Genomic DNA, 576,716 nt, shown 5'->3' on the forward strand with positions numbered 1-576,716 from the left:
TTTTATAATAATTTTGATTTACGAAAACAAAAATTATTTTTACTATGCTGTATGAATTTAAAAACTAGAAATTATTTGAGCTATACAAATAACTCAACAGTATATAAAATAACTCAAATAGTTTAACAGAACTATATAAAAGTAGAATGTGTATCGTAATAATTTAGTATGGCTTCTTTTTTTTTAATCAATGAGGAAAATTTTATAATTTAAAACGAATTGGGCCAAAGTCTGGAAATATTCTACATTAAGTATTTAATTTTGAGAAAATCTTCATATTTCTTTACAATTATTTTAAGAAAACTTTGTTAAATATTAGTATAGTTTTCCAACTAAAATTTATTTTTCTAGCCTATTATTCAAGTTAAATTTTGTCATGAATATTAAGTACCTACCTATAAATAATTAGATTCTTCAAATATTTCTAATGTTGTATTTTAACGTTATGTTACTGAATGTAAGAATAATTTTGGATTTAAGCATTAATTACATATTTTTAAAGTTTTAAATCTGTTGAATAATTTATACTAAATTCCAATTTTATTTCGCCAAAATTAGAAGAAAATTTATTTGAACCTGAATTTTCTGGAAGTTTTCTAGTATTTTATTACAAAAACTTTTCATATTAAAACAAAATTTCTATCAAATTTTTGGGGGATATTTATTTAATCCCCCAATTTTTAAAAACGTATGAAAGTATTATAAGCACATTACTTTAGTATAGAATAGCATGTTGGAGGAAAAGTTCGAAAAGAATCCGAAATTAATAATTTTCGAATTTTTTAGAATTTCTAAACGCAAATTAACAACTTGAATTCCAGTTTTTCAAAACTTAAAAAAATTTCTTAAGAATGCATTTTTATATTTTGAGTTTTATTAAATTTTATTTAATTATAATAAAATTTACTTCAAATCTCTAAGTAACTATAATTTTTTCATTTGAAATTAAGTTTTTGTTTCTACAATTTGTGTTTTCAAGGTTTCTAAGGTAAAAATATACTTTATATCCCACATTTTGAAATAATTTCTAAAAAAATCGAAAATATTTTTTTAATTCTATTCATTACAATTATGCAGACTGTAAAATTAAAGTAAAATACCCACTTTATTTTTAAAATATTATACAAGTACTTACTAAGTAGTGTATTATGAATTTGGTAAAATTTTTCCGTATGTTAGATACAGAGTTCCTTCATAAACAAGCTCTCCATACGTTTGTTTTAAACAAAGTTTAGTAGATAAAGTAAGTAGATGAAAGTAATTATTAAAAGAACGAAACCTATGAAATAATTTTATCTCAAACCTCAAAATCTAATCTTTTGCATTTAAAACAATTAAAATACATATGTATGTATGTAAAAGATTTTTGGGCTTCATTCTTTTCAAAATATTTGTAGCAAAACTGACGATTTTTACAATCATAATTACCTACTCAAAAAAAAATTGTTTTTTTGTGTCAAAATATCTTTATTAGTATTTTCGAAAGAATTTATAAATTTTCTTTTATAAAATTGGACGTTTAAAAATGTCTTGATATTTATTTAAATAAAGAAAATTATGAACTTTCAAACAATTTTGTTAATTATTTTTGAAATATTTTAAAAAATAAAGATTTTTATAATAAATTTTTTATAATTATAGGAGCTTTGAGGGTCAAACCAGGTAAACATTTCAGAATTGGCAATATTTAATGTAAATCAAATAAAATTTAACAAACTAATACTATTATGAACTCTAGATTTTGTGTAAAGTTGGAAAGTAAAATAAGAAATCTCTGCATTAAATTCCAAAATTTAATTAATATTAATTGGAAATAAAGAAACAACGTAATTTCAGTACTTAAACTAAATTATATTTAACTAGATAGTAAGAAGTAAGTAAGAATTACTTAATTTTAAAAAAAATATTTTGCTGAACAAAGAAAATTTTTCTCAAAAAAATTAAATGACTAAAGGGTGAAAACATTCTAGTGTTTATAAAATTGATAATATAGGTATGTACATATGTATGTATATTAAATAATTTTTGGTTTCTAGATCAAAGAAAGTAAACACTTTTACTATTTAAATGACTTGAAATTTTAATATTGCATTAAGTACTCAAAGATACTAAATTATTTAAAAGTGATGTAACGCAAATTTATTTAAAGTAAATTAATTACATTTTCTCTGTGTTATGGAATTAACTTTGTGCCTTACTAATCTACTATTTTTTTTTTTTGTTACTTAAACTAATTAGTCAAATTATTAATTATGTAAGACCTTGCTGAATCGTTTTAAATAACTATACTTAACACTAAAATTTTAGAAAAATATTAATGGAAATCATAAGACTCAGTTTCGTTAACGTGGATAATTTTAGTTTCACATAAGAAAATTATCAGAAACGTAATTTCAAGATAAGTATTTACAAGATTTTATTTTATAAAAATAATTTGAGATTTAACTAATTTTTTTAATTGAGTCCTTTACTATTCTAAATTAAGACTCGAAGTTGTTGAAACAAATTTTTTAATTTTATATGAGCTACTCGTATTTTTGAGTGAAACATTCAAATTTTCCAGTTTGTGAATAATATACTTGAAATACATGTACGTATACTCATATTTATATCTATAAGTACCATGGGATATAATCTTTGATAGAAGGCCTTGTGAATCCAATCTATTGTATGCTTTAACGAAAATAAACAGAGAATAGAGAACTTAATTTTAATATTTAACTCAATATCAGTCCCTTTCAGATGGAGGTGTATTGAAATTTAAAATTAAATTTTGTATGGAAATCTATAGCTTTTTCACTATTTTGTATACGGAAAATTAATTCTATAAAGAGAATTCATTCTATAGAAATTTAAACTTTGCTCAAATATATACTTATGTGCCTACTTAAAATATTACAAATATTATATAAAATTACTTTCCTTTACACGCCTTATAATAATATAGTCAGGTAATTACTTAATTTAGTTAAAATAGTTAGGTATTCTGCCTGAGTGAGCTGATAAATGATGCCTACTTAATTGAATTATATGAGAAATAATTATTTCAGAAAGTAAGAATCTTTGAACTAACTATTTTTCAAATAAGCAAAAAAAAAAATTACTAGTTATATTTTTTGCATATTAAATTAAGTAAGTACCTACGAGAAAAGAATAAGAATTTCCAATATTTTCTTAAATATTTTAGCAAAAATATGATTTTTAAAAAATATGTTTGTAGGAACCAACTTAAATAATATAAAAATTATTTTGACTAACTTCACTTTTAAATTATTTCTAAATTAGATTTAACACATCATTTATTATGTTAAGTTCGAGCTTTATGTTTAATTTTAAGCCAAGTTAGCTTGTTGGAAGAAAAATCAATCGTGTTAACAAAAATAATACGAAAATCTCGTCATCTGTGTTTTTACATTTTCCTAGTAAGTAAGCAGCAGCTTTTAAATAAAATTAACACTAAAAATAGTAAAAATTTTTATTTTTTTAAATAGATAGTTAGGAAAGCCAGTTAGATGACTATTTATATTTTAATAAAAAATTTATAATCCCAAATACTTATGTAAGTATTGGTAAATATTTTTATAACCAGTCTTCTTTTTTTCAAGTCTTTAATCTATATTCTTAATTCTAGTAAGGTAAAAACAACAATTTCTTAAAAAAAAAACTTTCTCTATAATAAAAAAGCTATACCTGCCTAATTTATATAATTGCTATACTAGATACATACCTATTTCATTATTGGAAAACATTAAATTGTTATTTCTTTTTTTAACTAGAAAAAATTAATGAAAAAATTTACTCTAGAAACTATTGAAAATCTCAAATAGTTTTTTTTAAAAAATATTAATTTCGGTTCATATCTACTAAGTATACTTAGTTTAAAACACGGCAACTATGCTCGAAATTACAATTTTGCAGTAAGTATGACGATTAGATTAGATTTCATAAAGTTAGGATTAGTAAACAGATCGAATCATTACAGCCTAGAAAACTTATTGTGACAACTTATAAATAAGTACGTTATAACTTACTTGACTTAAATGTTTAAAATATTTTCACTAAATTTTCTTCCACAAGTAAAATTTGCCAAAAATGAGGTTATTAAGCTCTGTTAAATTTTTATAGATACATATATCGAGTAGGTATCTGCCTAATAAATTATAAAATATCAAAAAAGTTGGAAACCTTCTAACTAAATTTAAATGTCGAATAAAAAAAATTTACAGTAAGTAATTTTACAATAATTATTCAGAAATATTATGCATTTTTAAATTTCGAGAAAAAATTCGAAGAGAAGTGTGAATATTATTACCATTCAAGATTAAAATCATCAAATAGTTTTTTTTTTTTCATTTAAAATTATCTCATTACGTAATATTTCATTAAAATCAGTTTAATTTTTTGCATAATTTAGAGCAATTTTTTTTTTTTTCTATTTGTTCGAAAATAACATAAAAAATTTAATTATTAACCTTACACTTAAATTAAATTAAAAAAAAAAAAATTTTTTTAAATTACTTACCTAGGTAATTATAAATAAATTTAATTTTTGAGGTAAGAATTTTTCTATTATAAAATCCAACAAGTATAATTAAAATTTTTAGTTAATTAATTAATTTTTAACAATGAGAGAAAACCAATAATAGGGGGTATATAGCATAGCTTCACAATATTTTCATATTATATAATTTTCTTAAATAATTAATTCGAAATTTTTTTTTTTCATTCATTTTATAGAAAAAATATTTTAAAAATAATTTTTTAATAATAATTTGAATTTCTTTTTTCTATGATTTCTTCTATAATATTGTGAATGTGACTACGATTTAACTTTATTTACTGTGAATTTATTGTGAATTTAAATTTTTAAAGATTTTTTTTTAATTTTCAAGTGATCAGCTACTAGTGATATTTTTCATTCATATATAAAGACAAGCAGAACTCTTTCTTTAAAAATTTTTTGAAATTTAGGAAATTTGCTTAAATATTTTGTTTTCTTTTTAAAATTGAATAAATTCATTCAAATTTCAATTTAATTCTTATAATTATTTTTCAACTCTTTATAATATTAATATATTATATGTGATATTTACAACAAAAAAAGAAAAAAAAGAAAAAAAAGTACAAAATTTAAAATTTATTCATAATTAATTAATTATGCATCAAAATTTTTAAATTTTAACTATGGTAACACCGTTTAATGATTGTAACACTCATTTAATATACATATAGACACACACATGTATTATGTATGTAAATTATTTTATCTAAATTTAATTAAAATATTCTTTATTTAGGAAGCAAATAATTTAAATTAATTTATGTAATTAGCAAAAAATCACAAAATTTTCTCGGATATTTTTTTTTTAACAATTTAATTTCCACTTTTTTTTTTGCTTGCAGAAAAAAAAGGCCTTGCCAAATGAACACAATTTTAATATTTTCTTCAACTAAAAAGAATTCTTTTATTTCAAAAAAAACTTTTCCCCCAAAAATTTAATTGTAAATTAAGTATTAGCAAAATTTGAAAATTAAATTTGAATTGCAAAATTTAATAAAGAATTTTATTTTAAATTTTTAATTTACATTATTTACGAAAAAAATTACGACTTCTAATAACTTGAAGGTTTGAATTTCAAAACCAATTTTTGATTTTTTTTTTTTTTTTTTTATTTTACACCTTTTTTAGTTGAAAAAAAATAAAACACCAGAATTTTTTTTTTCCTTCAATTTTTCATTTCCATTTTTTTTTTCTTCTTTTTTTTTTTTTTTTCTTTTAATACCAGAGAAACTGGTACAACATTTTTGAATTGAAGAAAATTATCTTAATTTTTCACGTATTTCCACCATTTAAAAATCAAATATTTTTGCAGTGAAATATTTTTCATATATTTAAATTATAATTAATTTATAAATTACATATTTATTTCAATTTCGAATATTAAAAATAATTAAAAATTTCTTTAAGCCGAATTTGGAACAGCACACACGGCGATGGATGTCAGCGATTTTTCATAAAAAAACAAAAAGAAAAAAAGAGAAAAAACATATAAAATCCATTTTCTACATAAGTTGCAGAGTTGTGGAGAGTTTTAAAAAAATCAAAAAAAAAAACAAAAACTATATAATTATATTGTTTCTCTCTTTTTCTCTTTCATTCATTTAATTGTGAAAAAGAAAAAAATTTATATTATAGTATGAAAAAGATAACTAATATGTAAACAAATTAAAATATGTTTTTCTCTTTCTTCAAAAAAAAAAAATTTTTTTTTGATTGAAAATGAAATATGCATGAATTTGTAGACTTCTGTTTCTTTTTTTTTTTGTATGTTTTCCCTTTTAAATTAAAAATATTTCCCCTATTTTTGACAAGAGAAATAAATTGCAGGCACTAAGCATTAAGCAATATTATATATTTATACTAGGTACATTAGCATACATACATATATACAAACTATATACAAGTTTAATGAATTTTATTGTTATAAGACAACTATAGGTACATATAGAATTTAGGTACATATTTCTTGTTATGTACAAAATTTATTAAATAAATATTAAGTTTTGTTTTTTTTTTTTTATTTATTTGCCAGAGTATCTCTCCAAAAATAAATAAATTACAATTTTTTTTTTTTTTAATGATATAGTTTTTTCTCTTTCTATAAATGAATGAAAGAAATAGAAAATATGTTGAAGAGGGCCATCTATATTTTGAAATAATGAAAATTGTAAATATGAGGAATTGAGAAACCACCATTGCAAAAAAATTAAATTTTCAAATTTTTAATTTTGGTGAATAGATTTAAAAAAATATTTTTGGAAAATAGTAAAAAAAAAAAAAGTTGAAGAAAAAAATTTTTTGTGAACGAAAAAAAATTTTAAACAATGAATGAACAAAAAAAAAAAGAAAATTTTTTCAAAATATTTTCATAAATAAAAGAAACCATTTTGCAAATTCATACATACATACATACATAATACATTCATTCATACATGAACCATAGTATGAATTGTCCTATACAATATTTATGTTTGTATATATGTGTGCAGCTACTAGATTATGTATGGGCGAGAAAATATATTTAAAATTTTTTTAAGCTATTAATTTGTAGTTTTGCTAAGGAGAAAATCATTCAAATCTACATATTATGTACATACATATGTTTGTATGTTGAAACTTCATAAATGTTCGGATGTTTGTATTTATTTGTAGATTTTGATTTAAAAACAAGACAACTTTTCAAATTGGAGAAATAAAATAAATATTATTCTATCTTATTCGCTTAAGTAATAATATATTAAAAATTATATTACAAAAACAAAAGAGATAGATATATAATTTCGATTAATTTATGTTAAAAAATTTCCCTTATGTTTTTGTTTTGAAAAAAGAAAATTACCTTAAACGTGGTTTTGGAGAGTTTTATTTACATGAATATAATTTACTAGTCGCTTCAAAATGTAGTTTTATATCATATGTATTTTATAATCGTATATACTACATATGTATGTATAAACGTAGACGATACGTCGATATTTATCTTATGAATTACGCCATACATGCATACATATACATACTAAATATGCCTATAAATATATATGTTTTTCAAATATATACATACACACGTACAAAAAAATAAATATAAAAAATACGTACAAACAAAAACGAACACATGAAAGTGCTGGGAAATTATTTTCAATTTTGTGAAAAATTCATAAAATGTTGCTTAGACCATTCTGTCAGTTATGCATTTTCATTGTATTCTTACATACACTAATTGCATTATGTATGAGTATGACTGATTTTATGAAATTGTATGATTTATATCGGTGGTTTTAAACATTTGTAATATTAGAAAAAATTCATCTGAAGTATTAAATGTACGAGTATGTTTGTATGTACAAATATATATAAATTAATTATATATATTTGGACATACAAACAAATATATATAAATATATTAGTTTATATACATCATACAGACGAAAATATGTTACATACGAATGTACATACATACATTTTAGTTCAATTATAATTTATATATTGTGTATATGTATATGTACATATGTACATACATATGTACGTACTAAATGTGTATAAAATTTAATTGCGGAGACCAAAAACAATTTGATTTGAATAAAATGTCAATTATGTATGTACTCATGCAAGAACAAGGCGTGCAAGAACTGAATGCAATGATTTTTTAGTATCTGTCAATGTTATCCATTCGATTTTACTTTGCCTCAAATAATATCTTTTTTGTTAAATATGCGAAAACTATTATACAAAAATACCAAATTTAATTTATTTGCAACAGTCTAGTTTTCGCTTAAAAAATAAAAAATAACATGCTGAAATAAATTTAAAATTAATAAAATTAATATAAAATCATAACCATCAAATTTTGTTTCTTGGGAATTGTAAACATGGCAACATTGCAATTTTATACATAAGCAGATAATTTATGCGAATCCAATTGGTCAAATTTGAATATCAACGGCAAACATCGAGAAAAAGAAGTATTATGACAAGTTTATGCTATAATACTTATGCATTACAAAAACACTATTGAATTCTAGCCGCGATAAATGTATAAAAAAAATATTAAACCAATATTTTAAAAGACTTTACAAAACCGGACTAAAAATACTTGGTTAATGAAAATGGAGCACTCATTTGAACAAAATTTAAAATGCATCATTTTAAAGAAAAGAGAAAAAGTTCCTTCTCTTTACATTATTGACATGAAAATTCTCTTAACTTCACATAACATAAAAGTCTTTTAACTTTTTTGATTTTTTACTGTTACAGATAACAGCAAAAAATCAAAAGAGTTTATCACAATACAGCAAAAAAATATCTTAACAGAAATGTTTCTGTTATATTTCAATGCTTTCAATTTTTAATATTTTACATACAGCCATAATTATTAGTTCTTTAACAGGTTTAGAATCACAAATTAATTTTGGGACTTTGGGAGAGCAAATAGAAAAAAAAGCTATTTTATTCGTTCGTAGATTAAATATTAAGATCGATTGTATGTACCTAAATTAATTAATATATTATAAGATGATTATATACCTAGACTGATTTTTCAAGCAGAGAGCAAAACCAAAATTAAATTTCTTAGTTTTAATTTAATTATAGTACTATATATATATATATTCCTATGAATAAAGTGACCTCACTTACCCTATGACAACAAAAAAAATAACTTACCTAAGGGAATTTTTTGTATAAAAATTAGTGAACGATTGCATTAGTGTGATGTAAACGGAGAAAAAATCGTGTTCTCAAGTATAAAATGAGAAAAAAGTGTGGAAATTTAAATATTGAGAGCGGAAAAATAAATAAAATATTTTTAACATTTTTTTTTGTTAAATATTAATATATAAACATATACAAAAAAAATATTAAATTCTTTTTCGTAAAAAAAGTGTATATTTTAATTGTATAGTGAGCAAAATGAGAGAGAAAGGAACGAAACTTAGTGAAGATTTCAAAAAGAAGAAATAATTTATCGATCAGTCCAAATAGACGGATTCGGTCTATTACAAACATACATATGTAAAGATTTAGTCTTAGATTTTGTAAGCGGTACCTAGCTGATATTTGCTTACGGATGTATAAGGAAATATTCAGTTATGCCAGATTTTGCATTTACTCATATTACCCAAACACACATGTATACATATATGTATGTATTAATATATGTATTTATTAAAATCAAAATTATTTATGGTGTTGAGTATATTCTTTAGGTTATTTTCTAAATTTTGAGAATGGTATTTTATAAATGAACAATAAATATTATGCCTTGATGGAGTTGTAGTAGTGTACAAATGAAATTTTTCCTCATATTTGCTCTTCTCTCTTTATATATTTTATTAATTTGTTATTTTAATAAAATTCATATTGAACTTTTGTAAATATATCGAATCTTGTACTTGGACATTGCGAGCAACTTTTTTCTTATAAAAGGCTAATCCATTAGGTTCCTTAACAATAATAGGTTTATTAGCTAACAATATTTTTTTCCTGAAAATTATTTCTCTTTTATTTTGTATTTCTTTATGCATTGACAAAAAGAAAAAGAAATAATGTTATATCTGCATATTTCTTAATATGTTGCATATAAATTCAAATTCATGTACATGTGTATGATTTCGAATATAACGAATGTACATATGTATGTATACGAATTAAAAAAAAGAAAAATATTTTGTTAAGCTTAGTGTTCAGAGAGAGAATTTCTTTGAATTTATTCTTTTGCTTTTGAAATACCCAATATCATTTTATTACAGTAACATTATCTTTTAGTCTTACACACACATATGTGTCATGTAGTCAGTTTCTCGCATGTGACTGACAAGCACGTGTGAAGAAATATATTCATTTTTATAATAACTGACTTTAGTCTAACCGATAAAAAAAACTTCTCTCATTGAAAAAGAGAGTAGCAAAATTCTTTATATAAGTTTTTATTTCTTAGTTTGTTATGTGTATTTGGGTTTTTAAAGTTCATCTCATTGTTGTCAAAAAGAGAATTTTTGTGAAAAATTTTATTAAAGTGAAATTATTTAGTGAAAATTTAGTAAAAAATTTTTTTACTGTTTAACAATAAAAATTATGTCTAAGGAAAGAAGAAAATGTGTTATCAAAAATTGTCAAGCTAATAAAAAACAAATCCCCGGTTTAAGATTTTTTAGATTTCCTAAAAAAGGAACGGAAAGATATTATAAATGGATTTACCATGCAGGAGATTCATGTCCCAATATAGAAAATATAAAAAGACCTTATATGTGTAGTACACATTTTGATTCGCATTGCTTTGGTAAAAAATTAATAAAAGATGCTTGTCCCACAATGTATTTAGGTGATTTTAAATTTAATCCTCAAAATGCAAATAAAACATATGAAAGACGAAACACTAATAAAATTCAAGAATCAATAATTCAAGAATCAATAATTCAAAATGATAATTCAAATGTAACTTCAAATGATTCGAGTGTTGAAGATCAATCCACTATATCTTCACAAAGTGATTCCTCTAGTAAAAATTTAAAAGTAATGAAATTAAGAAAAACTTCTTCAGATTCTCTCAAAAATAAAAAAAATATAATTTCTTATGTAAGACAAATTAAAAAACTAAAAAATACCGTAAATAATTTGACTATAAAGATTAAAAGAGGTAAGTAAATTTGAAAAAAAAATTTAATATTTATTACTTTGATTTTTCTTCTCTTTCCCCTCTCTCTTTCTCTCTTGACTCTTTCGAAGCAAGAAACCTAAAATTTAAAATAAAAAAACAAAAATCATAATGTTTTCATATACAAAAATCAAAATCACATCGTTCATGTAACAAAGTCAAATCTCAAAATTAATAGAGAATTCACCGTTCTACGAATTCGCATATATATAACACTACATAAATATCAATATGGTAAATAATATATTATGAAGTATGTATCTGACCATGTGGCATGTATGAATGTATGAGTTCGAATGTATACTTAAAACAATAAATGCCTATAAACTATAAACGAAGACGCTCTGTTATTCTTGTATGTTATGTGTTATCTTTATGTAGATTATTATGTTATTCTCCAATTTTATATAAAATTTTCTCTAAATTCTTGTCAAGTTTAACGTTCACTTTAATACAAAAATCTACCACTATTATATTCTGTCCAAAAATGAGAAATTAAACGTTTTGTTATAAAAATAAACCTACACATATCCATATGTATTTCTGTAAATAAGTAATTTAACAGTTATTTTATAAAAACAATTTGTAATATTTTGGTTGCATTAATAAGTTTTTTCATATAAATGCAATATATCGCGATATATAGCGAAAATTATTTATATTCGTAAACTGTGCTATATTTACATATATTCATAAAAAAATGTTGGTAATCAACATTGTTCATTAAATTTACCAAAAAAATATTTAAATTATCATAACTAGCGAAGTTATTCAGGAAGTATAGCCATCAGCAGCTAAACAGCCTTCACTTTCTTATACATTTTTTAAAAGCCTGACCCATTTAAAATTGAATTAAGGGTAAGAAAACATAATTTTAATAAAATTTAAACCTTATCCATTCTACCTTTAGACTGGTTCTATGCTTATATAATTTTTTAATTAAAAAGATAGCACAAATAATTTTTGGGGTGACTGTTGATATCAATAAATACATACATATGCATGCATGAATGTATGGCTGACCCATTCATACTTATTAAACTCAAATTACAAATTCTTCTCTTTACAATTTACTCTGAATTTTTAAATTTTGAGAACTTTATTTTATAAATGAGTAATAAATATGACATTTAAATGTAGTAGTAATAATAGTAGTAATAATATCCATACACATTATTTTTCATTTTTACAATAACCGACTTTAGTGTAACCGACAAAAAAAAGGAAAAAAAGCTTCTCTCGTTGAGAGAGTGACAAAATTCTTTTAAAGTGCTTATTTATTAGTTTGTTTTGCGTATTTGGGTTTTGATAGTTCATGTCACAATAACAACGCTTGTTTTCATCATACAAGAAATTTTGTTGTTTGTGGAGAATTTTATTAAAATTTAATAAATATTTTCTTGACATTTCAAATTTTTAATAACAAATTAATAAAAATTATGTCTTGGGAAAGAACTAAATGTGTAATCAAACATTGTCAGGCTACTAAAAAAAAATTTCCTGAATTAAGATTTTTTGAGTTTCCTAAAAGAGGAACTGAAAGATATTTAAAATGGCTATGTAATGCAGGAGATTCATGTCCCAATATAGAAGATAGAAAAAGACCTTATATATGTAGCAGACATTTTGAATCGTATTGGATGGGCAAAAAATGGTTGAGAAGAGATGCTTGTCCCACAATATTTTCAGAAGATTTTAAATTTAATCCTCAGAATGCAAATAAAACATATGAAAGACGAAGTATTTTTAAAATTCAAGAACCAAGAATTCAAAATGACAATGCAAATGCAACTCATGATTCGAGTGTCGAAGATCAAGTCATTACATCTTCTCAAAGTGATTCCTCTAGTAAAAATTTAAAAATAGTGAAATTTAGAAAAACTTCCTCAGATTCTCTCAAAAATAAAAAAAGCGTGATTTTTTATGTAAGACAAATTAAAAAATTGAAAAAAATCTTAAATGAGTTGACTTTAAAGATTAAAAGGGGTGAGTACTTTCAAAAAACAAATAAAAATCACAATATTTTTTATACACAAAAATCAAAATCACATCGCATCATCACATGTAATAAACCCTTAAGGCGTTGGCAGACACGAAATTTTTAGTTTTGCAATCACTGTTTCATTGTAAAAATCTATTTTTGACATTTTCATATGTCACTTTAGTTAGTAACAAATTCGGTTATGTAATAATTATGTGATATATTTCTCTTAATTTTTAGATGTCACACCTCGAACGCTTTTCATTATAATGTAAATATAATGATGCTTTATCTTGGACAGACTTATTGTGTATGCTAACAAGCACTAGATCTTTTATTTTCGTTACATTAATTCTTATTATGTTCCAGAGTACTTACACATATTTTAATTATTTTATTATTTCTATTCAATATTATTATGTAGGTAAAGAAGTTCTAAAATATTCTTTTCGACACCGAGACGCACTAATAAGAAACAATAAACGGGAAAATGAAGAAGGCTTTCAATTTCAAGATGAATGTTCAAGTGATACCAGTAGTAATTCAGCAAAAACAGGTACATGCAAATTAAAAAACAAAATATTTTAAGTAAATATGTTCATTTTTCAACTATTTATTTATTTATTTATTCATACCTATATATAGATAACTTAATAATAAAATAAAAATTATGTCAAACACCATCGAATTTGACGCTAACTTGACATATGTGCAGACAAAAATTTCAGTAGGCATTTAAAAAAGAATAGGAGAGAAAAATCAAGATCTAGTCGGGATATTATTTTTTTTGTTATAATTAAAGGTACCCAGTTGATTAAAGTAGAGTTGCCAGAATATATTATATATTTGTTTACCAAAATGTTAAGACAAAAAGTAGATTGCATATTCTGCGTAAAAATTTTGCAGTTTTGTTAGACGTCCAAAATTTTATTTCTTTAGAATATTTTGTTCCAGGCAATTTGGTTTAAAATTAATTTTGAATCGAATTTTTTTTATACTCAAAAATATTGTGAGACTCTCGAATTTATACCGTTTTCAACATAAAATAAGAATATTTGGAAGGAATTTAATTATAAAATTTTTAATTTTAAATTTAATTTTAAATTCAATTTCATTATATTAATAATAAATATATAATAATTACATAAATAATTAATTTTAAATTAGCCTACAAAAATTATTGTTGCAAAACTATGCATTTTATGGATTTTGGCTTTCTTTGTTTACATTTGGTTCTATTTTTTTTTTAAATTTGGTCCATTAATTTTTTCTTTGAGTGGCAACTCTGATCTTGTCGTAATAAATATTGCCATACATATGTTAGGTATACATTTATGCTTACAATATGTTATACAGTCCCTCGTATTGTAGGTGAATATTAAATGCAAGTTTAATATCCAATTCCCAAATTTTAGAATTAATAGAATAACTGACCAGACCGCAGAGCCAACCTTTTTCTTTTCCGCTGTTCCAGACTGAACCGCATGGTGGTGACAATACGATTTTGTACTCCAGTTCTTTATTTTCTTTCTTCTTTATAAAAATATCGTACAAAATTAAAATAAATGTGCTCTCATAGAAATTCTTGCTAAAACATAAACATTTTAAAATTACCATGATGCGAATGTATACCAAAACAATTGGTAAATGACATCCAACACAATGATTTGTGATTGTGTATAATAATACAAACACATAAAACATAAAACATAATGTAAAAATATGCAATGTTTGTTATTAAATTTTTTTGTATATGAGAAGTGACCACATTTACTATTTATGTATGTATCTATGTACATACATTTATTTAAAGAAAATATTTTTACAAAAATGTTTTGTTTTTCATATAGGCTCAAAAATTCCAAGAGAAGTGAAAAAAGTAGCAAAATCTTCTCAAATCCCGAAAATCCAAACGGAAAAGAACGATGAATTTCAAGTAAATAATGAATGCTTAGTTGATATTGGAGCAGCTTCACAGCAGAATGAAATAGGTCTGGAAATACATACATATGTATAGATAAATGAAATAATTGTGTGAAAAATTATTTAAATTACATAATTTTTTTTTTTTACTAATTCGATATACATATATGTATGTAGATCCATTGAGTTCAATTAAAGAGGAAATAGAAGAAACCTCTTATAGCATAGAAGAAAATTTAAATTTACCATCAACTTCCCCAGGTAAATGAACAGTAACAAAAATGAACAAAGATTTTAATATAAAAAAAATTTCAATTGAATTCAATAGAAGTAACTGCTTTAAAGGCTTGTGAACAAAATCAGGATTTCCCAGTAAAAATCGAATTGGAAAGTTTAGATGATCCTTTTCAAACAAATGAGTGCCTAGTAAACGTTAATAATCCCTTAGTAGCAAATGAAATAGGTAAGAAAGAAAAATTAGAAGAAATGAATTGAATCCATTTTTTTTTTTCACATGCAAGATCCCCTAATCTCAGTCAAGGACGAAATAGAAGAAAAACCAAATTTACCTGAAGGAGGTAAGGAAATATTAAGTCAGTAATTTATAAAGAGATTAAAAATTATGGATTGTAATAAAATATTTTGTATTTTAAAGGTTCTAGTGACGGAGAGGAACGTAAAAGAAGACAGTCAGATGAACCAGATAAAAATGTTGATTGTGGAAATTGTAAAAAATTTAAAGAAGAAAGTGATTTTTATAAGAAAGAGTACCTTTCTATGAAAGAGAAATGTTCGCAAATTTTAGAAAGAGTTAAAAGTCGTAAGTAATTTAACAGTTACATTAGATTTATTTTTCTTATTTTATTAAAATGTTTCATCTCTGATTTATTTAGATGCAGTTACAATGGAATCGATTGTTCAAAGCAATAAATTTGGTACCACAGAACTTAATAATTTAAATACTGGAAAAATTAAATTAGCTGAAAAAGTGAAAGAGAATGAAATTAAGTTATTAAAACAAATTGAAACATTAAAGGCAGAACTACATGTTTTTAAATACACAAAATGTTCATTAAAAGTATTAAAAAATAATAATTGATTTTTTTTTATTTTGCAACACATTTAAAATTATAATAAACGTTATATTTAATTAAAATTAAAATAAAATTAAACATAAAAATTTTTCTAATGCATTTATTATAAAACATTATTGATGAATTTTATTAATTTAATTCATATGAATAAATTCATAAATGAATATTTTTATCCGATTATATCTACATATACATATATACGAGTACATAAATGTACGTCTGTTTGTACTTAATGTTCAAGAAGACCCTATTTATTTTGATATTATTTTTAAGATAAGCCTTATACTCCTTCTCTTACGATTTTTACTACCAAATCTTAATTTAATTCTCCAAGGCTTGTGGGAGACAGCCGCTTCTGTTGAATTAAATAGAATTTTTTGTATATTAAAATCTTTAGTTATTTCTGTTATTGTTCATTGGAACCTGGAAAAGTTGTTGGTAAATTTAAATTTTCTTCTATCCTATAAGAGGTTTCTTCTATTTCCTCTTTAATTGAAATCAATGGCTCTATATGTATTTAATTCTGTTCTAAAACTCGTCAAGTAAACACTCATCCTTTATTTGGATTTGGTGAACCATTGTTTTCCGTTTTGGTTTTCGAGATTTGTGTACTACAGCTAACTGCTATTGTATTTCTTTTTTCCCCTTCTTTTTAAATCTTTGAATCTGTGTGAAAAACAAATTATTTTTTAAAAAATATTTTATTTAAATGAATGTGTACATAGATACAAAAAAAGGAAATTTATAACTACTAAATTATAGAGGATCCTCGTTTGCTGATAAATAGCATTTATCTGTTAAAGTTGTAATCATGTGAATTTTTAAAGAGCTTTATTTGACAGTTTTTGAGCGTCCTTTTTACAAATATCGGCAAGAAATACAGGATTGTAGAGAATTCATTTGTAATCCATTTTAAAATAAGTTTAGAAAATTGCCTTTTCTGATTATTATGTAAAGATAGATGACATTATACAAATACACACAAAAAAGTTATCTTGGACAAAAAAAATTAAAGAATTGTATCTGGTTTTAAATGATTGTTTAAATTCTTCCACGTCGGTTTCTAATAACTCGATCTTTAATTTCTTGTCTATTCTCGTTATAATATCTTAATCTAGAGTTTGGTATTATATCTCGATTTTGCAAATAATATTCATGACTTCTAGCCGAATTTGCTTTTTGTAATTTTTCGTTCGTGATCGTGAATTGTGTTTCATGATTTATTAAAATTTCCTACATATTTTTTTTATACACTCTCTATGTCTTGTTTGCTTATTATCATCTATTTTTGGAATTATGACAAGTAAAAACTCATTCTTTATTTGGATTTGGACCCAAAAGATACTACCATACATATTTGAATTTGCAATCTAGTAGCTTTCAGGTTAAATTTTTAAATCAAAGTAAAATAAAAAATGACGTTTATAAAACCTTCGCGTTTGAATAAATACACATCTTTCATTCTCTACTATTCTCTTTTGTTTTCTTTTGGTTTTTGTGTGTGTGTGTCTATTAGAAATTGAGTGTAGAAATACACATAAAAAAGTTATTATTCACTCTTTGTGAAAACATTACTCTGGCTATCAAAGTATATCTATTTAAGAAGTAGTTCGTCGTTAACGCAAAAGTATCACATTCTGCATCCCTGATATAAAGTATGTATAGCGAAAAATATTAAGCATTTTAAAGTAAAGCAAAAAATTTCTGTAATTCGTTCCGGTAGAAAGTGGCAAAAATGGTGATTTCATGTCACAAAATTGAAACGATTTAAAAAAAAAAATTTTAGTCTTAAATTAAAAAGAAAAAATAAATTTAATTTATATGTATGTATGTATAAACTTTAAAAAATAATAAAAATAAAATACAGAGGTACCACATTTTTTCTACATAAAAATAAATGGTCACAACTTCGGAAACCCAACCCCATTATGTTATTGTATTAACACTTATATTATTGGACCAACACTAAAATAATAAAATTTATCAGTCATTTTTATAATTCAAGTATTTGTGTTTTATTAAGTACATTTATTTTAATTTTCTTTATGTAGTATAACATTATTTTATTATAATTCTGTTACTATGTTCAAATCAAAAAAATCAATTGTTATTTGTTGATACTTTTAATGAACAATGTGTAAAATTAAAAACGTGTAGTTCTGTCTTTAATGTTTCAATTTGTTTTAACAAGTTATAGTTATTTTCTTGCACTTTCTCAGCTAACTCAATTTTTCCACTACTTGAATCATTTAGAATTTCTGTGGTACTAATTTTATTGCTTTGAACCATCGATTCAATTACATCCGCATCTGTAAATGAGACATGAAACATTCAATAAAATAAGAAAAAACCATGTAATGTATTATAAAAACGCTTAAAATTTAAAAAAATTTGTAATTTATATCACTTATTAAGAAACCGATTAAAATAGAATCAAAATTTGGTTTTATAACGGCCCCTATTGCTGCAAACTCCTCACTTATTATAAGCCTAAATTGAGAAAAAATTTTAATCGAAACAATGAAAGGCCGCCAAGTGATAACGACTACAATATGATAGCAATAAGAGCACGGAATAAGAGCGAATATTTCAAAATAAAAGTAATGAAATTACGGTTCTGTAAAAAAATATTAAAATAATTATGTCTGTAATTGTTTTAATACATTTTTAAATATTAATAAAAACGTATGTATGTATGCTTCTAAATTACTCTTTTCTATTTCTAAATTACTCTTTTCACTCACATATTTTCACTCTTTCTAATATTTGAGAACATTTCTCTTTCTTAGAAAGATACTCTTCCTTATAAAATTCACTTTCTTTTTCTAGCCTTTTACAATTTACGCAATCAATATTTTTTTCTTCTTCATGTGATCGTCTTCTTTTTGGTCTCTCTCCGTTACTAGAACCTTTAAAATCAAAATATTTTATTACAATTCAATATTTTAAAAAATTTCGAAAATATCAGTAATACTGCTTTGCTGAGTTGTAAATGTCAAATTCAGCTAATAGACTGAATCACACATTAATACTTTATTATTGCAATTTTGAAGTGAGATAATGACTAACAAATACAACCCAAGAACATGTTCTTTTTTTGCAATTTGTACCTGTTATATTTTGCTGTATTATATTTGCTGTGGATTTTTCTTTATTATTTTGTTGCAGGGAATTGATTTTTTGAGAAATTTCATTTTGCTTGCCAAAAGTTTCCACTCTTTCTGAAAATTCATAAATTTGTAATCATAAAAATTTTTAATCTCTTTATAATTCACTGATTCAATATTTCCTTACCTCCTTCTGGTAAATTTGGTTTTTCTTCTATTTCGTCTTTGACTGAGATTAGGGGATCTTGCATGTGAAAAAGAAAAATTAATTCAACTCATTTCTTCCAATTTTTCTTTCTTACCTATTTCATTAACTGCTAAGGGATTATTAACGTTGACTAGACACTCAGTTGTTTGAAAAGGATCATCTACACTTTCTATTTCGATTTTTACTGGCAAATCCTGATTTTGTTCACAAACCTTCAAATCAGCCACTTATGTTGAATTAAATTGAATTTTTTGTATATTAAAATCTTTGTTTATTTTTGTTACTGTTCATTTACCTGGAAAAGTTGTTGGTAAATTTAAATTTTCTTCTATCCTATAGGAGGTTTCTTCTATTTCCTCTTTAATTGAAATCAATGGCTCTGTATGTATTTGATAACAAAATAAAATATTTTATTATAAAATAATTTTTCACGAAATTTTTCTATTATATTTCAGACCTGTTTCACTCTGTTTTGAACCTTCACCAAAGTCAAGTGAACACTCATTCTTGATTTGAATTTCATTATTTTTTTCCGTTTGAATTTCCGATTTCGAAAACTCTGGCTCTTTTTCCACTTCTTTTGAAATCTTTGATTCTGTGTAAAAAACAAATATTTTTCTAAAAATATTTTATTTGAATAAATGTGTGTGCACATATGTACACAAATATCCATATATATTTGAAAATAATAACATAAATCATACATTAATAAATACTCATACATTATACATACACAATATTTACATATTCGTTTCTTTTTAAAGTATGTTCTGAGCAGAGATGATACTTTACTAAAACTATATTAAATAATTCTACTACATTTTCGTAATTTAGTAGTACTATTTTTCATTCATTTTAATAACTTTTAATAAAAAAAATCATTTTCGCAAAATTTTTAATTTTACTTTCACTTTTAATTTCATTACTTATGAAACTACAAACAAATATTGTACATTTATTGTAGTGAACACCATAAGGCAGCAAAATTTGCAATTTGAAATTGCACACAAAGAAACTGCAATCGCAAATTACGACTTAAAAATTAGTTTATTTGTTACTTTTTCAGTTGCTGCCTGCCAATTATTACAGATTTTAACAATATCATTTTTTTTGCACTTTCCCAAAAAAAAAATTTAAAAAAGGTGCTGATTGGTTTCACTCTGTCCGTCCCGCCCGTCCGTCCGTCCGTTTAATATTGTTTTTTGTTTTATGCCTATATTTGTATATGAATGAAAATAATGTTAATATCGTACTACACAGATTGTTTTTAAAAGCGGTATTTTCACTTGTTGAAGGAAAAGGTGATATGTTATAAAACATTGGTTTGATCCAACTTTGTTTTTTTTTTTATTTTGTTGACACAGCCTTATTGTGCTAAAGATTTGACGTTTTTTAAATAAAGCGTTGAAAATTTTTGCAGTTATCAAATTTTGCAGTTTTGAAGTGCGGCCATATACATAGATATTTTTTTTTTGCTTAATTTTTTTTAAGTTTTCTTATCGTTTTTTTCAAATAAATTTTTTTTAATTTTTACAATTTTTTTTCAAATAGTACGTCTTTTTTATCAATTATGATATCTATGCAAATTTTGAAGCGCTAACCCTGGCCCTGAGTAGTGTAGATTACATAAGGTTAATAGTTGTTACAGTTATGTTTTTATACACAAAAACAAAATAAAAAATTTATTTGTAATAATATATCTATGTAAGTATAATATTCAAGCCTATTACCAACTACATTTTGTTGTGAACTACATTTTGTGTTTACTACTTCGATAGGAACTGAATCTTTTAATATCCTCCCTGTTTTACCCAGCGTTTTCCTCTTAAAATGTATTTCACATACACGAAAGTCACGCGAAAGACTTTTGCCAATTAAATCACATCTATTTAACTTTCTCAACCAAATTTCTCTCCTAAAAAGAAAATTCCGAAAATTTTATTTGAATTATTTTAAGAAGTACGTATGTATGTACCTCTCCTTATCTTTTGGCAATAAATGAAATTTTCGTTTCGGCTGTTTCTCCTCACTCTCAAATTTACATCCCAAACACTTCAAATAATGTTTACCCATTATTTTAAAATAACTTTTATTTTTTAAAACCCTTTACAATTTTTTTTTTATTATTTTATATTATACATAAATTATTTATATTTTTTTTTATTTTGATACTCAATATTTTTTTTTTAAATCGCTTCCTTTTTATAATATGAATATACGCTTTTTACCACCTTGTACTGGAATGATTTACAAAAAGAAAAATACTTTTAACATTCTCAATATTTTTGCCTATACTTTACATACGAAAACATAAGAAAGTACCGCATTTAAAAATACATTATAAAAAAATATATAGACATCTGTTACGAGTATGTACACTTCCCTTCTCTCAATAATACCGATATGTATAAAATTTTTTGTATACAAATATTGGTGAATGATTGCATTAGTGGTATGTAAACGGAGAGTAAAATTCTCAAATAAATTCTCTTTGGTGATATTTTGCTCTTATACATACATATGTATTATGTATGGGTGCGTAAACGATTTTTTAATTTGCAGAAGATTCGTAATTTTTTGCAGTTTCTGTTAATCAATTTTTTTGTTTTGAGAAGATTCGCTTAGCCAATAAATATTTTTATATTTTTATCTTATATTTCCAAATGTTACCTTATTTTATTTCGGACTTTACAATTTTCAATTTGCAACGAAATAACTATTGTTATGCGAAAATTACTTTGAAGAAAAGGTTAGGAAGAATGCGACTGAAGAATGAGACTATTCCTACTATATTTTATTATCTGAAACTAGTCCAATTACAGTGAATGAGTCACAACAATTATATGTAAATCATTAAAAAACCATTAGAAAACAATGATACAGATTTAATTAATCCAATACATGATATTACTTTTTGCAGGCATTGTTAAAAATTCAATTTTTATGATACTGTAATATATTTACATGTATTTACTAGTGTGATTGTACGAATGGAGTTTTTATAATACCACTCAAACATTCGTTTGTAGGGATATGACGCGGTAAAAATTTTTAACGCATTTGCCTTTGTACAAAAACACAAAATAAAAAATTTATTCGCAATAGTATATCTATGTATGTATGTATAGAATTCTAAACATATTACCAACTACATTTTGTTGTGAACCAATCAAGATTTTTTCGTGAATTTTTTCTTCAAAAAAAGTATTGTTCTTTGCTACTTCGACAGGAACTGCATCTCTTAATACCCTTCCAGTTTTACCCAGCCTATTCTTCGGAAAATGTATTTCACATACGCGATAGTCACGCGAAATATTTTTGCCAATTAAATCATATCTATTTAACTTTCTCAACCAGATTTCTTTCCTAAAAAGAGAATTAAGAAATATTGTAAGCATAAACAAATTGAAAATACTGTCGTTTAAAAGAACAAACCTCTCCACATCTCTTGGCAACAAATGAAATTTTCGTGTCGGCTTTTTTGCCTCACACACAATATTACATCCCAAACACTTCAAATAATGTTTACCCATTATTATAAAAAATTTTTTTTTTTCACAACTACTTAAAATTTTTTTTAATATTATACGTCTTTTAAAATTTATTTTTATTATTTTTCATATAAATTATAATAATTTTTTTTAAACACTTTTTTTCCGCTTCGCTTTTATAGTATGAATACACCTTTTTTGCCAATCTTGTACTGGAATGAATTACAGAAATTATTGTGTCGCTTTTAAAATTCTTAATATTTTTCTCTATACTTTATATACGAGCAAAAAATAAAGTGTCGCCTTTCAAAATACATTATAAAAAAACTATTGACATCTATTGCGTACTCTTTTCCTCTCCCAAAAATTCTTATGTGGATAAAAATGAAAATAAGAAGGTATACTGCTTAACTCTTTTTACTAAGGGAATTTTTTGTATACAAATATTGGTGAGTGATTGCATTAGTGTGATGTAAACGGAGAGTCGAACTACTTATTGTAAATATACTTTGGTATGCATGTATATAAAATTTAAAATAAGAAGGGAATTTTTTTATACCAACATTAATGGATGATTGCATTAGTGTTATACACGTGAGAGAGTCGATCTACTTCTTTAATCGATATACACTAATACCTAGATTTGCGACGTTTGATTTAACTACATTTCATATTACGTCAAAAAAAAAATTTGAAAATTTTTTTGTTTGTTTTCACAATAAATACTCTGTTTGTACTGTATGCTGGGTGTAGCATATTAACATTGGAAACACGTTAAAGTCAATTATAAAAAAGAAAATCCCATATAAAATATTTGCAGCCATTGGCATCTCCATCTACACATCCAACAACATAATCTAATACCGCGTCCCCAATAAATTCTGATTCTTTGATAACATTAAAAATTCCAGATTCTAAAAGTATTGAATGCTGTTTTTTCCAATTTGAATGAATTTTTTCTTTTTTGAAATTACTACGTTTTTCAATTTGAAAAATCTATTTGTTTTTCAATTTGTATGAATTTTTTATTTTCATTTTAACAATTCTTTTAATTTTTTGTATTAATAAATAAATTTTTAAAAAAGTTAAAAATGCTTTGATTTAGAACAAGGGCGTATCTTTAATATTTCAGTGCAATTTAGTGCAATATTTCAGTGAATTACGACGAATTTTTTGGGAACCAATTATTGTCGCATCGCGAGGTATTGGTGTATTTTGTTTTTTAGATTAGCGCATTTTTTTGTATAAAAATGTTGGTGGTGAATAATTGCATTAGTGGTTGTAAACGAAGAGTCGAAACTGTATCTCTTGAATGGATATATTTTGTATACCCAAGTATAAAAAACTTCACAAGGTGGCAAAATTGTTTATCTACAATCTACATTATAAAAGTGAAGCGATTTGAGTGTTAAAATAATAAAATATTTTAATTTATATATGAATGATTTTAAAAGTAATAAAAAAAACAAATATAATTAAAAAAAATTGAAATTTGTAAATTGTCAATAAATGGAATAATATAAACTATAAGTTTTATGATTTTTATTTCTGGCTTGCCTTTGTAAACAAAGCCAACCATTGAATAATGAACCATTGGGCATACACATTTTTATTCTACTTTATTCTATACCACTAGTACTATTTCATCGTACTGTGTATCTACTGTACTAGGTACATGCATATGTGCAAATGTACAATATAAAAATGCATGAAATTTTGAACACATATTTACTGCTTTTATACATTCGAATGTTTTACCTTACTCTTATGATATTGAAAATAAATTTTGTTTTTATAAGATAAAAATAGCAAAATTTCTACATAATTTAATTTTATTTTATTTCAGCTCGTTATTTTTGATACACTCGTTTGTTTGTTTTTGTTTCTTTCTTCTTTCATTGTCATCTGTTTTTAAATAAAAATTAGATATTTTGAAAATAGTAGAAATGTCACATTGCACACAAGCGAAAATGGTTTTGAGAGAGTCAAAATATTTCTTGAATAGTATGTACATTACACATACTTTGACACAAATATATATTTGTTTGATAGATTGCTTTAGTGGTAGGTAAACGGAGAGTCGAACTACTTTTCTACTAGATATACATAGGAATTTTTCGGAGAGGGAAATAAGATACGCAATAGATGTCTACCTGTTTTCTACAATGTATTTTTAAAGGCGCACAAGAGCATTTGTTTCGCACATAAAATATAGGGAAAAATATTAAGCATTTTAAAGGCGTACAAGAGCATTTCTATAATTCATTCCAGTACAAGGTAGCAAAAATGGTGTATGCATATTATAAAAGCAAAGCGATTTAGAAAATTGAGTTTTAAATAAAAAAATAATTATAATATATAAATATAATTTTAAAAATAATAAAAGTAAATTTTAAAAAGACAAAGAATATTAAAAAAAAATTAAATAGTTGTGAAAAATAAAAATTATTTTATAGTAATGGGTAAACATTATTTCAAATGCTTAGGTTGTAATTTGGTGTGTCATGCGAAAAAGCCGATACGAAAATTTCATTCTTTACCAACAAATAAGCAGAGGTATTTTTGTAAATTTTTTAAAGCACAATCACTTCAAGTGATTTAATTGAAATCTACGCATTCGATTTTCGTTTATTCTTATCTTAGACCTGTATTTGGTTTTTAGGAAAGAAATCTGGTTGAGAAAGTTAAATAGATGTGATTTAATTGGCAAAAATATTTCGCAAGATTATCGTGTATGTGATATACATTTTACGAAGGATTCACTCAGTAAAACAGGAAGGATAATAAGAGATTCAGTTCCTATAGAAGTAGTAAAGAAAAATACGTTTTTTGAAGAAAAAATTGAAAATAAAATCTTGAATAGTTCACAACAAAATGTAGTTGGTAATATGCTCAGAATTCTGTACATAGAAATACCACTGGAATAAATTCATAATTTCATATTTTATTACGATTATATATATATATATGCGTGTGTACATGCACTCACATTAACTAAAATAAAATATTTTTAGAAAAATATTTGTTTTTCACACAGATTCAAAGATTTTACAAGAAGGGAAAAATGACCCAGAATCTTCTCAAACAGCAGGTACCCCTAACACACAAATCTCGAAAATTCAAGCGGAAAAAATTAATGAAATTAAAATAAAGAACGAGTGTTCATTTGATATTGAAGAAGGTTCAAAACAGAGTGAAATAGGTCTGAAATATACATAAATGAAATTAATATTAATTGTTAATAGTAATTACATAATTGTGTTAAAAATTATTTTAATATAAAATAATTTCCTTTGTTGTCAAATACATGCAGATCCATTGATTCCAATCAAAGAAGAAATTGAATCAACACCCTATAGAATAGAAGAAAATTTAAATTTACCAACAACTTTTCCAGGTAAATGAACAGTAACAGAAAAACAAAGATTTTAATATAATTATAATAAAAAATAATTTTAATTCAACATAAGTGGGTGATTTGAAGGCTTGTGAACCAAATCAAGATTTAGCAATAAAAATCGAAATAGAAAGTTTAGATGATCCTTTTCAAACAAATGAGTGTCTAGTAAACGTTAATAATCCCTTAGTAGCAAATGAAATAGGTAAGAAAGAAAAAATAGAAGAAATGAGTTGAATTAATTTTTCTTTTTCACATGCAAGATCCCTTAATCTCAGTCAAAGACGAAATAGAAGAAAAACAAAATTTACCTGAAGGAGGTAAGGGAATATTGAATCAGTAAATTATAAAGAGATCAAAAATTTTTATAATTACAAATTTATGAATTTTCAGAAAAAGTGGAAACTTTTGGTAAGCAAAATAAAACTTCTCAAAAAATCAATTTCCTGCAACAAAATAAGGAAGAAAAATCCACAGCATATACAATACAGCAAAATATAACAGGTACAAATTGCAAAAAAAGAACATGTTCTTGAATAATATTTGTTAGTCATTATCTCACTTCAAAATTGCAATAATAAAATATTAATGTGTGATTCAGTCTATTAGCTGAATTTGACATTTACAACTCAGCAAAGCAGTATTACTGATATTTTCGAAATTTTTCAAAATATTGAATTGTAATAAAATATTTTGATTTTAAAGGTTCTAGTAACGGAGGGAGACGAAAAAGAAGACGATCACATGAAGAAGAAAAAAATATTGATTGCGAAAATTGCAAAAAGCTTAAAAAAGAAAATGATTTTTATAAGGAAGAGTATCTTTCTAAGAAAGAGAAATGTTCTCAAATATTAGAAAGAGTGAAAATATGTGAGTGAAAAGAGTAATTTAGAAATAGAAAAGAGTAATTTAGAAGCATACATACATACGTTTTTATTAATATTTAAAAATGTATTAAAACAATTACAGACATAATTATTTTAATATTTTTTTACAGAACCGTAATTTCATTACTTTTATTTTGAAATATTCGCTCTTATTCCGTGCTCTTATTGCTATCATATTGTAGTCGTTATTACTTGGCGGCCTTTCATTATTTCGATTAAAATTTTTTCTCAATTTCGGCTTATAATAAGTGGATAAGGAGTTTGCAGCAATACGAGTCGTTATAAAAGCAAATTTTGATTTTATTTTAATCGGTCTTTTAATAAGTTTTCTAAATTACAAAATTTTTTAAATTTTAAGCGTTTATATTATACACTACTATACTTTTGTCTTATTTTATTGAAAGTTTCATATCTGATATATAGGTGCAGATACAATAGAATCGATAGTCCAAAGCAATAAAATTCTAAATGATTCAAGTATTGGAAAAATTGAGTTAGTTGAAAAAGTGAAGGAAAATAACATTAACTTGTTCAAACAAATTAAAACATTAAAAACAGAAATAGACGTTTTTAATTTTACACATTGTTCATTAAATGTATCAACAAATGACAATTGAATTTTTTTTGACTTGGTAACACTGTTATAGAATTATAATAAAATAATGTTATACTACATAAAGAAAATTAAAATAAATGTTAAGCATACAACATAAAAATTTTTTCTAATAAATGAATTGTAAAAATTACTTGCAAATTTTTATTAATTTAGTATTAATCCAATAATAAATGTTTTTTCCGATACATTTATTATTTTCCTTTCAAATTCTACATACAAACATATGGATGCCATAAGAACTCTCCCTACTGTAGGAATAGGTATATGAACAAGGCAATAAATAAATTTTGAGCAAATTTATAAAAATAATAAAAAAGTGAGAAAAGAATATTAAAAATTGAGTTAACAGAACACTTAATGACTTAACAGAGAACATTTTGTTTATGTGTTGTTAATTCTAATCATAAACAATTTAAATAATAATTTACAATTATTGTTAATTTTAAATCAAAGTACTAATATATATTTTATAAGTAATTCTACTATGTGTGTAGACTGACCAACCCAATAAATTCCCTTACCTAAAAGCAAAGTATATCTACTCAAGAAGTAGTTCCACTACTCGTTTACATTGCGCTAATACAATCACTCACCAATTTTTGTATACAAAAAACTCCCTTAGGTAAAAGAGTTAAGCAGTACACCATACCGTCTTATTATCATTTTTATACACATATGAATTTTTGGGGGAGGGAAAGAGTACGCAATAAATGGCTACATGTTTTGTACAATGCATTTTTAATGGCACCCAAGAGAGTTATTTCTGTATATGTATAAAGTATAGGAAAATATAAAGCATTTAAAAGGCCTACAAGAGCATTTCTGTAATCCCTTCCAGTACAAGGTAGCAAAAATGGTGTACGCAATTATAAAAGCAAAACGATTTAAAAAGAGAATTGAGTGTTTATAAAAAAAAAAGAAAATATATAAAGAATAAAGATGCTTGTGTATTTGCAGAAGTAGCTACATGTACACATATGCAATGTAAAATCTGCGTGCATATGCATACCTTCTCCGTGAGCTAAAATGTGAATAATCGAATGCATACACACATTTAAAAGTAAAACAAACAAACAGAAGCAAAAAAAAATCATTACGAAACGAGAACAGAAAGAGAGTGAGAATAATTAAATAAACTTAATGCTAGAAAAATACTTTTGTTCCACCAATATGTGGTATTCCAAAATTGATTTTCAAGTAGAAATTTATCTTGTTGGTACATCTTAATTTTGAAAGTCTTTGATATTGCATAATGTAAATAAATGTACATATAAATTTTGTATGCCTCATTTTTTATATGAAAAATTTGTTTTGTTTTTTCCCTCACCATAAACTTTAATAATGAACTATGCATTATAATAACGATGGTTGTGTTCTCACTCAACATAATGATCTCACCTATACTTTGACAACAAAAACAAAACAGTTTTTCAAAATGAGAAACAAAAATAAAATTTGAAGTAACAATTATTTCAGCACATGAACAAATTATTCTCTCTCAAGTCATTAAGTGTTCTGTTAACTTAATTTCAATATTCTTTTCTCACTTTTTTGTTATTTTTATAAATTTGCTCAAAATTTATTTATTGCCTTGTTCATATACCTATTCCTAATTTTTACAATTCATTTATTAAAAAAAATTTTTATGTTGTATGCTTAACATTTATTTTAATTTTCTTTATGTAGTATAACATTATTTTTTTTATTATAATTCTATAACAGTGTTACCAAGTCAAAAAAAATTCAATTGTCATTTGTTGATACATTTAATGAACAATGTGTAAAATTAAAAACGTCTATTTCTGTTTTTAATGTTTTAATTTGTTTGAACAAGTTAATGTTATTTTCCTTCACTTTTTCAACTAACTCAATTTTTCCAATACTTGAATCATTTAGAATTTTATTGCTTTGGACTATCGATTCTATTGTATCTGCACCTATATATCAGATATGAAACTTTCAATAAAATAAGACAAAATCATGTAGTGTATTATAAAAACGCTTGCTTTTATAACGGCCCCTATAGCTGCAAACTCCTCACTTATTAATAAGCGCAAATTGAAAAACAATTTTAATAGAAAAAACCAACGACTGCAATATGGCAGCAATAAGAGCACGGAATAAAAGCGAATATTTTTAAAATAAAAACAATGAAATTACGCTTCTGTAAAAAAATGTTAAAATAAATTTAAAGTAATTATGAAAAATTAGAATCATATTATAATTTCTACATATAACGTGATCAATAATCAAAATTTTTTGCCTTTCACCTAGCCAATTTCAAAGTTTTTAATTTTTAAATTACTCTTTTTACTTACATATCTTCACTTTTTCTAAAATTTGAGAACATTCTTTTAAAAGTTTTCCACAATTTTCGCAATCAACATTTTTTTCCTCTTCATGTGAACTTTTTCTTTTCCGTCTCCCTCCGTTTCTAGAACCTAATTATTTAAATTTAAAATATTTTATTACAATTCAATATTTTAATTTCAAAAATGCAGTAATACTGCTTTGCTGAATTGTAAATGCCAAATTCAGCAAATAGACTGAATCACACCTTAATACTTTATTACTGCAATTTTGAAGTGAGATGATCAACAAATATAACTTAAGAATATGTTCTTTTTTTACACTTTCTACCTGTCAAATTTCGTTGTATTTTATTTACTGTGGATTTTCCTTTTTTATTTTGCACGGAATCTACTTTTTGAGAAGCATCATCGTGCATGCTAGAAGTTTCTACATTTTCTGAAAATTTATAAATTTGTAATTATAAAAATTTTCGATCTCTTTATAATTTACTGATTCAATATTGCCTTACTTCTCTCTGGTAAATTTGAGTTTTCTTGTACTTTTTCTTTGGCTGATATAAGTGGAACTTGGATGTGAAAAAGAAAATTGATTTAACTTATTTTTTCAAACTTTTTTTTCATACCTTTTTTATTTGCTTTTGTAGTTTTACAAATTTTCACTACACATGCATTTGTTTGAAAAGAATCATCTATACTTTTTATCACGATTTTTACTGGCAAATCCTGTTTTTGTCCACAAGTCTTTAAAGCAGCCACTTCTAATGAATTAAAATGATTTTTTGTATATTAAAATCTTTTTTATTCCTGTTACTGCTGATTTACCTGGGAAAGTTGTTGGTAAATTTAAATTTTCTTCTATCCTATAAGGGGTTGCTTCAATTTCCTCTTTAATTGGAATCAATAGATCTGTATTTGATAGCAAAATAAATTATTTTATATTAAAATAATTTTTCATACAATTATGTAATTAATATCAACTATTATTATTAATTTCATTTATGTTTATTTCAGACCTATTTCACTCTCATTTGAATCTTCCTCAATGTCAAGTAAGCACTCGTTATTTATTAGAATTGCATTATTTTTTTCCTCTGGAATTTTCGATACTTTTGTGCTACACCTACTTACTGTTTGCGAGGATTCTGGATCTTTTTCCACTTCTTGTAAAATCTTTGAATCTATGTGAGAGGATTCTGGATCTTTTTCCACTTCTTGCAGAATCTTTGAATCTGAGTGAAAAACAAATATTTTACTAGAGTAACTGTATGTACATGGACACACACATATATTGAGTACTCATATATCAGCGTTTCATATTTTGTATGATTATATACATACATATATATATAAACGTAATAAAATATGAAATTATGAATTTATTTGTAATAGTATATCTGTGCAAGTATAAAATTCTAAGCATATTACCAACAATATTTTGTTGTGAACCGTTCAAGATCTTATCGTCTATTTTTTCTTTAAAAAGAGTATTATTCTTTACTACTTCAATAGGATCTACATCTTTTGATATGTGTCCATTTTTATTGAACGAATTCTCCGAAAAATGTATTTCACATACACGATTGTCACGCGCAACATTTTTGCCAATTAAATCATATCTATTTAACTTTTTCAACCAAATTTTTTTCCTAAAAACCGAATACAGATCTAATATAAGAAATTGAATGCGTAGGTTTCAAAAACAATTTGAAATGATTTTTTAAAAAATTTACAAAAATACGTACCTCTCCTTATTTCTTGGCAAAGAATAAAATTTTCGTGTCAAATCTTTTCGCTTACTCACATAATTACAAGCCAAGCACTTGAAATAATGTTTACTTATTATTATAAAATGTTTTTTATTTTTCACATCTATTTAATATTGTTTAACAATTCGATTTTATATTATGGATTTACGTTTTTGCCACCTTGTACTGAAATAAATTATAGAAATGGTTTTGTGCGCTTTGTAAGCGATATGTAAACGAAAAGTCGAACTGCTACTCTAGTTAAGTTATTCTTTAGTTTTACAGAAAGCATATCTATTTTACAAGTAATTCGATTCTGCGTTTACATCACAATATTGCAATCACTTAGCAATATTTGTACATAAAAAATTTTATACACATACGAATTTTTGGGAGAGGGAAATAGTAGGAAATAGATGTCTTTAGGGAAATAGTAGGAAATAGATCTGTTTTTTACTATGTACTTTTAAGACGCACAAAGCCATTTCTATAATTTATTTCAGGACAAGGTGGCAAAAATGTTGTATGCATATTATAAAAGCAAAGCGATTTAAAAAAAATTAAGTCTTTAAATAAAAAAAAATAATAGTTTTAAAAAACAATAAAAATAAATATTAAAAGGACAAGTAATATTTAAAAAATTTAAATTTGTAATTGGTAATTATCAATGCATTTATTGATAAAATATAAAATAAGAATTTTTTATTTTTATTTTAATATTGTCTTAAAAAATTTTGGAAATTCAAAACGAATATTTCCTATGAATATACATACATTTATGTTCTATGAGTAACATTTCAAATCAAGTAGGTAAAATTTTCTATTGACTTGAGTGAAACCGGCTTGATCATCATTCATCATACTTCTTATTGAGAAATATATACATATACATGTTCTTACATTAGGTATTTTTAAATGAATTAGAAATGCTCACGGTAATTTGGGATCTTATTATATTCAAAGGTAAAGAATGCGCAAAGAGTTTTCTAAAAGATCATTAAAATCTTGCGACAAATCTGACGTTTGAAAATTTTTTTATCGAATCAACAAATTTTCTAATTGACACCATAACGTTAATTTTAAGGTTTTTGGAAAAATCCATTCTAAGTCTTTTGTAGGAACTAAAGTTCTCTTTACAAATATATTAACACTTAAATTTTATCACTTTTCTACTTTTAGAACTACACCCTTTTTGTTTATCATTATTTACAATATAAAACTAGTCGTGTGTGCTTGCATTGCAAGCCTTGCAAGTATGATGCCTGTAGTTTTGAAATTGTGTTCCATTCTGTGGCTGAGATATTTTAAGTTTACTTTATTTCTTCAAAAACACACCCATAATATACATATAGATATGTTTTTTCCTGATAAATAATAAGATAAAACTTAAAACTTAAAATAAAAAAGTTCTGAGAAATAATTACCCAAAAATACATAATTAAACAAATAATTAGTTCCTTTGAAATCTAATACCTTTTGAGTAATTTATTTTAAAACTTCACTTTGAGTTATGTCGCATAAAATCGTAAAATACCTTTCACAATAAACACTTTAAGCCATAAATTATTGTTAATTATAAACTACAATTCATGCACGTATGTATTTGAAGTTTATAATACATGCGAATAAAACGCGTGACTGTAGAATGAGTTAACACCAATTCTAACGTATATAGGGTAATACGTATTGCATACGATTTCTATGCGTATTTTTGACATTTTTGGGCACCAAACTTTGTTAAAACATTTTCATACAGGTCTTTTACATGATTGCATATCAATGCTGTATCGATTACTTTCCGATTGTACCTTAGTATAATTGATTATACCTTAGTAGCAAATCGCAAAAAGAATACATATGTATATAAGTAAATGTGAATGTAATCGTACATGCTATAAAACTATATGTAGATATTATTAATTTTTTGTTTTCTTGTTATAACTCACACTTATAGAATTTAACTTATTTCCAATATATATGCCATCAAAATTATACAAACATTACCCCCATAAGGATGTAGTACCATTTTGTAAAAAAATGGACCAAAGCATCTTGGGAGGGGTGATCTATCTAATGCCCTTTGTCCCATGTCTCTAGCCCTTCTAGAAGTACCCGTACTTTTTACCACCTGAGAAGTAGCTATATATATATAATGTAAAATAGGATGGTTTTTGAAGAGTTATACGAAATATGAATAAAATATAGAATTATAAAGGAAAATTCAAGGTACTGCGTAGCCTAGTGGTTAGCGTGGTAGTCTCATAGTCAGAAGGTTATTGGATCAATGCTTGCCTGGATGTTGTCGTGTTTTTATTTTTTTGGATTATTTTAAAAATTTTTTTTTTATTTTGTTTAAATTTTGTGTTTTATTTTTTTTAATATTTAACAGATAAATGTTATTATAAAAGTTTAAAGAAAATTTCCAAAAAAATATTCTTATAATAGTTTGGAAAAATTCGCAAAAATTTTAAGTACATAAGTATGTATGTATGTATGTATATTTTTTTTAAGCTTTCTATATGAATTTAATAATATTCAAAACTGTAGAATATATAGAAATAAATTTTAAACGCATAATTATTAAATCATGGGAGTAAACATACAAAAATTAATTTTTCAAATAAAGAAAAGGTTTAGTCAAAAACAAAATAATAATTTATGTATGTAAAAATATATGTATGTATGAATATATGAATATATGTGTGTATGTATATATGAATGGATTAGAATTGAAGATTTTAAAATTTTTCGTTCCAACATATGAACGTATGTACATATGAATGTATTAGAATTGAAAATTAAAAAAGAAACAAAAACAAAATAATAATTTATGTATGTAAAAATATATGTATGTATGTATATATGAATACATGTGTGTATGTATATATGAATGGATTAGAATTGAAGATTTCAAAATTTTTCGTTCCAACATATGAACGTATGTACATATGAATGTATTAGAATCGAAAATTTTGAAATTTTGCTGTTGGAAAAATTAGAAATAAAATTATTAACACAAACACACGTTATTATGAATGTATACCTAGTTTTTTTAAAACTGCGGGTGAACATATAGAAATAAATTTCTCAAATAAAGAAAAGGTTTAGGTTAAAATAAAATAATAATTGTATTCAAAAATATATATGTACATATGAATGTAATTTTTTTAAATAAAGAAAAGGTTTAGGCAAAAACAAAATAATGATTTTATTCAAATATATGTATGTATATATAAATGTATTAAAATTTAGCATTTTATAGTTTTCCGTTTGGAACAATAAAAATAAAATTCTAACTACATACGTACATACATATATTCTGTATGTACATATATTTTTTTAAAGCTTGCTGACGAAACGTAATGTTCAAAACAATAACAAATGAAATATTAATATTCAGATGTCACAAAACATCTGATGTCTGATAAAAGCTGACATTTATTTACGTTAAGATTAATTCGTTTATCCGAAACAAAAATATGTGAAATCATTATATTTTCAAATATTATTTATTTCTCGGTTTGTGTTTCTAATAATAAAAATAACGTAAAACGTATCATTTATTTCTTGGTTTGTGTTTCTAATTATAAAAAGTATAAAAGAAAAATGTGCTTTTGTTATACAAAAATTTTTTCAGAAAATCTTAAAATAGAGCTATTTCGGAGCTAAAAAGTTCCAATGTCAGATTTTTCTGGGACCCTAGAAGTACCCGTACTTTTTACCACCTGAGAAGTAGCTATATATATATAATACAACATAGTCGTTACACACATTGTTATACACATTGAAATGTTTTAAAATATTCGCACTAATTACAGACCGTATTGCGTATACAATAGGTAGGTTATGTGATGGCAACAAATTTTACATATCGAGTTTTCCGTGGGATTGCACTTCTCCATAGTAGGGAAGTGTAAATAAACTATTTTTAGCAACCTGTCGTCTGTCGGTCTGTGTGTGGACGGGTGTATCTCAAATTCTGCTGAACCGATTTTGATGAAATTTTATATGTAAGTTTATTTCGACCATGGCACAGATTGATCAACTTTTGGGATAAATCAGGCCTCGAGAACTGCACTTTTTAGCGGACCTGTTTTACATTTTTGAGCATTTTAAAGAAACTATTCAACCGATTTGCTTGAAATTTCATATATAAGCTCAGCTCGACCGTCCGCGAAACCTCGTAACTTTTGGAAGAAATCAGGTGTCAGCAACTAGACGTTTACTGTGGGCCAAATATACATTTTTGCGTATATAAAGAGAAATAATCAACCGATTTCATTGAAATTGAATATTTAAATTCTTCGTATTAAAACAATGAATATATAAATTTTTGAAATTTGATATTTCAGTTCTGATTGTTACCGAAACTAACTGACGAGAATTGCAGGGAATTCTGGTAGCACAAAGCAGAATTCCACTAAGAGCCAAATTTACATTTTTCTAGGTATGTTAACTATAAGGTTACTAATGTTTTAAAAATTAGAAAGAAGTATTTAACAGACATTTTCATAAGGTTCTGTAACATTTTCACTTAACTAGACAATACACATTTCGGTCGGATATGTGCTGAGCACATCAGACTTTTTTTGTTTGTTAATGATTTTTTAATATCGCTTACAAAAATTTTTTGGTTTTTCATTTCTTCTTCTTCCATTTCTTTTTGAAGCGGCCGTCTCAAAAACATGGAAGGTACTGCGCCGTTAAGCAATTTTGATCTCGCCAAATCATACTGTGTTTCTTCATTTTGTATCATTAATTTATGTTGTATGTCTTCCGACCGAAAATGTCGAATGCATACCGATGAACACTTTTTTGGTGCCCAATCCTTTTTTCCTATTGCTTCTATCCATTTATTTCGCATGACTTCGTTCTTGGGAAAAATAAATGTAGGGATAGTTTTTCCGTACTTCCTTCTTCGTAGAGCATTGCTGTTGCATCCTGGTACGCTACACCTTCGGGGCATTTCTATTTATATAAACGTAATCATATATATTATTATTTTTTATTTAAATATGTATGCATACAATAAAAACTTAAAAAAATACATCAAATCTTACCAATTTATTAAGTTCTTTTTAAATAAAGTTTGGTATTATTTTTATTAAAAAAACACCTTAGTTTTATACGAAATATTACTAACAAAATAAAAAATTTAATTGATACAGATTCTGAATCTTAATTTTTTTAATAACACAAATAATAAATATAATTATTCACTAAATTAATATTAAAATTAAATTATAAACAACAAATAAAATGAATTTACCGCTGGGCAATATATCCACCACTTGCGAAATTAATATCTGTACTAAAGAAATTCAATAGTTCTTTTATTTGTAAAAACTTTGTATACACACAAATGCAAAATTATTAAGGTGGCTGACGCCAAAGTATATATATTTTATAAGTAATTCGACTTTGCGTTTACATCATACTAATGCAATAACTCACCAACATTTGTATACAAAAAACCGTATTTTTCTTATTTTTATTTTTCCACGCTTAGGAATTTTTGTATTATTGATATTCATTCGAATGTGTGAAAGCAATAATTATGAGTGTAGAATTTCATATAATGTTATATTGTACATATGTATGTGTATATGTACATATGTATAGTAAACTTCCGTAACGTACAATATTTTTGCATTTGAGTGTAGAACATAAGTTATTAGAAAGAAAGAGACTATTGAATATCTTTAGTCCAGATACAAATTTCGTCCGGGGATGTTTTTCACTCAGCGGTAAAATAATGAAATTATTCGTTGTTTAAAATTGAATTTTAATTTAAATTTAGTGAATAATTAAATAATTAGAAATAATGAGAATTATTATCTGTATTATTGAAAAAATGAAGATTTAGAATTTGTATTAATTAAATTTTTTTTCTTTCGTTCGCATTATTCAGTATAAAACAAAGGTGCCTTTAAAAAAATAATACCAAAGTTTATTTAAAAAGAACTTAATAAATTTGGTAAGATTTGGTGTATTTTTTAAAGTTTTTATTGTATGCATACATATTTAAATAAAAAATAATGATTACGTTTTATAAATAGAAATGCCACGAAGGTGTTGTGTTGAAGGATGCAGAAGCTATACATTACCATATTCTATGCCTACATTTATTTTTCCGAAAAACGAAGTCATCAGGGATAAATGGATACTAGCATTAGGAAGAAAGAATTGGACACCAAGCAAGTATTCAGCGATATGCCTTCAACATTTTCGACCGGAAGACGTTCAAGATAAATTAATGATACAAAATGAAAAAACTGGGTATGATTTGGTGAGATCAAAATTGTTTAACGGCGCAATACCTTCCATTTTCCCGGGACGTCCGCATCCTGTAATTTATTTCAGTACAAGGTGGCAAAAATGTTGTATGCATATTATAAAAGCAAAGCGATTTAAAAAAAATTAAGTCTTTAAATAAAAAAAAATAATAGTTTTAAAAAACAATAAAAATAAATATTAAAAGGACAAGTAATATTAAAAAAATTTAAATTTGTAATTGGTAATTGTCAATGCATTTATTGATAAAATATAAATTATGAATTTTTTATTTTTATTTTAATATTGTCTTAAAAAATTTTAGAAATTTAAAACGAATATTTCTAATGAATATACATACATTTATGTTCTATGCGTAACATTTCAAATCAAGTAGGTAAAATTTTCTATTGACTTGAGTGAAACCGGCTTGATCATCATTCATCATACTTCTTATTGAGAAATATATACATATACATGTTCTTACATTAGGTATTTTTAAATGAATTAGAAATGCTCACGGTAATTTGGGATCTTATTATATTCAAAGGTAAAGAATGCGCAAAGAGTTTTCTAAAAGATCATTAAAATCTTGCGACAAATCTGACGTTTGAAAATTTTTTTATCGAATCAACAAATTTTCTAATTGACACCATAACGTTAATTTTAAGGTTTTTGGAACAATCCATTCTAAGTCTTTTATAGGAACTAAAGTTTCTTTTACAAATTTATTAACACTTAAATTTTATCACTTTTCTACTTTTAGAACTACACCCTTTTTGTTTATCATTATTTACAATATAAAATACAACATAGTCGTTACACACATTGTTATACACATTGAAATGTTTTAAAATATTCGCACTAATTACAGACCGTATTGCGTATACAATAGGTAGGTTATGTGATGGCAACAAATTTTACATATCGAGTTTTCCGTGGGATTGCACTTCTCCATAGTAGGGAAGTGTAAATAAACTATTTTTAGCAACCTGTCGTCTGTCGGTCTGTGCGTGGACGGGTGTATCTCAAGTTCTGCTGAACCGATTTTGATGAAATTTTATATGTAAGTTTATTTCGACCATGGCACAGATTGATCAACTTTTGGGATAAATCAGGCTTCGGGAACTGCACTTTTTAGCGGACCTGTTTTACATTTTTGAGCATTTTAAAGAAACTATTCAACCGATTTGCTTGAAATTTCATATATAAGCTCAGCTCGACCGTCCGCGAAACCTCGTAACTTTTGGAAGAAATCAGGTGTCAGCAACTAGACGTTTACTATGGGCCAAATATACATTTTTGCGTATATAAAGAGAAATAATCAACCGATTTCATTGAAATTGAATATTTAAATTCTTCGTATTAAAACAATGAATATATAAATTTTTGAAATTTGATATTTCAGTTCTGATTGTTACTGAAACTAACTGACGAGAATTGCAGGGAATTCTGGTAGCACAAAGCAGAATTCCACTAAGAGCCAAATTTACATTTTTCTAGGTATGTTAACTATAAGGTTACTAATGTTTTAAAAATTAGAAAGAAGAATTTAACAGACATTTTCATAATGTTCTGTAACATTTTCACTTAACTAGACAATACACATTTCGGTCGGTTATGTGCTGAGCAAATCAGACTTTTTTTGTTTGTTAATGATTTTTTAATATCGCTTACAAAAATTTTTTGGTTTTTCATTTCTTCTTCTTCCATTTCTTTTTGAAGCGGCCGTCTCAAAAACATGGAAGGTACTGCGCCCCTAAACAATTTTGGTTTCGGCAAATCATACTGTGTTTCTTCATTTTGTATCATATATTTATGTTGTATGTCTTCCGGCCGAAAATGTCGAATGCATACCGATGAACTCTTTTTTGGTGCCCAATCCTTTATTCCTATTGCTTCTATCCATTTATTTCGCATGACTTCGTTCTTGGGAAAAATAAAGGTAGAGATAGTTTTTCCGTACTTCCTTCTTCGTAGAGCATTGCTGTTGCATCCTGGTACGCTACACCTTCGGGGCATTTCTATTTATATAAACGTAATCATATATATTATTATTTTTTATTTAAATATGTATGCATACAATAAAAACTTAAAAAAATACACCAAATCTTACCAATTTATTAAGTTCTTTTTAAATAAAGTTTGGTATTATTTTTATTAAAAAAACACCTTTGTTTTATACGAAATATTACTAACAAAATAAAAAATTTAATTGATACAGATTCTGAATCTTAATTTTTTGAATAACACAAATAATAAATATAATTATTCACTAAATTAATATTAAAATTAAATTATAAACAACAAATAAAATGAATTTACCGCTGGGCAATATATCCACCACTTACGAAATTAATATCTGTACTAAAGAAATTCAATAGTTCTTTTATTTGTAAAAACTTTGTATACACACAAATGCAAAATTATTAAGGTGGCTGACGCCAAAGTATATATATTTTATAAGTAATTCGACTTTGCGTTTACATCACACTAATGCAATAACTCACCAACTTTGTATACAAAAAAGCAGTATTTTTCTTATTTTTATTTTTACACACTTAGGAATTTTTGTATTATTGATATTCACTCGAATGTGTGAAAGCAATAATTATGAGTGTAAAATTTCATATAATGTTATATTGTACATATGTATGTGTATATGTACATATGTATAGTAAACTTCCGTAACGTACAATATTTTTGCATTTGAGTGTAGAGCATAAGTTATTAGAAAGAAAGAGACTATTGAATATCTTTAGTCCAGATACAAATTTCGTCCGGGGATGTTTTTCACTCAGCGGTAAAATAATGAAATTATTCGTTGTTTAAAATTGAATTTTAATTTAAATTTAGTGAATAATTAAATAATTAGAAATAATGAGAATTATTATCTGTATTATTGAAAAAATGAAGATTTAGAATTTGTATTAATTAAATTTTTTTTCTTTCGTTCGCAATATTCAGTATAAAACAAAGGTGCCTTTAAAAAAATAATACCAAAGTTTATTTAAAAAGAACTTAATAAATTTGGTAAGATTTGGTGTATTTTTTAAAGTTTTTATTGTATGCATACATATTTAAATAAAAAATAATGATTACGTTTTATAAATAGAAATGCCACGAAGGTGTTGTGTTGAAGGATGCAGAAGCTATACATTACCATATTCTATGCCTACATTTATTTTTCCGAAAAACGAAGTCATCAGGGATAAATGGATACAAGCATTAGGAAGAAAGAATTGGACACCAAGCAAGTATTCAGCGATATGCCTTCAACATTTTCGACCGGAAGACGTTCAAGATAAATTAATGATACAAAATGAAAAAACTGGGTATGATTTGGTGAGATCAAAATTGTTTAACGGCGCAATACCTTCCATTTTCCCGGGACGTCCGCATCCAAAAGAAATGGCTTTGAAAAAAAAAACGGAACAACAAAGGAATGAAGAAAAAAAAATGGAAAACGAAGAAGTTTTTGTAAGCGTATTGAAACTTTTAACGTTATTGAAATTAATTATAAAACAAAAATTAATGCGATTATTTTAAAACATTTTAATGTGTATAATGAAAACGACTATGTTGTATTTTATATTGTAAACAATGACTAACAAAAAGTTTCTAATTTTAAAAGTAGAATTTATTTTATGTCTATATAAACGTTACTCGAATTAAAGCCGGTTTCACTCTAGTTAATAAAAAATTTTGCCTACTTAATTTGAAATGTTAATATTGATTGGAAATTTAGTGATTTGAAACGTCGTTTTTGGGCTTTTAAATGACAGAATAAAAACGAAGTTTGAGTTTGAGGTATAGAAATAAAGGAATTGATAAAGAAAAAATATATACGCATAGCACAGATGTATATTCATAGGAAATATTCGTTTTAAATTTCTAAAATTTTTTAAGACAATGTTAAAATAAAAATAAAAAATTCATAATTTATATTTTATCAACAAATGCATTGACAATTACCAATTACAAATTTAAATTTTTTTAATATTACTTGTCCTTTTAATATTTATTTTTATTGTTTTTTAAAACTATTATTTTTTTTTTATTTAAAGACTTAATTTTTTTGAAATCGCTTTGTTTTTATAATATGCATACAACATTTTTGCCACCTTGTACTGAAATAAATTACAGAAATGGTTTTGTGCGCTTTGTAAGCGATATGTAAACGAAAAGTCGAACTGCTACTCTAGTCAAGTTATTCTTTAGTTTTTACAGAAAGCATATCTATTTTACAAGTAATTCGATTCTGCGTTTACATCACAATAATGCAATCACTTAGCAATATTTGTACACAAAAAATTTTATACACATACGAATTTTTGGGAGAGGGAAATAGTACGAAATGGATGTCTACCTGTTTTGTTACAATGCAAAAAGGTACATATATCCAAATTATAAAATCTAAGCCCTAAAAAAATTAAATAGATGTATAAAATAAAAATAATTTTTAATAAATTTTAAGAAAAAATGTTTTTTCTAGTGCTTGGCTTGTAATTTTGTGAATGAGACGGAAAAGCCCAAACGAAAATTTCAAATTTTGCCACAATGTAAGGAGAGGTACGCATTTTTGTAAATTTTAAAACATAATCATTTCAAGTTGTTATAGAAGTTTTAACATTAAATTTTCGTTTATGCTTGTATTACATCTGTATTCGGTTTTTAGGAGAGTAACCTGGTTGAGAAAGTTAAATAGATGTGATTTAATTGGCAAAAATATTTCGAGTGGCTATCGTGTATGTGAAATACATTTTCCGAAGAATTCGCTCAGGAAAACAGGGAAGAAGTTAATAGATGTAGTTCCTATCGAAGTTTTAAACACAAAATGTAGTGCACAACAAAATGTATTTGGTAATATGCTTAGTATTTTATACATACATAGATATACTATTTCTATTAATTTCATAATTTCATATTTTATTACGATTATATGTATGTATGTATATGTGTGTGTGTGAGTGTGTAAAGGCACACATATTTACTCAAATAAAATATGTTTAGAAAAATTTTTGTTTTTCACACAGATTCAAAGATTCTACAAGAAGTAAAAAAAGAGCCAGAATCCTTTCAAACAGCAAATAGTTGTAACACACAAATCTCGAAAATTCAAGCTGAAAACACTAATGAAATTCTGAAAAAGAACGAGTATTCATTTGACATTGAGGAAGGTTCAAAAAAGATTGAAACAGGTCTGAAATATACATAAATGAAATTAATATTAGTTGTTAATAGTAATTACATAATTGTGTTAAAAATTTCCTTTGTTGTCAAATTCATGCAGATCCATTGATTCCAATCAAAGAAGAAATTGAAGCAACCCCCTATAGAATAGAAGAAAATTTAAATTTACCAACAACTTTTCCAGGTAAATGAACAGTAACAGAAATTAACAAAGATTTTAATATAATTATAATAAAAAATAATTTTAATTCAACATAAGTGGGTGATTTGAAGGCTTGTGAACCAACACAAGATTTAGCAATAAAAATCGAAATAGAAAGTTTAGATGATCTTTTTCAAACAAATGAGTGTCTAGTAAACGTTAATAATCCCATAGTAGCAAATGAAATAGGTAAGAAAGAAAAAATAGAAGAAATGAGTTGAATCAATTTTTCTTTTTCAAATGCAAGATCCCCTAATCTCAGTCAAAGACGAAATAGAAGAAAAACCAAATTTACCAGAAGGAGGTAAGGAAATATTGAATCAGTGAATTGTAAAGAGATTAAAAATTTTTATGATTACAAATTTATAAATTTGCAGAAAATGTGGAAACTTCTAGCAAGCACAATGAGGGTTCTCAAAAAGTATATTCGCCACAACAAAATAAGGGAGAAAAATCCACAGCAAATACAATACAGCAAAATATAACAGGTACAAAGTTTGAAAAAAGAACTTATTCTTAAGTTATATTTGTTGGTCATCTCACTTCAAAATTGCAGTAATATAGTATTTGACATTTACAACTCAGCAAAGCAGTATTACTGCATTTTTGAAATTAAAATATTAAATTGTTTAAAATATTTTAAATTTAAAGCTTCTAGTAACGGAGGGAAACGAAAAAGAAGACGATCACATGAAGAAGAAAAAAATGTTGATTGCGAAAATTGTAAAAAACTTAAAAAAGAAAATGATTTTTATAAGGAAGAGTATGTTTCTAAGAAAGAGAAATGTTCTCAAATATTAGAAAGAGTGAAAATATGTGAGTGAAAAGAGTAATTTAGAAATAGAAAAGAGTGATTTAGAAGCACACATACATACATTTTTATTAATTTTAAAAAAATATTAAAACAATTACAGACATAATTATTTTAATATTTTTTTACAGAACCGTAATTTCATTACTTTTATTTTGAAATATTCGCTCTTATTCCGTGCTCTTATTGCTATCATATTGTAGTCGTTATCACTTGGCGGCCTTTTATTGTTTCGATTAAAATTTTTTCTCAATTTAGGCTTATAATAAGTGAGGAGTTTGCAGCAATAGGAGCCGTTATAAAAGCAAATTTTGATTTTATTTTAATCGGTCTTTTAATAAGTTTTCTAAATTACAAAATTTTTTTAAATTTTAAGCCTTTTTATAATACATTTCTTCTTATTTTATTGAATGTTTCATATCTGATATATAGGTGCAGATGCAATAGAATCGATTGTTCAAAACAATAAAATTCTAAATGATTTAAGTACTAGAAAACTTAAATTAGTTGAAAGAGTGCGAGAATATAACATTAACTTGTTAAAACAAATTGAAACATTAAAAACCGAAATACACATTTTTAATTGTAAACATTGTTCATTAATAGTATCAACAATTGACAATTAATTTTTTTTAATTTGGTAACATAGTTATAGAATTATAGTAAAATAATGTTATATAAATAAAGAAAATTAAAATAAATGTTAAATAGACAACATACAAAATTTCTCTAATAAATGAATTGTAAAAATTATTGGCAAATTTTTATTATTTTAGTATACAGAGGGTGGCAAATAATTTTAGGGATGCTTTTTTATCATCCCCAATTAGGGATGATTTGCGGTGCAGATTTACTCGTTTTCGAGTATTCGAGCTACAGCCTGTTGAAAAAAATATGCTTGTCCAGTTCCTTTTCTTCATAAGCACGTGCATTTTTCGCATGTTTTTAAATACGTGTAACACGATTTACTGGAAAAACTATGAGAGATAGAGGAAAATGTTATATGGGTTAACTTTTAGTTCTTATTGTAGCGCATTGAAAAAGTTACAAATATTTTCGAGAAATTTTGGGTTTTGTTAAAAAAATTAAAAAAACAAAAATTTTGACTTTAACAAGGTGTGTCACGGAAACAATGGCTCAAATTATATTAATTGCAAGGCCAAAATAAAGAACAATCAATCGTTTGTAAAACAAGCTCTCAATTATAACTTAAAGTTGTGTGGTTCCGAAGTTATAAGAATTTTCAACATTAACTTTAAGATTGAATTTTAACCTTTTCTAATTAAAATTTTGAAAAAAAGTTGATCTTGTGGGAGATTTAAGATGTTTAAAAGGGCCTTCGATAGATCCCATACGAATAGGTGTAAATTCGCGTAAATTCCTATAATGTACTCTTATATACATAATATATATATGTAGATGGATGTGAAATTCGTCAGCTGAAACTGTCACTCTCTCTTAAGGTCCAGGCCCGTATTTTTGTCAGCCATGATTGTTGTCAAAGTATAAGTAAGGTCACTTTATTCGCAAGCATCTTTATATACAGTAAATTAACATTTTTCCTTTATAAACTGCTCTATTTTTATATCACTACCTGATCTATCTACTGTACCATGTACATGCATGTTTGCATACATACATACATAATGCAACCCAACATACTTGAGATTTTAAACTCATATTTATGGCTTTCATACATTCGAATGTTTTTTTAACTTTTATGAAATAAAAAATAAAATTTGAAAAAAAAACAATTTTGTTATCTAAATAAAAATAACAAAATTTTTACCTAACATAATTTAATTTTATTTCAGTTAAATGTCTTTACATCTAACAAGTCTCAATACTCAATTTTTTTTACGAAATATTACGAATTTTTGGCTTCGTTTCTGTTTTTTTCTTTAAATGCTATTGATCGTGTCATATTTCTTATTATTTTTTTCTTTTTTTTTACGTAAAAAAGAGTTTAATATTTTAAAAAATCTCAGGATATTATACACATTTTTTAAAAAGCTTCCCATTTAAATTCTATTGCACGAAAAATAAAGAAAGGTAGGAGGAAAGAAAAAATGATAAAAAATTTCAAATTCATATTTCAGCATGGTTTCAAATGTTAATGAGGAAGGTTGTATGATTTTTCATGCACATTTTGTATTTCCCAATAAGGTAACTTGAGTAGTGTCGGCTAACAAAAATGTTAATAAAAGTAATGTAGATTGACACATTTTAACAATTTAAGTTATCTCATTTCAGTTATGCGTTACTTATAGAATTGTTTCAAATAATTTCAGTCAGTTTTTAAGTTATTAAGAATAAATATGTATGTACCTACTTCCAATCAATTTTTTTTGAATAATTATTTTAAAACTATTTCAAACATGTTATATTGAGTGATTCAAAAATTTTGTTGTTCTCTTCTTTCATATATTATTAGCAGATAAACAAGAGCAATCTATTTATAAACTTTCTGTTTATGAATCTTAATAGTAAACACAAACGGACAAAAATTTACATCAGTACCTACTACCTGTCATTTTACAATCGGAGTTTTTGAGTCATTTGCTAAGATACAATTTATTTCAAAAATAAAAAACACCTTTTAAATATTTTTTTACTTAGGTAATATATTAAGTTAATAAAAATTTTTCTCAAATAAAAATAGAGGTAAAATTTAGAAGTATATATAAAATTTGTATTGGAAAAATAATATTTGATTGTATTTTAGATATTATTTTATTTACTATGTATTTATATCAATATTTAATAATTATCTTTCATTAATTATATTTTCAACTTGACACAAAAGTTACTTCCCATATCTTGAGTTAACTTACCCTATGAGAAAAAAAGCTGTTCACTTAAAAATAATGAAATGCTGTCAGTAACATATAAAATGTTGAAGGCGAAGGTTGTGCTTCTTGTTTTTCCGCTTTTTTGTATGTATTTCAAGAATTTTAAAATAATTATGATTGAAAATGTTAATATATTTAATTGATTTTTTAAATATATTTTCGAAATTTTACCTGCTTTATAATAAATGTGAATTTTTTTTAATATTTCTTCTCAAAAAAATAGCTTCTTCAATTTGAAAAAAACCTATATAAAATAAGGTCGTGCTTTTAAGTTTCTCTCTGAGCATTGAGACTTGTTAGATATAAAGACATTAACCATCTTTTAAAGAAAAATGGAATTTTTTAAGAATTGAGAAGCAAAATGCAAAAGAAAACTAACAGAATGGAACGAGTTGAACTACTTATTAATAGAAATACTTTGATTTCTAGCATTAAGTGTTTATTTTATTATTCTCACTCTCTTTCTGTTCTCGTTTCGTAATGATTTTTTTTTGCTTCTGTTTTTTTGTTTTATTTTGGAATGTGTGTATGTATTCGATTATTCACATTTTAGCTCACGGAGAAGGTATGCATATGCACGCAGATTTTACATTGCATATGTGTACATGTAGCTACTTCTGCAAATACACAAGCATCTTTATTCTTTATATAACTTTTTTTAGAAACACTCAATTCTCTTTTAAAATCGCTTTGCTTTTATAATTGCGTACACCATTTTTGCTACCTTGTTCTGGAAGGGATTACAGAAATGCTCTTGTAGGCCTTTTAAATGCTTTATATTTTCCTATACTTTATACATATACAGAAAAAACTCTCTTGGGTGCCATTAAAAATGCATTGTACAAAACATGTAGCCATTTATTGCGTACTCTTTCCCTCCCCCAAAAATTCATATGTGTATAAAAATTATAATAAGACGGTATGGTGTACTGCTTAACTCTTTTACCTAAGGGAGTTTTTTGTATACAAAAATTGGTGAGTGATTGTATTAGCGCAATGTAAACGAGTAGTGGAACTACTTCTTGAGTAGATATACTTTGCTTTTAGGTAAGGGAATTTATTGGGTTGGTCAGTCTACACACATAGTAGAATTACTTATAAAATATATATTAGTACTTTGATTTAAAATTAACAATAATTGTAAATTATTATTTAAATTGTTTATGATTAGAATTAACAACACATAAACAAAATGTTCTCTGTTAAGTCATTAAGTGTTCTGTTAACTCAATTCTTAATATTCTTTTCTCACTTTTTTATTATTTTTATAAATTTGCTCAAAATTTATTTATTGCCTTGTTCATATACCTATTCCTACAGTAGGGAGAGTTCTTATGGCATCCATATGTTTGTATGTAGAATTTGAAAGGAAAATAATAAATGTATCGGAAAAAACATTTATTATTGGATTAATACTAAATTAATAAAAATTTGCAAGTAATTTTTACAATTCATTTATTAGAAAAAATTTTTATGTTGTATGCTTAACATTTATTTTAATTTTCTTTATGTAGTATAACATTATTTTATTATAATTCTATAACAGTGTTACCAAGTCAAAAAAAATTCAATTGTCATTTGTTGATACATTTAATGAACAATGTGTAAAATTAAAAACGTCTATTTCTGTTTTTAATGTTTTAATTTGTTTGAACAAGTTAATGTTATTTTCCTTCACTTTTTCAACTAACTCAATTTTTCCAATACTTGAATCATTTAGAATTTTATTGCTTTGGACTATCGATTCTATTGTATCTGCACCTATATATCAGATATGAAACTTTCAATAAAATAAGACAAAATCATGTAGTGTATTATAAAAACGCTTGCTTTTATAACGGCCCCTATAGCTGCAAACTCCTCACTTATTAATAAGCGCAAATTGAAAAACAATTTTAATAGAAAAAACCAACGACTGCAATATGGCAGCAATAAGAGCACGGAATAAAAGCGAATATTTTTAAAATAAAAACAATGAAATTACGCTTCTGTAAAAAAATGTTAAAATAAATTTAAAGTAATTATGAAAAATTAGAATCATATTATAATTTCTACATATAACGTGATCAATAATCAAAATTTTTTGCCTTTCACCTAGCCAATTTCAAAGTTTTTAATTTTTAATTTACTCTTTTTACTTACATATCTTCACTTTTTCTAAAATTTGAGAACATTCTTTTAAAAGTTTTCCACAATTTTCGCAATCAACATTTTTTTCTTCTTCATGTGATCGTTTTCTTTTCCGTCTCTCTCCGTTTCTAGAACCTTTAAATTTAAAATATTTTATTACAATTCAATATTTTAAAAATTTCAAAAATGCAGTAATACTGCTTTGCTGAATTGTAAATGTCAAATTCAGCAAATAGACTGAATCACACCTTAATACTTTATTACTGCAATTTTGAAGTGAGATGACTAACAAATATAACTTAAGAATATGTTCTTTTTTTACACTTTCTACCTGTCAAATTTCGTTGTATTTTATTTACTGTGGATTTTCCTTTTTTATTTTGCACGGAATCTACTTTTTGAGAAGCATCATCGTGCATGCTAGAAGTTTCTACATTTTCTGAAAATTTATAAATTTGTAATTATAAAAATTTTCGATCTCTTTATAATTTACTGATTCAATATTGCCTTACTTCCCTCTGGTAAATTTGAGTTTTCTTGTACTTTTTCTTTGGCTGATATAAGTGGAACTTGGATGTGAAAAAGAAAATTGATTTAACTTATTTTTTCAAACTTTTTTTTCATACCTTTTTTATTTGCTTCTTTAGTTTTACAAATTTTCACTACACATGCATTTGTTTGAAAAGAATCATCTATACTTTTTATCATGATTTTTACTGGCAAATCCTGTTTTTGTCCACAAGTCTTTAAAGCAGCCACTTCTAATGAATTAAAATGATTTTTTGTATATTAAAATCTTTTTTATTCCTGTTACTGCTAATTTACCTGGGAAAGTTGTTGGTAAATTTAAATTTTCTTCTATTCTATAGGGGGTTGCTTCAATTTCCTCTTTAATTGGAATCAATAGATCTGTATTTGATAGCAAAATAAATTATTTTATATTAAAATAATTTTTCATACAATTATGTAATTAATATCAACTATTATTATTAATTTCATTTATGTTTATTTCAGACCTATTTCACTCTCATTTGAATCTTCCTCAATGTCAAGTAAGCACTCGTTCTTTATTAGAATTGCATTATTTTTTTCCTCTGGAATTTTCGATATTTTTGTGCTACCACTACTTACTGTTTGCGAGGATTCTGGATCTTTTTCCACTTCTTGTAAAATCTTTGAATCTGTGTGAGAGAATTCTGGATCTTTTTCCACTTCTTGTAGAATCTTTGAATCTGTGTGAAAAACAAATATTTTTCTAAAAATATTTTATTAGAGTAAATGTGTGAACATGCACAAACACATATATTGAGTACTCATATATCAGCGTTTCATATTTTTATGATTATATACATACATATATATATAACCGTAATAAAATATGAAATTATGAATTTATTTGTAATAGTATATCTGTGCAAGTATAAAATTCTAAGCATATTACCAACAATATTTTGTTGTGAACCGTTCAAGATCTTATCGTCTATTTTTTCTTCAAAAAGAGTATTATTCTTTACTACTTCAATAGGATCTACATCTTTTGATATGTGTCCTCTTTTATCGATCGAATTCTCCAAAAAATGTATTTCACATACACGATTGTCACGCGAAATATTTTTGCCAATTAAATCACATCGATCTAACTTTTCCAACCAAATTTTTCTCCTAAAAACCGAATACAGATCTAATATAAGAAATTGAATGCGTAGATTTCAAAAACAATTTGAAATGATTTTTTAAAAAATTTACAAAAATACGTACCTCTCCCTAATTCTTGGCAAAGAAAAAAATTTTCGTGTCGAATTTTTTGGCTCAGTCACAAAATTACAAGCCAAGCACTTGAAATAATGTTTACTTATTATTATAAAATATTTTTTATTTTTCACATCTATTTAATATTGTTTAACAATTCGATTTTATATTATGGATTTACGTTTTTGCCATCTTGTACTGAAATAAATTATAGAAATGGCTTTGTGCGCCTTAAAAGTACACAGTAAAAAACAGATCTATTTCCTACTATTTCCCTAAAGACATCTATTTCCTACTATTTCCCTCTCCCAAAAATTCGTATGTGCATAAAATTTAAAAAAACGAGGTATACTGCTTAACTCTTTTAGCTAGGAGAATTTATTTTGTGCAAATATTGTTAAGTGATTGCTATATTGTGATGTAAACGCAAAATCGAATTACTTGTAAAATAGATATGCTTTCTGTAAAAACTAAAGAATAACTTGACTAGAGTAGCAGTTCGACTTTTCGTTTACATATCGCTTACAAAGCGCACAAAACCATTTCCGTAATTTATTTCAGTACAAGGTGGCAAAAATGTTGTATGCATATTATAAAAACAAAGCGATTTCAAAAAAATTAAGTCTTTAAATAAAAAAAAAATAATAGTTTTAAAAAACAATAAAAATAAATATTAAAAGGACAAGTAATATTAAAAAAATTTAAATTTGTAATTGGTAATTGTCAATGCATTTATTGATAAAATATAAATTATGAATTTTTTATTTTTATTTTAACATTGTCTTAAAAAATTTTAGAAATTTAAAACGAATATTTCCTATGAATATACATCTGTGCTATGCGTATATATTTTTTCTTTATCAATTCCTTTATTTCTATACCTCAAACTCAAACTTCGTTTTTTTTATTTCATTCAAAACCCCAAAAACGACGTTTAGCTATTAAATTTCAAATCACTATTCAAGTAGGTCATTTTTTTCGCCAGTAGTAGATCAACATTTTAAATCAAGTAGGCAAAATTTTTGATTGACTTGAGTGAAACCGGCTTGAGTATCATTCATCATACTTCTTATTGAGAAATATATACATATACAGTTCTCCCCGGTTAAATGCACCACGCTTAATTGATTTTCCCCTTTTATTGAACGAAAAACTAAGGCAACTTTAAATCCCTATTAAAATATACATGAATAACATCGTTTAATTGAATCCCGTTTAATTGAACAACTCGCTTAAATGAATCTCTTTTTTTGGTATTACCTTATAAAAACCGTGAAAAATTCCCCTGTTTATTGACCTGTTTATTCTATTTGTTGTTGTTAAACTAGCAATAGTAAATTTATTGAAAAATTAGATATAACGTATGAAATATTTTGTTTTCTTTGTAATATGAAATATTTATTTTTAATTTTTGTTATGTTATGTGATATAAAAATATTATGGTTTACATATTTTGAATTTGAATTCACAGTTACATTACTTAGATGGATTTAAAATGATGAAAAATTTAAGTTTTAAAATTTTGAAATAAAGAAAAATTTAAGTTTTTAAATTTTGAAATAAAAAAAAATTTGAGTTTTAGTATTTCATTAGTGTATCCCCTATTTTAAATATAGCTTTTTACCTAGGATATTTTGATAAGTATATGTAATAGGATATGCTTCCTATTGTTTTTATTAATTTTATGCAGTAGCAGGATCAAATTCGTTTTTGCGCCTGATCTTCAATAGCGAGTATTCGTTTTCATGCGTAAATGATTCAGTTAAAAAAATTCGTTTTATTGCACCAATTGTTCAATTAAACGGGATTTTTTTAATTGATTTACCCGCTTAATTGATACAAAAAGTGTGCAACTTTTCTCGGTTCAATTAACCGGGGAGAACTGTACATGTTCTTACATTCGGTATTTTTAAATGAATTAGAAATGTTCACGGTAATTTGGGATCTTATTATATTCAAAGGTAAAGAATGCGCAAAGAGTTTTCTAAAAGATCATTAAAATCTTGCGACAAATCTGACGTTTGAAAATTTTTTTATCGAATCAACAAATTTTCTAATTGACACCATAACGTTAATTTTAAGGTTTTTGGAACAATCCATTCTAAGTCTTTTATAGGAACTAAAGTTTCTTTTACAAATTTATTAACACTTAAATTTTATTCCCTTTTCTACTTTTAGAACTACACCCTGTTTGTTTATCATTATTTACAATATAAAACACAACATAGTCGTTTTCATTATACACATTGAAATGTTTTAAAATATTCGCACTAATTTTTGTTTGTTAATGATTTTTAATATCGCTTACAAAAATTTTTTGGTTTATCATTTCTTCTTCTTCCATTTCTTTTTTAACCGGCCGTCTCAATAACCTGGAAGGTACTGCGCCGTTAAGCAATTTTGATCTCGCCAAATCAGGCTGAGTTTCTTCATTTTGTAGCATTAAATTATGTTGTACGTCTTCCGGCCGAAAATGTCGAATGCATATCGTTGAATACTTTTTTGGTGCCCAATCCTTTTTTCCTAATGCTTCTATCCATTTATTTCGAATGACTTCGTCTTTTGGAAAAGTAAATGAAGGGATAATATTTCCGCACTTCCTTCTTGGTAGACTATTGCTTTTGCATCCTGTGACGCAACACCTTGGGGCCATTTCTGTTTGTATAAACGTAATCATTATTTTTTATTTAAAAATGTATGCATACAATAAAAACTTAAAAAAAATACAAAAAAATCTTACCAATTTATTAAGTTCTTTTTAAGTAAAGTTTGGTATTATTTTTATTAAAAAACACCTTTGTTTTATACGAAATATTACTAACAAAATAAAAAATTTAATTAATACAAATTCTAAATCTTAATTTTTTTAATAACACAAATAATAAATATAATTATTCACTAAATTAATATTAAAATTAAATTATAAACAACAAATAAAATGAATTTACCGCTGAGCAATACATCCTCCCCTTACGAAATTAATATCTGTACTAAAGAAATTCAATAGTTCTTTTATTTGTAAAAACTTTGTATACACACAAATGCAAACTTATTAAGGTGGCTGACGCCAAAGTATATATATTTTATAAGTAATTCGACTTTGCGTTTACATCACACTAATGCAATAACTCACCAACATTTGTATACAAAAAAGCAGTATTTTTCTTATTTTTATTTTTACACACTTAGGAATTTTTGTATTATTGATATTCATTCGAATGTGTGAAAGCAATAATTATGAGTGTAAAATTTCATATAATGTTATATTGTACATATGTATGTGTATATGTACATATGTATAGTAAACTTCCGTAACGTACAATATTTTTGCATTTGAGTGTAGAGCATAAGTTATTAGAAAGAAAGAGACTATTGAATATCTTTAGTCCAGATACAAATTTCGTTCGGGGATGTTTTTAACTCAGCGGTAAAATAATGAAATTATTCGTTGTTTAAAATTGAATTTTAATTTAAATTTAGTGAATAATTAAATTATTAGAAATAATTAGAATTATTATCTGTATTATTGAAAAAATGAAGATTTAGAATTTGTATTAATTAAATTTTTTTTCTTTCGTTCGCAATATTCAGTATAAAACAAAGGTGCCTTTAAAAAAATAATACCAAAGTTTATTTAAAAAGAACTTAATAAATTTGGTAAGATTTGGTGTATTTTTTAAAGTTTTTATTGTATGCATACATATTTAAATAAAAAATAATGATTACGTTTTATAAATAGAAATGCCACGAAGGTGTTGTGTTGAAGGATGCAGAAGCTATACATTACCATATTCTATGCCTACATTTATTTTTCCGAAAAACGAAGTCATCAGGGATAAATGGATACAAGCATTAGGAAGAAAGAATTGGACACCAAGCAAGTATTCAGCGATATGCCTTCAACATTTTCGACCGGAAGACGTTCAAGATAAATTAATGATACAAAATGAAAAAACTGGGTATGATTTGGTGAGATCAAAATTGTTTAACGGCGCAATACCTTCCATTTTCCCGGGACGTCCGCATCCAAAAGAAATGGCTTTGAAAAAAAAAACGGAACAACAAAGGAATGAAGAAAAAAAAATGGAAAACGAAGAAGTTTTTGTAAGCGTATTGAAACTTTTAACGATATTGAAATTAATTATAAAACAAAAATTAGTGCGATTATTTTAAAACATTTTAATGTGTACTTATAATGAAAACGACTATGTTGTATTTTATATTGTAAACAATGATTAACAAAAAGTCTCTAATTTTAAAAGTAGAATTTATTTTATGTCTATATAAACGTTACTCGAATTAAAGCCGGTTTCACTCTAGTTAATAAAAAATTTTGCCTACTTAATTTGAAATGTTAATACTGATTGGAAATTTAGTGATTTGAAACGTCGTTTTTGGGCTTTTAAATGACAGAATAAAGACGAAGTTTGAGTTTGAGGTATAGAAATAAAGGAATTGATAAAGAAAAAATATATACGCATAGCACAGATGTATATTCATAGGAAATATTCGTTTTAAATTTCTAAAATTTTTTAAGACAATGTTAAAATAAAAATAAAAAATTCATAATTTATATTTTATCAATAAATGCATTGACAATTACCAATTACAAATTTAAATTTTTTTAATATTACTTGTCCTTTTAATATTTATTTTTATTGTTTTTTAAAACTATTATTTTTTTTTTATTTAAAGACTTAATTTTTTTGAAATCGCTTTGTTTTTATAATATGCATACAACATTTTTGCCACCTTGTACTGAAATAAATTACAGAAATGGTTTTGTGCGCTTTGTAAGCGATATGTAAACGAAAAGTCGAACTGCTACTCTAGTCAAGTTATTCTTTAGTTTTTACAGAAAGCATATCTATTTTACAAGTAATTCGATTCTGCGTTTACATCACAATAATGCAATCACTTAGCAATATTTGTACACAAAAAATTTTATACACATACGAATTTTTGGGAGAGGGAAATAGTACGAAATGGATGTCTACCTGTTTTGTTACAATGCAAAAAGGTACATATATCCAAATTATAAAATCTAAGCCCTAAAAAAATTAAATAGATGTATAAAATAAAAATAATTTTTAATAAATTTTAAGAAAAAATGTTTTTTCTAGTGCTTGGCTTGTAATTTTGTGAATGAGACGGAAAAGCCCAAACGAAAATTTCAAATTTTGCCACAATGTAAGGAGAGGTACGCATTTTTGTAAATTTTAAAACATAGTCATTTCAAGTTGTTATAGAAGTTTTAACATTAAATTTTCGTTTATGCTTGTAATACATCTGTATTCGGTTTTTAGGAGAGTAACCTGGTTGAGAAAGTTAAATAGATGTGATTTAATTGGCAAAAATATTTCGAGTGGCTATCGTGTATGTGAAATACATTTTCCGAAGAATTCGCTCAGGAAAACAGGGAAGAAGTTAATAGATGTAGTTCCTATCGAAGTTTTAAACACAAAATGTAGTGCACAACAAAATGTATTTGGTAATATGCTTAGTATTTTATACATACATAGATATACTATTTCTATTAATTTCATAATTTCATATTTTATTACGATTATATGTATGTATATGTGTGTGTGTACATGCACTCACATTAACTAAAATAAAATATGTTTAGAAAAATTTTTGTTTTTCACACAGATTCAAAGATTCTACAAGAAGTAAAAAAAGAGCCAGAATCCTTTCAAACAGCAAATAGTTGTAGCACACAAATCTCGAAAATTCAAGCTGAAAACACTAATGAAATTCTGAAAAAGAACGAGTATTCATTTGACATTGAGGAAGGTTCAAAAAAGATTGAAATAGGTCTGAAATATACATAAATGAAATTAATATTAATTGTTAATAGTAATTACATAATTGTGTTAAAAATTTTCTTTGTTGTCAAATTCATGCAGATCCATTGATTCCAATCAAAGAAGAAATTGAAGCAACCCCCTATAGAATAGAAGAAAATTTAAATTTACCAACAACTTTTCCAGGTAAATGAACAGTAACAGAAATTAACAAAGATTTTAATATAATTATAATAAAAAATAATTTTAATTCAACATAAGTGGGTGATTTGAAGGCTTGTGAACCAACACAAGATTTAGCAATAAAAATCGAAATAGAAAGTTTAGATGATCCTTTTCAAACAAATGAGTGTCTAGTAAACGTTAATAATCCCTTAGTAGCAATTGAAATAGGTAAGAAAGAAAAATTAGAAGAAATGAGTTGAATCAATTTTTCTTTTTCAAATGCAAGATCCCCTAATCTCAGTCAAAGACGAAATAGAAGAAAAACCAAATTTACCAGAAGGAGGTAAGGAAATATTGAATCAGTGAATTATAAAGAGATTAAAAATTTTTATGATTACAAATTTATGAATTTTCAGAAAAAGTGGAAACTTTTGGCAAGCACAATGAGGGTTCTCAAAAAGTATATTCGCCACAACAAAATAAGGGAGAAAAATCCACAGCAAATACAATACAGCAAAATATAACAGGTACAAAGTTTGAAAAAAGAACTTATTCTTAAGTTATATTTGTTGGTCATCTCACTTCAAAATTGCAGTAATATAGTATTTGACATTTACAACTCAGCAAAGCAGTATTACTGCATTTTTGAAATTAAAATATTAAATTGTATTAAAATATTTTAAATTTAAAGGTTCTAGTAACGGAGGGAAACGAAAAAGAAGACGATCACATGAAGAAGAAAAAAATGTTGATTGCGAAAATTGTAAAAAACTTAAAAAAGAAAATGATTTTTATAAGGAAGAGTATGTTTCTAAGAAAGAGAAATGTTCTCAAATATTAGAAAGAGTGAAAATATGTGAGTGAAAAGAGTAATTTAGAAATAGAAAAGAGTAATTTAGAAGCATACATACATACGTTTTTATAAATTTTAAAAAAATATTAAAACAATTACAGACATAATTATTTTAATATTTTTTTACAGAACCGTAATTTCATTACTTTTATTTTGAAATATTCGCTCTTATTCCGTGCTCTTATTGCTATCATATTGTAGTCGTTATCACTTGGCGGCCTTTCATTGTTTCGATTAAAATTTTTTCTCAATTTAGGCTTATAATAAGTGAGGAGTTTGCAGCAATAGGGGCCGTTATAAAAGCAAATTTTGATTCTATTTTAATCGGTTTCTTAATAAGTTTTCTAAATTACAAAATTTTTTTAAATTTTAAGCCTTTTTATAATACATTTCTTCTTATTTTATTGAATGTTTCATATCTGATATATAGGTGCAGATGCAATAGAATCGATTGTTCAAAACAATAAAATTCTAAATGATTCAAGTACTAGAAAACTTAAATTAGTTGAAAGAGTGCGAGAATATAACATTAACTTGTTAAAACAAATTGAAACATTAAAAACCGAAATACACATTTTTAATTGTAAACATTGTTCATTAATAGTATCAACAATTGACAATTGATTTTTTTTTATTTGGTAACATAGTTATAGAATTATAATAAAATAATGTTATATAAATAAAGAAAATTAAAATAAATGTTAAATAGACAACATACAAAATTTCTCTAATAAATGAATTGTAAAAATTATTGGCAAATTTTTATTATTTTAGTATACAGAGGGTGGCAAATAATTTTAGGGATGCTTTTTTATCATCCCCAATTAGGGATGATTTGCGGTGCAGATTTACTCGTTTTCGAGTATTCGAGCTACAGCCTGTTGAAAAAAATATGCTTGTCCAGTTCCTTTTCTTCATAAGCACGTGCATTTTTCGCATGTTTTTAAATACGTGTAACACGATTTACTGGAAAAACTATGAGAGATAGAGGAAAATGTTATATGGGTTAACTTTTAGTTCTTATTGTAGCGCATTGAAAAAGTTACAAATATTTTCGAGAAATTTTGGGTTTTGTTAAAAAAATTAAAAAAACAAAAATTTTGACTTTAACAAGGTGTGTCACGGAAACAATGGCTCAAATTATATTAATTGCAAGGCCAAAATAAAGAACAATCAATCGTTTGTAAAACAAGCTCTCAATTATAACTTAAAGTTGTGTGGTTCCGAAGTTATAAGCATTTTCAACATTATATCTAAATTCTCCCAAAACCAGTGTATCTGCGATAACTAGTATAGCTGCCCATCCAACCCCATCCATATAATTTCAAATCGTTGCAAATCGATCAAATAATCAACCCTAAAACTAGCAGTATGCATTGTGAGAGACATTTCATATATAATTAGCAAACTTGTTAATATCAAATTTAGATTTTCTCAAATTTTAAAAAATGCGCAAAAATCAATTTAACTTTATTAAGTTTAACTTAACTTTGCAAAGAGTGCTGTACACTATGTTTTTTCTTGTAGTGTAGCATTTATTGAAATTTTAAAAAAGTGAACTGAGCTTGGAAGGTTTTTTTTTTTAAATGAATTTTTTAATGTTTTAATAACACAAAACTTTACGATTGAATTTTAACCTTTTCTAATTAAAATTTTGAAAAAAAGTTGATCTTGTGGGAGATTTAAGATGTTTAAAAGGGCCTTCGATAGATCCCATAAGAATACGTGTAAATTCGCGCAAATTCCTATAATGTACTCTTATATACATAATATATTATATAGATGGGTGTGAAATTCGTCAGCTGTAAACTGTCACTCTCTCTTAAGGTCCAGGCCCGTATTTTTGTTAGCCGTGATTATAATAATTGTTATTTTCAAATTCTAATTTTTTTTCTTATTTATTTTTTTCTTAATTTATTTCAGTACAAGGTAGCAAAACTGGCGTATCCATATTATAAAAGCAAAGCGATTTAAAAAAAGAATTGAGTGTTTAAATAAAAAAAGTAATTATAATGTAAATAATATCATTTTAAAAAATAATAAAAGTAAATTTTAAAAAGTCAAATAATATTGAAAAAAAAAAATTAAATTTGTAATTAATAATGTTGTCAATTAATAATGTTGTCAATATATTATGGATTTTTTATTTTTATTTCAATTTTGTCTTCGTAAATTTAAACACATTATTTCCTATGAATGCACATACATAAATGCATGTGTACATACGTACATATATGCAACACAACAATACATGAGATTTAAACTCATATCTATTGCTTTGATACATTCGAATTTTGTTACCCAACTTCTGTGAAATGAAAAAAAAATATTTTTCTTATTATTTTTAATTTAATTTTATTTTGAGAATTTTGGAGTAAAATGTAAACGAAAACTAATGGAATAGAACGAGTTTAACTACTTCTTATTTAGATATACTTTGATGTTAATTATTACTCATTTCTAATTTATTCTACAAAACAAAAATCTATTCTCTTTACTTAACAGAAAATTAATGCATAATTGCATGCATATAATAGCATTATACAAAAGTAATGCAAATTACCTGCGCATGTGTGTATATCTAACATGTAATATACTCTTTTTATTTTGTATAAAATTTGATTCGTAAAAACTAAGAGAGTTAAAAAAGTTTACCTCTTTCATATCAAAATCTCTTTCACTCAAAATAAAATATGTTATTTATTAATAATTTCTTTACAAGAAAAAAATATATCATGTAAAAAATTATTTACAGCGGAATATTTTCTTGAACAGACCTGTTATATCCATTCCATCTCATACTTACTCTCATTATCCGAGACTCCATTATCCTCTCTATTTTCTGCTGTTAAAAATTTATCTTTCTTTGTGTGAAAATTGTGTGAGTGTGTTAATATTTTAAAAGTAAATAAAAATAATATTTAGTGTGAAGAGAATTAAATTACAAAAATCGTAATTTTATTAAAATTTTATTAAATTAAATTCTTTTTTAATTTTAAAAACATTATTTTAAATATCTCGTTTGTAAATTCACATGTAAACGATGGTGTTCCCTGGTATCGAGAAATAAAAAAAACGTATTGTATTATAGCCAACAATTTGATTTATCAAACATTGCCAAAGTGAATAAAATATGGAAGAATCGGCTGTGATTCTAAAAAAAAAAAATAAAACAACAAAATAAAAAACATCGAATATTTCTTAAAACACATACACAATCAATCATACGCGATGCAGGTAGCAACGTGACATCCATATGATTTTGTGATAATATACAAATGTGTGTACCTGTCGCTCATTCGTTGTCAATGTTGAAGTGACATAACTCAAAAAATACAGTTTCTAAGTTTTTTTAGACATAAATATAAAGTAATGCTATAAGATAAAAAATGTATTAACTCTATAATTTTAAAATTCGGTTATTCGAAAAGTGCAAGTTTTGATTACGCGAGTTTTGTAGTTCTTATGGACACAAAATACGATATTATAATATATACATATGTATATGTACTCGTATGAATGTCTATACGTATTCTGTGCTCTATTGCTGTATATGAAATGAATTAATAAACAAAATATAACGATATAACAAAAATTTAGTACAGAAATTGTCATATTTTCTTAGACAAGGAAAAATTGAAAATAAAATAATCAAAAAATAGTTTTTAAAGTGAGGTCGCTGCCATCAGGCTATTTATTGTGTCGTTATTATTATTATTTTCTTATATATCTTATTCTGGTCTTTGTTTGACTTTTTATACCCTACCCGAAAACATTTTTGTTATCTGTTTGTACGATAAAAATTTGAATTTTTTAAAAAATAATTTTTTTTTTTCCTAACACATTTTGTTTTTTATTTTTTCCATAGATTTATTTAATCTTTAGAAAAAATTAATCTTTCTCGTTGGCAATTTATAAATGTTAATGCAAATTTTCTTAGTTACCTATAGTTTCCTGAAAGATTTTGTGCGTTTCTTAATTTTAAATCAACTAAAAAAGGAAAGCATAAAAAAAGGTAGGCGTTACTTTAAAATTACAGCAGTACTCTACTTAATGTGTTAACTACAATTTTTTACAAATATCACTAGACGTGTTTTGCTCGTCTAGAGGTATTCTATCGCCGTGCTTTGGGAGTTCCATTGAGTCGCGGACATCCCGATATACGATATACGATATATTTATAAATTACATACGATATACGGAACATTTATATAATTAAATAATAATAGATCAAGAGAAATATTTTAATTTATTATAATAATCTTGTATATACATATGTACGAGTATATGCATGATGAGAGTTGGAAGCAAAAAGTTTAGGTGATTGCCATTGAATTATGTATGTGTTTTGTTTTTTATTTCTTTCATTATAGTTATTAAATACATAGGAAAAAATGACAAGGTAAAAAATATAAAATAACAATAGACCATTTTTGGATATGGTCAATGCCATATTAAGCAATGAGTTATTTTTTTTTTTTGTTGAGTTTCTGTTTTTTACTTTATTGTAATTTTGGTTTTTGTTTATTAGAGATGTTTAGGTTATTAGTTAGGACAGTATGTTTAAATAAAAGTTTTTTTAGAATAATGACCTGTTTTTGTTGAGCTTATTATTTTCAATATTTTATACATAATGTATAACAACAATAATTAAAAACAAATGTGCTTATTAGTTTTGTTTTAGTATCTTATAGTATTTCAGGCTTTATTTTGTTTTAATTTTTAATTAGTCCCATTGTTATACAAGTATTTGAAGTATTAAAATGTTGTTGCTTGTTACAGGAATTTATTTTATAAGTTGGAGTTTTTCAAAAATATTCAAAAGGTATAATTTATGTAGATAGTCTGTATATATACGTACATTCGTATTCTATTATACAAATAACCTGGTAATTACATGTACTTGTAAAATATTTCTATAAGCAATGGATATTTAATATGTTTAATATTATTTACGGTGGCAGAGAAATACTTTTTCATTTTTCTTTTAAATTATTTTAATTACGGAAAATTCAAATTAATGATTTTTTTTTTGTATGTGAATTCATATTCATAAACATGGAAACTATTGGTAAAATATCCTTGAAAAAGAATACATTAATAGAAAATATAATTGGAAATTAAAATTAAAATGTAAACCTATTAACAAAATAAATATGAATAATGAAAAACAGAATTAATAGATTCAAATTAAATTAAATGACTTCTAAAATAGCACATTTCCTTCCAATTAAATTTCAAATAATTAATCAACTATTTATCAATATTGAGAAAATAAAGTCCAATGTCAATTCTGAATTATTCAGCAATATAATTTTAATTACTGAATTAATTAAGTATGATGTTAAATTTGCATTTTAATAGACGACCATTGTATTTTCTATAAGTAAGATATTAACAGGCACTTCCTTTTCTTTTAATAAAAATTTGATAAAATTTATAATTACAAATATTTAAGCAGTACATATAAAATTTATATATTTTCCTAATTATTTGTCAGTCCTTTAAGGTCTTAATATCATTAAAAGAGAAGAAGGAGGTAGAAACCTTTTTATATATATGAGTTGAAAAATTAATTTACCTAAATAATGTACCTAAATTTTTTTCCCTTTAAAATTCCATTTAAATTTTTAAATATACAAAAATTGAATGGAATATACTTATTATATATTTTAACTATAATATAAACATAAAATTATTTATTTAAATATGTAATGTAGGCACATATGTGGAAAAAATTATGCAAAATAGAAAAACCAAAAAAAAATGAAAAAACAAAAATTTTTTATTATTTTATTCGAAAAGCTGTTAACTATGTTTTTACTTGTATTTTTTAATGTAAATTTTTTTTAAGTATACTTATGTACTCGTATATATAATTTAATCGACATATACCTACATATTTTTGTATATATACGCATTTATGCGTTAACATTTATGTATATCTAAATACATATATACATGTATGTGCTATTAAAAATTATAAAACCTTGGTAACAAATCAAAATGAATATTATGTACAGTTAAAATTATATTATATATATATATATGTAGATATTTGTTAGGACTTAATATGATATACTTAATAATTTAGCTGTTTCAGTAGGTGAAAGGTTATGTTTTATAGTTATTATACAAGTTTTAATATAAAGCGCTTTATTCGAACCCCTTTAATTGTTGGACGATATCAAAAAAATTTATATTTTGGATATAAACTATATACATACATGTGTATGTTCATATGATTTCGATTAATATAATATGACTCAATTAGATTCTGCATAATGGGTGCTCATTTAATATTAGTCATAATATTGCAATAATTTAAGCAAATTAATATAAAAATTTTAGAATTCAGCTAAATGTAAACTGGACCCCAAAATATAAGTTATTTTAAACAATTAAATTTTGTTTTAATAAATAAGTCAAATTTAATGTTAATTCCGCAATGTTCGGCAGACTTAATTATATAGCTAAATATCCTAATGATATTTGCCCTAAAGCAGAGTTTCTGTTAGAATGAATATTATACCATTGCAAATGACACTTTATTTAATTGTTAAGTAGAATGATAAGTAGAGCAAACACCTGGTTCTTTTGAGGAATCTATCCAAGTTAACCATGTCAATCTTTAATACTTCGTCTAGCTCCGCTTTGTTTATTCGACTATACGTGACTAGTCTGGACCCACTGAGAGTGGGAAACTAGTAGCGATTGTGAAAAAATGTCTCCCTCTCATGTCTCATGCATGCTTTAGAGTGCTTACTGGTATATTATTTACTGTACAGTATATTATTTACATTCACAATGTATATCCACATATATAATATTAAAATAATTATGACAAACATTATGTAAATCTATATGTACATGCTAATTAAAATTCTATTTTTAAACACAACATGTGCACAATATATACATCAATAATTTACTATGTATGCTAATTAATGTAAATTTATTTAAATGTATGTGTGATGATATAACAAGCATCTAAGATAATCTTTTAATTATGTACATGTTATATGCATTACAGAAAATTATATATTAAAATATATAATGAGGACTTGATAACAGTATAATACTAAATTAAATGGAAGTCAAAAGTATTATGAAATCGGAGCATTCTTAATATTCTTATTAATAAATGTAAAAGTATGCGTTTATTACTGTTTAGTATTAAAAGTAGTTTGTTAATATACTGCAACATTGTAAAACTGTGACAATAGTTAGTTAATACTGTTTATAGCAACAAAAAATCTTATTTAAAATTAATAAAATTCTACTTTAATTAATAAAATTTTTTTAATTTCAAATTCTCTGATTCTCTGAATTAGTTGTTATGACATTCTTTTAGAGTAACTCTACTGTGTGCACCATGTATAATGTAAAATTTAGATCCTGCATTGAAAAATTCCGTAAGGAAAATGTTGTTCCCTTTACACTGATTACAAACAAAATAAAAAAAAAAACAAATGCGTGTATGTTTGTTTTTATAATTTACAAGGATAATGTAAAGAAAACAATGTAAAAAGAAATCATGTATTAAAAAGAAACAAAACAATAAGAAAAAAAATTCTGTTAAAAAAAATATGCGTATGTATGTGAGTATGTACTCATTTATGTATCTTAAATGGAACAATATATACATTTATTTATACATACAATATTTATGTATAGGAGCATAAAATATTGCTTAATGTTACAAGTACAACGTTATCATGTATAAAGTATAGCATACTTTTAGGGGAAAATTTATTGTATTTTTTTTTTATTTTATTTGTTTTTGCTTTCGTTTTAATTTTTTTTTACTTTAATAAAATACTAAAATGTCATTCAATAAAATAGAATGAAAATTTAATAAAATATCCACAAAATTTTTTTTTTTTTCATTTCTATAATCAGGCAAAACGGAAATCGTGCAGGCGGCGCAAATAAAAAATTATTTTGAAAGGATAACAAAGAAATTTTTTTTTTTTTTTATTTAAAGACTTCTTTTTTATAAGATTTTTAAGAGGTTTAAAATAGAAAATTTACAAAATTTAATATACAATATTTCATTGCGTATACAATATAACAGTTAATCTAATATAATTATGTTTAATTATTTATTCTATTTATCTTTGTGTTAGAATAAATAATTAAAAATTATTGAATTTAAATGGTTCAGTTAGAGGTGACCATATACAGAGAATTACCCATAATATCATATAGCCGTACATACATGTAGAAATTTAGTGGAAGACACATTGTATATCACATATACATCATTGTCAAGTCGTAAAATTTTTTGATTTTATATAGGAATTGAAAATTTGAAATTGAAGCGGGAACTTCAAATATTCTCTAAAATTTAAAATAGAAAATTTAATTTGTCTTTAAGTCAAAATTCTTTTAATTGGTAATTATTCTGAGGGAATATCACTCTAATATCGATATTGAGTTCTCTATTACGTTACCAAAACATATTTAAGGCTATTATTGAAATATTAAGTGGACCCGGTGGAACATAAATTAACGTAACGATATATGTATCATAATATAACCTATTTTCACTATATATATATGCAGATGGAGTATTTATGAATTACTCAACATATTTCACACAAAATGGTTTTTAGGGCGGTGAATGGTAAATAGCAGTATATAACAGTGGTGTCAAATTGTTTTTTTCAAAAAAATTTTCACAAAAATCTGAAAATTTCCGATTTTTTACATTTTTGAGATTTAATTTTTTCGATCAGAAAATAAAATGCAAAATTCCCGAATGAGGGAAATTTCCCACAATATGACCATGAAATTCCCGAATAAGGGAAATTACCCACAATCTGACGACTGTAATATCACAGTTTAAATATTTAAATGAGAATGCAGCGTAATGGATCAATGTGACAATATAATGTAGCCATAATTTTTGTTGTTGTTATAAATTTATTTTTATGCAATAGGGCATTAGAAATGAGAATGTATAAAAATTATGTAAGTAAAAATTATGTTTCTGAAAAAAAGGAATTAAAAAAGGATATTAGTATTTTAACCATTTTTAAGTAAAAAGGACATTTTAGAATTTGCAATAGTGAATTTAATATTATTAATATTTTTGCCATAATCTGTAAGCCTGACATAATCCTCCTTTGATTTTACTTCTCTCGAATTTGTAGCCTTACTAATAAGAATTTTATAACATAGGAGCTTAACAGGAGTTTCTACTTCTTTTCCAAATATTGAATATTGATAATAGATTAAAAATATCGAAAAAATTGTATAATAGCCAAATTGTAATTTGTTTAATTTGCACTTGGAAATATCAGAATTTTCCCAATAGCTCAATTCAAAAAAAAATTTATTCTATAATCTCTTAAGCTAATCTATGTAGCTATATATTTATAGAACAATTGAAAAAATAAAAGTTTGCCATTTTATTTTTCTATATTTTTTTTTTTGATTTTCCTATATAAAATCATTCTATGCGACGCACTTAATTTTAAATGGGAAATTGCGTATTTCTGCCTCTTATTCTTTTAAGTGAATTTTTTTTTTGTTTTTGATTTCATACATTTTTTTTTTGTTTTTCTAAATTTTGTTTTCTTTAATATTATAGAAAAATGAGAAAAATTTAATATTTAAGCTTTGGAATTTTTCAAATTGCTTGTAAAAATAAGAAAACAAAAAAAAAAGAAAACGAAATCTCATCTATGCAAGATGATGAAAAAATTTTTCCTTCTTAAAAAAAAAAAAAAATTCTTGTATACGTACATATAGATAGTGTTTGGTAAGATTTCATTTGGCATAGCTTAAAACTGCATAAAAAAAGAAGAAAAGAAAAGAAAAAAATAAAAAACAATTTTTTTTGATAAAACCTGATTGTGATTTTTTTTACGAATTTATATTGTACTTTAATATATATATTCACATATATATATATGTGAGATTCTATATATAGATATTCCATAAATACTTATGAACAGATATAGCACATTATGTATATATACATACATACATATACATATAAGAAAAACATATTATTCTCATGTTCTAAGGATAAAGAATTTGAAAAATTTTTTTCATATTTTTTTTTTTCTCTTTCGGTATTTCTGTTTCGTATTTCTTTAACTTGTACATTATGTAAGTATAAATATTATTTTAATATATATAGATCTTACATATGCATATGTGTGCTTATACAATGTAGTCGTCTTAGATCAGAGCTATTTTAACTCACATTTTAAAAAAATTTCAGGAGAATGACTTTAGAATCTATTTCTTAGTAGAATTTTCTTTCTTTCATTTTAAATTCAAGTCGAGCTATAAAATCAGATTTTAATAAGAAAATTACGAGTAGTAGGATAGTTGTACATTAGAAATTAGAAAATATATAATAGTTTTCATATGAGTAATAAAAAGAATGCTAAAATTTTATAAGTGAAAAATACGTAGAGAAATTAAGCTAGTTTAAGTTAATAGGTAACTTGTGAAACAATTCTGATCTAAGACTTGTGATAACTCTGATAAAACTATGTACAAATGTATATATACAATATATACAAATAATATTAATATATACAATGAATAATATAACATTATATATGTATATCTACTCGTATGTAAAAATTTTATATATATTTAAATATTTTGAAAAAAAATCAGATTACGTTTCGTTTTTTTCTTTTGATGTAATTAAATTTTGTGTACTGAAAGAATTGAAGTCAAAATAACGAAAAGAAATCACACACTATATGATGGAAGGGAAGAGGGAAGAAATCACACACTATATGATTTCATGTGTAAATCACATAAAGTGTTTTCCATTCTTTTCTAATATTATCAGTTTGTTTATTATATAAAATGAAAGCCTATAATATAGAAATTGAATATGTATAAGATCCCGAGGACATTTTGAATGATATGATCACAAAAATGATTGTGTGTGATATACAAAAATGATGATAAGAAAATGACAGAAAATCGAATTATATATTGAAAGTTATGAGAAAGAAAATGTAAAATGAAAAGCATAAATTGTTAATTCAGCTTTTTCTGACCAAATCTTAAAAAAAAACTGAAATTTTGGTATTATAAGAAAAAGAAAACAATATTAAGAAAAAAAAAATTAATTTTAGTTTTAACAAAATTTAAATAAGCACGTCTATTGTATATAGTCCAGTTTTTGTACACATATAAAATGAGTAAAAATTTTTATGTGGAATTTCCACCTATATAGAAAGGAATCTGGAATTCGATTAAAAAATATGTATAGTGTTCTCTATATTTCAGAGAACTGTAGTTGGTATATACCAAATTTTATTGAGATAATGGTCCTATTATAGCAATGGTTCCTAGCGAAATTTTAATATTATTATTGTTATAACTTCCAACGACTATCTTTATATGGCAACTCTTTTTGAAAAAACTTAAACAACTACAATTTTTTTAAAGTATTGGCCTTATTATTAAATTTGTATATGAAAAAATTTAATATAAATCTATCTTTTACAATTTTTAAGAAATTACTAAAATATTTTTTGAGTTTTATAAGAGTTTACTTCAGAGGCTGCTTTAATTAAATACAAATTAAATACAATTCCTACCTATATACTGTAATCTCAATAGGGTTCATAACTACTATAAAAAATTTGCAAAAATTTTTTAAAAATCTCAATTCGTTTTTGAGTTATCACTAGAGCGAAAATGCCTAACACGATCCAGAATTCGACACTGATCACAAAATCATTTATTGTTGCCTATACATATCTCTGACGAGTTTTTTTTTTGAGCGTAATAAATGTAGTAATAAATTTATAATAAACTCTTTCAATATTCGTTCCTACCAGTATAAAGAGCCAATATCGAAATTATATATGAAAAAATTGAAAAAAACATTGAAATTTTTATAAACAAATTAAAAAAAAAGAAAGTAAAATTATTCTTCAATGTGTTTAAGTTACCCATGTGCGCGTATGCCTGTTTTAAATTAAATATATATATATTTCCTGTAAATATCATATATATTCACTTTTAATTATTTTTATTACAAAAAATTAATCAAAAATTTAAGATTATCGTGGAAAAGATAAAGAGTAACATAAAAATTCCATTAAAAAATTAAATTCACCTCACCTCAATTCAAAATTTCATTTTTTGGATTCTATGTTGGACTTCACTCTTAATATTACAATTAAAGAGCTTTTAAATATTTATTTTTTTTATATATTATGTGAGAGTCTTCAAATTTCTTATATGGTACTGCATGAAATTAGGACAATAAAAAAAAAAAATTAAAATCAAAAACAAAAAATAAATTAATAAAACCCATTTTTTAAAGTAAAAGCAAAATAATTTTTTTTTGTTTTTGGTAGAAAATTTTTATTTTTTATTTATACTTTTTTAAAAAAAAATTTGAAAAAATGTGCTTATAAATTTCAATCTGTTCGTCCGTTCGTTCGTTCGTCCGCCCTTGGACATGTTTACAAAACTTCTACACTCTAGAAAATAAATAGAAAGCTAAAATTTCACTAAAAAGTGATATCTATAGATTTGTACTAGAAACATATTTCCATAGAAGAAAATTTTTACCTATCCTCCCCCCCACCCATTTACTCTCTAAGAGTTATAGCCACTCAAAATTCTAAAATTGCCATTATTTGACTATTTATTGTTACAAAATCATAAATACTTTTCAAATATTGCCAACTTAGAAAAATAATGGCTGGTTTCTTCTATTGCGGTACATCATAATTGCGTATTAAAAAGACAGAATATGACCGTTAAAGTTTACTGCTATCTAAAATCCGTTTTTTTCCAAATTGTTAACATCGTTTTTCAGGTTGCAGTAGTCTGAAATTTTAGTAGTTTTAAGATCTTTCATAAATATTTCATTTCGTTAGAAGAAAATTTTATTTCACCTCTACTTTCTTCCAAAAATTTGCTGCCTTTCATTTCGAAAACTGCAAGCTTTTCAAAATTTTGTATAAAAGTAGAAAGCTAACGATAAATGCTATGCCATCAAAAACTATAATTATTTTTCTTAACTCATGCAATCAACCATTAAATTCGAACATTATGTTAATACCACTTTCGAGATTTTTTTTTTTGCTTTATTTCAAAGACTGCATAAATCATTCATCCTAAATGTATGCAATTTTTGAAGTATAATCGTATATGAATGAAAGTAATTTCAATATTGAAATAGGTATACATAAATTGTTTTTAAAAGCAATATTTTCACTTGTCTAAGGAAAAAGTGTTTCTTTCAAGCCGCTGATTTGACTCAACTTTATTTTTTCATATATCTTTGCATTTCTACCATTAAAAGAGAACATTTTTTATTTACAATATGTAAAAATTCCTTGGATACACTGGGTTCACTTTAAAAAATGTTTGTGCTTGTTATAATAAAAAAAAAATAGCTAAAAAAAAAAATCAAATGAAAACTCCTAAAAACTAATAAAAATTCGAATTAAAAATGAAGGTCAATCACTTAGTAAAAGGTCTCTTTTTTTTCAGTTTTTTGTTTTTTTGTTCTCCACTTTTATTTTTCTTCATTGTTTAATTTTCCCTAATATACAAAAATTTGTAAATTCATTAAAAAACTTTACACTTGAAAGTGAAAATTTTTTTTACGTTTACCTCTCTCTCAATAGAACAAAAAACACATAATATGTACACACCAACATCATCACATGAATTTTTTTTTTACGTAAGGACTAAGGGCATATGAAAAAAAAGCAAATTTTAACTTTAATCATTCATTCTCTCTGCAAAATAAACTTTATCATTAAATAATGGTGATGTGATGTGTAAAAATCACAGAAAAACAAAATAATTTTTAAAAATTTTATATAAACAAAAACTCTTGAAATTTTGACTCTCCACTCTTCTCTTTGCCAACTCTCTTCGTTCTGTAATTTAATTCGTTTCAAACTAATGTAATAATATAGAGTAAAAACTATATATACAAACAAACACTAAACAAATTTGTAATACATAAAAGTAAGTTGAAACCAGAAATAAAAAACAAGAAAAAAAGGATATGAATTTAAAACAAAAAAAAAACATAAAAAAAATATCATGGAAAAAAAAGAAGAAATGGGAGAAAAAAGTGATATGTAATAAATTACAAGTGAAAAAGATAAAACCATAAAAGATTGGGTAAAAAAAAACAAAAAAGAGAGAAATGAGCTTCAAAATGCGGGTGTTCTTCAAACGACCTAAAAAAGTAAAAATAACTTTTTTGCAAATTAAACCGCAAAACAAAAGAAAAAACAGCATACAAAAAACCATCCATATATATATGTATATATATATATATATATATATATATTGTATATATATATATATATATATATATATATATATATATATATATATATATATATATATATATATATATATATATATATATATATATATATATATATATATATATATATATATATATATATATTCAGGACTAAAAACTCTAAAAAGCAAGTACGTACAATAATTTACAACGGTTCTTATACATTTTGACATAAACATACATATAAACTATTAAAAATTTTCATATGAGTATGTATATATGTGCTTTATTAACTTGTGTTATTCTGCATAGTTATATCATATAATTAATTTAATACATTGTACGAGTACAATATCATACATAACTTTTATACACATATCAAACATATATTTCATACATATATTTCATACATATATTCATCTCATACATAAATATCTCAAAAAATATACAATATATATATGAGATAACAACTATATATCGCAATAAAAAATTATACGATTTTTTCTTAAATTTAAAACTGATATTAAAACTAAATCATAAAAGGAAACTAGAAATGATTTTAATGTTGTATATGAAAACGTATAATACAAAAAGTATTGTATGAAGCTAAACAAAATTTTTTTATATAAATGTTCATAAGTGGAGTACTTATAGTGACAAGAACGAATAACATCGTAGTGTAATACAAACATTAAAAACACTATAATGTAATATAAATTTAAAGCTTTATATATGAAAAAAAATGAAAAATATAATCTTGCAGATCTTAAAATTTAATATAATTTCTTGAATATATCTTTCCCTTTTCTTGCTGTCTCTAATATAGATATAGCCCTAATGTTATCGTTCTTTATTAAATTTTCCCTTTTATGTTTTTAAGCTCTATACTCTATAGTGTAGTACTTCATACAATTATTATGGTAGAATTTTCATATCCATGCTATATATATATATATATATATATACGTAATATATATAAATTTTTGTATGTAAAATAATAATAAGATATTAAAACCTATATATTGTATATAACGTATATAGATCTGATTGTATATATATGTATAGAAAATGTTCAAAAAGAATCCTTAAAATACAAAAATGTAAAAGCAAAAAAACTCTTATCGCATCTTTCATCTTTAATATATCTAGATCTATATATATATATATATATATATATATATATATAGATCTATATATATTTATATCTATATATATATATCTATATATATATATATACATAAATACATATATACTCTACGAATAAATTCTATAAAATTTTAAAGTTTTCAAGCATTCTTTAATGTGAAATGAAAACATTTTTAAAACTACACTCTTAATCTCGTATCCGCGTGTATGTATAGGTATATATATTAAGAATCACTCACAGCTCATTCATCAAATATCTATTCTAAAAACAAAAAAAAAAACATTGAAATTTAACATTGAATACAGAATTATTAAAATATTTGATATGATGTTGTCAATGTTGCTATTCAAAAAATTTATTTCAATTTTTATTTGAAAATTATTTTTTCAATTTTATATTCATAAATATTAAAGATTTTTATTCCAATTTATGACATTCAGAAATTTAATATAAAGTGCAATAAATTATCGCTGTACTATATTGGAATTTTGAATTTACCGGTTTTATATTTGACACATAATACCGCAAAATGACATTCATTCATCTATATACATATACATAAATGTATATGAATAACAAAAATATAAAATTCACGTGTATACGTTATATAAATTGATTGTGTCATCGAAAATATACGTGAAATTTTAAAGTGTTAAAATAATTTTTGTAATACGAATAATATGCATGTATGTATATGTACGCGCATATATAAACTTAATTGCTTATTATATTTTTAAATCTCTTTATATATTTATACAGTTACTTAATATTGTATAATATATACTGTCACTTAAAATTTTTGAATATGTCATATCATATTATTTTTATATTATGTATAACAATTTAACAATTTAAAATATATACATACATATATATATGCATATATGTAAATGTATTTTTAATGATATAATTATTAAATATGTGTATTTTAAATGTTTAATTATGTTTATACCAATATATAACAATGTGCATATATATATATATATATGAGTATATATAATATAATATATATATATATATAATATTATATAATATGTATATATATACAATATATATAATATATTGTATATATATATATATATATATATATTTAATATATAATATAATATATATAATATAATATATATGTATATATATATATATATATATATTTAATGTTTGCGTATATAATTAATTTCGTGTTATAATCAAAAACAACACGTGTTACATGTATAATATCTGTCAAATATGTATATAATATAATATATAATATATTTATGATAAGAGATAACCACCATCGCAATTTCGATTTCTTCTTGATATAGAGACATATAATCGGTTTTGCGGCGCAGATCCAGTTCAGGCGATAAGTGCCCTTCAGTTTGCCCATCTGCTGTTAGTTTACTCTATTGTAAGACCCCGAAAGCCGTTCCACACCTCGCGAGCTTAACTCATAAGTTGAATATCGTATATATACTGCATTAATACTAATAAATATTTCAAGAAATCTGGACGAGTAAATATACAGAGCTTAGCTATTTCATATTATACAGTTATTTAAAAAACTTCATTGTTTACTTAATACTATAGGCTTAGGAAAAATATTTCAATTTGATTATTTTATAGAATTTTAATCTAAATCATTAATCTAATTTAAGCTAGATTAAAAATTTGAATATAAAAACGAATTGGATTGTTATATTTCATTATTTTTTACTAAATTGACTTAGGCAGTTTATAATTTTGTTTGTCATACAAAGTAGCACATTTATATTTTATATATAGTAATAGTATTGTATATAACAAAGAAATGTACATAATATGTAATTGCTTATAATCTTATATATAATATATATAATATATATTATATATATATATATATATATATATATGTATGTATATATACAAGTTGAAATTGTATAATATAATATTCGAACATCAAAATAAATGTTAGTCTAAAAAATTTTGTGATGAAATGAAAATAATATTTTTTTTCTTTCACTAAATTTACTCGCCATATACATATATATATATATATATATATATATTGATATATGTAGCTAATATTTACACAGACTAATCTTGTATACTATCAATATATATATATTTATGTATATATTTATATGTACTATTTATACACATAAAAGAACATTCAAGTATATAAGGGAAACTCCCATGTATAATATAAAATACATAAATATAATTTAAAACGAAGATAAAAAAAAAGGATGCAAAAAGGAAAATAAAAAAACAAAAAACAAAACACATTTTGTATTTGTATTTGAAGGATAAAATCTATACATTTATTTTTTTTTCTATTTTAATTTTTTTCTCTTCTGTTCTTTTCTGTTATATAGTCTCTTTTTTCTTGTTATATTATTATTATTTTTTCTGCTATTTTTTTAACAGGATATCTTAACGTTTGTTTCTTTTTTTATAAAGTACTTAGTTAAATTGAACTGGCAGCAATTCTAGACCAGAAAATTCCCAAAAACCAAAAAAAAAAAAAAATTATCCTTTAGTATTTTTTTTTCTGATTTTCTGTGTTTTTTGATATTTTTAGCAATATTTAAAGGTTTTAATGTATTATATATAAGGGTATAAAGTATAATAACGTTGCCTAGAGCCTGTGATGCTGCTGATGGATACAGAATACAATACATATATATATATATATATATATATATATATATATATATATATATATATAATGTACAAGTATATACATATATATTCATATATAGAAACCAGATTATAGGATTTTTTATATATTTCTATCTTGTTTAATCTATATATATTATGTATATATAAATATATATATGTATATATATATAAAGATATACAAAGAGTATGTAAATGTAATGTGTTGGTTAAAAGCACTCAACTTTTTTTTTCTGTTCTCTATTATTATTTTTTTTCTCCTTTTTTTCTGATTTTACCTATTTTTATTAATACCAGCAAGTATGTTTGGTATATATGGAAAAAAAAAACACAAAAATGTTAAAAATTCTAGTTGAAAGTAATGATAGTTGGCAGGCATATTTCTTTTTTTTAAGGAAAAAAAAAGAGAGCAAATAAACACACTCATACACACCACATGTCTCAGCATAATACTGTTATATGCATCCATATATGTATATATATATGGTATATATGGAATATATATAATATAGAGTATAAAATGTAAAGAAATAAATGTAAAATTATTTAATAGAAATAATAACAATAATAATAAGAACAAGAACAAAAAAAAAATAAAAGGATTTTCAAGGAACATGAAATAAAATTTATATAAAAATTTTTTTTTTTGTATATTTTAAAGCTTTAATATAAGAAAAATGCATTAGATTATAAAAATATTTTCTATACGTCATACTAAATTATTTAGAAAAGATTAGATGTATGTAGATAATTTTTTTGTTGTCTTTTTTAAAGGGAATATTTGCAAGTTTAATATTTATGAATTTTAAAATGAAATTCAGGTAAGATTTCATATATTTCATATATATATTTTATCTATAATGTGTGATTATTTCTATATGTACACTTTTAAATTTTTGGAAAATTTAAGACACAATCTATTTATGCTTGTATATGTTTTATATCGTAAATGAGTAATATTATGTTTATCGTATATTTAATAATAAATCATATGGATGCAACATTTTTGGTTTAAAAATATTTTTATAAGAATTTTTTTTTTTTAAAGATTTTATATACCATTTAAAAATAACAATAAGAATTAAGAATAAAAATTTGTAAAAATCATAAAGTGTGATTGGTAAAGTATTAGAAAAATATTCAGCTGCATAATGGGAAAAAAACTGAATATTAGTATGTACTATAAATAGTTGAGAAAGGATATAAATTTCAAGTGTAAAGGCGAAAGATAAGAATTTGTATACTTATTATACTTACTTTTTTATATATATATATATATATATATATATACATATATATATGTATGGTATATATATATATAAATATATATATGTATGGTATATATATATATATATATATATATATATATATATATATATATACATATATATATATATATACCATACTAGAGTGGTAGTTTTATGTAGGTAATTATATAGTAGAATTATGGTGGTATATAAATTTACAAAATAAAATTTGTTAAAAAATTGTTATACTTACTTTTACATTAAAAATGAATTTTGTTCTCTGGTTTCGAGTTTTTTTTCCAGGACTTTGAAATTTATAATATAAAAATTATAGTGAATTTAATGTGATATTAAGAAAAAAAATATATTAATATTGTAATAGTGAAAATCTTAAAGAAAGGATTAAATTTTAAAAAAATGTTATATTAGAAAAAAAATGCAATATAAGAAAACAATTAAATAAAATAAAAATTAAAGAAAAATTTCAAGTATAAAGGGAATTTTTTTCTTATATATAAATACTTATTTTAAAATATAAAATTTTTTTCACATTTAAAATTTAATTCTTTTAATCCTTAATCCTTCTTTTGTCTTCTCTTGCTTTTGTTTTTTTTTTTTTAATTTTCATTATAATTATTTTTTAAATAGAAAAAAAAATTTGATTATTTTCGCTCCAATCTTAAATGAAGAATTTATGTGTGTATGTATTGTATACATAGAACCTTAATAGAGAGCTCTAGTTTTACTTAATTTAAGGAATTTAAAACCTTTGTTTTAATAAATTTAATATTAGGGTAGGTAATCTTCAAATATTATTAAAAATACTTATAGAAAATAATTGGACAGGATTGTAAATTTTAATTATACAGTCGAGCATGCTAAGATTTTTAAAAAAATTGCCAACAGATGTTGTTAATAAAATTAGAATTGTCAAATTTTAAATATTTTTTTTATCAAATTTTTATTTATGTGATTTTAAGCGAACGAAATTTAATGAAATTAGACATTTTAATTTCGAGAGTTATGTGATTTTAGAATTAAGCATGTTGTCTACTAAGCGAATCCGAATGAATGTATGTAAAAGTATATGGGGATTTTTCTCATCAAAAATCTTTACGAATTTAACCTAGTTGTGATATTCAATAGGGTTGATATCAACCCTAACTTTAACCCTATAATTAACGTATATAAAAATTTTAAAGGTAAAAGAACCTTGATTATAAAATCATTTTGGTTTTTACAAAAATAATTGTAATATTTATTAGAAATTTTACTAGTATCTTAAATAATTGTTAACAATAATATTAATTAAATGGATAAATTTGAATTGCTGAGAGTATGTCAATGCTTGTATGCAATATTTTATTTAATTTTATTAAATTTTTCGAAAAAATATTTTTACTTTAAATTTTTCATTAGATAGCTGAAATTTTACATAAAATCTTTACTTTAATAAAATATTTTGTATATGTATCGAATATATACATATATATTATATAAGTAACTATATTTATATAAACATATTTCTATTATATGTTCTAAAATTTTCAATAAAATTAGAAAAATTGTTATATTCCTTCGGTATTTGCGTGTGCGTATAATATTGTAATTTTTTAATAAACCCATAAGCAAAAAAAATATTTTCTTTTAAAAATATTCAAATTATAAAATATTAATAAAATATTCAATTGTTTAAATTTTATTCTATGCCTTCATAATATATGTATATATATAATATAGCCTTAGCTATGTAAGGTATATAGCTAGCTACAATATAGAACGCAATTTAGCTATATAGAAAAAATATAAAAGAAATCTTATGTTTTCGAAAGAATTTTTTGAAATACCTACTTTATTTTTTAAAAATTTTAAGTTTTTCTAATATTTTAAGAAAAATAAAATATAAAATTTACCTTTTGGCATAAAGAACAAGAATAAAAAAAAAAGTATTTAAAAATAACAAAATTTTGCATATTTACGGGGGTTACAGCTTGAAACGCTGATTTAATTTTCAAGTGTAAGAAGAGAATTCAAGAAATTTTATATACATATATATATATATATATATATATATATACGTATATATATATATATTGTACCTTAATAAAATATTGAAATTTATTTTGAAATTAATGTAAATTTTTAATAAAAAAAAATTTCAATAAAATCATAAGAATTTTTTTGTGAATTTTTCTTAAAATATTTTAGGTACATAATGTATGTACATAGCTAGCTATATTTTAATTACAAATATATTCATATTTTACAAAATTTGAATTACATGTATGTTGGAATTTTTTAATTCTTTTAGCGAATACATAGGAAGAAAAATTAAATAAATTTTAAATATTTCAATAATCAAAATGATATGAGCAATTTAAAATGTCCTTGCTATATTATCCTTATTAAATTTTCATATATTTTCATGGATTTTTCCTATAATTTTTATTATATTTTTGAAATACTTACATTCTTAATCGAATAATAAATTTCATGTTCTCTCGGTTTTCATATCCTGTTCTAACTCTGTACATATGTGGGCAGCTCTTCTTTAATCTAGAAATGTTTTGAATAAATAAAATACAAATTAAATTTATAAACAATTATTCTTTTTCCTGTAAATAAATAGGAATTTTTTGTTTGATTTTACACAATATTTAAATTTCATAAGAAGTATAAAATCGTAGAATGAGCTGAATTAGATTTAAATGAATAAAATTAGAAAACAAAATTCTAGCGTAGAAATTGCAGCAATAATTTTAAAATAAAATCTTGTATAAAATGAACAAATAACGAAATGAATGAATTTTATTCTACGCTCATTATTTTAAGGCATAAAGCCCATAAGAGATATGAAATTGTAAATTCATACTTATATTTCAATATGAAATAAAATTGCAAAATTGTACTTTATATTCTAGGATTTTAGAAACATGTCTTCTAATTGTAAATGCAATAAAATTACCAAGAATTTATAATTTCCACAGAAATAATTATTATTTTTTGTTTACATATTTTTAGGGGAATTAATTAAATTATATTTGCTTTATCGTGTTCCTTGATTGCTAGGATTTAAATTTCTCAAAATTCTGGAGTTTTACAAATATCTAGACAAAATAATGGTTTCTTAATAAGAAGAAGAAAAGAATTTTCTTAAATTGTTAAAATTTAAATTTTTATTTATTTAATTTTGTTCTTGAAAATGTGCTTAAAAGAATTTTTTGTTTTTTTTTTGTTTTGTATATCCATAGAATTTCAAGAGCTCTACTATAATATATTTAAATATATGTATAAATATATGTTTATATAGACCCTATAAACGACCGCATATATTTCTGTAGCTCAATTTATTGTGAAAGTCCTATTGATATAAATTTACGATATTTATATAGAATATGGAAAATGAGGTATTCATCTGGTATTCATAAGGTATAAAATGTATTTTTCTATATATATATGTAATAATTATGGATATATATATATATATATATATATACAGAAGTACAGTATTCCCCTGTTAAATTGGTAAAACATAATTACTTTTATGTGAACAAAACCAAATTTCCCAATTTTTTTCTTTTTTTGTTAATTTTACAGTAATTTCTCTATTTAATAAAATGCTTTGATTCCAAGTGCCTACGTTTCCTATTCAATATTTTTTTTCTATTTTACCATTATAAATTTAATCATACCCAGATTTTGTTATAGAATTCTCACAATTTCTGTGAGGAAAGAGGTTTAAACTAAGTATGTATTTTAGAGTGTTTTCTAAAATTTCGATTATATTATTTTTTAACTGGGAACAAAACTATGTACAATAAGAAATGGCAGGAATTGCAATAAATAATCTTAAGTCTAGAATTGAATATAGTAAATAATTCCTCAAAAATTTTGTTAAATCAGGAAAATACTGTATAATAATATGTATATAGTAATAATAAATACATAATAATTATATGGGAAGGTTAAATTTATATAAGTGGATTTTAAAAACATAAAATTATGTACATAATACATAAATTTCTAAATAGATCTGTATATAATATTTTATAGTATTATGCCATATTTATGAAAGTATATATATAAAAAAATTTATATATTACAGATATGTATGTATAATATACATGAATTGTACATGTTATTGCGTATATAATGAGAAGAAAATGTTAGAGTAAATATTCTCCTAAAAAGTGAATGATGATGATTGTGATGGTGATAGTATGACGATGAGGATCATAATAATAATAATAATAACAATAATGGTGATGATGATGATTTTTGATTTTCTTTGCCTTGCTTATTGTATAATATTCCATACCTATATAAATAACAAAAATTCTATCCTTATTTTGCCTCCATAATCTCTAACTTCCTATCTCATTTTAAAATATATATATATATATATATGAACATTTGATGCGCGCACATGCTACTCCATAATACAATTTCATTCTATGTTATACATAGAATAAAAAAGCAGAAATATATAAAAAAAGAAGACTGAAATTATTGCTTTTTTTTATTTTTCTCTTATTTATTTCCTTGTTCTATATATAGAAAATAATAATGTTATTATTGTTATTCATTTCAGATAGTATATAGCTATATACACAATTATACAAATATATGACTGTATTATGTATATATATATGAATATATACATAATATATTCATAATATATAGCTTATATTGTTATACAAAATTATTATACCCAATTATATACTTTATTATCAATGTGTGTTGTGTGGGTACATTATTTATGTATAGCTATATAGATAAAATATTAAGTTTTTATGTAAAAAATATATATATATTTATTAATGAGAAAAATATGTGAAATATACATTGATATATGTTATGTAAATAGATACAGTGTATAAAAGTTTATAAATGTGAATATATTAATAAGGGTTCGGTTCACAATTCAATTTTTTAAATTATTATTTTGCGATATATCATTTTGGACAATTCACTGCTCATTCTTGTATTTGATATGTAATACTAATTAGAAATAAGGAAATTTGCATAACTATAGGCATTATACGCATTATTTCATTTGATAAATAGCTAACTAGCTAGTTATATGAATGTAATTTTGAATAAGAAGTTTTAGAAAATTTTGAAAAAATATTAAAAAATTTATTATAAATAATCCTATTGTAGCATACGAGTAATTCATTATTTCTTATTGTACATTCATATATATTACTAATATATATATAGTGATAATAAAATTTAATAGTAAGTTGATTCCTTGTTTAAATGAATCGAATATTCTTATAATCTTTTAGTCGCGTATTGTTCCACAAGATCTGGATGTCACATTAGAAAAAATATCCACCTGTTATTTAATGTAATCAACTGTTATACAGATTCGCTTTGTAAAAATACCGCAATTAATGTAATTCTGGAATTGTGGAAATAATTTAGTTTTAAAATGTTAATTTTTTTTTTCATTTCTCTTCGATTTTTCGACATTAAATCAATCGAAATTTTGTTTATACACGTTCCTATAAATATACTCTTGGTATATATATATATTATTAATGCTGTACGTAATTGACATTGTATATATATATATTTGATACATGTGTAAACAAATTATATTAAAAATCTATTGTATTGCTACATAAATATATGTTTTAATCTTTGTACCTATGCATATATCAAACACGTAATATATATATATACGTTTGTAATAAACGTATATATAGCTATGTATATTCATAAATTTTTTTCATAAAATTTTTTTGTTAAGTGAAAATTTAAAATTTATTTATTTATTTCTTGTTAAAATTTTTTTTGTTATTGTAAAATTTACTTCTGTAATCATTACATTATCGTTATCGTTATAATATATATATATATATATTCAGGTATATAGTGTTAGTGTGCAATCCCATATAATATAAATTTTGCTGAGCAGTTATATTCAGCTAGAAATAGGGGTTATATATTTCATATATATATATACGTGTTTGCTATATATACTCGTAAATGAGTACTCAGTAAACAATGTAAAATTATGTAAAGTAAAAGAAAAATAAAATTCCCAGTACCTACCTATCTATTTTTATTATTTTTGTTATATAGTTACACACAATATTGGTTAGTATATATATATATGCAAGTAATATATATACTACTTATTTAACAAAAAATATAACATGGTATATATATATTATGTATCGACTTGATGAAAATGGAAGCATATATGTAAGTATAAAATTCGCAATGTAAAAATACGTCAACGTAAATATGTTCGTGTGTGAAAACGGAATTTTTAGTATATACAAAAATAAGGTTTCTATATATATATGCGATCAGTTATATTTACACATATCAGATTTTTTTTTCCTCCTTGCGAAATTTTTTATGTTGTAACATTGGTAATACATATATACAAATATATAGATGTATAAAATAATAAATTACATATGCATACATAAAAAAATATATATTATGTATACTCGTATAACTTGTCATATACTTAGAATACATGTGTATGTATTTTTGCTTATCCTGTTAAAAATATTAAAGAATGTGGCCCAGGGTTATTGTAAATTTTCTTTCCATATGGATGAATGTTTACAACAAAATTCTTTCTGACATATAATTGGAAAGAAAACAAAAAAAAAAAATAAAAACGGAAAATCAAAAATGAAAATTTATGCATGAATATACGCATATAAATACAAACGTACATGTAAATTCACCACATATGTTTGTGTGTATTTGCGTGTACCTTACATGAGTAAATACAAATTTTATTTTTTTTTTGTTTATTTTATACTTTTCCATTTATTTTTGTTGGTACTATTTTTTACATTCTATTTACCGTGACATAAGTAAATATAAATATTTTGTTCTACACACATTTACATATACCATACACACATACACAAAATACTCTCTCAAATATAAAAAGTTTACGTAAAAAGTTTTAATTTTTATTATTTTCTTGTTTTCTTCTTTATTTTCTCTTTATTTTTGCAAAAACCGTATAAAGAGAAATTAAAATGCGGGAATATTTATATATATATGATATATATATATATATATTTTGAAATATAATGTTTGTGTATTTGTTTTTATATTTTCAATAATTTAACTCGACTGTTTCTGCTAATGCTGATTAAAGTGAATTTATCAAAAAATAAAAAAAGAAAATAGTAACAACAAAAAGAATAACAGAAAAACTTTGGGACAAAAACATAACCATAAACAAAAATTTACAAAACAAAAGATAAGACGAAAAATAAAACAAAAAATAATAAAATAAAGTTTCGAGGGCACAATCATGCCGGCACCATATATAATATATTGTAAGTATACATATATATATCAAATAAGAGGATTTATGTATATGTACGTATATTAATCCGAAAATGAGTATGTATGAATGTTTGTGCTTTTTGGTTTATTTAAAAAAAAAGAAACCCGTCAAACTCATACATAACTGTGTGTGTGTGTTGCTGTTTTTGTTGTTGTCATTTTGTTTTTTCAGGTTTTCTGAATGGATTTTCATTGAAAATTTTCAAAAATAACAAGGAAAAAAAAGCAAAAATTACAAATAGCAAAAAATAAAATTAAAACTTTTGCTATTGCCAGGACGAGATCCTTTTTTTTGCGTTTTCTATATTTTGGGCTATTTTTATTTTACTTTTACTCTTGAGTTTTTCAAAAAATTTTGTGTTAATTTTTGCTCTTTTTTTTGTTTTTGTAATTCTGTGACTCAGCACTTGTGTGTATATTTTTGTTTTGTGCGGTATCTCGGTTTGTGTGCATGATATATATCTATATATACTTGTATATTATGTACATAATATATAGGCGTATAAGCGAACATACGTACATGTGTATATACACTTGAAAGCGGAAATATATGAATTTATATATATGTATATTGCTATAAATGCAAATTTGTATGTAGCTCAATATGTATATATACAAAATGTATGTAAATATAAGAATTTTAATTTTGTCATATCTATACATGTATATTTATAGATATGAATATAATGATATACATATATACAAATACATATCACTTAGTACTAAAAGTATAATAGTATATAGTGTATGAGAGAGAAAGAAATATAATAGAAAAAAAGCAGAAAAAATTAATGATGGTGGAAGAGGAAAAGATGAGTAATGAAAAATTAAATAATACATCAATTGTGTATATAAAAAAAGGAGAAAAAAAATCGGATACAGGATGATATCAAAAAACAACACACTCTATATAATATGGTAGTAGAATCAATATAATAGTGTTGATGATGGTGATGATGATGATGATATAGAGAGAAAGTGATATGAAAGAGAATAATATGGTATATATAGTGTGTTTGTTGTGTAATGATGAGGAGAGATGGAGAGACAGAGCGAGAAAGTTTTGAATTACGTCTTTTTTTCTTTTTGTTTGTTATGCTCCATACTGTCATTATTATTGGAATTATTTAGTTTATTTTTTTGTTTTTTACATTTTTTGTTTTTTTCTTTATTGTTATTTTAAATGCTTTTATTTTTTATAGGTAAGTATTTGTTGTTGTTGTTGATATAAAACTCCTACATAATATTATTTTTATTTTTCTTTCTGGTTCTTTAAAGTATTAAATTCCTGAAATTTTTATAGAATTTTTTTTTGTTTTTTTTTTCTATTTTTTACAAGGATTACAACACAGTCATTCTCTATATTTCTAACATATACTCTGTTGTACATATATATATATATATATATAGATAAATAACGCTATATTGTTCATTATTATAGTGTTATATATGGATATATATATATATATATATATATAAATATATATATATATCTGTATATATTCAAATATATATAGGGATTATTGTTGTCGTTGTGGAAAATAATAATGATTTTCGGTGTTAATATTTGCTATGGTAATATTATGAGTGTTATATTATGAGTGCTACTTATATAACTATATGTCATATATCATATATATATAGTACATTGGGGGGCTCTTTAAAATTTTTGTGGGAAAATAAACAATTTCGCTATTTTGTTGCATCTTTTTTTATCTTCTATATAAGCTAGGCTATTAAAAAATATTGTAGCTATAATTTCATTTTTTTTGTTATAAATTTTTATATATATATATTTTTTGTTATACTTATATAACATATAAGAACAGAAATTATATAGAAAACAAAAATTAAGAATTTCAATGAAAAATTATATTAAATTTTTGTAACTGATGATGACCTCTCGAAAAAAAAAAGTTAAAACCAAAACGATATATATATATATAAAATATATGGTGTAATATGTACATGTACGAGTATATAGATATTTGGGTATGATGCATCAAATATATTGAGCTAGACATTTAGGAAAAATAAAACACAAAATAAATAAATAGCAATAAAAACGAAAATTTTGTAATGAATAAACTTTAATTTTATTGAAGAATTATAAAGAGAGAGAGAGAGAGAGAGAGAGAGAGAGAGAGAGAGAGAGGGAGAGAAATAAAAATTGTAATATGTGGCAAAAATATACTAAAAATTTTCAATATATTATAAAATATTTAATAATAAAAAAATATATTGAATTTGGTATATAGCTATAAAAAAAGAGAAAAAAAAATACGATTAAATATTGATGAGGTTTTATAAAATTATCCACAAATCGCTTTTCATTTTTGTTATATTTTTTTTTTATTATACAAAAATTAAATTTTTTGTTATACAATGTTACTATTGTGTTCTACTTTAAGTGAATTGCACTTAAATGAGAGCAAATATTGCATATATAAAATATTTTTTTTTTTTTAATATAATTAAAGGAAAGTAAATATGTATATATATGTATGTATATATATTTAGATTTTATATTGAAATTTTATTTTATAAAATTTTACTTGTATTTAAAATAAATATTTAATTTTACAGAAGAGTTTTTAGAAAAATACAAAATTAGTGTAAATTCTATTGAAAATTAATTAAATGAATTTTGTCAATTCATCAATATTTTTCGACATACGCTAAGCTATTTTTAAATTAATAAAATATTTATATATATTAATATAATTCATATTGTATATAGTGCAAAATTTTATGGAAAAAAGCCTGTAATTTAAATTTGGAGTTTTGAATTGAATTTATTGTATTTGAGGACACACAATTAAGATTATTTGTTTTGAGATTATTTTTTTGATTAATTTTGAAAATTTTTTTACAAAAAGATTTTATCATATATTTATTTCTTATGTATGTAAATCCTTTACTGTTAAAAATAATTTTATAACACAGGGAGATATTCCTTATTCATTTACAATAGAATTCCCTATTGATCTTATTTTTTAAAGGACTACATACATATTTAAGAAATCCCAATAAGTTTAAGTCTACAAGTAAAATTTAAAAGTTATATTTTGAATTATGTCCTGACCAATGGTGCAGTAGTTATTGAACTAGTCCTTTAATTCGATGGTATCGGGTTCAGAGCCCGATTAGATCACTGCAAAAATTATATTCAACATTATGCGTAGCTTAATATACATGCATTACATAAAATTTTTGTACAATACAATAATTAAATTGTAATAACAAAAGTGTGTATGGAAATCAAATTGTGTATATAGCTAAGCTATATTCTAAATAAATGAAATATATAAGAATTTGATTGCATACTTTATGGAAAGGATCTTGTAACAGTTTGACGTGTAAGTACTTGGTGAAATAGTTATTATTTTTTTAATATCATTATGAATATTATTTATTTTCATAAACCATCTTAATTCTTAACTTTCAAGGACTCATTCTTGTATATGAGTCCATACTTATGTCTTACATATAATTTAAGCTAATTTTGTTCATACTTTTTTAGAACACGAACAAAAACCTTATTTTAAAATACAATTGACTAGAATTTTTTAAATGAATTTTTAAAATTAAATAAATATTCTAAAGAATTCTTAAAATTAAAAAAAAAAAGCTGAAAAAAATTATCCTTCAATGAAAATCCAATCAAAAATGTGAACAAAATGTCCAGACATATGATACAACAAAAATAGAATTGATTTAAAGTATTTAAGGATTTTTTTTTTATAAAAAGACATCTACAATTTCTATATATGCGTATATATATATATATATATATATATATCAGCTGATATATATATATATATATCAGCAAAGAGTACGTATATATCGTCGCATTTATTAATCTCTTGGATATGTAAATGAACTTAAATGAACTAATTCATATGTAAATGGTTATATTATATATGTATATACGAGTACGTATAAACATATTGCGGCTACTGTAAACGCTTCGGGTGTGGTAACAAAAATTAATTGGCTGCAGTACATTATATATGTGGATTAGAAGGTTTTATATAATATTAACAATATTTGACTATTAGAATATATTACAGAATATATTATATAATTATAAAGGCAAGAATATTTATAATATTTTAAATTAGTTTAAGATTAAGTTACTTTAATTGTTCACTTAAATTATAATTTGCATATTTTCAATATTTTAAGAGAATATTTTTAATTTATATTAATTGTTGAACTTTTTTTTTCAGTTTGGATTAATTATAAGTTTAGCAAACTGTATGTAATTGCTTTAATACTTGTTCTACACTTTGCTTTAATTGACTGAAATTTATTGCTTTATTAAAAATTCACCAATAATATAATGTTTTTTCGCACATTTCCCGAATATTTTAAAAAATTTTGGAATATTAGCTATACTCTGTGTACCCGTGTGTTTACAAAAAGCTTTATGTGCAAATAGATCTAAAAAATATCATTATTTCGCTATAGAATAAAATTTTTTCGTATCATCCGCAGTTATCACCCGTATACCCTCCTATGTTTTACTAAATGATTAAACAATACAAATTATTGAATATTTACTCTAATAATTCGCCCAAATTTATGCAAAATTATATGACAATAAAAGAACTACTTGAAAACATCGCGTTTTCGTTGCTTAGATCTAGAGCTACATATAAAAGTTTTAAGTGTGCCATTCTACAAATAATACTTTTTATAACATTCTTTTTTCATTGTAGTACTATGGAATCATTTAAGTAATTTAATTGTTTATCTAAATTTTTCCATTTTTTAATAAAAAAAAATATTTTTGAATTAAAAAATAAATTGTTAGAGACAATCAATAATTACACACTTTTCTTGTTCTATATATAGTTCTTTTATATTTTTTCATATTAATGTCGTTTGTAATTAAGATTTGATAGAAGAAAAAGTGTTATACTAAGTGTCAGTAATTATGATTGAGCCCTTTGATGGCAACAATTTTTCCTTGTAATTTTTTTTTTATTTTTTATTTATTTTTATTCTTTTTCCATTTGCATTTTTAATAATTCGTTAGAGAATTTTCTTAACTATATATTTAGATGTATGAATGTATTAAACAGTGCCGGATCTACCATGTATGTAAAGTAAGCATATGTAATGAGTGCCCGAAAACAGGCGCCCAATTATTATTCGCAATGTGTAATATATTTTTACATATTGCTCATGGCTTTGAAACTAGGGGGGTATTTTTTGAAATCCGTATAGGGCGTCGAACAACTTACATCCGCACCTGTATGTATGTATATATACAAATACAGTAAATTTTTTGTTCTCCCTTTTTGTTAAATTTCATGTCCTCTGTAATCAAGGAACAAGAAAAAAAATTTTTTTTATTTTGTCTATTTTAATTTATTGTTTTTGATTAATTTACTTTAATATTAGTGTACGAACTTTGTTAAATACCAAATTCTTAATATTAAATTGAGAGTAGTTAATAGAAAAATTAAAGACTTCATTTTATTTACTCTTTAAATTTTTCACTAATAAAGTTAGAAGAATTTTATTGTTTTTAATAAAACATTATTTATTAATAGCATTCCGAAAATAAAATATTAATAAACCCCATATTTAAAGAGTTTGCTATAATTCATAACCAGCGTCTAAAATCCAAAGTTTGAACTCAATTAAATTAACTGTAAATCACACTGCACTTATATTGTATTCCGACAATACGTAGCCTCGTTTTTTCCTTATTATTTTTCTCTGCAACAATTTGCCTTCTTTTCGGGTTTTTTTTTATTAAAAGCAATGTGAGAGGAGTGAAATGAGAAGTGGTAACGCAATGCTGTAAGAAAATAATTATTCAACTGCCTAAATAACTGCAACAAATAAAAAAAAACTTTATTTATATTAGAGAACATTTAAAGAAAGGTACCTGTTTGCAGTTGTATTGTAGGATTCATATAAACTAAATAAGTAGAAACGTTTCAGTCGATCTAAACCAACTGAATTATACTCTGCACATTGCCATTCAAGTATGTATGTGTCCCACAGCTGGAAACACATTGCTAAGTTTTATATTTACAAAATTTCATATTAATAGTTTTTGAAATTGAAATTTTAAAATAATCAATTTGAATTAGTATGGCAGCTATACCCGAACCAGTTCTTCAATTTAATCCAATTACAATAGAGTCTGTCCATTGCAGAAAAGAAACAATTTGTAAAAGTTTAGTGATATTTACCATATTAGTTTTTGAGTTATCGTGCGATCGAATGGATGGACGAACGGACATGTCTAATTTAACGCAGAATTTTACGTTACGTTATATTAACAATGTAATAAATAAATATTAACAATAGAATCCTGTAATGCATAGCAATTTTTCTAAATTCTATAGGGAAAGGTTGGATATGATTTAATTGCAGAATTAAAATTTAAAAAATTCGCCACGTGAATAACCAAACCAGTATCCTATATAACTTTTTGGCAAAACTATTTAAGTAGTAAGGGAACTACAAGTAGGAAATTAAATTTTTCCAAATTTATTTTATAATAATTCTTAATATTAAATTCTTTTAATAATATAATAATTTAAGTTTATAGTTATACAGGCTATATATGTATGTATGTATATTAAATTTTTATTTGAAATTTATGATGTGGTTGACATTAAAACTAATGTAAATTTTAAAATTATTCACAAATAATAAGGACTATAATATACATATGTATAAAAGATATATATATAAAGACGTATAACAAAAAAATAGAAAATATTATACATATAAAATGAAATGCATTCAACTTTATAAATCCTGATGATTCATGGGAATTTAAGAGTACCATATATACAGAAAATAAGTATATGATATATAATTATATTATGATGGATGATTCATTTTTATTATTTCTAATATAAAAAAAAAAAAACTTTTATACTGTATATTTTATAAAATAAATATCCTTATGGTATGATTTTACATTCATTTAATTGCATATATACATATAAAATGAGTAAGTATGTGTAAATAATAGTGGTACATACATTGTTATTAAACATACAATATTTTCATATTATACAAAAGAGATGCGATAATGTTTGTTGGAAGCGTTTGTTATTCGACCATAAATTTAAGGACATATAACAATATAAAACATTGTTATAATTTGTATATAGGATGCTTTCTTGTATTTTTTGTAGATGCAAAATTAAACTAATGGTATATTTTTTTTCATTATGTTAATAATAATTAAATTTATTCAAATTCATGACAAATTTTACAAAAATATTCTTCATTATTAAATTATTAATTTTGGATGAAAAATTAAAATATTTATGTTTAAAATAATTTTATTGTTATAAAGTCCAGGATCACTGGTACGTTAATTGTAGTCAAAATTTATAATAATTCAAAAAATACACAGGGTCGGCTTAAGTTGATTAAAAAGAAATTCGTAAAAATTTGCTATTTGCAAGTATGTTTTTGATTGTAGATTGTAACAATTATATGTGAGAATGCTCCTCGACACACCATTAGTTGGATTTATTGTGTCCTCCTATAAATTATAGACAATGGCGACTAAAGTACCTCCCCGAGATCAATCTTTTTAATAAGTTCGAATAAAATGCGGGATCTAATTCCGGACTATACTTCAAAGTATCATTTAATAAAGAGAAATCTTTATCATTTTCCGAAGAAAATTGGAATTTAATGTTCTCGAAAGAATACATCCATGTGTATAGTATGGAGTAAAAATCAGTCTACTGCTATCAAATTGTTTCTACTCTTAACCATTCAAAGAACAATTTATTTGATTTCTAATAAATTTTCGGAATTAATCAGATTATGTGGTATGAATTAATAGACTTAAATTAGAAGAAGTTTTGAAAATGTCTTTGTATTTCTGCTATTTGTAATATTCTGCTATTTGTAATATTCTATTAAAATATTAAATTTGTATATTCTATAATGAGTCAAGATTAAAATTTGAACAATAATTACGTAATATTGATTGTATTTCCGATATACTTATATGATTATGGTGGCATCCACAATTAAAATAAAGTTGTTAATTACAATGTTATGTTATAAAAATAAAAGAAAACATGTAATTTTAAAAAAAAAACTTTTATATAAATAAATTGTATATAGAAACATGTAATTTGTATAAGTAAGAGAAGGCGAACATGCACAATTCATATTTTCTTATTCATAAAGTTTTTTAGTATAAATACTTATTAAAAACTTATTTAAAATTTTAAAATTTAATTATAAATATGAGATTTATCGTATTTTAAAATTGATATTAGTTTTGAATTTTCCATAATAATTTTATGTTAAGTGCTCATTTAAGTGTAAATTTTTACAACAGATTAATTTAATTCACGTTATCGGTTGGACATAGAACGCGATTGCTATATTTATTCTATCATTTTATTCTGTTATTCAATTGAACTTATCTCAAAATTCTAAAATCTTCAATCAGAGAAAATTAAAATATATTAAAGGCAATAATAATAAAATGGATAAAAAATCAGTGAAAATTATTAATCCTATTGCTGCTGCTACCGCCGCTACTACTACTACTGCTGCTGAAAAATCAATTGATACACCAAAAGTATTTGGTTTTATATGGTTCATTTGGAGTGTAATGGGCATGAGATCACCATTATCATCTAAATTTAATTTTCTTTATGGAATTTATGCATATATATTTATTGGAATATTTATAAGTGGTTTAGCACCAATATTTTTATTTTCATCAATATTTGCACAATCTGAATTTAATTTAAAAATATTTTTAGCTGATTTTGCTATTAATATGACATTTTTAACAACATCATTAAAACAATATACAATATGGTTTTTTAAAAAACATTTAATTAAAGCAGAAAAATATTTTAAGAAATTAGATGAAAGAATAAATGATCCATTATTATTAACATCAAAATTAGAATGTGATTATTTAAGAAAAATTATTCGTTTCTGTCAAATTATGTATATTTTTTATAGTATAACATTTGGTATGGCATTATCTGGTTTCTTAATATCACCATTATTTTCACCAATTAAAAAATTACCATTTAATGCATGGTTTCCATTTGATTATATGGGAAAATATTATAAATTTGCATATTTATATGAAATAATTGCATCAACATTATTGGCAGCACAAAATTTATCAAATGATATATATCCAGCATGTTATATATTAATATTAACAGCACATTTACATGCATTAAAATTAAGAATATCAAGGATTGGTTATGATGATGAAAATTTTTTATTAAATAATAATTTGAAAGAAAATATTATTAAAAATGATAAAAGAAATTTTAATAAATTAATTAATTGTGTTAAGGATCATATTGATATATTAAGGTAAAATTCATATATATATGTAATTAATTAATTTAATTTTATATTCCTACAGAGTAGAAAAATATTTAATTCAGAATATTGTAAGTTGCCCAATATTTTAATTGCTTAATAGTTTTCAGTACATTTTCTAAATTTTAGTGTTTCTACCATTCAGCTGAACAAATGGTAAAAGTATATTGTTGATTATTCTTTATTCGTGAATGTAAATTAAATTCGGAAAAGATTTATAATAATGGCCCTTATTACGAAATTGCATTGTATTTATTATGTTACATATTAAATTTCCCATTTTTAAGCAATAGCAAAATTTAGAATTATAGAGATATTTTTAGTCTAAACAGCAGCATACTTGTATGTATACATATAATCGATTTTTACTGGAATGTAAATTATTATTTCTTGTATTCTGAAATAGTTGCTAAATGAAACGTCGTTTTGTATGAAAATTCTGTTATACGTATATAAGAATAAAAATTATTCTATTGTCTCAACGAAATAAACGAAAGAATTTTGTTTATACGACTGTAGAACAGAAAGATGATGTAACCAAAATAATGAGTTAAAGCCTAAAAATCTTATAAACTAGCAAACAATTTTTAAAAATGAGTAAATGTGCTATTAATTTTCCGTGCAAAAATATAAAAACTTTCTCCTCTCTCCCTCTGTCTCTCTCAGTGCTCATGTACGAGAAGAAGAGTAAGTGCTTATTTGCAGTTACTACTTTGTGTAAACAACTTTGATTACTACTATAGTTTGTGGGATATTTGAGAGTATTACAGATATAAAGTGTTGTATATATGTTTAAAGCTATTATAGAACAAATTTAATAATATTTTTAATATAAAATAATATTTTCTTTTACGTATAATTGCAGTTGTTTCAATGAAATTTCTATAACAATATCATGGACAATGTTTATAATATTTTTGGTTACTGCATTTATAATATGTGTTACTGGTGTTAATTTATTAATATATGAGACAACACTTGCTGAAACTATAACAGCTATTGTTTATTTAATTGTTATATTAAGTGAATCATTTCCATGTTCATATTTATCAAATCATATGTATGATGAATTTGATGATTTAAAAAATGCAATATTCAAATGTAATTGGATGGATCAAAGTGAAAAATTTAAAAAATGTATTATAATTTTTATGATAAGAAGTCAACAATTTGATCAATTAAAAGCTGGAAATTTATTACCAATATCATTAGATACATTATTAGGAGTAAGATTTTTTCTTTAAAATTTAATAAATTAATTATAATTTTTTCTATTTTAATATTTTGTAGGTCTTGAAATTTTCCTTTTCAATGTTTTCATTATTAATACAAATGAAATAAAATAAAAATTATTCGAATTTTCAATATTAAAGTTTTTATTTGGAATTACGATATTGTGCACTATAACTGTTAATTGGAACAAGAAATTATTTATTTTTTAAAAAATTTATTAATTATTAAATAAAAATTATGTATGTTTATTAAATTTTTAGTATTGCGTAATTTCATTTTCAGAAATAATTAATGGAAAAATTTTATGAAAGAATAAATTAATAATAAGGATGATAATAGTTGAAAATTTTTTATTTGAGCTCTTTATCTTAAAAAATGTAGAAGTTTTGGAAGCGAACACACGGGCGACGGGCAAACGGTCGGACGTACTGAGTGAAATTTCTAAACATATAATTTTTTCCATTTTGTTTTGCCCAAAAATGGCTAAAAATGAGTGAAAATTTTCTCAAGAATGGTTCAGAGCTTTTTAGAGCTCTATGAATTAAATATTGCTTTAAAAGCTTGAGCATATATTTACATACATATGCACTAATACAAAATTTTCAAAAAAAAAACATATTTCCTATATCTATGTATGTACATACATTAAAAGTTACAAAATATTTGATTTTTTAATAACTAAAATTTATGAGAATTTTGGAAAAGAAAAGTTTGTTATGCCTATAACTTATATATTAAGTTTCTTAAATTGTAATTTTCATGTCATAATTCTGTCATACAACTTAACATTAATTTGAAATTAATTGAATGCCTAACATACTATATTATAACAAAATACATACATAATAAGCTTTTGACTTTTCATAAAAAATTTTCTTCAAAATTTTAAAGAAATTATTTTTTCAAATTTTCATTTAAAAATCAAAAATAGAAAATGAAATAAAACATTTATTAAAATTATAACAAAAATTTTAAAAGTTATAAAATTCTTCTGATATAATATACATACTCTCCCCTCACAATACATGTATCTATTCTCCCCTCTAAAAAAATTTCGATTAAATTCTTAATGCTGAACAAAATATTGCAAAAGTTTTTCTATATATAAACGGATGAAGAGGAATAACTATAATAATATTTGCTGCATAATTATTATACCGTGAAGTATAACAGATAAATATACTTCATTAGCAAATAACAGGAGATCAGTGCATATAGTATCAAGTTATCAATGAAATATACATACATAAATTAAAGTCTACTATCAAAGAATACATTGTACATACGTATATATGTCAGTGCTTTATTATAGAGCGAGAGTGTATAGAAGACCTTGCGATATAGAAGTCTTATTTAATTTTTTCTTGAAAATTATACTTTTAAATCAGCTTAGTATCTAACTAAGAAGAAAATTTATTTCATTATTAAAATTATAATAATATTTGTATTGCATATATATATATATATATATATATATATATATATATATATATATATAATATTTAGATATATATATATATATATATATATAATATGTAGATATATATATACGCCTCCATATAATATTTATATACGATATAGCATTAAATTATACGTGGCAATAGCAAGACAGAGTTTAAAAAATGAGAAATGAGGAAAAAAAAACAAAAATCAATGCGAATTGCTAATGGTATTCAATTTTGAGAAAAAAAATATTAAAATAATGAAAAAAGAGAAATATTTTTTCTTTCTCAGAAGAATTTTTTTGTTTTTCTTTTTTTTTTGCCGAAAAGAATTCTGCTTGCCTGCATGCTCAAAACCCAAAAAACAAGAAACGAAAATCATTATGAAAAGTATAAAATTTTCTTCTACGTGTCAGAGTTCATGATTGAAAATTTTTTAACTTAAAAAAAAAAAATAAAAGAAAAAATTTTTCAGATCAGTTCCTTCCGAAATACCAAAAAACAGAAAAAAAATTATTATTTGGTTTTTTTCTAAGAAAATTCATAAATTCTAGGCTCTATGATTTTTTTTTACTTTTTCTATTTTCTTATTTTTGTTTTTTTTTTAAATATAAGGACAAATAAACAAATTTTATCCTTAATAATGTTGCTCGTGTTTCTAAATGAACTACATAGCTGGCATACGTAGGAATGGAGAGAAAAATTTCGAATGAGAGTTTCTTTTTTTTTTTGTTTTTTCTTCCTATAAATGACATTGAGGTAAAATTTATCGAAAAATCTAAAATTTCCCCCCAGTTCCTCTTAAATAGTCTTTTACTTTCTCTCTATCTCTCTCTGTCAATCTATCTTGTCCTGGTGTGTTGTGTAGATAAAAAAATTTAAATTAAAATTTTTTCTTAACTGTAATACAAAATTTTTATTGCCTAAGGAATTAGATTCTTTCAGTCTTTTTTTTGCATTTGTATTGTTTTTTTTCTGTATTTTGCTTTAAAGCCTAAGTATACCTATACATATATTTCTTTACATTAATTAATTTGGAAAGTTTCTTAGGTAACAACAATAATATTTGTTAAAATTTATTTTTCTTTAAAATTTAAATTTTTCATTTTTTGTACTTTAAAATAAAAATTTGTATCAGTGTATATTTTGAAAGAATTTGTATGTACGTATATAATAGGTATAACTTGGGAAGCCTATTATGACCTACAGCAAAAATAATAAATAATCAAAATACAAATTTACGGTAAAATTTTCTCAATCTTACCTAAGAGTCATCTATTGAGTTATTATGTATTGTTTAAGCCTATAGCGGAATCCTAAATGTATGATACTTGAAAGGTTTTATACTTGAACATGTTGGAAACGTAAACAACTCATAAAAATTAAATTTTTGTCATAGAATTTACTGAATCTGAATCAAAATATTCGTTTCTGAAACGTATAAGAGAAAATTTCGATTTCTAAGAGAGCATGTTTTTTATTTGTCTCTACAGAATCTCGAAAATGATCCTTGTATAATGTAATTTTGAGTTACAAATATTAGCGATTTGCGTGAGATCCGATTTCCAGCCTAATTATTTTAGGTTCTTTGTTTGCTGAAATACGTAATAGACTTCATATTCAAGAACTAAATTTCGGTATTACTTACATGCACATATATATTATATTAACCTTATTTTATTTAGAGTTAAAAATTTAATTTTTGAGAAATTTTTTTTTGTTAAATTCGGACTAAAGTTTATTAAATTATAATTAGAAAATAGACTTATTTTTTAAAATGCAAGGAAATTTTCTTCTTCTTTTAGTTATTTTTCCAATTTTTATTGTAATTTTTCAATTATATATATGTATTTCATTTCATGTACACAACTTCCGCAACTTAAATTACTCTAATTATCAGAAATTATAGTTTGTATTAGAAAAATCTTTGAATACAAGAACTTATTTTATAACATATTTGAAAATCTGTAACTCTAATATTGGAGCCCTGCACGTTCTGACTTACATTTGCGTAAAATTTACTATTTTACATTTTGCATTGCAAATTGCAATTTCTTTTGCATCATACAATTTTCTCATCATACAAGTTGGATTTATAGAGAGAAATTTAAATTGTAGGAAATTTTGAGTAAGAGAAATAAACTATGTTGAACAAGTTGTAGAAATTACGTTCTCTTTATAGTTATAATTTAGCGTAGAATATCTGGCTGTCTCGAAATTAAAATTTTAAAATCATATAGGGTGTTTAACTAAAAATGATGAATGGCTATAAAGCAGCATAGAATTTTTAACTTACAATTTTTCATCATACTGCTATTATTTTACACACTACTGTAGCTTGAAGAAGATCTTATTTCATTGAAAAATTTATTCTATATATTTTCAAGAAGAGGATATAGTTTAGTTTTAATAAAATAGATATTAATTAGTGATATTCTTTAATTTTTAATTAATTATTGAAAATTTCTCAATATGTAAATTTGCTAAATATTTCAAACTTTCGGAACATGTTTTCGAATATAATTAACAAATATGGAAATAAGTAAATCTTATTGCAAATAGCTGATTTATTTAAAATATAAAGTTTATGAGAAACTATTTAAGTATATATACAAATTTCTTGATTGTTAATCAAAATTGAATTGAGATTTTCTATCAGAAATTTAAGAAATTCTAATGGAAATCTAGAAATATAAAAAAGGAATTTTTGTTTTTTTTTTTTTTGAAAAAAATTTCTATTCAAATTGCAAATTATTTTGTTATGGGAATTACAATAAACAAAAAAAAATTATTTACTAATAAGGAATTTATTGTAGAAAAAAAAATAGAAAATTTCTATAGAAAAAAATTAACTTTCTTATTTAGTAATGTAATAAAAACAAAAAACAAAAACGGAAAGAGAAAATTTCCTTTTTTTTTTTCTTTCTAAACTAAATTTTAGTATTTCTTATTTATTCTTGAGAATAGAATATCCGAAATTTTCTAGATTTTTCTCTAAAAATATTAAAGCTTTAAAAATATTTTGTTGCACATACATACATACATACATATGTATTGTATGTATATACATATACAATGTATAAAAAAATCAGTCATAAATAAATTTTTTATTTATATTTATTTAATATTTCCATTATATTTTGGCAACCATCAAAAAACATTAAGTACATACTTGTATACAAACTTTTATACAAACTTTTATACATACTTGTATATATTTGTTCATAAATATTTATAGTGGTGTTTCAAAATCAGATACTCTGAACACGTGCCGTCATCCCGTTTATTATTGTTTTTTTTTTTTTTATTTCTTATTTTTTATTTTACAATGGAATTATTATGAGGGATTCTATAATAAAAACAAAATTGTTACTTGTTAGTGAATAAGAAAATACAATAACAATTCGGAAATGGTGTGGTAGAGTAGGAGGTGGTAGGTATATAGGGAAATAGGGAAGAAGAAAAAAAAAATTTCTGTTTTTTTTTTTTTTTGTTCTTTTCAATGTTATTATTAACAATGTTATCCTAATTTTTAAGGATATCTCACAAAAAATTATATTAAAAATTCATTTAACATTGAAAATATTATATACTTATAATTGTATAAAATGTTCATGTATATGTAGCTAAATGTGTGCGTATACGTATAAATAAGACATTTTTGCGTACATTTCTCGATTATACTTAAATTTTGCGAGTGGATAGTAACTAAATCTTATTTAGGAATTTAAGTAGTAATATTAATTGAGTAAAAATTAGTATTTATGTATACATACATGTAGTGGTGTGATAATGTTATAATGTGGGATAAATTAACAAATTGTTTTAGTAATAATTGGGCCACTTTAATACTTCAAATTTTTCGCAGAGTGTAAGGTGATGTAATCAGGTCATGTGTATGTATGTAATTTATAGTGGGTAAGGTAAATATATAGTTCTTTAATAATAAAAATATAAGAGCTATTTCTCGGAAATATGTTAGCATAACTACTTTTTATTTACTGTTTTACTAAGAAAGTCCTAGATATGATTTGATTTAGGATTGTTATAAAAACATTTATAAAAACACTTTAATTAAGAGTTTGTAATGATTATCTGGTTGTAGATAGTTCCAGAAAGTTTTTGCTTCACCGTAAGCTATACGATGTCTCGGCAATAGCCGTCAATCTTTATTACTTTATTTCGAGTATGTTTGTCATAAATCCGATTTTTCTTGCAAATTATTAGTGGAACATCTACCACATTAATGTAGATACACAGTTACTTTATAACAGAGCCATGGTTTATAAATTTACAGCCCAGCTACATTAAAATATGTAAAAGTAAAATTGTAAATTTTTAAAATTCACAATTTTTAACGAAAATGTCGGAGACAAAAATTTAAAATTTCAATTTATTTTTTTTAATAAAAGCAAATCGGGAAAATATAAAATTAAATTAATTTTAAGTGTTATACATACACATACATATGTATACATATATATATGTGTGTATGTATAAAATAACTTAATTTGTTTATAAAAGGAATAAAAACATCATGTAAATGAAAGCGAGGTTTATTTTGTTTTCTACATAGGGAAAATAAACAAAATGAAATTATATAGAAAAAAAAAACATCATATACGCACGAATAACTTTCCTAGTATGCTAATGAAATTATAATAAATTAAAAAATTTTTAAATTTCAAATTATATAGCAAGATTTAATATAAGTTGTTTGTATTATTAAATTTAAAAAAAAAAAAATAGAGAATTTTAGTATTATACCAAAATATTCTCTATTTAAAAATTGGACAAATTTTGCGCTATCAAATAATCAAGGTATCAAAATCAACAATCACTATATTATTGTAATTTTGAAGTCAGTGTATTACATAAATATGATAGAAAATGATCCATGCCCTTAACGAAACTTCTGATTCCGAGTCCTGATATTCCCGAAAAAAATTTTCCTGGTTGGTTCATTGTTTTAATAACCGGATTTTAAATATTATAAATGTCCAAGAATTTGACTGATTATTTCTCTATAGTACCGTAAAAATCCAATTGCTGATATCTGATTTCATTAAAAAGTTATGTGACTTGTTATATTGCCAGACAGAGCTTATATATCAAATTTCAAGCTATTCCTTATAAATGAGTATTTTCTGGCAAAAATAGTGCAAAATGGTAAATCAACTCGTAGTAAAGATTCAGTTTTAGATCTATATTTCTAATAAATCCTAAAAGCTGATCAAACCGTTCCATTCTCAACTCAAACACATAATATTCATATGCATAAATTTTTGTTTAACAGAACCTGAGATGCAGAAGTGCACAGTAAAACTGAATGAAAGATAAGCTGTCAGGTAGAAATATATTTCTCCAAAAGCAGTTTGCTTACCCTTTAACAATATTGTGAGAAAAAATGCATATTTTTGTCAAAAAACTCGGCAAATTTTTATACTATTGCACATAACCTACATTTTTGTATGTAATTCTTTTGGTTGTAAATTTCGAAATTCTATTAATATTTGTTATATATACGCAATTATAACATGCAATTGCTGATCATAGTTCATTCACATTTTCAACTTTAATATCATAACAACAATAACATATTGAAAAAAAAAAAATCACTTCAATTATCAAGATTTAAAATTAAATTTAAAGCATGAAATTAAATTTAAAAGTATTTACTTAACATTATGGCAACATTTATATATAAAAAATTAAGTTTGGTCAAACTAATGGCTTGCAAAGTAGCACTTTTCCCTTCAATAAATTCTTATATTGCTTTATAATAAACAATCTACTACTTTATCAAAATTACTTTCATTGATATATACACAACAATATTTCAATTAAAAGATTGCATATATTTAGGATTAGCCAAAAAAATAAAATTAAAAGAAGTGTTAACATAGTGCTCGAATTTAAGAGTTAATTTCGTGAGTTTAAAGAAATGATTATATTTCTTTATGGCATGACATTTATGGTTAACTTTTTGCATTCATAGAAATTTGGAAAAGCTTGCAGTTTCGGAAATATGGCGAAAAGTCAAATTTTACAAATTTCGAGCGGGAATAACTTGAGAGGGAGTGGAGGTGAAAAAATATTTTCTTCTAACGAAATAAACTATTTGGTAATATCTAAGAGCTGCCAAAAATTTCAGACTCCTACAAATTATTGCCTAAAATAAAAAGAACTTGTTTTAAGTAACGGTTAATTTTAACAGCTATTTTGGTTTTTTTTTACATTCAATTATGCCGTGCTAATAAACACATTTTTTCAAATTTTTTTTTTTTGCAAAAGTGCTAAAACTAATCATGTATAATCATGTATTAAATTTAAAATTTTTAAAATTCCATTAAAAATCATTTAATTTTTTAACAATTTTAATTTATTTTATTTTTTTTCTCCAATTTTTTAAATGAAAATTGTAGAAAATTTCTTGTAATAAGTTACGCACATGTAATCAAATAAATGCCAATAACATTTTTTAAAGAATTTCTTTTTATGTAATAAAAATTTTTTTATGGGCATGCTGTAATTTTCTTTGCTCATACGAGTACAAATTTGCTCATGATGTCATAAAGAATGATTTGAATCAATGCCAAGTTCAAGTTATAATAGCCAAAATGCAAAATACAAAAAAGAAAAAAAAATTCAATTCAATTTTAATCATTCATCATCAACCGAATAAAAGTTTTCAAAAAAGAAAACAAAAGAAAAATGATGATAAAGCAGTTGAAATTTTAACAAAAAAATTTGAAGAGAATATAAAAACAAAAAAAAACATGAAAAATTTATTGATTGAAGATATGCCAGTCATTGTAATTTTATTCTCTATCTATACCAATGGCTCTCAAACTTTTTTTCAATTCGTGACACTGAAAGAATATTTTTTAAATTCATGACGGCGGCGCTCTTTTAATCAAACTTTTATTTTGGTTTTGATTATATATTCATATATATATTATAAAGAGACAAACATAGGCAAAATGAATAATTTCGTCATATGAAAAATTAAAAAAAAAGAGCAAAAACGAAAAAATGTATCAGAAAAAATTTGTTGTGAGAAAACGTATCTGCCAAAAAATACAATATAAATGTAGTGCCAAGTTCAGTGTCTCTTTAAAAATACTAATTTATATTATAAGGTTTTTTCTATCTCCTGAAAAATACACTTTTTTCAGATACGTTAAATCACTGTTAGGCCGACGATATACAACATACTTATAAATTATGACATTGCTCCTATTGACATATTTCACACTCAAGCAAATGTCTTTTTCACACAACTTGCAAAGGTCATGAATTCCAATACAGTTTAAGTCTATCGTTACAAATTCCAGATTTTGTTGCTACCACAAGTGATTGTCATTTTTATTGAATTTTTGTTGAATTTATTAATGTGTTACTGCATTTATAAATATTAATTGCTAAAAATTACTGATTTTGATGTAGAAAAGGGAAATGAGAAAAAAGATATTTTCATTTATAAAGTATAATTGAATTAAATTTTAATATGACAGTCATTTGCAAATGAAAGTTGTTGATGTAGTTGATGTGATTAACATAGTGATCAGATTGATGATGCTCTAATTGAAAAGTACCAAACAAAATTATTTCATATTAACTTATTCTTAATGAAAAGTTTCGCTTGTAGATTTGCTACTATATTTGTTCAATTTCGGACCAAATATTTAAGAAGCACACTCACAACTAATTTTTAAAAGAGAAAATTAACTATTTGAAAATTTTTCTCTTCAAACTGTTTTTTAATTTTCTATTAAATATATTGAACATAGCAATGACGCGCAGCATAAATGTTTACAATTAAAAATTTAATGAAATTGTTTTTGTCTCACAATCGATTCTTATGTGTCATATTTGCGAGATTTCCATACATTTTCCCGTTTAGTATAATATTAAACCATATACGTTTGTACTGTTGTAGTGTACTGTACTTAATAATTTTATTATCCAAATTTCAATTGCGAAAAAGTTTAAAAAAGTAAATTAAATGTGCTGACAATTTACTCAGCAATAGCTTTCTGGAAGGCTCTTAGCACCATGTCTCGACAATCTGATTAAGAAACACTGAAATTTAACTATGTAAAATTATTAATTTCGAATAATATTGAATTAGTATTTTAAACAATCACTTAAAATTTTCTATAGGTACATAACTTTTCTATATAGAAATCACGCATGTTTCTATATACATATACATACTAAATTCGCATGAAATGAAATGCATGACCTTAATGATCCACTATAAAAAATAATTTTTTTTACATCATTTTATTTATTCTATAATACGATATTGATTTTTTTGAATGAGATGATGATTAGCTGTTGTTATAGGTAATCTAAATTCATATTTTGCAATAATTTATTACGTGTACTAGCAGATTAAAAATAACGCATAATTTACACAACATACATATACGATACACGACTTACACGATATTTAACGTATGTTTGTGAAGAAATGATTTTGATTATCAAAATCAAGTATCATGATTCAATGGAAAATGTTGTTCCATTTTGTACCACAGCTGTATGGAAAGATTTTCAACAATTTTGATTTATTTTTTTAATTTATAATATTACATATATTTGCAATTGCAGTAATTTATAGAGTACTATATACCTATTTTTCATAAATATATTTGTAAATCTTGTAAGTTTCTTAGTTTCCTTTTCGTTCTCACTTTAGTCTTGTTTTTTATTAAAAAGTCCATTAACACCTAAAGAATTGTGTCATTTTTAAAATTCAAATAAATATATATAAAAGCACATGACTTTAAAAATATTTATTCATAATTAAATATATATATATATATATATATATATATAATTTTATATAAGAAGTTATGAAAAAGATAAGGCTAACCAGAGAATTAACCAGAGAATCTTGTTCTTGTTATTTATTTTTTAATATTTCAAACCGCGATATTGATTTTTAAATCGTACTTTTCATTTCTTCCTCTTCTTAACAAGAATTAGTCTTGTTATTTCGATATCAGGGTTACGAAAATTACATACATACATACAAAGTACTCACAATAGGACATACCAGACTTAATAAATTTATAATTTTGGACTTGTGGTAACTAAAATGAAAAATTAAAAATTATAAAATAATAGGAGACAAAAATTTTGTTTTACGAAATTCAATCATCCGCAGAAAAAATTTTTTTTGATAAAATTACACTTGATGAATTTTTAACACTTGATTGCATTTTTTAATAATAATTATTAAGAGGTGAAGAGAAAAAGTTTATTGACTTTAAACCGTCTTTAAATCCTAAGATTACTCTCTTAATACAAATGCAAGTTTCTTATAACAAATCCAATATCTTATATTAGAAGAAGAAATTTATGAAAATTCAAAGTTCTCAAATTTTAATCAAGCTACCTAAGTGTGTTAATTAATGCATAATATTATGCGCTAAAGACAAATGGTTGTGGTAGACATTATATTCGCGAATATTTTGTGGTCATATTCTGCCATTAATCTGATCAATACCACTCTTTCATTCATCTCTCAAGTTATAAAGAAAACTGCTTATAGATAAGTACTTAGGCAATGATTTCAAATAGCTTGTTTAATATACATATTTGATATACGAATATCGAGTTGGACAGTTTTTATGTAAAAGCACCGAATTATTACATAATTTTATTCTAATAAATTAATAATACATGTACATAAAACTATAAAATTCATTCTATTTGTCTTAATTATTTAAAAAGTCCTTCAATCATTGAAAAACTTTTAGCATTAAATATAAAAATGAATTTATCATCATAATTTAACAAAGCTTTAATACTAAAATATACTAAAATACTATAATTAATAAATTACTGTAATACTATAACGAATTAATATATATTATAATACATAAAAAAAGAGTAGGTACAATAATATTCTGCCTTTTCAATCAACTCAGAATTCCTCAGTTTTAATCTAGTTTACGTTGTGAACTACCATTTCCGATAATTTGCTACTAACTACAATGATCAAAAATTTTATAAAAATTGCTTAATTTGTAGATTTCCAGTATTAATTTCTTCCAACTGTGATCTTTTATCATATAGGATTCACTATATTGAGTAAGATGTATTGAATAATATAAATGGCCAATTTAAATTTTTTAATTAAAGTTGAAAACGCTAGTTATTTATGGAAAATCTTAACGAGCTCATAAATAATTTATTTCCAATTTTAATTATTCGCATGTCTACACGAAAACTTTAAGTTGTGCTTCATATTTTAGTTTTGGTTCTTGAATTTCTCTCAAATATACTGATTTTCTTCATGATTTATAAAAGCATATCGTTGGCAAATTTTCAATTACTATAATGTTTTCAAGTATTTGCAGCTCAAATATTGCTAAAAATAAAAATAAATGTAATAAATATTTTAAAAATTAATTAAATAATCATTAAATTGAATGATTATTTAATGATTAAATCTGCATTTATCTTAAAATCACGACATTTTATTGTATTCTACATTCTTTACATGAAAAATGAATAATCTTTTGATGAACCAAAAAATTTTATGCAATTACAATTGTAAAAAAAAGTAGAAGCATACACTTATGTGATTATAAAAAGAAAAACATCATCCCATGACAATTTAAAATCTCATATGTGATCACAAGAATGTATTTTCTAAGTTTTAATTTAATAAAGGATGTTTTAAGAAAATTATTTTTTCAACAAACCTTTATACATTTGTCGTTTCATCTTTATCATCATTACTAATTAAGGTAGTTGCTTCAAGCCTTTTTCTAGCTTCTTGATATGCATTTAAAATATCATCTAATGTCATTCCACTATTTGTTTTCTTTTTAATTTCATTTTTTCCATATAAATTTATTTCATTGGGATTTCTTTGAAATATGCATTCACTATTAAAATATAATTTTCCTGTTGAAATGCATTTAGTATGAAAACGATTTAAAAAACCTTCTAAACAATTTGTATTATTAAAATTTTCATAATTAAATAATTTTCTTCCACCAATAAAAAAACGTTCAATACGATCTTTAATACCATAATCTGGTCTATAACAATTTAAATTAAAATTTTTTAAACCAGTTTCAATTGGTATTAATAGAAATGAATAACCTTCGGTACGTTCACGTTTCCATGAATCAATTGAGATTAATTCAAAATAAATTTTTAAAGAATTTTTATAATTTTGTTGAAATTCTTTTTCACGTAACAATAAACATATTTGAAATGGATAACTAAAATTCCAAATTTTTATTAAACGTCCTGAATAAATTTTATAATTTTCATAATTATTTTTACCCCAATTATAATTAGTTGAATGTGTTGTACCATTTAAATGACCATTTTCAATTTTAATATTTGGTATTTCTAATAATTTTCCATTTTCAATATTTAATTTTGTTGTTTTCATTGAATTTTCATCAAATGGTAATCTAATATAATAACGTACATGAAGGCTATTATATTCAAAATTATGTGCTTCTTTTATATTAAATAAAAAATTAACACGTATATAATGTTTTGGTGGCATATCATAAAATCCAGATGAAATTTGATTTTGTAATTCTAATTCTTTTGTTATTGATGTTGATATTGAAAATAATTTGGCATCTACTGATTTTTCTAAAATATTTAAAAAAAAAATTAATTTTTACATTAATTTTATATTTTCGAAATTACCCATTTGTGGTGTTGTTCTTAATAATGTTGTTGGTGATATTGATTTACCAAATGATACGGATGTATTTTGTACTGCATATGAATATAAATGATGATAATCTGAATCAATTTCAATAAAATATGGATTATGATGAAATTCATTAAAATCTGGATAAACAATTAACATTTGTTCTGTTTCTAACCAACGAAACATAAATAATAAAGTGTCTGGATTTAAATCAGCATAAATGTACATTACTTTTGATTTTGTATATGGATGAGAATATTTTTTAGCTCTCAATGTTGTTTCTTTTTCAGTTGATCTTTGAGGAAATGCTGTTAAAGAAAAGAGAAACAGAGAAAAAATAGGAATATGAAAATAAATTAATAAGAATTTAAAATTATAATTAAAAATTTAATATAATATTTAAATAATTGAAATTCAATTTGTATAAGTACTCAAATTTAATTGAATTTTGTAATATTTTGTTGAATTCAGAATTTAAGCAAAAATTTATGTAAATTTTGTGATTTATTATGAGTTTTTGCTTTGCTAAAGCCACCTTATGCTGTGTCTAACTTGTATTAATTAACTGTGGCAATTAAATTAGCCTAACTTGAATCTTGAATATAGGAAACTTAAAATTGAACTTGTAATGCAGTGATTTTAAAAATCATTGTTAAATTACATAAATTAGAGAAAAATTTAAATTATTATTGAAATTATATTCTTAAATTGTACACGTACAATCAAGTTTTTTGAGAATTTCAAACGATCTTCCGCCGTTTAGCTTCATTATCAAAAATATGCAACAGAATTTACACATATACATATGTACATTATGTACTGAGGCAATGACTAGGTTAGAATTAGAATTTCTGGTTTAAGATTATATCATTACAGCAGTTCAACTAGTTTTTTTTTTATAAAATTCGAATCATGTAACATATATTATTTGATATATCGGACGTTTTGGTTAATCCGATAAGCTTGGAAATGCTCCTATATATCGTGTTTTTTCCAACCTATGTTCAATCTATGTTAAATTTAGATCTATTTTTGATTCAATTAATTTTCACAAAATTTACTAAGTTCTATGTGTAATTTCCAATTTCTTGGAATTCAATTACACATTACACTTTGTAGCCATATGTACATACATATGTATATACTTACAATCATTAGATTCTACTGGAATAAAATGATCACTGTCAACATAAGTAAAAATTTTATTATGTTTTCCATTTTTTATTTGACCATCTAAATTATCTCTAATAATCCATTCATGATATTCTTTTTGTAAATCTGTAATACAATTTTGTATATCCTTATAATATTCAATTTCATATCGGCTGAAAACTTTTTGTTGCCATTCTAAATTAATTATTTCTATGCTATCATCATTATCATCGCCATTATCATTTTCATAATCATGAATTTTTTTATTTTCATCCGGATTGGAATTGTCATCAGTATTATTTTCTTCATTTATTTCATGTAATGAACTAGCTCTTGTACTAATTGAACCTCTATTACTTCTTTGTTGTTGTTGATAAATAGACGCCGTTTTCAAATTAAATTTTTCTAATTTTAATAATGAACTTATTGTTTTTAATGTTACATTTACTTTTAAATTTTCAATTTTACATTTTGTTGAATATATTGCAGAACTTTTTAATGATTTTCGCCACATTTTCAAATATGCATTTTTTTTTTTGCGTTTGAGTAAAATTAAAATTTATTTATTTGTTTTGGTTGTGATTTTTTCCTATTTCGAATAACGGGATTACTATAGTAACAAAATTGATTGTTTTTTGTTTTTTTTTTTTCTTTCAAAATATATTTTTATTTTGATTGATATACAGAGACATCTGTTGGAAATTAAATTTCTAAAGTACTATTCAGCACAATTTTTATTTTAGTTTTGTTTCAATTCCATTTCGTTTCATCATTATTTTTAAATATATATCAGGCAATAGAGTGTGCTAATTTATTGTCAAATTGACTTAATAATTGACAATTCATGAATAATTCATTAGAAAAAATTTAACCTATTTTAATTTCGTAGTTTAGTTAAAACTTTCTTATTAGGAAATTTTTTTTTTCTAAATTAAATATTATAAAAAAAGATTTAATAAAATTATATTCATATTTTTTTTTATAAGAAATCAATTTATAAATTATATTTTCAATTTAATTAAAATCTTCTAAATAAATTTTTGAAATGTTTATAGCCGTCATACAAGAACAAGAAGAAAAAAAAAAATAAAAATTGTATTGTAGTGGTGTGAAAAAAAAAATTGAAGTTTAAAGAGAAAATAAATATTTTTTTTTTATATAAACGTAAATATATATGCACATGTGTTTATATATTTATAAAAAAAAAAAAACTTTCAAGATAAAAATCTCAAAATAATTCTCAGATATTTTATATCAAAAGTTTATCTAATAAAGAGCAGTGTGTGATAACACAAAAAAATACTGTTTAGATTAGATTAAGCACAATACTAGCCAATAAGATATACGTGCATAAGTATATTTATATATATATTTTTATAATTATTATAAGATAGAGAAAAAAAATTCTATGAGTAATAATAATAATTCGTTGTATCCTCAGTTGAAAATGGCTGGTTTACAAGAAAACACAACAACGAATGGAATGGAAAGAGGTGATAATGGACATCCTCAGGAAGAGATACCTTTACAAGTAAATAATTATCAAATATTTTAAATAAAAATTATATACAATATAATTAATAAATATAATTTTTTAGAGATTAACATCTGAAGAACAGAGAGCTGCTGAAACAGCTGAAAGGCAAAAAGTTTATGAATTATTTAAGAAGGTATGTTATAAATTAAGATCCAAAGTTTTTCGGATATTCTATTTACTAGCACCTATATATATACTTATGTATAAGTAGAGATTTATATTGATATTAATATATACGAATATATAAATATTTACATACCGGAATTACAATAGAAGTAATTGTGAAATTTCTTAAAAAATTTTTTTTTTTAAAAATCATGACTAATTTAAAAAGCATGAATATAGATTAAATTTCAATTGAAAATCATTGATGAATATTACTAATAGTATTTGTAAAGAAAGTTTCCAAAGTATGATGTCATCCATCGAATTCCTTTTCAACACAAAACTAAAAAAAAAAAAATATGTTTATCTTTTATCAATCGGAATTATACCCAATTATTTTGATATTTACATACATAAATCATTAGTCATTGACGTGGACTTACACTCTATCCAATGTGTTATTATATTACTTTATATACTATACCTATATGTATCTATTTATATATACAAATTATTTGATTTAATGTTTTAGGTCGAACAATTTCTTGTATAGCTCTAGCTAGATAAAATATAGTAAGCAACAGTGTAATCGTTACAAATGAAATTTTTTTTTTTAAATTTATTTATTCAATTTGTTTACATGTGTACTTATTTGTACGCACCTCCAATATTTTTATTTAAACTATAAATTAGAAATGAAAACGTTTATTGTTTATAGGTATCTACTTTTAAAATTAAATAAATTATATTATTGCTGTTAAGGCCATTATTTTGGATATCAAAACAAAAAAATTTTCTATATTTAATTAAATTCTTCTTAAAATGTAATTTCATTTCAATTCTGTAACAGAGATTGTATAAAAAGTGATTGTAAAGTATTAAAAATCTTTATAAAGTATTATGGAATGTGATTGATTTAGTTTTCCTCCTTAAATGGTAATTATGTTACTATGACATTCTATGACCAAACTTAGGTTGTTGTTATTGCAGTTAGCTAAAATACTTGTTGCAATATTAAAATAGAATATGATAAAAAAAACAATTTTCAATAAGTAGTAAAGAATTTATAATTAAAAATTATGCAATTTTTTCAATAATTTTAAAAAATTTAAAAAAAAATAAATTTTTTCTTATCTTTAAAGATAATAAGTTTTATAGATAGGATTTTCGCTGAATAGAAAATAAGGAGCGTATATAAGAATCAATATTCATTTTTGATTATCTTATCTCTAATTCTTTGAGAATTTCAAAATGGAATTCATATTCAGCTTTATAAATAATAATATTAGTAAATTTATTAATTTTTCATATTTTAATGCGATTTTAGATTGTATATGACAAGGTGTAGCGAAAAAAAAAGCTTGCTTATGGTTTTCTATTATGTTTTGTCATAAAATTTAAGAAAATCCGAAAAAATCATCATTCCTATTCTTATAGAATGTTCATACTATTTTATATTACATTTTTTTATACTCGTATATGCCTAATACAAGAAATATTTTTATAATTTAGAGGTTAATAACTTTTATTTTTTAATAATAGATTTGATTCTATATAATAATATACATATGTATACATATAAATTTGAATAATAAACATATATGTATATGAAAATATTGTCACATATTTCTAAAATAAACTGATTAATTATAATTTAATTTTTTTCTTTATTTCTTTTTAGTATGATACAAATAATGATGATCGATTAAATTTAAAAGAATTAAAGGTAATGATCAAAGGTGGATTATGCCGACAAATGTCACGTGGATTATCACATCATTTAATACATATGAATGATAGAAATGGTGATAGACATTTGGATTTTGAAGAATTTTATGAGTTAACACAAAATAATAAATGGTTAATTTCATCGGTAATGAATGAATATTGTCGTTTACTTGTTCCATTACCTAATAGAGAAATTGGAGATCAAATTGGTAAATTTTGTTTATTTTTGGTTCAAAATTATAAAAAAAATTTTTAATAATTAAATAATTTTTAGATGGAGCATATGAACGACAAATGACATTTTGTCCACCACCATTAACTATGGTTATTTTTTCATTGATTGAAGTAATTTTCTTCTTAATAGATGTTATTTACTTTAAGTAAGTTTGATTTATTGAAAAAATTTTTAAAATAATATTATTAATTGTATTATATTTTTTAAATTTTTTAGAGATGATCCTAATAATACTAAAAAAGTTGGTGAAAATACAAATGGTCCAGCAGCTAAATTATTTATTTATAATCCATATAGACGTTATGAAGCATGGCGTTTTGTTACTTATATGTTTGTACATGTTGGAATAATGCATTTATTTATGAATTTATTAATTCAAATATTATTGGGTGTAGCATTAGAATTGGTTCATCATTGGTGGAGAATAACATTAATATATTTAGCTGGTGTTTTAGCCGGTTCTATGGGAACATCTTTAACTAGCCCAACAATATATTTAGCTGGAGCTTCTGGTGGTGTTTATGCTTTAATTACAGCTCATATTGCAACTATAATTTTGGTAAAAGAAATATATAATATAAAAAAAAAAATATGAAATATTGTTTATTAATTTCAATTATAATTTCAATTTTAGAATTGGAAAGAAATGGAATTTGCAATTATACAATTATGTGTATTTTTAATATTTTGTTTAACTGATTTGGGTACATCAATTTATCGGCATATGACAGATCAAAATGATCAAGTTGGTTATGTTGCACATTTATGTGGAGCCTTAGCTGGTTTACTTGTTGGAATTGGTGTTTTAAGAAATTTGAAAGAACAAAAATGGGAAAGAATTTTATGGTGGGTTGCAATTTTAGTATTCTTTGCATTATTAAGTGCTGGAATATTAATACATATATTCGATCCAAGTCATTTTCCAAGACAAGATTATTTTCCAAGAAATACAAGTTGGGAGAGTATACGATCAAATAAACTTTAATTATTAAATTTCTTAATATTGAAAACAGTATAAATTTATATACATATATATGTTTTTTTTAAAACAATTAAAAACAACCAAAGTGCCTGTTAATATATTAATATGTATTTGGATTTTTTAAGAAAAAAAAAATTATTTAAAACAAAGTCAAAAATTGATTATTAATTTTTATACTCATTGTACTTTTTAAAAGTTTATATATAGTAATACATATTTATTATATTTCACTAAATTTTGTAGCACATAATAAATGAAAAATTTACGATATTAACAGAAAGTACGTTTTGTTCTAAACAATTTATAAGTAAAAAAAAAAGGCAAAATAAATTTTGAAAGTATTAGCAGGGTTTTTATATTTTAACTTCTCAATAAAATACATATTAGGTTATGATTTAAAAATATTAGTAGATAATGAACAATACTTAGTATAATTAAAAATTTATTTACTTAAGTTTGTGCAATTACAATAAATTTTTAATATTTAATTTTTTTTTTGAATATAAGTTACTTCTTATATTTTGTTCCATTTACAAATTTAAAGGAAATATTAATTTTCTTTATTTAAAATGTTAAGCATTTTATTTCCATTAATTCAATTAATGTTTAAAGTTCAACAGTAATTAATGAAGTAAAATTTAATTTTTTTCTTCTTTACTTAATTTTTTACTATTTTTTTTTTCAATTTGGAGACTTAATTATATACTGATTATGAAATTTGCTCGCTTTTTTTTTATACAACAATTTAAAAATTGTACATTTATTATTTTTAATAACTACAAACTTGTATTAAGAAATTATATTATTATATATTAAAAATTTGTTAAGAAACTTTTGAGTATTTATTTTTTATTTATGTAGAATTTTATGAAATTTTATATATTTATAAATTTTTTTTGTATACTTATAGTAATTTTATATTTTTGAGTTTAATATCTTAGTTCGTTTTTTATATAGCTTGTGATTTTTTAAATATGCACAATATTTTCGCAAAAAAATGAATATGGTTGTAAAAGAAAATTTAAATTTCGTATAACAAAATTACCTATATTAAATAAAAAAACAAATATTTTTTTTAAATATTCGAAAGTATTAGATTATAAGAAATTGACATAATTGTATTTTTGTATTATCCATGATTATAAATAAAAGATTATCAAAAGATTATATTATTCATAAAATAAAAAGAAAAAAACAATTGTTTAAAATGTTATCAATAAAATTAGGTTAAGATTTTTTTTTTGTACTTTCATTTTATAATTATATTACCATAATTTTATACAGGAAATAAAATATAATCAGAAAATGAACAATGTTATGCAACTTTTTAAAAAATCCACTATACTGTATATGATAAGGAAATAAATATGGAAGAAATAGCTTGCTTTTTATAATAGTCACCCTGAAATTAATATTTCCAAAAATTTAAATTAATTTCGTTAAATTTAAGATTTTTTACAATTTCCTTTAATTCACTCTTGTTCATTGCAATGTAATTCCTGTGAAAATCAATGTTATTAAATATTTTATTATAGCAACGTTATAATAGAACATGGAGCTAATAATATTTTATACTTTATTGAAGTTATTTTTTTCTGCGCTTCAAAAAAAAAACCATTTATTATCTATTTGTATTATATATATGAATTTACATAATAATTGGAATTCTATCACCACTATAATAGATTGAAAATTTTTGAAAGATAAATATTTCTCTTATCAAAAATTTTCATTAAGTTGATAAAATTGGTAAATTGAGCTTTTATTAATATTAATTAGTGAACCCTTCAAAGAAAACATTTTATTTTTATCTTAACTATTGTAATTTTTATTTTTTATTTTTCAAATATCTGACACTGTTTTGATTGATTTTGATTGAGAGATTTATTATAGATTAGAAATAATTAGTTAAAGTTTAATTTATGATAAGCCAAATGTGAAAGGTGATTCCTTGTTTTCAAAATATGTAATTGTAATAGGTAGGTAAGTATTGTTAAGAAAAAAATACCCAAAATAAAAACCTTTATATTTAGATATTGAAAACTTCGGTATTTAGATAGAGTTATTAGAATATTAGCATTTATATCAAATATAAATGCATAGTATAAATGATATAACTATGCGTATATACTTCTCTTAATTGATTTAAAAGTTTATAACACACCAAATCAAATTTTCTCAACATTTTTATGAGAGATTCATCTTAAGCAGAAATTAATTTTTATGTTAATTTAATTTCACATAAATGAACTTCACCTAAAATGATTGGAATTTTTTTTTTTTTGAAAAGTACTTAAGGAGTTTAAGCATCTGCGTTTGGGTTTAATAATAATTGCTTAAAGAAATATATATATATATTAGCATGTACCTATTATTTTATTTTAAGAACCTCTCTATTTTGAAAAAAATTAAAAAAAAATAAATTTTAAATAAAAATTTTATAATATCCTATATTTTTTAACTTAAATTTCAAAGGAAATATGTACTTAAAATTTGTATTAAAGGAGCTTATAATAAATTGTTAATTTCTAGTATTAAAATTATGCTTATAATTTAAACTAAGGCTAAATGGGAATATTTCTCAAAAAACAGAAATAATATTTTTCTTAAAGTATTACAAATATAGCTAGGTATTATTTTATATGTTCGCTTTGTTATCATACTCTTTTAAAATCTTGGATTTCTGATTACTTATACAAAATAGTAAATAAATTTTTGAGTGCCGGCAATTAAATTTAAAAATTGTAAATATTTATGTTATTAAAATTTCATAATTTCTATTTTTAAAATTTTGTTTTCAAAAATATATAAAACATATTGTGTACCTACTTCAATTTTGATAAACTTTTATGAATAATAAATTAATTTACAATTTTAAAAGTGAACGGAAACCGGTGTTAATTCTTTTTTTGATTATGCATTGTTAAGAATGTATTTAATTTTTTGATAATGTGCAAAAAAAAACACGTGGGTAAGTACGAAAATGATATACCAGGGATAAATATAATATAAAAATTATTTTAAGAAGTTAATAAGCGGGAAATAAAAATTACAAGAATGTATTGAGGACCATATATAATTAATATTCTCTAAGACGGGCAATAAGAATTGCAAGAATATATGAAGGATATATAATTGTATATATGTACAATTCATATTTTATAAACCAAATATTCAATTAATTTTCTTACATAATTGGGACTGTATTAAATCTTTTAAAATTTATTTTAAAACTTGGAATGTTTGACTTATTTTTAAATTATCGCCTCCATTTTATATTAGTAAAAAGCTTTTACAAATTATTAAATAAAAAAATATGAAATTAAAAGTACAAATTCGATTTCAGTAAAATGGCACCTTTTTTTTTTCAAAATTATTAACTACAATCAATTTAATTGTTTTTATTCAATAAAATTATTCAATAAATAAAAAAAAAATTGAATCAAATTGTAAAAAAAAAATTCTTATATAAATCATATTTGAATGCGCAAAAAATAATGAAAATAATCAAGCAATTAAGAATAAATTGTCTACAATAATCAGTTTAATCAACAAATTTCCAATTAAATAAATAAAAATTATTAATTATAATTAATTTATCACTCTAAATATTGGTAATTACATAAAATTTGTTTTTTTTTTTTTTTTGATAAAAAGCATAAAACGAAAACAAAATTCAATTTTTTTTCGTTTTCATCTTGATTAATATTTAGGAAAATCGAATAATTTTAACAAAAAAAAAAATTTATATTAAAAAAAAAATTTTTTTTTTTTTATTATTATTAATTAAGTATCGCATGTCTGCACGTTTTAAGGGTGCTGTATGTTTTATACATACATATACACAACACTTTTAAAACATAAAAATAAGATATGATTTTAAAAACATGTTTACAAAAAAAAAGTGTAAAGGAGTGTTGGAGTGTGATAGTGGAGTTGAATTATAAATTACTATATTTTGAACGTTACGGTTGAACTGAAAATGTTCTTATCTTAATAATTATCTTTTATCTTTTAATAACGTTGTCATCTTTAAAATGATTACGATAAGAGCAGTACTTAAAGTTTCATCTATAAATATGCCTTATTAGATGTTTAATATCTTCAAGACAATTGGAGTACCATACCTACTTATGTTTAATTATACATGCTATACATATTATGTAGAAATTAATAGTTTATCAAATTAATTTTAGAGTGGTTTTTAATTATTTGTAAATAAACATAGTATGTACTATGTACATGTGAATATTAATTGTATATAATTATAAAGATTATCTTTAACTGCTTTAAACTGAATATTTATGGTCTATATGAAATAATAATTTCATAATGTTTGAAATTCTTGCATACAATATAAGAACATTTTTAAATTTGATAATTAAATTTACAATTATATCAACTATAATGTAATATTTTACAATTGTGCCTTACAAAGCAAAAATCTTAATTTCATATTAAAATTTGGCAATTTCTTTTTCTTTTGGAAAACCGTGTCAACAACATGAAGACGTATATATCCTCGGTGTTATATAAATAATATAAAATTTTATAGTTCAATTTAAGCAAAAATTAATTCTACAAAATAATATTAATTTTACTTAAATATTTAAAATTCATTATTATAACATAGTAGAATTTTTCAAATATATTAAAATTTAAAGACAAAAAAACGCAAATTCCAGTGCATTATTTTATTGTATCCAATCCTTAGTTTCAAATAATATTTTGCAATGTTGATAACAATTTTTTAAATTTTATTGATACTCATTTTGGATAACCATCGAATTCATAATTATATAGCACCCCAACCTAAAATAATAAAAAAATTTTTATTTCTGGTTGCAATCATAAATCAAGTCAATTTCTATTTATAGAATAATTACTAAAAATACTAATTTTTTTTTCAAGTATGTTTATTAATTAAATTTTGTTAAAACTAACTATAAATTTAAATATATATAACTTTTTAGAAATCATATCAGAAAAAAGTATTATAAAATATGAATGTATGTTTGCATAAGTAAAAATTAAGTTTAATTTCTCCTTATAGAAATCAGTCATTGATTTCAAATTCACTACATGTCAATCATAAAATTTCGATTATGGGGTGGAGGGTATTAATAAAAGTAAGAACGATATATTACTCGTATGGTTTTAAAATATAATATAATAATAATAATTAATTTCATATAATACTCGTACCTGGGTCTACCGTATAGAATATTGTATACGTACCTACTTGACTTATAATATTCTTATCATTAATTATCATTGTTATCTTTCTCTTTACTATTTTATTATCTTTATATTTTTTTGAATTAAAAAATATCAGTTAATGGTCATTTTGATAAACTTTCATTATATTATGAATTAATTTATTTATACATGTATATTTTTTTATTTAAGATTATTTGAAACAATTTTCTTCCCATATAAAAGCAGTGAAATTCAGTGAATTAAATTTAGTTTCAATAAAGATTTGAGTTGAGAAATTATCAAAGAAAAAAAAATAAAAATAATTTTAAAACGTAAAAAAAGTTTTTTGAAAAACAAATAAAGAAAGAAAAAATAATCAAAATTATGATCCGGAAATTATTGATAATAAATATTTTCTTTTTTGCCACATTTTCATTAAATATTGGTGCGCCATATTATGGTACTCTAATATTGGGACATGAAGCAGAACAAAATCAATTCCCATGGCAAGTTTCGATAACAAATTATAAAAAAAATGGTCAAATAAATATATGTGGTGGAACATTAATATCAAATCAATGGATTTTAACAGCAGCAACTTGTTTAGGAAATGAAAGTGAAAAAATTTTAATTGGTTTAGGTTCAAATGAATTAAAATCACCGGCAATTATTCGAACTGCTACAAATACAATTATACATAAAGATTTTAATCCGAAAGATGTACGTTTACCAAAACATAATTTAGCAATATTAAAAATGAATGATACTGTTAATTTTACTGATTGGATTGAACCAATTTTATTACCTGGTGAAGATCAAATGGGTTTATCATTTGAAGGTGTTAAAGCAAGAAATTCTGGTTGGGGTACAAAAGTTATTGAAATACCAAATGATAAAAAAACATCATCATCAACAACTGATTCATTAAATTGGCATGAATTAACAGTTATATCAAATCAAGATTGTCTTTCATCATATACTGATGTAACAAATGAAGCACTTTGTACAAGAGTTATTACCGGAGGTAATGTATGTTTATCTGATATTGGTGGTCCATTAGTTATATTAGATCCAGAAGGTTGGAAATTAGTTGGTATTGCATCATATACACTTGATTGCGATTCATCATATCCAGCTGTATTTTCACGTATAACATCATATTTATATTGGATATCAGAAGTTACTGGAATTAAATTGAATTATTATTAATTAAAACCAAATTATATATGTATATGTACATGTTAAATAGGTGAATAATATATAATATAAAAATTGTGGTTATATAATATTTTTATATACAGAATAATATGCAATTTGTACAAATTATATATTAAAAAAAATATAAAAATTTTAAATATTTATATTGAAATTAATTAATGTAAATGCGAATGTTATATAATAAGTCTCATAATTTTATTTATTTCATTTTAGTTTAATAAAAGAAAAAAATTTTATTTTATTAATTTTTTAAATTCTATGCGTATATTTTATATATAATATAATTAAACTATTTTTATTTTTTTCAAAATTTTTGGATTTTCTTAAATTTTGTATGCATGTATAAATGCAGGTTAATTAATATATACTTAGGTTTAGAATATTTAATACGGGTTATTAAATATTCTGAAATATGGGGGAAAGTATTGATTATAAAAATTATACATATATAAATTATTTATCAAGGTGTGTAGAAATCAATATTGTAGATAATTCGGTTTAAAAATTTGTTTTTGTTGAAAACAATCTTATTCTTATATATATTATTAAGTATTACAGATGGATTTAAAAAAAATTAAAGCTCATAGGCCGGCATCTAGAGCAAAAAGAAAAAAATATATATACTAAGTAAAACAAAAATAATCTTTTTTTTTTTGGGAAATATTCGCAATTACGAAAGTGAAATATAAATTTAATTTAATAAAGGTGTAAGGTTTTCTCTATAACACAAATCAAATGTATGCTGAATTTTGATTCATAGTGATAATAATTTCAGAGTTCACAGGTATATAGTGTGTACGTTAGCGCCATATAGAGAGGTATAGATAAAATTCAATTCCACTTCATGCGGCTTTAAGATATTCTAGTAAAAACTGTAATAGTAAAATATATTGAAATTTATTAATTGTGGAAAAAAAATTAATTTGTGTCAAAAATTCAAATTTAATCTTTGTATTAACTACTTCCGTTTTCTGACGTTGTTATAATCTTACCATACCTTTATCAGTAATATAAATTAATTTCTTTATCCGCCGCATGTATATGTTTATACATACGAGTACATATAAATAAATTTTATTCGGAACAATTAATTACGATTTTAATATGAAATTCTCAAGTATATAAAATTGAAAAAGAAAAATTAATTGCCAATAATATTAATTTTTTTCTTTATTATAGTCCTCTTTGTAATTAAATACTTTATTTGCAAACGTTTTCTTTTTTTTTAATTTTAATATAAAAAAAAATATCAAAAATTGTTATTGAATAATAAAGTAATTAAAAGATGGCGTAAAGTCATCGAAATTAAAGTAGCAATTCGAAATTTGATCTTATCTTATCTTATCTTATAATAAAAAATTATATATAATTTTTAAAGTGTATATAATACGATTAGAAACAGAAAATATCCTGCTTTTTGCCTTTAAAATTTATTGGGTTATTCTTATATGTAGATTCTCCGATGTTTGAAAATAATAATCTCCGTATAGTGTATGAGGAAACAATATTCTTATTTACGATTTATATTTTATTTTAATATTTATTTTTATTTATTTTAAAAATCTCCTAATTATTATTTTATAATTTGTTATTATATATAGACTAACGGTTTATGACACTTTCACATTATATATTGAAAATAAATACTGCCATTGTAAAGAATGAAAAAGTATGTTATAAAATTTTATAAATATTGGGGAAATTTTAAATTTTTAATTGCTTTCATGGTTGCAATAAAATATTTTAAGATTAGGTAACTTGCGATATTATTATTAATTATTGTTATTATTTAATTGACATCATTTAATGCTGATTTTTTCTAGCAAATATAATTAAGAATATTTTTAGTTATTGATCCACATATAAATCCATTGGAACTTATAATATGATGTAGGTATTTCTACTTGAACTTTGTCTTACTTATTTATTCATTTTTTTCTTTAAATATTTAAAACAAAACAGTCCTATAAAACTTTTAAGTACGATCATAAAAATTTTTTATAACGTGGGTAACAAAAAATATAAAAACCGGTGAAATTCAGAGAAGTGTAAACACATTAAAAAAACACATGAAATTGCAATTATAATTTAAATGAAGGTATAGATAATATTTTTTATTAAGTGAATTTAACAAGTCATGATCCGAATGATTTCCAATGAGACAATTGTAAATTAAATAAATTTCATAAATAAATCGGTTACACCGTCAATAATTTTCTATGATATTTGTATGAAATTTTCTATGATATTTGTATGGAAACAGTTTGCATGTAATTGCATACAAGGTTGAAATTTGATATGTATTCTAATAATAAATTAATCTGAGATAGAATATGAACAAAGTAGAATCGACAAGAGTCTAGAAACCACAGTACATACTTTTAATAAAAATTATAAAAATTAATAAAAATGTTATAAAGATCTCGTTTAGTTTTAATTTATCAATCTTCAAGTGAAGTTTATTTTCAAGACAAACGATATTTATATATGAAATGAATCGTTGGGTTGGAAAAATTGCAGTTGTAATAAAAATATTTTATTTTAAAATATTTTTAATTTATATTGAAAATAAAATTTTATATGAATTCGTCCTATAGGTTACTGGAGCTAGTTCTGGTATTGGTTTATCCATAACAAAAGAATTAGTTAACAACGGTTTAATTGTTGTTGGATTAGCAAGACGATTAGATTTGTTAGAAGATTTACAAAATCAAATTTCATATGATAATAATGTTGGGAAATTTTATTCATATAAATGTGATGTGTCTTCACTGGATTCCATAATTGAAGCTTTTACTTGGATAAATGAAAAATTTGGTCGTATTAATATATTAATAAATAATGCGGGAATTGTAAGATATTGTGGTATTTTAACAACAGGTAATGAAGAAGAAATAAAAAAATTGATGGAAATTAATTTTATGGGCGCAATATTTTGTACAAAGCAAATGTACGATATTATGAAAGATAAAGAAGAAGAATGTCATATCATAAATATGAATAGTGTTTTGGGACATTCAACACCATTTAGTATAGCATCAATGACTTATAATTTATATCCAAGTTCAAAATTTGCTCTAAAAGCAGCTACAGAAGTAATCAGACAAGAATTGATTGAGAAAAAATCTTTCCGAATTTCTGTAAGTTTTTTTTTGCTTTAGTACTTACCTATATGTATAAGTATATAAATAATGTAATTTTCCTCGAAATTATAGAATATTAGTCCAGGTCTTGTTAAAACCGAACTGTGTCATGCTGGAAACCATCCATATGCGGATGTTATAATGGGATCTGCAGAAATTTTACTTCCTGAGGATATTTCAAGAACTATTATTTTCATATTAGGTAGGTAGCAACATATACTGATATTTCCATGCATATCCATGTACATACAATGTACTTATGTATATTATTTTCTTATGAACAGATATTTTTGAGATTGGTTGTTTAACAAACTTTTATTTTTATGTTCTTAAATTTGCAGAGTCTCCACAACATGTTCAAATATCTGAGTTGATAATAATGCCTGTTGGACAAAAATTTTGAATTAAAACAATATTTTTGCAGAATTTTATTATGCACAGTTCATTAATATATTATATGTTTATTACTTATAAACTATTACTTACCTACATACATATGTATGTTTCTTTATGTAATTAAATTTTTGGATTTTTTCTAAATATGTTTGTTTTCTTGAAAAAATAAAGATGCAAATATTTAGCAATAAAATAATCATGATATTTTGTTACTTGATTTAAATTCTTTGTTTTTGCCATTTTGTTCTTTAAAAGTCAAACATAACAGAACGGTTTTTTTGATTTACATATTTCATTCACAATATACAATTGAATTATTTTTATATAAAGATAACTTATTATTTTTATAATATTTTACTCTTTCTTAATTTCTTATCTCATGCATACATAAAATTCGTTAAATAGTTATTGGTATTTATACTTAATCATTAATATCCATAAATGTGGGCACATATATTAATATTACATTTGATTCCATTAATATATATTAAGTATTTATTGTGAATCACACTAATCAAATTGAATGTCTATTGTGAATTCTGCTTATTTTGAATAACTGAAACAGTTGAAGTGGTTTGAAGTTGAATTAAATTGAAACAAAAAATTATTGAAATGAAATCTGAAATAGAAAATTGCAAGCCAGCTGGCAGTGACATTTCTTCATGAGAACTCATTTGGTTTGGTAGTAGCACGTGGGGAAATAATAAATTGTTTATGGTTTAATATTTTTTGAAACAACTTAGCATATTTTTATTTTAAAAATGAGAATAGATACTTTAAATTATAAAAATGAAGATTATTTAGAGAATCATGAAATTTTTGTTGGAACACACATAGGCTGTTTAAAAAGTTAGCGAAAAGTTAAGAATTATAGAATATTTGATTTTAAACTATTATTTTACTTGTTCAGGAATTTGTGTAGCGGAAGAAGATCCATTCTCACAACAAAATCTACAGGATCTTAAAACTTTAACCCAGGGATCGAGAATTTCAGCTCTTTCTTTTGGTGATGATATTTCAAATGAAGTATTAATCGGTAGAGAAAACAAAATGGTACAAACATATTTAACAAATGAAAAGCGTTTTGAAAGTGTAGAGGAATTTTCCGAAGGACCAATAGTAGGATTGGGAAAATTTAATGATAGTATAATTGCCGGAATAGGTACTGGAAAAATTCAACAGCATTTGGACACGGAATCTATTACAATAGTCACAGGAGATAATACGTCGAGATTGAGACAATGCCCGATAAATAAAAATCTTTTTGCATCTGGAGGAAAAGAAAGGCAAAATAATCTAAAAGTTTTTGATATGAATGAGTCAAAAGAAATATTTAAATCAAAAAATTTACCTAATGACTATCTTCAGTTGGAAGTACCAATATGGGATAGTGATTTAGGTTTTATTGATGGTAATTTAGTCGCAACTTGTTCAAGATATGGGTATGTTAGAGTTTATGACATAAGAAAACAGAGAAGACCGATTCTTAAATACGCAACACCAGAAGAGCAAACAAGTTTTTGCAGTTTGATTGCACGAGATAATTATGTATATTGTGGTACTACAATGGGAATGGCTAAAGCGTTTGATATAAGAAAATTTAAAAATTTCGTGCATACATATAAAGGTTTTACTGGATCCGTAAGTGATTTATATTTAGATGAAAGTGGAAAATATTTAGTTTCATCGTGTTTGGATCGTTATGTAAGAGTACATAACAGTGATACATGTGTTATGCTTTACCAATGTTATGTCAAATCGAAGGCTACAAGGATTCTTGTTAAAACGATTGGAAACATTGAAAAAAATGAATTAGAGGAGAAAGATAATGAGGGAAAATCAATGAATGGAAATAATGTGGAAGATGTTGAACATTGTAGCGACGAGGAATATGATGCCATGTTTGCAAACATGCCAAAAGTCGAGTAAGCTATCAGATATTATGTTATCTTTATTAAATTATATTATTTTACTAATTTATATACATATATAATTTAATTTTAGCGAATCTGAGAAAAATGAAAAATCTTCTAAACGAAAAGCTATTCAAAATGGAAAAAAAATTAAAAAGAAAAAATTATAAAATATGGTAAATAAAAATTTTTATTTTACGTGAAATATTTTTTTTTATTTTATAACTTCTTCTGAATTGAATGATTTACAGTAAAGATTTTTAGGGAATAAGATTAATTTAAAATTACTGTGTTTTCGAATACAATAACATTTTTTAACTTCATATTTAGCTGGCAAGAATATTTTTCATAGTTTCATTAAAAGTTTGTAATTTTATTGAAAATTGTATTGAAATGCTTTGGAAAAGGGAACTTTCTAAGCAGTGGTTTATAATTATTTCTACAGCAACAACTTAATATTCAATCAAAAAGAATGCTAAGTAATTTAGAGATAAATAATATGAGACAAATAATGACGATAAATGATTTAATCGCAAAATATGAAGCAGGCTCAAGTTTGAAATAGTTAAAGAGCTGAAAAATTTCAAATATAAAATTTTGAAATTATAAAAATTGAAAATGCTAATCGACTTGCTGGTATCAAAAAACGCTGAATAATTAAAAAATTAAGTTTTTTTTTTCATAAATTAATTACTTTATTTCATAAAATGTTATTTTTTGTATAATTTTAATTTTTTTCTATATTTAAAATTTTTTCCTCGTGTTACTTTATTTTTAAATTGCAAACTTTCCTAATTAATTTAAAGAAAATATCCTAAAAATATTTAATTTTTTTTTGTTTTGATTTAATAAGGACACAAAAAAGGAATAACAATAAAAAAAGTTTTTTTTTATTTATTTATAGTGTACAAATTTTACTTTTCGTTTTAAATAATTAATGATATTATTATGCTTTTTTTTACTAATATTTATTTATACAGAATTTTCTTATACATATATTTTTTTTTTATAAAATAATGTTGCACTAAAAAACTGAAACATTTAAATTTTTAAAAATGAAGCCTTCAATTATGTAGAAGGATAACATTTTGGATTTATTTATTTTAAATTTTTAAATTAATATAAAAAATTATACAAATTCTTATTTTTCATTTTTGTTTTTTTTTCCTTTTTTTTTTAATTTTATGTACAAAATTTGTTTATATCTTTTATTTTTTTGTTTCTTTTTTTATAAAATATTTTTTTAAAAATTTTTGTTTTTAAATGCAAAAAACTCGATTTTATGCGCATTCTATTTTATTTTTTTAAAAATTATTTTGGATTCGGTTTATCTAAAATCACGAATTTTAAATGGGAATTTTTTCTTTAAAGTTTCTTACATATAATATGTATATATCATAACATATGTGCTTATATAAATAATGTTTATTTTTATAAAATGTAATATATGTATATTTGTATTTCAAAAAGAAAAAAATAAAAACGGAAATTATAAATGAAAAATAAATTACATATGTTTTATGACAAATTTAATAGTACAGTGAGTACTTTCTTAATTATTTATAATTTTTTAACAATATATATACAAAATTATTTTTTGATTTATATTAAGGGTACGTTTAAATTTATATAGTAGTGTTATATTTCAATGTTAAATGATTATTACGTAATTTCAAAATAAATAAGAAATTTTTTAAAGAGATTCTTTTGTATTATTTTTGAACCATAAAATACAAATGTAAAATATTATCGTATGTATTTAAAAAATTTTAAAATAAATTGAATATTATTAGAAATAAAATTGCGAGGTTGAAAGATATAATTAAAGATATTATTTTTTTTCTGGTAATATGGACTATTCTTTTAAATAGAAGGAATTAAGATTTAAAATATTTAAGTAATTTGTAAAAGTAATCGCAATATTACAATTATATTTTCTTCTAGAAAATTATGAAATTAAACATTACTCAGGATAAGACATAAAAAATTTTATGTTGATCTTTAGAAATTTAATGGATTTAATGGAAATAAATTTTTATATATTCAAGATTTAATAATGTTATTAAATTGTTATCAGTGAAATTAAGTAATAATATTTTATTACTGCTATTGTTGAATTGAATATTAATTAAAAATATTTTTGAACATAATTTTCCTGAGGCCTGTTGTTTATTTAATTAAAATACATCTTATAATTTAAAAATATATTAAAAATATTATTTTTCAGTTTTGTTTTTCATTCAATAATAAAATAAAATTAATATTGATTAAAACTGTATTCCTATTGAACTGTATTACTATGAAGAAATTTAATTTAAAATGTTTATAATTTTTTACTTTATATTTTTAATTTTTAAAGTGAATTCAAATTTGAAATAAATAAATTCGAAATAAATTTATAAAAAAATAAGTAATAATATTTAGTGATTTATTTTTTTAAATCTAATGCATATAAATCCGTTTCTTTTGTTTCTCAAAATTTCTTGCATTTATTTTCTTTTAAAAATTTAAACTATTCCTCATATATTATTGAGTTATAGTTTATTTTTTGAATTCAATTGATTTCATAATATAATATATTATTTAATATTTAAAATAGCCCTTTTTTTTAATATTTTCATTGATTGTATTATTATTTTTTCATTGTTCTTGTATATTTTTAATAAACAAAATCACAAAAAAACAAGGAAAACCAATTATAAAAATAATAAAAATAAAGAAAATGCTACTTAAATACAGCACTTTCTGTAATACACAACTATATGTATGCGTATGACAATATTAAGTTGAATAATTTTATTGAGTAATTAAATAAAATTTAAATGTTCAACTTTATTAATTATAAAATAGAAAAAAAATCTTTAAATATTAAATGTGCTACAATTTATTTGTTATTTTTTGGGTTTTTGTTTTATTTTTTTCGATTATTTTTTCATTTACTTTTTCTCTTTTTTTTGTTTTCATTTTTGATTATACATTGGTTTTCTTAATAATAATATAAAACAACACTATTTTTAAACTTAAATAATTTCTATACTATAATTAATAATAATAATTATAATAATAATATAAATTGTAATAATAATAATAATAATTGTAATAATAATTATAATGTTTTATGTATTTACAAAATATTTATCAATTTTTAATTTTTATTTCTTTTTAATAATTATCATATATTAATAATATTTTATTATTTTTTTTTTATTTAATTTATTTAATTCACGTTTGATTTCATAGTGTATATATATATTATGTTCATATGGTATTATGCATATGTTTTCAATAATAAATTAGAAAAAATTTAATAATTATATTATTATTAATAATAATAATAATTATAACTAAAAAAAAATTATAATATATATATGTATATATATGTTGATATATATAACGTTTTATATTTTCATATATTATTTATTTAAATTTTAATTTCCATATTTTGTTTTTTTTTGCTTTTTTTCTCTTTTTGTTTTAACATATTTATGTAAAAAGCAATCATACGATATACGATCATTTATTTATAATTTTTTTATATTTTCTATTTTAATTTATTTTATACATACTATATAATTCTTTCTGTATATTAAATAAATGTAGTTGTTTTGAATAATTTATCTAAATTTTTAATTTTGCATGTTAAATACTTATTTCAGTTTCTTTTTTTTTGTATTACAATCATGTATACATTTAATATATACCATTTATAATTTATTATATAATGTACGTTCTCTATAATGTAAAATGTTAATGTTTTTTTTTTTCATTATCTTTTAAATATTTCTTTTAATTCTTTTAAATATGATATTCTTTTTTTATATTACTTTATATAATAATGAACATAATTTTATACATATTTGTTTTTATGTTCTCTTAATGTTATGAATATCGAAAAATAAAATTAAAATAAGTAGAAAAAAAATTTAACTACACTTTAATTTTTCTTTTTTAATGTAAGTAAGTCTTTTAGGTTTTTTTTTGTTGTATATTTTATTTAATTAATATTTTCGTTTTTTATCAAATTGTATTTCTTTTTTTAAATAAAGTAAAAATGAAAACTGAAAAATTATTATATATTCGTATAAGTATAATTTTATAATATTTTTATATTTAAATACATTTTTATAAATTAAAATTATATTGATTGTATATTAAGGGTGTATATAATTTTATGTTTGAGATATATAAAACTTTTATTTTTGATTTCGAATGCTTTTGTGTTATGTAAGAATATTATGTTACCTATTAAAATATAATATTGTAATTAAATTATTTGAAAAGAAAAAATATATATAAAATTTAAATTATAACTTTATTTAGGCCTATTTAATTGTTATCCATTAAGTAAAGTAAAATTGTTGCAAATAATTTAAATTTCTGTTATAAAATTTAAAGTAATTTTGTTTTTAATATTACTAGACGTTAAAATATTAAATCATGAAATTTAATTTATTAACGTTTATTTAATATTAATTTATGATATAATTTAAATTTATTTTCGAAACTTTTGGCACTGTTCGAAAAACAAGTGAAAATGAAAAATTCTTATGATATTTAAATGATGAAATTTAAATGATTTAATAATTTAAATATTTTAATCATAAATCGAATAAGGTTACGATTAAATATTTTGGAAAAAATTTTCGTCATATTTAAATACTTATGAAATTAATGTATTTAAATTGTATACAATTAAATTATTTTATATTTTTTTTTTGTTATAAAATTTTATATTAAACTCGATGATATAAAATCTATTACATATTATTATAAATTATCGTTCTAAAGTGAGATTCGTATTTATATTTATTTATTTAATTCAATATTGTATTTCTCTATGGAAATCAAAGCGAATAAAAATAATAGAAGAAAAATAGAAATTAAAAAAAAAATAAAATAATATTATATTGGCACTTGATCAGTTTTCATTTTTAAATTAAAAAATATAAAAAAAATTAGAGAAAATTACATGTTAAGGTCCAACAACAGCTAGTTTTCTATTTATTTGAATTTTTTAAACAATTATATTTTTTGTTATCCAAAACACATTTTACTTATTTTTTTGGCAATTGTAATATAATTATGTTTGTAATGTATTTTACTGTAAATATACATACATATATATATAATTTCGTTTGATATTAAAGCAAAAATTTTTATTAAATTTTTTAATATTTAGCTATTTTTTGAGCATAATATATTGCATTTACATTTTTTTCTGTTGAAAATTAGTTAATTATATTGCTTTTCAACAAAACTTATGCAATATTTATGCTGATCGGATGCTGAAAATCATATAGCATCGAGATAAACGATACGCGTATTTAATTTTCCATTTATTTTTTTTGTAATTTAACATTATTGTTATATTATCGTTTAATTATATAATATTTTACAATATTTTTTTTATACTTGATTTTTATTTAATTACAGAAAACATGTAAAAATTGGTTTGCTTTCGTTTATATTGAAAAATTATTTTTCTATTGAAATTTTAAATATGTAATTTATGTAGGTAATGTTTTATATCATTTATATTATTTTGTATTATAATAATATTTTTTATAACAAAAAATCATAATAGCGTATGTATATACCTTTTCCAACTTAAAGTGAGGACATTTTGAATTTTAGTGGAAAGTAATGTTTTTGTAAAGCACGTTACAATAACAATATTTAGGAAACTGGAAATTTGTACCAAATATAAGTGAACATATTGATATTAGTTATCATATTCAAGGTTTATTTTACACCTTGATCATGCATTGTCTATATGCTAATATTGGTTAACTAATCTGAAATATGCCAAGTATTAATTTGTTTTTTTTTTTTTTTTTTTAAATTTCATGCGCTTTGCGTATTTATTAAATTTAATTTCTTATAAAATATAATTTTGGAAACATCCTTTTTTTTTGGTAAATATATTTTATTTCAAATAATGTCCTCTCTTCAAGTTAAAAAGAAAATTTATTTAAAATGAAAATGGGTATATAAGGTATATTGACTTGTATTTTAATCTATGTTTGTTTCACTCCATGCCGATTTATCTTGGCGTTATAGTATATCCGTTTCATAAATCTTATTAGTGGTTGTTTGTTGTGGCTGTTGTTGTGCTGTTGTATTATTTGAATTTATCTGCTTTACATTATCTTCATTGACTCCACCTATACTGTTATTACCAATATTGTGTTGCTCCTCATTAATATTATTTGAATTGGCTAAATTTTTTTCATTTTTTTCATTAACATTATTTAATTCAGAATTTAGATTTTTCATTGAACCTGTAACTGACATATTGAGACCCATTTTTTGAGGTAGATTTGATTCACTGCCAGTTTTTTTTAATTGCATAATATCAGTTGATTGTAATGCAACAGCATTTTTACTCATTTGTTGTAATCGGGCATATTGTTCCTGTAACATCTTTTGTTTTTTTAATAATTCTTGATGGCGCATTTCTAAAGCCAATTGTCTTTGAACATGATCATTACCTGATTCATTTCCACTTGATTCATTTCCATCCTGTAATCCAGTTAAATTACTGTTACCATTACCAATTTGTTCTGTTTCATTAACAGATGGTAAACGTTGAGGAACATTTGGGCTAGTTGGACTTGCCAAAGGACTTCGTGAACTTGTTCTTGGTGGTGGGGGTGGTGGTATTCTTTTACTACCAACTTTTGTTAATAATTCAGCATTACGTTCAGGAACTGGTGGCTTACCAACTGGTCGTATTGGTTGTGGTGGACTTGTGTCTGTATCTGAACCACTTGGATATGAATGTAAACGCCTTAAGCTACCCATTGGACCATTTGGATTTGGTTGTAATAATGTATTTGGATTACAATTGTTTTGATTTATTTCTGCTGTGTATAAGCTGGATTGTGATAATTGTGTTGTAATTGTGTTATGTAATGTTTGTGAACTGTCATCAGAAGTAGAATCGTCAGGACGCTATTGTATAGATATTTTTTTTTAAATAAAAAATTTATTTTATTTGAAAATAATTAGAGATGACTTTTATATATTTATTACGTTTAACATAGAATTTTACTTACTACTTCATTTTGAATATTTTGAGGTTTTGCAAATGTTTGCAATTCATCTAACAAAGCATCGAGTGCGTTTTCGGGTGGGACTCCCCCGCTGACAGTGATCGTCCCCATCCGGGGACTTGGGACTGGCTATATTACAGAGAAAAAATACTAGATTAATATTTTAATTTAAAAAATTCGATAAAACGCTTAAACATATCTTAAAGTAAAAAAAAAATTAGACAAATATAAATTTTTTTTTGCCAAAAATTTTTTTAATTTTAATTTTAATTTTCCTGAAAAATATTAATTTACATTAAATTTTCATTTAATTTGCGTTCTTATCGTAAAAATAAAACTTTCTAATAAAAAATAAAAAATTTTTTTATTAAAGAAGAAAAGAATTAAATATTTTGATTACGTTAATAATCTTTTGTATGCATGCCAATTTCATGTTGGGAGAAAAGTTTTAAGATGCAAAATATGTACATATGTAAGTACATAATAACTATTTTAATTTTGTAACAAACAATGTATCAAAGGAAATTTAGCAAATTTGTAGTTTTAAACAGGTATAATTTCTTTTTTTTTAAAGAAAAAAATATATTTATTTACTTTAATTATTCATTTTAAATATGTATTATACACAATTATTGAAAGATATATTAAAATTAAAAAAATTTAATATCTGTTTTTATTAAGTTTTTGAATGTCATCTCAGTAAATGTCATCCAATATATAACGTAAGTTGATTTGTTTCAAATGCACGTACATGAATAGATTAAGATATTGAGTGATATTAAGTGAGTGTATTGAAAGAGCGTTTTAAGATGATCAATAACATTTAATTCTTCTCTTTTAAGTCGGGTACGCGAGTATACTTTTTTATTATCGCGAATTCAATAGAGTTAATAAATTTTTTAGTTATAGTGCCTTATTTATTATAAATTATTTTTCAGAAAATTTCATTTTATTTTTTTATGTTTCTTCTTTTTGAAATTACACATTTTGATAATATTATATTTATATATTTTTAATTTAATATAATAATATATTTAAAAAAAATTATATTAAAAAATGTAAAAAAAAATTGAATTAATAGAAAAAGAAGTAGTTTTTATTTATTTTTGTGTGTTAAAATTTTTTTAATTTATAAATTTTTTTTAATTTAATATACACGATTATTACAATAAAATCCACATACATTTAATATTTATATATATTCAGTTTCATGCAATAGAATAAACGAAATAAATAAATAGTTTATTTTTTTTTATATAAATTTAAATTAAATTATAGAAAAAGCTTTCTAAAATGGCAAGCAAGCACTTTAAGCAAAAATTTCAAAACTTCGAAATATTTGTATACAATCAAAAATATAATTACATATATAGATATGAAAGTGTATGTACGACATTTCACACTTACATATTATTATGTAAATAAAACAAAAAAAAAAAAAATTTCATAAGCATATTTTTTATATATATAAGTTTTTTTGTGAAATAAAAAAAATATATATACATAATAGAAAAATATATATACATATATATCTAGTGTAATTTAGCAAGTGTTTTTTAATGAAAAAAAAACAAAAAAAAAAATAAAAAGGAACAGAAAAAATTTAATAAATATTTTTAATAATATTAAATTATAAAATTAATGTGAATTCAAAATAAAAAAAAAAGATGAAATTTTGATAAAATTTACAAATATTATTTATTTTCCTCATTATAGTAAGGTAGGAAAAAATTGAATTCATATTCAATATATTCATAATTAAATATATATACATAATAAATATATTTATATATAAACATATATATTAAAAGTAAATAAGTTAATTGTTTTATTTGTTTATAAATCTTTTTTAAAAATAAATCGCTAAATTATAGTAATAATAATATAGAAAATTTAATTAAAAAATATTTATTATACGATAAACTATAATATTTTATACTTTTTGTTAAAATTTTATTTTCAAGTTCTAATTAATATTTTATAAAATATTATACAATAATTTATATTTAAATATTATATTTCTGTTGATTTGAAACAGGAATCAATACTATAAAATACTATTTTGTTAGTATGATAGCTATAATTTTTTTAATAATTTTTTTTTTATTTAATTATATAAATATATTTCTTTATATATATATATATATACATATATAGGTTTTGGAAAAGGAACTTTAAAATATTATATTTACAAATTTATAATAATAATATTATGCTTTATATTTTTCTTTATAGTATTTACTGATGTATATATTATATACATGTATAAATATACATAAAAATATAAAATTAAAATATAAAAAAAAATATTTTTATTTTTTGCAATTTTTGTATTTTTTGTTTTAGAAGAAGACAAAATTAAAAATAGAAAATTATATATATATAAAATTTTTATATTCTTAATTTTAAAACACATTTTTATTTTGAAATATTACAATTAATATAAAAGACATTGAGTTATATTATTATAAAATAGAATCATTTCCAATGTACCTTACTATTCTATGAGGGTCCTTATATATCTTCAATTATAAATTTAAGATAAAAAAAAATTTTCTTGGTTTTTTTTTCAAATTAATTTAAAAAAAAAATGGTTATTTTAAAAATGAAAATTATGAAAAATTAAATATTATATAAGAAAAAAAAAAATTAAAGAGAAATGAGAATGAAAGTTTTATTATGGTATTAAGAATTGTTGTTCCTCTCTATTGTTTTGGAAAATTATTTTCCTTTTATATACATTATTGTTATATAAATTATGTACATAGTATGTAATCTTCAAATTTAAAATGAATAGTATTTTAAAAATATAATATTTAACAATTGATTGTTATTATTAAGAGATGATTTCCGTATTTTGTTGAAAATAAACTTTAATTTCCAAAATGCATACATATTTACTATTTAAATCAAAATTAAGAGATTTCTATTGAAATCAAATTTAATAGCTGTGATTTGAACATGTATAATATCATTTACAACCTGGGTCATGCATTAATAGCCGTATTACTTCAATTTTGAAGTCTGGTCAGTTCATATATTTTAATGAGCAATATTTTTTTTTTCAGTATCTTATATACATTCCATAATCATTATAAATCGAAGATTAATTATTATATGGTTGCATATTAAAAATTAATGAAAGTGAAATTTTTGTTTCATTGTACTTTGAAACTTAATCAAAATACAGTATTATCGTAATTTTATAATACAATATTAACATAAATAAAAATTAAATTTGTTCCTTTTTTTCTGAATTATGTTATGGCTTCCCTGTTTTTAGTCCTTTGTTATATTTTTTTAAACGAATGTGGAATAATTTGTGTTTTATTTCAATGATCATTTCCTAAATTGTTGAACTTAAATTTGAAAATATGAGAAATATTTTTGTTATATATGGAAATGATATTATTATACGGTTTTCAAGATTTTTAAATGATAAATACAATATTTAAAATATTATATCAAAAAACACTTAAAGAATATTTAGATTGTAGCATAAAAAATCAAGAGAAAAAAAAAATGATTTATAAATATATTGAAAAAGGAAAATGTAATTAAACGAATATTTGAAAAGAAAATAGAGATTCTAAATATTTAGTTAGTAGCTTTTCTGACATTTTTTTTTCAATTGTGCTCTTTATATAATATAAAAGTAAATTTATAAATGAAATAATTATAACTGTACATAATATTTAAATAAAAAACATAATATTATAGGAATAAAATATACAAAATCTGTATAGAAAGACCGTAGAGTAAAAGAGGGGTTGGGGTGATTGTGAGATGGGTTTATCATATTTTTGGGGGAAAATATATATAGTATATAGTATTTTTTTTATACATTATAAATTCATTTTTGGTTGTTATATTTTGTAATTTTTTTTTTTTGGTGGAACAAGAGTGAATGAAATTTTACACATTAATAAAATTTGACAACATTCAAAATTTATTCAAAATTATGGACAATATAAAAGAAAAAAAAAATAAATAAATTTGTTTAAAAACAAAATTAATAAAATTATTAATGTGATGTACTCTTAATATAATAAAATGTCAGAATATAATTTACAAATATTTTCTTAAATTAAATTATAAATAAATACATATGTATATAATATACAAAAAAAGAAACAAATAATATTAAGATTTAATGAAATAATTAAACTGAAATTTTTGAATAAAAAATGAAACAAAAACCAAATTGAAAAAAAGAGAAAATTAATTTTAAAAAGATTCAAATTAGTTTTTTTTTGCTTTGAGAAGTTTATAAGCGATTTGTAGTTAAAAAAATTGTAAATATATAAAAAAATTTTTGAAATAAATAAATTGAAAATTAAAGAATAAATGGAAAAAAAATTGTTATTTTTTTTTAAATTTATTATTTAAATTATTATTTTTTTTTTGTACAAATTTATATTAAACTATTTAATTAAAAAAAAAAATTTAAAATTAAATAGAATGAATTCGTTCAATTAATTGATAAAAATGACAATAATCCCCTCTATTATGAACATCGGTATCGGCCGATATATTATCGGCAGTTCTAATCGGTTTTAGGTTTCTTCTGTATTATGAACCGATACCGATAAAAATATTTCAACCGATTAAAAGAAGCTTTTTCATACAAATTTTTGTTTTTGTAAATTGGAGAAAAAGTTTTTTTTTCTAATGACATTTGTTTTCTTTCAAAAGTTATTTTCAAAAAATTTTTAAAACTATTTTGAATTTTAAAAAGTTGTTGTAAGAAAATTATTTTCTGTTAAATTTGTAAAATAAAAATATACATATATCGGGAAAATGTCGCGTGCATTATATTTTGAAAGTGAAGAAACTGTAGTAAGTGAAGAAACGCAAGCTATTCAAAGACGACGTATAAGATATTCAACTAATCCATTGGATTTAGACAACAAAATGTATGTTTATGTACCTATTTTATTTTATTATTTATATAATATGTACACATTTTTTAGGTTTATCCAGAATTTCAGATTCCTTGCCAGGTTTAAGTCCTCTTCCATTTTTTCTACTAACCGCGCAATTTGTTTTTTGTTGCTTACGATTTTACTCCTAAATAAAATATATGAATAACATTTTGAAAGAAAATAATTTAGAAAAAATGCTTACATTTTAAAAAAGCAATTAATTACACCAGTTTCCTTGATAAAATGAAGATTTTACAAAAAAAAAATTTGTTCCCGCTTTTAAATCGGTGAAAACCCGACAATTTATCGTTTTCATAATACCAGCTAATACGTTTCCTATACAGGGAAAAAAAGCTTTCCCGACTCCGATAAAATTTACTGATAAACAATGTTGGTAATACAAACGCAAAATTTTGCCGATAAATTATCGTTTATCGGCCGACACCGATATACATAATAGAGGGGAATATTGTATAATGAGTAATGGAAATAAAATAGGTAGGTTTTAATATCGTTTTTCTCTTTTTCGCAATTCAATTTACTTTTACTCTTTGAGTTCAAGAAGAACAATTTTTTATTTTAGTTTCACTCCCTATAAATTACCATAATTAACGAACTAATGATTATTTTATTTAACGAATATTTACGATAACCTTTTTGATATATGAATTGAAAAAGAAATATTTGGTAAATTATTTTTTATTTTATAATGTTATTTTAATAATTTATATTTAATAACAATATTGCTTAATGGCATAATGACAATTAATATCGAAACTACTCATATATAAATATGTATTATAATAGAGCAACATTCTATATATAAAAAAACAAATAGATTAATATGTGTATAAATTATGCATAATAATATATAAATACTCTTTCGAAAACTATACAATTATGTATATGTATATGTTAAGCTATATATATATGTATATATATATATATAAAATGTAAATTAGAATGAAGATTTTAATGACGAATTCATTCTACTTGCAATTTAGTGATTTGGGTAAGAAATAAAATAAAAAAATTAAAGAAAATGAATTTTAATTATTTAATATACTTTTTTTTATTAATGTTATTATTATTGTTTTTTTTTTTTATTTGAGTAACAAAAATATATACTTAGTTAAAATAAAAAAAAAAAATATAAAAAATATAAAAAAAGTAGCTTTTTTAAAAAAAAATTGTTTTTTTCATTTTTTTTATTTTACTTTTACTTTTTTTTTAAGAGAACAAAAAAAAGGACTTTACTCAGTGATCGCCTCTTTGAAGTTAGAACTCCATCTCCAGTTGAACTATAATAAAAAAGAAAACGACAAAACGAGAAATGTTTTTTTGGTTTTTTGCTCTTTTTTCTTTTCTTTTAATGAAATTGTTTAATTTTTTTTTTGTGTTAAATAAATAATTTTATTCATTTATTTAGTTTTAATTTTTAATCAAATAAGAAATTATAAAATGTTTAACAGTCATTTTGGAGATTTAATTTTTTTTTTTTTTTTTTTTTAATAATAAAATCATTACTAAAAATTTAAATTTATAAAATTCTTTAAAAATAAATTTCGATCTCTTTTTTTTTTATATAGAATTATTTAAAATTCATTTTTGACATTTTAAGTTTACGGGGCAGAATTTAGATTTTTTCGAAAATTCAAGGCATTAAAAGCTCTACATTTAATTTGTACACAAATTTTTGAAGGCTTTGCAGTTCTAACTATAAGAGCTGCATTTTCAGAAATACTCCTTATGTTCTTTTGTTTTTAAGAATTGCAATTGAGCTTTGTTTTAAGCTTTTAAAAAAAGTTTATTTTAATGGGAATACTACGCGCATAAAGCTCTAAAACAAAATGTTGAACCAAAGTTTGTGTAGAATTTGTTGCATGCAATTGAAAAGAATATTTTAGGTACTTTTTTTTATTTAGGAGTAATAAACCGGCTCAAAAGAATTAAATATCAAGGATTTGAAGTACATATATTTTTGATATAAAAATATTTATAGCCATCGGATTTTACAAAAAAAATTAGAATGTTACGAGTCGAGTCTAATGATTTGAAATTATATGATTTTTAAGAAATATGAGGGAATTTTTGATTTAAAAATTTTAATATTTTAAAAAATTTCAGAATCTTATACAGTAGTTATAGTACCATTGTTAACAAGTTGTTGCACCTAAAATATATTAAGTGTTATATTCCACAGATATAAAGAGAAAATAAACATTAATTTAATTATAAAAATAATTATTTTAAGAATTTGTTAATTATTGAAAATTTTTATAATATTAATATTTGTATAGTATGCCAAAAATGAACTTTAAATTTAATATAATGCCAATTTTTGCAAAATTTTATTAAAATTTTGTTTTATAAACAAACAAAAAAAAAAATGGCAATTTATGTTTTTCAAGTTTATATTTTTTTAAGCTTCTGAAACTTTATAATTTTTGATTTTTTTTTTTTAATACATTAATTATAATAAATTACTTGGAGCTCAATAACATTGAACACCGAAAATAAAATCACATCAAAACAAATAAAGAACGTTAACATTGAGTTTTTATTAAAAAAAAAAAATTAAAAAAAAAATATTTTTTTTTTAGCTTTTATTTTTCAAAAAATAAAAAGTAATGGTAAAAGTATTAAATATTTTATAAAAAATCAAAAAAAAAAAAAAATTGAAATAAAAATATATATTATTATATATAAATATATAATATAATGTATATATAGATAAGCCTTTTTTGTAATATATTTATTTTAAAGAGAAAATTAATAAATAAATTATATAAAAACAAAAAAAAAATAAGACCCTAGAAAGATCATTGGAAATGTTTTACTTATTATATAATATTTTTTCTTTATGTTTCAAATTTTATTTTAATTGTAAACTATATTGGAATACTTCTTCCTCTGTTGTAAGTATACTGCTTTTTATTTTGTACTAAAATCTAGTTTTTTTTTTTATTTTATATAAATATTTAAAATATATAAAGGTATATATGATTCTTTTCATTTTAAATAAAATAAAATTAAAAAAAAAAAATGTTGCCAAATTAATTATGAATAGTTTTTTGATTTAATATTTTTTTTTAGTTATATATATGTTAAAAATAATAATTTTGTTTAATTTTCAAATTAAAATAATTATATTAATAAATAATAAAATATTAAAGTAAATTTAAATAAAAAAATTATATTTTATTGAATAAAAGAATAAAAATAAAAAAAAAAAACAAGTGATTGAAGTGATTTTTTTTTTGTTCTAATAATTATAGTGAGTTCTCATTTATAATTAATTTTTAGTGTTAATTTTGCTCTACATGTTTATATTTATATAGAAAATATTATATGAGTGTGCAATTGAATTAAGTATGTGCTTTACAAATTAATATGCTTTGTGTATTCTTGTATAAATATATTATTGTTTATAATTCATAAAGGATTATATTTGTAATATATAAATTGCCCTCTTATGATCAATTAAAAATAAAGGCTTGTCCGTTAGATATGCAATATAAATTTCTCTTTTTGCCAATTTATCAAATTTAATATAACAATTAAATTCCGTTTTATAAAATTCATAGTTTTGTAAGTAATTCTTTAAATACGTGAATTTGTGGCCAAAATTAAATTATTTAATTTTTTTTTTCTCAGAAAATTATATTGAACAATTAGTAATCAATTGAAAAATTAATAATTATTTTTCTATATTTTTCAAATCGGTTGCAGTTTTTTAAGTAAAATTTATATACTCGTATCTTAAGTAAAGAAACATTAATAGATATATTGTAATCAACATATAATAAAATTGACGTACACGTACACTATCAGTTTTCTCCTCAGTAATAAACTAATATTATTATTATGATATAAGTAAATAATGAAATATGAACAGAGAATTGGTAAGAATTATGAAATAAAAGAAGAAGCGTGTGGCTGATTCTTTTATTGAAAATTGGGAAATTTCCTCATTTTAAGTATAATTACTATTTAATTTTCCTTAGATAATTTATATTGAAAATCTTGTAAATAGATTTTTGAAAATAGATTGAATTTGGTGATTTTAATCAAGCTGTAAATTTAAGATAGATCAATTATTTAATATCAATTTATATCAGTTCCTGGCAAATAAAAACGTGCCACAATTATAATGATGTCAAAAACATTTTTATTAGGGTTATATTGCAAATATATATGAATATATTAAAAATGAATTGTCATTAATATTATACATGTAAAAGAAAATTTTTATTCTACATCTATTTTCAAGAACTTCTTGAAATGAGTTTAAATTTTTTTTAATATGATTTTAACCGAGGCGCTTTATGTGAAATTCAATATTTTTGCAAATGAGAGGTCTTTGATATTTTTGCAAGCGAGAATCGATGCCTTTGAGCACTTAAAAGATTTTGTAATCTTGCGTTCCAATAAAATTTTCAATTTTAAAATATTTATAATGGAAATGTAAGAAACTGTATTTTGAATAAGAAAAAATTGTTTTGCAAAATATTCTTTTTGTATTTATATATGTATATGTTTTACGGCTTTGAACTTGAATATATTTAAATATGTTGTATTATAGCAATGTTTAATTGAATAATTGTGAAAAAAAAGTGTAAAAGACTGTTTAATTTTTGTGAGAATGCCGTGTATTTAGTAATGATAATTATACTACAAATACTTTATATGTGAAATTATTTATTTTTGATGGTAATTATAATTTTATATATGTATGTATACAAAATGTATGAATTATTTTAATTAAACAAAAAAAAACAAAACAAAAAACGTATTTACAATGAAATTAAAGTAAAAAAAAATTATTTTTATTGAATGTATAGCTATGTATGTAAAATTTTTTTGTCAAATATTAAAAATAATTTTAAAATATGAAATAGTTGATATAAAAAACAAATGAGAAATGTTTTTTTTATCTTTAGTATAACTATAATGTTGCATTTAATGGAGTTAAAAAAAATAAATAAGAAAAATAATAAATAAACAATTAAAAAAAGAAAAACAGTAAAAAAAAAAACAAATTTTAAATAAAAAACACAAAAATTATGACAATTTTAGAAAATTAAAAAAACTAATTTTAATTAATATTTTTTTTTTGTAATTATTATGAACAATAAAACGCCAATAAATAGTTCAATTTAACAAACAAAAAAAAAAATGTGATCAAATTTTTTATTATTTTTTTTTGGGATTTTTTTTTCATGTTTTATAAATTTTTTGTTAATTTTTTCGAATAATTAATTAGAAAATAACAATATATTTATAAATAAAACTTAATATATAATAAATATTATTTTTAAATATAACAAAAATATATCAACTATAATATAGCGCAGCTGCCAATTGCAAACTCAACAATAATAAAATTATAAAATGAAAAGCTCAAAAAAAACAAAAAATATTTAATATTTTTTTCTTTCTTTAATTTTAATTTAAAATTTATATAATATAGTATATATATATATATATTTTGAAAAAATTTTCAAATCTACTGATAACAAAAATTAAGTAGGAATAGAAAGAAAAAAAAAAGAGAAAAAACGAAAAAATGAAAATAAAAAATCAAGCAATTTTCTGAAGAACTTAAGATTTTTTTTTTGTGTGTTTTAAACTGGCAATTTATGTTTCTGTTTCTTTTTTATACATAATAATAAATTCTACTTATTGTCTAATGTTTCGCTATGCAATAGATGTTTAATTAAAAATAAAAAAATTTTATTATTAAAATAAAGATATAAAAGATAAACACATAAGGAAAATTGAATTAAATAAATTAAAAATGGCAGTGCATCTATAATTAAAAAAATTTTAAATTTGAATATGAAATTTAATAAAAAAAATATATGAATTGAGTTATTTTGGATACGTAGGAATTAAATTTCCATTTTATCATTTGTTGTTGAATGTAACTATTATTAATAATATAGTAATAAAAATAATTGTCGTATAACAATATTGTCGTAATTGTCGTATTGAATTCAATTTGTAAAATTTTTTGAAATTTTAATCGATAAAAGTAATTAATTGAAAATATTATTGCAACGAATAGTAATATGAATTAAATTCAAAAAATGTTTTATACATATAATATAATTAATTTTTGTTTTATAAAAATTATAGTACTTTAATTACTTATGTAATATTATTGTTAGTTACAGATACGTGTATAATTTTATTTTTCGATTTTCATATGCATTGATAATTTGATAATCAGTTTATTATTATGTATAGTTGTTATGAAGTGCAAATGAAGTGTTTTTTTGTTTGAAATATGAATTGAATAAATATATGGAGAGTTTAATTCTCAAAATTTAACTATTTTGAAATATGAGCACGATTATAAAATGTAGCTATTTCAAATAGAGAAGAGCTATAATTTAAATAATTTTGTAAATAAGTTTTGATATAATTTGAAGTATTGATAATAAGATAAAATTATCTGTCAATTTGTATATTGTAATTATTTATGATTATGTTTTATATATGTATTGAACATTGATAGCCTAATAGTGTAAGAATTTTTATATTTAAAATATTAGATTTGTCAATATTTATTTTGGAATTCTGATTGCTTATGTAGCCATTTAACGTTTAAAATGAAAATATATGTAAATAAATTAAATACGAAACGAGAATAAATTTAACATGAATTTTATTATAAATTTCCAGTTTAAAACACCAAGGAAGAAAGTAATATTATTTAAAGTATATATGAAGAATTAAAGGGTATTTAATTATTTAGTATTAATTTTTACTTGATTTTTTTTTGAATTGCAAACAATTCTATAACTTTTTAAAAATCAATTCAAAATAAATTTGTTTTTTTTTTTTTAATTAAAATGTTTGGTTTTCCTTTCAGTAGGAAAATTAATTTTTATTTCGTCTGAGTGTTTTTTTTTGTTGTTTATCAATATTCTATTGTATATAGAAAAATAATTTTGAGTAAAAAAAAAATTTGTTTTTTTGTATATTTTTTTGTTTTTTTTTTTTTTTTTTTTGAAAATGTAATAATAAACTCTTTCTTATTTAAGTAATTATACTTTATATTAAAAAAAAAATAACAGAAACAAAAATAAAAACATAATAAAAAATTAATTTTAAATTAAATAATTACATTTTTGTTAAATGAATTTATTTGGTAGTTTTGAAGGGGAACACATTGAATTACAAAAAAAAAAAAAAAATTACACATAGAATTAGATAAAAATTTACTTACCTTATTCGTTGAAGAGATTTCAGATGATCTAGGTGGATCTTCTGTTACCGGTTCATTAACGGGTATACGCTGTTCTTGTACACTTGCCAATCTTAAAAAAATTTTATAATCATATTGTATAAATTGTTTTGAAACAAAAAATACAGCAACATACATATATAGGATTCAATTTCAATTTCAACATCAGATCTATAAAGAAAACAAATTTTACTTACCTCTTCAATGTAACTAAAGTACCAGTCAATTTTTTACAACGTCTTAATGCCGATTCTAAACGATCTGGTTCCTCTTTAAGGAATTTTTCTTCTCTTACAACCTTTTCCATTTCATTTGATAAAATATTTCTTAATCCATTTTGTAATGCAGGGAATTTCATTTTAAGTTCAGCAACAGTTTTACTAAAAAAATTTTAAAACAATAAAAATAATAAAAAATTTAAAATGTGCCTGAATTTATGCAATATTTAACAATTTTTTACATATTTTTGTATTTTTATTATTAGTTGCATTTTATGCTAATAAATTTTTAATTTCCTTAACCGCATTTTAATTTTTATATAATATACTTAAATATAATACTATATACCTTGCTCTGCTCAATACTAATGCCATATCTTCAACAGCTGCCATATTAACTCTTGTTCTCCTATTAATCACTTCACCACGTAATCCTTCAACTGATGCCTCTAAATCACTTAAATCATTTTCCAAGCGTATTACTTCTTGTTTATATAATTCTTCTTCACGTGATATTCTAGTTTTTTCTTGATCACCTTGTCCCCAAAAATTACCGCTACCAGCTAATAATGTTGCACGAATTCTCATAAATGCATCTTTAATATCTTCTCTAACAGCAACTGCTTGTGCTTGTGATAATCTACGTAATGTTCTAACTTCCATTCTTAAATCTTTAGCTTTCTTTTGTAATCCTCTTAAATGATTATAAACTTCGGGTGCTAATGCTATATCAGGCCTGTAATTTGGATGTGTTTGTGCCAGGGCCAATGGTTTTGGAGGTGGTGGTGGTTTTAAACGATCTCTTTCTGCTTTTTATGTTGAAAAAATGAGATTTGGTTTTGGATGGAAAAGAAGAAGAAGAGAGAAAAAAGAGAAAAAAGAGAAAAAGAAAACAACAATAAGATGAAAAAAAAAGAAATAAAAAAAAAAAAGAAAATAAAAAATCATATATAAGCAATTTTTGATTTTTTTGTTTTTTATTGCAAAATATAAAATTAAATTACTTTCTTTTTTTGTTTTTTTTTTTTTTTCTTAATAATAATTATAGTATTTTGAAAAATGATAATGAGATTTTGTTTTTTTATGAGTGTTAAATTTTTGTACATAATTATATTTGTAAACATTTTGTTTTTTGAAAATCTTATCTATAAGAGTCACGAAAAAACATAGTGCAAAGATGTATATATATTATGGAGTTTTGAAAGTTTGCTTATAATTTTTATTTTAATATTCTTAAAATAAATTATTAGTTTAAAAAGATTAATATCATTTGAGTAAATTAATATCCATCCTTTAAGATATATATGTATGTGCAGATAGGTTAGATAACTATATGTATATATGCGGTTTTGTTTCATTTTTTTCTAAATACAACAATAATAAAATTGCTTTCTTATTTATTAATTTACTCAAAGAATAATTTGAATAAAAATATTTCTCAAATACCGAATGTAAGTATTTTTCATAAATTTTATCATTACCTTGGGATGAAGTACGAGGAAGAGTTGATGACTTTATTGCTGGTTTTGGTGGTTTCGAATCGGCTTTTTTTAATCATATATAATATATTTATAATAGCATACATACAAAGTTATGTATACGGTATATTTTGCAAAAATTTACGATTTCAATTTTAAAATTTTTGATGGTTTTTTTGTTTTTTTGATAAATAGCAATTGTGAAGTTGAAAAAAACACACGTGAAAATTGTAATTTTAATTTTTTTTTATTTTTTTTTTGTATTTTTGTTGATTTTTTGCAGCAGTGAAATAAAATAAAAGAAAATATTAAAAAAATTTTTTTTTTGTTTGTTTTTTTTTTTTTAATAAATTTTAATATATCAATTAATTTCATTTGAAATAAAATAGCCAAAAAATCTATAAAATTAATATTATTGCGAAAAATAAGCGTTCAAGCAAAAAACTTTTTTTTTTATTAGCGTTGAAAATAAAGTTTGTGCTATAAATATTTTGTTAAAACATTTTTTAAAATTGAGTTTTTGTGTGTTAAAATTTAAAATAAACATATTTGAAATATTGAAGAAATTAAGGAAAAAAAAGAAAAGGAATTATAATAATTGTTACAAACTTACATATTTTATATATGAATTATATAAATATAATGCCAAAATTGAAAACTTAACTAATATTTTGAATTATATATATATAAAAAATCGATGTTTTTGCAAATATTAATGAAAATATCGAAAAAATTTATTAAGGGAGTGGGGGGAATTAATTATACTAAATGATATTACAAATTATATTATTTAATATACATATAAGGATTATATGCCAAGTGTGTAAAAAAAATAAATGGGGGTATATTTAAATTAAGTATGTTTATACTGGGTTTATATATTAAATATATACAGGGTGTTTCGCAAAAATTATATTCACAAGGAAATTATATATCCAGAGAAATTGATCAAAGAATCAATCCCTGAAAATATTTGCCATATTATGCAAAACACCTTGTATTAAAATTCATTATGTACTTATAGTAAAAAATTAATGTAAAAATCATATTTATAAAAAAAATTAGTGTTTTTGTTTTTCTTATTTGTTTCTTAATGTTATATTTATTTTCAAAATATCAAACAAAATAATAACAATCATAATGTGGTAATAAAATTATCATACAATATTGAAAAAAATATATTTGTTGTATGTAGAAAATTAACACAAAACAAAAAAAAAAACAATAGAACATGCATTAACCATTTTAGCTTATAAAGTTACTCTAATATATAATTTTTTTTTTTTTTTATTTATTTATTCAATGTCTAAAGAGAATCACATAATATACTGATTCTCATTCTAAGACTATATAATGTCAAATTTGTAGATTTACAATGTAATAAAAAGTAATAAACTATCTATTTAATTTGACGATTTCATATACGTTAATACTAAATTTGTTTTATAATTTTAGATTTTTTTGCTTTTTAATTATCGGTTCATTTGATTGAGTTTTACTATAAGAAAGTGTTGAGTGATTCTATTCACATTACAAAAGGTCATTGGTTCACATTACAGTTTGGTTTATATCGATATGTAAAATTATATATAACACTCTTTTTGGAAACACTAAGGCCGGGTGTTGTTTAGTAATCAATTAGTCTTTGATTGCTAGAAATAATAGAAATTGGTCAAATGAGTTTTTTGCGCTATTGTACTCTCTGTCCAACCTTTAGTTTAGAGCTCATTAAAACATTTATAGTTAACACGGCCATTATATGAAGTCATTGTAAGGGATCCAAATGAAAGCAAATATGGTTTGTTAAGTTCGCTTGAAGAAGAACAAACAATTTATTCGTTCTTCCAAATTCGTTATCAAAATTAAGTTGACATAACATAAAATATACTAATTAAAATAATTTCTAAATGATGTTTTATATAACTCAAATAGGAAATTATGGAAACCAAATTAAATTTTTGAATTCTTCGATGTATAAGTTAATTAAAATATAATTGGAAATTGATCACATAATTTATTTTATTCAGGTCATAGAGGCTGAATGAGAAATTATTATTGTTTAATTATTTTATGATTTCGAATTCGAAATCATAATTAAGCACACGAATTACAATTTGATATGATGCTCACATTTGAGTTTGAATATAATTGTAATAAAAATGAAGATAATATATAAATACATTAATGATCTTTTGTTATTAGGAAAGAAGAAAAATCAATTTTGGTTGATTTTATTACTTTTATATTGTGATTTAACCAAATCATTTCTACTTCAAACTTATAAGTCTTTAAGTTATAAATTTAATTATTTTAATGTATAAATTTCAACAAAAACTATTCAGTATTAAATTTTATATTTCGTTTCAATAAAATACTTAAAGATTTAAAACTTAATATAAAAAAAAACATTATTTCCTATTTTATTCGTACTTTTTTTTTAATTAATTACTTATCTATAAATATACTTAAAAATTAAACAAATAACATAATTCAAAAAATTTTCCAATAATTTAAAATACAACAACCAAGCATTTTATATAATAATTAATAAAATATTATATGTATTTCAAATAACAACATTATTGTTAAAAAATTTTTTTTATATTAAAAGAATACAATAAATTAAAATATGAATATATTATAAAACAGAAAAAAAAATCAAATATACGAAAAAAAAAATTATTAAAATTTAAGCACTTCAAACAGCTGTAATTTTAAGTGAATGAGATTTACCAGCATGTTGCGGGCTATGAGATTTTGGCACACCTTGTATATCATCACTAAACGAAACTGATTTTTCAAACGACACAGATTTATCTAAAAGAAAAAAAATTCAAAATGAAGAAAAGAAAAATATTTTATATAATTAGAATTTTATTATTTTTTAATAAATTTTTTATTACAATTATAAAATTTTTAATATAATTTTTAATAAAATAATTTTATAAAAATATAACAATTATGATTTATGTTTTACATTTCCTAAATGTATATATATATATATATAATGCAAATTTTTATTATTAAATAACTTAAATAAATTTATTATTAATATTACTACTCTATATAATGGGAAATTTTGTTACAATGCAATTAACTTTCAATAGTTCTAAAACTCTATAAATTTTAGGTCAAATTTTATTCATAAATTAAACTCTTTAATTATTGAGTTAAGTTAATTCTAATTCTATTTACGAAATTAAACTCTATATTTACGAAAAACATATTTTTAACACATATTTTTTAAAGTAATTCAATAATTTTTGAGTATCACTTTTTCAAAATTAATTGAATTATTTTTCTGATAACATATTTCAAAAAGTGTTCATGTAGTTATTATGGTTTTTCTTATAAACTATAATGTTATTCTAAGGAACTAAAATATATGTATACTAAAAATTTAATTGTGATAATAGCACAGAGAAATTTTTTTTAGTATAACTCGTTTTTATTAAAGCATTAAAATGCACACCCAAATCTCAAAAACAATATAGAGAACACAAACAAAACATGAAAACACAATTCAATTTAATTTTTAATTTTATAATATAAAATTTATATTACCTACTTTGGTGGTTAGTATTGAATTTAAAAATTATTGATACTCATTCTTAACTCAAGCTATATATTGATATTTTGTTTTGATATCTTCAAGCACAAATTAATATAAAATATCTACGATCCGATTAATTATATTTTTTTTAATTCAAATATAATTTTGGAAATAATAATTTATAATAAAATTATATTCATAAATCTATGCAAATTATGTATTTTATGCAATTTTATTATCATTAAGCAAATTAAAGTAAAAAAAATTAAATAATATTTAAGAAGAATTTGAAAGCTGTCGCAGGCAATTATAAATATTATTAAATATTTGAATCAAATTTTACAGATTTCCATAAAATTTAAATCGACCTCCGGAATAACTGAATATTGAAAAGAAATATTTTTTTTAGATTTAAAGCATTATAAGATCACAATTTGACCTTTAGTGTACGAGGTGAAATTTTTAACAAATTCGTCGAGCATTTATTATAATAACTCTCTCCCAACTTCTCCGTAAGTGTATCCCTACGATAACAAAATTAACACTGAGTAAGAGAACATGAAACAGTATAAAAGTACAGAGAATATGCAAGAGCGAGAAAGAATTATATGAAAGTAATTACGAAAGAAAAGGCGGAAGGTGTTAAAATTTACTACTATCTCATCAGTTAAAGGTTAATAATACTGTATTATTAATATTAATACATTTTGTTAAGAACTTGCGACATGTCGTAGTAATATGAAGAGTCTTCTGTAAAATTAACTATATTTCACTAGTACTTCTTAATTATTGAAATATGTATTTTTATATTTATTTATTCACAATAAACAGTGTTAAACAGAAAACAGAAATTTTTATAAAAAGTTTGAAAATTTCTGTATATGCAGCCACTTTACGTACTGGATCCCGAGTGTGGCAGCATGGAAAATAGAATGAAGAATCAAAAAAAATGAAATGTTGTATTTTCGATCCTTTTATACGATGTTTTTGTTTGTATAGTTTCAGTTGCAGAAACGATGAGGGTACATTATGCTATATAATGGTGCTCGACTTTTTAAAATTGCAGAAACAAAAAAAAAAATAATAGCAAAAAACAAAAAATAAAGAAACTAAAAAAAAGCAATTAATTCAGCAAAATTAAGAAAAATTAAATAAAATTTTTTTTTTTAATTTTTTTCAAACTTACGACTCATGCTTTTTCCTAGTTTTGGTGGTTTTTCTCTAATATACAGTTCTTCTCCGGTTCCATTAGCTTTTATATTTTTTTTTTTTTGCAGGGGGAATAAATTTGATTTGATATGTTTTTTTTTTATTATTCAGATATTATACGTGTGATTTTTTTTATTTTGTATATTTGCAATATTTGTTAAATCCAATTACAGTTGGTGAAATAAAATAAATAAAAAAAAAAGAAACACGGTGGTTTGGTAAAATTATAAATTTACACTCTATTATAATTATTTTATACAAAACAATATTTTAAACACGTGTCGAATATTTGTGTATAATATATGTATATATATTAATATAAATCAATTTTATTTCAGAATTCATAAATTTTTTTTTAAATTTTTAATTTTTTCTATTTTAAAATATACATAAAATATTCTTTGTATACTTTTATTTATTTATATAATAATATAAATTTAAATTATAACATTAGCTATAGTAGCTATTCAAATAATTAGAAATATTACCGTTTCGTATATTATGCCTGTGTATATAGTTTATACAGTGATACACAGAAGACAATTTTTGTAATTACACAATACAATTATTTTTTTTTTAAGGGGCGATAGTAAGTATTAAGTTTTTTTATTTAAAATAGCACCGCTAAAAAAAAAGTATTTCTGTTGTATAATTATAAAAATTGTCTTCTGTATATCACTGTCAACTATATATCACTATAAACAATGACATTATTAAAATGGTTTAATTTTTTTTAATATAACTCTGACTTAGCAGACTCAAGAAAATTTTGTGAAAAACACTGGGAAATAAAAATTCCCAGTATTTTTTATTTTGTTACGGTCAACATTCAAAATTAATGTAACATTTTTCAAGTATATATTTATAAAATATTTTTAAATTTAAAATTAAATCCAATAGAAAAATTATTTGGTTTTATTTTCTTAAAAATATATTACTTTGATATTTAAAATTTTTTTCAAAATTTCAATATAATAATCACATTTTCGGAAAAATAATTGTTAATATTATTAAATAATATGATAAATATTAATTATTAGGAAAATGAAAAACAACATCTATATAGTGAATGTTCAATATGATATTGAAATATATTACAAAAAAATTATGACAATATTTATTGTAATAATGTTTAGAAATTAATTATATGTATATATATATATAATTTTTTTTAATAAAATAAAATTAAAATAAATTTTTAAATACAACATTAGATGATAATTTTTTTTACCCATAAAAAATTTATTTTAAACTTAAAGTATGTGTACAAGTATAATCATCAATTATCAATAATATTATAGCAATTTAATTTATAAAGTAATTTTTGCTATAAAAAATTTATAAGAAATAATAAACATGATTTAGATTAATTTTGTTCTTTAAGTTTAAAATTCATTAATATAATCATAGAAATTAAATTTAAAAAAATTAAAATAAAGAATTAAATATAAAAAATAGAAAATATTGAACTTAAAATTCATGAATTCTAAATATAAATTGATTTCATTAGAAATTTTGCATTTTGTGTATTTCTAATATATTTTTTTTTGTACATTATTATTAATTTTTTTTAATTTTCTATAATTTCATATAATATTATCAAATTAAATAAAAAAAATATGTTTTCTTTTGTTTTAATTTTACAAAAGAACTTTAATTGTAAAATTAATTTTGATTGATGCACTCACCTTGTATCGATGTAGAACTACCACTTGAATGACCATCCATATCATCAAGACCTACTATTTGTTTGGCATTTGATTTTTTTTTTTTCATTAATTATTTTTTTTTTGTTCAACCAAATTAACAGTGCACATATTGTTTCAAAAAAAAAAAAAAAATTTAAAATCCAATTTTTAATAAGAATTTTTTTTTATTTTGTTTTTAAAAATTTTTTCAAATAGTTCTTATATTTTTTATTATTTTCTCTTTTTTTCTCTCATATAAAACAGAAATACACACAAATATTACTTTTCACTTTCTAATGTCACCAGATATAAATAAAATATTGTAAATTAATAACAAAAGAAAAAAATTGACATTATCATAGAAAAATTAAACGGGGAAAATGAAATTTAAAGAAAACACTAATTAATATAAAAACATTTCAATATAACCAACAGAAAAAATATAACAACAAAAATCAAACAAAGTTAACTCACAAAAAATTTACGATGAAAGTATCTTTCATTCGGATATTCAAAAACACAATATCTTAATTATTATTTAAAAAAAAAAATAAATAATAAAATGTAGCAATACAAAATGTTTCATTAATAATGTAAAATGCATTTTATTATTATATTAAATACTTGAACGGCATTGAATTCGATAATTAATAACGATATTAAGAAACAATTTTATAATTAATAATGATTCGAAATATATAGGAATTACGAGTAAGATTATAAAGTTAAGAGGAGGAAATGAGCAGCATAATGTGGGTTGTGATTGACAGAAGATGATTTGTGTATTGATTTTAAGTAGAAAAAATTCCTTTATGCAAATGTTTACTTTTTTACGTTCTAAAATACGATCATCACTAACAATTCATTAACTCAATTTTGAATTACACTCACAGTTTACTAAGTTTTATGTGTTTTTAATCATTTATCTCACGCTATTTCACGTTGTAGTTTTTAAATAAACAATGTATGTATGTATGCTTGTTATTACCATTTTATGTGGAAGTAGTATAAAGAGATAAGGAAAGCACTTTTGTCAGAAAAGTGATTCTTTCTTTAATTTAAGTTTTTTTTTTATTTTTGACAATTATGTTTTTACGATATGTATTGTATTTTACGTTCTTACTTATTGTATTTGATAAATTTCTATTTAAACAAATATACTATAATTCTTATGATTTGAAATTTTTTTTTGATTTTTGACAATTATGTTTTTACGATATATATTTTACGTTCTTACTTATCGTATTTGGTAAATGACCATTTAAACAAATATATTATTTAAATTTAAATTTTTTTTTCAAAATTTGGACAATTATGTTTTTACGACATGTATTTTAAGGTCTCATTTATCGTATTCTTGATATATTGTTATTTGATTCACACAAATACACATTATTCGTTCGAATATTATAATTTAATAAAATTTAAAATCAATACACTTTTAATGTAAAAAAAATTGACATAAAATATAATACGAGTATAAAAAAAATATAATATTTAAATTTAAATTTTTTTTTCAAAAATAAAAGCAATTTTTCAAATTTCAACAAGTGTATATATATATATATATATATATAGTATATGTAATGTGCATTACTACTTTATAATTGAGTTAATATTTTACATGTTTCCCTTTTTTAATTAATTATAAATGAAAAACATAATATTTAAATTAAAAAAAAATTTAAACAAAAGTTATGTGATTTTAATTAAAAATATTATAAAAAAACAGAACAGTTAAATTAATGTATACGAAATAATAATAAAAATTAAACGTATATTTAAAAAAAATTACAATTTAACAAAAAAAAAGTAAAATAATTGAAAAAAAAAATAAATAAAATAAATAAATTTTTGTTTTTACTTTGAATTAAAAGTGAAATAAACAAATAAAATAAATAATGGAAATTCAACAAGGTGTGAAATAATAAGGTGTTGGTTATGGTGTTAAATAAGTTTAAATGTCATTGTTCAAAACATAATAAGTGTTGTTAAAATTTTGTAAGTACTAGTTGGTAGTTATACACATGTTAACATGTTAAAAAAAATAATACAAAATACAAAGAAAAATAATCAAAAATCCTAACATAACTTTGGTTATTCCAATGAAAGTGAAAATAAAAGTGATTATAATTGAAAAAAAAACGAAAAAATAAAATTAAATAATAGAAAAATAAAAACAAAAAATTTTTAAACTTTTATTTTATATAAAATAAAAAAAATGCTGTTAATTTTTTTCTCTGTGTATTGTTTTTTTTAACAAGAATTTTGTGTAAAGAAAGAAGAGATGATGTTAAATAGGGGAAATTGGGGAACGTCTATATATATGTATGTATAAAAATCTAAAACAAACATGTTTTTTATTTATATAATAGAAATGCGATGTTATCAATTGTTTTATATTCTGTCAAAAATGCATTTGAAATTTTTAATGGTTTTTGTATATAAAGTTTTTTTTTAAAGTAAGTTTTATGTACAGTAAAAGCTTGATTATTTTTATATCATAATCAAAATATATTGACGCAGTTCTTATGTAACATTATTTCGTATTTATTTACATTATTATGTACACTTTCAGGCCTGGCTTTGACTTATTCGGCGCCCTATGTAGTTTTCAAAATGTGCGCCTTCTCCTAGTACTTTCGTAATGGAAAAATTTGTTTTCCTGTTTTAAATTTTCCACAATATATTTCGAATATTTATTAATACTATTCGAAATACACAATATTTATATTGGGCATTTGATATTTTAACTTAATCACATATTGTCTTTAGACTTCAATAAGAAACCCTATATTTCATTTGAAAACTATCGAGCTTGTACTGTACTTATAATTAACTTATTTAACATATACATATAATCAAATAATTTAATCTCAATAATAATATGCATAAACTATATAACAACATAATAAAAAAGAACAGAAAACAAAAAAAAAGAAAAACATTTTTTTTTTCGTTTTTGCAAAAATCTAAAAAATTGAATATTACTTTTTGATTTTTTACAAAAAAATGCTGGTGATAGTGAACGAAAGTGATATTTTATTTTATGTATTATATTTCATATATATCTCCATATATTTATAATTATATATATATGTAAATATATTATATAATGTTATACATATATAATTTATTATTATAAATACTATAATTTTTTTTTCATATAATTTATTTATGTTTTTGCAATAAAATTTTCATTTTATATATTTTTTTTTATAAAATTAATCGAAATATTTCTCATAAAAAAAAAAAACAAAAATTTAAAATCCTTAAATGTATTTTTTTATTACTCACCTCGACATTGTCCTGGCACACCTAGAAAATTTGGATTTATAACACCAGCTGGATGAGCAATTATTTGTGGATTTTGATTAACCAATGCTTTTTGAACTAAACCAGTTAAATTTGCTAATTGCCTTTCCATATGCTCTACTCTAATTCTATGTAAGTCTTCAGGTCTAAAAAATTTGTACACATTTAAAAAAAAAATTAATTAAATAATTAAAACAACATAATTTCATTAAAAAACATATAAAAGTAAAAGAAAATAACCGGATATCAAAATATAAATAATTAATTGAGGGGAGAAAATATAAAAAAATTAAATAATTATTTATGCATTTAAAGAAAAAAAAAATAAAACGAAAATAGCAAAAAAAAGAAATTAAATGTGTGTATAATTGCTTAATTATAGTCTTTAAAAATTTTGTTGAATTTCGATTTTTCTGCTTTTTGCTCTTATTTTTTTTTTCATGAAAAATGATTTTATTATACAAACGAATTCATTGAATATATAGGTATTGAGGAGGGTGCGTTTATTATATATACATACCTAGTAATTTATAATTTATGAAAATGGAAATTTAATAAATTAATTTTTCAAGTGAAATTAATTTTATCATTAAACGATGTGTTGACACAACATTTTAAAATTAATGTGTACATGTATAACATTAGTAGCATAAAATAATTACTTTAATAATTTTATTCACATTTGTTTAGCAAAAATTTTTCAAAATTATATCAAACGAATTGCTTATACCAAGCATCAATTGTCATGCAAATTAATATTACATGAAAGAGTCAAAACAACCATCATTTAGACGCACAAAATGCAGTTATCAGATTGAATACCAAAATCGTCATTATCTTATGAAGGAGTATAGTTTATCTCTTAAATGAAAAGAATAATAATTTAATTTGGAAGAATTATCCTGCTTGATCGCATTCTTTTCCAATATTATTTTTTGTATGGTGTATTTTACGCTCACTCAAAATGAAAATTTTCAAAAAAAAAAAGTATATATACCTTAGCGCCATACCCTTATACATATTCAAGTATAATTCACACTTTTAAATTTAATTTTTATTTTATAAAAAAAGAGCGTATATTTTAAATGATTTTAAATTTTGATAGTAATGTTAAAAGGTTAATGAACTAAGTTTGTATGAATAATACAGAAAAAATATAGAAAAAACAAGATTTAAAATTGAATTATAAATTTTCACTTTCTTTATCGAAGAAGGGGTGATGAAAAGAAATCTTAAACGTTTTATTTCTATAATAAGAAAGAAAGCGTCATTGAAAGACATTGGAATCTTGCTAATTTTTGAAATATTATGGTAAAAATAAATTTTATGTGCTTTAGCCATAGCATATTTTTTATATATGGTCTGATAAATCTATTGTTTTAATATTGTTGTTGAAAAAATATAACAAAAGTTTGTACTTATGTACATACATATATGAAAAAAAATTTCGCACTAAAAATATTACTTTTTATTTTGAATTATTTAATAATAATGTCGTTTGTGATTATTTGAGTAGAAAAAAATTTTATAAATCTCAATGACAATATTAAGTGCAATATAGAGTAAAAATAACAATATGTTTTATATATACGTTTTCTTACTATATATTATTCTTGAACATAAGAAAAATTGTTTATGGTTCTATGATTTTACAGAGCAGAAAATTTGATTTATGAAAATAAACCCATAATAATCAAATTTATACATTTGTTATTTTATATAAAACAATGTGTTATATTTTTCCTCATATAAAGTGAAAATTAATAATTTTATTATCACCATAACACCATAACAATTTATTAAAGTGTTTTAGTTTCGCAACTTTAAAGAAAAATATTTTTTACAATACGAGACATAATTTCTTTGAAAAACAACATTTAAAATTTTTTAATAATTTGTCGCAGTTTCTATTAAACTTTCAATCGATCATGAGCGTGTATATTTAAAATCTTTAAAATGAATTTGTTATTTTTGTTTTAAAATAAATAAGAGCTAAAAATAGAGAAATGTGGAAAATTTTATTTTCACTTTACTATTTAATAGTAGTAATATTATGTGAAATTAATAATAATAATAAAAATCAGGATAATAATATTAATAGTGATAATGAAGATATCCTTAAAGAAGAATTAGAATATTTAAGTGAATTACCATTAAATGAATTAATTAAAATTCAAAAATCTTTAAATGATTTAAATATTCGAAATGATGAAAATAATATTAGAATTACTAAGAATAATAATGAAAATTTACAAAAAAATATTGAAAAATTAAATGATGATCCTGATAATATTGCTGCTGAATTTATTGATAGTGATGAAAATGATGATTTAATGGAATCAAGGGCTTTACCAATTAGTGGTCGAGATTTAACTTCATTACCACTTGTTGGTGGTGTTATTGAAAAATTTTTAAATAAAAGTTCTAAATTTAATTTTTTCGGTGGTGGAAAATATTATAGTCATAAAAATAATGATGGAGTAAGGAATAGTGTTGAAAGGTATTGATCGTTTTCCATATTTTTGAAGATTGAAAATTTTTAGAAAATAATAAAAAAAATAATTTTTTTTTTTTGAAAAGATCCTATGAACATGGGGAATATAATAAAGAACCATCAAAAATTGAAACAATATTTCAAATAAGTATAACTGGATTATCATTTTTAGCATTTGGTGGTTATTTACTTTGTATGATTGTTCAAGCTATAAAAAGTAAAGGTAAGAAAAATTTTTTTTCCCGGAATATAGAATTTATATTTTAATTCAAATCTAATTTATTATATATAAATAGGAACAACGTATTATCATCCTGCTACTACAGCTATAGGACAATTAAATCAAAATAATCAACCAATTAAAAGAATTAAGGTTTATAGACGTTCAAAAAGATCAACGACTGTAATAATAGGAAAAAATAGAAATATTAATAGACATAATACAAATAATATGAATTTTGAAGATAATATGAATATGTTAAGTTCAGCAGCACCAAGTCCAGATGATATGTACGGAATTTTAAGATTATTTGCTGAGGGATACGTTAAATTAATTGATAATTAATTTTTACGAGAATCTTAAAAAAATATCGAGAATTACGCTCAAAATGTGGAAAAACTGTTATAATAATTAGAATTCGAATAAACTGGGAATCAAAAATTAAAATTTTTTTTTATATTTGTGAAAAAATTTCGGAAAAATTTCGGAAATACTAGGTGCTACTTTAGTAAAAGCAATAAAATGTGTAATAATTAAATTTATTTTGTAAAAAAAATCAAAATTGAATGGACTAAAGCCACTTGTTTCATAGTAAAATAAGAAACAAAAAATTTTTATTAAAATAAAAAACAAATTAAAATTAAAAAAAAAAATTGTTTATTTTTTTTAAGTATGTTTTTTTTTTTTAATTACCTAGTAGGATCATAAAGTTGATTTGGATTTCTAGGGATACGACCACTCACTTTCATACCATATAAAGCATATTCATCTTCTGTCATTGCACCATCACTATATTATTTATATATATATATACAAATAAAGTAAATAGAAAGAAAGAGAAATAATTCAGAATTTATAGTAAATTGTATAAGTTGAATGAAAAACCACAAAAACAAAAAAAAAAAAGAAAAAACAAAATCATAATAAAATTTTAATCATCTATGTATATGCAATGTTTACTTACCATCTTTGCTCTTCTGTTATAATTGGAGCAATTGGAGCACCTCTAGTACCATATTGACTATAATAAGGCTCTTCATAAGCACCACGTGTACCTCTTTCAGGTGAACTTGTATATCCATCTGCTTAAAAAATTTTTTATAAATTTTTTTTTTTTATTTTGTTTATTTTTTTTTTGTGTTTGTATATTATAAAAAAATATAATAATGATATTAAGCAAAAATATAATGTAGGTACTCTACATATATAAATAATTATGTATATATGTACATATACATAAATTTATATAATAATAAAATTTTGTTACTATATTGTATAAGTACAAAATTTTGTTTACAAGTACATAAAAATAAAATATATCTGTATATTATGAAAGGATGAAAAATAATTAAGTATGTAGATTTTTTATGAATTATAATGGTTCTTTCTTCTTTTTTTATTATATAGTTTTTATTTTAGGGTATTTATTTTTATTAATTATGAAATTTTAATTTGGATTTTTCAATTATTATAATACTACATGATTTTTTTTTCATATAAACTACATGAATTTAATATTAAATTTCAAGTTTAAAAATATTACAGTAAAAATTCATTAGAATGTATATCAGTTATAACATAACAAAATGTCGGTTATAGCGAACAAAAACGATAACAAAGTTTGGTTCATATAATAAAGTGTCTGGAAAAATTAAATATCGATCTTAACGAAAAATTAGTTACAGGGAATTTTTTTGCTTTAGCGACATTTCTGTTAATATGGAAATAAAATTGGCTATAACGAATACTTCCGCTTAAACGACATCTGGTTTTTTACATATGTAGCTTCTTCGTATTCACTTCTTCGTAAAATTTTTTTTTTTTTTGGCAAGGCATTAAATGTTATTTATATTAAAATTTCATTTTCATTTTGATTTTAATTTGAAAAATATTTTAATTACTCTTCAATAATAAAAGTTGAAGAAAGAGTAATACATATTTTTTATTTGTATACCGGTTTGTATAACCGATTTCTACTGTATTACTGTACAAAATATCACCTAGCATAATAATAATTGTCGTTGTATATATGATATGAAAAACAATAATTAAATTTTTATAAAAAAAAAAAATTCATCATTTTGTATAATGAATTTAAATTTAAAGCTTCATCATCAAGGAAAACGTTACAAACAAATACAAAAGTTTAGAATAGAACACAAAAAATAAAAAAATCAAAGACAAACAAAACAACAACAAAATAAAAGGAACTTAATATAACAATATATTTTTTTATTTCTTTTATATAAACGAATTCAATTTGTTTTTTTTTTTTCGTTAAAACTACAAAAAACAGGACTATTACAAAAATTACAAGGAAATTACAATATTGTTTATTAGTATAACTAAATTAACTCAAAGATTAAAACGAACAATAATAAAACATTTGGTAATTTGTATTAATAAATATATATATATATGTAGGTGTAGTATTTATTGATTTATTTAATATTATATTAATTAATTTGAATGTACGATTATTATAATATAATTTTTTATACACATTTTGTGTTTAATATATGGTTGATGCAATATGCGGTTTTATTTCTATATAATTATGGTATTTTTAATTGTAAATTATTAAGGAATTAATAAATTAATTATATACCAGTATTAAGTGTATAGTGTGTGTTAAAATAGTTTATAAATAAATTTAATTATATATACATACTATTAAAAAATTACTGAATATTTGTTTACTAAATATCATAATTAAATTTACTATTATATTTATTTTTAAATTTTGCCATTTATGATTTGGGGGTTTTATATGAATAATCAATTAATTTATACAATAGGTAATTGCTATATTTTATATAAAGCTACAATTATGTTTAAGGTTTGATATAGTGAGTTTTTACAGTGCGGTATAACAATTTGTAGAACAGATATTTATTATATTTTATTTTAAAAGGAGTATTTATATGTCAAACTATTCTATAACTAGAAAAAATTTTTTACACATTTCAGTCAAAATGCACGTCATAAAAATGATAATATTGTAGCGATATAATTAATAATAATTAACAATATTTCGAGTGTCATAATTCCATTTGAAAAACACCTATTCTAAATTCTCTCATTACTTAAATTATCATTCTTATTCTCAATTTCCTTCATATATTTTGATTATTTCTTTTAGCAACATTTGGTAACTGTTATAGCGTATGTATAATAAGAAGAATATGTACATATATTACAGTTTATATACAATTTAAATGTTATACATAAGAATTTGCAATGTTAACACATATTAAATTAATAGAATCTCAGCATTTTTTATGTAGAGTAGTAGTACCTGATAATTTTGATTTAATAAAATAATCATCTTTTTTTTTAAATTTTAACAATATTTATGAGTTACATTGTAATACATTATTCATTTATTGTGATATATAATATATCGAATAATCTATGATATTTACAGCAGGTGTAATTGATTTTTTGCAATATTTGATGCAATATTATGTATAACTATATGTAATTGGAAAACAATAAAAGTCAACTCCATCTGAATGTCATGACTCCATGAATGTCATAAATTGGTATAATAAAAAATTATTAACTACATTAATATATGTAAAATTGTATTACTAATATGTTCCACTACAAAGACACTGAGAAAAATTTTTAATTAAAATTATGACAATAACTCAAGTAGAAAAAAGGCCTAGTAAGTTGTGAGTATTTTTCTCAGTTTTGTAAATTAATTTTCTAGCCGAGTTAATTACAATTCTTATTAGAGTAGAATTATTCGAGTGGAAATTAATCAAAACTCTGCAGTAAATTTATAGTGCGAATTATTTCATTTATTATGTAGCAACATTAAAGCATTTTTTTACACTATATTTTGTTTTTTTTTTTTGCTCGTGAGTGTATTTATAAAATACTTTTAACAGTATAAAATTTATTGTGCTTGTAAATAGTTTTGGTAAATTACTAAAAGTTCTTATTCAAAATTAAAATTATCTAATCAAAAATTGGAGGAATAAAACTTTAATTATATAAGCTTTTCTTGTACATAATATATAAGAATTTGTATGTAAAGAATGTGATATGTGTGTATTATAATCATATGTAATATAAATATGTTACGAGTAGTGGTTTGTAAAACAATTTGTTTTTGTATGATATTTGTACTTTTATAATTACAATAATATTATTAACGTATATATATATATATATCGTATAAGAAGGGCTATATTAGAAACTGCCTAAAATGAGTCTTAAAGCTATATATACATATCAACATACATATATAAAAGAGGTATTGTTTATATGTACGAATGTATGTATATATATGTTATTATAATTGAGAAGGAAAATGTAATCATAATGAAGTAAAAAAAAAATTTTTGTAAGAATGAAATGAAAACTTATAATGTATATGGAGAACTTTGCGTTTTTTTCTCTCTTATCCTATTATGTAAAAATGACAATGGAAAAAAACACAACAATAACAAAAAACAAAATAGCGAAAAACAAAAAAATAATGAAAAATAAAACGAGTAGAAAACAAGAAAACACAACTGGACACAATCACATAATTGAAAATAAAAAAGAACAAAAAACTGAAAAAAAAATTTGAGAAACGAAAAAGTTTTCTTATTTTTTATTTTGTTTCTTTTCGGTTGATTCTTGTAGTATTTTTTTTTTTTCGTTGTTTCTTTTATTTATTTGTTTTTTTTTTATATACCTGGGATACTGTAAAGCTGATCCGGAGGATAAGGGAATGGAGGTCCCATGCTACCCCTTGAGCCATATGATCTCAATGGTTTCGCTGGAGCTCCTATATATGTACATAGCACAGAGCACAAGAAAAAAAAAAAACAAAAAAAAATTTCAAATAAAAGTTGATGAAAAATTAAACCATAACGGAAAATCATAATAAAAAAAAAGACGAAAACAAAACGGGAAAAGAAACGAAAAAAATTGGAAAATTGGAAATGTTATAAAAAAAAAATTAAGAAAAAAAAAAAGCAAAACACACATATTTATTTCTTTTAATAATGATCGTAATATAATAATAAGAATAGTAATAGTTATATGTATAATAAAAATGTAGGTAATATATAAGTATAACAATAATAATAAAATATATGCGCATATGTGAAAAACCAAATTTTTTTTTTATTATAGAAAAAAAAACAAGAAAATAAGAAAAATATATAATGAACTTTATGTTTATATAACATAAAAAATTATATGAAATTATTTCCGAAAAAAAAAGAGAAAAGGATAAATAGATTTGCCTCAAAAATGCGACAATGCGAAAAGAAATAAATTTATTGTGGAAGCTAAAATATTGTGAATTATATAAAAAAATTTAATTATAAATTGATTTGCTTCGATATTTTTCAATAACAGGAATATGTTAACATAAATTTTTTAATATTGCCAGATTTCATTATATGTATTTTATATCCTTTAATTTCTTTTGAATTTTTTAAATAGTTGTAACCCTATTATGTGATTAATTTTTATTTGTAAGGAAGATGTAACTACAAGAGCATATTTATGAAAATTTATATGTATTATTTGATTTCTATGTAATGTTTCGAAATTATAATTTTCAAGGAATTTGAGAAATTTTTTTCTGCCCCCTAAAAGTATGCAAAATTTCCTTCTGTTTTAATTTGTTTTTTCAATAATTTTTCCAACTTGCAAGGGAAGGGGATTGTTTAAAATTTTTAAATGGTATATAGCTTATGAGAAAAACTTACATGTTTCTGAATTTTTAAGACTATAAATTTTAACGGAGTTAATTTAAAATTTTATTTTCGTTTAGTTTATTATATTGGAGGTCCCCAACTCCAATATAAACTCAAAGATACATAAAAGAAAGAGTATTGTATGTAATCAATAAATTTCGTCAACATTGTATTATTTTGACATCAATATTTTTTATTATAAAATAGCATACTAACAATATAACAGATAAAAATTTGTCGTTATATTTCACTATGATTGCATAATAAGTAATTATATGATTTAATAACTCTTTAATTAAAAATATTGAATGAGTAAAATATCTATTGGTTATTTTAATTATCGTCCAGAATTTATTCATATTTGAAAAATATTTCCACCTATATACTCGAGCATTAAGTCACAAAAAAAAAAAGAACAAAAACTAATAATCGATTAAGAAAATTTGTAGTTTTTTTTTGTATTGTATTATGGGTATACACGAATAGCTAGTTGGTTTGAACTAAATATTTAAAAAAATTTTTTTTTAATTATAGCTAAATATGTAGAACATTTAAAAAATGTGTAATTTGTTAAGATTAAAGGAAGTCTTGTACGATTTTTTATTTTTTATGTTTCCCATTCATAAAATACGAGTAGCAATATTTTTGTGTATTCTGAATAATTACTTAAGAACGATTAAAATTTAGTGACTCAAATTAACAATTTCCTACATAATTGCAAAACAATTTACGCATAATATTCAATATTTATTTATTGTTTTTTACAATATTTAATTATTATATTAGCAATAATTAAATCCATTAAAATAATTACAACTATTGGGTTGAAAATTTACCGTTGTTTTCGTAATATTGCATCAATAAAATCAAGACATTTTATTATTAAGAGTCACTTCAATTATATTTTTGAAACGCCTAATTATGTATGATGAATTCGCTAAACTTCTTTGCGTATTCGACAAAAAATTGAGCGAATGAAAATACTATGTTACAAATGCGCATTGTTTTTAAAAGCATAAACAGTGTTTGTATTGTATAATGATCTACTAAATAGAACAAATCTTTACAGAATACCAAATACTAATTGTATTTGGTATTCTGTAATAATTCGCCTATCGAAATACTAATATTGGCGAATTCGCTATACATAATGATGCTTTTAGGCTGCTTTTAGGCTTGTCATAAAATAAACAGACCTACAACATATTTGTTATGTGGCATCTTTAAGTCAAATTTCATCCTATCACTCACTTTATAATAAAGAGGATGAGAAAGTGAATTAAGTTCAATTCTAAAATTAAAAAAAAAAAACTTAATACTTAATTAAAATATTTATATTAATTTATGGGTACAAGAACGCTTCATTTTCGTTTCACGCGTACGTAGAAAGAAAGCATTTATTTAAATAAATACACTCAAAAAAATTATACTTAAAAAAGTTTAAATATAATTAAGAGATCCTTTATATATGCTTATATTTTTTGATAATTTCGTGAATATGCAGAATAACATCAACCAAAAAAAAAAAAAATCAAAAAAAACAAATAGGAAAAAAATTTTAAAGAATTTTTTTTAGCGTTTTCATACATTTTTTTTTTATTTGTAAATTATGCGAATAAAGTGAAAAAAGTTTATATACTTAATCTTAAATATCATTTTTATTTGTATATATATAAGACGTGTATTAAAAAATATAAAAAATATATATATATATATATAAAATTGCCAGTTTTCTAAAATAATCATGCAGAAAAAAAAAGAATTTGAAAAACCATGGGGAAGAAAACTAAAAACATTTTCACTGAATTTTTAATTCAACAATATACACCATACCACTTTGATATTTTATGATGAAATTAAAAAGTAAAACAAAGAACCAAAGTAATTTATAATCATCAAAATAGCATAAAAAAAAAAAACTTTTTTAAAACTATAAACTATCAAAAAAACTTGGAACTCTTATACTTAACATAATTAACTCACTAACATTTAATATTTATATATAAAAATGTATGTGCGTGTAGAAGAGCGGGAGGAAATTTATATATGAGGAGAAATTATGGTAGTAGCTTTATAATTTAATAGGAAAAAATAAAAAGTTTTCTTTATGATTATATGTTATTTTTTTTAAGCATTACGTATAATTTAGCTATACAAACAAATTTAAGAAGTTTTTTCTATTCATTTTTTTTGTTCCTTCAGTTAAAGAAAAAAAAAAAAAAGGGGATATGGAATGCATTAAGTTTTTCAAAAAAAAAAAAATAATTAATTATAGTCGCTTTTACTTTCTTTTAGTTTTATTTGTGCACTTATGTAATATTTTAATTTTTATGCAGTATTCATTAAAATATATTAAAATTTGAGTATAACATTGAAATTTTCTGATTTAAGAGAGAAAAATGTTTAAATTTTAAAATATTGTTTGAAGTGATAATATTTTTGTTTAAGAGAATTCTAAAATAACTCAAATACGCGAGCTCTGTAGCTTTTATGTATGAAATTCTATATTAATTCCATGTTAATCATGTTACTAAATCCGAAATTTATACTTAAACAGATGAGGATTTAATCAGAATTTAATTATGACCGTAATTCATGACATTTAATCGTAAACCTTTAAATGGTAAGGGATTAAAATGCGGTGATTGAAAGGCATAAATTTCTGTTCTGTTGTTTTCGAGAAAATATTGTGGTTTCTTAAGCGTAGCAAATATAAGAATTTCGAAATACACAAACAAAATTTCGTGTGCAAATTAATTTTAATTAAAATTAAATTGAGAATTTAAAATTTTAATTTATCGTTTTTATATTCCGGCGCTTTTATTCAGTTTGCTATGAAAATTATTCACTTCACTAACAGAGAAAATTAAATTTGGTTCAGAAATGCGTCCTTATTTCGCTTGTTTATTTTGGGAATTCATTAATAATAAATTTTTAATAATAATAATGTAATTATAGTTACTAAGTTTAATTAAATTAATCATACTGCATAAATGTAGGTATTTTTAATGAAATTAAATTATAAATTTTTTAAAAATTTTCTTTCAACTTTAATACGAAGTTTTAATATTCGATTATCTCTTGTAATCAAGTATTGAAGTAACATAAATCATTTACATATATATATATAGATCCCCTATAAATTATTTATATTTTCAGCATATAATAACAATGTAATGCATCTTTAGTTGAAAAACTATCAAACTATCATCGTTTTGTATATAGGTAGCTTACATAAGTGCAGTACATGAAAAGGATATAATATAGTAGAAGAAGAAATTTTGTTTATTTTTCGAGAATACGCAAATTAAAAAAAAATTGTGTTTTTTTTTCAATGCACATTTAAAATTAAATTTTAATTAAAGGATCTTATTAAAAACATGAAAATAACAACAACAAAAAAAAAAGTTGTAAAAACAAAAATTTTTTTTTTTTAATTTAAAAGAATTTTCTTTTGTATTAAAAATACACACATCCAAGGAAAAATATAAAAGGATTGGAGTGATGTAAAAAGAGGTTTCGAAAAAAAAAAATTTTTTTTTTTCTCTTATTTTTTTTTTTTTGTATATTTATGTAATTAAAAAACCTTACAATTACTTTTTAAGTATATTTTATGTGTAAATATCAAGTATGTAGAACAATAACAACAACGACAACCAAAACTTACCGACAGCATTTTTATTTCTATCCGAATACATGCCACGGGGTAATGTTTGAGCTGCTCCAACATAATATGGTGCTGTTTTACCACCCTGTAATACAAGAAAAAAAAAATTATAGAATATAGTTTTTTTGTTTTGTTTCAGTTTACATGAAAAAAACAACAACAAAATTTCAGAGTATTGTAAAAAAAGGATAACGGTAACTATATTATAAATGTTATATAGAAGGAGTAAAAAAGAGAGAAAAAAATTTTAAATGTTAATTGTTTAATAATTTGAAAAACTTTAGAAAAAAATAAATATTTCCTTTTTATAAAATATAGGGCTTTGGAGTTTTTTTTTATTGTATTGTTAGTTATAATTTTTGTATATTATTTGAAGGACTCGCTCAAATTTTTTGCGTCTTTTCATTAAAAAAATAAAAGAACAAACAATTTTACCACATAATTTTGACTATAGTTTTTTACAATATTTTATGAGTTTTATTAATGCTGGTGTTTTAACTACAGTATTTGATTATATACGAATTTACGATGAAGGGATTTTACGATGAGAAGGGAATGTTCGAGAGTATATCATTATATTCTAAGAAATTACAAAAAAAACGCATTTAATTTTCGATTGCGCTTGTTGGGTGGTTTAAATAAATTGGTTTTTTTATATTGTTAATTAATTTATTTTTGAAAGAAAATTTTGTGTAGAACAATTATGCAGTGAGTTTGATTAAAATTTTCCAAATAAAAATCGCATAGTCATGGTGGAAAATTAGCAAAATGAGATAAATAAGTGAAAAGGATTTTCAGTAGATTTGGTAAAAGAAAAAAAATTTGAGATGAATTTTTTAATTAGAGTTATGATAATAAAAACTAATTCGGCTTCAAATAAATTTTTGTTTCTTGTGAAGTTATAAGAAATTTAAAAAATATTAAGCATAAAATCATATAAAATGAATTATTCATTAAATTGTATGTAGAACTTGAATATTATATTTAAATATTTGAAATCCTTGAAAAATATCTGAATTAGTCAGGGGTGTTCCTCCAGAGATTGATTTATTTTCGATACTTGCCGCCTAAGCATGAAAACCTACAGGATTCTTCTTTCGAATATTTCATCACTTTTAAAATTTTAAATGGACAGTCTACAAGTACGTATTTAATAGGAAAAACCCGTAGGCCTCGTAATATATGTGACGTTTAGGAACAATCGAGATCGCATTAAAATGTCAAAAATTGGCAATAAGGCTTAATTTTATTAAAAGTTAGATTTAGTGATACACTTACAGACGAATTAAAATTAATTTTTTTATATTATTATTTCTACAATTAAATTGGATATGCATTAATATGCATTTCATATACATAGTAAACTGGAAAATATTTACGAAAAAAAAAATAGGTTGAAATAACTAAATTGAAATTTCTGTTTTAGAAATTAGTTCAGTGGGTTTTCATTATTTCTTTTGGGATAACAATTTAAATTATTTTCAAAAATTTATTCTTGTACATTATTTTGAAATTTTAAAAAAATAAAACCATAAATGATAAAAAAGAAAGTAAAACTATTTTACACCATCATGTCATTGTTATAAATTAAAAAAAAAAAAATGAAAACATAAAAAAAGCAGAGTGAAAAAATAAAGTTAAACAAAAGAGTACTGCTTTTTTGGTGTTCTAGTTTTTAGTTTTTTTGTTTTAATTGAAATTTGCAATAGACATTTGAAATGTTGGTTTCCATTTTTGTTTTTACAAAATTGTTTTCAAATTATTTTATGATGTGCTTATAAAATTTTAGAAAATTTAGTTTAAAACTTACAGAAAAAGTTAAAATTTGAATTTAAATTGAAATAAAATGTTATTATAGTGGTATTTCAACTGTTATATGCATATACTTTTTCCATATACTCGTATATACAAAATATTATGAAAATTTATTAATTTTAAAGTTACACAAGAATTTTTTTCTCTTTTCTTGTTTGATTTTGAATTTTGGATTTTCTGTGCCAAAGATTTTAACAAATTTTACAGAAGTTTAAAACAATTTAAAAATAAAATTTAATAATTTCGTATTTTAATAATTGTATTTGAATTAAAATTATATTGTTATATAAATTGAAGTTGTAAAACAATTGCTGTAATATGTGTTGTTTGTTTTGTTAAATGAAAAATTTGAAGTGATAAAGTTTGGTTAAATAAATGGTTTGTGAAACAGCACAATAGCTGTAAATATTAGCTACAATAGCTTTTAAATTTATGTAAGAAAATATTTTAAAAATTGCATACTTTAGGGCGAAACAAAAAAAAATTAAAAAGAGGAATAAAAAAATTAAAAATAGTTATATTTTTTAATAGGTGATATTTACCGTTAGTTTTTTTTTTTGTTTTTAGAAATTAGGAGAAGCTTGCAGTTTCGAGTGGTGAAATATAGCGTGGGGAAAATTCAAATTTTACAGATATCGGTAGACACGACTTGAGAGGGTGCAATTGGAAAATAATTTTTTCTAACGAAATAAACTATTTGTTAATATTTAAGAACTGATAAAATTTCTGACTACTACAACTTGCCTGGAGGAAAAACCATATCAAATATTTGATAAAAATAGGTTTAAGATAACGGGTAATATTACTAATTATTAGTACCAGGTATAGTTGTTTATATTTCTTTTACTATTGATTCTTGTAAAAATAACTAAGTTCAAAAGAACGAGTCTGGGTAGAAAAATTCATTAAAAAATTGTTCTCCTCGAGTTGAACTCGAACCAAAGACCTACCGCGAAAAAATTTAATTTTTAGGGTTTTAATCGGGTATAATTTTTGGAGGTGGGAGATAAACAAATTTCAGGTTTCTATCTGAAAGAGTCGAGTTTTTATCTGAAAGTTTTGTAAACGGGTTCCCGGGCGGACGGGACGGACAAAGTGAAACTAATATGCATTTTTTTTTTCAAATTTTTTTTTGGAAAAAAGCTAATAACTAAATTTATAAATTTAACTTTTTAAAAAAAATGTTAAAATTTTGTTAAAACAATAAAAATATTTTTACATTTTGTTACTGAAAAATCATGTGTGTGCATAATAGCATTAGATATTTTTCACATATTTTTCATTTTGCATACTATGCAGAATAGGAGTTGGAAACAATAAAAAATAATTGTTTTAACTTGAATTAAAATTTTAATTGTTTTACTAAATTTAATATTTCTGTTAATAGTTTCTATATTTTAAATTTTAATCGAAATTTTAGTTTTCAAGCATAATTTCATAAATTTGTATATTAGAATATTGAAGTTTTATTTTTTTCAACAAACTTTTTAATAAAATTTAAATATAATATAGTTGTGGCGTTCAAAGTTTTCACATATTAAAACTTTTAGAAAATTTTTTAACTTCAAAACAAAAAAGTTTTTCTTTATGAAAATTATAGAGAAATAATACTACTTATACGTATAGAAGGATTTGTTGTTTAATTGAAACTTTTTATAATACGTTTACGTTGAATACCTTGAATATTATTTTAACTTTAAATTTGAAAAAATAAACAAAATGTTAAGGTAAAAAACTAAGAGGAAATCGTAAGTTTAAATTATAATTTTTATTTTAAATGTTTTATAGCTGACGTTTTGAGTTTAATGATTAAATTTCAGGTTTTCATGAATTTTCATGAAGATTTTTATATAGGGAAATAATTAAAATGAGGTGAAATATATGCAAGATAAAAAAAGGAATTTTTCTTTAAAGGCAGCAAATTTTAAATGGCTAATTATTATTTATGGTTTGTCTAGCAATATTCTTTTACTCGAGAAAATGTCGATGAGTGATTTGGGCAGTCTTTGTAGTGGATTTATAAAGTATTCAATTACAATTAGATCTAATATACACATATGTATAAATTCGAGACATTGAACCTTTTGTAATAAGTACTTATTTTATTTTATATTAATATTTATTCCATTCCATTATTTTCATTCTATTTTTACAAATTAATTTATATTTGATGATTTATGTAAATTATTTTTGTAAAATTCTTTTATCTTATAGATAAATATTTGAATACAAATAAAATTTAATATAAGGACATACGAGTATCAATAATTATATTATTTTTGTGTATGCATGTATGTATATTTGCTTAAAGACAGAGTGAAAGAAAAACGAAAAAAAATTTTTCTAAATAATTTTTTGTTTCTTATTACGGAAATCGAATATAAATTTATACCAAAAAACAAATATGTATTCCATTTTTAATAAACCATTAAACCTACCAATAATTTTATCTAAAAAATCTTCAAATTTTCTTTCTCAAGTTACAAATACATACATAATTAAAATTTATAAAATAAAGGTTACCAAAATAACATTAAATTATGTTTGTAGTGTTTTTATTAATATAGAAATTAAGAAACGCATCAGAGTAGTTAAAATGCGAAAATTCTTAAAAAGGATGTTATACGCACATGTATGGTATTGAGGCTTCTTTATATGGAACTAACAGAATGAAAAATTTGTGTAAGAAATTCGAAGTTCAACAAGGCGGTTAAACAGTTTTTTATATTTTGTAGACGGCAAATATATAACAGCTTAAGTAAATCTGAAATGTCTTCCATCTGTATTATTTTGAAAATAGGAATCGGTGTCTCATTATACACAATGATATGTCGATGAAACATATTTCACATTTGCGTGCCGCAGTCTAAGCGGAAAACGATATCTTTCGTTAATAGAAGATATTGGGAAGCTATAGAAGGGAACTGGCTGAATGAAAAAAGACTTCAGTTCTCTGGCATGCTATAATAGGCCTAACTCTTTTTACGAATATATATATATCGCGTACATAGATATTGACATAATATTTTATACGATCGATACTTGCACCAAATATAATTTTGATTTGGTAATCCTTTTTAGTTACATGTCTGATTATATGTACATTTCTATACTATTTGAGCATATTTTCACACAATAAATTCTATATACATAATAAAAATAATGTACATATATATAAATCCAATTCCAATGAGACAGACAAGATTCGATTGATGTCTAGTTAAAAGGATCAATGTATTGATAGTAAATTGGAAAAAATATTTTCAAAATATTTTGGAAAATATTTTGTCATTGATATGTTGTTTTGTTTTTTGTATCCTTTTTTTGTTGTTGTTTCGGCAATTACATGTTATTTCTTTCTAAATTGAGAGAGTTTAGACAAAAACACAAGACAGAAAGAAACAAAAAATTATTGAAAAAATAATTTTCAAGCGGATTTATTCTTTCATTCTTCTCTTTGTAAAAGAATGTAAAATGGTTAGGGGCAAGTAAAAAAAAATTTATTATTATTTTTGTAAATTATACAATTTTGGATTTATTCAATTTTAATATAAGAATTTTCTTCTTTTAAATTTTTTAATATTGAAATGAAATTTTTTTTTGTAATTTTTATTAATAGTAGAAACTATTATTAATTTCTTTTATAATTTCAAATATAATATTGGAATTCAATAAAATTTTTTATGTTATTTCAATATAAAAATTTTGTTTTTAATGTAATATAAGAGTACATGAAAGTAGAAAGCAAAAAAAAAATATTTTCTTGTAAATTTCTAAAATTTTCAGTTATAATTTTAACTTAAATTTATATGTGAATGATTGAAATATAAAATAAGGGTTTGTTATCTTATAAAGCATATGTTATATACTCGTATATATCGTTATAACTTATAATAATTCATAAGTTACATACATAACATATTATTATAAAATATTTTACAAAGTGAGTAAAACTTTTCTAAAAAAAAAACAAAGAATCAGAGAAAATTCTATTTCTTTTTCTTTTACATTATTTTTTCTTCTTTTTTTGAGAGATAAATTTATTTCAAGTGTTGCCATTTTGATAGATTAGAAATATTTTTTACAGTAGATAACGTACACGTAATTTAAATTAACATTTTTAATAAAAAATGCAATTTGTTTGTATAAAGCAAATTTAGATCAATATAATTTTTATGGCGAATTTTTTTATTCGATTAAATATATGTATACAATACATAATGTATAATAATTTATAAGTTAAAAAATTTTGAATAATTCATTTAGAGCAATGTGAAACATATGTACATATGTATATGTAATGTAAATAGTTTTTTAGTGAACTTTACGGAAGGTGAATTCAAGATTAAAAATTTTGATTTTGAAGCTATAATTAAAATGTGGTTATAATTGGTTATAATTAAATTAAAATATATATTAAATTTTTAAACATAAATAATTCATAACTGTTATATTTAATTTAATTATTGTACACAATGTGTAAGTATTTTTTGTAAAGATATTTAAAGTATAATTCATTGTAAATTATATTTTAATCATAATTAATTAATTATAAATTATATTTAATAATTGCCATATTTAATTAATAATAATTTGATCAGAAACACATACGAAATATACACATTAAAATTATCAAAATAAATGCTTAGTGATTTAAGACGAAATTTTAAAATATATATTATATGAATTTAATTTATTTTTTACTCAAAATATTTATTATTATAATTACTTGTAATGCGTTAACATATATATCATATTGCATTGGTGTAACATTCGTAATTGTAATACATTTTTTCATCTTAATTAAATTAAACAGTATTTATAAACTGTTAAAATAGTGGCAGGACGTAGAATTACAATTATCGATAAAACTCATTAGTGATTCTTTTTAATTTGTTTAACATCAGTTGTATGAGCATTGCCTACTTTGAATAAAACCAATTATTAATATTAAAAAGAAATAAATGATTGCTAAGATTTTCTTGAATTAATTATAAATTTAATGCGGATAGACAACTATCATTGTCTTGATGTCATTCCGAAGAATAATTACAAATTTTGTTTGGAAAAGAAATATTGTTAGCCTAGTGTTTAATTTGTTTGTCTATACACCATAATTTTAAATATCGTTTACTGAAATAAAATTTAAAATATTGTTAACTTTAATTAAACTGCAATTAAATGCAAAATTTTAGTAGACTGACAACACTTATACATTATATATCATAAAAAATACATGAGAAACGACCACAAAAAAATTAAAGACAAAACGAAAAAACAAGAGCCTTAGGAAAAAAATCTGACAAGAGTATAATATCTGACTGTTATAATGTTGTATATCATGTGTATATAATACACATGTATGTATTACAAATATTTTTTTTTTTGTTTTACAAAAATGAAATATTAGAATTTAGAAAAGAAACTTTTATAATATATAAGGATATAAAAAATATAATATAAATATTAATGAATAAGGATATTATGGAAAATTTACATGAATTTTCATGTTTTCAAACAAAAACACAAGACACAAAAAAAGAAATCAAAAACTTTCAAATGAATCTTTGTTCCAGTATAATGCTTTTTCCTTTTTTTAATTTTTCTTTTCAACATTTATAAATCATATTCATGACTTACTCCTATATACAAAGGCTCCTATATTTATAAGTTTTGAATATAACAAATACAATGAAAAAATTTTAAAACATATCATCAATGTTTTATTAAGAATTATTAAAGTTTTTTTAAATTTTAGAAATCTTGAATGTGAAAAAAATTAAAAAAAATCTGATATGACCAGCACATAAATGACTCCAATGTGTACTGAAAAGTGCAAATTTCCTGAAAAGTTTGTCAATTATTTTCGATAACAAGATATTCCAAAGGTTGATTAATTCGTGATATAGCCAAAGTAAACTGAAATATAAAATTTTCATCAAAATCGGTTTACTCGATCTTGAGATTAACGCGTGCCTACAAGAACCGACAGACAGTTAAACCGACAGACCAACAGATCTACAGACAGATCGATATCTTTCCAAAAATACAGAGGCATAAAATGCGCCTCCACCGAAAATTCAATATAGAAAATTTGGTGCCATCACACAACCTCCCTTTTTGTATGCAATGCGGTTGGTTATAGAAAAAACTAATTTGTCTGTGTATAAATGCATGCATAGATCATTAAAGAATATAATAAAATTTTTGAAAGTTGAATAGCCTCAAGATATCTCGGTTTGTTTAACAATATTTCACAAAATATTAGAAAATATAATATGTAATTTAAATTTAAAATAGGTTTAAATAATTTTAAATATCAAATTTATTATGGACATTTTTTAAAAACATATGTATGTATACATGTAAATGAATTATATTATATAATATGTAAGTATAAATTTTAAATAAGAGTCAGTATATAATACATGGAAGTCCAGCAACTGAAAATGAATTTTAATATGTACATTTAAGATAATTTAAAATTGCATTTTTATACTTTAATTTAAATTAGTTGCCCTTAATTTTTGTTACTGAAAATCGAATATCTTTGTTAAGAAAAGTATTGGAATTTCAAAACCTAATATACATAATTCATACAAATTTATAATTTAATTAATATGGATGTTAAAATGAATTGACGATAGTACAATCATAAAAGAAAAATCTTACACATTTAAGCTAAAGACAAGTCAAAAATATTATTTATTTAATAGTGTTGTAAATTCAGTTGAAATTTATTTTAATTAAAATAGGTCAAATTTATCATTTAATTATATACGGAGAAGCCTATAAAAACTGAATTAAATTCTAATTATAACTTAATGTCTTCCCTTTAAATAAAAAAGTTTTCAAATGAAATATTACACTTAAAATGAACGGAACATTTCCTTTAAAATCATTTATCACCATTTACACAAAACATAAAATTTCTATATAATATAATCCTCCAAAAAACCCCTCGAAGAAAAAAAAATAATGTTAATGATAGTTTTAAATATATCTTATCAACCATTCGAAGTCAAAAAACAAGCACAAACAAAATGACGAAAAAGAAAAAGGAAAAGACTTATAGGAATTTGGAATCCTTGAAAATTTATTTCATTGCAACGCAACATTAACCACAGCGCAAAAATTTCATTCTGTTTTGGTTTCAATTTTTTTTTTATAGGTTTTGGTATATATTTGCTATTTTATATAACATTATGTTCATCTATACATTGTACACGTATATGTGTATATAAATTCCAATAGAATATTTAGTATACAATATAAATTCAAACTAAAGATGGGCCTGGAAAAAAAATATACGTCCATCAGCCACAGAATTTTCATTTTTTTTTTCTTTTTTGTAAAACCAAAATAGATGATGGCAATTAACACGTCGTCTTTTCACTTTTACTTTAGGAACATGTCGATAATATGAAATGGAAATGAATGACCTATAAAAAATGAAAAATATTAGAAAAACGAAAAACAAAAAAAAAAACAACCTTAGAGAAAAATTAATAAAATTATGAAAAAACGCCTTTTTTTTCGGCAATGGACATGCGAAAGAAAAATTCATCATTCTATTGATTTTCTATATAATAAATGTCTTTTATTTTTCAAATTTTTTTAAGGGGTGTATACTATTTATAAGATTGTTAAATTTCTTTAAGAATTTTTGAAAAATTAAATTCTATATTATATACGGTGTGTAAAATAAGAATAGGGTCACCAGATGTTTTCATGATCGTTGTTCTTGTTTTTAAGATATTAATAATTAGACGGTTTTTATTATTAAATTAAAAAAAAAATGGTCAATTAGGAAAACTAGGATTTAAGGCTTATAGATTAATTAAGAAAATTAAGTATTTAAAGACTTATAGATCATTTTTTGAAGAAATTTTAGATTAAAATAATTAATGATTAATCAGTATATCTATTTCGGGAACTGAATTCGATTAATATAATAAAGGGAGTTTGTTACGAGAAACGCAATTACACACATGCTCATTAAAAATTTACCAGCCATAACGGCGGGAGTTCTTGTAATTTTAAATTTGATATGTAATTGTTTCTGTTTATTTATATACAATTATATTTTATCAAATTAAATGCTGAACATAGATAAATTTGAAATAAAAACGATTCCTAAATTAAATATATTATTTTAATATATGGTTTCTTGTTGAAGACCTTAGAGTTTTCCGAATCAAATTTCTTAGAGAGTTTCTCACCAGTAGAAATCACACTAAAATATTTTTCACTTATTGAATCACATAGCAAAAACACTAAATGAAGTGGAAATTCATATTTTAATAATTTATAAATAAGGCCATTTAACCGCAAGCTATTTTATATACAACAATATTCTGATATCATCCAATTTCTCCATTGCACATATTTAGGATGAACTTATTAACAACTATTAAACTTATTAATTTTTATGTATATAAATATAATTAGGAAAGCGAGATTATATAAGCACTTTTATTCTTTGATATTAAAGTGAGAAAATAATTATTGTAAATTATTTATAAGGAAGCATTAAACCTTTGATCATTTTTGATTTATAATAAAAATTAATAAAAAAGAAAATTATCAAAATTTTTAATGCATTTAAAATTATACTTTCGAAGTAGTATAATAAGCATCATTGATTGCGTATATCTTTCTTAATTTTTTCACTTTGATTAAATTATAAAATTAAATTGAATAATAATTTAATGGGTATAAGGTAATGTACCTACAGAAACTCGTATATAAGGTAGTAAATCGCATTATCTTGAAAATAAATTTTTCTTTAATTTTTTCTTTTCTTTTATATTAAATTTTTGAATTAAATCACTTTTCATTTAGTGAAAGGTATATATAAATTTTTTTGTCTTTTTTTTTTTACATGTAATTGAATTAATTTTTTAATGTCTTTAATTTAACAATTTTTCTTTTAATTTTTCTGTTTTGTACTCGTAATTTCGTTCAATTTCACTTTATTTTATTCAAGTATACAAATATACATAAATATTTATTGAATAAAATGTATAACAGTATTGTTATGACATTGTCAAAGTGAATGTTGTTGTTGGTGTTATGTAATAATTTAATTATATTAAATTCATATACCGGACTATACATACATAAATAATTAAATGTTAAGTTCATATAAACATGTCATGTCATTCTTTTAAATCATAAAAAAAATTAAAGGTTTTTTTTGGCTATACCATATTAATTTTCATTTCATACCATTTGTATGAATAATTAAGTGTGCGGAATGAAAAAATGGCAAATTAAAAATTTTTATAATACTTCTCTTTTTATTTTTCTTTACTTTAATCTCGGAGAAAGTATTAAAAGTAGCATGTCTTACATGTATATAATTCATTACATATATAAATTCAGGTGATGACGAATTTTTTGTTCCACATAATATGCTAAACCTTGAGTAAAAATTGATTAATGCTTAACGCGTTAACTTGGGCGGTGGAAACTACCTCAATATTTTTCTTAATAATATACATTTTAAATATTGAAAGCCGAACTGTAATTAGAATCTGTATTGAATAGTTCTTTAGATTGAAAAGATACGCTTTATTGCTTTTCCCGTTCATTGTACGAAAACGGTTAAGAGAATTTTAAAATATTTTAAAATACAAAATCAATTTTCTCGAATTTATGCATTAGAGATTTCTGTGGCAATATATTATAACCGCTTAAGTCGAGATAAGACAAAATTGAGATATAAGCACCATTGAATTCAGCGTCCAAAAATTTATATTGTGTCAAATTTTGGTAAATGTAGCATTTTCCAGTCCTGAAATATTGCCATTGATATATTCGCTTAACTCTGTTAAGTGAATATCTGCACAAAATATAATGACTTAACTTCACTTAAGAAAACGAAAATACATATGATATTTTATTAAATTTTCCTAATTCAAGTTAAGTTATTATAAGATATTAAAAATTTTTCGGAAAAAAAATTTAGTTTTAAAAATTATAACAGCTTATGTCGAGATAAGCTTTTATATTAAATTGGAATTTTTTACAAGTATTTCTTTATTAGAGTTAAGCGGTTACAAAAAACTAAATTTTGTTTTGGCAGTAACCTAAATCGTTTTAAGTTTTTATAAAAAATTCTAACGGTTTTTTAACTGAATCATAAGTATTGTTAAGCGTTTACATTGAATGCATCATTCAGTCTTATTCTTGAGTTTGATCAAATATTATGTGAGTGTTTATAAGTGTTTTATATAAAATCAAATGAAAAATTGAGAGTTTTTAAGGAAAATACACTGCCGAAAACAAATTAAAAAAAAATACAATTGAAAGGTAATTCATACTATATTATAGGTATAAAACAAAAATTAAAATGTCATCAAGAGCGAAAACTATGTTAGAAATGGCTAGAAAAATTGTTGGAAGTCGCCAGAATCTGAATGGTAAGTTTATTCATAATGTCTTTTAAAAATAATTTGAATTAGATTTATTATGTACAAAGTGTGACAAATATTTGGAATATTACAATTTTTTCATAAAATTTTATGACACTAAATTTTTAATATCTTACATATAATAGTAGGAGTACATAAGCCTAATATTAAAAAATAAATTTTTGCTTTATTTATTATTTTCATTATCATATTAACAGACTATAATATTTTAAAAAATCAGAAGTTTACTTTTCTTTTTTTTTTTAACGATTATATTAGTTTAGTGTAATTAAATTTTGTGCATATTATGAATAAATAATAAATTATGGGCTATGGTTTTCTCTTATTATTTTGTAGAAACAGCTGAAATAAATAATTCTAACGCTAATGTCAACAAACAAAAAACATATTTTCCTAAAGCAACACCCTGCTGTTCAAAAAATGTTTCAGACTTTAATAAAGAAATATTAGGCCACATAGAGGATTCCGATGACTCATTAGCAGATCCCAGCTTTAATATTTCCCAATGTGAAAGTTCATCTGAAACTAGTAGTAGAGATGGAAATACTTCGGTGTTAGGGAAACAAATTGAAGAAAATGTCTTGCAATCGGTAGAAGACGAAGATGAACTCGATATTTCAGCGAAAATTGATTCTCAAAAAACTCGTACACTTAAAAGAAACACTGGACAATAAAAGCAAAATTGTATCAGCAAGAAAATTTGTAACTTTAAAAGAAAATTGTAGAAAAAATTGTAAAGATAGAATTTCTATTGTTGAACAAAGACATTTGTTTGAAAAGTACTGGAACTTAGGAACCTATAACAAACGAATTCTTTATATTTCGTCTCTTTTAAATATAGAAGATACAAAAACTATAACTAAACCTAAAAACCCAAACAAAACTAGAAAAAGAAAATATTTTATAAGGTATCATGTAATGATATCAAGCAAAAAAGTAGAATTGTGTCAAAGATGCTTCAGAAAATGCTTTGGTGAAACTGAAAGTTTTCTCAAATCTGTAGTAAAAAAAAAAATTAATCATCCTGACGCAGAATTTAAAGATTTAAGAGGCGGAAATGGCAAACCAATATCTGATGATGTGGTATTGAAAGTTAAAGAACATATCAACGCTTTTCCATCTTATGAAAGTCATTATACGAGAAGAGACACAAGTTTCAAATACTTTCACATTGAATTGACTATAAGCAAAATGTACACTTTATTTCAAGAAAAAAATCCGAATATAAAATTAAGTTTGAGTAAATTTACAAACATTTTTAAAAGTAAGTTTTTGCAATAAAATAATCTAAAATATCCTAACTTTGCAATTTTAGACTATTATGTATCTTAAATATTCTAATATTTTTACTAGCTATGAAAATAAAATTCAAAAAGCCACAACTAGACACTTGCAATAGATGTGACTTATTGAAAGCTCAAATTGATGTCGAAAAACAAAATGATCCAGGAAACCAGAAGGCTTTGGAAAACGAATTGGCGTTACATCATGATAAAGCGGAATATGCTTACGAAGCAAAGAGAAGAGACAAGGCATCAGCTTTTTTAAATAAATCTACTCGCACTTACACTTTCGACCTACAGCAATGTCTTCCTACTCCATATCTGCAGAATTCTGTAAGCTTCTATAAAAGAAAATTGTGGACGTATAACTTAACAATCCATGATTGTTATAGCGGCAATGCATATTGCTATATATGGGACGAAACAAAAGCTAAACGTGGTGGCAATGGGATAGCTGCATGTATTTTAAAACATTTGGAAACTTTAGATACTATTAAACAAACAAAACATGTAATTTTTTATAGCGATTCTTGTGTGGGTCAAAATAAAAATTCATTTCTCAGTTCTATGTTTATGGCATTTTTGCAAGGCAGTGCCCACATAACAGTCATAGACCATAAATTTTTGGAACCGGGTCATACTCATATGGAATCTGACAGTGATCATGCCATCATCGAACGAAAAATAAAACGGACAAGTTCAAAAATACATCACCCTAGAGATTGGGCAAACTTCATAAGTACAGTTGGAGTAAAAAAACAATTTATTGTAACCACAATGAATAAAAACGACTTTAAAAATTTTTCTTTGTTTGCAAAATCGAACTTTATTTGGAGGAAACGAAACGAAAATTCTAACCAATTTTCATGGAAAGAACTGCGCTGGGTTAGGTACGATAAGAGTTGCTTTGGGAAAATACAGTATAAAACAAATTTGAACGAGGACGAAGCTTTTGAAGTTCTTAACTTAATTAAAAGAGGTGTAAAATCTGGTACATTGAAAGAAATTGAAGTAATAAAAGAAATACCACGAATAAGTCATCAGAAGAAAAAAGATTTATTAGATCTTCTACCATATATTGATCCAACCTTTCATAACTTTTACCAAAACCTTTCTACAGATATATTGCCGGATATACACCCAGATTTGACAGAATATGATGAAGATAATTTACCTGAGTAATAAAATGAATCAATGTAGGCAATATTTTTACAGATAACATTATAATATAATATTATGTTATTACCGTAGTAAAAATGAAATATATAAATATGTAACATTATAATTACAATGCATTATATTACAATACATCTTGATGAAAATCCAGTTGGTTAAACTGTTATAGTTTTATGCATAATGCTTTTTTAATAATTTATGTATAAATTCAAAATATTTTAATTTAAGAACATTGAATGTTTTTCTTATAAATTTATTTTGAAATAAAAAGCATTTCACTTAAAATTTTGTTTTAAAATTCTATTTGTAACATAAGATTCTTTAAGTTGCACGTAATATTTCTATGAAACAGCTTAACTTAAGGTAAGTCATAATATATCCCTAGTTTAATTTTTATATAAGAGCTTAACTGGAGATAGGTTTTTTACAGTATGTTTTAAAGTTTTATATAACCGCTTATTTCTTTTTTTATTAAATTTACGCTACTTCCCGGGGAGCGGTATAAACCAAAATTTAAAATATTTTAGGGTGAATATAGTCCTTTTAAAATATCTTTTATTTTTCTTCAAATATAAGTAAACTTTTTTAACAGAATTATTTAAAACTTAAAATCGCCGTATTGTAAAATTGGGTTTTTTGACTTAAGCTGTTATAATATATTGCCACAGATTTATTAGTATACGGAAGAATAATGATAGTTCAGAATTATAAATCATTTTTTAGTCGTTTCATTGCTTCTTGCTCTGAAAATGATAAATTGTTCGAAGAGAGTGAAAATTGTGTAAAGCACCTGATGATTTTTTTTTTATTGATTTATGAAAAATTCAATTAAGATTCGCTTATTTGTGATAATTGATTGATTTCAAAGTGATATTTGGATTCAATGAAAATTTTTTAAGTTTGAAAATAGTTAAGTTAAATTATTTTAAATGTTCATAGAACTTATAGTTAATTTGTTAGTAATGGGATGATTTGCCTATATGACAATGCTTCCTATCTAATCTAAACGTTCTCTTTGTCAAAATATTGGTACATTCAGGTTATCAAATTTATAAGTTTTAAATTAATAATTTATTTGATCGGAAGTTATTGTTTTTGTATTATCTCATAGAAATTATATACAACTATGCGTAAGTGCATGATTTGTAATAAAATATTTCACATATGTTCAAAGGCAATAATAAATTTGCCTTACCATTTGTAATTCTAAGAAATAATGGTCTGAGATATGAGATAGACAGCTCTTAAAATCATTCATTCGTACGATTATCACATAGTTGACACGGTCAACTCCACCAATTCTCGCTTTTAAAATGAAATTATTATATTTAAAACATTTATTTTAATTAATTAATATTTTACCTTAAAATTGATTTGATTTTTTTGTTATGTTTATAATGCACATTTAGAATCCATAAAAAGTCAATAGAACATAAAATGCATTTCAATTTTTCAATTTTTAAAATTAAATTAAATAAAAACTATATATTTGACCCATTTAAATGATATTTGATTCAGCAAATACATATACATAGTTTGAATCAATAAAATTTGATTAAATTTTAATAAAAGTATAAAATTCAAAAATTGCCCAATTTCAATTATAATTTGTAGATGCTTTTACGTATTTCATATGAAATACATTTAAAAAATAAATTTATATTTTTCGTTTTTTATTGAGAATATTTTATTTTTATTAAATAAATTTGTACGATATAAAAGTATGAACGAATGTATTTATTTATATTATACAAGTATTGCATAAATATTTTTCCAAAATTAAGTCTAATGGAAATTTAATAAGTGAAATGGAATTTTGCAGTACAAAAAAATAGATTTTTTATTTTTTTTATTTCATTTTTTTGTTTATTCTATATAATGGTATTTATGTTATTTTTTAAATAATCGAGTAGTATTACATAATACATACTTGTATATATAATTTATTTAAATTCATAAAAATAAAATAAGTAGCTTATGATATTTATTTAGTCTAAAAATAGTATATATATAAAAAATAAATTTGTTTATATAATACGTTTATCTAACCCTATTATATATACCACAATTGTATATACAATTGTATATACAAGATTCTAAATAATATAAAAGCATTTTGAACTGAAAAAAAAATTCGGCTAAAAATTTATTATTAATAATATTTATTGGCAAATATTCAATAAAATATTTATGAACATTTTTAAATTAACCCTATACTACCCCATATGCATATATGCATATTATAATATGTATATGATACATGCATGATATACAAAAATATAAAAAATTTATGTATGAATGTGTGAGGCTTGTTTTTTATCGGTTTAGTTTTATATTATCACTCTTAATAAAAAGAGAAAATAATATATTGAAAATTCTCTTATATAGCGGACGCGGTCTAATTTGTATCTAATTGTGTATAGCAAAAAAAAAAACAAATATAACTTGAACATTTTAATATAATTTTGTTTTGGTTTTGGCCATACTTAATTTTTTTTTTCATAAAATGCAAGAATATAGGGAATTCAAAGTACAATATTAATTTTAATTTTTTAATTAAATTGACTAAATATTTTGTACATTTATTTTCAAAAGTTTATGATTTAAATATTTTATATTTTTTAAAAATCCATTCGGAAACTGTCCATTCGGAAAATTTAACACTTTCTTTCGTTTCTGATGTTTCTTTGTATCAGTTAATTTCAAAAGTGACCTAATAATCTCTATTAATTAATAAAATATGACATAACACCTAATGTAGAGTTAGAATATCTACCTATATTAATTAATATAAATCATGGCGTTAAGATCAATTAAGTTCTCAATATTTATATATGCAAGTTTGAAATCGCAAATCAATTTTTTCAATACAATTTTGAAAAATAATATAATTTTAAATTTTAATGTTGAATTTTCAAATTTATTATTGAAATTTTAAAATTCTCTTCCTAGCCAGAAATATATAATAAAAATTCCATAAAATTTAGAAACTAAAATAGTTTTATATTTTACTTTTTATTTCATTAGAGGATTCCATTTATTTTCTGCAGCATCAATATAATATTATAAAATTTAAATATGTATTTTTTAATTTCATTTTTTATAGTTATTTTGATGATGTGAAATTTGTCAATAAATTTTAAGTAAGTGGAGAATATATAAAAGACAACCTTGAATTCTCTAAAGTTTATTATAATTTTATGAATTAATTTCAAGAATATTCCTTATTTAGCAATATACTTGAACTAACAATAGGATGAGTGAAAAAATTTATAGAAAATTTGTTTATATACCCTATTAATATTATATTCTTTATTTTTATTTAGTTCATGTCCTTTGTGTATTATTGTAATACTATATTGTATTCAAGGACTTTAAGATATTTTGAATATTATATTAACATATAAAAAATATAATTTAATAAAAATCAATATTTAGAATATAGAGTAAGTAAAATTTAGTTATAAAATTATAGAATTTAAGATTAGCATTAAATTTAAATTTTAATTGAAATTAATGAATTACATTTTTTTTCAATTTTTCGAAAATTTACTCAAATATTGTCGCAAAATCAAAAATTTACTTAATATAAGTATTGCGTAAAGAAGAAAATATTGAAAAGGTGAAATACAAATTGGTTATACACATTATTGGCTTACAATAAATAATTAATACGTTATTGGTTATACAGTAATAAATAATTAATTTGATTTTATTTATGTATATTTTGCTGTTAAGTATGTACATATGTGATTAATGTAAAAGTCAATTGATTAAACAATACAATTTTCCCCCATGGTTTTTTTATTATTATTTTTATTTGTAATGTATTTAACTGTGAAAAAAAATATATAAGTATTTTTATAATATTGAAAATTGTAATGTACATACGTACATACATTTATTTTACGCAATTTTTTCGGAATAATATCATTAAATTGAATATTCACTTATGAGAACTGCGGTGATCATATTAGTATGAAACTACCATTTGTATGATATGGTATGAGAAATTTTAAGTTGTATATGAAGTTTGTATAGACCTTGATGTATGTTTTGCATTCTAACGTTCAATATTATTAAATTACAAAAAAAGTAGAGCAATTGAATAATAATAATTATTAAAGAAAAATTCAATAAATTTTATATTTTAGTATAACAGTAGAAATCTTTAATTTTTGGAAAATTTCAAATAAATAATGTTAATCTTAGAGTTAACCAGAAATCCGATATTTATGTATTGATCCGATATTTATGAATTAATATAATGCAACATTTTTTTTTATTGAATTTTCTTATACACAACAATTCTAAAATCTAGAAAGTTTATTGGAGTAGAAAATTTTTAAAGCATAAAAATATTTCAATGCTTTTTTTCATACAGAAATTATAAAATTAAATTTAATAAAATATTGCGTATTTACATGTGTATGTTCATTATATTTGTATACAATTGAAATAATAATGCTTATAAATCTATAAATCTATAATTTACTAACATGTTTGTATATAATATGTGTATAAAGTTTACAATATTGATAACAATTAAATTTTATGTTAGCTATTGTGTATTGAAATTGAAAAAAAAATTATTTTTAATGTATTCTCATGCGTAATATTTACACAAAATTCAGAAGGCAATATACGCTTGTTAATGTATACACAAAGTATTTCAAATTTATTTTAATTATTCTATATCACTTATTAAATATAATTATAGATTTTGCAAATTGAATCTATTTTATATTTATTTGTGGTCATGAACATCTCTGTAATATACTAAGTGGATTTTGTATTGTGTATGAAATTTACTAGTAGCTTGTTTTTAATAATTTTACTGTTAAATGTGCATGTAGTAATTAAATTTCAATTAAACAAAGAAAATATTAGTAAAGTTATGATAAATATGTTTATTATATATATATTATTAAATATTATGTATTGATAAATTTATAACAATAATATTTTTATAGTCATGGAATTCGATAAGTAATATTAATTGGATCTAAGAGGAAATTTATTTTAATAGGTATATGTATATGTCAATTGTCTTCCAAAATTACATGATTTTACATTTGAAGAACATTTTCTGCGGAAATCAACAATGTTGTTTGTATTGTATACGAGTATTATTGCACAATTATGACCAACATTTATTGCATATGTTAAGGCGACCTTTTCATTATTTTATTATTACAGATTTTATTTATTAATTAATATTAAAAATTATTAATTAGTATTTATTAAATTATTAATGATTTTCGAAATTTATTCAAAATTACAAATAAATTTTGTTTAATATTTATACGATTAAATAGAACTCTTTTCACTTTCATTTTCTAAGAAATTTAATTCGTAATGAATAATTTTATTAATATTGTACTTCAACATACCTGATAATTCATTAATTTTTTTTTTGTTGATTAATTTTATTCTAATAAAGTTTCCAAGTATGTATGGCGACGAATTACTTGTAGTTGTTGATCAAATTCAAATTTTCAAACTGTTCACTTTATTATTACAAATATATTATGTATTTTAAACCATTTTTCTGTTTTAATTACAATTACAATCGTTCATTTTTAAAATTAAAATTTTTTTATAAAAAATTTTAATTTACATTTTTCACATAGTTTTTCTTATCCACAACTGAAACCAATAAAAGGACTAAAATATATTTTAACTATAACACTTTTTTTGTGTAAAAAATATGTGTTATAATTAACTCTACATACAATTGTAAAGTACACAAAATAATTTATTAACTGAATGTGAATATTATTTATCAAATTTCGTCTTTTTTGTTCCTGTTTAATACGTTGTTAATGTACATACATACATGTAATAATTAAAAAATTTTAACTTATAATTCCTTTGAACTTAAATTAAAATTTGATTAAAAAGTAAAATAAAATGAATTCCATGAAAAAGTTAATGCCTATTGGCAATTTTTTAATAAATCGCTATATAAAAAGCAGAATTTATTATTCATTTATATGGAAAATTTTATGCTTATGAATGAAATATTTTTCATTAAAGAAAATTTTTAAATTTTTTCTCATATTTTGCTCTTTTTTTTTAAATTAAAGAGAATATTTGAATTTTTCCTTTTTTATTTTTTAAAAAAAATTATTAATTAATTTGGAATATTTTACGAAATTTTTATATTCTTTTGGTGTTGTAAAAATTCACAGAACCGATATAGGATAATTTTTAAAATTAAACGAATTTAATTTTTTTCTATAAAATCGCTTTAACGCTTCTTTATTTTCTGATTAATGTAAAATTATTGTAAAAATGAATTTTAAGTATAAAAGAGTAATGAGAAAAAAAATAATGAGAAATTTCCTGTTATCAGTATATCGTTCATTCTCTTTTCAAGTGATAGTGTGTGTCGAAACAAAATATATAATAAGCTCTATAATAAGCTTTGGTAAATTCAAGTTTAATATTTTTGCTCTGTAGAGTGAGAAATTTTTCAGAAAAATTTTAATTTTCATAAAGGTGAATGAAAATGTTTAACGCATTTTTTTGAATCAAAGCTAAGATAGCGTCGTCAGAAATATTATCTGTATTACACTTGTCATTTGATTTTTTGGTTGGGGAGCTGAAATATACAAAATACGGATCCATTTTGAAAAAGTTGAGGCCAATTTCTTTATTTCATACAAAAATGATTTATTAACATAAGAATACAAAGAATATTCTTAACATTCTATACAAATCGAATTTGAGCTGCTGATTTTTCATCTGAAAAAATATTTTAAGAATAATTATGAATATTTTTTTGAGTTTGACTGAGAAAAAAGCAAAATCGAAACCAAACTTCAAAATGAAGGAGCCGGGGACATAAATTTTTAAATCCGAGCCAAGAGCCACCTCTAATCTATATATTACAAAAGTACGTCTCTTTTAGAATTCATTTGTAAAATTTTTAAAGTAATTGTGGTTAACTGGTGAAAATTGCGTTTCGAATTACTCTTTGTGACACTTTGTTTATTTTTATTAAATAAAATTTTATGCGAATATGACATTATATTTAAGATTATTATAATATATTGAATAATACTGTTATAATATACATATACATATTTATATGTACAAATTATATCTGTGATTTTTCGCAATTAAATTTGGTGCTATATATGAATCTGAATTATTTACGAATACTTTATGTATAAATAAATGTCATTCTCATTTAATTAAGGGGTGGATTTTTTATATAGATTGTGGTGAAAATATATATACAGCATACCATAATGTTATATGCATTAATGAATTTTAAAGTAAAGATAATATTTGTTGTATTTATTTATTTTTTGTTGAAACATATATTAAAAATGTTTGATTAAGTATTATAATATGCATGGAATGAATTCCTATTTGGGAATTTTAACTTTTTGTTGAAAAGAAAAAGCCATACAATATTCTGTGTAAAAAGTATAAAGTGTAATAAAAGTATTTCTGAAGGTTAAATAAATTTTATTACCATTCATAAAAATGTATATATGTATATACTTACAATATAATATTTATTATGTATAATTAATAAAGAACCAAAAAAAAATTTATGTCATAAATAATAGTTTTATTATTTCTCCGCCACAGTTTTGTTTCATACTATGTAATAATAACGAAAATTATAACAAAATATATAAAAAAGGATTTTCTTTTATTAACACGAAAAGTGCAATATTTCGTTAAAATCTTAAATAAAATAATGACACATATAGGGATTATATTGCATATAATCTGTTAAAATAAATAATTTCAAAAAAAAAGAATGAAGAAAACGGGGAATTACAATTATTGATTTTTGTTTTTTACGAGAAAATATTGGTTGTAAATGCATATAATGCTTGATATAATCATACATCATTGATTGGAAAAAATTGATTACGTAATATTTAAAATATTTGTATTTGACTGCAAGGAATCGCTTTTGAATCTAACAAGCATGCCAAATCAATGAAGATCTTAGGCCGAAAGCACTTTCTTTGCTTTAGAAAGTAACAAGTTTAATCGATATTTTAAAATTTTACAGAATGATATTGACGAAATTGGAAAAGTTAATAGAGGACAGATGAAGCCATCAGTCCATAGTTCTTGAAGTCGAATTTCAGTAATTAAACATTTAAATTTCTGATACTTAATGCAGTATTATACTGAAAAATTTTGTATGTTTTTGTCTAGTAGGTAACAGTTGAAAAATTTTAAAAATATGTTGATATTTGAAATTTTTAAACAAAAAGATTTTGAAAATTGAAATTCCTTAAATAACTTTTTAAAATATCTACCTTTCTCTTAAATGTTTATTTTATTTATAAAATTTAATTAATGAATAAAGAATTTAATTTAATTAGACAAGTACACCATACCCGGAATTTAAGTCGGTTCGAAATGATATTTTTCTTAGAAAACTGTAGGTTTTTTATTATAACACATACTAATACTAATAATTTTTTAATATAACGAGCTAAAAACCTTGCCAAATAAAAATAAATTTTTAAAAATTCTAATTTTGTCATGAAAATATTTCAATAAATAAAATGGAAGAACAATATACAGCCTTTAGTTACTCTAAAATTTGCATTCGTAAAGATTTTCTCACGTATAGAAATTTTTTACTCTTTATATCCTCATTATTAGAATGCATCTTGGATGTTTATTGAGGTCAAGGTGTACATGTATGTATGTAATAAAATATGATTATGTATTATACAAGTAATATTCAACACAATTAAATAATAAAAATTTAATTAATAATTTTTGTTTATTTTTCCTTTTAAGGGGCAATTTCCTAATTCAAATATAAAAATAATAATAATAATGTTAAAGTATGTTTTAATTATAATTTTGTAATTAATCATAAATAATATATATATATAGTCTTTAATATATGTATAATTATTATTAAGCCTGAAGTCATTATTTTATTATTTATAAATTAGTAATTAGTATAGAAAGTAAAAAGATTTGAAAATGAAAAATTTATATTAAATTTCTTGATTAATTATATAACATTATATGGGTAGGAGAAAATTAAGTGTTAAAAGGGACCAATTAAACAGTATGTTCATATGAATAATTAAATATATTCAACATATGAACTTAATAAATTTTGAACATTAACTTATATGGAATTTTAATTGTGTTGTTCCGGTTCGTTAATATCCTTTAAATTTACATAATATTTGTTTAAAATATTAAGAAAAAAAATCATATGAAATTTTTTATTTCTCTATTTTTTTTAATTTTTGTTTTAATCAAATTAGTGAACTTTGTATTTTCAGTAATCAAACGCATTTTGTCGCACCTGTTTATTTCACATTTGTGGTAATTAATATTATTGCAAGTTTGTATAATAAATATGTTTAATTGTATTGAATCACAATATTTTATTGTGTGTAGCGATTATTCTCTTAAATAATCGAATATATAGCTCGATCTAATTTATTAACTTTTAATTAAAATAATATATTTTATTATTATATTATATACGTATGTCAACAAATTTCTATATATTCCATTGAAATATTGTATGATCATCACGTTGAATAAAGTATGATTACGTCATTTTTGTGTGACTAATAATTTCAACATTATTATTTCTTCAGTGTAAAGCTTCTTATTTCATATTAAATATTAATAATAATAATTTTTTTTTTATTACTGATTTTTAAAATACTTTCAGTTTTTCATAATGCGTGCGTACAATACTTGCCTCTAGTCATATTTACTTAAAAATTTTCATATTTTACACGTTTAGGCTATTATATATGTATACAAACAACTTTATTAATTTAATTGTGGTGTAGGACAGTATACACACATCACTTGAGGAAAAAATTTTTACTTTAAGAAAAATTATAAATTCTTTTACATCAATATTCTTAAATAATTTTTAGTTTTTCTCTACATTTTTAACACAAAACATGTACACTAAATATATATAAAGAGATTTTATGAAATTGCCTCCGGACAAATACAGGGTATATAGCATGAAATTAGTATATATGTATAATGTACATGTATAAGTGTTTGTACTAAGAAAATTTTGTATTTACACTTTATTAAAGAAAAATTATACTATATGTAAAACAACAATATGAACAAGTGAAATCTCTAATTAAATTTACAAATACAAGGTTAAATTCAGTTTTTTTTTTGTTTTTAAATAAAAAAATTATTTTGATAATAATTATAAAACGTTAAATTACAAAATTAAAATGTAATAAAATTCCTCTAAGGGCATACAATTTACTTGCCTTCAAAAAATTTTTATAAAAAACAAAGTATAATTTAGGTTACTAAAATTGTTATTAATTTTTGATATTAGAGCAAATATTTTGGGGATATTTTAAAGCGTGCGTTTTTTTCTTTTCTTAGTTTGGGAAATTTTGTATTTTAGTATTTTTTAGAAGTGACAGCACAAGGCAAGGTAAATTATTAGTTAATAAATTTCATATTAAATATTTTCTTCCATATTTAGAGTAAATGTACGAATTTTAAGGCAGAGTTGAGCATAAAAAACAATTTTTGATTTTTAGTTCCTCATTTATTTATTAGGAAAAGAATTTGTAATTTAATTGTTTTTTTTATATAATTTTAATTAAACAAAATTTTTTAAATTATTATTTCAGTGGTTACAAGTAAAGACTGCCTAAGTTGACCGTGATTTTTCGTAATAAAAACTGCGTAAATAAAGTGAATTGTGAAAGTTCATCTTTGTGATTTAAATTTGAATTCTTTTTATTTGTATTCCGCTGAAATTTCTTGGTCAATTATTGTAGGAGTTATTTGAATTATTATTCATTAAATGTTAAAATTTATTCTTCTAATTAAATTCCAACTTTCAATTTAATTGACTTGAAGTATGCTTTATCAAGTTAAGCGGTTTTTCCTTAAAACCACAGAATATAGACTTTTAGAGTATTATTAGACAATTTATAAGTTAATCAAATATTAAATTTGTTATACTTTTATTAAAAAAAAATAAATTAACAAATTTCGAATGAATATTTTTAATGAATTTTTTAAAATATAATTTTGATTAATTAATATAATTACCTAATATGACAGGAATATAATTATTACGTACATATTATCGGAACTTGATTTTTTTTATTTTTCGGAAATATAATAATAGGTTATAATTTTAATTCTTGTAATAATAACCAATTGTTTAAAATAAATTGATATTAAACTTAAAAAAATATTAAAGAATGAGTTTGCAAATTTTTGTATTAAAAAAAAAAAACCATAATTTTGATTATTTTTTTTCTATTTATTTAGTTGGATATTTGGTCTTTAATTAAGTGAACTTGATCTGTTCTAATAAGAAAATCTGTTAATTGAAAATTAATAGATTACAAAAAATTTAATCAAATTTCAATAATATTTTGAATGGAATTTTTGCTATCTAAGTAATTTTATCAATTGATCTTTAAGTTTAATTCCCAAATTATGAAGATTGAATTCTTAGATCAGATCAGAAGTTATAATTTATACGAAAATATTTCACAATTATTATACATATGTTTGGAGGGTAAAAACGTATCCTTTGAGGATTTACTATTAAATTTATTTTTGAAGAAAATTTAAGTATTGTGCGAAACTATATACCGTTATATGAATGTGAAAGAGTTTTTTTTACTGACCCTACTACTGAAATTACTTCTATAAATATTTACGTGAAAATTAAATTCGCAAAGCTTATGATATGTGTGAAAAATTTTACTGTATAAATGAGAATAATTTTTAAATAAATATTTGTATAATTTTTAAAGTTTATATTTTATGGTACTCGTATTTATAAACTATACTTCAAATTGAATTATTTCATTATTCAAATATAAATTTTCATGTTATTGAAAAAGAAGATTCTCAAAAATGGTAGTATAAACTTTATGAATCATTTGTATACCTTGTATACAAAGACTTATAAGTCTCGATCGAATTGAAGTTTGAATTGTATTTTGTATAAAATTTTGAAATTAATATGAAAATATTTTTTCGCAAAGAATAGGTACCTTGCTCTTAAAAACCATTACCAAATGCTGTCTTACCAAATGCTTCAATTATTAATGAAATTTCAAAATTTCATTTAAAATATGACAAAAAGTTTTTTCATTATACGAGACTTATAGTTGTATTGAATTATTAAAAATTTACTTCCGATTTTACTTTAATATTTGTTCAGTACTAAAATATTTTTGTGTGTCATGTTTTGATACAGATAATAAAAAACAACATTGCAGATAAATTTTTTTTAAATTTTCATTTTATAACAAAAACAAAAAAAAAAACATATATGATAAATCATACAGAATAAGATAAAAAAAAGTAGTTTAGCAGCAAAAACAAAATTGATTGTAGAACTGTATGTATGCATATGCGAGCATTAAGTAAAAATTGATGAGAAACATTCGCCTCTCTATAATATTAGCTCTATTATGATTGTTATATGCTCCAAATTTTGCCTCAGCTTCGTATCTACCATATATGCAAAGTAAGCATTTGCTATGGGCACAAGAGAGCAGGGGCGCCGTTAAAAACTTAAAAAAAATTAAATTTAAAAATTTTGTGGTTTTAACAATTTTTGTTTTGTATTTACAGCGAAACTAACTTAATAACATATATAAATATGGCAAAAAAAAAGTTGACACCAGGCAATTAATTTGACGACTGATCTCGCATTCAGCATAATAAAGGTAGAAGTGCAATGTTTTTCACATATTGTTCACTGCTTTGAAATGGATAGGGGTGGGGGTACTTTGTGGAAACCGCGTGGAGCGCTCAACAAGTTAGAACCGGACCTGTTTTGCATAGTATTATAACACAAGAAATATGAAAATATCGAAGGTTATTTTGATTAAAATAATAAAATATTTTGTATATTTTTTTATCTCTTGAAAAAAAAAAATATTTTTGATTTAAGTTCAATTTATTTGCAAGCATTTACAAAAATAATATGAAAGAATTTTGTAGGAAAAAATTGCGAATTAATAAAAGAAAAAATTTTTTTTTGATTTGCTATTTTAGCTAAAAATAAAAAATATTTGAATTGCTGTCAGTCTTATAAAAAAATTTGGAATTTTGAATGATGTCCATTTTTTTTTTTATTAAATTCAAAATTTTAAAAAATTTCAATTTTTATTTTCTAAATTTGAATACTAGAATAGAAAATTTATTTGAGCGAGAATATTTGTATTTGTAATTATGTATGTATATAAAGATACTTGGAATATTTTACTATATATCATTTATCATGTCGAATGAGAATATTTTTTTTTATTCTGTGAATATTATGCGTACTGGTTACCATTTTATGTCAAAAAATTAAAATGTTCATTTAAAATATTTTAATTGATATTTTGATATCTCCTATATCTATATATAAATGCAAGAACTCCCACAGTGCATTGAATTTGACAACTATATTAAATATATATGTAAAATTGAGGTGCAAAATAAAAAATTTATAAAGAGTCAGAAAAGATTAGAAATTTATCGAAGTTTTTTCTCTGTTATTTTACGATTTATGTTTATCTAATCAAGAGAAAAACAAAAACTATAGCTAAATTGAGAACAATACAAAACAATATCGAAACCTTGTTTATATTTTTGTAAAACAATACCATCAACCTTTAACAATTTTTGATAATAATTTGAGTGGTAAGTTTTAGCCAACTAAAAACTCGTTAAATTGTGAAAGTGATAAATTATAATTTGAAGTTTTGTCATTGTTTTTCCCAATGTGCTAATTTCAATTTCATTTTTCAAATTCAGTAGAACATTATTAGAGATTTTACTATATGTGAATGAATTTACAAAAGAAGTATGTTGAAATTCTGTAATCACCAATTCAACACTCTTGTAATCACCAATTCAATATTTTTAAAATACGAAGTTTACATTTTTTATAATATAAAGTTCTCAACTCTTTTATTTACAACTTGCTCAAATTTTTGAAATATATATTATACCTTGCTTAATGTATGTGCCAACAATACGATAAACTGCTCGAGCAAATTTTAATAAAAATAATTAAAAAACAAATTAATATTTACAATTTTTTTATTAATTTCTTAATTGAATATGATTTTAGAATTTAAAATATTACTGATTCCATTCTACATTTATATATGTATAAAATTTTACTTATATAATTAAACATGCTAGCTATATGACTAAATGATTATTTTAAATTTCAATCAAAAATAAATTTTATTCAAATTTTTTCCATAATAATTAAGTAATTTAGGTCATTCTTTTTTTTTTCTGCCAATTTTTCTTTTTCATTATTTATTTTTTTATTCTTTCAAGAATTTTCCAAAATTGATAGAGTGTTAAATGATTAAAATTGATATTTTATGGGAAAATATTGTATATACAAAATTTATGTATATATAAAATGTATATGGTTTGTATTAAAAATTAAAGCGAAAATTCTTTAATAAAAAAATTATATTTTGACCTTATAGTTTTGAGTATAAAAGTTAAATGAAAAATTATTGGATTACAAATATTTTCAATTTAAAATGAAAAATTTAATGAAATATAAATTTCATTTAAAATTTATTTTTTGAATATTATGTATATTATGTATTGTATACATGCATAAATAAAAATTATGATATCTCTAATCTATGATGGTAAAATGTAGACAAATTATATAGAGAATTATTGAAAAAATAGAAATAATTTATTTAAATTTTAATCTGATACAAAAAGAAAACTAAAATATTTCAAGGTAAAAAAATTTATCATATTTTATAGAGTTTTAGACCTTATCTCTTATACAATAATAATAATTTTCCATAATTAAAGAAAAGTTTTATATTACAATATATTCGTGAGCAATTTTTTTTTTAATTTAAAGAAAAACAAATGACATGACTCTTAGATTAACAAAAAATTTTATTTGATTTCAAATATTTTTAAAACCTAATATATTGTTAGTGGGTAAATTTATTTTTAATTATATAATAATTTCCTGCTGTTATACGAATAAAAAATTTTTTTTTTTAAAACTCAATTCACGAAATATTTTACTAACCAATTTTCTTTTTAATTTTGTGTGATTTGTTTAGACCAAGGGTAGATAACAATTTGATTTACAAATGATAGAAATTATAAATTGTCAATTTTGCGAAATTTCGGTATAGGTATATCCAATATTTAGATTGATAATTGATAGTGAATAGAATACAATAACGTAAATATGTCTGTATAATATTATATACCTACATTAAAAAGAGAGTGTATGACAATATTTTGTTTTGTTGAGAAACATTGTTACTATAACTGCCTTTATAGAAGAAATATATACGGTATAAAAAATTTATTATATTTTTTTATAATACCTTTATAGTGGGAAGTTACAATGTTTAGACAAGATCGCCAATTATATATGATTGCCTTGCCAATATAACAGTATAAAAGAAGAGAATGCATGTAAGATATAAAATTATTGAGTAATTGTCTTGCAATATGCAATTATGTGAGACAAATGAAAAATGGAAGAAAATGGTGTATCATATTCATATGTCTAAAACATAACTATTTACTCTCTGAAATCTCTAGTATATATTACTGCGAGAATTTACTTTCTGTGTGATAACAAAAAATGTGGATCTTTACGAAATTATTCGTAGAAATAATTTCTAATTCATTCCGATACCCTTTCAATTATGTTACATAACTTAGGTAACACAAAATTTTTCTTTTATGTATGTATATTATTTTAACCTTATTTTACTTTAGGTATTTTGCCTCTATAAAATGCCATTGTTTGTGTCATTCCTGAATTTTATTGATTTATTAATCCATAATGTACATAAATATTCACACGATAGGCTTATAGTTTTTACTCAATAAAATCATAAATTTCATCGTTTTTAGACAAAAACAAGTAAAAACGTTTCAGTCGGTATAAACCGATTGAATTATACCCTGCACCTTTCGCAATTACTCAAACCTGTGAAACCATTCTATAGAAACTTTACGGATATGTTTGACTTATAACAGACACACAACTGCCAAGTTTCATGAATCTGACTTGATTATTCTTCCAAATATTTAAAATTAGCTTCTGGAGTTGTATGGCAACTCTACCCGAACCTGTAGAGCAATTCCACTAAAACTTCAGAAATATATCTGACCTATAATTGGACACATGACTGTCAAGTTTCATGAATCGGACTTTATTATTTTGCCGAATATAAAAAATTTGCGTTTGGAGTTGTATGGCAGCCACCCGAACCGGTGCAGCTATACTATTAAAATTTTTAGAGCATATGTAGAATATAATTGGACACATGTATACAAAATTTTATATTTGTACCTTTATCAGTTTTTGAAATATTTAAAATAAACTATTTGAGTTGTATGGCAGCTACCCGAACCCGTTGTCCGAATTAGTCCAATAATAATAGGGTTCGTCCCTGGCACAAAAGAAACAACTTGTGAAAGTTTGGTGTCGATTACATTATTCGTTTTTGAGTTATCATGCGATCGGACGGACGGACGGACGGACATGTCTAAATCGACGCAGAATTTTACGCTGAGCAAGAATATATATATATGTCCATACCGCAGATGACTCCTTCAAGTAGTTACAAACTCCATACCAAAGTTAATATACCCTTCACGAAGTGCAGGGTATAAAAAATTATTCAACAATGTTCAACAATGCTATCTTATGTTTTATTTATTGTTGAATCTAATATAATCAATTTGTCAAGATAACAAGATTACATTTTAATCACGCAGTGTGATGCTTTTATACTAACATTGTTCTTCTATGTATGAGTTCGTTCTTTTATTCAAAAAAATTTTTTTTTGGTAACTTTTGTTAGATTAAAATTAAAAATTTAGGAAAGCAATCTTACAAAAACTCGGCGCGATAATACGTATAATTTATGATTCTTTTTGTGTCATTGTTATTATTTTTTTAGTTTTTTTCTCTCTCACTTCGCTTCTTTTCATAATAATAATTATAAAAAAAATTCAACAATTTTTCATGAATTTTTCTCAAATGGTCATTATGGGACAACGAAAAAGAAAGACAAAGAAAGAGTGAAATTTAAAATATTCATTATGTTTTAATTGGTATACGTAGGGTATAATTTTGTTAAAGTATGTATATGGGTTTTGATTATGCATTGTGTATAATGTATATGTGATTGTTTGGTTAATGATTGCTTGTTGACTAATGTTAGGGATTTTATAATATTATTTTCTAAATAATGAGTTGAAATTTTGTGAACCCTTTTGTTATTTTTTTTCTTCTTTATGCTTAAGTATAAAGGTACTATAAATGTTCGAACAGAACTATGTGAATTTTTGTATATAAATGGTTGTATGTATGTACATATGTATATATAAAAATATTATGCACATATTTGGTATAATAAATTTGAAAATTTTAATTGGGTGTGATACAACGAAAGAAAAATAATAATATGTATACAAAGTATCCTCTATTCAAAATGAAAATTAAGAGTTAATAAATTTGAATTATTTATGATGGAAAATATAATTATAATGGAAAATTATGATTTTTGATTAGAATTTATGTTGAAATTAGGTTTTATTTTTTGGCACTGTAAAATTTCGAAATGCTTATTTTGTAGAAATTTTGGAAATTTCTATGTTGCAAGCATATACGCATTTAATGCATTATGAAATGTTGAGAAAATTTAATGTTCATTAATTCTATAGGCCATATAGGGAATAATTTCAACCTTCGGATAGTAAACATGAATTAGCAGTAACTACAATGCACAGTATTTTAGAAAAACATTTAGAATACCAGAGACATGGTACAGAATTTGGAAATTCAAAACGAGGATTATAAACGAATTATTAATATTCTATGATCATTATTGTTAGAGTTAGCGTGTTAAAGAGAGAGGTGAAATTGCCCAAAAATATCTGTATAAAAACATGGGCTAAAAGATCTTGATGAACGTTACATTTTTGCTTTGGGCACTATGGAAATCTTGTGTTTGATGACCTAGAATTTTAAAATGGAAACAAAAAAAAAGACACTAATATTTATAAACATTTAAAATTTTGACTGTGAAACATCAAGTTTGTTAGCGTGAATTACCAACGGATCTAGAAAGCCTCATAACTTCTAAAGTATGCTTCCATAACCTTAAAATCTAACCGAAGAAGAGCATAATATGTCGTCCACTAAGTTCGTTTCTGTTGAAATAACCGAAACTCCTGCACGTCTGCATTATATTTCGTTTAATTAACTTTGAATTATCTATATTTTTATAATTAATTCTTACATTTAACATTTATAAAATTAAATTAATTTAAAATATTTTTTAATTTCACTGAAATATTCATGTGTACTAAAACTTTATTTTTTAAATTGAGTATTTTCTCATATTTTAGTAAATCTAGTTTTGTCGATTAATTAAATGTCATTAAATTCAATTAAAATTAAATATAAATTTTATAAATTTCAATTTGCAAGGTATACAAATATAAAAATTTTCAAACTATTAAAATATTTTATGAATTCACGTGTGAGAACTATGTGAGAATTATATGAACAAAAAATAAGTACCATTAACACTTTACCAACTTCAATTCCCAATATTACATTTAATCATTTTCTATGTATTTTATGCGAATTTTAAAAATATCATACGATTTTTTTGATTGATTAATTAAAAAATAATATTTTGCATTTAATTGAGTTCATTGATCATGGTGATCATACATTGTAGTAAAGTGTATATGTAACAGATTTTCAGATATAATAATTTTAATAAATCGGACTAAATTACTTTAAAAAATGCGAATTTAAAAAAATAATGGAGTTTTTCAAAATGTACTACCTGGTACATTTAACTGTATGCGGTACAATCATTACGTTGAACAAAAGTTGCAAGTTAACATTAAAAATTTTGTTATTTATCCAATTAAATCCTAGTTTTTTTTTCATTTTCATTTTCATTCATGTCTTGAATATTTGACGATTTGACCTGAATTCTCAATGACGTTAACCGTAAATTTAATTTTATTTTAAAAATTTGTTCTACACACATATGTGTATGTGTGTTTTAAAAGTATTTCTTATTTAAGTATAAAATATCTTTCGGAATTGGAAAAAATATTTGAGTAACGAAAAAGAAAATTGTGTCGTAAATAATTTTACGACACATGCTGAAAAATTGATTAAAATTCATGCTTCCCCACAATTAATACTTTCTTTCATAGGTTATACATAGTTAATTTTTTAAAATTAAAGAAATTTCAGGGAAATACTAAAATCTCAAAATAAAATTTTTATTTCTAATTATCTTATTTAATTTCATATTATTAAAATCACAAATAGTTGAAGAATTTCTGCGATTTTAAGAGGTCAGACTGTTTTATTGTGATATTAATGGTTCTTGGTATATTTTAAATGTTTTTTATAATGGTGGTAGACATATTTTTTCTGTCAACAATAGTTTCGATAAATTAAATGATTGATTACTCAATTTTATAAATTTTACCTTATCCACTCAATTGAAAATATGTGTGTAGAGGTATGTACACACATAATTCTCATATATTATATAATATGCTTGTCTGTGTTTGAAGTTTTCTTCATAACACACGGGAATTATGCAATTATTGCAGATTCATTTAAATATATTTGAAATTTTAAGAAATACGATTTAATAATGCATAATTTTTAAATATTCCAGTACATGTGCTGATATAACAAAATTTATTGTGTATATTATATAATATGAATATGAAAATGTCTAAACATTTAAAATATATTTTATGAGTTAAAGGTGCCATTTGTCAGAAAAATATGCAAATTAAGAAAAAAATAAAAACAATTTTATAAATAGTGTCTGAGAAATGTATAACAAAATATTGTTGGAATTTTTGAAAATTTTAATAGTAATTTGTGTATAGGTGTATTAAATATAAATATATAGGTATATGCATCAAAATATTTATTGTGCATAAAAGTCTGTACATATTAAAATATTTTAAATAATAAATGTTGAATAATTTTGGTTGAAATTCGTAATATTGTACATTAAACCATTGGAATTTTAATAAAGAAAAAAATTTTTTTTAAATTTCAAATTGTTTTCTAAAATGTACAAAATTGTTTTAAATTTTTTAGAAAATGATAATATTTTTGATTTGATGAGGAGAGTAGGTTTTTCATTTAATTTATATATATGTAATTTACATGGAAAACCTACTCTCTTGTAACATTTCTTGAAATTGTTAAAATATTATTTTAAAACTTCTCTAATAAAACAATGTTAACATTACAACGAAAATATTAATTCACAGTTGAAATTCTAGTATAATAATAATATAATCTGATACCTTAAAATTAAAAGATTGAGATAAAAAATTATAGCGTTGTTAATAATATATTAGACTTATTTAATTTTTCGGCAAAATGTAATAATTTTTAGAATTGATTTTATAAATTTTAATTTTTTTGAGTGCAGCATGTACTCAAAGTACAAACGGCAAAAAATATTTTCGGTTATTTCGGTTCGATACCATTTTCTTTTGGATAAGAAATATTAAATGATATAGAGGCTTTTAAATATTCCGAAAACATCGAATACAAATATCTGATTTCAAACGAATCATTTGGGAATGAAAACACATACTGTGATATGAAATGATCTCACATATAAATCTAAGACAACAAAATTTTATAATCAACAAGAACAAAAATTGAACTCATATCAAATCAGGTTGATATGCATTATAGAATTAGAAAGAATTGCATTATAGTATTAGAAAGAATTAAAATTCTAAGTAAACTTATCACTTTCCATTAAAATCTTAATTTTCTAAAAAGTTCTTTTTCACCTTAAAAACAGTTCAATTAAAAATTTTCTATAAACCTCTATATAAGTTTCACTGTAATTTTAAAAGTAAAATGTTAATACTTAAAAATCTCTCTTACATTACGTGTTAAGAATTTAAGTGCGAAAAATTTTAAAAAGTTTTCATTTAACTGCAAATTATACATTGTACATTGTAAAAAGTATAATGAAAGTGTAAAATACAAGAAAACCATTTAAGTTAATTGAAAAAGAAAGATAGAGAGAGAGAGAGAGAGAGAAAAGCATCAATTTGTATTTATGTAAGGCAATGTAATACCTTAATAATACAAATTTTTGTATATACGAGTAATGCGTTTGTGCAATGAATGTTTTGTTAAATGTACGTACATCGTATATATTAAGCTTTATTGATCTTTATCTTCAGGAAGTTTATTTTTATAGCTTCATTATTAAAAATTTTGTTTTTCGTTTTTTTTTTTTTTTTGGTGAATATTTTTTTGCATTCTTGTCTTTGTTTTTGAAATTCGATTGATTCGTTGGTTATGGTTGGATGATTACGATACACATACATACATATATATATCGAGAATGTGCAATATGAAACTTATTGAGAGATTTTTTTATTTTTATTATCACATTTTTTATGCATTTTTTATTTTCCAATTTCTCAAATTTACTGCAAATACTGTAATTTAAGATGCATTTTGGATTTTTGTTTTTGGTTTTTATCATTTTAGTTTACGTAAGTACATATGTAAATGAATTTATACATGAATATGCATAAATTTATTTACAGGGCATATTCCAACAATAAGACAATATGAGTTTCAATTATGTAATTTTCTCACATTAAGTATTAGAATGTTCTAAATCGTCTAATTTTAGTAAGAAAGCGGTAATTTGAAGCCTAACTCAAAATTTTTCAAATTATGAAAAAAATAGGTTAAATTTTTTAGTAATTGGTCCCTTTGCGAAAATTTTGAAATTTGTTTTTTCTTTTTTTTTTTTGGTTTATTTCCTCAATAACTTTTTAAGGAGTGCCTTAAGTGACGCACTGCCTTTTTTTGAAATAAAGATTTTTTTAAGAGCTTTCCATTGTGTATTATTTTTTTTTTAGATCGGTTAATAATTGTGAAAGTTAAAGCTATTTAAGTAGATGCATCATTTTGTTGAAACTAAAAATTTTCATTAAACATAAAAAATTGGGGGTTAAATATTCATTTGTGGCTTTCCTCCCCCAAGCAGCGATTTTTTCCATAAAAGTATCCCACCTTTCTATTTCTGAAAGATTTTGTCACGTTACAAGTTCACCCTGTATACTGTTATGTTGGACTAAACTGTACACCTTATATAAGTTTTTAAATTTTTATATAAAAAATATTCCTTGTTTTACAACAATATTCATAACTTTATTTATTATTACAATAAATTGTTATTATTATAAATTGTATAATAATTTTTAAATATATTAGTATAATGAATCAAAATATATAATTTATAATATTTTATGATGAATAGTTAAAAGAAGGAAACATCTAACTCTTATAACAATAATTTTTAAATTAAAAAAATAAAAGCGAGATAATAAAACAAAAACAAAAGAAAAGCAGGTAACAGGTATCTAAAAGAAAAATTGATGAAATTGTGCCAAACGACCTCTCTAATTTAAATAATAGGAGAAAGATAAACACACACAAAAAATCAAAATCAAAATATTTAACATTAATTTCCAAAATAACATTCCAGAGCGTAAAAAAAAATTTTCAATACAAACTTTCTACTTGGATTTATGCCCAAAAATTAACTTGAAAAATTATCTATAATTATCATTGAATATATATACTAGGTATGTCTACCACCTCAATATATTATAGAGAAGTAATATGAAAAATGAGTTCAAATTAAGCAGGTGATTTCCCATTTTAATTTATTCCACTTTTCTTGATTATTTTTACCTGAACTTATGAATATTATAAATTAGTTATTATATTAAGTGTTTATATAAAAAAAAAAATTCGCTAAATCAAATTAAAATTATCTCCAATTTTCTTTGCCAATTTTACAAAAAAAAAAAATTATTTTTCAATACTTAATTTTTCATTTTTTGAAAATATTTCTTCAATAATTTTTCAATAGTAATTTTAACAAAAACAAAACCACCAATTCACTTTCATTTTACAAGCATACCTTATACTTCGTTGTCAGTTACTTATACGTGTATACTATATGTAAGTTACTTAATATTTGTAGTTCATAACAAAAAACAGAAAAAAAAATTGGAAAATTATTTGCTTCAATTTGTTTTACAAACAGCAAAAAGCAAAAAAATATTGTACCTATATAATAGAGAGAAGAAAACAAAAAAAAAAAATTTGCAACCACATGAAATCAACTCTGTTATAAGCCGCAACTTTACCATCATTAACCATTCAAATTTAATAAAATTTACTGAATGGTTAAGAAAAAAAAAATTACAAGAGGAAAACCTAAAAATATAAACGGAACGGAAAACTTGAAAAAAATTAAAAAAAAACCCGCGAGTTTAAGCGAAAAAAAAAAACATTAGAAAATAAAAACACAAAAAGGTAATAAAAGACACATTTGTGTTAGCTTGAAGTTTTTTATTTTTAATTACCGTGAAAAAAATAGTGAAAAAAAGAACAAAACAAAAGAAAAGTAGTTAAAAAACTTTTCGTATTCAAAGTAAGTCATAACTATTATTTAACTTTACAATTTTTTATTGTTTTTTTTTTTGTTTTTTGTAACTCTAAAAAGTGTGGATAATTGTAATGTACTACCTCACTTCAAAATTTTAAAGATCAAAAAGATATACAACTTGCGTTATTTAAATATAGTGAATTCCGATTAGAGTATATTTGATTGAATTAATGGGAGTAGTGATCTAAAGTGAGTAATTTGATGCCGCTGCTTTAAAGAAAATTTTTAAAATAATTTTAAAGTATACGAAAAAAAATAATTATCTAATATAAATTTGGTTGTTTAGTATGCATGTGTAGGTGTAGAGTATAGATACATAAAATTTTCACACGTAACTTATTAAAGTTTATTAACATTTTTGATATTTCCCTCATAATATAAATGTCTATATAAATTTTGAAAAGTATATAAACCTAAATTTGAAAAAATCATAAAAAGATGAATAACAGGACAATTTCGAATAACCATGTATTTCAGAAATTCTTGCCATAGAACATGATTAACATGACATTTAAACCATTAAATTATTGAGTTTGGCATAGTCAATTCAATAATAAAGAGATTTGAAAGTTAATTCAGGAATAAATAAAAAGTCAGTCTTTCGGAAAAATTGTATTTATTTTCACGGAACTGTTCCGAGTTTTTTAGTTTCTTACAGTTGAGCAAAAACCTGTTAATTTTTGGTCTTGTACAATAATATTTTTAATAGTGTTTGAAAAACTTTTTAACTTATTTTATCCGAAATAAAGAATTTTGTGAGCTCTAAGAAATATTCTTTAGATATTATTCCGCTATAGAAATTTATGGAGATTTTGTATCTTATTCAACATAATTTTTATATTCTTTAATTATAAAAATAAATAAAACAATTAATAAATCAACAGGCAGTAGCTTTTCTTTTAATAATTGGAAGTATAAATTTGTCGTTTATTTTATTAAAATTTTAACAAATTTTATTCATAATAAAATTAAATTGGTCCCTATATGTATGCAATATAACATATTTTAAAAATGTCGAAAATATTTATGTGATATATTCATTTTCAAAAATTACTCATATCATTTAATTTTATACATTTAATTAGTCAGACAATCATCATAAATTAAATTTATTTTCGGAACATGCCTACATAATAAAATTTATGAATTTATTTTTATTTTTATTTAATCTGACTCTCGGGTTTCAAAAACAATTTAAAATAGCTTTAATTTTCATAAAAATTAAAAAGAATATACAATTTGCAAATTTTGTGGATTGAAAAAAAAAATAGGTGGCGCACCTCATGATTAAGTACCTATTCACTCATTGTACATGTGCATATGTGCACATTATCTACATATTATATTGGAATGAGCATAATATTTATATGTATGTATGTTCCTTTATGTAAATCATACACATATTATTCGCTCATATATCGCCTATATGCTATAAAAATTTCCGCTTCAAATATTATGAAGAAAGGTTAAACTTTTGTGGCAATTTTTTTTTTTTTTTGAAAATTAATTATGCACTAATTATTTAAGTATAACAACAAAATTAAAATTATAAAAAAAAATATTCAAAATTTTTAAAAAGTAAGCAACATAATTTTTATAGTTTTGTGTTCTTTAACATTTTTGTTGCTGAAATGAAAATGAAATTAAATTGAAAAATGTTTAGCAACAAATCAAAAACAAATTTGAAAAGCTTTTACGAAGAAATTTTTTTTTTTTTCATTTGTTTGTAAACAATTTTAAAGCTTTTTCTCTTTTTAACTGTTTGAATAAACTAGTGAATTTTTCACTGAAAGTATAAAATAAACTAGTAACGACAGTAAATATTAAGTAACTTTTATTACTGTCTTACTAAGCTCTAAATACGTTGCGTCTGCTTATAAACAACTTCAATAGTTGTTTATATTATTGTTAGATGCGAGTTACAATCTTATAACATGATTATTTAACATTTTGAACTTAATAATACGTATATTTTTACTGTTGATAATTTAACAGTTTTAACATTACATGATTGTCTGTATACTTATGTATTTGTATATTATGAAAAATGAGTAGCCTACAGAGAATATAACATTAAATAAAAATGAAAAAGCAATAAAATGAATGATAAAATTTGAATGTAGGTATACAATATGCATGTATACTTTTTGTATAACTGTGCTATAAGGTGTATAAGGTATAGTATACAACGATGAAACAATTTATACCTATCACAGTTAACAAAAAAAAAAGTTAACATTTTTTTTTTCTTTTTTAATGTTAACTCTCTTTTACTTATAGATGTCTTATAATAATCAACGACTGGTGTTGGTCTGGTCTGAATCGAATTAAATTGAATTGAAGGAAGAAAAAAGAAAAGAAAAAAACAAAAATTAACTGATGTTTTTTTTTGTTTATTTCATTTTTTTATTTTTCATTTCTTGAATCAACTCAACCAGATGATAGTTATAAGATTTTCATAATAAAATTGGAAAAATTAGTTAAGTTAGAGACGCGATCGCGATTAAACGTACTTTCGATTTCATCTGAGAAGATACAAATCGTTTTTTTAAAAAATAAGTAAATAAAAAGTATATAATAAAAGAAAAATAGGAAAAATATTTTTTTTTAACGCGGTGCATAATTTTTGTTTTTCCTTAATAATATTAAAATACATAATATAATTATTATATTTGAATTATTGTTATTATAACATAAAAGAAAAATTTACATAAAAGTTGGTGTTCCTATTTAAATGAAATTTATAATCGAAACAAGAAATAAAATTTATTACTAAGAAAAAATAAAATTATAAAAAAAAATATTATTTATAATAATTAATTATTAATAAAAAGTACAAAAATAAATATGTTGCGATCTTTTATTTTATTTCAATTAATATTTATATTAACATTTAATTATGTAATATCGGTATCATCATGGAAACCGATTGCATCACCAGCAACATATGTTATACATCAATCACATCCATCAATCGGTTCTGTATCACATACAAGTAATTCTATTAGTACAGGTATACTCAAAATCTAATAGATTAAAATATATATATATATATATATCAATGAATCATAAATAATTTGGAAGATTATATCATATATAGTTAAAAAATTATTGTAGTGAATGCAATTACAATACAATTGAAAAAAACAAAAAATACAAATAAAATTTTTTAGATGATGATACAACTGGTATAGCTGGATCAGGTGGACATCATGGATCAACATTAATTGGACATGATAGTGATATTGATTATCATGGTTTTAAAAATGATGGAAGAATATTAACTGGATTAGGTGAACCAGTTTATGGTGAAGAGGTTCGATTAAAAAGAAAATTAATATTTGATTATTTAAAATGTGATAAAATTGAATATTAGGCGGTGTAGTAAATTGTAGTTGTATAAGGTTTGCTCAGTTGTGCTTCAATAGCATTCAATTTCAAATCCAGAACTGAAAATATTTTTATATTATAATAATATGGCTATAGGTCTTGATATATTGTCATACACCGAAATTTAATATTTTCGAAATTTATACAAATTTGAGGTATTTTAGAAATAATACATGAATTGGAGGCTTTACATTTACTTTACCCAATTTTAATAAAATAAATGTAATAGGCTCTATGAAAGCCACTTTTGTAAATATTTTTAGAAAAATATTAAAGAATTTCCCATTAAACACTCAGTTACTGACATCTATTTCATGAATATTTCTATAAGTATATAAGAGTTTTTTAACTAAATTATTATTGAATTATAAATGCATATTTACTTAGATTTTCTTAATGCAATCTTTAATTTTATTTATCTTTATTCAATCAAATATAAGATTTAATTGAATTATATATGCAATAAAATCAAATATACGAGTAAAGTCAAATAAATTGTCCGTGAGATGCCAATAAAAATAAATTTTTTTTTAAATATTTTTAATAATTTATTTTAATTTAATTCTATATTATTTCGCATATATGTTACTGTTTAAAAATTCATAAAAGCTAAATAAGTGCGAGGTTTCTTATTTTTATTATAATTAGAAATTCTTTAAATGGAATCCGCATTTATTTATAGCATTTTCATTAAGAATTTTATTAATTCTGACAATTTTTGTGTTATATATTCATTTTTGAATCTTAAATGTTAGTTCCGCTTTTGGATATAAATATCTAATATAAAAGTCAGCCACATCTCATAATATTTTTATTACAAATTTAGTAATTATTTTATTTCATTAATTTGTAATATTCGTAAGATGATTCAATATACTGAATTAATTAAAATTAATTTTCGATTAAACTTAAAACAAATATCATAAAAAAAATATGATAGAATCACGAAGTAATTTATTAAATAATAAATTTATATACACGCATTTTAATGTGGTATATATATATATATATAGGATGCATGCAGTGTCGATAAATATGCTTTCGATCATGAAGGTACAGTTCAATATCGTAATAAATTACCAAAAATGGATCAATATACAATATGTTTTTGGATGAGATTTACAAATCATAGTGGTGATCATACACTATTAACATATTCAGGTGAGTAATTTATTTATTTAAAATTTTTATAGACTATATTTATGGATAAAATTTATTGAATTCATTAAAGTAATACAATTATATTATAATCATATAGTTTTGGCGTTTATATTGAAAAATATTATGAAAAATATTGTAGACATAAAATATTTTAAGAAAAAAAAAATTCATTTTATAATATAGGACAAAAAATGTTCCTACACTTTTCTAATAATAAAAGATTATTGAGTATAATGGGTGGTATAATATAAATTAAATTCCTACATACATTATGTTTTTTATCAAATTACATATTGTAGGTGTATTACTAGTCTAATTTTATGTTTGTTAGCTGCTGTAGTATAAGAATTAGAAATATTGTTTTAATTTACTGTTAATGAGATAATTTTGATGGTAATTTGAGTAGCATATAAATTTTTTTTTATATTTTTAGATTTTTTTTAATTTTTTTTTGATTTTATTGAGAGTATTAGAACCTACTTGGTTCTTCTTGAAATACAGTAAAAATTATATTTCGAAATATGCTAAAGATATTTTCAATTTTAGATTTAGTGATATTGGAATTGTATGTAAATGTATTGAATTTCACTTTTATTCTAACAAAAATTGACTACTACAAATAGGAAAATAGCGTAATGTATAAAATTAAAGGAAATTGTTAGAAAAATACCACATATGATGCATTGCATATATGCTAAATGCTGGCAATTTTAAGTGGATAATTGAGTAGATTATTTTAGAATCAAGTGAAAGTGGGTACGGAAGTTAGAGTATTCTTTGAATTTTTATAACTTTTAAAACCATATCTGTAAAACCGCTGCAGAAATCATAGCACTGATTCCAAATAAAAATTTTCGTTGTAAATGCATGTCTTCTCTTCCACGTTTTTGTCTTAAATTATATCTTTAACGAAAACTTTAAATTTATAGACCCAAAATTTTTTTTATAAATCTTAGAGTTTTTAATCAAATTTTAGTTAAAAAAAATTAAAATAAATTATTTACCAATCTCAAACGAATTAATAATATGGTTATCTACTTTACTACTTTAACAATAAAATATTATACATTTCATTTTTTATTTTATTTTAAAAAATTTATATGTATACGAGTATTTATTGTGTATGTAAGAAATAGTACAGAAAATTTTTCGTATCACTAATATTAATTTCGCATTCAAACTATAAAATCTGTAACTGTGATTAGTTCACATTTTATATATGGTCATAAGTAACAACAGGTAATTCAATTTGTCTATACTTCAATATTAATGAAAGAATTGCATTTTGCAACTGTTATACATTATATATAAGACGTTCAAAAACAAATCATAATAAAATCAATTCCATTATCATTATTTTTCTCAAATATCTATTATCATAGATAAGGAAGTAGCCAGCTACCTTATTATTATTCATTATATAATTTAAATTATTGTTATCAAAGTAAATTAAATATTAATAATATATCTACATATAAAATAATTTTTGGTCTTGAAAAGTGAGTACAAAAAAATAATTGCTATATTATTAAGTATAAAGCAAAAAAAAAAATTATCTATTATCGTATTTAAATATATGAATTTAACATTGTATGAATAAAGCGGTATAGAATTAAAAATATATAAAAAATTTGAAAAAAAAAGTGGAATATGTGATTTTAATTATTTAATTATTTAATTATAAATTTTTTACCATTATGATTAATTGTCTGGTTTATCTGTTATAAAGTGTAACACTATTTTCTTTTCATATACATTTCATATAATATCAATTCTGTTATACTGTAAAAATGGCAATATTAAACCAAAAGAAAGAATTAAATTCATTACAAATATAAATTTGCTACAAATTTGCAAAGTTTTTAAGTTATATAAAGCACGTAAACTTGACAATAATTAAAATTTTCATTGTTTTTTTTTTTATATTTTAATAGTTTTTAGAGTTTTGTTTTTAAAGACCTGATTATTGAAGTAATTATAATATTGTATATGAAATATTTAACACTTAATATTTATAAAAATTATTTTAAATTAAAATTGTTAAAATTTGATATTATATTCTATTGTTATTCAATAAATTAATAAGTTTTAATTTTATTAACAATTGTTAAAATATAAATTAACAATGAAAACGATTTACAGGAATAAAAAATAACCAAGAGGTTAAAAATTAAATGCATTTAGTTATGATTTGTGTTTTAATAATTGGATTATGTAAATATGTGCTAACACATTCTGATATATATCATATATATGATATGAGTTACCCCGAAAATGTATAATTTTCAAAAAAAAAAAATTTAATATCCATATTTCAAAAAATATTCAGAGAACTTTAATAATAATATGGTATTGTTATTCATTTGGATCAAATGTAGTTCACGGCTATTTTACAAAAATTTTTATTAATAATTTGCAAAATAAAAAAAAATTATTTTGCACCATTCATAAATGTTTTATTAATATTATGCATTCAATATTTTTTTTTGTATTTTATATGACTTAAAGCATATGGTTTTTTCTTTCTGAGAATTTTTTTTTGTGTCCAATCATGTAGTTAAAACCAATTTAAAATGTAAATTATTTGGTATTTAAAAATAATGGTTTTCATTTTATTCAGTTTTTTTTTTTTTGATTACTTTATTGTTAATTGTGTTGTATATCATAATTATTTTTAAATATTAAGAATTATTAAAATGTTTTCTTATTCACTATATATTTTTAATTTTGGTTAATAATTTTGAATTAAATGCTTTCTTGAATTTAAATATTCAATAAATGTTGAACTGTTAATTTTATATTTCAATTAACAAATTCACAAACTGGCCATCAAATATGTTCAACAATAATGCTAAAATTTTAATATTTAAGTTTTTCACATATTATATAATTAACACGAAAGAGTTACTCAAATTATTTTTTTTTTTAGAAATTTTCAAGAGCGCATTGAAAATTTTCTCCAATATAATCCTTTGCCTGTTTTTTTTTTTTTGTTACTCTTTACTCTTTTATTATTATGATATTCGAGTACTCTACTATCCGGTACTATTTCATATACTGTAATTGAAATCTGTAATAAATTATTACAATATATTTCTCTGTTCAAAAGATAAAGTATATACATAATGTTTAATTTTTAATGCTTCTCATTAAATTATTGTAAATAACATTCTCTTAGTATTTTATATGTCGACAATATGCAATATTAACAAAGGGAAATTTTTTGTCTATTAAATTAATTAAGTAGAATTTGATTGAAGAATGGAATTTGAAAGGATTTTATTTAAAAAAATATTTTAAATAAATTCATAAAATATATTATGTATTCTGAACTAAATATATATTTTCATAATTTAGATCTATGAGTACAATAATCAAAGTAAATTTAAAAATTATGCACGTGTGTATTTTTTATGTATGTATTTATATATATACCATATAGGCATATAAAATTTTGTTTATTATTATTTTCATTTAGTTTTGCAATTTGGGCTTTAAAAAAGGAAAAAACAATTCCCTTGATGTCGTTTTAATTTAAAAGAAAAACACAAGAGAAATGAGAAAATGAAAAAGAAAATTCTGTTTTCTCTTTTTTAATTGTTTTGTGATAATGTGATATGAAAAGTTAAAGAAAAATTAAATGAAATAAAGTAGGAAAATAAAAATAAGAAAGAAAATCAAATAAGGAAACAATTTATGTTGAGAATAAGAATTTTTGTATATGTATATAAGAATATATTCCATATACTAAAAATGGAGAATAAAATAAAAAAAAAAGAGTAAAAAAGATAAATTGTTTCATTTTATTTTAATTCTACTATTTTTTATTTCTCTTTCTTTATTAAACAGTTTTTTATATTCGCATGTTTCTTAAAGAAATTTTTGGTACATACAGGGGGTACTGGTATCAAAGTGCATACTATTGTATTGTAAGGCCCTCATGAGTAGACAAAACTTTTGTATAGAGACCATGTTCACAGCTAAAAATTTTCGAAGTTACAGGGGCTTAAAGACAATCTCGACTAATGTTTTACATTTAGAAATTAAGGTTTTAACTCCGTGCTTGTGTAAGATTAGCGCGTTATTAAATGTGATATGCTAACTTAATGAATAAAGATAATGAATAATTTATAATCAGTCAAGATTTCGGATTAATTTAAAAATTTAACTATTTATTTTTAAAAAACGTCGAGGTGACGTAATATTGAAGCTTTCTCTAATTGTAGCACAGCTGGTAACCGCGTCAACTGAGCTTCAATTTGATATATAACAAAAAATAATGCAAAAGTTCAACATAAAAATTGAGTTTCCAACACATTTGCAAAAATTAATGGCTCGGAGAATATGATACTATGATGGCTTTTATTGATACAGCCATGTAAGTCAGTTTGATAGAGCCATATAAGACGAGACAACCTGCATATAGAGTGAAAGTTTTCGTTTTTCTTACAAAATTAAATAAATTTGTATATATTACAATATTCTCGTATTTCCATTGTTCTAAGAAAAAAAATTTGTTTTTACTTTTTCTTGTTTGGAATGAATTATTTGTGAACGTACAATGATACAATGTACATATGTGTAAATATGTATTTTTGTTTTTAATGTATATAAGTATCGTTGTTACCGTATTTAGAATATTGAAGGTATTCGATCGTTTTGTTTTGGCTAATACGAGTGTTTTAGTTTTGTAAAGCTTTGCATATATAAATCTTATTAGTACTCTTTCGTATTGAATATGAATATCCTGTGCAATTTTTTTCTTAAACTGTGTATAATAAATATTTAATAACAAGCTTATATTTATTTTACTGTTCAAATCTGCAAATTACTTAAAATATTCACGTAATTTAAAATTCATTTCTGATATTCTTGACTGTAACTGGATAAACTAAAAAATTTAATTTTCATTCTTCTTTTAAATTTATAATAAATTCAATAATAGTTATCTAAAAGAGAAATTAGTTTTCACAAACACTATCTAGCATTCGAAGGCATTTATTTAAAAAAATTATCTAAAATTATGGCTTAATATATTTTTTTCCTATTTATTTTAAAAAAAATTTGGTTATAACCTTTGGTAACCCTTAATATTCTTAATGTTAGATGTATATGATATTATTATATATTTGCATAGAATACTATAATAATCAATAGAATAATTTCCTTATTTACTTTTCTTAATTTTTTTGTATATAACATACATATTTACTTTTTAAAAATTTAAAAGAAGATTTATGATAATTTTTAATTAAAATTCTTAATTGTTTAAAATTACAATCATTAACATTTAAACAAAACAAAAGAAAAAAAAAATTTATGTTCATATTATTTTTTATTTAATATTAACTTGTATATATTCATAATTACATAATATATATAAAGTATATTTGTATATAATATAGAATATGAAATAAAATAAAGAAAAATCTTATTTTATTATTTTTTTTTCTTAAAATAAGAACTAAAAATAAAATAAGGATATTTTCTTAATTTTTTTTTATTATTTAATTCTATTACCTTTAGGTATCATTATATTATTATATAATTTCTCTTTAAAGTGAGTTTTATTTGGCGTTAATTATAAATTTAATTTTTTATTTATATTTTAAAATATATCTACATGATATTATATATTTTGATTATATACATGCCTATATATACATATGTATTCATATTATATTCACTAAGAAGTCCTTACAATAGAATAATAAAACTTAACTATTCAAGAATAAAGATAAGAAAAGGCTTTACAATAAAATAGAAGAAACAACAAAAGGAAAAAAAAAATATCCTTTTAAGGAAATTTGTCTTTTCTCTTATGTTTATATTTCTATATTCTATATATATACATATATGTTTTAATTTTTCTTTTGTTCAGTGTCTTGTGTATTGTATTTAGAAAAAAATTGAGAAAAGTGATAGAAGATTGTTTTCTCAAGTGCTATCCAGAAAGAGCCAATAATAAATTAAAGAAGAAGAAAAAGAAAAAATTAATAATATAGAAAAATAGATAAAGCCTTTTACCTTTCAGCAATAAAGAAAACAAAAAACAAAGACAAAGAAAATTTAATAGTTTAATATTTTTTAAAAAAAAAAAAACAAAAAAAACAATATTTAAAAAATCAATTTTTTTCTATGAAAAAAAAAAACAATTTGAATGATTATGAAGAAGAAGCTCTTTACCTAATTTAAAAATAAATAATTGAAATTTATTTTTTTTCTATAATTAATTATCTTTTTGTGTACATACTCTACTTATTTCTAATTATTATCAAATAATATTAAACGTCTTGGGTCATTTCAAATCATTATGTATAATTTTAGTTGGACTTAATTTTAAACCACCTGCTTTATTTGAGCTTTTATTATTTAAGGATATTATTATAGAAATTTGGTTAATATAGGCTTGCTGTGGAATAAACACTCAAAATATTTTTTTTTTAGATCGGTCTATCTTTCGCAACGCTTCGTTACAAATTCTAATTTAAGAATCAATATGCAAAATATGGTACGTGCAAAATATGGTTAGGCTCGAACAACCCAATTTTTTACCAATTTTTTGATTCATTCGCTTCGAGAATTTTTAGTAGAATTTTTGGGAATATTAGATCTGAGCCTCATCTCTGTTTTTTCTAGTCTAACATTAGGAAATAGCTTTTGTATATGTAAAATTTTATAAGTAATTAATTTTTGTTTCATTTCATAAAAGTTTTTAATATTTTTTGTTCAAATTTTGACTTAAAGAGAATTTACAGTAATTTTGGATAAGAATAAATTAACCATATATCAAGAATTGCATCTTTTATTTAGAAAAACATTGGTCATTTAATATTTTGAAGTTTTATAACAAATAATAATTTTGTCGTATATTCGAAACCAACAGAATATGAATAAGAAAGTTGTATTCTAGGACAGAAATATTTTTTTTTAACAAATTACATAAAAAGAGGTCTACTCTTTAATAATATGAATTCAGTAATTTTCTAATCTAAAATCTACTAGTGTTGGGGCTTTAGATCAATTTTCTAACATAGGAATTCTGAAAAATCATATTTGAACTCTAATTTTAGCTGAATAATTTTTTATTAGTTGCATTAAGTAAAGGATTTTGTAATATCGATTCTGATTTAACAAATTTTATAAATCTAATTTCATAAAATCAAATTTTAATTAATTATCCTTTTTAAATTGAAATATTTGTATGTATAACAAAATACCATTTATTATTGTAATAATGACAATAAAAATTGGAATTTAAATACGAAAAAAACAAATAAATTTTTATGATAAACGTATATAAAAAAATAAATTATTCTATTTGTATTTTTTGAAAAAAATATCAATGGTATTATGGCAAAAGAAATATTTATTTTAACTTGTTTATTATTTATTGTTTAAAACTATAAATAAAACTTGATTATTTATGTATGTATTTTTAAATTGAGGTTAATTGACGCCATTAATACATTTTGTTTATTGGGATATATGGTGCCCTATATATATATATATATACATATATATATAAATGCGAATAGCACTGATATATGTGATTGTAGTAAAAGTATTCACTAATACTAAATACTCTTGTACAATGAAAATATCGTAATTTAGTTGAAAAAATTATCAATTAGTACTAAATTAAATAATAAATTGGGTATAATAAGAATTTTCTGTAAAAATTTATTTTGGTTAACGAAGATCTATTTTGAGTTATAATTAAATTCTTATAATTACAAAATTAAAAAATTAGTTAGAATATTGCCATGGAAAATTCTTTGGATACTATAAGTAGGAAGTAACACGGAAAATTTTAAGTAATTCTTCTTTTATATAATTTAGTTTTACTGTGAAAAAGTTAATGAAAAAGTCAAAGTGCAATAGAATGAAATAACAAAAATAGGGCGGTATATAACCGTAAAATAGTAATTAAAAATTATTTTTATTATTAGGCGAGATCCTAAACAAAACGTTTTTTTTTAAATTATATTAAATTTTTAAATTTGAAAAACTTTTCTTTCAAATTAACTGTCATATGAGCGAGTTTAAGTAAAAATCTTCAGAATTTATTAGGAAAATTAAAAATTTATTGACCCACTCACGATCATAAACGAGTTAACTCATGGGTCCATGACAAAAATGTACTTGTCCAATTTTGCTTCACTTTAAGCATATTGACGAAAATTCTCAAGTATTTGAAGATTTCAAATTGTATGTGTGCCCAGTGGAAGTTAAAATACGTTTCAAGTGTATATACTCTTGATTCAGACTTTTTAAGTTATCGATGACTACGTCAATTTAGAATCAGATTACAGTAATCCTTTCGAAAATGATGGAATTTATTTAAACTGATCTGTGATAACTACAGTCGTCATGTGTTTTTGCATTAACTTTGATATACATATATTGAGTAGCATGGCGACATTACTCGTCAGAAGCTTGAAAGCAAGGTTTATATTTTAACTTTGATAAATTTTAAATTTCCGTTTCATTTGCTATTTACGGAGTTCTTGTTTATTTAAAAATGTTGAAGATATGAAAAGCGATCCACGAGTAAATACAACTTTGAAATAGTGTCCACATAAGGGTTAATAAAAAAATCAATTTTTGAAGGGAAAATTTCAATAAATCAAAAAATGAATATTATTCAAATAAAAGAACGCTTTACGGGACATTAACTTTAGTTTGTTTTTTGATTTTAAGGTTTATTGGTTTAAAAGATTGTAATTTAAAGAATGTTCGTCATCATTAAAATAGTTTTAATCTTAATTCATTGGTAAGAAAAATCCAGACTTCTTATGATGTACTCAAGGAAGAAAGGAAAAATAAAGTATTTTTTTTATAAAAGCAAATTTTTTTTTGTTTTGCCTCCATTCGAAAGGAAAATGGATTGCGTCATATAATTTATTTAAAAAAAATATACAATAAAAAATTTTTGTTTCTTACTTTTTCTTATTTTCTTCAAAAGTAAAAGGTGTACCTATAGACAAAATCGAATTTTCCTTCTATATTTTTGTTCTTATTTTTTCTTACAATAGAAAAATATATTTGTGAATAAAAGAAATTATATCTTAGAAGTTCATAAGCTTTTTGATAGAAGTTTTCAATTTTGAAAATTTTTTACTTTATATTTTTTGAATTTTGTTTTGTTGAAAATTTTATTTATTGCTTTAGAATTATTGCACTTGATGCACTTACCTGTAAAGAAAAGAAAAATTTATAAATATGTTAGTATGATTGTAATTCATTTATGTATAGTATATAGATACATATAATATTGTTTTTACAATAGAAATTGAAAATATAAATATAGAAAAATAAAAAATTAAAATTTATAATAAAAAAAAAATACTTTTGTGTTATATTATTACTGAAGTCAATGGCTTTTGCAAGAATTTTAAATTTATGTTGAAAACAAAATGAAAATAATAAAAATTTTATACGGAAAAATCATTAAAACGAGATTCTCCCGTTTACGTATTGTATACCCGTACGAACATACGGATGTATTCGAAAGGTGTATATATAAAGGTGTATGTCTGTTCGTCTGACAATCAGTGCGTCCGGCTGTCCGTTCTAACGATAACTCAAAAAATAATTGAGCTAAGCTCATGAAATTTTCAAAAATGATTTATGATAATAAATGCCGAAATCCTATTTAAATTGGATATGATTGGTAGTATGTTATCAATATCGGAAAACAAGTATATTATTACGGCTCTTTTTTGTATATTCATTCGTATGGCATTACAGGATTAGCAGAGTCTACTCGTACGTATAATATCAGTAAAATATTCATTTAATATACACAAAAATATAATATTAGGAATTCTCTCCGTCCTTTTTTCCTCGCCCAGTAATTTCTCTTTAAAAAAAAAACAAAAAATTTTAAAGAGTTTTCAAATTAAACTAAGAGTATACAATTCATTTTTAATTCTCTCTTCAAATTTAATAATTTTGAATACTATCGAGAAATTGAAATTGTGAAAAGGATCATTTAATTTCAATTGTACTATGTAGTAGAAAATGTATGAAAGAAAAAAATTGTAGAAAAGGATAAAAGAAAATCTTTTTAATTCTTTAATAAAATTTTTTCTGCAACAGCCTCAGAAGAAGTTTTTACAGGGGTTAATATTACTTTATGAAAAATTTAAGTTTATTGAATTAAAATGAGAATTATAATTTAAGTTTTTATAAAAAAATAAAATTTGAAAATTTTAGACTTTTTAATCTGTTTTCTTCTTCCAAAGTGAAATTACATTTAGCTATTAAATTTTGTTGGTAAAAATGTAAGAAAAAAATTAATAATTTATATTAAAATTCAATAATAGAGAGTTTCTACTTTAAAGTTTTGATAATTATCCACCTAAATCTATGTATTAATCTGAATCCAAATAAATATTTTATTTTTTCAATTTTTCAAAAATTTTTTTACCAGTACTTTTATCCTTTTGCAGAAAAAAAAGTACAATATTTTCTTCTTGTTGCAAACAATTTTTTTTTTGTTGCAATAGAATATGCAATATTTTTCGAAATATTATTAAAAAAGATGGGAATTGTATTTTTATTTTGTTTTCACATAAAAGAAATGAAAATATTTACTAAAAAATAAAAAAAAGAAATACTATTAAATTCTCTTTAAATTAAAATGCCTTTAAGTTATTCAATGCAGACATACAATATATCGAATAAAAAAAATGAAAATATATTGATAAACAAGGATATTTATATATATATATATATGTGTATAATATGGATATATGTATGCATATACATGTATAAATATTGTTTTTCCATTATTAAATGAAATTATCTTTATATATACAAGACGTGACGGTCTGCATTCAATAAATTATCGTGTATTTAAAATGAATGGAAATAAAGAATAAAGGTATATATATATATATAGGTATGTACATATAGGTAAAAATTCATTTTTATTGCTCGTACAGACAATAAATTATAATAATGCACTTTTATACCATTATTATTACTTTATACATTAAAAAATTGTATAGCTTTTATGTTTTCCAAATATTTATAGTTTTCGCCGTAATATATGCAATTTTAATGGGTGTAATTATTGTTTATGATACAACAGTTTTATATTTTTAGCTCTTCTTTTGTTTTGTAATATTGTACGTTCTTACATTTTTGATATTAATATTTTAAGATTTCATGATGACAAATTCAATATTTTAGAAATATTTTATGCTTCTACATACTACTAACTTCAATTAATTGTTTCTTACTTCAAAACTTGGGAAATATGCTTTTCTAAAAATTCTATATATTCCTTCAAAATTTTGAAGGAATATATAGAATTTTGATAAAAATTTTTTTTGCAGTAGAAACTTAATGCATTATTAATAATATTCAATAAATATTCAATAGAGTGTTAAAAAATATTTATACCATAAAATTATTGGTTTTGTAAACAAAAGGGAGAATGAGAGCATTTTTTGTTTATTATTTCATAAATAAACGAAATCAACAATAAATGCTTTCATTCTCACGTACAGTGGAGGTCAATATTTTGTACACCCATGTATATATATATAATATATAATATAAAAGGATATTTTAATTTAAAACTATAAAATTGAATTTCCAATTGTATACTAAATACGAATTTAGGTGTCAAAGACAAATAAAATAGCATCGACATTTTCTTGTTTATGTCAACAATTTATAAAAGAATGTAGGGTCATACATGTTGTTTTGTGGTTCTCATCAGAAACACTAAACGCTATCGGAAGCCATTAAATTAGTATAGTATTGTATTTATTATACAGCATGAATTTTGAGAAAAATTTTTAAAGTTGTGAGTCCACGACTGAATGCTTTTTTGAGAGCTGTCTTAGTCGAATTTTTATTTATTAATTAGATAAATTTTAAAATGATTTTTCAAGTTTCATTAAATTTAAAAAATCACTTAATTTTTTATTAAACGACCGGAATATAGTAAGAATCAAAGGTTTTCAAATGAAATACTCCAAAAGAACGTGAATGTTATAATGTTAGAAAGCATTTTCAAAGAGAATTTAAAAAATAAATTTTTGAATTTTATTTGAAATCAAAAAGAAAATAAGTGCAGAAAGTGAATAAAAAAAATTTTTTTTTTCATTCATTAATCCTTTTGAATTGAAATGCTTTTAGTTTTGATTAAATATTGATTCAACACGTGGTATACTAAAATATATGTTATTATATATGTAAAATACCGTTATATTGAATAAAAATTTTTGAATTCTTTACATTCTTTTTCTAATATACTCACATTTACATATGAATAATACATTTAATATCTTAAATGTATGTATATATGGATTTAATATCAAATGAATTTATTTTCTCGTTCAACTTGGATCGAATGAATTTATGAATGTAATTGCAAATGGTAACTAGAAATAAAACTATTTTTTTTCATCTTTTACTTGTAAAAACTGTCTAGAATCAAAATTAAAGGAAATAGTATAGAAGAAGAAGTGGATGAAAAGTAAAACTAAAATATATTTCTTCTTTTAATTTTCCCGAAAACAAAAAAGAAGGAAAAACTAGAATAGGAGGTCCTTTTTACAGTTTAGTTTTTAATTTAATGTCTTGATTACTACTTTTTTTTTTTACTAAGAGGATTTACAAAATTAAATCCTTTTTGATTACAAAATCTCTATATATCATTTATATGTTTTTTTGGTGAAAGTTTATAAAAGAATTTTAAAAGTTTTTTTCATTCATTCAGTTTTTGTGTGTATAAAATTTATTAATAAGAATTTATATAATAAAGGAAATATACATAATATAATCGACATGCTCAATATATTAAAAACCTGGATAAGTGCCCAGATTAGGTTTTTATTTGAATTGGTTTTTCATTAAAAAAAAAAAAATTTCTTTTATGTCTGTGAAAAATTCTATTATATAAAAAGTTATGCATGCACACAATTTATAAATGTTTTAAGTTAGAAATTCTAATATATTGTTATAATATATTATGGGGACTAAAGTTGGCAAATATCATTTTTATATATATTTGAATTTATAAGCTCTTATTTTAGTTTTGTTTTTTTTTGGTATTCTTAATTTATGATCTTGTCTGTTCTTGTGTTATACAAATTTGTAACAATTAAATAACGTATATGATAAGTATAAAATTCAATTTAATTGCATAATTCCCTCTTTTTCTCTTAGTCTCCTCTATTATTGTAGTTTAAGAGGATCTTTTAAAGATATTCCATAGTTGGCTCTAAAATATTGTGATTCTAATTTTTATCTCATGTCTCTCCTTTATACATATTAGACTTTTAAAACTCAATTTGAATCTTTAAAATTAATTAAGTCAGTGACGCAACAATAATACTTTCTTTAGCAGCAACTTGAATTGAGTAGTATTACCCGTTTATTATCTAAAATTAAAGCACTATAAGAGTTCGTTGGCAACACTCTCAATGTTCTCTTAAATAATAACTTAATTGTATCCTTTCTTTTTTGGTTTTGTTTATATGCTTCACATTCCTTGATAAGAAATTTTCTTTTTTATTAATTTTTGTTTTTAAGATATGAAATATAAAACGCAAACTTTGCATTAAACATGTGGTGACCACATGAAAAGAAAGCGTTAACTTTTTTAGTTTAATAAAAATTTTCTTTTTTAATAGTGTAATGCAAGTGGCAAGGAGGGTTTTCTTTTAACAAAAACTCTTAAGTGTATTTATAAAAAAAAAAAAACTCTTTATGTTTGTATATGAAAATTTTTTGTTAAATTTATAAAAAAAAAAAAATGTTTTATTATTACAATATTCACAACAAGCAGTAGTGGAATTTTTTTTATTTGGAAACTTTTAAAAGGGATTAATCAACTGATATTTATCAAGATTTAGAAATATTGTAAAAAAAAAGAAACTTTGTTATTTATATTTTTAAGAGCAAATATTGTTAAGTATTTTACCAATACACACAAATTTTTTTTTTTTAGTAGACACGCAATTATTCATAAAGGATTATGTCATATTTTTAAGTGTTTGCCGTTTTTCATGGATACAAGAAATGAGTTCAAATTATGGTCGGCTTTTCTATGTTATATGAAGGATTAAAATTTTTTAATATTATAAGGAAAAAAAAAATTATGTCGAAATTATAATAATTTATTTAAGTTAGAAAAGTTGAATTTTTTTTTGTTTTACTTTGAGCAAAAATTTAATTTTCTTTATTGTAGTTTCAGTTTTGTTATAATTTCTTTTTCTATTTGACATAATCATGTCAGAAAGTTGACATAAATCAAAAATTTCAAAATATTTTTGTTATGAACTATACTTATAATTTTGAAAAATTAAATAGTTTTTATACAAATATTTACAGTGTATATAATATAAGAGAGCAAAATAAATATAATAAATTTTATCTAATATTTTAAATAATATTATAGAGAATAAGATGCTTTTATAATTTAAGAACTTTCGAATAAGTTGGTTTTTGTTTGTATGTCTGTTTCATTATAATAATCTGTAAGGATGAGATCATTTTATATAGATATATATTTAATATATAGTTCTACTAATATATAAGGCTACTCATAAAAGTTTAATAAAATTATGAAACTATATGGAATAAGAGATGAAGTTTTTGCGTTGTCATACAACCAAAAATTTCACAAATAATTATTTTCAAATTAAAAATTTTAATGTTTATTTAATTCTTGAAAGTAATTATGATATTAATAATAGATTAATAAAAATTATTTCATTCTGTACAGAATTTAATTTCATTCAAACTTCAATACAACATGTTTGATTACATTGTAAACATTTATGGTATTAATGATCATGTATTATACAGTTTAATGTATGATTGTGTAATAATATTTTTATGTAACACTTTTAAGTGTCTGCGAAAATAAATGAATTATTAAACCAACTTTTTAAAATTTCATTTTAATTCACAAAATTTTGAATCGTTTTGAATTAAAAATTTAATTATCATATTATGTATGTCTTAACGAAAAGATAAACTTGTATATTATCTTATATAATTTCATGTGAAAAAGTATATTGTTTCATATTTAACAACATCAAGACAATATAAACTAGTTCATTTTCATTATAGATTCGAAGAAAACAATAAACGATCGGATATAAAATGAACTTGTTTATTTAAAATTTTGTACGGATATAAGCAATTAAAATCAGAGTAGAGAAGTTTAGTTTCCAGTTTCACATGATTTTTTATTCTTCTTGCTTATTGTATTACGTATGGAGTAAATATGCAAGTTTTAAAAATATGTACTATCGAATGAAATTATTTATTTTTTCGGTAATCAGCGCTTGATTGACCACAACAAAATAATAATTTTTCAAATTGTATAAAAAAAAAGTGAAAGGAAGTAAATGAAAAAATAAAAAAAAAAACAACAAAATAGACTCAAGTTTTTGTTTTTTACGATTGTAGCGATTTTGTTCATTGAACCACTAAAGATTTTCAAAAAATCTGGAATACTATAAATTTAATTTTAATTTTTTTTTCGTTGTTTTGTTATATACTCGTAGTGTATGTTCGTACGCCTATAACATGTTATGAATTTATTTTGTTTTTTGTAAAATATGTAAAGATTACGTATGCAATATTTTGTTTTTATTTCTTTTTTAATTTGCGTATTTGCATGGCTGTTCTTCGGTGCAATTAAACGACGAGAAAAGAAAGAAAAACTAAAATAAAAACTTGGAGAAAACTGGGTCAGTTTTATTGCTATGTTGATTTACTTATCATGTTTTATTTTCTTGTTCTTATTGTTTTTTTTTTTCTTTAAAAATTTATATTGCTTTTTTATATGTTGTAAACTATATTAAAGAGCTTATTAATGAAAATTCAAACTGTAAGTTTTTTTTTGGTATCAAAATTTTAGACTGTTAAAAATTGAGATTGGTTGTAAAATTTTCGTTTGTTTGGGGGGGAAAACGCTAAATCAGATTATTAATTTTAAATAAGATGTAATTTAACTGGTCTGATTGAAAATTTCAAGTTTTTTTTTCTTTTTTCTTGAATGACTGTCGAATGTCATTTATTATTACATAAAATTTATTTTGGTGGCCGAGAATGGCTATTTAAATTAAGAGAATTTCATTACAGGTATGATCAGAGGAGAAAAAAAATGATTAAAAATATTTAAACATTGTTAATCAAAAAACCTTGTAAATCCTGTTTATTTTTTTGCAAAATGAATTAAAATTCAAAATTAAATAATGATTTTGAAATTAAATCAGAGTTTCGAAATTAAATTGAAATTAATTACTTGAAACAATCTTGAAAATTCTGGGAAAATTTATTTCAAAGTAATGGGCCTTTCACGTTCAAACTCTAAAATAGTTAAAAAATTAATCTCTCTTAATATTTTTACACATTTTACGCGATATTCTTACACCGCATTGTTGAAAACTATAGCATACTAATAAGAATAAATTATATAAGGGATTTCTTATTAATAATTCCGAAATTAAATCGAATATGGTCGAAGCTTCTCACATAATAATTTCATTATTTATAATATTGAATTTCTCTCATAAAATTCCTTTCACACAAAACTAATTAAGGTGTGATGATTAAGTATTTTTGTTAATTAAAATATTAATCCTTTTATTATTATTTTTAGATTTAATACTGTTATTAACTTTTTACTTTGTAATCGTATCTGCTTTCTCTCTTTTTGAGAGCTTCTTCTCTTTTTGAGAATTAAATTCTATTGAATTTTGTTTTTGTTGAACGGCTAACGATTATTTAATCTATTGATTGACGCCATTCAATCTTTTATCTTTTCTCTTCCTTTTTATTTTGTAATAATTTCTATGATTATATCAGAAAATGATGGTATCCACTTTGACAAATAGAAATTTTCTCTTTTCATAATTTTTCTTTCTATGTTCTTCATTCATTCTTTTTACTATACGAGTACAAGTATTACCTTCTTCTTATATATAAAATAAGGGTATGGGTGAAATGTTGAACTAAAACGTACCGTAATAAATTGATATTCTTTGACTTTTTTCATAAAAAAATGAAAGAAAAAGTAAAGAATAAAAAGAAAAAAAAATGTCATATTTTCTTTAAAAGAAATTGCTTGAATCAGACAAAATATTTGTAAAGTATATAGCTAAAAAGAAAAAGAAAAAATTGCTTTAAATATAATCGAAAATCACAGATTCACAGGGAAAAATGATTTAATGTCAATGACAGCATAAAACAGTTTAGTAACATTATAATAGAAAATGTGGACACAAAGAGAGAAATGTTTTAAAAAAAAACAGTTTCTTTTACTCTAAGTCTAATCGAAAATGTTGAAATTGAATTTAAAATATCAAACATTTGTGTCAGGACAAAACTTTATAGGATTAGGCAAGAATCAGGTTAGAACTCTCACCGGCGTCTTGCCCAAATTAGAACAGCAGACTTAGGCGGCGCTTTAGTAGGATGAGCATGGAAAATAAGATCACTTGCAGATTCTGTGGGGAGAATGAGGAGACTTGACGAGTTCACTACACCTTCTTGGAGGGTCTGATGCTCTCGCTTGTATTAAAAGAGAAATACTATGGGATTTTTGCCCTCACGGTGGCAGAGTTGCGATCTTCAGGGCCTGACAGAGTACTCGAGCTCTTCAGGAGGGTAGGTTTCGAGCGGATGCTAAAGACAATGCCCTGCACTCAGAGGGAGGGCAAATTTAATTCTTATACGTGGTCGCTGTGCACTGTTACCCCGATTTTACACATCTACAAATTTAGGATAAAACGTTAACATATGAATTTGCCCTAAAAGTATGCAATTTTTATTTATAGTACAAATTTATGAATTTGTTTCATCTCAACTAAATTTGCATTTACTTATCCGAAGAATCGAAAATTTATTTCTTCGATATTTTTGAAAAAAATTTATATTGCAATTCTAAACATTTTTTTAGAAAAACAAATAAAAAATCATCATAACAAGAGTGCAGTATAAAAAAGCTCATATAAAATTTATGTTATAAATTATTTATTGCATTTATAATGTTATACAAATTTCACATACTAGTATACATATTATAACGAAAAGTACTCTTTGCCGTTCTTTTTTCTTAGAACATACACGATTATTATGCTGCTTGCTGTTTATTTGCTTTCTATACACATATAAAGTAAGTGGTTCTTGTCGCATCATATTAATTTTTTTTTTCTGTTTGCGTTCAGCTTTTTTTTTTGCTTTTTTTTTTCTCTATTTTATGTGCTATTTTATACTTTGACATTGTCGTATATAAGTTATTTTTCTCATTTTTCCTTTGGAAAATTCTTTTTTATTAAATTTTTTCAAAGTAAAAAAGCAGAAACGAAAAAATTTTACAGTGTCAGCATAAAAGCGCCCTCCACATTTTTATATATACATACTACTAATAATTTTTGATAGTATATGTGTAAGTATTTTGTAATAATATGTAAAAGGAAAAAAAAATGAAAAAAAAAAAAAATTTGATTGATTTGATTGAAATTGGTTGTTTATTTGCTATTTTTTTTTATTTGATGAATCTACACTAGCACCACCACCAGAACCATGCATTAAAATGTAAAGGCAACATAAATAAAGAGTAAAAAATAAATAAAAAAGCTATAAATTCACACTTGTTTTTTTTTGTACGTATATTTAAATTTTATATTTAATATTTTGTTATTTTTTCTTCTCCTTCTTTAACGAAATTGGAAAAAATTCTGCTGAGTAAATACCGTTCGTTACTCTTCTCTTTCAATAATATTATATAAGTATGTAATTTTCATTTTACTTAATTTGTCGTTTATCAAATTTACATGTCATAGGTATGTTTATTAAATAAAATGTTGAATAGTAACATTGTGACTAATAGAGAGAAGTCAGTCATGTTACCTTTTTCAAACATAATGTATAAATTATTAAATTTTAATCATTTTTGTATAAATTTATTTTTCTATTAAGTTGTTGAAGTTTTAATCATCGTAATTATGATATTATGGTATTTAAAATTTATATAAAAATAATGAGAATCAATTTGTTAGTTAATATGATGAATTTAATATTAAATATTAAAATTTTTTTCAATATGAAATGTTGAATTCAATATTAATTATTAAAAATTCGATGAATAAAACGCAATTTACAACGGGTGCTTTAATTTTTAAAATTGAATTTGAATTTAGAAATTGAATATCACAATCGGTTAATTCATCAAACAAATCACAATAAGAGATATCTGCTTGTATCACTTAGATATATCTACATGTACACATTTATACTTATATTAGTGAATTCATAAGAAGTAATTACGTGTTATTAGTTGTTCAATTACAGAATATAAGCCAAATTTTCTTTAAATTTTAATAATTTAATTAATATACCAAATTTTTTTTTGATAATAATAATTATTGTGTTCTTTAGTAATAATTTAATTTAATTAATATTTGTTCTTCAAGACTAGAAAATAATTAATTGCATATTATTATTCATAGCCGCAATTTATTATTAAATAATCTATGATTAGATTATAATAAAAAAATTAGGTCACAGAACGTATAGTATGTAGTTATGTAGGGTATTCGATATAAATTTATTTAATAATAAATAAAAATTTTCAAATTAATTAACAATAAGTACTCAGAACCATAAAATCGGAAAAATGTCAGTGCAGCATATGAAATCGTCAAATTATATAATTTATTTGAATAACAAGAAAAATAAAATTACACCTATGTATATCTCATACAAAACTCTCATTTAACTCATTCATTATTAAAACTATAAAAATAATTATAGTTTCTTCAATATTTTTTCATATATTTTTATCACATATTTCAATAATTTTCAACAACATTAATACAACACGTCTTGTCGCTTTAAATACATTTACTGTATAACAGACGTCAGTTTGTTAATTTATTGGTTTTAACATCATATTATGTACACGTAATAATATAGGGATGATCATAATGATGATAAAATGATAATGATTACGTTGAAATGATGAAAAATATTACAATTTTTACCAAAGCTATTATGTATAATGCGATCCCTCTTATATAACTACATATATAATTTTTTTTAATTCAAAGAAATTTATTTTAAACACATTGGTAGGAGTAAAGTGTATATATAAGAAAATCTTTGATACTGATTTATATTTGAAGAAGTTAAAAGTTATGTTAGAAAAAAATTAAAATCAATTTTCAAAGAAAATGGTAAAAATAAGAAAAAAATATATTTTATTACCTACATTTTCTTAGTTTTAACTATACTTAAATTTTAAGATTATATAGTAGCACAAGAAAAAGGAAAAGAAGAGTATTAGAATGAAAGTCATAAAAATATAGTCAGAAAAAAAAGGAAGATATGAAAAAAAAAATTAACAGAGAGAGAAAAATATTCTACAACTGGGTCAACTATCTTTAACAGCAATAATTTATCCTTGAATATATGGTACGAGTGTTATACATAAATATTATATAGTATAGTAACTAGTACAACATACTTATGCTATAATATTCAAGTATATACTTTATATTTATATACATATATCTATATTATGTTATGCATAATATATACATATATATATAATTATATATATATGAATAAATAGTGAAGTCCCTCTTAACTTAAGTGAATTTCAGATTAGATGAATTACATACAATTATATATGTCGTAAATGTGATGATTTTCAAGGAAAAAACTTGGAAAATTCATGAATTAAATAATTTGTATACATAAGAAACTGAAAATATAAAAGTAATTTTTTTTTTTTTTTTGAATAATACAAAAATATACACAAACAGTCCCTCCTGACAAGCATTTTATTCATGTATAAAGCATACAATATGTAGTTCTTTGAGCAAATATAAACTTGTTATATATAATGTACTTGTATATACTCATATAATATCTTATATTTGTAAGATGTGTGTGAATATATGGTTAAAATATTGATGGTTTGTATTAATAATTGCATTAAATGTGTTGTAATGTTATACGGTCGGAAATTTTCTCTTCATATATAGTACTTACTAAAAGTATTTCTTATTTCAATAATTTATTTTCGAATAGTATTGCTATTCTATCTTTCTGACGTGTATTCTAATAGAACAAGGAAGAAAGATTAAGATATATTATATGTTAATTTGTTTTGCGATTCACCTGTTAAAATATCTACCTTCAATATTAACGTTAATAGATTAAGATTGGTAGCCAATTTATCATTATATTGGACTAAGTATATATATTTTCATGGATTTCATATTCCAGATATGAAAAGTTTATGCAAATGTTGAGATATTTGTATAATTAATGTATAGTACATATTTGAATATTTTATATAATAAAATGAAAATCAAAAATTTCTTGAAAATATTTTTGTTAGCAAAAATTCTTAAAATCCTTATTATGCACTATTTATTATATATATACTATTTGCTATGTTATGAAAATTAAATATATTTTAATAAAATGTTGAGATTGTTATCAATGTGAATTAAATCATGGTAAATTGTTTGTATTATAAATTAATTGTTATGCTTAAAATTTAAATGTAAAATATTTTAAAGATTTCGAAAATATTTACTTTAGGGTGAATTTTAACCATCATTTAGAATTATTTAAATAAGTTTTAAATTTAAAGTTTTAAATTAGAAATAGTTAAGTTTGTTGTTAAAGTTGGTGGAACTTAACATAATTAATATTGTTCTCTACTAAATTATAAATGTTATTCTTGAAGAGTTTCAAAAATTTCTCAATTTTTCTACTTTTGTTGATATTGATTTTCATGAAAATATAGATGAAGTATCCCATATGTATAGTTTTAGTATACAATAAATTTATATAGAAAAATGTTGATATTAGATATGGCAGAATATAAGATTTAATTTAAGTTCAGAAAGCGCAATATTAGAGAAAGCCATATTTTTGTATAATTAATAAAAAAATCGTAACTGGCACAATATCGAATAAACAACAATGAACAACGTGCATTAACAACTATTAAAAATTCATTCGATAAGGTAGTTGGTAGCATTGCTCCGGTGATTTTAACTGTGTTGTCGCCTTATTAAATTTCCCTGTGGCATTACTTGTGCTTAGACAGACAGCAAAATTTTGCATCATGTCTCTAAATTCGTCACTTATATTCAGTAACACAAGTTTTGGATTTTGTCACTTTAAAAAATGCACGCTTTCTTCTATAAAATTGCAATAAAAATTTTTTTTGTTTTTCAATTTTTCACATTTACTAAAATCGACTATAGAAATAACAGTAATTATTTTTTTCTTCAAAATTATTAAAATTATTCCAATGAAGGGAAAAAATTCACATGGATTTTTAAAATTTGTAAAAAAATTTACTATTTTTATTTTTATCTGTTTTTTTTTTCAACAATATTTATTAAATTTTTTCATAACCTTAAAAAATTATTTCTTTTTTTTTTAACAAATTTAATGGCAATTAAGTTTTTGTTTTGTTACCTATTGTTTTTTGTTTTTATATATTCTTTGTTACTTGCACATTTTCGTTACATTTCAATAAATTTGAGCTCAAAAAGCAACAATTTTTTACCGACCGCAGTGCATACAGTAAGGGAGGTTATGTGATGGCACTAAATTTCACATGTGCAGTAATTGGCAGAAATAGGTTTCTCCATACTGAAGGGAAGGTATATAAACTATTTTTAAAGAGATGTCGGTATGTCTGTGTATCTGTTTCTCAAATTCGGCTGAACAAAATTTGGTGAAATATTATGTATGAATATACTTTGAAGGTGAAATGGTTTGTTCAATTTTTTAATATGCCAAGTCTGGTGAATTGGATCTTTAGTGGGGGCTAATTTTACATTTTTGATCATTAATAAGAAGATAATCAACCCATTCCATTCAAGTTTAATATTTGGTTTTGTTTGATAATTGAAGCAACTGACAAACCTTTTAAAGTATTGCTATTAGCTAAATTGGCATTTTTCTAGGCATGATAACTAAAGCTATACTAGCGTCCTTAAAATTTGAAAGAAGTATTTAAAATGCATTTTCATTATCTTCTCTAACATTTTAACTAAACTGGACAATACACATTGCGGTCGGTTATGCGCTGACCACAACAGATTTTTTTCTTATAGCAATTTAAGAAATTTTTTCTTTTTAATAAATTTAAAAAAAAAATTTTTTTATTATTTGTTAATCTTGACAGAGAGTAGCCAAAAAATTATTTCATGGTTGATAGCCGCAATAAAAAACAAAAAAAAAAACAAAAACTTGTATTTTGTATAAAAGACAAAAATCATCATTTTTATTAACAGAAAATGAAAGGAAACGAAAAATTTGAACTAAATACTTGGATATAAATTGCAATCACGTTACAATAAACCTATACACAAAATAAATATTGACCGCAGTAGTAGGTAGATAGTTGAAAGAAAATTAAAATTATAAAAAATGAAAATTATTTTTTAAGTTGCACAAAAAACCAAAAAATTAAAAAATTTTTGCCCAATTTAAATTTAATTTTCTGTTGATTTTTCATTGTGCTTATAACAATTTGTATTTTATTTTAATCGAAAATTAACTGTATAGTAAAAATTTGGAATAATTAACCAAGGTTCTGGGAATTTTAAAATAATTCTTTGATGTAATCATGAAATTTAGTTTAGATTTTGTAAGTATATGATTTTCGTGCTTGGATAGGAATGATTAATTTTACTGTTTACGAAATATTATAGAAAAAATAATATTTGAAATATGAGGTTTTTTTTGTAAGGTTTGGAATCAAAGTAGTCAATTCTAATTGCATTTTAGAGAATAATTAATCCTAAAGAATTGTAGGACAAGAAAAAAATATTTTTTTTTGAATGAATTCCATAAATTTGAGTAATATATGCGATTATTGGCCGTACTATAGCTACGTAATTCGTCGTAAAAAAGAACAAATTTGAATTGTTGGAATCGACTAAAGCACCACAGCTTTATAACTCACACAAACAGAAATAAAATAAAATAAGTTTGAAATAAAATTTTTGAACACATTTAATAATTGTGCTGTTACTTGTATATTTAGAATTAAATGAGCGAAATAAGTTTAAAACAATAATATTCTGCATTGCCATTACGTACCTACATTAAATATTACAAATAAATTAAAGATTTCCCTTTCGGAATAAAAAATTTTAAATTTATTTTTGTACTAAGTACACGATGTAAGTTTTTGTGCCAAATAAATAATGTTTGAATTTCGAATATTCTATAAAATATTAATTTATAAAATAAAATTGTATTCAGAAGCAAACATTAAATTCGAAAATAAATTTCATAATACAAAATTATATTTCATGTAACGTATTACGAAATAATTATATAAAAATATTTGATCCTAAAACGAACTATACGTACACATTACGTAGAATTACGAGAATTTAATATAAGAAAAATATCAAAAAATGTGATATGAATAAATTCTGATTGCTACGTGGTTTTCAATATAAAAAAAAAAATTTAACTGTTTTGTACAAAATAACATTATATAATTATAATATATTATACATGATTTGTTATAATTTTATGAACCACAAAAATACGAACATATTGTTCAAATTTAATGTGACATTAATATAAAAGAGTTTAACCAATATATGTGTACGAAAAATTTAGATGTTAATAGAAAAAATATTGTATAGGGATCAAAATAATTTTTATTATAAATTATTATATTGGTATACATACATTCATTTTATATAGGAACTTAGATATGTACATATTATTTCGAAATATTATCAAAGGAATTTGTCGAAATATTGTAAGTTTTTGAACACTTATGTTAATAATAACGTTACGTAAGTTAATAAATATTTCATGATTTATTTGTGCTCTCATACTCATTGATTTATATTCAATTAAATAATGAAAATGTAGCTTTGGATTGTTTTTTACAATAATTTATTGGAAGTGCTTAACGATTTGATAAAACTATAGAAATAACATTTTGAAATTTTAAAAATATTTTATTAATAATGTCCTTAATGAATGCCATTTCACAAATAAGTACAAAATGTGGCCAATTATTAATAAAATTTTTTTTTCGCACAGTTAATTCTAATACGAGTATAACGGGGGGGGGGGTTACAAATCATTGAAATTTTATTAAAAAATTGTTATAAAAAGAATGTCATAATTTTTCTATTCTCTTTACGTAAATCATTAAAAAATCATAAACTATTTATACAATTTGTATAGCATTAATAATAAATTTATATAGAGTGTTTCTAAGCATGATAATCTTGTTGCATTATACATAAAACCACTTTGTGTTTGGCAACTAAATTATAAAATTTTTTGAACCGCAATATATTACGCCATCTATATGAATTGTTTTTTTTTTATTTAACAAACCATGAAAATCTATTGAAATAAATTTTGTATTTTTTATTCTCTACTTTTCTTTATTAAATAATTATTTTTTTTTTTGTGCTTTCTTTCCAAAAAAAACAAAAAATTTTCAGTTGACGGAGAACCTCGTGAGATTCAATTGTGGGTTGCAAATGCTAAAGGTTCAAGTTATATTTCAATGGCCATACATGGACAACAAATTTTCAGGTGAGTTTAGAATTTTTTATTTTTTTTTTCTGAATTTTATGTTCAAAGCATATACATACACACTATCGGTGTATAAAATAGAAATAACAGAGGACTAAATTTTTAGAAAATATTTAAAGGAAAATATTTTACAAAAAATTTTATTTGTATGTAAGTTTACTTATGTATGTATGTATGTATGTATGAATGAATGATGGTGAGTTATACGAATTTAGAAACACGAGTATACAAATACAAGTGTAAAAAAATATGTACGTAATGAAAATATTCGACTATATTAAATTGTGAAAGGATCAAGGACTTTGTTTAACAGATTTTTAGCTGTAATATTTAAATGAAATGACCTTGATGTCCATTGTCCATATCCTGTTGTATAATGGTTTATTTTTTTTTTTGCTTTTATTTTTCCTAATACTTGTATAAATAAATAAATATGTAGATATTTTTTTTTGTAGTATGAAAATTAAAGTAAAATTTATGATAACTGTAAATGTTTTTAACATGTTTTTTTTTTCTTACATGTTGTGCTTGCTGGTGTATATAAAAATATGTAGTATATTATGTATGTATGTATTTAATATGGTTCCTTTGAAAGTGTAAACATTTTTTTGTTAAATAATTTTTGTTTTTTTTTTTTTTTCTTTCTTCTTTTTGATGTGGAAAAATGCTTTTAACTTTGGAAAAGTGGAAAAGTAACAGAGAAAAATAAATACAAAAATCTTATGTTAATTTTTTTAATTTTTCTTGTTCTTCATTTCATTTCGTTTTTTGTTTGTAAAATGTTTAATAAGATTTTATGAAATATTGGAAGAAATAGTTCTTGTTTCGAAATTGCTATACATTATCGTTGAGAATTGAAAATGTAAAAATATTGTTAATTAATAAAAATTGATGAGAAAAATTTTTGAGAAGTAATAATTATGTTTTTAAAATTTAATTAATAAAATTCGATTAATTTACAATTTAAATAAAAAATTGTGAAAATTTCATGAAACAGTTATTTAATATAAAAAATTCTGTTCAAACCAATGATTTATAAGAGTAGAATACTTATTTTCCCACTCATATACTAAAATTTGTATATTGTAACAAATATCATAAAGAATACATACTTTTCGAATAAAAAAAAAATGCATATTTCTCGGATGAAAAAATGCATACTTTTCGCATGATAATAAAAATTAAAGCAAGCATTAACATAATTATCGAACTCGACATCTAAAGAGGCGACCGTTTTGTTTTTAAAGAAATTTCGAGAAGGGAATTTCAAATTCGAAAAAATAAAATTATGAAAATTGAAATTTTGCAAAATTTGAGAAGGTTATAACATGAAAGGGTGTAATTGAGATAAAAAAATTTTTTCTAAGAAAATGAGTTACCTAAAATTTAAAAGCTAGTTACTATTTTTCCACTTTAATAGAATCAAAAAATTTTTTAAATACTTCATCAAATATAATCACTGTACAATTATTTAAAATTGCAATAAAAAATTCTAATCTCGTATGAATTGTTGAACAAATCTTGTTTTTTAGCAATTTTCCAAAAAAAAATTTTTCTTCTTTTTGAAAAGATCATCAAAACTAATTTCTAACAATGCTAATTATACTATTACAACATTGCTTTCATTGCAAATCTTTACTACTATTTAAACTTTTTAATATCATGTTAATTAACCACATATTATATAAAAAAAAAAACTAACAAAACCAAAAATAAAAAACAAAAAAGGGAAAAACTACCAGTCTCTAGCCAATAAAACTTTTAATGATTTTAAAATGATTCCAACTTTTCTTTTTTTCCAAATTAAAAGTTTTTTTTTTTTTACTGCAATTAAAATTATTTTCAACACAATTTTTAAATTTCTCACCTTAAATAAAATTAGTACTTGTGGTAAAAAAAATAAAGTTTTTGGGTTTCCTATATATAGAGAATAATATGCAGAACAGATCAATGATTTAAAATAGAACAATAGAAATAATTGTTGAAAAAATTTTTATTGAATTTCAAATTTATTTTTTTCCCCAATTTTTAAGTAAAAATTATGGGTAAAGTTTTTATTAAAGTTAATGTGTGCATTCCGAAAGGTAGATACAAGAATAATCCAAATTAAATAAAAAAATTGATTTATAATGGGAATAGTAAAAATTTTGGAAATTAAATTTAAAAAAATAATAAAGGTGAAAAATGAGATTTTCAAACATTGAAAATTTGGTATTAAATTTGATATGATGAGATTTTGTAGCGTGTTTGTTATCGAATGCATCTTGGAACTAATTGTACGAAAATCGAACAAAATGGTTTTTAAAAAGGCTTATTTTAGAATTACACGTCCGTTGTTTTGAGTCAGTGTCCGCCATTAGAATTAATTTATAACAAAGTGCTCTTACACACTTTTAAAAAATGAAATTTTTTTAAAATTCTTTACACTAAAACTCTTGTTCCTGTACTAATTTGTCTTTCTTTTAACCATTAAAAAAAGTACACCTGAAAAGAATTTACAAGATCCTTTAAAAAATGGCAAAAAAAAAATTAAAAATAATATTTAAGCAGCTGCACTTAAACAATTATTCCTTTTTTTTTTTATCTAGAACAACATTAAAAAAAAAAAATAATTTTCGCTTTTATGGCATTTTTTTTTTGTTTCTCTTAAAATCACTTTTGGATGAGAGCGTAATTACGACGAATTTTTGTTTTTTACCTAACAAAATTAATACACACATATATATATAGAGAGAGGGTAGAGAAAAACATCAAAAACAAGACATTAAAAAAATTTTCTTTTTTTTTTGTTTCGGTTTTCAAAAACACGAAAAACTTTCTGTCCAAAAGCGTTTATTGAGTAAAAAATGCTGTCATTGTTTTATAAGGATTTTTCCTTTAAACATAGTGGATTTTTAATGTTATGTTTGTGAAAAATATAAGTAATGGGTAAGTAAATAAACAGTGGAAAAGAGTGGAAAAAAGCAACAAAAAAAAAATAAACAAGATGAAAATGTGAAAAAAATATGATGATGGGTTATTGCAAAAATATGTCAGAAAAACAAAAAAGTTATTCACTTTGTTTAGTTTATTCTCTCAAGGACTCTCTGAGTATAAAGAATAACAAAAACAAGCAAAATAAACAACCGGAATAAAATATCAAGTGTAGGTAGAAATAAAGAAACCAAAAACAGTAAGAGAAAAAAAAAGGTCAAGCAGGGAATTGTGAATTGAGAATTTAAAAATGATATTTTTATTTTCTGTTTTTGGGTATGTCAAAATATTTTGTTATTATTTTGTGTTGGCCTTACCTAATGTATATATTTACAATAAAAAAAAATCTCTGTATAATGGAATTGCAATGATTTCAGCTTCTTAAATTTAATTAATGTTTAGATGTAATAAGAAAAACAATATTCGATTATTTATTATTATAAATTTAATTTTGTTGTAATTTAATTTTATTATTATATTAATAAACTGCTGGTATGAGAATTACAGAAAAAATTTTCAATTTTCTTTTATAAAAATTTAAATAACCATATTGTTTATAATCTCACTGGACAGCATTTAAAACCAGTAAATAAATCCTGAGATTGGAAATGCAATAATAGTATGTATAATGCAGAATTCAGATTATAAATGCAAGTTGCTGAATTGTGTCCTGACACGGTATTATTACAATTCCGATATAAAGGGAAATATAAATTTCCTTATTGTCTTAAGGATAATTACAATTTCATATAACAAACTGCAATTATCCTCAAAATTTTCTGAGTAAATTAGACAAGTATCTACACATAATATTTAGAAAAATATTCAGAAAATATTCATAAAATATTCATTTTTGAAAATTTTAACAGAAGCCTGATTTTCCGCTGCATAAATAATGTTTATGTTGCATAAACATTGCAGTTTATGATAAACTGCAATGTTTATGCAACAGAGTTTTTTTTTTTTAAATACATAACACAAATTCTCGATGTAACATGGAAAAATTTTATTCAAATAATTGTAAATTAAGTACATTATAGGCTTAAGATATCAAAAATTAATTTGAAAATACAAAGTAGAAGTATTTACAATGTTATTTTTCTTCACGTATTTTCCATTTTAAGCAAACTAGAAAAAAAAGAATTGAAAATATATGCTTGTCAAAGATTTAAAGATTGTCTGTCCAGTTGTGTGCCTATTTCTCTCTACGAAGTGTTCAATTCTTTAAGAAATATTTTTAAAAATATATTAAAATTTTAAGAAAATTTATGTACGCAAACAAATTTCTAAGAAGCACCTTAATCTTTTGAACGTAATTTAAGCTGCTTTTGGAGGCATTGAAAAGGAAATTTTTTAAAAATTTCCGGAAATTTTTAAAACTATCATGAGTTTTCAAATTCTACAAAATGCTTTAAGATAAAACCTTTCTTTCCTATAATAAAATGGGAAAATAAAATATTATCAGTTTTTTTTTCTTCGGAACCCAGGAAAATTAAAAGAATTTTTTTTATTATAATTTTTGTTTTTTTTGATACACATAAAGATTTTGTTTCATTAATAAAAATTTTTTGTCATTCCTGAAATTATTACGCATATTGCTTATTTCGTTGAAATTGTTAGGGTTACAAATTTTCCGCGCAAGCAATTTAAACAAAACGAATTTGATTTTTTAAACAGAAAGAGTAGTTTTAATTGAATTATTTGGTTTGCTAATTTCTATAATCTTGTTAATAGAAATTGAATAATAGAAATGTGCTAGTTTGCAAACTACATTATTTTAACCCGATTTCATTCCAATCCCTATTTATACTCATATCATAATCTGAGCTATGTGAATAGAATAAACGCATATATAAATGAGAATAAATATTAGTTCCACGTACTCGTTTATTTATGCCAATAGTATGGGTTTTATGAGTATATAAATGAAATAAAAAATAAGAACAAAATCGATGTTATTTTTAGCATAAATTGCAATTAAAAATCATCTAAAAGAATCATCCCCATTTTATTATACAAAAAAAATCTATTGCAGAACACAAATACATGCATAAATCGATATAAAATGCATTAACCTGTAGGGATTTTTAATTCTATATATATAAGATTAAATGTTGATATTTTTAATGCATTATTTTATCCATTGACCGTATAAAACCTTTAAAATTTTATTTTAATATTATTTTTGTATGAGAAATGCTATATATACAGTTCACATATTATTGTTGATTCAATTCAAAAATATTATTCAACTATGATATAGTTGAATAATAGAAAATGTATAATGATAAATAAACCCTATATCGTATAAACAAAGACGCATAAACGCAAATGTGAGGAAGAGAAAAAAAGTAGAAAGTTGTTCTGGTCATCATAGGGTGATAATATTTTAAACAAATGAATTCGATTTTTTTATTTATAATAAATAATTAATGCTTATTAAAAATGTCAGAAAATATTTTAAAAAGGTCTGGGTCAAAAATTTGTTGTGTTTTTGTAAATTTTCTGTAACATTGTCAGCTCATTTTTATGAAATAAACTTAAACGTTTATTAATACGGCCCATTCTTTCCATAAGAAATCTAAGGAGAATTCATATAATGTCTCTTTCTATATTAGAAACCAAAAATTTTTATATAATTCTGCAATTTATGTCAATAGCCAATAAAAATAGCTGCAGAATATGAAAAACTAAAAAGTAAGTTTGAAAATGTATAAAAATAGATTTCTTCGCATTTACACATTATAATTTTAGTGGAAACATAAAAGTTTAAGAGAATCATTTGTTTTTTTTTTTAATTATTATGCGAGAGAAAACTCATCTTTATATAAGTATAGAGAGTATTTTCAAGAGTGTATGACAACCTTGCTTTGTAAACTCATTATTGTCTCAAGTCTCTTTTTTAAATCGAGGAATAAATTAATAATAACCTTTAAACTATAATGTATATATAATGTCCTCAGAGTATAAACTGTTATAAAATATACTTTTATATAAAAATTTGTATATTAAATAATGTAGTAGGTTTTTGTTTTTGTAATGCTTTTTCTACCTCACTTATTTTTATTTTGTATATAAAAACATTAAAACCATTCCAATTTATATTTATATTTAAACAATATATGTATATGTATATATATACATGTACATAAATAACTTACACATTATATTAATTTATTTTATTTCTATTTATATTTTACATATACATATAAATAAATTTTTATATATGTATAGATTAAATTATCCTCTTAAAATGAGAAAATGGCATCATGTTTGTTCATCATGGAATGGAAAAACTGGTGAATGGCAGCTTTGGGTAAAAGCAGAACGTGTTGGACGTGGGTTCCACAATAGGGTAAGTGTTTAACATTATTTTTTTTCATTTTATTTTATTTTAGTTTTGTTTTTTGGTTTTTATTATATAAAGTACATGAATATTTAAAAGTGTTGTATGATATTGTGTGTGTATTTTATGATTAAGTATTTGCGTATGTATATATATGTATATGATATTGAAACGTGGTGTTATTTAATTGTTGTTCTACAAAATAATCAAGGAACAAATACAAATTTTTGTTTTTTTTTGTTAATTTAAAATGCCATTCTGGTAAAAATAATTTTTTAGGAATGAAAATTTTAAATTTAAGCAGATTTTGTTTCTTTATTGTAAAACGAACTTGTATATTAATTAATTATTTTCATATTGTGATTTCATGAATTTCTATAAATTCTGCTTTAATAAATTCTATAAATATTGCTATTAAAGATATTAAAATTCTTGAAAATTTAATTTGAATGAATGAAAACTTTTATGATATTCCAAAAGTACCTATTTTAGCAAAACACTCTCGCAAATTTCTTATAAGAACATCTTGGGTTTTCCAAATTTTTTTAATTTTTATTAGAAAGTAGAACAAATTTCTTCCTCTTTTCATGTTATTTCAATAGAAATAGAATATAATTCAATAGAAACTATAGAAATTAAACCGTGCAGATTCGAAATTTTCAACAATTTTTTCTAAAAATGATAAAAATTCATTTCTACCAATAACAATTAAATATCAAAAAATTTTTATAATTGAATAGGAATATTCATAAAAAATAATTTTCAATTTTCAATTTATTTTATTATAAATGTTATATAAAATTAAAATTAATTTTGTTATAAGTTATATTATAATTTTGAATAGAAAATCAATTATGGTTATAAACTAGAAATGAATGAGAATAAGTTGTGACATAATATGCGGTTTTTAATGTCACGAACCAATGAATTTGATTGGACCAATTCATTTATTTATGTATAATATTGTGTAAGTAAATTTTTGGAAAATTCAATACATTATTAAATTTAGTACTATTAAAATTGCATGTTGTTTCAATTTTCAATTGCAAAAATTGCTTGTTGTATTTCAATTTTCGGTATACAAATGCCATTATATTTGTCATTTTCAGAAATATTCATTTAATTTTTGTGTGTGTTTTAAAACAAATTTTACAATTATTGTAATTTTTAATTATAGCCTTCATTCATTATTTTTTGAATTAAAACTTCTGAATAATAAATTGTATAACAATAATTAAGAACAAATTTATTATTTTAAACCGCAAAATTAGTTTTAGTCATTTAGTGAATTAAATTTAATTAGCGACTGTGATACAAAAAATGGAGACAAAATTGATTTTAGCGTCAAAATTTTTGCAATTATGCTGCTGAATTTCTAGTTTTTGGTTTTCTGAATGGTTCAAAGGAAGAAGATCCATTCTAAAGACATTTTCTTTTGAAATATCATTTTTTGATTTCCCATATTATAGTCTATATATTAAAAATTGTAAGATTATGAAAATGTCAAAAATGAAAGATTATGTCAAAAATTTAAGACAATTTTCAATTGGATTTTATGGAAAATTTATGGAAAAAATGCCTCACTTTCAAAGTTTTAATATACGGGAAATTTCATATAAAAATTCTGCATAAATTTCAGAAAAAATGTTAAATATATTTTCCAGAAGTTGTAAATGAAATGAAATTCCAAATGAAAATTGTTTTAGACTTTCCATTAGCCAAAAATTCTTTGGTATGTCAACAATCAGAGTTTAAAATGCAAAATTAGTCAATTTGGTGTGATAACTTTGTTTCTTGTTTCATATTTAATGTGCACTTAATGGAATGTCATATTTCTTTCCCAGCTTTATTATTAATTTGTTGTTATCCATTATTAATTACTGGTTTACATAGATAATATATAATTAATTTATGGAATATTTCTTGAATTTATTGACCGCATAAATTAAAAGCTTTTTTTTTTGTATTTTTGAAAAATTAAATTTCCCATTTGTTTGAAAACAAAAGACAAAAACACTATAAATTTAAAATAATATGAAACATGAAAAAAAGACAAAATGATAAAAACTGAAAAAAATTATTTTTGAGTGGCGACTTCCTACCGCACTCTGTTCCACATTTTATTCAATCGAATATAATTTATTAAGTTGTCTATTTTGGCTTGTTTTTATATGAGTGCACTAAAAAAATACAAACCATACAAATTTACGAATAAAATGAAGACAACAAAAAAAAAGTAATTTAAAAATTTTTTTGCATCCACTTTACACTTTTTATTTTTGTATGCATGTATTTATTCTTTTTGATAATCACTGAAAAATCAATTTAATCAATTTTGTTTTTTCGTCTTTTTTTGGTTCATTTTTTTTGCATTAAATACAATTTAATTTACTCTTATAAATAATTCAATTTACACGTTATGTTGCACTTTTGAACACACCTTTTCAAAGCTCGACATAAATTCCAAAAATTTTTTGTGTAAAAATTGTAAAAGAATGAATTTAGTTAGTAAAAATTTTGTAATATCTTAATTGCAATGCCATAATAGAAGAGCTAAAAAGAAAACAAAACCAAAAAAACTAAAAGATGAATTGCTTTGAGTTAACGCGAATTTTCAATTTCCTGTCTTCTTAAACTTATTTTTTATTTAGTTAGTCATAACAAAATAAAGTTATTTACAGTGTACTGTGAATTAAAGAAAATTGGTAAAGAACAAAAAAGTGCAATATTTTTAATTTCCTTCCACATTTTTTGTATATATTGCAATTTTGTATATTAAAATTCTGAAAATGCAAAAAATTAACAGGAAGTTTAAACAAGATTTTCTAGTTGCTTTAAAATACTAAATATTTGTTGTAATATTTGTTATATGCAATAATATAGTGGAATAATTTAGTAAAAAATGTGAAACATTTTTAGAAATATTGCATAAATTTAGGGGCTTTATAGAATATATTATGAGCATTTAATAAAATTAAAAGCGCCGAAATCTAATCATAATTAAATTTCAAAAAATTGTGAATAAATTGTAAAATCTGTTATACTAGCTAATAAAAAATGTTTTTTTTTTTCATTTAATCAACTATCATGTGAACTAGTTCTCATTGCACAATTCTCATTCATTTTTGAATGGTGAATAAAACATTAGTGTAACTGTTAACAAAAAATTAATTTAAAACCTTTCTAACTATTAAATGGTAGAAAAATATTATTTCTAAAATGTTAATAACAAGACTCAAACAACTTTTAATATTGTGTCTGTGCAGTTATATTGTACACAATTACCCTTTTATTTACTGTCCATATTGTATCATATAAAAAAATATTATTCACTATCATACAATATGGACAATTTGACATACATAAACACAATTTAAATGTAATTAAATCAATCGAGTTTTACAGTAGAAATACTTAAATAATAACAGTATATTCAAATAATTATGCATAATTATATGTATATTCATATATATACAAATTCATTTATTATATTCTGAGACATTTATCTACTACGGTACACTAACCAATATTTCATTTAACAATGCTTTGTACATGTAAGTAACAAGAAAAGAAAAAAAAAAACAAAAATTTATATAGTAAATCAACTATTAAAATGCTGTCTGCTATTTTTTGCGAGTATATCGCTTTATTATTGCAACATAGAAAAATCACAAACAAAAAAAAAATGTGTAGAAAAAGAAAAGTAAAAGAAAAGAAAATAAAAGTGAATTATCAACTTTTCGCTTGAATTACGTAACAGCAATTTGAAATGATCGATTCGATTACTTTATAACATTGGTTTCTGGTTATATGCTATACTCATTCCTATACACTTACTAACTCGATTTTCTTCTCGATTTCTGTATTTTCTTCTGTATCAATTTATTTAATTTTGATATTTGTATGTAGTAACATACTGACTGTATAAAAGTTGTTTAACATAAATTAAATTGCAATGGGGCAAAAAAAAAAAAAATACAAAATAGAAACAGTAATAGAAAAGAAGAGGTGAGAAAAGAAAAACAGGAAGAATTTATGGAAAAATTAATGGAGGACGAAAAGAGAGGGAAGCATTAAGAGAAAAAAGTATATAATCAATTGTAAGATTGAAAAATAAATAGTAAATAAACGAACTAAGATGGAAAGTGATAGGTACAAGGAGAACCAAAAAGAGAGAGAGAGAGAGATTAATATTTTATTTTTATTATTTTATTGTGTTTTTTTTTGATTACTCATATTATCTGTACATATTGAAAATGTAGATCAACGGGTTTTTATGATTTTCTTCTCTATTTAATTTTTTCTACAAATAGTGCCATGCCACTAATGATATTAAAATAATATTATAAAAACTATATAACAATATATAAGATAATAAATAAAATAAAAATGACATATGTCCAAAATATTCTTATATTGTACACAATTATATTATATTAACACTCATATAAGTAAGTATACACTCAAAGAAATTTTACTCAATTTCAATCATAATTTACATGATGCTTATGCCACACTACTCTATAATGCGCTGATGTGATAGGAAAATTACCAATTTTTTTAGTTATTTACAAAATTTCTAATAAAATTTATTCTATTTCTAATAAAATTCTATTAATATTTTTAAATTCTTTTTTGGAATATATATTAAAAATAGAATAATATAAAAAATTTCACTTGAATCTTATTCAATGTCACAAGATCAAATTATCTATTATATTATTAAATTAATTGTAGCGCGTAGTAAAGTAATCATTCAATTTTACTCATAAATAATTTTGAGTGTATCTCTTGAGTGTATTATATTTATATATATTTATTACTGATATAATTTTTTAAAATTACATAGAGGTAGTGTAAAAAAGAAGCTATACTCTAATTATTTGTAGTCCAATTCATGAATGTATGTAAGTAAATCTGAAAAACTAGATATATAACAGAGAGTATAACATAAAAAAAAATTAAAAAAAAAAAAATAATTAACCATTTAACTTTGTAATTTTCTTTTTGTTATATTTTCCTTTTTAATCGTATACTTTATAAAATTCCCATATATAAAATGCCGGTTCAATGCAAGTTTAATTTTTTTCTTTTTATGTTTAAATGACTATGGAATTTTTGTTTTTGTAAATGGTTTTTAAAATAATTTAACGAATTGAAAATGTAAGACAGAAATAAGAAATAACGTGCGCCCTACTAAAGTAACCAATTATATATTTAGGTTAATTATCAATTTGTATAATTAAATAGATTTTTTATTGTATGTAAATTTTCGTATATTTAGATATGTATAAAACATAATAAGTAATCCTCCGATCATTTAAAACCGGTTCAAAATATGAATTGGAAAATAAAGATTATGTGAATCGGAACAATATTGGATTGTGTATTAATGAAAATTATTTTAAAATTACTGAAATAACCTATATAAATAATGATTTTCTAAAAATATAACAGTTAATTATTGATTATAGAATATATAAATATTAATTATAATAATTATTTAAGTTGAATTCTAAATTTTTATAAGATGAATGGTAAAATGTAAAAATGTGGTTGCATATTTAAAAATTTGGGTGCATTTCTAACTACATAATCGACAAATAATTACCAGAGGTCGAGACGAGTACAGTGCGAGCATATTACGATATTAATGTATAATAAACTGAACTGCCCTTCCTTCTCCTATGCTTACATTTTGATTCTATTAAAATTTATGTATAATATAAATAAATGTAAATAATCACGTTTTACTGAAAAATAGTGAAAATAAATACACTATGCACAATATAAAAGTGAATGCACTGTGATTAAGGGTTAAAGATAAATTCAAATTTTCAATTGACTTTTCTAAACCATATAGAAATTTTAATTAATTTTTGTTTTAAAATTTAAATAACATTTCTTCAAAATTGTAAGTAATGTTTTTTCTTAAACTGTAGTTGGCAATGATAATTTATGGTTTCAATAACATAATTTATGCGATATTAAAAGTAGAAATTTTCTTCCGTAGAAATTTCTCCATATATGAATTTACCTATTCTTTTTACAACATGTATGATTTGTATGCGTACTTACATAAATTACGTATAGCCAGTACATATATTTAATATTACATAAAAAATTTTCTAATTCCAATTCAATTCATAGACATCTCCATAGATTTTATTACATACATACGTAATGGCAAAAAATAGTATATTTAATAATATGCAAATTATTATCTTGCAATCATTCTTTTGGAAATTTTTTGTTTTTTTCATATACGATATTGCTCTGTCGTCGCTCTTTATCTCTCTCTCTCTCTATCTATATATACCTTGGTACTTGTAATAAATTTTCTAATTAAAATGCAATTAAAATTTTTAATATAAGTGGATATAGTATAGTACATATTATAGGTATGATACCTTATATGTCAAGGATGTTATTCAAAGTTTTCATATTTTTCGTTCTCCAATTTTTCTATGTATATGAGTGGTTTGTTGTACATATGGTTAGTATATTAAGTATGGGTATATAATAGTTTCCCAAATTCAGCAAAAATTGAAAAAAGGAAAAAAAAATATTGTAAGAAAAATCATATATAAAAATAAGACCCTTATTATTGCTTACCCTATAGAATTCTAATGGAATCAAATTCGATGAAAATAATGCCCAAGAATTGTATAAAAGAAGAAAAATTTTTATGTTTTTTGGGTATAGATTTTTTGAATTTTCTTTTGTTTTTAGGTATCCTAAATGAAAATGGAATTAATTTTATGGTTTGTTTATTTCTATTGAATTTTTATTATTTTTTATTTTAATATTCTTTAGTTTGTATAATGAAAATCGATATATGAACGATAATTACATTTTCATTCTTACATAACCATTATTGTTCTTGTTCTTATTGTAATTCACATCATCAAATATACTGAGTACAATATTTTTGTTTTTATAAATTTTAGGTATACATTGAAAATTGTACATTACATATACATAGATTCTAACATTAATTACATTTTTCCTATTTAAATAGATTTTTAATTTGCAAATGAATGCTACGTCTTTTTACATAAAACATGTAATGTGTATGTATATATAATATAACAATATATATTGCGTACAAGGCACTATGGAAGCTTTAGAAGAACAAGAAAATAAGGAACTAATTACAAAAAATGAAAAAACTAATTTTTGACCGAGTAATCATTTTCATATTAAAGACGAATATATTAGGGTATGCATGTGTGTACTGTTATTCTACACATAATTTATTCCATTTTATTATTTTTATTATATGGAAATTTTCTATTTAATTTTTTTTCATTTTCCGGGTATTCTTCATTTTCATTTTCTGTCATATACACTAGAATTTTTACATTTTATTTGCAAGTATATTATTTGAAATTGTTCACCTTGTATTTGGGAATCATTAAAGGTCATGCTATATGTATAACATGCATATACCAATTTATAAAGGGTATAATGAAAATATATGGGTATGTATTGAGTATATCAAGTAGAAAATTTTTCAAAATATCCTGTAATTGACACTATAGGAAAATATAAATCAGTTGATCTTAAAATAATATTTGAAGAGAAGAAGCAATAGAATGAAATAAAACAAAAATTGTGAAATTGGAAAGTTGAAGTTGAATTTTTGAAGTAATGTAATTGAAATAAAAATAAAATAAATTAATGCAAAATCATTATGGCTATAGGAATTTTTTCTATTATTTTAATTACTGCTTTAATATTTAAAGTTTACTAATTCTATTTGCTTTAAAGAAAGAGTTCTAACCTTAAATATAATGAGGTGAATATGAAATTGAATTGTAAATCCGAGATGTTTTTTTTCCAAACTGGAGTAAAATTTAGAATAAATAATCATAGATTTAATTAATTTGAATCAGGTGCAGTTACCAAGTTTTCTTTGTAATATTATTAATGAATATTAACAAATAATAAATTTTCTGTTAAGTTTTGTAAAAACCCGCTTAAGACTCACTTGAAAACCACCTTTAATTTGAGTGGTACCAAAACAAATTTTTTAATTTTTATTTATTGAAGAAAAATTTTAAATTTACTGAATTAAAATTTGTTTTAATTGCTTTCTTTTTAAGAATTTTGATTGGTGATAAAGTTTCTGAATCAAACCTTATATACAGAGCAAAAACCAAGATTTAACTGATAGTTTAAATTAAATATATTGAAAAATATTCTTCTTTCTCATTTCTTTAAATTTATTTTTACTATATTAAAATGAAAATTATTTGAAAATCTTATAAATTACCCCATTTTTTTAAAATTTCATCACTGCATAAAATGTTTAATTTAATTTTTAATTTTATTGGTTTAAGAGAGATTAATTCTTGCGTAAAAAATTTTCATTTATTTATTTTATAAAATGCACGAGTAAATAATTTTTATAAAAATTTTTATATTTTTCAAGATAATCGATGAATTCTTAGAAATAAATAAATTTTATTAAAAATTCAAAACTATATTATAGCTAGGGCTATATAAAGAGAAAAAAAAAATTCTGAAGAAATATTTTCAATGTAGGTTTAGTTTTTAATTTGAAGAAGCAGAAGATGATTTTTATGGAAATTTTTCTGATTTAATCATAAAATGGTGGAGTAGAAATTAAAATTTTAATAATTTTTGTAAAAATAATTATTTATTATTTTTATATTACGAATATTTTCATGTTTTAGAGTGAAAAATATTTAATCCATTATATTTATGGCGAATTGGTTCTAAATTTTTCCCTAATTTTTCTCGTGCAGTATTTTTTGTATTAGAATTTGGTTAAGTGTTATAATTTTTAGTAAAAACCAGATCATAAGGAAATCAGTAAGACAAATTTTCCTTTATCATAAATAGCTTTCATTGCTAGGGCTCTATTTGAAAATTATGCAGGAAATAGCTACTTTAGTCATATTTTAACACCGTTTAAATAAGTAATATTCTAACTCATAAAAAATTCACTACACTGATCACTGTTATCAAATAAAACTTTGCTATAATTTTTATTTTGTTTAAATACCATTTCTATGGTTCTCTTAAAAAAATACGACTCTCTTAAAAATTACTTTCATATTATTGACATAAAATTAAAGTATCAAAATTTTTAAGAGATTAAATGCAATATTTTTCGTTTTATTAAAAATAAATTCTTTTATTGAAAATAAGTTCTTTCTAAGCGGTTTCCGCTTTTGGAACAGATTATCTTCTATCTTTTTTTCATATACAAGTAAATTGAAATAAATTTTAATAAATCATCATCATCTTTTGGCGCTACAGCCTGGGGTAGGCTTTGGCCTTCTGCACGATTTGCCTCCAAGTAGTTCTATCTTGCGCTGCCGCTTTCCAATTGTCTATTCTCAGTGCTTGAACGTCATTTTCTACGTTGTCAAGCCATCTTGTTCTTGGTCTTCCTCTTGCTCGATTGAGGTACGGCCGGCTGTTAAATATTTTGTATTGCGCTCTATCACTGCTCATTCGCGCCACATGTCCTGCCCACCGTAGTCTCTGCGATTTTATAAATCTAACGATGTCTTCACCTTCTATTAGCTGCTCTAACTCATCATTACTTCGCCTTTCGTATTCACCATTTTCTAATCTTCTGGCTTTAAAAATTTTTCTTAATATTTTTCTTTCAAATATGCGCAGGCTCTGCATATCACTATTTGTCATTGACCATGTTTCACTGCTATATGTTACGACAGGACGTATAATTGTTTTATATATAATTAGCTTCGTGTGTCGTGATATTATGTTTGAATGTAATAGTTTTTTGTTTGCGTGATAGCTTCTATTACCTGCTTGAATTCTGTCGTTTATCGTATAGTGCATATTATTGTCATTGCGAATTATAGTTCCCAGGTAGTTAAAACTTGTAACATTTTCGAAATTGTATTCGCCGATGGTTATATTTTGCAGCTGTTGCCTTGGTGCCCTAGACATTTCCAAATACTTGGTTTTGGCTTCGTTAATTTTAAGACCAACTTTTGATGTTTCTTTTTCAATAGCTATAAAAGTTTCGCATATTGCACTGACACTTCTTCCAATTATAACTATATCATCTGCATATGCCAATATTTGCGATGTTCTTATAAAAATATGGCCACCGGTATTAATTTTTGCTAAAGCATTCTGCAGAAGTAGGTTAAACATTAATGCGGACAGCGCGTCTCCTTGTCGTACTCCGGTTTCAATATTAAAGGCACCTGAGGTTTGCCCTTGCAATTGCACTTTTGCTTTTGAAAATTTTATAGTCATCATCATTAAATTTACTAACTTTTTCGGTATACCTTGTCTTTTTAGTGCCATTTCCAGTTGCTTTCGATCTATGCTATCAAATGCTTGTTTATAATCGATGAAGAGTATATGTAGATTTACATTATGCTCATAACATTTCTCCATGCTTTGTTTTAATAAAAATATTTGGTCTATTGTTGACCTATCGTTCCTGAATCCACATTGGTATTCATCGATTATTTCCTCTGCCAGCGGTTTTATTCGTTCATAAATTACATTTGATAGGACTTTGTACATAGTATTTAATAATGTAATACCTCGGTAATTATTGCAATCTGTTTTGTCACCCTTTTTGTGTATAGGACAAATTAAACCTGTGTTCCAATTTGAGGGAATATGTTCCTGCTGCCATATGTTACATATTAAATTATGTAGACTCCTTAGCAGAGTGTCTCCTCCCATTTTCAACAGCTCAGCTGTTACATTATCCTCACCAGGTGCCCTATTATTTTTCAGTTTAAAGATTGCAGTTTTAATTTCGTCAAGTGTTGGTAATGTATCTAACGGTTCTGCCGTCATTATATCGTATTCATCATTTTGTTGGATTTCTTGTGGTATGTTCAATAATTCTTTGAAATACTCAACCCAACGCGACATTACCCCATTTTCGTCCGATATCATGTTGCCCGCCTTATCCTTGCAAACATTTAACCTTGGCTGATACCCATTTGTAATTTTCTTTACATTCCTATAAAATTTTCCTATATCGTTTCTGTTGTGCTCTTCTTGAATATTTTGAATTTTACTTTGTAGCATTTGTTTTTTCTTTTTCCTGCATATTTTAGTAGCGAGGATTCTTTTTTGTTTGTATTGTTCTCTATTTGCTCTAGTATTCCTTTGTAACACTTTCTTCCTTGCCTCGTTTTTAGTTTCGATTGCCGCCTTGCATTCTATATCAAACCACTCGCTATTGCGTTGTGATGGTATTTTACCCACTACTTCAGTTGCAGCTGATATTATAGCTTTCTCGATGTTCTCTGCAACATTATCGATAGAATTTTGTTGGGTTCCCACATTGTGAGTCAAGTATTGTTTTATTTTTTCTTGATACTGTTCTTTGGTAGTGGGTTGTGTAAGTTTGGCTGTGTTCCATTTTGTTTTTCTTTTACCTCTTTGTTTTGTGACATTTGATATTCGCTGCCTCAAAATCACTTTAACGAGATAGTGGTCACTGTCGCAATTCGCGCCTCGGCAAGACCTCACATCCATTATTGACGAAGCTTTTCGTGTTGTTATTAATACATGGTCAATTTGATTCACTACGCCACTACCTGGCATTTTCCATGTTCCTTTATAGATGTTTTTTCTCTCGAAAGAGGTGCTTTTAATTTTCATCGACATTTCATCTGCGAACTGGCATAACCGCTGACCATTATTGTTACAAAGTTCATGCAATGAATACCTACCAGCAATATCCAGAACATGCTCTTCTCTCCCTACCTTCGCATTAAAATCCCCCATTAATATTAAAGTATCGTATCGATTGACTTTTTCACATACGTTGCTCAAATTTTCGTAAAAGATATCCTTGTCTTCATTATCTGCGTCTTCGATTGGGGCATAAGCGGTTATTATAGTTATGTTACAAAACTTCCCTTTCAGTTTAATAAGTGATATTCTATCATTAACTGGCTCAAAGGCTATTACGGATTTTTTTAATTTTTTGGTTATCATAAATCCAGTTCCATACAATCCTGCTCTTCTACCAGGAGCACTTCCACTGTAGTATACCGTGTAGAGAGGTTTATCAATTTTCCCTTTACTTGCCCATCTTATTTCTTGTAGAGCAATAAGATCAAGTTTATATTTAATCATTTCATCTGCCACTTCTTGCATTTTACCTACTTGTAACATAGTTCTTACATTCCAAGTTGCTAATTTCAAATCATTATCCTTAGGACGGTTCCGGGTCTGGTTTCCAAAATTTCCATTCAATATCCGAGGCTCATTGTGAGATTCCATAACAAGTATTTTTTTCACGTTGTCCAGTTGTTAGCCGCACGAACAACCCCCAACTTGGAGGACCAGGTCATTTAATTTCGGAGTTTTCGTCTCCTAGCCTTTGAGAGCCCAATCTCGTGAAGTACAAGGCAGCACCGTTTCTTCCTTCCTCGTCTGTTCCTGACCAGATTACTACACTGGGGTTGGTTACCCAATCGTTCATGCTGGTTGCTCAAGTTAACAGGTTTCACCTCGCGAAGGTGAGGATAGGAACTGAATAGGAGAGGCTGAGTGCTGTTAACGGCATACAACAGCATATAACGCATCACTATCCCATTTGAAACCCAAAAATTTTAATAAAGTTTTTGTAAAAGAAAATAATATAAATTTTGTTTTTGCATTAAAATAAAATTCTCTTTACTTTGTATAACAAATTGTCATTGATAAGAAACTTTGACTATCATAAGAGAATATTGGAAAATGTTTGTAAGTGTAAATGTACGCATATAAATTTCATTTTTGAATTTTAAATGAAGGAATAAAAACTTTATATGTAAAGGTGTAGAACTGAAAGAAAAGTAGGTGAAAATCCAACTTGATGGAAAAACCTTTTATTTATTTATTTTTTCTTTTCTTCTTTAATATTTTCCTTCAACTTTTTAATTTATTAGTGCGCGAGAAATAGAATTATTCAACTTTTTCTATTACATTTCTATGCAGTTTGATCTCAATAAGTTGTGTGTCGTAGAAAGATAAAAGTGTTATTTTCTTTATTAAAATATTTATTGCTGTATAGATGGAAAAATATTCTGACTGAAACATTTCTAAACAAAATAATTATAATAATTTGGTGTATTAAAATAAAAATTTAGAATTTTTAAAATATATTTTTTTTAATTATTACAGAGTTTTGTATACAAAATGAGAAGGAAATGTGCACAGTATCATCGTCAGAAAAAATATCGTCATTTCAAGTGACTTCATCAGAAACATACAAACACTTTCAGTTCAATTTTTTTCTAATCAATAAATTTCTTTTTCAATTGATATTTACTCAATGAAATCCTCTATAAAATAATAAGAAATTTTTTAAAAAAGAATGAAAATTATTCGAAAATATTTAAAATTTTAGATTTTATCTTCAAAATAAAATAATTCTATCTCTTAAAATCAAATTTATCTTATACAAATGCGATAATAATCAGATTTATATACTTGTTATCCTAAAAATATGCAATATTTTTGAAAATATTTAAAAATTTTTTTTTAATTCCACGTATAGTTAAATCTCAATAATTTTGATTTTAATTTTCAATAATAAGAAGCAACTTATTTGTCTTTAAAAAACTTATTGTTTTTGACAAATAATCCGATTAGTATTAAATTTTGAAATATCGTAAATCTAAATTTCGTGACAATTTTTTTAAATTAAATTTTCAACGTAAATTTTTAAATAAATTTTTATAAAAACAATTTTATAGTTAGAATTTGTCACACTTTAGGATTTAAAATTTTTGGAAAAAAAATTTTTTCTCGTATAACAGTTGTTAAGTATTTATATTTTTCGTTTGTAGTATTAGATTTCATAATTTTTTACATAATATTTGAGGATAATTTAGAACAACTTCATTTACGCTAATTCTCTCAACTAAAATTTTAAAAACAAATTCATATTAAATAATTTTTTAATATTTTGAAATAATTATTGTGGAAAGAAAAATTAATTTTTTTGTTTTTCTCATCTTTGACTTTTGAAATGAAATAAAATCAAAGAAAAAGAAGCTATATACATAGAAGCGAAATGAAAAAGGGTATGATGATTTCCTTCAACCTTGGATTCATTTTTATATTGCGTAAATATGTACAGAAATATTATTTTTTTTAAGGAAAATTCATAGAAGGCGGAAAATTACAAAAACGAAATCTTTTAAAGATTTTCTGTATCTCTGATAATTAATTTATTTTCCATGCTTTAAAAACTTTAGAATTTTAAATGATTTTTTTTTTTCGTTTTGTTTTAAAGGACAATATCTTTATAATAACAACGCCTCGTTTAAACAAAATAAAGAAAAGTATCTTTTCATTTCTTATTATTACGTATAATTTAAAGAGAAATAAAAAACAAATTAATAGTTGGAAAAGGACGAACAGTTTAAATGTGTATAAATATAGAAAAAATTTCAAAGAAAACTCAAATGACCTTTATTTTATTATATATGAAAAATTTGTGATGAAAAATGTCAAAGAATAAAAAGTATACGATTTATTTTTTGAAAAATAATAGTTGAATTTTTCTTAAGAATTTAAATATCATTAAAAATATTAACCTTATATCATTTTTTTAATTAATTAATTTAAGATAAGTACGAAACATGTGTAGGTACTTGAAGTGGTATTGCACTATAAAATGAGTTCAAAAATAATACTAAAAAATAATAATTATTCTTTGCGTGACATAAAATCCGAATTGAAAAATTAATTCCTTTTATTTTAAGACCATTGTCTTAAGACCATTATGATTAATAATTTAAATCTTAAGACCATTATATTTAACAGAGGATTTTATATGATATTTCTGTAGAAATTTTAGGAGCTTAATATGTTTACTAAATATTCCTTGTTTGAATTAAAGAATTTATTAAGTTTGTGATTCACTTCAAAATTTTACAATTTCAATTGATTGTCTTATTATCACTTTGATTTGGTTTTCACAAAGAAGTCGCATTATAATGAGATTTCATTAATTTCTAAAGTCCATTTATACAATTGCTTCATTACCCCAGAAATATTATAGATGTGTTTCATATTACATAAGGTATAACAATTATGCAAACTTATATAAAAAATTAACATTTTTTTGCTTCAATTTTTGTAATCATTGATTTCGTATTCTTCTAATGTACAATTGCCATTGAATTTGGTCACAATACTAAAGCACTAATAATTCATTTAACAATAATTTTTATTAATTTTCTACAAGATGATAAGAATAGAATACAATAAAATTAAAAATAGAGTGTTTTATATAATAGTGCCATTTAAATTTGATCTTTCAATTTTGTTCTTTTCAACAGAATAATATGTTAAGAGTAGAAAATACTTTGAACTTTTTATAATAATAGATGTTGAATATTACATTTAATTAAAACGTCTAGTTTTGGGTGAAAAATGACACAAAGAGTATAAGCAAATGAAATTAATCAGGGACAATAAAAATATAAAAGTGTCAATCTATGACCATTTTCATAAAATATATTGCAATGATGTAAAGTATATTAATTACATAAACATAATATGTATATGATAAAAAATAGGGTTGAGAAACTACCAAACTTTCACAATGTGACAAAAAATGGATAAGCTTGTGTCTGAATCTCGAATATCAATATATGGCCTTAAAGGAATGAAGTTTTTTGTATTATCTCATTCTCTGAAGTATAGTTTATGATATAAGTCCAAGCTTCATGGAAAATATATAAAATCAAAAATGCTCCATTGATTTTTAACTACGAGTATTCCTTTATAATCACCATATTGCGCATTTTAAATAATTTATTTTTCTTATATAATTTCACTTAATTTCCTGTTTTACACTTTGTGTCTCTGGGTTAAATATTTTTTTTAAAATAATCCAAATAATAAAAAATTACAATAAAATAATTTTAGTCTGAAATTATTATACCTCTGGCTACCCTATTTTATTTGTACTATATCTGTTTGTAATATTCTCATATAACAGTATAAGCAAGCACTTGTGCCTTATTCTATTATGCAAATTTTTCTTTTTCTCTTTTATGAAATCGCTTATTATTTATCTATTGTGTTGTATAAAAGTGGTAAAAGTAATATAAGAGCATAAGAGTTTGGTGACAGTAATTATTATTTTTATTATTATTTTTTTATTTTTGCATATTCATAAAAGTAAATAGTATGCAAATTGAAATAAATGAAGAAAAAAAATTGAAAAAGAAAGAAGCGTAGAGTTTCTACTTTTTTTCTTTTCTGATTCGTTGCATTCCATTGCATTCCATTGCATTTATTGCAATTTGTATAGTGTAACATTTTGTATATACATAAGTGAGTCCAACGATGTGGCATATTGGAATTGTAAATCGCATTTATAATTGAGACATCATTCAAGTATGGTTTCAAGTGATTTTATTTATTTTTGTTTTCTTCATTTTCTATAATATTATTTTGATTATATTATTGCCATTTTTATCTTTCTTTTACTTTTCTTTTTCTGTTTCATCTTATTGTTGTAATATAAGTATATAGTTTTGCGAAACGGGAAATTTAAAACGATTAATTTGCAATGGTATGATAACTGAGTGACTGATGAATACAATTTTTCATTTATATTCATTTTTTGTAATTCATATACGTATTACACATATACATATAATTATTAATTATGCACACAAATGCCTATATTGCATCATCGTCATAATATGAGCTCACTTAGTATGCGGTTATGAGATTTTTTACTTTTCAATTTTCTGATCAATAAAGATTAATGAACTTTTGAGAGTAAAAAAAAATTTTTTAATTTTTTGGAAAATTTTTTCATTTTCCATTAATTAAAAACCACTTAGTTATCCTATAAGCATTTATGATAAAAATTTTTGTGTGTCAAAATTCGGAATTTCTTCATAATGGAAAGGAAGAGGTAGAGAAAACTTGTTTAAATTTAGGAAATAAATAATTGATTACCACAGATTATGTTAGCGTGTCACTTAATTAAACAAGAAATAAAACTTGTTTTAAAAAAAATTTATTTTTTACATTTTGCAAATATTTTTATTTAATTTCTTGTTTAATAATTTATTGAATTTAAAATGTTGTCGATTACAGTTGGTCGGATATCATATACCAGCACATGGATTATTATATACAGGTGGACCATCAATAACTGGTCATATAGCAGATGGATTACATTTTGAATTCACATTATTACAAATTTATAAAGTAGCACTATCAGCTGGTAAAGCACATCGTGATCATAAACATCATCATGTACATCATTTTAATCATGATGGAGTTGCAACAACAACAACACTACCACCACCAAGAAATGTAATTTTATATATTGCATAATTTCATTTATTATTAATTTATATTTTTACTAATTGCACATGTGTATATTTTAAAAATAAAAATTTTTTTGCATTCTCTTATTTAAAATAGCGTCCATCACCATTACCAATGAATCCAAATTTAGCAAATGGACAAATACCAACACGTGTTCGAATTAATTTAGCAAATCCAGCACAACAACAACAAAATCAACAACAACCATCTGTACAAGGTGTACCATCACAATTAATAGGAGGATCATTACCGCTGATACAAGGTGGTGGTGGTGGCGGTGGTGTTGTTTCACCACAAGCAACAATAAGTACAAATTTTATTAATGGTCAATTTCATACAAATTCAAGATTAATTGCACAACAATTAGCATCAAATGGTATTGGACAAAGACCATCAGGATCAATTTTATCATCACAATTAAGTTCAGTATCATTACAACCACAACCATCACAACAAACACCTACATTATATATTCATGCAGCTCAGCCTGCTTCAATATCAACAAATAGTTTTAGTGGTGTACCATCAGCACAATTTTCATCAGCAATACAATTTCCAGCTGATACATCATCAGCTTCATTAAATCCTAATAGTCAATCTTCATCAGGTTCATCATCATCTTCATTATTATTCGATCCAAATCCAAATACATCTAGATTTGTTTTTAAGAGAGAAACTGTTGCCAAAACTAGTAGTAGCACAAATAATAAAACAAAAACTATTAGAAAACGTGATACAATGATGGCATCAAAAACAAAACGTGGTCTTGTTATGCTTAACGATGGTTCAGTTGTTGATGATACATTATTAGCACATGGTTATGAATTTCAAGGTTTAGCTAAATTCGGTCATTTATCATTTAAACAAAATTTAGATAGTAAATCAAATCTTGAAGATGAAATTAAAGAACATGACAAAGAACCGGCTGAAGAAGAAGTTAAAGCTGTTATGCAATTATGTACATCATGTGATTCAGAACCATTTAAAGGAGCAATTGTATTTGCATGGAATGATGCTAAAACAATACAAGATGGTACACTTAAGGGAAGAAGTGTGGGTGGTTGTGGTTATTTTTAAAATTTCTCTCTCATTAGAATTTAGAAAAGAAAAATAAACAAACCTTATATTTTTTTTTTGTTGTATTATAATTATACTATTAATTATTATGTAGGTGTGTATGTATGTATAAAATAGAATGATCCAAGTATTATTGTATTATTATTAAAATAATTTTCTTTAATTAAATTAAATTACATAATGTAGGAAATAATAGAAATGTAGAGGAAGAGAAATCGTTTGTACTATTGTTTACCACGCTGTACTATCTACTTACTTCATATTTTTCTTAATTTTAAATTCTATTACATATATACATACATAATACATTGCAATTAAAAGAGAAATTATATATAAAAAAAATAGCACAGCAAAAGCTCTAGTCGTTCTTGCTCTCATTCATCATATCATATCATATACATCCGCTGTATAAACATGAGTTGTGCATTTAAAATACAAAAAACAAAAATTTTAAACAAATATGGAAGGGATGCCAAATGATCCAATTATTTTTGTTTTGTAAATTTTTCACATTTCATTTTTTGTTTTAAATTTTTTTTATTTCTAATTTATTTTAACTATGATGAACTCATAATTTTTTTTTTTACAATAATTCCATTGCATTCCATTGTAAAAATAGATTTGATGCAACAAAATTTTATTGCTATCACAAAACACATCAATAGCAAAATTCATTTCTCTGAAGGTGTTTTTTTTTTTTTTTGTGTGTAGTTCTTAAGTCATAAATTCTAATTTAAATGAAAACATAGAAACAAATATTTAGAAACAAAGCCAGAAAATTTTATTTAAAAATTTTGAACCTTTCACATTTTATTTTTCTATTTTTTCTTTTATTTTTTAATATTATTTTTAATTATTGTAAGAGCCATTAACATTTATTGTGTATTTATAAGTTTTTAAAATTAAAATAAAAAGTAAAAAAAAATGTTTTTCTTTTTTTATAAAAATTAATTTTTATTTTTTTATTATTTTATTCAACTAAATGATTAATACTCTTACCTTTGATTTATGGATATGTTGATGTTGATATTCAGAGTCAAATTCAGGTTCACTAAAATAACTCTGTAATAAATAAATAAATAAAAGAGAAAAGAGATAGAAATTAAAATATTTTTAGAATAAAATTTTTTTTTTCATTATTTACCTGATCTTGATCCCAATGCCCTTGTTGTGGCTGTGGTAATGGTTGTGGTATACCAGGACCACCTGGTAATACTTGTGGTGCTGCAACTTCATTTGATTCAAATAAACGTAATACAGAACGATCACGTATTTCACGTAAATGTGATCTAACATCTTCTAATTCATAAAACATATCTTTACTAGCATCATGTATATAAATTTTAACATTAGGTCCTTCCAAATAGGCCATTGTTAGTTGACGTGGAAATGAACGTACAAATAATGCTCGAACAGTATCTATTGATGTTATTTCATTTGGTAATAGTGCCCTCTTTGTTTCGGAACGGTATTGTAAAAATACTAAACCTAAATAATATATGAACTCCTTGTAATATCTTATTATAAAATTATTTTTGAATTTTATATAATATTATTCATAATGCAATGTCTCGGAGATATATTAAAGCTGCTTTAATATAGAATTTAATTTTATTTCGAAAAATTTATTAATCTTTCTTTTGTTTAGAGTTTATGAACAAATATAGCGGTAAGTTCGAACTTTAAAATAAAGATAAAATGAAAATTGTACGGATTTTTATTAAAAAATTTTAATTGGATTGTTTTTACTGAAAATAATTCCATAGTCGGTTATTATTTCATTAAAACATTACAAAAAATATTTTTCTTGATATTCAATTGCAACTTAATGGGAAAAACGGATCTTGGGATCAATAGGATGGGATCTTGAATAGATTGATAAATATTTTTGTATTTCCATATCTATATATATTTATTTTCAGAAAATAATACTTATAATGCTTTTATGAACAATTTAAACTTACCAAGAGGCCTTTCTAATGTTTTCGATGGTGTTCTTACAACTGGTAATGATGATCTTTGTTTATTACCTCGCCTAAAACCTGTACTAGCTGTTTCCACTTCTGACATAATCCCAGGATCTTCATCAAATAAAGGTCCTTGATTGATTGGTGTATAGCCACGTACATTTTGGCCCTATATACATGTATATTTATACATATATACAATAAAATGTTGCATATTGTTGTTGTAGAGAAAAATTAAGAAATTAAAATTAAAATTAATAACAAATTTTAATTTTAAATTATTAAAAAAATTTTTTTTAGTTTTTCTCTTATATAACACAAAATATATATGTAATATATAAATTTCCTTATATTAATTATTTTACTTTTACTTAATATAAAATTTAAAAATAGTTAATAAATGTATATAGCTATAAGAAAGCAGGAAAAAGCTTTAATAAATTTTTCAAGCAAAAAAATATATTTTTTTTCTATTTAATTTTTCTAGCTCTTTTATTTATTCTTATATTATGTATAAATAGTATAGAAATGAAATAGAAAAATAAAAATCATAAAATTAATAAATCATAATAAAATTATGAAAGCAGTTAAAAATTATGCTGTTATATAAGCGTTATATATGAAAAATATATTAGTTAAAACAAAACCAGTATTACCTTTTTTTTTTATGTTTACTATTATTTTTTGTTTTTGCTTTTATCATATTATTACTGTTACTTTTATTACTTATTTTATTATACATTCTAATATTTAAATTACATAAAAATAAAAGAGTATATAAGAGTGAATAGATAAAAGAAAATGCAGGTAATTCCATTTAAAACCAACGTCGGATTATAAAAGAATTAAGAATATTTTTTTATAAAATTTTGAATTTTTTTTTTGAAAATAAAAATATAAATTTGGATTGGAAAACAGTATGAAAGGGACATTTTTAAAAATATAAAATTAGAACAGTTTCGGATTACAAAGTATTTGTAATTGTTACAAATTTGATAACATCCTTAACATCTATAAAATATTGATTTATATTAAAAATTGTATTAAAGTTACAATAAATTTTACAAATTAAATTCATAAATCAATAAATTTTAAGAAATTTTTTAAAAATTCTCTGAAATAATGCGTAATCAAGAAAGTGAAATAAAATATAACAGAATAATAAATATTAAAATTTATTTGCGAGAGAATTTCAATTAAATTCTAATAATCTCTTTAATATTGAGTTTACATTTGAAATGTAATTGATAATACTCAATTTTAAGAGAAAAAGAAATGTATTCTCTTTGATTACACTTGTAATTCTCCATAAAAATTTACTAGAATCAAAATTTAATTAATTTAATTGAAATTAAATATCCACAAAATTCATTTATTTCAATTGAATTAAAATTAATATTATTATTTAATTTTTAATTATATTTCTTTTTCTTATCAATAAATTTTCATTGATAAATTATTTATCCCGAAACAAAAAGAGAAAAGATATTAGTTGATTAAATTTATGAAAAATTATAAAAAAAAAAAATTCATGAAATTTCTTTATTTAATATAGAATTACCCCTAATTAAAAAAAAAAATGAAAAACGAAAAGAGAAACAAGCAGAAAGAAATTGAAAGAGAAAAAATAAGAGAAACCAAAAAAAAAAAGGAACAATCTCTAATGTTATCATCATGCAGAAGAAGAAGATCCTTTAATTCAATATTAATTTTTGTTATTATTGCTATTGTTGTTAATATTATTATTGTAATTTTGTTGCCATTTTTTTTTGTGTGTATTATTATTGTGTTTTGTTTTGGTATGTTGGTTTTTTCTTTGTAATATGTGAGATTATTTGCTTGTCGTCTGTAATTTTTAAATTATTTTATTTCAGGATTTTTTTGTTTTTTGGTTTGGTTGTGTTTTGGTATTTTTGTTAAATAAAATGATAATTTAAATTCCATTGCGTTTTAATACATTTATAATATAATAAAGGATACAAAAATTAAGGACTAAGATAAGTCCTTTTTTTCTCCGTTCTTTTGTTATCTTTTTTTTATCCCCTAATGGAATGCTAAATATTTTTATGTTGTGAATTGTTGTTTTTTAATTTTTTTTTTCCTTTTTGTTTGTTTATGTTGTATTTTTTTTTTATTTTTTTATTTTTTATTATTAGGTTATTTAAAAGGATACTATAAACTTACTAAATTTTTTATTTTTTAATTATTATTGTACAAGAAAAATAATCAAAAAGGTATATATAATATTAATATTAATATATGCATGTATATGTGTAAATAAAATAATAAAAACAAAAAACTTTTAGTTAAAGAAAACAAAAAAAAACAAGTAAAATTAAAACAAATAATTAAAATTATTAAATTTAAAATAAAATTTTAAATAAAATGAAAAATGAAAATCATTGAAAAATATTTGTCTTTTTTTCCAAATTAAAATTTTATTATTGAAAATTCGAAATTTTAGAAAAGGTAATTAAATACAATACGATTAAAATATTTTCAATTCGGAAATTTTTGAGTTTTGTTTATTGAAAATAGTTTGGAAATGGGGAGCTCATATTGCAATGGAACGAGTATTTGTTCAGTAATATTTAATTTTAATATTGCAGATACATTTCTTATATTCACAAACTATTTGGAAACAATTAGGAGACATGGTTTTCAAATATTTGTGGGAATTCAAGCGATTAAATTATACTAATTAAAAGGTGTATACTATCATCCTAACTATTATTAATTGGTACAGGAATATATTAAAAAAATATTCTCATATTTAAAACATTTAAGTAAAAATAAGCATAATTTATATATGTAAATATTCGGATATGTAGGTTAACACAGTGTAATTAATTTTTTTTTGGTAACAGAAGATAGAGCTCTTGAATCTCTATAATTTATTTTTGAAATGCAACCTCTTTTCTTAATGTTTTCTTCTAGTGATCCATTATTTTTGAATTTTGTGTTTTATAATAGATTCAACTAAGTTGTAAATTTTAGATATTTCTTCAAAAGAATAACTAGATTAATGTTTTTCAATTATTGATATTTTAATATTTTCAGAAAATAGATCATTCATTCACTATACTGCTACAAATATGAATAAAATGAAAGAATTTTCAATATGAATTTAACTTAAATAAATTAAATTACTCTTGATTTTTGATAGATGTTACATTTTAAATTAATTGGGCGTAACAATTGGTGTACCAATTATAAATTGTCAATATTTTATCTGAAATGGTCAATATCTGATTAAGTCTAAGGAAATTGTTATTTTTTTGTTTTACTTTTTTCTAATTTTTTGACTTAAGTATTTTGAAGCTAATAAAATAAGCTTTCAAACAAGGGGTGTAGTTAATTACAAATTGTTCGGGAATTTACCGTTACGTTTACGTTATTGATAATATGATTAGGGTAGTATATTTAAGGTTATTGATCAACTTATAAGAATAAGAAGTATTTTAGTTAGATTAGATAATTTTTTAAATCTTTTCTAAAATTAACCATTAAATTTAATTTATTCAAATTTTTTTCTTGATTTTAATTGGAAAAAATTTTATATGTATAAAAGAATACTGTACTTTTAGAAGATTTTAATTTTTTTTTTGTTATATTAAATTAATTTTCGCATGCTTGATTTTATTTAATTATAAAATATTATATAATGAAATTATAATTATTATTTACCTACTGAAAAGCACTCATTATAAAAAAAAATAAAATTAAAAATTTATTTTCACTCATTTATTTATTTTTTTATTTTTTTTTTTATTTATTTATACTTTAAACACTACTCATTAAATTCATTCCGGAACAAAAAAGAAAAATAAACAATGCTCCTACATAAAAATTATAATGATTATTAATAAATTTTAATTTTTCTCTTAAAATTGATGAGAATTTATTAATTGAGAACAGGAAAAAAAAAAATTAAATTCTCAGCACAGAATAGGAAATTTTATGGTGATACAAAAATAAAACAAAAATGTTATGTTATTAACTACAGGTACGCGGCATTTTGCACTTTTTATTATTGTAGTACTCAATATCGTAATAAAATTTGATGTTATAATTTAGTTAGCAATCATTATAATATATTTATTTTATATAAATATTAATATACTAGATTTGTTCTACTGTCATAAGGTATTTTTAATTCTAATTGAGTTAGTATATCATCAAAATCCATGAGGTCTTATTAAATAATTTTGTTGACTTAAAGAGATCGTATATTTTATTCGAAAATAAAAATCTATGTATACATGATTGTATGTATATATGAAAATCTATATTTTTCTTTTATATTTTCTTTTCGAAAAAAATTCAATATTACAGCTATTTTTAAATTGAAAATTTTCCTTCACTTTGAAAATATACGTACATATTTTTATAATATTATAATAATAATTTAAGAAAAAAGGTCAGTGGAACAGAATTATTGAAAAAAAAAAATATTGAAATTTTGCCAAATTATTTTCTCATACAATAATATTTGAGTTATTGTACTATAAGAATATAATATACTAAAAAAAAAATTTTATGTAGTATTGTAAGAGATTTGAACAAAAATAATTATTTAATAGCTCAATATAAATTATATTGCCTATATGTTAGTAAGGACAATAAATTGTAATTTATATTATTATATAATAAAAAAAAAATGTAAAAATAATTTTTATTGCATTTTTATTTTTTAATTCTTTAGATACCCCCATATATATCAGCTGTTTAAAAATTATATGTTTTTTTTTGTCATAAACCTATTAACATTGTTTTCGATATTTTTGTTATACATTTTCTAAACGAAGTAATGAGAACGATCAGGGGAACATTTTTGAATAAAAATATGTTGTAGAAGAGTTTACAAAAATTCAAACATACGAGTACAAATTAAAGATTCCATAAGATTTTATTTTTTTTTTTTATTTTTTTTTTTTTAGAAATCTTAAGATGTTGTGTAAAATTTATTTGTGAATACGCATATTTTTCACCATAAATTCAATTAAATTTCTTTAATCTTAATTTAAATCAATTACGGTCACTAGATATACTATATCTTTATAATATTTAATAACAATTTATGTGAATTATGTTGTCAGAAATTAAAAAAAAAATAAATATTAAAGGAAATGCATAACGACAATTTCTTACATTCGATTATATGACATGATAAGGAATAATATTGTAAATTATTCTAATTATTCACATTATTTTAAAATAATTGCATTAATATTAAATGAGATAATAATGCCATCTAGCGTAAATAAAATGAATATCATTAAATATTTTAAAATATAATATAACATAATAAGGCCAGGGGTGAACATAGCAATCAACTTTTTAGAGAACAATTATTTTAATATATGAACATGGCTTATAAAATGAGAACTTCTTAATCTTATTAAATGAGACGTCATTTGGAAAACTTTCCTGGAATAATATTACAGAATATGAAATGTTCGGAACATGAAATGTTTGCTTCGAATTTTTTTCTACAAAAAAAAAAATGGTTTATTTTCTCTTTTAATTAAATAATTTTTTGTTTTTAAATTATTTTTAAAAAATTCTAAATTATTTCATGCAATATTTTTCAATATAAAACATAACACGAAATGCATTCATTTCTCTAAATATATTTCAAAAAAAAAAAAAAAAAAAAAACATTCTATTTTTAAAATAAACATTTTTTTTTTTTAAGATTTTTTATTTTAATTTATAAATGTAATTAATTTGATTTTTTTTTTTTTTGGAAATTTTTTTGTTTTTTATTTTACCTTTTTAGATTTCTGTGCTCGTGTTCCCATCTATAAAACGAAAAAACAAAAAAAAAAAATAAAACAAAAAAAATTTATGTGGACGAAAGAATATTTTTGTTTGTTTGTTTTTCTTTTTTTTTTGTTGTTTTAAAGATATTTAAGACGTTTATTTAAAATATTGTTTTTTCTTAATAATTTTTTTCATATATAAAAATTTATGAATGTCATACATTAAAAAAAAAGTAAATATTTTACCCCTAAAAATATGCATTAAATAACAATAATAAAAAACCATAATAAATAAAATTCAAAATAGCTAGTCCTTGATTTTCTTACTAGGTGCGCCACTTTTGTCCCCCAAAAACAAAACAGTGAATATTCTACTTCTTTTTTTTTGCCTTAATTGCTGTCATTTTCGAAAAAAAAAATTATAGAACAAGTTTGTCATTCGTACAATTATGGTATTTTTGGTACACAATAAAAAATAGCTAGCTAGTTGGTACAGAAATATTCTAAAATAATTAAAATGTAAAATAATTAACCGACACCATACTTTTTATAATACACAAATGAGAAAAATTTGGTATAAACAATGAAAACATAAAATTTTTTTAAACAATTTATGCGATTTTTTTTTTTTTTTTTGCTTAAATAGTAAAATTTAAAATTTTGTTTTTTTTTTTAGTAACTTACGGGAAATGTCATTGTTATATAAGAAGAGGTGATGACAGATTTTAAAATTTTTAAGATTTTTGAGAGATTATTTTACAATATTCAATTTGAAAATGTTTTTTGCTTTTTAGTTCAGCATTATACGCAGCATTATAATGCTCTAATACAAAATGAACCCAAAGCATATTATTCATATTATGTAGTATACAGGTTCATATTATACAAGTCTTTTAAAATTAAATAAATATTAAGCACATAAGGAATATGAAAAATAAAAATTAAAATTAACGCCTATTGTTATGCAATTTTATTTGATATTATTTTAATTTTATATTGTGGAAATAATAATGGTGAGGTTGTTCTAAATTTATTTTTTTTTAGTCTAGAATTTATTTGAAAAAGAAAATACAAAAAAAAATTAAGAAAATATAAACAAATTGAATTAAAAAAAAAAATTAATTAAAATAAAAAAAATTATATAATTTTTTTTTTTTTTACATTTTATTAAATATTAATTTTTAAAGAAAACTTGTTTGTTATTAGTGATAAAAACAGGAAAAATAATGCTATTATAGAAACAAAATCAAAATAAAGAAAAAAAAAACTAAAAAAAAAGAAAAATAAAAACGTGATTTTTTTTTTCTTGTGTCAGAAATTTTAATTTTACAATATTTTTTTTTTTTTGCTTCTTTATTAAACAAAATTATTTTTATATTAAAAACTAGTTTTTTTTTGTTCTAATTTACAAAAAGAAAATCAATATTTTTAATGTAATTTATTTATTTATTTATTAATAATTAATAACATTTAATAAAATTTATTTATTTTGATATATAATTTTCCAAAAATAAAAAAAAATAAAAAATTAAAATTAAAATTACAATGTGATTAAACAAAGAGAGGGTGAAAAAAAAAAACTTATAAAACACACATTAGATATAAAATTTTTGAATAAAACTAAGAAGGATATTATGTTTGTATTTATTATATAAAATAAAAAAAAAAGAATAATAAAAAATATAAAAGAAAATTTAATTTTATTAAAAGAAAAATCTTTTATTTTTTTCCTAATAATTTTTAAATTGATTTTCTTTTACACAAAAATTTGCATATGATTTGAATGTTTTTTTTTGTTAGTATTTTAAAAATATACAAGGAAAAAAAAAAAATTAAAATAAAATTTTTAAAATTAATTTTCACTCGAATTTTTTTTTTTTTTTAATTACTTAGAACACCGTATGTACATCAATTTCAATAATGTATTGATTTATACGAGTATAAAAATTTTTTTTTTGATAATTTATTAAGCATAATAATGGATAATTGATAATTTTAAATTTAATTAATTAATATTTTAATGCTATAGCACCACGGGAAAATTTATTGATAATAATTATATTATGATAATTAATTATGAAGATTATAATTAATAAAACTTAAATTACCCAATAATAATAATTTAGTTGAAAAATAATATTATATACGAATTTAAAACAAAAATTTACTTTTTATGTGGATTCCAAGTCACATTGGTATTCACGAAATTGAAGAAGTGAATGTTTATGGAAAAAAAATTTATTCAAGAACTAGTAGATATGAGACTTACAATTCTGTTTACACAAATTACGGACAATTAATAATAAACAAAGTAATTAAAAATTTCTGAAACGAAGAATGATTAAGTATTCAAAATAGCACACTAAAAAATATTAAATCAAATATAATTGAATGGAAAAATATTAAATTATTTATCGAAGCAAAAATCAGTTAAATTAACAAGCCTTAGAATAGGACATTGCAATTTTTCACATAAATTTATAAATTAATTTTAAGTGATGATCAGATCGAATTAATAAAAATAATCAGGAAAAATTAAAAAATTAGTATCTAAGAGTTCTTTTCTAAGAGGGAAATATCTCTCTACGAAATAATCTGTTACATACGGGAATAAAAATTAATTCATAAATTTTGAATATTAAGGACTTTGGCATTTATTTTTCTAATAAATATATTAAATTTTGTATTGAAATAAAAGAGCGTAACAGTACGTAAACAATTTTAACTTGATACTTTTTGTATAGTTTAATTTGAAGTGTTATATAGTGTACGAGTATATTTAGGAATGCTTTTAAATAGGTCATATTGACAATTTTAAGACAAATACAAAATTGAGAATGATATTTTTTTTAATTGCATTCAGGATTAATAAATTGGAATATAAAATATTGAATAATATTATTTTCACTAATATAGAAAATAAGATAGAATTACATTTGTTGAAAGATTCTTTTATCACAGAATTATGATAGAAAATTAGAAAATAATTTATAAATTTCTAGAAAATTATCTTAAGAGCACATAAATGAATAAAGCTTATTCACATTATTATAATCTTCAGTCGTAAATAAATTTGTAATACAAAAAAATTTAAAAAAAAAAGTGATTTTTAATAAACAAATCACTTCTATTTTAATAAAATTTATTAAGTGATTTATACAAATTCGTTTTTAAACGATTACACAATAATTTTATATCAAAATATTTTAAAATATAAATTCAATTGAGAAATTCTACTTGAATATTTCAATATCCATAAGTCTACACTATAAAAATATATTGAATTAAATCATCTAAAAATAGTAAACGTAATAAAACAAAATTTGATTACTTCCTATTCCTAGTGAGGAAATAACAAGTTTATCAAGTAATTAACAATTTAAGTATATAGTTTAGCAACATGTCGAATTTATCAACCATATTATATCCACTTCTTAATTAATAATATTTAGATAAAAAAAAATTACATGGAATTGAATATTGCATCAATCAATTTATATATAGAAGCAATGAATAGCATTTTGATATATCAAATAAAATAATTGATATACAAAAAATCGTAGGAAAATATATAAAAAAATTTCAAAAGCCAATGACCAAAAATTATTGAGAAAAAAAAAATTTCTCATATTCACACAGAAAAAAAAAGTAGAACCATAATAACGTGCTTCTCAAAATTTATGCACTTAGAAGAAATAGAAAAATAAAAATTGTACAAAAATAATTTTAATGCTTGACAACTATTTCTAGTTTATAAACTAGTAACTTAGATTGCAAAGCTATAAATTAAAAAAAAAAAAATTGCGATATTTTTTTTAATTTCATAGCATAATCATTATTGCATAACCCCCTTTAAAAAACATTAATTTTTTTTTGCTTCTCATTTAATGACATGTTAAAGCGTTGCAAATATTGTACTAATGGATTTGGTTACTTTAATGCGATATAAATGTTAATTACATACATATATGTTTGGGAAAATGTGATGCTTTTTGAATTAAAAATTAAAGAGAACAGTAAAATCTCCTTTTACAATTACATACATATTTATTTAAGTAATTTGATTTACGAAAAATCTTAAATTATTAGGAGCATATTAAATTAATTGTATAGTATTAGATTAATTTCTTGAATTTTTATGAATTTTTTTAATTACATGATAATAATTTATTTATAAATTTTCATTTTAAACGTAATATTACTGTTATGCAACTGTTATAATCGTAATGTTACTGAAATTCGAGTGAAATGAAAATGAGAATGTTATGTTTTTTAGAATCCCTGGGATTGAAGTTTTAATAGCACTGTAATAATACTGAATTCAGAAAATAAATGCTAATTGGTGAATTATGTACCGATACGGTATTATTAAAATTCTGGTGTCAGGGTACTTAAAACAAAAATCGTTTTATTGTATATTATGAATTCGTCACATTAGAATTCTAAAATTTTAAAATATTCTCGCAATTGTAAAAATTATATAGTGCCGGCTATGTAGAACATCATATTAAGATTTTCACTTATATATTTTAAAATATGTATACCAAATATTCTGAATTGTTTTTGTGATTTTGTTGAATTGATATTGAAATAGTTTGTTATTTTGTTCTTAATTGAAAATCTACTTATGGGATTTAATTCAATTAATATAAAATTCTTGTAAAATTGATTTTATAAAGAAAATGTGTGACTCGTTCGTTTAACACACTGGCATTAAAATTTCTGGCATCTCGGAATTTATTATGCCATTTAACTTTTAATAAAATTTCTGTTCTCTTATAATTACATTTTGAATCTCAAAATATTTAATTATTTCTATGAAACTACAAAACCACGATAAGCTACTCAATAATTTCACCTTACAAATTGTTAATAATTCGAAATAAAATCAATTTATAAAAATATAATAAATAAAATTAATTAATTTGATTTTTAAATTTATAAGCCTTTAGAATTCAATTAAAACAAAAATTTTTTTTTCCTAATTAATTATTTCAATTACATAAAATTAAAAAATATAAAGTTTCACTGTAATTAAAAAAAATATCTGTAATGTTATCAAAAAATTTTCATGTTAAATAAATTTTATTTATTAATTAAGTCACCTTTTATAATGTAATTAAAAGTGTACAATTCGAGAGAAAATTAATTTAAAAAAAATTTTTTTTTTAAATAAAATAAAAATTTAAAAAAATTAAAAAATAAAAACAATTATTAATCCTAGAGCTACGTTTGCTTTTTATTAATAAATTTTTGTGGTAAAAATATAAAAGTAAGTATATGTATGTATAAATATATATATATATTTGAATTTTGTAATAATTTCTTAATATTTATAAATGTTGTTTTTGTTTTTGCAAAGCAAATTATTAAAAATATTTATATTTTGATTACAAAAAATATTTTTTTTTTTAATTTATACAATATTTTTTCTTTGTTTTAACAAAAAATTCTGTTGATTTTGTCATTTAAATTTTATATAATTAAATTATCTTGAATTAAATTAAATATTATTTTTTAAAAATATTTTAAACATTTATAATTGAAATTAAAGAATTTAAAAAAAAAAAAAAAGGAAAATTGTTCTTAAACATATGCTGATGGCATATTTACATATTTTAATTTTTTTACCTCCAAATCCATTGCTCTCTGTTGCTGTTGTTGACCAGCTTGTTGCATAATAACACCACCACCAGGCATACCACCTCCACCATATTGTAACATATCAGCACCCAATGTATGACGTCTTGGATCTTCACGACGTGCAGCACGTCTCCTATCGTCACTGGCTATAATTAGAAAATAAAATAAAATTGTAATTTTTGTAAAAAAAAATTTTAATTATAAATAATAAATTTTATGACGATTAGCAAATTAAGATTTCATTAATAATTAATTAAGAAATTATTAAAAAATTTCATATTTAAGAAAAAAAATTTATGATTGATTTATTATTTCAGTTATATTTTCATAAAAATTGTAATGAGGATATTTGTGAAATAAATTATCTTATAAACGTTTTAGTCGGTCTAAACTAATTGAATTATACCCTGCGTACTTGACAATCTGAATATAAAAATTTATTTTAGAAATTTTTAGTATTAGCTTTCATAGTGGTATGGAAGTTACTAGAATCTGCCAAACCATTGAAAAAACCGTTGAATAAAACAATAATTGAAAACGGGAACTATCAAGTCTCATGAATCTAACTTTATTATTTTTCTGAATATATAAAATTAGCTTTTGGAGCTATATGGTAGCTACCCAAACCAATTCAGTCATTCCATTAAAATTTTTCGAACATAATTTAGAATGTAATTGGACACACCTATACAAAATCTCTTATTTACAGACGAACATGTTTAAGTCAACGCAGAATTTTACGCTGAACAAGATTATATATACAAGTTCACACAAATCTTTACGGAGGTGCAGTATATATTTTGTCTAATTGACTAATTGACTAATGTCATATTAAAACATTATCTGTTATAAGTTTAGTCCCAGTCCTTGGTTCCAATAATAGCAGATAATCGCTCATACCTAAGACTTATTTAATATTTGCTTTATCTTTCTCCTATAATTATGCCGTTTATTGCGATTGTTTCGATTAAATAATACAATTTTTGATACATACTCGTAAGTATTTGATATATATACAATAAAGGAGTTCATACTTGGATTTAATAACTTTTCTTTCACATAATATGTATATGACACTATTAAAGTATACCAATAGATTTATTATACGAACTATTTATAGTTGAATAACTTCAATATTTTAAAAGAAATTTATAAAAAGTTCATATCAGGTTAGAGTATACATACAAAAATTTATTATTTTAAAAATTTTGTAAAAGTTAGAAAATCTTGAATAATTGGAAATTTATTCTGAAATAAATTATATAAGTTTATTGAGAATATTCTAATTAATTATATCTAGAAATTAATTTATATTTATTTAAGTTAAAAAATAATTTATCAAAATTTATTTATAGAGATAATAATTAATAATTTCTTTAGAACTCATTTTTAAGGGAGGTAAGTTGAAAATTGTTCTTCACCATGAGGAGGCGGCCATATATGTATATTCTGTGTGACTGTCATCCTACCCTGGCAATCAGAATATGCAGATGATTTGGGCGAAGCTTTTAATTGTTGGGAAGCTCACAACCAAGACCTTGAGGGATATCTTCGGATATTTGCTGTGGGCCGGAGTACTATAGTTATGGGAGGGCTACAGTAAGTCATGGCTGGCTGCAGAGAGGAGGATTTTTGTTCTTATTTAACTCTGTAATCAGCAATCTACCCTCTTGATTGAATAAGATTAACCCTTTTTTACTTGGATATTATATTTAACCTTTAACAGTCGCATCTTTTCTTAAAATATCGCCTGTTAGTAGCGTTAGTAGTAACAAAATCAAAGCTCTGTTTGAAATTTAAGTATATATGATCTATTATACAAAATTTAAAGTATCTATAATGAATTGAGATAAATTTCAAAAATTTTTAAATAATCCGAATGTATGGGGATTAAAATTTTTCATTAAGGGTTACCTTTTGTTTTTTGTATAAAATTTATGTATTCCAATTAAACTTTTAAAAATATGTGAAAAAAAATATTTTGTTTTTATAAAAATTTGCAAAATATGAGAAAAAAAAAATTAAAGAAAAACAAAAAATTCAAAGGTAATTTAAAAGAAAAAAGTTTTTCCAAAAAAAAATTTCATATATCCATGTGCACAAAATTTGTATGAGCATAAGTTATGAGCACAAAAGTTAACTAAGTGTTTGTGTATGATTATATGAATGTGGTTGTATGACACATAAATTGTTTCATTTATTTTGAGAATTTTTCCTTTCTTTTTGTTTATATATTCTTTATTATTATTTAACCTTGAATTTTATACAAAATTCTTTTTCAATTTTTTGTTCTTCAAAATTTCCAATGAATATTATGGTATACTGTAGATGGCGCGTTTAAATAAATTTGTTTTCATTTCATTTCTTCTTCCCGTTACGTCTTGTATGGCGTCATCTGTTATTCTTGTTGTATTAAATTTTTTTTTGCAATCATCATCATTATCATCGATACATTGTTGTAAATAATGTGAGTTGAATTTAAAAAGAAATGTTTTGGAATATGATTTTGTTGAAGTTTTTATTTTTTTTTTTTAAGAAAAATTTGTCAAAATTGAAATCGAAAATTTCAAAAACATTTGTCAAAAATTTTTTTTTTTTTGAGTTTTTGGATATTGTTTTAAATTTATTTTATATTCAAATTGATTAAGAAAAAGTAAATAAAAGGTGTAAAATAATATTTTTATGAGACATGGCAAAAGTTCTCTGGAAAATGAAAGAAAATTGTGGCAAAATTTGTGAGAATATTTCCTGAACCAAGAGTCAATTAAAACAAGGTACAAGTTATTTTGATGCTTTAAACAGCATTTTCTCTTGAACACCCCGGCAAGCTAAAAAAGACCGAAAATATTTCTCTTGGAACAAAATAAAATGGAATTTTAATTGCTGTTTAATTGAAGTTTTCTTGTGCTACCGAAAAGGACTGATACTTTTGATTGAATCAAAATTATTTATTAGTTGAAATGGTTTGAGAGATGTGGTGAAATGCCAATATAATAAGCACCATACAACAAAGTGAGAATTTTGAATTTTATTTTTTTTAAAATCTCGCTGTCGTATTATTTTTTTAGTTTAATGCTATTGGGATTATAAATAAGAAGATATTAATGGTTGCTTTCTAGAATTAAATCAACTGTAATTTAAATAAAATACTAAAATGGAAGTGGGTAAGAAATTTTGTTTTAAATTTTTTGTAAAATTATTTCTGTTTTGAGTCAATTTTAATAATGACAAAATTAGAGATTAAGTTTTATAGTATGCCGTCATAATTTTATAATAACCTGGTAATTCCAACAAAATAATTTTATTAACTCATTACCCAATATTTAAGCACAGTATGTATAGAAATTAATTTGTAGAAAAAATATTTTGTAACCCGAGCATACATAAAAGAAAATATAATAAGAAATTTGTTTTTAAAAGTAACCCCAAAATTTTAAATGACATTATAAAATAAAAATTTTTATATTTAAAATTAAAACCTTCCAGTTCAAGATCAATTCTTGAAATTTAAGAAAAAAAAAAATGCGTAATATATAAAAGTATATTTCCTTAAAATTAAAATATCATTGAGTAGGCGTTAAAATTTAATTATTTGATGCTCAAGGCTTTATATACGTATTTCTTTTTTCATTTTAATTCTTTTAAATAACAACTTTAAAAAGGAAATTTCGGGAAGAAAACATTATAATTTCAGTAGGCATGTTGATACTGCAATTCCAGTAGGTAGTTTATTAAATTTTTTAAAAGAAATTCTTCTTAAAGTATATGTAGTCTCAAATGTTTGAAATTAACTTGAATGATATGAAATTTTTGAATATGTTTGCACACATTAAATTATTGTATGAAGATGTTTGTGCCATAAATTGTAAATTTATGTTAATATATTTGTTTGTGCAGGTTAGAAAGGTTAGAAACTCCCTTTCTAATAATTCTAAATCATTTCTGTATTGTATACCAATTTTATAATCAAATATTCAAGATCATTTTTATAACGACCATTATTTTTCGGTTTTGCAAAAAAAAAAAATAAGAGTAGAGAGAGCTCTGTTGAGCCATATAAACATTAAATGTTATAATAATGTCAATATAACTCTTATTTTCTTTTAAAATAGAGTAAATTATTCTCATTTTAATGACATAAAATACAATCATTATTATAATATTAAAATACTCATAAGAGAATTTTTCATTAAAGTAAGAAAGAATGAGAAAATCAAAGTTAATATTTTTTTATTGTGTATATTTTCTTTTAAAAGAGCAATTTTAAAGAAAAAGTGTTAAGGGATATGAAAATAAGGAATTAATAATAATACACGTTTTAACCATAAACTTCAAAAATATATAATAATATAGAGAATATATTATATAAACTTGTACGGGAGAAATTCAGGAAAGAAATTAGAATGAATCAGAAAATTTTTATTGAATATTTAAATATGTTAAAAAGAAACCTGCTGGAACACAATATAATAATAAAGCATAAAATATTTTTAAGTTTTGTTTTACTGCCATTTCTAAAATTGTCATAATAATGCCCATTATGTTGTGACAGCACATGTGTAACTTTTCAGTTATTCTCTTATTTTATTCCTCATTTACTCATATATAATATGAGTTTGGTTATATTTGCCTATATTTTATTATGAATTTTTTACAATATTGAGAATTTTTAATATACGTGACTTTGAAGATCATAAGAATTTTACGTATTAAATTATCAGATTCGATTTTAAAGGTGTTCTAAAATTATATAAAGGTATATAAAAATTTGGAGCTTTATTAGTTTCACTCGTCTTAGTAAAGATCGTCTTGCTTGTACTAAAATAATTCATGTACTGTTTAAAATTTAATTGGAAATTATCAAGTAGGTTAATCTATTATCTATATATTTCAAAAGTATTATGATTGCCAATATTGTATATTTTAAAGTAAAGGAAAAAATTCAGTGCATCATTAATAAGATGTACAATAACAGCTTATGCTAAACACATGCTAATTAAAACCATACTTGCCATAATCGATTAATAATTAATGTAATCAAAATAAATTGATGTTAATGGTTTTCATTAAATTCTATTTTAACCAAATTTAGAATATAGTAAACGCGTGTGTTTTTTCTCTAAATATTTATATGTAATATTAAAAGTAAATATTTACATTTCAATTTGTATAACAAATTCTGATTTCTTCCTATATTGTGAAAACAATTTTTTAAGATTAGATCAATATTTATGTCCAATACTTGTATTTACATGCACATTTCTATATTCTAGACATTTCTATATTTTAGATTTTAACCAATAAGAGGACGCCGACTATGCAGGTGGTATATAGATCTGGTTTTTTTTTACATACATATACCTTCTCATAATAATTTATTTGGAGAAATTTAATTTAAAAAGTTTTTTGATCTTACCAAAAAAAATTATAAAAAATGGAAAAATCGAAAAATTTTAAAAGAGAGATTGTTTATTCTATATAAAATTAGAAAATTATTTAAACATTTTACTTCTTATATTTTAGTAAACAAATCTACAAGTAATAAACTATTTATTTGTGTATCATATTTGTGTATCATATTATCATTATGTGTATAAAATTATATTTGTGGTTTTGTATTTTGTAGATATGAAATTAAAAAATTAAATAAATTTCTTTATATTCCTACATTCCCGTAATTTATACTAATCAACCGCATAGTACAAATTTCTCGCATTTTAAATGCAATTATTTAATATTATATTATAATTTTATCCTTAATATCCAAATTATCATTATTATCCTAAAACTATAGTGATGCTGCAAAAGATTCTTCTGACATTTGCCAGCTAGTATCATTCTATACGTAGAGTTCTATATTTTATAAGATTTTTAGTTTTAATATGACGCTATTTAAATATTAACATTGTATATTGATTTCAAATATTAAAAATATAATTTTATTAAAAATTATTCCAATTTCAAAATATGCAATACTGCTCAACTAAGTATTCACATTTGTAGATTGCAAAGAAGGGGTAACAGCACATCGCGACCGGAAAAATATAGATCCTCAACTAGGTTGACTGTCCTCTCACACAACCCTCACTGATCTTTGATCCATCCATGTATACCACACGATAGCATGTGACCCGATCGGGTAGCCCACAAAATTTTCCTTCTAGTTATTTCTGTCGCTTAGCAACGAGGTGAAGTTTTTGTCGAAGCTATATCTTCTAACCATATCATCTAAACTAGGAAATGCGAGGAGCGGAGCCTGGCCGGTTAGACGTTCCCGATCTCCCACTCCCCTACGACCACTCTCCAACATCATAATGGCCACCTTCGTGGCTACTCTTAAGTTGGTTGAATATGCTACTCTTAATATTATTCTCAAGTGATTTATTGAAATATTAAAAAATTTCGTAGTTAAACGTTTTCGCATTCTTTTTCAAACTGAATAGAAGAAAAAAAAAAAATAGAAAATCTAGAATTAAAAACAAATTCATAAACAGAAAAAAAACATTTTTTTTGCGGACAAAAATATTTTTAAAAAATTAAAAATAATTTTTTTTTCGCCATGCCATTTTGGAATCATAATTTTCTTAAAGAACAATATGATTAGCACACGTCAATATTTTGCATGCGTTCCTCTTTAACGCGTTAATTTTCCATTCAATATTGGAATTTTCTTAGAAATATTATCTTGTGCGTCTAGTAGATTGAAACAAAATAATAGAAACAAAACAAATTTTTTTTTTATTCTTTTCTAATTATAGATTTTTTATCTTTTTTTTTTTTGGTAGATGATACGATGAATGAAATATTTTAATTCATATGAGAGTGTTATGAGCAGAATTTTCTTGTTTTTTTAATTTTCTACTTCTATCTTGTGTAGCATTACGGACTACATTTGTGTGTATTTTTATAAAATCTTCTACAACACTTATAATTTTTTTTTTAAATGAATTTACAAGGCCAATACTGGCAATTTTAAGTATTTCAAGTATTTTTAAAATTTTTGTACAAGTAGAATATATACGCAAAATCTTATAAAGTGAATTATTTTCCATTGCTTGACGTCATTCATCCCATGCTATTCGATTTTATTTTTTTAATGCGAATTATGCTGAAATGAAATTTTTATGTTAAAGAATTTTAATTTTTTTTTTTTGGTATATGATTTATGACAGATACATATAGAAAAAGAGTTTTTAAAATAAAATGCGTGGATTGTGATTAGAGGTGGTTCTGGTTTTCTAATTTGGGCTACCCTTTTCTTTTAAATTTATTTGAACACATAGTATTTTTGGTATAAATGATGCGATTTCTACTTATGGGTCTCATTTTTAAGTGCGGCATATTTTATAGTTATATGCTGTCTGTATTACAAGTGGCATTATATGCCCAATCAATAAGGTTACGTTAAAACAGTTTTATAATTAAAAAATTTAAGAATTTTTTAGGGAAAAAATAAATTACAAAATTTATTTGTATTTATGGTGATTAATTTTACTGTTGATTTTTTCAACGATGTTCAGTAGTGGGAATCCGTATAGAGGGAATCTATATAGAGGGAATTTTCATATTTTATTTTTCAAAATATTTGTAATTAATGTGTGTTCAATATAATTTTTTTCTTTTAAATTAAACTAAACTGAAATTTTCGATGATAATCTATAAAGATTTAAGAATTTTTTTTTATAAAGCAAAATGTCAATTTTATGTCCACCTTTTGGAAGATTAATTTTTTTGAAAAATTTTTCATACCAAATTTCCTCACAAATATTTGTCTTTAATCTTCCGATTCTCGCTTTATACATAAAAATTATATTTCTTGCTTTTATCACACTTTATAGCTATATAAATAGAAATTATAGCTATAATTATCATTTCTTAGACAAAAATTAGAAATCAAAAGCAGACTGTTTAGAAATTAATTAATATTTTATACATCGTTGTTGTTTTATGAGATTAAATCGATTTTATATTGGTATTATTTTCGAAAATAATAAAAATTGATTTAATCTGATTTGAATTAAAGCGAATATTCGATTCTTTCTCAAATGAAATTCAGAACTAAATTTTATTTTTTTTTCATAAATTTGATTAATTTCGAATGGGTGATAACTTTATACAGCTTTTCTAATTGTACTCATAAAATCATTCAAGGCATTATTGTAGAATACCAGATATAATTAATTTTATTAATTTTATTATTTTTCAATAAGTAAAGAAGAAAATTCATATTATTAAGTATAAGAAAATATACTGATTTAAAACAAGTAGAGTTGATTTAATTACAAATATAGTGTTGCCACAATAAATTATAAAATTTAAGCAATTTTTGATAAAATTTAAGCAATCATCATGCGGAATGATAAACTAGATACAATAATGGTATAAGTCCGTTTTCAGCAACATTTTACGTTTGAAGAAATTTATCAATACTTAGTCATAATAAGTGTATAAGTAGCTTTACCTCCTGTACTTTCTTTTAGGTGCTACTCTCTTGTAGTTTGTACATTGATGCACAGATGCGCAATTTCATGCGTTAACATTTTGTGGTTTTTACATGTGCTATATTACAAAAGCAATTATTATTATTGGGGAAAATGTTAAAAATATCATCATTTATAGACGAAATTATTTTACATCTGAAAACAATAAAAATTTCAATCACATTAAGAAGGGTAATTGAAAAGTAATCATTACGTCAAAAGACCACCATGTGTCAATACACCGTGTCATATCTCCTACTACATTTCTATACATAAAATCAATTATGCCAAGGTTGACTATTCACTGATCAAATGCAAAACAACTCTTGTGTAAGAAAATGAATAATTTTTATATTTTATTTAATTTTTGCAAAATTTTATAGATTTTAAATAATAATGACTTCACCGCGGCGGGTTAAAATTCCAAACACCACAAACTTAGAACGAATTAAAAATTTTTTATAGTTTGTCAAAAAAAAAAAACAAAAATTTCAAGTTCATATTATTTATATAAGAAAATTTCTCTCCCTCTTTTGATACCTGAATTTTTTTTTATTTTTCCTCATGTTTTCCACATATTAACTCATTCTTTAAGTAGGTGACAGCTGAGCAAATTACGTATTTTTTATATTTTTTTTTGTTTAAATTTTACGTAATAATTTTTCATTTTAAAAATTATTTATGAATAGTATAGAAAAAAAAAATATCATATTTGCGATTTTTCAATAAAAAAAATCAAAAATAAATAGAAAAACTTTTGGAATTTCAACAAAAAAAAAAAACTTTTCCCGTCTGTGATCGTATCATCAAAGAGGAAAGCGGTAGGCGTTTCGGTTTTTTATTTTTTATTTTAATGATTAATTTAAAAATTAGAAAAAAACAAGGAAAAAATTTATGTGAAATTTGAAATTTCCGTCACTAGGGGGTTGTTTATATGCATATATTTTTTATTTAAATAATCTTATTTATCATAATCATAAAATGAAGATTCATATAAAATATATTTTTTTTATATATACAAAATTTTATTAAAAAATTTCAGGAAAAACATACAATATTTTTTTAATTTTACGATAACTTGCGAATTTTAAGGAAAAATTGTGTTTTATTTTTTTTTTTGAATTTTCAGAATCATTTTCGAGATTACGTTCATTTAGTAGTTATTAAAATAATACTTTTTAGTTATACATATTTGAGATTTAAAAATTTTCCCAATCAGAGCATTATTAACCACTCACGATTTAAATATTTGCTCTTGATTCTTATAGCAATTAGGATTAAAATTTTCATAATTATAATCAGTTACTTTAAAATAACATACAAGTTAAATAATTTTTGGTTTGTTTTGCGATTTGTGAATCAAAATTGAATAAATTATTGATCGCGCATTCATTGCGTATTGGAAACTGGATGGCAATACTAAACATTAAAAAAAATTTTGTAAATATTTGAAATTTCAAAACTATTTTCTTTTCCTTTTTTCTTTGTTATTGTTTTTAATTAAATATTATTTCAAAATAGTTCATCTGATAAGGGATTTTTCTATCTAGATGACATAATTTTTGGAAAAAAATAAAAAAACAAATAAATTCTTTTTTATTATTTTTGTATTTATTTTGGTTTTTTTTTTATCTATACTTATAAATTGAAAAATTTATTTGAAATAAATTGAAAATGAAATTCCAAACATGTATTTAAGCGTACATAAAGTATCTATATATACGTATATCAACTAAAAATAAATAAGTCTATGTACGTTTATAAGGAGAATAAGTATACGGTACATACATATATAATTTATACAAAGTGTTTCACATACGGTAACAAATAATTTCAAATTCTTTGATCAATTTCCAGCAAAAACGTTTATGGTTGGGAGACGAGAGGGTGAAAATATATTCAACAACAAGGGGGGGGGGGGGCGCAAGTTTTTTATTATGTTGATGAATCTACTCATGCAATTAAGTGTCTGTTCTATTGTCAAAACTTGAAAATTTTTGAGATCCGGCAATGATTTTTCCGACATTGAGTGCAATAATTTCAATTAAAATTTTCACTAATACAAGCAGCTTATCTTCAGCAGCTCTATTCTATTTAGCAATATGAATTCAACTGATAATGAAAATCAAATTACAAAAATTTTAGATAGTAGCTGCTATACAAATGTGTAAAATATGTGTATTGAAATCGAAGTAAATCATATTCTCTTATAGTTTACATTTTTTTGTTCTTACTTTATAAACAAACTTTTTAAATTTTTATGAATGAAATTCTTTCTTTAATGAAAACCTCTGTATATATATATAGTATTGCATGAAATGTGCGGTCTTATATAAAAAAAAATCTAATCGCATACTGCATAATATAAAATAATAAAATAATTTTCAATAAGCACGTATTTTGAATAAATAATTTGTGAATAAAGAATTTATTAGAATTTTAGCGCCCTAAAAATTTATATATATAGGTTCCCAATTATAAATTCTTATTTAATATATTATATAACTATATTATGTATGTGTATATGTTTATATGCAAATATGTAAATATCAACAATGTTATCTATTCATTTTTATATTTGAAATATTTCCAATATTAAGTGAAATTTTTTCACGTTTCTGTCTAACTAAAAAAACAATTCATAATATTCATTATAATATTATAGTGGAAAATTTCACTATCTATAAAGCATATATATATATATATATATATATATATCAATTAAATAAATTAAGTAACCATATTATAATAAATTTAATTTTCGGTTTATTTTTTATTCTATACATTTACAGTTATAGGGTAGCTCAAGTAAAATAAATTAGAATAGTTAAGTATGCAATGTTTTTTTCAATTTTTCCTTTTTTCAATAAATTAAACTTCAATAGAATTAAATAGAATATTATATAAATTGAATAAAACAAATTTATATAAAATATAACCATCATAATAATAATAATTTGAATGAAGAGAAATATTTTCTAATTGAACAATAATAGGCACAATTTCAATATATAAAAGTATACAAATGTATGTATAATGGTTACCAATAAATAGTATAAGCATAATATAGTATAACAACTCATGTATAACAAAAATATAATAAATTATTATCAATATATAAGATCATCTCATGAAATAATCAATCAACATCATCAATTTTGCTGATAATTTTAGATAATGGATGATTTTTTAAGAATTTTAGTTTTTAAATTTTTTGGAAAAAATAAGTGATAATTGCAATTTTATCATTTTTTTACTATTGTATAAGGGAAAACCAGTGTCGGACGACCCAAGAATGGGTGGCAAAGAACAATAAAGAAAGAATTCGCCAACATGACATGGGACAGAAATAAAACGAATCAAAACTAGCTGAGTTCTTTGAAGAAGTTTAGTGGAAGAACTATGCCCCGGAACGGGATAAATCAGGGAAAAGAAAACAATTTTGTTGTTATTCGATTTAACTAATTAATAGCTGCAATTTACATTTTAAATATAATTGTCAATTTTCATGTTAATTTTGACTATGTCTACATTTTAGGTGGTCCATTGCAAAGGTTTAATTTTTAACAAGTTTTTGCACATTTCAGACGGATTATCATCTATAATTGCGTTTTCTCAAAATTGCAATTATAACTGAAATGTCGCTATAAATAATAACAATAAACAAAAGAAATTCACATAACGTGAACATAGAAAAAGATCTTGAAGCGCTAAATCGCAAAATTTCATGAATGCCAAGAACAAACTAAATAACATAAAAATCACCCGTTATGTAATTCCATATATTATATATTTTTTCTCTCAACCATATACGAGTACAAATATAGTTTGACTACAACATAATTCAAAAAGAAGAGCATAAAAATCATAAGCTTGTAAATTTGATGAATTTTATACCCATATAACAGTTATGAAAAATAATATTATATATATATGTATGTATGTATATAGATAAGCCGAACCGGAAGGCATTACGGTAAGAAGCAAGAAAATATAAAAAAAGAAAACTAAAAATATAAACAAGACATAAGAAGAAACATAGAACGAATTTTTTGAGTATAGAACGAAAGAAAAAACAAAGAAAGAATAAAATAGTTAACAAAATATACAAAATAGTAAAAAGTAAAGAAGGAGGAGAGGAAATGAAAAGACCAACCGGAAATTGAACAAATAAACAAATTTTTTTTTTTTTTTGGTATCGCCGTCTTTTCAATTCATTACGATATTGAACATACCTATTTACCTATGCATGTACTTATGTAGATTAATAATATAATTTATTCATGTATAATACAACGGATACCTCTCACTCATCGAATTTCCTTATTTTAGAATTACATAAGTATAATATAGGTGTATAAGTAGGAATTTCGATGGCATGTTTAGTATTTATTAAAAGAAAACTATTCAAATATTTTTTTTTTTTTTGCTATACTTATAATTTTTTTTGGCTTATCTAGAATTTATCAATTTATTTTTGAATTTTTCTTTTCATAGTTTTTATATTTATTATATTTAATCTGGATATTGTATTATATGAAATTTTTGCTGAAAAAAAATGAGCAATTATTATAAATATTGTTTGTATAATGTATATAATATACGGATATGTATGTCGTATGTGTGTTATGTAGGTGAATAAATTTGCTATGGTATGGGTATTATAGATTTCCTTTAAAATAATTTAAGATATTGAATTGAGAGCATTTAAATTGATAATATAATTTTTATTATTTATGTAAAAATGTTACTATAACTACAGAGTGTCTAGAAAAATTTTCGATACAATTCGATTTAGTTATTAAAATGTTATTTTAAATATAAGCAGAAAATAACAAAAATTTGTTTGATGTCAAACATTTTGTTCGATATCGAACAAAATATTTAAAATCAATTTGTCAAATTGAAATTTGATCTATATGAAAATAGGTTATATTATTTTAAATTATAGGCACTCCTAGGATTTTTTTGTCTTATAAACTTGGAATGGTCTTTGTTTTTGGAAATTCGGAGAATGCGAACCATCCCTACATAGTTATTATAGTTAAAATTGACCAATACAAATTTTTTAAAGTGAATGAAAATTTTTCATAGTGCATCATATTTTGCCAAAATTTATGGCTCAAAACTATAAATTTGCATATTGAGTATTTCTTAGTTTTAAATACAATAAAATTCTCATTTATTTTTAAAAATATTGTGTTATAGCTTTGAAAATAAAAATATGTTTTTAGACAAAATAATAAATTAAAGTCGCCTAGAATGTTATAAAAACCAAAAACATTATACCCTTAAGAGTCTAAGTTTTAAAACAATATTAAAAAAAAAAACAATCTATAAACTATAAAGGATTTAATATGAAATTTTTATAGTAATCACTGATCCATAAAAATAAAATTATTTAATACACGCTGTTTACACTGAGTGTTTTCACATATTTACATGGATTTATACATAAGTACATATCATCTATGTATATTAAGAATAAATGGACCGAAAGATAAACAAAATTAAAGAATATTGCGAAAAAAATCCCATTACTCTATATCCAGAAGTAGAATAAGTAAAAACAAAAATTTCGTAATAGTCATCTTAAATGTGTATTTTAGTATAGTTTAAGAGCAATGATTTTGTAATTTTAATTAAAACAATTTAAAAATAAAAGGAAAACAAAAATTTCTTAGGAAATTCGAGGGGATGTGTTCTGTTTTTTGTTCTAACACAAGTAAGTGGGTAATCAATTAGATGCGCATAATAAAAAGAACAAGTGAATAAATCTTTCAAGCGAATAGATTCTAAAACTATTTTAAAGAAATAATAATATGTTTGCATGATTTGTTGGAATACATACGTGAAAAAATAATGTTTTTAAGAATATTGTGGGTAATAAAATTAATTTTTTTTTTGTTTTTGAATTTACAGTCATCTTGAATGGGATTTGTTTACTATTTCATCATTTTTTTGTTATTCTGATTTGTTGTTACATTAACAAATTTAATTCCGGCAAGTATGCAAGATCAAATATTGATTTATGTTTCCATAACAATTTTGACATTAATTGTCAAATAACTTACATGTTTTAGAAGTATATTTTGTAATAGTACAATATGTTTATTTATAAAAGAAATTGAATACAATCTGATGTATTTTGGACCTCTTCCGGTGTAATGCTGAAAATAATTTTTTGTTTTACAAAATAGCTTATAATTGTTCAATTTGGGTGTTGCAATATTTGGTAAATTTGTTTAATTTGGGATTGCAATTTTGAAGTTCAATTGTTTTTAATTGGGAATACAGAAAAGTTCTGAATTAAAAGAGAAAGGTGTTGAAGTTACATAAAAAAATAGACCAGTTGATTATCATGAAGATTTAAGATTGTAGACTTTTAAGAGAACCGAGTGAGACAAGAGAATCCACTCCGGGCCATCGCAGCCACTCGCGACTTATTGTAGTCTCCCTACGCTCCCGTCTATAATATCCATGTTCCAAGTTTAAGGCTGGAGATATTCCCAAGTGAGTTGGACAGCAGTTCCCGAATGTTTAGGAAACCTTGTCCTAAACAATTGTGACAGCGAATAGCCAGTCCCGGATATTCACAAAGCATGTGCACGGCGGTTTCGTCGCGGTCCCCACAAAATTTGCACAAGGAGGAACCCCATTTCCCCAGCCAATGCAAGTGGTATTTTACCGGGCAGTGCCCAGTAATGATTATCGTATAAATAAAGAATGTATATAAGTGCATTTGCTGCTCAAATTATGTTTAATATTACCTTCACTACCTAATAATATCGGACAGCACTGCACTTTTATAATGGTGTGTGGTGTACAATATTCTTGATGATTTTTCACTTATTTCAATATTATTTTTTTTTAGTTTTTTTCTTCTTTTTTTTTATATATGTATATATTTTGCGTCAAATATCAGAACACATAAAATATAAGAAATTTTATATAATTATATTATGATAATTTTTGTTTTTAACAAATTGCCCTTGAGTTGTCACATAGTATAGCCAAAAAAAAAACAATAATTACAATATACATACACAAACAAACACGAAATGAACACTTGGAGCGACAAATATAAAATAACAAAAATATTATTTAGTATTTAATTTTGATTGACCAAAACCCCTCGAATCACAAACAAAAAAATTATATGAATTATAAGCGGCGACGGCGGGTCCAAAGCAAAAAAATAAAAACAAAAGGCGAAAATTCACAAAAAACAATTTATGTTTTGTTATAATTTTTTTTTTCTTTTTGAAATTTATGATTTTTTTCTTCTCTCTTTTTATATTTTTTGTTTCTTTCTATATGTTATAATTATATTTCAAGGACACTCAATTGGGCTTTTAATTATTTTATGATATTTTTTTTTCTTTTTCTTTTTCAAATCACAATTAACCACTTATTTTTCTATTTTATTTTTATTTTCTCACTTTTCTCATTCTTCAAATCATCACGCATTTATACCTGCGTGTATTGTTGTGTGCCTGTTTAATATTTTAACACATTGCTTTTTAAATTAACCGCAATACGCGTCGTAATTAAAAATGACAATGAGAAAACAATGAGCGGACAAAAAAAAAAAACGAAACCAAAGTAAATCGAATTTTCTTTTGTTGTTGTTCGGTTGTTTTTTTTGTGACGATGACGTAAACTCACGATTTCAAATCACTTGATTTTAATTTTTTTGTTTTTCTTAATTTTTCGAAATAATTAATTTTTTTTTTTGATTGTATTTAATTATGCCATCAATATTTTTTTTCGGAAACTCTTCATACTTTTAAAATATTATTTGAAAAAAATCGCACCCGTACCGATCAACCGATAGAATATAAATGAAAGCGCTCTACTCAAATCAAATTTTTACGTTCTTATACAAGAAATTAAGAAAATAATATGAGCGAAGCTAACCAATATTGTATGTAATATGTAGATGGTATAGAGATGATTTTGTTGTATGTAGAATTTGTTTAATAAACACGAAAGAATGAAAATAATAAAAAAAAAAAATAAAAATTGGAACTTTGTTATCGCGTAAATTCTGTTATATTGTACAACATAATATATACAGTGTATTTTATGAGCAAAAAAAAGTAAAGTAAAGCAATCATCATCGCAGTTCATCGGCTTCTGTTTGTATGCGTGCAAAATTGAAAGATAAATAATGAGAAAAAGAATTTAAAAAATAAAAAAAAAAAAAATATTAATTTTGTGTTGTTTTTGTAAATTTTTTTTTTAAGATTTTCCATTGAAATGAAAAAGAACAAAAAAAGAGAGTGTGAATATCGAAAAAAAAAAATTACAAATGAAAAAAGAAAAGAGAGAAGAGTAAGAGAAAAGTTTTTCTTTGTTTTGATAATGATTAGCAAGCAATTGCTCTGGTGCTGTACTGTGTGCTCTGTGCTGTGCTGTGCTGCTTAAAGAATTTTCATTTATTTGTTCTTTTTGCATTTTCGTTTATGAATTTTTATTATTATTATTAGTTTTTTTTTTTTTTTCTTTTGGAACAAAATTATGGAATTGTGGAGAAATAATATATAGAATATTAAGATACTGCCATGCTGTCACAGTTATAAGATTGTTAAGAACGTCGTGTATAATTTTCACAGATAATGGAATTTCATTTTTTTATAGATTATTTTTCTTTTTGTTTTAAAAGGTATTCCAGTTTTGTTTCTTTATTTTTTTTTATTATTATATTATTTTGATACTTTTGTAATATATTGGTGGAATTGAAATTGAATATAACGGTATGAGGTCTATATAAAAAAAATTTTTTTTTTTTTGATTTTCATATTTTGTTCTTAATTTTATCTCTGTTTATTTTCAAGTGTATGGAGTGTGTGCGGTGAGATCAGCTCTTTACTTTTTTTGCTTCGAATGACATACAGAAACGATGATATGAGCAAATGAGGTGAAAAATTAAGATACAAAAATAATAAAAATTGTTTTTTGTTTTTTTTTTTTGTACAAATGTATGAGCTTTTAAAAGAAAACAAAATTTAAGGTATGCAGTCATTTTGATTATCTTAAAATATTTTACAATTTTTGTATAAAAGTGTACATATTTGGAGTATAATTATGTGGATGTATGTATATATATATTGTATATTTGGAAAGGTGTATATAATTAATTTTAATCTTTGTTTTACTTTGTTGTCTAAATTTTATATGTTTATAAGAATGCAAGTATACATATATATATATTTTAATGGAGGGCATTTAAGTTTGTATAATAAATTTTACTTTTTTTTTATAATAATTTTTTTGGTTGTTTCTCTTTGTGAATGTACGTCGTTTTAAATGAAAGCATTAAGCATCTATATAGTGCCTTGCACTTTTTAATTTTCAAAAAATTTGAAAAATTTGGAATTCTTTTTTTGTGATTCTCTGACTTTTTCTTTTGGGGTATTTGAAAAATAAATATGACGAGATTTATTTGAATGTTTTTCAAAATATTTAAAAATTTTAAAAAGTTTATAAAATAACACTTTTTAATGTTGCCTGATATGAAAATATAAAAATTTCAGGAAATATAATATATCGAATTTTCAAATTATGTTGACCCCAACAATTAAATCTATTTCAATTCCGTCTATTATTGGATATTTTAAGAAAACCGAAATTATAAATTTCGAATTCTTAAATTCTATAGTGAGTTCTGTGTTTTATGTTTTTCATTTTCAATGAATTGAGTCGAATTTATTTTATATAATAATCTTAATAATGTTATTAAACGCATAAATGCCACAAATATCCATTTCTTGAGATTAGTCAACCTATGTCCTTAAAATGGAATGCATTTATTTAGAATGAGGTAAACGGAAAAACTAACATTCTTCTTCTTATTATTAATATTAATAGTATATAATAATTTTGAAATTGTCCCTACATATTGTACTTATTAGGTTTGATTTGCCTTTATATGCATGTTTTAGAGATATCCATATAGATAGATAATTTGCTCGTATACCACATATGAAGTTTTATAGTTATGCACAGTTTTGAAAGCTATTATAACATAAGTCGAAAATTTGAGGGTATCTTACATTTGGTGAATTTAAAGTTCTTGTCTGTTGCTATTTGCTTTCCTTATGATACTTTTTTAAGACATTTGCTTTGTTTGAGATGCAAATTTAGAAAGCATTGCATTGAACTATGAAAATTTTGATTTTTTTTTCCTAATATATTCAATAAAATTTGTCTCATGTAGAAAATCTACTATTCCAACACATTATTAAAAAAAATTATTTTCTTCTGATATACGATAGTAGTGGTATTAAATAATCATGCCAAAATTTATTCACTCAATAAAAATATTTGGTGTAGTCTAATGCATTTGCTGAATATTAAAAAAAGTAATGCCGGTTTTTTGTTTTTTTTTGCATATATACATATATATATTCAGGCGCGGTTCTGATGTATTCGTCGCCCTAAGCGGTTCCTAAAAAGTGCGCCCCCCCCCCCCCCCCTTCAACCTTTTCACCTATTTTATTACTGTGAACAAAATTTAATAGGCATTGCATATTGTGCATCATAAAGCAGTTTCTTGTAACCTTATTGTGCTGAATTATAGAATTAAAGTCTGGAACTAAACTTTCAATTTTTTGTTTTATAAATTCAAAAACAAGGTAATTTATTTAACTGTACGTTTTTTTATGAAGTTATGATCAGATTTATATCAATCACTTAAACTTGATTTTTTGATTTTAACAACCAAAAAATTTACTTTTTGACGTAAGTGAAACTTATTGTAAAAGGTTCTATGAAAATTATATCAAATGAACTTTTTCAAAGCTTATTTGAATATGAAAAAAAGTAAAAAATTATTTTTATTTTTATTCGTAATTTTATTTTTATTTTTATAATTATTTTTATTTTTATTCGTAAAATTTGGCTTTTTATTTCACAAATCGCCTGAGAAATGAAGCAGCGTATAAAAAAAGTTTCGACTTGCATTCAAAAATTTAAGGAAAATCAAAGTTTCGTTCTAAAATTTGTGACTTAAAAATTAAGCTTTTAATAAAATAAATGCATTTACTGGTATTTATAGGCTCGTGGTTTTGAAATTTCAGAATGTCGTTTTGCTTAACTGTTTTAATTTTGGAGATAAATGTGTGAAGCAAATTATGCGCCATTTCATTTTACTCTTATTTTTTGGATGACTTACACTACATCAATTCAGTATAAAAATTCTTAACATTCACTTGATTATTAAACAACATTTTTTCAATTCAATATAAGTAGTAGATTTTATCAATTAAAATTTAATTCTGTGATTGATAACAGTTTTTTCAAAAACGAAAGCAGAACATAATAGTAGAAATTCATAACGATCATGTAATTTTAAAATTCATTCAAAATTTTTTGTTGTTAAACAAAAACAAAATATTGGTATACACAATCTCAATATCAAGCTATGCTTTCCATCATTTAAGAATATTGCTCTCATTCTCTTTTTCTAATTTCTTTCTATTCTCATTCTTAATTTGTGTTTTTTTTGTTTTGTTCTTGTTGTTTACTAATGCAATAGTATACAGAAAAGTAATACATTATAATAATGTGTTTGTTTGTTTGGTGAGTGGGCGCCAACTAAGCAAAAATAAAATTTTGCATGTATGAAACAATTTAAATATAATGTGTAGCCACTAAGCAAAATAAAAACATTGCTTTGTGATATAATTATATGTGTACGAGCGAGTGTTGATAGGGAGCAATCTCAGCAAAATAAAAATTTTGCTTTATGAGATAATTATATGTGTACGCATGAGTGTTGATCTTATTCATATTAGACAATATAAATTATGTGTACATGTGTATTTTTGAATATTTTTATTTGTTGCGTACATTGCTTCTATATATGTATGTATATTATATGAGACGATTTCACTTATATATATGAACGATTGAATGTATACAGCTGTGTGAAATAATATTCTGTGTTTATAGGCATATACAGTACATAAAAAATAAGAATGAAAGAGTAGTGTAGAGTAAAGAAATGTATGAGTAATTTTAATTCTATGAACATTTTTTGTTATATGGTGCAAATAGAAAATATGTGTAGGAACAAAATATTATGTTTGCATGTAGGTAGATTTTATTAAGTTAATTTCGCTATAAATTGATGTATAAAAAAAAACTTGGAATCCTTTTTTTTGGGTGAAAATTTTTTTTTTTTAAATTTAGGGGTTTTTTAAGTTTTCAATGGCGCCCCTATTTTTTATCGCCCATTGCAAATGCATACTTTGCATGTATGATAAATCCGGGGCTGTATATATTATACTCCCATTTCCTTAACAGTGTGAATATGAAAGTATATAAAATTTTATGCAATAGTTTTAACATCTGCATATTTTGAATATTAACACCTGTACTTTTCAATTTTTGTTACAACAAAATAAACTATTAAATGACTTGTTTTTTTTTCTTCTATTATTTTCAATTTTTATATATAAGAGTATATGTATATTTTCCTGTAGTGAAATGTATATATGTACATTCATATATATGTAGTGTGAAATTCAATTTTAATAATCACACAAAATTAATTTTTCATTATTATAAAATCTTGTTTACAATACTTTTATTATACATATGAAAATTTTAATAATATTTTATTTATTATTCTTGTTGAATATTTTATTTCCGTTTACACATATACATACATAGATATTTTCTACAGGATTATAAAATAATTTTTTTCAAATTTATGAAAATTTCTGATTAATTGATGATATTTTAACATATTATATGAAAACAAGCTGATAAATTACTCTATACACAACTTAATTGGTTAGTGTATATATATGTAGGAATTAGTATTTCCTGAACAGGAAATGTAGAGGATTAAAAATTATATAAGCATTAGTTTTGAAAAAAAAAAAATATGTAATAATTTGAGATTAATGAAAAAATTGTTTACAAATTATTAAAAAAAAAATTTGAAAGTGGAAAATTATTATTTCCAATGAATTAAGAATTTTTACCCTTTAGCAATGATATTTTAAAATGAATTTAATTAATAATATGAATATTGTATATTTAGTTATTATTGTAGACCAGTAAAATGAAATTGTTAAATTAAATAATTGATTTTAAAAGAAATATGGGTGCTATACTCTTGAATTACAAATTAAATACTCGTAATTATTTTGAAAATTTTGATGAGAGATTGAATTTCTAGTTAGATTAGTTTTTTTTATAACATAGCACTTTTTATGAAATTTTCAAAATATTCAGAACGCTAAAGTTGGTATGGTACTTTTCGTAGATTTTACAGGTGGTGTAGTAGTTCACCGCTATCAACATAAAAGGATGTATTGTGCTCATCTACAAGGTGTTGGACCTACAACACGTCCTCGAAATTCACTGTCCTGATGAATTCGAGTATCTTGAAAGGTCCACAAAGAATTCCCGAGTATTACACTTCTTCTGCGGGTGACTGTCCCACAGTCTCCCAGAAGATGAATTGACGTCTCGTTATACTCCCCGAAAAATCGGATAGTGGTCTCGTTTTATAGGCGTAGCTTCGATGAAAGCCGTCCCTAAGCCAACCCTATGGTCTTCTTTAATGGCTTGTGGTCATAATCTCTCGAAAGTTCTTTGACCTGCCGCAGCTCTGGAAGATTTTTCCAGCGCTCCGACCGCCTCTCACTATACAGGACTTTGACCCAGAAAAAAATTTTGTATAAATTTGTTTTAATAAAAATTTTTGGTAAATTTAAGAAAAATTTTAAAAATTTTTCTATATTGTCTAAATAGAATCGTTCTTATTTTATTCTAAAATTACCTTAATAAATAATCAAAAATATACAATGTGTGTATATGTATACATTAAGAGCATATGTTTTATAAACTCAAGAATTTTATTATCTATTTTCTGACTACTGAACTGATTATTTTTGTTTGTGTACAAAGAGATACGGTTCATGATTATTATTATAATCATTATTTTTATCACATGTGTGTATATATATATATATAAATAAATATGAAAGAAAGAAATAAAAAAATAAACAAATAGAATTTGAATTCTTATTCATTTTAACAAGTAATCGTTATAGTAACGGAGCACTTGTGATATGCTTGAGTACCTGGCTGGATGTAATAACCAACCATATTATAAATAAAGAGTTGGTATACTAAAATAAGTTTTTTTCTTTTTCTTTAATAAACTAAACTCATTGTTGCAAAAAAAATGAGAGAAAGAGAAGGAAAAAAAACGAGAAAAATCTGGTTTGTTTTTTTTGCAATCTTCTCTTTTCTTTTTTTGTGTATAACTTAAAGAAGGAAAATAATATTAGTATAAAAAATATTTTTCTTTTTTTTTTTGTAATTCCTTTATCAGTATAGTTAGTATATGGTAAGGTAAGTTCTTTTAAAAAAAAGATTTAAATTGAATCCAAATTAAGCTTATAATAAAATATAGAGTTTTTCTGATGCTGGTTTTTTTATTCTTCCTTTATTAAGCACAGTAATTTTTGTTGAAAGGAAATGTGAGTTTAAGTATATGCAGTGTAAGATAAAATGGCAGAACCATAGGGCTTAAAATTGTAATATTCTTCTGTTTCGTGTAGCTTAACATGAAAAATCTATTCGTTAGGCAATTAGGTAACAATTACATTGATATGAGAAATTTAAAATTATGTAAAAAATATTTTGTAAATTAGAAATAATAATAATAAAATTATATACTTAAACTTATAAGTAAATACTCTTTTCATTAATCGCTTAATAAGTTACTGCTGTATTGTCCCCGAATTCCCCGAATATTTCCAAAGATGTTACTGCAATACTGTCTCCGAATCCCCGAATATCTCCAAATATTTTACTGCAGTGCTGTCCTCGAATTCTCCGAATATCTTCGAAGATGTTACTGTAGTACTGTCTCCGAATTCCTCGAATATCTCTGAATATGTTACTGCAATGCTGTCTCAGTTCCTCGGGTATCTCCGAATACATTACTGCTGTACTGTATCTTCAACTAAAAAACCATATTATATTTTTTAACAAAGTCCAAAAAGCTATTAAAATTTTTGTTATACGCTTATATTCACTTCAAATTTTACTTGATGTTCGATTTTTATTTAAATCTACTGTATATACTGCATTATTGCAATAACATTTTTCCAAAAAAAAAAACATAATATTTTCTATAACGTAAAAATCATAGAATTTTTGTTTTTTCTAATTTAAAAAAAAAAACTTTCAGAATCATTTTACAATATTTTTTTAATTTGTTGGTGCATGCAATTGTAGATTTGAGAGTAGTTCTATCATAATATACTGAAAATATACTCAAATCTTAAGAACTGGTATGCATTTTTTTTATATTTAAATAGATGGAATTTGGAAATAATTAACCTCATTAATTTTTCTAATATTTAAGCTTAAAGTAGATTTAACGATGATGAAAATTTTGCTTCGAATACAATAATTTTGTGAGAACTTTTAATCCACCAAATTAATTTAATTAAAATTTATGTTCTTAAATTGCAAAAATTCGTACCGTCTCTTATGTAATAATAATAAAAATTAATTTAAAGAATAGTTAATTTTCAAATTAACATTTAATTTTAAAAAAAAAATTACCTTTTATGAGAGAAATTTCGAAATTTTCTCAACATTAATTCGAATATGGTAACATATTCAAATCAGAGATAATAAGGATAATGAAAAACTCCATAAAAAAATTTTGTTATAAATTAAATAAGTAAAAAAACTTATAGTAGCACATTATTTTTTAAAACTATTAAAAATTTTTCATTATAAAAACTAAAATCTTTTATTTTAATGAAAATTTATTAAGTATTAATAAAAATCAAATTGTCTGTTCTCGTAAAATGAAGAGAACAAATGAAGAAAACGAAAAACTCATTTTATTAAACTACTTTACATATTGTTGTTTTTCCTCTCAGTTTTATTGAAATTTGGAAAAATTTCAGTTCCAAATTGAAAATTTTAAATTAATTTTTTTTTTTTTTTGGAAATTCATTTTTGCACAATTACATTTTATAACCTCATTTTATAATGTACTGTGATGCACGAAAAGAAAAAAAAATCCTAATTAATTTTTCATCTTTAATTTTTCTTTTCTTTTCTCCTCCATTTTGAAATTTCTTCATCATTGGATTTATCTTATTTGTATTTGTGTTTATTACATCTCATTATTAGAAATATTTAGATTTTTTGCTTCTTTCAGTGATCAACAAAATAAACGAATAATGGAAATAAAAATAATCAAACAGGAATTGTTTTTGCAAAAATAAAACCATTTTTTTTTTTTTTTTAATTTCAATTGTATTTCCAATATAATGTATTTTAAGGAAAAACAGGACTAAGTGTAATGATTTTATTACCTGCATTGGATGAATTCAGAAAAACGTACTTCACAAAATTTAAGAACTTTTAAGAATATTTAAGAAAGAATTGAAAAAATTGGAAAATTATCGACTTTTTGTGTGGTTAGCGAAAAGGTTAATGAAAAGGACTTGCGAGTGTAGTATAATCATGTTGACTGAGCATGTGGTGACTTTTAGATTACGTGATTTTGTTATGGATAAATGCTGTCAATTTAACAATTCAACATTATAAATATAAAAAGTTTGGACCAGTCTAGAATTATACATTAGTAAGAACAATATATCTTCCACGAAATTTTTGCAAAATTTGTAAAATTTTAGGTCTTAAATTAAAAATATTTATAATTAAAAATAATTTTTTATATCAAAACAATTTATTACAGCCAAACAATTAAGCAATTTGTTAACTTTTAAATATAAAATTTTCAAATAAAAATTGCATACTTTTAGGATAAGCGGTCTATTCAATATGATTTTATATATTTTCATTTTCGCAAATTAAGTTCACCGTATTGAAGGCTTTTGTTTTGTATTTAAATAAATGAAGATATTTTTGAATATGTACAAATAATTTTGTAATTTTAACAATAATTTCTTCGATAATTAATTGAATGGTTATCTATCGTAGTTTATGTTAAATACAATTGTGGAAAATTGCTTAAATTTTGTTTAAATTTTCAATTTAATTACATTTTGAAATTATAAAAAATTTGAATGAATACTGCATTAGATTTCATTTAATTTTGAGAATAACCAAATATACACTTTTAAATTTTCTGAACTTTTATATAATATGGTAATTAATAGGAATAGAAAATTATTAAAGATTAACATTGTAATTTTCCAATTAATTTAGATATTTTCGTGGATAATGTAAATATTACTGTTGTGTGTGGTTAATTAGAAATATTTAAATGAATAATAATTCTAAACAAAAGCATATGGAAAATGCAAAAATTATACCAAAAATATTTCGATAAAATTAATTATTCTCTTTTGAATTATTTTATCTACTTTTAATTGGCTTTAATATTGGTTTTAGTACCTTAGGTAAAGTAGAACGCTTATAGCAATTATTTATAATTATATAAATATTAAATAGAAATTCAAAGTAAATTTAAAAATATTATTGTAATAAGAAATGAAAATTATTTATTTACCCAGAAAATTATATTTCAAATTATATACTATTACAGAATATCATTAAATTTAATTTATATATTTCCAATGTAAAATGTATTTAATAAAAATTAATTAATAATTTGTGTCAATATTAAAATTTAATTTGTAGTTTTAATGAAATTAAATGATATTTTAAAATGATTATATAGTCCAATAATTTCGAAAAGACAAAAATTTTAGATTATATGAAATTGAATTTTAAATCAAAACCAATTCTAATAATATATAGTATAATTGCAATTGTATTATATTAATTTTAATAATTAGATTATTAGAATTGCAAAATTTATACTTATAATAATTATTTACTGTAGTATTTAATTAATTTTTTTTTTTTTAAAACATGGTTAGTTTTAATTTGATTATTATAAATGTGCACCTATACATTTCATTACATAATATGATTTTATGAAATTTATTCACTGAAATGTATATGAGGGTTTAGAAGTTAATTATAATTAGAATTATAGTATTCTCGAAGTAGGGTGATTTAATTAGTATATTGAAAAATTATAAAATTCTAAATTACATTAAAGAACATTATTTAAATTGATTATTTTTCCATTCTTAAACTTCTGTATTGAGATAACAAGTATTATTTTCGGAAGATTTCTTATATTTATTCCTACAAATTAGTGAATAAAATTTTTTTAAATAAATTATGACTGCACATTTTAAAAATTACTGAATAATTTGACAGCAGGAATTGGTAGCAGTAGAAAATTAATTAAATAATTGAGTAAATTGCTTTAAAAGTAGAAATAATCAGGTTTTTAATGTTTAGCTCTTTATAACCACATTTAAAAGTAAAAATGATGAATTGTGATGCATCAGAGACAAATTAGTAAGGCACCCTGTGGATAATATCAAGCTATAATATTAATACATTTTAATAGTTAATTAAATGATTTCTGTATATATTAATTATTATTACATATTCAATAATTATAATGTTCATAATTATTATTAATATTTGCATGTACTGCATTATATACATATATGTACTAATAGTTTTAAATATCTATACAAGTATTCATATATAAATTTTAACAAGCAATTATCCTATACAAATTGTTGCAATATATTGATGTTGTTTTGTGTAATTATCAGAGGCAAGTGATGATTTTTTATTAGAATTTGAGATTTTTTTAGATGTGGTTATTTTATTTCGTATTTCTGTATATTTATAATAATTGAGGTTATTGTTTGGTTTTAATATTAATTTAAATGTGAATTTTTTTATTATTTGCAAAATTTTTCTTATAACCTTTTAAAACAATGTAAGTGTTATATATTTTAATAACAATATGGAAATTTTTCAATTATTTTTATCATATTATATTAAACCTCTGATTTATTGTCCTAACATTTTAATATTATTTCTTAGAGTAAATATTTTTAAGTGTCTAATTAATGTTAAGGAGAATATTGTGGTTTCTATTACAATCATTGGTTAGAAATATTGAATAAACAAATAAAAAAATATATTTTGTTTATGAAAAGTAAACAAGCAAACCGTCCCTCTCTTCTCTTTATATATATTTATTAAAGAGAAGGAATTTTAACCTACTTATAGGATGGTTTTCGTAGTGACATCTAGTAATTGCATTGTAGTACCTGTGATTGGAACAGGAAAAAATAAAATTTTCTAATGAATATTAACATTGGAAATTGCAAGTAAATCTCGAAATTATTTTATATAAGATTTTCATAGATAAGTGTAGTTGTTAAAGATGAATATCTAGGAATATGTAGCTAGGATGAATATCTAGAAATAATATTATCGGGAGGTTAATTTATGAGAATTCAAGATGGTAACGAATGTTTGGATTCTTAAAATTAATGATATTTTCGAATTATTGCTTTACTACAAAAAAGTGTTATACAATATTTGATTAACTTTTTTTAAGTGCTACAATATTCTTCAAATTTGTATAATGAAGAATGCAAATTCCATATTGCAAACTCTAATTAAATTGAATTGCAAAAACTGATATGAGATTTTTTCGCCTTTCGATTTCTTCGTTTTATTTGTATACGTTCACAAAATACTAAAATATAGTACATACGAGTATATAACACAAATATGTATAAAACTGGAAAAAGTAAATTTTTTTTATAATTTCTTTTATAACTTTTATTCTCTTTATATTATGTTGCATATACAAGCAATTTATTTTATTCTCAAAAGACTTTTAATCCTTTATTGAAAATTTGTATTTTTATTGTTATTGACTTTGAAAAATCTAAATTATTGATCTTCCACACAAATTCTTTCAGAAACATTAAAATGAAATTAAATTTGATTGGTTTTTAAATGCACATAATATATTATGCGTTTATTGATATGCAGTATATATAAATACGAGTATATATACATTGGACCATGTATAAGCACAGACCAACCAATATTTAGAGTCAATAAAATAAAAACAAAAAGGATTTTTTATGAAAATTTTCTTTTTGACTTTGTCGAATATTACGAAAATGTTATATGATGATAAAATCAAATTTCTTTTAACTTTAAGAAGGTCAAATTGAAAGAAAATTCAATTTTATTCAGGGTTTTCTTTTACGTTTTTTTTCTTCTTTTTCATAGCTCTGATATTGTGTTAGTATTTTATTGGAAATTTGTTATCATTTCCAATTTAAAATGAATGCATAAAAAGGAAAAAAAATTTTCAAATCGTCATGTTTATTTTATATCAAATGCAATTTTATATATTTATTTAAAAGCAATTGAAATAAGAGAGAGAAAAAATTTTATGTTTTGTATATGACCCTAAAATTGAAATTCCATTTGCAAAAGAATGCAACATAAGATCCAATTATTTGGAATTAAATTTTGATTGGAAACGATAATATTCATTTTAAAAATAAAAGTAAATTAATTTTTATTTATTTTTTATTTTGAATTGTTATTCATTTTCAAATGTTAAAATTTCTGATATGCTGTTTATAAAGAGGAATTGATATGACATGAAAATTTTATTTGCAAATTGAAATTTTTATTAAATTTATTTATAGATTACAGAATTGAAAAAAAAAAACAAATTGAAAATTTGTATAAAATTTAAATTTTTCAATTATCAAACTATAATTTTATAATTTTGATAATTTGAGATTTTGCAATTTAAAAAAATTCTATACTCAATGGAAGATTGCGAAGGATTAAGAAGAACAATATTTTATAATTAAAGTCCTTTTAAGATTTTTCTTAATTAAATTAACAAAATATGTGAAATAAAATGAAATTATAAATAAAATTAAAAATATAATTTAAACAATAAAATTTTTGTCATCCTAAAAATATGCAATTTTTTTCAAATTTTCATATTTTCTTCGTTTCTCAACATTTTAAGAAATTTTTATTTATGATAATTTAGAAAATGATTAAAATATTAAAATGTTTTGTGTAATAGTCTGTAAAGGTATTATTGGCAGTGTATAATAGTCCTTATAAAATGAAAATGTAGGAAATATGTAGGTGAATATGTGGTTTTTTACACAGAAGCAATAATTGGTTTTTAGTACAATGTTCAAACTTATATTTGTCCTTTGATTAATCAAACAATATTTATGTAATTAAATAATTTTATGCTTCCAGGGCATAAAATTTCAATATGCAGCTATATATATATATATATATATATATATATATGTATTTAAGATTTATATTTAATATTATTGTTTTTGGAATGTGTAAGATGCGTACATATCAATTTGATGATAAATTATTACAAAAATTGTCGACTTTGAATGATTGGATACATTTTATAACTTTTTGAAAACTTTTTGTATGTTTTACTTTTTTTTTTTATTGAAAATATCAGAAAAGAAAAATAAAAAAGAAAAAATATTGTAAGAGAATATTTTCGGAATTATAAAAGTTTCTTTCTTTCTTTCTTTGTGTCCTCTTTATTATAAAAGTTTTCGTTTTTTTTTTTTACTTTATTTTTTTTTGTTGTGTAAAAAGTTTATGTTTCTTAAAGTTTATCTTCTTCTCTTTTTCCATGAAAATTAACTTAAATGAAATCATTTTTCAATGAATGAATTCAATGATAAGAAAATTGGAAAATTATATTGGAAAATTAATATTATATAGGTATCGTTATTCCTCGTAAGTATTTATATACTGCTTTATTCGAATTATTCTGAAAAAAAGAAGAATGAAATTCAATTAAAGAAAGAAATGCTCATATATTTGAAATAACACTGTTATTTTCATAAGAGCTCACAATCCATTGGTTGTGTTTTAAAACTGTAGCGGATTGAGTCTTCCGATGGAATTTTTAAAAATTTACAACTAGAATTCAAAATCAAAAGAATGTTTAATATTGTTAATCTCTCGATTATCGAAAATTAAATCAACAATGTCCAGTTTTCTGTCTCAAATAGGATGTACCAGCTTTGTAATCGACTGAAAGACGGACAAACAAAGTAAAAATAAAATTTTTCCGAATTTTTTCGTAAATGCCCTCAGAATGATTGAAAATTTTTACAAATTTTTTTTTTTTTTGATTCAATGCATTTTTTAATAATAAAAACTGCATAAACAATATTAATAAAATCATGAATCTGTGCAATTTGAAAGAAGAAAAAAAAAAAAAGGAAGAGAAAAAGTAAAAAAAAATTGAATATTAAAAATATTCAAAATTTAATTTCGAAGGAAGAAAGAAAAAAAAAACAATTCTTGTTAGCTACCGTTGCTATTTCTGTTTTTTATTTTTCTCTATATCCTTTTCATATGAAAAGTATATAAAGACTATTTTTTTTTTGATTATGATAAGAAAAAAAATAAAAAGTAAAATAAAAACATAGACAGATAATATAATCAAGATTGAAATAAATTTAAGAAGGGAAATTAGAAAGAGGCAATAATAAGAGAAGGAAAAAAAAATTCTTATATTGTATATAAAACATGTACATAAATACTTTATATATATGCACATTTTATTTTGAAAGAGAAAAATTCCAATTTTACACTCCAATTGAATAGTGATGCCTTAATATTTTTATTGCAAAAAAAATATTATAAAAAAAAAAAAATTATATTAAGCTTGATGGTCGTCCGGGAATTTTATTTTACCCATTCTCTTTTATATTCTCTCTTAATATGCATAAATCATCCCAAAGAAAAAAAAAAAAACATAAATTCAGAAGAATATTTTCTGTTCTCTTTTATTTTTCTTGTTTTCGTTTTTCTCTTTGAATTTTTAGCATAAGTCAAAAGCATAATGATGAACAGATAAGAAAATTTTGTTTACAAAAAAAAAATAAACTGAGAGATTTTTATTAGAGTATGAAAAGAGGTAAACAAAGAGAATCTACCTATTATGAAAAGTAGATATGGGTGAAGGCTATAACGAATACTCATAGAGAAAAAAAATTTCGAATGATAAAAAAAAAAAAAAATGGAAAATTGCAGAACACTCTGTTCTTTCAATTTTTTTTTTTTTTGAAAATACGCAGGAAATGAGTAAAAATCGATTGAATTTTTATTTATATATTCTTCCGTCTTTTAATATTATAACAAATAATAATGATAGTGATGATAATGATTGATATGATTAAATTTACTTACTTATTCATGTTATACCTAATGATTAATACATGTTATATTGATGATGACGATGATAATAATAATGATTGATAGAATTAAGATAAAATTTCATTATATTGTACTTGTGTTAAAGATTTATTTAAAATTTATTTTTTTGAGTGTATTTATTGAGAGCTATAAATATAAAAATGGATTTGGAGTGTACTAATAAAGAGTTGAGCTTAAAAAAAGTAAAAATTTCGTATGAACTATACTTAATTTTGTGTATTAAATCTGTATTATAGATTTATTATTGAAATACTGTTCAGCTTGGGGTTAGAGATACCTACAATTTAGAAAGAATAAGCCAAAGAATACTTTTTATAGTGAAATTATTTTGTCAAGTGTGACGTAAATTTCCATATATATTTTTTCCACTAATAAATCATCTTTCATTTGATACTTTAAGAAATACAAACAAATTTTTGTAAGTTTTATTTTTTTTAATACATTTTAGCATCTTTATAGCATTACTGCATTATTTTGTTGAAAACAAAGATTAAGTGTTAAAAGCATCTATAGAATTAAAATTACCCACACTTCTAGAACTCGATTAATACCTATAGCTTACAACTCGCAAATTCCAAATTGAAAATTTTAGATCAGTTTGAATATATTTTATTCCAGCTAAATATAGCTATGAATTTTTTTTACTGAATGTGAAAATATTTTTTCTATTCATAAAATAATGATAATTTCAATTTATTTACAGAAGAACCTATACAATATATCAACAAATATACAAAAATTACAAATTTTCTTTTATTTATTTTACAGTATAACTTTTTGAAAATGTCATCAAACAATATCGACCAGTGGCTTTTATATTAAATCACTTTTGCTTGCTTTTGTTTACTTCTACACCATTACAAAACTTTATTTCTCTATTAGCACTTTTGTCATCTACACTCAGCTGAGTATATTCTCTTTCAACATCCTAAATTGTGAATATCCAATATAAGAAAGTTTTTAATGAATAAATCAAAAAAATTGCAAATTAAAATCAATAGATAACCACCATCATTTTACCTACGCATCAATATTATATTGAAAAAATGTTCATCTAAATTTTTCCAAAAAAGAAAAAATTAAAAATATTCAAGAGGTTAGAAAAGTTACAGATAACTAACTTTTCGCAACTAAACAATTTTTGTGGTATTTACGCTATTGTAACCAATGATATAGGTTTACCCCCTCCTATCTGCCCACTTCTCTTCATATATACCTTTATGTATATTTAAAAGTATAAGGCATATAAATAAAATGAATAGGTAGAAAACGTTATATAGCTAGATGTTAAATTGATTATTGAGATAGAATATAAAATTGCATATATTTAGGTGCTATGTGTTTATATTACAATGAAAAATGTTATGGCAATTTATTTTTAAACAAAAAGTGCAAACAGAATTTTCAACATTTTCATATCTCAACAACTTTAAGTTTTTGAAAATTTAGGAAGGTTGTATGAGTTTTGAACTTTAATTTACTGAACCTATTTCAAAAAAAATTGGGTAGGAGTTTGGTAAATTCTCAAAAAAAAAAAAGAAAAAAAAACAAAATAAACTTTTTCTTATAAAACTAAAAGAATGAAGATTCAATGAAAGTCGTTTTGTTTATTTTTCTCTTCACTGTTTGCTTCTACTTTTTCTTGTTTTCTTTTGGACTAAAAATAATAATTATTTTTGCGAAAAAGTTAAGTTTTTTTTTTTTTTTGATTTTGTTTTCTTTCCTATTTTTCACTTATTTACAGTTCATTATTAACGCTATTCATGACACAACGTGATGGATTGTATCATTGAACCACTTAAAGTATAGCAAGATGAATAAATCGAAAGATGGTGATGTGAAATGGAGGAAAAGGAAGGATGTTTTGCGGGGAGATTTCTTCTTTTTTGTTTGTGTTTATTTTTTCCATTTTAAGTTTTTTTGCCTTTGCGTTTGTATATATGTATGTTATAATGCACATGTATATACAAATAGCAAGAAAATATATATTTTATATTGGAAATGAATTGGAATATCAAAAATTTAAGCAACAATTCTAAAAATGATGGTATAGGTAATGGTTACTTTTCGTTTTTATTTTTTTTGAAAAGTAAATATAACAAGACTATACAAAAATATTTGTTTTACATATATTAAATAAATATACGGTGATGAAATGTACGTATATATAAGAGAAAGATATATTATGTGTTGTATATGGATAAGGAGAGAAACGGAAAGGATATAAAAAATTATTGAATAGATTGTATAAGAGATTACAAGGTATTTTTCAAAAAAAAAATTTTTTTTGTCTCTTATTTTATCTTTGTTTCTTTTGATTTTAATGTTTTATTTAAAAGGAATTTTAGTTTTTTTTTTTTGAAGTGAGGTGATAAAAATTGAATATTTTAATAAGAAATAGAATGAAGTGTAGAAGATGTATACGTAAAGAAAATTCTCAATTTCAATAAATTTGAAAAAAAAAAATATATTTGTACTTATTTATATTCATGTGTATAGAAAAATATGTGAAGGAAGGACAAATAGAGGATAATAGAAATAGAAATGAAGACGAAATAAAAAATTATTTTATCATTTTATTTTTTTAGTCTTATCAGCCGTAAAAAAATTTAAATTTTGTTAATTCCAACTTTATTTTAATGAAAATGAGAGTTGGAATTAAAAAAATGTGCCACTGTTCTCAATATAGCAAGCTGTAATAACTTTGTTTTTTAAAAATACCAAATTCCATTGAAAATTTATAAAATTATATATTAATTTTAATGGTTTACTATATGCAATTATAATTTCGTTAAAGTAAATTTTCAAATTACCTTTATCAACGTCGAATTATGCACATTACACTGTTAAAATTACACTTTAGAAATTAATTAATTTAGAAATAGTGTAAAATAACTGGTTCTGTATCAAAAATTAAAATTAGACTGGAGGCACTGTGTAGAGAATTATAAAAATTATAATCACAGTTATTGTAATTCATTTCTCGATTTTAATTATTTTTAAATTTTAATTTAAAATATTAAATTTTTTGTTTATTTTTTAAAATTTTTGTACAAAACTTTTATTTTTTTTACATCTTCTTTTATTGTGCTAGACTGTTGAAAACTCTACTGTACTAATAGGTCTGCTTTACGATTGAAGCTTAGCTTACTCAAATAGAGATTGATAAAAACTGTATTGTCTGAGTAAAGTCTAATAAGATAATACACAGGGTAGCCTCTGTCTAAGTCTCCAAATAAAGCGCTGTAATGACAATTACTAATAATAAAGGTTTTCTTAAGCATTTAATTTTTATTTTGTTTAATTTGTTTTTGAACTTTATTGCATTGAACATCTATTTAAAATTTACACATTTCTTATGCATACATTTAGTCCTATTATATCATTATCTTTCATAAAAAGAAATTGTTATATAAAATATTTTTAATTTTTTCTGCTTCCTTGAATTATCTGGAATGATTCATAATTTTTATTGTAGTCTCCAAACGCTAGTTTTGTTTTTTATTTCTATTCTTCCTTAAATATTAGCTTAAAAAGGACTAGCTACTATTAAGCATAAAAAAAAATAATGTTATTTTTTTTTTTATTTTTTTTCTTCCTGGTTTTTATTCTATGATATTTTTTTAAATATTCTTAAAATTCTCAACGAACTGTAAAGAATTTTTAAAACTTATTTGCAAAAACAAAAATCAAATATACACAAAACATTCACAAATATATAAAATGTAAGCAAAATGATGAAAACCTCAATAAGAAAAGCAAATAATTTGACAATTTTCTTATTATGGACAATAAGACAAAAAGAAAACAAAAATATAAAGAAAAATTTAAAATATCCTGGGAATCTATATTATTAACATAATAAAATGATATTTTCATTGTTTTAATAGCACAAGCACACAGCGTTTTTAAAACCCATAGCATTTAGAATTTATAAATATAGAACAAATGTGCTATGAGATTTCAATTCAATTCTCTTAAGAAATTTGTTTTTTTTTTTTTTTTATTTAAATTTTAAAAAATAAATTATTTTTTTCTATTTTTTCTATAATTTTTGATAAGAATAAAATTATGTTATTGAATAAATTTAAAAATTTCTAAATAACTTTTCAAATTGTATGGCAGCTACCAAAAGGAGCCAAGCAATTTCAACGACTTTTATCGAACACAATAGGTCTCAGAATATATTCGCTTATGCGAAGTTCCATAGCTTCTATAATGTCTAAGATATAGTCATATAAATTTTGAAGTTGTATGGCAGCTTCCTGAGCTGGTACCTTGATCATATCCAATTTAAATAGGTTTCTGGCATTTACTCGTAATATAAGAAATGATTTGTGAAAATTTGCTAAACTTAGCCCAATTAGTTTTTGAGTTATCGTTGAAACAAATAGGCAGACATGGATAAAAGGACTTGGAATTCGATACTGATCAAAAACATATACTTGAGTTTATATCTGAGACCATTATTTCTTAGCGTTACAAACATATTGGAAAATTTAGTATACCCTTCAAATGGGCATAAAAAGAAGTCATTAGAATTACAAAAAAAAAAAAATTGTGTGGCAAAAGCAAAACCAAAACATTAGCGAAAAATAGTAAAACTTCACGATAAAATTGAAAACTATTTATACACTTTAAATCGCAATAAATATTAAGGAGTAACAATAAAACAAATACATATAATAAAATCTTATTTTATGGGCTGTTTTTTTTTTGGACACAGCTGGTCTTTAAAAGTTCCAATTCTTGTTGAATAAAAAATACGAAATATTGTTCATTATTTGTGTACAGGGCTGGATCTACTATATATGCAAAGTAAGCATTTGTAAAGGGCAAGAGAAATCAGGGGCGCCATTAAAAATATAAAAAAAGATTTAATTTTAGAAAATAAAAATTTTTTTCCAAAAATTTTTTCCTTTCTATTTACAGCGAAATTAACTTGTTAGCATGTACCTATCTTCGATAGCTACCTTTGATTCTATGACCAATCTTGCTCTCAGCATGATAAAGTATCAAGAAAGTGATTTATTATGCACAATCTACAATGTTTATTGTTTTGAAAGAGGATGAGCAAGAGAAAGGGCGCACGTTTTGTAAACTACGTATGGCGCCAAACAAATCAGACCCGGGTTTTTTTGTGTGCATACATGAGTTTCCAATTTGTGACTTTCTACTTTAATACACCAAAAAAAAACACAAAGAAAAATAAAGAAAAAGCAGGGAAAAAGGAGCAAATTATAATTCTACGTACTGTTTCCTTCATTTAACCATTTCTAGGATTACAAAAGCAAAAAAATTGGAAAATAAAAGCAAAAAGTCAATAATAATTTCAAAACAGATTTTAAGTGTAGACGTTTATTTTCCATTTGTTTTATTTTTGGTCTTATTTTGTTCGTTTTGTTTTGCTTTTTTTTTTTTTGTTAAATATTCCGGAAATGGTCATGAAGGCATACAATAATATAATATTAAAATCCGGCACAAAATCGAAAATGCTAACAAAAAAAATTTTTTTTTTATTATTTTTTCCTCTTTTATTCCAATATTGTCTTCACACTTATATATTTTTTTTTATTTTTATTTTATATCCTGGTAAATGTCCAACAAGGAGTATAACGTTTTTTTAAATCTGCATGAATATATAAAAAATGATTTTTTGTAGAAAGTTCACAATATCATAATAGTGAGTTAAATAGTAACACGAACTATGAACCAAAATATATCTTGATAAACCAAATTTTTCATTATTGAAATAGAGAGAGAGAGATACTATGTGGAACGCATAACTTCATTCGATTTTTAATATTGAGCGAATTAGGAAACTAATCTTTATTAAAATAAGTTGTTTACAGTACCAATTTAGTACAGTTCGATTCAGTTAAAAATTTTTAATAGAGAACGGCCATACATCAAATTATTTCCCAGTTACAATTAAAAATTAAAATTTCTAAGTAAAGTCAAAAGAAAAAGCAAAAAATCTTAATTTTTCTCTTAATCTTAATTTTAAAACGAGAGAGAAAAATTTTAACAAACGGGTAATAATTTTATTATTCTCATATTCTCTTAAAAATTTTTAACTTTTTTTTTCAACAAATTGAGTAAATATAAAAATTTTAATATATTATAGCAGATATTTTGTTCCTTTCTAAATGAGAGTAAATTAAGTTTTATTTTTGCTCATGTTTGTGGATAAAAATTTGGGATATGGAAGTTTCATAATATAATATGATTGCCTATTGTCTCACTAGTTTTAATATGATTTTCTATAATTAAAGTTATGCTTAAATTACATTATAAATACAGAAAAGCGGAAATTCAATAATTTTACGGTAACAGTTTTTAAGTCTCTTCTGAGAGTATATAAAATATTGAGTTAGTAGCTTTCTTTACTCAATTCATATTATGCACATTCATTAATGCGTAATATCAAAATTATTATATTGTGCCACCCGATGTGCTGTTACAATTTTCAAGAGATTTCAAGAAAAAAAAAATAATAATAAAAACTAGCAAGAGTATATAGCAACAACAATAAGAAAAATAAATAAATTCACTGGAATTAAAGTAAAGGAATAATTTTTATTCCTTTTTATAACAAGATCCTGAAATACCACAAAATGGAAAGGAACTGAAGTAAAAGAAATAAAAAAAAAATTTTATTTTTTTTTTGGACATTTATTTAATGTATATTTAGTTTTTCCCTTTTTTTTTTTGTTTGCCATTTTTGTTTTCTGTGTTAAAACCCCGAACAGGATATTTATTCAAATGACATTTATATCCTTGATTTTATGTTCTTTTCAATATTGTTGTACTATTGTACACCAACACTATACAATGTACCTATAAACATTTTGTTGAATGGTTGGTGTTATTTTGACTTTGAATCCTTTTTTTCTTTTTTTGGTTCAATTTTTCGTTTTCATAAATTTTAATTTTTGTTTCAAGGGAAATCAAAGAAGAAACAGAAAAAAAAAAACTGAGAATATGATTTTGTATTGCTTGGTCAACTCTAATATGCAAATTTACACAAAAGAAAAACAAAAAATAAAAAAAAGAATGCCTCAAATAAAACAAAACATTGGAAAATTTTTTTAATAAGATTTTTGAAGGGTTTGTGTGTGAGTTTGTTAAGAAAAAAATTTTTATTTATTTTAGCTTTGAAATAAGAGATTTGAATTTTCTTAAAAATTAAAATTTTTCCAAAATTTTTAAAATTAAATTTGAATTTTTTTTTATTTTTGAATTTAATTGTAAGAAGTAAAAAAAAAGGTATTATATTCGAGTCTTAGATTTATAATAATTTCATAGTAAAATGGAAATTTTTTTTATTATGAATGTACAAAATCATTGCGTAAGATTAGAGTGTAACAGTTAAATATGATCACTTTTGATTCTTAATTAGAATGTGATACCAAATACTACGTCTTTTATAAAAGAAAATATTATAAAAATTAAGAAATAAATTGCTATTCGTACAATACTTTAGTATAGGATTCCTCATACCCAAGATAATTTGAATATAAGCCAGGATAAATTAAAATTATAGTTGTCAATAATCTTTACTTTAATTCTCAATCGAAATTAATATTAAAAGAATCTACATTTTATGTAAAACTTATATAGAAAATAATAGAAAATTCTCCATATTAAATTGATTCAATTTTTGACTAATATTATACGGAAAAATTTCGTAAATCAATATAGCTCCTCTCTCTTATATAACACAACAATAAATATATAGGTATTTTAGGGTTATTTATATAGGAAAAGAAGTAAAAATTCAATAAAACAGTAAGAAAAAGAAAATGTATTTTTTTTTTTTTTGCTTTTTTAATAGTAAAAATGGGAATAACAATTTTCTGGTAAATAAACCACAGGATTTTTATTCAACCGAATTAAAAGGTTTGAATTTTCATTTTCAAGGACCATACTTAAATATACATACAATATTATATTATTACTATATATACCAAAATTTTCAAAATGAATAAAAAATTTTTATTTCATTAAATATAAACGTAATTTTAATCAAACATTATTAGTTATCGTATACATATATACATAGCTGGTAATAAACTTTTCATGCATTTTTCAAGGATACTTAAATTCTCAAGTTTTACTATTTTTTACTATAAAAAAAAAATTTAAAGAGGTTTTTTATATTAAAAATTTTTTTAGTACTATACTAATATATTCTTTATGGGAAAGTAAGAGAAGAAAATTTTATTAGAAAAATGGAGGAAAAAAAAAGTCAGGATGTTCTATGATTCGAAAAACAGGATGAAAATATTAAGAATATAAGAGATCGCTATATAAGATCTTAGAAATTAATTAAAAAGTTTTTATAATATTCTGTTATACTATACAATATATTGCTTATAAAAGCTGTTGTATATATTGTACAAGAACTTGTAAGTTTTTTCAAATTTTCTTTTTTTTATTTATTTACAATATTTTTAAAAATAATTTTCTTAAGAAATCTATTAAGTTTTTTAATTAAAACATGGGTTTCTTGTAATGAAATCTAAGGGAATTTTTGAAAAACAAAAAAAGAAATTGTTTTACAGTACTTATAATTTAATATACAGAAATTGGTCTGATTTGGTTTCATTTTTTTCTCTGGTGGCATATAATAATTATTTAATTAATATTTTGTAATGACGCTAGAAGTAAAATTGTAGATTAGATAATAAAATTTAAATAAAAATTTATTGTTGGAAATATGATTATTTATACAAATATCGAATGTTTGACATTTATTGTAGGTTTATTTATTTAATTTTCAATGTCAATTATATTGTTAGTAAATCCAACAAATTGCTAAAAAAACGCCGCCAATACTGTATGTTTTTATTATGTAAATAAAAGGGGCATAAATACACATATAATAATATTTATTTTGAAAAAGACTTACCTTGATCGTTTGATTGATTTCTTCCACTTTTGTCATTTTGCCAGTCTTCTTCTGAAACAAAGGGTATGTTGGGGTCAGTTATCGATTCAATAATAATGATACTTAAAATTTATATGTAAAAATTTTAATAAATTATAAATATATTAAGTAATTAATTTAAACAAGAGCTGTTTGAGCTGAATTTCTCAAAAAAAATCAATAAACAATTAAATAATTTCAAATTATTGCGTCAAAATCTTATAAGATACGGAGAATTTTAGTTGCAATGAAATACTGAAATTTGACAAACGTCTGTATATCAAATAATTTTTAATTCATATTTTGATTTCATTATGCTTTGTATTAAAAATATTTTGCCGTTTGCAACTTTTCTATTTGTAAAGTAATTTAATTTTAAACTCGTGTAAGCAAATATTGATATTAATCATAGCACACATGGATATAGATACATAAAATATTAATTACTTATGAAAAATTAAATTAATAATGTATTAAGTCAACATGGCACTTTTCATAAACTTAACTTTTTTCTTACTTTCTATTATATTTGACTTTATACAATAACATGAACTGTAGCTATATATTGTAACAAAATCTGATGTGTTCAGCACATAACCGACCGCATTTTATATCATGTAGTTTAGCGAAAGTTTTTTAAGTACTTGTTTGCTATTATCAGGACGTTAGTAAGCGCTTAGTTAACATACCTAAAAAAATGTAAATTTGGCTCTTAGTAAAGTGTCGCTTTTGTGCAATCCGAATTACCCGATAAAATTCGTTAGTTAATTTTTGACCCCCAGTTTGATTTCCGAGCCCTGATCTTTTCATTTGTAGATTCATTTCTTCAAAACCCAGAATTTAAATATTAAATTTCAATAAAATTGGTTGATTATTTTTCTAGATATGCGAAAAAATGTAAAATTGGACAGGTCCAGATAGGTCCAGTTCCCGGGGCCTGATATATCCCAAATGTTGAACAATCCGTAACACAGTGAAAAAAACTACCATATAAAAATTCATCAAAATCAATTCAGCCGAACTTGAGGTATACGCGTGCACACATATCAACAGAATAGCAGACCGACAGATATACATCTCTCTAAAAATAGTTTATTAACGCTTCCCTACAATGGTAAGGTGCGCTCTCACCAACATCTGAATTTTGGTGCCATCACATAACCTCCCGTACTGTATGCAATGCTCTCGGTAAAAATACGAGATGTCAATTTAAAAAAAAAATTTGTCTAAAAATTTTAAAAGCATGTACATGAAAAAATAATAAATAATGAAAACGTGTAAATAAAAGAAAGTATGTCAAAAAGTGAAATGATATAAGGTTAAAAATTGAATATGGAATGAGGTAAAAAGATAAAAGATGAAAGTGTTATATGTATAACAGATATATGTATCATATATCTGTTATACATATTATGTTTTGAATAATTAAATTAAATTGAAATTTTTCATTTTTCCAAATTAGATACGAATATAATATGATTGTAATTTCAATGTTCATGATCTACGTAGTAATAAGAAAAGTAATGTTTTAAGATGTAATAAAGTAAATTTAAAATTATTGGTCCTAATATTATTATTAAGATTTAAAAAGCTGTATTCTGATATAAGAAGAATTTATGATATGAAAATTATTCTGTTAAATTGCTATAATAGTATGCTATAAATGTATTTTTGTTATTCAAATGTACTTATTCTAAAAATATGCAATTATATAATGAATTGCTCTCAAAATGTAAAAATTTATTTTACTACGTATAACGAATATTTACGGGGTAAACAAAGTAATTAATGGAAAAAATAAATGACAAAAAGAGTTTCGATATTTAAATTTATTTTACTAATTTCGCTTAATTTCGCTCAATTTCGCTCAATTTTTCTCAATTTTGCTTATAGATTACACCCGATTTTTACTTATTTCTCAATTAATTTACTTTAACACTCTCAGTGCCACAATATTTTTGCGTCAATTGAGCTGTTTTAAGAAAAACTGCTGGATTAATCATTCTTGGAATATATTTTTATTATTTTGAGAGACTGACGGTTATTATAGCTAAATCAAGAAAAATTTTAACGCTGGAGTGGAACTTTTCTGATTTTTGCAATCCTTGTTAAAATGGTACATATAAATTTTTTTTTATCGTACGATATCACCAACTACAAAAAAAGCTTATGGTAGCGGGAAACAATTTAATAATTTTTTCTTTAAGGTCGTTTTTCACAGTAAGTTTTTACTTCAGTGTCAGGCCTTTTTTTGACCTGACCTGGTAGTGAGAGTGTTAATTATGATTTTTTTTCAAACAAACAAATTTTGATATCGGTGATAAAGAGTTCAATATTTTATTGCTTTTTTTCTAATAACTGTAAGAAAATTGCATTTATGATAACAGTACATAACAGTAAGAACAAGCAATGGAAATAAATTAATTAGTAAATATTTAAAATCATGTCATTTACTGTATTTTTTTCTACTATCATAAATTTTCATAATTAAATTAAATTGTTCTTTATTTAATTATCAATTTACATAAATATCCTTGCATTTTGAATTAAGGTCGAATAGAAAATGATAATATGTAACTCAATTATTTTAATATTTTATTTTTTTAATATTGACAATTATATTATTCGCTTACATTTTAACAAAAATTTCAAATAAATTGCAAATAAAATTTTTGTTTTACTTTTCTGATACGATTTTATTAAATATACTTACATATAGAAAATTGAAATATATTTTAAAATTTACGACAAGCATACGTTACATATATATTACCTGTCTATGTAGAATTTCTATGTGTATATAACCTAATTCGAATAATAAATTTAAAATTTAAACATATACATGATGTATATATATATATATATATATATATGAAAAACAAATTAAGGATAACGAATTGAAATGATTTTAGTTTTGTTTTTTATTTCTGATTTATTTTCTTCAAAAAAAAAAGTATTCAATTAAAATGTTTTTTTAAAGAAAAAAAAGAGTAAAACCTTCATTAAGCTGCCTGCATTTCAAATATAAATATTTAATTAAAATTTTTATTCTCACTCTCTATCTCTCTGTCTCTTTATCGTTTTTTGTGGTTTTTTGCTCTCTATATTTGAATGGAAATGGATACCTGTTTTTGTCAATGATTGCAAATTGCAATTTTGAGAATATCAAAATTGCAATTTTAAATATATACGGAGATATAGTATGGGGTATATGTTTTGCTTGTATATATTATATATAAATTTAATTCTATATACATATTATATACATCTAGTTTTTTCAATTAATAATTCAATCCGCATCATTTCGGATTGTCGAGGACATTTTATACATATACATGTATTATGAAATATGTGTAAAGTAACTCTGACCTCGTTAATTTTACTTTTAGTTCTAAATTTTCCTCTTGTATTTTGAATTTTACTCTATATATTTTGGCTGATTTTTTTGGCCCTTTCACGTTTTCCATGACGTGAATCCCTAATTCACTTCTTTTTGTGTAACTAAATGATATCTTTTAAAGTAATTTTTAATATTTTACTCGAGTAAAAAATACGAAAAACATTTACACAAAGATTTCATGCATATATCTACGCTGTAATTATTTGACACAAATACCGAACTTTATTATTTTTTCCAAATTTAATGTTAGCGGCTATTAAGGTTGTATAGCGGCTATCCAAACATGTTGGCCAAATTGATCCAATTACAATAGGATTCGTTCTTAGCAGAAAAGAAACAATTTGTGAAGTCTCGGTGGTGTTTGTTTTATTCGGTTTTGAGTTATTGTGCGATCGGACGGGCGAAGGGACGGACGAACGGATATGTGTAAATCAATGCAGAATTTTACATTGAGCAGGAATATATATATTACTGCTCAACCTAAAAGACAACTCATAAAATAGACGACTCATTGAAGTGGTTACGAACTCCGTACCAAAGTTAATATACCCTTCACGTTGGGGCAGAGTATAACAAAGTGTCTAGGTGAGAATGTGTGTATACAGTAAATGATTTTGTTAAAATGCATCATCAGGTGCTAAATTTGTTTGAAAAACTTTTGTAAATATATTATATGCTTTAATATATATGTATGTATAAAATTGTATAATACAGAAATTTATGTATACTGTTTACATTATCTTAAATTTAAGTGGTAAAATAAATATTATATAAAAACTCAGGTGGATCTAATATAAATAATTTTGAAAAAAGGTAAAAAGGTAAAATAAAAACAGTAACAAAAAATCTTATAATATTAAAACATAACCAAGTGATACAAGAAAAGGATGTTACTGATGTAAATTAATCTAGTATAGCTATAAGTATTTATGAATGTGTAAAATATGTAATATTTTTATCACTATCATCGTTATTGTGATCAAGATTTACCATAATAATAATATTATCTGGATGTCATTAGCTGTCACTCATTTATAATGAAATAAAAATATGATAAATCCAAAAAATACTTAATTTGGTGATTTTAGTTTTCTAAAATTTTTGAAAATTTATGTTCGGTAATTATAAATTCTCGGAATGTTAGAGATAATCAGTCCCTTTCATAACCTTGCTTTCCCATACACCTAAACATTTCAAACTCCTGTGAACCGAATTAAGGTAATATACGACCCAAGCTGATAATCAGCTTAGCTGGGGGTCCAGATAGGTAGTTAAGACGTAGTTCCCGCATACGTCGAAGCCTCCGAACTATTTAGCCTTGTCTAAATATGACGGATCTCTCCTTAGATGGGCATCATTTTTTCGCAACACACGAGTTGCGATCAGTAATGCAGTAGTTAAATTTTGTAAAAAAACTAAATGAGTCCGGTAATCATCAAGAAACGTGAAAGGAATATGGCTAAGTCAATTCCGTATCGGACAGAATGAATATCCCGGAAAGCGAGTTGTAACAAGAAACTGGAGGCGATTACTAGACCTGCTTTAAAAGTATGTCCGAAGTTGAATGATGCACCACAACCTGGGTCAAGTCGGCAATCATAAAACTGTGACAAAGTCAAGCTCAATGAATGTAAAGGCGAGGCTACAGGTGGGGTTATAGTCAAGATGGCTGTCTCCAGCATTAAATGCATGTCAATGGCGGCATAGCCTAAACCTAAACCTACATTTAATTTTAACAATAAAAAGTATGCAAAACAATTGTTCTCTTCGATAGAAATATTTCGTAATGTTAATCACAATTATTATTACTGACGAGTTTTTTTTTATTTTAAATGTTGCTCCACGGGATATCCCATTATCTTTGTAATCATCGATAACAAACTGGTACGATCCCATTGTTAAAATATGTATACTATATGTATACTAATTATTTATTTTATTATTATTCCTTCATTATTTACAATGAATATTTATGTATTATTTTTTATCGCATTTATGATAGTTCTTATTTTAATATTATTAATTTTTATTATTTACTCTAATTTTAATTTATATCATAACAAATTGGTATATACATATGTATTATATATGTGTTGAATAAATTCAGAAAAGGGTATTTAATCAAATTAGTTTTTTAATTATTATACAAGGTATGCTCTTATAAGTATAAGTAAACAGAATACACCTACGAGTATATACGCGCTACTGTAATTACTTGAAAGGTTGTTAGAATTTTCTATAATGAATGTTATCATCTTAATAAAAATGGTAATATAATGTAAATTATCAAGCATTGTATAAAGGTTGTGGTTTATTAAGATATTTTATAATACAAGAATAAAATTATTTCAATAAAGCTAATATCAAATTTTGATCTTTTTGATGGAGAATAATTGTATTTTGTTACAATGTGGTTATAAGATCCCGTATAATAATTTATTTATATTAAACATTTCATATTAGTTTCTGGCATAACATGAAAATTGCGATAAAGAGAATTTGAGTACAAACTCAAGACTAACTTTTTATTCTGGTATACATATAAATATTTATATACTATTTTTAATTAATTATGTAAATATGAAGTAAATAAAAATTGATGACTAAAATTTGTTTTGTTTTTTTTTTTAAATAATTTTGCTTAGCTATAACATTTTTAACAAAAATTAATAAAAATATTTTTTAATTTTATGTTTGCATTTACTCATCTCTGTACATAATAATATAATTACATGTTATCTTTAATTAATCGAACCTTAATCTAATGAATTTCTTATATATATATTTTTTTAAATTAAAATTAATTTTTTTTTTGCCATATAAAAAATTTTTAATACAAAATAATTATATTTAGTTATAATAATATTAGGTCTCCTTTTCATAGTATAAAAATTTATGTTAAAGAAAAAGGTTTTCCATGGGGACATTCTTATATATACCGAAGTATACATAATATGTATATCCTTAATAAAATATTATGGAATAATGTAATGTTTGCTGTTATTTAAAATTATCAATGTATGCTATTATTATGTTAATCTACTTAATTTAATGATTTGAATAAAAAATTATAAAATACTAATATAATATGTATATATTCATTTATAGAGGGTGTTTCTTATAAGGTGGCAAATAAATTCAACAATAATCTGCACCCCCTTAGTACTAGTTTTCGATTATTGTACTCTTAGCACGTATGATATAAACTAGTATAAAATGCACGAACTTGTATAAAATGTACAACCTATGAATTTTTTTCATGTTTTTTAAACACCTTTAATACGTTTTGCAACCTAAACTATAAGAGATTTTAGCTCTCATTGTATTATATCAAAAAAAATATAACACAAATTTTCGAGAAATTTCGAGTTTTTTAATAGAGCTTTATCTCGAAAACCACTGCTCAAATCTAATTGATTGTAAGAGCGAAATGAAAAAAACAATCAGTTACCTGTAAAACAAACTTGGATGGTTATACTCTATGTCATATGGTTCCGAAGTTATAACCATTTATTTACATGTGAAAAAAATCTGGTATCACCTCTTTTTTCAACAGTCTGTAACTCGAAAACGAATATAATCGTCCTATCGCCCCCCCCCCCCCCCCAACCCCACACCCTCCCACACGATTTTTTGTTAGAAATTGATCATTTCATCAAAGAATCATCTCTAGAATTATTGGCCCTCCTTATACGAAACATCTTGTATATGTAAATCTATTAAGTAGGTTACTATAATAATTACTTATCTCCGATCATTTCTTACATAATTTTTAATACAATAATGAGCAAAATAGAGAATAAAATTTTTATATACATATAATATGCATATAAATTTATATATAATAAGTATATACAAGTATATATAGATCTAATTAAAGTAGAAATATTTTAATAAGAGAAAATTTTTTTTTGTTTTAATATTAAATTAAATATTATAATTTAATTTTTCTTTTCTTTTGTTATTTTTATTATTTTTTTTTGTTTTTTTTTTTAGTAAATACATTTTAATTAATTATCCTTATAATCGATAATTTATCATTTTCAAGTAATTAATTATTTAGATAAAATTTTTTTTTTTTTTATTAAAATGAAATAAAATGATTTTTATAAGATTTAGGGGAATTAATTAATTATTTTGTAAAACAAGAATAATTATGGCTTTCCTTTTGTTTGCATATAAAATTATATTATATATTTAGATATTTATGGCTACATAAATATAAGTTATATACATAAAAAAAATATAATGTAAATTTTTGGGGAGTATTTTTATATTTAAATATTTTATAATATGTGGGTATAATCTGTGTAGGCATGTATTTTTAATAGTACTAATAAAAATATAAATATTTGTTAAATGTATAAATGTTAAAACACTTGAGACACAATAAGAATTTTGTGTTATTATTGATTTTCCTTTTGATTCAATTTAGTTTATAGATGTACTTTATGTCTGTATGTGGAACTCTTCACATTGATAATTTCGTTATTTTACTGTATATAATATATTAATAATATGAAGTATATATTCCATATACATAAATAATATAGAATTTCTTTTTATATAATATGATTAACATTAAAAAATCTCATTATTCTGTTTAAAAATTTCAATAAAATTTAATAATATTAAATTTTACATATTAAAAAATTATTATAAATTAATATTTTTTTTCTTTTAAAAGAATTGGTTGCGAATGCGTAGAAATACGATAAAAATGCAATCACAAATTACACCAAAATTAAATCCTCTTAAATAGAGGCAGAATATAGGCAGAATGTTTGGTGAATTTTTGTAGGTTACAATTTGGCTATGAGAAATATCTATAACATTCATCGAATAAAGCTGAGAGTAATGCCGATGAGTGATGCTGAGTATAAAACTAATAATAGTGGTGAGAATCGTGCTCTCTCTCTCCATAAATTAAAAACTTTCACTTAATATTTTTGATGCTCTTATATTTTTAAGTAGACAAAAATAAAGAGATAGAGAGCAAAAATTCTTACTTTGTTAGTTCTCTAATGTTATTAATTGATATACTAAATAATATTTATTTTGTTTATCTTGATCTTATTCTCCACTCTCTCTTTTTTTTATATAATATAGCATCTAAAGCTGTTATGTTAAATATAAAACCTATTTGCACGTATGTTAAACGATGTTAAATAAATCTTGCAATACTAAATACATGTATATAACATTTTAATATACGGAAAATATAATATGTTTAAAGAAAATCAGAAAAATCAATAAAAAACTTTATATATGCACCTACGCATAAAGTGAGAATTCAATGTACGTATATAAGTGAAATCATAAAAAATTTCAGAATCAAAACGACCCGTAATTTATTTTAATTTTATTTTTTTTTCTCAAGAAAATTAAATGATATCCGTTATTCATTTTTCATATTCTAGGATCAACATCCTTCAGGATGCTTACAAATTTTTTTAATATTTTATTTTATAGCTCATTTTATTCTTTTACATTTATATTTGTTTTACATATATTATATATAGTTATATAGTACATGATGTATATTTCTATATATATAAAATAGTTTTACATGCTATAATTTCATTTGTATTTCTGCAGAATTTAACATATTATACTTTTTATGTAGTTCTAAATATTGTGTTATATTTCGAACGATAAGAATTCAATGACTTGGCAGGAAACAATGCAATTCAATATAAAATAAAAACAAAAAGTGAATAAATAAAACAATCATGTTTACATAGAAGTGTTTAAGATGAAGGTGAATGATCTTTTAATTTGTTTTTGAAAAATTTCAATTCTATTTGGTCTTAGAGCAAAAATAAGTGAGAGAAAAATTGTATATACTAGCTGTGGTAAATTAAAAATTCATATAGCAATTGAATGTGTTTTTTTACATATTAAGCAATAAATAAATATTTTTTTTAATTTTTCATTTAAATTCCCATCAATTATATTTAATTTGATTTATTGATGAAGATTTTTAATTAATTAGTTAGATATAAGGTATAGGTTCTTCATTATTATCATAGTTATAACAGAGGTATCAGAATTGCGCGGTACTAGGCTTTAAATTTAATGTTAAATTAGTAGACGTAATTAAAATGCGTAAAATAGAGCTCCCAGAGGCTGTGAGAGTCAGAAAATAAGAAAGTCATAAACAATAATTTTTGGTTCTTTCTAGAACAGTGATCATGTGAGTTTATAATTTCTCACTCATCATGTAGCTTAGTAAACCCACTCATCATGTAGGTTTACAACTTCTTGCTTTATTTGAAATGTACTTGATATGTTGCTTAGTGCAGTTGATACGATCAAAATTTTGCATCAAAAAATGTAAAATATTTTAAATTAAACTATTCGAGCCATGAAAAATGAAAAGACAATTATATATAATAATTATATTTCGCATATATACAAGTTTACATACTATCGGGTATATATGAGTTGAATATCAGAACACCGAGAAAAAACAATAATCAATTAAAATAAATTCTATTTTCCTTATGCTATTTTCTTGTACAAATTATTCTATTTTAAAAATTAATTTTCTCCTTAAAACCATGATATAATTAAAATTTTTAATAACAGACCTACATATATAATATTCTCATATAATATACCACAATATAAATTTCCCATCTACAATATGCTATATAAACATAGCATCTTATACATCATAGTTATAAAAAAAAAACGTTATATAAAAAGTCAAGAAAAAATTCAAATGTCAAATAATAAAATCTTCTTGAAATGGGGAAGGATTAAATAAAGAAAGCCATTTTTGAATTGCTTGCTTTCTTGTTTGCTTCCTTGCATATTTAATTGTTTTAATATACAGTTCTTTAATTTTCTATATTATATAAATTATTAACTTGTGGTCTTGCAATATTGTACATAAAAAAACCATTATACAATATAAAATGTAGGGATAATAATTATTATAAATCTATGTATATAAGATTGTATTTTGTCGACGGAGAGAAAAATTTTCTTCAAGAAAATTAATATAAAAAAATATATAGCGATTGTATATAGAAAATAATAAAATTTATAGAAGATATAAGGAAAAAAATCAAAGAAAAACAAGGAACCCCATTAACAATAAAATAAAATTGTGATTTTAAATAAACTGCAATTGCTGTAAGCATACCATAAATATTATATAATGTTTAAATATAAATGTATAAGTATTTATATCGTTGAATTATTTATTATACCTATCCCATTAAATATTAATGTCGTTTAATTTCCTTAGGGTTGCAAAAAATTTGTTTATAACAAACAATTCGTGGTCAATAAATTTGCAAATTCGTTTGGAACTTTTATAATCTTAATATCGTATCGAGTTCTAGGAACGAATTCCTGTTTACAAATAATTTTATTTAAAATGTATGTAAATATTCGATTTGGGTAGCCATTGAATTACCTAAAACACAATTTCAATAATAATTTAATAGGACTAATAACAATATGTTCCGCTCTTTTATAGGGTGTATACTTTATGCTCGTTCAAATACCGTATAGTTGGCATGACTAATTGTAATCGACTTATACATAAATTTTGTTTATTGAATTTATTCGTGTAAACAATTTAAATTTTTTCTTCTTTTTATTAAAAATTTTGGACAGGGTAACTTAAGCGACTAAATACTACTGGATTAATTTAAGAAATGGAGTTATGTATCATGTTGATATTCGTTATATAAGTACATTATGTATACAAAGTCTTACTGAGCCTTACGGAAATTAAATCATTATTTTCTAATTGAGAACTTCTAAATCTGAAAACAGTTTACAAAAGCTTATGGACTTCAGGAATTCAGGTATTGAATCATTGAAGAGATTAGTACCCTTAAAAATTATATAGGAAAGCTTTGTGTCGATGTTGAGATAAAGATACATCAGCTTTAATACAAGGGATGGTTGGTGTCAAACTAGTGATATCATGAGTTATGAATTCCTGTTGGATTCTACATTGACTCCATGGCCAGCTTTTTTAAAGCAAATACAGATAATTATTCATCTGCATATCCCTCATCTATAGCCGTCGCTTAAATACCAGTGCCAGATACTTCTGCCAAATGTTTTTCGGACAGATCGTCACGTATCTTACCTCGACATGGTAAGATTCGACCATATTTAGAAAAAAATCCAATTTATTTAAATTAATAAAAAAATGGATTTAATTTATTGAAAGTAAAAAAAATAGTAAAATAAAACCAAGATCAAAAAATTTTTTATTGAATTTTCATAATTTTTTGTTTTTTCTTAGTAATTTTTGTTTTTTTTTTTTCATTTAAGAATTATTTTTAAAATTGCAAATCAAATTTTATTTGAGAATTATAAAAAGATTTTTTTTTTTGTTTTTATATAAAAAAGAAGATTTTTTTTCTAATATCGTAAAATATTATTTAAAAGGATTAAATTTTTATATTTTTAAATTTTTTTTTTGCATTAAGCGATTCATTTTATTGAATATTTGCACACTAAAACAAAAATAATGAAAATCCAAAATTAATTGAAATTTATTCTTTTCATAAATTTTGATTATACAAGATTGTTTTTTGTGCTTATAGCAAACTAGCTCACAAATAATTCGGGAAATTATTTGCAAAGAAAATTATTTGCGATTTAAAATATTTTAATTCTATGGGACTTAATTCAAATCTCTAAAATTTATTGTATACCAATTTCTTTTTTTGAAAATTATTAAAAATTTTATATATCCAGATTATTTTAAATATTATCAAATCGATTTTTAATCTTTAAGTAAAAGCGGATTTACGATTTCCATTTTTTATAGTTCGATAACAAAATTAAAGTTGGTGAAATTTCAATAAATACAATGATATTGAATTGCAATCGGTTTCTTAAGAATATAAGTATAGTTTTCATACCAAATATAAAAATGTCTAGTATAAGAAATAATGTGCAAACTTCTTTTACAAACAAATTTCTTCTCAATTAATGTTGAGAAAATTGAGTCTAATTCTAATATTGTTCTAATCTAAAAGCTTTCAATAGATTTTAATAATTAAAATGGGGTTTTTTTATGTTAATAGTTTTTTTTTTGGAATGCAGTAAATAGCTTGCATATGATAATTATTATTATGTCATATTATTGTTAATACCGTAATACCTAATGCATGCCTTGCAATTTTTAATTATTTTCTCTTAATTTGTAATCGTACATAATAATAAATCACTTCTCATTCACTATATAATTTTCTTTAAAAATGAAAAGAGAAAATATTATGAAATACAAAAGAAATGAGTTGAATTGTCATCCTAAATATATGCAATTATTTCATACTGAAAATTATTCGGAAAATTTTTTCATTTGCAATAAGTTTGAAAATACTACTGATTTAATTTTTATTAAGAGTTAAGAAGGAAATTATAATAAAGAGAAAATTTTAAAGAGATAAAAATTTAGGAAAGAAAATTATTATAAAAAAAAATTAAAATTAGCAAATAAGAATTTTTAAGCGTACAAAATTTAGAAATTAATTTTATTTTAAAACTTCTCTTAAATAAGAACTCATATACTTATTTATTTTGTTTATTATTAGGCATATACCAGGAATCTTGTTACACATAAGATTTTATAATTCAATAATACGCACATATATAAAAATATTTCAAGAGACTTTTTTAATATGGTGAGAGTAAATTATAAAACAAAAAACACTCTAACATCCAATATTCAACTATATAAATATTTTTATTTTTATACGATTTTATTTTAGACCCATGGGATTTACACCTGCAATACCAAATACCCATACACCTGTAAACAATATTCATATAATATATACGAACATATTGTGTTTACATGTACAAATTTATAATATTTTGAATATAAAATGGTAAATTTTGTTTTTCAATTAAATTTTCAAAAAAAAAAAAACAAAGACAGAAAAAAAAAGGGCAGAATAAAATGAATAGTAGGACACAGCACACACACACGAAAATAATTAATTTGGTTTTTCCTTTTCTTTTTTTGCTCTACATACATTTTTTCCTTTTAAAATTCTTACCTTGTTTTATTTTTTAAAACTTAAAATCGGAAAAATCGGATCATAAAAACAAAAAATAAAAAAAATTAAAGAGAAAGGACTAGAATAGATATTAAAAAATTTTCCGGTACAGAAAAGCTATTTTCACACCATATTTTAAAGTTCTTTCGTCCCCATAATATTGAAAAGACTTGGTGTATTCACATATATTTTTACATAGGCATGAATATGTTCAAAATATAAAAAAAAATATAAGAGAAAAGGACATTTATGTCCTTTTTTTTTTAATTCTCTCACATATATGGATTTTTTTTCTTATAAAAATAAATACTTTTTTTTTTTAGTTTTTTCTGTGTTTTTTGTTCTTTTTCAATGATAAACTTTTATTTTTAGAATAAGGAAACGACCTAAAAATTGGAACATAAATGCTTTTCTTTCCCCATAGTACAATACTACCAAAAGCAAAACAACAAGAAAAAAACAAACTACAGATAAAAAAAAAAATTGTTTATAAAAGGAAAAATTATGAGGTGGGGTGATTGTTTTTTATTAGAGTTTATTTTTCTTTTATCTAAAAAAAGAATTCTATAACAACAAGAAAATTTCAAAACAAAAAATTAAAAAAAAAAAAAAAACAGAAAATTTCGATTCTTGTGGGTAAACTTATGGCAAAAGTTCTAAACCTATATATAAACGAACATGTGTACAGGCTGGTAGTTATTTATGTGTCCTCTTTATTATTATTATGAGTAAATTAAGAAAAGCAAAAACAAAAAATAAAGAAAAAGCGTAGTTAAAAAGTAAAGCATCAAATAGCAATTTTACAAAGAAAACATTATTTATATTTAAAAAAATAGCAAAGAACAGAGAGAAAAAAATGAGAAGAAAAATAATGAAAATTTAAATTATTACATTAAAGCAAAACAAAAACAACAACACAGAACTTTGCGTATAAAAAAGCTGTTAAATGAATCAGGGCAACCATTTTTATCAACGCGATGTTTGTATTTTGGTTTTTTTGCTTTTCTTTTATAAAAAATTTGAGAAGAAGGTGTGTACAGATTATGGTTAAATGGAACAGTACTTTTAAATATTTTTTAAATAAAAAATTAAAAGGGGAATTGAGATATAGAAATTTTAAAATTATAGAGGGAAAATACTTGAAATCATGCTCAAATAATATTTTTATTACCAAAAAAAACACTGGCTGCAAAATAAATATTAATTGATGCTCGATTAAATTTCAAATTTCTCAGTACTCTCGATTTTGTTTAATCAGTAATTTCCCAATACTCTCAAAGAATTTCTATTTAGTTCTGAACTAGTGTTGACAACTCTTTTTTGCTCAATTTATCACATTTAATTCAAATATTTCAATTTTTTTCTCTTTCACCTAAAACCCTATTTTTTCCATATAATTTCCCTTTAAGAATATTTTTTATTTATAGTCATACATCTAGCATTTTATTATACCCTGCACTTCGTGAAGGGTATATTAACTTTGGTATGGAGTTTGTAACTACTTGAAGGAGTCATCTGCGGTATGGACATATATATATATTCTTGCTCAGCGTAAAATTCTGAGTCGATTTAGACATGTCCGTCCGTCCGTCCGTCCGTCCGTCCGTCCGTCCGTCCGTCCGTCCGTCCGTCCGATCGCACGATAACTCAAAAACGAATAATGCAATCGACACCAAACTTTCACAAGTTTTTTCTTTTGTGCCAAGGACGAACCCTATTGTTATTGGATTAAGTCGGACAACGGGTTCGGGTAGCTGCCATACAACTCCAAGAGTTTATTTTAAATATTTCAAAAACTAATAAAGCTATAAATATAAAATTTTGTATAAATGTGTCCAATTATATTCTACACATGCTCTAAAAATTATAATGGGATAGCTGCACCGGTTCGGGTGGCTGCCATACAACTCCAACAGCAAATTTTTTATATTCGCCAAAATAATAAAGTCAGATTCATGAAACTTGGCAGTCATGTGTCCAATTATAGGTCAAATATATTTCCGAAGTTTTGGAGGAATTGCTTGACAGGTTCGGGTACCTGCCATATAACTCCATAAGCTAATTTTAAATATTTGGAAAAGTAATAAAGTCAGATTCATGAAACTTGGCAGTTGTGTGTACGATTATAGATCAGATATATTTGTGAAGTTTTAGTGGAATTGCTTGACAGGTTCGGGTACTTGCCATACAACCCCAAAAGCTTATTTTAAATATTTGGAAAAATAATAAAGTCAAATTCATGAGACTTGGCAGTCGTGTGTCCAATTATGGGTCAGACATATTTCTAAAGTTTTGGTGCGATTGCTTGACAGGTTCGAGTAGCTCCCATACAAGCCTAAAAGCTTATTCTTAATATTTGGAAAAATAATAAAGTCAGATTCATGAAACTTGGCAGTCATGTGTCCAATTATGGGTCAGACATATTTCTGAAGTTGTGATTGAATTGCTTAACAGGTTCGAGTAGATCCCATACAAGTCTAAAAGCTTATTCTTAATATTTGGAAAAATAATAAAGTCAGATTCATGAAACTTGGCAGTTGTTTGTCCGATTATAGATCAGATATATTTGTGAAGTTTTGATGGAATTGCTTGACAGGTTTAGGTACTTACCATACAACTCCAAAAGCTAATTTTAAATATTTTGAAAAATTATAAGGTCAGATTGATGAAACTTGGCAGTCGGATGTCCAATCATAGGTCAGACATGTCCGTGAAGTTTCTATAGAATGATCTCACAGGTTCGAGTAATTGCTACACAATAACGAAAGGTGCAGGGTATAATTCAATCGGTTTATACCGACTGAAACGTTTTTACTTGTTTTATTTATCACTACTAAGTTGCATAATTTAGTAGTGATAAATTAAGTAGGTAATTTAAAATTTTAATATAAGTACTACTATAACAGTTTAACAGCTTCAAAATAAATAAAAGGACTTTTAATTTTTGATCAAGTATAAAATGCATTTGATTCAAAATAAAAAAAGAAATTAAAATAAGAAAAAAAGTGAAATGTTAATGAAAAGTCTCAGTAAAGTTTCCTACGATTTTTTACCTTTTTCCCTTCAAGGCTTCGAAATTCCCTCAAAATAAATAATTTCCCACGATTTGGCAATGCTGTTCTAAACTCTTATGATTTCTATTTCTCATTATCGTATCATTGTTTTATAGTAAAATGTGATCTCTTCGTTCATTAGTAATAGGCGAACCATAACAAATTGTCGCTCATCCCAGTAAACAATTTCGGGAAATACAGCATATTTTCAAGAAGGTACTAATTTTTTGGAAAGCACTGTTACATCCGAGAATATATATCGTTTTTTTTTTTGTAGTTTTAAAACGGTATTACAAAAATTTAATAAATCTTAAACAGGTAAATTATATTATGTTGTAAAAATGTAATAAATTTTTAAAACTCAATGAACAATGTTCAAAAGATTTTTATAATATTATGGATAAGGTGTGTTCTAGCTACTCAAAAAGAGTGTTTGGATGAACTTCTAAACAAACTCATTTAATTATAGTACTAAACAGCAGTACTTTATGGTAATTACAAGCAAACTTTGTATACTTCATAAAGTTTTACAAAATTTTTCACTTAAAATTTTATTTCTATTAAAATTTTGTAAAATTTTCATTCAAATATTGTAAATTCTTTAAATTTTATATATTTAAATATATGTACATGAATATAATATTTAAAACCTATACTGTTAAGAACTGCATTAGGCACGTTTTGAAAATTTAAATTAAATTTAAATTATTCATGCTACTTTGTATACTTTAGCTACTGGCTATGTAAAATTCTTTGGATAAAATAAATAATGAATTCATGTTAATAATTAAATATATTTTTTCTTTAGAAATATTTTTATAAGGACATACATACATACATACATACTTTGTATATTTATCTATATTGCTGGAAGTATATTCACATATTATGAAAAGTTCTAATAACACAATTATACATTAACAATACATTTTACATTTTTGTTATATTTTTTATTTATTTATTTTTCTCAAAGCTTTTGTTTTTGTATAAATTCTTTATAAAATTATAAATGTGTCACCCACTTAATTTTTAAAAAATTACATTGGCACGGTAATTTTTTTTGTAATATTCTTAAGAGAAAACCATGTATTTAGAGTTTATTTAGAATTTCTGTTTTTATTAAAAATGGAAACATTCAAGAAAAAAACTAAAAACAAAGAGAAAATAAATTCGAGTTTATGCTATTTGAATTTCCTACAGTGTATGAGCGTAAGGAATTATTTGTAATTCCTATGATTGAGAATTAATTCGCTCTCAGTATTAAAATCGCTGCTACGTATATTAAAATCGTTAATAACAATTAAATCTATAAAATTTGCTAAAGATTGTGGAAGAGCAGGGGTATATGGTGGATTTTGGTCACTTAAAATTTTTTCTATATAGGCAAAAGTAAATATTGAATAATAATAATTATAAATTTAATAGTCATTTCAGATACGGTCAATTTAATAATACGGTCATTTTTGCGGTAGATACCTTGTAAGTATTCACTTATTAGCTGCTATTGCTGAATATTGTAGTAAAGCACTATCATTGTAATTTTGATGTCGTTGAAGTTAACAAACATAAAAAACATTTTGGAAATGAATTTAAAATGCAACTAAATAAAAATCATAACCAACAATATAAAATTTCAGTTCTGTTTACTTAATAAGATATTCCTTAACTAAATAAGATTATAATTTTAATGACAACCCTATGCATTAAGTACAGGAAAATCAATAATATTTTGTAAAATCAAAAAATCTTCAATAAATCAGCAATACTTAAAATGTTTTTTGGTTTTCTTCTTCTTTTAAAGAATATAATATGTAAATTAAATTAAAGGATTTATATTGTGTAAGCATAACATGTTTGTGTGTATATTATATAGAAACATAAGTTTAGTATGTTTTAATTTTATCTCTCTCTCTCTCTCTACATAATCTCTTCTGGCTTAAAGTATAAAAAATATAAAAAAAAAGTAATAATAAATTTGTATAGCTATACAAGGGATGAAAACAAAATTTAATATTAAAGTAAAAGTGGATTTTAATAAAGATGATTTTATTTTACCTATAAGGCATATTATTAAACGTACGTGTGTATTGAATTTATATTATTCGATTATATTATGGAGTTTATCGATTATATGGAGTTTTGCATTCTTATAATATTAACTACATGGGCTACATATTATATGTGAGACGATATACTCTTTATTATAAGCATAAAATATGCGTGAGTTAAAAGAAAAATACACTAGGGTTGAATAAATTTCAATTTTTGTTATTTTTTTTTTTTTTCAAAATTCAATTCTCATACATACAAGGTGAATTTTAACAGAGATTTGAAATTTTTATTAAGTTAAGTACAAATTTCCATGCATAACAATTTGTAGAGGAAGAGAAGAGAAGAATGTGAACGCAAGGAAGAGAAGAGAGTTAAATGATTTACTCTTACTCAAAGCATAATATGTGCAACGTATGTGAGTTTCAAGGTATAGAAGCCGAACTCCTAAAAATCGACAGTAACACAGCCGCTCAGAAATTGCAACCGATCATGGAACAGATTTGGCATAATGAAACTATACCGAATTCTTGGAAAAGAGGCATAATAATAAAGATACCCAAGAAAGGCGATCCGAAGGAGTGCAAGAATTGGCGTGGAATCACCATACAAAACTCTATTAATAAGGTTCTGGCCCTGATAATTCTCGTAAGAATAGAAGATCAAATAGAATTGCGGGAAGAACAAGCTGGTTTCCGTAAACAACGCAGTTGCATAGACCAATCAAACACATTGAAAATCATTGTGGAGTAATCAGTTGAGTGGAACTCACCATAATATATCACTTTCGTAGATTTCGAAACAGCATTTGATGCAATACATCGCGAAAGCATATGGGAGGCACTAAGAAAGAAAAAAATACCGCAAAAAATAATCAACATAATAAAGGCACTATACGAAGAAAATGTAACTAGAATACTACATGGTGGTACGCTAAGTGAGCCAATAAACATAAGCACCGGAGTTAAACAAGGCTGTCCACTCTCCCCGGTGCTCTTCAATTCAGTCCTAGACAAAGTAATGAAAGAAGTCACACGCACGCCTAGAGGTTTAAGATGGTCATTAGCAAGTCGCCTAGAAGACTTAGATTACGCGGACGACATTGCCCTCCTTTCTCATACATATGAAGAGATGCAAGCCAAATTCGATCTCCTGCACGATAAAGCAAAAGAAGCTGGACTCCAAATTAACACAAACAAAACTAAGTCCCTAAGAATAAATAGCCGGAACTCGGGCCAATTCAAGATAAATAATTCACCAATAGAAGATGTAAATAAATTCAATTACCTCGGTAGTATAATTACTACTCAAGGGGGTACAGAAGAAGACATCTTGAATAGAATCAGGCTGGCTAGAGCAGCATTTGGAAAAATGTGGACTGCGTGGATATCGTCTGGGCTGAGCAGGAAAACCAAATTAAGGCTGTTCGCAACTTGTATAAAGCCTATACTGTTGTATGGGAGTGAAACAATAGACAAGGAAATCATTGAAAGCGGCAAGACCTGGGCACAAATAAAACATCTGGCCCGCAACCGAGTGAGATGGAGAGGCTATGTGGAAGCCCTATGCTCCCCAAGGGAGTGAACAAAGGAGAAAAAAAAAAAAAAAAAGAAAATGTGAGTTTCAAACTTCTGTTTTTCATTTTATTTTTATTTTGTTTTTGTTTCTCTTTTAATGTTTACATTTGAAATTTCAACTTTTCGGAATCTTTTAAATTTTCATTTTGTTTTCTGTCATTGTTAAGATTAAGAATTTCTCCATCATTTTTGTTTTCTCTTTATAATTTAATATTAAAATATGAGAGTGTAATCATGTTTTTAGGGTTAAAAGAAACAAGGACAAAAATAAAAATAAAAAAGAATAAGAAATTTTTCCTTTATAAATAAATTTCCTTTTTCTTTTTTGCGATATGTTAAAAATAAATTTAATTTTTCGCTTTTGCAAACAAGAATATTAACTTAAGATAAGAATACCATACTGCGAGAAGAAAGAGAGAGAATTACTGTTGATTTTTATAATGTAATATGTAAGAAAGTACTCAACAGACTTTACCTGTTTACTTATTAATATTTTGGCTCAACTTTATTTCAATTCACGCCACCACAAATTTCTCAACATTCAAATTTAGCCTTTCTTATTTATCTCAGTTATATCATCTTACAATATACACGACTTTCATAATATAGATATGAAGAACATTCATATAATGTTTTAAGGCTAAATTCAATTCTCAAAATTTCATGGCACATATTATATGGAAAATAAAAGTAAAATAAAAAAAAAACGGGAAGAAACCTGCAAGCAATCGTCTTATGTCAGATTTATATTTTATACATAAGAAATTTACTGTTATCAAAGGTAAGTTAAAGAATCGATTTTTAACTCCCTGTTTTTTTTTGTTTTTGTGTTTCAATTCATTCCTTTAATAACAATTTAATTTAGTTTATACTTGAAAATATTTTATTATAACAAAGCCAAGAAAAAAACAAAAGAACAGGAAGAAAACGGGAACAGAATGAAATTAAATAAAATGAGAGGAAAATATTTAAACCCTTTCCCTCTGGCGATTCATAATATAACATTGTTCAAGTAATTTATACATAGACTTATTTAAAGGGTATGTAACATATTGAAATTAACACAGTAGAAGTAAGATTATATTACCTACTTTTAGAATTATTCCTCTAGCGTTGTAGAACATATCTGTAAAATGAGACATCATGCTTCTAATGTTAAAAAAATCGGACCGTATTAAATTACCGAGCCTTTGTATATAATTTTGAATAATATGGGAACAATCTCTGAATAGCTAGTGTAGACTATATGAAAATATATTTAACAAAATACTTGTTTCACTAAATTTGAAGTAAAAAAAGTGGAAAATGAGATCCAACTCGTGTATTAATTTCCGGAACTAACATATTCCATAAAGCAAAGGTTTCATGGCTCTCGTTTCTTCCAGTAAAATATAAATGAAAGTGGCCTTAGTCGATTTTTGATAGAAGTGGTCTTAGTCGATTTAGGCTGGATCGAATGAAAGAGTGGAAAGAATAAAATCATCTTTTTCAAAACGGGCCTAAGATTCGACTGCACCACAACGAGCTTAAGTTGTAATACTGCTGAATTAATCTTACCTAACCTATTAATTTAAAACCACATACACACTCTTATAATCTAACTCTTAATTTTCAAAAATGTTCAATTTGTAAATGGACTATTGTTTGACGCGTTCAACAAAATAAATATTTTTGAATAAAATATGTACGAGTACATATTACATTCTTTCATACAATGAATAAAAACAAGAGAATAATGTTGTTATTTTGTTAGTGTATAGTTTTACAAAACTCGTGTAACTATGTTGTATAGTATATACACCCACTCATCAACTATACATTTATGTATGTATATAATATAATTATATTGGTACTTACATAAATTGTGAGAACATTATTCTAATTTTTTCCCATTTTTATTTGATTCTCTTGTTTCTTTTCTCATATTATATTATTTTTCTCGATTTTACTCCTAAAGTGTATGCAAAATGAACAATAGAATAAAGAATAAATCGTTTCATATTCCATGCATGTCATATATACATATATATATATATATATTTAGCGTGTAAAGTTGTCAAGTGGAAGAAACAAGAAAACCGAAACGATGAAATAAACGCAATAATAATAATGAAAATGAGAGAAAAACAAGAAAAAAAAAAATAAAAGAAAACTGTTCCTGTTACTGTTCTTGTCATACTTATTCAGCCCAAGTAATATACGAGTATATATACTAGAGCGTTTATCCTTCAAATTAAAAACGCAAAACATATAAAATGTGTGGATGTAAGAAAAAAAGAAAAACTAAATATAAAGACTAAAGCTAAGTAGACGAAAATTGAAAAAGAAAATGGCGGATTATGTATTTTTTTTTTTCATTTTCTTCTTTACTTTTTATTTCTATACTTTCTTGTTCTTCATTTTCTTTATTTTTCATGTGCATTCTTTTCATTTTCTTATGTTATTTTATGAAACATATAGTTTAAGGCGATTTGTACCTTTTCTTTTTATTTGATATTTTTTTTTTTTTTTGGAAAATTATTATATAAACGTGGAATGTACACTTATATAAATGGTGAATTTTTTATGACAGTATCATACGGTGTTTGTTGTATTTTGAATTTTGTTTTTTTTTTGACATGTACACCAAAAACACAAAACGATAACAAAATGAAACATGTATTGTAAAAGTTTAAATAAAGTAGAATTTATATTGTATATGAAAAGTATACTTGAGTAAATGGAATTTTATATATGTAGGTAGTTTGATAATTTCTCAAAATATTGCATTGAAATTTTAAATTAAATTGAACATTTTTACTTGGAGAGAAAACTCGAGAAAATAAACATAAAAAAAAAAAATTTTCCGACTGCACAAATTAATTAATGAGGATTAGGGCAACACTGTTCCCTGTTAAAATGTAATTCAAAATTAAGAATTGGAACCATGTCCAAGATTTAAGATTTTTGAATATTTAAAAAATTTTGGTTATAATCAGCGCCGGATTTACCAATGTGTACATAGTAAAGATTTGAAATGGGCGCCGGAAATCGGGGACACTATTGAAAAATTATAAAAGAAAAACGAAATTTTAAAAAATACAAATTTTTTTCCATTACATTTTTAGGCTTCCATTCCATGACGAGTAATCTCGTATTCAGTATGATAAAATTATAAAAAAAAATATTTTTTTTAAGCGCAAAGTGCAATGTTTATTGCATATTGCTCATTGCTTTGAAAAGGAGGGAGGGGAGCGAATTTTTTGGAAACCGCTTGGAGCGTCCGGTATGTCAGAACCGGACCTGGTTATAATCAATAGATTTTCTGAATTGATTTTGTTGGTTATTAATTTTGTAAAAAAATTTAAATTCTCTACCTTTTATTTTTATATTTTATTAGAAACTTGGTTATTTGCACTTGTATTATTCCAGAGATTGCTAGAAGGAATGTGTAAAATTTCAAAAATTATATATAAATTTAAAACTTTTTTTGATTATAGGCTTAAAAACTTTTTCCTAAAATGGAAATTTGAAATTTAATTAGAAATTTTTACAATCCAAAATTATGAAACTACAAGTTAAATTACTAGAATTATTTTTGAACTTTTGTGAATTGAACAAAGAATTTCGATTGAAAAAATTTTCTTTTAAAATCGCATAATCCAGAATCGCGTACATAGTAATGAAATATTTTAATGATTAACTCATCTTTCTCTCATATACCAGAATATAGTGTTATTAAAAATAAATATTTCATTTTAATATGAGATGAAACACATATTATTGTAGTTGTGTTAATTATCTAAGTCTAACAGCTGTTGTAACAAAAAAATATTTCATTTGTAGAGAAGACTTCTATTCCTTTGATTATGTCATCCATCTGTTCTGCAGTCTGTCATAATAAGACTTCTATGCTTTTTATAGCAGCCAACTACTGAATTTAATAAGAGAAAATTTTCAAAATTTAAATGGTCTCAATTTTAAAATTTGCTATATTAATTACATTAAGAGTAATATTGAGATTTTTATAACCTTATGATTAATAAAATTATATGATTTTATCGATCATTGAGTTAAATAATAAAACTCCTACTATTTAATTTTAGTTCTAAGTAACTAATGTGAAAAATATTCTATGAAACTATTTTATATAAAATTTCTTTCAAAAGAAAATTTTTTTTGAAAATTTATAAATCATTCTTTGTATTTAATATGCAATATAAATTATTATTATAAATAAATAATGCATAAAGAATATTGAAGAAGCAGAAGAAATAGAAGAAGCATGAGAAGAAAAAGAATTATGTGTATAAGAGTTAAAAGAAAATATGTTAAGACATTTAAGGTAATGAAGTAACCTTCTAAAAAGTAGAAAGGAAATATGTACAAGTTAAAGGAAAAAAATTAAATAATTTATAAACAAAAAATACATATGAGAAAAACACAAACACACAATTGTTTAATATTGTACGTATAAGAAAATTTTTACTTTAAATACTCATATATACAATTATTTTAATATTCACATATTATATATGTATTATATATGGGATAAAAACATAAATAATCACTTAGTACAGTTATTTATGCTTTAAAATCTGTATAAATATAACTTTTTCTTTCTTTTGAAATACCAAAGAAATTAAAGGATTCTTTTGAGTATAAAATAAATAATTTATACTGTTTTTTTTTTTTTTTTTTGTTATACTTACAATTTTATGTACTTAGTCATTTATTCTTTTAATATTTATAAAGTAATGCTATTATTTTGTGTCATAAATAATGTTAAAATTTTTGTCATATTTGAATATGAAAAGGATATTATTTCATTAATGGAATTTATACATTTAGTAAGTTCTCTTTATTTAAGTCATAATGTTAAAGAAATATTAAGAGTAATGAAAAATGTTATTTAATAAATAATTTTAAATTATCATTGAAGATAGTAAATCACATAAAAATTTACAGAATTTTAAAAATTTTTGGAATCTAACACGATTTTTTTCCTTTTAAACTACATTATTTTTGGTTAGTTAAAGAAAAGATACCTCTTCCATTATATTATACTCTTTATTTTCAAATCTCTCTACATTTCTTGTTTTAAAATTTAATTTAACTACTATTCTCAGTAAAAAATCCTCTCCGTTCTTAAATTTTTAAAATGGGTTTTTTTTTCTCCAAGCATTGTTCCAAAAGAGAATTGAATTTTTCAATCAATTTTACCATTGCACATTTCTTTGTTATTTTCTTTACTCTTTTTTTTTTTCATTAAGCTCTTAACAAGGGCAGAGAAAAAACAAGTAATTTACGATATTATGAAATATTTATTACTAACTTTATAATAGTATTAAGTTCAATTGTGTACATAAAATACAAAATGCATACCTACCTATACAATCGGCTATTTTAATGCAAAAGAGCAATAATATAAAAAATTTACTCGATTTCGTGTTGTATAATATAATTTGATTAATTTTCTTTTTTGCTGCTGCTGCTCTCTACCGTACCGGAAATAATTGAAATACGTTTAATAACTTTTATACTTTAACCTCTTTTTTTTTGTTATGCGTCTCTATATTTCTCTCTTTCTCTCTATACATATTGTTAATGTCAAATATAGTGTCAACTACAGTGTATACTGTGATGGAAAAACAGTGAAAAATTTATTAAATAAAACAAAAAAAATTTTATTGGACAGAACAATTTTTTAATATACAAAAATAGAGTTGAGAGAAGAGAAAAAAATAATAATAATAAAATGTAATCAAAAAGAGTATATAAATTTTTTTTCTTCTCCTTTAAAATAATTTTTTAAAAGTTTTAAATGGACAGAGGATGACTTGTGACAGTAGTGAAATTAAAAATATAATAAAAATACATCTGAAAAAAAAAAGGATAATATTATTTTTCAAGCCTTTTTGCACAATAAAAAAACGAATTTTATATGCAATTTTATTTTTGTTCGTCATGCCATTGTAAAATTGTATCATACATGAAGAGTTTGAAATTAAATTATGTGCAGTGTTAGGAATGAAAGGGCCTAAAATATTGGTTATAATTTTATTTTGTGGTAATTTTTTAAAAATGAATAAAAATCTTAAATATTTTAAAGTAAAATATAACTTGTGATTTGAAATTTTTAAAATCTATTGTACAGGGCAAATGTATTGTAAGACTTTAAGCTGCAATCTTATAAATAAATTCATTACCATTTATAATGATACAGGAAAGTTCATTTGTGGTCCACCTTAATTTAATTTTTCAATTCAAATTAATGAGTCACAATATTCAAATTAAAATGACGAAAGCTTAAAAATTTACACAAAAAAAAATATTTTTTGTAAATTTTATTAAAAAAAATTCAAATATTTGAAGAAAAAATTAAAATAAATAATTATACATATTTATAACCTACATACAATTTTTAAAATTTTCATAAGGATATAATACAAGATATACTGCAAGGGAATATATACAGAAAATTATAATGGGTCAATAAACTCGCGAATATAAATTATGGGCATATTTTTTATACCATTATATTTTCTGTATATATTAAAAAATAATATATATATATATATATATAGAACCTACTTACATATGAAAATTTAATTGATTTACATACATAAAATTATATTCATAGCCCTTCTCCCCATCCTCGCACGCCGTCGCCCCACCAAAAAAACATAATCGTGCTTTTACAACATTGCTTTATGAAATCGTAATAATGTGGTGCATATATGCGATTTATTTCCCCCATTTCGAAATTTTTATTCTATAGAATATTTCATTATGTTTGCTTTGCTTTTTTTTTTATAAAAGAAAAACATAATAATTTAAGAAAAAAATTTTCATTCTATGATACCATGTATTCAGTAACGCAAACATGTATGTAAAAAATATATTTTATATATATACATATACAAAAAGTTTTTAATTTATTTGAATAGTGACGAAACCAACTATGAATTCTCACAATGTTCTTGACAAGTAAATTGTATAAAATTTAAAGAATTTTGTGCTAACAAAATTAATGTACTAACAATAAAGTTGTTAATTCAACGACTTGATGTTTTAAATAGGATTTTAAAATAAATTTTATTATAATAAAAATTATATGATACGAGTATTAGTGTTTAAAATATAATGCTTGCTAAGCTAGAAATTTTAAATGTTACAAAAATATTTTACTAAAAATAAATTGATTTCTCATATTATAATTGTACTCTAAAGAATAGGATAAAAATAGAAATTGTATTAAGACAAAATGGCTGCGATATTTCAATTATGATTGAAACCAGTTTATAAAGTATTGCACTTACATATAACAGTACATACATATATGTAAACCACATAAAATATAAGCGTATTATTCAGACACCACACAACAAAAAATTATTTTCGTGTACAATAAAAAAAAAAATTCCTGCTCTATCAATCTATTTCATCTTTACATTCCAATATTTTTATTATAAAAGAAAAAAAAAAGCATGTGAAGTGCATTTTATTGCACCACAGGCCTTACACACACACGGTACAACAATGTTGTTGTACCCTTTTTACTTCAATTTTTTATTTTTATCCTTTTTTCCTTCATTATACTACTCTTAGACAAATGATTGTTGAACAAAAGAAAACAATAGAATTTTTATGATCGTGCACAAAAATATTCACAAAAAATAGAAAAAAATAAAAATGAAAAATATTAAAAGTTTTTGTTTTTAATTCAAAAATTTTTTTCTTCAATTTTTTGAATCGGAATTGTTGAATTTTCTTTAGAATTTGAAAACTTTTCTTTCCCTTTTTCTTGATTTTATTGAAAGCGTTTATATATAATATTTTTTTTTTCCATATATAAAGTGAAATTCATATTGTGTTTAATTTTTCTCATTATGGTTAAAGGAATTAACCATAGAGGCATATGTAAGCTTTCTTATATTAAAATTTATAAATTTTAATTGTTCAGTCACCCATAAAAATTTCTTTGCCAGAATAATTTAATAATTTTTTGTCTACTTTAAATTATTACAGTAAAATTAAAATTATTTAATCTCATACAAAAAAAGAAAATTGTGATTTACTTATTATCCTGTGATTCTACTGAGCCTACTTCGAAATTTCTTATGTAATGTACAATTATTAGTGTATAAAAACAACTAACCCTTAATATAGTATTCACACTATGTCGAAAAAACAAAAAATTTTCAAAAATTTTGACCGTACCCCTACCCATATCAAAAAAAAACCGAAAATTTCGCGATATCTTGGCAAAATTCGAGCACACCCCTATTTTATCAAAAAAAGAAAACCGAAAATATTGGAAAATTTTCACAAACCCGTAAAAATACTCGTTTATTTCGACAAGGTCAAAAAAAGTTCTATCTTTTCAAAAGGACGGTTTTTTCTTATGGTTTTGATCAAACGCCTTTACTTTCCTGGAAAAATGCGTGTTCGCATTTTTTCTGATCGTATCCTGTAAGTGTATGGAACAAAAAGATCAAAAGAATAAAGAAAATTGAAAAAAAATAATTATACTTTGATCTACTTTTGAATTATTTTTTATTAGTTCAAAAAACTTATGTAAAGTAAACCGAGCCCAAAAAAGAACAGAATGAAACAAAAAAAATTCTATAAACCTAGAAAGTGTTTGAAAATTAAAAAAACAACACATGCAAAATACACACAAGAACATAAACTATAAAACAACAAAAAAAAAAATGACGCCATTTTTAAATATTTAAATTTTATTTTTTCAACCTAAAGTTTTAGCTAAAAAACTCTTGCCATAAAATTGGGGTCATCATAAAGTTTTTTTTTTGTTTTTTTTTTTCTAAATTTATAATTTCTCACTCTTTAGTTTTTACAACCGGGTTTCTGCTTCATCTTTATATATCTTTTTTTTGGTAAAATGAAGTTGTTTTTTACCCCTTAAAACCAATAATAGTTTTATAACACAAACATATATAAATTGTTATTTATTACTGTCAAACATGAAACAATATTTTCGTAGTGAAAAGCACCGCGTTGATATTAAATGGTTTTTAAAAAATATTCGAGATTTTAATTATAAAAGTATGAGAAAAGAAAAATTATTTTAAAAATTTGCAAATTTCTTGAATTTGAAATTTTTTCAAATTTGTATACACAATTTATATTAAAATTCCGTGCCCTTCCGTTCGCCCTTCTGTTCCAGCGATAACTCAAAAAATTGATTGAGCTAAGATCACCATACTATAAATAATTTCTTAAAATAAATGCTAGAACCTTTGTTAAATTGGATATGGTCGAGGTACCGGATATGATCAAAATTTATTTGATCTCAGAAATCATAGAATCTATGACATTGGAATTTCGCACGAACGAACACATTATTGGGGCGGTTAAGTGTAATATGAACCGTTGAAATTTCTTGATTCCTTGTGGTGGCTGCCATACAATTTCAATAGTTGTTTGGCCATATCTTAGAAACTATTGAAATAACATTACAGCGTATATTTAATTTTGCGTAAATTAATATGGTAATACGGCAACTTAAAATCATAGTCTGTTTTATAGTCAGTTGTAGCATATTTGTTCTTCTATATAGGATAAAAAATTCGTATACATGGTCAACTCTATTTTTTCTCATTTTAAAATAAAATTTTAAACATTTTTTACTCTTTTTATTATTTAAGAATATTTTAATTTCTAATGTCCTTCTTTCCCCAAAATTAATTATCTAACATACTTACATCATTCTTTTACGTTTTATGTATTTCTAAAATAAAATGTTAAATTTTTACTGTTTTTTTTGTTGTATTTACTATAAATATTGCGGAATAGAAGCAGAACACCTGTAATCCCAAAGGAATTTTTATCGCCATATTATGTGTCATATCCTTTTTGAACATATACACATAACCACAATATTTTTTTTTTTTCTTTTTAATATTAGAATATTCACAATAATTTAGAACATTCAATATTAAAGTATCGGAAAAAAAAAATGAGAAAAATAACAATAAAACTTTTAAAGTTTTGCTATCAAAGGATATAATATTTAAATAAGGTGGGTAGAGTAAATTTTGAGGGAGGGAAGGGGGAGACGGACGGGTCGGAAATGGATATCATATATGATTTATTATCATTCAATATAGAAATAAAAATAGTATGATATTCCAATAATATGAAACCATTTTCATTTATTTCCACTTCATTTTATACGTATTTTTATTATTGAAAATTTTTTTCCAAAAGGGTGTGATCAACACGCTAAATTTTAATATAAACGACTATTAAGTTTCGAAATATTCTCTCACATACTCGTATTATACTCTTTTATAAATGTACAAGTTTCAGTTTTGTTTTTCAAACAGAGAAACAGAGAAAAAATAAAATAATGACAAAGAAAGAAAATAATAAAAAGAAGATGAAAAGAAACTAAAATATTAAAAACTCAATTTTATATCCTTGTTCTTTATTTCAAAATGCTTAAAAAAAATGAAAACAGGAATAAAAAAATAATAATGAAAAATTTAAGCAGATAAAAGAAGTTTGTTTTTTTGACATGAAAATAGAAAAAAAAGGAAAGTTAAAAACAAACCACCAAAAACAGGAACTCATAAACAAGGATATGCCGTTGTACAATTTTCAAATGTTTATATAGAAATTCTATATATGTATATCAAGTACATAAATCAAAAAAGAGATAGAAAAAAGAACAAAACTGATAAGAGATAAGAAAAAAAAAAAAGTTTGAACAAACCGCGCTGATATATAAGACATTTCGAAAGTAATTCGTTTATAAAAATCGGGTATATGGACAATGCCGAATAAAAATTATAGGAATTACGAGTTAAAAAATTAGCATAGATGTTCCGTTTTGTTACCACTACCCCGCAATCACCAAGTCGTAATTGAGCATACGATTACAGATAGCCCATCTAAACCACCAGGTTCTCATGAAGAATCTATCTATCAATAAATAAGCCAATCTTCGAAATTTCGTCCAGATGTGCCGAACACTAGCAGAGATAATAAAATATTATGTCCTTCTAATCCATTTTTCGACAGCTAAAAATGGTTTGATTACAACATTTGAACTCTTTACAAGGACATTAAGAAAATGAAAATAGTTGTAAATCCAAAAAAAATTATTTCAAACATGTTGTACTGAGTATGAGTTCGTTCTCAAACAATTAAAATTATAATTTTAGGTATTAAAAATAAGTTCATGTTAAAATTATATGAAAATTTTTTGAAAGAAGTGAAATAAAATTTTGATTTTCAATTTGAGTTAATTATAAAAATTTTATAATTAAACGTTTGAACCGAACTATGGTAACACTTGTCATACATTTTTATTAGCTAAAATTTGAATATTATGTTTTATAAACCAAAATTTTATTAAATTTAAAATTATTTAATTTTCCATGTAATTATTAAATATTTTTCAAAGTTCTTATCATACAATTGTAATTATTTGTATAAGAAATTTAAAAATTAAAAGATAGTAGCAACTTTAATAGTAAAATACCGATCTCATACCGTACAAATTGTGCTAACAAAAATCAACCTATTTTTCGCATAAAAATTTCAACATTGCATTCAAAAATATTTCGAAATTTTTGAATGAATATTTCGTTTATATTTTAATTATTATACAAATTCGAATATTTTTTGCTTTAAGTACCAGTTGAATTATAAATAGGTATGCCTCCTACTTCACAAATTTGGTTCGAATCAATAAAATTGCTTTGATTCTAATAATATTCTACATATAATTTCATTAAACTTTAAATTTTTAAAATTCATTTAGATTGAAACACACCCTATACAAAATATATAGGTATATATATATATACTATGTTGTATGACAACTGTTACAAATGAAAATAAAAAATATTGATAATATTATTTAGAGTAAGAAGTGTGTATAGAAGGATTAATAATGGCATAAGTTGTTGCTAAAATATTGAAAATGAAAATAAAAAATTTTATAGACAAATTCACATACAAAATGCACATACAAAATATTACCCCATATTATATAAGTAAATACATAGGTTCGTAAGAGCTTGTATATATGTATATATATAAGCCCGTGTATATTTTTAAAATTTTCCAATAAATATTTTAAGAGAACATAGGCAATAAACAAAATAAGAAAAATAAAGAAAATTAATAAAATATACGAAAAAGGAAAAAAAAACGGAAAGATGGGAAAGGGGACGGAAGTAAATAACGGAAGTGACATATTATTCTTCTCTCATATCTTCTATATTTCTGTTATTATTGTAAATGTTTTATTATATTATATATTGAAGAGGATAAATAAAATGTAAAGAGTAAAAATAATAATAAAGTAAATCATCAATTCAACTAACGATTTAAGTTTACATACACACATTCATACACATAATTATATACATACATAGATATAGATTTATTTTTAATAAATTGTAAATTTTCATTTTTGTTTTTTGGTTTTCTCTTTTCTTTTCTCTTAAATATTATAAAATGTTTCACTTTCTAATATTATATAGAATTTTATAAAAGATGTTTTATTTATGACTTTATTTATTATGTGTATTGGAATGGTTTAAATCGATTAGTAGGCGGATGTTTCACTACTATTACAAGTGCTATTGCAACTTTTTTTTCTCTCTCTTATTTTGTTTATTTTGTTATAGAAATTATTGTCTCCACGGTGTCTATGGTATCATTATTGTATATACTTTCTTTTTCTGTTTTTTAAATAGAGTTTAAATATACAGGGGTATATGGCATATAAAAGAAAGCCGAATTATTGATTTCATTTATGAGTGTATTATAAAACAGTTTAAAGCTCAAAAATGTAGGCATTTTCAGGCTAAATTCTGGCAGAATTAATTAATAAGACTATAATTGAATAAATTTAATTGAAATTTTCAATGCTTAACAACCCTTTCATGATCAGATTCAATATTATGCAAAGGGAAACATATTGATGCTAATTTTTGGATTTTAATCAGCTCTTAAGAACAATTCAATAGAAATTTTTTTTGTGTTTTCCCGATTAACGATATTCAGTATCTTGAATTGGAAGAATATTATAACCCTTTAGAATTCTTTCATGATTAACAGAAATATACTGGCATTGTTTACTAAAAAATTTAATAAAAAATAGATAAGTAAAACTAAGAAAATTTTAGAAAATTTGTTTTTGCACCGTACCAGTTCCTTTAAATTCAATTTCGAACTAAAATTGAATAAAATTTCTACAAATGAATTGAAAAGTATCAACTACTGTATATTCTTCCCATAAATTATTCTAGCTATATTTTTCTGTTTTGATCAAAATATTTTTGATATATATTATATAGAAACCATTATCATAGAGAAATATGTCATGAAAATATAGAAAATATTACCTACTGCTGTTATATGTAAGTAATACTTGATCAGAAGGGAATTAATTTATATAAAATGATATAGACTTAAAGAGCGTGTAAAACGAGAAAATTTGTTAAAAAAATAAATTACAAAAGAAACGAAGGAAAGTAAATAATGTATATATAAATATATATATAGAAAAACAGTGATGAAGTTGAACATTAATGTAATCAATCAAATCGCGATAATTTATCCTACATTTTTCTTTTATATTGTGTAATTTTCTTTCGCCTACACAAACGAATCCTTTAACTTGAAGTGCCTATTTGATAAGAGTATATAAAAATATTTGTATATACGAAATGTATATAGAGGATTTTAATTTTATAGACTTGAAAATATAAATAGAAAGAGATGTGATAATAGATAAAAATAAACAAGTAAAAACGTTTCAGTCGGTATGAACCGATTGAATTATACCCTGCACCTTTCATTGTTGTATAGCAATTACTCAAACCTGTGAAACCATTCTATAGAAACTTCACGGATATGTCCGATCTATAACTGAACACACAACTACCAAGTTTCGTGAATCTGACTTTATTATTTTTCCAAATATTTAAAATTAGCTTTTGGAGTTGTATGGCAGGTACCCGAACCTGCCAAGCAATTCCACTAAAACTTCGCTAATAATATATCTGATCTATAATTGGACACACAACTGCCAAGTTTCATGAATTTGACTTTATTATTTTTCCAAATATTTAAAATAAGCTTTTGGACTTGTATGGGAGCCACTCGAACCTGTCAAGCAATTCCACCAAAACTTCAGAAATATCTTTGACCTATAATTGGACACACAACTGCCAAGTTTCATGAATCTGTCTTTATTATTTTTCCAAATATTTAAAATTAGCTTTTGGAGTTGTATGGCAGGTACCCGAACCTGTCAAGCAATTCCACTAAAACTTCGCAAATATATCTGATCTATAATTGGACACACAACTGCCAAGTTTCATGAATTTGACTTTATTATTTTTCCAAATATTTAAAATTAGCTTTTAGGGTTGTATGGCAGGTACCCGAACCTGTCAAGCAATTCCACTAAAACTTCGCAGGTATATCTGATCTATAATTGGACACACAACTGCCAAGTTTCATGAATCTAACTTTTTTATTTTTTCAAATATTTAAAGTAAGCTTTTGGACTTGTATGGGAGCTACTCGAACCTGTCAAGCAATTCCACCAAAACTTCAGAAATATCTTTGACCTATAATTGGACACACAGCTGCCAAGTTTCATGAATCTGACTTTATTATTTTTCCAAATATTTAAAATAAGCTTTTGGACTTGTATGGGAGCCACTCGAACCTGTCAAGCTATTCCACCAAAACTTCAGAAATATCCTTGACCTATAATTGGACACACAACTGCCAAGTTTCATGAATCTGACTTTATTATTTTGCCGAATATAAAAAATTTGCTTTTGGAGTTGTATGGCAGCCACCCGAACCGGTGCAGCTATCTCATTAAAATTTTTAGAGCATATGTAGGATATAATTGGACACATGTATACAAAATTTTATATTTGTACCTTTATTAGTTTTTGAAATAATTAAAATAAACTCTTTGAGTTGTATGGCAGCTACCCGAACCCGTTGTCCGAATTGGTCCAATAACAATAGGGTTCGTCCTTGGCACAAAAGAAGCAACTTGTGAAAGTTTGGTGTCGATTGCATTATTCGTTTTTGAGTTATCGTGCGATCGGACGGACGGACGGACGGACGGACGGACGGACGGACGGACGGACGGACGGACGGACATGTCTAAATCAACGCAGAATTTTACGCTGAGCAAGAATATATATATATGTCCATACCGCAGATGACTCCTTCAAGTAGTTACAAACTCCATACCAAAGTTAATATACCCTTCACGAAGTGCAGGGTATAAAAAGAGATAAAAATTATTTTATTTCGTGGGTTTCTGTTTTTTTTTTTTGTTAAATAAAAATTGTAAATTATAATTTTCTTTCTTTTACAGAATTCTCTATAGAGCTGTACAAATAAAGATGAAGAACTTATGTAATCTGTTTATAATTTTCGGAAATTTCGGTTTCTTATGAATTATTATATAAAGGAAATGATAAACTGTTTTAAGGAAAACAAACGATATTTTTTATATAAAATAATAATAATGGTATTTTATTTTAACAAATTTATGTAAGTTTTTAAAATTCTCGAGAATTTTAAAAGTATACCTTTGTAATTTTTGATTCTGTAACAAGATCCTGATGCAATATTAATTTTGTTGTTAATGTAAATTCTCAAATATTAAAATTTTTTGAAAGTATTTGCATAAAATATGAGGGTATATAACACTCACAATTGCTTGTAACTCTAATTCATTTACAAACCAGCGTCACAGTCTATCACCAATTACACTGAACGGATTAAATGCTTGAGATTTATTTAAAAGTGTTTATGGAACAGAAGAATTATATAGTGTGATTTTATTGAAAATTTATATTTATATTTTCAAAATAAAAATATCACAATCTAAAAAATTTAATTAATTTAAAAAAAAAATTGATATTAATTTAGGATTTGAATTTTCATTCATCCTAAATATATGCAATTTTTTTTAAAATACTTTATCACATTGAAAATTCATGATTTATTTGTATGTATTATTACAAATAATTGTGCGTTAACAAATTAAAAAATAAAAAATAGCAAATTGAAACTGTTCTGTCATCTTCGTTTTCCAAGGTATTTGAATTATTATTTTGAAAATTAATTATAAACTAAATTTTTCTGTAAAAGAAGATACGAATTTTTAAATATATTGGTATGAATAGTTTCCTATGCTACTTATATTAATATTTGCACATTTAATATGCGCACAATGTGTAGTATAACAATATTAAGTTGTTATTAAATGTACAATATTATAGAAAAAAATTGTCCACTAAAAATTTCCAATATTCGAATTCAATTTAAAATTTCTTCAGCCATAAGTAATATTGTGCGATCAAATAAATCAAAATTAACCGACTATAGCTCAAATTACTTGGCTGAATTTAAAAAAAAATTTCAATAACAGCTAGTTACTCGTCACAACAATTTGTTTTACTCTGAATAAAATCATGAATTTCGCACAACATGAACTCGCAATCACATAGTAGAATTTTCCAAAAGAAAAAAGAATTATTAATTTATTATTTACATTTTGTTGACAAAAATTAATAATATTTGCATTTCATCTGGTATGATGACAATTAAATCACCATCTAAGCTAAAATATTTAATATAACAGTTACCATTTACATTGCAGCAACTTCTTTAACGTTCAATTTTATTAGACTAAAAATTGTGTAGCTACAGCTTAGAAAAATACGTACCTGGAAGAGAAATACAAAAAAAACAAATTAATTTTAATAAAGTTATTTTACATTTGGAATTGGGAAATTAATTAGAATTGGATTTTTGAGAGTTGAATAAATAAAAACAACTCGCTATCACTTAATAGATACAAAATAAAAAATTCCCATTCAATAAAAAAATTGTAAGAAATTCCAGTCTTAAAATTATTATCTATAAATCCCGTAAACCCTTCTTAAATCCATTTGAAGTACAAAAATAAAATTACGCAAATATTAAAGTCTTCTTTCTATTTTTAAATAGCTTTCTTAATCTTCTTCCGATTAAAATTAGATTTCCCCATATCGATTTAAGACTACCAATAAAATATGAAAAAAAATTGAATTTAAAGCTTATCAATAATAATTGTAGAATTTAAAAAAAAATAATCAATTAATAGAAGGTAGCCTTTGAAGAGAATTCTGTGATTCAATCCAATCAGTTTAAATATGATTTTTATCATTAGATTAGATTTTATAATTCAGTTGATCTTAAGTAGCCAAGATTAGATTTTATAATTTTTATTCTAATTCATTTCAATTGATATTGCAAAAAAAAAGAATATTTTTTATGCGATGTCGGAATTTTTGATTTAAAGAATTGATTTTATAAAGATAAGATTTACTTTCTATAAAGCGATAACCAATAATATCTGAGCTACTAGACTATTTTTATATTTTTAGTAAAAATATAAAAGTAGCTGTTATTACGCTGTTTTAAGTTATTACTTTGTTAATTTCGAAAGATAAAAGAATGGTAAAATTAGTGGTACTTTTGGTTGTTTTACTTGGTGTAGCTGTTAGTGAAATTTCAGCTCGTGGTCGTATTGTTGGTGGATGGGATGCATTACCACAACAATTTCCACATCAAATTTCATTAAGAATTCGTGGATCACATACATGTGGTGGTTCAATTATTTCACCAACATGGATTTTAACAGCTGCTCATTGCGTTGGGTAAATTTTTTTTTTTTTTTGTTTCTAAATTCAAAATATTCTAAATATTATGAATTTTTTATATTATTCTATAGAAATAATGTTTATGATTATACTGTTGTTGCTGGTTCAAATCAATTGTCAAATGGTGGTGTTGCAATTACAGCTAAACGTATTATTTCACATGAACGTTATGGTAATTTCCAAAATGATGTTGCTTTAATTGAATTATCATCACCATTACAATATTCAAGTGCAATTCAACCAATTAAATTGGCAAGAACAAAAGTACCATATAATGCACAAGTAACAATCTCTGGTTGGGGTCGTATCTATACTGGTGGTCCAATTCCAGAAAACTTAAAATATAATTATTTACAAGCAGTTGGTACTTCATGTGGTGGTATGAATTTTGCTGGTTTAATATGTTTAGGTCATCCAAGTAATAATGGTGCATGTAATGGTGATTCTGGTGGTCCAGCTGTCTATAATAATGAATTAGTTGGTATTGCTAATTTCGTTGTTGGTGGTTGTGGTAGCACATATCCAGATGGTTATGCTAGTGTTGAATATTACAGAGATTGGGTACAAAAGAATACCGGTTTGATTTTGTAAATTGATTAAAAAAAAAAACGAAAAAAACAAACATGGAAACGTAAAGTGCTTTATAGATAAACAACAATAAAACGAATTTTTAATACCTTAATAAAATAATGTAAATATTAATTGGCTTCCGAAATTTTTAAAAATTTTAAAATAATGCATAAATTGTAATGAAAATTGAAATATACAAATATTGTGACTGAATAATAAATCTTTCTTTTTGATAATTGTTTATAAAATTATTAAAAATGAGTCAATAAAAATTTTCAGAATTAATTTTAGCGAATGAAGACATTTTAAGGGTGATGTAAATGGCAAAGAATTAAAAAAATTTTCAAAAATTTTTTCGAATAATACAAAATTTATTAAAATGTCAATTATCTGGGTTCGCAACTTTGAAAATTTCGAAATGTGCATAGACTATCGTAAAATAACCCCAGCTGACCCAAAATTAATGGACGTGCTCGTTTTCCTGTTGTCACTTCTTTGCCGTATGTCATGATATGTAAATATTGTTAGAGACAAATGTTGTTTCTTTGTTTTTTTCTTTCTGGCTTCATTAAATGTTGAGGCTTATTGATATGAGAGTTATTGAAATTTATTGTTTACTTGTTGTTGGTAATGGGCAATTACTTTTATATTAACATTTTATTTTATAATACTGTATATTAAACAATATAATTTTCAGTATAATTACATTATTGACCCGATCACGGTTTGAAGCCGAAGCTCTTCATTTAATGAAACGGCGCTATAACTACTGCAACATCGGCCAGTTTAGAGTCCGAACGCATCGCAGATAAAATTTACATTAAAGTTTTGAAAAATAAATTTAATAAATTTATTCATTCAAATTAAATTCAACATTTTTAAAGTAAACTACTTAAAATTCCACTTAATTTATAATAAAAGAATACTAGAGGGAAAAAAAAAGTCTTTAAAAAAATTTTTATACCTCCGTCACGTCCTTTTCTTTTCTTTTTTGATGAGCTACTACTACTGCTACTATTTTGATTTGATTGGCTTTTATCCTTGCTTTTCCATCGAATTAACATTGTTGATGCAGCAAAATTTAAAATTCTTGCAGCTGATTGCCGTTAATAATTTTCCCAAAAATAATTGGGTCAAATTTTTTTTTTTTTTTTAATGTGATTTTAATTTTTGCCCCCTCCCTTTTTTTTTTGTTGAATTAAATTAAATTTCTTTTATTACAATTTTCACAATTTTAGCACAATAAAACAATATGAGTTTTTCTCTTTAAAGACGAGTTTTGTAATTCAATTTTTAATTAGTTTTTCTTGCTTGTACAATTAAAAGAAATATAAAAAATTAAGTAAATTTTCTCTCACAAAAACAAAAAAATTTAAATTTTTATCTTTCTTTATTCTCTTTTATTTTTAGAGAACAACAAATTGAATTTGAGTTCATAGAGCAAAATACCCAAAAAATTTTGAAATGTAAAAGAAAAACAGCTTTGCGGTGTTTGTGCCAAAAGAATGGCAAAAAAAAAATAAAACTAGAGTTCAAGAATATTTAAAAAAAATGTTTTGCTTCTTTCAATGGAAAGGATTTATTATCCTTTTTTTTGCTCTTTTAATAGTATTTACACAGCTATTTTTTTTATATAAGCTTATATTCGTAAAAAAGAACTATAAAAGTAAATTATTCACACTTTATGAGCACCGTATTTTTTATTTCCTTTTTCTCTTTTTATTTTTGATTCTTACTCTCTCTCTTTAATATTCCTCTTAAATTTTTTGTGTTTATATTTTTCTCCGCAGTAGAATCACGTATGTTTTAATTTTTAATATATTGTGTGTTTGTAGGTCTTAATTTTTTAAAATTTACAATTACAATTTTTTTTAAGAGAGATTTAAATAGAAAATAATTTAAAAAACAAATTTAGAATCCGTTCTAAAATTTTATTTTTTTTCTTTGTGTGTATGGTTTTTTTTTTTTGTAAAGAAAAAATTCACTAGAAATTTTTTGAGTTCTACAAAAATATGATAAAAATTTTCACTTCGTTGCTTCTTCGTTACTAATACAATTATAAATATGTGTCATGTGTTGATAAAACAATAAAAAAATAATTCAAAAATATAAAAAAAAAATTTATTGTGGTTAAAAAGTTTTTGCTTTTCTATTTATTTATTATTTTTTTTGTATAAAGTTGAAAAGACAAAAACAAGATTTTTTAAGTCTTTTGTTAAAATTTTGCTATTCTTTTTTTTTCTGTTTTCTAAACTTTTATTTTAAATCTTTTATTTCACTATTCTCACAGTTTTTGTTCCAAAACTTTTATACTACTTTTTCTAATATTTTTTCTGGGTGTGTTATCCTTAGATATTATGCCAATATATGTAGCGTAGCATATTGTTACAAAAATTTGAATACAAATGAATTAATTTCATAATAGTTAATAATTTCTTTTTATATTAACACTTTCAGTATAACAGTTTTTAGATTTTTATAAAAGTTTTCAGTTCGATAACATTAAAAGTAATAAAATTTTATTAATTTCTTTTGAAACCTTTAAAACAAAATTATTAAAAAAATTAAAATAAATTTTTTGAATTCATTTTTTTTTTTTTTCAGAATTGTTGTGTATGTGTTTGGAATTTTGAAAGCATAATATGTACTATATATAAAGTCTAATTCTGTTTAGTTTTACTTCTTCTAGAATGTGATTTACGAGCAGTATTTACAATTTTTATTAAAAACAAGAGAGTGTAAAAATAAAATTTTCTCAAATTATTTTGTTGCTTGCGCCGGGTCTACAATATATGCCAAATAAGCATATAGAATGAATACCGGAAAATAGGAAGTGATTATTTTGCGAAATTGACAATGGTTCTTGATATTGTTCGTTGCTTTGAAAGCGGGAGGAGACCATTTTTAGAGAAAACCACGTAGGGCACCAAACAAAAGAGAACCAGCTCCGTTTTCTTATATAAAAAATTTAATTTCTAATATAAATTTGCTGAAATAGATGAAGAAATTGTAATAATTGTAAGCTCGTACACATTTAATGTAAATGCTCATCGTCATAGTAATAAACAATATTTACTTTGCGAATTTAATAAAATATAAGAGCGAATTTTAAATTCTCTTTCTTATCGATTTAATATTTTATTAGAAATTTAAATGCGCAAATATCTCAAATGATTTTAAATTGTAAATTAACAAATTATTTTGAAAATAATCAAAATTTTTCAAAAATTTGTCAATTACAAATAATTTGTTTGATTTTAAGGAACGTAATCAAGCAATTCAAGTGTTTTCTAACCGGGATTTCATAAGCTATATAATTAGTTTTTTTACAGTGAATGTTTTAAAACGCTTATACTTTTGCGTTATTATTTCCAAGGGTTTAATTTTTCAACTAAAATAAACTTAACTAAAATAAATTTCAACTAAAATTTTAAATGAGGTCCATAGTAACATGGAAAATTCAAAATAAAAAACTATTTTGCCATAAAAATTTTTTTCAAAAATTATATTTTAATTTTTTGTAATATGCTTGTTGTTAATCTAAAATGAATTTCTTATTTACTCCCTTCTCTCAATTCAATAAAAAGCACCAAACAGCTCTAGAATGTTGTTAAAAATATAAGAGATATTTTTGTTTTCTTTGAGTGGGATCTATAAAAAATTTGTTTCATCCAGTCGTCTACTTGTACATTTTTATTAAGATTATAAAAAAACGGCCAGAAGGCATATAAAACGCACCATAATATTTTAAATTATCTTAGATCATAAAAAATGCAAGAGTACTTTAGAAATAAAATTTTAACATTTTATCGCGCATACATCAACATTCTTGTATGAACAACATGTATTGAAAGAAAGTTTCATACATGATTCATAGCTTGTACGTATGAAAGGATGAAAAATTCATTAAAATTATATTTTTTCGTTTTTCTCTAGATTTTTAAAAATAAAATAAAAATATGGAAATTTTTTTACATTATTTTTATTTTTTTTTTCCATTCCATTCCATTTTGTAAGGACCAAAATGTTTTAACCCTTAAAATTTGTCTTAATTCTATTCTGCACTTTTTGTAATATGCGAAAAAATCGAGTACATACAAAAATTCTAAATAAAAAAAAATTGTTATTTTCATATTGTGTAAGTTGACATGCAACCCAGGATATTATTTGATTTGAAAAGAAATTATACTTATAAGGAATACATTATTAGAGAGAGAAAAAAAAAACAAGGAGTCTGAAAAGGATATTCGCTATTATTTGTACATACAAATAATGTACATGAGTATTTTTTTCGATGTGTTAAGAATTTATAATGTGATAGAATAAGAATAAGAATGATTAAATTTTTATATTATACAAAGAACGCATATCTTTAATGGAACGCAACATTATACTTTATACACATGGTACTTGTTCTGTATACAAACTCATATATTTGTTATTGAAAAGCAATTTGTAATAGAAATAGAAATTTGCTGTTTAACTCACAAATGAAATTTTTAAAGTGAGATGTAGACTTTTGTATAAATTCAGCATGGAATGGAAAACAAAATTTTAAAATTCTTCGCATTTAAAAATGCAATTGATCAATCAAGAAATAAAATATTTTTTGTGTTATAATTTTAAAGCAATTCTTAAAGTTTCTTTCTTGTATTCCTACTATTTCATACAATAATTCAAATATTATTTCGGAAGAAAATTTAAGAGGTCATACACCTTGATATGTAAAACCGGCGGTATCGCAACGGGCCTATCTGACCAATGTGTATCTTATGATAGTCGCGTTAATCTAACCAAACCTAACCTGCGCTCTAATTTTTTTTATTTAATTTAATTTTAATAAAATTAGTTTTACATTTTTAGTTAATTTAAAATTTTTAAAATTTTTATTATACCAATTTAATTTCCAATGAAATTTCAAAAGAATTGAGTTATGTTGTTGCTGCTTATAATGACAATTTTGCAGCAACAATAATCTAGTGAGTTTATCTGTAAAACCATGCAATAATGGCTCTAAAGTATATATTGCTTTCAATACACAATAATATTAAATAAAGTTCACATTTCGACCTGTTCCACATATTAAATAAATATTTCTATTTAATGAACTACGAAGTACTTTAACAAATTAATTTCAAAATGGAGGAAAGATTTACAAAAAAAGAAACATTAAATAATTTTAAAATATTTTTCGTTTTCTTTAAATTAAAATTTATTTGATATTTTAATCCTGTGTTTGAAACAGTTGACCCCATAACAATAAATAAAAATGAATTTAAAAGACGAAAAAGGGGCCGAATAAAATAGAACAGGAACATTAAAATTACGCATAGTATTCAATAAATTCCACCCAAAAGTAAAACACAATAAATTTCTTTTAAGAACCGATAAAGGAAGAAACAAAATAAGTAAAAATTTTTGACAGATACATTATTTTAGATATTATCCTTTTTTATTTATTTTTTTTTTTTTTTTGTTTTGTACACTTATCATTCCGAAACGTTTATTTTCTATAATACGCATAAAAGCTAATAAAGAGAGAATTAAGTGACCATATTGTGTTAATTTCTCGGTCATTAACATGAAGATTATTAAAAATGTAAACTCGTGATTTTTCTTAATATCGTAGCATAGAGAAGAGAAAGCAACATTAGAAATCTCTTATTCAATGGTTTAGATCAAAATTCTCTTTCTTGTTTTTCAAATAGTGTAGAACATTTGCAGAGCAAATACGATTTAAAAGTAAAATATAAGCAAAAAAAATAGATGATTATCTTTTAAATTTTTGAAATATTGATAGAAATATTTTGACCTTCAATTGACCATGAAATTCAATTCAAATAATATAATTTGGGCTCAATTTGTACACGTATATTTTATTCTTAGAAAAAGAAAAATTATTTACAAATTTAAAATCCTTTATATAAAATAAAATTATTTTAATACAAAACTCTCTCAATAAACAAGTTCAAGGACACTTCAATTTATTTGTAATTCCATTTTATTAAATTGTAATACAAATTTTTAAACCCTATCATTTAGTATTCTTTATACTGATCAAGCAAAATCAAATGACAATACAAGATAAAACCAGAAAATAAAATAAAAATGTAGGGAAAAAAAAATGAAGAAAAATAAAATAAATTTAAAGGGGGCCAACTAAAGTTATAAAATTAGAATGAAAGGCTTAAAAACTCATTCGGAAAATCCTTAATATTTTCTCTTTTCTTTGTTTCCCTCTTTATTTTTATGAATCCTCATCATAGAAGTCAAGCTACTCGGTAATAAAAAAAACAGAAAGAACAAAAAAATTTTCCAATATAAGAAAAAATCATAGATAAATTTTATAAAGAATGGCAAGTAAGCACCACCCTCTTCTCTTTATAAGTCAGAGTTTTGTTTAATTTTCGTTTATCCCTTTTTTTTTTGTCTCGTACTCGAATTTAGACTCGAATGGTGGAAGGTAACAAAAAGAAAAAGAAATAAAATGTAAAAGAAAAGGTTCCTATTTTTTCAAATTAATTTTATTGGTCCTTAACCATAATGTTGTGTAACTTTTATTTTTTGCGTTTTTACTTCTTTTCTTTCTTTTATTTCTGTTTCCTAATTCGTTTCAATGGTATACACACATATACATTGAATTTTTGTGTAGAATAAGTTACGGTTCCAGTTAAAGGACTGTATTTGAAGTTAAAAGTGGAAGAAGGACAAATTTTTTATGTTCAATATGAAAAATAAAGAATTTTTTTGGATAAATTAAAAATTTTCACTAAGAGAAATCAGAAGTTTTAATTTTTTGAACTGAATGTGAAAATAATATGGCGCACACTATATAATAATTTATTATATGATAAGGGTAACTATGAAATTATAATATTAACAGTTAAAATTCATGCAATTCTCAATTCTGAATTCAATTCAATGCATATAAATTTTATGTAATTTTAAAATCAATATGAAACAGTACACAAGAACCCCGGGAAATATGCAAAATTTTGTAATAAAACTATTTACTTATTTTAGTTTTCTCCTATATTTACAAAAAATTTTTAATCTTCAATCTAATGGAACATTTATTTTTTTTCAATTCCACTTGATAGCATTAAGACTTTCAACTTGACTTCTAAATTCTAGTATCAATTTTGGAGCTTATTACAGTTAACTAAATGCGGTGACTAGGCTGCCGTAGTTTTTCTTCATGCTTAATATTGAATTATGCATGAAATTTAGCATGAAATAGTAGAATTATTATAGTGACCGGACTAGGGTTTGTACCTAATAGCCTAATTTAACCTAAGAACATATTTAGAAAATACTTAAAGATTTACTTAATTTGGTTTTGAAAAATTTTCAGAAAATTTGTAGTAGTTTCAGTAGTTCCTATTAAATTCTAGCCGCATTATATCTGCTACTCGTACAGGGAAATATCGCAGAGTTGACACACTCAAATCTTCATATTTTTGTTATTTTTCAAATTCCATTATATTTCGTTATATGCGTATAAAATGTTTATGCGCATAAAACTCTTATTTTTCAATTATTAAATTACCGTACCACAAAAACAAAAATAATATTGAAAGTTTAAAAACAGAGCGAGGGGAGGTAGAAGAAAAAACTAAATGATTGATTGACAGTTCCATATTCCTGGATTTTTTGTTTTTTTTTTTTGTTTTTTATAACGAAAATGTCCATCAAACTTTATTTTATTTAAGAATTATATGAAAGGGACACGCATGTATGATTCTGTGTTAGTTATATTATATTGTGAATTGTTGAATACACATTGTACTTAAAAATATGACAAATTGATTATTGATTAAATTTTCAAGGAATTTAAAGGATTAGATAATAATTTCTCTAAGGTAAAATAAAAAATAATATTTTTATACTGAAATGTCATAATTATTTCGAATTATTATGTTTTATAGGGAAATTAAACAAATATTGCTGATAAATTTTGTTAAAAGGAAGAGCTATAAATATATTTCGAGTTCATATTAATTTTAATAAATAAGCCTCCAAAAAAAATGAGATTCAAATTTAGGCAGAATATACATTTCTGCCTTAAAACTAGCCATACTAAATTTGGTGTTATCACAACAACAGCTCTCTTATTGCAGGTAATTCGTTCTGTAAAACAATACAGGAATAAAAAGCACCCCATTTTTTTATTCTACTCATTTGTCAAGTCATTTTAAAGTCATTAAATAACTTTTGATTCCTTTTTTTCATCTTAATAGTTCCTTTCTCTTTTTTAATAAAAATTTCCTTTTTTTCCTTTTTATTGCATATTTTTTAACAACGTTACGTTTTTATTTGATATTCGCGCTCCGATTAATTTTCATATACTTTTAGTATTGCTCTTTCTTTTTTAAGTAATAATTTAATTTTTACTCTTATTTTTCGTGCTTTTCCTCCTTTTCTTTCTCTTTAAATTTATTATTCTTTTATTGCACAAAAAGGAAATCTTTTTACTATTTCTCTTTGACTAAATACAAAGAATTTAATTCATTTGAATTATTTTCTAAATTTTATACATTTTCTTTTTCATTTCTTTAGGTTGAAAATACTATAGAAAATATCAAAATATTTCTGATAACATAGAAATTTTATTACAAAAATGAAAATTAATAATAAAGAAGAAAGGAAATACTGAAAATCTTTTACAAAATTTTTGAATTTGAATTAAGGGAAAAAATTTATTAAAGGAGATTCCATAATATTGTTACATACAAGTTTACAATTCAATAATCAAAAGAATTATGAATTTATTTTATATGAATTTTATGCATTCTCTCAATCTAATTACCCTACAAAAGTTTTAAGTGCAATTTTATGTTCAATATCAAAAAGGTTGTAATTTATTGAAAAAAAAAAATTTGTAAAAATTTATTTAGAATTATCGGAAATTGAAATCGACGTTGTTGAGCTCTATTTTTCAAATTTGTATTGAAAATCAATTCATTCAATAAAACAATTCCAAATAAAAAAATGGTTTTACTCTTTTCTATGAAAAAAAATTAAATTTTTCTCTTATTAATAATAATAGAGACTTAAAGATTATATGAAATGAAGAGAATGGGTAAAGAGGGGTACAAAATTAGCATACCGGTTAAAGGTGAAAGTAAATAGAGAGAACGTAATGTGAGAATTTTTATTTAATTAATTTTTGAATTTTCTACTAAAAATAATTAATGCTAATTTATTATTGTATTCATATTTCATTGTAAAATAAAAATTTTTAATGATTATGTATTTGGGAAGTACGAGAAAATTTAGGTTTTTTAGTACGAGAATTTTGTTGAATATTTTGTAATTGAGAATTGATAACAGCATTACTTACAATTTAAAAAACAAACCCGATCAATATTTTATATTATTTATTTAGATAATTTAGTAAATAATTTTATTTTTTATTAAAGAATAAAATTTTTCTCAAAATATTCTCATAAATCATTCATTTTTTCTTTAGTTAGAAATTTTTTTTAAATCTTATTTGCATATGAAAAAATTTAATTAAATTACATTTATACCGTTATGCTTACAAGAAACCACTATTACTAACACTGAATAAATAGTACCGTTAATATGTTTCTCTCATACTAAAATTCCATTTCAAATTACTCTTAATATTATTAACCTGGTGCTTAATCTATACAAAAAAAAAATCCATTTCATTTTATTTATATTGCTATTCTGTGTATTACTCATTTTCCCTAAAAATTTTCTGTTTTTCATAACAATTTTTATATTCAAAGAATATTTAAACTAACTTATAGAATAAAATATAAAAATGTATAGTATGTATGCATGTATAATAGTCAAAAAATATTAATAAAAAATTCCAGAAAATCCTTGGCTTTTTTTTTAACATCCCATAAAGATTAATTTACTTATATTGGCCAAATATACAAGTATATGGAGAAAAATATAACAGAACTGAGTAAATATTTATATCCAAATGTGTCATGTATGCTTTATGCATATATGTATATTTGTATGTGTCTGTTTATCTATAAAGTATAAAAAAATAAAGTGCAATTTGTTTATGTCAAAAAGAATCTAAGAAAACAAGTAGAAAAATAACAAAAATTAATTCCCATTTTTAAATGAATAAAATACAAGAATTTTTCTTAAATGGCAGGTAAGATATTTTAGTAACTGTAAATTTTTTTTTCTCTATCAATGTATTTGTTTATGTGAATATGTGCTCAGCTTAACGTTAATATACTATATAAGATATTTTTGTTACTTTTAATAAAAAAAAAATTACTCAAATATTTTGTGTTTCTTTTTTTTTTGGAATTTTTGTTGTTTTCCTTTTATTTTTTTAAAGTAAAACATGTACTTGTAAAATATAAATTATTTAGTACTTGTATTATGAGTATTGAAAAATGACAGGGTCTTATTTCAGTAATATCATATTATGTTAATTTATGTAACTGATATAATATATGGGAATTTTCTATGTAATAGAAGCAGATTAGTCATGCAATTATAAGAGACATACTGTATTAAGATATTTATTTTATCAAAATTTTTGTAGCAAATTGAATGATCAAACAATTAAATGCATTGTTCGATACTTGGCTGAATATTTTACTATTTCAATCTGAGAAAAAATTTTCAATAGTTTTTTCAATAGTTTGCAAATTTTTACCTGTTATTTTTTTTAGTTTTTAGACTTACGTCTGCACATATTATGGCATGATTCAGCAAATTTATTCACCATAGATTATAAATTTAATACATAAGCTTGATATTGAATAAAATTTTAGAAAATCAAATTAATTCCTAATTCAATATGAGTTAGTTACTAAATTCAATTGAAATCTTTTCAATATAATAATAAATTTATTTCATTTAACATTGTACACCCTGTCTTGAACAATATTATCATAATAAAAATACTCATACTTAAATATATAAATAATTTAAAGCAATCTAAATACAATTTTACCACATACAGAGAAAAACAGAAGGAGTGATAAAGAATTAGAGCAAGAAACAAGAGAGAGTATAACAACAGAGTAAGATCTTTATTATTGATGCTATGATGACACTGATATTACTATTTTTTTTTTCTTTTTCTCTTATTATTATGATTTTCTTATATTGTGCACAATGCTATTCAAAAGTTTAAGGATATATTTACTGTAAAATCCTATTTATTTCATTATTATAATATCTACATACATATATATGTAAATTATTTAATAAATACAAACTTATTTGCATGGTATATAAATATATGAATTTTTAATTATATATACATATATATATATTTACATCTTTGGATACTCTTTAATATAATATGAGAATACAAGCATACAATAATAAACAACAGGATTTTTATTAGAGGTGAAATACTAAAGTAGTTATAGTAACAGTGTTACAAACAGTATAATATTCAAATATAGCATATACTCAGTCAACAGTAGGATAAACTTTAAAATGTTCTTAAAAAATTTTTTGTTTTATATTTTTTTTCTGTTAAAAGTAAGTGTGTAAATATATGTACATTTCTATATCTTTCCCTTTTTATTGTCTTAATATTTATGTACACAAATGTAGTATAAGAAGAGCATAACGAGTATAGGTAATGTTTGTTGTTAGAAAAGTTCTATTTGAGAAAAAAAAGAAAAATTACTTTTATTTTTCTCTCTTTTTTCATTTTTTCTTTTTGTTTTTTTTTTCACTTTGCTTCAATTTAACATTAATGGTTAAATAAAAGGAAGAAGAAAAGAGCAAAAATTTTTGTAATAAACTGAATTTGTAATAATAAAAAACAAACAACAGAAAAAATTTTTTTTTTCAAAAAAGCAATAATAAAAGAGAAAAAGAGAAGGAAAAAGCTTTTTTTTTTGTTTTTTCATAAAAACTTCGTTTTAGAAGTTTTTTAAGTTTTCCTTTTATATTTCGTTTTTATACCGTTACACCTTTATAACAAACCCTACAAAAAACATACCTTTAAAATGGTAGAAAATAATATTAAATATGTATATATGTATGTATATAAAGTTATAATGATTTTACAAAAAAAATATTGTGCATTAAAAATTTTCAAGGATTTCTTGAAGACATTAAGGAGTTTTTCTCATTTATTTTCATTTTTCATGTTTTTTATTATTATTATTTCTGACATTTTCTCTTGTTTTCCCCTATATTATAACATTCAAATTTTTATCCCATGACAATTTTTATACATGAAATGAGAATACAATAGAGAAACATTGAAATATTTAACAGAATAAAAAAATATGAGAGTAACTTTTGAAAAGTTTTTTTTTATATGTACATAAAATTTCCCACTTTCTCTTCCTCTCCGCGTCTCTTATTCTATCAGAGCTTATGTCATACAATTATATTATTGTTTTACCTGAATATTATATTTTTAAATTTATATTTCTTAACTTTTTATATGTTTGTATATATTTGGTTTAATTAAGAAAATTTTTGTTATTAGCATACAAGCCTATAGTAACACAAAAATATAAAATTGTGCAGATATCCTTGGAAAATGCACAAAAAGATTTGCGTTTTTTTTTTCTTATTAAAATATATGCAAGCACATATTGCAGTACATAGAAATATGTGCATATTATCTTTATGTATATAAAGTGTATTATGTGTTGGGTATGTTATAAAAGTTTTCATAGTTGATTATCATATAAAAAATAATATTTGTTCTAAATACTATTAAAATTACAATAAATGTGTGCATAAAGTTTAAATTTAATTTTATATTTTATCCTATAAAATAAATGATAATATTGTATATATGATAAGGAATATTGTCTGGAAGGATATTATAAAAGGATATTAATATAAAAATTAATAGGGATAACCTAATTATCGTTTTTTGTTTTTTTACATTGCATATACTATTACGACAGTTTGTGTTTTTAATTTTAAAATTTGAATTGATATAATTGTATAACAGATTATAATATTGAGATCGATCTATATTTTCTACTACCTTTATTTATTCGGATTTGAGATGAATTCTATTTATTTGGATTTGAGAAAAAAATCTATCTAATGGAAATATTTCAATGAAAAAAAATTATTTTTATTTGGAGAAATTTTCATTTATGACGTTACAATTCCTATTACTTAAAATTTATTCAATAAGATATTGCAAAATCATCAAATCGGTCAAATTTTTATAGTCTTCTTCAATTCAGATTTTAAAGAAAGTTAATGAAATGCCTTAAAAATTAAATTTGTTATACATATATATTAAGGATTATAAGGTATAGAAACTATCCATATATATATATAGTAGGATTTTCTCAACTGGAATCGTGGAATTGTTAGAAGAAGTTTGTATTGGAAAAAATTCGAATCTAAGAAAGGTATGCAAAATATTTGAGAATATTAAGGTAATATAAATAAACTAGATTTAACTTATATATAGAGATTTTCAGTGCAACCCGAATTTCTTAGTGTATATCCTAAAATATCGTACAATAATGGTAACTTTAAATAACCGAAATTTATTAGTAAAATTCTGCATTAAGAATTTTTATTTTACAAATTTTGTTTTTAAATCTATAACAAATTTAATTCAAGAGCGAATTAATGGAAATTAGGCTTGTACCTATTTGACTTCTAATTAAAGTTTCTATAAAATTGTGCTATAATATGTGCTTAAAAGTAATATCAAAGTTTTTATGCAATTAACTTGGTATGCATACTTTATAATTTATAAAACAACAAAAATTTAGAAAAACTTTAAATTTCAATGTTTGAATTAATTTTAAGATAAAAGAACATAAAAAAAAAGTTTTACGACATCTTTGATAATTTTAATTTTTCCATTATATTTTTTTTTTCCGAATCTATAATTAGAATTTCTATACTATTTTTTTTTGTATTATAAATATTATAGATAACTTTTAAAACTTATAATTACACTTATAATTATTGTACTAAAAGAACAAAATTCCTCAACAAGAATTAGGGGGGAGGGGGCGGGGAAATTAGAAAAACCTACATTAATTTTAATATTTTTTAACATATTGGGAATGGTAATGTGGTTTATATGTGACACAGTTGCTGTGAAATGTAAAATTTTCTTCAAAGTTTAAAATATAATGCTATTGAAAATGATATTAATTTTTTAGGATCTTGTATAATTTAATATTGACAAAGTTAGTAAAGAAAATTGCGATTAACATAATATTATTCATGAAAATCTGTTATGAAGAAATTTTAATAAATTTATAATGAAACTTATGATTTTCTAACTTAAAAATAGTGTAATAATGATTTTCTAGATAATTAAGTTAATAGGTAAATTTAATTTAATTCTATATCTTAAAAAAATATTCATTAAAATTTACCAATCTTTTTAAATATTTAAAAGAAAACAAAAAATTTAAATATTATGAAAATTTTAGAAAATTTTTAAGTAATTCTACGACTGGGATCCTTGGGAAAGGGCTTTATGACCCCGATGGCGATCTCGCAGCTTGGGCTAGTTGCAATACTGCAATTTTGTATGGGCAAGAGGTATGGGTATCAAAATAATGTGGTTAGAGATTGAAATCACAAAAAATCATATTGGTTGACGTGAGAACGGCCCCAGTCCCTTTTCACTTGGGTTAAGGATTTGAGGACAGAAATAAAAAGAACGGTTCTAACGCTATTCAAATGAACAAATTCTACTATTTTTTTTTTAATTTTCAAAACTTTAATTTTTATTAAATTTCTTTCGATAACTCAAAACTACTATATTAAATTTCTAATAGTAGATCCAAAGTAAAAATTTAATTTTTAGTCCGATTTCACGAACAATTCGTATATATTAATTAAATATACTTAGAATAATATTTATTCCAAATAAATCTGACAATTTGAATTTTCATTTTATCTTTTATACTCTGGCACAAAATGTGTTACTATTCGAAATAATACTTTATTAAATTATTTCAGTTTCTCAATGAAATAGAAAAAACTGAATTTCAATATTGTTAACAATGATCATATTTACATCAACTACTCGTATATGCCCAACATAAAAACACATTGAATCGCATTTTCATGTATTTTAGAATGAGAAGCTCATAAAAATCTTAAATATACTTTAAATGCTATATACTACATTTTCAATTGCTATTCATTAATCCAAAATTATTCATTTAAAATTTAAGAAAAAAAAAAAAAAACAAAACCAAACAACATTCATTATTAATTTTCGTTCACATTTATAAAACCACGTATTTCAACATAAATACACAAAATAAAAACAAAAGAAAGCTAAAAATTATAATTCAACAAAAAAATTCCATTTTAAATTCCACAATATTTTTTTATAAAATTTTCAATAAAATTTTGCATACATTTAGGCTTTCAACAAATTTCTCTTCATACCAAACTCAAAATTTTTTCAAATTATATTTTGATATTGTTTTTAGTGCATATTTTTTTTTTCTCTCTCTTATAAAATTTTATCTCTTATTTATTTTCTAAATTCTCTTTGAATTCAAATTAATTGAAATGGTAAAGATAAAAAATAGAATTTTTTTTTAATAAAACATATTTTTTTAATGTCCACGTACATTTTTGAACAATTTAAACGTTTTGTGGTTATCTGTAGATTATGTTATAGCTATAAACGTGTATACTATTAAAGGTGAATAAAACACGTACATGAATATTTTAAATGAAAAATAACAACCAAAACACCCCTGGAAAGCAAAATAAATTCTACTAGCTATATATATACATAACGTAGGTAAAAACTAATAAAATATTGAAATTGAATGCTTAATGAAGTATAGAATGAAATTCTACAGTGAATATATAATGTATTTTTAAAAAAATTTGTTGTATGAGCTCAAAAAAAAAAAACAAATTGGAGCCTAAACGAATATCCTTTGAGGAAAACCTCAACAGAAAATGAAAAATATATAAAAACAAATAAAATATAAATTTAATATTTTTCTACTCCAATACTATATGAAATATATGATACTAACACATATACCAAACACTGACATCCAACAATTTAATATTAAATATATAAGAGGAAAAGAAAAAGAAATAATTATTGTATTTATACAAACAAGATGAACAAGGAAAACAAAAAACAAAAACAAATAATACAAAACTACATTTTTCAATATTCATTTTGCAAAAAAAAAAAAAAAACAGAAAGAATTAAAAACAAGGATAATAACAGAAAAAACAACAACAATAATTTTACAAAATGTAAAAACAAAAAAAAAAACGATAAAACGAAATAATAGTGTGTTATAAAGAAAGAGACAACGACGCGCGGTTACAGAAACAACAGAAAAAAATAATAATAATATCGACTACTAAACTATAGGGTTATTGTCCTTTATATATATACTTAATATACACACATTCATATAAACATACATACAAATAATATTTTCATAACAGTGGTTTTGTTCTATTTTCAAAATGTACGACCATAACCAGCAAGAAAAATGAACACGAAGAGAATAGGAAAAAAAAGCAACCAGAACCGAACTAGAAAAAAAAAGAAACAAATAAAACAGAATAAAAAAATAAAAGAAAATCCCATCAAAATAACGGTATTTCTCTATATCTCTGAATATCCTTTTTTTTATTTATATTTTTTTTGTTCTCTTTTTATTGTTTTCATTTTTTCTCTATCATATAACGTTATTCTTTTCGATTTATTCTTGTTAAATTTGTGCCATACAATCGTTACCTTTATTTTTAGTTCTGTTTTTTATGATTCTATTTTTAATTTTTTTTTATTGTTATACGTTTTTTTTTTTTTTTGTTATTTTTATTCTTGTTTTTTTACATATTTTCTATTTTATTCTCGTGTATAATAGCCTGGCTGTTTGCAAAACAGACTTTTTTTTATTATTTTTACATATTTTTTGTTTTGTTCTCTTCATTTTTCTGTTATATTTTTAGTACAGTTTTAATGGTTTTTTTTTTCTAATATTATAAAATATTGTTATATAAAATCGATGTATTTTTTTTTTTAGTGTAGAGACATGTGTGACGTATAATATTTTAAATATATAATTTTTGAACTCTTGATATTATATTGCCTTCATTTGTTCACTTGCTTGTTTACTTTACCTGTTCTACTCTTTGTCATAATTACATACATTTAGTATGTATGTATAACAGATATAAATAGTTTAAACATATAGTTTTATAATATTATTGAATTTTATATAATAAATTGAATAAAGGTATAAAATTTGAAATAAAAAAATTAAAAAAATAGAATAATAAAAAAATAAATTGAATGGTGCACGAGAAACCATGTTAAAAGTAGATTATATGCATATGTGACTTTGTTTCTTGTCAAAAAAAAAGAATATAAAAAAGTATTTAATATTACGGTATGACAACTTTATCATATCTAATTTGTTAAAAAATAAAATGTAAATACATGTATGAATGTATATACGATACTAAAATGGATTATTTTACGATAAGAGGAACAAGTATATTATGGTCATTAAAAAAAAAACAGAAATAATAAAAAAAAAAACAAAGTGTGCGCCTGAATGTTATGCAATTTTTTCATTTTTATTTTTAAATTATAGGTAAATTTTATTTGTTTTGTTGTAATTCTGAAATTTGTATAGCTAAAGCTGACTATGAATTGAATATTTTATTGTTGAATTTTCGTGTTAGCTACTTGACTATTAAGAATATTGAATGAAAAATTTTGTCAAATTTAATAGATTTACTTTCCAACTGTATTATGCCATAACTATCAAAGACAAAATATTTTTTCATATTTTCTACAAATGTTTTATTTATGTGCATTAGAAGAATGCTCTGTTTTCATGAAATTGTCGTGGTATAGGTAAAATATAAGAGCAAGAAAATATAATTATGTAAATATAATGGAAAAGCTGGTAATTGAGAAAAAAAAAAAATGGCAAGCAATTATTCAAGTAATTAAACGAATATATAAAATTTTAGTTCCAGATTTGAAAAAGAGACACCTAAAAATCTGACAACAGAAAATAGAATTAATTCAATAAAATTAGAATTGACTCAAAATTACAGGTGGAAAAAGATTAATGATTAGAATGAGTGTGTCACAGATGGTTCCCGTAAGTACGTAACACAATTTATTACCCTCTGCACCAAACAATATTATAATGTAATTATATAACATTTATTGTCTTGTATCGTATTTCTGAATTGCAATACATTTACAAAATATACCATCCTCTTAGATTCTTATATAATAAGTTAACAGTTCCCAAGCCTTATTTCGCAAAGATCTAAATTGCAATTATTATTCACAATACTTTTCTATTACAATATTTTAATAAAAATTCGTTATTCTAAAAATAACACTCATCTTCATGTCAAATTATAAGATTTATACTTAAATATACTTAGCTGTCTCATATATAAATTGAGATTTAAATATATTTTCTCACATATAGAAATGTTGACGCGAAAAAAAAAAAAAAAACAAATCTCTTCAGAAAATCCTTATATTAAGAAGCGATTATAATATAAAATTGTTGTAATTTCTATATTAATAATGAAATGAGATTTTCACAAATCGTATAAGAGTATATACGTACACATACACATACATATACAAATAATAAGTACGTAATATTTTATTTTTTTTTATAAACGCATATGTAAATATACAATATGTTTGTGGGTATGTTATAATTCTATTTATAAAATAATTATGCATAAATACGTTCTCCAAGAGTGCAATAAAAAAATAAAAGCATTTTAAAAAAAAATTTTTTTTATTTTTCAAAAAGGATTCATCTTCTTTCATATAGAAAAAAAAATATAAAATTACTCTTAAGTATTGGTAAGGACATAAAAAGTATTTTGTAATATTGTACGAGTACAAGATTATTGTATTGTTATTATTTTATTTTTTTATTTTTATTTTTATTTCATTTTTGTTAAATAACAATTTATTTATGTAATTTTATAATAAACTGTTGGATATAAATAAAAAATAAATTTGCGAAGCAAGAGAAAAGAGATTCTCTTATATATTATGAAATTTTTAATTTATATTTATACCACATTATAACATATTAAAATTATATGAATGTATACAGGGTGTTTCGTATAAAGCGGTAAATAATTTTAGGGCTGATTCTTTAATTAATTTCCAGCAAAAAATTGTACGGATTGTGGTGGGAAAAATGCAAATATACTCATTTTTAAGCAAGTTGAGAAGAAAAGGTACCAAATTGTTCCTTTATATAAATAAATCCTTATAATTTCGGAACTATGCGACAAAGAGTAATTATCGTAGGCTTGTTTTACAGACAATTGATTGATCTTTATTTTCGATCTTACAACCAATTTGATTTTGGGCCAAAGTTTTCGAGATAAACCTAGTCAAAATCAAAATTTTAATTTTTTTTTATTTTATCTAAAAGTTCGAAATTTCTGGAAAATTTCTGTTATATCTTTTTACGATTCGCTATAATGACAGTTAAAAGTTAGTCAATATAACATTTTCCTCTTTCTCTCATAGCTTTTCCAATAAAACTTGTTAAATATATTCAAAAACATGCGAAAAATGCATATTTCATATTATTCACGTATTCAGAGAATCATTCCTGAAATTATTTGTCACTCTATGCAAAACACCCTGTATATAAGTGAAATTAATATAATATACTATTATTCAGATAGAATTACATTGATATTTTATACACAATTATAACGAATGATAAAAATAAAATTTAAAATATGAAAATTTTAAATATTTTAATTGCTTTAAATTAAATTTACATACTAAATAAATTTTGAATGTAAATAACTAGTGTATTTAAATATAGAAATTTTATTGTTAGGACATTTTGTTAATTTACGAAGAAATTAAAAATGAAATTCAAAGAAAGGATTAAAGTAAATACAATTACAAATGTTTACATTAATTTTTACTATTAATAGTCCTTGCAGTGTATAATAAGAAATATTTTATATAATTTTAATTTATTATATTCGAAATATTTAATTAATAAATAGTTTTTCAAATAAATATAATTAATAAATGTTTATATTGTAGTTTTAATATTCTAAATTTATAGAAAATTAAGAAATTATTTAATAATTTTTAAATATTCAATAATAATAATTGTTTATTAAAATAATTTAGAAAAATAAATTTAATACAATGGAAATTGCTTAATATAGATTACAAAAATTTCAAAAATTTGATCAAACTTCTATAAAATATTGTCTACAACAGGTAAGAATTTAGACCCATTTTTAAATTTCGTTAAGATAGGAGACATAAATTATTCAATTTAATTCAAAAGTCTTAATAGTTCATTAGAATTGCAAAAAGGAATGTTACTTATAAATTTCAGCAAACTATTCTAAATTATTATATAAAAAAATGCTGAAAAATATACAATTTGGCCTAAATATCTAGCTACAAAATAAGAATGATTTATAAAAAATAATAGACATACTTTTAGTAAGACATTCCTTTAAAAATATGACCTAATTTTGCTTTCGGCAATTTATGAGTAAAATAATTTACTAGTGTTTTTTCTTAAATTTTCAACACATTTTTGTATGAAAATGACTAGACAGTAATTTAAATAGAACAGTAGCTTTCTATTGACTCGCCGTAAAGTAGTCGCATACATTTAGTTTTCAGCTGTTATTATTTGTCTTTCCCTTTTCTTTCCATTTATATTTGTAAATGATGACGATTTTAGTAATAGTAACTGATAGCTACGTTTGTTGGCTCCATTTTCACAACAAAGTGTAATTTTAATTCGGCCTCATATTAAACGAAATATTCATTGTTTCAATTCAATTTATAATAAAATCCTATATATGATCTAAAATTTTCAATTATTAGCAAATTTATAAGAAGTATGACTGCAATTTTAAATTATTATTTTTATTTTTGTACTGTCACTCCAGAATATTATTTCCTTTAAAATTAGGTCTATCTACTACACTTATATATAAACCATATATTCCGTGATTTATTAGAGTTGATATTCTATTGCAATTTCTTTAATATGATGCACTTTTTATACCTTTTTTTTTTTAAAAATGTAAAAATTCAGGACTATATAGAGAATAAGGGAAAAATAATCATAAGAATCAGACGACTTTAAATAGCATAAATGTATGTATTTTGTTGAGAAAGCAAAAAAGAAAAAAAAAATAATGAAATTAAAATTTACGAACAATGCTTTATACTACATTGCATTTAAAAATTACACTAACACAAATATATATTCATTCCCAAATACACAAATACATGCATACACAATATGCATATACTTATTAATTCATATAATAATTTTCTGGTTGGTTTCTGGTATATATACGCTTTAATATTATAGAAAAAAAGTATGGGAAAATATGAAAGAAATCCTTGGCAACATTTTTTCAAAAGCCTATTGAATATGAAAAATGTTTTTGGGTCAAAAGGTTAGAGTAGGTTACGTTTCTGTTCTTTGTTATTCAGTTTTGTTTTTTTTTTTTTTTTGTAAGATTTTTTATTATTTTGTTCGTTTCTTTTTTTTTTTTTGCTACTTGGGTTATACTTTTCAACTCTTCCCTTTTGGACTTATTGTATTTTTTTTTTTGTTGTTTTTTTTTTTATTAAATTTTTTCTTCTTATTTGGTTTTTGTTAGTAATTCGAGAATATGGGAAATGCGAAATAATAATAACAATAATAATAATAAAAAGAAAAAAAGGATATTTTTTTGTTCCTTTTTAATGTTCATAGGACTAGAAACGGCATTCTGTCTGTGATTTTTATTATTCTTTTTTTTTTTTTTTTAAATTATTTCTTTTCCTTTTCTATTTAAAATTTTTTTTTTTATATTATATTTGATTTGGAGTTTTAAATTGGTATATGTGTGTGTACCAAATTAAGTATATACCAGAAATGAATCTATATTTGTATATATGCTAATATTTATAGCCCATATATTTATACCATTGTATATTTTATTGGTTTAACGACATTATATACTTCTGTAATTGTAGTTGTGTTATTTATAGAGTAAAAATTTTCCTGAATGCAATTTTACAAGCTTAACATATTTAATTCAAAAAAGTATTTCAAATTTTATATTTCAAAATTATATATGTATATATGTATAACTTCTGATATATAACATTGAATGTGTATAAAAAGCATTCATTTATATTTTTTTTTTATTTTTGAGTACACAAGGATGACATAAAGAAATTTTCAGTTTACATTATACATTCATGTTAAATACATATAGAAAATTAATGGTATTTTCTTGTATTTTAAAAGATTTTCATTGCATATTGCATATAAGATTTTAAGATCGGGTTGAATGAATTTTAAAGAATTGAAAAACTTATACAATTTTTTTTTATGAACATTTAAGAAAACCTATATTAATTATGTATATGTATATATAAAAGAATGTAATCCATTGAGAATTTTATTTCAAAGTTGATATTTTCTAAAAGGATAATATGAACTTGTATATATACATAATAATAATAATAATATGGGTATAGAATATTTTTAAGCTTTAGAGTATAATTATAATTGTCAGAGACTTTTAAATATTAAAACTGTTCGCATTCTAAAGTAAAATATTAAAATATTTTTAAATAATTAAATAGTATTTTCGATATATAAAAGAATGTTCTAGACTCTAAATTTATTCTTTAAAATGAGGCAAAAGTAGAAAAAAATTATGAATATTTAAAAAAAAAACTCGAAATTATTATGGATCATCACCTAGCTACAAAAAATATTAATTATTAACTTTTAATTAAAATTAGAAAATATTCCTTAAATTTTGTATAGAATTGCAATATAAAGTGGAAAAGATATAAAAGTGTTTTCCAAAAATTTCTTAATGAATTAGAATTCAAAAAGGCAAAATCAAAAATCATTACATTTATAATGAAAAAAAAATTCACTGCTACGGGTTATTTCAAAAATGTTAAGTTTATATACATAAAATAATGCTTTGCATTTACCGATTAGAGAGTATAGACTTTATTCTCTACAATTTAAAATATTTTTAATAATTACGAAGTAGAAAATCGTTTATAAGGAAGATACAAAGAAAATTCTGTCATAATACGAAAAATTTCATTAAGAGCTCGGGAACAGGGAATTTTTTCTTATTTTACTTTGATTTCATATTGAATTTTAAATTAATTTGAAAATTTACATTTTACAAATTAGGGACGGCTCTATGAACATTTTGTTTATTTAATAATTTTATATTGTTAGTATTCTGTTATATTAGATAAATTAATTAAATTATTCGTCACATGCTATTCTTCATTTCTTCAAAATATTCAATTTTATTTAATATATGATTATTAATTGTATTTTAATAGAATATTCTAATAATATTTTAATTTTATTTTAAAGCAAATATTTCGAAATTAAATATTTTTTTTCTAAATTATTTTACTTTTATATATTTCAACTAGTTTTTGGGTTTTGTGTGGCAATATTTAATATCGTTCTTAAATTGAGAAAAATATCACACAAAATTTAATAATAAATTAGAAATAGCTATAACTTAAGTTTTATTTCATAATTAATAAAATAGTTACTTATAATCACCAATAATTTTCATGTTATCCCGAACAATATTTATGATTTTTTTTTTTAAATTTTCATTTGTACAATTAAAATTTCTTTTATTTATTAAACCGCAATTTAATTAGCCAAAATATTAATATAAAATTGATTTAGAGTATTTTGTAATAAGGAATGATTTCAAATCTTAAACACTATCTTATGTAAAAATTATAAATTTGAAGTGAATTTCCATTAACTATAATATTAGCCTGTAATAAGAAAGAAAGGACACCAGACATAAGACACACGAAAGTAATTTGTTACAACAAAAGAAAGCTTTTTTTTTTTTTTTGCAAAATAAGGAGAAAATTCAAGTAAACATTATAAATTATAAGCGGCCGCAAAATCCAAACAAAAGAACTTGATGATAACAGAAAAATTTAAATGGAAAAAAAAAAAAATTATAATAAAAATTTTTATTCTTCATTAAATAAATTTCTTGAATAGTTCTGTTTCTCTCTTTTTCTCAAAAGCTTTTCTGAAATCAACCTTAATATCCCGAGAACAAATAATATATACGTATAAAATATTAAATGGAAAATTTTCTTTCCAAAAAAAAACCACTCATAAAAAAAATTTAATTGCCCCCACAAATTGTAAATTGTCTTCACAATTTATATGATTGCACTTAACATTTTCAATGTTATAATTTGATATTTTATGCAATTGAAATTATTATTATCCTTAGCAGAAACAAAAGGAACCATTCAGTACGCCGAACAATATTTTTGTCATTATTGCCGCCATGCAATTTTACCATTCATGGAAATTTTACCAGGCCAATTCTTGTGCTTTATAATAATAATTTTCGCCTTTATAATATAGCGCATTTAATAGTCCTTTAATTTGTCTTGGTCCAATGAGAATTAAAATAAATGTGTACATTAGATAAATTATTTAAGATGCTTGAATTGCTATTTCTTGATATACAAATGGGCCACTATAAGAATATAATTTTGTTCTTATAATTATTATTATTCTTTTAAAATGGGCTTGTATCAAGCATGAGTAATATGGTACAAATAATTGAAAAAATATGCAACTCAAACCAATTTTTTATTAAATAGTAAGTGGAATATATTCGTACATAAGGTCTAGTACAGTATAATGTCTTATTTCATGTTTTAAAATGTAAGAGTAATAATTGAAAGGAACTCGAATAAATCAATACCAATAATCTTTACCATATTTTTTTCAATCATCAAAAAATGTGTGATAAAATTTTTTTTTGCATAATTTCAGAATTTTATTAAATGAAACCAAATATATAGTATGTGGGTATATTACACACGCCTTACTCATCATACCTCCCATCCGCCCTCCTTTAACCACTTTTCAATTCATCCATTAAAATCAAAAGAAAAAACAAAAAAAAAAAATATTTATGATAAAAATGTTATACTCCGAGTATATGGAATATGGTAAGAAAAACAAAAATATCCTGATAAAAATTATAAGGATATTAAAATATCTACATACAAATACTTATATACAAGCTATATGTATACATATTTTATACATATGTTTACATTAAAATAAAAGAAATAATAATAAAAATGGAATTTCTATAGAAAAGTAAATTGCAGCTTTTATGTTTTGAGCAAAAAGCATAAATTGAGAATAATGAGAGCTTTTTTTTTTCTCAACATAAATTTCTCCATTTTCCTCATATTTATAATAACACTACATATAAGTTTTAGTGATTTTATTCAAAGGGTATACAAAATATTCTGTGTATATTATAGAAACATATTGTATACACACAGAAAAAACAAAAAATATTAAACGAATACACTTAAAAAAAAGTTTAATGGAAAATTTTATTTTTTTTAAATTTCCTACTTTTTTTATGTTCATTTCGCTAATATTTAACACTTTTTCGTTCTCCTCTTACTAATTCCTATAGACAGCAGTCATAAACTAAAATTTTGTATTTAATTTTTAAAACAAATGAAAAATAAAATTTTATTTTTGAAACTCTGAAATTTTTTTCTTTTCTTTTCTTTTTTGGTTGGCTCTTAACAACGCCTAAAAGATATGCTTTCACTTAAGTTTATTATCATAAATTTTATATGTATGTAGAAATATGTGGGCAGTTAAATTCATGTATGTGTATACATGTATGTATTTTTGTGTATATATATTTTTTTGATAGTTTGTCTAGATTTTTAATTATCCTTTAAATGTATAAATAATTTTTTTTTTTTGTTTAAATTTCTTTCGTCTTTTCAAAAATTCAAAAAAAAAAAAAATTTTTTTAAAAAAGACGAAGAAAAATTAATTTTTTCTCTGTGTTGGAAAAAAAATTCTTAATTTTCAAATTTTTTTCTAAATATTTTATTGTTGGTTTTTTGTTACTCGTATCCCTAAAGATTTTTTATTAAAGTTTTCAATATTTTTAGTAATATTTGAATTTAGAGCGAAATGGAGAAAAAAAAAATGGTTACTTGTTAATTTTTTATTTTATATTTTTTTTTTCTCTCTTATTACTTTCGTATTTATTTTGTTTTCCTTTCTGATATTAAAAAAAATTCCTTTAATTTTATTGTTGTTGTTTTTTATGTTTTTTTTCCGCACTTTTTTTTTCTGTATTAAATTTCGGTATTCTTTTTATTACTTAAAAATTTTGCATACTTTTCTCTTTAAATTTAAATTTAATTAAATTTATTTTTTTGTAATTTGCATTTAAAATATAAAAAGAAAATTGTTTTCTTTTCTTTAATAATGTTTATTTTTCCCACTTTTTATTTAATAAAAAAAAAAATATGTATAATATTTTTATTTATTTTTCTTTTTTTAGAAAAAAGGTCCGCGGACAGTTAACCGACCGACTCGTTTTAGAAATTGCGAATGAAAAAATTTTCCTAAAATTAAGAAAAACTTTTTTGTGTGTTTTTTTTTTCAAAAACAAGTTTCCGCCCAAAGAAGCTTTTATTCGTTTGGTATTTGAGAGAAAAAAATGAAAAAAAAAGCTTTCCTCTCATTTATAATACGGATAGTTAGATATGCTCTCCTTGTAAAAGAAATTTCTCTCAATAATTTTTTTTTTCTTTTTTACTATATTTCTTTAACATTTTATACAAGTTTTGACATTTTTTATCAAACTCGAAAAAATTTGTGATTTTTTTTTTGAAATCTGTTGAAAATAAAGTGTCAAAACTAAATACATAAGTGTGATTTGACAAGTAATGGTGTCTGAAGTTCCGACATAAAATTAATTTAATTTTGATAGTGCTTGACGAATTTTTGTGATTACACAATAGAACTACTTCTTTTAAGTGGTGGCTGTTTTAAATTAGAAAAACTTAATACTCACTAGTGCCTCTCAAAAAAGTAGTTGGTTGTCTAATTACAAAAATTGTGTTGGGTATAACACAAAAAAATACATATAATGTTATTATTTCAAAAATTAAAATGAAATAAATTTTAAGTCAAAGCTAACTTCGTAATAGATTTTCCATTGAAATTTCAAATCGAATATTTTGCTTGAGTTGCGTGCAGTAACACTAAAATATTGTATTATTTAGTGTAGTAATAATACTCCCTGAATAGAAAATTTACTGAATACCACATTTATAGGCCGGGATTTTGTCAAACCTTTTGTATAAGATTTGCTCAGCTTAACAGCTTATAAGAAATTGGAGATAAAATCAAATATTTCAAGTTTTGAGTAAACAAATTCAAATATTTCATTTAATTTTCATAATATCTCTGTAAAAAATAATATTGTGTATTTAGCAGCGCCAAATTTTCAGGTTCTAAATGTCTTCTTTTCAGAATCCGTTTCTTTGCACAAATTACCGTAGCCATTCAGAGGTCGACCAAAAAAAAAATCAAAAAATGAGTAAAATTTTTTAATCATTGAAAGGACGCTATTTATTCTTTTGCATTGTAATTTTATGTTACAAAGCTATTGACATTTCTATGATTTTACATACTGAGCAGGCGCTAAGTTTTGTTTATTTTTTGCAATTTTTCTACACTAAATTTTTTTCCTTTTTAAAAAAGTAAGTAATAAATTTTTTGTCTGTATAAGAATTTTTTTGTTTGCCCATAATACCAATATTATAGTTAATAAGAAAAGCTTTTATTTAATTTTAAAAAATTACTTGAGAGAAAAAGTAATAAAGCTTTCATTTATTCTTTTGTTCCTCTCTTACTCTCTTTTGTGTATATTTAAATAATTCTCTTTCCCTTATAATATTTTATTACCAAAATTTTCCTTTTTTTGCATAAATTTCATCTTTTATCACATAAATTTTATTTGTAAAAAACAAAAAGAAAAGCTCTTAAACTTTTTTATTTACTTTTAATTACAAATACATAAAAAAGAAATTGAAAGGAATAAAAAAGAAAACTGGACCTATCTACAATATTTATTGAGAAGGCTATCAAAAACAAAAGTAAGAAAAATAAGAAAATAAAATTTATGAAAATATGTTTTCATTAAAAATGTACCGTTATCATAAACATAAATTTTCCTCTTTTTTTTTTTTTATTAGCTAAAATGTTTGTGTGTGCGTATGCAAGATTTTCCATTTTTCATATTATATTTTTCTTTTTTTTATTATTATTATAATTTTGTTGTTGTTGGGTTTTTATAGTTTTAATGTATAGCCAACCAACCGGCAAATATGAGGGGGAATATATATATACATATATATATATATATTTTATATTTTGTTTCTCTTCTTCTTTTTATTACTCTTATTGGATTTTTATGTTTTATTGAAGTCATTTCCTTCCACCCTTTCAATTCTACCAATATGTATATACTTTTATATTATGTATACCTACAATTGTATATTTGAAATATACACATTCATTATATACATATACATATACTATAATTACATATATAATAATATTGTACTGTTATACAAGTGAATATGTAATAAAATCAACTGTGTGTATGAATGTATTTGAAAATATAAACCCCCGTGTATATAAAGAAAATATCAAGAAAACAAAAAAAAAAAAAGAATCGAAAAATATAAAAAATTAAAAACCATTCACCTTTTTTTTTTTTTTAGAAAAGAAAAACAATAAAAAGCAAAATTAAAATATAAAAGAAATAATATTCTTCGGAGTCCTGTTTTCATAATTTCATACATCGAAGGTATTCCACAATACACAAACTATGTAAGAATGTAAAAATATTCAATAATACAATAAAATGCACAATATGTATGTTTGTATGTATATGTAAATATATTCACGGTAGACCTAAAAATACTAACAGTTTATCTAAATTTAAAACATGTACAAAGAAAGACTATGAAATTTTGTTTCTATTCTAAAATTTTTGGAAACTAGTAGTATAATAATATTCATAGGTGTTATACACCGCAGACTTATGGTATTTGATATATTGGCATATACATTAATTATATATTTTAATATATTTATATATAATATAATTTGTGTATGTGTTTAGGAAGCCACAATATATTAATTTTTGATATTTTATATGATATTTTAGAAAGAATGAACATATAAGGATGGAATTATTGTACACATATTGTGGATGCACATACACTTATGTAGGGTTACATTTTTATGGGAGTTTTAGATTTCAATGATCTGTTTAAGAAATGTAATTAAAATTGGAATTTCTACAATACAAAATTTTTTCAGATTCTATTGAATCTTAAGGAATTTTTACAATATAAATAAAATGAAAATTTACAAATTATGCACGAATAAATTTCCTTGCAGTCCAGTATGGTCTTTAATGGGTTAGGTAAATTTTTAAAAAATATAATTTGGAATGGAAAATCTCGTGTTTCTAAAAGAAAATTTTGATTCCATAATAAAAATTCAATTTTAAAATTTTTCCTTTGATTCCCTTTCCTTGTTTTGTTCCAAAATTTATATTTCACTTTTATAACATAATGTGGCACATATGGCTTTATTGGTTGTATAATATTAAGCTCAGCAAAGCATTGTGTTCATATACTCAACAAGATGCATTTTTTTTTTAAATCATTTAAAATTAAGAACTGCAGGGTTTTGAAAAAAATCATACATTTAAATTTTCTTGCATTTAATTCCCAAAATGTATTCTAATTTGTTAACTAATTCAATTCCTACAATTTCTAAATATTTAAGGGGTAATACTTTTTCTCTTCACCCTACATATATATAATTTATAAATTAATTTAATAATAAATTATTATTATAAAAATTTCATATATCATTATTAGAGTGACGTGAATAATGTCCTTGTATCTATTTATACATATAAAGTGAGGAAGCATTATACTTCACACATGTACTCTTGTTATATAATTTTAATATATTTAAAAAAAAAATGTTCATAATGAAGTCATAAAAAGTGTTAAGTTTTTTTAATATAAAAAGGTCATTAAAATCTTATTTCGAAAAGATTAAAAAGAAAAATAAAAAAAATTTATTTTATTTTTTTTTTTTTTTTAATGAGAAAATCTTTTGATTTTAAGTAAACCATAAGGAATTTAAAAATTAAAAATAAAAAAATAAAAAATTTATAAAATGTATTCTTTGTATACTTGATTTTTATTTTTTATTTTTCTCCCCATAATTTAAAATAAAAATATTCAACTTTTTATTAAAAGAAATTCTATAGTCTACTTTACATACATATACTCCAAAAACCGAAAAATAAAAAAAATACAAAATTAAAATGTCCTTATCTATTAATTCTGCATTTTTACACTATACAAAAAATATGCGTACATACATACATACATTCATAATTTTTACATTAAATCTATTATACAGAATAATATGACGTCAATGTGATGACATTAAATATTAAAATGCATTTACATCCCTTCTGATTATTCTCTTTCGTTTCTATTGAATGTATACCATACCAATGTATAAGTATAAATTTTCAAACACACACATGCAAACACACACATAGTAATGTTTAGTATAACAGAAAGTATAAAAGTAATTTTAAAATTCCAGATAATTTTATTTTTTTTTTTTGTAAAGGATCAAAGATAAAAGCAGAGTAAATGCACATACTTATGTATACGTATAGGTAAATAAAAATATCCTTGTAATTTTTTTTTTTTGAATTTAAATTAAAATACAAAAATATTGTGTTATATAAGGTGTAACAAATTGTTATATGGTGAAAAAATATAGTGTGTTAAAATTAAATGAGAGTAATAGAAAAAAGGAAATTTTAAAAAATTTTTATATTTAATTTGCATGCATGCGTTTTGTTAGAGAACCAAATTTTCCAATTGAAAAAAAGAAGAAGGAAAAAAAAATATTTCTTTAGAATTTCAAAATTATATTAAGATTATTTTACATGCGTATATGTACATTGATTGGTGTATAATCATCAAGTTAATCATAAAAGATATGAGTAAATGACCCTCTTTTTATATTTCTCTTTTTTCTTTTTATTATCACATTATGGTTAATAATATAACAGATAAAAGTGTTGAAAATTTCATAATATTATTAATAATAAAAAATTTAATTGGACAAGATCAAAGGAAATGTTTAATGTTACTGTTATTAACCCTACACATTTTTCATAATAAAATTTCTCTCTCTCTCTCTCTCTCTTTCTTTTCTCACAGAGAATTTATATGATTTTACGGTATGATAGTATAGACAAAATTCCGTTTATTTTATTTTTATTTTGTTGCTTATTTTATAATTTTACATGTATATAAAATTAACGTTTCACTGTTACGTCATTGTAATTATTGTGATATGGGAATTAGTGAAAAAGCTTTTTTTATAATATATACGTAAATTTTTTAAATAAATACAATAACACTCGAAGGAATAAAATATTTTTCGCGTTGGATTCTTAAATATTTTAGAGATTATATTGAGATAAAAGATGTAGGTGCATGTAATTGAGACATATGTAGGTAGGTTCATATAATTATATATACTTTTATTATATTGCGATATACGTAAGCATTACCAATATATTGTGTATTAAGTATATATTATATAGCAATAAATTTTTAACAAAATAATTAAATTGGTTTGGTCCTGTAAAAATTTTTATGTCAACGTATATACAGGTTGATTCACCGAAAATTTGGGAAAATTTCAATTTTACTCATTTTCGAACCTCTACCCGGTGGTATATGGTTCCTAACTTGTCAGTGAATCACTCTGTATATATAACAATAAATTTTATATGTACATATTATTAAAATAATTATTTTATTTACTTTAATTATTATTTCAACATGTTTGAATTTTTTTATCACTTCTCTCAATTGAGATACTATCACCTCTATCAGTTATTGTGATTTACTATATATGAGCTATAGGCTACAGAACAGAATTTAGTTTACGCATACAAAGGTGTAGCTGTAGCGAAAATTAAAAAGTGATTTTTGTTTTAAAATTATTAATAATTACTTTAAGTACATTTTATTCAATTATTTCAATTTATAAATTCGAATCTCCAATTGATTAATCCGTAAACACAAAAATTTAAAAAAAATGTTACTCTATTCCATTACCCATTTAAATTAATTTTGTTGCTTAATGCGCCATCTCTTATAATTTATTCGAACTTTTAATAATATTAATGCATTAAAACAGGTGATATTTTAATTTATAAAGAGAAATTTGTAATTTTGAGCACTAGATGGAAAATTCATTTTGAAATGGTTTGCGTCTTTACTAATTCAGAAAACAAAAAATGTGGTGGAAATTAAGTTTTAAAAATGAAAAAACCGCAAAAGTTGAAATCTAAAGGCGGTGGTGAAAATTCAAAAAACTTCACCTTATTATGTTTTCATTGTTTTTGTATTGTATAGTTAAATTAATTATATTGTGAACACACACTGTTAATGCTAATGTGTAGTTTCTACAGCCTTATAAAAGTTGTTGAGAACTTATAATATGCCTAAATTATTATTGGAAGATTTTAAGTTGCATTATAATAATATTTTATTATATTATTTCAGCATTAGGAATTATTGCTGCTAATATGATAAAGATTGCATACTTCGAGAATAAATTATTTTTTAAAAATATTTGCACTCAACTCTCAAAAAATCCTTTTGAATTATGTATATATTTTATCAAAAAATTTTGTATATGTATTTAAAAAGAGGAAAAGGAGAAATATAATATGGTAAAAATAGTAATTTTTATAAAATACTCACCATTTTTTCTGTTTTGCATAATTCTCTGTACTTCTCCTGCTTCAGATCCACTTTCACTTTCATATAAAAAAGCACGTGGTTTTCCCATTTGTAATGTCATTTGATTTTGATGTTGCTGTTGTTGCTGCTGTTGGCATGACAGTGATGATGGTGATTGCATTGATTGTTGCTGAACTTGTGGTTGTTGTTGATATTGATTGGTATTACAAGAAAGATTTGCACGAGCTGGATTAATTGGCCTATAAATTTGATCTTTTACTTTTAAGAATACAACACTGCCCGTTTGTTGCGGTTGAGCATAGTGCTGTCGTTGTGTTGGTTGTGACTGTGCTTGTGATTGTTGCTGTTGTAATTGATTTGTTCTTTGAACTGAAGAATTTGGTGAAAATTGTTGACGTGGTTGTTGTTGTTGCGGATGATGGTTAAGTTGAGAATATCTTGGTACAGGACTGTGATGCAAAGGTCTTGGACTATGTTGCATTGGTGTCCAATATATTTGGCTTCCTTGATAAGGACCATTTACAGAACGTTCTAATATTAGTGGTGTAGATCGACCATCCATTCGAGAAGATCTCATATGTAATTGTGGTGGTCCTGGTGGTGTTGGTTTTAAATGAATATAACCATATGGGCTTGGTGGTAATATTTGACCATATACATCGTTATTAGAATTACCTGTTGCAGTAACTAACGGAGATACAGGTGAATTTCTGAATTTCACAACTTGGCTTGGTGTAATTTTGTCACTTTCCATAATTATAAACTGACTTGATGAAGTTCTAGTCGTTGCTGTTGCTTGTGGTTGCTGTTGTATGTAAATTTGTTGCGGTTGGTTTGGTATATGACCGTTTGGTAAGAAAACGGAATCAGTTTCACTGGTTTGCGTTTGTAATCGTGGTCTATTACCCACTTGTCCATTTGGAGAATGTGTTGTAAAAGTTCCATTATGTTGCGTGTAAATTACATTACCTCCTGCATTTTGAAATCTTGTTGGACTATCAAGGGCATCGGATGTATTTGATTGTATACTATTTCGTTTAATTACGTGAGCATAAATAGGTGATGTTGATGGTGTTGTTTCGCGAGGTGAAATTTGATGGGTTTGAGGAAGACTTTGTATACGTTGTGGTACTTGTGGTGCTAGAACTTTTCTTTGTGGAGTGATATTTCCACGACTGTGAGAATCTACAGAAGTGTAAGAAATTGGAGAAATGTCTGATGGTATTTTGCCATTCATTTCACGATGAATATGTGATGTAATTGGGGTAGGTTGATTTGCAATTGACAATTTCGTTGGAGTTTTATTCATTGATTTACGACAAAATTCTTTAACTTTTTGTAAAATTTCTTCTCGTGTCAATGTGGAGCCTGTTGACGATGTTTCTTTTCTGCGTAAGCGAACTGGTGTGCCCATACCATCGCTCTCTACGCCGCTGTATCCTGGACTATGATTTAAAATTTTATTTTGATGACCTGGACTGAGCATTTCATCGAGAACACTTTGACTACGAGGAGGATATGGTCCATTTGGAATGTGTTCTGGTTCTCTAATTGGAATAATATGGTTCTCTGGAACGTTGATCGGATTTCCATCGATAATTTTTGCATTTCTATTACGTAAAGGAACTCCACTAAATGTATTGCGTTGTGGTGAACCTCTGACGAAATTATCTTCAGGAATTAATTGAGCGTAAAGCGGTTGTTGTTGCAAATCATTTTGGAAAGATTTCCTGATTTGTGGTTGTATTTGTTGAGAAAAATATTGCTCTTGCGTCGCTCCTGGATTAAATTGTTGATGCTTTTGGTGAATTGTGACCTTTTCATAAATATTTTCTGGTTTGATTGGTCCATTGCTAATAGGTGTTTTATTTGAACTAACTGTTTGGGCTGCCCTATTAAAGAGCTCTCTATCAGTTTTTTCTTTTATTTCTTTTAATTTATTCCACTCTTCGATACCCACATTGTAGGATGTATTTGCAGTTGAAGAGGTACCTGTATTTACAGGAATGGGTGATAGAGGTTTTTGAATGATTTTGATTTCTTTCTGCTCTTTCGAATCTATTGGCGTAGATGTTATTTTAGGATCCAAAAGATCTTCTTTAGAATTTTTTGGAGTATTCACAGAACTAACACTTTTCTGTGAAATAACACTTTGCCTTGTTGGCTTCGGTAATGAACTACTTTGTCTTCCTCCACTACGTTTAATAATTTCATGCCGATCCATAGAAGCTGATCTACCAAAAGACATTGGTGGTTCTTCTTGATTTGGTGTTGTTACTCTTTTTTGTACCATCGATTGCCGTTCAAGAGATCTTTTAAGTGGAGTTGCAGATTGTTTTTCATTACGATCTAAGCTTTTTATAGGTAGGGGTTTTAAAGAACTTATTGGTAAGCTAGGTCGTTGTACTTTTGGTTTTACTAAGCTATTTCCTAAGTTTTCACGAGCCTCATGTTGTGATTTTGATGAATGAAAGTTTTGTAACCTCTCCCTTGAAGTTGAACGAGACCTTTGTTGTTTTGATGATGAACCACTATTTATTTGTACAGTTCCAGGGTCGCTACTCCTACTAGATGATCTTGGACCACGATGCTGTTGCTCCTTATTAAATGCTGGTTGACGTAAATTTGAATCATTTGCTTGAATATCTTCAGGAAATTCTTCAGCATTTGTTAAGGCACTTGATATTGAACTTGAACGATCGTCACCTGCCGCATAACTTTTGCGGGAACGTTCAATGTGCTTTTTGAATTCATTCGAAGAATTTAAACTATTTCCTGAACTACCATGAAAACTTTGCCGTTCTAATATAACACGTTTATTATTAAGAGATGTTTTATGGCCATTTTCTTTTGGATATGAAACAGGTGTAGGAACTGGCTCTTTGGGAGTGGTTTTTCGTTTTGATGAAAAAAATCCACTTGATTTTATTCTTTGTAATACTGATTGTTTCTTTTGCTTTTTCTGATCCATTTCGGTTGTTTCTAATATTGGTATCTTATTTGATGATTTTTTTTCACTTAATTCCAATTTAGGAATATTGGTTGGTGTACTATCCGTATTAATAACTTTACTTGAATTAATTAAAATTTGACGTTGTGGCGTCAATTGTAAACCTTTTCTATCTAAATACTCTTGAAATTCTTTTGAATTTACTGTATTTGTAAATGATTTATTTTCATTTGTTGTAGTATTTGTTATTGATGTTGCTTTTGTATCACTTGATATACCATCGACTTTATCAGTTGTATCAAGAACTAGTTTTAATTCATCACTAGAATCACTTTTAGTAAGCGGTTCATCAATTTCTTCTAAATCATCATCTGAACCAATATGTAATGTTTTAATACGTTCATCAAATTTCTTTGCATTCTTTGTAACTTCTTCTGGACTAAATAGCGATTCTTCGAGATCTGTACCAGTTTTAACTTTGATATCAGATAAATCTGGATAATTAGCTTTAGAGACTTTTTTAAATGTAGGAATTTTTGCACTAGGAGTTTTCAATAATTTTGTTTGTAATGGTGCACCAGCTGAACTACATTTATTTCGAAGCTCTTTTAATCTAGATTGAGTTTGTGCTGATAATTTCGATTTTTTCTCTTTTGGTTTTTCGTTATCTTTTAATTCTTTTAAATCTTCATATCTTATACGTTGTAAAATTGTTGGATCATAAACAAAAACTTTATCTGGATTTTTAATATAGGTTTTAACATATTTAGATTGATTTAATACTTCTTCAGTTGTTATGAATTCTGGTTCAGTTGAAGTTGTACTTGTTGAATTTAATATTGAAAATTTATTTGTTTTATCTTTATCTCGTCGTAATTTAAAAACTGATTTCTTATTACTATTATTTTGTTTTGTTAATGTATCACTTAGTTTATCATCACTACCATTTGGAATGAAACCATTCTTAAATGGATTCTTTTTATCAACAATTATTTCACCTTCAATAAATTTTTTTATTGTTTCATCATCTGGATCAAATGATACTGATTTTTTTAATGATGATTTTCTAGGTCCAGTACCATTTGTTAAAATTGATTTAGCTGGTGATATTTTTAAATCACCATTCACTTTGGTATTATTATCATTAAGTAAATTTGTTGTATTTAAAAATTTCTCTCTTTCACTAAATTTATTTGGTTCAATACTATTTAATTCAACTATTTTCACTTTAACTGGATTTATTAAACCTTGTATATTATTTGTTTTATTATTTTTCTTTTCTAATTCATCGATCTTATTTATTTTTATTTCATTACCATTTGTTTCATTTAATTTAATATTATTACTGTTATTTAATTTATTTGTTTCATTTTTTTGATATTCTTTATTAATTTCTGATTTTTTTATTTCTATATTATTTTTATTATTTTTATCACAGTCTTCAATTTTATTTTTATCTTTAATTATAACTCTTCTTATAGTATCTGTTTCGTTTTCAATTGTTGTCGTTTCTGTACTTGACGAAGAAGTTGTCGAACTTGAAATCTGTTTTGATTTCTTTAAAATTTCATTTGTTTCGATTCGGTTTCGACTTGAAATGTTGTTGTTGTTGTTGCTGTTATTGTTGTTTGTAATAATGATATTTTGATTTTCTTTTGTTTCATTGTTAATTGTTTCATTATCATTGTTGCAATTTGATTTTTCATTAAGTTCAGACATTTTTCATATGAAAATTTTAATTTTATTAAAATAATAGAAACAGAAGAAAGGGAAAGATTAAAGGAATGTTTTTGTTGTTGTTGATTAACATTTCGATAGATTAAAATTGAACCGATGGGTCCAAAAATGTGATGAATATTTTTCAATATGAAGTACGCCTGTAAATAAAAAAAAATAAATTATTTTTTAAATTTATTGTTGCAACAAATAGAGAAATAAATTTTAAATTTAAATATTACACTAGAAATATTTTTATTTAAGTAATCCATTAAGAAATTGGGATTATAACACAAACAGCTTTTATTAAAATTTAAACATTTTTAAATAAATTATTCATTCTTTAAAAAAAAAAAATTTCAGCCTAATTTATATTAGACTGAAATCAACTGGTCTACTAGATCATATGAAATTTTTTTTTAACTAAAATTTTGGAAATTTCGTACACTGTTTTAAAATTTATTAAAGTATTATTTATTCTTACTATAAAATATTAAAAATCACTCCATAATTTCTCAGATTTTAGAATAATCTCATATATTAAAGTTGAGTCTAATCAATAAAAAATTTCTAAAGAAATCGATTTAAGGAGAACTTTTTGTTCTTGAAAATCTTTAAATTTTAAATAAAAATTTAAAGAGTATTTTTCTTTAAAAACTTCAATTTTATTACATTATATCTTTACAAAAGGACAATAAGGATACTTTTGTCCTCTTTCAAGGAAAAAAAAAACGAAAACTTGAAATAAATAAAAAAAACCAAATAAGAATGTAATCCTTTTCTTCTTCTTGTTCAATCAGAAAACTTTAATAAGGATTTTCTCTCTCAGTACATTCCTTTATCCTTTTCCCTTATATCCTTATTCATGCTTTTATTACTGTTTAGTTAAGAGTAATAATAACTTAGACTTTAAGTATATTATTATAATATATGTAGTTATTTATTATGTTTATACACGCATACATTAATTTTATTCAAAAATTTTATATGTAGTTAAGAATCCTTTAAAATAATCAAGCAAGAAAAAATCAAGGGTTTGTCTATCTCATGTAATATTTTTGTAATAGGATTTGAATATGTTAAATCAATTAAAAAATTCATTAAAAAAAAATAAATTGAAAATTTTTGTCAAAGAAACTTTGTACCTGATAATATATGAAAATTTTTGTCAAAGAAAGTGTGTTGATAATATACTCGTAGTCATGTACAGTCCAGTTTCCATTAAAGAAGAAGTCTTAGAAAAATTATGTTCGTTATAACTAGTTTGATGTGGTTATTCATGTACTCTATACATTTTGCAAACTAGTTTTAAAAAATAAGAGAATCCTAATCTTGTATTCGTACAGTAGAGCTACGGCTTATGATCATTTGGAGATAATAATATTAAGTACCAGCTAGTTTTAATAAGATATCCGTTTTACTGTTACTTTTATTTAGTTGAACATCAAGGTTTCATTAATCATGTTTTTCAAATCAAGTTCTTCAAATTAGTTTTAACTTCAGTCTCCAATAATTTAAATGATTTATGCAGGAATCCTGCCACAGAAAAATTTCTCGAGAATTTTGTGAATTTGTTTTCATGGCTTTTACAAACACTACAATAATTTTACGTTGTTACACTCTGTGTTGATTTGTATATAAAATTTTTTTTGAAATTTTTAATAATATTTCCTGAACAAAAAGAAGTGCTTAATTTACAATAATAATTTGTGAAAAAAAAATTTTTTACTTAAAAAGAATTTTACAAAATGAATTAATCCCAGTCTATAAATTTTCGAAAATATTTTTTGTTTATGATCCAACAAGGACAAATTAATAAATTGTAGATAAAATAATTTCTAAATAAATTTTTAGTCATCATAAAAATATTTTCAAGCGCTGTAATGAATTGAAGAAAAGGGTCAAATTCACCCCACTAGATAAGGGCAAACCCGTAATAACTTTTGAATTTATGCTAAAGTATAAATATACGGCTTTTAAATCAATACAAGTCTGCAAACAGACACGTAATTTAATTTAATTTTAAAGTTATTTAAAGGAATTACATTGCAAAACTTTCATGCTTAATTAAATTCTAGTTCTCATAAAAGAATCAATACAATTTTAAAGTTTAAATTAAATCGCAGAGTTTCAATTATATTAAATTCATGCCCAACATATTCACATTATCAATAACACACCTTTAAAAATTATTTCGAAAAAATAGCAATAATATTAAATGAAAAAGACAAAAAAATTTCAAAATTAATTGAATTGATAAAAAAATAAAATGCTTATCAATTAAAAAGTCAATACAAATAGTTGATAAAAATGAAAAAACAAAAAAAGAAAAATATTTATATTAAGAGTATGAAAACATGCTTTTCACTTTTCAATTAAAGTAAACATTTTAGATCCTAAATTTTTATTTATTTAACACAATTTATTTCAGGTATTATGAATTTTCTGCTTGCTTTACAATACAATGAGAGCACACAAATAAAATTCAAAACGGAAAATATTTAACAGTATATACAATTTTCCAAATGTGAAGCGAAAATAGTCGAAACCGGTTTTAAAATCAGAAATTTTCAAAAGAGATTTTCAAGTGTAATTTTCATTAAGGATTCATTGGAAAATGAGAATTGCTTTAAGAATGTTTTCGTTCCGAATCGTAGTGATGGTGTAGATTTAAAAACTCTAAACATATTATACTTTACTCTCAGGAACACAATCGTATATAAAGAAGTACTTCAAAGCAGTTTTTGCGCTCTGTTTCCGATTGATGACTTCATATTTTCGTATGTCACCTTTTCAATATTGTATACAGATGATTTTATATATATATAAGAATTTATTACTATAATCTTGCTAGAATTTCTAAAAAAAGCAGAATTTTATTTAAAATCAATTCCTAACTACTTCGGAGTAGTTCGGAGTATTATATTCCATTTAAGAGGAAAAAGACAATAGTATCTATTCAATATTAGAAATTTTGCATATAATATGTGCATGCACATATAACAAATTATAAAACACTTTGTTTCAGTTTTAGAAATATTTTTTCACTTCAAAAAAAAAAAAATTTTATTCCGAAACAATAATATTTCCGAAATTCGGTAAATGTCATGAATATTATAACATATATGTTATTTATAACATATAACAATATAAAATTCTTAATTATATTCTATGAATATATATAAAGCGACAATAACTGGTAAGATATAATAGATTCTTTCAACGTGATTATACTCTCGAAAAAAAAACAGAGTGTATGATATAAAAAATATTTGAATTTTTAAAATTAAAGAGAGTCATAACATTTACCATACACTACTATTTCATTGTCATACCAATTATAATAATAATAAAGATAGTATAGGAGCAATTTAGAAAGAAATCATAAAAATTCAAACCGCATTTAGTCCGATATTCCATTTTAATTCAGCACGTGCTACAATTTAAAATTGAAAATATTTTTATATTTAATTTTATTCAAAAAAATTTTTTAAAATTAATTCTAAAAAAAAAACCATAGAAAAAACCTAACATAATGTTTGACCCCATTACTAAGTTATCTGTTATACACGCACAAATAATCTAATATAATATTATATAAATTTATAAACAAAGGTAAAATTCTCTTATATTTTTTTTCTTATAAACCAAAAATTTAAAATTAATTTTTCCACATTTTTCAGGTTATTTGTAAAAAGAAAAAATATTTGAGCAATTTATTGCTAAATTCTATGCAGAAAAATTTCCTCCCCCCTATACCCACATAGTTCCTTATTTTATATTAATTTTCCCCATTTAAAATTGTTATATGTACATTTATGTATACATAGGTATGAGTATATGTGTTATACAATTATTTTGTAGCAATTTGTTTATTCAAGTAATTTCTTGACCACAATCAATATTACAAAACGGAATCTTCACACAATACCTATATGTATACGTATAGATATTTGCAAATAAATGTACATATGTTCAATTTATATAGAAACAAAATGATTGTTTAATTTCTAAACTTCAATATTTTATTCTACACCATTTCTATCTATTTCTTACTTGGAAAACATTTTATAACATGATTCATGAACATCCTTCAATTCAGTAATAATAAAAAAAAAAATTTCTCTTTTATCTGTTCTTATCAAAACTTAAATTTCAAAAAAAAAAAAAAATTTTTTTTTTTTTATTCTCTTTTTTTCTTTGTCTCTCTTCATTTTCCAATGATCGATTTAATTGAATAGAATGAGGTTTGTTTTTGTCAGACTTTTGACATTTATATCCACAATTAAAGAACAATATAAAAATATAAGAGAAAAATAAATGAAAAACAGAGAAAACAAAACAGAGAGAAATGTAAAAATAAAATGAGTTGTTTGACTTTTAAAATGAATTTTCAAGGAAAAATTCTCGGAAAAATCAGAAATTCAAGAAAAAATTTTTTCCTGTTTTTTTTTTTTTTATTTTTCTAATTTCTTTTTTCTCTTTTTTTTGTTTTCATTTTTTTTAGAGCAAAAAACGTTTGTATATAAAAGTCCATTCACTCAGTATAAATGGGGAACACTGCATTTAAAATAATTTTGTAATACGATAAAAAATATTCAAGGATATTTTCAATATATAGAAAATTAAATCGATAGTATACGAAATTAAAAAAATTAAAGCTAAAAGTAAATGAGAATTATAGAAGAGATTATTGCAGATATAAAATAATGGGTTAACGATATATCCAAATCAACAATGCTCTTTGTTCTCATCCACACAAATATATGCATATATATATATCATGTAGTATAAACTTGGTTGCATTATATAGTTGATGATTTTGTATAAATAATGTAGAAAATTATTTTCCCTTTTAAATGTTTACCCTTCATATATGATATCGGAATGTCAATTTTAATTAATTATTTAAAAAAAGGAATCTTTTATATCTTTAAGTTTTAATTTTAATTGAGCAGATAATAGTTTGCCACACATATACTTTTAGATGTACATATACGTTAATAGAATGGGAGAATATATTTTATAAAAAATTGTAATTCCTACATTTGTTGAGCCATTCAATTGATATTTTATATTAAATGAGAACATTAAATGAGGTCCGATTTATTTTTATATTTAATTATGTATTTTGGTTTGACCATTTTAAAAAAATTACGACTAACTTAAAAGAGATACTTTATACATATTTCGTGCGTATGGTTGCTGCTTTTAATTTTTTACGATATAAATTATACGATATTTAAAATTGAACAATTATGATAGTAAGATTACTACCCATTTTCAATTATAGCAGTAATCACTATCATATTTTAAATTAAACCTTATTAATTATTATTATTATTATTTTTTTTTTTTTAAATTATTATTACTATTCAAAGAGACCCTACTGTATTCAATATTCAGTACGACATTGTATTCAATACTTCCAATTATTTAAACAAAAATATTATACAACCTTACTAATAAGTCTACAATTTGATTAGTCTGTGTCATGTAAGCTGACATTTTTAAAATTTTCGCAATTACTCATTTACTTATAAAAATTATTTTCATTTAATCTTCTCAATTTTCTACATTACATACCCGTTCTCTCTCAAATTATTTCTCAAATTCAAAACATTAAAATAGTAATTTAAATTAATGTTATACTTAGTTCATACGACAAAAAAAAACATTAAATTATTTTCATTACCATTATATACTGCAACTACAATGTTATAATATATTCTTCATTAAACATAAAATAATGTTAAAAAAATAAAACTTAAGACAAATTTAATTTTTTAGTGAACAAAATGTCTCTTTCTTTCTACTCTATAATATGTTTTATTCTCTACATTACTCGTATATGTTTAATGTCATCAATTACAAAACAATTATGCTATTATAAAAGTAAACATAATAATGTTACATTAAAAAAATCAATAATATCCCTATAAACTATTTATCGTATTCATTTTACTCAAAATAAATTATTCTCAACAACAACACAATTATTTATAGTGTTACATGCTCTTCTAAATTAATTGACAACAATATATTATTAATAATATGAATACTCTCATGTTAACAGTAATATTAAACATAAAACAAAATCTCTATATAGTCTTGCTGCATGTAATGTATTTGATTGGAAAAAACAATATAAGTAAGCGTGTAATTCAATAGAAAACTATTATGTTCAATATTTGTGTATAAATGTGATTGACAAATTAAAATGGAAACATTGTAATAAAATTCAAATTATTTTCAATCATTATTAATAAAAATTCAAGAAAGAACAAGAAAAACAGAAAAAAAAACAAAACATTAAAATTACTATAAAAGGAAGAAAAAAAATTTTTACATTATTTTTATAATAATTACACATTTATTACATATTTTCTCTCGAATATTGTTATACACAATGTGTAATATACGGAGTTGACTAAAAGAATTCATAACATTTTATTTGAGTTACTAAATCTCATCATCATTTATGATATGATACAAAAAATTTACTTTTTATTGTGATGGAGGTTAAAAGAAACAATGAACTCATCAATTAAAATTTTCTTTACACGCATAACACAAATGGGCAGTAAAAAAAGAGAAAAACGCAAAACAAATCATACAATCAAATCAAACATATCAATTGCATATAGCATAAAGTTAAGAGTACCTCTAAGGAGAATATTTACTATTATAGCAGGAAAGCATCGAATGAAATTTTTCTTGTTTAATTTTTTTATTATACAAAAAAATGTAAAAAAAAAAATCATAATAAAAAAAATAAATGCAATTTTTTAATTTTTATGTCTTCATATTTGCTTTTTTTCTTTAGTTTTCATAAAATGATTACCGTTTTAGTTCAACTCAATCAAATCTTATTGTTTTGTTAAAGAATTTTTACATTTATGGTTGGATTATTTACAATATTGTTTTGCCGTTATAACAACAATACTGTTATGCTCTTTATTATTATTGCAACTTTATTATTGCATATTGTGTATAAAACAAATATATTGATCCCTGTAGGAGTAAAAATTGTGTTGGGTTCATTTATTATTAACACTGAAAAATCATGTTAAATTGTTTTTTTGAAAAAAAAAAATACAAGTAAATATATAAACATAAATATAATGGAGATGTATGTATATATATGTAGTTAGTTTTATTATATAAGTAAATGAAATGAAGTTGTAAACATTAAAATATAGAAACGTGCTTAGTAGTTTTAAAACATATTAAAAATTCATAAATTTATACTCATACATATGTATGTATGGATTGAATATAATTATTATGTTATTGTGTACATTATATGGCCAATCAAATAAATAGGAGGGAATAAATGAGGTCATTACTATATTTATATGTAATTGAGTTTAAAACGAGCCATAAATGAAAAGAAAGGAGTGAAAAATTTTCATCCTATTCAATAATAGGAAATAATTATACAAAATAAAATAAAAATTATATTTATTATTTAATTATTAGAAAATCTAAAATAAAATTTGATTTATGAGTTAAAGGGGATTATAATTATTCTATGAATAGAATAATATCAAAAATTTTTTGAAATAAGCGGTGTAAATTAATAATACAACGTACTGTTGCTTATCTTTATAATAAATTTCTTATGAGAATGGAAATTTCTTCATACAAGTGCAGAACAGATGGATAAAAAAACGAGTCAAGGCAGAAAAATTAGAAGAATTTAAAATTTTGAATAACAAGCATAAATCATATTCATTAAAACTTAATATGGTTCCTCAAATATTAATTATACTAGGTAAAAAGATTGAATTTAATTAAAACATACAAATAATTTTGATGACAGAAACGTGCCACAACTGTTTTTCTTCATTGTCAAAGATAAAAAATATTTTTAAAATATTCTTAATAATAAAATTTATAAATTCCAGAAATTTTATTTACAAACTTATTTTAATTCACTCGAATTCAGAAGCACAATTTCCAAAGTAGGAATTTATATGCGTATTAACAATTGCAACACATTACCAGAAATTTTCATGCTATTAGTCATAAACAATAAATATTCATTCCAATATAAGCACCAACAATATACATTTAGAAAAACATATGTTGGCAAAAATATGGTTTTAAAATAACACCATACATCTTAAAAATATTTCTACTTAAATCAATTTTAATTTTTTATTAATTTTCATTAAAAAAAAACTTGACTACGTCTTTAATTTGTTGCTTAATCAAAATTAACCATTATAAATTTATATTAAATTAAAAAAATCATGCCTATTTTCGTCTATTACTGTTATACACCCATATATTTTATAAACATATTGGTATGTAATAATAATATTGTATAAGAAATACAATAATCTTTATATACACATACATACTGTATATACCTGTATGTCTTGTCTACAAAAAAAACAGAAGTGATTTATATATAATTAATCGCATCATTTTTATTAAATGTCAATAATATAATATCATAGCGCCAGCATGTTTAATAAAAAAGGAAAATCAGAAAAAAAAAAAATGAGAAAGAAAAACACAAACTCCAAATTCCAATCTATATACAACATTGCATTTGTGTTTTTTAACATTATACAGAGAGTATCATAACACAATATACAAGAGTTGCATATACAGTAATATGGAGACTATATAGGAGAGATCATAAATCACACAAATAATATTATTATGTTTCTTTCTCATTATTAACATTTTTAATTTTTAACATTAACTATACAGCTAGATATTGAAATAACTAAGAGAGTCATTAAAAAATAGGAGAAAAAAATTAAAATATTTTTATTGCAGAAAATAGAGACGATGTTTTATTTATTACAAAATAAAATAAAAATATAAAAAAAATTGAAATAAAAATAAATTAAATTTTAAAATTAAATTTATGAGAATTTATTTTTTATTACATTTTTTGATAATTTTTTTTTATAAACATTAGTAAATTTTAAATTACTTCGATCATTGAATTACATTTTATTCCCATATTGCTATTGAGAATTCCCATCATACAACATCAATATAATGTGACATTAATGTTAATATATTTACATGATTATGTTAATGTTATAAATTTACATGATTAAACCACCATTGTTGATAATATTGTTAAGCATTAAAATAATATTATCCTGGCACCATTTAAACATTTAAATATACAGGCAAAACGTCATCTTGAAATAAAATTAGATTATTTAATATAGTGTGTGTAAAATGTTATATTCTACGCGTGCATAAAGGTACAAAAGTTGAGTCGATTTAATATTTTACTACTTGGGTAAGAAAACTTTAGTTTTTATTCGTATTTTTATTATTGTGAATAAATAAAAATATCTTATAAAAATTATTTATACATATATAAATTGTAGTTGTATAACAATTATCTTCACAAGTCTCTCACCAAACAGTGACCTACCGCTTTCTAGGCGGACGCTCTAACAACTTAGCTACCAACAGATGGATGTTTTGCAGTTGCATGAAGAAATTTCCATTAAGTTAATATTATTAATGTAATGGCCACATTACTTATTAATTAAACAACTACATGTTGTATTAGTAGTTCAGTATGGTTGAAGTATACTTTTGTGATTTAAGAGTCTTCGTATATTTTCCAACAATTGTGATTTATTATATGTCATATCCTTTAAATTAGATTTTAATATTTTATTGAGATAATTATTATTGCAATAATTTTGGAACAACTTTTAACTGCAAGATCAAATTCATTATGCTCCCTCTTTATTTTATATTATCTCTTTTACTATTTGTAAAATATGCAGTAGAATTTAAAAAGCTTATCGATGACATTAAATTGATTAAATTTACTGAGAAATGAAACTGACTTGCCAATGCCATTACTATTAAACATTCTCTCTTTTAATATTAATTAACTGTGCAGTAGTAACTTAAACAATTCATCGATAACATTAAATTGAGAAAATTTACTGATGAATCAAACTGAGTTGTCATAACTATTTAATATTCTCTGTCTTACTTCTCATAAACTGTGAAGTGGAATTTAAAGAATTCATCCATAGCATTAAATTGAGTAAATTTACTAATAAATCAAAATGACTTAAAATTTATTTATGCTCTCACACTCGCACAGTTTATAATAAAAAATTTCATTATCATTATTATTTTAAAAAGAGAAAAAACTGCTTGTCGCATTCAATTCAAATTTTAAATTTTAATATAACAATTCTATATTGACCAAAAAAAAAAAAATTTTTCATTGTTCAAAAATGAATTTATTTTTGTATTCTTAAAAAGTGCAAATGGTTCAACTACCTATGTATACAAAAGAATAAAACTAAAAAAAAAAACAAGAAACATAATTTTGTTCAGAAAAAAAAAATCATTTTATTTTTAAATTAAAATTTATTACAATTAAATGCGCACGAACCAATCCAACCAATTTCGGGTTTCTTTTCTATATTTTTGCTTTTTGGGGATACAATTTTTTTTTTTGGACCTCATTTAACAATTGAATCAATTCAATTGATAAATATTATAGATGCGAACATTCATATGAACAAATACACACCACACGTCATATTATGCTTTCAATTATTTATTTACTTTTTAGCCTTATACATACATTTTTTTTGTTTTCATCTTTTAATTTAAAATTCCCCTGAGGGTCATCCCACTCACTATTAAAGAAGAAGCAAAAAAAAAACAAGAATTCGTTTTTTTTTTTCTTCTTCTTCTGTATTGAACGACAATATTGAAGATTGTCTCAGAATAAATCACAGTTTGAACATGGTTGCTAACATTTAAAAGTTCAATGATTTTTCACTTTTCTCCACAATAATATGCATTTCAGTAGTTTTGTACAAGTGTATAGATTAATATTGTAAACAAGATCATTAATATGTGAGCCTTGGGCTATATTGAGATTATTTTGGTTTTAAATGCTTCTCTTTTTTTATGTCAATTATTCATGTTAATAAATATTTTAATTCTTACTGACCCCGCACATTACAAACCAGAATAAATAGAAATACCCAGTGTTAAAATATTAATCCGAAATGCAATGAATGTTGAATATAATTCTTTAAGAAAAATTTCATTATTTAAAATAAATTTTGAAAATTTTAATTAATTTCTTAATCATCTTAAATAATTATGTAAAATATATTAATATAGAAAAAAAAATTCTCCTAATAATTTCCTATATTACATAAATATCATTGTAAATTTATTCACTTTGAATATTAAATAGAAAATTCATGATATACCCTACTTAAAATAGAAGAAGAAAAATTAATTTTTTTTTTGCATTTTTTCGTGAACTATTGAATAAATTAAATGTGAAACATCAGGTGATTATCATTAATGATTCAAACCATGTGCACTTTATGTTGTCACATTGAACATATAAAAAATTCTTGCATTCATGCATTTAGCATAAATATACACAAATAAATAAAATATTGAAAAACTAATAAAAAAAAAGAAATTCAATGTATTTGTTTCAATAAAATTATTAATTTATCTGCATAATTTGTGTGTATAACATTAAAATGAATGTATTGTATATGGTGATGACGGTCTGTGATTCCAATTCAATTTAAATAAAATTCGTATAATAATATGCGAATGGAGAATATTGTGAATTATTTTTGAATTTTAATAAATTTTTCATTTTAATTAAAGTTTATGTAATTTTTAGCACTTTCCACACACTGTCCGTCTGTTCGTTCGATCTTCCGTCCGTGTGTCTGTTTGCAAAACCTATACATCCATTTCTAAAGCTGTAATTTTCTACAAAAGTTCAAATTCAACCATTGTTTTAACATTTTTATTTCAATTATTTTGTTTCATCCCAAGTGTATGCAATATTTTCATATTTGTATAATTCAATGAAATCGATTTTATTTTGTTACTTTTATGAACGTAATTTTTATATAATTCATTAAAATAGCGATATTTTAACTTGTAAAAGAGAAGTTGTGCTACTTTACAAACAATTAGTTTGATCCAACTATTCTTTAGTAGATGGGGCAATTTTATATACTGATTCGTTGCTCATTTTTATTATATTTCAAATATGAATTGAATTTATTTGTGTAATTATGATAATTTTGAATTAAAAAATTGTCAAATAAATAAGTATTCATTGCAGATTATTTAATTTTGACGAAAATTTGTATAGACACGTATAGTTTCGAAAATTCAATTTCAATTCCTATGAGATTAAAATTTCAATTAATAAAATGTTGTAATTATGGTTCAAGTAACATTAAAATGGTTGAATTAAATGGAATCATTAAATGTAATAAATAAGATTATTGAATAGAATAATTCTTAGATCCATATTATAAATAGAATAATATTGGTCTAAGACTTTGATATAATTAATCGTTCATAGCTATTTTCTAAACAATTTTAAAGAGTTTGTATAAAAATTTATATTGTTTCAATTGGTTCATTTTTAGTAAAATAATTGCCTTATACAAAATAATTCCATATTGTGATTATTTTATGTAAACTAATGTAAAAATTATTTTAATATATTAAGGCAATATTTTACATGATATATGGTTTCCGAATCTATTCATACCCACAGTAATTTAATATTTTATATGAACAAATTAATATCATACAAGTATTTTGTTCCATAAGAGCAACTCGTCATACAAAGTGTCGAAAGTAAATATTTTATTATTATGAATGAAATTAATTATTTTGTTTAAACATTCATAATATTCAATTTATTTTATACAAATAAATAAATAAAATCTTCAAAATTTTGTACATTATGGAAAAGAAATAATAAATAAATATTTTTTATTAAAAAAAAGTTATCCCAAAAATATTGGCAGAATAAAAATTGGTTTCCCATTTAATTCTCATTCGAAATTTTTTTCTGTATGAAATTATCGATTTCACACAAGAAAAGAAGAAGAACGAACAAAATAAAGTCAATTAATAAAATTCATAAAAAATAATAAAGAATTTAAAGTTCAATTGAAAACAAATGGTTCATTTCTATGTCACGAGAAATAATATCTTTAAGCAATTAAGGTCCTTTCCTATATATAATCATAATCGTACAACAAGAACTCATATAATAAACATTAAATAAAACAAACAGTATGCTATGAGGTGTACATCTTTCTGACCCATGAAATTATTATTATAATTTTGGTTTCATTGTTATTTTTTCAGTTCCCGTAAGAACAAGAATAATGTGTTTTTATTTTATTGTTTTTTTTTTTTTTGGTTTAAAATCAATTCAGCCTCCAATTTATAATTTTAAGTAATCAGTTTTGTAAATAAAAATTTAATTCAATCATTTCATCGAGATCATTTTGAATACACATATTTGAATATGAAGACGAAGATAAATTAAAACAAGCAGCAGAATAACAAAAACAAGCTCGAGGTCAATTCAATATTTTTTTTTCTTTAAGAGATTTTGAGGCACAAATATATTATATGTATATAATATAAGAATTATATGCGAGTTTACATGCTCCACATTATGTAGGTACAAAAAAAAAAAATAAATTAAAAAAAAATCTTCTTAGACCTTAATATTTTTATTAATAAAAAGACCAGATGTGGGATGTTTTCTATATAATATATTTTGTGATATTAAATTCTAAAATAAAAAATCAAAATTAGAATAAAATAAATGAAAATATTTTTAACATTAAGTACAGAATTCATTTTCCTTACACATTATTAATAAATGGAAAATCAAAATGATTTTCATAAAAATTATATTTTATTTTTAAATTATAGTTTATGGTATTGTTGTTATGTTAATGAAGATAATTATAATATATGAAAAATTTAAATTAAAATATTTTCAAATTTTGATTCCAATTTGAAGTAAAGACTCTATACACTACTAGGTTCCAGTATTTAATTTATAAGAAATTACTAGTAATATTTTATAATTAATTAATACACAATAATTACTGGTACGCAATAATGGTTTACTGAGTACATAATTAGTTTATAAGAGCTTCCATTCGAATTTGTCGCATACTATATATAAAACAGCAATTTTAATCATAAATTTGTAATATGAGAACGAGTATGATTAATATTCTTAAAGGAAATTTTGAGAACAAATCTAAAAGAGAATATAGTTTGAAGAGAAAGAATATTTAAAAAAGAATTTAATTTGAATTAATTGCAAATTGAATGTATTTTATGCTTAGTCTTATAATTTCTCTTTAGAATTAAGAATTTAATTAATACTCAAAATAATGAAATTCCAGATATAGAAAAATTGCAAGAGAAATCCTAAAATTCGAATAACTTTTAATGTTATTTGAGAATTGAGATTTTTCCAACTTAAATACTTTAAGAATGTCAATTAAATTAAAATAAATTTAAAGGAGAGGTTAGGAAAAAGTTTAAGAGAAATTTTAATGTTTCTCATTGCTTTTAGCTCTGTGCAAGAGTTAAAAGCAATGAGAAATTCATTATTGTTTTATAACAGAAGAACATTAAAAAGCAGGACAGTAGCTTTTACAATTTTTGGTTTATACACAAATTCACCACAATGTTTTTAATATTGGAATTTATGATTGAGAGTAAAAACAATATTATTTCTTGTTTTTTGTCATTAATTGGTTTTAGTTCTACAATAGTGGTTATAATTTTAATTCAATATCTTTTATTTACTAACAAGTCAGAGATTATTCATCATAATAATTCAATTCTTCTCCCAAATTTTCTTTAATAATTATAATATAAAATTCTCACACTAAATTATAAACTAAACTTCAACAAAAAAATTTTAAAATTGCTTCTGCTTAAAAAAAAAAAAAATATTTTTCTCTTTATGTTTGCATTTATGGTCAGAAAACAAAAAACTTGTATATATTTTAGAAAAATTGTAATATTTTTAAGTAAAAAGTAAGTATATATAAGTTAAAGAATAACAAAATGCCATTAACAAGATCATCAATTGAATATTTATTCAAATTTCCCATTAAATAAATTAGCTTTAAGAAGACAATATTATACGAAGGACATTCTTTGAATTTTTTTCATTTTGTTGAATATTTTGTGCCCTTAAAAAACATTAAAAAATTTCTTATTATATTTTTGTGTTTCTATTTTTTTCTTGGTATTCATTTTATAACAAAAAAAACATTGAAAACTTTTCTTTCATTCTTATTTCCACTTCCAGACCAATTCATTATTGTTAACAACCCCTCAACAACACACAAAAAAAAAAAACAAATTTCAAAGAACCAAAAAGAAAGAGTCCAAGATTTTTCTTTTTTATGAGTTTTTATGAAGTTTTCATGTTTTTTGGCTTTATAATTTTTTTTTTTTTATTATAGACTTAAAAGTTTGTATTACATAAAAATTTTACCATCTTCATCATATTCTAGTTAAAAAAAATAAACTTATGTAAACTTTCTTATTTTTCTTTATTTGAATCTTATACAAAATATAAGCAAAAATATTTAAAAGCGAATAAAAGTAATAATATTCTCAGTTTTTATCTTTTTCGTTCTTTTTTTCTTTTTTTAAATTTTTTGGTGTTCTTGGCCTCTTACATAAGTCATCAAAGTTGATAGTCCTTTTTTGTCTTTTAAAATAAAAGAGGGAAAATTTTGATGGAAAGTGTTGCATTAATATTTGGCACTTCGTTTTCAATATTGGCTATTAAGAAATTTTATTAAAATTGGAGCTGTGATAGGGGTATTAACGGAATATTATCTTATTGGTCAGGAGGATGGGTCGTGCGAATGATTTCTCCAGGAGTTCCTGTGACGAGGAGGAGGAGGAGGAGTAGACGATGGGCCATTTTCTTTGCTCGTGCCTGGCTCTGGCGAGGAACAGGAAATGGGAACCAAGATATGTCTTGGGTTCATTTTTCTTTGTACGAAATACGGATCTAGCGAATGTAAATGCCAAGGACCCTTACCCAATTTTTAGAAAACTCGGGTTGGTTCTTGTAAAGGTGAAAAATTTTGTAGATTCGGTATGTGTACCTTATGGTAGCTGAGCTAAGGCTGAAATACTGAATGCCCTATGTCATGTTGTGAGTAATTCTCACTCAGTTTTAGAATTGCTCACTCTCATTATTTAAAAAAAAATTTCCCGAGAAAAGTTCTTTGAAAATTTAAAATAGAAAATGATAATTTCAATTTCATTTTTGTGTAACATTAATTATTTTTATTTTGAATATCTCAAAGTTATCAGGACCAACCTAAAATTTTCTTATGTATTTTTTTCCCCATTTAAAAAATCATTGTCACAACCATAATACAAAAATATATTTATTACAATTTTTAAGGGATGAATAACACATAATATTATATATTTTATAGTTTATGTTATATACTATGTGTATTATGTATAGTTATATCAATGAATCAAAGTGGAAATCTTATAGCATACAAAATCTTTTATCTATTTCAAGATGGCGTCAATTGGATTTCTCAAATATTTCTTTCATCATATCCGCATATAAAGAAAATTTTTGTTTTTTTTTTTAATCTTTTAACATTTTTATAAATCAGTTTTAAAATCACATACCAAAAAAAAAAACCCCCTTATTTCTATTTCTTAAAAAAAGAAAGAGAAAATAATTTGACTCCGAAAATCTCAACTTATTATAATTCAATGATTTCAAAGAATTTAATTTACTTAAAAATTATAATGGCTCTTATATACAAATAGTTTATATTATTATTAAAATGCAAAAACAAAAATAATTTCTTTCATTTTTTCAACCATTGTTATAGTCCCAAGATTAACCGAAATGTGAAGAGAAAACAAATAAAAAATAATTTTTATATTATTTAAATTAAATTTTCTATAACTGGATAATCGACGAGTCCATAATAACGCATAATATTTATAATATAAATTTTTCTCTTCCTCATATCTTTCACCACTCCTTAAATTTCTCTTTTCTCCTCTCCTTTCCAATTATGTTTCTTATACATATTATATGAGTATGTTACAAGCGAAATTAAGTTGTGTACCAATGAATAATAATAGAGAAATTTTTTTTTGCGATTCAATGAAGTGAAAATATACTCGTACTCTTTCTTTTTATATATAGATTTAAGGTACGGTTGTCTTGTATATATAAAAATAAAACCACTAAAATTAAATTATTATATATGCACCCTTCAACCCCCCCACAATCACTACCTTATTTTCAAATAATAAAAATTATATATCCTATATATTTCATTTCCTACAATATATGTACATTTTCAGTTCATGATTAAGAGTAAACATATATTAAGAGTAAACTTATCCCAATTACCTTGAAAGAGTATATATCTGGTTCTATATCATTTGATATCCCTATATGATAAAATCAATGAAGAACTCACATGATTGATCTTTAAAATAGAAATAAACAACAGTATGAAATTTTATTTACTTATATAACAAAATATTAACATTATACTTATATAACAAAATGGTAAAAATTCTAAAAGCAACCGTTTATATTTTATTTTTCCGCCTGATTACTTACTGAATTTGAGATTCAAAATTAAAGAATATCTTTAATTTTGACAACTCTTAAGTACAATAGAGGCAAACTATTACTAGACCTTAAATATTATATGCTTCCTTAACCTTCGAATTGAACTGAGTTGAATGTGATCATCTCATATAGCGCCATGTGATGATTCAAAATATAATGGCAGAAAAAAAAAGCATTTTTTTCAAAAAATTAAATTTTGCAGAAAATATTCTAAAGAGTTAAAAATAAAATTCAATATTAAAAAATATTAAATTATTTTTGACCCGAAATAAAGCGGACATTTAAAGCAATTTTTATAATGTATGTAGGTGCTTAAACAAAAATTGAATGCACCACAACTAACTGTATACATAATAATAAAAATGTTAGGACTAAAGTTTGTCGAATGGTCAAAGGTTACATTATACTTTTTTTGTTTATTTTATTTAAAAATTAATTCATTTTTGCTATATACCGCATTCAGATTATTTTAAATTTTTAATAGCAGTGAAATGAAAAGAAATTTTTAAGTTAAAAACGAACACATTTTAATAATTGCAATATATAGAATTGTTTATTTCCTAAAATCTGTAGAATATGGAATATATATATATATATATGCAAATTTTGAATAATATTAAAGAGATATATCTCAAAGATTGCTAATAATTTTATTTATTTAACAAAAATATTGAATCGAATAAAATAATAATATAATATAAAAAATTGCATACACACAGGCGAAAATTTTTAATTAAATTAAAAATATTGAATGTTAAAGTGAACTTATTGGGAATTTTAAAAATAATGTTTAAAATAATCTTAAAAGATTAATCACGGGCTGTTGACTTCAAACATTGTGTAGTTAACGAGAATCTTTGGAAAATTGTTTCCAAATAAACAAAATCGATGAATCGAAAGCTTGTGCACCAGACTCAAAACACATTTAAATCAATTCAAATAATTAGTGTGAAAGATCAGTAAATCAAATCGAATGTTGCAATATTCGTCGCAGGTTATTCCCAGCAAATACAGCACTAAACATTATAACATAGACCTTTAAATTTATAAGAAAATTTAAAAAAAAAATTTCGATTATTTTTTATGATACCCTTCAAATAATAATTCTAATTCAAATGCAATTATATGTGTATATAATATAGTATATAAATTCTTGTTTTTTTTTCTGATTTTCATAAAGCATTTTAAAAACTTTGGTCATTAAATTTTATTAGTGGTTTTAGGGCACTAGCAACAATATAATAACAAAATAATAGTAATAAAAACAAGGCATTAACAATGCAAATTTCTTTCTTTTTTTCGCTATTAAAACTTTTTTCATTCATTTTGCATATTCATAAAAATGTATATATATATACACATATATACTTATGTATATTTATTGAGTATGGACATGTTTATATACAAATATGGTATATATACGGTATATACCATTTAGTTGGATATTTTCATTGGACTATAACCAAAAAAAAAAAAAATGTAATGCTTGCTTTAAAAAAGTAAACAAGAAACCAAGTAAAAACAACAATAAAAATAAGGAAAAAAAAGTAGAAAAAAAATTATTGCATGCAATTAAATGTGAGAAGTTGAATATTGCGGATGATTGAGCACGATTCTTTTTGGTGTTTGATTCAAGGACATTTTCGTATATTAAAAAAAATTTTTTTTATTTTTGGTTAAAAATAATAAAATTATTTATTTCAAGTATTAAAAAAAAAAATAATTTTTTTTTTTGTTTTAAAATTTTTGTTAAATTATACTTAAGTAGCTGTAGGGTGGCAGATATTAAAAAACTAATTTTAATTTTATAAGTACTATAAATATTATGCATACCTTAATTTATTAGAGTTTCTTACAATTGTTAACAATATTCTCACTAACAAAATTGTTAACAATATAATGAAGGAATATAAAATTTAGTTCAAGTTTACTCGCATAACAGTTCTTATCATCCTAACACAGTTTAAGGTAACTATTGTCGTAATATTTTAAAAATATCTCTTATATTCTCAGATTACAATTTCTCTAAATTTCAGGAATTTTCTCTAAATTTCAAAATTTCTCCCTGAAAATTTTTAAAAACTTCTAACATAAGCACAAACCAGTCTTTCTTAAATAGAAGAGTGAGAAGTTGTTTTTTTAGTATACTTTAATAAACACTCAAAATTATTAGTAGAGAATGAATGTTTTCTGTTCACCAAATAAATTTAAGATCAAAGAGAAAACTAATTTATTTCAAAACATTAAAAATATTTTAAAAATTATTAAACCAGCCGAAAAAAGGAGAATTATACGAATTTAAATTTACGTATATAAAGCCATAATGCTCACACATGCAACTGTATAACGGTTTTAATGTCTCTCTTATTAATTATTAAAAATTTAATTCCTCTCTATACATTATCATAATATAAGAATAACAAAAATAAAAAAAAAAACAATAAATAAATATGCAATAAAAAATTACTCTTAATTAATTTTCCTCTCTAAATTATGTCATACATTTTATTCAACAAATTAAATTGCACTATCATCATTATTATTGTTATAATAATAATAATGATGGTTGTTAATTTATCAGTTAGTTGAATTGCGTTGATTTAATCTATATATTCAAAAGTCACTTAAAATTTAGCCGGAATCCATTTATAAATTTTTGTTATAAAAAATATTCATTTTATATTTATAGTACTTTATTATATTTTCAGCTCCATATGCCTATACATATATATTTTCCATCTTTTCCATATACTTAGTGCTTATATATTTATATTTTTTATACTCTCTTATCAATTCCCATTTTTACAATAATTTTGCTAGAGGCATTTTTTTTAACCTGTCGCATTACGCTTTTACTATTTATATTATACATACATGTAGGTGTATATAATTTTCATTGATTTTTATATTTAATAATGTAGCTATATAACATGTACTATATTTATAATAATATTATTTGTTATATTGCATAAAACCATTAATCGTACTTAGGTTTTAATAAATTCAACACAGCAGACCAACCAATAATTCAATGAATATACATAAAACCTCTATTGAATGGACAACAATTGTATACTGTTATACAAAAAAGTTAACCGAAAATCATCATGTATTTTGTATTACCGGCTTGATTAAAAGTATAAAAATATAACATTAAAAAATAAAATACCGCCGCTGCTTTGGGATATACAAAAAAAAAATTTCTTTTTTTTTTTTTGTTATATAGTTTTGGTGTTCTTTTTTGAGTTCAATTAAGAGATTTTGTTCGTGTCAATATTTGGATTATAAGAGTTTTTTTTTTATATTAATGCGTTCTCCTCCAAAAATGCAAAAAATCAAAATTGAATCTACAATTTATTACGTATAAGTATAATGGCAATGATTTGATAGAATTCACAATAATAATGGTATAATAGAATTTTAGTTTTGTATTTTGTTATACTCGAACGTTTTTTATACATATATGAATAGAAGCGTTTTATTTGAGCGTTTTATTTGATTAATAGCGAGCTACTCGTATATTTTTAACTAAATATACGTAGAAACAGTTATATACATATATACACAATAAAAATTTTTGATCTATTGGCGGCAACGGCAACAACTATAATTGCGGTTGCTTTATTATAAAAAGTGCAACATGACAAGCGAGAAAATTTACAAGGCACGTGTTTGATTGTTTTTTATTATTATTTTTTTTTTAAAGTGTACAATCGCAAACGGGAATCTAGTATTTCATGTTTTATTTTTTGTAAAATTTTTTTGTTTTAGTAATAATTGTTCGTTTCAGAAATCAAAAATTAAATTATTTGATTGAAAAAATGGAAAAATAGTCATGAAATACAGAAAAATTTTGTTCAATTAAAATTATTTATGCCTTAAGAGCATTTTGGAATTTTCATAAGAATTTCTTTTTTTCTTTTAACTCAAACAGCAACACAGAATATAGTTTTATTGAATAACAAAAAACTTAAGGTAAAAGTAATGGAATATTGCATGCTCTTTTTAATTAACTTTAAGAGAAATAATTCAAGGCGATCTCAAATGAAGAATTTTACTCGAAAGTGAATTTACATTTCATATTATATATTGAATTCTTTAACTGTTATATGAAATTTTTGATTATTCATAAATTTCTCTATATGCTTCGAACTAAATAGCCTAGTAATCGAAATTTATCAAAGTAAAATTTAAGAAAAAAATTCACTAATTTATAATTCAAATTATTCAATAAATTTGTCGTGTCCTTGTACCTAATTTCTAATTGATTACATAAAAATATACGTATATACACACATAATTTTTTAAATTTCATTTCAAAAAAAAAATTTAATTTAATCAAAAGATCTACATAAAAATTTCTTTGATAATATCATTGAAATTGTGCCGACAAACACACTTCATAATTGCTTTATAATTAAAATAAAAAATGTTGATAGTAATAAGAGAATCGGGTAGAGAATTGAAAATTCTTTTCGTTTTCTTCTTCTATTTTTCTATTAAGATTTACATAAATAACACAAACCACACTCAGCACAGCAGTTGGCTAATAAACTAAAAAACTTTGACTTTTCAAACAGCAACATAATTAAGAGACTTAATTTATAATAAAAACAAAATGACAATTTTTATTATTTTTTTCTCTTTTTACTATTTCTCCTTTTGATTTTTCTTCTCGTTTACCGGCTTACCTCTTAATTTTCAATCATTAACATGAATTGAGAATTTATATACAACAAAAAACAAGAAAACAAAATGAAATTCTATTCTTAATGCTCAAAAATAGAATAAAATAATTACAAAAACAAAACATAACAAAAATTTCCATTCTTAAAACTGCAACACTGTAATGATGATAATATTTGTCACCACTCTCTTCTACCCGAAATATTTTAGTTTAATTGAAGAGTAATATAGTCGGAAAGGGCAGCCAGTAGCAATCAAAACAAAACGAAAAAAGTATTATAAGAGAAAACAAAAACAAAATATATAATAGTAATAATATTTTTATGGATGAATCTAATTAGCTATTATTCATTTTTATGGGTCACTAAAGTTTGTTATGCACATAAAATTTATACTGTAGTCTAATTTGTAAATACATTATTATTATTCAGATACTCGTTGTAAGTATGCCACTATATTATATTATATAACTGAATTTGCATTAAAAAATTAATGTAAATTAAAAAAAAAAGTAATAAAAATTTAAAAGTGAAAAAAAAACAAAAATTCCTGGCTTACATTGTGTGTACGTAAAAAATTTATGAAAAAATTTATGGAAAAGAAAAATAAAGAAAACAACTAGGTATGTACATCTAGTTGGTGTCGTTACATTGTTACCGCTTAATTTTTCATCCATGCCAAACTCGATTGGAACGGATAGAACGGCTCGCTATGAAATGTAATTGTATATACGAATAACATTTACGACAAGTGATTATATCCCAGTTTTCGAATTAGTTGCAAAAATTGATATCCAATTATATGAAACATGTTTTCAAAATTTCTGTGAGATATAGTCCAATTATCACTTTAAAAAATTTTGGGAAATATAGAGCTATTATATTCAGAATTATATGTAATTTTCCCGAATAATTCCGAATTAATTTATTAATATTACAGGACAGAAATCACAAAAGCCTAAAAGAATTGGAAATTTTTTTGTACTCTCGTAACTACTAAAAAAGTTAAGAACCACTGATTTGTAATAATAGCAATAGTATAATAAATGTGACAATACATTGGGTTAATTAAGGTTTGACCTCTTCATTCAATTATTATTTAAATATTCGATTTAGCGAAATTAGCATTTATTTTTTTTTAGGTATACTTACAATACAAAGTGAAATTAATAAAGAAATAATTTCAATAGAGCAATTTTGTTTTTTAAACCCTAAATCATACTTGAGAATTTTATGTTGGATTTAAATATTTTATATTAACATGTTATTTGTTAATATTAGTGAACACAAATTAAACATAATTTTATAAAATATTTACATGTTTTTGAATAGAGAATATTTTTGAATAATATTAAATTGCGATTATACCGCAATAAATGGGAAATTTTTAATGTTATACATCAAACATGTTCGATTCGTAAGACATGCAACATGTTTGATTTTCGCGGTTAACAGTCTATATTGTTTTATTTAATGGTAGTAAAAAAATTATTCAAATATTGGACAAAAATTTTGACAAGTTTAATTTAGAAATACTGTTAAAGTTTCTCTTTTTTATGTATAGCTGCTTCATACAAAATTCAGTATGAAATATTACGTATCACTTAATGCATAAATCTTTTGTTCAAGTATGTTATAATTATAGGAATGCAAGTATGTATATTACAAGCAGTTTTTCTCTTAATACACAATTAATGAAAACTATTCAGTTATATTTTCATTGAGTTCAGTTCAGTCAGACAACAAAGGTATTTGAGGCTTCCGTAATGAATTCGTGATATTAGAAATTGATATGAACTTCAAATTTTTTCCTCTTCTTTAATTTTCGTTTCAAGGTTCACATTACTATACATTTATATTTATACACAAACTATATTTCAGAATAGATTGAAATCTTGATGGAATAAATTTAATAAAAATCTTGACTTTGCAAGGCTGAACCAAACTTCTAAAAAATTTAAAAATGGAAAAACTATTTTTTATTTGAACCTTATTGCTCTTTTTGTTATTATAGAGAGTTCTACTTTTCTTATTAAAAAAAAAGTAATAATATTAAAGTCAATTTTCTTCATTAAATTTAAAATGAGATTCTATTGTAAGTAGCTGCATACATGGAAAGACATTTACAAGTCTAAAATAATAGAAGAAAAACTATAAGAAGAAGTAAAATTCATAATAAAAGCAACTAAACCTTAAATGATCTTAATAATAAATAAGTAAATTACAACACAAGATCAGATAGAATTGATATTTTTTTTTTAAAGATTAAAATCTAAACTAACTAAAATGGGGTATAGAGCAAAGAAAATAGGTTTTTAAGCCAATTATTACTTAAATACAAAGGCGAAGTTTATAATGATGAAAAAGTCATTTTTTCTACTGAAATAGAATATAAGCTCAATTAAGAAGAGTAAAAAGGAAATATCGAAAATTAAGTATTAACATTTTAACTTTGAAAGTTTAATTAACAATAATTTTTACTGTATGCTAGTTATAAAAGAAAGATTTTCAAAAAAAAAATCATTCTAGATTTTTAAATGAATTATGTATTCAAAATCTATGAAAAAATTCGGTATAGATTTTAAGAAATGAATTTAGAAAATTTAATATTGAAAATATTTAATTATTGGTTTTCAGACGGAATTATGGATGTAAAAATAAAGCAGATACAATAAACTTTGAAATTTTTGATTTTTAATTGCTTTTCATTGTAGATTATTGAAGAGAGATATGGGCTATTGTATCTTTCTCATATCCCTCTTATACTATACCAGTTTCAAGCAATTACCCGAAAATATCCCTCAGGGAGTTGGATATTAGCTCCCCAACACAATAACAAGTACTCATCCAAAAGTTCTGCATCTCCTGATGCTCAAAGGAGGATCGTGCCGGCAGATTCTATGCAAAATAAAGTCCGCCTTGCCCAGTTTAGTGAAGGTGATATTTCACTATACAACTGCAGGTGCAGATGCTAGTAATAACACGAACCCGATATTGTTTTTTATTAAAAAAATTTTGTTTTTAAATATATACTTATGTATGATTAATTTTTAATTTGTCTGTTTATGAATAATAAATTATATAGTTTTTTATTTTAACTTTCCTTGAATACTAACGTTCTATATCTTAATCACTGGCTCCCATTATTTGTACTCATTAGAGTTCTAGTTGCTTTATGTACAAAAAAGTGAGATGACAATTAATATTATATTAATTATTTTTTATTTTACTATAGCAGTATAGCTGAACTGTATAACATTGCAACTCTCTACGTGAAGAAGAGTGCCAGTATATAATTGTCAATAATATACCATATACTCTGCAAGAGAAATAAGGATTTTGTTTCAGAGAATAAGCTACGTATATTATAGAAGCTGAACTCTCTTGAAATTCAAACACAAAATCAGTACTCTAAATTAATAAAATTGTCTCTTGAAAATAATATGGTAGCTGTTAGAATTATTAATAAATATTTTAAATGTAATTATTATAAAAGAACGTCTTTAATTATGAGACATAATTATTTGTTTTTATAAAATCTAACACTTAAAATTATTAGATAAAAATATTTGAAGGTTAAATTAAATATTCCTTAAAGTGTATATTCATTTAAATGTTATAAAATGTTAAAATGCTATAATATAACAAATTTTAGACACGCTTAACAATCTAAACAAAATTAATAAAAATGTACTTAAAAAACTACAAACAGACAAAGCAAAACAATGAAAATACCAAAATGTTTTGGATAAAAATTTTCAAGTTCTGCTTGGTCAACTCTTTCAAAAAAAAAAAATAACAATTTTATACAAACCATAATGAAAAACTCATTTTAAATCCAACCTTCAACACAAATACACTCTTAACAAATATATAATATGCCTGTGTGTGTCTATGAATATTTCTCAAATATACAATTTTTATGGAAATAAAAATAGTAAATAACCAAAACAATCATCATGATCAGAATGATCATCATCACCATCATCTTTAAAATCAATCAGGTAACTATAAGTATACATAGTTGGTAATAAAATGTAAAATGCATTAAAAATCATCACCATTATTTTCAAATTTAACATAGAAAAATAACACCGGGAGATTCATTTGTAATAAAACGTGCTCTTATAATACTTTTTTTTCTTGTATGAGAGAGGGGGGGGTGGGAAATAATAAATATTTCTTTTTTTTTCTCTTGAGACAATTGAACTTCAACTCTTTTTTGTACACACAAAATTATACTTTTCCTCTGAAGTATTCTTAATCTAAAACCAAAAAATTTTAAAAGACCGAAATGTACACTATTTATGGTTCGTCGCGTCACAATAAAAAAAAAAATTTTTTTTTTTATTCTTTTCTTGCTAACCTTATTCTTTGTTTATTTTTTTAACTCTTTCCTTCATAGTGTTATTGGATACACAAAACATTATGTTCATAGTACTCAACTCACATTTTTTGCGTACACGAATCAATATTTTTACTATAATGACCCCCAAATATTTTATAACACACGAACACATAGTTTTGTGTAAATAAAATAAAATTTAAGATTTTCTAATATTATTTTAAAACCTTAGTCTACTCGTCATAGATTCAAAAAAAATTTTCAATGATTAAATGAGTCAGTCAAGCAATTAAAATTTTATATATAGCAAAACCAAAGTAACGATAATAATTGTTGTTGTCATCATCACGATAATCATCACGACAATCATCATCATAGGCAGCAGCGTGGTTAAATTTTAATACTTTTAAGAGCATAATATATATACGAGTTTTTACACATTAAAATCCGTTTTTTTCTCTGAATAGGAAGTTAATTATTATTTTTTTTTTTATGTTTTTATGCTCAATTATTTTTACGTCATTTTCTTCACTCTTCTCCCAATATCCCTTTATAGTTAAAAAACAAAGAGATGAAAAAAAAATGCAAAAATGGAAGAGCAGAATTAAAGAAAAAAATAATCAACACTGTTATGAAAATTACGTAGTGTATAGTTAGTGCCAGGCCGGTAATTGTTAGTGTTTTTTCTCTTTCTTTTCATTTTATAAGTACTATAATAGTACTACTTCTCTAATTTTCTTTTCTTATTGTTATTATTGTTATCTCTCATGGGAAAATGTTATTTTTTTTTCTAACTATTCGTAATATTGCGTATTTAAGGCGAAAAGAAAAAATTAAAAAAATCTGAAGAGGCAAAAAAAAATTATGCGTGCTTAATATGATTTCGCTGTTACGGTCATGTCATTCTTCCAGCATTTTTTCATAATATGGATGTTAAAAGAAAATCTTTGAAAAAAAAAAAAAACAAAAAAAATAAAATAATTTTTCATATGAAAAATTCATTTTTAACCTTATTCGGAGATTAAAATGCGTGCATAAAAATATTACATTAGATTTTATATAGAATATATTGTTTTGTCCGAAAAGAATATTGTATATAAGTGTATAAGAACAAAGAAACTTAAAACTTTTGACAAGAAATCATTCTGTCGGTAAATAAATACCAAATAGAAAATCTATAAAAGATCAGAAAATTTTCTTTTCATATATATACGCATTGTAATGTGTATTATTCACGTTGTATATGATGAAAAAGCATGATGATAGAAAAGTAATGAAATTTTGTATAAAGATGAAAATTATATAAAGGAAAACTTCAATTTCATTATATTGCATTCAATTTCACTATATTGTATAATATTCACTATGGTATCAAAAGCTGTCTTTTTTAAAAAGGTGAAAATAACCGACAAAAGTTTTTTTAATGTACTTAAAAGGTGGTAATATGTAATTATCATCACTGAATATATTTTACATGATTTTGATGGAATCTTAATTATTTTGAAATTTTCGAAAATTTATTTATTTTCGTATCATTACGTACAGTACAAGTTCGATATTTTATCAAGTGTTTATTAGAATTTTTTCATACTTTAAATCAAATATGTACTTTTCATTTAAATAGACGAACATGTTCGATATAAATTTATTGAATATGTTCCATATTATAGGCATTACTTAAAGAATTACTTTATCTTTCGAACATTAGTACAAAATACTTTTAAAATTTCTTACAAGAGTTTATTAAATTGTGTGATTATCAAAGGTGTATCTCTTATTTAAATAGACTAACAAGTTTGATATAAATTCATCGAACATGTTCGATATAAATTCATCGAATATGTTCGATATAAATTCATCGAACATGTTCGATATAAATTCATCGAACATGTTCGACATTATAGGCATTTATTAAACCAAACATTTTTATATCACAAAATATGCTTTACTAAAAATCTTATCCTATATATAAATTAGGAATTACTCCAAGAAAATTGTTAATAATATTACATAAAACGCAATTTATTTTATTTGGTGGTTAATATTACTCTTGAAGGTAACATATACGAATAAAATTCAAGGTTTTTCCAGAAAAAAAAAATTTATTATTATTGAATTACCTTCAAATTTCAAATCAAATTTATGATTAAAATGACAATAACCTTATACTCTTTTTTATATACAAATAATTCATAAATATTATGGAATAATTTTTTTTTATAAATAGCTACTTTAAAAAGTTTTAGAAGTTGATGAAATTTAAATAAGATTTAAATAATATTGTTTTGATTTTAAAATCCTTTGCAAATGGAGATTTTCTTCTTGGTCCTCTTTTTGTAAAGAAAAACATTTTTTTTTAAAAGAAAATTTCTTTTGGAATGTTGACAATTTCAATATGGTTTGTATGTTGTATGATGCATAAATGTTTGTTGTATGATTTCTTAAAAAATAATTTTTTTTCTTTTTTAATTTTGTTTTTAATTTCAAAGTTTTTAGTAAATGAAATAAATCTAATTTTAAAAATGTCAATTGTAAGTATTTTTTCAATATTTTGAATCCTTGCATATTACTACTTCAACTCAATACGAATGCATACAGAATCAAACTAAATCTAAAAATTCTACATTAACAATTAAATACCGTTTCTGCTACAATAAAAAATTACAATTACGAGTGCATGACTTAAACTTTAACTTAATATTGATATTCGAACCTTAGTACAAAATGCAATTTAAAATATCTTACAAGGGTTAATAAAATTGTATGATTACTGTAAATCATACAAAATACAATATAATTGCAACCACACAAGTACTCATACAAATACTAAAATGCGTATATTCTTTAGTATTTAAAAGTAATTAAATATTTTGAAAAGTAATTTTTTTTTTTCGAAAATAACAATAGAATTTAAAAGTAAATGAAGATGAATTGTGTAAAATTTTAATTTGAATGCCATTAAAATACCAAAAATTTACATAAAATATAACAATATTACATATATAGAGAACGCATACTTATGGGTATAATTTTTCATTAACATAACTGTTCATTTAACACTATAATAAAATTCAATAGTACATTCTATTTTATAAATTTCAAACAATAAACACCTGTTAACTGTTATTATATGTTTTTCTTATTTTTCTTTATCTTTTTTATTAAATGCGGTATATACGCTGCGTTAATTTGTGTGTTTGTAGGGTACTCATCATTATAAACGTTTGCATACGTATGTGTATGTATGCATATGTATGCCTATATGTATTCACTTGTATCGAATTTAAAAAGTTCAAAAAATTAATTTTTAATTTTTGTATTTTGTTTTTTTTTTAACTTTTAACCTACTAATGGTAAGTTCATATTGAATACGTAAGTACATAAGCTATATACATAAGCCACATTATAAAGCACGAATGTGTGTGTATGTCGTATGTATATATTATTAGTTTAATATTATCTTATGAGAGGAAAAAAAATCATTGTGAGAATATTTTTGCATTCATAATAATATTTTGTTTATTTTTATTTAATTTTATTCCAATTGTGGTGGTTCTAATCTCTGTGTGGTTTTAAGAATCGCATTTCAATTAAAATTAAATTATGCAATTTATTAATTTAACTTGTCATGCTTAAAATAAAAGGGAAATAGAATTTTAAATTTGCTTTTTTTAATTTTTTGTTTTTTTTTTGTGTGTGTGTGTGTATTTGGAATATACGATACCGTTAAGAAAAAAAAAATTTATTTAATTATTTATGGTAATTTATAATTAAAGAAGACAGTTAATCAGTTAACCAAAAATCGGAACATGTACACTTAAGAATAAGAATAATTATTTGCAAGTGCGTGAGAATTAAATGAGAAGAATGAATTTGATTTGAGAATTGCAATATAAAAATGGCAATATTATATGCAACAGTGTATAGAAAGGAGCAGATATTAGAGTAAGCCGTTCAAGATATTAAAAAATTAAAACTTGCAGAAGAATAATGCTAGCAAACTTAACATTTATAGGCTAAAAAATCAGCCAAAAAGTAGGATATAAAAATTAAATTATCGCCATCTAAATCCAAAATGTTACCAGCCTACGCGATAATATAGGCAAATACATTTTCTCTCTCTCTCTCTCATGCTATAAAATATGTGCTAACACTAGATTGAAACTACGAAATATGCGCTTACTTCTAAAAAAAAACAAAACTTAAGATTAAAATTTGAATTTAAATATAGTAGTTATGGAAATTTGATATTTTTAACCGCAACTACTTTTAGAGTACTCTATAGCTAGGCATAATTTATATATGTACTTAATACATCAATTTTTATTACAACATAAAATTATTAACCTAAATACAGTATGAATGTATATATGTAAAATATTATGTGAATGCATGTGTAAATAATTGTATATGAAATAATTTAAATTTTTAAAAGGTGACATTTTTTTTTTTCTTCAATAATATTAAATTATCTAAAGTTTATTGTTCTGCGGTTTGGATCCAGATATATACAATAACTTATAATATAAGCATACATTAATATTGTTATAAATTGCAACTGTAAAATAAATTTTATAATTTAATTAGTTTAGTATAGGTATGACAAATAAAAGCAGTAAAATTTAAAAAAAAAAGCTGAAATTATAATTTAAAAATATTAAAATCTTCGAAGTATTGCCATATTATTTTCATTTTAGGTTCATACCTCAGAAATTTTATGTGACATGTAAAATTTCTTAGATAATATTAAAAGGTTTTCGAAATAATAATTATAGAAAGATATTCGGAAATTTATTAAGAGTCTTATACAAAATTTAAAAAAAAAAAGAACCATTCGACCTTCATACATTTTATATTTCTCCTTATTGTGTCTGAATTCCTATAGTGCTTTCAAAATATCCTTTATCTGGAAATCAAATATTGTTGATATAGGTTTCAAATTTGAAAATGAAAGGCGATTGTAAAAGGATAAAAGAAAATGGCCATGAAACAATAATGTTTGGAAAAAATTTAAACTTGAAAATTATTGAATTTTGTACACTGAAAGAAAGAATACTTTCAGTTTACGTAAAACTCCGAATTAAACCCTAACGTGGGAAGACGTGGGATAGAAAATGTCTCGAATGCGATAATAAGGCACAATAATTTCTGATTTACTATTATAAATACTATTATAAATATTCAACTTTAATCCAAACCAAAAAAAATATTTTCCAATAAAAAAAATATATATATACCAATATCTTTGAATTAAAGTTATTTACTCTCTTAAGAATTATAGTGAGCACTAAACTCTTATTCTTTTAAAATATTAAATAATATCCTTGTTTATTATAACTATTTACCATTGTTTTCTAACAAAAATATCATCTGTTTTTATAACATAAAATTTTTTATTACAAATCTTTTATACTCGTAAAAATTTTATATTTATTTATTAAATTCAAAACACGTTTAAAAAACACTCAGTTTTCATTTAAAAAAAATAAATTTTCCATACATAAGGATTAACTATTTCTGTCTTATCGTAAATTTAGAAAAGAAAAAACATGTGTGTACCATTTTATATACGAAAACAAAGAAAAAACTTAAGGTCTACAGAGAATTTTAAACATAGTTCCGAATAATACGCTAAAAATGTATTTTTACCCAAATTATTCCTATACAGTTTTCCTTACATGCGAATTACAATAATCCTTTATTATATAAAATGTTTCCAAAAAAAACGAGAACAAAAACAAATTTAATAAAATATTTTCTTTTTATATTGGGAGGCCAAGAAAAATTACATTTTATTTAAAACAATGCAGCTATTATAAGTCATATTGTGTGACAGAAAATTTACGTACAATTCTTTTTTTAAAAATTTTTTGAAAAAAAGTGCTTATTAGTTCACTCTGTCCGTCCGTCTGTCCGTGTGTCTGTTTACAAAACTTCTACACCCTTGAAGATAGAAAGCTGAAATTTTGTATGTACATAGATCTTTACTAGAAACTTATTTTCGTAGAACAAAATTTTTATCTCCCTCCCTTTAGAAATTATACCCCCCCAAAACCCTAAAAATTGCTTTTTTTAACTATTTGTTGCAATGAAACCATAAGCATTTTTGAAATTTTGCAAACGCAGAAAGGCAGCGGCTTGCTTCCCCTTGCGCGGTATACTATAGTTAAACTTTAGAAAAACAAAATGGCCGTTCAAATTTACCGTTATCTAAAGTCCTTTTTTTCCAAATTTTTGATTTCTGTTTTCTTTTAAACCCCACCCTGTAGAAGCTTGAAATTTTAGGAGCTTTTAGACATTAATAAGTAGTTCATTTCGTTAGAAGAAAATTTTTTTCCATCTCCACCCCCTCTCTGACACCTTATGTTTCCGAAACCGCACCCAATTTTTGACACCTTATATTTCCGAAACCGCAAGCTTATTCAAATTTCTATAAACACAAAAAGCTAACGGTAAATTCCATCATATTAAAAAATATAATTATTTTTCTTAACTCACACTTAACTTATTTCAAAGACTGCATGTATGTATCATCCTAAATATATGCAATCCTAGAAATAGTTTGGTATATGAATGAAAATAATTTTTATAGTGTGATAGGTATTACATAGACTGTATTTTAAAAGCAGAATTTTCACTTGTTGAAGGGAAAAGTGCTACAATACAAACCATTGGTTTGATCCAACTTTATTTTTTTAAAAAAGGTTCAATTCTTTTTCATATAGGTCAGTTGTGAAACAAAAAGTACATAATAATGTGAAATAGCATCCTTTCAAAAATTAAATTTCATTTTATTTAATATAAAAAAAATATAATTAATATTTTTTATTATATACACACATATATGATAATGATTTCAACATTGTATAGACTTTTATATTACTTGTATTTTTTTTTTACGGTCAGGATAAACTCATAAAAAACATACATACATATGAATATTGTGTATTTTGTAAAACTTATCATTTTGACAAATTTTTATCTAGATTTTTGTTGAATAAATTGTTTTTCTCCTTTCTTGCTAGAAAATAATAATTTACTATAGGGTGTCTTAATATATTCGGATTTAATGAATTTTCGTTTAATTTCTTAAAGTTTTGATGTCGGCCTTATTATTAACAATTTGCTTCTCACTTTACTTAATAATGAATGCCAATGTAATTTTAATATTAATCCTGTTTGTTTAATTTTTTAAAATTTTAAAAAAATTTGAAATTTGAGATTTAAGAGGATAAAAGAGAAAAAAAAAATTTTTAACTCATTCTCTTATTTTGAGAAAATGACAACAGAATGCCAATAGACAAAATAAAAGTTTTATTTGAAGAATTTAAAAAAAAGGAGAAAGCTTCCGATTTTCGAGTCTCACTTTAATGAGATTTGCGTTTTTTCGGCTCCCATTGTTATGAAAAACATCAGTTATGTCCGTATACCTAACATACGTTTTGCTTTTTTTTTTGTTTTCGGAAGTTTACAAAAATCATCGAACAGAGTTTTTCAAATTTCTAAAATTTGTATGCTCGTGGCCAATAATGTTACCAAAAAAATTTACGATATCGTATTGATCCATATAAACAATTTCCAGGATAAAGGCAGATTCCTTAAATATGGTGGCTGTTATCAATAATGGTTTGCCGTTTTTGGTAAAATTTTTTTTAAGATCATGATTGCTAGTAAGTTGTCAATTGCATTTATTTAATATACTCGTATGTTAGATCTGATGAGAATTAAACGCAATGACTAAAAAAATTTTCACTAAATGCGCAAATATTTTGATATCCGCCGAACAAAAACCAAATTTAATTCTTTCCCTCAGCCTCTTGATATTAATTATTAGGAATTATGTAGCTTAACTTAAACACTTAGTTAGAGGAAACGTATAGCTTAATAATAGAGAGTTTTCTGATTTTATTGAATTTTATATTGAAATAGATGTAGAGAAATTTTTAAACTAATTTTTATTGAAAATTATATGTCGTTATTTAAACTCTTATTCAGAAACAAAAAGAAATTGTAATAAAAGGATTTTGTTGCTCATAGTTTAAGATCAAGTTAATTACTTTCTTAGTCTATAAGATTTAATGTATATTAAGAATATACTAACGTTGCACACAATATACTATGAAGGTTCACATACTACATCAAATTTCTTACATATTATATGGGCCTTAAGTCCAAAAATTTCTTAATCAAATATCCTTAAGCCTTTTTTTTAATAATAAGACTAAAACACCCCATATTTCGTAGTGTATATTTTATGAATCACTATGAATATCAAAAAAGAAAAGACCGAAAAAATTAAAATAGCCAGACAAGGATAAGAAAAACAAAACATAAAAAAAAATTTTTTTTTTAATAACTCGATGCGGTCATAGACTAGACAATTTAATTTTTGTCTCCTTATACGAGAATATTTTTTAACACGACAAATCTCCTTTTTTTCTTTCTTGTGTTTTTGGGTATAGTTTTATACCCGGTCATAAATTTTCGTAAATTTATTAGAGTAAATTTTTACAGTTTTTCATCATCATTAACATGCTACATATATACTTCTTATATGCACTAATGCTCCACTGTACTCCACTCCACTCTGATCCACTCAACTATACAAAATCCTTACAAAATTTTTACAATTTTAGCGTAAAAATTGTTTTGTATAGTGAAAATTGTATTATCCTTTTTTTTTATTTTTTAATTCCTTATAAAATATAAAATAAATTTTTATGTAGTATGTAGAATAAAATTTTATTTTTCGCAATGTTCATTGTCGTCTTTTAAAATTTTGTATAAGTTTCTAAAGTATGTGCACTTTATTAAAAAAATTTTTGTAAATTTTTGTTTTTGTCTGATTTTAAAGATATAAAAAGAAAATAATAATAAAGAATTTCTTTTAAAAAACATTAACCTTTTTAGAGTTGAAATTTACAAAGAAAATAGGGGAAAAAAAAAATAAAATATCCTTTTAAAGGCAAAACATTTTGAGAAAGGAGTGAATGAATGTTAAGTTGAAAAACCAGCTAACTATTAATCCAGTGCCAAATATAAAGGTTTGTTTGTAATTTTTTCAGATTTCATAAATTTTTATTAAATTTAATAAAATGGAGAATAATGCTGATAAAAATTTTAACACAAAATTTTTTTTTTTTATTTGTAGAGAAAAATTACAACTTTAATATAATGCGTAAATATTTTGTACAATTTTATTGTTATCTCCATTGTCCTATGCACACATACATATACTTAAAATCCTTATTTATACCGTCCCCTTCTCAATGCGTGGCCCCAGAAAATGAAATGTTATTAAATTGTCTAAGAGTCACATAAAACTAAATACAATTGGCATTTTATACGTGTATATAGAAATTTGTGTTTTTTGGCTTCCTTCAAATATCCTTCATAGGATTTTTTATTTTTTTTTTTTTCATTCCTGGAAAATTGTTATACTTAAAATATTATTTGTATTTATTACTATTGTATGTGTATACTTGGGGGAATTTATTTTCATCTATATTTGTGCACATATAAAATGTACAATATGGGATACGCACGTGCTACGCATAAATCTTTAATTTTTAATAATTTTTTTTTTCCTTTCTCTTATATTGGTTCTTGTTTTTTTGTTTTTCTCAGTATACGTTTTAACGATGATGGCATTTTATTTTTGAGGGTGCTCTATACTGCTATCAAAGTAGTAAAAATGAACAAAAATAAATAAAAAAAAAATATCTGTCTTTCTTTTTCGTATTTTTGTTTTATTTTATAAAAAAAAAAAAAAAATTTAAATTTGATTATTTTTTGAATGAGGAAGGTGAGGAAGAGAGAGAGAGGGAGTCGCAAAGAAATGAAAGTGAAAGCCAATTCAAAGTCAATTCTATTTCATTTTCAATTCGTTATCAGTGCGAGCACATCAAAAAATAAAAATAAAAAGGATAAATGAAAAATTTAAATTTTTTTTTAAATAAAATCAAAAATCATATATTTCAAATTTTCATTACCTTAGTCAGGGACGGAACTTCGTCAACCTATTATATGAATAAGCATATTTGTAAGATGAAAACTATGATTTCTTCAGCCTTAAATCTTAGTTTTAATTGCTCTTTCAAAATTTTTATGAATTTTTGTTTAATTTCTTAGAAAAGAGACAAGAATTTATTTGGCCTTCAAATAAGTAAAAACAGGCTGATCCTGTTATACGAAAATATAAGATTTAATTGGTATAGAAAAGCGAACCCAACAAAGAGCATGTTTTTCTTAAAGGGCACTTCAAAATCATTTGAATAGTAGATTCTAACGAATGAATGACGGTCACTTTTAGGATCGGAACGCAATTAGAATATACTGAATGCTCTCAAATTAACTGAATGTTCCCAAAAACCAATATATTTCGTCCACTTCTATAGCTTTCATTGAATTTCTTCTATTTTCAATAGCAATTAATTAAATTGGGAAATTTATTTTTATCCCAGTGAACTCGGAAATTAATTGACCAAGTTTAGAATTTTCTGTAAAAATTCCAGAGATAGTAAAGAGTTTTTTAATTCCGGAGCTTTGTAAGTGGAATGAGCACTTATCAGAAGAATGAGCACTTATAGGAGATTTTATCTCCTCGAAAATTTACCATCATTTAAATCTTATTTACTTATCGCCCTATACTGAAACGAAAATGATCAATATCTGAATTTCCTAAAGAATTAATTAAGAAATTCGTCCAATTTTATATTTAAATTGAGAAATCAAATTAGGCAATTCACACTTGTGAATTCAACTCTATTCTTAGGAACTGACAATATTCGTTATTTCATTCTTAGTCCCAAAATTCAAAATGCTTTTTAAGTAGTTTTTATTTTATCCCTGCTTTAATATGGTGTATAAAACTAATATATAAAAGGGAACAACATGGGAATATTAATGTTAGTCTTTATATAGAATTTATTTTAAAAACATTTATCCCAATTTTATAAATTAAATATATAAATTGTCGAATTTTTAAAAAAATTTTTTTATCAATAAAAACAAAACAAGAAAACAAATTGTATTGATCCTTTGTATAGGATTTGAGGACATTGTTTTCCTTTTTCTATATAGATAAATAATTTTTCATTTGCAAAATTTTTTTAAATAATTTATTTTACCCATAAACATTACCCACTATACAATATGTTCGTAATGTATTGAACTTACAATTTAAAAATTTTGATTCCCAAATGCCATATTTTGAATGAATTTTTGATTATTGGCATTAACATGCTATCTCCTTTTAATGCTACTATATGAACACTATACAATATAATACAATTGATGTTGATGTATATTAGATATCTATGTAATATGTAAATATAGATAGCATGGATGTATTTATGTGTAATTGCAAAAATATACAATAAAATCCATTGAATAAAAACCAAAGAATTTTCAATTTATACACGTATATCTATTCTGAACGTCGCATTTATAGATTGTATATAAAAGATATAGAGAGAATTGAAAGAAAAATATTTTATCAACCATTTTCATCATCAATATATTCAAGAAAAAATATTGGTGTAGTCGATTAGAATGAATTGCTGAAGATAGATAGACAACGAATATTCTAACATAGAGATGGATTGTTGATGATTTTTATTGTTATAATAGTAAGGATGTTATAATAGCATAACCATTAGGTACGTAGATACAATGATTTTATTATTCATTCAAATACATTGCGGTAGAATATTTAATGTGAATACACATGAAGATTTTTTTAAAGAATAAAATTTGAATAAAATATATTTAAGGGAAGAATATATCCTTTTTTCCGTTCGGATCGTCATAGTCATGTTCAAAATATTAAAATTAGTTCATAAAATGCCGATGAATCATAAAATGAAAATTTTTTGCTTTTTTTTTTTTGTTCACTCAATCTATGATTCCAAGTGATTGGAAATTTATTTCAATCTTATTGTTCCTTTTCTGACATGTCTGATTGATTTAATGTTGATAATAGAAAATTCATTGTTGGGGAGAGATGCAAATTGATGCAGATCAATACCTTATAATGCTTTGGTTTTGAAAAATTGCATACTTATGCATTTAATAAAATTTCGAATTTTGATTTTATATTTGAACTATTGACAATCGCAAAATTTTTCTCACTCTATGTTAATGGTTCTCTTTTTTTTTGAAGAATATGCTTGAACAATTTGAAATTTCAATATTCCTTGTACACATATCCTCCACCTCGTATATAAAACAAATCATCTTTCGATGCCATTGAGTATAATTTTAAAAAATCTTAATTACGTAAACTATACTCAATGAAAAAATTAAGTCCAATTTGGATATTAGTCGCAGAATCAATATAAAGTACCTTGTATGAAAACAAAGAAAGCAGATCAAATTAGAATTGAGGTTAATTATCGTACCGCATATGTTAGGATTATTTAAAAAAAAAACTAACAGTAAACAGCAAAAGTAATGACCTATGTACTGATTTCAATTTAAAAATCAATTTTACTTTAAATCCATTTAAAATCGATTACATTCAAATCATACAAAATTACTCCAAATATTTGTCACGTTTTAAATCCAATTCTTGTAGCAATCCTCCTCTTAATATTAATGAATGATCTCTCAACGTAATTGTATACATATGGTATTTCAAATCTTTTTATAATCCTTTCGATGCAATCATAAAAATAAAGCAGACAAAAATCAATTCCAATTATAATGACAAATTTACGAGCATCATACAGTTTATATCGAACATTCATACACAGGTTTTCATACACATTTCATACACATGCAATATACAAGTATTATTTTAATTTAATCTATGTAATATTCAATCAATATTTTCTCTTTGTTTTTGGTTTTTTGATTTATTATTAATGATTTGAATTTCTAAAATTATGGGTAGCTTTAATTTTTAATAAAATTTTATTAAAGTCCAAAAATGGGGGGGAAAAATTTATTACCCATTCGATATTTTATAATACATTTAAATCATACCATTTATCCAAAATCTGAAAATAAAATTTCCCTTTATGATATGAAATACACTCAATACGGTAAATACTCCTGTTCCCGTTCTCCTTTCTCTCTTTTCTTCTCTTCATTTTGTTTTTACGTTCATCAATTTTCTTTATTTCTTTTTTTTGTTGTTGTAATACTTTAACATATGTCTCGATTTTGGTTGTGTCTAGTTTTACAAGATGTAAGTACCAATGACTCTTGATGGGTGCTATATAGAATGCATAAATATTGTTATGTATATGTAGTATGCATAATAGAATTTTTATAAGATGCATGTTTAAGTTGAAATTACTTACAATAATTTTCGAATAAATTTTTTTCCTTTTTGTGATTTTCTATTTTTTCGAAGTTTAAATTACTGTAAGTACTTATGTGAATGTATAATATTGCATTATAGTAAGTATGGAAGGAGGTAATAAAAATTGAATGAAAAATTAAAGTATATACGAAGAATATGTGAGGGATTTAAGAAGAAGAGGAAGAGGAAGAGTAAAAGTATAGAAAAGGAAGGAGAACGTTGATAATATTAACAACGGAAGAAAGTATTGTTTTTTTTCTTTTATTATTCTATTAGATATTCTTAATGAGGCTAATATTTTATCCGAAGCCCATAAATTTTATATTTGTCTTTTCTATTGTATATAACATGAATGTGGGTAATATCTACATATCTATTCATACATAATATACTAAAACACTCTCTATATACTTTATTGATTTCAATATTCTTCCGGCTTTAGTTAACACTAAAGCTATTAGCTACTCTTTACGAATGTACTACAACTAGAATAGTATACTACCATCATTATTAGACAAGAAACAAGCACATATTTATAGTACAGTATTTTACTGTGAAGGGAAGAGAGAAGGGAATTTTTGTCAGTATAGAGAGGGGAGAAAAAATGTTAAAAAAAAAAAAAAAATATAATGACATTCAAATACATTTTAATGTAATGTCAATTTGAATGAATATGTATTGCGAAGCTGTTGTTGTAAGTATTTTTTATACATACATATATTATTTATTAGTGAAATATGGCAGTGGCGTTAGAAAATATGAATGAATACTTATAGTTGATATGTTAAAGAATACGTGAATCACTATTATAATGGTCATATATAAATAATAAGAAGATGAATATAAAAGCATTGATTGAACGAATCTTGTCAAAAACAGTGATTTCTTGATAATTTATAAATAATGAGGGAATTTTTCTTTTTTTCTGCTATACATGTACATACATTCATATTACATCTACATAGTTAAGGAATATTCGAAAATGTTTGTTTAATTAAACTTTTCATCAAAAATTTTTCAAATTAGGTAATTCTTAAATTTCAGGGGAAAATTAACTATTTTTAGAAAAATTTTTGTCTGTTTGTTTGTCTCTCATCCTGTCCGCCTGCCTGTCTATCTGTCTGTTTATCTGCCTGTCTTTCTATCTGTCTGTCTATTCGTCTGTCGATCTGTGTGTAAACGGTTGTATCTCAAATTCGGCAAACTACATTCTTTTTCATTAAAAATTTACGAATCATTTGACTCAAAATTATTTCTTTTTTTCCTTTTTCCACAATCGGTGAGAGAAAAATTACTTATAGTAGGTACTTATATAAAATTTCACAAGCCAAGGTGGGAATAACTAAAAATCCCCCTTCATAATGTTATTATTATTTTAAATTCGCTCTTAACACATTAAGTAATTAAAAGCAATCACTCTCTTAAATATTCTTTAATATGGAAACATTAAAAATTTCTATATTTCCTAAAAATATTAATAAAAACCAATTAAAAATTTAAAAAAAAAATTTTATGAAATGCAAATTTTTATTTTGTTAACAACATTTTTAACTTGTATAAAATAACTATAATTATTATTTATAATAATAAATTATTAAACTACATAAAAAACTGTTATGTATGGCAATAAAACAAAATTCTGTACAAATTTTAAAAAAATTTCTCCCAAACCAATAAATTTTTCCCAATTATGTAGAAAAATAGACAACAATGAGAAAAAATTCTCTTTTTTAATAATCAAATCATTTATAACGCTCTTGTTAAATGTTCGAACCCTTATTTTAAATATTCATTATTAACTAATTTGTTAAGTTTTTACGCACCCAAGGTAACTTAAAAAGATAAGAAGAATACAAAAGATAAAAAATAGAAAATTTATTATTAAAAAATTCAAAATTTATTCTTAAATTAATTTTGAATAATAAAAAGAAGAGAAAAAATTAATTATTTTTTATGCTAATGACAAACGATTCATAATTTTTTTTCTTTTTCATTCAAACTCTCTCTATATAACAACCATTTTCATATTATTATTTAAATTCAAAATTTGTTCTTTTTAAAAAAATTAATTTATTGTTTTTCTATCTATATATTTTCTTGTCTTTTTTGTTAGAATATTGTTAATAAAATTTTGTATAGCTTTAAGAATAACATTCTATCGAGACCCAGTAGTTATCAAATTAATTCACAGCTCCCAAAATAGAAATTAATTTTCAGCTCCTTATAAAATAACATCCAAAATAAAAAAATTTTTTTTTTGAAAATAAATCAAAGACCTTATCTATATGCAATATGTTTTCTATTTTTTATTATTATTATTTGTGGTATAAACCTTTAAATGAACCAAGAACAAGATTTTCTATATCTACCGCTTAAATACATTTTACTACTAATACACAAAAATTTTTAATCTTTTATAAATGCACACAGATACTACTTATGTACCACATTTGGTAGCCAAGTTACAATATAAAACAGAATATTTGGCAATATAAAATGTACAAGAGAATGTTGGAAAAAAAATTGCTCTAACCATATTTACTGAATTTTCTACATAAAATTTTAAACTTCAGGAATAAGAGATAGAGGGTTTAAGCTGGATTGAACCTGAAAAAATAACAAACCACACACATTTTATGTAGCTTTAAAAAAAAAAGCAAATATTGTTTAATACACCGTGTATAGGTTAGGTATACTATCAAACTATACTATGTTTGATAAAAAAGAATAAACCAGCAAAAAAAATTAAAAGCGAAACTAAATAATCCAGATATCATGGTCGAATAAATATTTGGGTCTTATAAGTATTATTATTACTTTGGTATTTTGTTTTTTGTTTCTTATTTTGCTTTGGTTTTTAGTTTAACGTTTGAAAGTTTTTTAGTGGTTATTCTTTTTTTTTTGGAGAAAATAACGATTTAACGACCACCACAAAAAATATATAAATGCATGTAATATATGTAGTTTTCGAACAATGTACCTAAACTGGGTGTCTCATATCAAAGTGCACTGCTACATACCATTGTCTAGGCTTTCAACAGTTGACAAAAGTTTTGTATGAAGACGTTGTTCACAACTCAACAAATTCAAGATATTATTTAAATCCAAATTGACTCACACGGCAGTATTGATGAAAGGCGCCATATGATATTTGCGAGACAATTAATTTTTGTAAATGTGAGGAAAATTCAGTTGTTAAATCAGGAACATTTCATTAGAGACACCATTTTGAACGGTTGTTGTACGTTTGTAAAAAAATTTACTCTATTTTTTACAATAATTGCTAAATCAAATCAGATTGTATTATGACTCATATAGTAAAATAAAGCTCAGTTGTCAAAATTTGGAAGAAGCTTCAATGTTACGTCACCTAAAAAATTAATGTTTTTCAAAAATTAAAATTTCAAATTTTTCGATTTAAAGTTATGTGATTCCGATATCTGAACAGATTATATCTAATGCATTTATTCTGAGATTTATGAATCATATTTTAATATTGTGCCTATCGTACACAGGCACCGAATTTTACTTAAAATTTCAAAAAGTAAAAAAATTAGTCGAAATTAATTTTACTCGTAAGCCTCTGTTATTCTGAACCTATTAAGCTATCAGCATCGTCTCCATACAAAAGTTTTGTTTAATCACGAGGGCCTATACAATGCAATATAGCAGTGCACTTCAATACCAGACATCCTGTATACATAATACGAACATGTGTGTATATTTACAGCATATACATATAGACATGTAATAAAGAAATTATGATGTGAAAGTAATGAAAAAAAATATAAACTAAAAATTTTTATAAATTGAATTGGTTTGATTCTATATGCTACATATTCAAAAATATATTAAATATATGTGCTCCCAATAATCTCAAACATATTTTCTATCTCTTTTATTCTCAATTATAATTTTTATATTTTCTTGTTTTAATATAAATTTTTTGTTTTTTACCCAAAATAAGCAGCGTTCGACGTAAACAACCCATTAACCATGTTGAACCAGTTTTTGTTTTTTTTTTCGTACTTTGTTCTATATAGTATGCTATACTCATTATATCACTGAGGTTCTTTCTCTTTGCGAAGGGACGACCGGTATATTTCCTATAACAAAAATATGAACTTGCTCTTTTTGTATTAATTTATTTGTAATTTAATTTACATTATAATAATAATGGTACTGATTTTAAAATTTTTATAATATTATTTAAAAAAAGGATATGAGTGTACCTACTTATACTTACTTAACATATTATTTAAAACATTTAAATATTAGAGGTATACAATGTCGGTTTTTATTACAGAGAATGAAATTTCAAAAAACAAAGTTTATTCTGACAATACTGAGATGTCAAATTAAAGTTGTCCCAACTATATTAGGTTCTTTACAAAATTGCAAGCACTACAAAATAAAGCTATCAAAACCTTATTTAATGTAGAAAATAGAATAAGCTCGGCTTGGTTTATTAATATTCAATACAAATTTTATACAAGGATTTGGAACGTATAGCGACAACAACAGACGCGCATAAAAAATTAGTAAAATCAAAACAGGTCCAAATGATATTTATAACAAGTTAATATATTCAATAAACTACACCAGTATTGACTTCCTAAAACCATTTTATTAACAAATCGTTCCTGAACATGGCAAAATTGCCACTACATAAAATGGCACATATTTTACAACTCTCATAATTTCAATAAACATTTTAACCAAATACCTCAACAGAAGATATACCCAATAAATTTACTTGTTATCAAGACTGCTATTTTTAAAATTACAAACTTCATTTCAAAATTATCACAAATTTCACTTCGTATCACATGTTTCCCACCACATAAATTATTAAAAATCAAAAACCAACTCCATATTATTTTAAAGATCTTATAACTTAAGTGTTCTATTCTTTAAGATTTTTTATTTTCAACGTTGTCTGCAATCAAGGTAAAAAAACAGAAAAAAAACCACCACGACTATAATCCTTTTTCTCATTTTTTTTAAACTTTTAATGGTTTTGAATTAAAGCATTCTCTTGAAATAAATGGCAAACCAATAGAAAATGACGTAACAAACAAACAAAACTCAAAAAAAATCGAAACACAAAAAATGAACAATCACAAACTTATAAGAATAACTTTCAAAATGCACATACACACAAACATACAATATACAGCATGTATAATTGAATGTAACAATGCAACTATCAGAGACGTGAATGCTTTCATAAACAACACAAAAAAATGGTCAAAACAAGAAAAAACTTCAATTGTCTGAATTGTTTTTTTGTCGTTCTTTTTTGCAAAAGGGTTTCTAAGTGCTGTTCAATTTTAATAATTCGTTTATAGTTCATAAGTATGTACATATAAAAACAAATAAAACTCAATTTCTAAGATCTTATCTGAAATTCTTTTCATTTTTACAATATTTAATTTATAAGGTATAAACAGTGACAATTAAAAAAATTTGGTACAATACAAAAAATTTCTGTGTAATTCCCAATCTAGGAACAGAAACCTTACAGATTGTAGATTGCAAAGAAGGGGTAACAGTGCACCGAGATCAAAAAATATATAGATCTATCGTGCCTTCCAACTAGATTTGTGGCAAAGCCCTACAAAATCCGCTCGAGACCCACCCTCGTGAAGAATTCAAGCAACTTTAAAGCCTCGGCAGACCGTAGCTCCGGTGGAGTGAGCACGTAGTTTTCCAAGTACCCAGAAAACTTAAACGAAACATTTTTTAATGGCTATATGTTTCCCTTAAGCGTCTGTACCTTTCTCTTACCCACTCTTATTACTATATCATGCTGATTAAAAGAAAAGGAGCTAATTGAAGAACACGGATGGTTCAACATATTGTAACAATTATGAGCAATTTTTGGCAGTTTGTATTAATTATCTACATATAAAGTGACATAAAAGTATAACAACCTATATTTTGACTGCGTAGTAAATAAAAAGTGGTATTGCAATACTAAATACAGCTAGATGTTTTGGCGTCATCCAACCAACTAATTAATAAAGTAAAATGGAGTAAGTAAAAGTTAAAATTATAAATATTTTTAATAGCCAGTGCAAATATTATCATACTCTCATATAATATATCAAATCACTGGGTTTGGGAATAGCTCGAAATTGTCAAAATAAAATACCAAAAATATCCTATTTATGGTATAAATCAAAAATTAAGTAGATAACATGTGGTCACTGCTTAATACTCTTCCATTATTTTATAACACCTAACCACATTTTAATTCCACAACTTTCAATTTAAAAACCTCCCTTACTTTATCATGAAAATAGTAGGAATTTTCATGATAAATTTTTTATTTATGTTTTAATTTTCAATTCACACAATATGCACTTTGGTATATCCATAAATTAAGGATATATAAATGAAGAATCAGACAATTTTTTTTTTTCATTTTAGTTTTTAATTATTTTCAACAGCTTGCCAAAGTATTCCCGCAGTGATTTCTATGCAATATATAAAATTAACAAATATAAACAGCATACAGGCGCACAAAATATTCGCAAATCAAAGCAAATTAAAACTAAATTTTTATAACACCTGCTGAGTGTATGGTAGCCATTTCAAATGCAATTTATTTTTAATATAAGATTAGTAAAATAGCTATATATGTATATAAAAAAAGTTTAATATTATAGTCTCTGCGTCTAGTCCAGTACTGTATGTAAGTATGTAAGAAATACACAAATATTATAACGACCTTTACAAAGAAGCATCGTATGGTTTTTATTATTTGTTGCCTTATTCTTATTTTTTTTCTTATTATTTCAAATTGTGCATTTTCCATTTTTAAAATTTTAAAGACCTGTTCTCGCTTGAACAATAAAAAATATCCAGACAATGCAGAAAATAAATTACAAAAATGCAAAAATAAAAAAGCAAAGTAAATGCAGGTAATTTTTCGTAACATTAAGTGAGTTTCCAAAAAATATTTGTTACAAATAAAATTTTCAAAAGTTTGTAAAAATATACCGAAAGGATTACAAGCTAATTTTTATGTTTTGTATAAAAAAAAATGAAAATTTTTGACAAATTTTCAAATAATTTTAAAGTTTTAAGCTTATTTTTGGCCATATTATTGAAATTTGTTCACTCATCTCTTAAATTTTGGAACTTCTTTTAATTATTTTGATTCAATAAAAAGTGTGAAAAATAAACTAAACGATTAATATTCAAAACAACAACTTTAAAACATAAGCTTAAAATATTCACGATGAGCAGGGTCGCATCCAGATTGTCGATACTCTGAAATATATAGTGGTGGTATAGGGCAAAATAACCACTTCCAATATGATTAGAACTGGCTTAGACAAATCAAAGACACTTGCATACATTTATGTACATTGCATGAAGCTATGACAACCGGCCTCACAGCTACTAAATTAAAGTAAAATAGTCTTAATTTTTCGAATTTTTTCATACTTAAGATTCAAAAAAAATAATATTAATACTGATTGAAATTATTTAGACTGACGAACAAAATTAAATAAAAAATTGGATATTATTTTTTAAAATTTTATTCGAAATGCACTTTAAAAGTTTGGTATTTGTTATATTTCAGTATAATAAGATTTACGGCCAGTATTCATTTATTATAAGAGTTCAAATTGTTTACGTGAAAGGTATACACGTTGTTATACAGCAACTTTTATGGCGGGAAATGGTTTTTAAAAAGGTAATCGCTGTTTTGTATTTATATTGCTTGTTTATAATATTTGTTTATTTTTTTTCTCTTCATAAGTAATTCTTGTAAAACAAGCAATAATTATAAATATTAAATTTTAATGATTGTTATTAAATTTTGAGCTAAAATATTTAATTAATTTTAATTTAATTGTATCAGTTATGAATAGATGTGATTATACTGTTATATTTAAATATTTATTATATAGGAAAGTTGTATCTTAAGTTTGTATAACAGTTTAAATTTTTGTAATTAGAAATTTTTTAAACAAAATCAAAGATTAGACTAATTTAATGCTCTATTAACAGAGACACTTCCAGTAGTCGATCAATAAGAAACTTAATCTTAATTTCATTTAAAAGAGTATAACACTCTGAACTACTTTTCAGTACTTAGTTACAAATAGTTTTTTATTAGAAATCTTGCAATATTGAAATTTAAATATAGACTCTTTGATTGTGGGCATATTAAGCCATCTATGCCGAAGCAAATGTGTGTAACAACTCCATTCAGTTACTCCCATGTATTCCTAACTAATTATGCAATATATTTTCGGATTCCAACTTTAATAATAATTTAATAAGCTTGTAATATTTAAAAATTTATTTAAAATCATGTAATTTTTTAATTAAAATTATTTTCAAATATAAAAGTTTAACAAGTTTTTCAAGAAATAAATTACAATCTGTACGCAAGGAATATTTGGTTCAAAAATTTAATTTTCAAATAATATAAAAGAATTTTAAAAATTACACCTTAGTGCAATGGTACAAAAAAATTAGGTAACCAATTGCCGTTATAACTTTTACTCTATAATTTTTTAAAAAGTTTTTATCTTAAATAATTTCAACTTTACGAGTATTAAACCATAAATGCTTTTTTTATATAAAAATGAAGAAATAAGCGATGTGGTCTCTACTTTTCAAATACACGTAGAGAAAATTTGCACAATGTGTAGATTCCAACTACACAGAAAAATAAAACTATAAAGTAGCAAAAGGTCAAAAAAGACGACAAAAAATTTTCAATGCGAAAAAATTAAATTCAATTTAAAAAATAAAATTTTTCACAAAATTTACTTCCTTTTATAAACTTTTTATAGAAACCTTAATTTTTTTTTAAGGGTCAATAGAATCTTACAAACTGTTATTATATGCACATTAGTATAGTATGTATATGTACATATATGTGAATTAGTTATCGAAAGTTCAACTTATAAGTTCAAAGTGTGATTACAGTCTGGAAGCAATTTAATGCACAGCAAATTAGAAAATAATTTTTCAATTTATTTGTTTTTAAAAGACCCATAGAACAGTATTGTCCAATGAAGCTTCTATTTTACTTATGCAAAGATTTTTGAATTAAGCAGGTGAAATACTAAAAATGAAAGTGTTAGAAAGGAAATTTTGAATTCCTTTGTGTGTTGAAGTTTTTAAATTTTATTTCATATACGTCATTTCTATGGACTCCTTGCCACCGTCAATGTTTCTTATGTATTATTAGCAATCTTAACAAACTGTCGTCAATTTCCCAAAATAGTCAACACTCAGAGAGAACAAGAAAGTAAAGGTGCCGCCTATTTTACAATTGTTAAGTTGCAAACCATATAAATTTATGCTTTTTGTTCTAATTGCCAATAATAGACATGGGAGAAGTTTGTAAACTGATTTTTTTGGAAAATATTTTTGAAAGCATTACACGTGTTCATAATGGTATCAAAATTTTAAACATTTATAAAACGCACTGAACAAGCTTACTGTGAGTTTGAGATGGTACATGTATTTTTTCTCACTCTGCACCTGTTTCTAACACGTTGCAGTAATTTCATTTTTAAGAATATTTGATCATTATTTTTAATCATTTTCTTTTGCTTTAATTGTACTATACCGAAATTTTATAAAATGTTGGTAATAAATATTGCAGAATATTCTATCTATGGTGATATGCTCACTTTAGTGTCATCTAGACCACACAAAAAAATAAATCTCTCATAATATAATATAAATTAGGAATATAAAAGTAGTAAAAATGTTATGATGGAAGGCTAAATGGAATATCTAAAATAGTAAATTATAGTTCTTACTGCCAGACAGATATTTTGATAGTAGACCAGGCCCGGCTTTGACTTGTTAGACGCCCTACAAAGCAATGGAACAATATGCAATAAACATTACATTTTGCTCATAATAATTGCGCCCTTGTTTTCCAGGGTTGATTGCATGTACTTACTATGCATATATGATAGATCACACAAGTCATATTTCAAAATTTTTTAAACTTTTTGTTACCATATATTTTGCGTTTTCAAGAGAAAGATTACAGTTGTTTTACAAGTTTCATGTTATGAGCATTCTAAATTTTCAGCCTTTTCCGTATAGGAAAACTCAATTATCTTCTATATATTGTTCTAGTATATATGAAGATCCATTAGACTCTTAAAATTACACATTTTAAGAAAAATATCCTCAATAATATTACAAATTTAATAAAAAAATCTTGCTTCCTTAAAAAAAAACCTGGGAGGAACAAATCTGTCGCAGTAACAAATAAGAATACGTGCATATGAAAATATTAAAAAATATTCGAGAATATAAAAGTAGAAAAAAATTTTTATACTTAAATCATATTTATAGCTTTAATACACAAAATAAACAAATTATGTTTTTTAATACACCCAAAAACAAAATATTATTTAGAAAAAATACACAAAAAAAAAGGTTGTTAAAAGCAGAGTATAGCTCATAAAAATTCACTTATATTTTAAATTTAATAACTTTATTTTGTTTGCAAAACTGACTTTTTTCTGTAGCAAAGCATTGCTATGTTTAAAAGGACTAAAGGGACATTTTATGTTGTTATAAAATTGGCGGTAAACATCATATGTCATTGCCCATATAAAGTAAAAAATCATAATAGTAATAGGAACTCTACTACATACAATATTTTTACCATCATCCCATTAAAATAAAGAGGACAAATCTCAAAACAAAAAAAAAAATCTGATGTGGTCAGCACATAACCGACCGCATTGTGTATTGTCTAGTTAAATGAAAGTGTTACAGAATATTATAAAAATGTCTGTTAAATACTTCTTTCCAATTTTTAGGACATTAGTAAGCTTATAGTTAACATACTTAGAAAAATGTAAATTTGGCTCTTAGTAGAGTTTCGCTTTGTGCTACCCGAATTCCCTGAAATGCTCGCCAGTTAGTTTCGGTAACAACCAGAACTTAAATATCAAATTTCAAGAAATTCCATCAATTTGTTCTGTGGATATGGTGAAAAATGTAAAATCGGCCCGCAAATCAGTTCTCGAGCCCTGATCTTTCCAAAAAAGTTATATGTTCATTGCTTTAATATGAGGAATTCATATATTAAATTTCAATGAAATCGGTTGATTATTTCTCTTTATATACACAAAAGTGTATGTTTGGCCCGTAGTAAACGTCTAGTTGCCGATGCCTGATCTTTCCAAAAAATTTACATTTTCATTGTTTTAATACGGGGAATTCATATATTAAATTTCAATGAAATCGGTTGATTATTTCTCTTTATATACACAAAAATGTATATTTAGCCCGTAGTAAACGTCTAGTTGCCGATGCCTGATTTCTTCCAAAACATACGAATTTTTGCGGACGGTCGAGCTGAGCTTATATATAAAATTTCAAGTAAATCGGTTGAATATTTTCTTCAAAATGTTCAAAAATGTAAAACAGGCCCGCTAAAAAGTGCAGTTCCCGAGGCCTGATATATACCAAAAGTTGATCGATCCGTGCCATGGTGGAAACAAACTTACATATAAAATTTCATCAAAATTGGTTCAGCCGAACTTGAGATACACGCGTGCACACACAGACCGACAGACCGACAGACGGACAGACGGACAGACCGACACCCCGACAGACCGACAGGTTGCTAAAAATAGTTTATCTACACTTCCCTACTATGGAGAAGTACGTTCCCACCGAAAACTCGATATGCAAAATTTGTTGCCATCACATAACCTACCTATTGTTTACACAATACGGTCGGTAAAAAAAACTTTATTCTCATCCTTTTAAAATATCAGACATAAAAAGTAAATAAATAATTCATATTTAGTTTATAATAAAAATAAAGGACTGCCTTCTACAATAGACCGAAATTTTAATGTACTAGCTATGTCTGGTTATCAAAGTATACTTACTCAGAAAATATTATTCCATTAACTTTATGCCGACATTTCTCAAAAATTTATATTAAAAAATTTAGTCGATTAAAAATGTGGTTTACAAAATAGCATATTTCTTTTAGAAAATTTATAATTAGAGTGGTAAATGCAAATAATGAAAACATTCTAAATAAGCTCCTATTACAATTTAAAAAAAAAAAATTGCATAATTTTAAGAGAAATCTTAAAATAAATTGAATTATACTGGCAAAAAAATCATTTAAGGTAAAAGGGATTGTAACTAAATCATTTAAGGTTTGAATGGAAGAACGATTAGTTTAACGGCCTCGTTTTTCGATTAAATTTACAGGATCAAATAAATAGAAAGAAGAAGAGGTACAGAGCAAATTTATTCTAAAAAATAAAATATTTATTGACAAGCTACGAAAATTAAAGCCCCATCCGAATTTCCTCGAAAATTTATTCCGAAATTTAATTGCGGTAACACTTCTCTTAAGAGTCAGTGCAACAGTCTTATATTTGCTCATTCAGTTTTTTATGATAGAAGGCATAATGTTCTTCTAGGTTTAAAGAGTTAATAAATTTTCTTTGGTAAAATTTTCATTCTATAGGGATAATGTTCATGTTAAAATCTGAATTTGAGTACAATAAAACGCACGGGCGAACGGACGAAGAACGTGTAATAAATAAGCACATTTTTCTCCAAATTCATTTGAAATGTGACTAAAACAAAATTACTAGTATAAAGTATACTTTTTTTTCCACAGTTTAATTTTAATTTTATTATATTTTTTTTTGTTGCTTTCTTCTGTGTTACTGCAGAAATTGTGGTCGTTATACTTTTATTCTGTTCCACTGCACTTTATAGAAAATATTTTTAAATAAAATATGACAGTGTACAGAAGCTATTTTTAGCACTTTAGTAAAAAAATTATTATTTTTTTTTTAACTGAATCTCTAATTCTGAATTGTTGTTTTGATTCTAAAAGTAAATTCTTTGTGGTTTTATATAATTTTCATCATATTTTTTTTTAGTAGTTCATTGAGTATTTTAGTTTTATACTATCAAATAAAATTGTATATTTTTAAATAATAAAATTTATTATTATAAAAACCGCAATCAAGAGAGACTTGTTACTTTAACACATAAAGTTAGTTCATTGGACCATTCTTGTTAATATTATTTTGGTTCTTTATAATAGAAATAGTCAGTTTTATATTGAATAATAATTGTGTAGATAGGGAAAAAAATTCAAAGATTTTAATTAAAAATTTCTATTAAGAATATTTTTTACAAAAATACTGCAAATTTTTTTTAATTTATTGCAGTGCTAATTAGAAAATTTCATGCCATTACAGTTTTTATATGAGCATAATAATTGTCTTACCAGCTTATTATTTACGGTAACCTAATTTTTATAAAATTTTAGAATTTTTAGAATAGAAATTTGCAAATATTTTCAGGAATTTTAGAATATTTTACTCATGCATTCGAAAACGTTGTATGCAATTTACACAACAAACTAAGTACGTGTAATGTTATTCCTGGTGAGGTAAAGACGGTGAGCTTTTACTCTAAAAACAAATGCTGTACTAATAAAATTTGAAATCAGTGCCAACCATATAGGTACTTACTAGTGCAAAATTTCACCAATCCGGTAAAATCGGTACCGATCCAAGTATCATTATTTTCTTACATATGTATACAAAAATAAGAGTCAAAATAACGAAATATGAAAAAAATTTAAGCTTTGAATTTTTATAAAAATTTGTTTTAACATTTAATATTAGATTTTAATGTGCAATCGGATATGACAAATCCGGTCTAATCACCCATAAGGTTTTAAAGTGCAAAAATTTCATTGAAATAATGTTTCACCTTATATTATCAACAAGTAGAGCAAGTATAAATAATATCAAATTTCTTAAAGAGAAATAGCCAGTACATATAAAATATAGCCTTTAGATCTGATACGTCTTCAATAGCATACATCAATAAATTTTCACATAAAATTAACAAAATATTTCAAAATATTATAAAATTAAAGGTTAAAAATTAACAACACTTGTTAATATACTAAAAAAAAATTTAATTCTCAAAGAAACCATAATTATTTAAAATTATTTTATGACCAGTTTCATATTTTTAAAATCTCATCCAGTTACCAAATATGAATATATGGGTACCAAGTTATGTTCGATAAAACTTTAATTCATATATGAAAATGGAACCATTAAAATATTTTATTTGTTTTTGGAATTATCAAATAAAATAATTAATATTTGTAGAGTATAATTAAAATTTTGCAATAATATCATTGGAAATTTTAATAGAAGATGGTTTTTTTGAAGGAAGAGAGTCATTACAGAAATATAATAAAAATTCCTTAAAATAATTAAAAATTATTACAAGAACCTACCAGTAAAATATGAGAACAAATTGATTAACTTAATTAATTATTTTAATAATACAAATTTTAAACTCTTAAAGAAATTTTGTAATTACGTAATTATCATTATTGAAATTTCTTTTATTATACTTTTTTTATTAAATTGATTCCAGATTTCAACTAATTTTAAGGCAAAACTTAATTACCTATTATAAATTTTATAAGTATGAATTAAATTTTTCCCAATAAATTTTAAAATTGACTAAGTGTTAAAAATTAATTGTAATAAAGTGTTCGGCAATATCCGAATCTGAACTTGGTGCTACCATTATTTGGCATGATTTTCAATTATTGGAAATTTTTCTTCTGAATAACATGTTGAACGTAAATGTAAGTAAGACTAAAATAATTATATGCTATTTGGCCAAAAGAACTACCATACTGAAAAATTCAAAAATTTTTCAGGAAAGGACATTCCGATTAAAAACAGCTTTACCTATTTTGGAATATTTATTTGGATTATAGCTATTTAATTGACAGCAGGTTGAAGTGGAATCACCATGTGTAGCATGTTGTGAATAGGGTCTTATCATGGTTGTTTATGTTAACTAGATCACATAACGAAAGATGCTTTTTATACTATTTGTTGTTCTTTTATATTGTCCCATATTGTTTACTTGAATTGTATTTAGGGCGGTGCCCGTCAGCAAATTCTGCATCAATTGGATATTGTACATAAAAAAAAACTATAAAAATAATTAATTTATTTCCAACTTTATAAGAATACCTTAGCAAATACAAATTATTTTGGTACGTTTATCCTAAAATCTAAAATATAAACGTCAACTCTTCCATATTTTTCTAAAAACGCATACACTCTTTTGACAATAACACTAAATTTCATATTTGGCGCCATCTGATAAAACTTTTCGATTTTCATTCACAATATAAGTACATGAGCTCTTTATACGACATAAAAAACTGGTATTTTTCATCGAACATTGAAGTGATTGTTACTGTTACATACCAATTAGCTAATTGTATAACAAGGCAATATTGTACTGTTCATATATAATTACATACACGTATAATATGTATGTGTATGGATCGATGAACAATTATGAAAAATTGCATAGCAATTTCTTATATTTGCAAATCATTTTTAATTTATTTACTTTATTATTTTAATATGTGATTAAAAATTTTAATTTCATTAATAACATATTTAAAATTCTGCATAATCAACATTTTTATGTAATAATTTGCGACTAGTTTACACATACTATACGTGTGTTCATTATACTTTTATTGCAATTTCTGTCAAAAATAACAAAAAAAAAAAATACAAAATAAAAAATTTGTTCCCGGAATCACAATTGAATTTGAAATTTCGCATGTTTGCTCAAACCATACACAATCAACAATAAACTGCAAATTTTGCAAAAATTAACCGTTTTAACCTGTCTGTATCCTCTTAATTCTCAGGTTACTATATTACAAGAGGCATTACAAAAATAATTTAGCCGTAAAAAAAAAAATTATTTGCATACAAAAAAAATATTTTTTTAAGCAACAATCGCCCAGGTAAATCTAATAAAGTACTCGTATAATAAAGTAAATAATGTCAGTATTTTTGTACAAATAAAAAAAAAAAAACAAAAAATATAAAAATGTCAGCTAAAAAACGCATACGATGTGCGGTTGAATACACAGCAAAGACATACCATATTTCATTTCAATTTTGATAAGAGAAGACACGTCATTTAATATTTTTTAAAAATAAACACACACACTCACTATTGCATATAATAAGTTAAGAAACAACAAGTGAATAAGAAGAATATTTTTAAAAAAAAATGACAGAAAAAAAAACAATTTGCAAAATATGCCAAAAACGGATAAATTGTCAAATATAAAAATGCCTTTTAAGTGAATGTACGTGTGTATGTATTCAATTTATGAGGTTTTAAAAGCAAATTTTTAAGATTCAAACTGGTTTCTTTCCAAATTCTCTAAACAAAAAAAAAAAATAAAATTTGCAAGAAGAGATCATCAATAAAACCACAAATCAACAATAGTTTTTTTGAAGTTCTTCTTTCTGTGACTGACTGAGTTCGTGGTTTTATTTTTTTTTTTGGTAAGTTTTGGTATTACTTTTTGTATTTATTTTTCTACTTCTCTCTCTTCATCTCCCTCTCTCTCTCTCTCTCTCTCTTTGTACAATTTCAGAATATGAGAACCGGTTCTCTTAAGAATATCACTTACTTACTATTATTTTACCCATTCGGTTTATATTAGTTTCGTATGCAATTCGTATGCTTTTCTGTTAGCCGCAAATTGAATTTATGTGAAAAATACATAAACAAATCAGTTATATAAATATTTGCTTTTACCTACCTCTACCTACCTGTATACAATAAAATAAATAATATGCAAAAAATCAAAAAAAAAAAAATATTAATATTTTGATTTATTTGCAACGAGCCTGAATTTTAACCATTTTTGGTCAAAACAAAAATAATCTTAAAAATATTTTGTCTTGGTTCTTAAGATAATCTTTTAGTAATGGTAATTTTAATAAATTACGTAATCAGCTATAAATGGAATAATTAAGATAATTATGCTTAAAAAATATTTAAAATTTTAATTTTCTAACTATAAAGTCTCAGAATAGCTTAAATTGTATGCTTTTAATAAGTAAGTCAATCAATTTTATGTCGTGTTGCAGCCAGATAATAATTATATAAAATTTAAAAAATTAAGGTACAATTATTGTCTAGTTATTTGACAATATGACATTTTCTATTAAATTTAAATTTTAAGCGGTCGCCACATAAAATTCTAAAAAAAAATTGTTTTTCATAATTTTTAAAAAAATTCAATAAAATTAAAATATTTAACTTGCGTTTTGTTGTCAATCATAAGAATAATTATAGTTAAATAACATACAATTCTATTCTTCAAGGACTTTAGATTTTATGGTAGGCAAGCATAACAAGTTGTATTTGGTAAATTGGCAAAATTTTAGTACACAATAATGTGGAATTTAAATTTTTGAAAATTTTAAGAGAAGCATTTAAGTAACGTACTCGTACTAAACAAAAATAATTGAGTTTTTGTTATTAGTTGACATCAGTGCTGCCAAATACATTAGCCCAAAAATATCTTAATTTTTTTAAAATAAAATCTTCATTTTGAAGGTTTGATTAAAAAAAAAAATCTTCACAAACCATAAGAGATCTTAATTTGAAGTTTAATTGAAAGAAGTATGAAATCAAATTATCACGATTTCAGTTCGAACTAAATCAGACACCAAAAGAAATAAAGTTGGGTCAAACCAATGGTTTGTATTGTAGCACTTTTCCCTTCAACAAGTGAAAATTCTGCTTTTAAATACAGTCTATGTATACCTATCACACTATTAAAAATATTTTCATTCATATACAAAACTCTTTCTAGGATTGCATATTTTTAGGATGAACGATTTATGCAGTCTTTGAAATAAAGCAAAAATTAATATAAAAAGGGGTTAACATAATGCTCGATTTTAAGGGTTAATTGTGTAAGTTAAGGAAAATAATTATATTTTTTAATGTCATGGAATTTACCGTTAGCTTTTTGCGTTTATAGAAATTTGAAAAAACGTGCGATGTCGGAAATATAAGGTGTCAAAAATTCAAATTTTACAAATTTCAAGGGGCGATAACTTGAGAGGGGGTGGAGATGGAAAAAAATTTTCTTCTAACGAAATGAACTATTTGTTAATGTCTAAAAGTTCCTAAAATTTCAAGCTTCTACAGGCTGGGGTCTAGAAGAAAAATGACATCAAAAATTTGGAAAAAAAGGACTTTAGATAACGGTAAATTTAAGCGGCCATTTTGTTTTTCTAAAGTTTAACTGTAGTATACCGCGCTAGGGAAAGCAAGCCGCTGCCTTTCTGTGTTTGCAAAATTTCAAAAATGCTTATGGTTTCATTGCAACAAATAGTTAAAAGAGGCCATTTTTAAGGTTTTGGGGGGGTATAACTTCTAGAGGGGGGGAGATAGGTAAAAATTTTGTTCTACGGAAGTAAGTTTCTAGTAAAGATCTATGTACATATAAAATTTCAGCTTTCTGTCTTCAAGGGTGTAGAAGTTTTGTAAACAAAAAAAGTGTCCACGGACGGACGGACGGACGGACGGACGGACGGACGGACGGACGGACGGACGGACGGACGGACGGACGGACGGACGGACGGACGGACGGACGGACGGACGGACGGACGGACAGAGTGAAACTAATAAGCACTTTTTTCAAAATTTTTTTTGGAAAAGTGCTAAAAAACTAATGACATGCAAAATGATATCTGATGTCATAAGTGATATACGCATTTAGTTAACGCGTCAAGTCGATTAAGGTAAAATTAAATGCAGCTGAGAATATCAAAAAATTTCCTGTCTTGGAAATAGTGTTACCATGTGTTGCCTATTAAATTCACTTTTTGGTCAAAATATTTTTTTTTGCAAACTTGGGAAAATATGGAAAATGATATAAAAAATTTCAATTCTAAAAATGTTCAATAACATTAGAAAACTTTAATTTTAAAGATATTTTTGTAAGTATATAAAATTTAAAAATTTTAAAAATTTTATTTTGAAGTTTTGCCCAAAAAAAAAAATGAACAAAATACCTCCATTTTGAAGATATATCTTCACTTTTGGCAGCACTGGTTGACGTCCATTATTTATAAGTTAAATTATTTACATAACATGTAAATAAAATAATCTCTGTAAATTCATTATTAATTCTCATAGAATACTGAGCTCAATTTTTCAATTCTCCGAAATTTCTCCTCATTTCGAGGAGATCTCATAATTTTAACTTGAAATGACACTTGTACATTCGATACAACTACAATACACCACAGATGCTATAATTTCAATATAAAAAGTAAAAATTTTTCTAGTAAATTAAATAGAGTATTGCCATGATTGTTATATGCCTAGCAATTATTGTATATAATAAAATGCAGTTCAATAAATTTTTTAAAGTAATGCTCTTACTTTGTAAAATATAAAAATTACTTAAAAATACTTAACAATTACTTATTATTAAATAAATTTAATATTATCTTACTTTGCTTTTTAAAAAATATTTGATTAAGTATGCGTACAATTCACTCCTATTTTAGAAATAACTATAATTACAATTAAATATTTGATTTACCTATTTAATAATTTTAGAAACCAAAATTTCAACAGTAAAATATTGAAATTACAAAATAATATGAAAAATATTATGCGTTCCAACCTTGATTTCTCTTAAAAAAACTAAAGCCCAAAATGATTTATTACGATTTATTCGATTATAAAGCATATTTTTTCTTACAAAATAAAATCAGCTAATAAACTACTATTTTACTAACATTTTTAAATGGCTTCAATAATTTTTTGCTATATAATAAATTGGTTTCCATAAAAAAAAAAAAAATTAATAATAATTTCCTTTTATTCGCCAAAAAAAACAAAAATTTAATTTCGTTCGGCTTTAATTTAAAAAAATTCTTTTTAAGTTATCGGTTCACTTTTTATTGGAAGCGACAAAAATGAAAAAAAACTTATCATTAAAAATTTTTTTATTAGTTTAAGTGGTGGTTTTCTACAATAATTTTTCAAGTTATGCGTACATTCGTTATATGCTTTAATATGAAAGTTTATAAACGCACATTAAAAAGCTTTCCAATTAAGTGCGTTCCACCAAGCGATTACATGAATTATTATTATGGACATATCTTGTATGCCGTTGTGAGTATATAAAAATACCAAAATAGTCAAAATTATAAAAGAATATAGGACTTAAAAAAAAAAGCGTTCATAATAAGAAAAAAAAAATTTAATTTTTTTTCACAAATAAATAATGTTTATGCCTTCAAGGCGTTTTCTAATGATTGATTTGATTTTTTTTTTCTATGTTATTGTCATGTTTTTGCTTTCTATATTTGTGTTACGAAAATTTTATAATATTTTTCAAACTGTAATAAAGTTCCAATAAAATGCGAGTTTAATTGAACAAGATTAGAGTTTTTTGTCGGTTTACGAAGCATTTATATGCGAGAGAGCAATTAAATGTGTAAGCGCATACAAATATTAAAAGATTTCAAAAAATTTTTCTTCAGTTGCAAGTATAAACGGAAACAAATCGGAATCGACAGTAAACGAGGATATTTATTTAAGAGATGAAAATAGCAATTAGTTTTTGTATGTCAGCCGGATTTTAGAATTAAAATTTGAAAACCACAATTTAGAATATGTTCAAATTAACAATACGAATATTCTAAAATATTCAATTAAATTAAGGAGTCTATGAATGTATTTTGTGCTTCATCTAAATATTACACATAAAAAATTTTCCTAGAAGTTTATAAGAAGCAACATTTTCATCAACTATTAGCAAATATCAGTGGTGAATAAACGCCTCCAATATAGTACTCTACAGTTTTAAAGTTATAAGAAACAACTTCTTCAAGAACAGAATATTATTGTCGAATATTGGAAATAGATTCAATTCGCAAAAAGATCCATACTAAAAAGCCGAATTTTAAGCCAACTAAATTCATAAAAATTAATCTTAGGCTGTATTTAGATATAAAAAATAAAACGTCGAATCAGATATATCCAGACCGAATACTCTCAATAACACAAATAACTACCCGATATACCCGATAAATTCCAATTACCCGATAGTACCCGATTATTTGAAAATTTCACGGCTAGAACTACGATGATGTCTATATACTAAAATTTTAATGATATACTTTTGCGTAAGTAGCAGTGTTTGAATTTTACTAAAATAAGTACCACTCCAATATTTTTGTACTATATTCCCTTATAAATTCAAGCATTTTCGTTTTCTCATACGCCTAAAAGTTGGCAATTTTTTCAATAATTCATTTTCAATTATTTTACGCAACTAATATAAATATTGAGAGCCAGTTTTATATTTAATTGGTAATTGGGAAATGTTATCTAAATTTGGATGTTTTTTTTATACTCATTATTATGGTATTCTCTTTTTTCTTTATTTTATCATGAATGTTAAATAATATAAATTGACTCGTTTCATGTTAAAAAATCTTTACGCTTAACATGCCATTTTTGTATCAATTTTTGCCCTAAATATTTTTTTTTGAAAAAATTTCAAAATTAATAATGATTTTTATAATTACTTCACGTTTAACTTATTTTTTTTTTTCTAAAACAAAATTTAATTTTTGAATATTATAGAATAAAAGACTTTTATAAAAAAAATTCTAATTAAAATCAAAAACACCAAAAATTCAAGGTAAAATAGTAAAGAACTATCGAAAAAAAAAACATTAAAATTGATAATAACTATAAAATGGTAGCCAAGTTTTGTATTCATCAATTTTACTTCCTATAATATAAATGTATACAGAGAACTTCAATTAAAATAATTAAAACGAGTTGATTTTTTTCTTAGTACATCTATAACCTAAATACGAGGCAAAAAAAACATGAAATTTTATATAACAAAAAATCTAATTAACAAAACAAGAATCCACAGAAAAAAAATTAAACTTATGAAATTTTTGCCAAATTAACTAAGCGAAACTGTAAGATTACTACTATTCTAAATTTACAAAAAATAAAATTAAACAATATCCCGGATTTAGTTATCGCAAATAACCAGCACATCCACAATTAATTTAACAAGTAAATTTGTAAAAAAACATAAGTTCTTCCCTATAGAGAAAATGAATAAAAAAATTAGCGTTACAATTAAGTCAAACCATAAACAAGAAAAATTTTAATCTTCAAATTTACTTATGTTTCGAATAAAAAAATGGTGAAAACTTGTAATTTTTTTTACCGAACAATAAACAAAATTTTAACTAAATTTTAATGCTCGTCTTCCTTAATTTCATTCATATAATCATCATCAGTATATCATCATCATCAATATCATCATAATCATTAGAAAACTATTTTGTTTTTGTTAGATTCTAAATTCAACTAGATTTTCATACTCTATACCCTCCGACCTCCTATAATAGTCGATTTAACTTTGAATATTTTAATTGTTCTCAATTAAATTAAAATAAATTGTTAATGCTATGGATTTTTTAATGTAGAACACATTGCTTGCTATCAAGTATAGTATGGTAAAAGAAAATTTAAAGAATTCTTTTTTTGCTTTCAATTTTAGTGCTCAAGATGTAAGTAAACGGCAAATCTTTGAAATATCAGGCAATAACATAGCACTAATAATTAAATTTGGTTAATTGAGACAATCAGACTCAGAGGAAGTCAGTTCAGAGTTAACTTAGACAATGAGTCTGAAAGCAATTACAAAAATTATTTTTACCTTACACAGTTTTTATGTAACATACCGAATATTCCACTATATTGATTATAATCATTCACAAATGAGCACTTAATATTTTTAAAACTGATTCTTTTACTATGTAATCACGAACAACAAATTTTAGTTTAATTAAATCGGCGTAACTCCTATGATGTTACCGTAGATCTCTTGAACTCCGTCCTTTATTAGAACTAGGTTGAGTTTTCCAAAAACCAGTTAAAACCTTCGAAATTTTCATTTTCTAATTTCCATAACCCGAAAAAAGAAGAATGGACCAAAAAATTTCAGCATCAAGTTTGCAAAAGTTGAAAATAAGATTAGGAAGCGGGTTACCATTTCTATATTGTTCTATATCGAAGCGTTCGATCTTTCTTCACGAATCAGACACAATCCCAAGAGAACTTCTATTACAGCAACAATTCCCCTCTGTACTTTCCTAAACTCTAAAAAATATATTAAAAGCTAGAACTCATAGTAGCAGTACCAAAGTTTCACTTATATTGTGCCAAATTCCAAGTGTGGACCAAACATAATTTTCATTTTTTCTTGAGATTTCTTTTAATTTTTCAAAGCGCTTTCAATTATTTTCGTATTTCTTGTAAGCAATTCTATTTTTCTTCTGTTAAAATTATGTTTAGCTTTATTAAAAGAAAAAAAAAGCGCGGCAAAAAGTACCATACTCAAAAAACTAACCTTGAGAATTCATGATTATGCGATTATTTTGCGTTTTGATGGTTTGTACAAAAAACAAAACTTTTGTTAAATTTTTCAATGATTTTTTAAAAACTATATAAATTCATAGACCTTGTTTACACACTAACTATCATTTGTACTAAATAAAAACACAAGAAAAAATTAACAAAAAAATAAAGGAAAAGAACATTGTTAAATAAAATTAACCACCATTATTATTCTTTTTTCTCTTCTTTTCTTTGATTTTTATTACAATTTCTTAACAAGAGTAAATACAAAAAGATACAAAATGATTATAAAAGCAGAGTTCTTCAACCCAAATATTAACGTTCTTTGTCACTTCTGAATGGAAAGGTATGAATTGTAAAAATTGTCAAAGAAGTGTTAAAAAATTATGCAATAATGTTCTTATTGCATAAAATTAACCTCTCGTATAAAATTGAACTCAAAAACAAGGCATAAACAAATACAGACCGCAAAACAATAAGTAGTCATTTAGTGACTAACAGGAATGATATACCATTGTGTATCATTATACCGCCGCATCCACAAAATTCTCCGCTCTCACGAGAACCAACCCGAGCTTTCCAGAAATCGGCTAGGGCCCCTAGTACTTATTTACATTCGCCAGATGCATAGTCCACAAAAAGGAAAATGACCCAAGGAATTTCCGTCTTCTTCTTGCTTTTGCCGAACACGAGCAAAGGAGACGGGCTTTATATATGCCGAATGAGCAAAAAGGATTTCCTTCTCCTCCTCCTCCATTAACAGCAGCTCCTGCAGAGATCGTTCGCCGGGCGGGCCATCCTTAAAAATAGGGCTTTATTTATATTAAATTTTCAATTACATGAAAATTATTTATAACATTATTTACAATTTAATGCTCCAAATGATTGCAAACCGACGAGCAGGAGAATTATGATTACCAAAAACAAAACTTGCTTGTACAAATTATTTATTATTTTGCAATTTTCACAGTTTTTTAATTATTTATAGTTAATTACTTGTAGCCGCATTTGTTTTCTTTAAAGACTTTGTAGTAATGGTCTTTTAAGTTATGAAAAAATTGTGTACTTAGTTAAAATTTTTTCATAAATTAAAAGACGCTTACTACTATGAATTATAGCACGTTATATTGCGTGCCCAAACTAAGAAATTGTTATAGAACACTGGTGTGAAAAAAAAGAACAAGAAAATAAAAATTTGTTATTATTTTTGTCAGTGTATACTTAGAGATTCCAAAAATAACTTTTTAATTTTTTTCTTTTGTGTCTTTCTATTTTTATAATTTTGAAAAACGAGTATTACGTACTTTATCCAATATTTTTTTTTTTACGATAATTACAAAAATAACACCGTAGAAAATCAAAATGTTTAAGTATAATAAAATTTCAGGTATAAATAAATATTTATTACCTGTATGAGCGTATACAAAAATACTTGAAAACAAAATATACCTGCGTGTACTTATAAAATAATAGTTATAGGTATAAGAAGGTCAAAAACCTTTAACATATCAATTGTTTTTTTCTTTTTATAATTTTAATGTTGTATTGTTTTGTTTTTAATTTTCTTTTTTGGCAATTTCACTCAATTTTTATTAAACTACATACTTATATGAGTGTACAAATATTTATTAGGTATACATTATTATTGAGGAAAATATCAACTTGTCTAACAGTTAATTACTATTATTATTTTACTATTGTACAATTCCATAGACATGAACCATGTATTCGTCAATTAAAGAAAATTTTTTCTCTATTATTTTTGTTATATTGTGTATAATATTGAGTTTTGACTCTTTCTTTTCATAAATTTTCAATTTTTCAATTTTAATTTCTTTTCATTTTTAATTTTGTGCTTTTTAAATACATACATATAAATGAAAATAATATAGCATAAAGGAAAATAGAGCTTTCACCTACATATTTACTTGCATGCATGTACTTCCATATACTTAATTATTATTATATGATTATATTATGAATGGGACGGTCTATGTGTCAAAAATAAATGAGTGCGTATAAAAAAAAAATTTTTTTTATGTAATAAATTTTATTACAAATCTATAGCTCTGTCTGCTTAATGCAATTTATTACATGATAAATGTATGAAATCATACAATTTTAAAAAATTCGGAAGATAGTTGAATTTTTTTATTTAAAAACTGTTAGAAATTAAATTAATTAAAAAAAAATCTGATGTAACCGTGCAATAAACTGCTGCAAAGTGCTTTTTATGGTGTGGCAAAAGATGATGTACATAGACCGACTGACCGACATCTTGCTAAAAATAATTTATTTACGTGTTTCTCAGCCATAGAAAAGTGTACTTTCATCGAAAACTGGTTCCATCACATAAACACCCATTTTGTATGTAATGCAAGATCGATATGAATACTAAAATTTAAAAGTTGTAAATAAACAATTTTTATTGTGATTGGAATAACATTTAAAACTTACTACAGTCTTGATAAGAATCACTTCCCAAACATCCCGTCTTTTTATCATTGTCAATTAGTCAGCAAATGAGTATATTTATTGAAGTATCTTATTTGGTTCGTAAATTAATAAGTAAAAAATTACAATATTTTTTAATAAGATATTAAATTTCAACTTGCAATTTAATACACTTCATACGTAATTATGATTGCTTAACTTTACAATTCGTTTACTTGAGACCACAGAAGCATTGCTTATATATAAAATTATATTATACGATTTTCACTCAAATCAAACCAAGTCTTTATATCTGACACCTCATAAATGTCAAATTAAATTAACAAATTTATTAAATGATTAAGACAAAATCTCTTTATTCATTTTCTTCAAAAATGCGTCTTTAAAACCGTCTTAAAAGTGAAAATATTTGCAAATTTTATTGATATTCCCGTAAATGTCAATATGATGACAGAATACGTGAGTATTACCGTTGATTTCTTAACACAGTTAATCCTGTTTTTTTTATTGTTTTCATTTCACTTTTGTTTCTTCATTATTAATTAACAAAAAAAAAAAAAAATATTAAATCAAAAATACGGGATTACCCTTATTTTCTTATAATGAATTATTAGAGTAAAAAAAAAAGGTCCAATTTCTTCTTACCTTATCGATACCAAAATCTATAAATTTTAAAGTTATTGGTAATAAAAAAAATATATATGTGTGTATTTAGAAAAAAAATGTGTTCGTGTTTTTGTTAATGTCTTTTCTGATAAATTTGAAATCATGTTCCGCGTGAAAAAAACACAACAAACTCATATATACACCGATATGATAAAAAATTAACACACACCGTATAAAATTAACAAACTATAAGTATAGACTCTCTAAGAGTATCTTGAAAGAATTTTATTTCAACAAATGTTTTTTATGTCTTTAAGATACATAATTTTAGATAATATAATTTATATTTATGTTCTACTTATCTACACCAATATAATAATAATAAATTAAAAAATTAAAAAAAAATTTGTTATACAAAAACTCTACTATATAACCATATAGCTATGTCATATACCAGACATGTCAAACTCATTTATTATTAAGGGCCATTTTAGTGTTTCCGCACATTTCTTCGGACCGGAAAAAAGTAGAAAATCATTACATATTTTAAAAAAAATGTGGTGAAGTTGTTCTTTCATTAAATCTTCGAAATTTGGTTGAATTTCAGTGGCAGAACATGCTAAACTGTTAATCTGGATCTTTCAGCCGTTTTATTAAATTTTATTATTAAAAACAATTTTCCCCACGAATATATGCTTCCATACATAGCTAAAACAAGGCTAATCAATAATAAAACATTGGAAAATTGATTTATAGGTAAATAAATATAAATTTTAAATACTCCTACTTCAGTAAATTTTTGTCTTTAAATAAGAGTCGCATTGAAATTCGATAAATTCTAACTGTAAATTTACACCAACTGAAAGCTAAATTTTCGTATCTAGTTAAGTGTTCAAAAACATAACTAATAATATTAATTAATACAAATATATATGTATTTGATTTATTGAACAGTCATCCTTCAATTCTCAAAACCAACTACATAACATGGAAATCCGGTTCTCCCTACATTTTACATGTGCTTGTGAATTTTTCACATACTTCTGCATAACTTTAGTTTTGAATGCACATACATAGCTTAGAGTGACTTCCTTGTGTGACAAACTTCAGGTAACCTACCATCATTCGTCTGGAAAACAACACCTTCGAAGAATTTTCACCCTGATTTTAATACTTTCTTGTTGTTTTAAATTAATATTTGCAACAAAAATGTAACAATTAAATTTAAGTGATTTTCATACACCGTAAAGAGCCACTGGATCCACAACTGCGGGCCGCTTGTTTTAAATGTCTGCAATATACGTATGAATTCAGGTGATTTTTAAGTTTTTTTTTTATTTTGAAATTTCTTATCGATAAAAATTTTTAAGTTTTTCTTATACCTTTTGTTTCTCGTTAAACTTTGGCACATACTATATGCACATATACATGTACATGTATGTATTATGTTACCCAAACTACATACATTCATACTCTTGTAAACATGTAATTTTCTTATCAAAAATATTTGATACCATATTCGGTAAAAGGTAATCATAAACCAGGTATTATATTTAATTTTAAACTATTTATGTATATAAAATGTATACAAGAGCTATATATATATGTAAGTATAACAGACTTCTTATCTTTAAGCTTTTATCACATATATTGAAATATTGAAGCAGAAAGGGTGTTCACTTTACTACTAATAAATAATAATTTAAAAAAAAAAATTTTTTTCCCCAATAATTTATTGGTGCGTTAATAAATTTACAGTATAAGTAGATATATATATTTAGTTTTTATAATACATACATACATACCTGTACATATAAATTTTTTGTTTTTATGGAATAAATTGGATGCCATATAAAACCAATTAAGTTAAACCGATCCGATACGCTATACTTTTAATATATTCTTTTCGAGTGTTTAATAGGTGTTCAATACGAGTATAACACTGTATAAAAATAGGTGTTAGTGTATATGTTGATGGTAAATTATAATATTGAATTTAATGTCCAAAAATATTTATATAGATATGTTGTATATGTATTTTGCTCGTGCCTTTTTTCAACTTTAAATCAACTAAAGGTTACTCGTACAAATTTTATAAGAGATTATTCATTTTGAGATACGAGGATAAGAAATATTATTAATATAAGTAAGAGTATAGGGTGGTGTTAGATTTTGAAAAGTAAAATTTCGAACTTTAATCATGTTTTCCGAAGTTTTTAATGTATAAGACGTACCAAAGCATAGACACAATTATTTACAATCCAAAAATAATTTGGAAAACCCAAACGTTAAAGCAAATTTTTTTATTTTAAGCACTCCCTATAATTATATCAGAAATTCATTATGTTGCTCTCATAATAACTCTCTTAAAATGATAAAACTTTATTAAGACTTTCTCGAATAACACTAATAAAATACTCGATAATAATAATACGCTTAATTAAAATTCAAATTCATAATGATATTCCAATCCATTCTAGTGGTGAGTTAGAACCGGGTAGGTTCGACCAGCGTTACCCGTTTAATAATTAATATAACAATTTGCGAACCGGGCCGGTTGTTAAAATGAAATTGAAAATTAAAACAAAAAATTCGAAATTCATCTAGTAGGCATGCCATACCAATACCTTCAAACAATACTTTCTTTTTATATTTGAGTTCTTTTTTTCCAATTTAATCATATTTAATTACTTTCTCAATTTTAACAAAAGTGTAAGAGCCGTGTAATATTATAATAATTTAGTTAGCTAATTTTTTCATGAAAATAGGAATAGTATAGGAATCCGAACGAGAATTTATAAGTATTTAGATTTCGTTTACTCGAAACTATTATATTCCAACAGTGTATCCAATCCACTAGTAATCATTGTCTGTAACAATAAGGGGAAACACTGCTTAAAAACTGGGGATAAATCAATTTATTAAACACCTTGTACATTTTTAGTATTTTCTATTTTATGCATTGAATTTATAATACACTTATAATTATGTTTACAGCATGGTTATAGGTAGTAATTTAAGAAAATATTATTGTATAACAATTTTTAATTTTCTGGACTCTAATGATCTTTATTGGAAATTTTTGTTGATCATCCGATTCATGTTCAAAATAGTATAACCAAGATATATTCAAAAATGAAATTAATAATTTTTCTTAAACTTTTAACATTTTTATATACCTACTGCTATTATAATGGTAAGTATACTTAATTTACTATTATTCTACAACACAATCGAAAACAAAAGAAAAATTAAGTGTTGATGAATTTTTTTTTTTTTTTTTGTTAATAATTTCTTAAATCTTATAATCCATAAAACTTTAAGTATAACCTCCTAAAATGATCTCCTCGGGCTTAAAATTTAATTTTATTTTAAAATTTTTATATTTAAATAAGTACAAGTAATTTTCATCTATATATACATATACCATCTAAGTTATTAGGTATTATAAAATTAGATCGAATCGTGAAAATTACTCACCCATTTAATTTTCCAACCCAAAATTTATTTTTCCAATTTATTAAGTTATGAACTAGACATTAAGAGAGAAAAAAAAATTTTTTTTACATTTTGTAATTTAAAATTTTTTATTTTTGCTATAAAAATATTATGGTAAAAAAAAAATTGTAATAAAAATAAATTATTCGTGTACAGTACAGCTAAATTTTATACAAAAAAAAATTAAAGTAAGTATAAGGTATCTTAAGATCTATTATACAAGTAAAATATGCTTCATCAAAATTTATTAAGGATCATAATTCATATACTTACTCTTAGTTCCATACTTACACTAACCTTTTCTACAATATTTTAAAATATTATTGGTATAAGTGCTCACTTTTTATGTAGTTTAAAGAAAATTGAATTTAAAAAAAAATTTCCTAATTTTAACTCCCACTTTTCTATGTAAGTATATAGTGTAAGTATATATAGTGCACAAAGGCGAATAATTGTTTGTGCAAAATGAACTTGGTGGTTGCTATGATTATGACGATGTTTTTACTCTTAATGATGATGGTGATGATGGTAATGATGGTGATGATAGTGAGGATAGTGATTATAGTGATGTTGATTATGATAATAGTACATATAATATTAATGGTTATGTTACCGTTAAGGTGTTAATAATTCTTGTTTTATTTTTTATATTTAAAAAAAAAACAAAATTGTTGTATTTTTTGCAATAACAATGAAACTTTTACCATTAAAAAATAAAAACGATGATATTATTTATGTTGTATTGTGTACAGGTGCGGGATCACGATCTAGCCAGGGATCACGACTAAAATTTAAGTTTATAAATAAAAATGTACATATATATATATATATATATATATATATATATATATATATATAAACAATAGTGGTATGGTTGACATATTAGTCTGTTATATTAAAAAATACGAAGGACAGGTGAATAAAATATTTGGACAAAAAAAATTATTATGCAAATTTTTAAATTTAATATTGATGATACAATTAATTTTAAAATATTGAAAATTTAAGAGAAATGAAGACATGACACATTAGTAAATTCCAAGACAACCGAATGAGGAAAGAAGGCACGTCCCCCAGGCCACCGCAGCCATTTGCGACTCATTGTGGCCTCCATATGCTTCCGCCTGAGAAATGATATGAGAGGTGATAACCTCACTTTTACTTTGACGCATATAAAGATTTGGTATGAAAAAGTTCATTAGATAATTCAAAAATCGCAAAAAATTTTAAAAATTAATGATATTTCTAATAAATCGTTTTGGCTTACTTACAAATTAAAAATGTTCCAAATTTGTGCCTCGAATATACATAAAATGTAGTTGAGGAGGAGTAATCCAGTAGCTACAATTTATATGATAACAAGAAGCACCATCTATAATTTTTAATGTTTAACTTTAAGATAATCAAAATGTAACTATTTATTTATTTTATTGATTTACAGTACAATCAGGTTTGCGAAGCAGCTTAAATAATTTTTCCAACTTTTAGTTAGATTTTAATTTTAAAATTTTTAATTAAAGATATGGAGTCAAGAAGTCGAAATCAAACAGTACAAATCCGGAAGCCTAAAGTCGAAAAAACAAAATTTGAGAATTGGAGTTGAAAAATCCAAATTGAAAATTCGTAGCTACCTAATGATGATTAGAAATCTAAAAAATATAGATACAAAAACAAATTGAAAAATCAGGAATTGGACTCGCAATTTAAAAAAATTCAATTCAAAAAAATTCTGGAATTGAATTCGCAAGAACAAGAATACACAGCCCTGCTTCTTCGTACCATTCAATTGTATTTTATATTAAATTAAAAAAAAAATTAATTTATTACAAAAAAATCTTAAGAAAATTTTAGTTTTAGATCACAATATTACTCGTATTAAATATTTTCTACATACACGCTTACTACAAATTATGTGCATGCTACAAAAAAAGCATTTATAAAATTTGCCTCAATTTTCCCTCCAATTACAAAACGATTACTTTACCATACTTATTTTAAATTTGTTTGAAATTGAAGATTTTCTCCTTCTTTTACTCTTTTTTTTTCCTCCTTTAAAATTTTCAAAGAAAATTATTCATACCAATTTTTTAAATCTAGTTAAAATTTATGACCTTATTACAATTTTTAAAAAAATTGAATGAATTGCCTCGAAAAATTTTATTTCCTATACATAATATTTTACAATAAAAATATTTTAAGTTCTAAATAAAAAAAAAAATATGTATTAAGTTTCCCAACATCATATACGGAATAGAAAAACGTATCTACATATAGAATTTATGCTAAACCAAAAAAAGAAAATTAAACAGGAAAAGAAAACTTTCTAATTTTCTGTCATTAGCCGTACATGATTGCAAGAACGTGATTTCAATTGAGTTTTCAATTTCAGAAGAAAAAATTGAAAAAATTTGTGCCAGTTCTTGTTATAATTTTTGTTTTCTTGTTTTTTTTTTCTATATAAAATTACTTTAGGATTATTATTTAATTATAATAGGAAAAAAGAAGATCAAAAAATTGAAATTTGGATAAAAAAAATCTTAAATTTCATTCATTTTTAATAAATTTTTCCTTCATCATTTTTCCAAAAAAAAAAAAAAAACGGGAAGAAAAATTTGTTTACTTTGAATTATAAAATTTATTAATAAATTTTTATTTTGGTCTGGTCCAATTCTTGGAACATTACCTGATATGGAGGCTATTTTTGTATATGTCACGCACAAAAATGTGCACTTCTTAGAATACAAATCATTAATTGTAATGTTATATTACTAGTTCTAAGGCTGTAAAGTAAAATTGACATAAACCTAACAATCATGGCTATATGAACCTGAAAAATTCAAATAATGCTCGTAATCGTAATTATATCGTAGCTCTAACAATACAATAGCAATTTTGTGCTGCTACACAATTTCAATATTAAAGGTACTGTTAAAAATTCCAAGACTCTAAGTGTCAGAATTTTCTCTTAAATTTTGTGTTATCACTTTATTATAAGTGAATGGTTTGAAACTTGGATATTCTGAAAATTAAAATTTTATATAACGTTTGATATCTTTGAAAACAACCATAATCACTACGTTATACAATAATAAATTTTTCAGGGAGATTAACTTTGATCTTTGATATATACTTTGATCAAATTCACATTATATTTCTGACAATCTAGCTCCAATTTTCATGTAATTGGCAATATAATTTTCTTTCCAATTATATCTATTCCACCCAAAAAAAAAAATATAAGTTCTAAATCTTTCATAAATATTAAATATAAGCGGTTCCTTTTACTATATCAATTACAAATAAATTACAAAAAAAAAACAATTGATATTGGGAGAAAAAAAAAATTGGTAACATTGTTAACCTTAATTTTCTGTAAAACGAAAAAAAAATCTAATTGGATATTTTGATGAAGATGTTCCACGATAACCTTACATACATAAAAAAAAATAAACAAAATTTCCAAATCTTCTTCAATATTTATACAAGAAATCTAATTTTTCAAATAAATGTAAAATAAAAAAACAACAAAATTACTTTGGTTGTCAGGTTTTTCAGTGTCTCAATTCAATTAAAATCTACTATTTTAGTTTTACAACCTTATCTTCCTTTATTTTTTTTTTTTTTTGGAAATTTTATATTATGTAGTTTGTACAGTAATTTTTCTCCATTTTTAGTAAACAAGAGAATCGTGATATAATCATTTTAGGAAGCGCTATATAATTTCAAAATTTTAACAATTTTTTTTTTTTTTTAATTTAAAAACTTTAAAAAGTTCACCAATTATTTTAATTTCTATAGTGAAAAATGCTTTAAGCATATACATGGTAAATAAAGTATTCTTAAATGAAATAAATGTGTGAGAAGCGATACAAGTTAGAGGGTAATTACGCTAAATGAGGGTAATTTCGAACTGAAAAGAGTAAAAAACTTCTAATATTTTTTTTATGTTTTGATTAAATTCTCTCACTTGATTTGTGCTCTTGTTATAATAATAATAATTAAAATAAACACTTTTCACCGCTATTCACTTACTTTCATCAGTGTATAGAATAAAATTTTTGAATAATATTGCCCTCTACTCTTGTAGCACATGTATTATCAAATTAATACAAACTTATTATCGTATATTTAAATATAAAACCAAAATTTCAAAATTTTAATTAGAAATTGTATGTATAAATATTTTATTATCATTGTATACTACAATAGCTAATATTAATTTCGATGTATAGTTTTGTTTTGACGAAATACAAAATTGTCTGGCGTTATTAAAGAAGAAAAAGAACCGGATTCCAATGAAACCAGATCGGATATATCTTTAATTACATCGTATTGTTAAATATAAAATCAAAATTAATTAAAAAATTTTTAAGTATTTTTAAAAAATTTAATAAAATTTTTTGTCTCCGAACAATTCGCAGATTACTATATACTCTATAGGAAAAATTTTAAGAGAATATTAAAAACCAAGCGTAATTAAAGAGTTTTACTAACTTATTACTAAAATAGCTATTAATAAATTCAAATAGATGAAAATCAGTAAAAAATAGTAGAGTATTGATTTCAAATTAAAAAATTTGTTATAACAAATTTCAATAAATTTTTAAAGTAGTATAAAGAGTAACAAATAAGCTGATTGTCGTATTGAAAGGGGAATTAGAATAATAACTCAAGATTATTTAAAACAAAATTTGCCTAAGCCGAATTCGATAACTCTTAAAATTATTACGAATTTGAGTTCTCCATAGTTTTACCTTAATTGTGCGAAATTTTAAACAATAACGTATACATATACATGTACTTGATTTCGAAATTGTGCATAAAAATTATAAAAAGAATAAGTTTGTTTCATTTGAAAATTAATACCAAAATTTTGATCTAAGTATGAACACTTTATTTTGATTGAGACCATATTTCCATAATTAAAGACATTTTACAATTTAATTATAAAAATTTAAATTCTTTATATTTTCGAGTTTTTACTCAATTATTAAATTTGTTTGAAATGAAATAAACAATTTAAATTCAGTGTATATAAATTTCTATGTTAATTTGATGTAGAAAAATTTGTAAAACACAAATTATGTACTAATTTTACCCTTAATTGAATTTAAATTAATTAATTTTTTTTATTACAAAATTAATAAATTAAGGGTCTAAAACCTTTTTGTATTACAATATTCTTAAATATGTATGCTTTTATAATATGCTTTCATAAACTTACATTTTACATGTTATACCAATAGTATTTAGTAGTATTTAATATAGTATTTTAATGTACTTCAATGAGCTTTATTAAAAAAATGTAGAAAGGTCGGACCTTGAATAAATTTATGCGACTATAATAATAGCTACCATAAATTCAAATACCTTAATTCAATTTCGATTTTCTATTCGAATTTAATACTGTCTTGTTAGTCTGAATAAAACATTGCAAACTTGTCAACTCTTTTGTTATGGTGTTCTTGTACCATATTTAAAATATTGTTTGTCATATACCGCAAAGACAACTTTTCAATATTCTATATAGAATATTTTAATAATTTTTTGTATAAACATAATTATATACATACATTTTATTTATATTTATAATTCTTTTCTTCAATTCTATGTAATTGACATTAAAATAAATGACATCATTTTGAAATAGAAATTTCAATGTCGCAAACAAAAAAAAATCATTTTTAATTCTCTTGATTTTTTTTCTTATTTCTTAAATAAACATAAAAATAAATCTAGATTGAAATTTAATTTTATAATCTTCGATCAAATAAATTACAAAAACTACGTTCAGAAAATCATGAAATTTCAATTTATTATTATTAAAATTTTATTAAAAAAAACAAAAAAAGAAAAACCAATGTAGAAAAATTAAAGTCCAATTATATTAAGAACAAATGGCAAATATCACCACAAAAAGAGTGATAGAGAGGAGAGTAGAAAAAAAAAATATAAAAAAAATTCTAAAATTAAATAAAAAATCTTAATTTTTTATCCTTGTATTTATAGCAATTCTTTTCATTTTATTAATTGAATTATTCCAGTTGTTCTTTTCGTTTTTGTTTTTTTTACTTAATAAAAAGTTTAGCTTTTGACATAATTTCTTAATTAAACACAATTATAATGAAGTTTACACAATACAAATTTATCTGATGTAGAATTTTTTATTTATTGAGAATTTTTATTTAAGAGAAATTAATTTTTAAACTAATACTGAAAATGGCTTAAAAATAATTTTAAAACTTGTAGGGTTCAGGCAGACATGGAATTCTTAATTTCGTAACTGTTTGTTTACTTACTTGTATTGCATGAGTTTATATTCAAACGCGCACAAAAAGCAACTGTATGATCGTATGCAATTAAGCAATCAAACATTTTGTAATTTTTTAATTGCAATAATTTTGTAATCAAGCAGTAATTGTAAAACTAAACAATTATAATTAATATTGTTTGAGTAAATTTGATTTGAATCAAACTATGTTTGAGTAGGTTTGATTTCGGAATAACTGTTTGGACTGTTCTGAAAAAGAGAAAAAGTTGGTGTTAGTAACAGCGATTGCTATTCATAATTATAATTATTTTCAAAATTCTGAAAAATAGGAACTAAGCCTTACAATTACCGATACTTAAATTCAAATTATTTTACAGCTCGAATAGTTGTATAGTTGAAATTGAAATTTACGAGTAAAACAAATGTAAATACAAATAATATTATTACTCCTGTTATGAAACTTAAAATGTCACCCATGAATAATCAAAAATTACAGTTTTTTTTATGTTTGAATCATATAGATGCACGGTAACACTAATAGTATAAAATAATTTCTCGTAAATTTTATTCAGCAATTAGAATTAAAATGGGGTTTGATTCTAATTTTCAAATTTTGCTCAAATCAAACACAACCCCCGAAATATATTCAACAGCATTTTAAAAACTCAATAAGAAAGAGCATTATTTCTATATTTCTCTTGTAAAAGCGGTAACACTCTATTACAAAAACATTTTACTTTTTATAAATTGCGTATAATTTAAAACTTTTATAAATATTTTATAATCTAATAAATTTTTATCTGAATACGAAAAAATTTAAAAACTATTAAAAAAATAAAAATAATTTATAAATAATTTTCCAATTAATACTATCAATTTATTTAAACACCAAATAAGACTATCTCGTTTTTCTCTTCAAATTAAAAGTCTATTATTATGCTCATTAGTCACAGATAGTGAAAAATGTAACAAATTTATAATAAAATAAAAAGAAGAGAAAAAAAAAATGACTAATATAATAAAAAATAAACAAGAAAACCTATCAAGAAATCAATAAAATATTTTTGAAAAAAATCAAAAGAAAAAAGAATATAAGAAGCAAAGGAAAACATAAAATCAAATTAAAAACTAATAAACGCGACTTACTGACTTCTGAATGTGTCAACTCCCACATTTATTTTCATCTCTTTTTCTTAAAGTTCAAAGAAAAACACTGAATTTTATATGAAACTGTGAAATGCATCAGAATTGGTATAACATTAATGTTTGTACGTTGGTGTATTTTAATATCGAAGCGACTTTAAAGTGAAACTACAATACAAAATCTTTGACATCAAAATTAAATGAATAACATATAAACAGTTAGCCAGTAGCGTGGCCCTACATGGTATATGGCATGCAATTAATTATTTTCAAATAAAATATAAAATTAATGACGCGATAGTGATATGATAACAGCGTATAGCATATTTAATTCAATCACAAAAAAAAAAAAAATAAAAACAAGAAAAAAAAGAGAGAAAAATCTTTTTCTTTTAAAAATTTTTTCTTTTTTATTGTATATTAATAAAACGAAGAGAATTTCAAAAGAAAAAAAAAAGCCCTCGATTTTTTTTAAGATAATTTTTTTTTTTTTGGTCATGGTAAATGAAAATTAAAAGAGTTTTTAACTTTATTATCATCCTCCTATGCTATCATCATTATATTAAAAAAATATCAATATCAATTCAATGATTATCATTATTATTTTATATCATCATCATCATGATTACTCGCGTAATCAACACAGCAACTTGAATTTTAATCAGATCTCATCATTTATTTTAGTTGCGCTCTTTAATTTTTTTTCTTTTACATAATTCTGCTCTCTTTGTCTCCTCTCGTCTACTCTATCGATTGTACCGACAGTAATAGTGTTATGTAGATTTTGTTCTTCATGTTTTTCTTCCTTCACATTTTTCTCTCTTTAAACTTTTGAAAATTTTTAATAGCTACTCGAGTCGAGTAACTCGACATAGTACATTTTTTTCGTTTTACTGTGGCTGTGATCAATTTGATTGCGACGATGTCTTGTCCATGTCGAAGTCATTAAAAAACTAAATCTTGAGTGGCACTTGTAAAATTCCGTGATGTATAATATAACAAATCTCAAAAAAAAAAAAAAAAAAAAAACACAGTAGAAGTGCTAAAACAGTAATTTCAGTTAATCAAATTGAAATGGGCAAAGATTTTTCTTCTTTTAACACAAACTATTTTTTTTTTTGTGGAATAATTTAAACGTTTTTTTTTTTCTTTATTTCTGTTTCGCTTATTTTTTGGTTTTTATTTTTTAACTTTTCTCTTTTCGTTATGTCAATTTTTATATGTTTTTTCTTTAAAAATATTTAGTGGAATTTTTAGCTGCTTTAATTACTCTTTTGTATATGAACTGAAAGAATATTATCATCATCACCGTCATCATCAGCGTAACCATGCTAATTATTATATATATAGAGCTATGGTGTAAGTAAACCAGTAATGAATTTAAAATGAGTTGAAAAATAAAAGCAGGAAAAAAAAAAAATACGAGAAAAAATTTGAAATAAGAAATAAAATAACAGTAAACAACAAAATGAAAGAGAAGGCAAAAAATAAAATGAAAGTGGTGTCAAATTCAACTCAACTACCAAAGTAGGTACCCAAATGAATAATAAATAATAAATTAACAAAACTGACCACAATATCTGTGAAAATAATATTATTGTTCTAAATTTTAAAACACAAGGGGAACCCTTTATCATAATAATAGTAGCCTGAGTTAACAAAATTTTCGAAAATTATCGAAATAAGTATGAAATAAAAAGTTGAAGCAACTTGTTATTCAAAAATACAAGCAGAATTTAAGCAACGTGTACTGCAGTACTTCTAATTCATTCTCAAAATATATTTATGGTTTAGTATTATTTATTTAATATTCAATTGTCATTAATTTCATTTAAATTCCATAATATCAATTCATGAGTTCTATTGGTTAATAAAAACTCTATTTAATTCTGTGTGCACAATATTATTTTAATTTCAGCTATTTACTTATTTTTAATGAGCGATATCGTATAATTATTTTATATCTACAGTTCGAAAATTTGTACTTGTTTTTTGAAATTTTTTCAATGACTTCCGGAATTCGAGCTAACAAATTGAAATTTTTTCAAAGTTTAATAAATATAATAAATATGCTATATAATTACCCGTATAACAGTATAGTATATTTTGTATAACAATACCATATTACCGTATTACGAGTACATTCATTTAAATTTCAATAATTTACAAGTTGAAAATATTGAAAACTATTCAATATTTCATTTATAATATCCTCAAAAGTTTTAATAAATAATAACGACAACACTTAACATTGTATGTGTAATTACCCCAACATTGTATGCATTCGGGTTTATTATAATATTATTATAATGACATGTTTAGTTAACGCACGTATACATAATATTTAATTTTTATGAATAACAACAAAAAAATAATAATTTTCCCTTAATGATTTATGTGTGCATTTTGGTCAACCATTTAAAATCCCATTATTGGAAATAAAAAACATTTTTAAAATATTATTCTTTTAGTAATGAATATTTAAATGTGACCATAGTCAATATAACTACATATATTTTGAGTATCATATGAAAAAATATTCATGGTAATGAGAATATTACTATTGCAACTTTGTTAACATTCAATGTACAAAATTGCATATTTAATATTATGCGACCATATATGTATACGAATAATAAAATGATTCAATGAAATTTCTAATAGTAAATTATTGATTGTTAAAAAAAAAATAAATAAATAAATATTATGTTGGTCAGTTTAAAATTTAGCAAGATCCACACTACATACATTTACATTCAAGCAAAATACATAAAATTATTCTACTAAAGTACAAGAGCTATCAACAATTTCTCTTTTTAATTTTACATGCCTGTAACTCTGACTGTTGCAGCAATGCTGATATCATTCTCAATTCTACATTAATGCGATTCTAATAATATTTTTTTGCCAATATTCTGTTTTGATTATTTTCTTCTTCTGTTTTTTTTTTTTTGCTATTTAGTTAATATTCGAAGCGAATACGTACTGAACGTGACTAAATCAAAGTAATTTTGAGAGCTGAGTTGATTTTTAACAAATTTTAATGATTATTTTTGTATTTATTTACTGTTGCTCTTGTCGTTTCGATTTTCTCTTCGTTGTTTTCTTTTAACAGTATGTAGGCGGCTATTTAAGTGTTTTTTTTTCAACTCTCTTTATAGAATTTTTAATGTTTATATTTTTATTTGTTTACTGTATTTTATTTTTTTTTTTTTTAATTTTTGCGGTGATGTACGGTTATTGATTTTGATCTGAGTTGAATTAAATGAGTGTCAGAAATTCATTTTAATTTTTTGTTTTTTAAGTCATTTTGGGCTCGTGATATTATTTAGCTGTTATTTACAGTTATTAACAGTTATTATTACTTTTGCAAATTGTAGAATAGATAAAAATGTTAATATTTGGTTTGGTTTTTGAAATTTTTGCAATTAATTATTTAACATAAATATTGCATAATTTTGGGCGGTTTCAAATAATAATTTTAAAAAACTGAAATGAATATTGTTCTTTTATCGTTTTTACTTGTTATGTCATTGAAATTACAATGTTTTTAAAATATAGGCGACAATATTTCTTTTAAAAACTGATACAAAGATATTGATAAATTTTTATTTTGATCAGCAAAATTCTTATGTTTCCAATTTTTAAAGTAATTTTGTAAAAAGTTGCATAAATTTTTACATTAAAAAAAAATTAAATATTTATTTATTTTTGTTTGTTCAACAAGGAATAACATTTTAAAATTCGTCAAGGATAACAGATTACAATAATGAAATAATTTCAAAAAGAGGAAAAAGAAATAAAATTACGTTCCCATGATGTTCCAAAGAAAAAAAAAATTCTTCCTTACAAACATACAATTTTAAGTTTATCTAGAAAGGCATGTCGTTTTTTTTTTTTTTTTGATTTTTCAATAAAAAGTTTCTTGGCAATAGATCAACTCTTTACAATAATAACTTAAGTTAGCAATTTGGCTATTGTCATGCAGTGATATTGACATAAAAATAAAAATTAGGTATCTGCGTCATTTAGGAATTAAAAGGACAATATTGGGAATAAAAAATTCTGATGATAAATGATTCGATAGAAAACAATGCAAAGTACTTAAAGTTACTGAAATTAAAAATTTAAAATGTCCTTTAATAATTGATATACATAGTAGTCAAGAGAAAAAATATTCTAAATTCTACATGGAATTCCGAAATTATGAACAACATTTGACATAAATAGGCTTGGATTCTACTTAAATATTATAAATTTTATTTTATAAGGGAAAACCCAAATTTGAATTCGAACTTTTATATTGTGGTCTTACAAAGAACACTGTGTGAATTCACTAGGCGGTGAATTTCTGTAGCGCACCTTCTGTACGAATTATGAATCAATACTAACTTGCTTGTTTATTGAATATTCCGCACCAATGAAATATTAACGAATTACATTATAAACTCAAATTATAATAAGTACATCACTTTCAATTTAAATTATATAAAAAAAAAAAATAAATTCAATTTCAAAATATTATAATTCATTACTATGACTAACAAAAAAGATCAATCGAAAATTTGCTAATGCCAAAGTAAAATCATTGCCAAATAATATAAAAAATAAAAAAATTTTGATGATTAGTACTCTTAAAATTTTATGGCTAAATGTAAACTTAATTCATATAATATAAATATGTATATGTATAATAAAATATTCCCAAACGACCATGACATCTTTCATAAAATTCAGAACAAAAGCATTGCCTAAAATACTAGAATTTTACTCTAGCAATTATTTTTGTAAAATTTTAAGCGGCATTTACCAATATTTTTTAAAAGTAATACTTTCGTGTAAAATAATTATTTTCTAAAAATGGCCCTATGCTATTCACGGTTGCCCCAAAGTACATATGCAAATCATATATATGAAGGTTGCATGTTCTCATTTTATTATTAATAATTCTTTTTAACACTAGAAAAATTGTGCATATTACAAGAGCCGTTCATTTCCTATCACAAAATTTTTTCACTGACACGTATAAAAATAATACACCTTCTCTATAAATGCTTAATAAACTGTACTGTACAATATGATTTTAGAACAGGAAATAAAGAAAAAAACAGAGAAAAAGAAAGAGAGCGCCGAAAAAAAAGGAGATTAAAAGAGACAAATCTTTTACTTTTTTTTTTGTGTACAAGGAATAAAAATTTCTTTTTTTGTTTTTCTTTTCTTATTGTTATTACTATTTGACACAAGATTATATCTCGGTATATGTACACAGATTGAATTGGTTCTTATTCCAATTTGAATTATTTTATTTTGTTTTTCTTTTATTATTATCCATTTTGACTTTAGCACAACAACCTTTTTATTTTCATAATGTAAAAATTCGAAAACTAAACGAAAAAGAAATTCATATACGAAAATTAAACTTTCACGTAAAATATAGTAAAAGAAAAAATATTATAACTGTAAAAACGAATAAACGAGAAAAAAACAAGCGAACACAAAAAAAAAAAGAGAAAGAGAATATTTCAGACATTCTGTCGTCAATTATCCCTTGAGGTCCGTTATAAATAATAACAATGTATAACAGGAAAATATAATATAATAAGAATATAGTAATAAAAAAAATTATAAACAGAGTTTTTGAAAGCCAGTGTTTAGTTTAGTGTACAGATTTATTTTTTGTTAAAAATTCGATTTGGAAAGGGAATAATACACAAACACATACCCACAAATATTATTAATATTTTGTATATCTATATATGTACACACATATTTAAATATTTGTATTCATTTGGCAATAAGAAAGTAATCAAGAGAAATAAAAAGGGAGAGAAAATTAGAAAAAGATTTATTTTAAAAAAGTACAACAAAAAAAATATCAAATAAGTGACGGAAAGACAAAAAAAAAAAAAAGAAAATTTAAATTAAAAATTAAATTTCGAAAATTGGATTTAGGTTTTTATACATTGTTGAACTCAATGTCACCGGCGATTTGAATGTTGCCGCACTTCTTTTTAATTACGTACATAGCAATATTTAATACATAAATGCTGTTATACAGGAAATTATGATGCTGTTTATCATGTTTAATTATGATGCTGAGATATAAGATGCTGTTTGTATAAAAAAAATTCCAAATTAAAATTTGCTGATTCTAAATAGGCAAAATGGGTGATGTTGGTAATGTGGGTAATGTGGGTAATATGGGTAATGTGAGTAATGAGTGTAAACGTGTGGGTAAATTTCAAATGAGCAACTTAAAAATTTTCATTATACTATGCTACAGTTATTATACCTATCATGAAAGAAAACGTCCTAGAACTGCAAACTATAAAATTTTAAACGAAAATGTAAATAAGGCAAATAAATTTCAAATTCTTGGTTACTTACATTAAAATTTTGTCTTAAGTAGAAACTTGGATGTAGACTTAAGTACTCTGGAAACACTATAAAATTTTTAATAAGATTTCAATATGAAAGTAATATATTTTATAAAATATCGTAAAAGACGACAAAAAACACATATTATGTATATACATGCACTATATATTCGAATACATAAATTTGAATCAAAGGTCTCATAATTTTCCCTTATTTCCTTGTTTTTATACATTCACTTTTATACTTACGAGGGTTCCAAAATTCCAAATAAATGTTAATTTAAAGGCGTTGAAATGAAATGACAAAATTATATATGTGTATGCATGTATGAATATAAATCTGTACGAAATGTACAAAAATCTTGAATTATTTTCACACTTTCTTCCTAAATTACGTATTTAGTATATACACACATACGCACTCGTAATACACCAAATTTTTATATTTATAATATAAATTATTCAATGAGATCACCAGAGTAAATGAATTCTTACATGATGTTAAAAATTGATGATAAATTATTCCCAGTGATGCTTTATTACAATTTTACCAATCATTAAAGTAAGGGTAACACAAAATAAATAAAGAAAAGAAAATCAAATCAGTTAATCAAATCAAGCACACTTTTTATACTAGCACATTTCATTCCAATAGTGTTGAAGGCAAGTCTCAGGCTAACGCTCGAGACTTGAATGGTGAACGAATAAAATCAAAAGGAGAAAGAGATAGTTGTAAATTTTATTTAAGAGAACAAAGTTTCTAAATACTTACAATTTTTTTGCAAATGTACGAGCAGATGGACGGACAAAATGAAAATAGTTTGTACATTTCTTCATAAAAATTTGTAACAAATGTGCTTAAGGCTGAGTATAGAAGATGGAACACAAACATAAGAATTATTATTGTGCAGTGTTACAACAATGGTACTGTGCTGCTGTTCTGATTTATTTTTAAACAAATTTGACAGGAAGAATAAATGGTATAAAGTGAAAAACTTAAAAGTAAAATATCTACAATATAAATACATAAATATACATACATACAAATTTGTATTGTATATGGTATAACACAATAATTTTACAATTTATTGAATACTGCACACACATACAACATGTAAAATTTCTATTTTAATTTGGAGAATATCCAAGGTCTAGGTACACATTATACATAGTGCTCTTATTTATTATATCACATTATATTATTATTACACATTGTTATACATAGTATTTTTCAAAGATTATTAATAGAATAGAAAATATTATTATATAAGGTAAAAATGACAATACACTTTTTATTCTTATATAGTACTTTATAAATTTCAAAAAATTGAATGACAGAATTATTACTGTATATACATGAATGATGAGAGAATGTCAATGTCTTGTCAATGACTCTATTAAAATAATTATATGAATTCTAAATAGAGTTGAGTATGCTTGAAAATTTAAAGATTAAAGAGAAAATATACAATATGTATATACTTAAGTATGTCAATTGAATGAAATAAAATAATATTTAAATTATAAAAAAAAGGTCATAAAGAATATTATGTTGGTGTATTACACTTAAAAATTCACGTGATTTTGGTCTATGTATAGTAAAATATTAAGAAAAAGAATATGAAACGTGTGTTTATTTATTGAGGTAGGCGTATATGAATATTGTAAGCAGCGCTCACAAAAATATGGAATATTATTAGATTTAATGAAAAATTTTGATATTTATCGCAATTTCCGCCTAAACTAAACGTTATTGGCCCGTCTTTAAGAAGACGGGCAATTTAAAATTTCTCTTAACAACTTATAATAGAGGCGGGTTCTTCTGATATTAAAACCTATTGCCTTTTATATAAAAAATGTTTAATCGCATTTTATAACAGCCTACTCTCTATAACACTCTACAAATGTTTTTCAAGGCAAATTCTTGGGTAATTTTTGTTCGCGGTTACAGAACAATATAAGATGCTCGCGATATTTGCTAACTGATTTGCACATTTATATATTCTCAACTATTTTCCAAACACTGTCTATTTTGCTGTAAACAGTGATAAGATTAACTCAATATTCAAAAATCATTGGATTACTGCACCAATATTAATGCAAATGGAATAAAAATTCTATATACATATTTAATGTATAAAGACTCATTTTATAAAGGCTCGGACTGGTACATTCATATCGGTGGTGAGGATTGCGAATATTTAGATCCAGGGATATCACAACGGGCCTACGTGGCCTAAATTTATCATGTGATAGCCGTGTAAAACTAGCCATAAATAACCTAATGCACAATTAAAAATCAAAACTAAAATTGATCATGCCATAAATACTCATAAGTCTTTGGTGAATTTCTAAAGGATACAACAAATTAGAACGATGCTAATGACCTCGTCACTTACACATCTCTTCATTTAAATTCTTAATTAAAAAATTTAATATTCTTATAAATAAATTAAAAATTTTTAAACCTTATATAAAAGTTTGCACAATTTTTAATATAAAAAAAACTGCATATAAAATATAGAAAAAGAAACCGAATTCATATAAGTATTCTAGAGAAACAAGGAATAATTGCACGTACATATAAGAATTAACTTAATATTTTTATTAACAATATTCTCTACTCTATATATTATTCTATTTCCTATATTTTCACAGTTCAATAATTATACTTACAATATATTCCAAATGAATTCAATTTCAACCATATGCAACTCCGCACTTACGTGTTGACTATATGGTAAAATAGTAAAAATTCAAACAAAATTATACACACAATAGTTCGCATAAAAATTTTCAATTTTTCTCCTCTATTTTACCTTTTTCCCTTGCATCACATTATTGTATATAGTATAGAAATTTGCCGACAGACAAATTATTACAAAATAAATAATATTATGTTCATATATATTCATTCATTCAATAAATAATATTATGTTCAATCTATGTGTATACATTGTATTATATCTATGTAATCATTATTGTAACAAGTATAAAGAAAATATCATTTTTGCTGCTTTTACCAAGCCAAATCGAAAAAAAACAAAGGGAGAAAAAATGTGCAACTAACAACGCGGAAAAATTAATTTTTTTTGCTATTGTTTGTTTCGCGTTTTTATTCTTTTCTGTCTTTCTTTTATATTTATAATCGCTTTCGCATATTTAAATTAAATCCAATCAATATTAATTTAATATATCGCATGCAAACTACTAAACTACAACCTATAAGCCCTTCTAAAAGCGTAATATACACAAACGTCATGTGTATGTGAAATTATATAACAAAAAACCTTAAAAATAAGACTTTCAACACTGTGTATACTTAATTATAAAATTCTCTTATTACATTGTATACATCATATACATAGATTACCTTTAAAATGTAAAATATTATAAAAATAAACGCACGAGTTGCGATATTTTACACTTTAAATCTTTATTATTATAATTAATATAAAAGAAAATTTATGGTTAAATAAAAAAAATTAATATTAACCCTTGCATGAACACCAAACCCATGTCTACCAGTATTAATGGTATTTCAAATAAAGTTTTGAGAAAAATAATTTTGAATATAGTTAGATTACAATTATGATTTGAATACTTTCACAAGTTATGGTTTGCGTATTACAAATTAATAGTTAGCGACAAAACTAAATTGATGTTTTTTAGTTTGAATTCTCGTGTAGTGGTTCCTAACAGAAATTTTGTGTTCATATTGCTGTATACCGAAATTAAAACTAAAATACCCGTCTTGAAGGAATCTTCTTCTGACGAACACGAGAGAAGTATTAGCACAAAAGCAACACTACAGACAATCAATCAAAATTTTAAAAATTCAGACAAGAGACTAATATATCCCTTATAAACCATGCACATAGTTGTATATCATCTTACATTTCTATATACGCTCATTTACAATATTGTAGATTTAAGCCTTATTTAAGTCTCCATATATACGTATAAAATATCAATTTCAACTCTTTTCAAGAGAAAATTTCCTTACAATTCTTTTTCTTTTTGATTTTGCGTATTCATTCGCGTGTATGTAAAAATTTAATATTTCCAAAACTGTCATATATAGACGTATACATGTGCCACTTCTTCTTTTTTTAATACACATTTCATTAAATTTTATTTCTATAATAAAATGACAATTTCATTTCATGTACTTTTATATATGTATATGTATATAGTATAATTTTGAAAGAGAATCTTATGAAAATCAACTGTAAAATTTTTTTAATTTCCTAAAGCCAAGTAATAATATTATTTGTATACAATAATCTCTATATTTTATACAAAGTATAAAAGTTTTTTAAATGAGCGCATTTCATTTTTGCAATATTATCCAGACGAAGGTTGAGATATTTTCAATGTGTTTTGGTCAATGGTGAGGCATAATATTTCTTGCACTTCTTGCATACTCAAATAAGAAAAAAAGACTACCAAATTAAAAAGTTTATTAACAAAATTTTTTACTTAATTAATAATTAATTAATTGTTCCATAAATGTACAGCTTCTTCTTAAAAACTTAACCAGACTGATATGCATGAGATAAGCAAACCTTTAACTTTAATTTAGTTAGAAATGTACCGAAAAAAAAAAGCAAAATATAAGATGATAAAGCCTTTAAAGATGAAACGGAAAGATTCAATTTAATAAAAATTTACTTTGACATATAATGAGTACTCGTATACAATATAAAAGAATTATTGTTTTATACTTATACAATATTATGTAGTTAAGATAATAAATAATTTTAAAATCAACCACAGACCTCAATATTACAATATAGAGGTGTAGCCAGCTGTAATATATAAGAAAGTAAAAAGAAAAATTATTAATATGAGCTGTCATCTTTAATTTTATGTCTAACTTTACTATTAAATATCTTAAGTTTATTATGTATATTTTCTGAATAAGTTTATATAAAGACACCGCAAATATAACAAAAACAAAGAAATGAAAAAAATAGCTAATTCTGTTATATTGCAAAAGCTGTTATTTTTTATTTTATTTCTTTTATTATATTTTTTTATAATACTTCAGTTCTTGTTAACCAAATTTTTAAATTTCTGAACAGAAAATTGTTAAGGGTCTATGTGTAGGGTAAAAACTCATAGGGCCTATGTTTTTATTAGAAATGTTTAGAAATATCACGAAGTGATTGAAAATTTTCGGAAATTAAATTTTTTATTATTTTAATAGGAAATGGTTTCTAACTTACTGATAGAAAAACTCACACTTCTTCCAGTTATATTCAAAAATTCCAAAAATTTTCGAATTTCGAAAAAGCACAAGAAATATTCAAATTGCATAAGCGACGGGGCAAAATTTTTCCGAAACCAAGAAACACACTTACTGGCATGTAAGTATATCAAAATAATTTTATTGCTGTATTGAGAAAAAATTATAAATTTTTTATTACTCAACATAACGGAAATTGTCATAATATTTTAAAGTTTATTATAATTGGCACGTACCAAATACGTTCTACAAATTTGACAATCTCTGATATCGATTAATTTTTATTTTATTATTATTATTTTTTCCTTACATAGTTATAGTTATTTATTGTGTCATTTTTGTGTTGAAAATTGTCACGTTCTCGCATATTGTTTTGTATTCAAAAAAAAAAAACAAAACAGAGAAAAGGCACATCTTAATATACAGTTACAATTAGTTCAAATGAACTGTTATATTATAAATGTGTTATATGTATAGAGAGAATGTCTGCTTAAACAATAACAATAATGCGATAATAATAATTGGTGTAGGTGATATAGAAAGTAGCAGTATAAGCAACATTATATTATGCTTGTATGATTTTATATGGGCACATGTACATTTGTACAATATTCATTTATACATTCATATATAGAATTATAGACGACGTGTGGAAAGGGTTTTCTTTTGTTTTGAGAATTTAACTGTATCGAAACTATATAATTGAACTTTTATGTGTACAGACCAAAATTTATACACATAAAGAACAAACTAAAATCTTCAGTTTATTCTCTGTTTTGCTTTTCCTCTTTTTGTACTATACACGTTTACATAAGTACTTCAAACTTACCGAGTGCTGACTTATATATTATTGAATAAATAAGTAGATATATACAGATTACATCTATATATAAATAAATGTTATACATGTATTTATACATTATAATTAGTATTTTTTAATATGTATGTCAAAAATTAAAGAGTTCATTCACTAATAAATGTCTTACATTATATACAGAGTGCCTCATATCTAAGTGCGCTGCTATTCACTATTAAGTAGGCCCTTATAAGTAGTCAAAATTTTTTCATCGAGACGTTGTTCACAGCTGAACCAGTTCGGAGTTACAGCGCCTTAAAGCCTGTAAAACAATTTCGATTTTTTTACTCTTTGAAATTTTAAATATAATTCTGTGCCCGTGTAAGACACGCGCATTAATATAAATGATTTGGACTGACGTCAGAATAAGAGGCCTTTCACATGAATATCGACATTAGTTGTAATCTGTTGAGATTTCGGAGTCATATGACTTAAAACTTCTTTAAAGGTATTTTCTAGGTGACATAACATTGAAGCTTCCTTTAATTTTATCGCAGTTTGTAACCTAGTTAACTGAGCTTCAATTCAGTATATGAATCACCACGCTACCTGATCTGGATTATGAATTATTGTGAAAAAATAGAGTACCTACAGTAAATATTACTTTTTACCAAATTTTTTTCTTCAGTGATTCAGAAAAATGTACAATAGTCGTTCAAAATGGTGTATCTCTTCTTTATATGCAAGTGTTCAACTTAACAAACCGGCCTATTTAATAGTACCAGTGGACTTTTATGCGAGAGACCCTGTATATATATAACTCTTGAATTTTATAAATGGTAGCATAAGAACACATAAAAGAAATTCATTTTTTTCTTCTTTTTTAAATAAAAATTTATCAAAAGATAAATTTATTATAGGTTATTTCCTGATTTTGGATCTTTTAGTGAAAAAAAAATTAAAATTTAATAACAAAAAAAAAATTACATGACTTTTACCGGATTTTTAAATTAAATCCACTTAATAAAGAAAAGAGTGAACCGCTTTTAAATTTTCCTTTTTTAAGAATGAAAAAGTAAATTAATGTACCTATATGTATATGTACTTGTTCTTTAAAATCTGTAACAAAAATTTAATAAAAAATTGGTAGTTCTGAGCAACTGCTATATATTACATACCTATATTATTAATGTACTTTTGAAATTAATAACTATGTAGCAAATTTAACCTTAATTGTGGCAATTTCATATAATTATAAAATATTTATCGACAATAGTGTGTTAAAAGAATTAAAGAGGAAGTGTGCATATATACAAAGAGTATACTAATTTAAAATATAATTAACGTGTTCTCAAAATATCACTAATAATTATAAAATTTTCAAGGCAATTATGGAATAAAGGTTAAGAAATGTTTCATGAAATTTTAATGTAAAACTTTATTTGGTTTTGTTCTCTGGTAATTACACTAAATCTTAGTGTTTAATTTGATACTCTGATACACTCTTCAGTACAATAATAAAATATTTTTGTATAATAATAAAAATGACATTATCCAATAATAAGCAATATCCTTATGATATAAGAATTCTAAGAGTTTTTATATGAAAATCAAATTAATTATAATCGATTTAATTTTCGAAAAGTCTTACTTGTTGCAATATATTTGTATTTTGGCCTTTTCTGATTCCAATCAAAAATATTTTGTTCATTGTATAGTCGATTTAAATCGAGTAATTAAACTATCAGTTATCGCTTGCTAAAGGCATGTGAAAATATCTCACCAAATGCCGGAAGACAAGGATAATATCGCCTTAGTACGATGAGTGTAAAACGGAAACGCTAAATGCAATTTCTAATGGAGTTATACGGCAAACATGGTGGACAGTTGATAGAGTACATTGATCGGTGGGTGAGTTCGAGGCAAAGTTTTCTTTTATTGAAGTTGTCAGACGATTGATAACAAAGAGATGTTATCAATCTCCTGACAACTACGTTACGCATTTGAATGCCCAGCTTTGAAGAGAATCAATTCGTTACCGTTGGATGCGCGAGCATGACTGAACTTTTCATGATTTCTAATAAAAATATGAGAAACGTAGACAGATTCTGCAAAAGGGCAAGGTGGCTCTGCTGAGCAACTTGTAGTTAAACGCACAGTGATAACCGAATGGCTGAATCGCGAGGGTGTGCTAATAAAATCGCACACTCATACTAATTGGAAATCCCTTCGTTCTGCGAGTATTATGCAAATTATATGAAAATATTTTTTCAATTACCACCATATTTAAAAAACGATGATAATTTGAACCACTGTTCAAAAACAACATACAAAATATGCTTTCCTTTCTTTTTCAAAGGTAAATAAAATATTTACTGCATTTGTTTTAATAACTTTGAAGTGAAGAACTCAAGAAACTTATTATAATATAAAACTTTTCAAAATTAAAATCATAACAAAATGATAAATATAAATATAAATTGAGAACATTATAAATAAAAACGCACATAAACACATAATAAAAAAAAAAAAAAATTATTATCGAAAATTGTTTTTGTTTTTAATTTTTTTTACACCTAATCGTTTTATGCCATGTCATGAATCATTCATTCATCATTTTGTACTCCATGTATACAGAATTATTTTGCATAATATATACACGCTATACTAATTATGTTTATTAGCAAAATATATTTAATACGCCCTATAACTACTTTAACACACATATTTATAATCTTATATTCCTTTATTATTATGTACAATTTCCCGCATTACTTCAACACATACTTACATTATATAAGTATATTTCCTTGTTATTTGTATATGTATATGTACTGTGTATTTTAACCCTCTTTGTATAAAAATGTTTTACCGCGATTCAATTCCAATTTAAATGAGTCTGAAAAAAGAACAATTTGCGCCTCTTCATTCCATTAATAATTTTATTTTTGTTTTTATTTCATTTTTATTTGTTTTATTTGTACTCATTTTACCCATTTTACACAAAAATTTTAAGAAGCGAGAAATTAACTGTGGAAAACAAATTATTTATAAAAAAAAAATTATAAAAATAAAAAATGGAAAAATGCGAAAATATACGCTTTAAACACGCGATTTTCATGTAAAAAAAAAAAATAAAACAAAACATTAAAAAAAAATTTTTTTTTTTAAAAAAAAAAAATAAAACAAAACATTAAAAAAAAATTTTTTTTTTTTACTCTCTACTTTTATACTCAATTTTTATTTTGTTAACATATTAACCCGATTTATAAAAATTACATAAGAACCATATTATTTGCTCTTCACTCTCCTCTCCTCATTTCATACACAACATACCATACCATCACTTCATACTATACACAACAGTAAAATACTTCTTAAATGTTATTATTACTGTCCATTTCTACATATTAAACATATTCATACATATTCATATTTTTATATTTGATTATTCAGCTTGAAAAAAAAAGCAAAAAAAAAAATTAAATAAATTAATATAACTATCACGTAACAACCCATGTTATACAATCTCGGCAGAATAAACACACTCTTGTATATTTAAATATGTATATGGTGGCTCAGGAAATATTATCAACTTCTTTTTCGAAAAGAACAACAAAAATATCAACATAGAGAGAAAAAAAAACAAAAAGGAAAAAAGACAAGTCATCAAATAATTACTTGATTACCTGAGCAGTGAGCATGAATAATTATTAAACGCATATGCCTATAATATTAATGTATGTAATTATGAATATATATATGTATGTTATTATTAAAGTATGAGTAAAATGACAAAGAAAAGATTTGCTACGAAAGCAGTTTTCTTTGATTTGTTAACACACAAAAAAAAACAGACCAAAAAATCAAATAATTAAAAATTTTTTATTAAATTATTAAAAATAAGAATGTACTAATAAAATGTACTAATTTTCGTTCATCTGCCCGTTTTTATATTAATATGAATTCCATGAATCACAATGATTACTTGTATGTAGATTGCAGAGAGAGAATGATGAGAATTTTTTCGATATAGCAAAATTTTTCGAGTTAAATTTTGGAAATAATTCGAAGTTGCAAAAACACTTTCATACAGCGTGTATGAAATGCGTATTAATAATATATTTCTATAATTTTAAAGTGATGAAATATTTGGGGCTTATTAAATCTTAATAATTCTTACGAATAATTTTTTAAATTTGAATTGAGAAGGTTGCAATGTTATTTGTTACTGATTTCATTCAAAACTACATGCAATATGCATAAAAACTCTAAACTAAATTCTCTCTCTTGAAAGGCAATTGCCGCAAACTACAATAAAACGCTTAAGATCATAAATATCCCAAATTTTTAAAGTAAACGGTAAAATTTCCTTTTTCAAAAATCATTTATCCTTATTCTCAACTCGTTTATTTGAAATTTTCCCAAAACAAAAGTTTTCCTTAAAGTAAATCACTTCAAAAAATTGTAATCGTGAATATTCGACTAACCCAATTTAAACCATAATAAAATTTTACTATAAAGTCATAGTTGAAAATTGCGCATTTTTCAATCTACCATTTAATGCAAATCACATATACCATACAAACATGTATAATTTTTCCTTATATTTTAGTAAAACCATGTTTAAAATTGATTTAGTGACGCAAGAGATAAAAAGCAAAAAAAAAAAAAAGAAAAATAGAGAAGAAGATTAAAAATTATGCGTAATTGAATTTGTGTGAAAAAACCGCGTATAACAGATAAAATAACTGTTATAAAAAACCAATGAGTTTTAAAATAGTTATGATTATAAAAATTATTTTGAATTATATAAACAGAGTTTATACTCTGTACTTTTACTTCACAATTTCATTTTAGTTTGGTGTGATCAAAAATTTGTTGTAAAATTAATAGAAGAATGACGCAATCTGAGAGCTGAATTAATTAGCTCAGTAAAGTATGAACCAAAATTTCAGCTAATTTTCTTTTCGACTTCTCTTCTTAGTTTTTGTTCAGTCGGAAAATGTGAATTTCTAACTGGCTACTTTTATTGCCAAAACAATTAAAAATGAATTAGTCACTCATCGATTACGTACAATTTCAGTCTTTTATTTCCTAAACTCAGTAAATCTACATTAAAATATAATTATTAATTATTTTGCGCCTCAACAATTTTACAATACAAACATATACTACTTGTTAATAATAAAGCTTCGCATATTCACTTCATATATTCAATTTCATTCAAAAACCATAGGTGACCGCTTTATAAATTCGAATCGATTATTTAAATAAAAATTAAATTAAATTATTTTAAAATTGACTGAGTTGTTAAATTATATTATGTTTTTTTTTTGTTGCACTTATATAAAATAAATGCAAAAGAAGAAATTGCATGTGTTTGATATTTCTGGTAATTAAATTATTCATTCAAAATAAACAAAAATAAAACATAATTTATTTTATAGTAATTAATTTCAGCCATAATTGAATATTTTTACCAATACAATACTAATAAAATTTGAATAAAATTTTTGTATTTGCACGCTTTCTATGATAAATTTTACATTTATAATATTTTTATTAATTTTACTTACAAAATAGGAATTAAAAATTGGTAATTACCTGAAAGTATAAAAAAGAAAATTGAAAATTAGTTATTTAAATCAAAATATTTAAATTCAATTATTAAAATAAAAAAATTTTAGAATAAAATACGGAATTCAACAAAAATAAGAGTCTAATTTAATTTTGTGTAGCTATTAATCCAACTAAAACTGCAGGGCGAATGAGCTCGAGAGATATGGGACAACTCTTGGTGTTCTACTTAAAAGGGACGATTGTGGAATACCTCAAGGTATTAGGATTTAGTGGAGAAGGAGTTGGAGACGTTGGTTCATCTAATTTTCTCACGCCCGACGAAATATAAACAAAAACATCTTGGATAATTTTTCTTCTTACGAACTGGAGTGTAAAGGCCAGGGATCTCAGCTGCTTTTTGAAATGCCGAGCATAGATAAACTATGTATACCTCAAGGTGGCCGCGTTAATGTAACCTAAGCTAAGCTACTCCAAATTCTTTACAATTTAGCAGTATTTATTATATCAGTGGCTTCAAGCACAAACGACTTAAGTCTGTTTTAGTGATTTCGAGATAAATGCATTTTAAACTTTAAATTTAATTTTGAAAAAAGTTATGAAGTTTTTTGAGCCAATTTTTTTTTTGATCGAAAGATAATTAAAAAAGGAAGCGATTAACTTATAATCTGAAGTAAAACAACTAATAGTATTCTCATAATTATGAAAAAAGTGAGAGAGGCGGTTATACAAAATTTATAAAAAGCACTTTGCAAAGCATAACTCGACTTAGGCGATTTGTGAAAAATTACTTTTGCATTTTCAACCAAACCAAAATTTGTGAGCATATGAAACTCAAAACGGAGAATTCGCTGATAAACATATCTCATTTTTGTCTTAACTCGAGTTAGGCGGTTTGTGTTTGAGGCCACTGATATCTTAAAATTTGATAAATATACACTATACCCGAGTTTGCGAGGTTACTTATACATTATTTAAAAAAAATTATTATACCGTCAAATTCTAATATTTTGGTTCTCAACCGAATCATACGAATTATCTTTAAAAACTGGTTTATTTTCAAAATATTTGTATTCTCTATGTTCGTATTCGAGTTCGTAGTCGTAAGATTCAAGAAATCTCTATCAACCGTTCTCCAAATGTGGACATGGAGGAGGAAGATGCGTTTCCCCTTCTTTATTTTCTTAGAAGTTAAGTAGCTTCCTGATAAAAGTATAAAAATTAAGTTTAATTTACTCAAATTAGAATTACTTTTTCTGGTTAAAATTCTTTAATTACAATTGTTTCCTTAAAACTGCAAAAATTATAGAAATTCATTCACAATTCTTTGACGCAATCAAATAACTAATATGGAAATTAAAATTTTTCTTGAAAAAATTTCACGTATTCCTTAATTTCACCGTGTTATGTATACGTAATATAAAATTTCCATTTTAACATATAACACATATTTAGTTTAAAAATTCCTGCATTTTATTTAATTCATTATATATATATATATATATATATATTTATCAAAATCTATACGTAATTCAAAATCTACTCATAATCAATAATTTCAAGTTTATTCTATTCTATTTATATCAAATGTCCTTCAACAACAATATTGTATTTACACAACAATATCCTTCAATAATTATTTTCAAGACCAAACTATTTAATGAGGGCTGCTTCTCTATAATATTCCTCAAATTACACTAGCAATAAAATCCGGCTTTAATTTTATTATTATTACCTCCTCAATATATTAATAAAATTACCCTAACCATAAAATTTCTAATATTTTTTTTTTGTACAGAATTATTTAAAATTCATACCGTGTAGGTAAATACTTTAAATGTAGAATAAAATAAATATGAAAACAAAAACACGAAAAATATTCAACCTAGAAACCTTAAACTTTCACTTAAACATTCCCTTTCTCTTTATTTATGCATAGTTTTTTGTTCCAATTCCAACATTAATATTTTATAAGTGTATTTAAACTACTTCTTCATTTTACCATTTAACGCCAATATGTATATAATTAAAATCAAATGCAATCACCCCCAACCTTAATGAAGAATTGAAAAAAAAAAAAGATTTCTTGCATAAAATGAAAATAAGCATACCAACCTTAATATAGAATATTTGAAGAAGGTATAAATAAATTTTTCACTATTCGTTCATAATGTTAGCAAGTATGGGAATGTAATAGAACATGGATAACATTTACGATTTGTATGATTAGGGTAAACAATCATCAATTGGCAAACAATTTTCAATGATAAATTGAAAAAGCAACAATATTAAACAATTAAATTACACTAGGCAGAGCGAACATATTATAAATGGAAATCTCACTTAAATAATTTGTAATAGGGAAGAAAGGGAAGATATTGTAGAAACGGTTCTATATACTCTGAAAGCAACAAATCGCAACATACTAGCATTTGATCGAACGAAATAAAGGAAAATAGGGTAGAAAGTTTTAACTTAACGTGGTAACGGCAGCTAATAAAATAAAGTACAGCTTGGCGGTACAATTAAAAGAGGTCCAGCATTCTCCAGCAATCTTTCATTAGAATAAAAGTTTACTATCCTGTTTCTCATTTTATGACTCCTAACAACAATAATATCATTCATATTTTAAAATTTAGTAGTATTTGGCTTACGATACTGTTCAACATCAGGGCAGTTCGATTTGTGAAAAACTTTCCCATTAGTTCGAGAATAGGAGTCTTCGAACTTCAGAAACCGGACACAATCGGATGTCAACTTTAAATCCAACGAGTGAATTTCTGAAAAATATTGTCAGAACTTTCCAGATATTATATGCAAAAATCTAATCGTGGTCTATGCGGGACAAACACCGTACAGCTACTGGACATAAAATTTTCTTATATTAAGAAGGTAAACTACTTTTATTAATATTATTTTTCTTAATATACTACCGACATACTGTTACTCATATATACCCTAATAAACTTATGGAATTTAATATTAAAAAAAAAAAATTATAATAATTTTCATGCAAATAACAAGGTAAGGAAAAAATGCAAATAAATCAAATATCAAATTGATTCGAGTTTTTTGTATTTTATTCTTGTATCCATTTTCGATTTGAATTTCATTTTCAGTTTCAGTTTCAATACCATCTGATATCAAGTTTCATATGAAAATTTCCATTACTATTTTTTTCTCTTCTTCTTTATTATTTTCGATTTTATGCAATGTGCAATGTAATCTGATGCAATGCATATATCCTCATATGTATAACAATTTATATGCTTGTATATGTACTCTTGTTTGCAAAACTTGAAAACGTTTTTACTTAATTTACAGAACAATAATTAAAAAGTAATAATTGACAGGCTATGTAAAAATATAACAGAGTAGAAATTCAGAACAAGTTACAGTAATTGAGTAGATAAATTACACTGAAAAAAAAACACAGTAGTTATACGTATGCAAAGGCAAAATGTATACAAAATGAGAAAAGCGAAAAGCAAAAATTATAGTAAAGGTAATAATTGTAACACGAACCAAGTTGCTTTCGTATCAATTCTTATTTTGAAATTTTCGCACCATCGGAGCGCATTAAACTTTGTGAATGAATTTTGAGTACAAAAAGTAAAAACAAAACACAGTACACAAGTTTGAAGAGTTTTTTTTTGCTTCTTTTGTTTTTATTTGATTTTCTTTTTTTTTTGCTTTCGGATTGTACTTTGTACTTCAATATACTGTGAATGTATAGGTATTGAATGGAGTTTTAAGTTTTAAGTAAATATTTAAAAGTTATAGCACTTAATTTAAAAAAAAAAAAAAATTAGTACAAATATAATAATGAAATTATTAGCACAAATTTTACGGATTATTTCAAATGTATAACAGAAACACTATGAAAAAGAGGAAAATGTTGCAACTTAGAAGTTGTTTAATGACGCAAATTCTGGTATTGAAAATTATTTAACGAAAATTCTAAAGAAAATTAGGCTTTTCTCTATCTTCTATTCTTTTATCTCTATCCCCTAAGTTCTTGAAACTTTAATAATTTTTATAATAATGAATTCAAACATATTATGTATGGCCACCGCCACGTGTACTTGTGGTCCGAATTAATTGTTATCCAAAGATATGACAATGAAAATATATTGTAGCCAAGGGGCAGGTCAAGGAAGAAAAATTAAAAAGCTGTTTTTTTTCCACTCGAACTGAACTCAAACCAGTAACCTACCGGATATTCTGCCAAATGACCTACAGAAGTATGAAGGTATTGCCGCCTCCACATTGCTTTAAAAAGTAATCGTTATAATTACCACATATTCTTTACATTCGATAGATACATATACGATCGTCTTTTTGAAACACACAAAATATATTGTAACATTTTTCAAACAAAATAAAATTTACTTTTTTTTTTAAGAGAAAAATTTGACAAATACCTTTTTTATAGTCATTATGGCTTTTTTCTTGCTCTCCAACTCTTTCATTGTATAGAATGGACAACTAAAATATGATCAAAATCGTGTATCGTAACATAGACATAATATTTATATAGACAATAACATAAGAGAACAACAATGACATTTGCTCTTCAAAATCTACAAATATTTGTCAGACATTGGGATGTACGCAAGTTAGATAGTATACTGTACAATATAATATGTGTTATAATAATATGTACATTATGTATAATGCCATGTGCACAAGTTTTTGTATAGGCACATTTTTAATGTCATGTCATACACTATAAATATTCTTTATACTACTTATAAATTTAAAAAAAATCTTTTCGAATCCAAGCACATTTTTTTTTTTGTTCTATTTAAAAAAAAAGTTTTAAACAAAAAAATTTTGCTAAAATTTTAAATGTCATTTGTACGACCTTGTCGTACATTTTAATTTAAAAAAATTAAAATTTTTTCTTTTGTTTTTATACAAAACTATTTTGAAACGTCATCATTTAAAATTTTAAAACTCGCCTCTTTCAAATAAATTTAAAATTTTTGATTTTAATTTATTTAATTTGATATTTTTTTTTTCTCTCGTTTCTAGATCAACAAAAACTATATAACAATTAAAAACTCAACAAAAAAAAAAGAGATACAAAAATCCATTTTGGCAATTATTTGACAGAAACCACCCCTTCGGCTTTTTTGAATATAAAAACAAAATAAGTTTAAATGAAAAAACTCATAAAACAAAAAAAAATAAAAGAGAGAAACTAAAACGTCATCAAAAATACCAGGAGGTTTTTTTTTTCATTTTTCTCATTTATGGTTGAATTTTTTTTAATTTTTTTTTTGTTATTTTATGCATCATCGACCATTGTTTTCTTTTCAATTAAAAAATGAAATTTTAAATAAAAGAAAACCAAAAAAAAAATATTTTTCTTCTTCGAAGCCTCCTTCCCTCTTCTCTCTCTTTCTCTCTCACTTTCTCACTAAAATAATAAATTTAAATATTAAGTTTTTTTTTTAATTTTTATCTGTTCTTCCTTCTTAACCAAAATTTTCTCAAAGATACACGGCCAGCGCCACTGCCACCGCCACTACGAGTATTATAAAATAATAAAAATCAAATAAAAGCAATGCAGTAGGAACTGTTAAATAGCAAGTGCCAAACGCGCGAATATTTAAATTCTTTGCATATTTTTATATTAGTCACTGACCGAATCTCCAATATATTTTATAATTTTATACATATATATATACACATTTATATATATCCGACCTCGTCCCAAATACAGTATTGTACAAATTAATTTTAAGAAGGCGAGAAAACAAAACAAGAAAAAAAATATATCAGACACAAATATCCATAAAATCTCTTGTCTCCTTTATAACATTATTTTAATAAAACATTATCTTGCTTATCTTCATAATAATATTTGTTTTTATTTTTTTAAATCTTTAATTTTAAATTTAAATTTTAAGACAAATAAAATAATGTAAAATTCATTAATATATTAAAAATGTCTCTTGAGATCATTAAAATATTCTCGTATGCATCACATATTTCGCTCATATTTTATATTCGCGTATTTAAATGTGTGATGAGAATGGCGACACAAGAGAAATTTAATTTAAAAACACAAGTAAGAATGAATAAAGTATCATTTAATTCGAAATTTAAAGGCTTTAAATAAAAAGACAATCGCAAGACAGATTTATACATTATAATAATACTCGAGAAATATAAAACAATATAAGGGTGATTCCATGGTAAAATCAAATACCAAAAGAATTGTGAGACACCAAAATATTCAAATAGGAAAAATTTTTGGAAATACTGCACGTTTTTATTGTTATAACTCGGAAAATTCGATCATATACGATCATAAGTGAAGAAAGACATTTTGAAAGATTTATTGTGTAGAAAAAATTTCAGGTCCCCTATTAGGGAAAATAATAAAGAAAACTTTGAAGCAGTAATGATGGAAAATGTATTTGGTAACAAAAATTCAAAATAATAGCTGGATATACCTGCAGTGTGGGTTATTCCAAATGTGAAAGACAAAACTGATCATTTTCAATATAATGCTATCATTATCAATTCATTATTAACTTAAATTGAAATTCATATTTAATTATACGTGAAAATTGTGACGTTAAACAAGCAGTCCAGTATTTTGACTATTTGAAATCATCAATAAGATTCTATACATTATTCAAACAATAATAAAGTAAAATCTAAAATGAAATGGAAGTCAGCGACATTTTATCAACCACCCAGAAATTTTATTCTATCTCTCATAACGTAATGCTCTTTATTGGACTATCCTCTCTCATTGGAAAATTTTTATTCTCTCTTGAATTTTATAGAAAAAAGAGAGCGTAAAATCATGTGTTACAATATTACGGCTGCATTACAGAATATTGGAAAATTTAAAATTGAGTATAGTTTTTCATTAGAATCCCCTGCGTTTTCAAACCAAATACGAATATTTTGTTCAAATTCGAATTTTTTTTTTCTCAAATATATTTTTTATTTCATATATAGATTTACCGAACAGTTTGTTATTTAAATTTATTTTATTTTTACTTTCAATTTCAGGAAAGAAAAGTGAGGTGTGAGTGGGATGGGAAAAGAAGAAAGACTGATTTCTTCTGATTTTTTCTGAAAAAAAAGCAAAATAATTCAATTTATTATTTCCTCCTTTCTGGCTAAAGGAGTTCCCTGTATATGGATGAGCTTTTTCTTTTGGTTTTCATCTTGTCTAAAAATTTATATTTTTTTTTTGTTTTTATTGTATAAATTTTTATTAAAGATTTTCGTCTTCATTTTTCTTTTATTGTGATTATTATTGTTTGTTCAATTTTGGTACATTATTGGAATTTAACATTTATATATGTACATTTCTTAAACAAGCGAAAATAAAAAATTATTTATTGAATTTTTATGGTAAAGAAGGCTAACATTAAAATGAAAACATAAAATGATTACCAACAGCAAAAAAAATAACCCAAAAATGCCGGCATATTTTAATAAAGTGAAATTCCAGCCTCTTTCCCTCCTCCCCAAAACAAGAAAAAAAAAAACACACATACAAAATTTAATTTTCTTCTTATTTTATTATTATTGTTTTATTGAAGATGATTTCCTTTTTCTTTTCTTTAACATTATATAGCCGCTCGAAATCAAAACAATATAAAAATCAAAAAATAAATTTAAAATATCAGTATTATTTCTCAATATTATTTGAAAATAATGATAATAATGTTTAAAATGTAGAAAATTATATAATCATTATTATTTTTATAATCATCATCATTAACATCATCAACATTATCATCATCATCAAGATCATTACCATTAACATGATCGCATCTTCATTATTTTTAACACAATACCGACGGTTCTACAACAACGTTGTTTGTTTGTGGTGTGGTGTTTTTCTAACAATGGTTTCTATATGAATTAAACAACAATGTTATCAAAGAACCCAAAAAGAAACGAAAATCCAAAATTTTGTACCCAAAAATGTTCAATGGCAGAGAAAACAAACAAACAAATTTTGAAATATCCAAAAAAAAAAAAAACTAAGACAAAAACTAAGAAAAATTCCAATTTTATTACATTTGATTGCAACAAAATTAGATTTTTTGGTACTAAATATAGTGGAGATGTTGGAGATTTACATCTGGCACTTCATTAAAGAAAATTTTAAAAAAATATTTTTGGAAAAAAGACAAAGAACTTTATAGCTTTCTTTCTTAAACAGAAAAACTCGGAAAAATTCTATCTGCTGTATACAAAATTTTAAAAGATTGTGCATATTTTCTGGATTTTTTTTCTTTCTATTTTATAATTCTATAAATGTATGCTTTCCTATCAATTTTCTTAAATCGCCAGAGCATATTTAGATATCCAACTGCGTTGAATGCAATTAAATTCTATATGTATAAAAGAAAATTCTTTGTAAAATCAAACACAGATGGAATGATGGATCGATTAATAAAGAATTAAAAAAAAAAACATAACTTGCGTTAATTCTTCTATACTTTTAAAGAGAAGAAATATGGTCATGTGCTATACACATTTTAATTACACGCACATAAAATCAAATGGCATATTATAATATAAATTATGTAAAATAATGAGTAAACAATCAAAACACGTAAACAAAAAAAAAAATTTTTTTTTTTACTACGAGTATTCCTTAATTTTTATCTAATACCAAAATATAGCAAGAGAAAGAAAAATATTTTGTAATCAAATTGTTTATGATATAAGTGATCATTACTCAATATAAGAGTAATAAAGAGAATAATATATAGTGTGAGAATTATGTAATACAAACTCTACGTAGTCAGCTGAAGAAACATATTGTAATCGACTACTAAATACCTTCTGTGTAAGGAATTTTGGCAAAATTCGACATAGAGTAATCTACCCATTTCCAGGTCTTATTCTACTTTTATTTATATTTAAAGTTTATTGCTTTTTGTCATTTTAATAGAAGGTAATTATATAATAAGAGCAAGAATTTTAACAGTGCTTTTTTATTGCAAAACAGCACATAGAAAATAAAAATCAAATCTAGTGTACATTAAGAATTTTTAGTTCATATTATTCCTAAAATATTAGCAAAACCTTATATAATAAATTTGGATTCCACCCAAAATCGTTGAGCCTAATTAAATTGAAGTGATTAATCCTAATATTGCCGCAAGTTTACGATCGTAAAACTAAATTTCCTTCAACATTAAAGATATTAATAATAATAATAAATAGCGAACCATATTTGATGGGCTTTACAAATATAAATTACTAATTTGTATAACCGTAAATGTTTACCCAATAATTCGAAATTCAGTCTAAATTTTCTATAAATTTTCAGTATAACAGTATAATTGGTACAAAATAGAAAAGGTTTTCCTATTAATTTTATTTAAAAATGTTTAATTTTTTTTTCTTCCAATTTAATTTCTGCTTATGGTTCTATTTTATCAAAGAAAATCTTTTTTAAAATGACTATAGGAGAAACACATGCACGAGCCAAATTAATTAATTTAAAATAAAAAAAAAAAAGAAATGAAAAAATTAAAAGATTTTTCTTTTGATATTTTGATTTTGTTTAAAATTTTTTTTTTATATTTTGTTTTCAAACAATAATTTTTATGTTTTCAAATATTGTGTAAGCATTTGAAATAGCGCTTTAAATCTGTTTTTTAAATAAAATTATGTAATCTCCGTTAATTGACTAAACTGCAACTGCAACACAAAATCTTATATTAAAGCTTTTATAGTTTTTCAAATTTATTTCGAAAACAGTATATTATTAAACTTAAAATCTAATATTTTTCATATTTTCGACTACAAACCTAGAAACCTATAAGTATGCAATTTTTTTGTATTACGAATTTTATGCATTTTCTACAAAGAACTGCATTTTAAATACACAAATGAATAAAAATCTGTACAAAAACAAAGTTCCCTAAATTCTCTTGTATTACTAGTGTTATACAAGTAAGACTAAAGGAAAATATTCTTCTTTTGTTCTGTTACTGGCAACATTATGGCAATAATGACATTAATGGCAAATACAATTACAAATTTAATAAATAAATGATCTTATTCAAATAAAATTGACACATACAATAGCACTTTCTTATTTAACATAAAATTATGAGCGAATTTAAAACAAAATTACTGACTTCAAAAATGTTTCTATCAATTTCTAGTGTTTAATCGCCTTAAATACTTAAAACATTCGTTATACATAAAAATTTTCACAATGTTATATAAAAACATATTTATTCCTTTAAAACAGATTTTTAAAATAAAGAAAAAATAAACAAATTTAGCACATTTTAATTTTTTAATAATTCTGTTGCATAGACATGCTTGATGTGATCTTCAAAACCCAAAAAAAAAACCAACACAAAAATTAAAGAAAAGGAAAGGAAAAAAAATCAAAGTCTAAGTATATTTAAAACAAACACTCTTCATATATCTATACATTATGAACTTATTTAAGGTCTGTGATTAAAAAACACTGCTTTAACAATAAAAACAACATATAGCTATAATGGAAACTCATGTTATAATAATTATTCTTTGAAAAATTCCAGATATTTTTGCCTTTTAACATCACAGATGAAATTTTCAGTTAAAAGAGAATAAAATAATAAAATTTTCTTTTCCATTCACATTACAATATCCAGCCCCGTCATAGTCCACCTCATATGTATACAAAATGAAAAATATTTAAATTCCATTTGTATTGTGCACAACAAATATACAAAAACAATAATATTGGCTCTTCACTTTTAACTCTGGCCCAGTCGTAGTAGAGTGTAAGAATAACAATAAAACACAAATTTTGTGCGTATTTAAAAATTTGGTATTGAATATTGCGAAATTTGAATGCTTTCATTTTGAAAATGAACATCACTTCCAATTAGCATAAAAAAACACATTTTTTCTTTTTATAAAGATGTAGAAAAGATAAAAAAAAAAATTTCCAACAACAAACAACAATAATCATAAAAAAAAAATTCAATTTTTTGTAAAATATTTATTGGGGTTCTACATGATGTTGAGATGGGTCGATCGATTCAATCGTGGTCAATAAAGTTATTTATTTCGGTTTAATTAAAAATTTTATAGACACACAGAGAAAAAAAATAAGAAAAAATTGATAATAAAAAGCAAATCTCCGATAATTTTTTTTTTTTTTATTAAACGATTTTTATGCGAGAAATTCTTTTTATTAAAAAAAAAAAGGTATTGTACCGCTCAATGGGTTTTATTTAAATAGGTTTATATTAAAAACAATTTTTGTATTGAAGAGTTTTTAAAGAGTGCTTGTGGTGATTTAAAAGCCAAATGAAATAAGAAAAATTTACCACTTTGCTTTGAAGTGAATACTTTTCATTTGAGAGTAAGCTCCACTCTCTTCTACAAGTATAAAAAAAAATTAACGCAAAAAATTACTGCAATGTAAACAAAAGAATGAGTGAGAATTGTAGTATTTAATTTTCTCCGATAGATGGCTTTAAAATTTTTATAATTTTGAGAAATACGTATAAGTGCCAAAATCACTAAAATTTGTTATTTTTGACTGCAATAGCTATAAAGGAATCTTCATGTTTCATTCACAAAGAATTACAGGTGCCCAATGGAAGTCTTTCTGGAGCGTTTCATTAAAATCCCAAATGATGAATGAAATAATAAAATATTATGTTTCGCCTCAATGGACTTAAACAGTTAGAACAATAATATATGTGTTATAAACAATAGAATAGAATTATAATATAGAAAATAATATATGTATTATAACGAGTTTTGAGGCCAATTTATAATAGAAAATGACTACTTAATTTTTCAGCGATTTTTAGCGAAAATAATTTGTTCCCAAAAAATTAAGTCTAAAACAAATTGTAAAATATTAAAAAAAATTTTGTTATTTTTATTTAGGATTTTTATTTAAGATTTTTAAACTAGGACTACCCTCCATGCCTCAAAAAGATTACTCGTTCTTTCAAATGGATTTTTATATTTTCTCTCAACTTTTCGGCTGAAAGTGAAAAAGTGAATAAATTTTGTATACATTTTAGAGAAAAACGAGATACTCGTACACACACAATAATTATATTCTTCTGCCTCGAAAATTGTTTTGTACAAATTCATGTATGATACCACATGGCGAGTAAAATAGCAAGATACACGATTATTCTCTTAGTTTTTAAAGCATGTGGTAAAATTTCAAAACATCAAAAATTTATTTCAACTTTGTTATTATTTCTTAAATAAACTTTACAATACTTGTTCTATAAGTATTTGGGAAAATAAATAAACGCAAAAAATCGAATAAATTTTAAAATTAAATTGTTGCAAAATTTTAATATTATAATTTATCTGAAGGACATTAAGAGAAAATACTTTTACCGTTATTATAAGCATTTAATAATTTTGTTTATACTTTCATATTGGTTCGGATTTGTTTAAATAATAATTGCATTTTATTATGGTTGCAAATTTTAATGGGATTTCATAAAAAATAAAAAAAAAAATTAAATTTTTATTCATAATTAATTTTTAAACAAATTCCATTTTAATATTTTTCCAATTTTATTTATATGAAATGAAATTAATTTTTTCATCAAACATCATACTACATAAGTGTACACAAAATTTTGGTTAATTTATTTAATGACAATTTAATTGATAGATTTTTTATATAAGTAATAATGATAATGACATTTTAATTTAATATAATTATACAAGTTCTGTCACATGTTTTAACTTCATACATACATTATAATAAAGTTAAACGACTCGTTCTGATTTTACATTGAATTCTTTGTTTTTAATAAACAAAAATGTCTTGAAAATAAATTAAAACCAAAATTTTGATTAAATTTTTTAAAATAATTGCAAATCTTCATTAATTTGTCCATAATTACTAATTCTACTAGTTTTTATAGTAGCCAGAAAGTTCCTTAAATTTAGCGAAACTAAGTTTTAAAATTAAATTTTAATTTTTGAAACAAATCATGATTTTTATAATTCTTTTTCGAACTTTAGAATTAAATGAAGTTCACTGATCACTGTGAGATAAAACAAAACAATAAGGGGAGAGGGAAAAGCCATTTTGACTATATTCACACTACTGAAGGCTTTATTTCAGGATATTAATCTGAAAAATTTACCCAAATTTTAAATTTTGAGAAAATATTTTTAGCAGGATATTGGATGCTATATATCTTAAGAATATAATAAAAAACTTTTAAATCGCGGTATATGATCCTATGAATAGCCTGTCTGCATTGTCATACAGTCTAGAAAAGTAGAATTATAACATTTCCTTTTCTAATATTATATCTTTCACATATTCAATATCCAAAATGAAAATTCATAATTGAATTGAAACCAATACTTCCTTTTTCTTCCTATTCCTTCTTAAATATTTTGCTTAATTTTAAATAACTTAATCATTTAAATATGACGAGACAATTTTAATTCTAAATTAATTATGAATTTATTTTGATGATGAATTTTTTTTTGGAAATTTGCACTTAAAATGATAAAAATCTAAAAATTCTACTATCACGAAGCCTAAAAATATGCATTTTTTACAAATAATTATTTTTAATAGAAAACTCGAATAGCTAGCTGTTTATAGAATATTTTAATATAGAAAAGAAATTTTAATTAAAATAAAATTATGATTTTTATACTAATTAATATTTTAATTATATGCTAAATCTAAACTCAGTTCAAATTTCTACAAATTAAATGAAATTTTAATTGAAATATTAATGTCATATGAATTATATATAAATATTTGTCATTACATTTTTCAATCTAAATTTTTTTTATCGTAACAAAATTTTGAATCAAAAATTAAATCAAACATAAATTTCATTAAAATTCTACAGATGTAAGGAAGCAATTTTCAAGAAATTTTCTTAAACTTTTTTTTTTGCTTTGCTTGAAATTAAATTTTATTATTATTAATATTTTTGCTTATTAACGAATTAATAAATTGAAAAATTTCTTCTCTTCTTTTTCAAACATTTTTAACAAAATTACTCTTAATATAAAATCATTAATTATTACAATATTTTCTACAGAAAGAAAAACTCTTTTTGCTAGAACGTGTAAAAAAAAAAAATTTTATTTAAAATTTTCAAATCCTTTTCATTTTGATTTTCAAATCAAAAACATAAACATAAAATTGTGAGAATTTTTGATTTTTCTTTTTCAACAATTTCTTTCTAGCTCTAGCTGTTATTTGTCATAAATCATTTTCAAAAATTAAAGTTTCCTTTTTTCATAGCTGCTTTATCAAATGAATAATATCAAAAATGATTATTTTAATCATTAATTTAATCAAAAGAAAAACTAATAAATAAATTTTATATGATGGCGAAAAACGAAATCATTTTAATTTTTTTTTAAGCACTTTTCCAAAAAAAAATTGAAGGTGGTGCTTATTAGTTTTATTATCCGTCTGTTTTTCTGTGTGCCTGTTTACAAAAATTCAACACCCTTGTAGATAGAAATTTTATACTAAGTATATAATTTGATGTTTACTAGGAAATTATTTCCGTAGAAGTAAATTTTTACCTATACCCCGAGCTCTTAAAGCTATTGCCCCTTTAAATCTAAAAATGCCATTTTTCGACTATTTTTTGTAACCAAACCGTTGGATCCGTTTTAATTTTAATTTTAATATAATTTTTCTTTTACATGATAAGCTGTAAGAGTCTGAATCTTGAGCAACCTTTAGATAATATCAAAAACTTCAATTTTTCTGGAAGAAAATCTTTTTCTAGCACGATCACCTCTCAAATTATCACTTCTCGAAATTTGTCGAAATTTGTAAAATTTAAATATTCGCCATCTTATATTTCCGAAAGTGGTAGATTTTTCAAATTTCTATAAACGCCGAACGCAAAACGGTAAATTTCGTGCCATCAAAACATATAATTATTTATCTTAGCATGCTAACTATACATACTAACCGTCTAATTTAATCATTATTTTAACGCGGCTTTCAATTTTTTTTTTCTTAAAATTAACACTTTGCACTCGTCTGTCATATTGGAGATGATAATATAAATTTACTATTGTACAATTCGTACATTACACTGGAGGTGGCAATTCTAATGTATATCTATATCATTTACATTATTCGAGATCTTATACAAGTTGGCACGCAATAACCTTAAAAACAGATCGAGTACAAAGGGTTAAATATATGAATGAAACGAATTTAAATAATGGACTAGCTAGATTGCATTTCGAAGCAATATTTTCACTTATTGAAAAAAAAAGTGCTACATTACAATCCATTGGTTTTATTCAACCTTATTTTTCTTTTCTTTTAATTTTCATTTTTCATAAAAATTCCAAATCCTTTCTAAAAAGAATCAATGAAAAGTAAAGTAAAACAAGAAACAGCAAAAACAAACCTTGAAACTTTTTGTGGTTGTACGACGACAGCGAACGTTTTATTAAAGAATTCATAATAAAGTCATTATTAAGGAAATTTATTTTTATTTTATGAAAACCAAGATTCAAAATAAAGGAAGAGTAAAAATAAAGGGAAAATCTCATTTTTATTAAAATCCCATAAAAAATTTGTGATTCGGAAGGATTTATTAATAGAGATATTTGAAAAACAAACAAATTTTTCTATAATAATTTAATATGAAATATAAATAAAATGAAAAAATAGCAATAATAAGAAAGGATCTTCAATATTATGTCATCTTTAATTTTACTTTTTATTTTTCTTTGAAAATAAACCACTCATAAATAATAAATTAAGTACCAACCAATATCGTATAAAGTATTAGGAAATCAAAAATAAATAGAGCGAAAATTTATTTATTATTCATAGAACGTAATACAATTGTTTTTTAAAAATTTGGTATTCAATACTGCCTACTATAAGAATTCAAAAATAATAATAAATACTCTTAATAATTTACCCTTAATTGATATTCTGAATTTATTTTAAGAAACAATGGATAGCATTTATGTTAGTGGTGAGTTTAAAACAAAAACTGGTATGTCATATTGAATTTTCACTATGTTCATTCATAAAAAGCCTGCCGTTTCTATATATACATCATTAATATCAGAACATGTCTACTCCAAGAAAAATGGCGTTATCAATTGGTGCACCTTTGAACAACTTAATGAAAGTGTCAATTCTTGACGATTAAACTTTTCAACTGAAAGGCTATAATATCCTTGGAAATAACTAGAATTTGTATAATGATTAAATTCGTTCATGCTCAAACAATTTTTAAAAAATAAAATAAGAATGCAAAATTATGAAATACATGAAAACGTACGTGAAAGCTTGTTAGAAAAATCAAATCAACTTGTATTGTCACTAAATGCGTATTTTCACTAAATGTGAATAAAATTTGACACACAAATCATACTACGGTAATTACTTATAGAATTTTAAATAATAAAAATTGTTTTGCACCTGACCAATATTGCAGTTATTATTGCACTGATCCTTTAGCTGAAAAGTTTCGGTTATATTAATAATTAATGTAACTCTAATAAATATTTAATACGAAGAATAAAAGTGCTGTTGAACCGTCACCTACCTAGTTAAACTAAAGAGACAAGAAACTGCTTAATAGTTATTTATGATATCATGCACCAATCTTATGTTCCTCCCAGGAACGAACAGACAAGAACAATAAACAGCAAATAAGAACAACAGAAAGAAACTATAATTTTATCAAATTAATAGCAACTACTCTTAAAAATACTTAAAAACAAATTTCTGGCCAAAATTGTATTAACGTAATTAATTACCTATTATATATAATATGTGTACTTATAAATTAAGAGAAATATTGTTAAAAATACCAAGGACGAAATAAAAATGTATAAAATACAAAACTGGTAATAAAAATTTTCAATTTTTGATTTCAGTTCTAATTTTGTATGGTATAACGAAAAAAAAACTATCTGCTAGCATATAAATACAATTTACGGTATAAGAAAGCAATTAAGTAAAAAAAAAATAAACACCAATAAACAATTTGAAAATCTTTTCCAATTCCCCATATATCGTTTTTCGAAAATTAAATATTAAAAAAAAAAATATTTGAAGAAAATAAGAAAATGAAATAAAAATTTTCAACACACAGAAGAAAAAACGATAAAAATAAAAAAAAAATCTACTGATAAGAAATTATCCTTTAAAGCACGTTTTTTTTTTCACTTTTTATATCCTTGAGAATTTCTTTACTCGTATATGTATATATACATACAAATATGTATAAATTTTATGTATTTTCCATTTCAATTTTCAATATACTTAAAATATACATAAGAGGCTCTTATATGCGCATATATATATATATATATATATATATATATATATATATATATATATATATATATGTATATGATAATACCGTTTTGTTTTTGTTCAAACAAAAAAAAAAAGTTTTTCTCCTTTTGAACTGAAATAAAAATGTACTTAAAATCTGGAAAGATATATATATATCTTTCAATATATCTTCTTAATTTTCATCACACTGTCATCACACTGTTATTAAATTTTTTTCGTTTTTTCTTGCCACGATTTAATGATAACATAAATACAAAGACTAAGAATTTAATATAATAAAACACACACACACAAATTAGTATAGCTATAGAATTTTGGATGGAAATTATATAAGAGGAAAAAAATACAAAATGAAAAACAATAAAAATTCTTAACTCATTTTTAAAACCAAAAACCGTCTTTACCGATCTTTATTGCCAAGCAATTAAAATGAATAATATATTCCAAGTTAAATGTTTTCTACAAAATTTAATATTTAGTTCCTTCATTCTATGTTCTATAGAAATGAAGAAATTTCTTTGAAAAAAAAAAAACAAAGGAAATCTTTTCTTAAAAATAATTAAATTTTTTTTTTTCGTGGTATGTGAAGAATAATTTTCTGTATTAGTTTAGAATAACTAGCCGTTTAAAAGAAGAAAAATAAATAAATTTTATATAATAATCAAATTTTAAGGATTACTCTACCAACTCTATGGTATACAGGACTTAAATATTAATTGAGTTTAATTAAGAGCAAAACGATCCTATTACATTCCAGCCGAAATTATTTTGCCCACTTGAAAACTAAAAAATTTTAAATACAAAATTTTTACAATTCATTTATAATATGACTGTAGGCGTCGATTAATATTATTTATATTACTGTTAATAATATTAATACTGAAAATCCCGGCTGAAATGTTAGAATACAATGAGCCGATTCCCTTCTTAAAGTTTGTTTGTAATACTAGCCATTTAATTAAACAATTATTGTATGATCATCTGCGATTGCATATACTTGGGCGGGACATATGAAAATTGTAATTACATTTTACAACCATACCAGTTTTGTATTTTAAAAAAAAAACTAAAAATATTAAAAATAATTACTATTTAAGAACGTTCCCATTGAAATTCCTTGTTGTGAAACACAAGTTATAAATGATTTTTTTCTAATTATAAGACAATTCGATTGCATACATTTAGGGACAAATTTTCAAAAAAATTTATTTTATAGTATTAGGCATCCTAATCGATTTAAAATGAGAAAACTTATGCATCATCCAGTTACATGAGCACTATTTCTACACCCCAGACGAATCTCGGTATTACATCCACCCGGAATCGGGAGACCTTCGAAGGGGTCACAAAGCATTTCAACTTTAGCGGAGTCACAGCTTTGAACCCGCAAAGGAGATGCTCCGCCGCCTAATTCCTTTCCAAGCAAAAACGACACAGAGAAATGACTACGGAATGTTTGAAACAAATTGCTAAAATTCAGTTAGACTATACAATAATCTCAGCAGAAATTACCGAAATTTCTTTAAATAATTCACAAATATCTTAAAGTCTTGAAAATCAACATTTTCATTCTTCTCTTTCATTTTTCGTTCTTGCCTGTTTTTTCTCTTTTTTATTAAACTTTATTGTTGTTAACGGAAAACAGTAAAAACAACCCCCAAAAGTGTCTTCAACTCTTATGTTTATAATGTAATTTCAAGTATCTTTATTACCGTATTTTTTATATTATATTTACGCACATAAATAAAATATTAGATATACATTTACATTAAAGATCTACATACTATATTATACATAGAAACAATAAAAGAAAATATCTTATAATTCTTTCTGTTACAAATAAGACAAAGAAAATCAAAAGAAAAACCTAAAATCAGAATGTGTTTTATACGACATAAGTATAACACAGTTGATACTCAAGCTCTCAAACTATACTTAAGAAAGTAAAATAAAGGAAAAAATAAAATAAGAAGAATAAAAAGTCCTCAAACCTACCAATATTGCCGCATCATGTACAAGCAGCTCAGCCAACCCACCATCCCCCAGCTTTAACGAAAAAATTCCAGGATAATTTATTGTTTTTTACGAGAGAAAAGGAAAATATCACCAGACAAACTGAATAAGAAAAAAAAAGCAAAAAATTGCATAAATGGGGAAATACTCTTGTGATGATGACTAATTTAGCAAACGATAAATGTCGCAATTTTATAATATATATACACGAATACATAAACATATAAAAAGATATTTTAACATAGCAATGAAGAATGTGTTAAGTCGCGACTAAAATTGCCACCCTCTTCTATACTATTATCGTTCTAATAAATCTTAAAAAAAAAATGAAAAGATTTTCATTCTACTTTAGTATCGAGTAATAGAATATTGCAGTATTTAAGAGTGAGTTATGACTATATACATATATTAGTACATACACATGTAAATATGTAAACATTTTGATTTCGTTTATGTTATAAATAGAAAATGTTTTCAATAAATAGCATTTACAATAACATTGAATATTTTAAAATAGAAGTTTTAGAATGCTTAAAAACCGTCTACGTTACGGTTACAATTAAACTAAATATTTTAAAGCAATACTGTCCAAGGTTAATAATACACATAGCATATAAACACTAAAGCAAATACGTATCTGTTATACATAATATATAATATCGAAAGACCTATATTCTTCGAAATTTTTGTTATAATTTCGTTTAAATTTAAGTAAAACTTGGTATCTCAATAATAGTTGTGAAGGAGTTTCGCAGTTTCAATAATATTAAAAATATTTAAAGTTTAAGAACAAGAAATGAGTTAGGGCACTGGCAAGCATGCAATTTATATAGTTTTGCAATTGTTTGATTCCTTATTTGCATTTCATAGATTTATATTCAAGACACACGCAACTGTATGATTGCATACAAATAAGCAATCAAACAAACCCTCGCAAACTGCTTGTCACTAAAGTTTCTTAAGCTTGAAGGAGACAACATTTATTGTAAAAGAATAAGATTTTCAAAATTTTTTGTTACAATATCAAGCTATTTACTTATATTTCAAAAAAAAATAAAACATAATATTGCAATTACATTGATGACAGATAAATTTAAGACAATCAAATGACAAATAAATGACATTTAAATTTAGCTGAGTTTTTTTTTAAGACGTCTACAATTACCATTATAATAAAAATTTCATCACAAAAAACAATATATTTTTATAATTTAGAAAATAAATACTTTTATATAACAAGTGTTATACATATAATCACAGTTACATGATAACTGTTATATTTGATGCAAACGTAAATTTCTTATAATATAGTGACAAGGAAGAAAAATTACAAAAGATGAATCACAAAATAAATTTTTTTTTTCTTTTCTTTTCTCTTCTCAGTTTTAAAACACATAATTTTTTCTGCACACCACGTGTTTTAACAGCTTTTATATTAAAATAAGAAATTTACATAATGCCAGTATATTTGTATGACAAACATGTATGGAGTCATAGATATAGGTAAATGCACATAATATGTGTACATGTATAACATTGTATGCTTGTATATTAAAATAGTATGAAATGGTGTAAACGAAATATTGTTGTTGAAAATATTTTTTATGTATGACAAGGGCATAATTTTAAGGCGTTTCCTAATTAATTAAAGATTTATTTTAATTTCTTTTATTTTTTTTTTGCTTATTTTTTTATTCTTGTAATGAAAAATAAACATGTTTGTTTTTTGTTTTTTTTTTTTAAATGAATGTAAATAAATCAGTAAGATAAAAAGACGACTTATAGCACACATAATAATGTAGTTGTATATTTATACATACTTAATGTATATATGTGTGTATTTAATTTAAAAATGTAAAATCTTAAATAAAATTTCAGAAAAATTTAAAATGAAAATAAGAGTGAAATATGGAATCGAAATTTTAACTACGAAAAAAAAAAGTTTATGAAAATTAATTTACCGCCTTTTTCCTTTTTTTTAGCAAAATATAATAATAAATAAAAAAAAAACAAAGCTAGTACAATAAACTATAAAAATTACTATCAAGGGATTTGTAAGGATAATTTGTTTTTTTTTCATTTTTCAATTAAAATCCTTGACTCTTAAATAAAATATGATGACATTTTTATTGAAAATTTAAATTATATTTTGTGTTTTCCTCTATTTTTTTCTTTAAAAAGGGGAGAATGTAATTTAAATTGTTGAAAATTTTCAATTTATTACAAAGAAACAAAAAAGCAAATACATAAAATAGGAATAAAATTTATAGAGTACTCTGAACTGGAGAGAAAATTTCATCATTCCCCACACCATATTGGATAAAAAATTTGGTAATTTTATGTAAATTAGAAATTATATTTAAACCTTTACATTTTAACATCTACATAGTTGAACTCCGTCTTTATGACTCTGTGTTTCTAATGTATGCGACTACTCACATATAATGAACGGCTTAAGGGCGGATGAAAAAATTTTAACAATATTTTATGATTTGCTAATTGTTATACCTATATGATACTTAAATAGACGCGAAATTATTAAACGGGTTAAAAACCCCTAAAATTATGTTTTAGGTAATATTAGAACACTTTCTATCATTTAAATATAAAATACTATAATTGTATGAGGGAAAAAAAGTATACAGGGTAAATCTGTTACGTGGTATAATCTCTCGGGAGCAGGAAGTTGGGAAAAATTTATGAAAAAAAAATGTTTTTTTCTAGCAGTCTAAAGACTACCTCTCAGGAACAATTTTTTTCATAAATTTGTACCACCTTTTTGCCACTGAGAGATTATAACACGTTACACGTTCCCCCCTATAAATAATTTAAAAATTTATTGAAAATAAATTGAAATTATTTAAAATTTTTAAAAAATTAAATAATTAATATGTATAAGAGAGTATTCCATAAGAGAATATTCAGTAAGTAAAAGAGAAGATAATTTGCATAATCTATAATCCAATCAAACAATATAACACGTCCAAAAGTACTCTCGCGAAATTTATACACGCTCAATAAATTCAAAATTGCTAAAAATCAAATTAATTTTCAAATTTCTATAATTTTAAATAAAATTTAAAATTTTCGGCGAAAAATCTTCAATTATAAAAAATTCATATTAAATTTTAAATGATTTGAAATTTACAACTTTTCTCAACAAATTCGTAAACGGATATAAAGGTGTGAGAGGATATAAAAGGATACTCATTCAATTGAAAATTGTAAACGTGCGTACACACGATTATTTTACAAGTCATATTAAATTAATGTACTCACGGTACGTATATCGTGTACATGAAACGGATGTAATAAATCAATTATTTCTCATACACATACTTATAGACACAACTTTTTTATTTATTATCTCAAATGATTTATTGAAATGAATATTGCACTTAATAAAAGATCCTTGTATATGTATCCTATGTAATATATTGGCACCCGATTTATTTCCGAAATATACAAGGGAAAAAAAACACGATTCCTTTATAAAATATTTTTATTTTTTCTTTTATTAAAATTTTATGTTACATAAAAAAAATGGCTGGAAATGTTATATGCCATACAAGGCTGCCATGTAAATTCAAATATCTGCATATTATTGGAGTTGAATTTTTAATAAAAATTTTTTTAAATGAGATTTTATTTTTGCTTAATTATAGTTAGAGTAAAGAAAACATCTATATCTTGTTCATATATGATTTTTAGCTCTCTCCTGAACAGCCCTGAAATACTAGAACAAACTACAATTGAATTTGACAATAGCCCGTATAGACAGTAAGCATAGTATAAGAGAAATTTGCTATGGAAACTTCATTAATTTAAAAATTTCTTTATCATTCTTTTTTGAATCAGACACATACTGAATTCTAAGTATTATAAGAAAATAAATAATTTTGCAATTTCCTTTTCATAATTTAATGTATATTTCACATATATATATAGTTAACATACAAGTATTATATATGAATACATATTTATATCCTTTTTTAAGAAATCCCACACTCTAAAATCTTTTTTTATTTTTGAAATTTGACACCCATACGCTTATAACAATTAAATGTGCTGTTAACTTGATAATTGCAATTTTCTTTTTATTTTTTTTTTTTAAATTGCATATAGTTTGGAAACCATCAAACTGCATACAATATATATCCAGTATAACTATATGGGCAAATATAGGTATATTTAAGTTCAGAGAATATTATAAATACTATATGAGTGTAGGTGATTACAATAAATATAACACTTTATTTGAAAATATTAAACTGAGAAAAAAAAAACAAGGAAAAAATACAATAATTAGTTTAATACTTCACAAAAGTAAAACAAAATGGGGCCAAATTTTATATAAGTATAAAAATAATTCATTCTTTTGTTATACTAAATACATTCAATGCCTATATATGTATCATATAAATATATGTATAACACTTTCTTCAAAAAAAATCAAACTATTTTAAAATTGAACCACAAAAAAGAAAACAAAAATCAATGCTTTTCATTACTCTATATGTACGAACAATTTCATATAAAATTTTATGTATATATATATTTATATATATATATATATATATATATATTTGGATTTTTATATATTATTTTGACTTCAGATAATGCATTGCTTGTTATGTATATAATACTTTATTTATATTATATTTATTATAGGAGTGTGTGTTTATATTATACTTTAAATAAATTAAAACAAATAAAAGGGCAGAACTTTAATCCCATCCCAATTATAGCGTGTTTCAGTTCTGATTTTTTTTTTTTGATTACTGCAAAAATGACATAAAATAATTATACGGAGTACTTGATTAAGATTATCATCGGTTTTATTGATTTCAATGAATGCGGTTTATTACTCAATATCGGAAAATATTTCGTAATTTTCTTAAAATAAATTGTAATTATGGTTTTATGGAAAAACTACCTAATACGAGTAATTGATTTTTTAATTGATTTTTTTCAATTACATCTTTTTAAATTTTTGTCCATGACTTAGGGACTACATGGAGGGACTACATGGAGTTAGTTTTCCTTGAACTAAAATTTATATTGAATTTATAAAGAATTAAAATTTTATTGGATTTTTAAAAATTTCCAGTTCAATTTGACTTAAAACACTAGCTTGAAATTGAGAATTAATTTTTGATATTTTTGAATAATTTTTGTTTTTTCCCCGTAATTTCGAAAATATTCGAAATAATTCAATAAAATTTTCACAGAGTATAGCTAAACCTAAAGAAATTTAGAATTTTAATTAAACTCAAAAACCATAAAATTTGACATAAGCAGTTTTTGCTCGTAATGTCAAAAATTTTTGATTAAAAAATAATACATTAAATAAAGTTGAAATTTTACCATCCATTGATGTCCAAAAGTTTCAACAATTATAACTGTTCTACATTCATTGTGTAAAGTATATTGAAAAAGAATACCAAACAAAATCAAATTCCACAAATATTTACCAAAAAAATTTGATATTTGCCATGCCATACACAAATGTAATGAAACAAAAGGAAAATAAAATATTTACTATAAGATTATTATCTATTTTTATTTCCATCCCTCACTCTCTGTTACTCACACTTTCTGTATTCTATGCACATACTCTATTTATTCAAATACTTAAGACGTTATCCATTACAATAAGTACGCCATACGGAACAAACAAATATGTGTATATATATGTATGCAATTACTGCAATAATAACAATTTCTCTTTGCAATAGAGGGCGCATATACACGTAAATGAAATCAATATTCCTACTTATCATGGTGTTATTTTTTTTTCTGTTATGTCCACTACCCACACTTTCTTCTTCTTCATTTCCTATACTATATGCACGTACATACATATATATACAGTTAATTTTATATTTTTATATTGTCTTTTAGCTTAAGTAACTCAACTTAAAGTCAATTATTTCAAAATTTAATTGGCCATTTTAATTCCTTTCATTTAATCTACCACATAAAAATTAAAATGAAAAAAAAAAAAAACAAAGTAAAAAATTTTTTTTTTGTTTTATTTCATTTCTTCCTTAATTGGTTAGACCATTCTTCGATGTCTATCTATCACGTCCAGTCTATATTTTTACTTACTTGCTTTTTTTCTTTTTTTTGTAATTCTTTTGTTTTGTTTTTTTAAAAGTAACTATAAAAGAACTCGTGTTCATCTTATAATTTCTTTTGGTTTCTCGTAACAGTAGAAAAAGATAAGAAGAAAAAGGAGTGGAAAATGTCCTAACTTTTGCCTTTTAAAACACCCACAAAAATAAAAAAAAAAAATATTTTTTTTTAATTTTACTTCCTTTCGGAATGAATTTGGAAAATGTTTTTTTATAGCACAAAAAATCAAAAAAAAAAATTAAATTTTTCAACTGAATTAAGAAAAAAAAAAATGTGGTGTGATCAGCACATAACCGAATGTAAGGTATATAGTCTAGCTTAGCGAAAATTTTTCATAAGATTATGAAAATGTCCTTTAAATAAGGACCTTAGTTAGCTTATAGTCAACATGAGAAAAATTTGAATTTTGCTCTCAGTAGAATTTTACTTGATACCATTCAAATTTCCTGAAAAATTTGCCTTTTATTTCCGGTAACAAACAGAACTAAAATATTAAACTTCAATAAATTCTATTAACTTGTTCCTTAGACATGCTGAAGAATGTAAATTCGGCCTTTTGTTAGGCCTACGTACCCTGATATACCCAAAAATTATATAATTATCTTTAATTGTTTTAACACCTTCAAGTCATAGATTTCAAGATAATCGGTTCATTATTTGTCTTTATATGTGCAAAAACATAAGATCGGTCCGTAGCAAAAATCCAGTTCCAAAGACCAGACATACTTCAATAGTTAATCAAACTATCTCGTTCTCGATATAAACTCAGATATAAATTTTCATCATAAATTAACTCGATCCAGCCGAACTTGAGATAATGACCTGGCACAGACAGACTAATAGACAGACAGATTGACAGACACACAGACAAACCGGCCGACAAATATCTCACATAACCTTCCTTATTGTATGGAATGCTGTCGGCAAAAATTTATTTTTTTCTTTGCTCTCGTTGTTTTTTCGTATTTTTTCGAAAAGTTTTTTGAAAAAAAAAAAATATGGCAAATATGTGATTATCCTTCTGTTTAAAAAAAATAAATAAATGAAAAACAAAAGTTAATTAAAGTTAATTACATAAGATTTACATAATATAAATTTAACTGGTATGATTTGGAATTTTTAATTTCAAAGAAAAAAAAATTTCAGTAACGAAAAATCTCAATAAAATTTTGTGCTTTATATTTTTGAAATATATTAAGAGCAAAACAAAAAATTTAAGAAAAAATATTTTATAAAATTTATTACAAAAGTTTTATTTTTCGCAATAAAAACAATTGAAATTTATTATTCAGTCATAAGTTGAACTTATTAACTATAGGATGTAAGCAAGTACATGAACATTGAATTTATCATTAATTATTAAAGCAGAATTTTGTAAAATGGTTCCATACCTAGTATTTTGATTAAAAAGAAAGTTTGGGAAAAATTTATAGTATTCTTTTTTGCAACAATGACAAGAATGAAGAGGACAATTATTATACTATACTTATAAAATATGTGAAATTATCATTAAAAATTTTAGGATATTCCGTGAACACTCACCATTAATTTTCTTTATATATGAGATTTGAATTGTTTAAGTACAAGAAAATGGGAAAATTTCATAAATAATCACTTCTCACACTTCCTTATTATATGTGATAAGTTTAGATTGATTTTAAATTAAAATTTATGTACAATATAACAAATTTATTTAATTATTACTCTCTTGATAGCATTAAATATGAAAAATAAAATTTTGTATACACGTACTAAAATAATCTCAAAGGAATTTCAATAACCATTTTAACACCAATTCATTTGTGAATGCGAAAATATTTTTATTACCTTATTTTTTTATTCAAGGTACAAATATACATACATACATACATAATATTATGTATACATATTATTAAATTAAAGCGCTATGAGTATAAAATAAATAATAATTTAATTGTAAGTATATGCAATATAAATTTACACTGGAAAATATTTAATAAACAGTTGTTAATAATGATCTTTTAGAATAAATTGAATAATTATTTTAAAAAATTAATTAAAAATTAATTTTCAATAAATTATTGATTATTTTCTATTGCCTTCACCACGATAATTTTTAAAGTTATGCTTTAAAAGTAGGTCAGTGTTTATATGAACGTATATCCGAAGGGTATATAATCAATTTGGCATACTGTTTATAAAGCTAAAAAATAATCATCTGACATACAGGCATAAGTGTATGTGTTTAATTATCGTCAAATTCTGAGTCAACTCTTTGATACACATACGAATGGTGAAAACAACTAGATAGTAGGTTAGAGGATACTAGAAAAAATTAAAAAAATCAAACAAAATTTTATTTTTAAATAAGTTGTTTTCAAGAATCAGAACCCGGCAGAATATATCTCGCCAACAAAAAAAAAATTGAGGATCTTACAACGGCATGTTTCTCGCTAGAAAAAACCTGGTGCACCACATGGTTAAGATTTGGCAGGAAGGGTGGATCTCCAAAAAAAAAGGGAGGAAAATTTTCAACTTCTAATTTTCATTAAAACCAAACTTTACTTTGCACTCAAAGTCACAAAAATATTACAACACCTCAAATATATATTAACAGAATATAAAAGTAACTATTGTGAATAAAAATTTTGGAAAAAAAATATTTAAAATTACAAAATTTGACTTGTGTATTTCTTCCTTATATTTCATATTTTTCAATGTAAATTTTATTTGGTATGAGGTATACTGTGGAAAAGAAGCAGACCATTTTTCATTACATCTACGAATGTCGGTAGGGATGGATAGGATATGGAAAATTAGCATCAGGGATTTAGATATATTCCTCAAGAAATTTGGGTGGCTTAGATAGGCCACTTGTTTACACGCTCAATGATGGCCTGGTGATCAAGAGGGAGTGATACCAAAACGGAACATATGTGCTAATTGAGGTTCGATGGATTTACTGCACCTGCCACACCAACCTATTATACCTATTATAAAGAACCAACATTAATTGCACATTATAATCATTTAAAAATTTTAATATTTTTGCATGAAATTCCAATTTTTAGTTTTACACGTTCTCCTTTCACTCAATTTTCTCAAAGAAAAAAAAGAAGAACCTAATCGACTGTAACAATAAAAATATGACTTTAACTTTATAACCAAAATCTACTTTTCAACTTAACAATTTGCAGAAAGCAAAAGAAATGGAAAAACCTTTCCTTATGTACTCATATCCTTATTAAATATAAATATTTAATTTCTCAAAGGATCTCTTAAAAACTGAAGAAAAAAAAACTCTTCAAAAATCTTACAAACAATAATAAAATTAAAATTTGGGTTTATAATTTTTTTTTTGTTTTTGAAGGCAGAAAGAACGCAACAAATACAACCATAAGTAAAACAAACATTCTTTGACAATATCATTTCACTCAAGGGAGAAATCCTGAATATTTTTCTTCTTATTTTTTTTTTCTTTAGACCTTTCCTTTTGTTCCTTGTTTTTTTTGTTTTTATTCACTTAAACATAAACAAAAAAAATGTATGGTATATAACCGAAAACAAAAAGAGAAAGAAAAAACATAATCATATATACGCAACAAATGGCGGTTAATTGAATTACAAGAAAATAAATATAAACAAACAAACAAACATGAAAATAACAGTAAATTTCACGTAATATAAATACCTAATAATCCGTATAAATATTTACAGGACGAAAATATAATATCAAAATATAATATGTATGTGTATTAACTCCATTCTTGTGCACAACCATAGCGCAGGAATATGCAACGTTTTACGGGTCTCTGAGCCAGATAAGAATTAGAAAAGTTTCGTGTGGGAAATATAATTGCCTAAAGGGAACAAATATCGACAAATCAAAGCATTTCTATTAGTTGATACCACTATTGAAAAGCGGTTTGCAGAAGATGCTTTTCAGTAATTGTGGGAAGTGAGAATAGTACATTGAAAAATTAGCTTTATTAAATTTAGGTATTTTGTGACTCACTAGCGAAGAGGGAGTATAACACATCTCTTGTTAGCTCGGAGCCCTTCTGCGGAATCGCGCTGCATTCTCTTCGTTGGGACTTAAGAGAGAAAGCAAAAAGGAAATGCGGTCGGAGCGCTGGAGGAGTCCTGCGGCTCTGAGGCATGTAAAGAAACTCCTGGAAAATTATAACCGGAAGCGTTTTAAGAAGATTGTAGGGTTGGGGAAGAATAAGGTGAGAATTCCAACGGGGTTGTCGGGTAACTGCGGATTTAGGCGCGTCTCAGTTGAATAGGCTTGGAAAGTAGACACATTTCACATCCGGGCGGGAAATATGAAAGTACAAACGCTATTGTTTACACATGCCTGGTATACATCATATAAATCCTCTTGTATTTTTAAAGAAAAATTACAAAAAGCAAAAAAAAAAAAAACAAAAGAAAATAAAAATATAAAAACCCAAGAGTCCTTTATTAAAAATTCATAAAAATCTATTCAATTCTATGCCTATGTAAAGTAATTTTATATGGATGTGAATATTCAAATACATACTATACTACTGACATACATACATATTTTACATATTATACTAGAAGTAGAATATAGAGAGTTTAATATTCAGCATACAAAATTTCATGCGAGTACTACAACAATATAAAAGAAACAAGGATAACAAAATAGAAGAGGCAAAAACATTTTTAATATATTTCAATCTTTCATATCCCCTACATTAATGTTCTTTCTGTTCTCCTCAATTATAATATTATAGCTATTATTTGTGTATTTTTATTTTATACTATATAGCTATCCTTGAAAAATTCTACCATTAAAAATACAATATAAATAAGAACATATATACCTACATATATCAAATATGAGAAAAACAAAACTCCTTTTCATTTGTATTAAAAATATTTCCATAATTCACATATAATATTGATGATTTCCTTGTAATATAGGAAGACCCCGTTTTGTATACAATTATTTAAGGAAAAAATCCCTTCTATATTATTTTCAACAAAAAAAAAAGAAGAACTAGAGAACAAAAAAAGGATCAAGAACAATTTTTGTTTTTTCTTATATTCAAAAATTTTGTTTTTATTTTTTCTTTTTTTCTAGATAAACTTGATGATAAGAAAATAACAAAATCAAAAACGAAAACATTTTAAATTTTTAATCTCTATCAATAAAATTTCACAAAATATTTTTACTAACTAAAAATGTTTCGGTCTAAATTATTAGATCCCCAAGGGCAAAATGAAATCAGAAGAAACCAGTGGAGAAATTTATAGAAATTATAAAGTGATAAAGAGAAAATCTGAATATTAAAGGTCAAATTAATTTCATATAGAACAGATTTAAATTTGAATCAGGAAAAGTTGTTAGGTGGTGATGATGAGGAAAATGGAAACTCTCCAGTTTAATTCGCAGAGCAATAACGGAGAGTATAACAGAAAGAGACGCTTAAATATCAAATAGATAGCAAAATTTTCCGATGTATTGATATCATCCGGTCTTACTTCAATTTCCGTAAAAATTATAACCCACTCTTTCATATGTTCAAATGAATCCAAATATTCATTTAATTATTATAAAAAAAATAAATTATTAATTATTATTTTTAAATCTACACCGTCTAATACTCTATATTATCCCTCAAATATATTTGAAATATTAAAGACCTTATTAAAAAATCTTTCTTACCACAAATCACCTTCAAAATATTCTGCATTCTAATTTGCTTTCTTTTTTTTCCTGATGTCCTTAAAATTTTTCTTAAAGGAAGGATAAAATTTTATTAAATAAAAATCGCGTTTCTCTTCTTCTTCTTCTTCTTATAATAAATTTTTCTCGCAAAAAAGAAAAATAGAAACGGAAAATAAATCAATCTTTTAAATTTATCCTTATTACTAAAACAAACAAACAAAATAATACAAGAATATTACAATATTACATAAATAGAAAAATTAAAATATCAAAATAACAAAAAAACGAGAAAAAAACGGAAACAAATTATATCCAAAATCATAAATGTTAAAAGAAGAAGAAAAATCCTTAATCCTGTTTGTACATTTATATAAATTATTTATATTTTCACCGAAAACTCTTACTCTTATTGCTTATCTCTGTCTCTCTCTCTCCCCAGCTATATCATACTTTCCTCGCCACTGTAAATAGGGATATACGATGAAAAAAAAATGATTATTTTTAGAGGCATCAATCAATATTACTCATCCATTTTTATTTTTCTCTATTTAGACATTTTTCTCACTCTCCCTTCTCTCTCTCTCACTCTTCCTTCTTCTGAATCACGTTTTACATTAATTTCTTTCTACCTATATGTGTGTTTTTTTTCTCTTGTTTTCTTAGAAGGAAACGGTTTTTTTTTTCCTACTCCTGTCCTTTCACCGGTTCATTCATTTTGACATTTGAATTAAGGATATTCGCTTGGCGAAAAAAAAAAAGAATTATAAGAGAAATTTATATTTATTTGCGCGTGCCGTAGCAGTTTGTATACATAGTGTGTGTATGATAGACTTTGATATGTTTATTCGATTTGTTGTGTTTATTTTATTTTCATTTTGTATAAAGACGACAAGGTAATGCAAAAAACAAAACATCGTGGAATAAAAATATTCCATGTATTGTTTTTCATTCCCAAATATTTGTTTAGGTGATTTTATATGTAGGTTGGTACAAATTCAATGATATTTTTTTTTCTCTGTAGAAAAACAATAGATCAGCGTTTTATTTTTTTGTTTTTATTTGGAATATTGATATATTAAAAAACATCAATAAAATTATAATAATACAAAAATAAAAATATTTTATTTATATCTCATTTTATACTGATGAATTCAATGTACTTATAAATAAATATTATAGTTATCGTATATGAAAATGTATACAAATATATATCTACATTATGATTACATTATCATTTTTAATATGACGTAAATATTTACTCAAATTTGCATTAAGTATATTATTAAAAAAAAAATTTTACGTCAATTATTTTGAATATTGACACAACATATTGTTGCCTTAAATCAGAACTGCCGTAAATCGTACTTTTACTGAAATTGTTGAGTCCGCAACAGAGTTTGATTTTTGACTTTTTAAAAATGATGAACACAAAATTTAAAGAGTTGTATTGCAAAAACATAATCTAAGTCGTAATTTTCTTTTTTTCAATTCTATATCACAGGTTTTTTTTATAGGAAAACCTGTTTACAAATTCGATTTGTAAGTACATTCAGGACCGGTGCTGACTTGTTCTGCGCCCTACACAGTTTCAAAAAAAAAACTTCTCCCCGCGAGCTTTCTAAGCAATGAACAACATGCAACAAATATGTTATTGCACACTACTCATGAGAATTCGCTTTAATTTTGTCTTTTTTTAAGTTTTCAATGGTGCCCCTGTTTTTCGGCGCCCTTTATAAATGCTTACTTTGCATATCTGGTTTATCCGACAATGAGTGCATTTTAACAGCATTTAGCAAATCCAAGAACCACAAAAGAAATCAATTTTAAATTTAATTTCAAAAAAATTTAAAACGTTCTCTTGAAGACTTTTAAAATGCGATTTATGATAGATCTGATCCAAGAGGATCATGATAAAAATAAAAAATAACAATGAAAAAAAGTTAATATGTCAAAAGGACAAATAAATAATAATACGAGTATATTAATTTTGTAATAATGATATTAATTTCATTGGAAATTTTATATAAAATGCCTAAGGTCTAAATATGTTATTAGAGAGGGAGAGAGAGAAAAACAAAGTAGTTAAAAAAAAATTATTTTTATTTAGAGAAAATTAATGTAAATGAAGAGGAAAAATACACACATTATATATTTTATGTACCTATATTTATGTAAATAATATGAATATATGTATATATACATGTTATGCACACACAAGTATTTATAAAGTATGATGAATTATAAAACAAAAAAAAAAGTTATATACGCGTAGGATTGAATCAAAATTTGATATTTCAAACAATTTGTTATAAGTTTCATATTATTTTGAATTCAATATAGAAATTTTAATTGATCCTGAGGCAAAGTCAATATGAATAAAAATAGTTTGAGCAAAATATTATGAATTTGGAAAATATTTCTGTGAAAATTTTTAGCGAGGTTTTTCTTTGAAATTCACCAATTTTTTGTACATATACCAGGTACGTATTTTTTTGCGTCACCACAATATAAAATTTTGGTTATTATATTTTGTACTTTTGCGGAACTTTAAAATTCCAAATTTATTCAAGGATTTTTACTTAAATTGCCAGAATATTCGCCTGTAATGATTTAGGCTACTTATTCATACATAGCTTGAAGAAAAAATTATTAAATTTGCCATATACCTCGCAAATTAGCATTCATTACCGCGTTTATGCGCAATCCCTCACTTCAGTATTTGTGTGAAAACATTATTTTCAAAAATTATTGAATTAATTAAAATTCAATTGTAATGAAGTCCACCAAATACAAGAAAATTTAGAGCAATTGCAATAAACGCTAACAATGTAATAACAAAATTTTACACATCAATTCTATTAAATCTCAGATTGCACAATTGAACTAACTCAATTTTTTAAATGAATCATATACAAGTCAAAAATATCAATTTTTGTTCTTTAATTTCTCAAAATTTTGTCATTTCCATTATCCAAACAGATGATCCTTTATGACATTATTCGATTTATTAACTTTATTCTAATAGAGAAACTAATAATAAACTTATCAGAAAAAAAAATCATATGTAAGTGGGTAGTATGCACACCCAAAACTTTATGTTGACTTTTTTTTTTACATTAGTTTTGTTTTCTTTAATAAAAGGATTACAATTTGATTGATAAAGTAAAACCCCTTTTTATAGTTACTTTCAATTCTTTATTATAGTTACTTTCCAGAAAACATAAAATGCTAAAAACAGAAAAATAAACTTATTAAAGGTGTTTTCCGCAAAAAAAAAACAAATTTTAAAATACATAAAGAATAAAAGTAGGTGGGCAATGCACACCCATGCAAAACATTTTCTCTAGCAATAAATCCCTTAATTTACACAATTCTATTAACCTACAGAAAGATTTTTGTATATATATATATAAAAATAAATAATAAATAATTTCATGAACCTTATGGTCTTTCTCTTCTTGCCTTACAATACAAAAATTTTTACCCAAATTTTTTTTTTAATTTCCTCTTTACATCTCCTATTTTTTTTCTTATTTTTTTTTTTTTTCATTATGCTTTTTATGTTAAAATTTTTTTTTATTCAAAAAAAAAATTATTCATTATTATGTAAGCATTTAAACCATGAAATTCTCTCGTCTTGCTCGTCATACTCTGTTAGAGTTCTGGATATTTTAATTGTGAAAATAAAACGTAAATAGTAAAATAAAAAATAAATATACAATAAAACTCAGAAATATTGGAAAATTACAAATAATGAGATGAAAATAGAGAGTTTACTGTGGTAAAGTAAAATTTTACGAGAATGTTGTTCTTTGGTAAAATTAATCTATTAACTTGAAACATGTCATAGATTATTCATTTAAAATTCAAATTATAATTACAATGCAATACTAAAAATGCAAAAAACTTCGCACAAAAATCAAAAATGTTGAAAAAAGGTCAAAATACCAAAGAAATTTGAAAAATATCGAAAACATCGCAAATATCAAAATAATGTCAAATATATCAATTAAATGTCAAAAACGTCAAAAAAATTTTAATTTAGAATATACCAAAAAAAATTTCAAATTTATCAAATAAATGCCAAAAATAACCAAAAATTTCAAATAAATGTCAAACAGATTTGAAAACGTCAAATTATGTCAATAATGTCAATTAAATATTTAAGAAACGTCATATATTTTTGCATAATTACATGCACACATTTTATACTGTAAACAAAATATTCAAAATCTTCTATTTTTCTCCTTCAAAATATATATGTATGTATTCAAAATCTCTAATTTTCTATTTGATTTGATTGTGCCAATTAATAAAAAGTGAAATAAGGAGTAATGGGGGCAACACACAAATATAGTGTACACTATACAAGATTAAATGGGACTGTTCCAACTTGATTTTGTAAATGGAAATAATTTTAAAATTGAATTTATGGCAGGTATTCATACACACAGACAGATTAATATTATACACACTGTGCAATGTTAAATGTTAAACGCATTATTTAGTATATAATTGAATCTTCTCATATATTTAACGAAATGTCAATATTCTCTCAAATTTAACAAAATGTCAAAACAAAATTTAACTACAATTTTCTCAAAATCCGAGGAGAATTTAAAATTTTACGATTAAAAAATTTTTTATAAATAAATATTATACCTATGTCGGTTTGGTACTCCAATTTTAAAGCTTCATTTAAAATTGTTGAACGAATTTCTCTCTAAATTCACAATAATGACATTGAATAATTATCTTGCGGCGTAAGTACTTAAATTACAGCTACACTGTGTTCAGTATTCATTCTCAACAATATATGAGAAAAAAAAAAAATTTCTTAAAAAACAATAGTCATAATTAGTTTACAAATAAAAACTCACATTAATGAATAAAAGGAAATCCTCTTAGCAGTTAAAGTCATATATTTTGCAATAAAAGCAAAAAAAAATAAATAAAAATAAATATGAAAGTATTATTATTACTAGCTACAAAATGAAGGTCTTAAAATGTATGTGAAGATTCTTCCAATGATTACAAACAAAATGCTAATTATAATTTGTAGTAAATAATTAACAAAGCAAGAAAACACTACAAGTTTCATAGATTAAGAAAAAAAAATAACTTTCATTTTTTCATTTCTATTATAAAACAATAATAAAAAACAAAGATTCGCAAGATTTTCTAACCTCAAATAATTTTTTCAAAATGATTCTTTTCCAAAAGCAGTTTTTCTCAGTGTTCTATTTAAATTTATAAAAATATACATACATACAAACATTTATGTCAATATTTTTATACATTTTTTTCTTTCGTTCTACATTTCTTTTTTACTCGTACCCACATAAGTACAAAATTAAATACACAATATTTCATACAAATGCTTTAAAATGTCATTTATTCACAATAAATTGGAAAAAAAAATTTCATTCTTTCAAAATTTATTTTTCAAGTTTACTATTTTATATTGTTTTGTTGTACAAATCAAATTACAATTCTAAAATTTAAGTAGATTTAATTGAAAAATAGAAACTATAGGAATTTTAAACTATATAGAAATTAAACATACAAACACATTCAAACACACTAGGTATCGCTATTACTTTGAATTTTTACGTAATTTTTTCGTGACATTTTAAATTAAATAAGTAAGGAAAAACAAAAACAAAGTTCTAATTAGTTAAAGCTTTTTTATTTTGCAATTAGTTTGTTTTAAAGCGCAAAAATATTGGAATTTTTTTTTTTTAATTCGTGATAAATATTATGCATGAACGAATGTATTTTAAAGGTTATCCTCATTATTCAACCCTCACTTCAGCTCACAAACCATAATTAATTATTTACTGTTTTAATAGTTCGAAACATGTGTCCATATGTAAAATATATTCAGTAGAGTGAATAAATCTTACAATAATATGTAAATGTAAAAATTGTTTGTTATATAAGCTGGTTTTGTAACAGGGATGCTTAAAAGTTTCTAGGCCCAAACTAGTCAAATAATGCAATACAGGTGTTTGGATTAAATTAAATTTAATTTAAAGATGAAATTTTTGCTATTAAATTGTAAAATTCTATTTTTAGCCGAATGGTTCTTAGACAAAAACTAACTATATTCAATTAATACCGAAATTTGCTCAGGAACTATGCTCAGTTTAAAGAATATTAAAAAATTGTTACAAATGCTCATAATTTTACTCATTTTCCTAACACCTTTATAATTTCTCGAATTAAATATAAGAGCCTAAAAGTATGCAAAATTTTTAATATAAATTTTCTGATAGTTTGCCAATTTCGTTTATTTAATTAAATGAATCTACACCAGTATTACAATTTAAACAAAATAATGTAGAACAAAGAGTCCTTACCTTGTATACCTTAAATTTAAAATTAAAATTTGCATAGCCATTAATTCAAGTCATTATATAATCAAAATCATTGAATTGCAAAAAATTTTAAATGAACTACTTGAAATACGTACTTTGAATATCAACAAGTTTATTTTTTTTAATTTTAAATTAAGTTATTCTAATATTGCTAGTTATTTAATAATCAATTTCTTTTTTCAATATTATTGACTATTTAGTAAAACCAATTTCACATTTTTGAATAAATAATTGGTCTTCTTTTGCATTAATTACTGCAAATTATTATGAAACATTAACAGAATGAAAATGTACTTAATTTTTAAGTTAACTAATTAACAACTTATATTGTAAGAACAGCAAAAACTAATACTTATTAACTAGTTATTGTGAATTAGCACTTTAAAAACAAAGCGCTCCTAAATTGAAATTGCTACGTAAATAAAATGAATAACATTGCATAGCCTTTAATTTTAAAAATTTTAAAATTAGTTATTATAATTACGATTAATTACAAATCAAAATCAACCGCAAGTAATTCTGTATTTAAAACCCCTACAGTTCTACAGTTAAGACTTAAGGCATTAACAAATGGTTTCGCACCACCAGAAAAATATGCTTATCCTTAAAAAACAAAATTATGCCGAATAAATTTTCTTTTGGTGATAGCCAATAAAATATTATTTTTCTTTGTATAATGTTAAATCGTCAATTTCAAAGGAAAGTATTCAAATCAAAAGTACACTGCAAAATATTCGAAAACAGAAAAGCTCTTTCTGATTCATGAACAATGAAATGCTAGTCTCAATTAAGCAAAAAGCATTTTATGTTCCTATAAGCCTGGATTAGAAATAAGAAATAATATTATCGAGTATAAAAACTATTAGCTTATACAGAACACCCATTAGCATCAAATTAAATATTTATAAAATTGTGTTTAATGTCAACTCAACTATAATTAACACCAGCTGAAAAAAACTGTTTTCTTAGAAAATTAAAATTGACACATAGACATACGTTAAAAGAAAAAATTTGTAGCATGTTCGCAAACCTTTATCAATGAAATTAAGGAAGATTTTTTTTAAAAAATAATTCAATTATTCCAAAAGTTTTATTAGGTTTCATTCAATTAATTAAGATAGAGTAAAAGCTTAGGGTTGAAATTTTCAATTAATATTATTGAAATATATACGTACACTGTTCAGAATTAAAAATCATGGGCGAAGATGACTTTTGAAAGAGACGACATTGCCATGCTGTTTTAAAAAATTACACAAATTCCCTTCATCTATTTTTTCTCTTACTATTTCTGTCAAAATTCTCTCTGGTTAATAAATAATCCGGTATCACAATGGGCCTATCTGGCTAATATCCTTCTTACGGTAGCAGCGTTAGCACAACCTAACGTAACAAAATATATAGCGCAAATACCAAAATTTGATTTAGAGCTCTCCATAAATTCTACTCTTATCTTCCAGCTCATTACACGGCAACACTTAAATGTTAACCTTAACTTTGTAATAAACAACAGGAATACGGCAACACTGCATAGTAAAAAATATTAATATAGCAAAAAAAACCGAAAACTCTTTGATCATTATTGAAATTTTTCTATAAAAATTTACGATTCTCCCGTATTTTATATATATGTACAACTCAATATTTTATGGTTTACCTTTTATTGCACCTGTTTAAATTTTCTCATTATATGTTTTTTTTCTTTTTCATTCTTATTTTTTTAATTATTTTAAATTGAAAGATAATTTTTATTACTCCATTTTTGTTCATGTACAATATGTATTTGTATATGTACATACGTGCACCTTAAAAGCTTACAATCGTTTCAATTTAATAGCAAAATTTTTAAAACTATAAATACATATACACAAATATGAGTACAGAGCATACAGACATATCTATATGTGCAAAAATTTTATTTAAAAAAACATAAATCAGAATTTTAAAAATAAAAAATTGAGACTTTAACAATAAATTTTATCGATGAAGTATGCATGTATGGCTCTGTTTAAATGGCGTACATGTATCGAAATGTGATTTAGCAAAAAAGTTAAATATAGTTCAGTAAAATTTTATGTCGATATTTGCGATAAAAGACTACTTTCTTTCGAAAATAACAGTACTTAATTTGGTTTTGACATACTTGAGCTTACGCTACGTTGTGACATACTTGAGCTTATTATGTTGAGCTTATTATGTTGACTACAAATTTTTGCTCAATTTCTATAATTTAAGCAAAATATGTGGTTTCATGAAATCACATATTGAGTAAAGCAGTCAGTGACAATTAAAAATCTTATACATTCTTTATTTCTATATAACGTATTTATTTATGGAATTTATTCTATGAGAAATCTATGTGAAAAAAGCCGAAATTTAAACACAATTTCATTCTCATTAGCTCAATAAATTCTGATATGAGCCACAATATTAGTTCTCTGTATACGTTTCCTCCTACAAGCAGTACCTTGTACACTTTATTACCAACCAGTAAAAATTCTTTAAAATTCAATTGTTCCACCTCTGTTTCAACTAGATAAATATACGATAGGTAAGTAAATATGAATTGTGTGACAACATGGTATATCATACTATGTGAGTCTAGAATTCAGTTGAATTTTTTTTTTCTAAAAATAAAACTAAAATTTTATAGAGAAAAATCAAATATAAAAAAAATTATCTGTAAAGTTTACATTTTTTTTTTCTCTCTCTCATTTGTCATGATAAAAATCATCAAAATAGTTTGTTATTTTAAAAATAATGGTTAAATTTAAAAGCGTGGGCTTTATTTGCTTGCTGGTTCAGTGTTTTTTTTTTGTTTTCAGTAATAGAATTAAAGTTTTAAACTTTGAAAATATTACTGAAAAAAAAAATTTATTATTTAAATTCAAGGAAAGGGGTAATTTATCGCAATACAGGTTTTTAAAATTTTTATTCTATAAATCGATGATAACTTTTAAATTTATAATTTTGATTCTAACATTCTTTTATTGAAAATTTAAACTTGAACTGAATCATACAAAAGTATATTGTCAAGTCTACAAAAAAAAAATTGTTATAGAATGCGCTACCACGCATATTATATGAGCTCATAATAATTTAGAACGAGTTTGAATTTATCAATCATAAAAGTATAAGTGCTTATATAGCAGTTCTTGATATATAGATAAAATTTATGATAATAATAAAATAAAATTATATGTACAATATACGAGTATATATACTCAGTTTAGACTGAATGACATTCAATAGACAAGTTCAAGTATTGAAATTTAAGTGCCATTTATATTAGGAAATTTATATAAAATTTCATATAAATATCTAATAGTAGATAAGGAACGTATATATGCACGTATACGTATACAACATAATAAAATTATTAAAATATTTTAAACACTGTCTATTTAATTTATTTTTTCCCCCATATTTACATATAGTTTTATTAAATAAGGTAAGTAATCAAATAAAAATATAATGTGAATTTTCCTTCCTTTATAAAATTTAATCGAATATTTTATTGAATTTTTATGAAATCATATCAAACATGTTGTAATTCTGATATCAACATGTTTGATATAATAAACATGTTGATATCAGAAATACACCTTAAATAACCAAATCAATAAAATAGAATAATATACGCACATAAAATTGATTAAACACAATATGATGTAATTAGACCAGTTTAATTAATTTGAAGTACTCGTATGATTAAATTTTTGATAGTATTAAAACTTAATCATACAAAATTAAAACACAATCATACAAATGCGTTCTCATATAATTTCATTTTATATAGCATTTAATATAAATTGAAATTCAAAGTTCAAAATTCGATTAATTTCGTTAAAAATAAATAAAAAAATTTATAAATAAGCCTTTTGCATAAAAATATAATTATACTTATTAGCTTTTATAACTTATACTTGCATTTATTTTTTTAACAAAATTCATTCTAAAAATATTTTTAGAATTTATTACTTTCATATAAGTACTCAACTCTTATCATAAAAAAATATTAATAAAGCAAAGAGAATTTTTATCGTGCACATTTTCAAAGTGAGTAATTCGTTTACATTATTTAGATTCGTGGCAATTAGGTATAAGTACTAAAGTATGAAATTACAAAATTTTTCTATATACGAACTAACTGAAATTCCAGCTTTTCATATAGGTATATATTAAGTAAATATCTGGAAATGAATTGCTGCAAATTACCTCAATTACACTATTATTTTTGGGAGTAGCGCGCAAAAAGCCAAGAAAGTCTTAATTTGTTCGAATTTGTTATACTGATAATTTGTTCTTATCTTTTGTTCAAATCAAACATATTTCGTTGCAATACATTGGCCCTAAACAAAGTCTTGCGGTAAATACTCTCCATTGCATTCCCAAATAATTAACCTAGAAAATTTCTTCCATAAATTCAAAAAATTCCTTCCATTTTTGCAAAACAAAATTTCATTTTAATTCAACTTTTCATTCATTATTATGTCAACACAGTGTTATTTTTGTTTTTTTTTCATTATTATTATTATCGCATTGTTTAATTTAAATTTCAATGTGTGTGTAGAAAAAAACAACAAATAGAATTCAAATTATTTTATTTTATTCAATTTTAAACAAAAATTACGTGGTACTTAATTATAACAATTTGAATAACACCTAAATAAATATATGAATATTTAAAAAAACAAAAATTTGTTCAAACAATAAAAATTGAGTCATTTCATACAGTTCGTAATATGCATAGACCTATGGTTACACACATATACACATTATATTATCCGTATGTGTACATGAAATGTGTGAACTTTATGTTTTTTTTTCTATAGTCTTATTGCTATCGCAATTATTATCGCGATCTGTGACCGTCAACCATAAAAATATGAAAAAATTACAAAACAAAAAGAAAAAATCGATCAAACTTTTTTAATTTGCAACTATTCTGATTCGATTATTTCTATGTATATCAGAAATTCATAATGAAAACAATAAAAAATCGCTTATCAATAGTAAAGTGAAAAATCGATTTGTAATACAATACATGTACATGCATACTTATAGGATGATGTAAGTATTTTTATTATTGATTGTATAATAAGAATTGAAGTTTTCAGACTTTTAATACATTTTGTGAAGTTTTAAAAAATCAAAAAAAAACAAATTGTATGAAAGACAACTGTAACCAATTGTATGAAAGACAAAAGTAACAATTTGTATGAAGGTTGGGTATGAACTGAAATATGTATAGGAAATTCGAACGTTACTCAAACGTTACTCAAACGTTTGCAAAATGTTTGATTCGATGAAAGCGTAGCGTAAAAAGAAAGCTTAATTGAATATGGAAGGATTAGAAAAGCACCATTCACATCAAACAAAATGGATGAAAAATATTTGATAACCTGACTTATTTCAATTCTACAAGATCTTCATTATGTATGACTTGCAATATGTATGATTGCCCTCCCCCCCCCTCCCCTATACACAATTATTACAAATACGTTCAATGTTTTTTTTTTCAACTACTTAATTTTTATTATATTGTTCTTTTACCTAAATTGATGATGTAATAAGGCAATTCAATTATTAAATACATAAAAATTTATGTACATATTTAAACAAATATTTGACCTCTTAAACAACCAACGACTTTGTGTTTAATACAATTACTTAAAGACATTTAATTTTACTCTACAACAATAAAATTTAAGTAAAAAAAAAAATTTGTTTTGATTTATTAATAAACAAAGAGAAATTTAAGTAAATCACAAATCTCAATTAAGTTGTACGAGTAATAAATGGAATATAGATGAATGTTATGTAAAATTTTCTATGGTCCTATTCGGTAATATTGTGTATACAATTAAAATAAAAAGATATAATCTTGAATTTTTAATGTTTCTACATTAATATACAAAGGGTTAGTAGAGTTCTTTTTATTTTTATGTAAGAATATTTATGTATTTCGGTACGAAGTTCAAAATATTATTAAACATACTTCTGTTTTAATATTGTATCTAATGTAAATGTATAAGAAAATCTTAATAGAGCAAAATGATGTTGCTTTAGAAAACTGCCCCTATTCAATTATAACCAAACCTATACTTAATACAGATTGACTTAATTGAACATAAATTTTCTTAAATATCACAAAATTATTCAGAATTAATAAGTATGTTAATTTATTACTAATAATAACTGATACTAGCATTTTTATTTATCAACATCTTAAAACACAAAAATTTTCTATTACAGATAGGAGATGGCACGCGAAACAATTATTTATTCAAACCTCTGAAACTTTATTTATAATATCATTTATTAGAATACAAATATTATCGGAAATCTATTTATCAAACAAATTAATATTTTAAAATCAATAATATATTTTAAAGTTTTCAAAATTTTACCAACTTAACACATCATTTCACACCCTCTAATAAACCCAATAAGAGAGGGAATGAAATTTATAAAAAAAAAAATGTGACATTCTCCGATCAGAGGGAGAGCAATACATTGAGTGCAATGAATATAACCAAAAACTAAGAATTATTAACAGTTTCAAAACCTGTTATTACAAACAGAAAGTCGGAGGAAATGAATTGTGCCGTAAGATTCTAAATCATAAGTATATAATTATACGTAATAGAATTGAATATTTTAAATTTCATATTTTGCCTCTAAATGGCGACCATTGGATACTCGTAAAAGAGAATCATAACATTTTTTGTATTGTTTTTATAACATCATAGTTGTCATTTAAATTCATTAAAAATGGAGCGCACACAGTTCTCACACAAATTTTTTCTACAAATATTTTACATTTTTATTTTTATTATTCTCTGAGTTCATTGTGTTTTAAGAAAGAATATTTCAATAGACATAAAAATTTTAAATGATTTCAAAATAAAAAACGCATAAACTATAAAATAATTACGAGTATTACAAAAAATGGGGGAATTTTCATTTAAAAATTAATAGAGAGTAAATTCTAATAGAAATGACGATTCCAGAATTATTTACAACATAAAAAAGTGAAATATTTGAATAATAATGGAAAAAAATAAAGAAAATATAAAATAGAAACTCATTATTATCTTTTAATAATAATTATGACCCATTTGAAAGCTTCATCAAGTTGCAAGTTTGTTCGAAACAACAACAAAAAGAATCAAGTAAAAAAGTAACACGACACTTTTTCTCTATTTTTGTTATTTTAGTTTTTGTTTTTTTTTTTTGAAATTTTTGCAAATGTAAAAAAAATTATTGTTATAACAAAGGTGAGAGAAAAAATTACATTTTTATTTTTTTTTGTTTTCTTGTTCAAACTTAAATAAACTTACGACTTAATTATTGTATGCGTTGCACTTATTACATAAGAATATAAGAAATGAGAGTTAACCTAATCTGCTCTGGCCTAACCATTTATTTAAAATTTAAAAAAAAAGGTGTGTGTATAACAAAAATTTTTTTCCAATTTGAACAAATATTGAGATGGCATAGAGTTATTTCAAAGGTCATTCGGGTATAATAATTGTAGGTAATTATATACCAATATAATACAAGGAATTTTGATAGTAGATATACATAAGTAGTTGGAATTATTCTAATATTTTCACAAATAATAGTATATTTCATATAACAAATAAAGGACAGATATGGAGACTAGATGCACAAGTATGCCTTTGTTATTTTTCATAAAAATTGAGATGACTGTTGCTTCGGAAAATTGAAATGACTGAAATTGAGGTCATATTCTCTTTATTTCCCCTCACGCATAAAGGCTGTTAGGTCATTAATGTAAATATAAAAAGTATTCTTTATACTGGGTTTTATAGGATTATGAAACGGTTTTTTTTTCGTTTTACTCAATAAAACTTCTAACATGCATCTAACCTCCACATATAAAAGTAATATGTCTCACATGACACTTACGTATTTGCATATTATACTGAATTATTTACAAATTAGGCACGTATTTTTTGTCACGTTGTACAAAACATTATCATGGCATAATTCCAATTCCTCTCACTCCCAGAGCATTAAAAATTATAGTAAAAATTTACAGGCAATTCTACAAGTTACGATTTACGAAGTATAACAGTTATCTCATTACAATCGTTCCGAGGCTCTCTCACTTGCAGAACACTAAAAGATATAGTACGAGTTTATAGCAAATTTTAAAAATCATATGAAGTATAACACTCAAGTCAAGTCATCAGTTATCTATCGTTAAAATGAGTACTTATCTCGCTTAAAATGGGAGTATATTTTCTCTTTAAGAAAAAACTATGCTCTCAAAACATTTTCTAATAATATTTTTTTTTTATTTCAATGACATTTAATTTCCAATGTTATCAGAATTTAATACTGATAAATTTAGACTTGGAAAATGCTCACAATTTTTTCACTCCATCTTATTGTATAAGTAATTTTTAAAACAATATTTCTCAAACATTGTTGTATTCAATTAAAGCGTCCGATTCTAATGAAATTACCCTATAATAATAATTATTATAACAAAATAATTTCGAAAAACTCATTTAAATATTAAATAGTGCATAATATTATGCGCATATCTTGTATAACAATTACTTACAATATTATAAATGGAATTATAAAATTTAGTGTGTGTATGTTATGCAAATTATTTTGCAAAAAATATTTTTGCACGCTTGTAAATATCATAAATTTCAAAATATACTTAATTATGAAATAAAAAAAAAAATATTTCTGAAGGGTAGGTAAATATATTTTTTTTTGTTATTTCTCCATTTTTCATTCTCCATTTTTATTTATAATGAGCTGGTTTTGAGAAGAGCGCAAAAAAAAAATTTTTTATCTTATCATTGATTTGACTTTTTTTTTCATATTTTAAGATAAAATTCATAGATTATATGAATAAAAAGAAAAATAAAGGAAAAAATGGAAAACATTCAACAAAACACAAAATATTAAATTAATGTTTTAAGTCAAAGAGCTTTAAAAGAGCTCATAGGTACTTTTAAAAGCAAAGATAATAATCGGGCGTTCATTAATAAATTCATTTTAAACAAAATTTTTTTTGAAAGAGTTTTCAAGGTTTTAAAAAATGTACGCTATATTTTTTTAAATATCCATAAGTATAACAATTATTTGTAATAAGTATAACAATGTAAAATGATGTCATCATTATGAAAAATATTACAATTATTACAAATTCTTCTTCTTTTCTCATTTATTTAAAATTCAATTTAAATTACATTAAAAATTTTTAGTTTTTTTGTTTGTTTGCTTAATTTTAATCATTTTGGAATTAATTTGCTAGAAGAATTTTTTTACTACATGTACCAACATATTTTACATGTACTCACTTATTTTACGTGCGTTCATTGTTGACCTAATTTTTTTTTTGTATCATTTTGTATTTTATTAATCTATGAGTTTATTGTTACAGAAGAGATAGCATAATTATTATTGTATATAGAATCTGATTTCATTTAAAGTTAATTAAGTATATAATATGCAATTTTTGATTTTTTTGTTTATTTGCCAATTTAAATAATAGACCTATAGTTATGCACAATAACAATAATAATTAAATTATGAAAATCACGCAATAAAACCAAATATTTAATAAAGTAAAAAAATCAAAAATTTTTATTTTTGTATTTAATTTATGTGAATGAACAAATATTAGTAAAGGAATGATTTTTAATATTAACCTTGATGTCAAACAATATTATAACTATAATGCATAAAATTTGTGTTATACAGTAGTTAATTACAATTCTAATTAATTAAATTTAAAAATTTTAAGGTTATATGAATTAAAAATGGAATAATTATTGCTAAACTTTATAAACGTAATCTAATAGCACAATATACGAATCGCTAGATAAAATCTTAAATGAGATCCTCCATCTTTATGTGATGGAAATATTACGAGAAATATTTAAAAGAAGGGAAGGAATCAAGGGCGATATGGCAAGAATGTGGTACCGTTCATCTTCTTCATTCAGCTCTGCAATAGCTGCTGGGGTATAAATAATTACATACCCTTTATTACCATAGATCTGCGAACATATATAATAGACCGACAAAATAATACTCGTTGAGGTATCGAAATTTTGACCCGAAGATTTATATAGAATTATTAACATGAAAATTTGGTACACAAAATTATGATAGAAGATATGCTTCACGAAATGATGGAAGCAGTAATTGAACTAAAATCAATAGGTAATTGAACTTGTAAAGTTCTAACAACTCATTATTATAAATCTTAAGTTATGTATATACATACGATTCAATATTTGCAATATTTCCGCTATTGGCAAAATCAATAAAATATTGCTTATAAATAACTTGTATAGAAGAAATTATTAAATTCACAGCAAACAACTCTTTATTTCCCAAAAACGAGTTCTTACATTTTAAAGAATTCTTTAAAAATATTTCAAAACAATCAATAGATATTCAGATTTTAAAAAGCTTCTTACTTTAAAATCGACAAACAAACAAATCTTCACAAAAATTACTATTCAAAAATTCTATAGAGAAAAAAAAGAGATATTTAACCTTTAAATTGCTATATATCTTTAATTAAACAAATCTCTTCCAATCTCTCTTAAATTAGAAATTAGTACTATAATTTATATGCACACATTTAAAGTCTTATATTTTTATACAAACACAAATTTGGGTATTAAATGAGATTAGATAACAGATTAAACACATGTTCACATATTCATATTATGCATATACATATTAAATACTTATTCAAATTAATAAATACATAATTCTAGCTTACTTATATAATAATAATAAGCATAATATTGATTTTGATATTTGAATATATATAAAAAATTCCCATCAATAATCAGCTGAATATATTGAAACTTATTTCATACACAGGGTGATTTTTTGTTTTTATTATTTTGTTCTTCATATTTTTATTTTTGACACTGACAATGTAATCGCTAGAGTTGTCAATGTCAAATTTACTCAATTTTCTCTTTTATTTCGTAATAGAGAGTGGCGCCCGAACAGAAGATTTAACCTATTGACTTAATAAAATTAATGGAAATTTAGAGTTAATTGACTTGAGTGATATTATTAATCTGTCAATTGGTCGCACTGTCAATTTTCTTTGGGAATGCTTAAAATCACTTGTTCTCATCGAATGGATGGTATTAATTGCAGATTTATAAACAGTATCAGGCAAGTGTTTTGTATTATTTTAGCGAAAATATGCATAAAAAGAAGTGAATGAAATATGAATCCTTCGAAGAGATCGCCTAAACCGTAATAGCAGCCAATATTTACAAGAGCTTACAATGATTATTTATCGACTCAAGTAACAATTACATTCAAATATACAATTTTTCTGAGTCTCTCTATAAATTCTTGAATCTAGCACTCCAAAAATCACCCATTGTAAGTATATATGCTTATTTTCAATATTCAAAAATTTATTATTTAAAATTTTATTTATTTATCATTAAAATTTAAATATGTATGTATATATCCGAATATTCTCATGTATATTACGCGTGTAAATACTATAGAAAATACGAGAGAATTACGATTGTTATAGAGAAGTGAAATAAAACCTTTTTTTTGCTACCGCGGCTTTTGTAATCGATTATGTTATTATTTATTTTTGTTGGTATTTTTAAAATTTCATTGATGTCTTTTAAGAATTTCAATCGATTAAGAGATTAAAAAAAACAAAAATAACAAAAAAAGGAAAAATTTATTTTATTTTCGTTTTTTACAATCGAATTTCTATTCCAATTTTCTTTTGTGGTCTTTAGCGGTATATTTTTGTTTATTTTACAGATTATATCAATTAAAGAAGTGTTGAAGAATGAATAGCCTGCATAAAATTTCAAAAGAGATTTTCCACTATATATTAAGAATAAATAGAAAGAAGAATTTTTTTATATAGAACGTATAATCAAAATAAAATAACTATATATATAATTTACTTAATGTCATATTATACTCAAGAACTAGATCACATTTCAACATTTTAAAAGCACATTAAATGACATGTGAAACTGATTTTTATTTATATACAACATTATAAACAACTTAATTAAAAATGGGCTTTTTAAACACGTGAAATACTTAACGAGTTGATTATTGTATGAGACAACTATATTTATATGCTTATTTAAAGAAATTTGAGATACAATGTAGGGAATAATAGTTGAATGATTTCAAGATTAAACAAGCTGACAAATTAGATTTTTTCTTTTTGGATAAAATACAAAATTTCCTATAAATTATCGAAACTAGTAATGTAATGATAATAACAAAATTGATAGAAATTTATAGTTAATATCAAAAGGTATAAATAAAATAATTTTCTAAATTTAATATTAAATATGAAGAACAGCTCAGTGACGGGATCAATGTTGAAGAGAAGACCAAAGACCTGCCGAATATTTTTTAAAGAACAGAAAGAGTACACTCACTTAGGTATAAGACAAGTTGTTTTTAATCAAACACTTGGTCTGTCCTGAATATGGCTGCCTTCCTCTTCACTCCTGGTTTGTGCATATAATAACTAAATCCAAATACCTGATAACAAAATCAACTGACTGAGGTTAAGATCACCGTCCTCCCTTTCCTTTATATTACGTCAGTAATATACTCTTTTAAAAATTACATTTTCGTGTTCAAGTGCTGCAGTTATAGGGTAAGTGAGGGAAGAGGGTATGTAATGATTGCAATCACTAGTTTATGTATTCGCTTAACAAAATTTTTAACTAAAAATTTGAAATATACATTTATTTAAGATTATAATTTCAAGTTCAAGGTTTATAATTTTATATAAACAAGTATTTTCAATTATTTCAACACTATATAATTGGTTTAATTGTATAACAATATCAATGAATATCAATTTTAAGCATAATTTATGCACATATGTTACAAAGATTATTGGCTTAAACTCTTTATATCTTCAATATAAAGCATTATAATAAAAATTTATTTATAGATAATTAAAATTCTATTGAATTTTAAAATTTGTAACATATTACTAACATTATTTTATTATATAAAATTAAATAAATTTTTTTAAACAATTTATTTTAATTTTCTATATCAATTTATAAAATTACTAATAATTAGCAAGTTTTTTTTTATTTATACAATTATTTAATAAAAACAAACTATGTACATATGTAAGTATATGACATACAAATATAAACAATAAATAAATAACTAGTTATACATTATACGTTGTTTACAAAACAAGACATGGAAAAATTTATTTCTATAATAATAATTATGGTATACCAAGTGGATAGAGATAGATGAAAGTTTTAAAAGTTCAAATAAGAAAAATTTTTCAATGTCATTGAAGATTTTAAAAATTTTTTTACAATATAGATATTCATAATATATAACACATATATACTTACACAAATATATATACACGCAATTTATATATCATATACAAAATGTGTATAATAGTTATAGAAATGAAACAAGAATTTTGAACTGGAAAATTTCTTTAAATTGCGCTAGCAATAATATAAAAATAATTAATATTGTCTGGACAATATTATGCACATAAGAATTCTTTTGGAATGTATAAATTTTTTAATTTAATTACTTGCAATATACGATAATATAGAAATATTTTAAAAAGTGAAATTAATTTTTGCAAAATAGCATGAGAAATTCACATTATCATATTTTTATTCTTACACTACTAGACTCTAGAGAGAATGATATTATAAAAAGCAAAATTTAAACAATTGAGACGAAAACGTGAAAAATTAATTTAGATATGTGTTTATAAATTTCAAAGTATACAGTTCAAATATTCAATTGTATAATCAGTGATGTAGAACAAGTCTTGCATTTAAATATGCCGAGCAAATTTACTAAAATTTGGTATTTACATATTTTATATTCGAAATTTCTAAAGAAATCAGTGATTTTATATTTCAAAAAAAATTTAATTTCTTTTCTTTATCAGTTAAACTTAAAATAACCAACTGCGTTTCTTAATACTTATCAACATAGGGAAAATTGCAAATAATTTGCCAATAAATGAGAAAACTGTTTGTCGATAACTTTAAACTGAAAGCATATAAACGCACTGGTTAGTATATTGAAAAAGTTTAATATATTGCAAGAAATTGACCGCTATTTATAAAAACATTTAAAATAATATTGTTATATTCATGATTTATTACACAAAATAAAAACTAAACATAAATTTGATATAAGAGATTGGCATATCTACATTTATATAAATTGTATATATTTTTTCAGGGATTTTCCCCATTATTATTAAAATTCCCCAAATATGTATTTTAAATGACTGTGCATACTCATAGAAATGAAATTGAATTATTCGTGTCATTTACTGAAATTACTGAATATTTAGAAAAAAACAAACAAAAAATTAAAAATATAAGTAGTCAGTAACGTTCCATTCAAATAAATCAACTCTATTCAAATAAAATAATATTAAACTCATTTATAAACTGGAATACTTATTAGTATACCTTAAAAAATAGAGATTTACAAGAGTTACAAACAAAAAGATCGAAGAATTTCAAACTATAACTAAAAAACTATAGTTAGAAATGTGATCGATTTGTTTAAGTACGAGCTGATTTCTATTAAAGAACTGAGCTACCAAGCCACACAATATTACGTAAGTTTCAAAATTGATTTACTTATTATAAACAGGTATAATGTGAAGTTATTCATATTTAATAAAATTCCTAAATATTTTTATGATATATTTTATTCAAATAATTTCAAATTTATCGAAATTTCCATTAAATTTTGAATAGATCTAATTCGAATATTAAAAAAAACATTTTGCTTCATGCTACATATATGTTATAATGAGCACATTCAATACACAACATTACTCCTAGGCGAAATATAGTACAAAATTTAGTAGAATTTCTAATTTAGTACAAATAAAAGCTTCTAGTTGCTATTTTGAATTGTATATATAAAATTATGGTCTATAACCTCCTATACCACAATATAATTTAATAATTTTTGTAAGAAAATTAATATCTAATTAAAGAATCATTCGATTGAACTCAAAGAATGTAAAATCTCTGCTAATCTTTAAGAATAAAATTTTATAAATAAAATTAACAAAATAAATTGTATTTAAAAAAAAATTTTTGAATTTACCTAATATAATTTGGTATACTCCATAAATATTTTATAAATTTTTTATTCTTATATATTTAATAAAATTTATATTTTATCCAAAGTGTTATACAAGTGATTTGTTTTTTTTTTTTAATTTTAAGGTAAATGATTTGTAATGAAAACTTTCAAGCTCTTATTGAATTAATTTCTATATTTAAAAAATTACTATTAATAGTAAATACATTCAACTTTTTTTAATTATTTTAATTAAAATTTTTTGTATTATAATTATTATTTTTCTCTATATTATTAGTATTATCTTGATTAATTATTCTTTTACAATTACAATAAACCAATATACAACAAATTTAATTTTATATTTAAAATTTTTTTTCTATTATTATTCAGCTTTGCTCTCTCTCTCTTTTTCTTTCTTACTTTTTACTTTCTTTTTTTTTTAATATATATTACATAATTACTTATTTTATTGATAATTATTACTTATATTCTTTTCTCTTCGTTATTTATTATTATTATTAATATTATTATTTATTATTTTCTTTCCCTTTCTGATACGCTCAGATTTAATTACTTATTTATAAAAATATTTTTTATTTCACTTTCTTTTCTTACTAATTTATTTTTTCTCTTTAATTTTTTTTTGTATATATAATTTTACATTAAATGATAATAAATTACAATTATTAAAACATTTTATAAAAATTTCTTAATTAAAACAAAACCAAAAAATTGAAAACTGTTATAATCAAATTTTCTGTTCTATGCATACACAATATGCACGTACATACACAATTCGTAGATGTATAAATAATTTTATTTCAATTTTTAATGAATAGAAAAAAAAATTCTCTCATCAATAAATAAATAATCTATAAAAAAATTGAAATTACAATTTTATATGCATTTTTAACTCATCTTTATTTTATTATACTTGTGTAACTTCTGATAGAGTAAGTATATCAAGAATAAAATTCAAAAGTGAGTATTATGTGTTAAAAGTAAGTGATTTTAAGCCTGTTTCAAAGCATATAATATGCATTTATACTCGTATGGTTATACAATAATTATATATAGGGGTCTTAAGAGGGTATCATTTACACAATTTATATTGTATACCGATAATGATTTAATTTAGAAATAAAAAACACATATATAGGTACTTAAGACATTAAATTGTTTGTAAGTGTAAAAAAAGCACTCTCAAAATTTTTGATATTTTTAATAAATGACAATTTTCTAATAATGCACATAAAATTCTGTGGTAACAGGCAAAAAATTTCTAAACTCCAGTTAATTCTTTTTCAATTTTTCTAATTTATTTTGAATTCAATAAAAATTTTGTTTGTATTTAATTGAATTTAGTAAAAATTTTTCTTTTAATTTTAATTTTTAAATACAGTTTCAAAAATTATTATAAGTACCACCATTGTGTGTATAGTACTATTGCATTTATAGTGTTATACAAAAGAAAATTTTTGTAAATATAACAATGGTACTATTAATAAAATAAGCAATTTTTCAATTGTAACCAAAGTTATTTAAGACAATTTTTTGAAAATTTTCATTTTATATCGAATTCCAAATTCTAATATCGTAATCTCTATTAAATAAAATATAAAATTCTCTATCAGTTCGTATCTAAATTACTCCCGAAATTATGACCGAAAATGTAAAAAAAATCAAGTATTTAGCCTAAGCCCAAGTTACTAGTTCAGAAAATTTTTGTTTTAAATTAAATCTAAAGTTTTTTCATCTTGAACAGTTTTTCCTTAAAACCACAGACAATTATTATTATTGATTAGAAAATTTAATAAATGCATAATAAATTTATTGATTTCATATTTTTTTATATTCCATGTATACTACAATTAAATTTTATTCTTTAAAATCAATTTAAATAAGAAAATTATTTTAAAAAATTTATTTGATTTTTTTTATTTCTAAATTAAAAATCGATTTTAAATTTTCTTTTCTATATAAATTTAAAGTACACACAGACGTATGTACATGCACATTTGTATGCATTTAATATATCGAATGAATGAAAAAAAGGGGGTTACTGCGGCTGCTGTTATGTTTAAAAATTCATTTTATTTTATATATTTTATAAAAACACTGCATTTTATATAATTTTTTTTTTTTAAACACTTTTACAAAATACGTGTACACTTATTATATTATGCACACATTATTTACATATACATATATTTAGGTAGGCATGTATATTATATAAATATTACAAAATTATTTACATGCATATTTTATACTTATGTTCCCGTAATTTATTACAAATACGTATACGTACTTACGTACGTACTTATACAATATTTATATAAGTATTATTAAACGGAAGTATTTAAATTACGGCAATACTTCCGTTATTTATTACACTATTATATTCTAACACGAAATTTTCATTCATTATTTTCTTTTACAATTTCTGGAAACAAAAACATAAAACAAATAGAATAACCAAATTATAGAATGAAAGAGATGGAGAGAAATTTTAAGTAATAAAATGTAAATATTTCCAAAAGATATTCATAAAATATTCTTAAATTCTAATGATTATAATTATAGTACAGTAGAGGCTGTATACAAACTACTTAAATTTATTACAAGACTCAAATATCTTTTGAAAATAGAAGATTCTAATTTATTTAAAAATTTTGACAAAAACTCCGAACAAAAATATAACATCAAAGTAAAGGTAAATTATTAAAACAAAACAGTAAACATTATTTTCTAAAAGGTACCAAAACAACAAAAAAAAATCTAAATAAAAAATTAAAATATTTTCGAAAAGAAAACAAATAATTATAGGGTAAAAAACTATTAAATTCGTAACAAAAAACACAACACTAAACAAGGAAACACAAAAAAAAAAAATTATAAAAAAAAAATTTTTTCCGTCTACAATTTTTATTTTATCCACAACTAAAACACACGATACGGCAGCCGGTACAAGTCGAAAAAGACTAAAATTAAAAACAGTAAAACCATCTGCCAAAAAGTACGTACTACAAAAATTACAATAAAATCAAAAAAAAACAGAACAGAATAAAAATCGAAAAATCCGAATTCAATCGAATGAAATTCCACCCTTCTCTATCTTTCATTCTTTCTTTATTATCATTTTCCCTCTTCTTTCTTCCATATTTTCTTATTTGTTTTCGTTTTATTTATTTATTTTTTTTTCTCATTTTTATTATTATTATACAAAATCTACCATACCCATTACATTCATTTCATATTACCTACCTTACCTCATCAACAAACATTCTACAATATAATATAATACTAACAAACGGATAAAATCTTTATTCAACTGCAACAGCAGCAGCTCTCAATTAACTCCACTCCATCCATACTCGTTTATGATACACTCCACAACACATAACAGTCAATTATTATAAAAAAGAAACTCAACTTTAAAAGAAAGAAAAACAACAAAAATCAAAAAAGTCGAATTTTTAAAAATAACAAAACTTTTCGTTCACATGCTGTTATTGTTGACTTTTCTCTCATTTTTTTCTTATTATTATTATTATTCATTTTTGTTTCTGTCACTTTTATTCCTATATTAAATTCAGTATAATACTTTACTCTTATATACACCAATATAATATATTCATAGTATATTATTTGTTTTATGTATTGGTTATATTATTTTGTAAAGCATGAATGAACTATAATCAAATTCAAATTGGATATAACAGTTGAATTGGAATTGCGCCGCAAGAATTAAAATTTTTTTTACAACTACTCTATACAAATAATACAACAATATTATAATTACATTTTTGTAAGAACCTCTTTATGAATTGTTACTGCTTGAATGTGTAAAATTTAATATGTTTTTATTGTTGAAACGAAATTTTTGTTTACTCTAATATAACACTAATCTATATACAATAATAGTTGATCACATATACACACACAAATACCTAAACCTTTAGGCATGTATGAGAATATAACAATACAATATAAATTGATGAAATTGTTGATTTTGTATTTTTTTTTCAACATAAACACAAAAAAAAAATACTAAATAGGTTCTTATTCTCTATCCTTCTCTTTCCTATAATATTGAAATTTAATTATTTTATATTCACCACACAACAAAAATCATATGATATTAACTGTATGGTGAAATTTTTTTTTTGTTTGCATACAGTTGCGCTTTATTTCTTACTTTTAAAATTCATAACACATACACAATACAAAACAAACACATGAGTAGAAAATGTGAAAAGGGAGAATGAAAAATGTAAACAAAAATATTACTATATGGAAACGGAAAAAGCAAAATATTGAAAATAATATAGAAAATTGTTTACAATTTAAATTCCGTGCATTATATTGCGTCATTGTGGTAAAATTTAAAAAAAAAACAAAGCTGAATATTGGGGAATTTTTTTAAAAGCTCTTCATTTATTAAATAGAGAAAATACATATGTGGTCTCTTAATTCTTAGTGAGAAAAAAAAGCTTTTATAAAAAAATATGATATTTAAGTGGAGAAATTATGTTTATAACTTGACTGATTATTCTATAAATGAGAAAACAAAGTTTGAGGTGGAATTTTTGAAAAAAGTGTTGTCAACTTATGAAAAATTTTATTATTTAAAGGCCAGATAGTCCGAAGTGGAATCATTTGTTTTTTTTTTTTTTGAAAAACATAAATTAATAAATTATTTAATTAAATTCGGGAATTTAATAAGTTTATTAAACCCCTAAGTCGTACAGTGATAATGGACCGAGATCTGATAACACAGACTACACGTAACCAATACCAGACTGGAAGGGAAAAAAATCCTGGCAATCACAAGTTTAACGCTGTTGCCAACGCTTCGAGAGTTTAGATTCCTATTTTACAACTCAGAAGATTTATTGCGAGTAGATCATAGAAGTGATATTGCAAATTTTAACCCTTTTCCATTTCCTTATATTAATTTTAATCAAATAGAAAAACTAGAAATGATTTCAAAATATATTTCATGCTAATATAATTTTACGTTATTATAATAATCAAAATCAAATAACGTAATAATATTCTTGAGCAAGGTACACACTTATAAAAAACTAAATCATGGTCACTTTAATACGATAGCACGTGGTGTAACCCCCAATTTTCAACTTCATTTAACATTTTCAACAAAACAGAAAAATGAAGAGAATGCCCCAGTATTATTGTTTTTCTTTCATTCTCATTCACTTTGCTCTCTATAAATCAAAAATTAAATTCAAAGAGAGTTGCCGGAAAAAGAGAAAAAATTTTTGAGAGAGAAGAAAATTATCAACAAAGGATATGGTAAGTAGTATTTGTTATGCTCGAATTCGCCGCAAAAAAAAATATCTTGGAAAAGGTAAGATATAAAAAATAGTAAAAATTTGTAATTCCGTAACTAAGAGGAGAGAGTAATGATGTTATGTTGTTTGTTATTTCCTTACCTTTCTTATACTATTTTTTTTTGTTTTTTATATTTTTTTAACAAATTTGACTAAGTAGAAATTCTGGCTAAAATAAAAATACAAAAAAAAAATAAAATGAATAGAAGGAAAAACCGGTTTCTTTTAGCACAAGTCTTTTTAATTTATTTTGTTTTTTTTTTTTGTTTTTTTAGGAAAAGTTGTATGTTTGTATATAAATTTATTTGTGTGTATAAAAAGGCATAAAATAAAAAATCAAGTTCTTAAGAATCCATACATCTTCTTGAGCGAAAAGAATGAATCAACCGAAAAATAAAAAAAACAAAAAAAAAATTTGTTGAAAAAGGAGTAAAGAGAGTAAAGGGTTAATCTGGTTTTGTTTTGTTCACAAGCTATGTAAGCAAATGATAGTTATAATATGAGCTTGAATATAATATAGGTATACATACATACCTACTATATTATTGTGTTGCATACTTGTTTACATATTATATGCATATTTTTTATATGAAGTATGGAAAAATATTCAATATTTTTATTGGAATGGGTACAGTAATGTAAATGATTTTTACTTTATATTTATTTGTTCTCCTCATATATGTGTTAATATACCACATAATATATGAGTGTATGTATAGGGTTAATGTAGAAAATAACGTATGTATAACAATAATAATAAAATGTGGTATGATAAATGCATAAATGAAGTGTAACATTACCATACATAAAAAAAGCTTCATGGATACTTAACGTTTATTTCTTTTCTTTAATTGCATTACAAATTGTTATTGTAAGGCTAAAATTATGGTAATTTATTAAATTTTTTTTTTTTTAATTTTTTGCAATATTTTTGGTACTTTCTTGTAGTTTTTCTTTCATATTTGACGAATATTTTGTTTTCTTTTATAGTTATGTCCCATCATTAATTTAGCCTCACAATATGTTTGATGATGAAAAATTAAAAAGTTTTTGATTAAAAAAATTATTCGTCTGGCTTTAATAGTTTAATAAATTCATACCTTAAACATAATTAATTAATTACTGACTAGTGTAGTGGATTGAATTTTGAAAACTCTTTCTGAATTTGAATGAATTTTGCTAATCCCTATCCGTATCGGGTATCCGTATTTAATTAAATGGAAATGTGTTTCGAAAAAATACTAGGAAAAAATTTATTACTTTTAATTTCTGTTCATTTTAACTAGATTTAATTAGAGTTCATATTAGTGATCTATTCTCATGGTTGTGCGGCAATTACAAAATTTGTTTTATAGTAAACCAATTCTCTTCTTCTCTTCCTATTGGTTTAAAGATATTGCCTTTACAAAATTTGGCAATAACAAATAATTTATTACGAAGACATCTAGTTTTGGCATTATCATTTTCAGATATTTCGATATTCATATTTAAGTTTAGATATTGGTCGCAGATGTCAGAGCATTCGATTTTATAATGCCTAAATCAATTATCTAAAAATAAAATATTTTCGAGTTATCTAGTTGTAGCCTTAACCTTACGATTTGTAGTTAAACACTATGCATAACGTGTTATTCGAGAGTAAGACGTGAGAGTTGTGAAAATTTTGTCACCTTTTTTAAAAAATTAAAATTTTGTACACTTAATTTAAATTTTTATTTTTTTTCTAATTTTATAAGAATAATAAATAAACGACTACAAAATTCTACGAAATTTCAAAATTTATTTGCTAATAAAAAGGCTATCACATAACATTTCAAAGATACAGACATAGATAATTGTGAACTATTCATACCCACTTAACATTTTTCAGAATTTGGTTATTTTATCGTATAATGCCAATATATACCTACTTTAGAATAACAAGGAAAAAATAATAAATTTAAAGTGGAAACAAAATTTCTTTTTAATTTTCATTATTAAAAGTAAACGAGTAGCTATAGAGAAAATAATGTCAACAATCCTCAAAAAACGAAACTGTTGATACTTTTTTAAAATAGCACTTAAATTTAGTATATGGAAGCGTATACAGAAGCACTCTACTAACAATTTTTTAAAAAACCACTTTTTTTTTCCATTTTATATAATTTTAATTTTTAATTCTTCATTAAATTTAATTTTCAATTTTTTTCTTTCTCTTTCTATTTTGCTGCTTCTTTTCATTATTGTTATTTTATTTTTATTAAAAAAAAAATTAAAAAGCGTAAACGGTACACTTAATCAAATCAAATGCCTCTTTTATAAAATAAAATAAAAATTAAAAAAGAAAAAAAAAACAGCACAAAAAAACATCACAGAAATATAAAGCACCCTCTTATTAAAATTCCAAAAATAAAAATTTTGAAAAAATGTGCTTATTAGTTTCACTCTGTCCGTCCGTCAGTTCGGTTTGCTTCATCTAACATGATGAAGTTTTTCTTCTAGACCAGTAGCTGTAGGATTCTTAAATTTTAGCTACTTTTAGGCACAAATAAATGGTTTATTTTGTTAGAAGAAAATTTTTTTCCGTCTCAACCCTCTCTCAAATGATTACTCCTTAAAATTTGTAAAATTTAAATATTTGGCACTCTATATTTCCGCAACCGGAGACAGTTCCAAATTTCTATAAATACAGAATGCTAAAGGTAAATGTCATGCCATTTAAAAAATATAATAACTTTTCTTAACTCATGCAATTAACGCTTAAATTCTAGATTTTTTTTTAGGCTTATTTCAAAGTTTGCATTCACTGCTCATCCAAAAAGTATGCAATTTTTAAATATATCCATATATGAACGAAAATAATTTTAATAATGTGCTAAATTGTTTTTAAAAGTAATATTTTCACTTGTTGAAGGAAAAGTGCTACATTACAAGCCATTGGTTTAATCCAACTTTATTTTTTTTGCTACTTATATTCTTATATACAGTCTTCCTTCCATTTCAAGGAAATTCTAATAAGAAAATGAGAAAAGAAAAGAAAATTTTTTTTTCTTTTACTTTCCTATTTATGCACATGTTATCATCACTCCTCTTTCTATAAATCTATATATATATTATGTGTGTACGCAAAAATTCTTTGAACGTAGAACGAACACCCAAATAGAAAATTTTTTTTCTTCTTCTTTAAAAATTTTTTATAACATTATAGAGAGGTGAACACTTAAGAACTTTTAAAATTTTTTTATACATATATGTCAGTGCACAGGAACAGACGTAAATAAATATTATAAGAAATTTCTAAAGAGTATCATATACATATATAGGTAATTATTCATGATTTCAAATTAAGATAGGACTAACAAATAAAAAAAAATAAATAACAACATTAAAAATAAGAAAAATAAGCGAATTTTATGTTTCTATATTCCCTGCTGTACTGTCACCACCCCCTTTTCCATTTTTGCATATACATACATACGCTGTAATCTATTTGCATTTTTTTTATTTTAATTTTCAAAAATAAATACTTGTATACATCGCGTATATTTAGAAGAGGAAACAGAAAAAGGATGCTTCTTTTATAAGATTTATAATACATATATATTTTATGTTATATGTATATAATTTTAACCTTTATATAATAAAATTCCATCTGGTAAAATATTATAAAAATAACAAAATCGACATAATACTGTAGTATGTGGCATTATGTGTAGTGGGATTTTTTTTTAACGGTACCTCAATATTCAAGATCTCTCATATGCATATGCAAGTGTGTGTATTATGCGTAATATTTGGAATAAAATAGAATAAACGCCACTTATAATATTATATGTACAATATACAAGTATATGTACATATACAATACAATTAACTATAAATCTATATCCTTATTCTAGGTATTTTTGTATAACATTATTTCAAATTGAGGTGCATATGTATGTAAAAATAATAAATAAACTAATATTGATGTTTACCATCCAATGTGTTATATTCTATTATAGAATATCAGTATCATTATATTATATCAGTATTAAAAATTTATCATTACATTTATAACATATTTTTTGAATATGAGTACAAGAAATGTGTATTAACAATAATTTACTATGAGAGCAGAATATGTGTGAGAATAGAAAAAATGTGATGTGGTGAGCACATAACCGACAAAAATGTGTATTGTCTAGTTTAGTGAATGTGTTACAGATGAAAATTTATTTATTTAAAATTTATTTTATTTAAAATTTTAAGGACAATAATAATATAGAATAGAACTCAAATATTAAATTTAAAAAAAAATGCTGTCAGAAAATTTTATAAGTTCATTATTTTAACACCCTAAATTATCTGCACGCGTCATACACAGACCGGCAAACCGGCAGACCGACTTCTTGCAAAAAGTATCTAATTTACCCCCACCCACCATGTAGAAGGCGATTCTACTGAAAACTCGATATGTGAATTCGGTGTGATCACATAACCTCCCGTATTGTATGCAATGCGGTTTCACAAATTTTATAAATAAGGTGATTTTCACAAACAGCTAGTCATCAAATACGTAGCTCTCTGGAAATAAGTCACATCTACGTATACATAAATGTATATTAAAATATAAAAGAACAATGCGGGAATTTGACATTAATTATTGACCTTATAAAATTATTTACGCCTAAATTTATGCAATTTTTTAATATTCCAAATAAACTACATTTCGTGTAATTAAGTGCATACTATATCAATTACCAAGATTAAAAATCGTGCTTCATTTATTCTGCATTTCTGTTTTAAACAAAATATTGAGAATAAAAAAATTATAGTTGATACCCTAATATTGACAATACTAAAAATTTATTTTATTATTCTTATTAGAAACTCTGTTACATTTATTATTATTTTGTTATTTCCTCATTCATACGTACATATGTATATACGAAGGTATATGGATATGTGTATAGAATTTTGTATATGAAAATGATATAAACCAGAAGCAGATGTAAAATATTGTTGTTATTGAAACATTTTTATTCAGGGTCATGGTGAATATTGAAATAATAATCAAAAAAGAAAAAATAAAAAGAAAACAAAATAAAAAATAAAAAAGAATAAATTAATAGGCGAGAATAGACCAATATTATGTTAAGGATAAAAATAAAAAGAATGAGAAGAAATTAACGCACTGCAAGTAAGAAAAAAATAAAAGTAATGCTTCAAAGGATTTTTAATTGAATTTTTTTTTTTTTTTTCTACAATTTTAGGAAATTACATGAGTTATGTAGAACATGATATAGAACCTGAAATAAGATCTGTTACTGCAAATTATCTGATTTGAAATTCACATGAAGGAATATTCCATTTTGAGTGGTACAATTAATTTCTATTTTAGAATGTAAGGTTATGAGAAGTGCTCAAATAATTTTCGCTTTTGAATTCGAAAAGCTATGAACTTTTCTTAATTAAAAAATACACAAATTTCTTAACATAAATTTTATTTAAAATTTTTTTTTTCAGATGCCAACGTTATTTATGAGCAAGAGACCATTAGACTCTGTAAATTTCATGCCTTAAACATTTTTTATTCCAATAACTCCATTTTATTCTAATAAAATCGCTTACAAACGTACCTCGGCTTCATACAATTGTTATATATATGTATGTATATGTGAAAACCAGAATTGTGAAGTGTGAATCATATTCTAAAAGTTCAAAGTTTCATTTTTTTTTTATTTGCAGAAGTTGACTGAACAAAAGGAACAGAAATCAAATTCAAATTGGATCGAATTTCAGAACCGATTTCTCCTCTCTGGTGTTGTTATAAGATATCTGTGTATTTCTTTTTACTCACAATATTTGTAATATATTTAATATATTATAAAATTTGGCCAAGATATTGTAAAAATATTAGCACCTTTTTAATAATAACAATCTTAAATAAATATTTAAATTTTCAGGTTTGAAAATCTTGCTTAACTCTGTTACTTTTCTGAATTTGAAGAACCACAAAAAGATATCTACTAAAATTATAAAATATCTGCTATCAACCAAATATTAAATCTATTTCCAAAATTTCTCTTTAAAATTAAAATTAATTAAGAAATTTAATAAAAAAATTATTCAGAAAAAGTGCACAAAAAAAAATGCATTTTTCATTCGCCTACAATATAATATAAAAGCACATATCATATACATTCACTTTATATATAAATCAAAAATACAAAGAAACGCCCACACAAACAAATCAAATAACTGTAAAATACATAGATATTATATTCTTATTTACCGTTAATTTGTTTAAAGGCATAATCAAGGAAAAAACAAAACCATCTCTGAAGGATACGTAAAAACTTAGTACTTTATATAAGTGTATACGATCACATATCACAATAAAATATTATTTGTACGTATATATATATATATGTAAATTTACACATATATACTCGTACATATTTGTATAATGCAAAACAGAATGAGCCAATTATGAATTAAAATTGCACGGGAAATGATTTTCTTTTTAAGGCTTTTACTATAGTAAAAGCGGTAAAATTCACTAAGCAAATAACTGTATAAGCTGAGCTACTCGTATATGTTTAATTCGTTAAACTACTCATTATTCTACATTCTATATACATGATACATACAATTAGAAAATAAAAATCTAAAAATCTAAAGATTCTAGAGAAAAAAAAAAATAACAAAACCTAGGGTATTTTTAATGTCATGTCATTATCAAAGCATCAGAAATCTTTACCACAAGGGATAATATGAACAGATGAGTGAATTTTTCTCTATTTTTAATTTATTTTATTTTCACATTTTTTTGTTTTTTCTTTAATTTTCTCTGACTCTTATATACGCAGTTTATAGTGCAAAGTGCATTGCACCCCTGAGAAATATTACCATTCTTAAAAAATTATATTATTCGCGTGTTTTTAGTTCATTCAACACAATTCATATATATATATACATATATAAAATATAATACATATATATACAAAAAAAAAATAAAAATAACCCTCAAGGATATTTAACGTCCTTTGAGATTTAGTTGAAAAAAAAAAAAATAGTGTTTTATTTCCCAGATTTCCTTTTTTATTTTGTTGTTGTTTTCTAAACAAAAAAAAAAAATTCTACCAGAGGTATACTCTCACATTGTTGTTTGTATTTGTTATAAACGCAATTGTTCTATTGTTAGATCAATTTATTTAGGTTAGGTTTACTTTCTAATCGCATATATTTACACTTATAGAAAAAAACACGCATACATTCACAAAAAAAAAATAATTAAATAAACCTTTATTTGAAAATATACGAAAAATACTTATAAAAATTGATTTAGGAAAAAATAAATTTTTTTTTTTTGTTGCATTTCGTCCTTGTGTTAGAAATTATGTGAATTTCTTAAAATTTAAACATTTGATGTGAATTTTGCAATATAGAATAAGGTGATGAATATTTACAGGCAAGTTGTAGATGGAAAGGAACGGATACTTATACAGAAAACACTTGATGGCAGGTTTAAAAATTTGCAGAGATGGTAATGAGCTGATTTGATAATATTTTTGAAAATTAGATTTTGAAGGCTATGTTCTATAGAACTTCAATCAGAAAGCACATATAAAAATTTTAGTTTAGTATACTGTGATGTACTCAAATATATCTTATAAGGCACTCAAATTTTTTATTAGTTGAAGATTTCAAAAAAACTCGGGTAAAATTTCCGTTCTATCTCTTCGAACTTAACCAAAAAATGAATTTTAAGATTTAACAAAAATTTTTTCATAGTATTGTAGTTGAAAATTTTTCATAAATTGAAAATTTAAAAAGTCAGTAGAAAAGGCTTCAAGTTTAGCCAAAAAATACATTCAGAAATTGGTGTCATTGGAATATTTAAAAAAAATCTATTAAAAACACTCACTCTTTGATAGTTCTGCCAGAAACCGCTTTTAAGATATGAAAAAAAATGTTCATTTTGTGCATATTTTTCATATTAAACAACATTGTTGTTGTTGAATTGAAGATTTCCAAAATAAAACTAAAAGGGCGCTTGATTGACCGCTGAAAAATTTTTCCAATTTTAAAGATGAAAGAAATTTGGAGCTTTTCGAGCCTAAAATATTTTCTTAATTGTAATTAAATAAAGAAATTAATAAATTCAGAATTATACAGGTTTCTAATTCAAATTACCGCAGCACTAAAAATTTCTTAAACAAATACAAAAATATTAATACTATTCCATCACATTAAAACTATTTTATTGTTATACAATGGCATCACAAGAATTATACAAAATTTAAAACATCCCTTTTCTAGAATTTCTGATTTTTTGACAAAATGTTTGATTGTCTATATATAATAGAAACAAGTATAGCACATTAAATATACATAGCTATAGCACACTTTAAAAATAGCTACATAAAAAAATATGATTAATTTTGAATTCCGTGTACTTAGACTTACGAAAGAAAACGCACGTGTTAGGCGCACGTATATTTACATCATACAATTTACACATATAATATTTACCCAAATAAATACAAAACAAAAAAATAATATTTTTTTTTTCGGTACAATAGAATACGGTATGAATAAAAATAAATTCCAGAAATTTTAAATCCTCTGACATATTACACACTGTTGACACAATACAAAAAATTCAACCCCTATATCCTTTTTTCACAAAAAAAAAGAGAAAAAAGAAAAAATTAAAAACGCAAAATAACAAAAAACTGTGAATGATCTTAATGAATTGGAATTAAACGAGTTCCTTTAAATATTACACGAGATCTCGTTTTTTTTTTTTTGTTGCGGAACACAATAAATGTAATGTTTTGCGTTGAAAAGAATTTTTGAAGAAATGCGATAAAAGATGTCCTTGATATAAGAGTGAGTAATTAATTAAGGGAATTTTTTTTTTATTTTTTTTTTTTAAAGGATATCATTTTATATAATATTATTTAAAAATATGTAACAAAAAAAGAAGCAGAAACAATTAGGTATTCACAATATTTTTTATTAAAACGGAAATTAATTTTATAATATAAAATTGAAGTCAGGTGAATGAGGAAATATTTTATAGCGTCTATATTTAATTTTATATTAAAATTATACAATATAATTTTTGGGGAATGAAACCTTAAAATATGAAATTCTTAATTGAAATTTAGTATTATATACAAGAAAAAGGAAATAAATTAATTATAAATAATTTTGTTTCATATTCAAATTAATATTTTTCATTATATAATTAAATAGGGAACTCATCATAGGTGCTCTTATGTATAAGGTGCTAGAATATGTGCGGCTTTAAAATATTGTGAAAAATTTAGTAATAAAAATTGAAAGTAATGAAAAATTTATTGTTTCACATAATTATATTAATTGAAATGGATTTAAGAAATTTATTTCAATAAAATTAGAAAATTAAATTAACAAAATTCCGCATTTCTTTTTAATTATAGAATGTTTAACGGAATATTATTAACTTTTAATTACGTAATTTATTCATAATTCTAAAAATATACGAGTACACTCTTATTTGCTAAAGAACAATTATGTATAGAATTTCATTTCATATAATTTTCAATTATAATTATTGTTAAATAATATGGATAAATTTCGGTCCTATGGATATAATTCGGTTCTATGGACATAATTCGGTCCCATGAATATAATTTGATCTTGAATATAATTTGGTCCTATGGGTATAATTAAGTCCTATGGGTATAATCATAGTCCTATGGATTTTATAATATGTCCTGATCAAATATATTTTGCTTTGTTCAAACTCTATACAAGAAGCCAAGGTTTTCTTGATTTTCTTGATGAGTATGTAGCATTGATCTAACATATCTAATATAATCTAATTTAAAGAGTATCCTTGAAAGAACACAAAAAACTACGTGAAATGGTAAAATGAAATGCCATTAAGAGGAAAGTGTCCTTCATAGGAACTGTTCAAATTTGGGATATCTGCAATTGTACATAGTCAAGTTCGTTTTATAAATAAGACTCACCTTTATTAATATGGTACTCTAAATATTTTTAAAGTATCCCGTACAATTTTGAAACGGATTGAAAATGTTAAACTCTTAACATGTCTTAAAGAAAATGAAATAATTGATACCTAATTAGAATAAATTGCAAAATAATATTATTACAAATTTCCAAGGTTTTGAACAAAACTTTTAAAATTTTTCAATATTTTTTCTATATTTATTTACAAAAACCTTTTAAAGCAACTTTTTTGTTCACGTTTATTTAAAAATTTCTATTATTTGTTCTCGAGAATCAACTGAAATCTTTAGTAAAATTTCTAACTAAGTGTTTTAGCAACACACTTACCATGATTTTCTATTATTGCTAATATATGCATAATAATTAAAAATTAAAATCTATACCACAAATTATAATCAATTTGCGTTTCGCTGAATTTATTTTTATTTTATTTCCTTTATTAACATTTCTTCCTCCTCCCCACTCGTCTTAATCGAATATAGTTATTTTTGATACTAACATAATTATTACACCATTTTATTGCCTCTTATCTCTGAATTCAGAAACCTTCAAATAAAATTTCATATAAGGTTAATTCACTTATATATAAGGTAACTGCACTTCATTAATAAAAACCAACTGTTATATATATTTTTCTATAAACTTTCCTGTATATCCTTTTAAATTACTTTTATAATTTTTCATAATTTTTTATCTTAATTCAAATCAAATTACTAAAATGAACATTAGTAATATAAAAGAGAAAATATACTCAAAAAAAAAAAAAATATTTGCATAAAATTTAAGAATTAAAAAAAACAGAGAGACTATAATGAGCATAACGATCACAAATCAACTATATAAGTATAAATTAACATCTGCAGACGTTTATATGTGTATATATATGCAATACAAATGATATACACTTGTATATAACATAAATTTAATGTGACATATACAATATGTTTAAAATGTTCACCTTTATAACTGACCTAAAATAAATTTCATTTGGAATTGAATAAGAGAAACAAAAAAAAAATATTTTCAAATCACCTGTTTGAACTCAAAATGAGCAAAATAAAACTTAATTACCCAATAATATACTTTTTATTTTGAATATATACACATACATACATATATATACATTTTTATATCGTGTATATAGAGTAATAAAATAAAAAAACTGTTAACTGGCGCGGCGCACACCTTAAAAAATGCCTAAAGGTATGCTCTCACTTCAAATTTTTTTTTTTTTATTTCTCATTTTTCTCTTGTTTTTTTTTTTGTTTCTACATACAAAATTTATTTTTATTTTAATCATTTGCATAAATTTTATATATTTCTCTCCCAAAAAGAAAAACAAACAACAAAAAAAAAAATTCACCATAAAAAATCAAGAGTTCAACTTTAGTACAATGTTATAAAAAACAAAATGTAAATAGACTGTTTTGTGACTGCCTTGGTCAACTTATACCAAAAAATAAAAAATATATGTAGGAATAGATTTAAATCTTTTCCAAATTTAAAAATAAACAAAAAAAACAAGTAAGAAAATTAACAACTTTTCGTTTTTAACATTTTTATCATGTCATACTGCGCTTTAATTCAAAAGTCACTTTAACGAATTTATTATATACAGTTACAATGTATTTATATACGAATAATATGCATAATATATACAAGTAGAGAGATCGTAAATGGGTGCAACAAGCAAATATATACAAAATATAAATGAGCATTAAAAAATAATAAAAAAATTGAAATATAAAAACCTGATTATCGGGACACACTTTTTGTCAAAAGTTCGTTCACATAATTTTTTTTTTTGGATTTCTTTCTAATTTTGTGCAGGCGTATAAAACTTTTGCAGGATTATATGCGGAGACGGATTAAGAAATGGTAAGATTGCGAGGCTTATTTATGATAAGCCTTTTGTGTCTAAGAAAAAGACTTTGAATCAAATAATCAATTAACTTACCAATTGCAGTAGGAATGCGGTAGAGAAGACTAGTTAAGAAAAAAAATAAATAAATTTGGTTATGTTCCAGAAACCTCAGTAGAAATGTGTATAAAACATAAAAAAGTCCGGGTTAATTTTGATCAATTTTTGATCATCTCTCTTCAAGCAAATTGAAAAATTAATTTCTCAAGCGAATCTCTATTAAAATTCAAGCGAATTTAAGTCTCGTCAATTTCGGTTCACATAAAATAAAAAAAAAAAAGAGAAACCGTGTGCTGAAGGTTGGACATACCTTCTCAACAGCATATTTTGATTTTTTATTGTATAAATATTATAAAAATATTCGCTTCATTGATCACCCTTCCAATATAACATACATTTATTAAACTAACTGTATAAACTATATTGGTGTTTAAAATATTTTTCCTAAAAGTGAATAAAAAAATTTCAACATTATTCACATGCATAAATAAATATATATATTCTTAGATATTATGTGCAAATATACAAAATATTTTCTATTAAAAATTCATAAAAAATCGACCAAGAAAAAAAACAACCGTTTGTATATAATTGAAGAACATATAACAGAGAGGGAGAGAATGCATTATAATTAATAACAGTAAAAATATAATAAAATAATAAGGAAATTTATAACACAATATACTCATTATTTTCAAACAAAATAATAGGTCATAATTTAGAAAATCTGGCAGGGTTTAAATTTAAATTTAATATGCTCGTATAGATGTCTACATAGTATCTATGTAATTACATACACATTAATGATTTTACTCTGAAATTTTAACACTTACTTATAAAAATTTAACAATACGAGTAATAAGTTGTTAATTTTTCTTTTCTGCGAAAAAAATGTGCAAGATTTGAACAGATTTTTTTATTAACGTTATGCCGAAAAATAATATTGGCCATCTGTTATTAAAAGAAGAGATACCTACCCTAAACTGTAAACTTGTGGTTTGTGCAAAACATATACGTGTTTGTATTATGAAATTATATTTAAATAGGTATGTGAAATAAGTTTTTAGAACTGATTTTTAAGTGTTTTTATTAATGAATGACATTGAAGTAAACGACATTTTGTTTTAAATAATTAATACTTCGGATTTGTATACGAGTAATCGGGTTTACACGAATATATTCATATTTAATCGTACGAATACTAAAAAATTTAAAATTTATTCAGAAAATTTGGTTGAGATTTTAATATTTCAGAAAATATTAAAACTTTTCTCTATAATCTTGTTAAAATTAAAATTAAATTTTTACGATTGCACCCGAACCATTATCGAGTAGTCAAATATCATCATTCTTTGCAATAAGTTTTTTAAATTTTTAAACTTTAAATATTGGGATTTGTATACGATTACACCCGAATTCGCACGAATATTTAAATATTTTTAATATTTAAATTAATTCGAGAAATTTTTTGAATCTTTAGCTTTTTGCCTTTAAAACACTCATAATTAAGATCTTTTAAGGCACAATTATCATAAATCTTATTCTATAATATTAAATTCAAAAATATGTACTGCAAATGTTGTTATGGCCTAACTTTTGAATTTATTGTATTTTATTATATATTCACAATTTATATATACACTAATTTAAATTAAATGCTCTTTATGATTAAATCACTTGCACTATACACATGTTCTTGATTCTTGAGCCGGCAAGTGACTTTTTTCGAAGTATTCAAATGAATTAATTTAAACATAACATGAGCCATTTCCTAAAATAATATGGCAGCCTACATTAAAACTTTATATTTAAATTAATTTTAATATGCTGCCATTAATGAAAATCCAAACACAATAGCTAACAAATTAAAATTTTATAGTTTTCAGTAGAAAAATCAAATCCAATATCTTTCGCATATTTTTCCAACATAAAGCCCTTATAATATGTACAATATATATGTAGACATTTATTATATTCTATTTATACAATATAAAATAATAATGTTGAAATAATTAATTTAGTTTATTTTTTATATGTACTTATCAATCCAATAAAAACCACAGGATTTCAAAAAACAAAATAATAATTAAAAAAAAAGAACAAAAATTAATTAAAATGACATACTGGAAGTTGTCACTGACATTTTTATTAAAATAGTTGCCAATCACATTTTTCGGATGACTAAAATATTGAATTTTTTTTTTTAAATAAATAAATTTTACCTGACATTTATAGGTTACAATAATATTGTCTCTACATTTTATTTTTAATATCCTTCACCACTGTATATTTTTAATATTAAAAATTCTTTTATATAATATGGTTATGGTTGGTTACGGTAAAAGTGTAAGCACATTTTGTCAACAAATTTACATGACAATATACAAAAATTCTTATGTCCATTATTTGTATTTTAAAATCTAATAATACAAAAATGGCAAATATGCAACAAAAAAAAAATTTAAGTTATTCGCATTGTCCAGTTTATTCCTCAGTTTGGTATGTGAAGGAAAGCAGAAAAATCTTATGTTTTTAAGAATGCACATACAATTTACAATTTTTTTTAAACAAATGAGGTCATTTAACTCGGAAAAATTTCGAACAATTGAATATGAAGAAGAAGAAATTAAATACAAAGACTACTTGGACCTAAGAACGGATACTTGAACATCTCAGCACCTGGGTCGAAAATCAAAGTGGCACACTTTTTAATTCAACTTGTTTTCAAGTGACTAAGGAAATATAAATAGACTATTACCTGTAACTAAAAGTAGTTTGAAATTTATAACAAATGAGTAGAGATGTCGACTTCATTAATCAGCTATGACGAAATAGCAAGACTATTATATTTTATTTACTAAAAGCATATATAAATAATTATCAGCCATTGTTGGTATAAATATTTCAATAACTATTACTCGGTAAAAATTAGAAATTCTAATGAAATCTAATTTAGCTACAAATAATTTGTAAAAAAAAAATATTTAAATTTCCGAAGTATAATTATTTTTTTCACAATTTTAAAATTTTTTCGTAGATATGCAAAAATTTATATACAATATTATGTATCTATATATGAAGCTTAGGATTTCAGTCCATTTATAAATTTTTGTATAATATGAGATAAATCAATATTTAAATATTATAGAAATTATTCATGCATTGTAATGTTATACAATATAAAATATATATTAAAAATTTGATACAAAAATATTTTAAAACTCTTTACACTCAAATATATAAATTTTTATTGAGTATGTAAATAAATATGTTATCTAAAATTCATAATTATTTCATATAGGGTAGCAATTCTTATCATTACCAAAACAAAATAAAATTGCTCAACAGAGTGCAAAATAAAATATCCAAAACAGCAATAGCGAGCAGAATTTTTATCTTGTTCTAAAAATCTTGCATTCTCAAATTTGAGAGGCATTCTAAGTAATGCAAAATTTATTTTTGTCCTCTATTTCACCTTGAGGGCATAAATATATGAAAAGATCATCATACCTGAATAATTAGTGATATATATATACATTGCCAATAAATTATAATCTTAATACACATATAAATTCACTCATAGCATGAATATCATGTGCAATCGTTGCCATCAACAAAATTTGTGTGCTGAACAAACAAATAGAGTAATATGCAATACTGTTGCATATTACCCTATTACAAAACAAACAAATAGGTACTATATAGGCATGATTAGTACTCTTTCCCCTATAGAATTTTTACCGTAATTATATTTTAATTTTAATTAGCAAAATTTAAAATGAAAAACCATTAAAATTATATTATGGAATATACAATATAATAACAAATTTTATTTATAAAATAAAATAATTTATAATTCATAATATTATAATGATTTTAGACAAAAATATTGTAATTAAGAATAATATAAAATAATGCTTAAAAAATAATTTTAAAAAGTATTGAATAAAGTATGCAATTATTATATACATACAAATATGGCGCTAATACCATACTATTATATAATATTGTTTTAAAAAACTTTTCTCATAAATTATTTTCCAACATATATAACATATATAAGACATTCCATTTTAACATTTCAACCCATTCACTTTAAACCAATTTATTTTAGACACTTAGTTAACATTGAGTATTTTATTATTGTTTTTATATCCGTATACGAATCTGTATGTTTAAACGGTATAATAAATTTGCCTTACCATTTGGAATGCTAAGATAACAGAACAGAAATAATAATTTGAAATATAAACACAGGTGTATGTTTTTCATCAGTGTCGAATTTCTAAGTTGATTTAATCATTTCGCAGTTCGTCCCTCCCAACGATAGCTGTAAAATTAATTTAATTCATCAAATTTGATATTCACAAATAATTTACAATATTTAATAGCGGAACCTTATTTCAATTGAACGTGATAAAGCCAGTGGTTCGGGTACTTACCCTACAACTTGAAAAACTATCTGTATCTTAGAAGCTATTATTGAATCTATAATATTATTGAATCAGTTTCAAAAGTTACTTGGTCATGGACTTAGAAATTGTTGAAGCTACAGTAATGAAATTTTACAAAATCATCTATGGTAAAATGCAAATTATTTTCGGTAAAAGCAGTTATGATATTATAAGCAGCTATAATAACTGCCACACAACTTCAAAAGTTATTTGACTAGATCTCAGTATTAATAGAATATGCAGTATTGAAATTTTGCACAAGCAAAGAGCAAGAACTCTTTTATTTAATTAAACTAGTTGAAATTTCTGGATTTATAGCGGTAGCTTCCATATAATTTTGAAATTCATTTGATCGTATTTAGCGGAAACTATTGAAATCAACAGCAGTGTACGTATGGAGCAGTGTGGTAATTTAACACACTCCACTTAAAATCATTCATTCGTAAGGGTATCATATAGTTGACATGGTGAACTCTACTTATTCTCGTTTTTTTTTTTAATTTTTAATTTTCTATATATAACAAAAAATCTTCTATTTATTTTCCTTTATTTTATATTGTCTGGACACCATAAACCCATATATAAGCATTAATTATAGGAGTATAATATGTGAACTGTGAGAGAATTAAAAATAAAAAATATATATATATTCACGTAGTACGAAAAATGCATTGTAATTCCAACTTGCGATTAAAAAAAAGAGAGAGAAAAAGAGAAAAAAACGGAATAAGAAGAAAATCAAAAATAAATTAAATTGCAGTGCCAACATTCTTTTTCTTTTTTCTACTCTCGTCCTTTTTTTTTTTGCTTTTTTTTCTTGGAAAAGTTCATTATCCTTTAAATTTTTTCTCTCTCATGTATAGCTTACATGTACATTTATCCTAGTCAAAGTATAATAATATTACTTGTATATATGTACATAAGTGCCAAGCTCTTTCAATATTATCCTTTTATATATTAAAACACAATATTATTATAAAATACTTATAATATTAATTCAGGAATAAATACCAAACTATATACATACATTATTATGAGCATTTGTGAAAATTTTCACTTTAAGAAGAAAAATTGAAAACACAGAAATAATAATCCTTGATAATGTTTATATATAAATTATTTTCTTGTATATACTTAAAAGAAAAAAACAAGGATGTTTACACGCCATACTCTGAGTAAGTATAATAATATATTTGCTCTTTAGAATATAAGATTTCAACAATTTATGTTCGAAGATCTCAGATAAAAAACGAAAACAAAATAGAAAACAAAACTTAAGTAAATCATAAAAAAACAAAAGGACAAGAAAAAGAACAACAAGAAGAAAACATAAACTTGAGAAAAGTTCATTTAAAAAAATTGAAATATCATACATGTCCTTTTTTTTCTGTGTTTTTCTTTTATTCGAACCCATTGTTGAGTAAAATATTATAAAACCAAAACCACAATATTCTGTTAAGAAATTCACAATTCCACTTACATTTCAATTCCAATTACATATTATATTTATATTAAAGAGTGTTTCACATAACGTATCAAATAATTTCAAAGATGATTCTTTAATCAATTTCCACCAAAAAATTGTATGGAAGAGGGAGGCCTAGAGGTGCAGATATTCTTTTACAGCCTGTTGAGAAAATGATACTAGATTTTTCCATGCTTATAAATATATGCTTATAATAAGATCGGAGCCATATGACATAGAGTAACTTTCGGGTACTTATTTTACAGGTGATTGTTTGCTCTTAATTTTCGGTCTTGCAATCAATTTAATTTGAATCATAGTTTTCGAAATAAAGCTGGTAAAAGTTAAAAAAAATTTTTTGAAATGTTTTTTTCTTACGTAATGTTATTTTATGTTGCATGGTTCCAAAGTTATAAGCATTTATTTACATAAGGAAAAAATTTTGGCTGTTGTTCGAAAACGGGTATATCTGCATCATCCCCACCAGTACAATTTTTTGCTGGAAATTAATCAAACAAACATGTCTGAAATTATTTACCACCTTATGCGAAACACCCTGTATATAGAAAATTACAATTTCAACAAATCATCAGTATAATTTTAAAACCGTCTCTATTATGTCTAGGCTATAAACTTTGTCTATGTCTAGTAGTAAAACTTAAATAATAATGTAAAATAGAAGTTCAGCAATAAAGACAAGAAAAAAAAGGATAACAAATAACATAAAGGAATAATAATTTCTTGTTTTATAATATTACAGAAAAAAATAAATAAATAAATAATATGCGTGTAGTATGAATACTTAGGCACTTTACTTTACTTATATGCATAAGCTCGAACAATAACAATTTAATACAAAAGCAAAAACAGAAAAACAATTATCATTATTACAATTATCATAAAATCTCTTATACATCCTTTCTTAGACATGAGTATAACAAAGGAAGATACAACCGGTCATCCAAGTCCAATTCACCAAGCCATTTATATTTACCAGGTCCGTAGTCCGTAAAAATAAAAATGGTCCAAGGCATTTTCGACTGTTCCTAATCAGAGCAGGGCACAAGCAAACTGGATGAGCTACCGTCTTCTCCTCCTTCTTGTCATAGCACTTCCTGCAGATATCATTCGAAGCAAGATATCATTCGATCAGGGCCGCGAAAAAATTTTATATAATTTTTGAATTTCGTATAGTTAATTATTATATTTCAATAACATACTCGGATGAGAGCGGCTTGTATAGTTAAATTTTACTCGGAATATTACCCGCAGTCTTCATGAAGAAAAGTCAATTTAAAACAAATAAGTGAATAACAACAAATTTATAGCTTTTAAAAGAATTTAGACTAAAACAAATGGACCTTCTTTATATTGTTAATTTTCCGAAATTCGTTAAGGTTCCTTAGAATTTATCGGGGTCCGAAATCAACTGAATATTATTACTGTCTTTATTCCCTAAAATTTTCTAAAATATTAGAAAGGGAAAAAATGTTACAACATAGATTACTTATAGGACGTTTGTTTAACAATTACTGGTTAAACACACCACATACAAAAAAAATTCTATATAATATTACAAAAATAATAACATTTATAAAAATTATATTAAAAATAGTTATGAATATATTACAGATTTCAAGTTTAAACATCATTCAAGGATATTTATGATCCTTTTCTTTAAATTTCTGCTCCCCAAAATGATATAATAATAATGAAATGTGAAAAAATTAAGCCATATTCAGACAGCATTGAAATTTCCTATAAATAATTTCATATTTTTTTTACACATCTGTTACTAATAACATTAAATCATTATTTAATCACCTTGATGCAATATTAACATTAAATATAAAAACTAATATAAAAAAAAGAAATACATGGAAGAACCACCAGCTTAACAATACCAATGCAGACCTTATGCAATTAACCTAAATATTTTATGTATTTACTCGTATAATGAATATACAATAATGTATAAATAAATATTAAACGTCAATGACCCACTTTATAAAAATAAAATAAATTTAATTTGAATTGCATCTCTCTTGCACATACATACAATTGTACACATGGATATTATAATAGGGTTACTGTTAGGATAGTTTGGAAAATTCATGAATATATTCACTATATTAGATAGGGAATAATTTAAAATTGTAATATTAGTATACGGCTACAAAAACTAGATAGCTATCAGGCTCATTGTATCCAAAAAATTTATGTTAATTGAAGGAATAATTAATTTGATATATATTCAACAAAATTCATACAAATTTTTTAAAAATGCATAGAAATTTGCAGTGGATATTTTACAGTTCCTTAAATGAATAATTCTTGCACGCACCATTAGCTTTAATGACAATGGTAATTGCAAATTATGCAACTTAAATTCGAAAAATAATTATTTTATTACAACTTATAGGGTAAATTTACTATATATAGGGTAAGGTAATAATAACTACAGTATATTTACAGGAAGCAATACAAATCATTTACAAAAAACAGAAAAAAAAACCAAAGAACTCTCAAAAATTCTAAATCAAAAATATTTCAGAAATTTCAAAAAAATTTTCATAATTAAATAATTTATTTTTGTTTTTAATAAAAATTCTAAATTTGTGTTTTCAATTTCGTCTGTATACAATTTTTTTTAATTAATCACAAATTAAATAGTTATGCCTTCAAATTGTGAGTTTCCAATACATGACCTATCCACTAAACAAGTCGAAAATAGTGGAAATAAGAATGAAAATCAACAAGTAAAATCAAAATCTAAGAAACGAACAGATGATGAACGTTTAGCTGATGATATAAAAAAATTAAAAGAATATTTAAAACAAATTGAAAATAATCCTCCTAAAGAACCAAAACGATTTTCAGATCGTACTGAAAAATTAGCTCAACCAAAATTAAAATATTTAAAAGCAACTTATGAAAATTTCAAAACTGTTTTACCAAAATATAAAATTGATATGATTAAAGAAGATTTACTAAGATTAGATAAAAATCAACATATTACAACCGAGTAAGTATTAATATTAAAAAAATAATTGAATTCTGTGATTACGAACAACAATCGACTATGTCAAATCCTAAATTTAACCAATGTTTTGCCGAATTTCATTTATTACCCTAGTTAATATCACAGTTATGGACTAAAGCATAAGAAAGAAAAACTTTTCTCAAAAATTAAATCTAAATTAATTTCCTAAATATAAAGAAAGTCCTCCCCCAAGTAATAAAATTTTATTACTTAGGTGAAGAAGTTACGATTTTGAACTTAGGCCATTTCTTCTTGAAACCACCATATTTTTATTTTAGTAAATTAGATACCAATAAACAATTCTCTCCATTAAAGACAACTAAAAGATTATATGGAAAGAAGAGCTGAAATTGAAAAAGAACGTATTCGAGCACATCGTAAACGTTTTATTGAATTCGAAAAAACTTTAACTGGTATTGAACAACAATGTCGTGAAAGTATTATGAATGATATTGTAAAAAAATTTGCAATATATGTTGCTAATCGTGCTATTCAAAATGATTATCCTAAAATAATAAGTGAACAACATCAACATCTTTGTCATGGTCTTATATGTAATATGCTTATGTCATTAGGTATTAATTATAACAGTAATAATAACAATGACAGTGATTGTTATAAATCAGTTGATTTATCGTTATTTAAAGGATTAGCTAATGTTTTAGCTGACATTATATTAAAAACATTAATAAAAATACAAATTATTGATCCAAATAAATATAAATTACCAGTTGATGTATCAGAAATTAAATGTTCACAAATTGATTGTATAAATAGAAGAGCTAGAAGAGCTGTTAATAAAAATTGTAAAAAAATTGAAGAGAAAATTGAACAAAAATTGAATAATTTAAAATGTGGTTGTAAAATTAATAAAAATATGGATGAAAATGATTTAAAATTTGAAAGGTTTCTTAAATCAACACAATGTAAACAACATGTTTGGAAATATGAAGTAGCAGAAAAGGATTCGTAATATATGGAATATAAATAAATTTTATTTTAAGAAATAATATATAATAAATATTGTGATAATCTTAATATATTGCTATAATTTCAATATTTTGATTAAGGATTTAAGAATACAAGTGAACAATAAAAGAATTTGCGTGTGATATCACAGATATAAAAATTAAGAGTTTGGTTAAGCATAAAATAAGTATGAGCTGGAAATAACGCCCAAATTAAATAAAATAAATGAAATAAGCAGTTTATTTTTCGAAAATGATTTAAATAAATTGTATTTGTTATCTAAACAGTGGCTAGGAATCAAACATTTAGTCTATCATACACAGCGCTAATCAAGTTGCGTTTATACATTAAACGATAATGTTCGTTAAAACGTATTGTCACATTTTCTATTATAAAAATTGAGGAAAATTATTAGTCTGGCGATCATTCCACACAAGAATTCAATCAAAATTTAGATAAGTTAAAAAATCCAATTGTATACATTGACAGTGATTGATTGTTTTTTTTTCTAACTTTTCTATTCTTCTTTCAGATGCAGTCTGAATACATAAATAAAATTTAATATCAAAAGATTATCTCAAATAATCAATTTCAGTTACAAAAACCAGTTCAGATTCAATCAAATTCCACGTGAACGAAACAAATTCCTATCAAACTTTCTGTCAAATCAAACATTTTGTATGAACAATGTATGACATTGACAGAAAAATTCTGCCTCACATTAATATTCACATTTCTTAAATCGAAGTTTAAAACGTAAAATCACATTTTAATTGTTTAGGTAATTTTGAATATTTCAATTAATTAAAACGAGAAAGATCAATTTTAATACACATTATCGTATAAATCTCATGTTGACCTTATATACAACGTTACAGTAATTTTCCTCTGTCAATCAATATTATAAAGTTATTAAATTATTTGAAAGAAAAAAAACCGAAATCTGTTGAGCATTCTTAAAGGTATGATCATATACAAATTGGGTAATATTATATAGGCACTGTACAATCATATAAGAAAATTCCATTAAATTAAGAAATTTATTCGTGCTTAAAGGTTCAAAAATGCATCACCAGAAATACTTAATACTTTATTTACTTTCTTTTCTTAAATGCTACATAATTCTATATAGTTTGTATGTATGTTTATGCAAGTTTAAATATTTAAAAAATTTAAAACCATATAAATGATTTGAACCAGAATGACATCAGTTTTAAATATTAAAAACTTGATACACACGCGAAATTAAGAAGCATACAAAATTTTGAGTAACAAAGAACTTTTTGAATAATTATTTAAAGTATAAGTTTCGATTCATAGCCTCACATCTTAGTTAGTTTTAATAATAAAATTTAATTTTTCATTTTTGGGTACTCTCTTGTTGACACCAATAAATAAGGTGGTCAAATTTTGGATTTAATGAACAAAAATGTATAAAGAAGATAATTAAAAATTCAATAATATTTATTTTAGAATTTTCTTCTTTTTTTTTTTTGATTATTCATGATTATATTGAATAAATTATTGATACATGTAAAAAATAATTGGGTAGACCTATACAATAATATAACATGATAAAGCTTAAAAAACCATAAAAATGCAGGTCAAATTGATAATATTTTTGAAAATTGATATGATTTTTGAGTGCTGTGTGTTTTTTAAGAGTATATAATAAATCAATTTTTATTATCATCTTTTACATGATTAACAGAACATGATCTCTATTTTACTTAATATGTATTTATGTTACATATACAAATATCACGAGAAAAATGTAAGAATTTTCAATGCTTTGCAATGAAATTATGAGATTTTGAGATAACAGCTACTGCATAGTAGTATACATATAATGCTACTGCATAGTTGTGAATATTGCATATAATGCAGTATTCACAACAGCTACAACAGTTGAATCAGCTTATTTTAAGTTTTATTTACAAGCATATATGTTATTCAAACTCATAATATATAAACGACAGAATTAATCAATTCAATCTTTGATCCTAGCGTAACCACCACTAGCACTGCATTCCCTCCCCTGACTCTAACACTTTTTCCGATTCCGAATTAAATTCTCTCACTTCTATTTCGACTCTGTTTGACTATTTCTATATCTGACTCAGACCCTACGTACGACTCTGATTTCGACTGTTTTTCCAACTTTGACTCCAATTCTGACACTGATATGGTTTCAATTTTGACTATGACTCCCAATTCAAATCTTATATTATTTTATATACAAAATTTGTTTAATATCCAAAAGTCATTAAACTCTTTTTTAATAAACAAAATCAAAGCCCTAAATTATATAATTTAAATTCTTCTGACATGACTAATTGCTTTACAAATTAAATGACCTAATTAGAAAATTTAGTGTTAACAATCAAGCACATTATATAAAAAACCTCATATATCAAAAATTTTCTGTCTGCGTTTTTAATGCAAAAGAGCAAAAGAGTTGAAAACAAAATTGAATTCATCTTCTAAAAAATGCACATTTCGACTCTGATTCTTGCTTTGCCTCCAATTCTGACTGTGGTTTTAATTTTGATTCAGACTCCGATTTGATCCTAGCATAACTACCACTAACACTGCATTCTCTCCACCGATCTGCATTCCCGAAAAGACTCAATCTTTTTCCGATTCTGAATTAAATCCTCTCACATCTATTTCGACTCTGCTTCACTATTTCTATCTCTGACTCCGACCCTACGTAAGACCCTGATTTCAACTGTTTTTCAAACTTTGACTCCAATTCTGACTCTGATATGGTTTTAATTTTGACAATGACTCCCAATTCAAATCTTTTTATATTTCGTCCGTTTTTTATTTTATATACAAAATTTGTTCAATATTCAAAAGTCATTAAATTCTTTTTTAATGAACCAAATCAAAGTCCTCAATTATATAGTTTAAATTCTTCTGCTATAACTAATTGCTTTGCAAATTAAATGACCTTATTAAAAAAATTTAGTGTTAACAATCAAGCACATTATATAAAAAACCTCATATATCAAAAATTTTCTGTCCATGTTTTTAATGCAAAAGAGCAAAAGAGTTGAGAAAAAAAATGATTTATTCTTTCAAATGCACATTCAGCATTAGGCATATTACATATATATAGATAAAGATTATATTAAACTATAATAACAACTACATAAATTATATCACTGGGATATAAGTGTATACACTCGTGTACACACCTAAGAATTATAACAACAATTAGTAAAACAGTGCACAAATAAGTAAACATATATAAATTTATATAATCCTCTTATATAATTTTCACTTATCATTAATTTTAATGTAATAAGTAATTTATTTTGAATTCATTAGTCTTCTTCTTATATTATGTATGTATATGTTCCGAAAACCAGAACAATTTACACTATATACTGTATGTTATCAAAGGTAAACCAAAGAAATTGTTTTCATTTTTTCACTATTAATTTTTATATGCATTTTCTTATGATTAGTTTGGATATAAAAAATTCTTGCAAAATATTATATACGTTGTCAAATTAACACCTAAACAGAAAATGGGCAGAAATCCTTTGAGTGTTATCCTTAAATGGTAGATTATTTAAGCTGGTTATAAGTAAACATGTTTCACACTCTTTAAAACTCTTATATATGGATTTGGTATTTAAACAAAAGTTCGACTCTTTGTATACCTACTTACATAGTTTTTTTCTCTTTATCCCAATTTATTTTATTGCATCACCACTATAACATTAGAGAGACATTATAGATAGAAAAAAATTTCCCATTTTTTAATTAAAATATTAAAAACTTTTCATATATACCACATACGAGTATATATTTAAGGATCACACATATAATTACGAACTCAATGCCATACCATATCACAACTTTCATACATTCTAATTTTCTTTTATTTTTGGTAAAAATTTTCTCTCTTCTCTACGTTCTTTTTAATTTTCATAATGGTGCAATTAATTTCTAAGTATGTATAGTTTATATAATTATTAAATATTATAAATGTGTATGTGAATTAAAAGCTTCTAAATTGAAATGAGTTCATAACATGCTACATAGACATATACGGCTATTATCCATAGAATATATTTAATATTACATTGTCTGTTAAATCGTAAAATTTTAAAATTTCATATTATATTATAATGTGGTCCTGCAATTTAAAAGGGAAGGAACCAAAAAAAAAAAAAAAAAACACAAAACGATAGTAAAAATAGTTTGTCATAGAAAAAAAGGATAACTGTTTTTTTTTTTTAATGTTTCTTTTACGATTTGATTATGAGACATACAGGATTATATGGGAATATTAGAATATATAGGTATAGAAAATTTATCTACGAGAATTTTTTTTTATATTAAAAATAATGTACGTTAGCAGCAACTTACGCTCTTACGTACACTTAAAAATTATAAATATAAAATTCAAAGTTAATAAAAAAATTAAATCAGAGTCTTTTTGTGACACACTAAAATGTGAATGTGCTTTTAGTTTAAAATTACGAAGGTAGACAAAGGAATGTGTTGGAATTACAAAAATTATGCATAAAACCGGACGGTTCTTTTAAAGTAACTCAGAGTTTTAATTCATTTTAATACCGTCGGATCAACTTATAATTATTTTTTAAGTGTGACGTCCGTTGCTAAGTAATGAAATAGAAAAGGAGAAAATGAAAAAATTAATGCTGTGGAGGAGGTGTTTGGGGCTAGAAAAAGGTAATTGAGGACTGAATGTCTAATATTCTTTCATATATGAGATTTCCGTAAAGACGATCCGATAGAAGTTAAGGAATAAAATAGAAGAAGAGAGAACAAAAGTATTTATGGAACAGGCATTCTGAGTTTTGGAAAGCAAAGTAGGTGGGAAATGATGACCAAAATCTTTGACAAAGACCGAAAAAAGTTAAACACTGAAGCTTACTGTACTCTTGTAAATTCTGAAGAGAAAAATAATAAACTACAATCATATATTTTTTAAGGAGTAGAGCAACATTAGTAGTAGAATGCTAGAGCTAGTAGATGTTCTGTTTCGTGATAATGCCTCAAAATTTACCCTACATTCTTATAGAAACGAAACTGTCATACGGTCAATTATAGTCGCTTCATTTGTACAATTTAATCTTATATAAATATATTTACACTAAAAAAGAGTCCTTTTCTTTCTAGAGAAAGTTTAAATCAAAAAGCTTTCAACCATCCTCTACTTTCATTCGTATAATTATTTCCTATAGTAAGTATTTTGTATTTCCACCTTCAACTTATCAAAAACTATTAAAGTATTATGTTTAAACGTAAAAAGTTGAAATGAAAAAAAAAAAACAATAATATTATTTTTAAATGCTTAAAAATAAATGAAAATTTTTTATTTTGGAAAATTAAATTTTATATCATAAAATAAGTGTACGTCCCATATATAAATGAAGAATAAAATAGAATTTTTTCGGGTATTAACCTTAAAAATCTAATATGAAATCAGAACGCCAACACACACATATTTATTTTTAATAACATAAGTAGATAAAAAAGGACTCATATTGCGTATATATACAAAAATTATACATATAATAAGTATGTATATGATTGTATGTAAAATGAAATTTTACTCTATAACCAAAATATCAAATGACTCATATAAAAAGTATACACTGAATGTTTATGCGCTTATATTCATACATGCATATAAACTCCATTATACAAAATTATAGGTTATGTCTATAATAGCTTTTGATTCTATATTCATTATTATTGCCAATATATTTACACCGGAAACTGTGCCAAAAATCTCAAGTATTAATTCCCTTTCTATTTATATGCTTTTTTCTCTTTTGGATTTGTTTCTTTTTTTTTTGCAATACGAACGTGAATAATTGTTTGCCCTATATACCTATATACTTATGTCTAGATGGATCTGTTTACTCGTATCTACATTATATAGTAGTTCAGGGCAATGGGACTTATTAAAAGCAAAACTTTCAAAATAATTAAAATATGACCGTTATGACTTGCACTGGTTAAAACTCATTACAACTCAGTTGAATCACGTTTCCAAGTCAACGCACCCCAACTCTACAAACGTTAGCCTTCAAAAGTCTACATTTTGGTCGATGTATGTTGCGTGACCGTTATTTTCCATACTATAAGAACGGAAAAGTTTTTTTTTCCTCTTTTATTCTCTTCTTTTTGGAGCATAGATCATCCACATAGCCTCTCCATCTCACTCGGTTGCGAGCTAGTTGTTTTATTTGTCCTTCCGCTTCCACTGATTTATTTGCTTATTGTTTGATGCCCAGCCATTTTCGGCCTACTTTACGTTTCGCTTGTGAATTTCACTCTAATACTTGACGTGATATCGCAGCCTGAGATCTTTTTAGCGTATGCCCCAACCAATTCCTTCTTATCTGTAACAATGCGAGCTCTTTACCTGCGAAATTAGGCCATATTTGTTTATCCCCTTGTTCAACAGTCCCTTGATCATTGATTTTTTACAATCTACTTAAAATAGTCAATAATATGTTGATCAATTTGGTTGTGGCTAATAACAGACAATTTGTTTTTCTGCAAAGCCTAGTAAAAGCATAATTGCTTTTCTCTCTTGAAGGTTTCGAAACCAGGATTATTTTTAACACATTTTTTTTTAAATGGGCTTTATTACCCGGAATTACTATAATTTTTCTTATAAACTTTATTTTACAAATTCCTATATGCACCACATAAATGAAAAATTTTAGAACTCTTATTTTATAAAATGATTTTTGATTTTTTTCCTTTTTATTTTTTGCTTTCAAAATTATGCAGCAAAAAAAACTAATTTTTTTTTTTCATACATTTCTCTTTTGTTTTGTTTTTTGTTTTTCTTTTTCTAATTACATTTACTGTATATAAAAAGGACATGCTTTGAATAGCAATAAAGTTAATGTACTTTAATATCATTTTGGATGCTACTGATGGGCTCTATAAATTATTATATATTTTAGTGTTGATACAAATTTTAGATATCCTGACTAACATACACACACAACAGAAATAAAATATCATTAAATAAAAAAAAATTGTATTACATGTTAGTACATAGTGCTTTAGTGCAAAGTATAATGCTCTATGATTCAAGGATATTGTGTTATTTAAATAAAAAAAAATAAATTGGAACATATTTGAAAATGAAGTACGTTTAAATAATTTTTAAATCACATATACGTACATATATTTTCTTTTAATGTATTTATTTTTCATCTGCTTTCTAAATCTAAGAGCCAGGCATATAATTGGTATATTTTATTTGTTTTCCCGTGGGGAACCGAGGCCTCTAGACCCTTTTCACGTCGACCTATAAAATTTTTTGTGATTCTCATCCCCGTCTATATTAATGCTATATCTAAGCCCTTGACAAATTGCATTATAGAAGTCACCTGAAGACGCGCGGCCCCTATAGATTTGACAAAGCTCCTTCCAAAGCATCTTAGTCGTAGGCGAGTCACCGTCTCGCATCCACACGACAGACCTCGCCCTCCGCCTTGCACAATCTTTTCAAATAAACCATCGTGGGGCAGTATTTAGTGAGTATACCTACCAATAGCCTCAAATCAGGACTACCAAGTGTGTTCAACTCTCGCCGCTCAACCACAAGGAAGACATAAATTTTTTGAAGTGAAATAGACCTAGTCAAATGTCCCAATGATCAAACCTGTCCCGTTCTTCCCAACAATTCAAGGTGCACAGGACCGTTGTCCTCGGTCACCCACATCAATGTTACTTTGTTATACCTAGCCAGGATGTTAAGGACATCAATATATTCTCCTAGCAGTTTGAATCCAAACACATCAGACGAGAGGTTTCGTCTGGTACAATCCGGAACACACAGTTTAATGGCATATGGTTTAGCCTGAAATATTGATGGTATCCGAAAGCATAATATACTCGTATATATAATTAGAAATCATAATATATAATTATAAAACGTTAGTAATAAATTATTAGTTACTCACAAATTCAGAATAAGAACCTGTTCCAGCTCAAATTTCAGCTCAAATTTGTTCTGTTCTAATAAACACGAAATTATGGAGCTAGAATTTAAATTAATAAAAATATATATAACCACAAAACACCTGCCGCAGTTTTTTTTCTGGCTCACTCATTTTTGAAATTTTAAGAATCATTGAGCTTCTTTGCGCTATACCTAGCGTGTTCCGACAATAACTGTTGGAAATTTAATAAAAATTCTTTTTATAATTGTTGTGTTTAAAAATCTTTTTTTAATTTCAAAGAAATTAAATAAAGATGAAGGGGTATACGGTCTTATTCACTAAGGTAAACCCTAAGCGATGATTTTGGAATATTCTATTAAATTATTTAACAAAAGTTTCTCTTTTAAATTATTTCACTTTGTAAATTAATATAAATAATAGGAAATAAGGTTTAAATAGCATACTTACTCGTATACGCACACAAAGGCAAAAATCTATAAACAAATTTAAATACATAAAATATAAAAACTTTGTTTTTACCCAGATTATATTATGAATTTTTTTTTCGTTTTTCTCTCTTTCTATTTGATTTCTTGTACTTGTGTTCCTTTTCCTTTGTTTGTTGTTTTGTTTTAGTATGGTAATTAAATACTCACAGGACATGTTTTTGAAAAATATACAAAATACAATTTTAACACACAAAAAAAAAATTTGTTTTTATCCCACCAACCTTTTTATAAACTTAATACTTTTTCAAGGTAAATTCAGACCTTTTAAAATACCTATACAATAAAGTGAAGGTCAAAATATGGGTAAATGTTTATATTATTGAGGTTCCAGGTATATGTATAAAGAAGTTATACAAAACAAAAAAAAAATTAAGTAAATAAAATTTATTTTAAAAACAAAAAAAAATATGGATTGGAATTCTTTAAGGACGACACTCTATAGCAACTTATTATAATATGTCCTATGTCCTAATTAATTATATACTAATTTTTGAGTAATTTAAATTAACAAATTAAGTTGAAAAAGTGTTTTCATTTATATTTTGTAATATTCGAACGAGAAAGAAAAAAAACAGAAACAACAAAACATGTTTTTCATTCAAATTCCAAAAATATTGAAAAATAAATGTGGTTATTGATGTTATTTTGTTTGTCCATTGCGAATTTTGTGGGTAAAATTATAAATTTCTAAAAAATACCCGCAAATATCATTTTTTTCGTATTACATCCTTCCCCGTCGATTATTTATTACCACTCGAAATTAACAAAATTTCAAAAATTAAAGGTTTACAAAATTTCTGTAAAATTTATAATCTAACTCAAATGTATTTGTTTGTCTTAATAAATGAATCTAACTAGCCGGCTTATTCGGGCATTATATTGCTTAGTTGATTGATGTAGCCAATGCAGTAGTGTCTCTACACTCTAATTCGCACAAATGTTACGTTTTGCTACCACTACTCTGCGATCATCAGTCCGTTATGTTAATATGCATTTGTTTTATGTTATGATTTCATCCTAAATGTATGCAATGGCAACACGATTTCTAATATTAGCAGAAAAGTCTTTTTACTTAATTAAGGAAATGAACTAGCATAAAAATCATTAGTTAGATTCGAATTTGTCTTTATTAATTTTTCTAGAAAAATTTATTTAATAAAACCAAAAATAACGACACCAATTCAGTCCGGAATTTGGAATACATATTAAAAGAATCCTTTCATAGAAATTTAAAAAAAAATTATTAAAAAATAATAAAAATTTAATAAAAAATAGAATATTAAAGCCTAAAATATTTACACTAAAGAAACAGAATTAAAGTTTTTCTTCATTAAAGTCCTGATAATTCTGACTTTTTATTAGAAAACTACAATATTTTCAGTTCAATTTAAAAATTTCAGTAACATTTATGGTGCCTACTTTTGATTTTAACTAATTTTTATTGGAATATATTCATTTAATTTCAATTATTTTAAAAAAAAAATTC

The 576,716-nt window shown here is 23.4% G+C and overlaps 15 protein-coding genes and 2 long non-coding RNA genes across 44 annotated transcripts; 10 read left to right on the top strand and 7 right to left on the bottom strand.

The window, feature by feature from the left end:
- The first annotated feature begins 12,633 nt into the window (after positions 1 to 12,633).
- Positions 12,634 to 16,223, top strand: LOC129618445 (uncharacterized). 3 transcript variants are annotated; one of them, XM_055533182.1, is made up of 8 exons: positions 12,634 to 13,196; positions 13,616 to 13,747; positions 15,042 to 15,182; positions 15,292 to 15,375; positions 15,443 to 15,577; positions 15,636 to 15,707; positions 15,770 to 15,934; positions 16,008 to 16,223. In XM_055533182.1, the coding sequence occupies exons 1-8, from the start codon at positions 12,650 to 12,652 to the stop codon at positions 16,211 to 16,213; spliced, it is 1,482 nt and encodes a 493-aa protein (XP_055389157.1). In that variant the 5' UTR covers positions 12,634 to 12,649; the 3' UTR covers positions 16,214 to 16,223. The 3 variants fall into 3 exon arrangements, with proteins under 3 accessions (XP_055389157.1, XP_055389158.1, XP_055389159.1); XM_055533183.1 differs by having other exon boundaries at positions 15,636 to 15,692; XM_055533184.1 differs by lacking the exon at positions 15,042 to 15,182.
- Positions 16,224 to 18,218: 1,995 nt separating this feature from the next.
- Positions 18,219 to 23,271, bottom strand: LOC129618453 (uncharacterized). 2 transcript variants are annotated; one of them, XM_055533202.1, is made up of 8 exons: positions 22,959 to 23,271; positions 22,669 to 22,889; positions 19,981 to 20,118; positions 19,819 to 19,902; positions 19,618 to 19,749; positions 19,319 to 19,559; positions 18,953 to 19,117; positions 18,219 to 18,517 (listed from the first exon to the last, which is right to left on the bottom strand). In XM_055533202.1, the coding sequence occupies exons 1-6, from the start codon at positions 23,054 to 23,056 to the stop codon at positions 19,480 to 19,482; spliced, it is 753 nt and encodes a 250-aa protein (XP_055389177.1). In that variant the 5' UTR covers positions 23,057 to 23,271; the 3' UTR covers positions 18,219 to 18,517; positions 18,953 to 19,117; positions 19,319 to 19,479. The 2 variants fall into 2 exon arrangements, with proteins under 2 accessions (XP_055389177.1, XP_055389178.1); XM_055533203.1 differs by lacking the exons at positions 22,669 to 22,889; positions 22,959 to 23,271 and adding exons at positions 21,254 to 21,438; positions 21,499 to 21,738.
- A 1,998-nt stretch (positions 23,272 to 25,269) lies between these two features.
- LOC129618451 (uncharacterized) lies at positions 25,270 to 45,259 on the top strand. Of its 3 annotated transcripts, none has more exons than XM_055533199.1 (12): positions 41,015 to 41,047; positions 41,212 to 41,277; positions 41,360 to 41,724; positions 42,740 to 42,816; positions 42,923 to 43,107; positions 43,281 to 43,445; positions 43,538 to 43,621; positions 43,697 to 43,828; positions 43,887 to 43,943; positions 44,017 to 44,127; positions 44,291 to 44,455; positions 44,883 to 45,169. In XM_055533199.1, exons 3-12 carry the CDS (start codon positions 41,362 to 41,364, stop codon positions 45,074 to 45,076), a joined length of 1,533 nt encoding a protein of 510 aa, XP_055389174.1. In that variant the 5' UTR covers positions 41,015 to 41,047; positions 41,212 to 41,277; positions 41,360 to 41,361; the 3' UTR covers positions 45,077 to 45,169. The 3 variants fall into 3 exon arrangements, with proteins under 3 accessions (XP_055389176.1, XP_055389174.1, XP_055389175.1); XM_055533200.1 differs by having other exon boundaries at positions 41,019 to 41,140; XM_055533201.1 differs by lacking the exons at positions 41,015 to 41,047; positions 41,212 to 41,277; positions 41,360 to 41,724; ... (3 more) ...; positions 43,538 to 43,621; positions 43,697 to 43,828 and adding exons at positions 25,270 to 25,570; positions 25,677 to 25,897; positions 26,052 to 26,216; positions 26,328 to 26,411; positions 26,485 to 26,616 and having other exon boundaries at positions 44,883 to 45,259.
- Positions 29,575 to 37,397, bottom strand: LOC129618449 (uncharacterized). The gene is made up of 12 exons (XM_055533196.1): positions 37,241 to 37,397; positions 37,032 to 37,109; positions 36,593 to 36,939; positions 31,969 to 32,045; positions 31,652 to 31,872; positions 31,240 to 31,455; positions 31,049 to 31,132; positions 30,850 to 30,984; positions 30,736 to 30,792; positions 30,555 to 30,662; positions 30,233 to 30,355; positions 29,575 to 29,851 (listed from the first exon to the last, which is right to left on the bottom strand). Exons 3-12 carry the CDS (start codon positions 36,935 to 36,937, stop codon positions 29,658 to 29,660), a joined length of 1,560 nt encoding a protein of 519 aa, XP_055389171.1. The 5' UTR covers positions 36,938 to 36,939; positions 37,032 to 37,109; positions 37,241 to 37,397; the 3' UTR covers positions 29,575 to 29,657.
- On the bottom strand, positions 38,464 to 40,745 carry LOC129618454 (uncharacterized). The gene is made up of 3 exons (XR_008697804.1): positions 40,570 to 40,745; positions 40,361 to 40,438; positions 38,464 to 40,268 (listed from the first exon to the last, which is right to left on the bottom strand). It is a non-coding gene; the product is annotated as an uncharacterized LOC129618454 (long non-coding RNA).
- Positions 45,260 to 48,765: 3,506 nt separating the features above from the next.
- Positions 48,766 to 54,155, bottom strand: LOC129618448 (uncharacterized). Of its 3 annotated transcripts, XM_055533194.1 has the most exons (12): positions 54,130 to 54,155; positions 53,922 to 53,998; positions 53,490 to 53,836; positions 51,191 to 51,267; positions 50,874 to 51,094; positions 50,449 to 50,664; positions 50,258 to 50,341; positions 50,059 to 50,193; positions 49,945 to 50,001; positions 49,764 to 49,871; positions 49,445 to 49,567; positions 48,766 to 49,063 (listed from the first exon to the last, which is right to left on the bottom strand). In XM_055533194.1, the coding sequence occupies exons 3-12, from the start codon at positions 53,832 to 53,834 to the stop codon at positions 48,870 to 48,872; spliced, it is 1,560 nt and encodes a 519-aa protein (XP_055389169.1). In that variant the 5' UTR covers positions 53,835 to 53,836; positions 53,922 to 53,998; positions 54,130 to 54,155; the 3' UTR covers positions 48,766 to 48,869. The 3 variants fall into 3 exon arrangements, 2 of the variants coding, with proteins under 2 accessions (XP_055389169.1, XP_055389170.1); XM_055533195.1 differs by having other exon boundaries at positions 53,922 to 54,155; XR_008697803.1 differs by lacking the exon at positions 48,766 to 49,063 and having other exon boundaries at positions 49,446 to 49,567; positions 49,926 to 50,001.
- Positions 54,156 to 54,270: 115 nt separating this feature from the next.
- On the top strand, positions 54,271 to 58,714 carry LOC129618450 (uncharacterized). 2 transcript variants are annotated; one of them, XM_055533197.1, is made up of 12 exons: positions 54,271 to 54,608; positions 54,773 to 54,838; positions 54,921 to 55,285; positions 56,305 to 56,381; positions 56,488 to 56,672; positions 56,834 to 56,998; positions 57,091 to 57,174; positions 57,250 to 57,381; positions 57,440 to 57,496; positions 57,570 to 57,680; positions 57,845 to 58,009; positions 58,437 to 58,713. In XM_055533197.1, the coding sequence occupies exons 3-12, from the start codon at positions 54,923 to 54,925 to the stop codon at positions 58,628 to 58,630; spliced, it is 1,533 nt and encodes a 510-aa protein (XP_055389172.1). In that variant the 5' UTR covers positions 54,271 to 54,608; positions 54,773 to 54,838; positions 54,921 to 54,922; the 3' UTR covers positions 58,631 to 58,713. The 2 variants fall into 2 exon arrangements, with proteins under 2 accessions (XP_055389172.1, XP_055389173.1); XM_055533198.1 differs by lacking the exon at positions 54,271 to 54,608 and adding an exon at positions 54,690 to 54,701 and having other exon boundaries at positions 58,437 to 58,714.
- A 32,920-nt stretch (positions 58,715 to 91,634) lies between these two features.
- Positions 91,635 to 95,260, top strand: LOC129616965 (odorant receptor 7a-like). Its single transcript, XM_055532440.1, has 6 exons — positions 91,635 to 91,638; positions 93,164 to 93,280; positions 93,431 to 93,488; positions 93,639 to 93,825; positions 93,988 to 94,007; positions 94,882 to 95,260. The coding sequence occupies exons 1-6, from the start codon at positions 91,635 to 91,637 to the stop codon at positions 95,258 to 95,260; spliced, it is 765 nt and encodes a 254-aa protein (XP_055388415.1).
- A 12,157-nt stretch (positions 95,261 to 107,417) lies between these two features.
- Positions 107,418 to 110,004, bottom strand: LOC129616973 (tectonic-like complex member Mks1; the record flags this gene model as incomplete). The annotated part of the gene is made up of 5 exons (XM_055532448.1): positions 107,418 to 107,542; positions 107,660 to 108,274; positions 108,389 to 108,703; positions 109,545 to 109,833; positions 109,927 to 110,004. Coding segments are annotated over 5 exons (1,422 nt in total), but the record flags the coding sequence as incomplete, so codon positions are not given.
- A 662-nt stretch (positions 110,005 to 110,666) lies between these two features.
- LOC129618087 (protein rhomboid) lies at positions 110,667 to 114,659 on the top strand. The gene is made up of 6 exons (XM_055532970.1): positions 110,667 to 111,078; positions 111,146 to 111,217; positions 112,871 to 113,126; positions 113,192 to 113,297; positions 113,369 to 113,711; positions 113,787 to 114,659. Exons 1-6 carry the CDS (start codon positions 110,956 to 110,958, stop codon positions 114,135 to 114,137), a joined length of 1,251 nt encoding a protein of 416 aa, XP_055388945.1. The 5' UTR covers positions 110,667 to 110,955; the 3' UTR covers positions 114,138 to 114,659.
- Positions 114,660 to 119,615: 4,956 nt separating this feature from the next.
- Positions 119,616 to 121,537, top strand: LOC129618101 (collagenase-like). The gene has a single exon (XM_055532977.1). It carries the CDS (start codon positions 119,718 to 119,720, stop codon positions 120,540 to 120,542), a length of 825 nt encoding a protein of 274 aa, XP_055388952.1. The 5' UTR covers positions 119,616 to 119,717; the 3' UTR covers positions 120,543 to 121,537.
- A 1,382-nt stretch (positions 121,538 to 122,919) lies between these two features.
- LOC129618113 (farnesol dehydrogenase-like) lies at positions 122,920 to 124,097 on the top strand. Its single transcript, XM_055532988.1, has 4 exons — positions 122,920 to 123,073; positions 123,149 to 123,691; positions 123,767 to 123,896; positions 124,036 to 124,097. The coding sequence occupies exons 1-4, from the start codon at positions 123,044 to 123,046 to the stop codon at positions 124,095 to 124,097; spliced, it is 765 nt and encodes a 254-aa protein (XP_055388963.1). The 5' UTR covers positions 122,920 to 123,043.
- Positions 124,098 to 124,735: 638 nt separating this feature from the next.
- On the top strand, positions 124,736 to 126,208 carry LOC129618420 (WD repeat-containing protein 74). The gene is made up of 3 exons (XM_055533155.1): positions 124,736 to 124,939; positions 125,001 to 126,015; positions 126,095 to 126,208. Exons 1-3 carry the CDS (start codon positions 124,852 to 124,854, stop codon positions 126,171 to 126,173), a joined length of 1,182 nt encoding a protein of 393 aa, XP_055389130.1. The 5' UTR covers positions 124,736 to 124,851; the 3' UTR covers positions 126,174 to 126,208.
- Positions 126,209 to 130,965: 4,757 nt separating this feature from the next.
- On the bottom strand, positions 130,966 to 391,885 carry LOC129618456 (uncharacterized). Of its 20 annotated transcripts, none has more exons than XM_055533229.1 (22): positions 387,063 to 391,885; positions 315,893 to 315,943; positions 275,321 to 275,478; positions 269,699 to 269,728; positions 263,922 to 264,093; positions 263,102 to 263,445; positions 262,957 to 263,019; positions 168,792 to 168,876; positions 164,110 to 164,202; positions 160,378 to 160,498; positions 160,107 to 160,202; positions 156,682 to 156,845; positions 153,385 to 153,438; positions 151,674 to 151,739; positions 149,668 to 149,751; positions 146,938 to 147,000; positions 145,806 to 146,265; positions 145,436 to 145,618; positions 145,221 to 145,311; positions 133,062 to 133,187; positions 132,495 to 132,957; positions 132,243 to 132,417 (listed from the first exon to the last, which is right to left on the bottom strand). In XM_055533229.1, the coding sequence occupies exons 1-22, from the start codon at positions 391,729 to 391,731 to the stop codon at positions 132,386 to 132,388; spliced, it is 7,668 nt and encodes a 2,555-aa protein (XP_055389204.1). In that variant the 5' UTR covers positions 391,732 to 391,885; the 3' UTR covers positions 132,243 to 132,385. The 20 variants fall into 20 exon arrangements, with proteins under 20 accessions (XP_055389191.1, XP_055389186.1, XP_055389187.1 ...); XM_055533230.1 differs by lacking the exon at positions 132,243 to 132,417 and adding an exon at positions 139,241 to 139,284 and having other exon boundaries at positions 132,818 to 132,957; XM_055533216.1 differs by having other exon boundaries at positions 130,966 to 132,957; positions 263,102 to 263,439.
- LOC129618459 (uncharacterized) lies at positions 209,850 to 262,606 on the top strand. Its single transcript, XM_055533232.1, has 7 exons — positions 209,850 to 210,084; positions 210,245 to 210,387; positions 211,475 to 211,622; positions 237,128 to 237,221; positions 243,429 to 243,549; positions 260,644 to 260,865; positions 260,977 to 262,606. The coding sequence occupies exons 1-7, from the start codon at positions 209,919 to 209,921 to the stop codon at positions 261,955 to 261,957; spliced, it is 1,875 nt and encodes a 624-aa protein (XP_055389207.1). The 5' UTR covers positions 209,850 to 209,918; the 3' UTR covers positions 261,958 to 262,606.
- Positions 353,504 to 354,527, top strand: LOC129618460 (serine protease SP24D-like). The gene is made up of 2 exons (XM_055533233.1): positions 353,504 to 353,743; positions 353,818 to 354,527. Exons 1-2 carry the CDS (start codon positions 353,541 to 353,543, stop codon positions 354,335 to 354,337), a joined length of 723 nt encoding a protein of 240 aa, XP_055389208.1. The 5' UTR covers positions 353,504 to 353,540; the 3' UTR covers positions 354,338 to 354,527.
- Positions 391,886 to 539,604: 147,719 nt separating the features above from the next.
- LOC129618440 (uncharacterized) lies at positions 539,605 to 542,539 on the bottom strand. Its single transcript, XR_008697802.1, has 3 exons — positions 542,488 to 542,539; positions 541,823 to 542,010; positions 539,605 to 540,275 (listed from the first exon to the last, which is right to left on the bottom strand). It is a non-coding gene; the product is annotated as an uncharacterized LOC129618440 (long non-coding RNA).
- Between the last annotated feature and the right edge of the window lie 34,177 nt (positions 542,540 to 576,716).

This window comes from Condylostylus longicornis, unplaced genomic scaffold (genome assembly GCF_029603195.1).
Source record: "Condylostylus longicornis isolate FDR11 unplaced genomic scaffold, ASM2960319v2 ptg000006l, whole genome shotgun sequence".
Lineage (NCBI taxonomy): Eukaryota > Metazoa > Arthropoda > Insecta > Diptera > Dolichopodidae > Condylostylus > Condylostylus longicornis.

What these genes read in the sequence shown, in the direction of transcription:
- LOC129618445 (XM_055533182.1), top strand. Translation starts at nt 12,650, where the DNA reads ATGTCTTGGGAAAGAACTAAATGTGTAATCAAACATTGTCAGGCTACT. An exon ending in TTCACAGCAGAATGAAATAG is followed by an intron (nt 15,183 to 15,291) that starts GTCTGGAAATAC and finishes ATATGTATGTAG; the next exon opens with ATCCATTGAGTTCAATTAAA. An exon ending in AGGAGGTAAGGAAATATTAA is followed by an intron (nt 15,708 to 15,769) that starts GTCAGTAATTTA and finishes TGTATTTTAAAG; the next exon opens with GTTCTAGTGACGGAGAGGAA.
- LOC129618453 (XM_055533202.1), bottom strand. Translation starts at nt 23,056, where the DNA reads ATGGGTAAACATTATTTGAAGTGTTTGGGATGTAATATTGTGTGTGAG. An exon ending in TTCACAACAAAATGTAGTTG is followed by an intron (nt 20,119 to 22,668) that starts GTAATATGTTTA and finishes TTTTTTACACAG; the next exon opens with AATCAAAGATTTCAAAAGAA. An exon ending in TTTACCAACAACTTTTCCAG is followed by an intron (nt 19,750 to 19,818) that starts GTAAATGAACAG and finishes ATTCAACATAAG; the next exon opens with TGGCTGATTTGAAGGTTTGT.
- LOC129618449 (XM_055533196.1), bottom strand. Translation starts at nt 36,937, where the DNA reads ATGCCCCGAAGGTGTAGCGTACCAGGATGCAACAGCAATGCTCTACGA. An exon ending in TTCACAACAAAATATTGTTG is followed by an intron (nt 31,456 to 31,651) that starts GTAATATGCTTA and finishes TTTTTCACTCAG; the next exon opens with ATTCAAAGATTCTGCAAGAA. An exon ending in TTCAAATGAGAGTGAAATAG is followed by an intron (nt 31,133 to 31,239) that starts GTCTGAAATAAA and finishes TATCAAATACAG; the next exon opens with ATCTATTGATTCCAATTAAA.
- LOC129618451 (XM_055533199.1), top strand. Translation starts at nt 41,362, where the DNA reads ATGCCACGAAGGTGTTGTGTTGAAGGATGCAGAAGCTATACATTACCA. An exon ending in TTCAAAAAAGATTGAAACAG is followed by an intron (nt 43,446 to 43,537) that starts GTCTGAAATATA and finishes AAATTCATGCAG; the next exon opens with ATCCATTGATTCCAATCAAA. An exon ending in AATACAGCAAAATATAACAG is followed by an intron (nt 44,128 to 44,290) that starts GTACAAAGTTTG and finishes TTAAATTTAAAG; the next exon opens with CTTCTAGTAACGGAGGGAAA.
- LOC129618448 (XM_055533194.1), bottom strand. Translation starts at nt 53,834, where the DNA reads ATGGCCCCAAGGTGTTGCGTCACAGGATGCAAAAGCAATAGTCTACCA. An exon ending in AATACAACGAAATTTGACAG is followed by an intron (nt 49,568 to 49,763) that starts GTAGAAAGTGTA and finishes TTAAATTTAAAG; the next exon opens with GTTCTAGAAACGGAGAGAGA. An exon ending in TTTAGAAAAAGTGAAGATAT is followed by an intron (nt 49,064 to 49,444) that starts GTAAGTAAAAAG and finishes TCTGATATATAG; the next exon opens with GTGCAGATACAATAGAATCG.
- LOC129618450 (XM_055533197.1), top strand. Translation starts at nt 54,923, where the DNA reads ATGCCACGAAGGTGTTGTGTTGAAGGATGCAGAAGCTATACATTACCA. An exon ending in TGGAAAACGAAGAAGTTTTT is followed by an intron (nt 55,286 to 56,304) that starts GTAAGCGTATTG and finishes TGTTTTTTCTAG; the next exon opens with TGCTTGGCTTGTAATTTTGT. An exon ending in TTTACCAACAACTTTTCCAG is followed by an intron (nt 57,175 to 57,249) that starts GTAAATGAACAG and finishes ATTCAACATAAG; the next exon opens with TGGGTGATTTGAAGGCTTGT.
- LOC129616965 (XM_055532440.1), top strand. An exon ending in GTTCATTTGGAGTGTAATGG is followed by an intron (nt 93,281 to 93,430) that starts GCATGAGATCAC and finishes AAATATTTTTAG; the next exon opens with CTGATTTTGCTATTAATATG. An exon ending in GATCATATTGATATATTAAG is followed by an intron (nt 94,008 to 94,881) that starts GTAAAATTCATA and finishes GTATAATTGCAG; the next exon opens with TTGTTTCAATGAAATTTCTA.
- LOC129618087 (XM_055532970.1), top strand. Translation starts at nt 110,956, where the DNA reads ATGAGTAATAATAATAATTCGTTGTATCCTCAGTTGAAAATGGCTGGT. An exon ending in AGGAAGAGATACCTTTACAA is followed by an intron (nt 111,079 to 111,145) that starts GTAAATAATTAT and finishes ATAATTTTTTAG; the next exon opens with AGATTAACATCTGAAGAACA. An exon ending in AGAAATTGGAGATCAAATTG is followed by an intron (nt 113,127 to 113,191) that starts GTAAATTTTGTT and finishes AATAATTTTTAG; the next exon opens with ATGGAGCATATGAACGACAA.
- LOC129618101 (XM_055532977.1), top strand. Translation starts at nt 119,718, where the DNA reads ATGATCCGGAAATTATTGATAATAAATATTTTCTTTTTTGCCACATTT.
- LOC129618113 (XM_055532988.1), top strand. Translation starts at nt 123,044, where the DNA reads ATGAATCGTTGGGTTGGAAAAATTGCAGTT. An exon ending in GGGTTGGAAAAATTGCAGTT is followed by an intron (nt 123,074 to 123,148) that starts GTAATAAAAATA and finishes TTCGTCCTATAG; the next exon opens with GTTACTGGAGCTAGTTCTGG. An exon ending in AACTATTATTTTCATATTAG is followed by an intron (nt 123,897 to 124,035) that starts GTAGGTAGCAAC and finishes TTAAATTTGCAG; the next exon opens with AGTCTCCACAACATGTTCAA.
- LOC129618420 (XM_055533155.1), top strand. Translation starts at nt 124,852, where the DNA reads ATGAGAATAGATACTTTAAATTATAAAAATGAAGATTATTTAGAGAAT. An exon ending in ACACATAGGCTGTTTAAAAA is followed by an intron (nt 124,940 to 125,000) that starts GTTAGCGAAAAG and finishes TTACTTGTTCAG; the next exon opens with GAATTTGTGTAGCGGAAGAA. An exon ending in GCAAACATGCCAAAAGTCGA is followed by an intron (nt 126,016 to 126,094) that starts GTAAGCTATCAG and finishes ATTTAATTTTAG; the next exon opens with CGAATCTGAGAAAAATGAAA.
- LOC129618459 (XM_055533232.1), top strand. Translation starts at nt 209,919, where the DNA reads ATGTTGCGATCTTTTATTTTATTTCAATTAATATTTATATTAACATTT. An exon ending in AAGTAATTCTATTAGTACAG is followed by an intron (nt 210,085 to 210,244) that starts GTATACTCAAAA and finishes AAAATTTTTTAG; the next exon opens with ATGATGATACAACTGGTATA. An exon ending in CACTACCACCACCAAGAAAT is followed by an intron (nt 260,866 to 260,976) that starts GTAATTTTATAT and finishes TATTTAAAATAG; the next exon opens with CGTCCATCACCATTACCAAT.
- LOC129618460 (XM_055533233.1), top strand. Translation starts at nt 353,541, where the DNA reads ATGGTAAAATTAGTGGTACTTTTGGTTGTTTTACTTGGTGTAGCTGTT. An exon ending in ACAGCTGCTCATTGCGTTGG is followed by an intron (nt 353,744 to 353,817) that starts GTAAATTTTTTT and finishes ATTATTCTATAG; the next exon opens with AAATAATGTTTATGATTATA.
- LOC129618456 (XM_055533210.1), bottom strand. Translation starts at nt 391,731, where the DNA reads ATGTCTGAACTTAATGAAAAATCAAATTGCAACAATGATAATGAAACA. An exon ending in AAATCTCTTCAACGAATAAG is followed by an intron (nt 133,188 to 145,220) that starts GTAAGTAAATTT and finishes TCTGTAATATAG; the next exon opens with CCAGTCCCAAGTCCCCGGAT. An exon ending in AAAATATTCAAAATGAAGTA is followed by an intron (nt 132,958 to 133,061) that starts GTAAGTAAAATT and finishes TCTATACAATAG; the next exon opens with CGTCCTGACGATTCTACTTC.